This window comes from Canis lupus, chromosome 22 (genome assembly GCF_048164855.1).
Source record: "Canis lupus baileyi chromosome 22, mCanLup2.hap1, whole genome shotgun sequence".
NCBI lineage: Eukaryota > Metazoa > Chordata > Mammalia > Carnivora > Canidae > Canis > Canis lupus.
In genome coordinates, this window is record NC_132859.1 from 22,710,150 (window position 1) to 23,286,865 (window position 576,716).

The 576,716-nt window shown below is 37.8% G+C and overlaps 7 protein-coding genes, 1 long non-coding RNA gene, 1 other non-coding gene and 1 pseudogene across 29 annotated transcripts in view; 4 read left to right on the plus strand and 6 right to left on the minus strand.

Moving 5' to 3' along the window:
• Positions 1–7,448: 7,448 nt before the first annotated feature.
• On the plus strand, positions 7,449–7,726 carry LOC140614456 (melanoma-derived growth regulatory protein-like; annotated as a pseudogene).
• Positions 7,727–134,080: 126,354 nt separating this feature from the next.
• Positions 134,081–134,734, minus strand: LOC140614378 (tubulin beta chain-like). Its single transcript, XM_072793635.1, has one exon. The coding sequence runs from the start codon at positions 134,732–134,734 to the stop codon at positions 134,264–134,266; it is 471 nt and encodes a 156-aa protein (XP_072649736.1). The 3' UTR covers positions 134,081–134,263.
• A 35,502-nt stretch (positions 134,735–170,236) lies between these two features.
• NPHP3 (nephrocystin 3) lies at positions 170,237–211,184 on the plus strand. 3 transcript variants are annotated; one of them, XM_072792754.1, is made up of 27 exons: positions 170,239–170,716; positions 172,497–172,622; positions 173,185–173,335; positions 175,970–176,122; positions 177,118–177,251; positions 178,740–178,900; positions 181,895–182,051; positions 184,990–185,064; positions 186,987–187,160; positions 189,493–189,596; positions 190,639–190,753; positions 190,917–191,060; positions 191,532–191,629; positions 192,562–192,664; positions 193,277–193,359; positions 195,206–195,344; positions 197,016–197,180; positions 198,704–198,798; positions 199,369–199,491; positions 203,349–203,538; positions 203,696–203,937; positions 204,783–204,858; positions 206,250–206,377; positions 207,275–207,515; positions 208,774–208,899; positions 209,649–209,764; positions 210,547–211,184. In XM_072792754.1, the coding sequence occupies exons 1-27, from the start codon at positions 170,306–170,308 to the stop codon at positions 210,722–210,724; spliced, it is 4,008 nt and encodes a 1,335-aa protein (XP_072648855.1). In that variant the 5' UTR covers positions 170,239–170,305; the 3' UTR covers positions 210,725–211,184. The 3 variants fall into 3 exon arrangements, with proteins under 3 accessions (XP_072648856.1, XP_072648857.1, XP_072648855.1); XM_072792755.1 differs by lacking the exons at positions 209,649–209,764; positions 210,547–211,184 and having other exon boundaries at positions 170,237–170,716; positions 208,754–208,899; XM_072792756.1 differs by lacking the exons at positions 203,349–203,538; positions 203,696–203,937 and having other exon boundaries at positions 170,238–170,716.
• A 1,791-nt stretch (positions 211,185–212,975) lies between these two features.
• UBA5 (ubiquitin like modifier activating enzyme 5) lies at positions 212,976–227,941 on the minus strand. 4 transcript variants are annotated; one of them, XM_072792759.1, is made up of 12 exons: positions 227,578–227,941; positions 225,868–225,913; positions 225,666–225,755; positions 220,591–220,700; positions 219,752–219,838; positions 219,059–219,143; positions 218,275–218,379; positions 217,971–218,098; positions 216,157–216,292; positions 215,787–215,862; positions 215,546–215,652; positions 212,976–215,143 (listed from the first exon to the last, which is right to left on the minus strand). In XM_072792759.1, exons 1-12 carry the CDS (start codon positions 227,805–227,807, stop codon positions 215,060–215,062), a joined length of 1,284 nt encoding a protein of 427 aa, XP_072648860.1. In that variant the 5' UTR covers positions 227,808–227,941; the 3' UTR covers positions 212,976–215,059. The 4 variants fall into 4 exon arrangements, with proteins under 4 accessions (XP_072648860.1, XP_072648861.1, XP_072648862.1 ...); XM_072792760.1 differs by lacking the exon at positions 218,275–218,379 and having other exon boundaries at positions 227,578–227,932; XM_072792761.1 differs by lacking the exon at positions 225,868–225,913 and having other exon boundaries at positions 227,578–227,827.
• Positions 227,942–228,424: 483 nt separating this feature from the next.
• Positions 228,425–338,871, plus strand: ACAD11 (acyl-CoA dehydrogenase family member 11). Of its 2 annotated transcripts, none has more exons than XM_072792758.1 (20): positions 228,425–228,677; positions 233,966–234,065; positions 236,928–237,053; positions 237,639–237,800; positions 239,980–240,144; positions 254,057–254,198; positions 254,630–254,751; positions 257,544–257,650; positions 258,699–258,825; positions 272,913–272,990; positions 273,683–273,821; positions 280,314–280,421; positions 281,934–282,032; positions 314,242–314,308; positions 315,109–315,194; positions 317,466–317,537; positions 318,427–318,581; positions 333,312–333,428; positions 334,446–334,555; positions 335,602–338,871. In XM_072792758.1, exons 1-20 carry the CDS (start codon positions 228,529–228,531, stop codon positions 335,714–335,716), a joined length of 2,346 nt encoding a protein of 781 aa, XP_072648859.1. In that variant the 5' UTR covers positions 228,425–228,528; the 3' UTR covers positions 335,717–338,871. The 2 variants fall into 2 exon arrangements, with proteins under 2 accessions (XP_072648859.1, XP_072648858.1); XM_072792757.1 differs by having other exon boundaries at positions 228,510–228,992; positions 335,602–337,060.
• Positions 282,816–288,045, minus strand: ACKR4 (atypical chemokine receptor 4). The gene is made up of 2 exons (XM_072792763.1): positions 287,914–288,045; positions 282,816–284,685 (listed from the first exon to the last, which is right to left on the minus strand). The coding sequence occupies exon 2, from the start codon at positions 284,674–284,676 to the stop codon at positions 283,624–283,626; it is 1,053 nt and encodes a 350-aa protein (XP_072648864.1). The 5' UTR covers positions 284,677–284,685; positions 287,914–288,045; the 3' UTR covers positions 282,816–283,623.
• Positions 338,872–339,397: 526 nt separating the features above from the next.
• Positions 339,398–368,010, minus strand: LOC140614021 (uncharacterized). The gene is made up of 3 exons (XR_012014920.1): positions 367,943–368,010; positions 342,041–342,149; positions 339,398–339,536 (listed from the first exon to the last, which is right to left on the minus strand). It is a non-coding gene; the product is annotated as an uncharacterized lncRNA (long non-coding RNA).
• Positions 368,011–369,314: 1,304 nt separating this feature from the next.
• On the minus strand, positions 369,315–486,753 carry DNAJC13 (DnaJ heat shock protein family (Hsp40) member C13). 7 transcript variants are annotated; one of them, XR_012014919.1, is made up of 59 exons: positions 486,440–486,730; positions 485,725–485,826; positions 467,156–467,236; positions 452,070–452,145; positions 451,173–451,322; positions 450,698–450,739; positions 447,871–448,071; positions 443,948–444,154; positions 443,764–443,859; positions 443,288–443,379; positions 439,299–439,465; positions 439,116–439,195; positions 438,867–439,036; positions 438,165–438,264; positions 435,926–436,033; positions 435,117–435,272; positions 434,436–434,492; positions 432,303–432,424; positions 430,105–430,180; positions 429,750–429,845; positions 428,796–428,939; positions 425,473–425,487; positions 424,814–424,896; positions 423,365–423,518; positions 420,509–420,612; positions 420,263–420,422; positions 418,956–419,018; positions 417,052–417,153; positions 415,537–415,641; positions 414,541–414,743; positions 413,432–413,516; positions 410,820–410,974; positions 410,267–410,312; positions 408,236–408,390; positions 407,025–407,226; positions 405,307–405,422; positions 404,432–404,510; positions 402,876–403,011; positions 400,994–401,178; positions 400,490–400,564; positions 398,946–399,065; positions 397,519–397,698; positions 396,629–396,796; positions 394,257–394,370; positions 392,814–392,930; positions 391,513–391,690; positions 390,083–390,174; positions 388,052–388,151; positions 386,055–386,129; positions 385,523–385,635; positions 383,195–383,364; positions 383,005–383,047; positions 382,466–382,639; positions 380,768–380,947; positions 380,335–380,475; positions 378,202–378,345; positions 375,914–376,013; positions 371,055–371,163; positions 370,043–370,178 (listed from the first exon to the last, which is right to left on the minus strand). XR_012014919.1 is itself a non-coding variant. In XM_072792748.1 (58 exons), exons 3-58 carry the CDS (start codon positions 467,221–467,223, stop codon positions 370,081–370,083), a joined length of 6,738 nt encoding a protein of 2,245 aa, XP_072648849.1. In that variant the 5' UTR covers positions 467,224–467,236; positions 485,725–485,826; positions 486,440–486,730; the 3' UTR covers positions 369,315–370,080. The 7 variants fall into 7 exon arrangements, 6 of the variants coding, with proteins under 6 accessions (XP_072648849.1, XP_072648850.1, XP_072648852.1 ...); XM_072792748.1 differs by lacking the exon at positions 371,055–371,163 and having other exon boundaries at positions 369,315–370,178; XM_072792749.1 differs by lacking the exon at positions 371,055–371,163 and having other exon boundaries at positions 369,315–370,178; positions 485,631–485,826; positions 486,440–486,670.
• A 35,076-nt stretch (positions 486,754–521,829) lies between these two features.
• ACP3 (acid phosphatase 3) overlaps positions 521,830–576,716 on the minus strand; it is a 59,314-nt gene continuing 4,427 nt past the window's right edge. Inside the window, exons 2-14 of one of the 9 annotated variants that reach the window (XR_012014924.1) lie at positions 573,165–573,260; positions 569,197–569,283; positions 568,395–568,547; positions 563,530–563,628; positions 563,032–563,124; positions 560,663–560,795; positions 556,913–556,995; positions 554,745–554,848; positions 551,566–551,735; positions 528,642–528,833; positions 527,919–528,068; positions 522,811–522,936; positions 521,830–522,019 (exon numbers count right to left, since the gene is read on the minus strand). Coding sequence is in view for 4 of the 9 variants with exons in the window: in XM_072792764.1 (XP_072648865.1) it covers positions 540,596–540,714; positions 551,566–551,735; positions 554,745–554,848; positions 556,913–556,995; positions 560,663–560,795; positions 563,032–563,124; positions 563,530–563,628; positions 568,395–568,547; positions 569,197–569,283; positions 573,165–573,260 (1,137 nt within the window). In the remaining 5 variants the exon portion in view is untranslated. Of the gene's footprint in view, positions 522,020–522,810; positions 522,937–527,918; positions 528,069–528,641; positions 528,834–534,346; positions 534,492–535,510; positions 540,715–548,971; positions 550,686–551,565; positions 551,736–554,744; positions 554,849–556,912; positions 556,996–560,662; positions 560,796–563,031; positions 563,125–563,529; positions 563,629–568,394; positions 568,548–569,196; positions 569,284–573,164; positions 573,261–576,716 lie in introns of those variants that run through there. The other 8 variants (XR_012014925.1, XR_012014922.1, XR_012014923.1 and 5 more) reach the window with 8 other exon arrangements.
• Positions 534,024–534,130, plus strand: LOC140614551 (U6 spliceosomal RNA). Its single transcript, XR_012015389.1, has one exon. It is a non-coding gene; the product is annotated as a U6 spliceosomal RNA (small nuclear RNA).

Consider the following 576,716-nt stretch of genomic DNA (forward strand, 5'->3'; position numbering starts at 1 on the left):
GAAAAACAACTCACAGTGTGTGTTGTCAATGGTAAAATTCGAACACTCCAATAAATATCAGAATTTTAGAAAAATTGTATTTGTCACACCAGTTTGGCTGCCTTCCAATACTTAGACTTTTCTGATGTGATCAGTGCTGATATTAATGAATGTGGTTTTTATAGATTGTATAGTGAAATGTGTCAACATTTGAAAGAGTGGTATAACTCAGTGAATCAATGTTTTCCAAGTGAACGATGCATGTTATTACAAGATCATATGTAAGATTCACTGAAAGTACAAGATAGACTAATTAATATTAGTATATGAAACATTAATTTCATTTATTTACCATTGATATGGTTTCATATTACACACTGTAGCTGACCTTTACAAGTTAACACTTGCTGATTTTTGGTATAGTAGCAAAGAATAATTTTCACAATTATCTGAAAAGACTTTTAAGATACTTCTCTCTTTTCCAATTGCATATCTGTGTGAGACCGATTTCCCATATATATTTCAACCAAAACAGCATATTGCAACAGACAGAAGCAGACATGACAGTCCAGCTACCTTTTATAAAGACATTAAAGACAGTAGCAAAATTATAACACAATGTCATTCATTAATATTTTTGTTTTGGAAAAGATAGTTCTCTTTTTATTGTCTATGTTTAGACATTACATTACATCTCATTACACTACATCTCATACATTATCTATGTTTACATATAACAGGTTCATTACATTATTTTTATTTTAATTTTTTATCATGATAAGTGTACTTGTTAATCCCTATCACTTATTTCACTCATTGCCCCATACATCTTGCCTCTGGTAACCATGAATTTGATCTCTATAATTAAGAGCCTGTTTCCTGTATGTCTCTATTCTTTTTTCCCCTTGCTCATTTGTTTTGTTTCTTCATTTCCACATATGAGTGAGATCATATGATATTTGTCTTTCTCTGATTTTTATTAGCATCATGCTCTCTAGGTCTATTCATTTTTTTAAAAGTTTTTATTTATTTATACATGAGAAACACAGAGAGAGAAAGAGAGAGAGGCAGAGACACAGGCAGAGGGAGAAGCAGGCTCTATGCAGGGAGCCCGATGCGGGACTTGATCCCGGGACTCCAGGATCACACCTGGGGCCAAAGGCAGGCACTAAACCACTGAGCCACCCAGGGATCCCCTCTAGGTCCATTCATGTTGTTGCAAATGGCAAGATTTCATTCTTTTTATCATGAATGGGTATTGTACTTTGTCAAATCTTTTTCTGCATCTATTGAAGTGATCATATGGCTTTTCCTTTTCATTTATTGATATGAGGTATCACATTGATTGCTTTGCGAATATTGAACCACTCTTGGAGCCCAGGAACAAATCCTGCTTGACTGTGGTATACGATTTCCTTTTATGTATTGTTGGATTTTGCTTGCTAATATTTTGTTGAGAGTTTTGCATCTCTATAAATAAGAGTTAGTGGCCTATAGTTCTCTTTTTTTGTGGTGTCTTTTTTAAAAAAGATTTTACTTATTTTTGAGAGAGAGAGAGAGAGTAGGGATAGGGGTAGAAGGAGGGGGAGAGGGACAAGTAGGCCTCATGCTTAGTATGGAGCCTGATGCAGGGCTCAATCTCATGACCTAAGATCATGACCTGAGCCAAAACCAAGAGTTGGCCACTTAACTGACTGAGCCACCCACGTGCCTCTTCTTTAAAAAAAAAAAAAAAATTTATATGAAACAGAGGAAGCATGCATATAAATAGGGGGAGGGGGATAGCCCCGGTGGCTTAGCCGTTTAGCGCTGCCTTCAGCCCAGGGCATGATCCTGGAGACCCGGGATGGAGTCCCACGTCGGGCTCCCTGCATGGAGCCTCCTTCTCCCTCTGCCTGTCTGTCTGTCTGTCTGTCTCTCTCTCTCTCTGTGTCTCTAATAAATGAATAAAATCTTAAAATAAATAAATAAATAAATAAATAAATAAATAAATAAATAGGGGGAGGGAAGAATGAGAGGGAGGAGAGAAGCAGACTCCCTGCTAAATGGGGAGCCCAACATGGGGCTTGATCTCACGAACCTGGGATCACGACTGAGCCAAAACCAAGAGTCAGATACTCAACTAATTGAGTCACCCAGGTGCCCTTTTTATGGTATCTTTATCTGGTCTTGGTATCAGGGTGATACTGGCCTCCTAGAATGAATTTGGGAGTTTTCTTTCCTCTTGTATTTTTTGGAATAGCTTGTGAAGAATAGGTATTAACTATTCTTAAATATTTAGTAGAATTTGCCTATAAAGCTATCTGGTTCTAGACTTTTGTTTGTTGAGAGTTTTTTGATTACTGATTCAATTGCATTACTGGTGATTGGTCTATTCTAAGAAATTTTCTATTTCTTCCTGCTTCAATTTTGGTAAGTTATGTTTCTAGGAATTTATCTACTTCTTCTTAGTTGTTCAATTTGTGGCATATAGGTCTTCATAATATTCTGTTACAAATGTTTGTATTTCTGTGGTGTTGGCTGTTATTTCTCCTCTTTCATTAGTGATTTCGTTTATTTGGGTCTTCTCTCTCCTGATTAATCTTGCTAGAGGTTTATCAATTTTGTTGATCTTTTCAAAGAACCAGGTCCTTGTGTCTGTTCTATAGATTTTTTTTAGTTTCTGTAGTATTTATTTCTGCTCTAATCTTCATTATACTCTTCTTTTTCTGGATTTGGGTTTTATTCTCCTTTAGGTGTAAAGTTAGGTTGTTCCAGATATTTTCTTGTGGTTCATTTTTAGTTTTGTAGCATTGTGGTCAGAAAAGATGCATGGAGGGAGCTAAGATGGCAGGAGAGCAGGAGGACTCTAGGCTCATCTCTTCTCTTGAACACGACTAGATAACTATAAAATCATTCTAAATACCCCAGAAATCAACCTGAAGATTGAGAGAACAAACTCCACAACTAAAAGGAGAGAAGAAGTCACATCAAAGAATGTAGGAAGTATGGAGAAATGGTTTGAGGGGGAAACCAGATGGCAATTGCTGTAAAAGGAGGGGGAACACATTTACTGAAAGCCATTGGCTGGGAAAATGAGAGGGGTTGATTTTTGTGAGTTCTTGTAGCCAGCAGGGCTTAAAGACTGGAATTTTAAAAGTTAGCAGAGTCCAGAGGGCACTGCTCTACTCCTGGAGAGAGGCAGGCAAAGAACCAAGGGGAGGGGGGCAGATGGTGTGGAATCAGTGATCTGAAGAATGCCTGGGGCACACAGCAGGGAGATTACTCACTCTTCTTGGAGGCAGTCCCTGGGAGGCAGCATTCAGGGAGAGGCCTCTCCAAGGACAAAGGAGTTGGCTGGTACCATCTCCCTCCCCTGCCCCTCATCATAACCACATAGCCACCTGTGGAAAGCAGCTTAGCCACAACAATGGCTGCCCAACCTGCTTAAACCAAGTCCCATACCCCTGTGCTCTGCTGGGATTACCTCTCTTGGTCAAGCCTGCCTCAGTCCCAGCATAGTAGGCCCCTTCCCCAGAAGACCAGAAAAAAACCCTGCCCACACCGTGTCTCCTGACCAGAGACTTGTGCAGGGCTTTAGTTCTAGTGGAAGTAGTATCAGGTCTCATTTAACAAGCAGACCAGAACATACCTAGTTAAACTTACAACATTCTGGCCAAAGACCAAACATTGTCCACTGCAGGCAAAGAGAGCCTATGCGGACCACTGGCCTGAAAGACAGAACAGCCAAAACACAACAGCAGAACACATGAAACAGCATACACTAGACACTCCCTGAAGCACCAGGCTGTGGACACTATATAACCTCTTCTTCATAAAGCCATTATTCTCAGGAGCAAGAAACATAATGGGCTTTTCTAACACAGGGAAGATAGAGACCTAGACAAAAAATGACAAGATGGAGGAATTCACCCCAAATGAAAGAACAAGATAAGGTCATGGCCAGAGATCTAAGCAAAACAGATATAACTAACAAGCCTACTGGAGAATTTAAAGCAACAATCAAAAGGATACTAGACTTGAGAAAAGAATGGATGACTTTAGGATATAAAAGAGTTAAAAAAGAATCAATCAGAAAAATTCTCAACAAGATACTAGCCAATAATAGGATCCAACAGTACATTAAGATTATTCACCATGACCAAGTGGGATTTATCCCCGGGATGCAAGGTTGGTTCAACACTCATAAAGCAATCAATGTGATTGATCATAGCAACAAGAGAAAAAACAAGAACTATATGATCCTCTCAATAGATGCAGAGAAAGCATTTGACAAAATACAACATCCATTCCTGATCAAAACTCTTCAGAGTGTAGGGATAGGGGGAACATTCCTCAGCATCTTAAAAGCCATCTACAAAAAACCCACAGAAAATATCATTCTCAATGGGGAAACATGGGGAGCCTTTCCCCTGAGATCAGGAAGGAACACAACAGGGATGTCACTCTCACCACCGCTATTCAACATAGTATTAGAAGTCCTAGCCTCAGCAATCAGGCAACAACAAGAAATAAAAGGCATTCAAATTGGCAAAGAGGTCAAACTCTCCCTCTTCACAGATGACATGATACTCTACATAGAAAACCCAAAAGACTCCACCCCAAGATTGCTAGAACTCATACAGCAATTCGGCAGTGTGGCAGGATACAAAATCAATGCCCAGAAATCAGTGACATTTCTATACCCTGACAATGAGACTGAAGAAAGAGAAATTAAGGAGTCAATCCCATTTACAATTGCCCCCAAAAGCATAAGATACCTAGGAATAAACCTAACCAAAGAGGTAAAGGATCTATACCCTAAAAACTACAGAAAACTTCTGAAAGAAATTGAGGAAGACACAAAGAGATGGAAAAATATTCCATGCTCATGGATTGGAAGAATTAATATTGTGAAAATATCAATGGTACCCAGGGCAATGTACACATTTAATGCAGTCCCTATCAAAATACCATGGGCTTTCTTCAGAGAGTTAGAACAAATCATCTTAAGATTTGTGTGGAATCAGAAAAGACCCCGAATAGCCAGGAGAATATAAAAAAGAAAACCATAGCTGGGGGCATCACAATGCCAGATTTCAGGTTGTACTACAAAGCTTGATCATCAAGACAGTGTGGTACTGGCACAAAAACAGACACATAGATCAATGGAGCAGAATAGAGAATCCAGAAGTGGACCCTTAACTCTATGGTCAACTAATATTCAACAAAGCAGGAAAGACCATCCACTGGAAAAGACAGTCTCTTCAATAAATGGTGCTGGGAAAATTGGACATCCACATGCAGAAGAATGAAACTAGACCATTCTCTTACACCATACACAAAGATAAACTCAAAATGGATAAAATATCTAAATGTGAGACAAGATTCCATCAAAATCCTAGACGAGAACACAGGCAACAACACCCTTTTTAAACTTGGCCACAGCAACTTCTTGCAAGATACATCTATGAAGGCAAGAGAAACAAAAGCAAAAATGAATTATTGGGACTTCATCAAGATAAAAAGCTTCTGCACAGCAAAAGAAATAGTCGACAAAACTAAAAGACAACCTACAGAATGGGAGAAGATATTTGCAAATAACGTATCAGATAAAGGGCTAGTATCCAAGATCTGTAAAGAACTTATTAAACTCAACAGCAAAGAAACAAACAATCCAATCATGAAATGGGCAAAAGACATGAAGAGAAATCTCACAGAGGAAGACATAGACATGGCCAACAAGCATAAGAGAAAATGCTCTGCATCACTGGCCCTCAGGGAAATACAAATCAAAACCACAATGAGATACCACCTCACACCAGTGAGAATGGGGAAAATTAACAAGACAGGAAACAACAAATGTTAGAGAGGATGTGGAGAAAGGGGAACCCTCTTGCACTGTTGGGAATGTGAACTGGTACAGCCACTGGAAAACTGTGTGGAGGTTCTTCAAAGAGTTAAAAATAGACCTGCCCTACGACCCAGCAATTGCACTGCTGGGGATTTACCCCAAAGATACAGATGCAGTGAAATGCCGGGACACCTGCACCCCAATGTTTATAGCAGCAATGGCCACAATAGCCAAACTGTGGAAGGAGCCTTGGTGTCCATCGAAAGGTGAATGGATAAAGAAGATGTGCTAATGCAATATTACTCAGCCATTAGAAATGACAAATACCCACCCGTTGCTTCGATGTGGATGGAACTGGAGAGTATTATGCTGAGTGAAATAAGTCAATCAGAGAAGGACAAACATTATATGGTCTCATTCATTTGGGGAATATACAAAATAGTGAAAAGGAATAAAGGGGAAAGGAGAGAAAATGAGTGAAAATACCAGTGATGGTGACAGAACATGAGTGACACCTAACTCTGGGAAACTAACAAGGGGTAGTGGACAAGGTGGGCAGGGGGTTGGGGTGACTGGGTGATGGGCCCTGAGGGGAGCACTTGACGGGATGAGCACTGGGTGTTATGCTATATGTTGGCAATGAACTCCAAAAAAATTTTTAAAAAAAGAATCAGAAATTAAAAATGCAATAACTGAGATTGGAAACAGGCTTGATGCAATGAACACAAGACTGGAAGAAGCAGAGGAATGAATTAGCGACCTAGAAGACAAAATAATGGAAAACAATGAAGTTAAACAAAAGAGAGAAACAAGTATGATGGAACATAAGAATAGACTTAGGGAACTCAATGACTCCATCAAACATAGTAACATTTGTGATATAGGAGTCCCAGAAGAATAAGAGAGAGAAAAGAGGGCAGAAAGTTAATTTTAGGAAATAATAGCTAAAAATTTCCCTAATCTGGGGAAGGAAACAGACATGCAGATCCAGGAGGCACAGAGAATTCCCATCAAAATCAACAAAAGCAGGCCAACACGAAGACATACTATAATTAAATTTGCAAAATGTAGTGATAAAGAAAAAAAAACTTAAAAGCAGCAAGATAAAAGAAGTCCTTAAATTGCAAGGGAAGACCCATAAGGCTAGCTGCACATTGCTCAACAGAAACTTGGCAAGACAGAAGGAAGTGGGCATGATACATTCAAAGTCCTGAAAGGGATAAATTTGCAGCCAAGAATATCACAAGGCTGTCATTCAGAATAGGAGAGATAAAGAGTTCCCCAGACAAAAAAACCCAAAACAAACAAACAAACAAAACTAAAGGAGTTCATGACAACTAATCCAGTCCTAAAAGAAATATTAAGGAGAACTCTTTGAGTGGAAAGGAAAGACCAAAAGTGACAAAGACAAGAAAGGATCAGAGAAAATCTCCAGAAACAACAACAAAACAAGTAATGAAATGTCATAAATGCATTTCTATCAATAATTACCCTGAATTAAAATGGACTAAATACTCCAATCAACAGACACGGGGAATCAGAATAGATGAAAAAACAAGACCCATCTATATGTTCCCTATAAGGGACCCATTTCATACCTAAAGACATCTGCAGTTTGAAAGTGAGGGGATACTCCATGGCTGTGGCCCTTCAGGACTACGTGTCCCCCGACTACTCTTTCCTGACCATATACAGGGGCCAAGTTGTATATGTCTTCTCCAAGCTGAAGGGCCGAGGGCGGCTCTTCTAGGGAGGCAGTGTTCAGGGAGATTACTATGGAGATCTAGCTGCTCGCCTGAGCTATTTCCCCAGTAGTGTTGTACGTGAGGACCAGACCCTGAAACCTGGCAAAATTGATGTGAAGACAGATAAATGGGATTTCTACTGCCAGTGAGCTCAGCCTACCACTGTCCCTGCTGTGTGTGTGTGTGTGTGTGTGTGTGTTTTTTTCCCCTTCTGGCTTTACGCAAATATATCAGCCAAGTGCAAAAAAAAAAAAAAAAAAAAAAAAAGTGAGGGGATAAACATTTATCATGCAAATGGACATCAAAAGAAAGCCAGAGTTGCAATCAATACTTGTATCAGACAAACTAGACTTTATACCAAAGACTGTAACAGAAGATGAAGAAGGTACTATATCATAATAAAGGGGATGATCCAACATGATAATCTAACAATTGTAAATATTTGTGCACCCAACATAGGAGCACTGAAATACATAAAACAATTAATAACCAATATAAAGGAACTCATTGATAATAATACAATAATAGTAGGAGACTATACTATATAAATGGACAGATAATCTAAACAGAAAATCAACAAGGAAACAGTGCCTCTGAATGACACACTGGACCAGATGGGCTTAACAGATATATTCAGAACATCATCCTAAAGCAGCAGAATACACATTCGTTTCAAGGGCACATAGGACATTCTATAGAATAGATCACATACTGGGTCACAAATCAGGCCTCAACAAGTACAAAAAAATTGAGAACATACTAGGCATATTTTCAGACCACAATGCTATGAAAGTTTAAGTTAGCCATAAGAAGAATTTGGAAAGGCTACAAATACATGCAAGTTAAAGAACATCCTACTAAAGAATGAATGGGTAGTACTGGAAGTCCTAGCCTCAGCAATCAGACAACAAAAAGACATTAAAGGTATTCAAATTGGCAAAGAAGAAGTCAAACTCTCCCTCTTTGCCGATGACATGATACTCTACATAGAAAACCCAAAAGTCTCCACCCGAAGATTGCTAGAACTCATACAGCAATTCGGTACCATGGCAGGATACAAAATCAATGCCCAGAAATCAGTGGCATTTCTATACACTAACAATGAGACTGAAGAAAGAGAAATTAAGGAGTCAATCCCATTTACAATTGCACCCAAAAGCATAAGATACCTAGGAATAAACCTAACCAAAGAGGTAAAGGATCTATACCCTAAAAACTATAGAACACTTCTGAAAGAAACTGAGGAAGACACAAAGGGATGGAAAAATATTCCATGCTCATGGATTGGAAGAATTAATATTGTGAAAATGTCAATGGTACCCAGGGCAATATACATGTTTAATGCAATCCCTATCAAAATACCATGGACTTTCTTCAGAGAGTTAGAACAAATTATTTTAAGATTTGTGTGGAATCAGAAAAGACCCCGAATAGCCAGGGGAATTTTAAAAAAGAAAACCATAGTTGGGGCCTCATAATGCCAGATTTCAGGTTGTACTACAAAGCTGTGGTCATCAAGACAGTGTGGTACTGGCACAAAAACAGACACATAGATCAACGGAACAGAATAGAGTGGACCCTGAACTTTATGGTCAACTAATATTCGATAAAGGAGGAAAGACTATCCACTGGAAGAAAGACAGTCTCTTCAATAAATGGTGCTGGGAAAATTGGACATCCACATGCAGAAGAATGAAACTAGACCACTCTCTTTCACCATACACAAAGATAAACTCAAAATGGATGAAAGATCTAAATGTGAGACACGATTCCATCAAAATCCTAGAGAAGAACACAGGCAACACCCTTTTTGAACTCGGCCACAGTAACTTCTTGCAAGATACATCCACGAAGGCAAAAGAAACAAAAGCAAAAATGAACTATTGGGACTTCATCCAGATAAGAAGCTTTTGCACAGCAAAGGATACAGTCAACAAAACTCAAAGACAACCTACAGAATGGAGAAGATATTTGCAAATGACATATCAGATAAAGGGCTAGTTTCCAAGATCTATAAAGAACTTATTAAACTCAACACCAAAGAAACAAACAATCCAATCATGAAATGGGCAAAAGACATGAACAGAAATGTCACAGAGGAAGACATAGACATGGCCAACATGCACATGAGAAAATGCTCTGCATCACTTGCCATCAGGGAAATACAAATCAAAACCACAATGAGATACCACCTCACACCAGTGAGAATGGGGAAAATTAATAAGGCAGGAAACCACAAATGTCGGAGAGGATGCGGAGAAAAGGGAACCCTCTTACACTGTTGGTGGGAATGTGAACTGGTGCAGCCACTCTGGAAAACTGTGTGGAGGTTCCTCAAAGAGTTAAAAATAGACCTGCCCTACGACCCAGCAATTGCACTGTTGGGGATTTACCCCAAAGATACAGATGCAATGAAACACCGGGACACCTGCACCCTGATGTTTATAGCAGCAATGGCCACGATAGCCAAACTGTGGAAGGAGCCTCGGTGTCCATCGAAAGATGAGTGGATAAAGAAGATGTGGTTTATGTATACAATGGAATATTACTCAGCCATTAGAAATGACAAATACCCACCATTTGCTTCAACGTGGATGGAACTGGAGGGTATTATGCTGAGTGAAGTAAGTCAGTCAGAGAGGGACAAACATTATATGTTCTCATTCATGTGGGGAATATAAATAATAGTGAAAGGGAATATAAGGGAAGGGAGAAGAAATGTGTGGGAAATATCAGAAAGGGAGACAGAACATAAAGACTCCTAACTCTGGGAAACGAACTAGGGGTGGTAGAAGGGGAGGAGAGCGGGGGGTGGGAGTGAATGGGTGACGGGCACTGGGGGTTATTCTGTATGTTGGTTAATTGAACACCAATAAAAAATAAATAAAAAAAAGAATGAATGGGTTAACCAGGAAATTAAAGAAAAAATGAAAAAAATACTTGGAAACAAATGAAAATGAAAACACAGCAGTCCAAAACCTATGGGATACAGCAAAAGCAGAACAAAGAGGGAAGTTTATAGCAATACAGGCTTACCACAAGTAAAAGGAAAAATCTCAAGTAAACAACATAACCTAAAGGAGCTCGGTAAAGAAGAAGAAATGAAGCCTAAAGCAAACAGAAGGAAGGAAATAAAGATTAGAGCAGAAATAAATGATATAAAAACTAATAGAACAAATCAATGAAACCAGGAGCTTGTTCTTTGAAAAAAAATAAATAATAAAAAAATAATAAAATTGATAAACTCCTAGCCAGATTTATTAAAAATAAAAGAGAAAGGACTCAAATAATAAAATGACAAAAAGAGAGAGGAGAAATAACAACGAACACTACATAAATACAAAGAATTATAAGAGAATATCATGAAAAACTATATGCCCACAAATTGGACAACCTGGAAGAAATGGATAAATTCCTAGAAACATATAAACTACCAAAATTGAAACAGGAAGAAGAAACCTTGAACAGACCAATAAGTAGCAAAAAAATTCAATCAGTAATCAAAAATCTCCCAAACAAAAGTCTAGGGCCAGACGTCTTCATAGGCAAATTTTACCAAACATTTAAAGAAGTGTTAATAACTATTCCAAACTATTCCAAAAAAACAGAAAATGAAGAAATATTTCCAAATTCATTCTACAAGACCATGTTATTTACCCTGATAACAATACTAGATAAAGACTCCACCAAAAAAGTAAACTACAGGCCAATATCCTTGATGAAGATGGATGTAAAAATTCTCAATAAAATACTAGCTGCCTGAATCCAGCAACACATTAAAAGAATCATTCACTATGATCAAGTGGGATTTATACCTGGGCTGCAAGGGTGATGCAGTATTTACAGATCAATCAACATGATATGCCATATTAATAAAAGGATAAGAACCATATGATCCTCTCAATAGATGCAAGAAAAGCATTTGACAAAGTTAAACATCAATTCATGATAAAAACCCTCAACAGAGTAGGGTTAGAAGGAAATTACCTCAACATCATAAAGGCCACATATGAAAGGCCCACAGCTAATATCCAAATTGGGGAAAAACTAAGACCTTTTCCTCTATAGTCTGGGAGAAGACAGGGATGTCCACTGTCACCACTGTTATTTAACATAGAATTAGAAACCCTAACCACAGCAAATGGGTGACAAAGAAAAATAAAAGGCATCTGAATTGGCAAGAAAGTCAAACTTTCACTATTTGCAAATCATGTGATACTCAATATAGAATACCCAAAAGACTCCACCAAAAAAATTGCTAGAACTGACAAATGAATTCAGTAAAGTCACAGGACACAAAATTGATGTACAGAAATCTGTTGCATTTCTATACAGCAATAATGAAGCAGCAGATGAGAAATCAAGGAATCAATCCTATTTACAATTGCACCAAAAACCATAAGATACCTATCCAATAGCAATAAACCTAACCAAAGAGGTAAAAGATCTGTACTCTGAAAATTATAGATCACCTATGAAAGAAGTTGAAGAGCACACAAAGAAATGGGGAAACATTCCATGCTCATGGATTGGAAGAACAAATATTATTAAAATACCTATATTACTCAAAGCAACTTACACATTTAATGCAACCCCTATCAAAATACCAACAGAATTCTTCACAGAGCTAGAACAAACAATCCTAAAATTTGTATGGAACCAAATAATCAAAGCAACCTTGAAAAAGAAGAGTAAAGCTGGAGGAGGCATCACCATTCCAGGTTCCAAATTATATTACAAAGCTATAATGATCAAGACAATATGGTACTGGCAAAAGAATAGACACATAGATAAATGGGACAGCACAGAAAACCCAGAAATGAGCCCAAAACTATATGGTCAGTTAATCTTCAACAAAACAGGAAAGAATACCCAAAGGAAAAAAAAAAGATAGTCTCTTCAATGAATGATGGGAAACCTGGACAGCTACATGCAAAAGAATAAAGCTGAATCACTTTCTTACACCATACACAAAAATAAATTCAAAATGGATTAAAGAACTAAATATAAGATAGGAAACCATCAAAATCCTAGAGGAGAACACAGGCAGTAGCCTCATTTACCTGGGCCATAGCAACTTCTTTCTAGATGTTTCCCGAGGCAAGGGAAACAAAAGCAAAAATAAACTAGTGAGACGTCATCAAAATAAAAAGCTTCTGCACAGTGAAGGAAACAACAAAACTAAAAGTCAATCAACAGCATGAGAGAAGATATTTACAAATGACATATCTGATAAAGGGTTAGTATCCAAAATATATAAAGAACTTATAAAACTCAACAACCCAAAAATAAATAATCCAATTAAAAATGGGCAGAAGACAGGTGCCTGGGTGGCTCATTTGGTTAAGCATCTGACTCTTATTTCAGCTCAGGTCATGAGATCAAGCCCTGTGTGGAGGTCCATGCTGGACGTGGAGCCTGCTTCAGATTCTCTCTCTCCCTCTCCCTCTGCCTACCCTCCTGAACTCTTGCTGTCTAAAAAAAAAAAAAAAGAAGAAGACAGGAATAGATATTTTTCCAAAGAAGATATATAGATGGCCAACAGACACATGAAAAGATGCTCAATATCACTTATCATCAGGGAAATGTGAATCAAAAGTACAATGAAAGGGGAACCCTCTTGCACTGTTGGTGGGAATGCAAACTGGTGCAGCCACTCTGGAAAACAGCATGGAGCTTCCTCAAAAAGTTAAAAATAGAACTACCTTGTGATCCAGCAATTGCACTACTAGGTATTTACCCAAACAATACAAAAATACTAATTCAAAGGAGTAAATGCACCCCAGTGTTTATAGCGGCATCAACAATAGTTAAATTATGGAAAAAGCCCAAATGTCCATTGACTGATGAATAGATAAAGATGTAGTATATATATCTATGGGTTAAGTAGGGGTTGGGGATTAAGAAGTACACTTGTGATAATCCCTGAGTTTTGTATGTAAATATTTTATCACTAAATTGTACACCTGAAACTAATATTACTCTATGTATTAACTAACTGGAATTGAAATAGAAACTTTAAAAAAAGAAAAAGAAAAGATACATGGTATGACTTTGATTTTTTTGAAATTATGGACTTGTTTTGTGGCCTAATATGTGATCTATCCCAGAGAATGTTCTGTGTGCACTTGAGAAGAATGTGTATTCTGCTGTTTTTAGGATGGAATGTTCTGAATATGTCTGTCAAATCCATCTGGTCCAGTATATTATTCAAAGACAATGGTTTCTTGTTGGTTTTCTGTTTGCATGATCTGTCCATTGATGTAAATTGGGTGTTAAAGCCCCCTACTATTATTGTAATATTATCAATTATTTCCATTGTGTTTGTTATTAACTGCTTCATATATTTGGGAGCTCCCATATTGGGTGCACAAATATTTACAATTCTTATATCGTGCTGTTGCATTGTCTCCTTTATTAGTATATAATATGCTTCTTTGTGTCTTGTGTTTTTTTAAGATTTATTTATTTATTTGAGAGAGAGAAATGTCTGTGAGTGGGGGTAAGGACAGAGGGAGCAAGAGAGGGAGAATCCCAAGCAGACTTCCTACTGAACACAGAGCTCAATGTGGGGCTCAATCCCAGGACCCTGAGATCATGACCTGAGTGGAAATCAAGAGTCAGATGCTTAACAGACTGAACCTCCCAGGTTCCCCTTTGTCTTTTATTATAGTCTTTTTTTTAAAAGTCTATTTTGTCTGATATAAGTATTGCTACCTTAGTTTTCTTCTGACATCCATTTGTGTGATAAATGTTTCTCCGTTCCTTCACTTTCAATCTGCATGTGTTTTTTGGTCTAAAGTAAGTCTCTTATAGGCAGCATATAGATGAGTCTTCTTTTTTTATCCACTTCTTCATTCTATGTCTTTTTATTAGAGCATTTAGTCCATTTACATTTAGAGTAATTATTGATAGATATGTAGTTAGTGCCATTTTATTACTTATTTTGTGTTATTTCTGTAGATTTTCTCTTATCCTTTTTCTCTTACTCTCATAATTTGTTGGCTTTTATTAGTGATATAGTTGGATACTTTTCTGTTTATTCTTTGCATATCTATTAGTGGTTTTTGATTTTGTAGTTACCATTAGGTTTGTATATAACATCTTCTGCATATAGCATTCTATCTTAAATTGATGATCACTTAAGTTTAAACCCTTCTCTCCTCCCCACATTTTAGGTATATAATGTGATGTTTTATATTTATTTATGTTATGAATGCTTTGACTGCTTTTACAGAAATATATATTTTTACTTTTTTTTTTCTTTTTATTCTTTCATTCATGGTCTCTCCTTTCCACTCAAAAAGTTCCCTTTAATATTTCTTGTAGGGTTGGGTTAATAGTCATGAACTCTTTGTTTTTGTTTGTCTGGGAAATTATCTTTCCTTCTATTTTGAATGATAACCTTGCAGAATAGAGTATTCTTGGCTGCAGATGTGTCCCTTTTAGTATTATGAATAGATTATGAATAGATTATGCCACTTTCTTCTGGCCTGCAAAGTTTCTGCTGAAGATCCAAGGCTATTCTACTGATAGCCTTATAGGGGTTCCTTTGTATGTAACTGTCTTCTTTTCTCTTGTAATTTTTTTCTTTATAGCTACTTTTTGCCATTTAGTTACTATGTTTCTTGATGTGAAGCTCCTTGAGTTGAATTTGGAGGGGATTCCTGAATCTAGATATTTGTTTCCTTCTGCACATAGGGAAGTTTCCAGCTGTTATTTCATCAAATAAATTTTCTGCCACCTTTTCTCTTTCTTCTCCTTCTTCTTCTTCTTCTATCCCCATAATGCAAATGTTATTACACTTGATAGAGTCACTGAGTTCTCTAAGACTATTCTCAATTTGCATAATTTTCTTTTCTCTCCTTTACTCAGCTTGGTTACTTTCCATTACTCTGCCTTCCAGGTCATTAATTCATTCCTCTGCTTCATCTAATTTACTATTTTTTCCAACAAGTGTATTTTTAATTTCATTTATTATATTCTTGATTTCTATTTTTTTAATCTCTGATGTTCTCTACTCTTTTCTCACATCCCATGAGTACTTTATGATCATTACTTTAAATTCTCTATCAGGCATATTACTTATTTCCATTTGGCTTTGTTCTCTTGCTACAGTCATGTTCTTTCATTCAGGAGATATTTCTCTGTCTCCTGATGTTGTCTGACATTCTTTGTTGGTTTCTCTGTGTTATTAAAGTCAGCTACTTCTCTTGCTCTTAAAAATAATAGCCTTATGAAGAAGAGGTCCTGTCTGCCCTTAAGTGCAATGTTCCCTGTTCCCAAGGGCCTGGCATTTCAGGAAGTATCTCCTATGTGTGTTGCATGTGCTCTGTTGTTGAGTCTTGGGCAATCCTTCAGTCCATTTTTCTGCAGAGACTCTCTTTGCCTATTATGGGTAGCGTTTGGTCCCTAGCAGGAGAGGGGCATGTTTTAACAGGTGTTCAGTGGTTTACCTGCAAAAGGAGATCTACAGCCAGAAATGAGGTTCTCCAAAGTGCACAGGTCAAGAAATGTGGCATTGGCAGGGTTTGCACTTGTCTTCTCGGGGGATGTGCCTGTAGTGCTGGAGTAAGGTATGGGGGTGGGAGGGGGAGGGAGGGCTTGTTGTAAGCAAGTTAGGTAATGTATGACATACTGGTTCACCCAGGGGGCCGTTGTTTATGTTAGGAGACATGGGAGGGAAATGGCATCTGCTAGCTCCTTTGTTCCTGGAGTTCCCATGATCCCTGTCTCTTTGGGGATGTTCTGAGATGAGCAAATCACTCTCCCTCACATCTGCACCCAACCCCCTCCATTTTTCAAACTCCTGGTTCTAAGCTGTATCTGCACAGGCTGTTTGTTGTGCTGTTTTTTTAAGGGTGGGGACTCTGCTTCCTAATGCCCTCCATGCTCTCCCAGAATGGAGCCCAGCGATTTTTAAAATTCCAGGCTTTAAGTCCCACTGGATGTAAGAACTCATGCAATTTGGCCTCTCTTACTTTCAAGGCAAATGTTTTAGGGATTCATCCTCTCCAGTTGTGGGCTCCCCAGTGTAAAAATCTGTTTTCCACCCTTCTCCACACCATTGGCTCCCTCCCCACCATAGACAGCTACAGTCTGTTTTGCTCCCAGACTTCCTCTTCACCCTTCCTACTTTTTTTGATGTGGCCTCCTCTCTACGTTTAGTTGTGGAGTTTATCTGCCAGTCTTTGGATGCTTCCTGGGTTATTTATACTGATGTGAGTATTATCTAGTTGTATGTGTGGGTCAGGGTGAGCTTAGTGTCCTCCTACATCTTTTTAGCAGACCTTCCATTACGTTATTTTTAAATGGATTAATAAATATGTTTAAAGTTTCCTCGTTTTAATCTCTAATACAATAATCATTGACAGCAATTACTCATATAATCAGAAGTCCTTTGTGGTCCTGAAATTTTAGAGTGCTACAAGGTCCTGAGATCAAAGTTTGTAACATGTTATTCTCAACCATAAGCCCTTTGGGGGCAGGGGCTACATCTTTCTTGATCACTGCTATATCCTACATGGGAGATATTTTAAAAAATGACTGTTAGGATGCCTCAGTGGTTTAATTGGTTAAGCATCTGACTTTAGCTCAGTCATGATCTCAGGGTCCTGGGATCAAGTCCCACATTGGGCTCCCTGTTCAGTGACAGTCTGCTTATCCCTCTGCCCCTCTCCCTGTTTGTGCTCTCTCACACGCATTGTTTCCCTCAAATAATTAAAGTCTTAAAAAAAATGGCTGTTAATATTTGCTGAAAATGTGATCACATGCCTGTCCAAAGGAATGGACAACACCCAAAATGGGCCTTGCAAAGCATTCCAGAGAGAACAGTCTAATAAAAAGGACTAGAAATAAGAAAGTAAGCATTAAAAGAGAATAGTGAGAAATTAAGTGTATGAACCTAATACAGTGGATAAAAACTTAGGCTTTGGACATAAATAATCCTGAGTTCAAATCCTGACTCCAAGATATTAGCTAAGTTGCTTTGGGCAAATCAACCATTCTCATAATAATAGCATCTACTTCCTACATTTGTGCTGACAACAGTAAAGTGCTCAGAGTTGTACTTCCCAACATAGCGTGTTAAGCGTCCCTTAACACATATGACCATCAAGTACTTGGTATGTGACTAGTGCCCTGGAAAACAAATTTTTTATTTTATTTCATTTTAATTGATTGAAATTGAAATTAAAAGTTTTCAATTGAAGCAGTTTTATCAATATGGATAAAAGTAGAAAAGGAAATGATTATTGATATTTGATATTTGATATTCAGGTACTAGAAATCTTTAAAGTATGTTTGGAATAACTAGAAATCTCTAAAGTATGTTTGGAATAACTTGGGTATGTGAAACTAATTTTTCCACTGTACTTTTTATGAAATCTAAATAGAGGTCAATTATTTTCAATAAAAATTTAGAGTTCAAATTGTGACATGATGTAGGTGTAAAATACATAGTGGATTTGAAAGAGTTAATACCTTGCCAAGAAGAAGAAGAAAAAATATATCAGTAAGTCTCTATTGATTACAAGCCCACTGATAAAACATTTTATTGAAACAAATTTCACTTGTTTCTTTTTACTTTTTAATAGTCAGAAAATTTTAAATCATATAAATGGCTCACATTATATTTCCATTGGACAGTGGCTTAACACATTGTAAGCACTGTACAAAGTGCTAGTGATCACTGTTTTATTATCTGTACTATAGAGATTAACATTTACCTTACAAAATCATATAAAGAGAAAATGAGATATGATATAAAGCTCTTAGCACAGTGTGAAGCACATCATAAGAGCTCAGTAAATGTACCTGTCATCTGTAAGTGGCAAGGGCATCATGTGTTCCAGGAAGATAGACCTGGAAAATGAGGTGGGGGTTGGGTATTATATAAAGTTTTGCAAATCTGGCTGAGAAGCTGGGGCTTAATTCTCTCTGCAACCAAGAGCCACTGAAGCACATGATCCATGATGTGTTTTAGAAAGATAACTCTGACATGTATCCTCAGAGGGGGGATGTGAGTTTTGGAAACAATTCTAAGCCATTCAAAGCAAAGTCTGCAGAGTAGGTTGGGTGATCAAGCTGGGAAACGCTGTCTGGGGTCACAAACCAAGTCTCAGTTTGAGTGATGACTCTGGCTTCACAGGAAGCTCATAATCCAGCTTTGTGGGCAATTTTGAAAGAGAAGTTTCACAGGCATTTTTGAAAAGTGACAGACAGCATTGTTGTTTTAAGCAGATCTTCCACTATGACTATTCCAAAATATGTACATTTTTGTATGTTTACACAACCAAGCACATAAATGGTCTCATTACATTTTAGTTTGTTTGTGCACTCCAGACAAAAGGCACTTTTGTTATTGCTCTGTAAAACAATTTTCTGATCTCAAACCCCTTAGAGCCCTCCAAGTTCCTAATTTATATAAATAGGCTGATCCTTCCCTATGAAATACTTAGGTACCAAAAAAAAATCCTTTTATCAGTAGCATCCTTAGATCCAGGCAATAGAAGCTCCCATCCTGGGCCCCACACCTTGGAAGGTTTTGGGATGGCCTCTTTTCTGCTGCACTCTTCTCCTTCAAGAGTTATCTAATGCTGCATAGAAAATCACCATAAAACTCAATGAGTTAACAGAATAATCATTTTTATCTTTCATGGTTTCTGCAAATTTTGAGTTTGGGAGTAGCTTATCAGGGTGGTTCTGGTTCAAGGTATTTCATGAGGTTGTAGTCCAATGTCAGCTAGGACTGTAATCATCTGAAGGCTTGGCTTGGACTATGGGATATGCCTCCAAGTAGTTCACTCACAGAGTTGGCAAGTTGGTTTTGGCTGCTGTGAGACCTTAAGGTCGTCTCCACATGGGAAGCTCCCTGACAAGATGGTGGCTAGATTCTGAGAGATTAAATATACAAATGGACAATGGCTAGATCATATATGAAAACAGAACTCTGACCCACAGCTTGTAGCAACCAGCCCAGGAAGTCAACCACAACCTCTGTAGCAATTAGCCCTAAATGGCCAGGGCTTGAAGGAGAGTTCCCACTCTCCATATGCCACAGAGGAAAGGCCATGCGTGTATGTTGCAAGAAGGCAGCCATCTGCAAGGCATGAGCCAAATTAGCTGGCACCTTATCTGGGACTTCCAACCTCCAGAACTATAAGAAAATAAATTTCTGTTATTTAATCCCAGGCTGTGGTATTTTGTTATGGCAACCCAAGTAGACTAATATACAAGGTCCCTCACAGAACAGACTAGACTAGGCATGCAAGAGGTGGGGAGGTGGGTCATAGGTTGGGTGTGTGAGGGGGTCTACTCTCCACTGGCCACCTCATTCCAGCATGACACTTCAAGAAATCTGAAAATTATAAACTCAAATGTGCTCTTCCAGGATGTTATGAATGCATATACATGAATGTAGAGAGATACAACTTATTTAACAGTTTGTTAGCATGATTTATACCCTTAAAATACTTTGATATGTGATATGTAGGCCTCCATTGGTGCTCTTGCATTGGACCCCACAAATGTTAAAGGTACACAAGATTTTAGTTTGCATAGTTTTTACTCTGAGGAAGAGCACAATATATGTGTGTGGTAGGTTGCATCATTATTATTATAGTCAAAAAACACAATTCCACAAAGAAGGGTGCTATCTATCAGGCTCAAGTTAATAGCACAAACTGGGTAGAGGACCTTGCTCTGCCTCAATGCATATTTCATAGAGCATTTTTCAAGACTAAGAAACTAATGTAGATATCAGCTACACACCATTTTAAGGAGACTGCTGAATTTCCTAAAAAGAAAAGCCTACATGAAATAGGCTTTGGAATGAATATTGTAGTAGTCACTGTTGGTGCCCACCTAGATGCCTTATTACTGAGGGTGACTTTTGTTTCAAGTGACACCTGGAACAGCCAACTTTTATCCATTGAAATGTTCCTTGAAACATTTTATTTTCGACCTGGTATATCTTTAAACAAAAATGCTTGTCAGCAGCTGGCACATTAAGAAAGTCACTACCAGTTTTCCATAAGTTTAAAATATTTTGAGCTGTCCTGTGGAAAGTCTCTTTTTCCAGCTCAGCGAGTTCCCTAGCTGATGAATGTTCCCAAACACATATGGTTGCTGATGGGGGAACCCAGATTCCTGACTACACAGAAAGTAGCCCTTCTGCCTCTGTGACTTTGGGTTGAAGAGCAAGTCATGCCCTTGGCCAGGGCAGCTGAGAGCCTTTCTATATCTTATAAAAGGCGCTTTGGGCACTCCTTATTTTATTACTTGTGGCTGGTTTCCCCTTCAGGGCCTTTGTGGAGTATTACAGTGTGAGCCAACATTGTAAATGCTGTAGTATTACCCAGCTGTCTAGAAAAAGTGGCAGACTTAGCAGTCGTTAACAAATCCTACTCCCAATTCTTTTCCAAATATACAGAAAGGATACGTGAAAGACAACAGTAAGAAACAAAGATGACCAAATGTCTGAAACAAAGCTGGATTTGTTGTTTACCTGGGAGAGCCATGTAGCCTCGTAGCCTCGTTCAGGTGTGAGTTCAGCATGTCTCTCCATTAGAGATCAAAAGACCTGGGATCCCTGGGTGGCGCAGCGGTTAAGCGCCTGCCTTTGGCCCAGGGCGCGATCCTGGAGACCCAGGATTGAATCCCACATTGGGCTCCCAGTACATGGAGCCTGCTTCTCCCTCTGCCTGTGTCTCTGCCTCTCTCTTTCTCTCTGTGACTATCATAAATAATAAAAAAAAAAAAAAAAAAAAAAGAAATCAAAAGACCTTGGCCCTAGGCAGAATGTAAATTCTTTCTTTTCCTGTCTCTGATTTAGGGAAGTCTGGATTTAAGCAAGTCCAGGATTAGTTGCCTAAATTTCTAGTAGCCCTGGGGCCATTCAGTGAGGGCCTGAACTGAGCATTCTTAACAAGATTTCACTTTAATATGCATGCAAACGAGAAAAAGAAATTCCCAGAAACCAGAAACAAAGAAGACTTTAGATAGTGTAGTAGGTAGGAGTTAAAACTATGAAGCCCTCAGAATGTGAGTCTTAGATACACGTGAAGAGATCTTTTAATGCCTGGGCAGGAAGCAAAGTCATGGGCAGGAAACCAGAACAGTTCTCTACCCACTCTGTGGTCTGGGATTAGAAAGTTGCATCTGGAAGCAAGCTTCCTGCCCCAGCCCTGGGTGAGAGTATCACTAGTGAAAAATAGAAACTTAGGACTGAACAAGGTTGTCCAGAATCTACCTGGTGAATGCCTTGGGCCTGGCAGAAATAGCCATGAATCTGCCCCTTAGGTCTCCAAACCCAAGGCACTCCCAGGATTCTCAAGGAAGACAATCATAGTCTCCCATAGTCTATCAAGTGGTAGTGAGGTACTGTGTGTAGTGGCTTTCACGGGATAGGCAGTAGAGAGGGAGGGCTTCAAATATGCAGTGTGAGAGGCCCTCCAGAGCTCATATTGTATTAATTCATTATATATTGGTTCATTTATTAATCACACTGTATGCCAGGCTCTTTACCATTTGTCATCTGAGATCTTCCCAACAACCACATTCCATAGTGTATTTTAATCTGGGCAGAACAGCTTTCCTAGCTGGTACTATTTTTCAGAAAGTTGGATAAAGTCCCAGGCTTCTCACATGCCTAAAATTCTACTACCTAAGATTCATTCCTTGGAGTCTTGGCAGCTTTTCCATCTCCATGTGCACACACACCTCCAGGCTAGATTACAAACACTAGACAATATAGTACAATAGAAAGAGCATGAACATGGCAGCCCTGTGACCTGGGTTCTGGTCTGGATATCACTGCCCTGACTATGAGATTTCAGTCAGGCTACCCACCTAGGATGGTTTGCAGCATATAGTATTTGTTAAATGAATGACAGTGTATAATTTTCATTATTATTATGCATCCCTGACCAAGGACTCAACATCTCCTTATAGCATGGCTCTTACTAGGATGTCATAAAAACAACTAGAACCCTGCTGCATTGTATAGTGAGGTGTGTAGATACAATCCTTCCCAAAATGAGCCCAGTCTTATTTAAGGTGAATCTGTAACATGCTCAGAGGATAGAGACTGTCAGGTGCTTTTATAGTTTCTCTTTTGCACTGAGGTCTGCTTACATGAAGTTTTGCCTCTCCTCCCTTCTTCCTTTTCCACTGCCCTTGGCCAGGGCACCTACTTTGGTCTTCATGGTTGCCATGCTGACAGATCTTTCCCACAGCTTTAAATTCTTCAGAGTAGAGCAGACAACATTGGCTCCCTCTTGCCAATATTGACTTCTCACTGCCTACCTTTAATATTATTTTATGTTTAAAGTTCCCTTCTCCACCGAAAGAAATGATGAAATAAAATATCAAAGGTCCAAAGACAGGGAAATATTCATGCAAATATTCTACCATAAATCTATAATCATTTTGAAAAGAAACATTCCATGTTGATTTCTATAATTTGGACACCACTCTACTGTATACATTGGTAGTATAAGGGGCTCCCAATAACCATAAGTTTTATATAAAATGAAGCCTTGACAATGACATCTAATAATTTGCCTTCTTAGAATTTAGGATGGAGTGTGATTTGAAAGGCCCAAGCATAATTATTCCAAAACAATTCCTTACTATTACTTCAAAAGTCCTCCTAGTGGATGCTAACACCTATTTGACTTGGATTCTGATAATACTGCTTCTCTCACTGAAAAGAAATTTTGGAAGGTAATGGTGGGCATACCTGGACCACTGCCTGCCTTCTTGCCCTTTACCACCCACTATCCATTGTCCCTGCTGCTGCCACAATCTTTCTGAAGCATCAATCACTTCTCTGTTCAAAACCATTCACTGGCTCTGTTCACATTCTTTCCTGGAGTTCTTTGCCCCACGTGCCATGTCATCCCTCTCTTAGGCCCTCATCAGGCTAACTTCTACTCATCCTTTAAGACTAAGGAAGCAATTCTTTGCTGCCTGCTTTGCTGCAAGGCTCCACCAAGTAGCCCCACCATCCCACTACCCTTTGTGTATCTGTACTGTTGTACTCACTGCCTTGAGTTATAACCATGCCTCCTTCTCTAACCAGACTGTGGACTCCCTGAGAACAGAGGCATGTTCCATTCTGTCACCTAACAGAACTCCTAGCCCCTACCAGCTTTAATTAATTAAAAGCTTTAATTCATTCATGTTTTCTCTGGATTCAGAAATGTCATTGATCAAAAACAGAACAAAGCCATGACCCAGACAACTAAATCCATTCAGTGAAGCCAAACAGGTGGGCTAAGATGCAAGCCCAGTGTTTCAGATACATGCCAGGGGCTTTGTTCAATGCTGGTATCTGCATGTGGCAGACTCTGAGCTGGGTCAAGTTGATGCTAACAAACTATTTGAGGCAGAGCCATTCTAACAGTCATTTCTGTTTCCAAGTGAACATTGTATATGGCAGATGCTACATTAAGGTAATTATTTTATACAAAATGTAATCAATTTCCCTGTATGCTTTCTCTCTAGCAAATGATTCTGCATAAAGCAAAGTTTAATGTTTTGGCCGGGCTACGAGGCTTTTTCTGGGATGGAAAAAAAGTGCTCCAGAAACTTTGCCAGCAATTTCCAAATATCACTGAGTCTTCAAATATTACACTATACAGATCAATTTTGATTGACTTCCACCTACACAGTTGACTCAATTTCTTTGCAAATCACTCTCTTCTTTAAACTTCATTTTCTCCATCTGCTAAATAAGAGGGATGGATTATTTTGAAGATCTCTTTCCAGTTCTTAAATTAGATGATTCCAACCAAAATTCTTATTTATTATTTCACTTTCCATAAGATTTCTCATTTTAAGTTAACTGGTGGCATAGAAATTTAGAAAACAATACAAATATTAGGGTATTATTCTTTGTATAAAACCAGTTTGTTGTATAGGATTTACCTTTAAGTAACAAATTTCCCTCAATCACTTAAAATAATTCTTGATTACAAATACTTGACTTGCATATCACCTGTATTACACAAAGCAACATTTTCTTTTAAAGATTTTATTTATTTATTTATTCCTGAGAGACACAGGGAGAGAGAGGCAGAGACACAGGCAGAGGGAGAAGCAGCTCCATGCAAGGAGCCCGACGTGGGACTCAATCCTAGGCCTCCAGGTCACACCATGGGCTAACGGCAGCGCTAAACCACTGAGCCACCCAAGCTGCCCACAAAGCAACATTTATTTGCAGGACTAGCTACATAATTTGTAGGAACCAACAAAACCTGAAAATGCTAGGTGCTTTATTTGAAAATTAGTAAGGATTTCAAGATGGAAACAACAGAGCATTAAATCAAGGCTAGAACTCTTCTGAGCTTGAGATCCTGTGTGACTGCCAGCCCTGCTCATCTGTGCTTTTCTCTATATACCTCAGGTAAGCAACAAAGATATCTGTTAGTAATAAACATGCCTAAACAATTCCCCCAATCCTGATTCACAAGCAAATCCAACAAAAAGAAATAAAGATGCACAGAAGGAAATATCACTAGATTTCTGGTCACAATCTAAGTTCCTGTATACCCACTCAATGAGAGTGCCCTGGGCTAGAATCAGATGTAGGTGCAATGTCTGATGTGACATGATCTTCAATGATTCAATGGTTTCAGAGCACTCAATCTTCCTCTCTTTGAAATGAGGGGTTTTGAGTTGCCTGGGTGGCTCAGTTGGTTAAGCCTCTGCCTTCAGCTCAGGTCATGATCCCAAGGTACTGGGATGGAGCCCCACCCTGCTCAGGAGGGAGCCTGCTTCTCCCTCTCCCTCTGCTTGCTGCTCTTCCTGCTTGTGTTCTCTCTCGTTCAAATCAATCAAAAATAAAATAAAACGAGAGACTTTATTTTTGCCACTAGGATTCTGTGAATCTTTGCTTGCTTTCTGATTCAGGCCTGTTTCCATGCCATATAACTATTTTTGAACTTTTCAATGAATTATAATATATAGAGAGATGTGCTCATATTATAAGTGTATAGCTTGTTGAATTTTTGCACACTAAACACATCCATGTAACCAGGTTCCAGGACAAAAAAGTAGAACATGACCAGAATCTCAAATGCCTACCTCATGCTCCCTTCTGGTCACAGCCTTCTAGTCTCACAACAGGTAACTTCTGTCCTGACTTTTAATAACATATATTTGGTTTGCTTCTTTTTGAGCCTTAAACAAATATAGCATGCTTGTATCTGACTTCTTTAACTCAATACTACATTTTGAAATTCCTCATGGCTGTATATCATTTACTTTCATTAAACTAATGTTCTGTACATATGCCACAGGTGAACTACTCTTCTACTGGTGATAGGCATTGGGGTAGGTCCTGTAAGTTTATAATGTATTTCAATTTTTATTATTTTTATGATTTTATTTGTTTATTCATGAAAGACACACACACACACACACACAGAGAGAGAGAGAGAGAGAGGCAGAGACACAGGCAGAGGGAGAAGCAGGCTCCATATAGGGAGCCCAAACTGGGACTCAATCCCTGGTCTCCAGGATCACACCCTGGGCTGAAGGCGGCGCTAAACTGCTAAGCCACCAGGGTTGCCCAAGTTTATAATTTATAAAACATTTCCATCATTCCTAATTCTCAGTAATTTCAGTAAAATTGAAAATAAGCTTACTTTCTTTGATTTTATAAACAGTGAATCTGAAATGTCCTTGTATAGGGATTTCAAAAAGCCTGGGATCCTTTCTTTAATCTTAGAAAAGAACAATGAGTAGAGGATAATTTTCTTATTCTTCTTCTAGCTCAGCTTCTACTTGACATTACACGATCACAAGTAAAGCTTCCTAGCCTGCAGAAGAAGCAATTTTTGTCATTCTTCAGTAGCATCTCACCAAACTCTGTCTGATGAGGACAGAAATGACTTCTGAGTATATCAAGAGGAACACTCTCCAAGGTTAGACCATACCAGATCAGGGGGTGGGGGTGGAACTGGGTAATGAATACAGGTCACAACTGCCAGTTCTGGACAAGATATAAGAGATATGATGATAGCTGGGGTGGGGTGGGGGTGCAAGGTGTGCTTCAAGGAAGCAGATAAAATAGTCCCCAAGATATGAGAATGGAACAACAACAAAAAAAAAAATAGACAAAATTTAGCAATCTAGGCAGGTGGTCCATAGCCAGACAGTTCAGCAGAAGGTAATACATAGACCCTTTCCAGTAGGAACTCATCAACAGAAGATATGAAAGCAGGCCATCCTTTCACAATCTGGACAGAAGTTGGTCTCAGGGAGAGCTAGGAGCCACTACTGACCATGGGCATAACTCCAAGCTCAAAAGAATTGGCAAGAGCAAGAAAAGGCTCAGTGGACAAGTGACTGCCACTGCAGGCAGGTTAGCCAGGCAAGGGCTCAGAACCATCAGAACCAGGACAGAGTAGACTTAGCAATAAGATTGAGTAGTTCTTTCACTAATTCAATAAACTAGTATTGAACTCCTAGCCATTTGCCAAGCACTGCACTAGTTGGTGGTGAACAAAACATACACAGTAATTACATCAGTTAGGATACTTTTATCTGCAAGCGATGCAATATCCAACTAAAAGTGGCTTATAAGCAATACAAGTAATTAGTAATTTCACATCCAAAGTCTGGAAGTAGGCTGTCTTAAGGTTGTTTCCATCACTTGCCAAAGTCAGAACTGTGGCTAAATATCTTTTCAGTTTCCTTCATGACTGCAAAGGATATAGAAGCCCCACAAACCACGCCTTCACATAATGGTGTTGAAAGTACGAAGGAATAAAATTTTCAAGTCTTTTTTTTTTTTTTTAATATGAGAAAAATCTTGACCAAAGTTTCTCAGCTGAATCCCTCTAATATTACCTTGGCCAGAACCAGAACATGTGAACACAAGTAAACGAGTCACTGCAAAGAGGAGTGGGTTGACGACAATTGTCTAGACACATCATGATGCAACCTCTGGAACTTGATATAGGGTGCCTTGACACCTGAACACATTCAAGGTCATGTCAGCAAGGAAAAAGAGGCAATAGCTGCAGGGTAGACAACCAAAAATAGTACCACCATCAACCAAACTCCTAAAACAAGGCTTTTTTCACTATCTTGGGGCAATGATGGGTCCCAGAGTTTGGAGAACTCTTTTACTTAACAAAATATTTGGGAGCACCCTCTCTGGGAAGGCAGGTGTGGGGTTTCCAGCTATGAGCTCTGGAAGGCTTCAGCTGTCAAAGCACTAACTTCTTCAAGCACTATCTAAATAGGTTTCCTGTGAGGCCCCACCATTGTTTAATTGAGCTGGCTCTCTGTAATGGTGGTGCCAAGGAAAGTGCTATGGAAATGGCAGGTGTTTTCTGTGCCTCAGAAATTCAGCATGCACTGATTTTATGTCCTACCATTCAGAGTTTTTTTTCATCTCTCCTTGATTCTATTTACATTTTTGGCTTATATAACCTCCTGGGATAGTGAGTTCCGTGTGCTTCATACTTGCCAGGTAAGGCAACATTATTTTTAATATGTCTTAATACTCCCTCCTTTTTAAATTTTTTTTTTATTTATTCATGAGAGACACACAGAGAGAGAGGCAGAGAAACAGGCAGAGGGAGAAGCAGGCTCCATGCAGGGAGCCCGATGCAGGACTCGATCCCCGGTCTCTAGGATCAGGCCCTGGGCTGAAGGCAGCACTAAACCACTGAGTCACCCGGGCTGCCCCTTAATACTTCCTCCTTTAAGCTTCCAAAGGTTACCACATCTATTCATTTGTGTTTCATTCATTAAAGCCTAACCTGCAAACCTATCACAGACTGCTTTGCTTGTTCTTTTGAGATATCCTCAAAGAGTAAACAGCAAGAATACTAATAGTTGGCATTTATGGAGCAATTAGTATGTGCTAGCCACCATCCTAAGTGTATTTATATGCATTAACTAATTTAATCCTCAAGAAACCCTATAGGGGAGGAATTTTATGTATTTTTTTCAGAAGAAGTAAAAAGATCTTAATTAACTTGCCCCAGATCACATAGCTAGTGAGTGGAGGAGCAGAGATTCAAACTCAAGGTGTCCGAATCCAGAGCTGACATATGAAACCACTTATTATTATACCATAACCTCTCAAAAGGTAAAAGATAATTCTCTTCTTTGCAGGGCTCCTGACACATTTTCACCCTATGGCTTGTAGGCACTTCAGAGGACTTGCTGGGATGAAAGAAAACCACGTATTTAATAGATGAAACCAAGCCAAGCCAAGAATCATGCATAGATCCTTTCCACTTTGTCAGCTGTTGGTCGTCCTCTCAGAATACGGGAGGGCCTGTCCTATTGCTCAGTGAAAAATATACACTTCAGGGGATTCCCTGGGTGGCGCAGCAGTTTGGCGCCTGCCTTTGGCCCAGGGCGTGATCCTGGAGACCCGGGATCGAATCCCACGTCGGGCTCCCGGTGCATGGAGCCTGCTTCTCCCTCTGCCTATGTCTCTGCCTCTCTCTCTCTCTCTCTGTGTGTGACTATCATAAATAAATAAAAATTAAAAAATATATATACACTTCAAATTCTCAGAGGCAGATTGTCTTCAGATCATAAAGAGGTCATCTGGGCAAAGTGGCAATTTGAGAACAGCTGTAGAAACTCCAGTCCCTTTCTGAGGTGATTTTCAAATAGCTGTTCTACAAGTCCAGGGACGACCTAGCTGCTCTCCCACAACTTTTTACCATTTCATCATTCACTGAAGTGTATGGACTTTTGATGGTCTTGGATGCATGTCTTGTTGCCTCAACAAAATTCTTTGAGAATCGAGACTTTGAGAATTGAGACAGCGGGTCCAACAGTGCCTTCACCTGGAAGAAAAACTTCCATGGTGAAAGATGCTGCTTTGTATATGAGACCCATTTCTCCAATAAAACTGGCAGTTCTCTGAGAGCTTCTGTGGCATTTTCTTTGGCATATCATTCAATTCTGGACACTGCCAGAACCTGGAGACCATGAGAAGGTAACTCATCAGAGATTAGAGAAAAATCTAACTGGTGGCTTGTGTCTATTTGGTTTTGCTTTGCCTTCTTATAGGCTCATCAGGGGAGAACAAAACAACCATTTTCCCCTGTCCCACTCCACCAAACCATTGTATTTTCAAATTTTTCTTACCACAGGACCACCACCTGCACTCTGACACTGATGGGAAGCAAATGGTTCTTACTGAGAAAAAGCTAGTATATCCCAGAGGGGAATGGGTGGAAGCTGGTGCTGTGAATTAAATGAAATGGGAGGAAGGGTGATACAATCATCAGAAGGAGATTGATTCCCTGAGAGTAGAAACAAACGGGTTAGGAGATTTCTGCAAATGGAAAACAAACCCAATATCCTGGACAGAGGATGGTGAAGTATATCCTTGCATCCAGAACACTTGGATGACAGATCCTTCGATCTGTGAGAAAATTCCTGTGTTAGGACATCTCACAGAATAACAGAAGTGGCCAAGATGGCTTCACTCATATTTCTAGTGCCTTGTTGGCTGAGTCTAATGGGGATTGTCAACAGCAGCATCGACATTTCTTCATCTTGACAGTGTCAGTGTAGTTGGGCTTCTCACATGGCAGCTCAGGGCTCTGAGAGAGAGAGAGAGAGTGTTTCAAGACTCAGGCAGAAGCTGCAAGGTTTTTTATGACCTAGTCCCAGGAGTCCCTAAAGATCATTTCTGTTGCATTTTATTGGTCAAGCAAGACACTAAAGTCAGGCAATATTAATAGGAAGTGAGAATTAGACCCCACCTTTTAATGAAAGGGATAGCAAGGAATATCCAGCATATTTAATCTATTATGGTGTCTACAGCCACTATGGAAGAGACTATGGTCTCCATGATCTCAATGCAATAATTTGTAGCATAGAAGGAGATGAACACAGACAACTTGGCTGTTTTCCAGCGGGTATGCAAGAAGTTTTGCTCAGATGTGTGCTTCTATGTGATGTTTTTTTGTTTTGTTTTTTTGTTTTTGTTTTGTTTTGTTTTCTTGGTCATGTTTTAAGTGACCATGTACCCTCAAGGATAAATAAAGTGCTTTGGAGTCAGGCAGGTCTGGATTCAAATGCCAGTTTTTTAAGTGATTGGTTGAGTCATCTTTAGCACTTTGTTAGCAAGCCACCCTCTCCCCAAGAGGGTCCAACATCCCTTGAACTTTAGCATACAGATGAGAGATATCAGTCAGGTTTAGTGGCATCTTGGGAGATTCTATTGATACCATGAGGTGTATTACCTCTTCATGAGAGAAGAGTTATAAAGTTCCCTGGGCTACCTCCAATGGATACAATTTAACCAAAGCTTGTAGTATATTACTGCAACTTTATACACTCATCTCTCTCATCTTTCAACCTCTCCTCACCTTCCATCTCAAAACACACATTCCATCAGAAATAGTCGAGAAACCATCAGATGAAATGTCTGTCTGTGAGCTCTTGGCATGTGACAATACCTAACAGCTATTCATAGTCAGAGCTTCCCAGAGGAATCTGAGTTTATCAGTTTATCACATTAAATGGATATATGGATATATGGATAACAAGATTGCCTTGGCCCATAAGGAAAAGGTAAAGGCAAATGCTTTGAAAAGAAATATGTTATGACTAATCAGTGTTTTTTAATATGTGAGGAAATTCAAAATGATAGTATTGATAAAATGAGAAATATTTCCACTGCAAATGTCAGAAAATTCAGCTCACTGTGCAGTAAGCAATAGGAGGGAATATATTGGCCCCAGTTACTGGATGGTTCAGGGAGAGATCTAACTAGTTTCAGATAACATATAACTGAAAGCTCAAAATGATAATACCAAGGTGTGTTTTTTTTTTCTCACTTCCTCTGCTCTGCACCCTTGGTGTTGGTGACACTTCTGGGAACCCTCTCCTCTGTGGTCCCAAGATAGCTACAGCAGCTCCTAGGACTAAAAAGTTTCCAGCCTTAAATCTAGAAGAGGAAGAACTAGTGCAATAAGGGTGGAAAAATTAAGAAATAAAATGCATAGAAATTAGAAAGGAAGAAGTAAAACTCTCCCTATTTTCAGACATGATTGCCTATATAGAAAATCTCAAGAAACCCATAAAAAGCTTCTAAAACCAATAGGTATATTTAGCAAGGTTGCAGTATATAAAGTCAGCACATCCAAAAAATCAATTGCATTTCTATATACTAACAAGGTAAAATAAAAACTGAAATTTAAATGACAACACCATTTACAATAATTCAAGGAATAGAAATGTAACAAGACAGGGTCTGTATACTGGAAACTAAAAAAAAAAAAAAATGCTGATAAACTTAAGATCAAAATAAATGGAGAGAGATGGTAAAGATATCAATTTCCCCAAAGTGATCTACAGATTTAACTAATAACAGACAAAATCCAAGCAGGACTTTTTGTTGATATATACATACATATTTTAAATTTTATATGGAAAGGCAAAGGAAGTAGGTAGAAAATATATTGATAAGAAGAGTAACTGGAGGAATCACACTACAATTTCAAGACTTACTGGAAATCAACAGTGTAGTAATGACAAAGGAATAGACACATAGGTCAATGGAACAGAACAGAATAGTCAGAAGTAGACTCACACAAATAGTTCCATATGCAGCAAAGGACTTCTTCATAGAAAACAGAATTCTCAAAACTCAATAATAAAATAACCCAATTTTTAAATGGACAAAAGATTTAGGCACTTCACTAAAAAAGGATATAAAGTTACCAGACAGGCACATAAAGAGATGTTTAACATCATTGGCTATTAGGGAAATGCAAATTAAAACTACCACCCAGGGATGCCTGGGTGGCTCAATGGTTGAGAATCTGCCTTTGACTCAGGTCGTGATCCTCAGGTCCAGGATCGAGTCTCACAATCATGCTCCTGTGGGGAGCCTGCTTCTCCCTCTGCCTATGTCTCTGCCTCTCTCTGTCTCTCGTGAATAAACAAAATCTATAAATAAATAACAAATAAATAAAACTACCCAACTATGGAATGGCTAAAATAATGCTACCTGATAAGGATACAAAAACAACTAGAACTCTCATATGTAACTAGTAGGAATGTAAAGTGGTACAGATACTCTAGAAAACAGGTTAGCAGTTTTTTAATAAAATTAAACATGCATTTACATGACCTAGCAATCCTACTCCTGAGTATTTTCCCTGAATAAATGAAATCTTATGTTCACACAAAAACCTGTACATAAATGTTTATAGCAGCTCTATCCATAATTGCCCCAAACTGGAAATAATTTAATGTTGTCCTTCAATGATGTACTAGTTTTATAGTACTGGAAAAAATTACCACAAACTTAGTGGCTTAAAATAACACCCACATGAAATCTTGGAGTTCTGGAAATGAGAAATCTGAAATGGGTCTCACTGGACTAAAATCAAATTTTTGACAGGCTGCATTCTTATCTGAAGGCTGTAGGGAATTTTTCTTGCCTTTTTCAGTTTCTAGAGGCTGTCTACACTATTTGGCTCATGGTCCCTTCCATTTTTGAAGTCATCAGTGGCCAGTTCAGATGATTAGCAGTCTTAATTCCTCTTGCCATGAAAGATAACACATTATAACATGCCACAACACAGGTTCTGGAGATTAGGATGTGGAGGTCTTTCAGAGAATCATCTATCCATCCACCACAAGTGGACAAATGAATAAACAAACTGTGGTATTCTATACAATGGAATCCCATTTATCAATAAAAAGGAATGAACTTTGATATACACAACTTGGATAAATCTTAAAGGCATTATACAGACTAAACAAAGCCAATCTTGGGCAGCCTGGGTGGCTCAGTGGTTTAGGACTGCCTTTCAGCCCAGGGCTTGATCCCGGAGACTCAGAATCAAGTCTCACATCAGGTTCCCTGCATGGAGGCTGCTTCTCCCTCTGCCTATGTCTCTGCCTATCTGTGTGTGTGTGTGTGTGTCATAAATAAATAAATAAAATTTAAAAAACAACAAAAACAAAACAAAGCCAATCTCAAAAGTTTAGGTACTATTGAGTCTATTTATAGGGCATTATCAAAAGATAAAATTATATTGATAGCGAAAAGACCAGTGGTTGCCAGGAGGTAGAGATGAGGAGAGGGTATGACTACAAGATAACAGCACAAGGGAGCTCCTCTGGGTCATGAAACTGTTCTTTTCCAGTTTATGGTGGTTCTATTATATATATGTTAAAATTCATAAAACTGTATAGGCAACTACAAAAACCATATGATTTCATTTTTATGTGGAATCTAAAAAACAAAACAAATGAACAAACAAAAAACGGAAACAGACTCCTAAATACTGGTGGTTATCAGAGGAAAGGGGAGTAGGAGGATGGGCAAAATAGGTGAAGGAAACTAAGAAGTACAAACTCCCAGTTATAAAATAAATTAGTCATGAAGATGAAAAGTACAGCTAGGGAATATAGTCAATGATCTTGTAATAATATTATGTGGTGACACATGGTGACTACACTTACTGTGGCAAGAACTGAGTAATGTATAGAATTGTCTAATCTATATGTTATATACCTAAAACTAAGTAACATCACACATCAAGTACACTTCATTTAAAAAAGAATGACAATGCAAATTAATAGCAAACACAGACACACAAAATTCATAGAACTGTATACCAAAAGAAAAAAGGAATTTTATTGCATAACAATCTTTAAAATTAAAAGTTAAAAATTATACAATTTTGGGGCACCTGGGTGGCTCAGTTGGTTAAGCAGTTGACTCCAGATTTCAGCTCAGGTCATGATCCAGAGGTCCTGGCACCAAGCCCCATGTTGTGGGGCTCCAGGCTCAGCAGGGAGCCTGCTTGGGGATTCTCTCTTTACTTCTCCCCCCTCAAATAAATAAATCTTTAAGAAAAACATACAACTTCACACTTAGCATATACACATGCATGTACACATTCACACACACACACACACACACACACACACACACACACACACACAGATGCTCACACAGTATTTAATGATACTAAGGGAAAGAAAAACTGACCGAAGATGTTAGACTAAACTCTAGTGCTTTGGTGGTGAATTCACTAGTGCTTCTGTAGTTCCCATCAAAGCTTCTTTGAACATTTAATACACTTGAGCTTCTATTTTCTCACCTCAAAATAAGAATGATATTAACTATTGAATTATTAAAAAATTAAATGAAAATGAGTATATAAATATCCTGACACAGAAAAGGACTCTCAGTTGTGTCAACTGCTTTGTTTTGCCAACCTGGTGGTGTATCTGAGCTCTGTTCTTTCTCCCAAAGACTGAGAACTTCCAGAATTTGGAACAACCTGGCTAACAGACATGTGAGAAGATGTTCATCATCACTTACCATCAGGGATATGCAAATCAAAACATTATAATGAGATGTTATCTCACACCTGTTAGAATGGCCAAAATGAACAACACAAGAAACAACAGGTGTCAGCGAGGTTGCAGAAACAAGAGGAACCTTTGTGCACTGTTGGTGGGAGTGAAAACTGATTCAGCCCCTGTGGAAAATGGTTTGAGGTTCTTCAAATGGTTAAAAATGGAAATATCCAGCAATTGCACTCCTGGGTATTTACCCAATGAATACAAGAACACTAATTCACTCCTGTGTTTATAACAGCATTATTTACAATAGCCAAGCTATGGAAGCAGCCCAAGTGTCCATCAATAGACAAATGAATAAAGAATATGTGGTACACCTATATACAATGGAATTTTATTCAACCCAACAAAAAGAATGAAATCTTGCCATTTGCAACAGCATGGATGGATCTAGAGTATTATGCTAAGCGAAATAAGTCAGAAAAAGACAAATACCATATGATTCCATGCATATGTGGAATTTAAGAGACAAAATAATGAGCAAAGGGAAAAAAAGAGCAAGAGATTAAATCAATAAACAGGCTCTTAATTATAGAGGACAAACTGATAGTTACAAACTGATAGGGGAGTGGGTGAGGGGTTTGTGTTAAATAGCTTCTCACCCCTGCGTCTCCTCCATTGACCTCAAAAATGTCTAATGAAGTGGACTAGAATGGAGCGGTCACTCATGCATTTCTTCTTTTTTTTCTTTCAAACAGCACTTATTGAGTATCTCCAATTGTCAACCATTGATACAACCATTTGTACCTCCAGGGATACAAATGTGGATCAGCCTCTATCCCTGCCCTTCCAGTGTTCCCAATCTAATTGTTGAAAACATGGGATTGGTAGTGAAGGCAGGAGGTGATAGATTCTATTGCTTTGGTTGGTAAAACACAAGAGTGTTCCTTTTAAACTTGCTTGGAGAGCTAGAGAAAGCACTTTCAATCAGAGATTCAAAAGAATTAGGTGGGAAAGGGCATTCAGCAAAGCAACTATCAAAGAGTAACATAAAAATATATCCGAGAAGAACAAATAGCACTAAAAATATTAAATAAAATAGCATTTCCCTTTTCTAGACTCATTGAAATGCAATTTGCACTTGTCTTGCTCTTGGAGTGTGAGAATTGTTGTTTATTTGGCAAGTGAAAATTTATAAAATAATTTGGTTTTTTTTTTTTTTAATTTGGTTTTCTTATGGGGGAAAAATGGGGTTATACATGAGCCTAAATGAGAATAATTATCAAGTGGCTACAACTGATGAGTTATATTATTAATCACACTGGCATCTAATACTAGCATAGAATTAGAAATGACCTCAGAAAAATTCAGATGTGCCACACTTTGTCCATTTGCTCCCAGGGAGAATGATTGTGCATAACCAAATATTTGAAGGCTGTCCTATAACCCTGTCCCTCTCAGCTCACTGAGTTTGGATGACTGTGTTAAACAAATAGGCCTCCGAATAATACACCCTTCTACACATGAAGAATCATGGGAAAAGTGGTGAATATTTGTTTTCCTATATCTGCTACATAAATGAGAGTTTGACATTGTTGAAGACTAATCATAGCCTATTTTGAAATATAAAGGATATGATTTAAAAAAACAAACAAACCTTCTTGGACAACATTTGAAGGTTGGTTTTTACTTATAAGGTGTTATCCATTTATACCCCATTGTTCCATCCATTGTGTTACATATTGAAACTAGGAACAGCAGGGGTGCATGGATGGCTCAGCTGGTTAAATGTCTGCCTTCAGCTCAGGTCCTGATCCCAGGGTTCTGAGATTGAGCCCCATATCAAGATCCATGCTCAGCAGGGAATCTGCTTCTCCCACTCCTTCTGCCCCTCTCCCCACTTCCCATTTGTGTTCTCTCTTGCTCTCTCAAATAAATGCATAAAAATCTTTAAAAAAAAAAAAAGAAAAGAACAGTATTTGTGAATAGGACTCAGAATAGGACAGCATTTTGAAACTTGTTTTATTTATTTATTTATTTATTTTAAATCAGGAGAAATGCTTTCTCTGCCCAGTTCTTACTGATTTGTGGTTGAGTCTTCATATACTCAAGTAAAACTTAGTAGAATTCAAAGATTATGAACAAACCTGGGGCTGGCAGTTCAGTTCATCTATTTTTAAGATGCATGTTCCTGCTAACTGCCCCAATCCATACTGTGTCACTTGGCCCTCTCATCTCACTCTCAGTCTGGCTTAATCAAACATGCTCTAAGAGGCTGCTCGTTAGTCTTACTGCCATAAACACTTTCTGAACAAGTTCTTACGTCTTGCAAACCCTGACAGCAGCCATGCATCCACAGCACATCATTTAGCATTTTACTGTGCAAGGATACATCTATTAACATGCCAGATGTGATCCAACAAGGCACTTCAGCTCATTGGGAGGAGAAAGTATCAGAGGGGCATGGGCATGTGTTTCAGAGTCATAATGGTTGGGAATGTGGGGATGATGGTATTTCAAAGCAAAAATGTAATTATATACTTAACAAAAATAACATAACCCTTTACAGTCATATGTTTTAAAAGGTTAATTTATGCTGACTAAAACAAAGCAGTGCTGTGTGTTGCTATGGCAGCATTCACTGAGGTCCTGTTCATGGGCACCAGGGCTACAGACGAGAGTAAAAATCCAGTTCTTCCCCAGTTGAAATATCAAATTCCCAGCTATCAGGACTTGCAATCCATGAAATGCATAAATACATAAAATTAATTAAATATTTGAAGATATTACTTAATATCTGAAGATATTACTTAATATCTATCAAATACCATTGCTAACAGCAACTCATTCCAAATATTTATTGAATGCCTTTGTAGCAAAGCCCTGTGGTGGGATCAGAAGGTTTGATTCACAGTTCTTCCCCTTAAGCATTTTGCAGGCCCAGAGAGGAAAATGAGGGATGCCTGGGTGGCTCAGCTGTTGAGCATCTGCCTTTGGCTCAGGACATGATCCTGGAGTCCCAGAATCGAGTCCCACATCGGGCTCCCTGCATGGAGCCTGCTTCTCCCTCTGCCTGTGTGCCTGTCTCTGTGTCTCTCATAAATAAATAAAATATTTTAAAAAAGAAAAGAAAATGAGAGAGCTAGAGCAAGGCAGAGCTTTCAAACAGTGAAGGAAGGCCTGGCCACTTCTGCTTAGTAACATAAAAAATGATGTCATGGGGCACCTGGGTGGCTCAGTCAGTTAAGCGTCTGCCTTCAGCTCAGGTCATGATCTCAGGGTCCCAGGATTGGGCCCCATGTTGGGCTCCCTGCTTAGCAGGGAGTCTGCTTCTCCTTTTCCCTCTGTGCTTTCTCTCTCACTCTCTCTCAGATAAATAAAGAACTTAAAAAAAAAAATAAAGAAATGTCACAAAGGAAGTGGGTGTGGAGATGTCAATGAAAGATAAGAAGAGATGCACATGTGGAAAGGTTTGAGAACAAGTTTGGCTCCAATTCACGGAAGTTAGGGAAGGAATGGGTTTATTTATTTATTTCTTTTTTTTTTAGAAATATTTATTTATTTGAGAGAGAGAGAGAGAGAGAGAGATTGAGCATACAAGCAGGGAGAGGGGCAAAGGGAGAGAGAGAATCCCAAGCAGACTTTATGATGAGTGCAGACCCTGAGATTACAACGTGAGCCAAAAATCAAAAGTCAGACACTTAACTGGCTGAGCCACCCAGGCACCATGGGAAGTAATGGGTTTAAATCAAAAAGAGACATGACACTCTCATAGCAAGTGAAGAATGAGGATACTAAACAATGGCCACTGGATTTAGACTCTAATGACCAGTTTAATGGAAAGTCCAGTTTCAGTAGAGAGGTAGAAACAAACATCAGTTGTAAACTAATCTTAGAATCATGAAGATATGTTTCATAGTGGAAATGAGTCAGTTCTATTTGTAGGCAGGAGGAAAGGACTGGGAGTAAGAGAGAGAAAGGATAGTAATTAAGTCAGGGAAGCAAACCAGGCTGGAATCAAAATGTGCAGAGGGAGGAGAGCTCTGGAAAGAAACAGATCACCTCTTCCTCTGTTTCTCTTTCTCTCTTTGGACCTGATTAATTTCCTTGTGGCTTCTGTTGCCATTTATAGTTATCCTGTCTCACATATTCATATACAGTATATATTTGCTTAAATGTTTTTCTTAAAATCAGGTTTTCAGGAATGCACTCTGAGAGCAGGATTATAGGCTGCACATTGCCTGGCACATAAAAGCTTCTCAGTAAATCCTTTGTAAATGGAGTGGAAGTGAGGAAAGAAGGAACATGTAAAAATGCAGAAAGATGAGGATGAAGGAAGCCAAGAGAGTGTACTGAGACAGTGTACTGTCCTCCTTCACTTCCCAAGAGGAGCTGCAGGGTCAGAGCCAAGAGTGAAAGAGGTCAGAGCAGTTGGTGGGAGAAAGTGCGCAGTTGTGGGTGAGGATAAAAGGACAAAAAGGATGCAGAGCTGCACCAGGGAGGGCCTTGTCAAAGCTGAAGAGTGTGACTTGAGAGTGGACCGAATAGCAAGGCTTTGTGACCATCTTCAGAAATTCTTGGCCAACCCAGCAAGGGAGACACACAGGCAAATGAGAGTTGCTGCTTGACAGCGGGAGTTGGCAACAGATACCAGAGAACAGGGTAGCATCAAATTTTATAATCACTCGACACTCACATCTCTGGTTTATAAGGCTGTTTGATTCCTAACACAACCAATTCATTTAAAAAGGATACCCTCCGGGGGTCCCTGGGTGGCTCAGCGGTTTGGAGCCTGCCTTTGGCCCAGGGGATCCTGGAGTCCAGGATCGAGTCCCGCGTGGAGCCTGCTTCTCCCTCTGCCTGTGTCCCTGCCTCTCTCTCTCTCTCTCTCTCTCTCTCTCTCTCTCATAAATAAATAAAATATTTTTTTAAAAAAAAAGGATATCCTCCAAGTTTTATGAAGAGAGCCTCAATAAACCATCGCTTTCAGCTGTGTCTACCGCGCATTGTCCCACCTTCCTTGAAGGTATGGGCCATAGTTTGATGGAAGAGCTGTCCTTAGGGATCAAAATCTGATGGTCCCTTTGAGCTTTTAGATTTTCTGGGGGCAGGTGGGGATCCTTAAAGAGGGATAGGCAAAGAGGCAGCACACGGGAGGGTCAAAGGTGGTATTTGTTAACTAAAGCCAAAACAAAACCTAGAGCATATCATCACCTCCCGATTTCTCCAGCTTCTTAGTGAGGAGGGTCTCAAACCTTTGTATTCATCAGAATCACCTGGGGTGTTCATTAAACCAGGCTGCTGGGCCCACCCCCAGAATTTCTGATTCTATAGGTCTGGAGTGGAGCCTAAGAATTTTCATCTCTATCAAGTTCCCAGGTGATGCTGAAATTGCTTGTCTGGGAACCACTATGAGAGCCATACAGCAAGGCAAAGAGCGACCTCTTTACACTTCCATATGTTGCTTCTCTCTCCTTTTAATAACCAACAGAAATATCTATGACTACTGTGTTCCAGGCAATATTCTAGTTCTTGAAATAGAGCCCAATCCAGAGTAGGCACTCAGAAAATATTGGCTGAAAAATGAATGAATGAATAGTGAATAAAACCCAAATACAATCCCTGCCCTCATGGAGTTTACAGACTGGTGGGGAAGTCTATATTCATATAATAATCTCATAAATAATTATGACTATAAACTGTAGTGAATGCTAGGAAAACAAATTATGAAGTGCTATTATAGTAATATTAAGTAGAGGATTGGAAAAACATGGGGCGGGGGGAAGGATTGCAGGATGAGATGAAGACCTGAAGGTGCTACTGATTTAACATGATTTCACCAGGATGAAAATGCCAGTTAGAGTTATGAGCATAGAACCCCACAGACTATCGCGTTGGTCTTTCCAAATTCCATGGCATCCACCCAGGACTGGACAAACACTAAGTGTTCCACAACTGTTACATGATTGATGATAAACCAGGGAATGGCTAGCTGAGTAGCCTGGGGACAATTAGTGAAGCAATTTGGGCTTTGGGTCTCCCACCTGTAGAATAAAGGGGTAGTTTCTGTCATTGCTCCAGGACTGGGCTCTTGCCTTTAGGTGTACCTTGGAACCATTTAAGGTGCTTTAAAAATAAGGCCTGGGTCTCACTCCCAGACACCGATTTAGAACACAGACTGCAGACCTCCCTTCTATAGCCTGGGAATCACCTATTTTGAAACTTCCCAAATTATTTTTTTTTTTTTTAATTTTTATTTATTTATGATAGTCACACAGAGAGAAAGAGAGAGAGGCAGAGACACAGGCAGAGGGAGAAGCAGGCTCCATGCACCGGGAGCCCGACATGGGATTCGATCCCGGGTCTCCAGGATCACGCCCTGGGCCAAAGGCAGGCGCCAAACCGCTGCGCCACCCAGGGATCCCCCAAATTATTCTAATGTAACACCCAGATTGAGAACCACAGGGCTGGGGGCAGTAGGCGGGGGGGAGGAATCTAAGTGATTCCTATTGTCAGGAGGTAAGTTCTATGACATTCTGAGTTAAAAACCCAACATAAGTTTTCATTCTTGATTTCTACACCAAAATATATTCAAATTTTAGCTAAGATAGGTTCCATTTTAAATTATTCTCCCAGAGTGAATCTATATGTCAATAAAATTAGTTTCTCTTTCTTGGATTTTTAGAAAAAAATCATACAATTTTATTCGACTTAAACTCTAACTGAAATGTAATAAAAATCTGATGTTGGCAAAAACTCCTTTCTTTCCATACTCTGTAGGTTTTATTGATGGCACCTGTTATCATTTTATTCAATAGTTCTCACAAGTGACTTCAAGCCCATGCTGGGAAAAAGGCTGAAGAAGTGTTATGAAAATCCTATCCATGTTGCTTTTCATACTTAAAAAAAAAGATAGAGACCACTGTTTTAAAATGTTTATTATTCTGTCTCAAAAGTAAGTGTATTTAGTAAGTTTTTCCCATCTTGACTAGGTTAGCTCAGCTGAAAGCATAAGATTTAAGATACATTTATTTGTTCCTGGTAATCTTAATCCATAGAAGAAACTTCTGGCTCATGGTTATAATTGGCAACACCTTACCTTGATCACAGTTGACCCTGTCCCACTTCTCCAGCAACTCCTTCCCTATTTTATGATACACTGCCTCTGAGATCTTCTGACTCTCCTTCAGGGATGTGCTGGTAACTATTTAACAATTCCCCCTAAGGAGTGGGAGTGACCAGCCCTGATTTGCAGCTGTTGCCATTTTCTGTGATGTAAATATTCCCAACCTGGTCTATTTTAACCTACCAGCATATCATCAATAAATGGAGAATTTGGAAGAGATGTGCATTCTTGCCTCTCAGGAGCTGATGCCAACAAGCTCCAGCACACCCCTGCTCCCACCTATGAGGCCCTCCCCAGGAAGAAGAATATATTATTTGGTGTAAGGTAGGATATCCTTCCATCTCTTTCAAACCCACCTTCCCAACCTCTGTCCCCATCAAATTTACACATCTGTTCCCTCAAGGTCCTTGTACTCATTTCATTTAAGAAGACTATAAAGGGGGGAATCCCTGGGTGGCTCAGCGGTTTGGCGCCTGCCTTTGGCCCAGGGCGCGATTCTGGAGTCCCAGTCCGGCTTCGGGCTCCCCGCATGGAGCCTGCTTCTCCCTCCTCCTGTGTCTCTGCCTCTCTCTCTCTCTCTCTCTCTGTCATAAATAAATAAATCTTAAAAAAAAAAAAAAGAAGACTATAAAGGCACTAAATGTAGATTTAGAAAAACCATGGACTGGGTTTCAACCTTTGTCACCACCAACTATATGTTTAAGCAAGTCATGTAACCTGTCAGAGCCTTGGTTCTTCTTTAGTGAAACAAGGATGATAATAATATCCACCTTCCACAATTACTGTTAAGCATGGAAGAGATATTATATGATAAGCAGTGCTTCTCAAACTTGAGCATGCAGCAGAATCACCTGGAGAACTTGCCAAAACACAGACTGCAGACCTCCCTGCTTTTAACACCCATAATACACGTTTTTGATTCAGAAGGTCTGAGTATCTGCATTTTTGTTTTGTTTTTTTAAGATTTTATTTATTTATTCATGAGACACACAGAGAGGCCGGGACACAGGCAGAGGGAGAAGCAGGCCCCATGCAGGGAGCCTGATCCCAGGACTCCAGGATAATGCCCTGGGCTGAAGGCAGGGGCTAAACCGCTGAGCCACCCAGGCATCCCTGAGTATCTGCATTTCTAACAATCTCCCAAGTGATGCTGATGCTGCCTTCCGATGACCACACTTTGAGCAGCACTGTGATATAGTATCTTGTGATTTTTAAAATACCATGTAAACATCAGAGGTTATTAAGAGAGGAAGATTCTGGCTTAATGCTTCCCCTGTCCCGGCCCCTGAGGGTATATACATTTCAATGAGTTCTCTGAGGAGTTAACAATAGTGCCTTAGACAAAGGAATTCTGTGCATTTTACAGGAGGGTTTAAGGGATTACACACTGAGATTTGGAAATGCTGGGTTTAAAGCCTGATGTAGTTTGGAATAGTTTATAAATAGCTGTACCATCATCTGAGAAATTCTTCAATTCCTGGGAAGACAAAATCAGACTTTTCCTGCATACAGATTTTATAAGACCCAGGCCTGCCCCTCTTCCAGGGCTTCCCTATTCAGGGCATGGCTTCACCACCCAACTGGTTCTCAGGCCAGAATCAAGTCCTGTTCCTTTTACCACTTTTTTTTTTGTTTAAGATTTTTATTTATTGGGATCCCTGGGTGGCGCAGCGGTTTAGCGCCTGCCTTTGGCCCAGGGCGCGATCCTGGAGACCCAGGATCGAATCCCACGTCGGCTCCCGGTGCATGGAGCCTGCTTCTCCCTCTGCCTATGTCTCTGCCTCTCTCTCTCTCTGTGTGTGACTATCATAAATAAATAAAAATTAAAAAAAAATTATTTATTTACTCATGAGAGACACAGAGAGAGAGATGCAGAGGGAGAAGCAGGCTCCATGCAGGGAGCCTAATGCGGGACTAAATCCAGGGTCTCCAGGACCACGCCCTGGTCTGAAGGTGGCGCTAAACTGCTGAGCTACCCAGGCTGCCCCCTGTTACAACTTAAATATCTTTCAGTTCCATTCTCCTCTCCATTTCACAACCACTATCACCACCCCAGAACAAACCTCTATCTTCTCTCAACTTGGTTACTCCAGTGGCCTCTTAACATATCAACTTGCACTTACTCTGTCTCTAATGCACTCTTCACTCTGCAAGCACTTATACCCAAAGTATAAGAGATTATGTCCCTCACGTGAAAAAAATACTCAATATCACTCATCATCAGGGAAATACAAATCAAAACCACAACGAGTCTCACCTCACACCTGTCAGAATGGCTAATCTTAACTCAGGAAATGAAAGATGAATGGATAAAGAAGATGTGGTTTATGTATACAGTGGAATATTACTCAGCCATTACAAACGATAAATACCCACCATTTGCTTTGACATGGATGGAACTGGAGGGTATTATGCTGAGTGAAATAAGTCAATCAGAGAAGGACAAACATATGGTCTCATTCATTTGGAGAATATGACCTCATTCATTTGGGGAATATAAAAAATAGTGAAAGGGAATAAAGGGGAAAGGAGAGAAAATGAGTGAAAATATCAGTGAGGGTGACAAAACATGAGAGACACCTAACTCTGGGAGACAAACAAGGGGTGGTGGAAGGGGAGGTGGGTGGGGGGTTGGGGTGACTGGGTGACAGGCACTGGGGGGCTCTTGGCGGGATGAGCACTGAGTGTTATGCTGTATGTTAGCAAATTGAACTCCAATTTAAAAAGTTATTTAAAAAAATAAAAAAGAAACAACAGATGTTGGTGAGGTTGTGGAGGAAGGGGAAACCTCTTACACTGTTGGTGCGAATGCAAATTGGTGTAGCCACTCTGGAAAACAGTATGGAGGTTTCTCAAAAGGTTAAAAATGGAACTACCCTATGACCCAACAACTACCCTACCAGGTATTTATCCAAACAGTACAAAAGTACTAATTCATAGGGAACATATGAACCCCAATGTTTATAGCAGCCCTATCAACAATAACCAAATTATGGAAAGAGCCCAAATGTCCATTGACTGATGAATGGATAAAGAAGATGTGCTACTCAGACATCAAAAAGAAGGAAATCTTGCCATTTGCAATGATATGGATGGAACTAGAGGGTATTATCTCAAGCAAAGTAAGTCAGAGAAAGACAAATACCATATGATTTTATTCATATATGGAATTTAAGAAACTAGATAAACATAGGGAAAGGGAAGAAAAAACAAAATAAGATTAAAAACAGAGAGGCAAACCATAAGGGACTCTTAACTATAGAAAACAAACTGAGGGTTGCTGGAGGGGAGGTAGGCAGGGGATGGACTAAATGGATGATGGGTATTAAGGAGGGTACTTGTTGAGATGAATACTGGAGGTTATATGCAAGTGATGAATCACTAAATTCTACTCCCGAAACCAATACTACATTATATGTTAACTAACTTGAATTTAAATAAAAACTTAGGAAAAAAGGAGACCATGTCCCTATGACCCCCAATGGCTTCCTCCTTGGTCTCAAGGTAAAGATAAGACTTCTGAAGTAATCTGCAGGAGTCTGTAAGCTGGGCCCAACTGAATCCCTCTCAACTCATTTGGAGGCATTGCAGCCACACTAACACCATCAAAGGAGACCCCAGAGGGAGATTCAAACCCTAAGAAATAAGCCTTTAACTGTAAGAGTCCAACTTTCAAAAGAATGGGACACCCTGAAAAAGGAAAATGTGGATACTTAATGCTATAAAGTTTCAATCAGGGACACCTGGGTGGCTCAGCAGTTAAGTATCTGCCTTCAGCTCAGGGCATGATCCCAGAGTCTCAAGATGGAGTCCCATCTTGGGGTCCCCACAGGGAGCCTGCTTCTCTCTCTGCCTATGTCTCTGCCTCTCTCTCTGTGTCTCTCGTGAATAAATAAATAAAGTCTTTTTTAAAAAGTTCCAATCAGTCTGATTATTATTCTCATGGTTCAAAAACCAGACTTCCTTATTTAATTTTCATATCTTCAAATATTATTATAAATTTGAAAACCTCAAGGTCATAAAAGTCAGAGATAAAGTTGTTAACCTTCAAGACATGGCTCAGAGATTGATTAATTTTGAAAAGTAGGATTAGACATAGTTTTTCTGATTTTTGTTTGGTGGTTTTCTAAGGATGCAAAGTTGTTTTTATTCTCCCCATCTGACTATATGCAATGTACCCTTAATAATGGAGGGTAAGATGCCAGTGGTCCTTCTGCACATGACCTTTCAGTCCCTTGTATACACTCTGAGTCTTGTAACTTTGTACCTGCTGTTCCCCTGCCTCTAACTCTTCCTCTAGTGACTTCTTATTTTCTCTTCTGATTGTAGCTCTGTTGCCACTATAGTGGAAGTCTTCTTTGACCTTCAACCCAGAACAGATGCCCCTAATACAGCCTCTGACAGCACCATATACCTCCACCTTGGGGCATCTGTAAGGTTAAAGTTTACATTGTTTGTGTGCCTTTTAAAAATCAAATATCTAGCTTTCCAAGTAAATCCATGTGAAAAGTGACTATGTCTGACTTTGCTCCATCACTGCATCCACAGGTCCGGCAGATTACATGTAAGTGTTCAATAAATGATCTTAGGCCTTCCACATCAAGATCTCTTTTGATCGTCATTTGATAATACATTGCTTTCCACATTATTCCCATTTGGTGAAAAAAATCAAGACTCAAAAACATCTAAATATCTCGCTACAGCCTCTATGACTAAGCAGAGGAATGGAAACTCAGTCTCTCTCATCTAGGTTATAATGTCCTCCAGCCCAAAGGGCCTAATAAATCCTTTCCAGTGAGAATCAGATGCACTGCAAACTCATGTAAAATATTCCAGGATTGGGGGGTGGTGACGAAAGAGAGAGATGATCTTTCAGAGGCTGTCTTCGGTTGTCTGGCTTGGAAAATGTCAGATCAGATAGAACCCAAAACCTTGAAAAGGGCAAAGAGACTGTGAACTCTGCAATTATATAACCAATGTAAGACACCCAGATATCTTTGTTCCTGCTCTCCTTGCTCAGAGATAAGCAGACATCAAAGCAGACTGATAATACTGCTGCTTATTTAAAACTAGAACTTTAAGGGATAGCAGCCTATTTGACTTCACATAAAACATTAATTGAACTTCACAGTAGGGAAAAGTAAGAATACGTTATTTGCATAATGGTAAGTAAATGTGTCAGGTCTTCAGTAAATCTTTGATATCAAGACTCGGTGCAGAGCTCCATGGTTATAGTGGCAAGAATGTCTGAAACAGCACTTTCCTCCAAGTTTCCTTTGAAAGTATCAATTCTGGGCTTAATCCTATGGGCTCCTCTGTATTTATGGTGTATGATTTGATGGAAGAAGTACAGTATGCCCTAGTTTTGGCTTGAGCACAGTGTCTCTAAACTCTAGTCTCTGCAATTTATATTCACCTACAAAGCAAATGGCATATACTTAGGCTTAATTGACTCCTTGTGTTGCCTAGAATTTTATTTTAGTGCCTGAGTTGATGAGGAGTGGATTACTCTGAGCTCATTCCACTTCCAGAAATTCTCTTATTCTATCCCTAGTACCTTCCTGCTGATTCTGCATCCCTGTAGAGAATAGTATCACTTTGGATGAGTGAAGATAGAGGCAGTGGGAAGTTGGGGGGCTCCAAACAGCTGTCCCAACCCTAGATCTGCTGGGCAAGAAGATCCAAGGGCATAGAACTCCCCAAAAGGATAGCATGGATCATAGCAGTTGTTTGGGCATGAACTCCTCTCACGAAATAATAGATGAAGTGTACTTCTAAGGGACCCTGAGAGATGGTGGGGGCATGGACATAGGTGGCACACTTCTATGGGCACATAAGCATATAAGGTAGAGAGGCACACACACCCTGAGGCACCATAATCTCAAGGGTACTTTTCCTTGCAATGTTAAATGGCCCCAGGATGCCTGAGAGTGGAGCTGCAGGTGCAAGTTATACAAGGAAGCTTCACCAGAGGAGACAAAAATCACTAGGAAACTAAAAAAAGAAAACCAAAAAAACAAAAACAGCTTTGGTACAAATCTAGAATTTAAATTGGGTGACGGGCACTGAGGGGGGCACTTGATGGGATGAGCACTGGGTGTTATTCTGTATGTTGGTAAATTGAACACCAATAAAAAATTTTATTATTTAAAAAAATATAATCTGTCAACTATAGTTCAATAAAAATAAAATAAAATGCTATTGCATGATTAAAAGTATAGGATCCTGAAAAAAAATAAATTGCCTTTTTAAAAAATTATTAAAGTCATATTGTTAACATGTCTCCCTCAGTCACCCTCTGTGTTTACTGTGGGAACTGACCTCCTCTGAGCAATTCACGTGGTATGCAGGCCAGCAGAAAAAGGAACCTCTGCAACATGGGCCACCGAGATCCTTCCTTGGAGATGTGGATGCAGAATGAGAAATTCCAGTTGGCCTAGCTCTTCTGTCTCTAATTGAGGAGATACAATCCTAAGAGTTGCTGGTACTGGTTATTCTGACATGTGGGCTGGAAGATAGAAATAGGTTGTCTAAACCAAGAAGAAAGAATGAAGCACATGCACAGAGAGAAATGGGAATGAGAGAATGGAGAAATTTCCTGGTTCCAAATAGCCTTCCCTCCCTGGGTTCCTGAGACCCAACTGGATTCTGCTTTTAGTTGTCTGAGACACTCTTGAGACCTCATACTCATTCCAGTTTTTAACCTAATCCCCATGGGATTCTCTTATATGATTCTCTTGGTTGTAAGAGGAGTTAAAGTATGCTATTTATCTGTTAACATTAGTTACAGTAACAAGAATATAGCACTGTGGAAATTAATGAAGACCACCCAAATAAGAATAGACACTACTTATTCAGAGTCTGGTATAGCAAGGGAGTCAGCCACCATCACCTGGATTTTGGCAGAGACTCAAACACAAGCAGGGCAGTAGGGAAGCTTTACAGTAAGAAAAAAAAAAGGAAAAAAGAAAAAAAGGAAGGCTTCAGGTATGACCTGATTGGAGATTGTTTAGTATGGGAATGCATTATTAATGTTTGTTTGACTTCCTTTTGTTGGTCTTGAGCTGGAAGTTGGGGGAGGTATAAAAATGGGGAAGCTGGCAATTACTAAGTCCTGATTCTTGTAGCTCAGTTACTGCAGAGTTTGTGGGTCAGAATTCTTTTGTCATAAATGGTCTGGCCATCGTCTATTTGTGGATTCAATCTCTCTGAACAAATATTTATTGAATACCTCTTAACTGATGAAACAGACAATCTCACCCCTCACTGTATATTAGAACCCCCTGGGGAGCTTTAAAAGCACTACCCTAGACCAATGAAACCAAAACCTCTGGAGGCAGAGCCCACACATCCTATTTTTAACAATTCCCTAGGTGATTGCAATGCATAGCCCTGGTCAACAAGCACATAAATGAAGAACTGACATGCTCTTTGGTAAGGTAGCTGACTTCTCCACCAATCCTCTTTTCTAGAACACATATCATTAGGAAGGGCCTATTAAAAAAAATGGCTGGAAAAAAAAATGGCTGGGTGGTAAAACTCAGAAGCCATGAAGTAAGGAAAGTGGCTTTATCAGGCATGGAGTAAATCCATAATAAGCATGTGCCCTGGAATGAATGTACTTCTTAATATTTTTGTGCATTTATATGACAAAGTCTCTACAGAATTTTAAAAAGACAATTTGGAGGATTTTACAAAAAAAAGGGGCTGTCATTTATTCAGCACCTTCTATATTCTAGACATTATGCTGCATGCCTTGTGTATTACCCCACTAACCCTTTACCACTGTATTTCATAAGTTTCAACAGAAATGTTAGGTGTACCCCCAAAGGCAGTATTTGCTCCCAAATTGTCATCTGATATAATCTAATTCTCAACAAGCATTTATTGAGCAACTACTATGTGCCAACATTAGTCTAGGTTCTGGGAATAAAATAGTGAGGATAATAAATATGGTTTTTGCCCTCATGGAGCTTAAAGAATAGTGAGAGAATAACATTAATAAAATTATCACTAGATACATCATTACCAATTGTACTCAGGTCTTGAAGGACAGGGATAGGGAGCCAATAATTGGCAATTTTTTTCTGTAAATAATCAAAGAGAAAATATTTTAAGCTTGTGGGTTGTACAGTGTCTATTGCAACTACAACCCTGCCATTGTATTGCAAAAGCTGCCTTAGACAGTATGTAAATGAATAGGTATACCTGTGTTCAATAAAACTTTATTTACAGGGGTGCCTGGGTGGCTCAGTGGTTGAGCATCTGCCTTTGGCTCAGGTCCTGGGATCGAGTCCCACCTCAGGCTCCCCTTAGGGAGCCTGATTCTCCCTCTGCCTATGTCTCTGTCTCTCTCTATGTGTCTCGTGAGAAAATAAATAAAATCTTTAAGACAAAACAAAAAACTTTATTTACAAAAACAGGAGGCTGGCTGGAGTTAGCCCCCCAGCTATAGTTTGCAGACCTCTGGTTATAACATAGAGCTTTAATCCAGTCTGAGGAGTAAGGAAGGAGGGTTCTTTAAGTAAATGACATTTGAATATTGATTGCAAAAATCTGTTTTTGGTGGTCTGGCATCTAGTGTATCTTAAAATCTTTAAGTAGAAAATATTCATATTTTATTGGTATAATGTCATACTGGCATCTTGAAAAAAACTGAAGCCAGAATCATGTCTTGAGAAATACCCAGAGTTGGATTCTACATGAAAATTTTGAATTAAAAAAATAATAACAATAAAAGTTTTGAATCAAAGTTGCAATCATTTGGAAGGTGTTCTTTTATTCCTCCAGGATACTCAAGAAAAAGAGGAAAATAACAGTGTAAAAAGATCGCCTTGAAAAAGTGGAATAGGAAGTAACAGTTTCCACATTTACAGATAACACTGTGTGAGAACCTTCACCTACATATAAAAAAAAATCTAAGGAGGACAAAAATGAACCAGAAATGATTCCTTTGAAACAAAAGTTCTGGCTCAGTATCACTCAAAAAAAAAAAAAAAAAAAAAAATCTGTGGAATTCTCTAGTTCCTATTGGGGGAAATATTCAAAAATAACTTCTCCACATTATCAGTAAAGAGATGGTATTATCTGGGGATGCCTGGGTGCCGTAATCAGTTAAGTGCCTGACTCTTGGTTTCAGCTCATGTAGTGATCTCAGGGTCCTCAGCTCCAGCCCCCAGTTGGGTTAAAATTCTCCTCCCTCTGACCCTCCCCCCCAAATAAATATATAAATCTTAAAAAAAAAAAAAGGATGGTATTATCTGAAGATAAGGGAGTAAGGAAAGAGTTCTAGTTTAAAACCTCTTCTTTAGGGTACCTGGGTTGCCTCAGTCGGTTGAGCATCTGCCTTTGTCTCAGGTGGTGATCACAGGGTCCTGTGATGGAGTCCTGCATTGGACTTCCTGCTCTGCAGGGAGCCTGCTTCCCCCTATGCCTCTACCTCTGTGTGTGTCTCTCATGAATAAATACATAAAATCTTAAAAACTTAAAAATAAAATCTCTTCTTGGCATTCATGGACCAGAGTTTCCAAAAGCTGGATTATTCTGCAAAAACAATACTCTGGAGTTTCAATAATGACATACATGATTGTCATTTTTGAGTTTTTAAGATTACAGGGTTTTTTTTTAAAACATCAAAAATTATTTCATAATAAATGTTTCCTTATTACTCAAGTTTTAGTCATTTTTATATAGCACGTTTATTTTTATAGTATTTTATTTCTATTATATTTTTATAACAGAAAAATATGTCTAGTATTTTTATAAGGTACTATTTTCATTTCCTTTTTATAATAGGCTTAAATATGTTTATATTTTAAAATGCATTATTCATTTTCTTTTTTAAAATTAATCAATTTTTCATAAATATTATTCATTTGATATTTACAGCAAGCCTATGAGGTGGGTACTAGTATTACCCCATTTACAGATGGGGAGACTAAAGTTCAGAGAGGCTAAAAAACTTGCCCAAGGCCACACAATAGTAAATAGAAGAGTTGATTCAAAGTCAGGCCATCTACTTCCAGAGTCCGTGCTCTTAACAACTATACTATGTTAACACTTTTTGAATAAAAAAAAAAAAAAAAAAGGATGTTGAAACTTGAAACAAATACTGAAATATCAGTCGACCCTTGTGATCTAATATTACAATTACTACATTTGAACTGAAATCTGAAGGATGAGTGGGCATTAGCTTAGTGAAAAGGGAGCATAAGAATATTCCAGATAGGGGAATAGCAAGGTCCTTGAGGCAGGAGCTACCACACCCAGAGAATGAACTGAAAGGAGGCTTCTAAAGGCCAGTTTTCCTGCAGATATTCATAATAACCAGAAAGTCTTGATTTCTGACTGCTAAAAAATATATATGTAGAGGTGCCTGGGTGGCTTAGTGGTTGAGTATCTGCCTTTGGCTCAGGTCATGATCTCGGGGTTCTGGGATCCAGTCCTGCATAGGCTCCCTGTGGGGAACCTGCTTCTCCCTCTGTCTGTGTCTCTCATGAATAAATAAAATCTTAAAAATATATATGTGTGTCGCATTAGTGTGGGTGAAAAATAATTTTTTTCAATGTAATGAATAATTACATTTTCACATCATGATAGAGTGTAGCGACCTGCTGCATCCTGGGGCACATGAACCAGAAATGGTAGGCAGCCATTACACTGGAGAGAGCTGAACTTTGATCATGAGGGAAATGGAACAGAACATGGTTTAGGGCTGAGGAGAAAGAAGGTGATATAAAAATGAACTTGAGTGATCAGGAGATCCCAAATCCAAATCCTTCATCAAAAAAAAAAAGAAAAGAAAAAAGGACATTGTATTCCTAAGCTAAATAGGGGCAGAAATGGTTCTTCTTGTGTTTTCTGCAGTTCTAAGTCCTTTGTCCTTCACCATACCACCTGCCAAATGTGCCCAGTCATGCATCCCAGAGAAAGTAAGCTCTGTCCTATCCTAAGACCCTCATATCCTTAATGTTTCTTATTAATTACCACTGCTTTGTGGACTCTCCTACCTTCTGTGAGGACTGAGAGTTTCCAGAAGGACCACCCTATTCATCACGCAACCTAGTGTTCCAATCCCCCTCCCCTCCTAGCATAAAGTCAGGCCGGTTTAGCTTGATGGGGAAAATGGCCTGCCTCAAGAGGTGACCCTTCTCTTTTCAGAGAGCTTCCTAGCTCCATAGTCACCCCCTCTCTTTCCACAAGTGACGCCACAGTCTGACCTGGGGAGCTGCTGTGGTGCCATTTTTGGAGAACTCTTTTTTTTTTTTAAGATCTTATTTATTTATTCATGAGAGATATACAGAGAGAGGCAGAGACATAGGCAGAGGGAGAAGCAGGCTCCCTGCGGAGAGCAGGATGTGGGACCTGGGATCACCATCCTGAACAAAGGCAGATGCTCAACAGCTGAGCCACCGAGGCATCCCAAGAATTTTCTTTATAATTCACTTGCTCCATGCCTTTTCATCCTAATCTTAAACTTTGAACTTTATTTAAAAACTTTTTTTTTAATTTACTTATTCATGAGAGACACACAGAGAGAGGCAGAGACATAGGCAGAGGGAGAAGGAGGCTCCCTGCGGGGAGCCTGATGCAGAACTCCATCCCAGGATCACGACCTGAGCCGAAGGCAGATGCTCAACCATTGAGCTACTCAGGCACCCCAAACACTGAACTTTAAAGAACCTGTTGTCAAGATACCTCTTTGGGGGAATACACTCCTAATGGGTGACCACTCCCACAGCTCTGTCCTACCCCACCCACCATAGACATCTCATCCCCCAGGAAAAAGAAGGACCTTCCCACTAGTGTATTTTGATTCCTTCTTATTTATTATAATAATTGTACTCTCTTATGCCAAGCTATGCTTCCCACTCCTTTTGCTGACAGGACAGCATTGAACCTTCCCCTGCTTCATTGGGGAGGAGAAAATCAGCTCTATCCCCACAAGGGAGTGACTCTAAACCCATGCAGTAATCCCCCTTCCTCTCTGAGACACTCTTACATAATCCAAATGATTTTCATGTTCCCAGCCTGACTTTCATTTTTGGATTATAACAACAATGAATCTTCTATAGAGTGGCCTCCAGACAAAATAAACATGATACCTGGATATGACTAGCTAGTGTTAGATGGTGCCATCATTCATTCATTCTTTTATTCATTCACCAAACTTGAGCTCACTGTTTATTATACCCCAGCCACTCTGCCAGACAGTTAAAAATAAAATATGCAACCCCCCCAAAAGTTCAGTATTTAGTGCAGGACATATAAAGACAATTATAATAACATTGTATTGCATCCTGAATTTTAGATCCTATGTGATATCCTACACAATATGTATTTGCTTTTATGGCAAGTATATTATACTCCATGTGTTTGTAAAAACATTTAGCATCAAAAATCTTCATAAACAATTGTTGGGTCTTTTTTTCTGAAAAAGAAAAAAACAGAAAAATTATATCTTGGCAGCTGAAGATAGAATAAGCAGCCACTTAATATCTGGCCAATTTATCATGTCATTGAACAGACATGGGGAGAAAAATGATTGTCTGAAACAATTAGGAAAACAATCACATTAAAAAATAATAAAAGGAGCCTGCTGAGAGGACTAGATTTAGCTATCTTATTTTGGTAATTAATAATCATATACATATGAGCTGAGAATTGCCAAAATATCAAAACGATTAACCTTCTGCCAAGCCATAAGTCAGCCCAAGCAGCTCTTAGGAAGTCAGTTAAACTGTGTGACAAATGTGATTCAAGAGGCCACCTCCAAAATGGTTAGTTCAAAGGCTTGAGATACGGATCTATGAAGAAGTAAATTAAATTAAGCAGCTCCATGTGGGTCAGTGGTTCTGAAACGAGCCTACATCAGGATCACCTGGAGGGTTTGTTAAAACAGACTTCTAGGCCCTACCCCCAAAGTTTCTAAATCAGCAGTTCTGTGATAAAGCCCAAAGTCTGAATTTTTGATAAGTTTCCAGATGTTACTAATGCTATTGGTCAGGGATTATACTTTGAGAACTATGGTTATGGGCCCTGGCTCTACATTAACATCACCTGGAGAGATTTTTAAAAATTCCTAGTCCTTCACAAAACAAATCATAATTTCTGAAGGTATGCCACAGGCTGAAGTATTTTTTAAAGTTCCCTGAATGAGTCCACCTTGTAGCCATAGCTGAGAACCACTAGATAGGATATTTGCAAGCAGAAAACACTAATAACCCCCACAATTTATGTGAGAATTATTAGGTGGCAGAAAAGATAATAAAGAATAATAATTTAAGGCCTGAAAGCCTGAATCAAAATCCCACATGGGACCTTCAGAAACAGGCATGTCATGTTTTTGGGTGACTTAGAGTCTCAGAAATTTTCAGGTAAAGAAAAAATTGTAGCATAGGAATTTTACCTAAATCTAATTTTCAAGGGGGTGAGGAAATGAGCATCTTGGGTCGATTAGATGTGGAATTATATAACCTGGAGAAAACTGAAAAATCACCTTCCAAAATGTGAACACCCTCTAGACAGGAGTGAACTTTAATCTAGTTGTGCAAAAGTGCAGCATTTTCTCTCTGTAAAAGATACATTAATGCCATTGCCTCTGAATCCCCAGCTGCCTCTGAGAAAAACAGCTCTGCAGAAGGTTTGGTCCAGATAACCAAGATTTTCCATTTATTTTGTGCCAGTCATTCTTACCCTGTCCTACCACTCCAGCCCCTCTGATTGGGCCTGGGTGGGCAGCTGACAAAGACACCGAATTATCAGCTGAAGGCAAGACCTCCCTGGGGAATTAGAGGTTCTGCCCAAACAGATATGATGAATATTTTTTGAGCCAATCAGATTTCTCCTGTCATTATTGGAACTGGAAATAGGGGAAGAACAAGGCAGGTGGTGGTGCCAGGCAGCTGTGGGCACCCCAGAGAGGGGTGGATGCACTAGAAAAGCTTCCTGATAGTGGACAAGTCCAAAAGCAGATCCTAAAATATGTGGAATTGCCTCAGATCCCAGTCCCTCACCACCTCCTGGCTCCTGAAGACCAAACCCATGAGATAAATTTCCATGAGTTCCTTCATCCACATTTGCCCTAAATGTAGCTTTAGAGTAATTGTCCCCTTTCTGACATTACCTGAGTCTCTGCTACCCTTGAGGAAAAGAGTAGTTTAACTGATAGGAGTCTGTCCTTTTTTTTTTTTAATTTTTTTTTTAATTTTTTTTTTTAGGAGTCTGTCCTGAAGCAAGAATCTTCCCTTCTAGATCTGTCCTCTCCTCCCATTTGTGCTCATTCCCTATGAAGACCTGTCAGGGCATGTTACAGGCATGGTCGTGTCTGAGAGCAAGAAGATCAGTTTGTTTAGGAGCTCTGAAATATAACTCCTCTAGCATTGGAATCTTTGTTTATTTTTTCCTTTATTTTGAGCCCTCTTATATCTCATAGGATTGAGAAGAAGATGGAGTAGAAAAGCATGTCAAACATTTAATAGAATTGTGTGTGTGTGTGTGTATGCACACATACTCTAGTGTCAGACTAAGTTCAAATCTCAGCCCTACATCTTCCCAGCTGTGTGACCTTCAATAGGTCACTTAACATCTTGAAGACTGGAGCTAATAATAAAACACTCCTAGTCTAGTTGGCAGGAATAAGTGAAAAAAAAAAATATATATATACCTTAGCCCACTGCCTGGTACAAGGTAAGCATTCCACCAGTGAGATTGGCCTCTCATTCACTACAAGTCTCTTACCTATCTATGAGTTGAGTTAAAGCTGTGGTAATAGGAAACCATCTGGAACCTTTGGATAAGCAGCATAAATCTTTCTTAGGCTTTCAAGGGACACCGTGAGTTTTCCTCTAAGAAACAAAGCTCTCCAATGGGCAATTGAAATACAATCATGGAGATAAAAAAAGCTCCACTAATTAAAACATAGCACGTGTGGTCATGAGGGACACCTCAGCCTACCTGTGATCTTACACTTGCCTCATCCACTTTGCGATTTCAAGCCCTAGTCCTGCCTTCTGGGACAGGATGCGGGCATGTGAGGTTCCAGGAGGGAAAAACAAGAAAGAGAGGCCTCTCCAGACACAAACTCTTTAATCCTGACATTAGGCAGTAAGCAAGCCTTCTTCAGCAAGTGAACTCACATAGTCAAAAAAGACTTACACCAAAAAAAAAAGGTAATTTTTTTGTCTTTAATGACTCCAGACATATATAAGGAAGAAGAGGTATCTGGAAATGCCTACGTTTGCCAGGCTCTTGGAATCAGAGGCATAGGTCTTACTAAGCCTCCATATATGTGGGATTTAAGAAACAAAACAAATGAGCATAGGGGAAAAAAAAAAAAATATATATATATAGAAGAAACAGACTCCTGACTATGGAAAGCAAACTGATGATTACCAGGGAGGAGGTAAGTAGTGGGATGGGTTAAATAGGGGATGGAGATTAAGTAGTGCACTTATGATGAGCGCTGAGTGTCATATGGAAGTACTGAATTTCTAAATTGCACATATGAAACTAATATTACACTGTATGTTAACTGGAATTTAAATAAAAACTAAAAATAAAATAAAAATGAAAAAAACTAGATGGCAAATTCTTCCAGATTATGATCTTCCACACAAAATTTAAAATATCTGGATCCCTGAATGCATACTTTACTAATTATAATTTACTTTCAGCCTTCCTGAATGGGTGGAGGAAAAATTTACATGTCTGGATTGCAAAATAATCAGCACAGAAATAATGACATTCTCAGTAATAAAAATGAATAAGACAAAATATTGCATGACATAGATTGAGTCAGCTATAACTGCTTACATATACTAGGACAGTTACTACTTTCTGTCAGAACTCTCTGTGTTGAAGGAACTTTAGAATAACTGTCCCCTTTCTGAGGTTACCTGAGACTCTGCTACTCCTGATCAAAAGAGTAGCACTATCCAATAGGATAGCCACAAGCTACAAGTACAGCCACATGTATAGCAAAATATAGTTACTACAGCTGAGATACTGAATTGTAAATTTTACTTTATTTGAATTTTTTTATTAGCCACATGTGGCTAATGTCTACCATTTTGGAAGTTGCAGAAGGATCAGAAATTGGGTTAAATATAATGCAAGGATGTGCCTTGCATTTGACATTTCAGAATTGACACAACAGATTATTCACCTGTCATTTGTCTTCTAAAAATACAAAAATATAGTCAGAATATACAACATCCACTCCTTCAACACATACAAAACAAAACCTAGTTATCTGAGTTTTTTTTTATTAGCTTAGATTTCAGATAAAGAGGTATTTGCCATATATTTAACTGTCAAAAAATTTACAAGAGTCACAGAATTCTAGAATTCAGGGGTTCCTGGGTGACTCAGTTGGTTAAAGTCTGTCTTGGGCTCAGGTCATGATCCACGGGTCCTAGAATTGAGCTCTGCCTCAGGCTCCCTACTCAGCAGAGAGGCTGCTTCTCCCTCTCCCCTCTGTCCCTCCCCCCTGCTCATTCTCTCTCTCTTTCTTTCTTAAAATAATAAATATTTTTTTAAAAAAAGATTATTAGAGACAGACAGGCAGAGGGAGAAGCAGGCTCCATGCAGGGAGCCCAAAGTGGGACTAGATCCTCGATCTCCAGGATTACGCCCTGGGCTGAAGGTGGGGCTAAACCATTAAGCCACCGGGGCTGCCCAATAAAATCTTTTTTAAAGAAAGAATTCTAGAGTTGGAAGCATAGTGTTCAAAAGCCAGGTTGTTTGGAAATATTTGGAGACATTTTGGGTTGTCATAAAGAGTACGGGTTGTTACTAGTCAGAGACCAGAGATTTTAAGTGTGCTATAATATGCAGGACAATCTTACACATGGAAGAATTGTCCTGCCTCAATGCCAATTGCTCCTCCATTGAAAATCTGTCTGTCCAACCATTTATTTTAAAAATTAAGACGTTGCTTCCCAGGAAATTAAGTGTCCTGCTCTGGATCCCACAGCTAGTGGAGTTGATTCTAAAACCCAATTTCCCAGACATGGCATAGGAGGTCAAATGCCATGTAGGGGTTAAATGTATTTGTGCTATTGTTCTGTAAGCCACACTAAATTATTATGAGAAGTAAATGAATACATAGCAAAAGAAGGTGTTTTCTTACAGTTCACCATCCTTAAATTCAGTAAAGCTGAAAGAAAAATTGTCATGCTGAGGACTTTTGATGGCTCCATAGACTGGTATCTGGGCAGAGCCCCCAGGGCATGAAAAGCTATGACATTTCCAGCGAATGGTGAAAATATGTCTTTGAAGAACTGTGGACACTAGAGGTAGGGTAGGGAACACAATAGAAGAAGGATTCTAAATGCTAAAGCATTCACTTTATCCCCTGCGCAGATAATAAGCTTCTAGAATTGGGTTTCTAAAATGGTAATTTTGGGGGCACCTGGGTTGTGCAATTGGTTAAGCATCTGACTCTTGATTTTGGCTCAGATCATGATCTCAGGGTCATAAGACTGAGTCCCAAGTCAGGCTCTGGGCTTAGCACGGAGGCTACCTGAGATTCTCTCTCCTTCTCTCTCTGCCCCTCCCCACCACTCTCCCTCTCTCTCTCTCTAAAATAAATAAGTAAATAAATACATAAATAAGGTAATTCTGATGATAGAACAGTATCAGGAAAACCAGTTGGGAAACTTGAAAGTATGAACAAGGGATGAGGAAACCTGAACTATGATACTACTCAACAGGTGCAAGAGGATGAGTGGATTCAAGAGACATTGCTGAGGAAAAACATAAAGATTTTATTGGCCAGTTGGATATTGAAGAAATGATATAGAAAAACTCTGGCCTCAGTAAAACTATATCCCCACAAGTTTGAAACTAACCCTTAACCCAACTATTTATATATTCCTAGTTCCAGAATGACAGGAAACATTTTTTTACAGGCTAAATAAACTGTGCTTGCATTTCAAGATGATTAAAAATAACAAATATAATTTAACTTAATTTCAAAGAATTTCTGGGCAAAGGAAATCAGGTGTCAAATGATCAGAAAAAGAATGAGATAGATGAAATGGACATTAAAACTAGACAGAACAATGAAAGCTAGTTTATTGATACTGATATTTGGAATTGTTGGAATGTTGGGTATATGCGTCTTACCGGGCAAGCAGAATGGCAGCCTTAAAAATGAGCTCTGCTTTTGTGTGGCTGGGTTAGAAATTTATTACTTTAATATAAATTTTCAACTGATGCCAGAGTTTTAAATAATAACAGCATCATTGTGCAAAATATGGCTTTTTGTCCTCCATTAAAATGTTTGCTCTTAGTAACGTGATGGTTTTTGAAATTGATAACCTAATTATGCAGATGTTCCTTCCTTGAATGAAATATAGCCAAAGAAGAACCAGCCCAGCCAGACCTGATGCCCGAAGATACCTTTCTAGAGGCCTTATTTAAAGGATTTCTGTTTCACTGGAATCAAGAATAGAGAAATTGTGGTTGTTTAAAACAACAAAGATTTCTTTGTGGTTCAAACCATATATTCATTGTGTGAGTTGTCAATCAGGGGTTCAGGCTAATGGAGAAGACTTTATCTTGGTAGTTGCCAGTTTTCTTGGTAGAAGAAAAAATGAATGAAGCAAAACATACCCTGATTCTTAAATTTTCTACCCAGAAAGATGAGAATCATTGCCAAAGCAAATCACATGGCCACACTTAACTTCCGGTAGATGGAAAATAAAACTCTGCCACATGCCTGGAAGGACAGAATAGAACACCTACTAAAGGGAACATTTTCAAAAAGTCTTAATAAATACCAGAATATGCCTTAGGTTCTTGAAGCATGACACTGTTTGTATTTTTCTGTGAGATGGAATTCATGAACTTTTTGCAAAGAGCCCATTTTAAGTGAGCATTTCAATGAAAATCAAAAAGGTATGCAAGAAAGTCCATTTGTATTATTCATTTATAATCCTGAAGAAAAAACAGTGCTCAGAGTATTCTAGTGATGATACTTAACATTTCTTGAATGATGACTACATGCAGGCATTTTTCTAAGCACTTGGTATATATTAACTAATTTTATATTCATAACACCTATGAAAAGGCCAGTTATTATCCCTACTTTACAAATTAATAACCAGGCATAGGGAGATTAAGTAATTTTTCCAAGGCTAAAACCAGTAAGTGGAAAAAAAAACCTGAACCAAGCAAAATATTTCTAGAGCTAGATTCCTTAATCACTTCTTATTTCCACAATTAATAACAACAAATAAAACTAAGTACACATTTAATTGAAGTAATATTTCAGTAGCTGGGAAAAATAAGTAAAATTATAATGATTTAATATTTCATATAATTGCATTCCAATATCCATCAACATTCCAATGTGTACATGTTTTTATAACACTGGATATTTATACTGAATTGTTACATCATCTTTACCCATGTCATAATTAGGAACTATATACATTATTTTATTTTAATTATTTTTTTTATTGGAGTTCAATTTGCCGACATATAGCATGTCACCCAGTGCTCATCCCGTCAAGTGCCCCCGTCAGTGCCCATCACCCAGTCACTCCGTCCCCCTGCCCACCTCCCTTTCCACTACCTTTTGTTTGTTTCCCAAAGTTAGGACTCTCTCATGTTCTGTCCTCCTCACTGATATTTCTCACTCATTTTCTCTCCTTTCCCCTTTATTCTCTTTCACTATTTTTTATATTCCCCAAATGAATGAGACCATATAATGTTTGTCCTTCTCCTATTGACTTACTTCACTCAGCATAACACTCTCCGGTTCCATCCACATTGAAGCAAATGGTGGGTATTTGTCATTTCTAATAGCTGAGTAATATCACATTGTATATATAGACCACATCTTCCTTATCCACTCATCTTTCTATGGACACCGAGGCTCCTTCCACAGTTTGGCTATTGTGGACATTGCTGCTATAAACATAAGGGTGCAGGTGTCCTGCCATTTCACTGCATCTGTATCTTTGGGTTAAATCCCCAGCAGTGCAATTGCTGGGTCGTAGGGCAGTTCTATTTTTAACTCTTTGAGGAACCTCCACACAGTTTTCCAGTGTGGCTGTACCAGTTCACATTCCCACCAACAGTTCAAGAGGGTTCCCCTTTCTCCACATCCTCTCCAACATTTGTTGTTTCCTGTCTTGTTAATTTTCACCATTCTCACTGGTGTGGGGTGGTATCTCATTGTGGTTTTGATTTGTATTTCCCTGATGGCCAGTGATGCAGAGCATTTTCCATGTGCTGTTTGCCATGTCTATGTCTTCCTCTGTGAGATTTCTGTTCATGTCCTTTGCCCATTTCATGATTGGATTGTTTGTTTCTTTGCTGTTGAGTTTAATAAGTTCTTTATAGATCTTGGATACTAGCCCTTTATCTGATATGTCATTTGCAAATATCTTCTCCCATTCTGTAGGTTTTGTTGACTGTTTCTTTTGAGGTGCAGAAGCTTTTTATCTTTTTTTTTTTTTTTTAATTTATGATAGAGAGAGAGAGAGAGAGAGAGAGAGAGGCAGAGACACAGGCAGAGGGAGAAGCAGGCTCCATGCACCGGGAGCCCGATGTGGGATTCGATCCCAGGTCTCCAGGATCGCGCCCTGGGCCAAAGGCAGGCGCCAAACCTTTGCGCCACCCAGGGATCCCCCAGAAGCTTTTTATCTTGATGAAGTCCCAATAATTCATTTTTTATTTTGTTTCCCTTGCCTTCATAGATGTATCTTGCAAGAAGTTGCTGTGGCCAAGTTCAAAAAGGGTGTTGTTGTCTGTGTTCTCCTCTAGAATTTTATTCCAACTCTCTGAAGAAAGTCCATGGTATTTTTATAGGGATTGCATTAAATGTGTACATTGCTCTGGGTGCCATTGATATTTTCACAATATTAATTCTGCCAATCAATGAGCGTGGAATATTTTTCCATCTCTTTGTGTCTTCCTCAATTTCTTTCAGAAGTGTTCTGTAGTTTTTAGGGTATAGATCCTTTACCTCTTTGGCTAGGTTTCTTCCTAGGTATCTTATGCTTTTGGGTGCAATTGTAAATGGGATTGACTCCTTAATTTCTCTTTCTTCAGTCTCATTGTCAGTGTATAGAAATGCCACTGACTTCCGGGCATTGATTTTGTATCCTGCCACACTGCGGAATTGCTGTAGGAGTTCTAGCAATCTTGGGGTGGAGTCTTTTGGGTTTTCTATGTACAGTATCATGTTATCTGTGAAGAGGGAGAGTTTGACCTCTTCTTTGCCAATTTGAATGCCTTTTATTTCTTGTTGTTGCCTGATTGCTGAGGCTAGGACTTCTAATACTATGTTGAAGAGCAGTGGTGAGAGTAGACATCCCTGTCGTGTTCCTGATCTTAGGGGAAAGGCTTCCAGTGTTTCCCCATTGAGAATGATACTTGCTGTGGGCTTTTTGTAGATGGCTTTTAAGATGCTGAGGAATGTTCCCTCTATCCCTACACTATGAAGAGTTTTGATCAGGAATGGATGCTGTATTTTGTCAAATGCTTTCTCTGCATCTATTGAGAGAATCATATAGTTCTTGTTTTTTCTCTTGTTGATATGATCAATCACATTGATTGCTTTACAAGTGTTGAACCAGCCTTGCATCCTGGGGATAAATCCCCTTGGTCATGGTGAATAATCTTCTTAATGGATTGGATCCTATTGGCTACTCTCCTGTTGAGAATTTTTGCATCCATGTTCATCAGGGATATTGGTCTATAATTCTCCTTTTTGGTGGGGTCTTTGTCTGGTTTTGGAATTAAGGTGATGCTGGCCTCATAGAACGATTTGACATATTCCAACCTTTTCTATCTTTCAGAACAGCTTTAGTAGAATAGGTATGGTTTCTTTTTTAAATGTTTGATAGAATTCCCCAGGGAAGCCATCTGGCCCTGGACTTTTGTGTCTTGGGAGGTTTCTGATGACTGCTTCAATTTCCTCCCTGGTTATCAGCCTGTTCAGGTTTTCTATTTCTTCCTGTTTCAGTTTTGGTAGTTTGTGGTTTTTCAGAAATGCATCCATTTCTTCTAGATTGCCTAATTTATTGGCTTATAGCTGCTCATAAAATGTTTTTTAAATTGTTTGTATTTCCTTGGTATTGGTGGTGATCTCTTCTTTTTCATTCATGATTTTATTAATTTGAGTCGTTTCTCTTTTGTTTTTAATAAGGCTGGCTAATGGGTTTATCTATCTTATTAATTCTCTCAAAGAACCAATGCCTGGTTTTGTTGATTTGTCCCACAGTTCTTCTGGTCTCTATTTCATGGAGTTCTGCTCGAATCTTTATTAACTGTCTTCTTCTGCTGGGTGTAGGTTTTATTTGCTGTTCTTTCACCAGTTCCTTTAGGTGCATGGTTAGCTTGTGTATTTGAGTTTTCTAGTTTGTTAAGCGATGTATTTCCTTCTCTGGACTGCTTTTGCTGTATCCCAAAGATTTTGAACTGTTGTATCTTAATTCTCATTAGTTTCCATGATTTTTTTAAATTCTTCTCTAATTTCTTGGTTGACCCATTCATCTTTTAGCAGGATGGTCTTTAACCACGTGTTTGAATTTCTTCGAAATTTCTTCTTGTGATTAATTCTAGTGTCAAGGCATTATGGTCTGAAAATATGCAGGGGACACTAACAATCTTTTGGTATCAGTTAAGACCTGATTTGTGACCCAGTATGTGTCTATTCTGGAGACAGTTCCATGTGCCCTTGAGAAGAATGTGTATTCAGTTGCATTTGGATGTAAAGTTCTGTAAATATCTGTGAAATCCATCTGGTCCAATGTATCATTTAAACCTCTTGTTTCTTTGGAGATGTTGTGCTTAGAAGATCTATCATTTTCAGAAAGTGCCATGTTCAAGTCTCCCAGTATAAATGTATTATTATCTAAGTATGTCTTAACTTTGGTTACAAATTAATTGATATACTTGGCAGCTCCCATATTCGGGGCATAAATATTCATGATTGTTAGGTCCTCTTGTTGGCTAGACCCTTTAAGTATGATATAGTGTCCCTCTTCATCTCTTACTGCAGTCTTTGGGATAAACTTTAATTTATCTGATATAAGGATTGCTACCCCTGCTTTCTTTTGAAGACCATTTGAATGGTAAATTGTTCTACAACCTTCTATTTTCAGGCCGTAGGTGTCCTTAGGTCTAAAATGAGTCTCTTGTAGACAGCAAATAGATGAGTCTTGCTTTTTTATCCAGTCTGAAACCCTGCGTCTTTTGATGGGATCATTAAGCCCATTCACGTTCAGAGTTACTATTGAAAGATATGAATTTAGTGTCATCATAATACCTATTCAGTCCCTGTTTTTGTGGATTGTTCCTTTGGACTTCCTCTTTCTTTTACAGAGTCCCCCTTAATATTTCTTGCAGAGCTGGTTTGGTGGTCACATATTCTTTCAGTTTCTACCTATCTTGGAAGCTCTTTATCTCTCCTTCTATTCTGAATGAGAGCCTTGCTGGATAAAGTATTCTTGACTGCATGTTCTTCTCATTTAGGACCCTGAATATATCCTGCCAGCCCTTTCTGGCCTGCCAGGTCTCTGTGGAGAGGTCTGCTGTTAGGGATATATATAAGTTAGGGATTTCTTGTCTCTTTCTGCTTTAAGGATTTTCTGTTTATCTTTGGAATTTGCAAGTTTCACTATGAAATGTTGAGGTGTTGAACAGTTTTTATTGATTTTAGGGGGAGATCTCTCTATCTCCTGGATCTGAATGCCTGTTTCCCTCCCCAAGTTAGGGAAGTTCTCAGCTATGATTTGGTCAATTATGCTTTCTGGCCCTCTGGCCCTCTTGGCACTCTCTGGAACCCCAATTACACATAGATTTTTTCCTTCTGAGGAAAAACCTTCCTTAAACCTTTCCTCATGGTCTTTTAATTGTTTTTCTCCTTTTTCCTCACTTCCTTCCTTGCCATCAACCTGTCTTCTATGTCACTCACTCTTTCTTCTACTTCATTAACCCTTGTCATTAGGACCTCCAGTTTGGATTGCGTCCCATTTAATTGATTTTTAATTTCGGCCTGATTAGATCTAAGTTATGCAGTAATGAATTCTCTTGAATCTTTTTTTTTTCCTTGAATCTTTTATGCTTTTTTCCAGAGCCACCAGTAGCTTTATAATTGTGCTTCTGAATTGGCTTTCTGACATCGAATTATAATCCAAATTCTGTTAAGTGTGTGGGAGAGAGTATTGTTTCTGATCCTTTCTTTTGTGGTGAGTTCTTCTTTCTACTCATTTTGCCAGTGCAGAGTGGTTAAAAACAAGTTGTACTTGTTAGATGCTCAAACTCTTCTCTCTGTAGCATTCCAGCTGTTCTCTCTTTAAATCTCAGGCCGAATTCATAGGTTTTCAGGATGATTTGAAAGTTATCTAGGTAAGTTGGCGGGAAGAGGTGACTTGGGCACCCTATTCTTCCGCCATCTTGCCGGAACTATATATTTTTAAAACACCCTTACTTTTACTTTCCCAAAAGAAACTTTTAATGTTCCTAGAACCAAAAGAGATGTGATACTTCATATTAAATTTACCATATTGACTACAGAGGGTCAAATTCCTTCAGATCAGTGTAATGAACAATTATTGCTCTAAGTATATAAAGCCACCTCTACCCCTCCTCTACTTTCTCCTGGAAATAGTCTCTTCCCTCTCTTTTTTCCTACTCTATCAACATGGTAACCTCTGGACCAATCAGTTTGTACAAAATGTGACCTGTGCCACAGTTAGTTGGTGCAGGGGAAGATATCTGGGTCAATCACCTCCCAGAATCAATCCTGGCCAGCAATTTGGTTCCAGACTTAGCATTTGATCCAAGCTGAGCCACTCAGCGTTTTTTTTTTGTTTGTTTGTTTGTTTGTTTGTTTGTTTTGTTTTTTGTTTATTTTTTATTTAATTATGATAGTCAGAGAGAGAGAGAGGCAGAGACACAGGCAGAGGGAGAAGCAGGCTCCATGCACCGGGAGCCCGGGTCTCCAGGATCACGCCCTGGGCCAAAGGCAGGCGCTAAACCGCTGCGCCACCCAGGGATCCCCACTCAGAGTTTCTGACCAGGAATTTGGTAGCTGATAATAAGGAAAGTCCATCTCTTTCCAAATGACTGAAGCTATAAATGTAAAGCTCAGGTAGATCCTGTCAACAGCCATGTTTCTTCTCATCCAAGGTAGAACAAGCCAGTCGAAAAAATAAGGAAGAGAAAAATGAGGGAGAAAAATAAAGACACAAACAGATATAAGGCTAAGAGAGGTGCCTGCCCAAAATTGGCATCCCAGTCCCACTCCTGCCCTAGAGATTGGTGGACACCACAACATCATTGCTTCAACCCGTGTTACTAGACACTCTGTCATTTGCTACCAAAATAGCCCTAATGAATACAATCAACTTCTCAAATTCTTTATCCAACTGATGTATTATTGAAAGATCTCAAAAAGAGCATGTGTGCAATCATGTTTGCTTATGATTCACCAAAAGAAACAAAATAATCAAAGTTGAACAGAAGATTGGAGAAATTCCATGATGACTAATTACTCACATAATACAAGAAAAGAGGTGATTTCAGATTTTCTCTAATTTTTGCCTGTCCTGGCAAAAGGATAAAGAAAACAGAGCTACATGTTATCTTCTGGTTACTCAGAAAGGAGCAATAATAAGATTAAAGTCATTTGGAATATTCTATCAATTGACTAGTATCCCAATTTCAGCATCTCTGGTAGATGAAAAATTTTAGGTATTTTTAGGTATCTCTTTTAGATATTTTAGGTATCTCTTCCCCTAAAGCCTTCCTATAGTATGTCTATTTCTTTGAGATTTTGATGGGATTCTATCTTTCTAGGCAGGTCTACTGTATGTTTTTTCCCCCAACACCAGCTCTCAGAAGTTAGGGACACATTTACTTATGTTTACTAGTTTATTACAAAGGATATTATAAAGGATACAGATGAACAGACAGATGAATACATAAGGTAAGGTACATGGGAAGGAGCATAGTGTCTCCATGCTCATGTTCTATTTAGGTAAACTACTTACCCAAACCTTCATATGTTCACCAGCTTGGAAAATATCCAAACCCCATCCTTTGGGGATTTCATGGAGGCTTCATTACATAGGTATGATTGATTAAATCATTGGCCATTGGTGACTGAACTTAACTTCCAGTCCCTAACCACCCCTCAGAGGTACAGTTGGGGGTGGGAGGCTAGTGGAACTAAAAATTCAAATCTTCTCATCACACGGCTGGTTCCCCTGCAAACTAGCCCCCATCCTTAGGTTACCTAGAGACATTCCAAATGTCAGGTCATTAACATAATATAAGACAAATTCCTCTTCACTTAGGAAATTCCAAGGGTTTCAGGAGTGCTGCGCCAGGAATAAAGGCCATATATATATTTATTATAATTCATAATAGTACAGCAGGAGAACAAATTCCTTCTCAAAGAACTGATTATGGAAATGGTCATTAGGATTCCCCCTCCACAATCATGAAGCTCTAGAATTTGGAGGAATCCTACCTTCACCTAAGAAGGTGTTCTTTTAATCCTTTTCTCTTTTAATCTTCTAAATTATATGAGCCACTCTCCTGATAGCCACATTGACAATATATCCTCTAGGAACCACTAATTAGGTTTCCAATCTAAAGTAAAAGGTAATCATATTATATCATCATTATCAGTTCAATCCTTAATTATTCATATTAATAAATGGGAATAAAATGTGAAATATTCAAAGGAGCAGATAATTCCAGTTTAAGTTTTACAGTTAAGTCTGTTGATCTGCTTTGTAGGTTCTCCAAGATCCCTTCCCTACCATTATATATAGGATCTTAGGTTATAAAGTATCAAGTAGGAAGGAACTTGAAGCCAGGAATAGAAAAGGAAAGATGAGTTTTGACTATCAGTAGATGGGAGAATGGATACATCTTAATATCAAAAATAAATGATTTTTTAATAATCTGATTCTTTATGTGGATAACCAAATAATTACTACAGATGGTTATAGAATACAGTTAGATATTCCAATATATACATAAGCATATCCATGCACTCACCAAACTCACAAACTTCAAGCTTCAACTCTCTTGATAGGCTTTAATGAGAATGCTATCTTAGTCTTGGCTTCCAAAGTAAAACATGAGGCAAAAATGTCCTTGCAGGTAGGTTATTTTGTAATATGACTCATAGGGAGCAGGACTACAGGAGAGGAAAAGCAAAACAGGAAGAAGGCAAAGCCAACGCAAGGATGTGTTATTGAGTTGGCCATTCCTATGAACAACCAGTACTTGATCCACCAGGACCTCCCAAGGACCCTTACGAACTGTATCTCAGAAGTGTTTAGCCTGGGAACAAAAGAAGAAGCAGTTATCCATCTGTTCCTCTCTCCCACTGGTCAAGGGTGATTCAAGTGAGAGTTTATTCCCCCCTGAATTTCGGAGTTACATACCTGTAAGTACAGACCAGGATCCCCTGATGTGGTATCAGAGAGGAAATAGGGCAAGAAACTAGACATACATGGTCATGGCATGAGCCATGGAAGCCATAGGAAGTCTCAGTCTAATTGTCCTTGCATTAACCAGATAACGTCTGCAGGAACTCATTGCCAAAGAAGTAACTCAAGTAAGAGGAGGATCTGACAATTTTTTTAAGTAACACACAAAAGCTATCCAGTCATATAAATAAGGTTACAGGATTTGAAATAAAGAAATTTGCTTTCAAGGCAACTTTCAGGAATGTATCTTTTGTCAAAAATGCCACACATCTGCTTCTGAACAAGCTCCCGTCATCACTGTTAGCTAAAGAGAGGAGGAGAGTCATCTGTAATGGCTCTGCCACCAGAGAGAAATATAGCAGCTCTATACAGCACAGGCTTTCAGTAGCTGACAGTAAGAAAGACACACGGTATATTCCTGAAGTATGATCTGACTGGTGGGGAGATGAAAGACAGAGCTCAACAAATATAAGATGCATGGCTAAAAATATTCAGCAGCAAACTAAAAAAAGAATTAAAAGCTCTTGAGTAATCATTATTTTTCATAAAGAACAACTAAGAGTCTCCAGGTCAAACAATTCTCAAAGCTTAAAAGCATCAAGCCTCCCTGGGGTTCGGCTTAAAATGATCCATGAACATCATATTTATGTGGCCAACCCATAAGAGAGGTACAAAATTAAACCAGATACTCTATATATAAATGAGAATTTCTCTTAAGATAAAATTCACCCAAGGCCTCAAGACCAACTATGTGACCAGAAAACATTTTTAAAAAATTAAAGTCTTTGCATTTATTCATTTGATCCTTGACAGTCTTGAAATAAGCCATTGACTCTGTGAATAAGACCCTAAAGGAAATTAGGCTATGGGATTTAAGATAATCAGGCAGCTGGCAGACCTAAAGAAAGAATTGTATTTCCCATTGGGTTTCCATGGGAATTGGAGGTTAAACTCTGAGTTTATTTTGTTGCAGGCAAATATTTTATACAGCGTTCCACAGAGTGGAAGGAGCTTCCTGGGTCAATCCACCAATCAAGACGACAGGGTTGACACCAAGGCCATCCATATCCCTCAAAGTACTTACCACCCACTGGAGGCTGCTGGACTCGCCACCGAGTAAGTCAACAAATGCCAACAATATCAAATAAGTGGGCAGAATTTCCAGGGAGAAAGTACTTTATAAACGCTAATGTAATTATCTTGAAAATGTGAACCTGAGTCCCTGTTTTATTCTCCCATAAATCATGTTCACCATTAAGGCCCTTAAACTATTGGGGAAGGAGGCACAACCACTTAGAACAAAGATATCTACAGATGAACAAGAGAGGAAGTGACTTAGAGGAAGTTCCCACTAGACAGAAAGGGCAGGTCATATCCTATGTGAAAAGGAAAGAAAAAATTGGGGGTGGGGGAGGAGTGTAGGAGGAAGAGTTTGTTTGATCCCATTGGGCCTAGCCCTTCTATCTCTCTGATGCTTAGCTTAGGCAGTGGGAGTGGACAGTGAAAGGACGTAAATCTAAGACGGAGAGGAGGCAAGAAGAAAGTGATTCAGACATGCCTATAAGCCAATAGGGGGACAAGAAAAAAGGGATAAAGACTATCAAGCCTGCATGGTGCTGCCATGGAAAGGTAACTATATCATGGGGCTGGGCCAGGGGACAGACATCCTACACAAGGCTACTAGATGGGACTTGGATCCAAGACCTGAGATCTCAGAATGTGCAGGACCTAGAAAACCTGGGTAGAACTGGTTCAGCAGAAGTCCTAGCCATAAACTTCTGCAGTCAAAGTCAGCAGGGTTTTCAGGGATCATGAAGAACATAAACTCCTTTCCTCCCTTCTGCCAGAAGGACAGATAAGCCACCCTCTATACCTAGATACCATGTTGACTGGAAAAAGTCCTGAGAACTTGAGTTTGGGGAGGAGTGTGTGTGTGTGTGTGTGTTGTATGCCCACCTATTTATGTTATATACTTTTATATGTTAAAAAATACATATATGTAAGTCTATAAATATATATAATTGAATAAAAATATATATAAAATAAATAACATATCTAAAAAAATATATTATTTTCCCTAGCTCAAGTTTTCAGGATTTTTTCCAGCCAACATGGTATCTAGGTATAGAGGTATATCTAGCCATGTGTGTGTATATATATATTCTCTATCTATAGAACAAGGGTTTGAACTGCACTTACACGTGGATTTTTTCAATAAACACAGTACAGTGCTATAAATGTATTTTCTCTTCCTTATTTTTTTTTTTTTTTTTTTTTTTTTTTTTTTTTTTTTTAGAGAGAGTGTGAGCCAAGGGGGAAGGACAGAGAGAGAAACAGAATCCCAACCAGGCTCCACAACCAGGGTGGAGCCCCATGCGGGGCTCAATCTCATGACCCCAAGATCATGACCTGAGCTAAAATCAAGAATCAGATGCTTAACCAACTGAGCCACCCAGGTGCTCTTCTCCTCCCTATGATTTTCTTAATAACATTTTCTTTCCTCTAGCTTATTTTATTGTAAGAATATAGTATATAATACATATAACACACAAAGTATGTTAATCAACCTTGTTATCTGTAAAACAACTTCTGGTCAATAGTACACTACTAGTAGTTAAGTTTTGGGGTAGTCAAAAGTTATGTGTGGATTTTCAACTTCATGGTGTTTTGGCACCCTAACTCTCTTGTTGTTCAAGGATCAAGTGTATATATGTGTATGTTTGTTAATGGTATTATATATGATACTGGGTTTGGTATTATGTATTAATTAATATATATTACCATTAATTGGAACATTTATGTCACCTTGTCAGTCTCCAACAAGATGCAGACTTAACAGCAAAATGAAACAAATTATAGAAAATGATATTACAAATACTGTAATATTGTATTGTATTATATTATAACATCTGAGTTGTCCTTCAAAATAGATTAGGTTATGCTGAGGTAATAACTCCAAAATTCCAGTATCTTAACACAGTTGTTTCTTGTTCATGCAACATGTCCATTTTGCATTAGTGGGGTGATGGGTGGTCATTAGTCTTTAGTCCATATTGCCCTCTCTTCAGGACCCAGATTAATGAAGGCTCCATTATTAAGAACATTTCAGGTTCTGGAGGCAGAGGAAAGAGGGAATGGAGAGTTTTATAGTAGCAAGTAAATATTTTGGTTACTATATCACTTTTGCACATAGCCCAGGGGCCAGACTAGTTACATGGCCCTATCCAAACAGAAAATGGGTAGACAAAAGTGACCTCACATGGGCCAGGAAAAGAGGCAGACAGGATGGTTGAGCATTATCTACCACATAAAGCAGAGACTTATTCTACTACATAAAGTATTACTCTTCTTCTTGAAAATTTAAATTACTCAAATTCTGTATTACCTCCCAGAACACAAAATGTAAGTTCCCCACCTACTCAGGTCATTCTTTTCTTTCCCAAACTTATCTCAGAACTGGTCTGGGTGGGGCATCTGGGTAGCTCAGTTGGTTAAGCATATGCTTTGGTCTCAGGTCATGATTTCTGGGTCTTGGGATCCAGCCTCGCATCAGGCTTCCTATTCAGCAAGGAGTCTGCTTCTCTCTCTCTCTCTCTCTCTCTCGTAGATAAAATCTTTAAAAAAAAAAAAAAGAAAGAAAGAAAGAAGAAAGAAAGAAAGAAAGAAAGAAAGAAAGAAAGAAGAAAGAAAGAAAGAAAGAAAGAAAGAAAGAAAGAAAGAAAGAAGAAAGAAAGAAAGAAGAAAGAAAGAAAGAAGGAAAGAAAGAAAGAAAGAAAGAAAGAAAGAAAGAAAGAAGAAAGAAAGAAAGAAAGAAAGAAAGAAAGAAAGAAAGAAAGAAAGAAAGAAAGAAAGAAAGAAAGAAAGAAAGAAAGAAAAAGAAAAAAGAACTGGTCTGGGCTTCTTTATTCCTAACCCAACCTCCCTCTACTACCTTTCTTCCAAATTATTTCCACAGTGCTTCCAAATTACCCATTTCTAGGTGAACTAACTTTTCTATTCTTGGTTCCCTCACTTTCCCTGACTGCCAAACACTTCCCAGGCTTCATCAAGCCAACCTGGACCCCACAATGCTCTCCCAGCACCCACCATTCCCTTGGACGCCTATGCTTCTATAGAAGCCAGGCAGCCAAATCACATTTGTAGGAACTTGAAGGTCTAACTTCCTAAGATTCTAATAGACAAAGGCCAATTAAAATAGAACCAATTGATAAAGTTCAACCTTGGCTGTAGATACTTTGAAACTTGCAAAAATCTGGTCCATTTAAATTGCACTAAGATTTGAGATCAATTCCAAAATTTTGTGACATAAGTGTTTTTATTTTTTAAAAATACTTTCTCTATATTTTGTGTCACCTTACTCAGGAGAGCTGATAAGAAGCCTAGACCTTCCTCTAACTGGACTGTATATGGGCAAAGCCAGAAAATACCGCCCTGATGTGTGCACCCAGAGTATATGCACTCCTCCGGAATTTTAAATCATCCCAAATAACTCTCCAGATTTGGTCTACATATGTGCATTTATTTTATCTGAGCTTTCATAACACCAGGGATTTCAGTCCTTTCCCTCTCAGTCTTTATCAAGAGACTGTGAATCTTTTAATCTATTCTCTAACCCTGGACCTAGCCACCAATGTCTTCTAAAAATGAGTTCCATGGTGCTGACTTTGTATGTGGGGAGAGAAGAGTTTTCCTCTTAGATTTAAACCTACAGAAGTAAAGGGTATGATTTATCCTGATTCTCTCTGCACATCTGGAGGGAAGTTGGTGGAAGTTGAACACAGTTTGAGTTAGGGAATTCACTGGTCTCTTGTCAGGAAGTGGGACAGCCTCATATTAAAGCTTCTTGCATCTCCTGTGGGTGATGTCTGCAAACTCCCAAGGGTCTTCAGTAATTGCTTACAACTTTACCATAGGTCACTTCTCTGTGTCCTTCTGAGAATCTTGTCATCCAGCAAATTGCACAAATACTGTCCTAATGAGACTGTGAACCTGAGATACAGATACAGGCAGACTTCATCCCAGAGTAACAGCTTCATGGTCGAAAAGGAAGAAGAAAAAAGAAATAAAGCATTTCTAAAATTAGCAGTGAAAGTTCTTACCATAATCTCCTATCCCTTCTCAGAAATGTTTAGCTCTTCTTTACTTCTCAAGGCAAAAATTCTTTGAATCTAATAGCTTACATTCGTAATAGTCACTAAATCTTTGGCAGATTGTATCTTTCCAAAGATGAGAGCACCAATTTATATCTCATCCAGTGTGCTCTTCTTATAATGTGATTGACACTCCCCCACTCAGAGTCAGGACCTATATCCCTTCTGCTGAACCTGGGTGAGCTTGAGACTGCCCCTATTAATAGGTGTGGCAGAAATGATGCTGTGTGACTTTTGAGGTTAAGTCAGACAAAGGAGACAGTGTCCACCTGGCTCTCTCTTTCAGGATACTCACCCTGGGAACCCAGCCACCATGTTGTAAATAAGTTCAAATTAGTCCATATAGAGAGACTGCATGGAGAAGCCCATGTGAAAAGGAACTGTGACCCCAAAATTACCTACTAACAACTGCTTAGGTGATTGCATAAGCTTTCAGATGATCCCTGCTTCCAGCTTCACATCTTCCATTTGATGCCTCAGACATCATGGAACAAAACAGGTAATCCCTGCTGTACTCCATCCAAATTCATTACCCACAGAACTCAAAAGTATAATAAATTTATTTTATTACACTAAGCTTTAGGGTCATTTACTATGCAGACATTGTAACTGGGACAAAATCTCTCCAGGTATTTAATCTTTATTTCATCTTTAGGTTACTCTCAGAGTGACTTTTTCAAACAACCTAAAGACTATATAGCAATGTCTAAGTAGAGGAAGGATTATTTCTGCCTATACACATTTCAACAAAATAGGATTGTGTTTTTCTGTTTGTAAGATGAAGGCATTTCTCAATGTCATAGATTAAAACAGAAAGTTGGAACATTTCTTGCCTTTGCTTCTTAGAGAAAAATAAGACATTTTGTACTAAAACTCTGTTCCTCACATCAATAAGGACCTCGAATTCACAGAAAATATATTTGTTTTTGTGCCTACTTGGCGTCCTCTTAATTTCTAAAGAGTCAAAAAGAGTTGAAAGCAGTCTCAAAAAAAAAAAAAAGCAATTTTAGTTTCCATTAATCTGAGAGGATCCAGAATAAGTGGCCTGCAGGGCTGGTTTTCATCCTAAAGATAAAATTAGTAAGAATCCCTGTAGTAAGGAAAGAAATGGCTAAGGAATAAGTGAGAAGTGTCATGGAAATATTAAATAGTTATAAAGGACAAAAACCTCTTCAGTAGCCTTCCTGTAATTGAGAGATAGTTTTTATTTTAAGTCATATTTTCATCAGTCCCAAAGAGACTCACTGAACTTCTCTTTTCTACATTCTCACACCATCAATGTCCTCATCTAGCCTCTAGCTTTGAATTTCTCTTTTCTGACAATTTTCTGCAAATTTATACCTTCAGCCCAGACCTTGTTCCTAAACTCTAGATTCATATTTGGGACTAGATCTGCTACCTACCATCTCTACTTGATGGCTAACAGGGATTTCAAACTCAAATTCTTCCTGATGCTCCTTCCCAAACCTATTCCCCTTGCCTTCTCCATACTAGGTGATAGAAATTCTCTCTTCCACTTCTAAGAACAAAACCCCTGACATTACCTTGACTTCACTGTTACAAACCATAGCCCATCCAATAGTAAATCCTATTGGCTCTAGCTTCAAATCATATCCAAAATCTAACCACTTCTCATAACCTCTATCACCACATCATTTCTTATCTGGATTGTTGTAACAGTGTCCTAACTGGTCTCCCTGTTCCCATGTTGTCTTCCTGTGGTCTTCTCTTTTTTTTTTTTTTTTAAGATTTTTTTATTTATATATTCATGATAGCGAGAGAGAGAGAGAGAGAGGCAACGACACAGGCATTGGGAGAAGCAGGCTCCATGCCAGGAGCCCGACGTGGGACTCGATCCTGGGACTCCAGGACCATGCCCTGGCCCAAAGGCAGGCGCCAAACCGCTGAGCCATCCAGGGATCCCCTTCTTATAGGTCTTGTCATGCCGGAAGCCAAAATGATCCTTATTGGAAGAGGTCATGGAGAGGACGTGACCCCTAGTCGACCCATGAGTTGGACCTTGGCATTTGGAGGCTCCTCACCCCCTTCCTTATCCTTGGAATGTGCATTCTACTCACCTTCTTTGCTGCCAGGAGCTGCCTCAAGGACACAGCCTTGAGAAAGTGATGTGGTATCGAGACCATCTGATAGTAGATGTGACTAAATCCAGTTAAAGCCTCTATATGAACTTTTAAGATGTGGCAGGTAGGTACAGAGATCTAACAAGATCTACTGATGTCTTGCAGCTGCCCTGTATGTAAGTTACCTTGCTTATTAAACCTGGTAATCTGGAGTGGTAATCTGCCTTTTTCTTGGGTCTCTCCCTGTCCTCTGAGTGCGGGGGCTGGGGGTTGTTTCTGATTATATCCAGGAAGCTCCTGAAGAATTTTCAAACCAACATTCCTTAGGAATATAAAACAAATCATGTGCTTCCTCTGCCCAGAATCCTCTAATGGCTGTGCATTTTGCTCACAGTAAAAGCCAAAGTTTTCTAAATGTCAAGTAAGTCTGTCACGATTGGCCCTATTACCTCTCCTGCCTTCCTCCCCCTGGCTCACTCTGCTCCAGGCCCACTGACTTCTCTGCTGCTCCTAGGAAATACCAGGCACATTCCTACCTCAGTGCTTGTGGACTTGCTCTTCCCTTTGCCAGGAACACCTCCAATGACATATCTCTGTGGCCCAGTCCCCACCTCCTTCACTTTACCAGCAAGGCCTTCTGTCCCCACTCTGTTCAGAATGACAAATCTGTCCCAGCACTCCAGGTTTCTTTTCTCTCTTTTCCTTTTCTTTAAAGAACTTATTACCCCCAATATTAAATAAGCAAACAAACATGTTTGTTGATTGACAATAAGTGAATGAATGGAAGTTTATAATGGAAGTTCCACTATAGCAGGAAATTTTTTTTTTTTAAGCAGGAAAATTTTTTAAAAGACTTATTTATTTTGGATAATGAGGGCATGCACATGAGGGGGAGATGCAGGGGCGGGGGAAGGAGAGAGAGAGAATCTCAAGCAGACTCCCTGCTGAGCACGGAACCCAAGGCTAGACTCCATTTCACAATCCTAAGATCATGACCTGAGCTGAAATCAAGAGTTGGATGCTTAATTGACTGAGCCACCCAGGTGCCCTGGGATTTCTTTTCAGAGTGATGAAAACAGGGGGCACTAGGGTGGCTCTGTTGCTCACCTCAGGTCATGATCCCAGGGTCCTGGGACCAAACCCCACATTGGGTTCCCTGCTCAGTGGGAAGTCTGCTTCTCTCTTTCCTTTCCTTCCCCCCACTGCTCATGCTTGCTCACTCTCTCTCTCTCTCTCTCTCTCATGTTCCCTCTCTCAAATAAATAAAATCTTTAAAAATAAAAAGAATGATGAAAATACTCTGGAATTACATAATGGTGACATTTGCAAAGCTTGATAAATATCTTTTATGTGAATTAAATCTTAAGAAAAAATGCATGAGAAATAAATTAAGACAAACTAAAGATTATCATAAAAACACAAACACAACAGTATGTCAAAAAACATTACTAAAGAAGGAACAGAGTAACAAGCTATATTTTAGGCCATTTGATTTCTGTTTATATTTTAGTTTTAAAGAAATGCCAGTTTTTCCTAATGTGATCCATTACCTTATGCACAATTATTAATTAAATATTATAAAATATAATGCTAATAAACTATTGGAGATAAATATCAGATATACAATTTATTATGGAAAATGAGAAAAGCCTGATACAAAAGAATACATACTCTATGATTCCATTCAAATGAAATTCTAGAATAGACAAAAATAAGCTCTGGCAATAAAATCAATGTCCTGTGTGTGTGTGTTGGGGGTGGGGAAGCAGGAATTGATTGAGAAAGCACTAAGGAACTTAATAGGGAGATAGAAATCTCTTATGTCTTGATAGTGGGTTACAAGGTGTATGCATTTACCTAAACTCATCAAACTGTATACTTAAGATTTGTGCATTTCACTACATAAATTATTGTCTTAGCTACAGAACACCACAGATTGGGTAGTTTATAAACAACAGAAATTTATTTCTCACAGTTCTGGAGGCTAGAAATGTGCAATCAGGGTGCCAGCATGGTCGGGTTTTTGTGGGTAACAGATTGCTGACTCCTGGCTGTGTCCTCATGTGGTGGAAGGGACAAGGGAGCTCTCTCTGGAGTCTCTTATATAAGGGCATTAATCTCATTCACCAGGGCAAACCCTTCATGACCTAATCACCTCCCAAAGGGCTCATCTCCAAACACACTAGGATTTCAATATGTGAATTTTGACAGGACACAATCACTCAAATCATTGTAATTACATTTCAATTTTAAAAGTTTAAAGTCACAGAGGGTGCCTGGGTGGCTCAGTCAGTTAAGTGTCTACCTTGGGCTCAGATCATGATCCCAGGGTCCTAGGATCAAGTCTGCATTTGGCTCCATGCTCAGCAGAGTCTGCTTCTCCTTCTGCCTTTCCCCTACTACTCACGATCTCTCTCTCTCTCTTTTACTCTCTCTCTCAGATAAATAAATAAAATCTTAAAAAAAAATAAAGTCACATAAAAATGATCTTTAGAGTTGAAGCCCAAGTGAAAAATAATGGTGCTGTCTTAAGGGCTTTTATTAAATCTCATGGAAAATCCAATGATGTAGGTTTGGAAATCAAACTCATCTTCAGGTTGAAGAAGATGAAGTATACAATATTAAGGAACTTCTGTGGTCCACATCATCAGGAAGCCTGGAGCTGGGATTCAAACCCAGCCCTGTGATTAACCATCCCTCTACAGGGGGCTCTGAACAATGGAACCAGAAAGGGAAAGTTTGGGTTCATTTTTTCCAAATAAATACCAAGCTTTTAGCCTCAGCACCATGTGGGTAAAGAGAAAATATGAATACTATGTCACCAATCTAGACCTTATTCAAAGAGGTGACTCAATAGGAAATTATAAGGGAAGATGATAATCTGTGGAACCATAGGAATAGAAATAAACATTAGATTTTGTCTCCTATCCCGCAGTGCATTTTAGTTCTGTTTATTTATATTTCATCTTACTGAAAAATCTTAAAAACATTTAATCTTATCTTCATAGGAATAAATGAAGTAAACATATAGCTTTGAGTTGTAACAAAGAATGAATGTTCTATCAAGTAGCCCCCATAATCAAGATTAAAGTCATTTCAAATGAACCCCATTTAAAACCAATGTGAAAGCTTTAGCCACATTGTATTGTGTGGCCTATTTTTAATGCATCTCCCTATATACGATAGCTTTTATTTAATGTGGGAGAGGAGGCAAGAATAAAAATGTCAGACTAGATGGGACCTTATGGCACATTATTTCCCAATAGTCCCTTCCTTTAATGACTGAATTTGCTACATCTCCCTTAGTAAGGCAAACCGGCAGGTAATTTAAATTCAAACAACCATGCAGGACTTAGCCGACTTAGCAGGCAGAGGGTTGCAAAACGGAACTCATAGGGATCAGGGAAAATATTAACCACCATAAAGAAACAACAGAAGATAAATAATAGAATCTTGCTTACCACACAGGCCTCTAACGATGGGGAATAAATATTTCCTTGATATTTTTCTCAAATGAGACATTAAACAGAAAGGCATTGGAAGAGAAAAGCACTTACTTAGGTGAATAAACATAAATAATATAGTTACGTGATATACATAATAGAAGTATCAAAGAGTATAATTGGTCCACACAAGCTGAAACTTCTGCAGAAACTCTAAGCTACAATGCAAAGGAGCTCAAGTTTTTTGCAGGTGGTCTTAGACCAGTGCTGTAACTAGAACCTTCTGCAACGATAGAAATGTTCTGTATCTGCTCTGTCTGATGTGGTAGCCACTAGCCACATGTGGCTAGTTGAGCACTTAAAATGTGGCTAGTTTGAGCAACTAAAGTTTTAATTTTACTTAAATTTAATTAACTTAAATTTAAAAAACCAAATATGGCTAATGGCCATTGTATTGGTCAGTATAGCCTTAGAATGTTTTCAAAGAACCTGACAAATAGTCAAAACTGACCTCTTCAAGGAAACCCCTAATGACTTTATCCTTTTCCAAACTGACTTTTGAACACTAGTCAGACTAATGTCTGTATGATTTAAAGAGTTTTTTGTTTTTGTTTTTGTTTTTTTGATTTAAAGAGTTCTATTTGTTGTAGACACCTGCCATTCCCAGAGGGAAACTTATGGCCATGTCTGATGAAAGTTTGCCCCACAGTAATGAAATGGATTGTGGCATTTGGAAACCCTCTCACTCCTCCCCTTGGCCCATGAGATTCCCAGGGCATGGCCTTACATATAGTTGATGTAGACCTTTATCTGATTCTTGGATTCTGAACCAGGAAAATAACAAGGTCTCCTGGTGAGTTTCTTGAAAAGAAAAGAAAATCAGTCTGACAGCCCATGGCCTCCCTTCAGCAAGAGCTTGTCACTCTTACTAACAGATTTCTTCCATGTGGCCAGCTACTCCATATGCTATAATACTACAGCACTATGATCTGCTATAATCCTCTAGCTTTCTACCTTTCCCAAATAAATTTAGTCTTTGGTAGAAATCACCCTTGGAGTCTATGCAGTGAAATTCAACTAACTAAACAAGGCATTGAGCTTTTGTTATGAACAAGGTCATAAATTTAGCTAGAGATGGAATGCAGATTTCACTTAACCAACTGGTAATAACTGCCCCAGGCAATTATAATAAATTAATAATGTTCTGAGGTGCCTTGAAGTGCATTTAAGTTTGGTGGGAAATCATGCTGTAATCATTTAGTAATACCTTCCATGGGCTTACAAATAGGGACTTGTGGCTTCTGTAATATCTGCAGTCCCTATATGAAACAATGTAGGAAAACATAATCCAAACACATTTTCCACTAAATATCCTGCAAGAGAGCATTACAGGTACAATAAAGGCACAGAGGTAACAGAGATCATGGAACTGGAAATACTGTGGATGGCATCATGGAAGAGGCAGTATTTGCTGGGTCTCCAAAGGTAAGTGCATTGTGAAGTACATACAGAGGGCAAGGCATTACCAGTAGTGATAGACACAGGAATTGGGTGATAGGCAGATATAAGTGTACTGAAAGATATAACTGAAAAGACAACATGGAGCCAAATCCAGGAAGGCATTGGATGCCACACTATGGAATTTGTTCTGTAGTGATAGATAGCCAGCAAGCTTTTTGAGCAAAGTTGTGAAATGGGCAGAGCTGTATTTTAGAAAGACGTGTTTGACTGCATGAGCAAGATGGATAGGTAAAACAAGATGTCAAATGTAGCAAGTTATTCTATTAATTCTTTTTTTTTTTTTTTAAAAAGATTTTATTTATTTATTCATGAGAGACACACAGAGAGAGAGGCAGAGACACAGGCAGAGGGAGAAGCAGGCTCCATGCACGGGGAGCCCGACGTGGGATTTGATCCCAGGTCTCCAGGATCACGCCCTGGGCCAAAGGCAGGCGCTAAACCACTGCGCCACCCAGGGATCCCTATTCTATTAATTCTATTGAAATATAAGCTTCACAAAATTCCAAAATTGAGTCAAAGTGTGTATTATGAACATTAATGCTGGTTGCCATCACAACCACCATTTTCTCTTCTTTGTTACTTTATAAAATCTTAATTTTGTTTAAGCAGCCAAATGCACAAAGCAGTTGGGATTTTCACCTTACTTCAAGTTGAATCATAGAATTAAATGTCCTTTGCTGGTGATTTTTTTTTTCAGTAGACACAGAAAAGGCATTTGGCAAAATTCAATGTACATGTATGATAATTTTGGAGATGATGGATATGTTTATTACCTGGATTGTAGTTTCACAGGTGTATGCATATGTTCAGACTCATCAAATTGTATACAGGTATACCTCAGAGATATTTCAGGTTAAGTTCCAAACCACTGCAATAAAGTGAATATCACAATACAGTTAGTCACATGGATTTTTTTTTTGTTTCCCAGTGTATAGAATAGTTATGTTTACACTATACTCTATTAAGTGTGCAAAAACATTGTATCTAAAAAACAATGTACATACCTTAATTAAAGGATACTTTATTGCTAAAAAATGCTAACCATCATCTAAGCTTCAGTGAGTTGTAAACACTAATCACAGATCACCGTATAAATATAATAATAAGGGAAAAGTTTGAGATATTATGAGAATTACCAAAGTGGGACGCAAAAACACAAAATGAGAAAATACTATTGGAAAAATGGCACCAGAAAAAAAAAAAAAAGGAAAAATGGCACCAATAGATTTGCTTGACACATGGTTACCACAAACCTTAAATTTATAAAAAATGTAATATCTTTGAAGCACAATGAAGCAAAATGCAATACACAAGGTATGCATGTACATTAAATATATGCAGTTTTTTGTATATTGCCTCTACCTCTATATAGCTGTTTTAAAAACAAAAACTCCCACCAAAGCAGGAATAGAAAGGAGTTTCCTCTATCTGATAAAAGGCACCAAGAAAAAAAGAACATGCAACTAATGTTTTCCCTAATGGTTAAATGCTTAACACTTTCACCCTAAGACTGGGAGCAAGGCAAGGATATCTTCTCTCACTACTTTTCCTAAACATTATCCATAAGATCCTAACCATGCATTAAAGCAAGAAAAGATAGGGAAAAAGCATAAAGTTAGCAAGGTAGAAGTAAAATTATCTTTATTTGCAGTCAACAAGACTATATGCATAGAATGTAAAGGATCTATTAAACAACTAGTAGAACTAATAATTGAATGTAGCGAAGTCACAGGATATAAGATCAATATACAAAAATCAATTACATTTCTATATTTTGTTTTTTTTGTTTTATTTTGAATTTTAATTCCAGCATAGTTAACATACAGTGTTATATTAGTGTGTTTCTATATTTTTTCAACAAACATTTGGAAAACAGAGTCTTATTTATTCATGAGAGACACATAGAGAAAGGCAGAGACATAGGCAGAGGGAGAAGCAGGCTCCCTGCGGGGAGCCTGAGGTGGGACTCGATCCCAGGACCCGGGGATCATGCCTTGAGCCAAAGGCAGATGCTCAACGACTGAGACACACAGATGGCCCTGGAAAACAGAGTCTTAAAAATAACACTTTAAGTATATACTAAAAAGCACTGAAAGCAGGGATTCAAACAGATATTTGTACACTTATGTTCATAGCATTATTCACAATAACAAAAAGTAGAATCAACCCAAGAATCCATAGATAGACAAAAAAATAAAATATGGCATATACATATAGAATATTATCCAGCCTTTAAAAAGGAAAGAAATTCTGACACATGCTGCAACATGGGTGAACCTTGAAGACATTTTGCAGAGTGAAATAAGCCAGTCACAGAAGGGTGAATACTGTATGATTCCATTATATGGGGCACCTGGAGCAGTCACATTCATAGAGGCAGAAAGTAGACTGGTAGTTGCTGGGGGCTAAGGGAAGGAAAGAATAGAGGAGTTAGTATTTAACGGGTATAGAATCTCAGTTTGGGAAGATGAAAAGAGTTCTGGAGATGGATAGTAGTGATGGTTTATTTACATACACAAAATACTTAGGAATAAGTTTAACAAAAGACATGCAAATCCTATGCACCAAAAACCCACAAAGCATTGCTGAGAGAAATTGCAGATGACCTAAGGAAATGGAGAAAAAAAGAACTATGTTGGAGACTTACCCCAGCTGATTTCAAGATTCATTATAAAGGTACAGTAAACAAGACAGTGTGGTACCAAAGAGATAAATGGAACAGATTAGGGAGACCAGAAATAGACCATACGTTTAGAATCAATTGATTTTGGACAGAGTCTTTTTAATAAATGATGCTGGTACAACCAGATAAGTATATGGAGAAATATAATATGCAATGAATTATAAACCTTCATGAAAAAAATTGAAACTATAAAGTTCTAGGAGACCACAGATGGCCTGGGGTGAGTCCCAAGAATTTGTGTTTCAAACAAGTTTCCCAGGTGATGTGTATGTTGTTAGTCCAGGGGCCATATTATTTTTTAACAGCATAGTATGAGAAAAAAAAAACACAAATGCTAACATTTTTCACTCAGATCTTCCCCCTTGAATAATTAGAGGGTAAAATAGTAACTTCTTAGGAATAAATTGAAACTATTAATAATCTAGGATAAAGTAAACATGACAGAAGCTGTGAAGAAACATCTTTTTCAACCATGTTGAATTTAGGACTAGGAAACCATGGTTTTGTGAGAAGCCTAAATGGGATACAATACCTCAAGAGAAATTTACCACATAAATATGCCTCAACTCGAAGAAAAATAATCATGCATATAATATGTACCCTTGCTTTATGTGCCCATCATGAAGAAAAGATATTCCAATATAATTCAGCCTGGTGGTCCATTCTTGCTAGATTGTGCCTTGTGATGAAATATCACTGTCACCTCCCTGGATTAATAAAAGCCTTCTGTATGGAGGCTTTCCTATTATTCATCTGTGATTTGTTTGTCATTTCAATCACTCCCTGTGTCATGCTTCTTTTTGCTGTCTTCTTTTAAATTTTAGCTGTGCAGTATGCCGTTAGTGCATACTTTTTACAGCAGTAAACAAGCTTCAAACAAATAGGAATTTTAAAACTTTATAAAGGGAACCTTACAGGTGATGATCTCACAGAGAAGCACACCAAGTATAAGGATGAAGAGCATGAGCTATGGGGTCAGGCAGCCCAGAGGTTAAATAATGGCAGATGCCAGCTCTATAAGAACTCTAACATGTATGTGTGAAACTTTTTGGGAGAATGAAAGGAACACTGGCTCTTTCATCTTTTATAGTTCACCACATTTGTTTGATGGCCTCTGCCAGTACAGATGACTTATTGCTTCTACACAGGGTCATGAGATGCCTCTACCACACCAAGGGATGGGCTTGTCCCGGTAAATTCAGTTCCTCCAATAAAACCTGCATGTAAGTCAGCCACTCCCTAAAGGCTGTGTACCCTAGAGGCTAGGAACGCACTCTATGGAGGGAGACTCCTTGGGCTCAAACCCTGGCTTGGCCACTTGCTGAATGATGTTGGGTGAGTTCTTTCAATCTATTTGTGCCTCTATTTCCCCAAGTCTAAAAAGGGACAATAATCAAATTGCCTCACGGGAGCTTGATAGAAAGCAAAAGGATTAAATGCCTAAGACATCATAAATGCCCAACAAATACCAGTTGTTATTATACCTTCTTTTACAATATACACATACCATTCAGCTAGGTAAATGTTTCTTCCACCGCTTGGAGGTCTCAGTTTTCTTACATAAAATGAGCTCTTGCAAATATCAAATGGGACAATGTGTAGGAAGTGAACCCATTATGAGTAACTTCTATAACTTTAATAATATCTTAAGCCATATAAATGTGTATCTCTCCTTTGTATTTTTATATGAAGCATCTCCTCTGCCAGTATCAAGCATTTATCTCAGGAAGGAGGTGGATGGGTAGTATGGAGCAGTAAAGGCAGGAAAAAGAATTAGATTTATTGCAGAAACAAAAAGAAAAAGAGCTAATTTCACATCCTCGCAGCCCAAACAGAATGTTTTTGAATGCTCACAGAGAAAGAGAGACAGACAAAGAAGAGAAATCCTAGGTGCTATTTTATCTAAGAGACTGAATATTTCCCTAAAGGGGCCATGTGGTAGACTGTTTGCCAAACTGGCTGCTGTCATTCCCATTTTTGCTTCCATGCCCTTTGCAACGTGATTTGGCAGCTCATCCCATCAGGTGACTGTTCCAGCAGACTGAACAGCAAGTGCAAAGACCCTTAGGCAAGAAGGCATTTGACAGGGTTTCTTGAACCCACAGAGAAAGCCAGTGTGGCTGGAGTGCAAGGAGAAGCAAGTGGACAATCACATACATGTTTTGAGACTAGGAAATCTCTGATATCAGAAGGACGAAAACTTAAACCACGCCGTGGCCTGTTTATATATGAGTACAGGAGGACCTACATTAAAATATTAAAATACTTTCATTCCAGCTGTTAAATAACCACAGCACTGATCCCCCTGGGTTTCTCCATGGCCCTGGCAAATCAGGCTTCTCCTCAAGCACCATAAACCTTTCATGACCCTGTAATTTAAGAATCAGGGTACATAGAAGCATTTACTACTGATGTAGTGCCATGACTATAGATGTGCAACATTATCCCTATGCCAAAGGGAGAACATTTATTTATCTACATGTATATGAAGTTCAAAATAAGCATGAATTCATCCCATCAGTAAATACTTATTACCCATGGGCCAGGAGGTATTGGAAGTGTCAGAGATGAGCAAGAGTATACAAACAAGTTTCTACCCTCACAAAGCATACAGTTAAGCATTTAGGCAAATTGTTGCCTGCAGATTTTAGACAGTGGTTCTCAACCTAAACAGAATCATCTGAGAATTTTAAAAAGTACTGATGCATTGATCCCACCCCCAGCGAGGATGATTTCATTGCTCTGAGGTATGGCCAGGGCATTGGCGATTTCTAAAAGCTCCCCAGTTGATATGATATGCTGCCGCGGTTGAGAACCTCTCTCTAAAAAAGAGGTGATCCAATATGGAAAACAGAGAGTGGGATTTCTGCACATTAGTAAAATTATGGGTGTAAACCCAGAGAAATAAGTTTTCTCTGCATGTCAACAAATATAAATCAAGATGGAAACATGATTTCTTAAAAGGTACTTTTCAGAAATTTCTGGAAGCTGTCTTTGTAGAATGGCATTCTGCCAAAATGCTGGCTGGCAGTCTGACCCACTGCTGGGTAGGTCAGCTACTCATATTCTGACAGTACAGAGCAAAACTCTGGGCTTTTTGAAATAAAATTCCTTAGGAGAAGGACTTCTAACCATGAATACTCCTACTATCTTCCCTTCCCCGCACCATGACCTGTCTACCCTCGAACTACACATCCCACCCAAAGATAGTCATCAGCCTGAGGAATGGGCCTATGCCCAGAATTCCAGGCCACAGATGAGGATTCCAGCCCTGGGAGAATCCACAGCTTGGTGGATTGTTTTTCAAAATGATTTCCTACTTCTCTAATGACTTTCCAGTTGCTTCCCTAAGCTGTCCATCAAGTGACAATGTTTTGAATGAGACAGAATTGAAAACACCCCAAAAAGGTTTGACTCAATGGAGAGTCCAGAGGAGCTGAGGAAATATGTGCCAAAGGCTGGGCTGCAGCATAAGTATTTTCTAGAGTCACTGGGTCACAGCAAAGCACATTCTAGGGCAACAAGTGTGTGAGCTCAGCACTAACCCTTGATTATTCTATCCTAATGGAGGGGAATAATGATCTGGGTTTTCCGAAAGAGCAGCTGATTGTAATGAGCAGTTTGGTTTTGACTCTGGAAATCACTACTAGGTAAATAAAAAGGTATGCAGCATGTCTGAGCATATTTCATCTGGGCAGCATGGAATGTGGCCAAGAATGCTGGAGAGTAGGTGGCTTAGCATTTCAAAATTCACCAGAGAAACCCCACAGTATAGAAACATCTCATTAGAAATGACAGAGCCCTGAATTATGATTTAGAAAGCAAGAATTCTTGTCTGTGGTCTATCATAACCAGGTGTGCGACCCTGGGTGAGTAATTTCTCTGTACCTCAGTTTCTTCATTTTTAAAATGAGGGGACCAAACTTAAATGATCTCCAGTAAGATGGATGGATAAAATTAAATTTAATATCTGTGTGAGGCAGAAAGTGTTGAGATCTGAAGCCTGAAGATTGCTGGTAGGAAGTAGACAAATTTGTATTTGGAACCCAAGACACTCATAGAGGGTGAAGGTGGAAAGGCATCAAGACCCCCAAAACTTTGTCTAAGAAATTAAAATTAGTTAGAGTGGGCTGGGGATTGCCCTGAGCAAACCTCAGAATCAGGGAATGGCCACAAGACATCTCTGGTAAAATCACCACCAAGGAGAAAAGATAGGACCACCAGCCTAGCCTCTGCATAGACTTAGGAATTCAAAAGAAGGCTGTAAATCAGTGCACAGGAGGACTGGACCAAGCCCAGGAATCAGGTAGCAGATATGAGTCCTAGAGAAGTGGCTATGTGAGGGAACATAAGGAGGGACAGGGATAGCGGTCCAGACCAACTTTGCCTGGAACCCACTCCTGGTGGAATTTACTCCTGAGGTCTGGGGATCTTCTCTCTGGCCCCTGAAAGAAGAGTAGTGGCCCATGCAAAAGTCTACACTAGCAGTTCCTTGGGAGCCACCAGCCTCTTGTGGGGTAGCAGAATCCCCTGGCCTTAAGAGGACATCTCTACTGAGACGCCAGAAACAGAAATGGAAGTGACCATGATGGGATACCTGGGTGGTTCAGCAGTTGAGCGTCGGCCTTTGGTTCAGGGCATCATCCCGGAATTCCAGGATCAAGTCCCACATTGGGCTCCCTGTGAGGAGCCTGCTTTTCCCTCTGCCTATGACTCTGCCTTCTCTCTGTGTCTCTCATGAATAAATAAATACGTAAAATATTTTTTAAAAAAAGGAAGCGACCATGATGACCCTGGCATATCAGGGGAGGGGCTCTCAGGGAAGGATGTGGTATTTCCTGTTCACTGGACATGTGAAGGCTTACATGTTCAACTTTGGGAAGCCACCTGAGTGATTGGTGCCTTATCTGCATCCTAAACTATAAATTGGGCCATGCTGGTTACAGATCTGTAAGATCCCTAATGGTTCCAATATGTTGTAATTTTCGTGTGTGATTCAAAGCAAAACCTAAAAAATGACTTTAATTCAGAATTTAGCATACAACTAACTATATCATTAAGTTTGTAGACACTGGGACTCTTGCCTACAAAAAGGAAATGTGTAAACTAGGGGTCCATCTATGACCACTAAATAGCCTAAAATTAACAAAAAAGGTGTATCACTGCTAACGATCCATGAATTCACTCCATATGCATTCATCAGAGATCATTAAAATGAAAGCTGGGAATGCAAAAATAATTATATATTTTGGATATCTAAAATTTTTTCCTTAGAGAGAGCATATTTGTATGCATATGTAAAATACAAGTGTGTTACTCTGAAATTACAACTGAAATACAAGCTTTTTTTAGGAAAGGTGATTGTTAATATTAACTTCCTGTTTAAAATGGCCGTAGGCAATAATCATCAGCATTATAAATGTGCATACTGTTTAATCAGTAATTTTACATATAAAAATTTATCCTGATGAAATTTTGCTCATTATACAAAACTAAATATATAAGAATGTTCATTGTCATAACATTGTTAATAAAGAAAAAATTGGAGAGGTCCCTAGGTGGCTGTCAGTTATGAGTCCAACTCTTGGTTTTGGCTCTGGTCATGATATCATGGGTTGCTCAAATCAGGCTCCACACTCAGCAAGGAGTCTGCTTGAGATTCTCTCCCTCTTCCCCCCACCCCCACTCCTGCTCTCTCACTCTCTCAAATAAATGATCTTTAAAAAAGAAAAAATGGAAAAAATTGAAATATTCATTAATAAGGGATGAGTTAAATAAATTGTCAGCCTTCCATATGCTGGAATATTCTGAATTCACTAAAACTAGTAAAATACATCTTTTTTAAATTTAAATTTTACTGGGACACCTAAGTGGCTCAGTGGTTGAGCATCTGTCTTTGGCTCAGGGCATGATCCCAGGTCCGGGGATCGAGTCCCTCATTGGGCTCCCTGCCAGGAGCCTGCTTCTTCCTCTGCCTGTGTCTCTGCCTCTCTCTCTCTCTCTGTGTCTCTCATGGATAAATAAAATCTTTTTTAAAAATTTAAATTTTACTTAGCTAACATACAGTACAATATTGGCTTCTGGAATAGAATTCAGTGGCTCATCACTTGCATACAACATCCAGTGCTCATCATAATAAGTGCCCCCTTTAATACCCATCACATACATAGCCCGTCTGCCACCTATATCCCTCCATCAACCCTCAGTTTGTTCTCTATTTTTAAGAGTCTCTTATGGCTTGTTTTGCTCTCTTCCTTTTTCTTTTCCCCCTTCCCATTTCCTCATCTGTTTTCTTTCTTAAATTCCACATAGGAGTGAGATCAAATCGTATTTGTCTTTATCTAACTGACTTATTTCTCTTGGCATAATATACTCTAGCTCTATCCACGTCATTGCAAATGGCAAGATTTCATTCTTCTTGATGGCTGTGCAATATTCCATTGTATACCTATACCACATTTTCTTTATCCATTCATCTGTCAATGGACATTTGGGCTCTCTCTATAGTTTGGCTACTGTTGATAATGCTGCTATAAACATTATATCCCTTTAAATCTGTATTTTTGTATCCTTTGGATAAATATCTGTAGGGAAATTGCTAGATCATAGAGTAGTTCTATTTTTAATTTTTTAGGAAACTCCATACTGTTCTCCAGAGTGCTTGCGCTAGTTTGCATTCCCACCAACAGTGCAAGAGGGTTCCCTTTCTCCACATCGTTGCCAGTACCGATTGTTTCTTGTGTTGTTAACTTTAGCCATTCTCACAGGTGTGAGGTGGTATCTCATTGTGGTTTTGATTTTGAAATACATCTTTATAGCAGAAGAATAATTGTATATTAACTGACATGGCTGTCATTCGTAGTTGTTTGTTTGTTTACCCCATGTTCATCCCTGTTTTAAAATCAAATTTATATTGAGGCTGAGAGATTCACTGTATCAGAAAGGTATGGTTAAAAAGAGCACTGATCACATAAGGCTATAATTCTTAGTACTTAGCACCAAAGACAAGAGACTCAGAGAAAGGTATTCTCACAATCCACCAGGCATGGTTTTGAGAATGAAAGGGGATGCTATAAATAATGACATGGAAATAACCTGGATTATTCTGAAGAAACAAGGACACTCTCCTTACAGACTTTCCTCTCAGGCTACTTCATTTTATTGTAAACCAAAGAAAAATGTCATATTTTAGCAGATAAGGTCCTTTAGAGCTTAAACAAAGGGAGATGGAAATTACTATCATTTACAAATATCTTCTCTCATTACATAGGCTGCCTTTTTGTGTTGTTGATTGCTTTCTTTGCTGTGCCGCAAAGTTTGATGTAGTCCCCAGAGTTTAGCTTTTAGTTTGATGTAGTCCCAATAGTTTATTTTTGCTTTTGTTTCCCTTGCTTGTCTAGCTAGACAAATGTTGCTAAGGCTGATGTCAGAGACATTACTACTTGTATCTAGGATTTTTACAGTTTAGGGTCTCACATTTAGTTTTTCAATCCATGTTGACTTTATTTTTGTATATTGTGAAAGAAAGTGGTCCAGTCAGTTTCATTCTTTGGCATGTAGCTGTCCAGTTTTCCCAACATCATTTATTGAAGAGACTATCTTTTCTCCATTGTATATTCTTGCCTCTTTTTTCATAGATTAATGGCCACATAATCATGAGTTTATCTCTGGGCTCTCAATTCTATTCCATTAAGCTATGTGTATATTTCTGTGCCAGTACCATACTGTTTTGATTACTACAGCTTCATAGTATATCCTGAAATCTGGAATTGTGATATTCCAGATTTATTTTTCTTTCTCAAGTTTGCTTTGGCTATTTAGGGACCTTTGTGGTTCCATACATATTCTAGCATTATTTGTTCTAGTTCGGTGAAAAATCCTATTGCTATTCTGATAGGGATTACATTGAATTTGTAGATTGCTTTGGGTAAGATGGATACTTTAACTATATTAACTCTTCCAATCGATGACCATAGAATATCTTTCCATCTGTATGTGTCATCTTCAATTTCTTTCATCAGTGTTTTATAGTTTTCAGAGTACAGATCTTTCACCTCTTACCTAGGTTAAATTTATTCCTAGGTATTTTATTCTATTCAGTGCAATTGTAGATGGAATTGTTTTTCTTAATTTGTCTTAATAACTTTGTTATTAATGTGTAGAAATGCTACCAGTGGAAAATAATAAAGCAAGCAGGGTAATGAACAAGATAGCTGGAGACTGATTAAGCTTTGAAGAAAGCTGAAAAACTGGGAATTTAGAAATGATCAGGGTGGAGAGGTAGATAGCCAGGAAGACTTGCTTAAAAAGACATTTGGGTGGAGACCTTAATGTCCAAACGGGGGTTGGGACATGCCAAGATGTGGGGAAAGAGTTCTCTAGACATGTAGCCAACAAGGCCTCTGTTGTGTTGAAGGAACGGACCTTGTGAAAAAGGCAACCCGCTGGAGATTTAAACTGACTCACAGTTTAAGGAAATAAATAAGATAGAAGGAAACTATAGAACCAAAGACAACTGAGGGAGGGAGAAGGATGATGTGTCTGAGAAAGAAAATCAGTAAATGCAGGAAAAGGAAGGCACAAGCATCAGGAAAAACAATCTTTTCAGCTGCTTCAGACTAGAAGTGGTATATTGACAGTGCCTGGACTAGCTTACTTGAAGGTCAAAGGAGTCTTCCTAAAACTTCAGGGGGATCAGAAGGGCATAGCAAGAAGAACTGAAATTGAAGATGTGTAGCCTAGCCAAGGAAAGGCTAATGTAGAATTTAGTTTTAAACATATTCATTATTATTACAATTTAACTTAGCCTAAATCACTGGGAATTGAGCTGACTTGCAACTGTAAACAGAAGAGGTAATTGGAATTGTTGAATATTTCCTATGTTGGGAAATGCTCTGCAGTGATGAATATTTTGCAATTCCATCTTTTCTGGATGCTGTAATGTGTTTCATTGATTATGTGTCTGTTTGCCAATAACACACTGTCTTGATTTGTAAAGACTATAAATGCTTTGCTTTTAGAGTAAGTCTTAATATCAGGCAGTCAGTCCTCCAACTTTGTTCTTTTCCAAATTGCTTTGCCTATCCTACAATTCCATATTTTAAAAGCTTATTTTAATATTTTGTGGAAATTTTTCATATTTTTTGAATATAGCTGATTTACTTTTTTCTGGATAAAGAGAAAAATAAAAGAAAGAGAGGGATGTCAGTAAGGGATATTTTAGGCTGCAAGTGACAGAATTCTTCATTTCAGTACCATAGACAAAGAGGGGTTCATTTTTCCCCACATAAAAGAAAGTCTGAAGACAGGTGTTTGCTTGCATTGGTTCAGTGGCTCAACAATGCCAGAGCCAACATCTCCGTGGGTCTCTTGACCTCTCCCTCATGGCCACAAATGGTAGCTGCAGCTGCTGCCATCTTGTTCATTCGGGATAGAAAAGAAGGGAAAGTAGGGGGTAACTTCTGTCTCTGGATCCAGAATTGGGTCAGATGGCCTCTTTGGCTGCAAGGGAGTTGGGGAATGGCATATTTTTTCTTCAGCCCATATAATAGACATAGGCCAGAAAGAAAGGGACTGATATGAGAGTTGGCAAGGGCAGCCTGTAGTGTTTGCCACAAATGTTGATGAGAGGTTTCAAAAAAAAAGGAAAAAATTTTCATTGAATTTTGCTCTCTTCAAAAATATCATTAAAAGAGCCAGTGATAAACAGTCCATGTCACAGGATGCCCGGGGTAGCACAGTTGGTTAGGCATGCAATTCTGATTTCGGCTGAGGTCATGGTTTCAGGGTTCTGGGGTTGAGCCCTGTGTCAGGCTCTGGGTTTGGTGCAGAATCTGCTTGGGATTCTTCCTCTCCCTTTGCTGCCTGCTCCCCCTCCATTCATGTTCTCTCTCTAAAATTTAAAAAAAAAAATTTTTTTAAACAATCCATCTCAAGCCACATCACGTTCCTTATCAGTGTTGGATAGGAACCTCAGGACCTCCTGGTTCTGCCTCTCCCTGCCATGAGAGTTAGTTCTCCCCCAGCATTTAATAGCACTCACACAGTCGTTGACTTAGATCAGCTAGAAAAACAAACCTAGACTGTTGCTAAGGGACAAGAGTTACATTATAACCAGCCTACAGCATAGCTCTCTTCAGTAAACCTTTAAGGAAAAAAATGTTGGAATTCAATGCAAGTCCATGAATTGCCCATTTCAGTCTCTGAATAGGGAAAACCGGGCATTTCTTCTTTTCTCTCATTCAATAAACATTTATAGGGTTCTTATGTGCCAGGCACCGGGTGTTTTTATCCCTCTTCTCTTTATTATTGTACCCTGTGCTGTTTTCTTGGAATATTTTTCTATCTAAGTGTATATGGCAATATGTATGTATGTGTATAAAAGTTTAAGACAATGTCAAACTTGCAGAGCCCAGGGCACCATCGCTATAACTCTCTCTGGTCTCCCTGTGGAAGCCACAAGACCACCACTCATACTCCTTTGATAAGCCTTGGAAGGTGTGGAAGAATCAGGATGCAAGAGATTATCTGTGAGGAATGCTGATTCTTGCAACACTCATGTACTTATTCATGCATTTATTTATTTATTTATTCAGTAAATATTTCTTGAGTCCCTTTGCTGGATTCTGGAGATATTGTGGTATATATATAGACACAGTCTCTACCCTCACTCAGCTTGTATTTGTTGTAGGATAATGTTTTTGAAATAGTAACCAATGTTATTTTCTCACAGTACTTACTTTTTTCTCTCCCTGCTCCCACTCAGGTAGCTAGACTATGCTCCTTGCCTCAGGGGAGAGAAAATAAGCAGAAGATGGAGAAAAAAGGAGAGACTTCCTGTAGTTATAGGAATATAAGTGGCACTAGAGCAAATGTTAGCATGAACTTCACCCCACACAGATACCCTAATATGATACAAAAAATTCCTTGGAGCTGAAAGGGAGAAGAAAGATGGTAGGCAAGGGAATTGCCATACAGGTCAGTGAGGATCGGAGAGAGAATCAGACCTGAAGGGGCCATGAATGAAAACAAACTGTGTTGGCCAAAAGCCACATTGAAGAGAATTTGTGGACACCCTTGAATCAGATGGTATCCAAGGGTGCATTTGCCAACACCACCTATCACCCACTAGGGCCCATATCAGCCATTCTTTCTCCAGCTACCCAAACTTCATGCTTGCCTTTTCTTCCTGGGTATATAGTTAGGCTCTACTTCCCAGCCTCCCTTGCAGTTATATGAAATCATATCGCAAACCTATGAGTTCTAGCCAATGGAATGTGGGAGGAAGTGATATTCACCACTTCCTATCCTGTTCATAAATACTTCCAATGCAATCCTCTATGTTCCCTCTTTCCTGTTGTGTCAAATATAAATGATGGGCTCCAAGGCCCTAGGGCATGGCAGAGCCAAAAGATGGAAAGGGCCTGTGTCCTGGGTCCCTGCTTGGAAGAGAGCACATAAAATAATCACTCTGACTGGGTTCTCGTGTGAGAAGAAGTTAATTTTTACTTATTTATTGCATTAAGCCATAAAAATATTGCAGTTTGTTACAGAAGGTTTTGCCAACTCTGAAAATATTTCAAGCAACTCTCCAGCTCAAGCAACACTCATCTCCCTGGACTTGGTTCACTCCTTAGCCAGCTTACCCCATGAGGACAGGCACTCCATTGCAAAATACCAGGACACAGCACCCACCCCCAAAGGGAGGGTGAGGCCCTTACAATTTGCCATAGCAGTATGACAGTATAGGAGGGAAAGGTCTTACTCTTGTATTTGTCAGGATAACCAGAACCTGCTTAGAATTTTTCCTGGGCTAGGAAACTGCTTAAACACACAAACATCACACAGCATAGAAGGGGAGAAAAATACTGGACAAGTCAATGTAGAGTTATGTGTAGAATTACAAACTGCGCTAAGCTCTGTGGAAAAAAAATACAAGTAGTCTGGCAAAAATAACAGATGGGGATAGAACTCATATTAAGCAATGCGAATGAGTAAAGACTCTGAGGAAGGAACAGCTGAATTGAAACCTATCAGGAAAACCAGAATCAAGCAGATTAAGAGTTGGGGGAATAGCATTCAGGCAAAAGAAAAAGAATGTGCAAAGGCACTGAGAAAGGAAGGAGGTTGGCTCATTGAGGATCTGAAAAATGTCAGTTTAGCTGTGATGTAGAAAGAGAGGAGGAGAGGGTATGAGATGATGGGGATAGAGAAATAAGCAGAGGCAAATTCAAAAAAGGCCATGTAGGGCTGGTCCTTGATTTTATATTTTATTACAAGAACCTAGGAAGGTATTGAAGAATTTTAAGCAGGGATCATGATCAGGATTACATTTTTAAAATATCTAACTGGCCAAGATGGAGATTGGTTGGAAGGGAGGGAAAAGTGAAAGGAGAAAGCCCACGTAGGAGGCTATTTCAGAAATTCAGGCAAGAGATAATGGTGTGTTTAAATAGAAGAGTAGCAGCATGTGTATGGAGAAAAATGGATGGGTTTAAGATATGCCTGGGAAGTTGAATGGAATAGTAACTGTTGAATTCAAAAACTTTAAACTCTAGTGAGAGACAGGAGCAGGTGGTAAGTTGTATGAAACTCAGTTCTGGTCTAGGCCTTCTAAGAGCTAAAAGGATAAGACAACAGTAACATCAGGCTCCCCAATGTCTGAAATATGATTTGAGCAGGATGGTTGGGAGGAGATGAGAGGTTGCATGGAAAACTGAGCTTAGAGTCAAAGAGCTGTACCCCAGTTGGGTATGTGATTGGGTGCTCACTCAAATGTGTTGTCATGCCAAAAAAAGACAGAGTCTGGTTAATTAAGTAACTTTGAAATCTACAAATAAAGACTCTGCCCAGATATGATCTAAGCATGATGGGCAAGGATAATTCTATCCTTTGCCCATTCTTCAAAAGCTATTGATAATAATGAGAAGAACAGCTAATATTATGGAGCTCTTTGTGCCAGGCCTGTGCTAACAAATGTGTGTGCATATTCTCATTTAGGCTCACTAGAGCTCTGTGAGATAGGCACTATTTTTACTCCTATTTACTAACACTAAGGCTTAAAGATTAGTACCTTGTCCAAGTCCTTATCTCTAGTAACTAGAGTAGGGTATATTCAAACCCAGCTCCAACTCTAGAGTCCTAGGACTCTGTAATGTGTTGAGAAGGATTCTGAAGATGCGTTTGGGTTCAGTGGAGGCAAAGTTAGATGGGTGCAATCTGGTCAGTCACGTTTAAGTATGTGCCTTATAACCATGCAGCTTTATTCTAAATGATAAATCACTATGGATTACATAACAAAAGAAAACTGTCATTACACTTTACTATTTTATGGGATATAATGTTCATTTTCTAATGGCTAGTTATAGTTTTCAAGGCAACTAACTAGAAAGAATATTTGAAGAATCTTGTACATGAGGGTCTCTAGATACCTTAACACAAGAAATCTAAATACGTTATGAAAAGATTTAAAAACCTGCTTTGAGAGCCTCTTTTCTTCAGAACTCAAGTGGGGAGTCACATCAGGCTAGAAAATGGTTCTAGGGCAGAGTCAAGCTTTGAGCTGTCGGGGGAAAGGCTAAGCTAAAACAAAACTGCATTATGTCTGTGAATCCAGTATTAACTGGTATAAACCAACACTGTTTCCCCTAAAAGCTCTCTTGAGAAAGAACATTTTCAACTACTAATGTGGCTTTCTTCTCACCTCTTTCCTGCCCCCAGTGGGGCAAAAATGTTTATTCTTCTTACATAATTTTGCTCTTCTTTATGTTACCAAATGCCTTGTGATAGTATTACAATGGACAGATCTCTTATTGAGAAGTTGCCAAAACCAAAGGATAATTAACTTAGTCTTCCAGACATATAAAAAACAAACAAACAAACAAACAAACAAAAAAACCACACACACACACAGAGTGGACCATGCACAATTCATTGGGAATAGTGTGCAACTGCTTATATCTCAGTGAAATTTGTTGTGGCTGTAAAAAATCCTACATCTCAAAGAATGCTTTGTGCAGTAGAATCTTTTGCTGAAAGGAGATGGTTCCTTAACTTTTAGGGAACAGAAGTGGGGCAGCACTACATAGGGAATCAATAAGCATTTATTAAATGTCTACTTGGTTAGGCACATTGCTAAACTCTGAAGATATAAAGAAGAATAATGAAATCTAAGATAATTGACAACCTAATAAAGAGAGGAGAAAGAACTGATATAGCAACTGAGACTGAGCAAAAGGAGATTTATACACACACACACACACACACACACTCATAGTAGTTCTCAGAGTTGTAGTCCCTAGGCCAACAGCTTTCAACAGCATTAGAAAGGCCCTACATGAAGCCTACTGAATCTCAAACTCTGAAGGTGGAGCCTAGCAATCACCTCCCAGTGCATAATGTCTGGAAACTACTGGTTTAGCAAAAGAGATGACAATAAAGTATAATTGCTTGGGTAATCGTGGCATTGGTTACTGGTATCCAACCAAGAAATAATAAACTTGGGCTCTGGGGCCTTTCAGGCTGTTGTAATCTAGCACTATGAGGCAGGTTTGAGGTTTCATTGTGCCAACATCAAAGGTCATTATGTTGCCCTCTAGCGTCAATTCTTGCTACATTTCTGTGTTCGTTTCCTATTGCTGCCATGACAGATTGCCACAAATTTGGTGGCTTAAAACAACATACATTTATTATCTTTCTGTTCTAGAGGTCCAAAGTCCAAATTCAGTGAAGTCAAAGTGTTGGCAGATCTGGTTCCTTCTGGAAGCTCTAGTGAAGAATCCATTCCTTTCCCTTTTCCAGTTTCAACACACCACTTGTATTCCTTGTCTTATGGCCCTGCATCATCTTGACTACTGCATCCCTCATCATATCTCTTCTGATTCTGTCTGTCTCTCCTACCTCCTTCTTATAAGGACACTTGTGATTATATTGGGTCAGTCGGATAATGCAGGACAATCTCCTCATCTCAAAATCTCTTTTGCCATGTAAAGTAGCATACTCACAGGTTTTTGGGATTAGGACATGGACATCTTTGAGGGGCCATTATCAACCTCCCACAACTTCCCCTTCAGAGTCCTGGAGAAAATAGGGGGGAGAAAGGAAAGAGATGTTGAATGACAGAGTTTTTATGAGGATAAGATTTATAAATGGATTCAGGTGTTATTTTAATCTGTTCCACAGTCATTATTCTATATAAAAGTCCAATCAGGTATCCATGGCTTGGAGTGCTCCAAAAGAAGAGCATCAACGAGGTTGGTGCCCCCCTGAGCAAGCCTGTTTATCCCTATGTTCATCTGTCTTCCGGACATCTCCATTTGATTAGGCCCAGAACTGAACTCTTCATTCCTGCCCCCTGCCCTGCTGCCCCATCCCAACCTGGGTTTCCTCCTCAAGACCCTATTTCAGATAAATGCACATAACCTATTCACATAATCCAGAAATCTACATAATACCTTAGGCTTTGTCTTCCAGTGCTGCAACCTCCTCACCATTCACATCTAATCAGCCACTCACCTCTGTCAATCCTACCACAGAAATAACTTTCTTTTCTAACTAGGGGCTCACATTTTTCATCTAGATTTTGCAAAGGCCTCTTAACTGGTTTCCTGGCTTTAAGATAACCACCTTTATCACCACTACCATGAGAGTATTTCCAAAACAAATCTGTCACCCATTTTCCTCTGCTGTTTATAACTCCCTAAAGACATTTTAGAATAAAGACTAACTCCTTAACAAGGTGTATAAGGCTCTTTATGTTGCACCCTTAGGGGTCTCCTGGGTGGCTCAGTGGTTGAATGTCTGCCTTCAACTCAGGTTGTGATCCCGGGCTCCTGGGATCAGGATCAAGTCTTGCATCAGGCTCCTTGCAGATGTCTCTCTCTGCCTATGTCTCTCATGAATAAATAAATAAAATCTTTTTTTAAAAAATGATGCACCCTCAGCTTACTTGTTCAGCTTATGTTTGCCATTTATTCATATGATAAAGCAAGTTATTTACAGATCCCAGATTGTACCTTGATCCCTCATACCTCTTACCTTTTAACCAGGCTCTTCTCTTTGCTGGAACATCCTCATTGGATTCCATAACTGCCTGGAGTGAGTACTCTTTAAGTATTCCTCTAGATATACTGCCCTGGCCTCTTTCTCCTCTCTTACCATCCACTGCTCATTTTTGGAAGTACTTATTATCCTGAACTTTTAAAAAGATTTTATTTATTTATTCATGAGAGACACACACACAGAGAGGCAGGGAGAGAAGCAGGCTCCATGCAGGGAGCCCGATGCGGGACTTGATCCTGGGACCCCAGGATCACGCCCTGAGCCAACGGCAGACACCCAACTGCTGAGCCCACCCATGCATCCCAATTATCCTCAATTATAATTAATGATCTGTGGTCTCAGACCACAAGACCATGAGCTCCTTAAATACAAGGATTGAATTTTACTTATGTCTATATTCTCAGAGCCTAGCACAGTGCAGAGCACACAGTAATTGTTCAACATATTTCCCAGTTGAATTGAGATATTACAAATCTTCAGGAAATGCTAGTTAAGAAAACAAAGAAGGAGTGGGAATAAGGAGGAGAATTAGGTTATAGTCATAGGTGCCTAGTAACTTGAACAGGCCAGGAAGTTTTAGGGGAGAGTAGAAGGAAAGGGTTTTCAGTAATGTCAATTACTCCTGAGGACTAAAGTCAGAAAATAAGTCTTTGGATTAGGCACACAAGAAGCCACCAATGCTGTTAAAGAGAGCAGTTTCAAGTGGAGTGTAGAAGATGCAGAAAAGGTAAGAAGATGAAAAAGGGCCCAATCAACCAGTGTTTCTCATACTTTATTGCACCAAAACACCCTTGTCAGAAGAAAAGGAAATGATACAGATCACTTGAGGCCACACATAAGGGAAGATGGCCCCTCTCAAAGACAAAAAACTAACTTATGTCATACCTTCATTCTAAGGGTCCTCACAAAAGGAAACTTCTAAGAGCAGCAAATTCAAAGTCTTCTGGTTGTGAATACAGGATGGATTGATGCTCTTCCAAACCCAAAACTGTGACATAATTTTAAAATGTGGTTATTAAGCACCTGCTTGTTCATCACTGTGAATTTAAGGACATTTACAGAGGTCATATCTTAGCATATGGTCTGCTTCTTCTTCATTGAAGTTGTTGGCAGCAAAGCTGCTCACAGCTTGGTGTGCTGTGCTATCACCAGCATGAGAATTTAAGGAATGGCATGCTGTGCCAGCCAGTCCATCTGAGATTTCTGGCAGAGAGAGGCCCTAAGGAGAACTTGGTTGGAAGGCAGAGTTTTTCTTTAAAACTTAAAAATCACAAGTTAAGGATGTACTCAAACACACAAAATTTCCCTATTCTAAGTCTATCATGAATGAATAACCTAAACCACCTTCTGCTAATTTATATTTTCAGTTTTACGCCTTCTTGCAGTAGTCAACCTTAGTTGACTTTCTTTGTAAAATAGAACAACTCTTCTTTTTATTAACTTTAATTCTTCTGGTTTCAATCTTCAAAGAAGCCCCCAGTTCTTAAAGGCAAGGTTTGATAAGCAAGACCAGTGCAGACTATTATTAATTGATTTTATGAACTTAAGGACAATATCTCCATGGCCTTTTGTTTTCTATGAGAAAAAAGTTTTAGTTTTCTCCTATAACCAAATCCATTTGGAGAAAAGAATTAGACTTGAATAAAGATTATCTGGACATGAGTTCCAGTTGTGCCACTTGCTTCAGTGAATTAATCTCTGGATCAGTTTCTTAATCTATAAATGAGGATACAAACAAATACCTCACATAATAATTATAAGGATTAAATGAGATAATACATTTAATTAAGTCAGGGTATAGACTAAGTTTCTATAATAAAGAGAACCTAAAATATAGGGGCTCAAATAAGAACTTCTTATTTAGGAAAAAACTTAGTTAGGAAAAAACTTTTCCTTATGTTATATTCCAGCAGTAGTGGTTCATAGGTACTCTTACATTCTCAAAATATAGATTCCATATTTGGATAGGTCATTTCCCAGCCAGCTGTGTAAAGGATAGATATTGGTGGCAAAGAACTTTCATTTAAGGATGCTTTCTTTTAAGCTGTGACCAAGAAACCACATACATCACTATTGTTTATGTACCATCCATCAGAATGCAGTCATGTGGCCACATATAACAGCAATGAAGGCTGGGAAATGTATTTCTATCTGGATGGACATATGCCCAGTTAAAATTGTTAGCATATGTCCATCTTGCTTACTATTAAAAGGAAGAATGATAGAATGAATTCTGTAGGATAATGAACAATTTATATCAGCTACACTCTTACCATCATATAGATTTCTATCATGGTAAAAAAAAAATCAGGACACCTGGGTGGCTCAGCAGCTGACTGTCTGCTTGAGGCTCAGGGCATGATCCCAGGGTCCTGGGATCAAGTCTCGCATTGGGCTCCCAGTGGGGAGCCTGCTTCTTTTTCTGCCTCTCCTTGTGTCTCTCATGAATAAATAATAAAATCTTTAAAAAAAAATCACATGGCATTTTATTTCAGATCCTCCTTTCCACTAGTAAAGAATCTTATACAGCCAGTACCTCCAAGGACTAAAGGATGAGGTTTGGGGGGTTGTTTTTATTTGTTTGTTTGTTTTAAGGCAGAGGATTATGTCCACATCTTCCAAGCCTAACACAGAGGTATTCTTAATAAATGTTTATCAAAGTGAATAATCAATCACTCCAGCTGCTCTTATCTGGGTTAAACCCCTCTAGTAATATGTAGAACGCAGACTTTCCATTTTCAATGAGTAGTACTATATCATATATATACACTGTTGGCTTTACATATATATGATCCAATTGGTTACATGGTGAAGCACTTTAGTATATTCTTGATGTTTGATATTTTTGAGGAGAAAGGAGTAAAAATCTTTAAAAAGAAACCTGACTCTCAAAGCATGATAGTGTTCTCTCAAGTTGACTATTTAAATAAAAAATGAGGGCAGCCTGGGTGGCTCAGCAGTTTAGCACTGCCTTCGGCCCAGGGCCTGATCCTGAAGACCTGGGAACAAGGCCCACGTGGGGCTCCCTGCGTGGAGCCTGCTTCTCCCTCTGCCTATGTCTCTGCTCTCTCTCTCTCTCTCCCTCCCTCTCTGTGTCTCTCATGAATAAATAAATAAAATCTTTTATAAATAAATAAATAAATAAATAAATAAATAAATAAATAAATAATGAGAGGGAGCTTGGGAAGATGGCAGAGTAGGAGGATCCTAAGCTTCCCCATCCCACATTTACAACTAGATATCACTCACATCAGTGTAAATAAACTGGAGAGGGATCCAAAGCCTGGCAGAACAAACTCCACAACTAAATGTAGAGAAGAAGCCACTGAGAAGAAGAAGCCATCTGAGAAGTTAGGAAGGGCAGAAACAGTGGTTGGGAGCTCCTCATAAGAGAGAGGGAGCTATGGGCATAGAGAGGGGAAAGCACCAGGGAGCCCACACTGGGAAGACGAATCCCCATAATGTCTGTCTTAAAAACCAGAAGGGCTGAATTCTGTGAGTTTTTTTTTTTAATTAATTAATTTATTTGACAGAGAGAGCACAAGAAGGGGAAGCAGCAGGCAGAAGGAGAGGGAGAAGCAGACTCCTTGCTCAGCAAGGAGCCTGATGTGGGGTTTGATCCCAGGATGCTGGGATCATGATCTAAGCCAAACGGAGATGCTTAACCAACTGAGCCACCTAGGTGCTCCTGAATTCTTTGAGTTTGTATAAGCAGCAGGTCTTGGAGCCTGGAGTTTTAAAGTCAGCTGACTCAGCACTAGCAAGCTAGAGGATGAGTGATAGCCAGATCCCTGCCCTTAAAATGACAACAGCCCAAGAGAGACAAAATAGAAGTGACAGTTTGCACAATGCCTGAGGCAAAGGGGAGGGAGATTTGTTTACATGGACTTATGAGCATGTTGGAGGACTTCTCTAGAAACAAAGAAGCTGGCAGGTGCTATTCTCCTCCCCTGTTCCCCAGCATAAACACAGGTCTATCTGTGGGAGGTGGCACTGCACAGACACTTGCTACTAGCAGTGTACCCCAGCCAGGAGTTCTGAGGACTCATCCACTCCAAGCCTGCTGACCTTGGCTCTGGGCACAGAATAAATTTTCTTGAACCAGTGTGTAGCCCTGCTCAGCACGACAGACACTGTTGCTGCATACCTTGCCCCCAGGGGCCACCATGCTTCAGGGGCAAGGACTCGAATCTAGGACTAGTAGCTTAGTGGAAATTTTGCTAACACCACTGCCCCACCTCTGAGACCTCCTGCAATCATGCCCTTTGAGAGCTAGCCTGCATGGGTGTCAACACCACAGAAAGAAAGCACAGCCTAAACAGACAGTGATGATGTCTGGACTGAAAGAAAAAACAATACAGACACAACAGCAGGATGTAAACAATACACATAGGAGACTCCCCTGAAGTCCCAGGTTCTGGTGAACAGTAGACATGGCACTGCAGGGCACTATAGGACTTCTTCATAAAGCCACTACTTTCAAGAGCAGATGATGTAGCTGACTTTCCTGACACAGAGAAACAGACACAGAGAGGTAGACAAAATGAGGAGATAAGTATGTTACAAATGAAAGAACTGAACAAAATCACAGTACGAGATCTAAGAGAAACAGAAAAAGTAATGGGCCTGATAGAGAATTTAAAGTATCATAGCAATCAAGCTGAACAATGAGAGACCAACAAATACTGCATAATGAGAATAGACTTAAGAGAACTCAGTGACTCCATCAAGCATAATAATGTTCATATTATAGGGATTGAGAAAAGGAGGCAAAAAATGTATTACATTTTTATCTCCAAATGTATTTGGAGAAATAAGAACTAAAAACTTCCTGAATCTGGGGAGGGAAACACAGATCATGATTCAAGAGGCACAGAGATCCCCTCAACAAATTCAACATAGGGAGGTCCACACCAAGACAAACAGTAATTAAAATGGCAAAAAATAATAATAAAGAAAGAATGTGAAAGGTTGCAAGAGAAAAGAAGACAGATACAAAGGAAACCCTATAAGTCAATCAGCTGATTTTTCAGCAGAAACTTTGCAGGCTGGAAGAAAGTGGCACTATATATTCAAAGTGCTAAAAGGGAAAATTGCCGCCAAGAATACGCTATCCAGCAAAGCTATCATTCAGAGTAGAAGAGATAAAGTACTTCCCAGACAAATAAAAGTTAAAAGAATTCATGACCGGTACACCAGCCCTAGAAGAAGTGTTAAAGAGGGAATTTGTGGGTGGAAAACAGTAACTATAAGTAAGAGTAAAAAAAAAAAAGAAAAGAAAAGAAAAGAAAAAAAAGGAAGCACAAAAAAAATCTGAAAAAATCAGTCGAGAGGCACAAAATAAAAGGATATAAAATATGATACCAAATATCTGACATGTGGAGGGGAGAGGAGTAAAGAATGAGTTCAAAATTAAGTGACCATCAGCTCAGTATATACTGCTATATGAAAAAGGTGTTATATATGAGCCAAATGGTAACCACAAATCAGAAAACAGTAATAAATATGAAAAAATAAAGCATAAGGAATCCGAGTATGTCACTAAAGAAAACCAGCAAACCATGAAAGAGAGCAAGAGAAGAAAGGATCAGAGAAAAACTGCAAAAACAACCATAAAACAAGTAACTTAATAGCAATAAATACATATATATCAATAATTATTTTGAATGTAAATGGACTAAATGCTCCAATCAAAATACACATAGTGTCAAAAAGGATTAAAAAACAAGACCCATCTCTATGCTGCCTATAAAAGACTCATTTCATTTTTTTGTTTATTTTTTAATTTGAGTTTGATTTGCCAACATATAGTATAACACCCATTGCTCATCCTGTCAAGTGCCTCCCTCAGTGCCCGTCACCCAGTCACCCCATCCTCCTACTCACCTCCCCTTCCAGTACCCCTTGTTCATTTCCCAGAGATAGAAGTCTCTCATGTTCTGTCACCCTCTCTGATATTTACCACTCATTTTCTCTCCTTTCCCCTTTAATCCCTTTCATTATTTTTTATATTCCCCGAATGAATGAAACCATATAATGTTTGTCCTTCTCCAATTGACTTATTTCACTCAGCATAATACTCTACAGTTCTATCCACTGTTGAAGCAAATGGTGGGTATTTCAGACCTAAAGACACCTGCAGATTGAAAGTGAGGGGATGGGAAGACATTTATCATGCAAATAGATACCAAAAGAAAGCCAGAAGGATACCTGGATGACTCAATCAGTTAAGTATCAAACTCTTGGTTTCAACTCAGGTCATGATCTCATGTTCTGAGATCAAGCCCCTAGTCAGACTCCATGGTCAGTGGAGGCGCTGCTTGGGATTCCCACCCTCTGCAACCCCCACCCGAACACTCTCTCATGTGCATGAGTGCACTCCATCTCTCTAAAGTAAATAAATAAATCTAAAAAAGAAAGAAAGAAAGCCAGAGTAGCAACACTTACATTGGACAAAATAGACTTTAAAACAAAGTCTGAGGTACCTGAGTGATAGTTAAGTGTCTGCCTTTGGCTCAGGTCATGATCCTGGTATCCTGAGATTAGGCCTGTGTCTTGCTCTCTGCTCAGTGGGGACTCTGCTTCTCCCTCTGTCCCTCGCCCCACTTGTGCTCTCTTTCTCTCTCTCAAACAAACAAACAAATAAATAAATAAATAAATAAATAAATAAATAAATAAATAAATAAATATTTTTTAAAAAATCTGAAGGAAAAAAAAAAGACAAAGAAGGACACTATATAATAATGAAGGGGACAATCTAATAAAAAGACATCCCAGTTGTAAATATATATGCACCCAGCATAGGAGCACCAAAATACATGAAACCACTAAAAACAAACATAAAGAAGTACACTTGTAATTAGCACTGGGTGATATAAGGAGCTGTTAAATATGAAACTCCTATTACACTATGTGCTAACTATACTAGAATTAAAATAAAATTTTTTAAAACATGGTACATTAATCAATCAAACATGATACCATTAACTTAAAAAATGTTTATCATGCATTTTCTTGGCATTCAGGAAAAACTAGTACAGACAGTAGCCATTGGGAACCATAGCCCAGCCTATTCAGGAATGTGGTAATGTATTGTAAGCCATCTTTCTTTATAATAGTCCCAGAATGAGACTGTTTTGCCTGAGGTTGGGCAAACTAAATGAAAGTTTTCACACTCTCTCACATCTCAGATTCTCCAACTTATCTGTGGTTGCACAGGTGATAGTCTAGGGAAAAATGACTTAACTAACAGGAAAGAAAACTAGCTGGAGAACAGAAAGGAATTTAAGAGATTGGGCGTCTAACCTGTGTCTGACATTGTGCTAAGGTCATTCAACACATTATCTAATTTAGTTCTGATAATAGCCTTAAATGAGATAGGCATTGTTGTAGGAAACTTCTTTTAGGGTCAAAGAAGTTCAATAACTTATAAATGATCACAGTTGCACATTGGTTCCCAGAAAGCAGACTCTGACGTGGAGGTTTATGTTCAGAGATTTTGAAAAGAATATTCTCAGGATCAATACCTGGTAAAGGGAAGAAAACAGTATTGGACATAAGGAGGAGCTGGGCTTCAATACAGTCTCAGTGAGGCCTCAGCTAATCACATGGGGAGTTCTAGAGCTGTAATGTCCCTTGAGAGTTGCCTCAAGTTAGGATGAGTGGGCCAGGATTTAACACTCTCACAAAAACCAGTTAACACAGTCTACAGCACTAGCAACAGCTGAGGAAAATAAATTCTTCAATCCCAAACAGAGATCTGAGCAACACATCACAGCATCTACTGGAGTCAACCAACTTGGAAGTAACAAAGCCAGAATGTCCGAACACAGCTCTGACACCAAAGTCCATGCATTCTTCCACTGCACAGGCAGTCAGCTGGTTGTGTACCTATATGTTTACCATTTTATAAAATGATATAAAGGAACATACTTTATAAGCTAGTTCTGGATATATGGCCTTGGTATCTTAACATTGTGAGAATTTTCTAAAATTCATGTAGAAAATTCAATCTTGGCTCTATTACTTTTTTTTATGATTAACACCTCTTCTAAGATTTTCCACAAAAATGCCCTCATTTCTTAAGTAGAGTCAACCAAAATACCAAGTATGATAAAAATCTAAAACATATTCTATCTAGGTGAATTAACTAGGTAACTTCCAAATGCCTCATCACAGAATTCTCTTAGAATTCAGGAATAAGGGACACCTGGGTGGTTCAGCGGTTGAGCGTCTGCCTTTGGCTCAGGGCGTGATCTTGGAGTCCCAGGATCGAGACTCACATCGGGCTCCCTGCATGGAGCCTGCAATTGGATTTAGAACTCCCACGGGAAGATATACAAGAACTCAGACAGCCTTAATGGAATGTAAAAATCTTTTACCTTGATATGAAAGTCTGAAAAGTATAGCTAAAATTTATCAGCCATGTTTTTCAATTTGAAAGTTACATGATCAAAGCAAAGTAAAACCCATGGCAGATACAGCATTCCTCCATTCAACAAATATTTACAGAGGATCTATGGTATGCAAGGATCAGCATTCCATACTCTAAGGACTCTGGTCATGACTTAGCTCTTCCAGAGAAATCTGATTGGCTTTCCAGCTGCATTAGAGTGATAGCTTCTCGCTACCTTGTTTTAGAATATACAACCACTCTACATAACAAGCGAAGTCAAATATCCTTATCAAATATTTTCCTTTACTTTTTTAAAGACTTTATTTATTTATTTATGAGAGACACAGAGAGAAAGAGAGGCAGAGACACAGGCAGAGGGAGAAGCAGGCTCCCTGCAAGGAGCCTGATGTGGGACTCCATCCCAGGACTCCGGGACCACACCCTGACCCAAAGGCAGATGCTCAAACGCTGAGCCACCGAGACATCCCAAATATTTTCCTTTATATTTATATGTACCTAAATATAAGCACATATATAAACCTAATGTACAGCAGTAATCTTTTATAAGTTATTTAACTTATTTAACCTAAAAAGAAGTTTCCTATTATATATGTAGTTACACACACACACACACACACACACAGTACTTAGATGGTGTGAAATTCTGCAACGTATGTTTAAGGAAATTAAAAAGACAGGCATTTTTGTTATTTTCTCCCTTTGAAGCCACAAGAGAAAGAGCAAGTTATGTATTCCAAAGTGTACGCTAAAAACGATTATGATTAATGCTATCTGGAAAAAAAACATTAAACTATGTTTTTAATATCCACTTAATAAATGTTTATTTGGGGTCATGTAATAAGTGCTATACATTACTCAGCCTTTGTTAATGGCACTTGTGCATCAAGTATAGCAATTTTATTTTTTTATATATTTTTTAAAGATTTTATTTATTTATTCATGAGACACAGAGAGAGAGAGGCAGAGACACAGGCAGAGGGAGAAGCAGGCTCCATGCAGGGAGCCCGATGTGGGACTTTATCCTGGGACTCCAGGATCACGCCCTGGGCCAAAGGCAGGCGCTAAACTGCTGAGCCACCAGGGATTCCCCTGTATAGTGATTTTAAAATATATATTTACATGATATTATGTATTATGTATGCTAGACACAGTTGTCTTTTTCACAAGCTCCCCAGGAGATCCTGACGCATGCTCAAATCTGAGAACATGGCTCTAACTCACTATCCATTAGTCCTGTCCTAAACAGAAGACTTCTATGATCCATTGCAATAAATATAAATGTTGCATTTGTCTTTAGAGAACAATAGGCAAAGATCTAAGAATTCTCGGCAGCACAGAGCATCTTTTTGCATTTCCAAGCAATACAGTGCATCAGCTAGAGTAGCAAATTCTGCATAAAAACATTTCAGTTTGAATTTCCATTCTTTGATGTCTTTGCTGTAGCTTCTTAGGAAATCATTTAATTTTCACAATAATTTGTTTCCTCATCTATAAAAGAGGAGCTTTGCCTGCGGCTCTTTACAGTGACTTCCACTTCCTTAAGCTCTGTGATTCAAAACATCTCAATCAATATGTATATTGTTATCATTTTGGAGATATCTGTATTAACAATTTTTCCATTTCATTATATTTTTTCTTCTTCTTCTCTCCATTTTTAAAATTTTCTTAATATCTTATGTTTTTTGGTTTAATTTTTAAAATTTAAATCCAATTGATTAACACAAAATATATTATTAGTTTCAGAGGTAGTCTAATGATTCATCAGTTGCAATATAATTCCTAGTGCTCATTATATCATGTGCCCTCCTTAATGTCCATCACCCATCACCCAATCCCCCTACCCACCTCCCTCCCGCAACCCTCAGTTTAGTTCCTATAGTTAAAAGTCTCTTATGGTTTGCCCATCTCTGTGATTTCGTCTTAATTTTTCCCTCCCTTTCCTTATGTTTCCTAATTCCCATCAACAGATGAATGGATAACGATGATGTGGTATGAGTCTTGAGGAGGCGAGGCAAGATGGTGGAAGAGCAGGGTCCCCAAGTCACCTGTCCCCACGAACTTACCTAGATAACTTGCAAACCATCCTGAAAACCTACGAATTCGGCCTGAGATTTAAAGAGAGAACAGCTGGAATGCTACAGTGAGAAGAGTTCACACTTCTATCAAGGAAGGAAGACGGAAAAAAATAAAGAAATAAAAAAACATCCAAGGGGGAGGGGCCTCTGCGAGGAGCTGGGCTAAGGCCAAGTGGTGAGAGCCCCCAGGACAGGAGAGCCCAGGCCCGGAGAAGCAGGAACTTTACCAATCTTCCCGGATGGAAAGGCGCTCGCAGGGAGCTGGGGCAGGATCCCAGGAGGGGAGGGATGCCCTCAGGCTCCCAGGGTCACTAACAGAGGACCTGCACCCCGGAGGAGAGCGCGCCACATCCCCGGGCTGAGCTCCCTTTAGCTCAGCTCCGGTGGATGCTCAGGCGGCAGCTCCCCACGGAGGGGGCTGCGTGGCCTGGGGAGCAGCCCAGAGGGTGCAGGCCCAGGAGCCCAGGGCGCCGGGGGACACAGCCCAAAATCCGGCGGTCCCCCAGGACAGGCGGAGGCAGAAGGACCTGCCCACCGGCACCCCCAAGCTGTGCAAATCACTGGCCCTGGCTCTCCGCCCCCGGAGCATCCAGGCCCCTGCGGACTGGGAGGTGCGGTAGTTACTGCTGGAGCTGACTCTAGGGCTGGAGAGCTTAACGACGCCACTGCTGTTGTTCCTCCTGGTGTCACCTTGTACCTGGGACTGAGCAGGGCCGCCAGGAAGCAGGAGCCTCACAGGATAAACAGCTCCCCCTGAGCCGTACGACTGGCAGGGGGCTGGGCAGCTCCCCCAGGGGCACACACCTGAGAATCAGCACAGCAGGCCCCTCCCACTGAAGACCAGCTGGAAGGACAGGGGAAGAGCAAGTTCTTGATAGAGCAACGCTGGAAAGTTCCAAGGAAAGTCTAGGGACTTACAGTATATAGAATCAGAGGATACCCCTCCTAGTTTTTGTTTTCTGTTTGTTTCCCCCCCCCACCCTTTTTTCTTTCTCTTTTTCTCCTTTTTCCAATACAACTTGTTTTTAGCCACTCTGCACTGAGCAAAATGACTAGAAGGAAAAGCTCACCACGAAAGAATCAGAAACAGTACTCTCTGCCACAGATTTATAGAATATGGATTATAATTCAATGTCAGAAAGCCAATTCAGAAGCACAATTATAAAGCTACTGGTGGCTCCAGAAAAAAGCATAAAGGATTCAAGAGACTTCATGACTGCAGAATTTAGAGCTAATCAGGCCGAAATTAAAAATCAATTAAATGAGATGCAATCCAAACTGGAGGTCCTAACAACGAGTGTTAACAAGGTAGAAGAACGAGTGAGTGACATAGAAGACAGATTGATGGCAAGGAAGGAAGCTGAGGAAAAAAAGAGAAAAACAATTAAAAGACCATGAGGATAGGTTAAGGGAAATAAATGACAGCCTCAGAGGGAAAAATCTATGTTTAATTGGTGTTCCAGAGGGCACCGAAAGTACAGAGGACCAGAAAGTGTATTTGAACAAATCATAGCTGAGAACTTCCCTAACTTGGGGAGGGAAACAGGAATTCAGATCCAGGAGATAGAGAGATCCCCCCCTAAAATCATAAAAACCGTTCAATACCTTGACATTTAATAGTGAAACTTGCAAATTCCAAAGATAAAGAGAAGATCCTTAAAGCAGCAAGAGACAAGAGATCCCTAACCTTTATGGGGAGAGGTTAGCAGCAGACCTCTCCACAGGGACCTGGCAGACCAGAAAGGGCTGGCAGGATATATTCAGGGTCCTAAATGAGAAGAACATGCAGCCAAGAATACTTTATCCAGCAAGGCTCTCATTCAGAATAGAAGGACAGATAAAGAGCTTCCAAGATAGGCAGAAACTGAAAGAATATGTGACCACCAAACCAGCTCTGCAAGAAATATTCAGGGGGACTCTGTAAAAGAAAGAGGAAGTCCAAGGAAACAATCCATAAAAACGGGGACTGAATAGGTATCATGATGACACTGAATTCATATCTTTCAATAGTAACTCTGAACGTGAATGGGCTTAATGATCCCATCAAAAGATGCAGGGTTTCAGACTGGATAAAAAAGCAAGACCCATCTATTTGCTGTCTACAAGAGACTCATTTTAGTCATAAGGGCACCTAAGCCTGAAAATAAAAGGTTGGAGAACCATTTACCATTCAAATGGTCCTCAAAAGAAAGCAGGGGTAGCCATCCTTATATCAGATAAATTAAAGTTTATCCCAAAGACTATAGTAAGAGATGAAGAGGGACACTATATCACACTTAAAGGATCTATCCAAAAAGAGGACCTAAAAAATCATGAATATTTATGCTCCGAATGTGGGAGCTGCCAAGTATATCAATCAATTAACAACCAAAGTTAAGATATACTTAGATAATAATACACTTCTACTGGGAGACTTCAGCATGGTGCTTTCTACAGTCAATAGATTTTCTAAGCACAACATCTCCAAAGAAACAAGAGGTTTAAATGATACACTGGACCAGATGGATTTCACAGATATTTACAGAACTTTACATCCAAATGCAACTGAATACACATTCTTCTCAAGGGCACATGGAACTTTCTCCAGAATACACCACATATTGGGCCACAAATCAGGTCTTAACTGATACTAAAAGATTGGGATCATACCCTGCATATTTTCAGACCATAATGCTTTGAAGCTAGAACTAAACCACAAGAAGAAGTTTGGAAGGATTTCAAACACGTGGAGGTTAAGGATCATCCTGCTAAAAGATGAAAGGGTCAACCAGGGAATTAGAGAAGAATTGAAAAGATTCATGGAAACTAATGAGAATTAAGATACAACCATTCAAAACCTTTGGGATACAGCAAACGCAGTCCTGAGGGAAAATACATCGCAATACAAGCATCCATCCAAAAACTGAAAGGACTCAAATACAAAAGCTAAACTTGCACCTAAAGGAGCTGGAGAAGGAACAGCAAATGAAAGCTTCACCCAGCAGAAGAAGACAATTAATAAAGATTTGAGTAGAACTCAATGAAACAGAGAAAAACTGTGGAACAGATCAACAAAACCAGGAGTTGGTTCTTTGAAAGAATTAATAACATAGATAAACCATTAGCCAGCCTTATTAAAAAGAAGAGAGAAAAGATTCAAATTAATAAAATCATGAATGAGAAAGGAGAGATTACCACCAATACCAAGGAAATGCAAATGATTTTAAAAACTTATTATGAGCAGCTATACGCCAATAAATTAGGCAATCTAGAAGAAATGGACACATTCCTGGAAAACCACAAACTACCAAAACTGGAACAGGAAGAAATAGAAAACCTGAACAGGCCAATAACCAGGGAGGAAATTGAAGCAGTCATCAGAAACCTCCCAAGACACAAAAGTCCAGGGCCAGATGGCTTCCCAGGGGAATTCTATCAAACGTTTAAAGAAGAAACCATACCTATTCTACTAAAGCTGTTCTGAAAGATAGAAAGAGACGGAGTACTTCCAAACTTGTTCTATGATGCCAGCATCACCTTAATTCCAAAACCAGACAAAGACCCTACCAAAAAGGAGAATTATAGACCAATATCCCTGATGAACACAGATGCAAAAATTCTCAACAAGACACTAGCCAATACGATCCAACAGTACATTAAGAAAATTATTCACCATGACCAAGTGGGATTTATCCCCGGGATGCAAGGGTGGTTCAACACTCGTAAAGCAATCAATGTGATTGATCATATCAACAAGAGAAAAAAACAAGAACTATATGGTCCTCTCAATAGATGCAGAGAAAGCATTTGACAAAATACAGCATCCATTCCTGATCAAAACTCTTCAGAGTGTAGGGATAGGGGGAACATTCCTCAGCATCTTAAAAGCCATCTACTAAAAGCCTACAGAAAATATCAGTCTCAATGGGGAAACACTGGGAGCCTTTCCCCTAAGATCAGGAACACAACAGGGATGTCCACTCTCACCACTGCTATTCAACATAGCATTAGAAGTCCTAGCCTCAGCAATCAGGCAACAAAAAGAAATAAAAGGCATTCAAATTGGCAAAGAGGAGGTCAAACTCTCCCTCTTCATAGATAACATGATACTGTACATAGAAAACCCAAAAGACTCCACCCCAAGATTGCTAGAACTCCTACAGCAATTCCGCAATGTGGCAGGATACAAAATCAATGCCCAGAAGTCAGTGGCATTTCTATACACTGACAATGAGACTGAAGAAAGAGAAATTAAGGAGTCAATCCCATTTACACTTGCACCCAAAAGCATAAGACACCTAGGAATAAACCTAGCCAAAGAGGTAAAGGATCTATACCCTAAAAACTACAGAACACTTCTGAAAGAAATTGAGGAAGACACAAAGAGATGGAAAAATATTCCATGCTCATGGATTGGAAGAATTAATATTGTGAAAATGTCAATGTTACCCAGGGCAATGTACACATTTAATGCAGTCCCTATCAAAATACCATGGACTTTCTTCAGAGAGTTGGAACAAATCATCTTAAGATTTGTGTGGAATCAGAAAAGACCCCGAATAGCCAGGGGAATATTAAAAAAGAAAACCATAGCTGGGGCATCACAATGCCAGATTTCAGGTTGTACTACAAAGCTGTGGTCAGCAAAACTGTGGTACTGGCACAAAAACAGACACATAGATATCAATGGAACAGAATAGAGAATCCAGAAGTGGACCCTCAACTTTATGGTCAACTAATCATCGACAAAGCAGGAAAGACAATCCACTGGAAGAAAGACAGTCTCTTCAATAAATGGTGCTGGGAAAATTGGACTCCACGTGCAGAAGAATGAAAATAGACCATTCTCTTACACCATACACAAAGATAAACTCAAAATGGATAAAAGATCTAAATGTGAGACAAGATTTCCATCAAATCCTAGAGGAGAACACAGGCAACAACACCCTTTTTAAACTTGGCCACAGCAACTTCTTGCAAAATACATCTATGAAGGCAAGAGAAACAAAAGCAAAAATGAATTACTGGGACTTCATCAAGATAACAAGCTTCTGCACAGCAAAAGAAACAGTCAACAAAACTAAAAGACAACCTACAGAACGGGAGAAGATATTTGCAAATGACCTATCAGATAAAGGGCTAGTATCCAAGATCTATAAAGAACTTATTAAACTCAACAGCAAAGAAACAAACAATCCAATCATGAAATGTGCAAAAGACACGAACAGAAATCTCACAGAGGAAGACATAGACATGGCCAAGAAGTACAAGAGAAAATGCTCCACATCACTGGCCATCAGGGAAATACAAATCAAAACCACAATGAGATACCACCTCACACCAGTGAGAATGGTGAACATTAACAAGACAGGAAACAACAAATGTTGGAGAGGATGCAGAGAAAGGGGAACTCTCTTGCACTGTTGGTGGGAATGTGAACTGGTACAGCCACACTGGAAAACTGTGTGGAGGTTCCTCAAAGAGTTAAAAATGGAACTGCTCTACAACCCAGCAATTGCACTACTGGGGATTTAACCCAAAGATACAGATGTAGTGAAACGCCAGGACACCTGCACCCCAATGTTTATAGCAGCAATGTCCACAATAGCCAAACTGTGGAAGGAGCCTCAGTGTCCATCAAAAGATGAATGGATAACGAAGATGTGATATATTTATACAATGGATAATTATTCAGCCATTAGAAACGACAAATAACCATCATTTGCTTCAACGTGGATGGAACTGGAGGGTATTATGTTGAGTGAAATAAGTCAATCAGAGAAGGACAAACATTATATGGTCTCATTCATTTGGGGAATATAAAAATTAGTGAAAGGAAATAAAGGGAAAGGAGAGAAAATGAGTGAAAATATCAGTGAGGTTGACGGAACATGAGAGACACCTAACTGGGAAATGAACAAGGGGTAGTGGAAAGGGAGGTGGCCGAGGGGTTTGGGGTGACTAGTTGATGGGCACCGAGGGGGGCACTTGGCGGGATGAGCACTGGGTGTTATGCTAAATGTTGGCAAATTGAACTCCAATAAAAAATCTTTTTTTTTTTTAATCTTTTTTAAAAAAGAAGATGTGGTATGTATATACAATGGAATATCATTCAACCATCAAAAATGAAATCTTACCATTTGCAACAATGTAGATGGAACTAGAGGGTCTTATGCTAAGTGAAATAACTCAGAGAAAGATAATTATTATATGATTTCACTCATGTGGAAATCTATTTCATTCTATTACTCAATAGCATATCAAAACTGTATGACAATTCAATAATTAGAGTATAACGCAATTAAAAAGTTAGCAAAGAAGATATACAAATGGCCAATAAGCACATGAAAAGATGCTCAACATCATCAGCCATCAGAAATGCAACTCAAACCACAATGATACTACTTCATAGCTTTAGAATTGCTATAATAAAAATTATTGATAATGACAAGTGTTAAGAAGTAGAGAAATCAGAACCCAGATACAGTACTAGTGGGAATGTTAAATAGTGTGACTGCTTTGGAAAACAGTTTGGTGGCTTCTCAAAAGATTAAACATATACTTCCTGTATGACCCAGCAATTCCACTCCTAGATATATATCAAGAGAACTGAAAACATATTTCTATGCAAAGTTATGCATAATCGTTCACAAACAGTCATAGCATTATTCACAATAGCCAGAAAAATGGAAACAACCCAAACATTTGTCAACGATGAATGGATAAATAAAATGTGGTATATCCATACATAGGAATATTCTTCAACAATAAAAAGGAATGGCATGTGAATGCGTGTTATAACATAGATGAACCTCAAAAATATTAAACTAATTGAAAGAAAATTGTCACAAAAGACCACATATTGTATTATTTCATTCATTTGAAATGTTCAGAATAGGCATATCCATAAAAATCAATGGATAGAAGAGTACTTAGATGGCTCATTGGTTAGGCATCCAACTTTGGCTCAGGTCATGCTCTCAGGTTCCTGGGATCAAGCCCCACAATGAGCCCCACATTAGGATCCACACTCAATGGGGAGTCTGCTTTTCCCTTTCCTCTGCCCCTCCCCCCACTTGTACACAAGGAGGCACTCTCTCTCAAGTAAACAAAATCCTTTTAAAAAGTCAATGGATAGAGAAAATAGATTGATGTTTATCTAGAGCTGGAAAGGCTGAGGGAAAGCTGGGGACATGGGACTGTTAAAGGGTGTAGGGTTTCTTTGGGGATGATGGAAATGTTCTGAAATTGATTCTGGTGAGGTTTGCACAGTTCCATGAATAAACTGAATAAACCGAAAACACTTTAAGTGAGTGAATGGTATGTGAATAATATCAATAAATCTGTTACCAGAAAAATAAAAGTATATCAGAAGTTTCTCCTCTGCTCCATTTCTCCTTTGGTCATATCAAATGGCCATCAGTGAGATATTAAACTAATGCCTTTATGACTACAGTAGTCTGGAATGAAGTGCCATCCTCCTGTATCTCATTCATTATTTTAATATTCAAGCAATTTGGATACAGTGTAGATCAGCCAATACACAATTCTATGTTACTTTTATTCAAACTTAAATGCTTGACAAAAGGCATTTATCAAAATAAATGCTAGAAGCTGCTCTTTTCTTTCTTTTAAATTATATTGGAAATGACCACCACACATTAATGACGTTTTGAATTGGGCATAAGCAGGACATCCAAGGAAGGAGCAAACACTTTTGAATTTTTTCTTTAATCCTTGAATTCAGTCAGTGTGAATTTTAAAAGTGAATGTGAGGGGTTTGTAAAAAGGAAACTTTATTTCTTCTGAACCTCATTGGCTTTTTATGTCACAGACACATACAAATGGTGCTTTGAAAACTTTTGCTAAATCACGCACATGAAAATAAACAACAGTTTAGGAAGCAAATTCCTAAAACTTGCAATGATGAGGTTAGTTACAATTATAAATTGGACCTTACAGAGCATGCTGAATAGGCGATTATTTCTTATTTCTTATTTCTGTTCTATTTCCTCAAGTTGAAGGTAGACCAAAAGACCTTCCTTGTGTAAGTCTCCATGACTAATTTTTCCTTAATCAAATCAGGAATACAAACTTCCTTTCCTAATAGCACAGGGCCAGAAAACATGATTTTCATTATAGAAAGGACTGTGTACAAAAGGACATTTTAGAAATCTGGGCCAAACGGTATTTTAAGACATTCAGAGCTGGTAAGAATTTGTGTTATGTTTAACTGCATGTTACAGTAAAACAAAATCTTTAAGATGTAAGAATATAAATAGTTGATTGTCGCTAGTTAATTATGGCTTAGGCTATCAGACTGATTTTTAAAAATCGCATATTTAGAAACTGCTCTTTGTATAATTGTTAGCATTTGAGGGAACGAGGGCCTGCTTTGAGAAGTTGAAATGTATAGATCCCATTTTCATGAAAATGTAAGGGGGCATAAATTTTTGCATATAGCTTCATGAGCATCCCCAAGGCCATTTTAAGATACCAGTTTAAGAATCCAACAAAACTTGGGAAAAAAACCCTAAAGATACCACAACATACCTATGGATATACTGAAAAAAAAGTCTGACAACGCCAAATGGCAACAAGGATATGGAAAAACTATAATTCCCATACAATTTGGGAAACTATTTGGCAGTTTCTTAAACAGTTAAACATGTATCTATACTGTGACCCAATAATTCTACTCTAAGGTATTTGCCCAATAGAAGTGAAAACATGTGTCTACAAAAGTCTTGTATAAGACTGTCCTTAGCCTTATTCTTCTTAATAGCTAAAAACTGGAAACAACTCTTATGGTCATCAACAGGAATATATATAAATTGTAGCCTATTTATACAATGGAAGCCTATACAGAAAACAATAAAATAATGTGCTACTCATACCCACGATAATATATAGCTAAATTTAAAAAACATTATGCTGAATGAAAGAAGCCAAACACACGAAAGTATGTAGTTTTAGAACAGGCAAAATGAACATACTTCAGTAGAAATCAACAATGGCTGATTCTGAAGGGTATGTTCTTCTAGAAGGGGGCAAATGGGATCTTTCTGGGATGCTGGAAATTTCTATATTTTGATATAAGTATGAATTACACAGGTGTATGCATTTGTCAAAATTGGTTGAACTGTATACTTTAGATCTATGTGTTTTGCTTTATATAAAATATATCCCAATAAAATATTTTGCAGAAAACAGAGATAAACTGGGGATTTGTAAGTATCAGTACAAATAAGAGAATTCAGATTTTTAACTACACATTTGAGCAAGTATTAGTATAAGCACTGACTGAGATGGGGTTGTTTCTTTAAATTGTAGAGAACTTATATTTGAATATGAAGCTGTAGACAACACAGAATAAATGACACCTCAAGAAGAAATATGACTTTGTACTTTTATACAGCTTACTTAGTATTTTCCTACATCTTTTGTTTGACTCTTATGGCATTCTGTGAGGAAGGCAGTATGATCGCCACCCTCCTATTGTGCAGATAAAGAAATTGAGGTTCAGAGACATTGAAGGTTCCACCCAAAGCCACACAGCCCATTTGTGGCAGAGCCAGGACCAGAACCTTTATCTTCTAAAGGAAGTTTTGCACTCATTTTACCTCTATTCTTTAGAGAAGGGGAAATTATAATAGCCAGAGAAACATGTAAGCTTAGATTCCAGAACATGACTATTATTTAGTGATTTAAAAATTAAAAGTGTTTGATACACATCCTTAAGAGCCTCTAGAGCTCTCCTGTATTTGGGTCTCAATAATACCTTGTTCAGGGGATCTCTGGGTGGTCCAGCGGTTTAGTGCCTACCTTTGGCCCTGGGCGCGATCCTGGAGTCCCAGGATTGAGTCCCGCGTCGGGGCTCCATCCTGTGTCTCTGCCTCTCTCCCTCTCTCTCTCTCTCTCTCTGTCTATAATGAATAAATAAAGAAAATTTAAAAAAAAATAATAATACCTTGTTCACTGAAAAAGCATGACTGGATCACATTAACAACACTCTGCGTTAGTTTGAGTTTCTCTGTTACTCAGCACCAAGCTTCATTAGTAATTTAAGGACACATGTAATTGAGAGCACAGGGAAAACCAGGAGAGATCCAGGACACGGAGAGTGGCTCCCCAGATCTTTTTATCCTGCATCAGAAATGTACTCTCTGGCCCAGAGCAATGATAGAGTCTCCAAAGAGATTCGTGGGTTACCTCACACAGCAAGGAGATTATAGGTAATGAATTATCTCCATTTTATACCCAGATCATTATGTAACTCACATGAAATCCACCAGGGAGCCATGCCAGTCCATAGACTCTAAATTAGTTTTCCATAAACAATCCTTAATCAGAGTCATTCTTGCTAAGAGCATTCTATAGGTGGGTACTCTCTTCCTAGTCAGTCTCGTTATTTATTTACTAGGAGGCCGATTATCAGCATGTTTATAAGGAGGTTACAGCAGATCACTTGCTTTCTTTGTCTCCCAGGAGTGTCCTCCTCCTAATAGGAGAGAAATGAATGATAGGCCAGCTGCTTAATTTCTTCCTCCCCAGGACTGAAATCCAAGTGCTACCCCATGGACCACAATCCAACCCTGCCACACTTTAGTTTTTTGCATCTCTAAGTCACCTCTAAGAACAGCCATCCCAAGGACTGGGGAATTGGGTCATGATGCTGGGGGTGATTTAGGGATATGTAAGAGAAGAACAAGTAAACAAAGAAATCAAATATTAAGGTCCATTTACTGAAGGCCCACTACTACAGGTTTATTTTTTTTTATTTTTATTTTTTTCAGGATCTATCCCATTTTATTATCCTAAAAATATGACCTTCATTTTTCATGCTAAAAAATGTTTTATGAAGAGTTGCTGATAGAGGATAGTTTGTTTTTTTTCTTTTTTTTTTAATTTATTTTTTATTGGTGTTCAATTTACTAACATACAGAATAACCCCCAGTGCCCGTCACCCATTCACTCCCACCCCCCGCCCTCCTCCCCTTCTACCACCCCTAGTTCGTTTCCCAGAGTTAGCAGTCTTTACGTTCTGTCTCCCTTTCTGATATTTCCCACACATTTCTTCTCCCTTCCCTTATATTCCCTTTCACTATTATTTATATTCCCCAAATGAAAGAGAACATATAATGTTTGCCCTTCACCGACTGACTTACTTCACTCAGCATAATACCCTCCAGTTCCATCCATACTACAGGTTTAGAATGGAGTATTACCTTGCTGAGCTAAAGCTCAGAGAAGTTAAGTAACTTGCCCAAGGTCACACAAGCGGGGGGACAAAACCAAGATTTATTTTTTTTTAAGATTATTTATTTATTTACTTATTTACTTATTTATTCATAGAGACAAAGAGAGAGAGAGAGAGAGAGGCAGAGACACAGGCAGAGGGAGAAGCAGGCTCCATGCGGAGAGCCTGACGCGGGACTCTATCCAGGGTCTCCAGGATCACACCCTGGGCTGCAGGCGGCGCTAAACCGCTGTGCCACTGGGGCTGCCCCAAAACCAAGATTTAAACACAAACTAGTCTGAGGCCCAATTTCAACCTCAAACTGTTCCTCATCCCCTTCTTTACCATGCTTATGATGCTGGACCTTGCAATCTGCAGACCACATCTTGGTTTTTCCAGCTCTGCCACCATAGGTGCTATAGGAAGACTACAAGGCTGATGGAGGGAGAAAGGATATATATACTTTTACCTATTTGCTTCCTGTTCCTGAAAGTGTCACCCCAGAAATGTCTCTTCACTTCAATATTAGCCACATCTCTCTACAGTAGAAGCTGAAGCCAGTTTTTAGTTTCTCTGATACTTATAAAACAAGCCTCAGAAACACTTGCACCAGCCAGCCTGGGCCTCTTCCTCAAAGCTGTGAGTCCCAGATCCCAAGACCATCTTCCGAGTTTCCAAGCTTTAATAATTCTAACCTCTTCCATCTGTTCCCCCAAACCTAGGGGTGGTAGCTGCATCCTACAATTGCTGCCTGATACCTCTGTGTTTTCTTTTTACTTTATCAATTATGGAGTTAACAATCCTTTAAATTCCTTTAGTTCAAATAACTGGTATAATGTTGGTCTTCTACCATCCATTCTTGCTCTCCATTCCCCACTCATGTCCTCCATTTGTATCCATATGGCAAAGTGGGTGGGAGCATCCCTCCTCCTTACACACATCCTGCTTATGTTAGCTTTAATTTTATTGGAGATGTAGGGGTCTTAGGAAGGAAACTGAAGTTTATGTAACTAGTGCCCTCTACACCTTTTTGGTCAAGACCAAGCCACTGAGTATTCTTAATTTGATATATATATCTTACTTTTTATTATTTTTATTAAAGTATAATTTATGGAAAATGAAGTCATCCCTTCAAAAGGTACAATCTGATGCATCCTGAGACATTATGCTCCTGGAAACCACTGACACCATCAAGATACAGAACATTTCCCTCCTGTACCCAAGGTTTCCCCATCCCCTTGTAAGTCCATCCCTATCCTTTACTCAGATAACTAATCAACCAATTTATTTCTGATGCTATAAATTAGTCTGAATTTTCTGAGTTTGTATCAGTGGAATTATATGATATATAGTCCTTTGCGTCTAGATTTTTTCACTCAATGTAATGATTTTGAGATTCATCCATGTTGCATTTCTCAATTGTTTAGTTCTTTTTATTGCTAAGTAAATTCCATTGTATGGGTGTCCCATAGCTTGTTCATCCATTCAAATGTTGATTCACATTTGGGTAATTTCTACTTTGGAGTTATTATGACTAAGGCCACTATGAATATTTACGTATAAATCTTTGTGTAGTAAATACCTAGAAAGGAAGATGTTATTTTTATATTTAGGTGTCACTTACATAAAGTGCACAAATCATAAATGTACAGATTGATAATTTCTTTTTTTTTCAGATTGATAATTTCTTATATTCATATGCACCTGTGTAATACCATCCAGATTAAGATTTAGAACATTTTCAAAAAATAAAAAATAAATTAAAAAAAAAGATTTAGAACATTTTCAATACACAGGTGCCCCTTCCCCGTTGGCAGACTGCTGCAGAGATCATTACTATTCTAACTTTTATCTCTATTGATTAGTTTTGTTTGGGGACAACATATAAAGGGAATTATAAAGTGTGTATAGTACTCTTTTGTGTGTAGCTTCTCTTGCTCAACAGCTGTCTGAGATTCATTAATGCTGTTGTGCAGGGTTGGAGTCCGTTCATTTTGTTGCAGTGCCATGTTGCACTGTATAAGTACACCACATTTACTTATCCTTTCCCCTGTTGATGGATATAGGAGCCTTTCCAAGGTTTCTTTTCTTATAGCTACTAATGGGTATTCTTGTACATAACTTTGGTGAACATATATCATTTTTCTTGACCCAGTAATGGGATTGTTGAGTAATGGGGTAGGCTTATGTTTTACTTTTTAGAGTGGTTTTATTTACTTACTTCCCACCAATGTATGACAATTTGAATTACTTCATATTCTCATTAGTACTTGGTATTGAAGGTCTTTTTAATTTTAGTCATTCTGGGAGGTGCACTCATTTGTGTGATGATCTCATTTTGGTTTTGATTTATATTTCCCTGATGAAAAATTATGTTGGGAACTTTTCTTACACTTAATGGTCATTTGAATATACTTTTTGGTGAAGTGTTTGTTCAAGGTTTTTTTCCATTTTTAATTACATTGTCTTTCTATTATTGATTTGTAGGAGTTTTTTACATGTGCTGGATATAAATCCTTTGAAATACTGTCTTCTAGTCTGTGGCTTGCATTTTCACTTTTCAGTGTTTTTGATGAATATAATTTCTTATTTTAATGAAATCTAATTTATCAACCTCAGCTTTCATGATAACTGCTATTTGTATTCCCTTTACAAAATCTTTACCTATCCCAAGGTCATTTAACATTCATGTAAGGTAATGTACCTATGTGAAATTTCCGGGGTTCAAGGTACAGGGTTCACATATTGTATGATGAGTTTTAGATCCTGTGCCCTAGGAGATGGCACTGACATTCATGCAGGGGAGAGGAGCGGGGAAAACTCACAAAATAAGGAGCTAGGAGAGCAGTTTGGGACAAGAGAATACAGCTCAAGAGAAAAGGAAAATCATGAAGGAAGATGGGGATAAGTTAAAAGACACAATGGAAAGAAACAGAGAGGAAGAAAGAAAGAAAGAGGGTGAGGAAGACAAAGGATGCCTCACTAGCCTGAGCAAAATGTGCTCTCAGGAATCTGAGGACTCTGGCCAGGAAGGGGGTAGCCATGTGGGCAGATCAAAAGTCCCTCCCCCAGTCCTCCCAAGCCTCTCTTCCCTCCCTTTGTTCAGGCCAGGAAGCACTTACCCTTGAAAAACATTTTTTTTAAAAACACTGGCTGATTTTGTTATAAGAAATCTTTATTTCCCAAGGACATGCTAAGACATCACTACATTAACATGTACCTGAAGACATGTTTAGGTTATGACCAATATCCAGAAATTAACCCTGGCAAAATGTGTAGTACTTATAAACGTGGGCTTTAGAGCCACATAAACCTAGGTGCCATTACTTACTCCTGTTCTTAGACAAGTTAATCAGCTTCTGTGAAGCTTTTTCACCTATTAAATAAGTATTCATTCATTCATCAAATTATTTACTGAGTACCTGTTATATGTCAGGGACTGTATTAAGCATAGAGAATTTGTATATAAAATGAAAAAATTCTTTACCGTCATGAAGCTTTCCTTCTAACAAGGGAAGCAGACAATAAACAAGATGAAATAGTATAATGTATGATATGATATATAGTGGTAAGTAGGGAGTAGTGGAAAGTGATAGCATTCTGGGTGTATTTTGAAGGTAGTAGCAACATAATTTACTTTTGAACCCAATGTGTAGTATGAAAGAAGTAAGGAATACAAGGAAAAGCTGAGAAGTATACCAGGATTTGTGATCTGAGCAATTGGTGAAGAATGGAGTTAACCATTACCCAGGATGGGGAAAATTGCAGGAGATACTGAATGAGCTCACATCAGGGTACATTACATTTTAGATGCTATTAGACATCCAGAAGGAGATCTCAAGTTGGTAGTTGGATATACAAGTTCAGGGAAGAGGTACAGATTGGAGATATATATTTGGAAGTCATCAATGAATTTATAGTATTGAAAGCCATAAAACTGCATGAGATCATCCAAAGAGTGATTGAAAAGAAAGAATATATAAATGTTGTTCCACTCATTTGTTGGTTGTTGGTAACGTGCGTGTGGGTTGTGTGTGTATGGGTCTGTGTGTCTGTGTGTGTGTGTGTGAGAGAGAGAGAGGTTTAGTTGGATTAATACTAAGAGTTTTATTTATTGAGCTTTCTGTATGTGCCAGGTAATATGCTAAGGACTTTAGATCCTTTAACTGATTTAATTTTCTAGGAACCAGGTGATAGTGTTTTTTCCACTTCCAAAGTTTTGATACTGAGAAAGTTTTTATTTGCCCAATGTCATAGAATTAGTTAGTAATAAAACTAAGATTTGAACCCAGAACTCATGTTCTTAGCCATATAACTATGGCTTTGAGATCCCTGATTTCAAATGTGCATGTTAATAATCATTATAACTCTTCTACCCAACTAACAGAGCCATTATGAGGACCAAATGAGGTAATGTGTAAAGAAGTGGAACACAGATGACTCCATATTTGTTAGAGAGCATTATCACTATTGCTTCAAAAGGAGCCTGAGTTTTGTGAGTATTACAGAATCAGATCAATGAGTTCTGCTCATGAAATATACACTTCAACTGCACAGAAGTACTGCGCTTTAGAGAAATGCTATTCTTTGTGTGAGGTGTTTGACCTTGACTTGGGACTAATATTTCAACTGACTGTTCGTAAACTGGAACATAAATTAAAATACGTATGTGCAAAAACAAAAGTAGGACATTCCCACACTGGCAAGAATTAAATCAAAGCTTTGAATATTTTTTTTTATTTACACTATTGGAATTTCTCAACATTGAATAATCCTTGTAAATTTATGGATTAACATGAAAGCATATTAGTTAGGTGAAAAGTATTTGCTTCCCTCATTAGGAAATGTTTAGGAAACATTAGGGATTGTTGCTATACACATTCTCAAAGCTGGAGGAAGGTTGACCCCATACCCCAAATTTTCTGCTTTTTAAGGAGCAAATAAACAGGTAGACAAAGTATGGGATTTGAAATCAGAAGACCCGCATTCAGTTCTGACACACTGGCAAAACCTTTACATGGCAAATTTTTCAAATGCTCAGCCTAAAATAATTTTCTTCTCTTAACAGTATCAGCCCACAGACAGGGCAATGTGTAAGATTCAAGCAGGAATCCTCTTTGGTCTTGGGTTACTTCACTGACCACCAATCAGCGGAGTTTTGTCAGAAATTTCAGAAACTTTTCAGTCAAAACAATACAGAATGGTAGGGACGCCTGGGTGGCTCAGTGGTTGAGCATCTGCCTTCGGCTCAAGGTGTGATCCCGTGGTACCGAGATCGAGTGTCCCTTCGTGGAATCTGCTTCTCCCTCTGCCTCTGTCTCTGTCTCTCTCTCTGTGTCTCTCATGAATAAATAAATAAAATCTTTTAAAAAAAATACAGTATGGAAAACACAGAACTGCAATCAACTAAAATCTACTGACCCCTGATTATATGCTAATCTTTGTACTCTATACACTAAGGAGATTAAAAATAAATAAGTGTGGTCCTTGCTCTCTAGCAGCCATAGTCTATGATCAAAACCACATATAGATGAAAAGCAATTTTAAGTAATTATAAACAGAATTTGAACAAAAATAAGCAATATGAGAATGACCATGATTTTCAGTACGTGATGGGAACTCAAAATGAGGAAAAAGTATTATAAAATGAATTATCATGGAAGAATCCATGGAGACTGATCAGAGGTAGCTATATCCATTTGAAGCATTTTATTTCCTACCAGAGAATTTATTAGTTTCTGCAGCCACAGACATTGGGTGATCTTTAATACTTATTTAACTGCTCTATGACTCAGTTTCCTCATACAGCAAACAGAAAACAACGCTCTTCATTTCTTACATAATTCACAGTGATAGTTGGAAACCACTGAGAAATATCTCATTTTTTTATTGCAGATATATTTGAGATAAAATGCACATAAATTAAACTATATGTCAAGGAAACTTACTTCTATATAATTAAAAGTTGTCACAGTAAGCCAACTTATCTCTGTAGTCTAAACTTAAGGTAGATAAAAATAAAAATCTTATGACAAGGTAGATTCACACAGAATTGTGAATGAAGCTTACAGGTTTTTAAACATTTCAGTCATCATTTTTAATGACCAGGAGTGGGATGTTGAGAAATAAATCAGTAAAGTGCTTCTAGCAAGTGAATAAGTGTTGTTTTTTTTTTTTTTTTTTTTTTAAGAATTAAGTTTTGGAAAAATTGGGTCAAAATTAATTAACTCTATTGCTGCCAGGAGCATCTGAACTATTTATTTTTCCTGTGTTAACTGGAGAACAAAGATTTCTTTGGTCGATTTGTAAATGAAAGATGTACAAGGAATTCCTCCAACCTAATTCAAACCCTGAGAACAAGCCCAGGAAATCTTTGTCAAATAAATGATCAGTAAACCAACCAATCAATTGTTTAAAAAAAAAAGGCTTTTATATACTGAAGATGACCCTGCTCTTCTGGGAAAGAATGGTCTGTAATTATTACTATATTTGTCAAGTATTTTTCTGTTCTAAAATTGAAGTTAACAGATGCTAGACATTCATTTTGAGGTAACTACCTGGGTGCCGAGTTGCCAAATAGCACTTGGGGATGTGAGATACCCTAAGACCTGTCAATATTCTTAGTTCTGCCCATAAGCTGAAAACTACAGTAATTTCAGGAAAAGAAACAAGAAATTCACCATGAGGTAATAAGTTGCTCCAGCAAAAATAGAATGAGACAAGAAATCTGTGCTGGAGGCAGCTGAGAGGCAACCAGAAACTAATAGGCCCCTGGGAATAGGGGTCACCACTAAAGTCCCCTCAAACAGGCTCATGCCCACAGGTGAAGAGTAAATAGAATCAAACCTAAAAGCCTGTTGATGAATATAGTTTAGACAGGCTGGATAGAATGGAAAGAAATGGACTAGAGGGGAGGAAACTACTTCTAGGAGTTACTTCCACCTGTAGCTCAAGATAGAGGAAAGAGAACTACACCACCAGGCTAAGGCTCAAGGCCGTTCTGTGTGGCGAGGGTGGGTGAGGCCTGTTGCGCAACTTCAAGGAGGCCAGGGCCAGAGAATGCAGCCCCAGGGTCTAAATCCAAGGCAGGTTCCTACTAAAGGTTCTTAGAGGAATTAAAATGTGTCTCAAGAAGCCAGACACAGTGGTAGCCTGATGGGGGGAAGCCTTGGACAGACACCAATACCCAAAAGCTTACTTGAGAGCTCCTTTCAGCAGCCTCAAATAAACTTCAAACTCAATTTATCACATACAAAGTCTCATGATCATTTCCTGAAAACCAGTCTTTCACCTTTTATTGCTCCCTAATTCAGCAAATGGCATGCCCATCCCTACAGTCTCCTAGCACAGAAAGCTAGGCCTCCCTTGCCCCCATCCTCCATATCCAAGTCTTCTCAAATCTAGCCTTTTCTCTCCATATCCTGCATGATGTAATTCAAGCCACTCTCATTTTTTGTGTGGATTTAAAAGTAGCCTCCTAAACAATATCCCCTGAATCACTTTTGTCCCCTATAATCCAATTCTCTACCTGTAGCCAGAATGGGCATCTTTTCAAAATGTAAATCTGACCATATCATACCACTAGTCAAAACCCTTGAAAGTCTTCTCATTGCTTTGGGGATAAAGAGGGACATTCTTTTAAAAACATATATATTGGGATCCCTGGGTGGCGCAGCGGTTTGGCACCTGCCTTTGGCCCAGGGCGCGATCCTGGAGACCCGGGATCAAATCCCACGTCGGGCTCCCGGTACATGGAGCCTGCTTCTCCCTCTGTCTGTGTCTCTGCCTCTCTCTCTCTCTCTTTGTGTGACTATCATAAAAAAAAAAAAAAAAAAAAAAATTAAAAACATATATATTTTATTTATTTATTTGAGAGAATGAGGGAGAACACAAGCAGAGGGGAGGGGCAGAGGGGTGAGAGAGGGACAAGCCGACTCCCTGTTGAGCCCAATACAGGGCTTAATCCCAGGACCTTGAGATCATGACCTGAGCTAAAGTGAAATGCTTAACCAAGGGAGCCACCCAGGCACCCTGGGACACACTTTAATGCAGTCTACAAAGCCCTGAATGCTCTGGCTCCTGCCCACTTCTCCAGCAATCTGGCCATTGCTTCCTTCTTTCAAGCCCTTTGCACTCATTAAGTTCCATATTACCAAAGGGTCTTTTCATCTTGGAATTCCATCTCATTCTTTCAGGTTTTAGCTCAAATGGCTTCTTCCCAGGAAAGGTTTCCTGACTTTCCCAGCCAGGTTAAGGCTCCATTGCCTAGGTTCTCATTTACTAGGAATTCCTCTTATGTAACTCTTCCCACACCTATAATTTTACATTGAATCTCAAAATTTGTTTTATTACTACTAGTATTCTCCCTAGACTCTAAATTTTCAGAGTGCAAAGTAAGGTTGTTTTTTCTTACCATGGATCTTAAGCTCCCAGGAAATAGCAAATAGGCCCAGCATTGGTGAAGACCAAATGAATGAATGGCACATAGATGGAAGACAAAAAGAGCCAGAGACCATCTGAGTGTCCATCTTCCTGTTTCTGGTCTCCTTTATGTGTGATCAAGAATAATTCTAAAACCAAGCATATTTTGTCACAAATTTCTCCCCTAGCCAAAACTCCTTGGTGAATGAAGATTTGACTATAGCACAGTGAGGTCCTTGGTTATAATTCCACCAAGAGATAAGGCTTTGGGCACTTCAAGCCAGCATCTTTAAATCTTTTTGATAAAATAAAGAATTTTTTTTACCTGTAATGTTAGTGCAATTTCAATAGCACATTATATTTGAGATATGTAGAGTGGGATGCCTGGGTGGCTCAGCGGTTGAGTATCTGCCTTTGGCTCAGGGCAGGATCCCAGGATATGGGATCAAGTCCCACATCAGGCTCCCTGCATGGAGTCTGCTTCTCCCTCTGCCTATCTCTGCTTCTCTCTCTCTCTCTCTCTCTCTGTCTCTCATGAATAAATAAATAAATAAATAAAACCTTTAAAAAAGAGAGAGAGAGATGTGTAGAGTATAAAAATTGTGAAACCTAGGACAATAGATAAATATTCTCATAAAAATGTTTATGTAGAGTATAAAAATTGTGAAACCTAGGACAATAGATAAATATTCTCATAAAAATGTTTATCAAGGTTTAGGTGGTGATATAGCAAGATCCTGAACTCATCTCCTCCTGTTGATACATCAAATCTATAGCTATGTACATAAAAATTTCCTCCAAAAAAACCCTCTAAAAACTGGTGAACAACCCCTTAACATTGGGCAAATGAAATGAAAACCACATTTGGTAGGAGAAGCTGAGATACAATCTCACCATAAACTCTACCTCCATAACCCAAAGGAAACTCAAAACCTGAGGAGTGAAGGGTTTATATGCTACATCAGACACCCCAACTTTTAGACTGGCACCTGAAAGATGAGTCTGCAAACATCTGACTCGATGACCAGCAGGGCTTGTGTCCTTGAGACCCACAAGACTGCGGTGAACCAAGGAACATCTCTTACAGGGCCCACATGCAGACTCACCCACCCCAGGGCCCTGCTAGAAGCAGCCTTTTGCAAAGTGCCCAGACTTCATGTGAAAGACTCATTTCCTAATTTAAAGCATTTGGCAGGGGCCGGATAGGATGCTCTCCAGGGTGAGAGAGAGACTGGTAAGAACTATCTTCCTGCCTGCTCTCTGCCTTGCTAAAGCTGACAGACACCATCTTTTTTTCTCCTTTCTCCCAGGGGCCATTTTTATGCTCCATCTGGTGGGCTCCTGTATACTCTTCCTCTGCCTTGTTAAAGCCAGAAGGCGTCATATTTTTTTTTTCTTTTTCTTTTTTTTTTTTCTGATTTTTTTTTTCTTTTCCTTTCCCCCACTTCATTTAGGCAGGTACTATCTTTGGTCTCTCCTTCTCCTAGAGGGCCAGCATCTCCCAGAAGGGAGATTCTATACACAATTCGGTTCCTGGCTTTTACATCTGGTGACTCAATTTTTGCAGCAGCCACACAAGGGACATCCCTTGATTGCCTGGCTCTGGAGGACAGGGGCTTATATTTCTGGGCCCCACAGGGCTTATACTCATGAGTACTACAGGATGTAACCAATAAGGAAGGAGCTTATAAACAGCTATCCCAGGGCACAGCAAAAGACAATAGACTCAGGAATTCAACCTTTCTGTGAAAGAAGCCAATTAGCTCATCATCATAGCTGCAGCATGAGGGGCAGCTTTTAATTAAACACACATCTAAGAGCTGACTCTAAACCTTTCCTGAGATTCTGAGGTCTCAAGTCACTTATAAAGCTAGAAGGAAAGTTAAAAAAGTAAAAATAGTATAGCAATAATAGTAATAACTTAAAAAAGTTAAAAGTAGTAAAAATAACTATGATTAAAGTAATTAGTTAAGGAATACACAAGATAAAAATATGTAAAATGTGACATCAAAAACATAAAATATGGTGGAGGAAGTAAAAAATGTTGAGCTTTAGAATAGATCAAACTTGTTATCAAAGGAAAATAGACTGTTTATAAACAAGTTTTTATAGGTGTGCCACTCAGTACACAAAGCAAAAACCTATAGTAAATACACAACAGTTAAAGAGAAAGGAATAAAAGCATATCACTAAAGAAAGTCATTAAACTATATATGAAAAGAGTAAGAAAATAAGAAAGGAACAGAGAGAAACAACAAAAACAGCTAGAAAACAAAATGGCAGTAAGCAAATACCTACCAATAATTATTTTGTTTATTTTATTTGAATTCAATTTAATTAATAATAGTATATTACTAGTTTCAGGGGTAAAATCTAGTGATTCATCAGTTGCATATAACACCGAGTGCTCATTATATCAAGTGCCCTCCTTAATGCCCATCATCCAATTACCACATCCCCACACCTACCTCCCCTCCAGCAACCCTTTCTTTGTTGCCTAGTGTTAAGAGCCTTGTATGCCTTGCCTCCCTCTCTGTTTTTATTTTATTTTTCCTTCCCTTCCCCTATGTTCACCTGTTTTGTTTCTTAAGTTCCACAAATGAGTGAGACCATATGGTATCTATCTTTCTCTTACTTATTTCACTTAGCATCATACCCTCTAGTTCCATCCATGTCATTGCAAATGGCAATATTTCATTCTTTTTGATGGCTGAGTACTATTCCATTGCATATATATAACACATCTTCTTTATCCATTCATCTGTTGTTAGACATCTGGGCTCTTTCTATAGTTTGGCTATTGTGGACATTGATGCTATAAACATTGGCATGAATGTACCCTTTTTTTTATCACCACTTTGTATCCTTTGGATAAATAACTAGTCATGAAATTGCTAGCTCATAGGGTAGTTCTATTTTTAACTTTTTAAGAAACCTCCAGACCACTTTCCAGAGTGGCTGCACCAGTTTGCCTTCACACCAGCAGTGGAAGAAGATTCCCTTTTCTTCACTTCCAACATCTGTTGTTTCCTGAGTTGTTAATTTTACCCATTCTGAGTGGTGTGAAGTGGGATCTCATTATGGTTTTGATTTGTATTTCTCTGATGCTGAGTAATGCTGAGCATTTTTTTATGTGACTGTTGGCCATTTGTATGTCTTCTTTGGAGAAATGTTTGTTCATGTCTTCTGCCCATTTCTTGACTGGATTTTTTTGGTTTTGGGTTGTTAAGATTGATAAGTTCTTTATAGATTTTGGATACTAGCCCTTTATTTGATGAGTCATTTGCAAACATCTCCCCATTCTATAGTTTGCCTTTTAGTTTTGCTGATTGTTTCCTTTGCTGTGCAAAAGCTTTTTGTCCTAATGACGTCCCAATAGTTCATTTATGCTTTTGTTTCCCTTGCTTCTGGAGATGTGGCTAGCAAGAAATAATGGCATCCAAGATCAAAGAGGTTTGACCTGTTCTCTACCTGATGCTCGCTTTTTTTTTTTTTTTTTTTACACCTAAGTCTAATTACCTCCCAAAGGCTTTTTTTTTTTTTTGGACACATGCTTTTTTATTAGTATAGGTATCTTAGACAATACTGTAATTTTTAGGAGTTCCACATTATTACATCAACAGTGAATTTCTGACAGAGGCAAAACGGAGCACCATAGTATACAAATAGAAAAACCATGCTTGATTGAGGACAACAGAAGGTCACTAAAGATGCACAATTTATTTGAGAAGTTCTAAGGCCTCGTCCTCGCCCTCCTCCTCCTCGAACTCCCCCTGTTCGTCGGCCGTGGCGTCCTGGTACTGCTGGTACTCGGACACCAGGTCGTTCATGTTGCTCTCGGCCTCGGTGAACTCCATCTCGTCCATGCCCTCGCCTGTGTACCGGTGCAGGAAGGCCTTGAGCTGGAACATGGCCGTGAACTGCTCCGAGATGCGCTTGAACAGCTCCTGGATGGCCGTGCTGTTGCCGATGAAGGTGGCCAACATCTTCAGGCTGCGCGGCGGGATGTCGCACACGGCCGTCTGGACGTTGTTGGGGATCCACTCGACCAAGATCCAGCTGCTCTTGTTCTGCACATTGGGCATCTGCTCGTCCACCTCCTTCATGGACATGCGGCCGCGGAAGACAGCGGCCACCGTCAGGTAGAGATTTTGATGGATTTCTGTCTCACACTTAGGTCTTTCATCCATTTTTTAGTTTATTTTTTGTGTGTGTGAAAGAAAATGGTCCAGTTCATTCTTCTGCATGTGACTGTCCAGTTTTCTCAACACCAATTTTTTTCCATTGGATATTCTTTCCTGCTTTGTCAAAGATTAGTTGACCATAGAGTTGAAGGTCCATTTCTGGGTTCTCTATTCTGTTCCATTGATCTGTGTGTCTGTTTTTGTGCCAGTACCATACTGTTTTGATGATTACAGCTTTGTAATACAGCTTGAAGTCCAGAATTGTGATGCTTCCATCTTTGGTCTTTCAACATTCCTTTGGCTATTCAGGGTCTTTTCTGGTTCCACACACATTTTAGAATTGTTTGTTCCAGCTCTGTGAAAAATGCTCATGGTATTTTGACAGGGATTGCATTGAATGTATAGATTTCTTTGGGCACTATATACATTTTAACAATATTTGTTCTTCCAGTTCATGAGCATGGAATGTTTTTCCATTTATTTGTGTCTTCCTCAATTTCTTTCATATGTAGTCTATAGTTTTCAGAGTACAGATCTTTTACCTTCTAGTAGGTTTATTCCTAGGTATCTTATGGTTTTTGTACAATTGTAAATGGGATTAATTCCTTGATTTATCTTTCTGCTGCTTCATTGTTAGTGTATAGAAATGCAATAGACTTCTGTGCATTGATTTTATATCTTGTGACTTTACTGAATTCCTGTACCAGTTCTAGCAGTTTTTTTGGTGGTGTTTCAGGTTTTCTACAGACAGTATCATGTCATCTGCAAAAAGTGAGAGTTTGACCTCTTTGCCAATTTGGATGCCTTTTATTTCTCTTATTTTCTGATTGCTGAGGCTTAGGCTTCCAGTACTACATTGAACAACAGTGGTGAGAGTGGACATGCCTGTCATGTTCCTCACCTTGGGGGAAAAGCTCTGTTTTTCTCCATTGGGGATGATATTCGCTGTGGGTCATTTGTATATGGCCTTTATGATGTTGAAGTACGTTCTCTCTATCTCTACATTGTGCAAAGTTTTTCTCAGGAAAGGATGCTATATTTTGTCAAATGTTTTTTCTGCATCTGTTGAGATCATAGGATTCTTATCATTTCTTTTATTAATGTGGTATAGCACATTGATTGATTTGCCAATGTTGAACCAGGCCTGTAGCCCAGGAATACATCCCACTTGTTTGTGGTAGATAATCCTTTTAATGTATTGTTGAATCTGATTAGATGGTATCTTGTTGAGAATTTTTGTATGCATGTTCATCAGAGATCTCTAATTCTCCTTTTTGTTGGGGCCTTTGTCTGGTTTTGGGATCAAGGTAATGCTTGCCTCACAGAAAGAGTTTGGAAGTTTTCCTTCCATTTCTATTTTTTGGAACAGTTTTAGAAGATTAGGTATTAATTCTTCTTTAAATGTTTGGTAGAACCCATCTGGCCCTGGACTCTTGTTTGTTGGGAGACTTTTTTAAAGATTTTTATTCATTCATGAGAGACATAGAGAGGCAGAGACACAGGCAAAGGGAGAAGCAGGTTCCCTGCGGGGAACCCAATGTGGGACTTGATCCCAGGACTCCAGGATCATGACCTGAGCTGAAGGCAGACACTCAACCACGGAGCCACCCCAGAGTCCCTGTTGGAAGATTTTTTTTTTTTTTATCACTGACCCAATTTCTTTGCTGATTATGGATCTGTCCAGGTTTTCTATTTCTTCCTGTTTCAGTTTTGGTAGTTTATATGTTTGTAGGAATACATTCATTTCTTCCAGATTGCCTAATTTGTTGGCGTATAACTGCTCAGAATATTCTGTTATAATTATTTATCATTCTTTTGTGTTGGTTGTGATTTCTCCTCTTTCATTCATGATTTTATTTATTTGGGTCCTTTCTCTTTTCTTTTTGATAAATCTGGTTAGGGATTTATCAATCTTGTTAATTCTTTCAAAGAACCATGGGGTAGCTGGGTGATGGGCACTGAAGAGAGCACTTACTGGGATGAGCACTAGGTATTATACTATATGTTAGCAAATTGAATTTAAACAAAAAACAAAAACAAACAAACAAACAAAAAAACAAAGACCAGTTCCTAGTTGCATTGATCTGTTCTACTGGTTTTTTAATTTCTGTATCATTGATTTCTGCTTTAATCTTTAATATTTCTCTTCTCCTGCTAAATTTAGGCTTTATTTGTTGTTCTTTTTTCCAGCTTCTTTAGGTATAAGATTAGGTGGTATATTTGAGACTTTTCTTGCTTCCTGAGGAAGGCCTGTATTCCTATCTACTTCCCTTTTAGGACTGCCTTTGCTGTATCCCAAAGGTTTTGAACCATCATGTTTTCATTTTCATTTGCTTGTATTTTTTAAATTCTTCTTCAATTTCCTGGTTGATCCATTCATTCTTTAGTAGGATGGTCTTTAACCTTCATGTATTTGTGTTCCTTCCAAATTTTCTCTTGTTAATTGAGTTCAAGTTTTAAAGCATTGTGGTTTTGCAATATGCATGGTATAATCTCAATCCTTTCATACTGGTTGAGACCTGATTTGTGATCCAGTATGTGATCTATTCTGGAGAATGTTCCATGTACACTTGAGAGGAATGTGTATTCTGCTGCTTTAGGATGAAATGCTCTAAACACATCTGTGAAGTCCTCCTGGTCCAAGTGTCATTTAAAGCCCTTGTTTCCTTGTAGATCTTCTGCTTAGGTGATCTGTCCAGTGCTCTGAGTAGGGTCTTAAAGTCCCCTACTATTATTTGTTATTATCAATGAGCTTCTTTAAGTTTGTCATTGACTTATATATTTGGATGCTCCCAAGTTAGGGACATAGATATTTACAATTGTCTCCTTGTTGAACAGACCCCTTTATTATGATTTAGTGTCCTTCTTCATCTTTTTTTTTATATATTTTATTTATTTATTCATGAGAAACACACACAGAGAGAGAGGCAGAGACACAGGCAGAGTGAGAAGCAGGCTCCATGCAGGGAGCCTGACGTGGGACTCGAAAGCTGCCCACTTCTTCATCTTTTATTACAGTTTTCAGTTTAAAATATAACTTATCTGATATAAGGATTACCTCCCCCGTTTTCTTTTGGTGTCCATTAGCATGATAAATGCTTCTCCGCCCTCTCACTTTTCATCTGGAAGTGACCTTGGGACTAAGTCTCATAAGCAGCATATTGATGGATCTTATTTCTTTTTAATCTATTCTGATACCTTATGTCACTTGATTGGAGCAGTTAGTCCATTTACTTTCAGAGTAATTATTGAAAGATATGAATTTAGGGCCATCGTATTACCTGTAAAGTCACTGTTCCTGTAGATTGTTTCTCTTTCTTTCTACTCTTTGTTAATTTTGGTCTCTCTTTCCACTCAAAGAGTCTCCTTTAATATTTCTTGCAGGTCCTTTAGTTTTTGTCTTGAAATTCTTTATCTCTCCTTCTAAATGATATTTTGAATGATAGCTTTGCTGGATAAAAGATTTTTGGCTGCATATTTATTGCATTTAGTACAATGAATATAACAAACCAGTGCTTTCTGCCCTGCCAGGTCTCTGTGGACAGGTCTGCTGCCAGCCTGTGTCTATCCCTTATAGGTTAAAGACTTCTTCTCCCAAGCTGATTTCAGAATTTTCTCTTTATCTTTGCAATTTGCAAGTTTCACTATAATACGTCATGGTGTTGACCTATTTTTGTTGATCTTAAGGGGAGTTATCTGTTGCCTCTTGGACTTGAATGCCTGTTTCCTTTCCCAGATAGGGAAGTTCTTAGCAATAATTTGTTCAAATTAACATTCTGCCCCTTTTTCTCCCGTACTCTTCTTCTGAGACTCCGATAATATAGATATTATTTTGCTTTATGGAATTGCTGAGTTACCTAAGTCTATCTTTGTGATTGCATAGTTTTCTTTCCTTCTTCTTTTCAGCTTCCTTATTTTCCTTAATTTTATCATCTATATTTTGATTCACTCTTCTGCTTCACTCATCCTTGTTTTTATGGCCTCCATTTGGGACTACAATTGGTTATAGCATTTTTAATTTCAACCTGCTAGATTTTAGTTTTTTTTTTTTTTTTTGCAGTTGATTTTATCTCCATAGTAAGGGATTCACTAGTGTCTTCTGTTTGTTTTTCAAGCTCAATTAGTATTCTTGTAATCATTGTTTTAAATTCTAATTCAGACATCTTACTTATATCTATATTTGATCAAATTTCTGGCTGAATACTACCTCCTGCTCTTTCTTTTGGGGTGAATTTCTTCATCTTGTCATTTGGTTCATAAAAGAAAAGAGGAAAAATAAAACCAATAAAAACAAAAGAAACTAGATCCTGGATGTGTTCTGGTCTGCTTATTAAAGCAAACTAGATCCCAAAATAAGGAAGGGGGGAAGAAAGGAAGGAAGGATGATATATATATATAATATATATATATATATCATCCTTACATATATATATATGTTTTATATATATATGTTATATATATATGTTATATATATATAACAGTAAAACAAAAATAAACATATATAAAGTATACATAAAATTTTAAATTAAAAAAGAATTAAAAGAATTGAAAAAATAAGAAAATAACTGAAACAATAATAATAATAAACAAACCAGAGAAGTACAAAGGATGCTAGATACTATTTTCCCCTACAGCTGAAGCTTTGCAGCCCTCTATGGTCAGTAAACTTGGTGCAAGCCAGTTGCTTGTGCTGGTCTTCTGGGGGATGGATGGCCTGTTGTGCTGATTCTCAGGTGGGCTTGTCCTAGTGGAAACCCACCTCCAGGGCACAGGGAGGCAGAGCTTGGTGTAAGCAGCTCCAGACTCCACTAGGTGGCACTGTTTTGCTCCCTAAAGGCTTTCAGCACTGATAGGTGGGATGAATATGGCAGCACCCCACTCTTTTGCCCAGGAGCTGAAAATTCTTGCCCCCCATTCTTCAGAGAGTCCTCATAGAAGAACAACAAATCACTCTTGTCTCCTGGTTTCCATCAGAATCCTGTGTTCACCCTGCTTGTGCCCAAGATTTTTTTTTATCTCTGACTGAGTTTCAAAATTCCAAATTTTAGGAACTCCTGTGGCACGGGCCCACCCTGTTCCTCCCAGGGAGAATCCCACCATGCTTCTGCCTTTTGCCAGACCCACCCCAGGAAAGAGGTAGAAGGCAGCAGTTCACAGTTTACGGCAACACAGAGCTGGCACCTAGACTGTTCTCAGCCAGCTTCCACACTCCTATGTCTGGGAATGGTGTCACACTTAGGCATCACCCATTCTTCTTGCAACCCAGGGGATCCTCAGATCATGGAGGATTCTGCCCCAGTTTGCCACTTGAGCACCTTTAAGCCAGGCACGCCCCACACTGTAGCAGATTTCTAAAAGTGTCCTTAAACAGGCTCCCTCCCGCCACCCTACCCACATCTATATCACACCAGATTCAAGTCTCCACACCCCTACCTTCCAAAAGGTGATCACTTTTCTACTTGTAGACTTGCAGTATTTGTTCTTTTAGACCTCCAATTAATTTCTCGGGTGTTCAAATCATTTTTGAACAAATCATTTTCTACCTACTTGTATTCAAGGGACGAGACAAACTTAGGACCCCCCACCCGCTCCTCTGCCATCTTAACTCCTCAAATAATTACTTTAAATGTAAATATACTTAATTCTATGAAAAAAAGATATAAAGTGGATCAAAGGATTTAAAAAAAAACCCACAAGACCAATCTGTATGCTGCCTATGAGATTCACTTCAGATATAAGGATACACAGACTGAAAGGGAAGGGGTGGAAAAAGATATTACATGCAAAGGAAAACCAAAACAAAAGCTGGGGTAGCTATTCTTATATCAGACAAATAGATATTAAAACAAAGACTGTAATAAGGAGACAGAATATCACATAATTATAAAGAGGTCAATACAACATTTGTAAATATTTGTGCACCCAACATAGGAACACCTAAATAGGCAAAGGAAATATTAGACTAAAGGGAGAGACAGACATCAATACAATAGTAAGGGACTTTAATACCCCATTCACATCAATGGATAGATAATACTGACCAAAAAAAAATCACCCAGAAAACATCAGCTTTAAGTGACACATTAGACCAGATGGACTTAACAAATATAAATAGAACATTCCATCCAAAAACAGCAGACTGCACATTCTTCTCAAGTGTACATGGAACATTATCCAGGGAAGATCCTTTTATTTGGCTACAAAGCAAATCTTAACATATTTAAAAAGACTGAAGTCATATCAAGCATCCTTTCTGACAACAATGGTATAAAAATAGAAATCAATTTCAAGAAGGAAACTGGACAACTCACAAATAGGTGCAGACTAAACAACATGCTATTATTGAACAACCAGTAGGTCAATGAAGAAATCAAAAGTAAAATAAAAAAAAATACTATATTGAGACAAACAAAAATGGAAATATAACATCCTAGACTTTAGGATACAGCAAAAGCAGTTCTAGGAGAAAGTTCATAGTGATATAGGCTTATCTTAAGAAAAAGAAAAATTCAAATAAACAACCTAAGTTTACACTTAGTAAATAGAAAAAGAAGAAAAACCAATGCCCAAAGTTAATTTAAGGAAAAAACAAAGATCAGAGCAGAATTAAATTGAGACTAAAAAGGCAATAGAAAAGATCAATAAAACCAAGACCTGGTTCTTTAAAAAGATAAACAAAATTGACAAACTTTTAGCTAGAATTATCAAGAAAAAAAGAGAGCTGAAATAAATAAAATTAAAAATAAAAGGGAAAGTTACAGCTAATACCACAGGAACACAAAGGATCATAAAAGACTATTACAAACATTTATATGCCAACAAATTGGACAACCTAGAAGAAATGGATAAATTCCTAGAAATATACAATCTTTCAAGACTGAATTATGATAGAAATTAAAATAGAAAACCAGAACAGATCAAACTAGTAAGAAGATGGAATCAGTAATTTAAAACTCCCTGCAAACCAAAGTCTAGGACCAGACAGCTTTACAAGTAAATTCTAACAAACATTCAAAGAGGAATTAATACCAATCCTTCTCAAATTCTCCCCCACCAAAAAAAGGAGAGAAAACTTCCAAACTCATTTTGTGAGGCATTACCTTGACACCAAAACAAAACTAGGACACATCAAAAAAGGAAAATTACAGGCCAATATCCCTGGTAAATACAGATGCAAAAATCTTCAAGAAAATATTAGGAAACCAAATTCAACAATACCACAAAAAGATCATATACCATGACTAAGTGGAATTTATTCCAGTTATGCAAGGATGGTTCAACATCCATAAATCAATTAACATGATACACCACATTAACAACATGAAGGATAAAAATAATACGATCATCTCCATTTTTTATAAAACCTACCAATAAAGTGGGTATAAAGAGAACATATCTCAAATTAATAAAGACCATATATGAAAATCCTGCAGCTAACATCATACTCAAAAGCTGAAAATTTTACCTCCATGATCAGGAACAAGACAAAGATGTCTATTCTTGCCAGTCTTATTCAACATAGTACTAGAAATCCTAGCCAAAGCAATGAGGCAAGAAAAAGAAATTAAAAGGCATCCAAATCGGAAAAGAAGAACTGAAAGTGTTACTATTTGCATATAACATGAAACTATATGTAGAAAACCCTAAAGAATCCACCTAAAAAACTATTGGAAGGAATAAATGAATTCAGTATAATTGCAGGATACAAAATTAATATAGAGTAATCTGTTGCATTTCTATACACAAATAACAATCCATCAGAAAGAGAAATTAAAAAAAACAATCCCACTTATAACTGCATCAGAAAGAATAAAATACTTAAGAATAAATTTAACTGAGGAGGTAAAAGATCTGTACACTCAAAACTGTAAGACATGGACAGAAGAAATTTAAAAAGACATAAATGGGAATATATTCTGTGCCCATAAATCAGAAGAATTAATATTGTTGAATAATGTCCATATTACTCAAAGCAATCTATAAATTCTATAGTCAAAATTTCAATGGCATTTTTCACACTTTTCACAAAGGCATTTCACAAATTGTAAAATTTATATGGAACAAAAGACCCCAAATATCCAAAGCAATCTTGAGGGAAAAGAAAGAACAAATCTGAAAAAAATAACAAAGGTATTATGATTCCTGATTTCAAACTATATTACAAAGCTGTAGTAATCAAAACAGTATGGTACTCACATAAAACATCCACAAAGATCAACTGAACGGAATAAAGAACCCAGAAATAAACCCATGCATCTATAGTCAATTAATTTAAGACAAAGGAGCCGAGAATTTACAATGGGGAAAAGAGAGTCTCTTCAACAAATGATGTTGGGAAAACTGGACAGCTACATGTGAAAGAATGAAACTGGACCACTTTCTAATATCATAAGAATATCATATCATAAAAATAAACTCAAAAGGTGTTAAAGACCTAAATGTGATGTCTTTTGCCTATTTTGTGATTGGATTGCTTGTTTCTTTGCTGTTGAGTTAATAAGTTCTTTATAGATCTTGGATACTAGTCCTTTATCTCATACGTCATTTGCAAATATTTTCTCCCATTCTGTGGGTTGTCTTTTAGTTTTGTTGACTGTTTCCTTTGCTGTGCTAAAGCTTCTTATCTTGATGAAGTCCCAAGTTCATTTTTGCTTTTGTTTCTCTTGCCTTCATGAATGTATCTTTCAAGAAGTTACTGTGGCCACCCCTGGTGGGGTCTTTGTCTAGTTTTGGAATTAAGGTGATACTGGCCTCCTAGAACGAGTTTGGAAGTACTCCATCTCTTCCTATCTTTCCAAACAGCTTTAGTAGAATAGGTATGGTTTCTTCTTTAAACGTTTGATAGAATTCCCCTGGGAAGCCATCTGGCCCTGGACTTTTGTGTCTTGGGAGGTTTCTGATGACTGCTTCAATTTCCTCCCTGGTTATCGGCCTGTTCAGGTTTTCTATTTCTTCCTGTTCCAGTTTTGGTAGTTTGTGGTTTTCCAGAATTGCGTCCATTTCTTCTAGATTGCCTAATTTATTGGCGTATAGCTGCTCATAATATGTTTTTAAAATCGTTTGTATTTCCTTGGTGTTGGTAGTGATCTCTCCTTTCTCATTCATGATTTTATTAATTTGAGTCTTTTCTCTCTTCTTTTTAGTAAGACTGGCTAATGGTTTATCTATGTTATTAATTCTTTCAAAGAACCAACTCCTGGTTTTGTTGATCTGTTCCACAGTCCTTCTGGTCTCTATTTCATTGAGTTCTGGTCAAATCTTTATTAACTCTCTTCTGCTGGGTGTAGGATCTATTTGCTGTTTTTACTCCAGCTCCTTTAGGTGCAAGGTTAGCTTTTGTATTTGAGTTCTTTCCAGTTTTTGGATGGATGCTTGTATTGTGATGTATTTCTCCCTCAGGACTGTGTTTGCTGTATCCCAAAGATTTTGAATGGTTGTATCTTCATTCTCATTAGTTTCCATGAATCATTTTAATTCTTCTCTAATTTCTTGGTTGACCCTTTCATTTTTAGCAGGATGGTCCTTAACCTCCACGTGTTTGAAATCCTTCCAAACTTCTTCTTGTGATTCAGAAATCTCACAGAGGAAGACATAAACATGGCCAGCAAGCACATGAGAAAATGCTCCGCATCAGTTGCCATCAGGGAAATACAAATCAAAACCACAATGAGATACCACCTCACACCAGTGAGAATGGTGAAAATGATAAATGAACAAAACAGGAAACAATAAATGTTAGAGAAGATGTGGAGAAAAGAGAATCCTCTTTCACTGTTGGTGGGAATGTGAACTGGTGCAGCCACTCTGGAAAACTGTGTGGAGGTTCCTCAAAGAGTTAAAAATAGATCTTCCCTACAACCCAGCAATTGCACTGCTGGAGATTTACCCCAAACATACAGATACAGTGAAACGCAGGGACACCTGCACCCTGATGTTTATAGCAGCAATGTCCACAATAGCCAAACTGTGGAAGGAGACTTGGTGTCTGTCAAAAGATGAATGGATAAAGAAGATGTGGTATATGTACACAATGGAATATTACTCAGCCATTAGAAACGACAAATACCCACCATTTGCTTCGACCTGGATAGAACTGGAGGGTATTACGCTGAGTGAAATGAGTCAATCAGAGAAGGACAAACATTATATGCTCTCATTCATTTAGGGAATATAAAGAATAGTGAAAGGGAATAAAGGGGAAAGGAGAAAAAATGAGTGGGAAATATCAGAAAGGGAGACAACTTGAGAGACTCCTAACTCTGGGAATGAACAAGGTGTGGTAGAAAGGGAGGTGGGCACGGGGTGGGGGTGACTGGGTGACAGGCACTGAGGGGGGCACTTGATGGGATGAGCACTGGGTGTTATTCTATATGTTGGCAAATTGAACACCAATAATAAATAAATAAATAAATAACCTAAATGTGAGACCTGAAACCATAAACTCCAAAAAGAAAATATAGGCAGTGAACTCTTGGTCATTGGTCTTAGTGGTATTTCTTCTGGATCTGTCTCCTCAAGCAAGGGAAACAAAAGCAAAATAAACTATTGAGATAATATCAAACTAAAAAGGTTTTGCACAGCAAAGGAAACCATAACCAAAATGAAAAGGCAACCTACCTAATAAGAGAAAATATTTGCAAATGATACATCCAATAAGGGGTTAATGTCCAAAAAATGTAAAAAAAAAAAAAAGAAAAACTCATACAACTCAATAGCAAAAAACAGTCTGATCAAACAAAAAAGACAGAGCATCTGAATAGACTTTTTTTTTTTTGAATAGACATTTTTCCAAAGAAGACATACAGATGACCAACAGATACATGAGAAGAGGCTTAACATTACTACTGGTCAGGGAAATGTAAATCAAAACCACAATAAGATATAATCTACACCTATTAGAATGGCTAGTATTAAAAAGACAAGAAATGACTGTTTCAGAGAGGATGTAGAGAAAAGGGAACTGTTTTGCACTGTTACTGGGAATGAAAATTGGTGTAGCCTATGGAAAAACAGTATGGAAGTTCCTAAAAAATTAAAAATGAACTATCATATGATTCAGCAATTCTACTTCTTTGTAAGTATCCAAAGAAAATGAAAACACTTAACTTGAAAACATATATGCATTACCATGTTCATTGTAGCATTATTTACAGGAGCCAAGATATGAAAATGACTTAAGTCTCCATTAATGGATAAATAAAGAAAATGTGATACACATGCACACGGGAATACTATGCAACCATAAAAAAGAATGAAATCTTGCTATTTGCAACAACAAGGATGAAACTCAACAGTATTATGCTATGTGAAATAAGTCAGACAGAGAAAGACAAACATTGTATTATCTCACTTATATGTCCAATCTAAAAACAAAACCAAGCTCATTGACATAGACAAAAGATTGGTGGTTGCCAGAGGTAGGGTGTGAGGAATGGGTGAAATGGGTAAAACTGGTCAAAAGGTACAAACTTCCAGTTACAAAGTAAATAAATCATGGAGATGTAATGTATAGCATGGTGACTACCATTAATAAAACTGTATTACATATTTGGAAGTTGCTAAGAGAGTTAATCTTAAAAATTTCCATTACAAGAAAAAAAATTTGTAATATGTATGATGATGGATGATCATTTCACAAAATACACAAATATCTAATCATTATGTTGTATGTCTGAAACTAATATAATGTTATCTAGGTCAATTATACCTCAATAAATAGAATATTTTATTTATTTTTTTGGTTTCTAACCTTTTCTCTTTTTTTCTTCAAATTTTTACTTAAATTCTAATTAGTTAATATAACATCCAGTACAATACTGGTTTCAGGAGCAGTATTCAGTGATTTATCACTTACATACAACACCCAACACTCCACACAAGTGCCATCTAGCCCATCCCTCATCCACCTCCCTTCATCAACCCTTAGTTTGTTCTTTATCTTAAAAAGTATCTTATGGTTTATTTCCCCTCTCTCTTCCCACCCCCCATATGTTCATCTATATTGTTTCTTAAACTCCACATATGAGTGAAATCATATTTGTCTTTCTCTGACTTATTTCACTTACCATAATATACTCTACCTCCAACTATGTCATTGCAAATGGCAAGATATCTTTTTAGTGTCTCAGTAATATTCCATTGTGTATTTATACCACCTCTAAAAATATTTTAAAAATAGTGTTTATCATTTGAGGCTAAGAATAAAAAAGAAAATTTTAAAGACCTAACTAATGAGATAATCTAGAAGATTCATTGTTAGAAAAAAATTTTTCATTTTTTGTTAAAGATTTTTTTTTTAAGTAATCTCTAGACCCAATGTGGGGCTCAAACTTTCAACCCTGAGATCAAGAGTTGCATGCTCCATGGACTGAGCCAGTCAAGCACCCCAGAAAAAGAATTTTTAAACCATATATAATATCTAACATATATTTTCTGCTGAAGAAGAAACTTTCCTTCAAAGGTTTCCATCTTAAAAATTCATAAAAAATAGAAAAGTATAGAATCAAGTTTTAGTTGCTTTAATTGACCTCCATTCACATGTTTCAGGCCAAGACCCTCTACACTTCTTCTAATGGAAGTTCCCACATTTAATATATCATTTTCAAATAATCAAAATTAGATATTTATAATATGATTCCATACTACTTCAGTTCTAAAGCCAGTGTGTTTAGTGAAGTCTGCTCGTTAAATGTTTTCAGAAACTCCAAGAGGTTTTGTTCTAAAGCACCAAACCTAATGAAAAATAAACAAGCTTTTATAGGCAAAACACAAACATGCATACACATCCTCACAGTTTTACTATAGCATTAATAATATTAACATAATTCATTTACTGAGTGTTTATTATGTGTCAGACCTGTGCTTAACACTTCATGGATATTATCTCCTACCACCCACTACAATTTCATAAAATGGACTGTATTTCTTTTTTTATTATTATTATTGGAGTTCAATTTGCCAACATTTAGCATAACACCCAGTGCTCATCCCGCCAAGTGCCCCCCTCAGTGCCCGTCATCCAGTCACCCCAACCCTCCATCCACCTCCCCTTCCACTACCCCTTGTTCATTTCCCAGAGTTACGTGTCTCTCATGTTTTGTCACCCTCACTGATATTTTCACTCATTTTTTCTCCTTTCCCTTTATTCCCTTTCACTAATTTTTATATTCCCCAAATGAATGAGACCATATAATGTTTGTCCTTTCCCGATTGACTTATTTCACTCAGCATAATACTTTCCAGGTCCCTCCACGTCGAAGCAAATAGTGGGTATGTGTCGTTTGTAATGGCTGAGTAATATTCCATTGTATACATATACCACATCTTCTTTATCCGTTCATCTTTCGATGGACACCGAGGCTCCTTCCACAGTTTGGCTATTGTGGACATTGCTGCTATAAACATCAGGGTGCAGGTTGGACTATATTTCTGTTCTCATTTTATTCGCCTTTTTATAATACTTAAAAAATAAGATTTTAAAAGGGTTAAACAAATTGCTCAATGTCATATCCATTATGGGTAATAGTAATAACCTTGGTTAAATAAAACATTAGATTGGAAATAGAACAATTACTACATGAACAAAACAAATTTGTTGATCATTGATTGATTTTAACAGAGTTGAGGGTTTGGTTTTACCATACCTACATATGCATGGTGACCTAAAACACCAAGGACTCAAAGAAGTATATAACTATAAAACAAACAAGATGTTCACTAACACATCATCCTTTCCATTCCAAATAAAGATTTCTGTTTCTCTCACTTATATAATTATAATTCAAAAGCTCAAAAAATAATCCTGTAGAAAATATCAATTAATAGTTTGCCATGAATAAACGTTGATGTGGTCTGTGATTAATGTTTAAGAAATGAATAGAGTTGTATCCAATGGAGTGGTCTTCCCTGGTTGCTGAGTTTCAAGGAGCAGAAATCTGAAGTTCAAAATGAACGGACATAATCATCAGGAAATTGAGTGACAGTCACCCCTCTGAATGATCATTGTCATCCTGTTTGTGTTTCTATTTCTTACTGGAGTTTTATTGAAATTTTTAAACAGGGGATCCCTGGGTGGCTCAGCAGTTTAGTGCCTACCTTCAGCTCAGGGTGTGGTCTAGGAGTCCGGGAATCAAGTCCCGCATTAGGCTTCCTGCATGGCGCCTGCTTCTACCTCTACCTATGTCTCTCTCTCTCTGTGTCTCTCATGAATAAATAAATAATCTTTATAAATAAATAAATAAATAAATAAATAAATAAATAAATTCTTAAGCAGTCTTACATTTGGATATTTTGTCTTTTCTTGCTTAAGAAGAAGCTCATTCAGGGGCAAAAATTTCAAAGTAATTACCAGGTAGTGGTCACATTATTTCAGTATTTGCCAGGGACTATCTTTATCCGTATAGAACATATGTGTTCTCAGTCCACTCTACCACTCTATGCCAGCAAGACCCTTGATGCTACTCTTGACACAGTCAACATCAATCTTCTCTTTAAGCACCATAGAGCATAGTACCAAAAAATAATTCTGCAGCATTGACTTTCCTGGCCTAAGTGAGACACATGTCAAGTTAATATCAAAGCTTGTTAGAATAGGATCTGCATTTCTTCTCTCTAATCATTAGTTAAGCGATCCTATTTCTGATTTTATAATTCTCTTTTTGGAGTTCTGGTGTGTACTTCAAAATCTCCTAAGCGCTGTTGGAATATTTCTTTTTGACCTAGAAAGGGGAAGCTATAATAGATTCCCTGCTGAGTTAAATCCCCAAAAAAGAACTGCTTGGTCAAAGCAGTTATTTAACAACATCTCTATTTCCATTTTCATTAAGAAAAATGTGACAAAATGAAAACACCAAGTTTTACCTTTGCCCAGGGCCTCTACAGACGGAACTCTTTCTTAGCATTGGGGCAGAGAGGGAGCTCTGGACTTGGCACCAGAAACAGAATTCTAGTTGTCCAGCACTCTGCCATCAGCCTCGTAGCCTGCTAAGAAACTCCAACCTCTCCGTCCATAGCCAAGCTTATTCACCTCCAAAATGGGCTCACAGTGAAAAAGCCCAAACTAATTCATTTATGTCAGCTGCAAGTCACTTGCCCAAGTTTTCTTTTTTTTTTTTTAAGATTTTATTTATTTATTCATGAGAGACACACAGAGAGAGAGAGAGAGAGAGGCAGAGACATAGGCAGAGGGAGAAGCAGGCTCCCTGCAGAAAGCCTGATGTAGGACTCTACCCCAGGACTCCAGGATCAGGCCCGAGCCAAAGGCAGACGCTCAACCGCTGAGCCATCCAGGGGTCCCTGGCCCAAGTTTTCAAAACACAAACAGTAGACACTTGATTCAATAAACCAGAAAAGTAACTACCAGTATTGGCACTGTAGTTTATTCTGGGAGAATCTAATTAGAATACTTTGATGCTCTGTAAGAGTATGACAGGAAAAAATGGGCAACTTTGCTAAGTTGGGCTCACCGAATTAAATATATTGACTGTACTTTAAAAATTCCATATTCAATATCTTACTTACCAATTCATTTTCAGAAAGATTCTCAAAAAGCTTCAGACTCACTTATCTTCCAATATGTCCAAATAGACACTCACGTGCACATGAAGTATGTTTGCAGGGGAAGTAACTAAATTAATAGCATCTAGTTGGGTGCGTTTTTTACTGATAGCTACTAGAACTATATTTTGTCCACACAACAGTCCATCTAACTTAAAATAAATCCAGATAATAACAGGCTTTCCACAGAGCCTACAGAAAGGGCTTCATTTCACAAAGGTCAGCAGATCAGTTCCATTCGTCACGCTCTGCAGTAGTTAACAAGAGTCTAGATAGCATGTTTATCACTGTAACACTAGAATGTTGTTTTTTTTAATTCATCATTTCAACTACTTAGTTTGCCATAACAAAGCACTGGCTTAAAATGCAGCATTGAGCTTTCCTTCTGATTTAAAAGCTGTATGCCTCTCTGACAGTTCTGAGCAATGCTTTTTATGGCTTTGTTTACCTTGTTCTAAAATGAAATGACAATTCATTTTTCACAAATAAGCTGAAGAGTCTTTACAGCAGATATTTTTTCCTCTGAAGTAAATTTAAAAGAGGTTTTCAGATGTATACATTTTTTCTTAGTAGCAAATGGAAAATACTTCCAAAAATTTTGCTTTCTGACATCTGGGAGAAAACCTTATAAAGCAGAATCCATTCTATAACCAAATGGCAAACTCTCTGAAAGTTATAATTTGCACCTCTTTTTTTAAGCTGGCTCTACACCCAACATGGGGCTTGAACTCACAACCCCAAGATCAAGAGTCACATGCTCTTACCAACTGAACCTGTCAGGCACCCCTTTGCATCTCTTTTTATTTTTTATTATTTTTTAAAGATTGTATTTATTTATTCATGAGAGAGAGAGAGAGAGGGAGGAGAGAGAGAGAGAGAGAGAGAGAGGCAGAGACACAGGTACAGGGAGAAGCAGGCTCCATGCAGGGAGCCTGACGTGGGACTCGATCCTGGGTCTCCAGGATCATGCCCCGGGCTGAAGGTGGCACTAAACCGCTGAGCCACCCGGGCTGCCCTGCATCTCTTTTTAAACACACAGTTTTACACATGCTAGGGTTTGGTAGTTTCTTTCCTATTATATTAGAAATAATAGAAATAATAGAGTCATTGCTTTAGAACAAGAAAGAAAGTGGCTCTTGGACATATGGATCTTAGACTAAAAAGTATAAATTTTGAAATGTCCTTCCGTTTTTTCATTTTGAGGTAGCTATGCTTTTTAAAATTTACTTCTAACTTTCTTTACTCAGCATAGGGCTATGGAAAAATTCCAGAGTAGAAGCAAAAGATTTCAAGTCTTATTTATTTCTGGGCTCTAGCATTAGTTTTTAGGAAATATTAGTTCTTGAGAAAATATTAAAACTCCATGGGTCTCAGTTCTCAAAATAAATAAAACCAGACAAGAGAGTCTTCCAGTCTTCGAAGTCTACAACTCCATGAGACTATTATTTCATAATTTAAAGGAGGCAATTGGATATACATAAGATAGTTTGAGTCCATAATGAATATCAATGAATTCTGGTATTACCTACCACAGGAATAGCTGCTCATGGTAAGATTTCAGAAAGCAAAGATGCATCTGAAACTAAGCATGTTTTTAGAATGATTCCTCTTCGTTAATTAAGGCTTTTCTTTCTTCCGGAATTTTCCTAGGGTATTACATACAATGGCATTTGAATCTGCTTCCAATGATACATCTTTCCTTTTAGGGAACTGCTTATCTTAAATATGATAAATTTACTTTTGTCATAAAAGTGAAATGATGCATTTTATGACATGTTTATCTCTTACAAATATTTGAAGAAAAGAAAATGGGTCTCTACCTCGCACACAATATGTAAGCTAAAATAGCTTATAGGCATAACACTTGGTATTTAATTATCCTATACTATCATCCAGAGCTCACATAAATTTTTAATATTAATCCATAGGTATATAGTATTAGCTATATTTTATACATAAGGAAACAAACAGAGGATAAACATGAGACCTACTCATGAATACATAGTAATCTCTGAGCATGTCAAATGTAAAAGCCCTTACTTTGCCATCCCAGTGAAAGCCATTATGCTTAACTCACTACTACTACCTTCCCTCTGCCTCTTAAATTTTTTAATTGGTATATTCCCAAATATCTTTATAGTATTGACAAAAATTTTGGCTACAATCACTAACAACATTAAAAATCATAAGCAAATACTCACAATAATATGAGCATACAGTAAAATAAAACAAGAGACTAATATTATCTTTAATATATACATTCCTGGAACAAACTGATAGGAAATAAAGGTAGGAGTTAATAAGTGAGCATAGAATATGAATTGGATATTTAAAAATAAGGGAAAAATTAATAAATCTATTTTAAAAGTCTAAACTCATTTTAAAGAGCACAATTATTACAATGAGCACTGAGTAATGTATAGAATTGACGAATCACTATATTGTAAACCTGAAACTAATATAACACTGTATGCTAACTATACTGGAATTAAATTTTTAAAAATTTCAAAAAGTTCAAACTCATTAATAATGAAAGGTATACAAATTGACACTGCAAGACCTACCTTCCTTAACATGTCAAAAGAAAAGATTTACAGAGGGCTAGTACTCAATGAGGGGGATATGGTGAGATAGCTATTCTCATATACTGCTGGAGGGAATTTAAGTCATCACATTCTTTCCTGGAAAGCAATTTGGGAATATGATGTGTATTAAGAATCTTAAAGATGTTCCATCCTGTTGGGCCCAGCAATTCCCCTTTTAGTAATGTACCCAAAAAAGATTATCAAAATACACATAGATATGCCAAAAAAGCCCATTTTCATTACAATTATTTATAACAAAAAATAAAGGAGAACAATGTTCTAAAAATAAATCATTAAATAAACTATGACCCATAGGACAGAAAATTATATGACCCCTAACATTTTTTCATAAAATATTTTCAGTGACATAGGAAAAGGTTAATGAAATACTGGGGGCAAGTTGAAAGAGTGTATACACAGTGTGACCTCAAATATGTTAATAATTAAGATGGATCATAGACTGCAACATTAAAATAAAACCATAAAGCCTTTCAAAGAAACATAGGAGAATATTTTCATAACCTGAGACTAGACAAAGATTTCTTAGGCAGAATACAGAAAGTGATAACCATAGAAGAAAATTTTGTAAATTCTACCTCAAAATTTTGTAAAAAAATAAAATTATAAATCAGGAGTTGGTGAATGGGTAGAGGAATCAATAGAACAAAAATTATAGAAAAATAATAATTAGAATGTTGAACATTTTTGAACTTTGGTGATTGGTTCATGAGATTACAGTGCAAAAATAAATCATTCTGTTTACTTTGTATATGTTTTAAATTTTTATAATAAAAAATCTAATAAGCAAAGGAAAATGACATGTGTCAAAGGAACATACTTATAGAGATGACGATTCTGTGACATTCTCCTGAATTGAGCTCCATTTTAGCTATGCTTTCATAATGTTTCTTGGGCAGGTCATCTAGGCTTGATTTACTCATCCAGAAGATGCATTCATTATATAGACTTACCAAGAGCATTCACTAGTTACAAGACATTAGACTCTATGGTGGGTTTAGCTGACATTATCACTAAAGTTTTATTCAGCATTTAAATTCTATAACCATTTTATATCACAAATGCAGGTCATCCTCCCTTTGCTATATATAATTCTCATTACTTCTAACCTTTATATCTTGTGTTTAGTGTTCCCACTTGTAGAAATGAGATTCAATAGGCCAGGGCAGCAGTCATCTTTCAGCAGATTTATTTTCTACTAAAGTCTTTTGGTCCAGTGAGTTTTCTAGGAGACTAATATGTTCAAGAAAATAGATGACAATATGGAGACTTTTATGAAAGGACTGGACTCTACCTGAAGGAATTAAAATAAAATTCTTGTATAAATAAGCAAAAATCACTAAATGAATAATTACAAAAATTAAGCATGATTCTAAAGGCAGATTAAATTCAGTATATGTGAAGATTAGTGAAAGTGAAGATAGTTTAGTATAAAATATCCAGACTGAAATACAGGAAGAATTTAAAAATGGAAAAGGCAGAAAACAGATAAGATACATATAAGATGACATCAAAAGGTCAAATACATATTTAATCAAAGAACCATAATAATAAGAAAGATTTGGTAAAAACATTTGTGGGGGGGTTTGTTTTATTTTTTAAACAATATTTGAATCAAAGAATGGTTGAGAACTTGTAAAAATGATCAACATCAAGATTTAGGCTCAAGAAACTGTAAAAATCCCAAGCAGTGTGGAAAACAAACCCAAACAAAGAAAAACTTCAACTCTTGTTTTAGCTCAAGTCGTGATCTCAGGGTTGTGAGATCAAGCCCTGCATCAGGCTTGAGATTCTCTCTCCCTCTCCCTCTACCCCTACTTCTTGCACTTTCCTTTTCTCTCAAATAAATAAATCTTTTTTAAAGACTCATAGCCAAATTATTGAAAATGAAAAATAAAGAGAAAATTAAAAATCAGCCATGTGGGGCAGACACAGGTGGATGTTATCTTCAAGGGCTCAACTGCAGTGAGACTTACAGTTGACTACCAAACATACACAGTGAATGTAGAAATCAGTGGAATAACACATTTTAAGACGCTGAAAGAAGAGGCTGCCAGCCTACAATCCTATAAATATCATATACTCAATAAACTATATAATTCAATAAAAATATCCTTCAAAAAAGAAAATGAAATAAAGATGTTTTAAGACAAACAAAAATGGAGAAAATTTGTCACCAGCAGACTTTCCATAAAAGAAAATACAAAGGGAATTTTTCAAGTGACCTCAGATGGAAGCAGAGAATGTACCAAGAAATGAAGAGCAAAAGAAAAGGTAAAAGTGGCAAAATATGAATAAATATCCACAATAGAAAAATAATTACATCATAGGATTTTAAAAGTATATAAAAATAAAAAATAAAATGCACAACAGAAACACAAAAGTTGAAGGAGAACAAACGAAGTTTAAGTTTTTAAATAATTGCATTATCTGAGAAGTGCTAAAAGTTCTAATTCATGATAAACTCTAATAAACCAAGGGTACATAGTGAAATGTTTATTTTTATTTTTTTTTAATTTTTATTTATTTATGATAGTCACAGAGAGAGAGAGAGAGAGAGGCAGAGATATAGGCAGAAGGAGAAGCAGGCTCCATGCACCGGGAGCCCGACGTGGGATTCAATCCCAGGTCTCCAGGATCATGCCCTGGGCCAAAGGCAGGCGCTAAACCGCTGCACCACCCAGGGATCCCTATACTGAAATGTTTGGAGCAACCACTGAACGATTGATATATACATGTACACTTAACAAGCTCATATGGAGAGACAGAATAAGCTTAAAATACCTCATTAATCTAAATGAAGACAAGACAGGTATATATTTCCACCTTTTGAATAGAAGTAGAACTCCACAATCTGGAGATAGATAGAGGTCTTTGGCTTATTTTGATGGGGAAAGAGAGAGAGAGAGAGAGAGAGAGAGAGAGGAACACTTTTAATTAAGTCATGAGTACTGACAAAAAAATACTGTTAATTTTATATTTGGCTTCTGAAATTACTGTGTTTAAATCTATGAAGTTACCCAGGATAAAGAAAAATTACCCAGGATAGAAACTTTGTGATAGGGTTCAATAATGTATAGAAATTACTTCCACAGAAAGAAAAGTAATTTCAAAAACACAGGTAGTTCTGGGGAAGCCAATTTACTCTAAGAGGCTGAAACATTCAGCATAATTTAATGCAGAAGGAAGAGTGACAAAAATCACTTTTTAGGAGATGATGGGAAACCTGAAATTTTATCGAAGGATCTAATTTACTTGAAGGATGTTTGTTCATAATCCAAGAAAACAGTATTTTATAGATGTGATTTTGTCCTCTGAAAGCTTACTGCAGCAATGCTCAAAACCATACTAGACTTAAGAATTTTTATACTCTTAGTAACTACATCTCCCAAAGTAGCTCAGAGGAGACACCTTTAAATGAATATATTTTAACAAAATCTTTTAAAGAGAATTATGTGTTTGTATGTACACACACACAACAGAGGCATGAGTGGAAGTAACTGATATCACAGGTGTTCCACATATAAAATTTCAAGATAATTGGGAACTTCAGGGATGTTGAAAACATAGAGATTTAAAGAGTGTGGCATGCCTGGCCAGGGGACGGAAACTCTACATTGCTTCCCACATACCTTGCCTTATGCATCTCTTTCACCTGGCTATTCCCGAGGTATATCTTTTTATAATAAACCACTGATCTAGAATCACAAAGAGAATACTTTGAGATGGAAGAAAAAAGTCTCAGGAAATTTGTCATTTCTGTAAGATGCTGATCTCAGTATTTCTCCAAGCTACCAGACACAAGACCAATATAAATAGGAAGACATCAAAAAAATAAAATAAATAAAAATAGGAAGACATCTTAAGAAATTCTTCACAAACACCCCCTAAGAAATCTTAAAATGAGGGTCTATGATCTTTGCCTGTGCAAATGAATAATGTTTAAATCTTCCCACTGACCAAAGAATGAAGATCTCATCAAAAAATAGTTTCAGAGCTTGGAGCAGGAAACACATTATCAGCAGAACTCTCAAATTGTGTGTTCCTTGTATTACATGAATACAATTATTTAAAATAAAATGTTAGTTTAAAAAAAGAGAATGTTGGTATTATTATATAATAATATATATAATAATATATTATATATATTATAATATAATATAATATATTATTATTATTATTATAAGATGACCAAAAATTCAAGATAACTGAAATTTCTTGATGAAGGTCACTACCTTTTTAAAGAAAACATATTAACTACTTAGCACAGAAATTTTTTTAAAAACCTATTACACACTTTCCAATATATTTAAACTCACAACAACAGAGTTGTGCTTTTATTGACAACTAAAGAATCAGTGATTATTAGTCATTGATTATTATACTATCCTGCAATGCTCTCAGGGACTACAGGAGAGCTAAAATAAACTCCTTTTTCAAAAAAAAATTTACTCCTTTTAAAAAAAATTCTCTTGTTTTTTAGTTTTCCTACTTCCTTCATTAACTTTAGGCCACAATTGCTACTTTCACTACTGCCAGTGTTTCTGCCTTGTCCAGGCTTTCCTAATTTGTAAAATTGGAAGCCAATGCCCAACATAATATTACATAGGATCTTCATAGAGACCTTGGATGCACTCTCATGACTCAGGTCAATGTTGGCCATGGAAAATGCAAGGATGTTTTGGGGATGCCACTTTTCTCCTTTTGGTGTTTGGGAGGTATTTCACAAAGGTGAGCTTTCCCTATAAATGAATTGCATGGAAGTAACAATTATATGTTTATTCATTTTTATTAATGAGACTACTTCTCTCTGAACTTCAACCTTTTCACTTTCAGGAAATGGGTTTAGTTCCCAGATGTGAGGGAGGTGAGGGAGAAAGAAGCTACTGCTGAGTCAGTAGGGATCATACTAGATAAAGCTCAGTCACTACCGTGAAACCAAATTTAATTCTTACAGCCAGTCTATGAGGCAACTCCATTTTACTATTAAGAAAAAGAAAAGACTAACAGAAGCAAGGTTCAGAGATGTGGGATTCCAACCCTGGCATGGCTCACTGCCTCCTTTTATTCCTTCCACTATGCCAAAGTTTTGGAAAGTCTCAGGGAATAACTGGAAAGGACCAATGCTGGAGAGCATACTATGGTAGAAATATAGCTCCATTATTCTGGGCAATATTATTGTGGCTCTAAAACCACAAAGATGAAAAAGATAGCATAAAAATCTAAAATCCTCTAGTGAAAAAGTGAATAATCCTAAATAACAAATAGTATGTATTGGAGAAAGACAAGAATGGATTTTAATGAATCTTAAGTTTTTTCTTAGGTCGTATTTTTAAACTATTCTAAAGGGAAATTATGGATAATCACCAAGGATCAAAATTAACCTGTAGGAGGCATAGGGTAAGGCAAGGACAGTGAACCTGAATCTCTGGAAAATTCCTAGTGACAGAATCATGTAAATTTGCATAACTGGCTTTGTGAAGGTGGGGAGACCCTATTGGTAGGTCATAAATGTTACTGAATTGCCTGATTTGAAGATTAAATGTTGTAAGAAAAAAGACTGTGGCTTATGCTTTTCTGAAAAAGATTAGAAGATGAGCTTTCCCCAGGTATAATTTGAATTGCAAATGAGCATCCAGTGGAAGTACACTTGACAAAATGGACAAAAATGTAAAGATGGACAGAGAGAAGTTCAAGAGTGGGAGGATAGATTTAAATGTCACTCGTACACAGACTGCAGCTACATTTTGAGTGGCTGAGGATGGGGCCACTCAAAACCCAAATAAACTGGAAGAAAAGCCAAAGGCACAGTTTTGGGGAAACCCTCTGAGTCCAACAGGAGTGGACAAAACATTAATTACAGGTAATAAAAAGTGATTAGCAAACTATTCCCTATTTGCTATATACCCTATAATTTTGTGCTGCCAAGTAATGATTTGTCAAGACTAAAATGGTTATGTTTCCTCACCATGAAAAATAAACCTTTCCTCCATTTTCACGGTAGCGGTTTTTGTGGATTTTGGTTTGGTTTGGTTCAATTTAATTTACGAATCTGTTGTCTTCTGAAAAACTGATATATGGAAGATAACTCAGATGCTCCTAAAAAGAAATCTGGCATTTCCTGCTTCTTAACCTCAGAATCTAACAGAGTCTCTTCTTGGAATGATGTTGACTGGTTTACAGTTTAACAGCCACAAAAATAGTCAAGAGACACTGATTTTAGGACAGTGGTGATATGTGTTTAAGGATGCAGATATCACAGGGAGGCTACATCTTGGTCTGTCAGTCCAAATAGCCTTCAGAGACTGAAATATATCTGTCAGGCATGTCAAATTTTCTTTGGGATCACCCTACTAAGTTACTTAGAGAATTTAGCTAGTGTGCTTCTGGATCCCTGAGGGACAAGATATAATAAGTTCTAACACTTCTAGACTATTCATTTGGCTGTCTAGACCTGCTATGAAGTGAATTTCTATTATCTTCATTTTCAAATGAGGAAACTAAAGTGCAAGAAGTCAAATAATTTGCACAAGATCTTGCTAGAATCTAAATAATGGAAACTATATGACAACTTAATTCCTCTCCCCTCTTCCAGGTCCCCTCCCTGCTGGAGCATGTGTGTCAGACAATGGAATGTGCCCACTTCGACCCGTGGTTATAAGTGTCCTCTTTTTTTTGTTTTAAGAACTTTCTTTATTAAAATATAGCAGATATACAGAAAAGTGCACAAATCTTAAGTATAAATCTCAGCTAATTTTTATAAAGTGAACAATTCATGTTACCACCTTCGAGATCAAATAAGAGATCAAAGATAGAACACTATCAGCACCCTAGAAGGCCCCAGACTCTCTCCCTCTTGCCAAAAGAAATTACTACTCTGACCTCTACCATCATAAACTATATTTGCCTACTATGGAATTTACTATAAATGACATCATGAAACATGAGCTCTTTTGTGTCTGCTTCTTTTGTCCAACATTTGTGAAATGTAACCATGTTACTGCCTACTGACATAATTTATGCATTTCATTATTGTGTAGTATTCCTTTGGGACCATATACCACCATATATTTGTTCATTTTACTGTTGATGGGAACTTGAGTGGTTATGAGTAATACTACTCTTCACATTGTTATACGTGTCTTTTGGTGCATTTCTATAAAGATTATGCCTACAACTAGGATAGGTAGGATGTGCAGCTTTATAAGATACTACCCAACAATTTTTCAAAGTGCTTGTGTCAATTTATACTCCCTCAGGCAGTGCAGGAGAGTTGCAGTTATTCCAAATTCTTGTCCTGGTGACACTTAGAACTGTTTTTTTTTGTTTGTTTGTTTTTGTTTTGTTTTGTTTTGTTTTGTTTTTAGCTATTTGGAATGAGTTTATAGTAGAATCTCATTTTTCTCAGATTTTATTGAGATATAACTGACAAATAAATTGTGTAAATTTAAGGTATACAATGTGATGATTTGATATACATACATATTGTGAAAGGACTACCTCAATAAGGTTAGTTAACACACTCATCACCTCATATCGTTACCATTTGTGTGTGTGTGGTAAGAACATTTAAATCTACTCTCTTAGAAAATTTCAAGTATACAATATTTTAACTAGTCACCACATATATTAGAACTTAATCATCTTACAATGCAAAGTTTATCTCCTTTGACCAACATCTCCTCATTTCCTTTACCTCCCCACCTCTGGTAACCACCATTTCACTCTCTGCTTTTGTGAATTCAACTTTTTAAGATTCCATATATAAGATCATGCACTATTTGTCTTTCTGCATCTGGGTTCTCTCACTTTATATAATGCCCTCAGAGTTCATTTGTGTTGTCACAAATGGCAGGACTTCCTTTTAAAGGCTGAATAATATTCCACTGCGTACATATACCACAGTTTCTTTATCCATTCATCCATCAACATCCATCCATTTAGGTTGTTTCCATGTAGTGGCTATTATGAATAATGCTGCAATAACATAAGGTGCAGATTCTCTCTTTGAGATGGTGATTTCATTTCCTTCAGATATATACCCAGAAGTGGGATTGCTGGTAGTTCTATTAATTTTTTTTAGGAAACTCCATATTGTTTTCCATAACACCAACAATGGGGCAAAAGGGTTCCCTTTTCTCCATATCCTTGAAAACACCTATTACTCCTTGTCTTTTGATAACAGCCATTCTAACAAGTGGGACGTGATGTCTCATTATGGTTTTGATTGGCATTTCTCTATGATTAGTGGTATTGAACACCTTTTTATGCATCTATTGACTATTTGTATGTCTTTTTTTTGAAAATTATCTATTCATGTCCTTTGCCCATTTTAAAATTGGATTATTTGGTGCTTTTGCTACTGAGTTATATAAGTTATATATATTTTTATATTTTAGTTCTTTTTAAAAAAAAAGATTTTATTTATTTATTCATGAGAGACACAGAGAGAGAGAGAGAGAGGCAGAGACACAGGCAGAGGGAGAAGCAGGCTCCATGCAGGGACTCGATCCCAGGTCTCCAGGATCACGCCCTGGGCCAAAGGCTGTGCTGTTTAGCACTGAGCCACCGGGGCTGCCCTATAGAAGCTTTTTAATTTGATGTAATCCCACTTGTTTATTTTTGCTTTTGTTGCTTGTGATTTTGGTGTCATATCCAAAAAAAAAAAAAAATCACTGCCAAGACCAATGTCAAGGAGCTTTTTCTCTGTTTTCTTTGAGTCTCCTTTTTCCTTTTTAAAAATTTTAAAAAAGATTTTATCTATTTATTTTTAAAAGAGAGAGAAAGAGTATGCACAAGAAGAGGGGGTGGGGCAGAGGGAGAAGCACTCCTCACTGAGCAGAGAGCCAGATGTGGGACTTGATCCTGGGATCATGACTTGAGTTGAAGGCAGATGCTTAACAAACTGAGCCACCCAGGCACTTGAGACTCCTTTTTTATTAGTCTAGTTAAAGATTTTCAATGCTGTTTATCTTTTCAAAAACCAACCATTCATTTTGTTGATCTTTTCTATTGTTTTTCCAATCTCTATTTCATGTATTTCCACTCTATTATAATTTTTGTCTGTAATTATCTTCTTCATGGCATCTAACAGGCCACAAATATGAGCAAGGGTGATATCTAAGATTTTACAGCCCAAGGATGAATGTGTTCTCAGATAATCTGAGTTAAATGCTGAAAGCATGGTTCCATAGAATACATATTACAATGACATTTGAATTATTTTTATTCTGCATTTAGCATAAATAGAAATCTGTGTGCCAAGCTGAAATAATAACCACTTTGTCTAACATTGTTTCTCGAGGAAAATATGCTTCAAATTCTAAATATCAGATTATTAGATGAATCATTGGAACATAACTCACTTATAGATTGAGGCTATAACTCAAATATAAAAACTCCCATTAGTATTATAAGAGTTAGTAAAATTTTATAACCATGAATAAATCTTATATAAAAGATAAACTCTCCTATATTTTAAACTCTGAAAGTTAAAACTTGCCATTTTTATCCATAGTAACTTGTGAGAAAACAAAGTTTTTCTTCTTACAACTACAGGTCTCAGCTGACTTTCCTTAGTGTCTGACTTAAGTCAGAAAAGGTACATCCTTTTCAAATTTATACAGTAGAGAAAAGACTGCATTTCTTCTTCATGGGAGCTGATTAAGTCTGGCTCATGCCGGCTTCCTGGCATGTGGGTCACAAGTGTGGGTAAGAAGTCATAGTCACTAATGACAGTCTGAAGTAGACACTGGCTGCCTGATTTGAAATGGGTGGTTCCATAAAAAAAAATTAAGGTTATGATTGACTTCACGGCTGAATGTGAGGGTGGGAGTAGGGGAGGAAGAACAGCCCTGAACTTGAGAAACAAAGGGACATTTTTCAGCAAGCAAGAAATAAATGGCTTTCTGTACCCCCAGGCTGCTTCTGCTCCAGAAAAATAGAACCACTTTACTTGTTAAACAAATGTCCAAAATGTGCGGTCTGCTTTAGAACCAATAGTAAATATATACTGCTATCATATTCTTGAGAAAACCTATTGCAACTCTTTTTTAAGCATGTCTTTCTATACATCCATATATTTGCTCAGTCCAAGGGAAAAAGCCCAGGGCAACCCTATCTTCAGAGAACGTACCTCATGAAGAACGGATACTCTAATCTAAAATATTCTTACCTAACTTCCCGGCCCACTGCATCTGTGTGTGTTCTTTGTTTCACCTTTGTACTCAGTCACTAAACTCCTCCCCTTCAACAATTTCTTTAAAAAAAAAAATCAATTCAATCACAGCAAATTTTCTCTGAGGTTGTAAATTTCTGGAAGATTTAGGACATTTTGGGGAGATACTGCACCACATTCCACCACCTCTATGCTCTTCTTTCTACTTGTTCCATTTTCTTCAATCTCCCCACTTCCCTGTTCAGATTAATTCAGTATGCCCCTCTATCAGTCAGGACGGGCTAACGTGCTGTGGTACAAAACCACGGTGAAATCAATGGCTTAATACAAACATTTACATAGAAATGAGAACTTCACTGATGTGCTTTGATTATACCTATAGGATAATCTAAGCCTAAACTCTACATTTATGTCTTTTACAACATAGGTAGTTATTCAGATACTGAAAATGTTATAAAATGCCAGAGAGGACCTTCAAATTCCCAAAAAAGGCAATTAACTTTATTTTGGCATTATGGTTACTAAATAAGTATTTGCTTCAGAATCATGTAGGGACTTGAGACATTTAGATGCCTGGGCCCAATCCACAGATAATTTGATGTGGGGTTCAGGACTCTACATTTTTAACAATGTATTCAGAATACCCCCAGAAACAATATCTCCACATTGTTCAGAAACAATGTGTTCAGAAATACCTCCCCAGGTATTTCTGAAAATTATCCAGGTTTGAAAATTACCCCTCTAGTTCAGGGGTCAGCCGAATACAGCCCTCAAGCCAATTCTGCCCTGCTACCTGTTTTTGTAAACCAAGTTTAACTGGAATGCAGACATGCCCATTCATTTATGTCTCTGTATGGCTGCTCTTAAGCTATAATGGCAGAGTTGAGTAATTAAGACAGAGATTGAATGTCCCACAGAAAGTAAAGTCTTTAGAATCTGGTCCTTGAGCCTCGGTGTCCATCAAAAGATGAATGGATAAAGAAGATCTGGTATATGTATACACTGGAATATTACTCAGCCATTAGAAATGACAAATACCCACCATTTGCTTTGATGTAGATGGAACTGGAGGGTATTATGCTGAGTGAAATAAATCAATCGGAGAAGGACAAACATTACATGGTCTCATTCATTTGGGGAATATAAAAAATAGTGAAAGGGAATAAAGGGGAAAGGAGAAAAAATGAGTAGGAAATATCAGAAAGGGAGACAGAACATGAGAGACTCCTAACTTTGGGAAACGAACTAGGGGTGGTGGAAAGGGAGGTGGGTGGGGGGGGGGGTGACTGGGTGATGGGCACTGAGGGGGGCACTTGAAGAGATGAGCACTGGGTGTTATTCTATATGTTGGCAAATTGAACACCAATAAAAAATACATTTATAAAAAAAATAGAATCTGGTTCTTTATGGAAAATTTTTGCCAACCTCTGCTCTCGTCTTGTTTCAAGACTAATTTCCAGAGTCATGTTATTACTTGCGACAGGAACTAAGTAAGGCAATGTAGATGATCACTACTGAAAACAACAACAGTTGGACTGAATTCTTTAAAATTTCTACCTTCATATGAAAAAGAGAACTTTTTTTATTTATACAAATTACCAACCAAATTAATTTTTACTGAGTTATACTGCCCCCTAATGGTAAAAATGTTAAATCACAGATCTTTAATCAGATTAGATGCTCCCCATTGTTAATTAGTTCCTGAAATCAGAGTTGTACATATAGACTTTGTAACAAGGGACTTAAAGAATCAGAATTCACTTGGTAGGACAGAGAAGAGTTAAATGGCCTGCAAGAAGGTTGGCAATTTTAATGAGAGTGAGAATCCCTTCCTTCTGTAAAGTTGCTTTCTCTCCAAACACTATTACTCCATGTAGCATTTCCAATTGGATTTTTTTCAGGGACATACTGACCATTTGTGATGCCATGTCTAACTCCAAAAGTGAAGTACAATACTAGCAATATGGTCAAAATCATATGTGCACTCACTATCATCATAGTGAGAGGAAAGTAAAGACAGCTTTAATAGGAATCTAGATGTATGCAAACACATGCCAAGACAGTTACCAAGGGGGATTGCACACATGTTGGCAACCAGGAGACAGCAGGGATGAAACCATTGGCTTTCCCCCCTTGACTACTGATTAAAATCCTCTGAAGAGCTTTTAAAAACTGATGGCCACCACCCCTGGAGATTTTGACCTAATTGTTCTGGGGAGAGGCCCAGGAAGTAAGCTGTACTTTTTAAGTTCTCCAAGTGATTGTAATGTGCAACCAAGGTTAAGAATCATTGTTCTATAGCAGTGTTTTTCACATTTTAAGGTATATTCAAATCACCTGGGGATCTTCTTAATCTGCACATTGTGAGTCAGTACATCTCTGATGGCACCTGAGAATCTGACTCCTAACCAGCTTTGCAGTGATGCTGATTCTGCTGTCCATAGACACAAGTTCAGTAGTAAGGAATTAGGTCATTCCCTGCCATAATTTTTATACAATTTCACTGGTTCTAAGAGCTTAAAGTATGTAAATATCACCTGGAAGCTAACAAAACATGCAAATTTGCAAGCTCCAGTCTCAGAAATTAAAATTCAGTGGATCTTAATTTTTAACAAGCGTCCCAAGTCATTCTGAGATTCATAGTCTGGGGACCAAGTATACACAAACTGCCACAAATGCTATTTACTCTACAAATCACATTTTTTTTAAAAAAAGGTGGCAGTGTTAATTTTACAAACTACTTTGACCAAATGTGGGGAAATTTTTCTCTTCTTCCAAGTGTGAGAATAAATCATCCCCAAATTCAGTGGCTTAAACTAACAACAATTTTATTATATCTCATGGTTTTGTGGATTGGGCATTTGGGTAGAGATCATGAATGATTCTTCTGCTCTCCTTATCATTGACTGAAGTCACTTTGTGGTATCCAGCTAGCAAATAAACTGATCTGGAGAGTCCAATATGGCTTCACTTCACAGGCCTTGGCTGGAAGGCTGAGCCCTACTGGGATTATTGCCTAGAAAGTCCACATATAACTTCTCTAGTTTGGCAAACTTAAGTGAGGTCTCCTTATATGGCAACTCAAGGATCCCAGAGGGAGTGTTCCAAGACACGGGAAGTGGAAGCTGCCATTCTTTCAAATCCTGGGCTCAGAAACTGGCACAATGTCCTTTCTACCACAGTCTACTGGTTAAAGCAATAACTGAGCTCAACCAGATTCAAGGGGAGGAGTCATAAATAGGCTAGACTCATGGATGTGCAACTCTTGAAGAACCCCAAGTGCTCAGCACATGAGGGCCCCATGCTTCGTTTAATGCTCTGTTGCCATCTTGAAGTTCTTTATAATTTTTTAATAAAAGGCAATACATTTTCATTTTACAGTGAGTCCTACAAATTATATAGCCTGTCCTGACCACAAGCTTCACCTGTCAATGAAAGTAGTGTTAAAAGATTTTTGCAGTCATCTTTAATTAGCCATAAGCTGTCTGCCAGAGACTTTATTCCTCACCATACTTCTGTATTCTAAGTTATCCTTTCAAAATGCAGATTGCAGTATGTGCATTAAATCCAGCATATAGAAGGGAAACAAATTATAGGTTGGATATTAGTCTGAACATTAAATTCTGTGATGTTTTAGGATTAGGAAATTCATTAAAACCAACCACACTATTATCCTGAGTAACTGCTAGCACTCTAGATCTGATCACCTCTGAGCTCACCCAGTTAGGTCACTTAGGCATTGAACAACAGTTATCCAAGGTCAGTATGCATGCTGAACTTATACCTCGTGTCCTTGATGAGAAAGGCAGCTAGTAATCACTATATAGGGAAAACTCTCCTTGATCTCAGCAAATCTCATCTCTTTGGGTCATCGGTCATTTGTTTTCTGAAACATGTTTTCAGCAGGAGTTCAATAAGAGTTGCAGAGATGAATCTAACCAACAAATGGCATAACAACAATAACAAAAACAAATGCCAAAAAAACAAAATTGATAGACACAACAATGGAGAACAAGGTCAGGAAAACAGTTAAGTATGGTACTTTGCATATAGTAGGCAGGGATTATTGAATTGAAACTATTGATGTGATAAACTCAAAAGGTATAATTATCCAGGGAAAGTTTCTTAGAGAAAGAAGGCATATGTTGAAAGAGATGGGGTTTGGCAGATGGTACTGAAAGGAAATAGAAACCATATTGGTATGAGGAGAAAATCAGCTTGACTAGGATGTAGTCACTTGAGTAGAGGAATGTTACTGGATAGAGGAGAAGTGGAGAAAGGAGAGATTCATTGCTTTAGGGCACTCAATGACAGGCTGCAGGATCTGAATTTACTCCACAAGCTGTGGAAAGTTTAGTGTAGTTTGTTACTGCTTTAGAGGGGATGGGTGATGGCTTTTTATTTTATTATGCAAGCATAATAATGCAAGACTTCAACTGAGGCACATTCTAAAGGAGGTGCAAGATTAAGATGCAGAATTTTGCAAAGGAGGTGGTCAGAAACCTGATGGGTGATCTTTAAAGCACTGGTCCACATTGAGAGTACAAGAATTGGAAGATAGAGATCAGGGAACTTTTTTTTTTTTTTTAAGATCTATTTATTTTTAGAAAGAGATGGAGTGCATACTTGTGCGCAAGTGATTAGGGGGAGGGGCAGAGGGAAGCAGACTCCCTGCTGAGTGTGGAGCACAGTTGGAGGCTCTATCCCAGGACCCTGAGATCATGACCTGAGTCAAAATCAAGAGAGTTCCTGGATACGGTGAGAGTTGGAATGTTTCCCTTAATCTCAAGAGACTACCTGAAGATAATGTGTGTCCTGGAGTTTGAAGAACGTAATGGCCTGGTGTCTGACTTCCTCCTGTTGAAAATCTAAAGGGTAAGATAAAGGATGACTAGGTACTTTGATGGATAATTGGCCTGCATTCCCAGAGTTCTTTGTTTTTTTTTCTTTTTTTTTATTTATTTATTATTTATGATAGTCACACAGAGAGAGAGAGAGAGAGAGAGAGAGAGAGAGGCAGAGACACAGGCAGAGGGAGAAGCAGGTTCCATGCACCGGGAGCCCGACGTGGGATTCGATCCCGGGTCTCCAGGATCGCGCCCTGGGCCAAAGGCAGGCGCCAAACCGCTGCGCCACCCAGGGATCCCCCCCAGAGTTCTTTAGAGCAAAGACTGTGTTGTGTTTCTTACTGTGGTAGATGTCGTGATGACCAAAAGACTTGTTCCTCCAGCCACTGGAAGTGATGCCAGCAGACAGCCCTCAACCATCAGTCCCCATGGGAACTGCTTTGGCTGAAGAGAGATAGCTGATGACTTGCTGGTATAAGGGTATAAAGCTCCGGCCTGCACCCCAACTTAGGACAACTCTGTAGCATCATCCCAGCTTCAGAACTCTCTGAAGATTGGCTGAGGCCTCCACGGAGACTGCAGCAAACCCTAACTTCTGCTGCTATATGATTGTGCTTCTTTTCCTTTTCATAGGTGCTGATCCCAAAAGCACTCCCTAATAAACATCTTGCATGGTTATCTCCATTTCAGAGTCTGCTTCCCAGGAAACCTGAGCTGTAACACCTGTGGGCCTCAAAGGCGAGTGAACCAGGGGATTATCTTGGATCTGAGCAAACATCAGCAGAGAGGATGCTTAATGTATCACTGGATTCCTTCCTTACAGCTAGGGAGGGAGCAAGCAACAGCCTGAACACAGCTGCACCAGCCTGGGTCAAGGGAAACGACGATGAGAGGTTTTCATTGACGGGAGAAGGGTCTTTGAAGAACTTACAAAAATACCAATGAGAAAAAAGGCCAACTTTAGCAGTTTACCAAGTCCAATGAGCACCAACATCCAGGTCACAGGAATGTCCATCAACGCCTTTCCTGTCTTCTCTCCCAGGCCTACAAACCTGGAGAGGCTGGAGGCCCAAGCGGGCAGTTGCAGGTCCAAGATCACAAGACAGTGTAAAAGGAAAGATGTCAACGCTACCCCTTCCCTAACTTTAAAGTCTAAAACGGTTTCCGCATCTTTTAAAATTTTTCCTGTCACCTAAAGCCCATCCTTGCCCCCAATCCTGTAATTCTCCTTCCCCTTATTTGGTGAGATGCCCCACAGTTCTCTGGGGTTCAGGCTCTAGAGTTCGTTGTTAGGAAAAAAAACAAAAACAGGGGATCCCTGGGTGGCGCAGTGGTTTGGCGCCTGCCTTTGGCCCAGGGCGCGATCCTGGAGACCCGGGATCGAATCCCACGTCGGGCTCCCAGTGCATGGAGCCTGCTTCTCCCTCTGCCTGTGTCTCTGCCTCTCTCTCTCTCGCTCTCTCTCTCTCTCTGTGTGTGACTATCATAAATAAATAAAAAAAAATTAAAAAAAACAAAAACAAAAACAAAACCTCGCCTTGTCTAAGATCGTCCCTGGTGTTCTCAGGCTGTAAAGGCTAAAAGCTGTTTCTTAGCTGGGACTACGTCTTGCTGGTCGTTCCAACCACCTGCATGTGAGGGACCTCGAGCGAGAGGCGCACACGCGCGCTCAACACCCCTCTCAGGTTTGCCAGCTGCCTTGGGGAGGGGACCCTGGGTCGGGGCGGCAGCAGGAAAGAAACCGCAGTCGCAAAGGTGGAGCAACAGGGGACCCAAGCTAGGGCTCACGGGGAGGCTCGCGCCCGTCAGGAGGCGCCGGCGGGGACAGGTGCTGGCAGGAGCCGAGCGCGCGCGCCCGGAGCCCCTGACTTACGAGGAGGTACCCGAGCCGCTCCCGCGGGGGCCCCGGGGCGCTCGGCTCGGCCCGCCCCGCCCCGCCCGTCTCACGCCGCTCGCCCCGCCCCCGAGCTCCGCCCCGCCCCGCCCCATCCTCCCCGCCCCGCCCCGCGCTATTGCCCCGCCCCACCCACCTCACGCCGCTCGCCCCGCCTCCTTGCTCTCCGCCCCACCCCGCCCCATCCGCCCCGCCCCGCCCCGCCCCCTTGAGCTCTCCCTCCCGCCCCCGTGCTTTGCCCCCCCAAGTCTCACGCCGCTCGCCCGCCCTCTTTGCGCTCCGCCCCGCCCTCCTTGCGCTCTTTCCCGCCGGGTCCCGGTGCCCCGCCCCCTTGGGCTCTCTCCCGCCCCTGCGAGCGCCCGCCCCACCCGTCTCACGCCGCTCGCCCCGCCCTCCTTGCGCTCCGCCCCGCCCCGCCCCTACTTGCCCCGCCCCGTCTCTTTCGCGGCGATCCGCCCCCTCCCGGTCCCCCGCTGGGTAGTGGGGGCGGCCACGAGCGTGATGGGGACCGCCTCGTCGCTAGTGAGCCCCGCAGGCGGGGAGGTGATCGAGGACACTTATGGGGCGGGCGGCGGCGAGGCCTGCGAGATCCCGGTAGAGGTGAAGCCCAAGGCCCGCCTGCTGCGCAGCTCGTTCCGCCGCGGGGGGGCGGCGGCGGCGGCGGCGGCGGCGGGGGCGGGGGCCGGGCCGGGGTCGCTGACCCGCGGGGCGGGAGGAGGCGGGCTGCTGGGGGCTAGCTTTAAGTCTACGGGTTCATCGGTGCCGGAGCTGGAGTACGCGGCAGCCGAATACGAGCGGCTCAAGAAGGAATACGAGATCTTCCGGGTCAGCAAGAACCAGGAGTTGCTGTCCATGGGCCGCCGCGAGGCCAAGCTGGACACGGAGAACAAGCGGCTGCGGGCGGAGCTGCAGGTACGGCCGCGGGCAAGGTCCGCGCATGCGCGCTCGCCGCTGGGTGCGTCTGGACGCTGGCCCGGTCCTTGGTCCATCCTGTCCCCTCTCCAAGCCGAACGGCCTTGAAAGTTGAGTAGAAACCGCTCTGCGTTTCAATTGGAGGGGACATAGCCTCTTGGGGTCTAAACTGATTCCTTAACTAACCCCGCCCCTCTTGTGTTTCTGGTTCATGCATTCACTTTGAAGCAATTAGCTTGAAAGTGTCCTGAAGCAGCAAAGGCCAGTCTGCAGGGGACTCCAGGGCAAGTAGGTCAACCCAGAGCACACGGACACACAAAAGACTTTGGTGACCCCTGTCGAAGCAACTCCTCAGACTTTCCCTAGGATTTTTTAACTTCACTCCTCGCTGCCCCCCCACCTTTAAATTTTACATACCTCTCAGTTTCTTTCTATGAAGCTTTTGAGTTTTAATAGTTGAAGTGAATTTTTATGGAAACCTGATTTTGACCATCTTAAACTGCTGTGATTGAAAACATTCCCTAGGTGTAGCCAAATTCCCTTAATCCATTTGATTACTCAAAAATCAATGATTGCATAGGCTCCCTATAGCAGATGTATTTTGACTCATCAAAATAGTATATAAATCAAAGGGTTGCTTTTCTGTGAGCACAGTGGTAAGACTTTGCGCCATCAGTTTTGGGTCTCTGTGAGGGTTGTGGTTTTACTGTTTTGTTAACTGTGGAAGAAACTTCTAGACACCCCGTGTTCCTGGGCTCATCACAGTAGAAATTGAATAAATATCTCAGGCCGATTTTTCTGATGAGAGCCTTTTTCATCCTAGAAGAGGCATTCTAGCCACCTTCACCCCCATTAGCTATTGTATAATTAGCACTGTTATCAGGGAAGAACTCCTTGTCAGCAGTCTACTTGTGGTCTTACCAATTTTCCTACTGGGCAGTCTTGATGCAACTTGCATGTGTAAAATGGACTTAACACATCTCCGATACCTGATTTCATGCACCCAAGCCATTGTCCAGTGGACACTGCACATTGGAAATGACTGTGAGATGGAGATAGGAAAGAAGGCTGGATCAACCAGGGCAGAGTGCTGTTAAGGGCTGACAAATGTCACAGTCTCAGGTTCCTCCTCGTACCCTATGTAGTAGTTTTGAAAGTTGAGTAGACAACGCTCAGCATTTTAATTTGAGGGAACATTCGCTTGGGGCCTAAACTGATTTCTTAACTCACCTGCCCCACTCCCTTTTTTATGTAGCCCTTTTGATTCCTTTCTCACATATCTAGGCACTAAAGAAACTCTTCTGTATTTATTTAATCCATTTAGTTAGATATTTACTGGAGGCCTTCAATGTATCTGGCACCAAGAGGGTTTTGGGGATAGCAAAATAAAAAAGACATGGAGCCAAGGAGTGCATAGTCATGCAGAATTAATTATCCTTCAAGTTAAGCCTTACAAATTATACTTTTTGTTCTATTACAGATGGGAAAACTGAGACATAGGGAAGATTAAGAAAACATTAAGATTTCAAAGAAAAAATATTAATTTCCATTAAGTTTAATGTTGAAATGTCTTCACTTGCTACAGTTCAAGCATATTTGCATTTTTTATTACATGTTTGAATAAAATGGCAATATGTAGTTATTGATAATAGTAGATTGTTACAATTCTAAGATATTGATAATAGTAGATTCTAAGATATATATGTAATATGTAGTAAGATCATGTAAAATTTGAGAGGAATACTATTTTTGTTAGAAATAACAAGGTCAATTATTTCAGGCCCTTCAAAAAACTTACCAGAAAATACTTCGGGAAAAGGAAAGTGCTTTAGAAGCAAAATACCAAGCAATGGAGAGGGCAGCGACATTTGAACATGATAGAGATAAAGTGAAAAGGCAATTCAAGGTAAATTCCTTACGTTTTTACCCCCAAAGTGAAATAGAATAAAAAGAACATATTTTAAAAGTTTATATAATGCTGCATGAATAAGTAGAAGTGAATGATGTAGACGTCTTGAAGGTTCTAAGAATAGAGTAGAACACTTCTTACATTTTTGTGTTGGACCTGGTAAACTTGAGATCACTTCAAGGAGAAAGTAAAAAAGTGAGCATTGCAATAGGGCTTTGGGGGGAGGGGGAAAAATATTTCCATATGGAGGGAAAGGCATTTGGAAATATTTGGGGATATTTTGTATGGGAAGGCATTACTGGCATCTAATGGGAAGGGGACAAATTTGCTAAACATCACCAGTGCACAAGACAGCTCCATGCCACAGACAGGGCACCTGCCCAAATTCCAGTGGGTTTCAGTTACAAAACAGTGAGGTACTTGGGCTATTTATCCTACAAAAAAGATCAGGGACCAAATGAATGTTGGTTTTATGAATGAAAGATTTTTCTGTTAAGAGTTGATGACACAGTCCTCTGATGATAGAAAAGGTTTCAAAATTAACATTTGTCTTTTAAAGATTTTTAGGGAGACCAAAGAAAATGAAATTCAGGACTTACTGAGGGCTAAGAGAGAGTTGGAGAGCAAACTTCAGAGGCTCCAGGCTCAGGGCATCCAAGTATTTGATCCTGGAGAGTCTGATTCAGATGACAACTGTACAGATGTTACTGGTAAATTTGCTTCCTATGTATAATATTTGAGCCTTCAATATAAGTGTGATGATATCGTAGAGCCAACTTTGAATCCTTTTAGTTATAAGTGGTTGCTCTTTATAAATAGAGTTGTACTTTCTCCTCCTTTCTCAGCTGTTATAACAGCAATTTTCTGTAAAGTCCATGACATTGTTAGGAGGCAGGTTTCCTTCTGTCTCATTGCCCCACCAGCCTCCCCCATAGCATTTCTCTTCCTGGTGTAAGACAGCTTCTCCAGGGACGGCTGGGTGGCTCAGGGGTTGCACGCCTGCCTTCGATTTAGGTCCTGATCCTGGGATCGGGGATGGAGTCCCATATTGGGCTCCCTGCAAAGAGCCTGCTTCTCCCTCTGCTTGTATCTCTGCCTCTCTCAGTCTGTGTCTCTCATGAATAAATAAATAAATAAATATTAAAAAAAAAAAAAAGACAGCTCCTCCAGGTCTCGCCATGACATCTACATTTTAGCTGAGGGAGGAAGGATGGGAATACGTTCCTCTCCTTGAAAGCACAATCTGAAAGGTATACATATTACTCCTCAAACCCCATTGGCCAGAACTACAGGTAGAAAGAGTGGAAAGTGTAATCATTAGGAGAGTCACCTAAGTTTGAAATTCTGTTACTAAAGGAAGAAAGGAAGGATGGATATTGAAGACAGTTCATAGTCTCTGTCACATTACTTTTCCATGTAATGATATATTCTTTGCAACTGTCCATTTGAATAAATATCTGCATGATATTTTGCTGAGTGGCTTCCAGTAGTTTCATAAACTATTCAAAAAGCTTTAATTTTATAATTAAACATACAAAACATTTTTTTTCTAGAAATAAAGAAAAACCTGGAGTCCTAGAATGAAAGGGTCTACCATGTTCCAAGAAAATATTAATAAACTGTGATTGATACTGAAAAATGAAAAAGATTCTATTGTAGATACAGTGGGAAAATTGCTGTCACTCTCTCATTTATAGGAAACTGCATTTTATTTTATTTTATTTTTTTGAGAAAGAGCATGTGAGCATGTGAGTGGGGAGGGAGGGGCAGAAGGAAAGAGAATCTTAAGCAGGTCCCATGTTCAGCCTGGAGCCCAACTTAGGCCTCGATCTCATGACTCTGAGATCATGACCTGAGCCAAAATCAAGAGTCTAATGCTTAACAGACTGAACCACTCAGGTGCCCTGTGCATTTTATCTTACAAACTGATTTTGAAGTAAAATATGGCATCTGATAATTGCCTCTTAATTTGCATTTTAGAACCCATTGGAATCTGACCAGCATCTAAAGATTTTTATTACTGACTTTAAGGGGGAAAAAAATGAAGTGATTGTTATTGGCTTTGAGTGGAGAATAGGAGGCTCTTATGCCCCCACATTAGTCTTAGTGGTTATATCAGTGATGACATATGTTAAAATGTACAGTGTTTTGAAACTATTATATTGTAATTGCCTTGGCAAATGAATAAGAACAAGGTAATATTTCCTTGTTTCCATATTTTGATTTAAACATGAAGAAAGAATGCTTGAGGGAACATCACTCATTTCACATTTAAAGCCTTACGGATAATCTTATTTTTGCCAGAGATTGAGCCCGTTACAATATACTCATACTTAGTCAAGGATGCCATGTAGAGGGACACCTGATTGGCTCAGTGGTTAAACGTCTCTCTTTGGCTCAGGGCCTGATCCAGGGTCTGGGGATCAAGTGCCATGTCAGGCTCCCTGCAGGGAGTCTGCTTCTCCCTCTGCTTATGTCTCTGCCTCTTTCTGTGTGTCTCTCATGAATAAATGAATAAAAAATCTTAAAAAAAAAAAAAGGATTCCATGTAGATATTCTGACAAATACAAATTATTAAAAAAAAAAATCAAGGAGCGACTTGGTGGCTTAGTTAAGCATTGTACTTTTGATTTTAGCTCAGGTCATGATCACAGGGTCCTGGAATCAAGTGCCATGTGTGACTCCATGCTCTGCAGGGAGTCTGCTTCTTTCACTTTCCCTCTGCCCCTCCCCCTACTCACAGGTGCACAAGCATGTGCAAGCTCTCTCTCTTTCTCTCTCTCTCTCAAATAAATAAATAGTAAATCTTAAAAAAAAAAATCAAGATTTTTGTAAGTACCTGTTGACTCCGATGTTAATTTTGTTACTCTGGGCGGTTAAAGAGGTTGTACTTTTTACATCCTTAGCTTATATCCAAATGAATTACCAATCTTAATTATAGGTGTGCTAGTAATGATCTTCCTTTGAAATTCTCATCTTCCAATTTTATGATGATACCTAAACCATAAAGTTAAAAACGTTGTTTAGAATTTTTGTATGGGGATATTTTTAACTGCCTCTGTTGTTATAGTTCCTTTGGTTATTATATTCTTTATTTCTTTTCATTTTTCTCTTTTTAATCCCCTCTGAATTTGAGATGATAATCAGAATTATGTTAACCAACACCTTAGAATTTGCCAGAAATTGGTGACAAAGTATTTACAAAATCATTAAAGATTGAATATTTGTTGTATTTATAATGTTATAGCATTTTTTAAAATTAGAAATCATGTTTAGTATATGAGGCAGTTTTCTGAAAATTCGGTAATTTGGTTTAAACAAGATGAAATCTCTTGCATTTACAGCTGCTGGAACCCAATGTGAGTATTGGACTGGAGGAGCCTTGGGAAGTGAACCTTCCATAGGGAGTATGATCCAGCTCCAGCAGTCCTTCAGAGGCCCTGAATTTGCCCATAGTTCCATAGATGTGGAAGGACCCTTTGCAAATGTCAACAAAGGTAAACATGCCATTTGCCAGTTACCTTGGTAGTGACTGTTCATGTACTATGATCTTGTGTGTGCTAGGAGAAAGACCATCAGCAGGGCATGAGATTTTTATTCTGGGTGTCTTCTACTGCCAAACCAGCATGTACTGGTGCTGTCACTGACCAGGACTGATTAAATTATATGATTCCCATCAGGATCAGGTGGTGCTCTCCAGCCAGACTGGCCAATCAGGTTCTAAAAACTTAGCTTCTGGTCTGAATTCTAGGTGTTGCCATTGCTTAGTGAGAGTCTGTTGTAGATTAACTGAAAAACAGTAGTTTTGGTCTTTCCCTCTGCATCTTTGATGCTGTTCAAGGTTGGAGAAGGTTGCAGAATAGAATATAAAACCTCAGTTATATGATGTAGTATCCTTACTCAAAAGAATATTTTCATTATATAGTTTGGTGTCTAAAATAGCTCAAAGATTTATTTAGAATTTTGTTACCAGTGCAGATCTAAGTGTTAGAGTAGCCCCACTCTTTTTTCTTAAAACTGCAAAATTGTCTAAGCAAAATGAAAAACATTTTTAAAGTATGCCTTTTAGATTAGCCAAATATCTTAAAATGTTCTTTCTCACTAAACAGCACTTCATTTTGACTTAATATACCTCAAGAATAATTGTGTAACACTATAGGCCAGCCTAGGGGTGTAGGCTCTCCTGAAGTTGCAAACTCATTGAATAGCTCATGTAGAATAGGTTCATGATATTTGACTGGAACCAGCAGTACCCCAGCATGGATCACAGTCAACATTGATTGCTTTATGCCCCACAATAAAATTTGAGGTTTGAGAACTGTTTGCCTTCTAATATGCTATTCCAGAAACTGTGTCATTAGTCACAAGGGAGATCACATTCCACTCTACATTGCCTGCTATGTTTTTTCAGACTTTTAAAAAACTTATCCTATCAGATGTTTTTCTGGTGATGTTTTTTTTTTCATGTACTTACGATAAATTTTATTTTCAGATGACTGGGATATTGCTGTAGCTAGTTTATTACAAGTTACTCCCTTGTTTTCACATTCTCTGTGGAGTAACGCTGTCAGATGTTACCTTATTTATACAGATGAAACCCAACCTGAAGTGGATCTTTTCCTTAAGGTGAGGATATTTATAAATTCTGTATTCACTGATTTAAAGGACAAGTCAGTATAGTGTCCTATTTCTGATACTACTACATCTAAACCAAGTAGCTTACTACCTATCAGAGTATATGTCTTAAAAAGTAGGAAGAATTTAGAGCTTTTCTTAAGAGAAAATCTTGCTCAGCTTTATCAGTATATTCAAATTTAGTCCTTGGAATGTTATGCTTTTGAATGCTTTATTATATGTTCTCCACAGTGTGAAGACCTATGTTGATAGTGCCTGCTTTAGTTAATATCTGCCAGATTTACACTTGATTCTTGTTTAAAGTCTTAACAAAATTTAATCCTTACCATGGTTTTTAATTTTTCAAGGCAGCCATTGGAGTTAACCTGAAGCAGAGGTAGGCATACTACAGTCTGTGGGCCAGACCTGGCCTGAAGCCTGTTGTATGACCCAGAGCTGAGATTGCTTTTTACTTTTTTAAATAGTTGAAAAGAAAATCCAAAGAAGAAGAATGTTTTGTGACCTGTGAAAATTGTATTAAATTCAAATTTTAGTGTCTATAAATAAAGTTTTATTGGAACACAAGTAGGCTTATTCATTTATATACTATGACTGTTTCACACTACAACAGCAGAATAAATTACAGCAGAGACTAAATGGATCCCAGAGACCTCTGCCAAAACATCCAAGTTGTTAAGCTATTACTAATTTGTAAGAATATTTGCCTTTTACATAAAAAGTTTGCTGACTACTCTTCTAACTGCATTTGCAATAAATCTGCATGTAACATGTGATAACCTGCTCTATTAACATCTTCCAGGGTATTGAGTAATGAATCTATTTAGCGTTCTTTCCTGATATTATTCAGTTTTGGTAAAAAGATAAAGTATTTTGAAAACCAAAGTTTATAGTCACTAACTGATGTAGGTTATTACCAAACCGATGTTGAGGGATTTACTCATTTGTTGCATAATAATAAGTCATCATTACTTAGTAACCTAATTTGTTACAGACCAACATATTTTAAATTTATACCTGTTTGCTATAATGTTCTAATATATCATGGTGGACAGTTTTTACTATATAGACTCGTGGATATATGTTTTCCACTCTTTGTAACAATAAAGCAGAAATCATTTGTTACAGTAATAACAATAATAAATACCAAAGAAAAGTAGCCTAATATTTTTCTTCATTGTTTTAGGCTTTATTATGAAATAAATCCTTTTCTGAGCTAGGGAAACAGCCACGTTACTAAGCCCTTATTAATTTTGTTTTAAGGGAACTTTGCCTTTTTTCTTAAAGATTTTCTTAAAAAAAAAAAGATTTTCTTTAACATATGATAATATATATTTTTTAATTTTAAATAAAAAAAGTATAACATAACCTGTTCTGAAACATGATTTTTCATTTTAAGTAGTATGAAGCTGATTTGATTTTTAGTTAAATAAGCTGTGTTTTTATTAAGTTTTCATTTGTTTTGTTTTAATTTCTTTTTAGGACTATTCACCTAAACTTAAAAGAATGTGTGAGACAATGGGATATTTTTTCCATGCTATATATTTTCCAATAGATATTGAAAATAAATACCTTGCTGTAAGAAAATGGGAAATTGAGAAGAGTTCATTAGTTATTTTATTCATTCATTTAACTTTACCAAGGTAAGCTGAAAATTCTGTCACTCATTATGGGAATTGTAAATAGAATTGAGATTGCCAAATGAACTTCAAAAATAAGTCATAATAGCATTCTTTTTTTAAAACTTATTTTCATAATAGAATTCTTATAATCAAAAACAATCCATAAAATTCAATATTTTTTTATTTTTCATACATAAAGAATTAGAATTTTTGCAGTTTGAGTTGTTAATTGGTCATAAGGGTAACATCATTAATGTAAAGATCATTTAAATCAGGGGTAGCAAACTATGGCCCTTGGGCCAAATCCAGTGAGCTACCTGTTTTTATAAATAAAATTTTATTATACTATTCATTTATTTACGTATTTCTGCAGCTGCTTTCACACTACAATAGCAGAGTTTAGTATGGTAGTTACAACAGAGACTGTGTGGCCCACAAAGCCTAAAATACATGCTCGCTGGCCCTACCAGAACAAGTTGGCAACTCCTGATATCAACTATCAATGTTAACCTTCATAATTTTCTTTCTTCAGTACAAATTGAGATCTAGTTGAACACTTGTATAGATGTTAAATCAAATTTTTAATTCTCTGAGGAGCTTACCACTTAATTCCAGGAAAGTGAGCAATTTTCTTATAATGTGAATATAATTATACCAATGAGTCTAGTCTGCAAATAAAGATTTTTTTTAACCAACTAGGTACATAGATAGAAGACAAAATATGTTTAATAAGAGGTTAGGTTTTCTTTCTGTGTTTGCTGTCTGATTGGATTTAACCCTTCCAAAGTATTTTTCTCTTTATTGAGGACCAGCTCAGACCTCAACTGTGTACAGACGTATATGGAGCTGTAGGCTTTATCAGTGACCCTGCAATGTAATCTGTCATTGATCCTTAAGATTGTCCAATGGCTGGGGAGCCACTAGTCAATGAGCCTCAACCCAGAACAAGTTTAAGGACTCTTTCCACTAGATTGCCTTTAGTTGGAGTTCTTTTCCTTATCCCTTTTCTTTTCCTGTTTTTTTTTTTTTTTCTGTTATATTTACTAAGGATATATTCTGTTTTATTATTTAATGTCTGAGTAGTGTTTCATCTCAGGTGGTAATATGTGTAATTTGTTGTTTTCCTCATTAATTCTTTAATCCTTGAAACCATCTTGTTTTTTCTTTGTCTTTTATCCATATTTAGTTAATAAAATATTGTACATTATTTGTACACTTTTATTATTTTTGTCTTTCTCATTTTAAGTTCCTCTTAATCTTTTACCTCTCATTTCTTTCATATTTTATTACTTTGGCAGATTTCTGTTTATCTTTTTTAACTAAAATTTTATATATTTTATATTTTTAAAACTTTATTCTTCTTAAAGAATAAGAATTTTAATTCTAGAGGAGCCTGGGTGGCACAGCCAGTTAAGCATCTGACTCTTGGTTTCGGCTCAGGTCATGATCTCAGGGTCCTGAGATGGAACCCTGCATTGGGTTCATGCTCAATGTGGAGTCTGCTTAAGACTCTCTCTCCCTCTTTCCTTTCCCTTCTCCTCCACACCCTCCCTCTCTCTATCTGAAATAAGTAATTTTTTAAAAAGATAATTGTAATTTCTAAAATTTAGTTATTTCTTCGCCTCTATTTTGCCTTTATTTTTTTTTCTTATTCCATATGCTGATTATTTTATTTCCTTATTGTTTACTTCCTGGCTGTCAAGAAGTGTGGTAGTAGCTGTGGGCTTCACACCATAAGCAGGACCTGGTAGAGCCTTTATTTCTCTTAGGTTGTTCCTTTACTTCTCGTGATGATTCTCCCATTTTTCTCAAAAGATGAATCTAAAAATATGTCCCCTGACCAGTACCCAGTAGCCCCATCTACTTCTCTCCCACCAAAGACTTTGAACCAAATCTCAGATATCATGTCATTTTATCTGAGCTCCACATGTCAATTTTGGAGGGAGTGATTCTGAAATAGGAACATGTACCAAACAGAGGCCCATTCTTTGGTATCCACATGACCACAAACTTTTTTCCCAAGCAATAACAAAAGAACCATTAAAATCCAAAAATTCTATAGATCATGGTCAGAATGATTTTAACAAGGAAAAATTCTATGGTTTGGATTGATTGGATTAGCACAGTGATATATAATAGAATATTATTCTGTTTTATATTGGGGCTGTATTTTAATATAGTATTTAAATTCTGAATCATGTAATAGCTCTCCTCTGCGTATACACTCTAACTCACCTCTCTAAACAAACTTCATTTAATGCTTTTTAGAAAGGGGAATTGGTTGCAATTTTCCTTGCAGTGTAGAAAACACTGGTAGATTATTCCAAGATTATTCTAGCATTTAAATTGGCATAGCAAAAACACTCAGTATGGTACCCTGTAGCAAAGTTAGAATTTTATTTAACCCTGTATCTCAGTTAAGATTTTTACTAGACATCTAATCTCCCCCATCTGCCTCTGGCCTTTCTTTTTTTTTTTTTTTTTCCTCTGGCCTTTCTTATGATGTATCTTGGGTATAAAGATTCAGGTCATTTAGGTCATTTATTAGATGAGAAAGGCCAAAGGACTAGAGAAGATTTCTCAATCTTGAAGCATTGGGTTGATAATATTTGTATTTTAATTTGGAAATTATATATTTGTTAGTTGAACTAGGTTTCCATTTATTTGCAAAGTTTCATGAGTCTGGTTTGTTATTTTGAGCCATGTTTACAGTATTTTTGAGAATTTTCTTTTTGTTGCTAGATTTAAAAATTAATGTATGCTTTAAAATGCAATTTAATGTAGAATTTATTGTACCTGTTCTCACTGTCTGCTAATAAATAAATAATATATTTTTATGACCACGCTGGAACAGAGCTATAAAGCATCCATTTCTGGAAAGCTGCACTTGTTCTGTCCCTGGGCTACTTCTGGCCCCTTGTCATTACTGTAAAGTCCCATTATTGACACTTAGGTTGATTGACTATTTGCTGCCATAGCTCAGTGTGGCACAAGAAATACTGATTTCCAATCTAGCCTTTTATTGGAAGACTGTGAAGAAGCTTTTCTGAAAAACCCTGAAGGCAAACCACGATTAATTTATCATCGCTTGGAGGATGGGAAAGTCAGTTCTGAGTCTGTCCAGCAATTGATTGATCAAGTTTCTAACCTGAACAAGACCAGCAAAGCCAAGGTAAAATTCATAAGGTTATTTTTGTTAAGAACTTGCTTGGCCAAGGGAAGTGGTAGAACAAAGACCATGTGGTGGGAGTGAGTGAGAGGAGACTAATATGATAGTTAACTGGGAGCCCAGGGTGAAGAACCTTGGAGACCATTTTAGAAACCTTGTATTTTTTTCACTTGGAGTGAGATGGTTTCTTTACTTGGAGGTTTTTTTTTTTTAATTTTTTAAAATTTATTTATTCATGAGAGACACAGAGAGAGAGAGAGAGACAGAGACAGAGACACAAGCAGAGGGAGAAGCAGGCTCCATGCAGGGTGCCTGACATGGGACTCGATCCCAGGTCTCCAGGATCACGCTCTGGGCTGAAGGCAGCACTAAACCGCTGAGCCACCCGGGCTGCCCGTTGTGTTTTTGTTTTGTTTTGTTTTGTTTTGTTTTTTAACTTGAGTCATTGGAAGACTTTAAGCAACAGCAGAAGAAATGCAATTCTGACAAGGATGTTCTTTTACACTGCTATATTGAGAATTGATTGGTTTGGAGGGTAGTGGAGGAGGGCAGAGTTGGAGAGCTCTTGGAATCAGGTGAGAGATGCTGGTGGGTTAGACCAGGGTGGTGGTAGAGGAAGTGATGAGAAACACGAATCTGGATAAATTTTGACAGCAGAGCCAATAGGCTTAGTTGTGGACTGTGAGAAAAAGAGAGAAATAAATTACAATACACAGCTACAAAGGGTATGATCTGTGAGTGGACAAATCAGATTCTTTTCTGTTCTTTTTTCTTCCTAAGTATAGAGTTCTTTTATCTTCTGTTGACCAAGGATCAGTGTAAGAAAGAGCCTTTTCATGGTAAACTTTACTAAGAGCATTGGGAAAAGCAAAACAGTAATGATGAATGTGAGAGATTTGATCATTCTTAGACGCATGGTGGAATAATTTTTAGAATGAAATTGCAGGCTTTGCCTTACTGCACACTGAGATAACTTGAAATGCTTACTGTTAATGTTAAGGATACAGTTGAAGGGCACCTGGCTGGCTCAGTTAGAAGAGCATGCACCTCTGCATCTTGGAGTTGTGAGTTCAAGCCCCATGCTGGGTATAGAGATTGCTTAAAAATAAAATCTTTTTTTTTTTTTTAAAAGAATACAGTTGAAAACAACTCAGATGTTGTTTTGTTTTTGTTTTTAAGGTTTTATTTATTTATTTATGAGAGACACAGAGAGAGGCAGATATATAGGCAGAGGGAGAAGCAGGCTCCCTGCAAGGAGCTGGATGAAGGACTTGATCCCAGGATCACAACCTGAGCTGATGGCAGATGCTCAACCACTGAGCTACCCAGGCGTCCCACAACTCAGATTTTGACTGTTTTTATTTCTCTGTGCTCATTCAAGAAGTAAGATCAAACGTGAACAGAAGCATTATTTTACATTCATTTAGTGTTGCAAAGCTTAAGACCAGCATAACATTAAAGAGCCTAACACAAGAGATCCCTGGGTGGCGCAGCGGTTTGGCGCCTGCCTTTGGCCCAGGGCGCGATCCTGGAGACCTGGGATCGAGTCCATGTTGGGCTCCCTGCATGGAGCCTGCTTCTCCCTCTGCCTGTGTCCTGCTTCTCCCTCTGCCTGTGTCTCTTCCTCTCTCTCTCTTTCTCTCTGTGACTATCATGAATAATAAATAAAATCTTTAAAAAAAATAAAAGCCTAACACAAAAAAGTGCATATTTTTATAATCTCCAGAATTATTTCATTCTTTGCTTTATTTTATTTATTTATTTTTCTATAAAGATTTTATTTATTTGTTCACGATATATATATATAGAGAGAGAGGCAGAGATACAGGCAGAGGGAGAAGCAGGCTCCATGCCAGGAAGGAGCCTGATGCTGGACTCAATCCCGGGACTCCAGGATCATGCCCTGGGCCAAAGGCAGGTGCCAAACCGCTGAGCCACCCAGGGATCCCCTCTTTGCTTTATTTTAGTATGAGCCTGGTCCACTAGGCCCCAAGAGGCAAGATACTGTTTCTTCTTTCTGATCTTTAACCTATTTATAAATGGCTTTTAAAAATTAATACACGGGGATCCCTGGGTGGCTCAGCAGTTTAGCGCCGCCTTCAGGCCAGGGCATGATCCTGGAGACCTGGGATCGAGTCCCACGTTGGGCTCCCTGCATGGAGTCTGCTTCTCCCTCTGCTTGTATCTCTGCCTCTATGTGTGTGTGTGTGTGTCTTTCATGAATGAATAAATAAATAAAATCTTTTAAAAACTTAATACACTAGAAGGACGAATTTATTTTATAAAAATAGTAAAATAAGATCTGTCTACCATGATTACAAATGGAAATACAGGATAAACTTTCATTCTGTTTCACTTGCTATGCTTTGTAAAATCATTGCCTTACTCTAATTTTATTGAATATTAATCAGTTATTAGCAACATACATGTTCTCTACAGGTAGGGTAGTCTTTTGGCAAATTTAGAAGACTACTGTTGAAAAAAAAAAAGAAAAAAAAAAGGAAGACTACTGTTTTACATAGCCAAATACCATTTTGCCTTTTATTTTGTAGAATTATAGTTTTACTCACTTAAGAATTGATTTTGATATATTTCAAATGTTATATATATTGAGTGGTATGAAATACATAATACAGAATTTGAACACATAAGGGAAAAAAGTATACTTTTTGTATTATTGTGACATTGTTCCCACTGTTCACAATAAATACCTCCTGTGACCTCCAGCATGTTACATAATTTGCTTCAGTTTCCTCTTCTGTGAAACGGAGGTAATAATAATAATAATAATGTCTCTAATGTTACAGAGTTGTGAGGACAGATGAGCTACTGTGTACAAAGTACTTAGAATAATCCCTGACATACAAGTTCTATAGAAGTATTTACCTCTTACTGTTACTATTGTTTTCTTCATGTTCTTGTTGAACTTTCTTTTTTCCAGATCATTGATCACTCTGGTGATCCTGCAGAAGGAGTATATAAAACTTATATTTATGTGGAAAAGATTATTAAACAGGTAAAAAAATGCATTCTTTATAAAATTTTGTCTGAAATACTCTAAGGGGCATCTGGCAGGCTCAGTCAGTAAAGCATGCAACTCTTGTCAATATGCCCCATTTTGGGCATAGAGCCTACTTAAAAAAAACTCTAAGACTGTTTTCCATAAAGTTGGGTTTTCCAGTAAAAACAGCTTCCTTGTTTTTTAAAAACAACACCTGGGGAGAGTGCCATTGTTTCTGGTGTTTGTCTATCCTGTGGTATTATCATAGTATTACTAGTACCGTGTATCTTTATCTGTCCTCTGTCTCACAAAGCTATTTGATGCCTCAACACCTGTTAAGTGTAAAATAAATTACAAAAGTACTAGATAAGAAGTATAAGTATTTGAGGGAAAATATTTATCTTATTCAATAGTCTCCTCAGGTTTTATGTACACCTTGAATTCTTAGAAATTAGAAAAACCTTTTTCGGGGTGTCTGGGTGGCTTAGTTGGTTACATGTCCATTTCAGCCCAAGTCGTGATCTCAGGGTCATGGGTTTAAGCCCCACCTGCACTCCATGCTGGGTGTGGAACCTGCTTAAGATTCTCTTTCTCCCTCTCCCCTTCCTCCCCAGCTCACCCACTCCACCTCTAATCACATGTGCATGCGTGTACTCTCTCTCTAAAAAAAAAAGGAAAAAATATTTTTCAGATATATCCACTACTTATCCTTACAACAGGTAAGGATAAAATCATACCTCTAAGGTCTGAAGTCATGGATCATAGTATCACAAACTGAAAATTTCTATGATATCTCAAGTGTTATCTTTCAAATTTATGTAAGTTATATATTCTGCTTAATGTTATATCTGTGTTTATTTTTAATAAAAAATTGTTTTAAATTATTTATTATCAAAAACCTAATCATGATAAGAAAAAGAACCCCTCCACCTTAAAGTAAAATGGGCACAATAGAAAGATGTACCATATTTAACCTGTGGTTGTCCATACCTGCTGACACCTCCTCCAAGGTACCAGGGATTCTATTTGAGAAGTTAGGGATTAGATTACTTTTTCTAATTAACTTGTATTACAAGTATGGAGACTTGTTATCAGAAAAAAAAGAATGAAAAAAAAAAAAAAAAAGAACGAGTCCTCAAACATAATGATATGACTTCTGGCAATGCATTTTGTATAGTGTTCTTTAGTATAAAAATTGACATCAATTTTGATTTTCTCAACAATTTTGTGAATTTTAGGATCCAGATAAATAAAATTGAGTACAATAAATGACAACAAGTGAAAATGGACGTATTTGCCATCTTTACTGCTTGAAGAACAACATGTTTCCAGTGATATAAAGACAGTATAGAATGATACAGATATTTGATATCAAGAAAACCCATCTTAGTAATTAAATTCTTATAAAAATGTAAAGCAGCATATTTCTTACACATGAGTGCAATCTTTAAGATTATTCAACTGCCATATATAAGCAAATATATTACATAACATTTTTCAGGAAACAGATCCCCAAGAGTTAAATGCCCCTCTATTTTTATCAGACAGTTTTTTGGGGTTTTTTTGTTTGTTTTGCTTTGTTTTGTTTAATGTAAGCTCTACACCTGGTTGGGGTTTGAACCCATAACCACAAGATCAAGAGCCACATGCTCTACTGACTAAGCCAGCCAGATGCCCCCATTGCACCTCTATTTTGAATAAAAGAGGTTTTTTTTATTAAGAGTTTGGTTTTTTCATGTGTTTGTCATTTTCATATTTATTTCTAAACTAATGTTTTTTTATAATTACAAATTTATTCTTGTAGGTACTAACCAAAGGCCACAGGTTTGGACTTGCCCTCCACAGTAGGTGAAACCCACCTTAGGCCTGTGTGCTAACACTGCTACAAGGTGTTTACATTCTTTATTCATTTTTGTGTGCTTTCTCTTGATGTTCAGGACATCCTGGGCTTTGAAAACACAGACCGGGAGACTAAAGATTTGGGCAGTGAAGATTCTATTCCAGAAGAAGATGATTTTGGCGATGTTCTGTGGGACATACATGATGAGCAAGAGCAAATGGAAACTTTTCAACAGGCTTCAAATTCAGCCCATGAGTTGGGATTTGAGAAAGTAAGCATTTGGAGTATTGTTCCAACAAATATAAGTCACCACTTAAGGCTCTATTATGATTGTATTTTTACCTAAATATAGTCAAGGTTAATAATTGTGTTAGTGTTTGTCCTCATGGCTTGATTATCCATTTGAGACATGTGCTTAACTCTGTATTATATGAAAGATAAGTGAGATTCAGTTATATTTATGAACATCAAAGATTTTTAGTTAAGATTAGGATTTATGCACCACATGTTCTTTATGCTGCCATCAGCAGTTCACCAAACCAAGATTAGGGTAGCTAGGAAACTTGATAAAAATCATAAGGCTATCAAAAAAAAATCATAAGGCTATCTATTCTTCCAGTGCTTAGGGAATCAAAATATCAAACATTCAGAAAACACTACAGTAGTTAATGCAATAGGCTGATCAATTTATCAGCATCCTTAAATATCTAAACAAATTAACAAAATTTGAAGTACACAGAAATCTATGTCCAAGTTCATAAAAAACTAATAATATTTAAAAATTAATGTAAGAATGAATGTTTTATTTTTTTAAGACGTTATTTTATTAGAGAGAGAGCACGCACATGAGGTGGGGGCAGAGGGAGAGGGAAAAGCAAACTCCCGGCTAAACAAGGAGCCTGATGGGGAGCTTGATCTTGATCCCAGGACCCTGAGATCATGACTTGAGCCAAAGGCAGATGCTTAACCGACTGAGCCACCCAGGTGCTCCAAGAATGAATTTTTTTTTTTAGATTTTATTTATTTATTCATGAGAGACACATACAGAGAGAGAAGCAGAGGGAGAAGCAGACTCCGTGGAAGGAGCCCGATGTGGGATTTGATCCCGGGACTCCAGGATCGCGCCCTGGGCCAAAGGCAGGCGCTAAACTGCTGAGCCACCCAGGGATCCCCAAGAACGAATGTTTTAAAGAATATTATCATAGCTGTCAGTAACAGTGGTATTTTCATAGAAATTTTATAATTTAGGCTGTCTTTATTCATGTCCTGGTTCTCCCATTTGCTAACTCTGGATTTTGATCATTACTTAGCTCTGAACTTTGACTTCCTTGTCTGTAAAATGAGATTGACTACTTTACCTAGCTGACAGGGTTGTTAGGAGGACTAAACCAGATAAAATACATCAACCGCTTGGCAAAGTACCTGGCACATGATAAATGTTGTTATTTTATAAGAGAGGCATTGTTATCGTTTCATAAATAAAGAACCTAAGGTTCATATTACAGTTTGCCTAAGAGTACACACGGAGTAGATTATAGATCTGGGATTTGACCCTAGGTCTTCTGGCTCCTAATCCTATGTTCTTTCTTCTTGGGAACCATGTGTCTATAAACAGGCTTTCTGTGTGACCATGAAGTAAATTGTTAGGATTTACAAGGTCCTAAATCAATAAAGTCCTTTACTTTCTGAGAAGCATCATTGCTTTCATAATAATTTGAGTTCCTGAGGAATATATTCTATGTATATATTGGCAAAAAGAAAATTTGATTGAAAAACTGTACCAAATAATTGTTTATTGTAGTTGTTGGAAATTTCTACTACCCTAAAGCTAGTTACAAACTACTTAGTACAAATTCTTTAAATTCCTTATCAGCTGTCATTTAGACCACTGGCGCACTTAATGAACATCTCAACCCCCACGATAACTTTACCATCTCTAATAAGTACTGAGGTATTTTGGTTTTCTGAGTGTGTCCTTTTCGTCTCTAAACCAGTTTTTAGCGTCTGGGAAAAGCCTGAGATATATTGGTTCTTGGACATTGCCGAGAGCTCACTCAATTGCAGAAAGATCTCAGGCAGCCTGTCTTGACCTGATTCTCTGTAGTAAGTTGGGAGACCGAGATAAAGGGCCCAGACAAAAACCTGTTCTTGTTTGGACCTATTCTCAGAAATCCCTGGAAAGTGAAGCAGTGTCTGGGACAGGTGTTCTGCCCAAGAGGCTGAGGATGCCTGCCAGCACCCTCAAAGCCTTCTGTGGTGCTTTCTGTGGTTTAGGGGATACAGGGTAATAGAGTGGCCTCCCTGCAGCATTCTGAAAAATCTGAATGTTGCAAAACCCAAAGGAGATCTTAAGTGTTGTCTCATCCATTAATTTATAGCAGTACTATGTGTAGAAGAAATTGGGACTCATTTCTTAGTTTACTACTTTGGGCACACTTAACCCACCATAAAAATAAGCAATCATGAGGATGCTGTTGACTACAAGTAGATTTCCTTTTCTCATGCAGCTTTTCTCTAAAGATTTCAGAGGATAATCAGAAGTTGACTCTAGTATTCTAAGAGGTGTGTGCTTCCTCACAATTTTAATTCATTTTTGTTTCTAGTATTACCAACGCCTTAATGATCTAGTGGCAGCACCAGCACCAATTCCACCGCTTCTGGTATCTGGAGGACCAGGTTCTGGAAAGTCCCTTCTCTTATCAAAGTGGTATGATGCAGTACAATTACATTGTTTTGTGTGTGTGTGTGTGTGTATGTGTGTGTGTTTTTTTTACAATTACATTGTTATTACCATTGTTATCATTTAAATTACTGAACTCATTTGACAAAATGTATTATTACCTATCTGCCTTCCTGCATGGCCTGTAATAAACATTAAAAAAGCAAAAAGGTATAAAATAATAGACTTATGCCCGGAAGTATATACAATATGGATGTTAGGATACAGAATGAGAAAGGAATAGGAAATAGGAGCATTTGTGATTATGTACATTAATTTTGTAGGTCAGAGCTAAGCATGGGCTATGTTAAGGGAGTGGTCAGCATGGAATGAATTAGGTGAACTATATATACAGGGGATGTGCCTTTGTTTTCAATTATCGACTTCATCTTAAAAGTTTCACTGAGATTTTAAATATTTGAAATAAGGCAAAGACCGAGTGTATAGTGTGAAATAAGTCATAAAGAACATCAGAATAAAGGATGACCTGTATTATGAATGCAAAGTCGTTCTTCAGATTAGGGGCTAAAGTTTATAGAAGCTGATAAACTCTTTTTTATTTTCATTTTAGTTGCTATTATTTAAAAACAGTAAGAATATTTTCTTTCATAATTATGATCTATGTTGAAGAGTGAGCATTTGTTGTTTCCTTTTTTCCTGCCCTTTTATTTAATGGAAAATAATACTTTTTGGAAGGTAATATTTTTGTACTTAGCAAAGAAATATCTTTTTTCCTCTAATAGCATATTTTCAATTAAAGGGTATGCTCATTTCGCTAATTTTTTAACCTTAAATGTACACTATATTGGTTTCTACAAGTTAATATCAATTTGTAATCTAAATGAATCTATAATTTTTAAAGGTTTATTTAAAAGGATCTAAAAGTGGAATAAAAATGGAAGTTTCCCATGTTTATTGACCATGTGATTGCTGACAGTTGGGTAGCATTGATGTTTAATGCATTGTGAATTCTTTTTTTGTTGGTATTAAATGAGCTTTATCAGTCTTATAAAAGGTCTTTTTCTTTCAGGATTCAGTTACAGCAAAAGAATTCCCCCAACACGTTAATTCTTTCTCATTTTGTGGGAAGGCCCATGTCAACCAGCTCTGAGTCCTCCTTGATTATTAAACGACTAACTCTAAAGGTATAAGATGCCATGGTTTGAAATTATCAGAATTTTTATTTGAGTCAGAAATTGTTGGGGCTAAGTACCCAGTAATTTTCAATTTTCAGTATTACCCGTTTGTTTTCCACCAGCTGTGATAAAGCATTAACTCCTTGCATTCGTATGTGTTCTTGTCTTGCAGTTGATGCAGCACTCTTGGTCAGTGTCTGCTCTGACATTGGATCCAGCCAAGCTTCTGGAAGAATTTCCACGCTGGCTAGAAAAACTCTCTGCCCGTCACCAAGGCAGCATCATCATCATTATTGATTCTATAGATCAAGTTCAGGTACAGTTTTCACTTTGTAACCTATTGATACTCTCAGAAAGAAAATTATCAGTAGTGGCTATAGCAAGCATTTAAATATATTTATGAGAAGAAAATGCTGGTGTTGTTTCTGTTATTTCTGCTGAATCTTTAGGGAGGAAACACATCAATAAAAAATGTAACATATGCCAATAGGCATTGGTATCTTATTGGAAAAGACCAATTGGATGAACCAATCAATTAGCAAAAATTATTCTTTTTGACAGACTTTTAGGGCCTTGACTTTTCCTTAAATGTCCAGAATTCATATCAGCTATAATGGTATTTTCCCACTTGTTCTTTTAATATTCTGAGATAAATTATCTAAAAACAGGATTTTATCAATAATAATGAGAAACTCAATGAGAATTTCATTTTATTTGGGGAGCTCTTATCGGGTTGTTTTGAAATATTTTGAATTAATAGAATGAATTTTGTTTTTATATTTTTAAGCAAGTTGAAAAACACATGAAATGGCTGATAGATCCACTGCCAGTGAATGTAAGAGTAATTGTTTCTGTGAATGTAGAAACATGCCCTCCAGCATGGAGGTACGATGCTAACTTTAGTTCTTTCAGGTTACATGAAATGTGTTAAGTACAAAGAAGGAAAGGTTTTGGGTATGTGTTTGTGTTTTTATGTCTTTCATGTGAGTGGCAGTGAGGAGTGAGAGAAGTGAATGAATTCCCAAGAAAGATATATTCTACAGGCTTTGGTGGGAGGTTAGAGCTGGGATATCAAGGAGAGGAAGGCTAGATGGCCCCCAGATTTCTGGCTGGAGAAATTAAGTAAATTGCGGATCCATGAACTGAAATAGGGAACCAAAGGGTGGGCAAGTTTGTGGAGGAAATGTAAGTTTTGTTTTGGGACCTGGTTAGCTTGAGTTGCCAGTTGTACCACAAGCTAGCAATGGCTAGCAGGCAATTACATTTACAGGTGAGAAAAATAAGGAGAGGGCCAGGCTATGAGTAATGCTCCAGACGCCTGTTATCCTGAAACATGCGCTTATTTCGGCAGTCCTCAAAAAAGGGATACAGTGGTTGAATTCTGTAGGGCAGTGTTTCTCAACCTATTTTTGTCCCCCACAAGAGCCTTTTTAGACATTTTCTTCCTAAGCACTTACTTTGCCCCAAGGATTTTAATACCATCCATATGCTATATATCATATATCATATATACCATCCATAAGCTATAAACATATATATGTTTAGTTTTATTGCTTGTATAGAACATAGAACTGAAGGTGTTTTGCCACTTTGCTACCTAACATATATGCTATTTAAAAGTCTTTGTTGGGGTTAATTGCTGAAAGTAACGACATACAGGTTAGAATGAATCAAATAATATTACCTAGTGAGATTAACAGAAATTAGTCTTGTTTATTTTATAAGGCAATGAAAAAATTTTGACTTGTCTTTGGGTAGGTTACAGCTTTTATTATCTTATTAGAAGAGAATTTCATTTTTTTTTCTTTGAATAAAAGGTTGTGGCCTACACTTCATCTTGATCCTTTAAATCCAAAAGATGCAAAATCTATCATAATTGCAGAATGCCACTCTGTGGACATTACATTGAGTAAAGAGCAGGTAAGTATTTTTAATTTTGCTGCTCTTTTACTCTCTGTCAGCTTTCCCATAAAACACCTTATGTGAGACTTAACATTCAATATAGGAACTCTCTATTGTGTTAAGGAAAATTGGAGTTTACTAATGGTTAAATGCACTTGCTCATAAACTACTAACAAATGATAGAAGACGTAATAAAAAACATATTGGGCTTAAGTTTAAGTTTCTTATATTAAGCAGGAAATTTTTTTTTAAGATTTTATTTATTCATGAAAGACACAGAGACATAGGCAGAGGGAGAAGCAGGCTCCCTGTGGGGAGCCCAATGCGGGACTCCATCCCAGGACCCCCGGATCATGCCCTGAGCCAAAGGCAGATGCTCAACCACTGAGCTAACTACCCAGGGATCCCAAACAGGAATTTTTAAAAGCAAAAGAACATATATACACATACCTACTGCATCTGTGGTCCACCACCACATGGCAGCAATGCACTGATAAGGTGGCAGGAACCATGTCATTTCTGCCAGGGCTATTTGTTGATGGCTCCCTAGTAAAGACCGTTTAATTCCAGGGTGGTCTTGTTTTTTTTGTGTTTGTTTTGTTTGTTTTGTGTTCTGGTAAACTGGTGCAGGAGAAGAAGCTAGAACGACACTGTCGTTCTGCTACAACCTGCAATGCCCTTTATGTCACCCTTTTCGGCAAAATGATCACACAGTAAGTAGTGGCCATTTCACATGATCTGCATGTGTTGTGTTTGCTGCAGACTGCTTCCCCACCTTGTGAAACTGAGAATGATCCTTGCGACAATCGCTTTCAGCCACTCACATCAGATTGTGTTGATTCTAACCGTGATACTAACATCCTGTGAGAATGAGACTCGTGTCTGCAGATTGATGATAGCCCATGAATTATGAGAACTTGTTGGACATAGTTGTCTAATTTTTATCACACTAACCATTTCCCTGTCAGCGGTTGCCAGAGAAGGCCATCTGTGCCCTCATTGGGGACCCATGAGTGCTCCTTGTTACCTGCTTGAGGCCCCTAGCTTTGGGAAAGTGAGGGACAATTGAGGCAAACACATGCCATTTTGAGTGTCCTTGCATATTAGTAGGTAGGTATGTAGTTCCGATAAACCTTTCATCTTAAAATAGATTCTTGTTTCAGATGCCCATTAGTCATTTGCCTTTAGATAAGCCTTACAAAGTGTAACTACACTTATTCTTCACTATAGCCTCACCTTACTTTGTCTCTTCACAACCATGAGGCAAAAAAAAAAAAAAAAAAAGACGAATATGGTTTTGGCAATCATTGCAATGGACAGTAATCCTAGTACAATTCATATTCTAGCCACTGAATCTAGTGCTCTTGGCTCTTAATTCCACCTTCTCATCTTGAGCACCAGATCTGAAATGAAAACATCTGAAATTTTTAATTGCCCATGGTATTCGCACTGTCCTCTTCCACTGTCTCTGGTTTGGCAGTGTATCTGGCCTCTGGCGAGCATCAGGAGCTTGCCTAAGTACAGTCAAGAGTGTGAGTCACTGTCCACACATTTCATAATATTTATTGAATTTAACTATTTTAAGAGTGTCAACACAAAATGAAGAAACCTAGAATCTCTGTAAATAAGAAAGAGTCTTATTTGAGCCCAAGTTAGGACAGCTGCCAGGAAAACACATGGGTAACACACTTTCTTCACAGGGAAGGAAGTGCTCTGGAGAATCAACAGTTTTTACAGAGTTATATACCTTTTTTACATCTTGTAAAAGCTCAAAAGATTGTAGATTAACATATAGGTAGGAATCATGCATTTTTAACATTCAAAGAATGCAGGGGGTAGGAGCATTGACCCGTATCTCAAGGACAAGATGATTTTCCTTTAGGCTACTCATTTACAAGGCAGATGGACAGTGTATGCTTGGTGGATCATAAATCAGGCTTTTGGTTTAAACAAAATTTACATACAGTCATGCTGACTTAGAAATCTGAAATGGCTTCCCATAGATAATAAATCTTTAGAAAATTTATTAGGCCTGTAGAGAAGGACTACAGACCTTTTGTTTGTTTTTTCTTCTTTACGTATCTTCATATTTAAAAAAGAAACTACTGGTAAATATTGTGTAATATTTAAAAACAAACTACCCTATTTACTGATTTTTCTGTAGCCTGATGTTCCCTAAATCCTGTCTCTACACAAATTTAACTTGCATGGCTAACTAATGACATTTATTTATAATTATTTTCCTGCTTCCTGTATGTAGGTAGCATGTTTCTAAATGATTAGAACCATGTCTTACTCATTTCTGTGTTCCATAATGTGCAATAATTGATTGATACATAAGTCCTTATCATGTGTTTATACTGGAGTTAAATGGTACACTAGAATAAAATTGATGACTCTAGCAGCCCTGTAACACTATCATTTTCCTGTATCATGTTTTATTGAATTTGTTATCATTTGAAGTATGAAAAATAGAGACCACATTGTTTTTATCTACCCCAAATTTTTCACAGATGTTGGCTGTCTATAAGAAATTAAATCTATTCTCAATTCCAACAGTGCTGGGAGAGCAGGCAATTTAGATAAAATCCTTCATCAGTGTTTCCAGTGTCAAGATACTATTTCATTATATAGACTTGCTCTGCGATCTATCCAGGAGTCCATGGCAAGTGATGTGGATAAAGAACTAATGAAACAGGTAATGGATAATAAACTTATAAAACTCATGAAAGTTTGCATTTGTGTGTGAATTGAAGTAAATAGTAACTATTTTTAAATTTGTGCTTAAGTGTGTTTCAAGCATATATGGGAATGCTGGCTGCCATAGATAGTGTGCTTATGGCCAGAAGTGATATCTCAAGAAATTTGCATTTTCCTGATTATCATTGAGATTTTTCCTCTGTTCATGTTTATTGGCCATTCTTGTTTCCTCCTCTGTGAATTGCTGATTCAAGCCCTTTTACTTGAACTTTAATTGAATTGTCTTTTCTTATTGATCTCCAGGAGCTCTTAAATATTCTGCATACTGAATATAAATCCTTTGTTACAGAGTTTGCAAATAAATATATTTTTCCAATTGTTTCTTGTCTTAACTTTCTGGTATCATTCATTATACAAAGTTTTATTTTTATGAAGTCAGATTTACCCAACAGTTTCTCTTATGGTTTTGTGCCTGTTATATCTTACTTTAAAAATCTTTTATTATCAAAAAATATTTTATTATCACAAAAATGTTCTCATATGTATGTTTTCCCATTAAAATGTTTTACAGTTTTTGTTCTTCCTATGTAAGTTCTTATCTTGTGGATTTAATTTTGTTTATTGTGTGAGGAATCTTTTATCATTTGGCTAGCTAACTTTTCATTTCACCAAATAGTACATCTTTTCTGCTGATTTGGATATCACACTTAGAAATTAACTTGAGTTTGTCTTCTGAGCTCTTCTGTTCCAGTTTTCTTCTTCCTTGCCAACACCACAATGTCTTAAATATTAGAGTTTGACAGTAAGCTTTAATATGTGCTTGGTCTGTGAGCCGATGTTTTCTCATGCACCCCTTTACTTAGAGAGTACAGCTCTTGGGATTCCTGGTATTTGCAAGCTTTCTAATTCTAACTCCTCACCTTACCAGGTTTAAGGGCGGCTCACCTTCCATCCCTGCTATGGGTGTGAAAACCCAAGCCCTTAATTACTGGGACTGCTGCCTATTCAGGACCCTCCCTTCCCCCAGGAACAGCACCCCAGCACTTAGCCCTCTAACGTTCACTTTCCTATTCATTTTTGGCACCTGGGGGATTTCCCTTTCATTCTTGCAGGCCCACCTGTGCTTTTTTAGAGATATTTTGTTAGATGTTGTCTTATGTTAATGGGCATTTATAGTAGAAGGACCATTTTCTTATACCATTTTTCCCAAATTGGAACTTTGTCGTTAGTTTTAATCCATTTCCTGAAGTTTTAATTTTCTTCCAACTTTTTTCTTTTAAATTTTTTAAAAAAATTTATTTATGATAGTCACAGAGAGAGAAAGAGAGAGAGGCAGGCTCCATGCCCGATGTGGGATTCGATCCCGGGTCTCCAGGATCGCGCCCTGGGCCAAAGGCAGGCGCCAAACCGCTGCGCCACCCAGGGATCCCTCTTCCAACTTTTTTCTGTGTGTTATCATTGGCATGCTAGATTTGCTATCTTACTCGTGATTAATGCCTTTTGGAAAATGTGTTTTATTCTAAGAAATCTGTTTCTTGCTTGATTAAATCATTTGAACATAAGTTTGAATAAGAAGTTAATAATCTTAAAAGGGTTATGGAAATTTTAATGGCTGTTCGTTACTTACAGAGGTGGCTTACCATCATTGTTAATTCATTTCTTTACTTAGATTCTCTGTCTAATAAATGTTAGTCACAATGGCATGAATGAATCAGAACTGATGGAACTCTACCCTGAGCTGTCCTGGGCTGTCTTGACCTCCCTTATTCACAGTTTACACAAAATGTGCTTATTGACTTATGGTTGTGGCTTGCTCAAGTTTCAACATCTACAGGTAAATGTTATTTTAATAAGGTTTTTTACTTACAAATGTCAACATACCATGCTCTGTTAAGTGTTTTAATTATAAGACATGGTTGAATTCTGAAATTTGGCATTACAAATTTTTTTGCAATGATTTTAGGTTAAATGTAAAATTTGACTAGTATTATTCTTATAATGTACCTTTATGAAGTGACTGTTATAGTAGTCCCCTCCTGTCTGCAAGAGACACCTTCCAAGACCCCAGTGAATGTCTGAAACCAGGATAGTACCAAACCCTGAATATACTATGTTTTTCTCTTTATGTGCTTACCCATGATAAAGTTTAATTTATAATTTAGGGATAGTGGGCAGCCCTGGTGGCACAGTGGTTTAGCGCCGCCTGCAGCCCAGGGCATGATCCTGGAGACCCTGGATCGAGTCCCACGTCAGGCTCCCTGCATGGAGCCTGCTTGTCCCTCTGCCTGTGTCTCTGCCTCTCTCTCTCTCTCTGCATCTCTATGAATGAATAAATAAAAATATTTAAAAAAAAATTTAGGGATAGTAAACAATAACAATAAAACAGTAACAAAAAAAAAGAACAACTGTAACAGTATACTGTACTAAAAGTTACATGAATGTGGTCTCAAAATATCTTACTGTATTGCATTCATCTTTCTTGTGATGATATAATACGATAAAATGCCAACCTGACAAGATGAAGTGAGGGGAATGATGTAGGCAGCTGTGACCTCCGTCACCTAGGCTACTATTGGCCTTCTGACTGTAATATCAGAAGAGGGATCATCTGCTTTTAAACCCCCATAAAGAGAGACTATAGTACTTTAAAAGGTAGTTTCCTTCTGAAAGAGAAAAAAAAATTTTTTTCAATTTTATGTTTGTTTGATTGGTGGTATTATGTCTTAAGAGCTTTGACTCAGTAAGTCAGTATGCCTCAGTTCACAATCCAGCTCTTCACAGCTAACAGCTATGTAACCTTGGGTAAATTCTTCAAGCCTTGGCAGATTTTTCCAGCTTACTACGAGGTTGTGAAGAGAATCAACTGAGATGGTCCTCCATCCTAGTGAGGTCTTAGGCATGATATCTAGTACATAGTAGCAAATGTTTAGGACACATTGACTGGTACAGTTCTTAGCCACCTGCAATGCAGTGGTTGACTTATGTGTATACAAATGCAATGAAGTCTTTCCTGTGAGTATGCTGCATTATAAATGTTTATAATCTCACAGGCTTATCTTTTATTATTATATATTGCTTAAATATATTCTCTTCAGTGTTTTTTCATCCACATTTCTGATATTTTTACTGTAGTAACTAAATATTTGAGTTAAATTGTGTTTTAAGTGCTTCCAGGAGATTTTTATTCTCTATCAGTTTATCAAATAAACATATCCTGAATTTTAAAATACTCTTATTCCATCTCTATTATGCAACTATAAAATGGAAATAATTATAAATTTATGTTTATAAATTAATTGTTAGATATACAATGACTTACAAAAAATAGACTATAATATTTTTTCTTTTTCTTCCCAGGCTTGGGAAACAGTGAGACTAGAATATATGGAAGGTCCCACCATTATTTCTTCATGTAGGCAAAAGCTAATCAACTATTTTACCATGCAGCTGAGGTATTATAAATGTCCATATTGTTCTTCTACAACACATTTTACCTCTGGGTCTTTACTTCTCTTTCTTAGCTTATAACTTAATGTATGAAAATTTAATTATTATGAAAAAGATTAAATCATCTCACCTGTTAATGTCAAAAGAACAAAAGATTATTATGTAAGTGTCTTTTAATAGTATGCTAAAGATTTAAACTTACATGATATCAGTGCAAGGTCATTTTATTATTTTTATTTTATTCCAGTTAAATGGTTTAAATATATGTGTATGTCTGTATATCCATGTGTGTATATTTGGATTGATTGGGTTTTTTTTTTTAATAGTTTGATTTTAGGAAAATACCTTGAGAATTTGGTTAGTGTTCTTGATATCACTGTATTCATTTTCTTAGATTGATAGAGTTTCTGATTTTGACCTAATTTTCTCAGTATTAGATTATAATTAGAGTCAGGGATAGATGTCAAATACATTTTTCTCCCTTTAACATTTGTCTGAAGGCTTTTGAGGCAATCTCCTTGTTGGAAAAGTGTTACTTACTGAGTATTGTCCCTTTGTCCCTTCCCTTCTAACAGTCAGGACCCAGTGACCTGGAGGAGTGCAGATGAGCTCCCTTGGCTTTTTCAGCAGCAGGGAAGTAAACAGAAGCTGCATGATTGCCTTCTCAATCTCTTTGTGTCTCAAAACCTTTATAAAAGGTAAGAAACGTACTTTTAGAACACCTCCCCCCCCCCCAAAAAAAACAGATTTAAACAGTTTGGTATAACAAAGAAAAATGGCATTTTTAATGTAGTTTTTTCGGGTCTTAATTACCCGAAACCATAAAACCCTAGAAAACATAGCCAGTAAACTGCTTAACATCAGTCTTTGGTGATGATTTCTTAGATCTGACACAGAAAGCAAAGGCAACGAAAGCAAAGTAAACTGGTGGAACTATATCAAACTAAAAAAGCTTCTGCACAGCAAAGGAAATCATAAACAAAATGAAAAGGCAACCTACTGAATGAGAGAAAATATTTGCAAATCATATGTCTGCAAAGGGGTTAACATCCAAAATATATAAAGAACTCATACAACTCAATAAGAACAACAAGAGTCTGATTTTTTAAATGGGCAGAGGGGCACCTGGGGGGCTCAGTTGGCTAAGCATCTGCCTTTGCTCAGGTCATGATTCCAGGGTCCCAAGATCGAGCCCCATGTAGAGCTCCTTGCTCAGCGGGGAGTCTGCTTCCCCCTCTTCCGCTGCCTGCTGCTCCCCCTGCTTGTGCAGTCTCTGTTACATAAATAAATAAAATCTTTGAAAAAAAATAAATGAAAAATGGACAGAGGATCTAAATAGACATTCTTCAAAAAAAATATACAGATGGCCAACAGATCCATTTAAGGATGCTCAACATCACTAGTCACCAGGGAAATACAAAATAAAAGTAAAATGAGATATCACTATACACCTGTTAGAACGACTATCATCAAGAAAATAAGAGATAATAAATGCTGGCAAGGATGTAGAGAAAAGGGAACCCTTGTGCATTGTTGATGAGACCATAATTTTGTGCAGCTACTGTGGAAAACAATATGAGGTTCTTTAAAAAATTAAAAATAGAATTGCAGTATGACCCAGCAATTCACTTCTGGGTGTTTATCTGAAGAAAACAAATAAAATTGGGATGCCTGGGTGGCTCAGCAGTTAAGCGTCTGCCTTCAGCTCAGGTTGTGATCCCAGGGACCCCGGATTGAGTCCTGCATTGGGCTCCCTGCATGGGGCCTGCTTCTCCCTCTGCCTATGTCTCTGTATCTCTCTCTGTATCTCTCATGAATAAATAAAATTTTTTAAAAAAATAATAATAATTTGAAAAGATATATGCACCCCCATGTTCATTGTAGTGTTCTTTACAATAGTCAATATGTGGAAACAACCTAGGTGTCCATCGATAGATAAATGGATACAGAAGATGTATGTATATATGTGCACATTACATACATACAATGGAATACTATTCAGCCATAAAAATGACATTATGCTAAGTGAAATAAGTCAGAGAAAGACCAATATAGCATGATCTCACTTATATCTGGAATCTAAAAAAAAAAAAAAAAAAGAGGGGATCCCAGGGTGGCTCAGTGGTTTAGCGCCTGCCTTTGGCCCAGGGTGTGATCCTGGAGACCCAGGATCGAGTCCCACATGGGGTTCCCTGCATGGAGCCTGCTTCTCCCTATGCCTGTGTCTCTGCCTCTCTCTCTCTCTGTGTCTCTCATGAATAAATAAAATCTTAAAAAAATATATATATAAATAAATAATAAAAAAACAAAAAACAAACATGCTCTTGATAGAGGAAGAGATTGGTGATTGCCAGAGGGAGAGGGTAGGGAGTGGGCCAAATGGTTTAAAAGGAGTAGAAAGGTGTACAAACTTACAGTTATAAAATAACTCCTGGTGATATAGTGTGCAGCAGTATTATAGTTAATAATACTGTATTGCATATTTTAAAGCTGCTAAGAAAGTAGGTCTTAAAAGTCCTCATCACAAGAAAAAAATTCTGTAACCATATATAGGGACAGATGTTAATTAGACTTATTGTGGCGAGTATTTTGCAATTCAGTAGTTTCCCCTTTCCATGGCAGATACATTCCAAGACCTTCGGTGGATGCCTGAACCTAGAGATCCTACCAAGCCCTATATATGTTTTTTTTTTCCTGTGCAGACATTCCTATGATAAGGTTTTAATTTAGGAATTAGGCATAGTAAGACATTAACAGCAATAACTAACAATAATATCGAATAGTTATAACAACATACTATAATAAAAGTTATGTGAATGTGGTCTGTCTCTCAAAATATCTTACTGGATTAATTTAGACTTCTCGTGATGCTGTGAGATGAAAGAATGCCCCAGTGATGAGATGAAATCAGGTGAATGGAGAAGGCATTGTGATAGAGCCTTAGGCTACTATTGACCTTCTGACCTTATGTCAGAGGAGGATCATCTCCTCCTGGACCGTGTTGATCACCACTAACTGAAACTGGGGATAAGACAGATTGCTGTGTATATAAATATCAAATCATGAGTAGTTCATCTGAAACTAATAAATGTTATATGTCAACTATATCTTACAAAATAAATAAATTACAGAAAAATACTATAATGCTGTAAAAAAATGAGATTTAGAGAGAAAGCAACTGGCAAAGAGGGATTTCTGAGTGGGCCCAGAGAGATGAAATTGGATTCAGCTGTAAAATTTAGGTAAGTGGAAAGAGGTAATATAAGGTCTCCCACTCACAATGTGATGTTTAGTAAGTCCAGACTATGGGCTGAGCTGTGCATATTATATTAACCTAAAATAGTTATGGTATCCCCAAGCTAGGGATAAAACAGGGCACAATTAAAAATAATAATAAAAAAACTATAAAAGTCTGAATCAGTAGTCCCTGAATTATGAAACTGGGAGAAATTTTAAGATAATTTGCAAATTGCCATGGGATCTTCTTTTTTCCAAGAGGTGAAGAAAAAGAATATTCTTAATAATCAGAACTGGAATGATCTTGAGATAGCTTTCTATCTTAATCTTGCATTTCAGCAGCTTCAGATCAAAACCACCAAGGGAGGTGGCTCATGATGTCTGCCTCTCAGGGCCTTCAGGTATCTCAGTGTAGCCTTCAAACCAGATTCTGGGCTCTACACAAAATTTGATTGGTATTAAATTTAAAGAAAGGATTACCCTTTTCCATAAATGTATTGTTTGTCTCTTCTGGTTATGTTTGAATTTGCCAGTGGCCAAACCACCTTTTTACAATCAAGCTTCTGACCTCTAAGCCTCATGGGGGTTTGGGTTGCTGTCTTATTTAGAAATGTAGACATTTCTCATAACATAGCTACATAATTTGTTTCGCTCTTAAGTAAACTTTTCAGATTTCTTTGTTATACCTCATACATTATTTCTGATCTCCATCCCAACTTTTCATAGTTCCCTTGAAATCAGATATACTCTTTCGTTTGCCAGCTCTCCCATCCTACTATTGTCATCTCCTCAGATGAGTAAGCTTGCTTTTATATTTATATTCTGACAGTTGCCTATGTTTCATTAATTTCTTCCATTCTCAAAAAAAAAATTTCTTCCATTCTAATTTCCATCATTTAAAATAATTATTTGAGTGAAGTCAGCAGTTGACTGTGTATCATGAAATGTCTACAAAGGATTCTGGTAGATTCCCATTGGTGGATAACCATAATGACATTAACGACAGCTGCCCACATTATGGAGTACTTGATCTGTGCCATCATCTGCTTACAGTAGCCTCTGAGACACCTAGGGTTGGTGACCCCCTTTCTGCAGATAAGGATGATGAGGTGTAAGAGGTCAGACCACCTGCTCACCATCACACAACTAGGAAGTGGTGGACTCAGATGGCAGAGTCTATCGTCAGTCTTACCTCTCTCTACACTATAGTTGCCTACTAATAAAGTGTCAGTAGCCTGATAGGAATTCTGGCATTTTCACTCAATAGTGAGTTTTAAAGTTTATTTTTCATTAAATTACTGGTTTTTTGTTGAAACAGAGGACACTTTGCTGAGTTGCTGAGTTACTGGCAGTTTGTTGGCAAAGACAAAAGCGCAATGGCAGCAGAATACTTTGATTCATTGAAGCAATATGAGAAAAACTGTGAAGGCGAGGAGAATATGATTTGCTTGGCTGATCTTTATGAAACCCTGGGGCGATTTCTCAAGGATCTAGGCCTCCTCAGTCAGGTAACCAGCCAGGAATCAGAAGCAGCGTGGGTTTTTCTTGTTTGCTCTTCTTTCCATACTAGGAGGTAGGGCAGCTTTCATTTGCTGTGCTAATAAGATTGCAGATCTTACAGCATTTCACTGGCTTTAACTGCCCTTTAACTTTTTTCCCCCCTAGGCTGTGGTGCCTTTGCAGAGGTCTCTAGAAATTCGAGAAACAGCTTTAGATCCAGATCACCCAAGAGTAGCTCAGTCCCTCCACCAACTAGCAAGTGTATACGTGCACTGGAAGAAGTTTGGCAATGCAGAACAGCTGTATAAACAGGCATTAGAAATCTCAGAAAATGCCTATGGTGCGGAACATCCACATATTGCTCGTGAACTTGAGGCACTTGCAACTTTGTACCAGAAACAAAATAAGTAAGACTTAGATCCATAATACTCTGGCTTAATGATGGGGAGTCATAAAATTCTTAATGTAGTTACGTGGTAAGCTTTTGTTTTGTGGCTGTGTACTTTTCTCATCCAATATTCTTTTGAATCTACCATGTTTGAATATTATTCTGAGTCTTGGGTGTTTGTGGAGTAAGCAGAAAATTAGAACTACGAGATCCATCCCTATTTGAAGGTGTGTGGAGGATAGAGAATGGACTTTGGAGTCATAGAGTCGGGTTTGAATCTGGGCTCCTTCACCAACTAGCTTTGTAATGTTAAGTGTGTTACTAATACAGGGCAGCCAACCATTGCCCGCAGAAAAAATTTACTAATCCCTGGTGTAATAAAAAGTCTCATATCTATTAGACACACCCACTGATTGGCATCTTTTCCTCTATCAGAAACCATGTATCATAAATGATACATACTGGAATATTTTCTTTTAATTTCTAGAAGTATTGTTTCACACAAACTATTTACATTTATATTTGACCAGAATTAGCACATACAGGAGAAGGTGGTAGAGCAAACTAAAATTTTAGATTTTCATTTAGTTAGGTCATCCTTTAGGACTCAAAGTGAGTTAAATCGGTTAAAAATCTGTCAAATGTCAGCTACTTGGAGGACTAGGTTCATTTTGTTAGATTTTGTTTTTTGAAGGTTTTTGTTAAAGATTTTTAATTCCATGTGACTATCATTTTTAGAAATTATGCTATATTTAAGAGCCAAAAAAAGCTTTACACAAGGTAAGGAATGCTTTCATGTCACTGAAGTATGATACTTTGGATATATGTTTCTTTTGTTTGACTTTATTTATTTATTTTTTTAAGATATGAACAAGCTGAACATTTTAGGAAAAAATCCTTTAAAATTCGTCAGAAAGCTACAAGGAGGAAAGGCAACTCGGTAATGAGAGGTTTCTTTTGTGTTGTGTTTTGAACCAGAGGAAAAGAGCATCTCTGAATATCATAATATTGATGCATAATACTTCACATATTTAAGAACTTTACATAATAAAGTGATTTCTGTAAAAGTGCTAACATTTTCTTATATACACATAAGACATGTTTAAGTATTAGTATTACTGAGAAGTACAACTTAGCAGACTTTTAAAAAGTAGAACTATTTATCATGGTTATTTAGCAGTATATATATATGTGAAAACATGTTGTACACTTTAAACTTATACAGTGTTTTATGGCAATTATATCTCAAACATGGGAAAAATTTTTTTTTACTTTTTTTAAAGTGGAATTGTAAAGTTTATTTGAAGGCTAGACTTTGGAAGATAGATTTAAAAGCGGCTTCAGGGATCCCTGGGTGGCGCAGCGGTTTAGCGCCTGCCTTTGGCCCAGGGCGCGATCCTGGAGACCCGGGATCGAATCCCACGTCGGGCTCCCGGTGCATGGAGCCTGCTTCTCCCTCTGCCTATGTCTCTGCCTCTCTCTCTCTCTCTCTCTCTCTCTCTGTGTGACTATCATAAATAAATAAAAATTTAAAAAAAAAATAAAAATAAAAATAAAAGCGGCTTCAGTTTTTTAAAGGAAAAGCAAAAAAATTTAATGTTAGATTTGAATGTAGAGAAATTCTAACCTTTGAGCGCAACACACACAAAATTATTTTCATTTTCTAAGCTGCTGATAAAATCTAAATATAGCTTTTTTAACTTCAACTGCTGTGTACATTTTAAAAATTAAATATATTTGACATATAACATTGTATAAATTTAAGGGGTATAACATGCTAATTTGATACATTCTATATTGTAATATGATTGCCATTGTAGTGATAGCATCTCTGTCATATCACAGAATTATATATTTTTTATGATGGGAATAATTAAAATCTAATCTCTTAGCAAGTTTGATGATTATAATACAGTATTGTTATCTACATTCACTATACTGTGCAGTTGATCTCCAGGATTTGTCTACTACTTGCAAGCGCTAGGTGCATTCTAAGTACCTGATGTTTTTCTGTGTTTAGCAGTGGGATTGGTAAATATCAGCAGGTTAATTCTGCGTCCTGATCCTTTTGAAGGATTTGGGACTCAGTTCACTTTGCTAAAGTATCTCATCATCACTTTCAGAAAACAACTTTTAATGACTTTTAGAAGGTGACGCCATGTGGAAGTATGCGTATTTGCAATAACTATTGGATTAATTCAGTGTGATACTTAAAATATTTGTAATCTACTTTAAGGGGAACAAAAGGATAAAGGATTTCTTAGAACTCCAGTGTAGTTTCAGAATCAATGACTGCACTTACTAATTATTATAAATTTGTTTTTGCTTCAGTATGGATTTGCCCTTTTACGTAGACGAGCCCTGCAGTTGGAAGAGCTCACTTTAGGTAAGGACACGCCTGACAATGCTCGGACCCTCAATGAGCTGGGTGTTCTCTACTATCTTCAGAATAACCTAGAGTGAGTACCATGATGTGAATAATGAAAACAAGTCTGTTTTATCTCTTAGATGCAAAGCTGCTTTATGTTTCTATCAAGTCAAGCTAGAATAAATTGATAGAAACCATGCCAGATTTTGCATATGGTATGTTATGAACATAGCCATGCTTAACAAAGACCATGGCATTTTTTTTTTTACTGTTTCCCATCACGTTGTTTCTTTTATTAACTAAAAAGTTATTCTGTAGCATCCCTAGTATGTTTTATATGTCTATAAAAGTGTTTTCTGTAGATACTGTACATTAGACTTCACAGAAGAAACTTGACATCAAGGGAGAATAAAGAATAGAATGTAGATGGCTGTTAGTTTTGGTTTTCAGTTTATTTGGACTTAAAAGATTCAAAAAGACATATTTATACTCTGAAGAAGTGTTTGGGGCTTCTGTGGATTTCAGAAAACTAACAAATTTGATACTTTGGCTATCAGAAAAATGTAACAAATACTTAGCCAGCCTCAGAAAGGGTTCTTCAATTAAAAATTATATAGCACTAACTTCAAAGGGGAAATCAACGAATACCAAAATCTTTTGAACTAGGTCTAATAATAATAGTAAAAGTATCAGAAGTTTTTTGGAAAATATTTATGGGTTTGTCTTTTAGAAAAAGTCAAGTGAAGAACTGAGGCAATCATCCAGATAATTTAGGCCCTCACACTATCAGGAAAGCATTTTTAATTTTTGGAAAAGGTCAGGAAGGGATAAAGGGTAGGAAAGAGAAAGAGGATTTTGAGGTGAATCCTTGATATTACCTATCTTGGATTTAAAAATAAAAATACTTAAGTTCTCCCCCTAACTAGCGCTAACAATTCTTACTTCTAGAGGATCGATTATTTAAGCCATTTTGGGGTTTTGTTCATAGAACAGCTGACCAGTTTCTGAAGCGGTCCTTAGAAATGAGAGAGCGAGTTCTAGGACCAGATCACCCCGACTGTGCCCAGTCTTTAAATAATTTGGCAGCTCTGTGCAATGAGAAGAAACAGTACGATAAAGCAGAAGAACTTTATGAAAGAGCTTTAGACATCCGGAGACGAGCATTAGCTCCTGATCATCCTTCTTTGGCCTATACAGTGAAACATCTTGCAATCTTATATAAGAAAATGGTAAGTAATCTGTGGCATGCTTACATGTGTTTCATAATATACCAATTAAGTTATAATTACTGTCAGCAAAATAATTTGTCTTCTGATGGATAGATTATTATTTTCTTTTTTTTTTTTTTTTTTTTTTTTTTTTTAGATTATTATTTTCTGTGAGCTTTTCAATCATAAGGATTTTTTTTTAACAAATAGCTGAATAGAACATTAAAAAACACTATACCAGAGTTAACTAAATTACAGTACTGGTTGGGTTTTGTTAAAATACATTCCAAAGACAAATGCATTCCTCAGCATTCTGATTGGAACTTATATATCAGAAGTTCTAAAATTCAGCCACTATTAAGTTTTCTGTGTTAAGCAGCCATAAACACAACAAATCACGTAGTTATCAGAGGTGAAGGAGGAATCTCTATAGGAGGTTAAATGAGTATTTAAATTTCATGGTTTCTTTTCTTTGCTTACAATAAAATATAACTATTCTTTGCCATAAGGTTCTAGCCTGAGCAATGTTGGAATTGTTGTAGCTGTTCTAAAATGAAAAAAAAAAAAAAAAAAAAAAAAAAAGCCAGAGAAGTCTGATTTCATTTAGTATGGTTACAGAGCTACGTAGACTTTTTTAGACTTCATAAGACCCTTGCTGGTCAACCTGGCCCTGAAACTGAAGTAAGAACAATGCATTGTTGCTATTTCTGCCCAACTTTCAAGTGAAAAAGAAAACTAATCTCTGCCTGGATGGCTCAGTTGGTTAAGCATCTGTCTTCAGCTCAGGTCATGACCCCAGGGTCCTGGGATGGAGCCCTCCATCGGACTCCTTGCTCAGTGGGGATCCTACTTCTCCCTCTCCCTCTGCCACTCACCATGCTAATAAATAAATAAAACCTTTAAAAAATAATTAGAAAAATCTCGAAGGGGGTTGGTGGGAAATGAAATTTTATTTTGATGCCATGTCTAAATTATATATAGTAACAAACATTTTACTGGCATATTTTGACTTCCCTGGGAACTGAGTAATAATGGGACCTTTATAAAAGGGCTTTCTGAATTATCAAAATGTATTTATATTCAATGTAGCTTTACTTACATATTCTATTAGATTTCAGTTATCTATAAGCTGAACCATTAAAGTGGGAGAAAATGTTTCTGAAATTCTTTTTCCTCAAAATGACTCATTAATAGAAAATTCTATTTATGGAAGAAGCTCTGTGATCAGATAGTATTTATTATTTTAATATTTTTGTTAGATTTCACTGTTATTTTTTAGGGGAAACTTGACAAAGCTGTACCTTTGTATGAGCTGGCAGTTGAAATTCGGCAGAAATCCTTTGGCCCAAAACACCCCAGTGTAGCTACTGCCCTGGTGAACTTAGCTGTTCTCTATTGCCAAATGGTAAGTTCCCACATATTAACTCTTTATTAAGAGTTTTAAGGTATGAAATAGAAAAATGAAATAGATGTAGCATAGTAAAAGTAATTAAAGAAAATTTAAGATTACTAATGCTTCCTTTAGTACTTGAGAAGTTATTGAGGTCACATTTGTAAGGCGATCCCTTCCTCTTAGTGTAAAACACCTACAGAACATTTATTTAGCTCATGGCATAAGCTTCATTTTTTAAATTCTGGAGACTGTACATCTCTATGTCTAATACTGTCTTTAAGCTGTGCCATTTGCTTGTGATAGGTGAAAAGTAGTGTTACACCCACTGGGCAATAAAGAAACACGATTCTACTTACACGATCAGTGGTCACCAAACTAGGTCTAAAACTTAGGTTTCTTTCTATTACATGCTTCTACTATTATGATTAGTAATAAACTTTTGTTTTATCTACATCCTGTAGGAAGATATTAACATTATTAAAGGGGCTTGCTTACTGGGACACCTGGGTGGCTCACTGGTTGAGTGTCTGCCTTCAGCTCAGGTTGTGATCCCAGGGCTGGGAATCGAATCCCACATCGGGCTCCCAGCGAGGAGACGGCTTCTCCCTCTGCCTGTGTCTCTGCCTGTCTTTCATGAATAAATAAAATCTCAAAAAAAAATTAATAAATGGGTTTACCCCAGTAGATCAGCATAGTCAAAAATTTTAGATTTCAGCAACTCAATGTATTCAAGTGAGCATTATTCTTTTTTTTTTAATAAGAAAAAACACAATGAAGCCTTGCCATTGTATGAAAGAGCATTAAAGATTTATGAAGACAGCCTGGGTCGGATGCATCCTCGAGTTGGAGAAACATTAAAAAATTTAGCAGTGCTTAGGTAAGAATTTTTTCAGTTTCCTAAGAGCAGCCAAACTCATTTTTGGAACAGCTTTAACTTATAAAACAACACAGAATATTTAGTGCTGATTGTTTTTTCTTGGGAGAGGGAAGGGATTATTTCGGGTTGATTTACTTCAAGATACTGAAGTAGTATCCAGAAGTGAAATGTAGGTTGCATAATCTATTTTATAGAGGAATGGATCATGTACTGTTTTTCACTACATTTGCAGCTAACTGGTAGTTAGATGGGCAATTTGCCATCCTCAAAACTAATTTACCATTAAGTGCATGTAGATTTTGAGGTGCTTAGGTGGCTCAGTTGGTTAAGCATCTGACTCTTGGTTTCAGCTCAGGTCATGATCTCAGGGATATGAGATTGAGCCCTGCATCAGCCTCCATGCTAGGCCTGGAGCCTGCTCAAAATTTTTTCTCTGCCCCTCCTCACTACTCTGTGTGGACACTCTCTTAAAGCAAAATCAATATGCACCTTTTTCTTTTCCATCTAGGTTTGTGAATCTCAGGATGCAGAGACTTCCCTTAGCAATTTCACTGCACTGCACCCATTACATGGTCCTAATAGTGTCTATATGTAAGGCACTGAGATATACCGTAGCAGTTCAGAAAAGAAAGAAGAGTTTGAATATTTTCTTTTACTGGTCTGAGTGAATGCACATACTAAAAATAGAAAGGGGAAAATGAGGAATTATCCACAACTTGTATCCTATAAAGTCATTTCAAGTTAAGAGAGTATACTATTTTAACAATTTTTTTCTTTCAAAGCTATGAAGAAGGGGATTTTGAAAAAGCTGCTGAACTATACAAAAGGGCGATGGAAATAAAAGAAGCAGAAACCTCACTTTTGGGCGGAAAAGCTCCTTCCCGACACTCAAGTGGAGACACATTTAGCTTAAAAACAACCCATTCTCCTAATGTTTTCCTTCATCAAGGACAGAGGTAATAGCAATTACAATTCACTGCAAATGTACCTTAGGATAAAATAATTAGGAAACATATGGAACCTAAGAATGTAAAACATAAAAAGATGTTATTTTTGTGATTTAACTGATATTTGCATGAAATTACATTGGACTACATTAAAGTTTGAGTCATGATTGTGTCAGTGTTAGCTGCTTAAAAGAATCAACTTTCCAAAAAGAAAAAAAGAATCAACTTTCCTATTGTACGAGGTCCACGGATGTTGGACACATTAGAACCCTAAGATGACATGAAGAATGGATCATGAAAGTCTCTGTTCAACAAGAGCTAGCAGAGCTGCTAAGACAAGTTCAATTCCATAATTCTTTCATCTCTCAAGAGCTGTGTTGGCCTCAGCATTCCTGGTTACGCTTTTCAGCAGTAGCCTAGCCCAATTCTCTACCTCAAAAGTTTCAAGGAATAAAAGGATAATGTTTATGAAAGGTTTGAATTGTCTTCTGTAAAATGAATAATGGTTGTCTGTTACATTTTTTTAAATTCTAGCCTTTCCGTGAGCAGACTAGGCTAAGCCCTCTGCTTTCTATGCTCTCTACATTGTTCTGCTTTTATATGTACCTGCATGAGCTGAAGTTATTAATGCAGTAATAAGTCAAGCTCTTAGCATTCTTTGACCTTCCCCAAGATAGGGACATGACAATCTCCTTTCTTAAATGGCCTAAACCTCTTTCTTCATCTATCTCAAACTAATGTCAATTTTATATTGAAAAGGAAATGTTTTACAGGTTTTATAAATGTTTTCATAGTTCAGTTTTGCACCATTTATATATTTATATATAATAAAATCAATTTTAATACCTGTAAGATTCCAACATTTTAATTATAAAGGTGAAAGATGTAATAACCATACTTCGTTTTAAAAGTGCAATTTCAACATATTTTCCCCACTTCAGTTTATACAAGAGTTTGAACATTACAAAAACTACTTGAATGTTACCAATACGGAGTAGTTTGCTCAAAAGTTTTGGTGACTTTATAGGGTTTTGGTTAATGTTCTGTAAGGCATGGCTACACACAGGGTGGTCCATGAACCAGGATCATCAGTACCACCTGGGAGCTTATGAAAAATTAAGACTCTAGGTCCTCTCCTCAGAACTACTGAATCAGAACCTGCAATTTGGCTAGATCTCCAGGTGATGCATACGCACCTAAGTCTGAGAAGCAATGGTCTGATTCTCAGGCACTATAATATAATGGTGACTTAGAAGAAATTTGGTAGGAAATGAGCATCCCCCTTTTGAGAGAAGTTCAAAAGGAAATAAGATAAAATATGACCAAAGCACATCTTTGAGGGTTTGCCAGCTATAAAAGGCACAAAGTAAATTCACAAATTACCATACACTGATTTCAGATTTAAGCTACTAAAATGTAAGATTTAATGCATTATAAGTAAGTAGTATATTAAGTTTAATGCCTTTAAAAAAACTGCTTTAGGAAATAATCTAACATTCTAGGAGCCTGAAAAGAAAAACTAGCAAAAGAATAATAGGCATTCTTTGTTCCTACAAATTTGGACTTGAAAAACATAAGTGCAAACATAGTATTCAAAGTGATTTATAGCAAAAATCCATTAATTACAGTTGGGGGTTAATGACTGCATATATTTCACAAAATTTGTTTAAATATATTTTTGAAAGCATATTTTGATCTTACTACTTATACCAACTCAAATATTTTGATCTTTTTACTTATTGTACTACCAACTCAAATGTTTTCATGTAAAATGCCTACTTAAAAAAATAAAAATAGCCAGGACAGACACCTTTTTGTATTTGAGGTTCTCAGATATATGTTCACATTGATACACACCTTTGCAATGAAAAAGGTAGCTTTCAGCCTACTCAAATATATGTGAATTGGTAGGAACCAAAAAATGGTGGTTGTAGTTCATTTTCATTAATACTTTGCAAAAAGAGAAATATGGGGGAAAATGCAATTGGAGGGTTAAAGCTTCCTTATTATTATTAAATGGTCATTACCTTTTTGTGTCGATCAGCATGTTTATAGGTATTCAAGGAGTATTTTTATGAGAAAAACCTAGAATACATATTTTTTACTACATAAAACATTTAAGTAGTACATAAATTAACTTCCCATTAACAGCAGGGAAGGGGTTAAAGCTAAACATATAGTTTTACTATAATTTAGAGCTTTTGTGCTAAAGCAATTCGGTGAGTGTGTTTCCTTCTTTCACATTAGAAATAAGTCTTTATAAATATGGTCAACCACTATGGGTTTATTTAGTAATGACTCAGTGATGATTAATTTCTCATAATCAGCTCTTGTAAGTTTTCATGGCATACAGACTTTCAAGAGAGCACTCCAGGTAGCAAAAGACACCTGTTACCAGATTTTTTGGGGGTAAATAATTCAACTATTTTTAATGGAAGACATTAGACAAAGAAATTAGATAACTTAGATAAAAGAGTTGGTACAGTATAAGACACCAGCAGTGTGCAATGCCATGTTAAGAACAAAGGCTATTATACTTTATCCAACTATACAATTTTTAAATTATAAGCAAAGCCAAGTCTGACTTTAGGCCCCGTATTGGGCTCCACACTGGGAGTGGAGCTTTTATATAGCAAAGCCTTACCAAATCAATATACCATAAGTTCCAAAGAAGTGGGGTTATTTTTAGACTACATTTCTTTTTTGAAATTCAAAACATTTCAGGTAATTAGAAAAAAAACTTTTACAGATGAATTCACTAATTTTTGTTTAATGACAAATGACCTACCAAGGCAACATAAGTTTCAAGGCTACCATCCCATTTTCCTGACCTTACTCCAAACAGAAGAATCACTATATGATTCTAGAATCTCAAAACAAATACATTGAGCATATTTGATATTTGGGACTTTCTGAAATCAGTTTTTAAAACTTTATTTTACAAGTGAAAATTGCATTTTTAAATTTTGTAATAACATTTCTTCTCTAGAGATACAATTTACTCATTCATATCTTCAAAACAAAAAAAAATCATCAATATAGAGGATCAGCATAGTAGTATCCTACTGATAAAGGCTACACATACGTATTCTTATTGGTCTCCAAACCATTGGGAATTTAAGGTTCTCTAAGCTTTCATTATTTGTATGCAATGTTAGAGAAAACCAGTTTATCAATTTGTGATTTAGTAGGTCATGATCAGGGTAAATTATACTATTCCAGTGAATAAATACATGTCCATCATTTCAGAGGTAATTTAGGTCCCTTTTATGCCAGTACAGGACAATTATCTAGTTATCCAGAAAATCAAATTTTATGAAGTATTCAGAAAGTAGCCCATATGATGGGCATAATCTAGATGATCTTAGCCTAAATTTATTCCTTGATCCTCAGTAAAGTGCAGTGACTCCAGATGTATGTTCTACAGATGCAGGATTTCTTTTCCTTGGTCAGTGCAGAAATACAGTAATTTGTACTTCCTGAAAATACCTTTGTTTATCCATGAAGAAAGCTTACTTTTATTTGCCTTTGTCTGGTTTTGAATTCACATGTTTACAGACTTTTCCAATGACTACATTTTCTCTTGTATTTCATCAGGTAACATTTGAAAGGATATTTATTTTGTAGCTTAACTATTTTAAATTCACTGTTGGCCAAGTTAATAATAGTGGATAGTCTTCTTATAGAGAGGGATTCTAAATCAATGAGTAGATACCTGCTAGCTCTAATCAACAGGTTGTACCTCCTGTACTTTCCCTATATTTGAGAACTGCATACTACTGTATTATCCATGGCCTCAGGCAACAGACCACAAAGGATTACTAGAAGGAAAAGAAATAGAGCATCATATTGGTCCTTTCTTCCCACCCCTCCCAAAAGGTCAAAGCATTTCAGTGGCTAAGTTTTCAAGTTTTCTTATCTGGAATGAAACAGGAGTTTTAGGAATTACTGATTGAGTTGAAAAGGGACAAATAACACAGTAATTTCAAAAAGTGTTAACAATTCTGTGAAGATTATGTATCAATGTTGCCCTAAGCATTGTTGTTTTGTTTTTGTTTTAAGATTTTATTTATTCCTGAAAGACAGAAAGAGAGAGAGAGAGAGAGAGAGGCAGAGACCAGGCAGAGGGAGAAGCAGGCTCCACGCAGGGAGCCCAATCAATGTAGGACTCGATCCCAGGACTCCAGGATCACGCCCTGGGCCGAAGGCGACACTAAACCGCTCAGCCACCCGGGCTGCCCGCGTTGTTGGTTTTTTTAAAAAAAAATTTTTCTTTCTTTCTTTTTTTTTTTTTTTTAATTGCAAGAGAGTAGGCTTAAACTCAGGAAATAATAGGTCAGTCCATTATCTACATATTCTTCATTTTGGCCATAAGGTCTTCCAAGCTTTCACCAGAATCTTCCACAGTTACCTCAGCTACAGAATCTTCTTGCTATCAACAAATAAGGGAAACATTGTGAAAAATAACAAGATTTACAATGCTTAGGAATACAAAATCACTAAGTTGTAACCATGATCTCTATTGCAGTGGTATTTTTAAAATTGTATTATGGCTAACATCTCAATATACAAAAATGTTACCTTCATTAATCAAAACCTACTTTATCCATTAATGAGTCAAGAACACCATTTTAGGTCTGTGTTTCAAACAGTTTAAAAGGCACTGTGCCTATTTCCACATTAACACTGAATACCTCTCACATCTTAACGCCTATAGTGTAAAAAACAGGAAATACTGCATTGGCATTATAAAATAGGAAAAAGATGAAAGAAGATAAGCAGACATTTTCTCTTATATGACATTTACTTATGGTAAATCAGATTTTGGATGTACCTTTTTGGGAATTGTGTATGCCACTGTAATTCCTTCAGGTAAGTCAGGAACTGGACCTGAAGAATTTTTTAGTTCCTCTTCTGAAACCTCAGATACCAACTCAATACCTAGAAAATTAAATTTTATAATAGTTTTCAAGGAACTTAATAAGCAATAATTACTCAAAATCTGTATAACTTAATTCTATTTCCTCCCATAAGACATTTGATGATGCCATTTCAGTTTATGAAAGAATTCCTACCCCACTCATTGTCTTCATGTATTATCTCTTCCTCTTCTTGAATAGCCTCCTGTTTGGGCAATGCTGCTACCTTTTTCTGTAGAAATCAAACAGTATCAATTTATTCTTACTCATTCTCAGGCATCAACAGCATTGAGCAAGAATTCAGACAGGCTTTTTATTTTACTCAAAGCAAGAAAGACTTCAACAGATTTTTTTCACTTTTGGAGCATGGTGAATTTTTTGCTGACATTTCCACCTTAGGGATACAATCAAGAAAACTTTCAAAATCCAGGAATCCATCTATCTTGTATTCCAAATCTAAAAAACTGTTTTAAATTATTGTCCGAATAATATGACCTCTCACACATTGTGATGGATTGGTGTATACCTTGTATTCTTCTTGGTGCTTCCTGCAATTTCGGTCATCGCACTGAGGATTTGGCTTCATGGACATAGTAGGGAAAAAATCTTGCATTGCATTATATCCAAGGTAAAAACTAACAGTACCAAAATTTAACAGAAACCTAGAAAAACAAATCAAAGTACACTTAAAGAACTAAATCATAAAGTATTAGAATTTTTTTTAAAAAAATGGTTTCTAAGTACATAATGATCTTTGTAACAAAATAGTACTTTAAGATGTCAGATTAAAATATGAGGAATCCCTGAGACATGGTACTAAATCTAACTACTGTTTAGAAGTTTTTATACACAACTTATTATAAAGTTTACAATCTTAAATGTACAGTTCAATGAAATTTTCCAAAAGTCTTCACCCATGTAATCACTACCAGATCAAAATACAGAACATGTCGGGTATGCCACAAAGCTCCCTTGTGCTCCCTTGTGCTCCCTGCCAGTCAAATCTGATTTTAGAAGATTATATGGAGAGGAAAAATCCCATATAAAATATAAACAAAAGGAAAAATATTTGCAACAAATGTTAATATACAAGACAAAGAAACTGACCAAATGATAAGCAGACAATTCACAGAAAAATGTAAGTGCTCACCCCTTTCCATAAACTGAAAATTAAAATGAGATACCCATTTTTCACCCATTAAATTAACAAAGATTAAAAAGTCTGATGATACCCAATGTTATCAATTGGTGTGGCTGAATCAGGTACTCCAACATTGTGACAGAAATGTATAATACTTTTGAAGGAGAAATTTAATACTCTCAAAATAAATATTGCATAAACTCAAATTCCACTTCTAAAAGTTTGTATCTAGAAAAATCTATACAAAAATATATGCAAGATATTTGCAGCATTGTTAATAAAGCAAAATAAAAAAATCTAAGTAGCTTTAATGTCCATCGATAGGGGCTTGGCTACATATTATACATCCTGAAGAGAATAGTGTATAACCGTGATTTTTCCCCACCTTTTTTGTAGCATACTATAAAAGGTTTTTAGATAGGGCCTACTGAATTTTGTGTAGTTTGTAAAGTGAAGTTGTCTTATATGAAATAGCCCTAGACAGTTGCCTTGAGAGTTCTCATACATGCTTTTCACAATTTTTTTGCTGGTAGCTGACACTTCTGGTATTAGGGTGCTTCTGTATATCATGCTGCAATTTGTTCTTATTATATTGGACGGTTAAGAAACATAAAGCTTACTAAAGTTGTAAAGTGAGAGAAAAAAATGGCCTGATATAGAAAAAAAAACCTTAAAAAGGTTCTGCTTTTAATAAAATGTGAGTTGGTTCAAAAATTCTTTGACATTAATTTTAGCTGCAAAGAAATCTTTGCCCTTCTTTTTTGCTGTAGTTTAGATGATGTGGTTGCTGGATATGTTTTTGGATAGCAGAGATATTATCCTCATTAATGTATAATCACATTGGTATTATTTTTAGTAAGAATTAAATAAAGAGGTATGTTTATGCCCTTTGGTCAAAACTGCAGAGATTTAAGTCATTTGGTCACTACTTCATAAATACACTAGTACCACTGTACCATTTAACAAGAGCTATTCTAAATGCAGAGTAACATGTGTATTAATATGTTTAAATTAGATATACTAAGATATGTATGTAAATTAAAAGTACATTATATTATGCATATATAAAAATGTATGTATATTTAAAACTAGATTTTAGAAAACTACTTAAATAGTAATTCCAATATTTGAGATGCTTTATGAAATATATTTCCATCAAAAACAATCAAGACTATTCAGAAAAATTAGCCCTCACTCACTTTAACACATTTTGAACTAAGATCCCAGCAACCACTCCCATAGTGGTAGGAAGACTGGCTGCACAAACACCTTCTCGTTTCAGAGTCTTTTCATCAATATTTGCAGCAACTACAAGTGGTGGAGCACACTACGTGAAAAAGAATGAAAGAAAATATATTTCAAAACAAAAGGAAAAAGTGTAACATAGTATTCTATCACATTCAAAGTTTGTTTTTTCTCTGAATACATTTTCAACATCCCTAGGAACTCTAGTACTTAACAGTGGGGAAAAAAAAAAAAAAAGCCAAAATAAATCATGCATACCGCAAAACAAGCAGATTCTCCAGGAATTATGAGCTGTATATGCCCTGACACAGCATTTTCACTGACCCCAGACTCCATCCACGTTTGCCCAAGTTCATTACAAGCCTTAGTAGAAATAGGTGAAAACATAACATCAAAAGAAGTAATTTACCATAAGTTCTTTTCTTGAAAAATTGGGGTTTAACTAAATGGATTACCAAGATGTTTTTAAATTTTTCAAGAGAAAGTTATAAATAGTGGAATTCCCTGGCAAATGCCACTCTCTAAAAAGTAAAGTGACAGCATTTAAGCAAGCAGTCAATAAATACCTAATTAAATTGAACCATTAGGTTTATAGGATATATTAAAGTAAAAATTCATTTTTCTAAAATAATTTCATCAATTAACTGCAAAATCTCTTTTGAAAAGTTGAAAACACAGTAATTCAAAAGAATTTTATTTCTGAGAAACTAGGTTTGTAGGCAATTTATATTTATACCTAAAGTAATGAAAGTCAAAACCAATGCTGACAAAGAATAAGACATCTTAAGATTAAATCTTTATCTTAAATATTGTACTTCAGAAGTATCTACTATGTTATAATTTCCTGTATTGGAGGAAATAGGATACTAAAAACATAAGCCACATCAGTAAGGCTAGACAAATCCCACAGCCATTAGAATCTCAAAGGCAGGCTAAGAGATCATTAAAAATTAACAGAACACATAAGGGTTTAAATGCAGAACTATACAAGAAAATAGATGAATCCATGAGTGTTAACATCTTAGACAAAAGGAATACTTACTGTATTTATTGTCATCCGAGCTTCAAAATTGTCCACGCAGCTAAGAACTAGGTCAACAGGTTTTCCTTCTTCTAATCCACCATTACTAGGTAAAGCAAATAAATTTTATTGGGGAGCGGGGGAATCAGGACACAAAATACCCTCTAATTAGACTGCATTTGTTCAGGCACACATTTATTCTTTCAGTAAATGAGTACAATCATGACATGGTATTTAATATTAAAGATCTAGTAAAGAGTATTAAGTAATATGAATATAACATGAATGATACTACAGTTCTACTCCTGGAAGGCAAAAAATTACCATTTCCCTATCAGCTTCCAGACTTTTATTCATGTTTCACTCCACACGTAATAAAAATTGAATACAATTCAATATCTCAGTGTTTGTTACAACATTCTGCAGGAAATCACTTTCACATAGAAATACAATCTAGAACACAGAACTTAAAATTGAGGATCCCTTTTTAATCATAACAAGTTTTTTGTTTTTTTTTATTGTTGTTACTATTGTGTTTTTGGACAATACTTAACTTTTTACTGGGCTCCTAATACATAAAGACCGCACAGAAAACTATTTTAAAAACAAATATATATTGAATGTATGAACTCATTGAGTTAAATAAACATCAAGAGATTTTCTATTACTTGTTTAAGCTAGACACTGTACAAAATATTCATAAATAAAATTTACCTTATTCTATCCATGAAATGTTGAAAGTTTTCGACTGTGGTTATATTGTAGTTGTGTACTTCAAAAAGAACATCAGGATTAATGTTCCTGAGAGGAAAAAAGGGAATGATTATTAAACTACTGGTAGGAATACTAAATGAAAGCAGGAAAAAGAACTGAAAAAGATCATTTATGAGGTTAGAAAAATGGAATTCAAACTATTCAAAGAAAATCCAAAGTCCTCTTCTATTTATTTTGCCCCACTTCAAGGACTACCACATTCACAACATTTTGACTGCATATTACAAAACTATTCCCATCATGTATGTGCTTAGAATTAAGCTCTTATCACCTCTGTTGAGTTACCACTGAGCCTGACAAAAAGAGCTTCCCTATTCCTTATTTAATTCAGTGCAAGCATGTTTGGGGCCACAAAGAAACTTATTAAAGGTTGGCAAGGCAGGCCACTAGTGTCAAATCTATTTTTATAAAGTCTGCAAGCTATGAATGGTTTTTCCTTAGAAGAACGATGTTTCGTAATAGGCTAAAATTACATGGAATTTAAACTTCAGAGTCCATAAGCAAAGTTTTATTGGAGCAGCCATGCTCACTCATTTTTCTATTGCCTACAGCAGCTATTGCACTACAACTACATAGCTAGACAGTTTCACAGTTGGCCCTCCAAGCCTTAAATATTTACTACTTCGCCCTATACAGAAAGTTTGCCAACCCAGTTCCAAGAGGTAAGACAATCTGTATAGTAAAACCTGCATTTTATAGAGAAAAGTTTGTGCATTAACTTAAATAAAAATACACGAACTAAGATTTCACTATAGTCTTTAATTGCTAATTCCCTTTACCTCAAAGTATATTCTGCTGCTTGAACTTTACTTAATCCTGCTTGATGAGGTTGGAAGAAAAGTCTATTCATATTGGCCAGTTCCACCTTGTCATAGTCAAAGAGTAGCAACTAAAATGAAAACAGTGGTATTTTGATGAAAAACATACCGAAATATAAGCTAAAAATAACAAAGAATCAATTAGTGGACTTTACATTTGATGGGTTTTAATAGTTTGACAGTAATATTAGCTAGCTCTAAAAATATTAATTCATTTAATGCTCATATAGGTATAAATGAGACAACTATGACACATGCCCCAAAGCCACTCAGCTAATACATATGAAAATGAGGTTCAAATTCAGGCATTCTCAACCCAGCATCTGCACCCAAACCCTAATACTTACTGCCTCTCTAAAGGATTCACTGAAAAACTGTTTATTCCATTTCATTCCAATTGTTTACTGAAGACCAAGAACACATTAGAGAAGTGAAATTTTAAGATAAAAACAACAAGGCACCTGGGTAGCTCAGTTAAGCATCTGAGCTCAGCTCAGCTCATGATCCCGGTGGAGTTCCATGTCTGGCTCCCTACTCGGCAAGGAATCTGTTTCTCCCTCTGCCCCTTCCCTGCCCATGCTCACTCACTCTCTCTCAAAAAATAAGATTAATAAATAAATAAGATAAAAACAAATGCCATAACTTAAAACCATAGTATAACATGACTCCCTTTGTGACTAGGACACCATTTTTAACCCACAAACAGAAATATCACCCCAAACAGAATTACTACCCAGTAAGTTAATTGTTGTTTCCTTCCATGTATTTAGACATGACAGCATTTCTCACACTCACACACACACCTTTTTAAAGATTCCATTTTTTATCAGTAAGAACAGGTTGCACCCAAATATTTCCAAGGTCCCTTCCTTCATCTAAAATTCTGTGACTAACACAATTCTCAGCATCCTAAGTTTAACAATAAAAACAAAAGTATGGCAAAATGCCAGGGTAAAGTGAGCACAGAAGCAAAGGTTACAGCAGTGGTTGAGGGGGCTGTGGCTTATGGTGCATTATCCTGTACACAGCTAAAATTTAAAAAAAAAAAGGGGGGGGTATGGGAGGGGAATCTTAATAACGAAATTAACCCAACCTACAGAACAACCCCTGGGTAACTCTTAATATCTTGCTAGAAAAAATGCATCTCCTCTGTCTGCCCTCTACAATTTTCTGACTCGACTTAAAAGTCTCCAAGATACTGCTAACTCTGGGAAACGAACTAGGGGTGGTAGAAGGGGAGGAGGGCGGGGGGTGGGAGTGAATGGGTGACGGGCACTGGGTGTTATTCTGTATGTTAGTAAATTGAACACCAATAAAAAAAAAATTCCAAAAAAAAAAAAAAGTCTCCAAGATATAGTTTATTTCAGCTCATTAGACACTACTTATTAAGTCAGGCCAAGTATTAAATTTGAGTCATCAGCTTCATAGCTGGTTTATAAGTGACTTATAAGTGACAGGAAATCACTTGAGTCATCAGCTTCATAGCTGGTTTGTAAGTGACTTATAAGTGACAGGATATCTCAAATTTGGGGATAGGAAATATCAGTTGTAGCTCTGTCACAAATTAGCTCTGATCATGGATAAGTCACTCACTTTTTAGGCCTGTATCTTCCTCTGTAAAATAAAGGAGCTGATCTAGATCTGGTGATCCAGGACACCTCAAAGGGGTTAAAAGGTGGGCTTGAAGTCTCCCATCTTGCTTCGTGATCAATTGGCAAGAAAAAGATTTCAAGATTACATTTCTAGATAGTATCTTTTCAATTAATGTATCTGTAAAAGTTTCTTTGTAAATATTATGTGTTCTGGTGTGTCTAAGATTCCAAACAAAATGATCCCTGCATTTCCTCAAGATGTTTAGTGACAGTCTGGTAAGCAAAGCAGTCTGGGCAAGAAATAGGAAATGCAGAAATAGGCTTTGTCTGGTTGCATATAATCTTTGCTCTTTAAGCTCTGTGAGCTCTGAAATATATTTTTAGGTTACTTCAGTGTGTTTGACAAGACAGCTTGATATTTCTATCAAACAAAAATGACTTTCATATTGCAACAACCTTTGTAAGAACCAAATAAAATTCTCTCAAAAAGGCAAAAAAAAAAAATTCCCTGTTTAAGCATGAATTAACTCCTTGTTTATCTGTTTTATATATTGAAAAGAATTCTGAAACTTAACCTATGAGATCCTTAACTTAAAACTTGAACGCAGGGATCCCTGGGTGGCACAGCGGTTTGGCGCCTGCCTTTGGCCCAGGGCGCGATCCTGGAGACCCGGGATCGAATCCCATGTCGGGCTCCCGGTGCATGGAGCCTGCTTCTCCCTCTGCCTGTGTCTCTGTCTCTCTCTCTCATTCTGTGTGACTATCATAAATAAATAAAAATAATAATAAAAAATAATAAAACTTGAATGCACATTGGAATCCCTTGGAGAGTTTTTTTAAAAAATACTGATGTCTGGGTCCCATCCCCAGAGGTTGATTCTATTCTATTATAGATAGCAAAATTTTTTTGAACTTCTCAGGTGATTCTAATCATAGAAATATTTGATAACCATTGTTCTAGATCCTTGCTACTCAAAATGTGGTCTGGACTAGCAGTATCCGTATCACTGGAAGCTTATCAGAAATATAGAGGCTGGGCAGCCCTGGTGGCTCAGCAGTTTAGTGCCGCCTTCAGCCCAGGGCCTGATCCTGGAGACCCGGGATCGAGTTCCACATCAGGCTCCCTGCATGGAGCCTGCTTCTCCCTCAGCCTCTCTCTCTCTCTCTCATAAATAAATAAATAAAATCTTTAAAAAAAAAAAAAAGTAAAGAAATATAAAGGCTAACCTTTTTCCTGGGTGGGGGGGCTAACTTTAATATATATACAAATCATATGGAGATTTGTTAAAATACAGATCCTTAATTCAGCGTGTCTGGCATGGGGCTTGGAAGTATTTATTACTAACAAGCTCCCAGGTGATGCTGATGCTACTACTTAGGGCATCAGACTGAGTAGCAGGGATCCAGCAGTTCTTAAAAATCCCCCTAGGGCAGCCCCGATGGCCCAAGGGTTTGGTGCCGCCTTCAGCCCGGGGTATGATTCTGGAGTCCCGGGATTGAGTCCCACATTGGGCTCCCTGCATGGAGCCTGCTTATCCCTCTGCCTATGTCTCTGCCTGTCTCTCTGGGTCTCTCATGAATAAATAAAATCTTAAAAAAAAAAAAATCCCCCTAGAACATCAGAATCACCTGGGGACTTAATACAAATTCAAATTCTTAGGTGCACTAAAAACCTAAGGAATCAAAACCACTGGGGTAGGGTCTATGTTTTAAGAAGCCTATGAAATGATTCTGAAGCACATCAAAACTAAGACCCATAATCTCCATGATCTCTATTATCCTAGGTCAATCAGCTGTGATTCTTTGATCAACTATAACCAATCGTTGGCTGGCTTTTGTAAACTTCAAAGACTTTAAAAGGTTAATAAACACTTATAGAATTTTTATGTTGCCTTTTCTATATTGATAAATAAATGCCAACTTGGAAACCATTTTCTTTTAAAAATTTGGGGCATGGGGATGCCTGGATGGCTCAGTCAGTTGAGTGTCCAACTCTTGATTTCAACTCAGGTCATGATCTCAGAATCCTGAGATTGAGCCCCACAATCTGGCTCCTGTGCTCAGTGCAGACTCTTTGTCCCTCTCTCCCTCCCCATGCTCACTCACTTACACTCTCTCTCAAAAAGTAAATTAAATCTTTAAAAAAAGGGGGGGAGGCATGGGACAAGACCAACATATTAAAAAGCACTGATAAACTTTGTGGGAAAAATGCTTGCTTTGTCAAAATGCTAAAGAGGGGTAATCAATTGTGGAAAGCTTTGGTATTCAACCACTAAGAATCTAACATCATAGGCTTTACCTTTATAAATCTGAGACTAAGTATACTGATTTCCAGGAAAGATTATCTCTCCTTCCTACCCACAACCTAAATCGATTTTAGAAAAAAGTGAAAGAAAAAAAAAAAAAAGCTACATATAGGTTAAAAGAAATCTAGAGCATTCTCCAGTTCAATTTTAAGAGTAAGAAAGGTATTTTCTAACTAGAAGTTTGTATCTCTTCACCTATCTCACCCACTTCCCCTCTGGCAACCACCAGTTTCTTTTAAAAGTTTTTGTTTGTTCATTTTTGTTTTTTAGATTCCACATATAAGTGAAATCATATATTTGTCTTTCTCTTATTTCACTTAGGATAATATCCTCAGGACCATCCATGCTGTCATGAATGCCAAGATTTCATCCTTTTATAAGGCTGAGTAATATTCCATTATACAAACACACACACCTATCTTCTTTATCCATTCATTTATCTATGGACACTTGGGTTGCTTCCATATCTTGGCTATTGTAAATAAATGCTGCAGTAAACACAGGAGTATATATATCTTTTCAAATGGTTTTCCTTTTCTTTGAGTAAAAAAAAGTCATGAAAATTAAAAGTACAGCATAGAGAATATACTCAATAATACTGTACTAAAGTTATATGGTGACAGGTGATGACCGTACTTATGAGCACTGAGTAATGTATAGAACTGTTGAATTACTCAATGTGTTGCAAAACCGAAACTAATACTGTAGGTCAACAAATTTTTAAAAATAAGTTAATAAAGGGCCACTATTCTTTGAAAAAAAAAAAAAAAAGGTACATGCTTTCTAGTCCATCTTGTATAAAGCATGTTTAAAAAATATGTTAGGTGCCTGGGTTTCACACACTATCAATTTAACAGACTTCTCTCCTAGTTTCTATATTTAAAACAGCCCAAATTGTAATATATCTTATTCCAAACAAAAACTTATTGAACAAAATTGGGATATTCCTTGTTTTATCTGATTATCAGCTTCCATTTGGGTGGGGTTGTGTCTTAACTACTGTGGGTAGAAAGAACAATATGAATAAAGACAGCACAAATCAACAAACCATTAGTAACGAGAAAAATTCCTAATTTGTACCTGATTTACTCCAGAAGTGAGAAGTTTCCCTATGACAGGCAAAGAGAAATGTTTTTACCTTACCAATGCCACATCTTGTCAGCATTTCAGCAGTCACACTACCAACTCCACCAACACCTACTATTGCTACAGCAAAGGTTCGGATTTTCTGTGAAACGCAAAATTATAGATTTGTCGGTTAGCTTTTCATCAAAAATGTCATCAGAAATAATTTTCATTTACTGAAATCATCTTCAAAAACTTGGAAAGGTTTACCATACCTCATAGTCGCTTACGATTCCCATTCGTTTCAATGCCATTAGCCGGCTTAAAACAATGAAAAAATGTTTTAAAGCTTACAATCTTTTAATTGTGATACAGGTAAACACATCATCACAGAAAAACACAATCATTGCTAATGCTTTAGAAGAAATCTTTCAGGGGTGCTTGGGTGGCTCAGTCAGTTAACATCTGCCTTCAGCTCAGGTCATGGTCCCAGGTCCTGGGATAGAGCCTCATGCTTTGCTCCCTGCTCAAAGGGGAGCCTGCTTCTCCCCCTCCCCCTCTTGTTCCCCCTGCTTGTGCTCTCTGGTGTATGCTCCCTATCAAATAAATAAAATATTTAAAAGAAAAAAATCTTTCAGGGGCTTTTACCAGGTGAAACTAAATCACCTGGGCAGCTTTAAAAACACTATCCTTCCAGGTGTATGTAGCCTGTGCAACAAGATTTTTTTCATAAGCTCCTCAGATAGTCTAATGGACAACCAAGATTGAAACAACTGACTTAAACGTTAAGGGTCCAGATGAGATACGTTGAAGTGAAATTTCAACATTTTTCCATGCTTTCTTAGCGTATGTAAATATTTAATGTTTAACATCAGTTGTCTCTGCTCATAATGGACGATGTCTACTTTTAGTAAGTACCAACTGCATGCCAAAGACTGTTAAGTACTTTAGTCTGTTATGTATTTAATATATATTTAAGCCTATACACATAAAATTCCCATTCATTTACACTTTGTTTTTTTAGATTTTTATTTACGTATTCATTAGACACACAGAGAAGCAGAGACACAGGCAGAGGGAGAAGCAGGCTCCATGCAGGGAGCCCGACGTGGGACTAGATCCCAGGACCCCCGGGATCACGACCAGAGCCTAAAGCAGATGCTCAACCGCTGAGCCACCCAGGTGCCCCTCACTTACACTTTAAAGAGTCAAATAGTTCTACCCAGCTTGCTAGGAAATTCTGCAGGCTTCTGGCCCCTTCCTCCCTTTAACCCTCCTTCCTAATTTCCAACTGTTACTAACACATCTCTAACTTGCTAACATTGTTACTTCTGCATTTTCAGTTTTAGGTATCACCTGAAGATTTCACTGGTACCATTGGTCCCTACTCTACACAAACATTTCCCGTGGTCGCTGAGCTACCAAGAGGTGGGATCCGATTCCAATCGGTCCGGCTCTGGTAATCCTTCCTCTTAACCACTGCACCACATTCAACCAGCTGAAAGGACGGGAGCGGACGAGGCTGGCGAAACCCAACAGCTTTTAAAGCTAAAGCTAATCCTGGTCTCCCGCCACGTCCCCGGTTTTGCAATACCGAGAAGCCTTTATGAAACTCGAAGCTCAGCGCTTGGTGGGCTTCACCCCTGATGTCATCTCCTGAGACTTATTACTATCGGTTTTATGCAGAACGAGGGAGACTGCGGCAGAGGCATCAGGTAACGGGACGCCTGATCCCCAGCAGGCCCGGGAGCAGCGCCATATGGCTGATTCACTCGGGTTTGGTTTTGTGTATGTGTGTGCGCCTGTTTTAAGAGAAAGACGGCCTTTTCACCTCTTCGAAGACTCGGCCCGGCGCGTCAGGGCGCAGGACCCCGGCACAAGAGGAGGGAGGTGGGAGGCCGCGGGAGGTGGGCCCGAAGGGGCGCCTCACTGCGGACCACTCGGACACCCTGACTGCACCGCCTCCGCCCCGCCCCGCCGGTCACCTGTAGGGGTTGGAGTCCACCACCTCCGAACTCATCTTCTCGATGCGGACCCGGCCGCCGCCTCCGTCGCCTCCCCCCACGGCCCGCCGACTTCTCTCCTGAGCCAGGGCCCGCTCCAGCTCCTCCACCCGCTGCTGCAGCCGCTGCACGGGCTCGGCCATGGCTGGGACCCCGGCCGCCAGCTCCCCCAGCCGCCGCCGCCGCCGCCGCCGCCCCACGCTGCTAGGCATGCGGGCCCCGCGAGGGGAAGGGGAGGCAGCCGCCGCCGCCGCTTTCCTAGCCCAGAGCCCTGCGGAAGTGCTCCCGGCGCCTCACACTCGACACGTCTCCGCCGCTCCCGCCGGGTTCCCACGGTACCGCTTCCGGTACGCCGCAGTCATCGCTCCCCCTCAGGGGGGAAACACCCCCCCACACACACACACACACACAAAACCCGCCCCTCTTAGCTTCCTTCTTTGCCGGGTCCTAAGAGACAAGGCCGCGGCAGAGCTGTGGGTCATTAGTGTCCAAAGCCCGCGGCCGGCGATATTGCCTTTCCAGCCCGGCGGCTAGGAGAAACACCAGGATCTTTTATTCCTGGGTTCAAGGTCTCGACGGACCCTTTTCTGCACCGGACCCTGTAAGGTCTGAGGCTGCCGGTGCGTTTCATGTGGGGGTTGAAGAGGCCTTTTCGTTCCTAATTGCCCGTAGCGAGTAACAGAGCTTTGCCTTCTTGAAGGTTGCGGCCTCCGACCGTGAGACTGAAATAAGAGTCTTTGCGAACACGCGGAGGTCGTCGGGCTGATGGCGACTAGAACCTAACCGGCCGCACGCAGGCGCAGTGTGATTGGCTGGAGCCGAGCGGTGGCCGCCCCGACGAGTGCCGGCCTCGCCCCCTGGCTGTCGGGCCCGGCTCCCGGCCGCCGGAGCTCGGTGGATTCTGCGTCTGCGCCGCCCGCAGCAGCCGCAGCCATGGCGGCAGAGGCCTCCCCAGAGCCCGACACCGCCGAAGTGTTGCCGCAGCACAAGTTCGACAGCGGGGCCTTAGAGGCCTACCTAAGCCATCACTTGCCCGGCTTTGCGGCCGAGCCCGAGGCCACGCTGACCATTGCCCAGTACAGGTATCGACGCCGGCTTCTCCTCCAGCAGAAACAGATCTGTGCATTGTGCTTTTCTCTCTCTGGCCCTGGGGTGGAGTCGTCATTTCCCCCATCCCAGCTGCTTTTCCTGCGGTGACTCACTGTGCAGGTGGGGGCTGCCGTCCGCGGGTCCCCTTGCGTTTCCTTCAGGGCATCTCCAATTCGAGGACTGTAACGGAAGCACCACAGCATTCACGATTCCAGCTCTGAGAAGGAATCTTTGTAAAAGTTTGCAATTATATGCCTGGAGGGCTCACTGAGACCGTTATGGTTGGAAGCTCTGTGGAATATAAAGAGGTCTTGCAACTTTTTTTCTATAACCATTAGATTTTTTTTTTTTTTTTTCTGAGAAGCAGGTGTAATTCCGTTAAAATTGGCCATATTCTTGGAGATTGAGATAGTGGCACCAGCTGGGGGAATGAATTCTAATCCTAGACCTTCTGTTTAGTAAATCACTCCACCGCTTTGGGCTTTAGTTCTTTTGAAGTGATGGAATGGAACTGGCTGGCGATCCTGAAAGTGCTATTCCCCACCATGAATCTGGCTCTGATCGGTTTTATAATAGAAAACAAATTTTTTGAAATAAAAAAAATAGTATTTTGATAAACACACAAAGCTATAGAAACTATCTTAGCTTTCAGGAAATTCTGTCACTTAAGGACTAGGAATTTAAACGTTACATAAACTCCTGAGAACCAGTTTCCTGATCTGTAATAAGTATCCGTTCCTTTTGATAATTAAGTGCTGTAATAATCGGTGAAATATTTTAAACTTTGTTTACAATACAAGTTTCTAGGCTAGAAACCTAAACTGGTTTTAATTCTGTACTACAAGACTCTGACCCATCTCGATTACCCCTATTTTTATTTTCACACTAATCAATAGTCAAGGAACACAAATGCCAGAGGCCTGTAATACTGTCAGGATGTTTCTTTCTCCAGCTACATTCAGCTCTGTGAGTGCAGGCAAAGAGGTGGATTTAACCCAGGATAGAGGAAGCCAAGCAAATATCATGGAGAGAGGGCAAGTGTATTAAAGATGGACTCAAGGGACTGACAGTATAATTGACCATCAAAATTAAGTGAGTTCAGAAAGGATGTGGTGGGGGAAGGGGAAGCTGAAGGACAGTAAACAGTAGTATGATCAATGGACCGTTGATCCCAGGATTGAAGGATCTTTGGAATGAACGTACCAGCGGGAATGACTCGAAAGATAGATTATGGTCAGATAGAAATGCTTACCGTGGAGGATTATGCAGTGTTTGAGTTCTTAATGTGTAAGATGTGTCCCCTAGAGTGGGTAAAGTAGTATAAATGAAAATATCGCTGAAGTAGAAGAATTCAAGGAACTGACAGGCCTGAGTGTTAGAAATGAACATCTGAGTGAAGTTTGAAATCATGATAGGAGTAGTGTAAATAAAAGCAATAGTGAGTCAATAGGCAATGAGGAGTAGTGTAAATAAGAGCAATAGTGAGTCAATAGGCAATGAGGGAGAGTGATTGCAACAGAGTAGATTGCAGCAAGAAAGGGTGGAATGTGTTAATCTCATAATATGAAATTCAAAATTGGGTGAAGTTTAGGCAGGAAGGAGGGCAACGAGTTTGCAAGTGGCAATGAGTATCAGGAGAAACATCGACTCCATCTCCAGGCCCACAAGATGAGTGATAATAGGGAGAAAATCGACCACTTTAGAGGTCTACAAAGGAAACAAGGTCCTTGTGGAACATTCAGATTTTAGTGAAAGCAAGGAGATGATAGGTCCATTCAGAGAAGAGAGTGAGGCTGTATGTGATTACGCTGAAAGACAATTCCAGGGGGTACAAAGGAAAGATAATCTGCAGCTCTTTCTGCTAATGTTAAATTCTTCCTTTTTAGTAATCTGATTCTTCATCAGCCATTTGATGGTTCCACTGTACTTGCCAAGAATCTTCTGTTTGACTTCATCCTTGATTCTGCTTTGATGTGTCTCATCATCTGCGTGGCCTTACTGGTGAATACATAGCATCGGAGCATATTCTTAGGGGATCTTTTGCCCTTCTGCTTCTCATCTCCAGCTTTGTACTTAAATTTTAAGCCTCTTGGACCACATACTCAATGTTTTCCATGCTCAAACACCATGACATTGGCCTTTTAATCTTCTCTTTTCTTGATCTCTTATCTAGGGCAAATATATTTAAGATGCTGTTATCAATATCAAAAGTTACTTTAATTTGTACAAATCTGAAGGGTGTAGGAGGCATATTTGTGAGTTCAAACTTGCCAAACTGGTTGTTATTTTTAATCATTGCTCACTCAGTTTCACAGAGTAGATAGTGAAGGTCTAAGTCCACTTTGAATGAACTTGTGGTATTGCGCTTAACCAGAATAGTCATGACTATTGGGATATGATTATTGATTGTTATTTTTCATCAATGCTCACTCAGATTCATAGAGTAGATAGTGAAGGTCTAAGTCCACTTGGAATGAACTGTGGTATTGCGCTTAATCAGGATAGTCCTGACTATGAAATCACCAGTGATTTCAATACCAAAGTAGTAGTTTCAGTATTACTAGGAAAAGGGATGATATCAAAGAGCAATGAATCCTGAGTATTTTCAGGTTTATCTCCAGATACCCTTAAGATGGGTACCTACATACCTACAAGATGACTGCCTACATAGCTGCAAACATAAGTAACACCCTTATCAGGATTGATGCTTTTTCAAATTTCTTGCCTTTGGGAAAAAAAAAAAAAAAATCCTGTGGGAATTTCTAAGTTTCTGAAGCTTGGAGATGCAGCTAAAACCACCCACTAGATGACCTCACAGGCCTGAGACTTCTCTAGCAAGAAGTGAAGGAAGGGTTAAAAAACCTTTTCTTCTCAATGGACAAGCTAAGTTAACTTTCTAGCTCTGTTACTCTGGTAACTTGGTAAAGGTGGTATGTCAGCTATGTGTCTAGGCAACATTACTTCTGGTAGAGATAATATCTAATTGATAAACTGTATCTGAACTGGAAGGCCTGGAAATGAACTCTTAAGTTCAAAGTATCCCAAAGTGGGATACTTTGGGCTTCCCTGAGTGTAGCAAGTTCTTGGAACTGCTCATGTTCCTTGTTAGGCTGCTGGGAGCTATGTCCAGAGGATTGTTACTGGAGGAAGTAGCTCCTGTGGAACACGAGGCTTCTAAGCCAGGTTGGCACCCATCCTCACCTGTGTGGACTCATTTCTTAGAACCTGAGCTATCACCTAAGGGGTACAGGGGTCACAGAGTTGATCCTAGCATACTGCATGGACTACTGAGATGCTTCTACTCTAGATGCTCATCTGATGCTGCCCTGCTGGAATACTGTATTTCTTGACTTCATATGCTTCCAAGTGAACCAATGCAGAGGGTAGCCTGTTAGGGTTTTGTGAGATTGATTGTCTAATCAAAGCCTTCTCCAGCCAAGTGAGTTTCCCTAACTACACACTTAAAATGCAAAGAATTCCATCTTTGTTAATTAAGGTTTGACAAATCAAAAGTGCTACTACCTCTTTGGTTATAGTTCACATTTCTTTCAGCACCAAATGTCTTGTCCAAGCCCTAAGCAATAGTTATGGCTCTTCGCTTATTGATGATTCTTACAGTATTGATATCATCAGTGGTTTCTAGACTATATGGTGTCCTGATGGTGAGAGTGCTTAAAGTTAGCCATTACTGTGTTCCCCGTGTTGGTGATGATCTTCCCAAGGTAGACTTCTGCATTTTCGCAGGGTCTTTGTTAGAACTATGGTAGATATTTATACAGGGGAGAAGCTTTTAGTTTGGTGAGATTTTTTTTTTTAAAAACAGAAATACATGTTTTTTTAATTTATTTTTCTTAATTTAAGAGACAGAGCATAAGCACAAGCAGGGGGAGGCACAGGGAGAAGCAGACTCCCCACTGAGTAGGGGGCCCAATGCGGGCCTCAATACTAGGACCCTGAGATCATGACCTGAGCCGAAAGCAGACATTTAACCAACTGAGCCACTCAGAATCCCCTAAATTTATTTTTCTATTGAAGTATAGTGCCACTGGGATTGTTTTTGAGATAAAATTTATCATAAAATTTAAAATTTGAACTATTTTAAACTGTACAGTTTGGTGAATTTTAGTATATTCACAATTTTGTGTCACCAATACTATTATCTAATTCCAGAACATTTCTATCACCCCCAAAAAACCCTCACCTCCCAATTCTCCCCTCCTCTCATCTCTTAGCAGCCACTAATCCACTTTCTATTGCTATGGATTTACAGATTTTGAACATTTCATAGAAGTGGAATCATATGGAATATGTGCCTTTTGTGTCTGGCTTTTTTCACTTAGCACCAGGTTTTCAAAGTCCATGTTGCAGCACATATCAGGGATTGATTCTTTTCATTATTAAGTCCTCTTTTTCATACTGTTGGAGTCTTCAAAAGCTAGGTAATTCTAAGCTGCTCATATTGTAAATGAAGGTGTTAATTTAATGGTTTTGATATCTGGAGTGCATTTTTAGTTCATGTGAGAATTTCTGCTCACCCAGCAGGGAAATCCAGTGCCCTGGTATCTGAGTTACCTGGAGCCCTTCTGTACTTTCCTGGCCCAAGTATCTACCCTGGGACCTTGTTTACCACAGTTCCCATTGTGGAGAGCTGGGATACCCATCTTCTTGGGTACTAGCCTTGGTGAAGCATCTGGGGGTTATATCTCTAACAGTAGATGAGGGGACCCTAACCTAGCTATTAATTAACTCTTTAATTTTCTGACTAATAGATACAATCTCTCCTCCCAGCCTTTATTTATTTAGATCTAGGCATTGTTCTAGGGATACTTCTGATAAAACTCATGATTTGGGATGCCTGGGTGGCTCAGCGGTTGAGCGTCTGCCTTTTTGGCTCAGGTCATAATCCTGGGACTCCGGGATTGAGTCGCACATCAGGCTTCCTGCATGAAGCCTGCTTCTCCCTCTGCCTATGTCTCTCTCTCTCTCTCTCTCTCTTTCATGAATAAATAAATAAAATCTTTTTAAAAAATAAATAAAACTCATGATTTGCAGGGAGTGAGGTCTTCTCTTCTACCTGTGTTATAGGTTCTCCACCTACCCCTGTTACCATCTGCATTATGTCATCCAAAAACTAATATTTTGAGCTGCTGGTAGCACCCTTCTTGGTTTTCTAGCAATGAAATAGGTTTGTTTTTATTTTGTGTTTCTTTTGACATTTTGGTAAGATTTGGGAAAGAAGGGAAATATCTTTGTAGTTGACCTTTCCTCTACTCTTACCTAGATCAGGACAGTCCAATCCAACCTTTTATCTCCAGAAAGGCTCTCAAGCCTATGTACTCAGAAAAAAACCACCTGGTTCACTACTTCCTAAAGCACATAAGGTATGGTATACAAATGCAATAATTCTTTGTTGACAAATACTTTTTATATGCAGAAAAATAATTTAAATTGGTTTTAAAAGTCATCTCATTATTAAACAATAATACATTTTATTTCTTAGATAAAAATTTCACTTGAATTGTATCCCATTTTTAAAAAGGACTTGAGGTTGAAATCTGAGGCTGTCTTTAGGTCATTAATCTTGTGCAATACCCAGTCCTCTTATGGATTTGATTCCTTCCTTACAATTGGCTAAAAATGCAATCCAGTGAATATTTTCAGTGCTGCTCATTTATAGATGTTTGTCTTTGGTTATATATTTTTTAATTATGTTTTTAAAATTATCTTACAATAATATCTACTCACTGAAGGATCTTTATATATTTGCTCTGACAATCCATTGATCTTCTGCTAATAAAAAATACTTGAATAATCATTTTAAAGTATTCTCTGAATATTAGGCTTAGTGAGAAAAAAGATTTGTTAAAAATTGAGTCTATTTTTAGGAAATAGCTATTATCTGTAGAATTTTAGAGAAGAAAACAAGAGAAAGCAAATCAAAGTCCTGGAAACATTGAAAGCACTGCATATTTAGGGTATTATCATAAACATGTTTAATAGGCGTTTCCCAGGCCAAGCTGACTGGGTTAGGGCCATTGAAGGATGGGCTTAAGATTACACATTAATGGAAAAATGCAGACTCTGGCTTTCTTGGTTCCATATCCAAGAAACTTGAGGATGCTAAAAATCAAAAAGTTGGGTAACTTCAAGTCTCAACATGGTAAGTCTAAAGAAGAATCCCCCCTGTGCCCAGAAGTTTATGCCCAATAAATGGCTCTCTTTCTCTCTCTTCCTGATAACATCTTATCAAAAGACTGAAAATAACATAATGATCATAATGATCTCAGCCCAAGTATCTGGCTTAGTTGGTTTCAACTCCCTTCCTTGTTTCTAAGTCCACACTGCAAAAAAAAAAAACCACTGTTCTCACACTGCCGTCCACTTTATGACTCCCTGACCCATTTGTCCTTACCATCATCCACCTCACCCCCAGCACCAGGGGATTACAAACACTTCTTTCACAGTCTTTGGTTTCATTGACTTCTCTCACCTGGGTCCTGGTTATAGTCCTATCTCTGCCTTAGTTAATCTTTGTTAACTGCTGTTGTCCAAGAGAGCTGCATGATTTCTCCCCATCAGTCACTGTGGGCGCCTGGGTGGTGCACAGTTGGTTAAGCATCACACTCTTGGTTTTGGCTTAAGCTGTGAGATTGAGCCTGGAGTCGAGTCCCACGTCGGGTTCTATGCTCTAAGCTCAGCGAGGAGTCTGCTTAAGAATCTGCCTCTCGGATCCCTGGGTGGCGCAGCGGTTTGGCGCCTGCCTTTGGCCCAGGGCGCAATCCTGGAGACCCGGGATCGAATCCCACGTGGGGCTCCCAGTGCATGGAGCCTGCTTCTCCCACTGACCATGTCTCTGCCTCTCTGTGTGTGTGTGTGACTATCATAAAAAAAAAAAAAAAGAATCTGCCTCTCAAATAAATAAATAAATAAGAAGAAGAATCTGCCTCTCCCCACCCCCATCTAAAATAAATCTTAAAAAAGAAGAAAGTGATCAGTCACCACTGAGTCTGGGGCAGATGAGTTAGCATTATAGCTCTGCTATAAGCTGTGTCCTCAGGTCCTGAGTGATAGGCCCATGTATCTGTCCTGGTTGAGGAGGCCCTTCTATTTTATTTGGGTCCCTGCTTCAGTACTTGCTTGCATCTTATTGCCTCCATTCCCTGTGGTTATCTTGAGCTCCATGGTAGCCTTGAGCACCTAGAACGATTCCCCTACCCCTGCTTTAGAAATAAGTACCTCTTTTGATCTCCAGAAGGAGCTAGTACTTTTTCCCTGGTACTAGCACTCTCTGTCCTCCCCCAGCACCCTATAGCTAACTGCTCAGAGCATTAGAATAGAGACTTGCCTGATCCCCCTTGGGAGTCATGAGAAAGAAAGAGTGAGCAAGCATAAGCCAGTAAGCAAGCAGGGAACTGTTGAGAACAAAGATGTTTTTATGATAATCTGTGAAATATTGTTGTCAGGAACTGTTGCCTTCATAGTCACAGAGCCAATATTAAGCCCCATACACGTGCCTATCCTTTAGCCTAATTAAATGATCATGGTCTTTTTAAGTGCTAGCCTACTTTATAACTGTAATAATTGCACTAACACTACTTTTAAGGAAAATATTATCCTCTAGGTCATTTGTTGATACTGTTTCAAAATTGATTTCTAGCCTTTTTTTTTTTTTTTTTATGATAGTCACAGAGAGAGAGAGAGAGAGGCGCAGAGACATAGGCAGAGGGAGAAGCAGGCTCCATGCACCGGGAGCCTGATGTGGGATTCGATCCCGGGTCTCCAGGATCGCGCCCTGGGCCAAAGGCAGGCGCCAAACCGCTGCGCCACCCAGGGATCCCGATTTCTAGCCTTTTTTAAAAAAAAAGATTTTATTTATTTATTTATGAGAGACACAGAGAGAGAGAGAGGCAGAGACACAGGCAGAAGGAGAAGCAGGCTCCATGCAGAAGCCCAACATGGGACTCGATCCCGGGACTCCAGGATCACACTCTGGGCCAAAGGCAGACACTAAGCCGCTGAGCCACCCAGGGATTCCCTGATTTCTAGCCTTAATCTAAGCTCACTATAGTTATTAAATGTCTGTGTTTCTGGGGTGCCTGGCTGGCTCTGTTGGCAGAGCACATAACTCTTCTTGGGGTCATGAGTTTGAGCCATGTAGGATGTAGAGATTACTAAAACATAATAATTTAAAAAAACTTTAAAGTTTCTGTTTCTGATTTTTAATAATTCATTGTCCTATTTAGATTGATAGAGAATTCAAAGTCCAGAAAGCTTTGTTTTCAGTTGGATTCCCCGTTCCCAAACCTTTATTGTACTGCAGTGATCCTTCTGTCATTGGAACAGAATTTTACATGATGGAACATGTGCAGGTAAATTCACAATCTTATTTTATTGTTACTTCTATTTTTAATGATGAATTTAGATGCCAATAAATTATAGCTTGTTAATTAACATTTTAGGTAATTAGTTTGTGTTTCAAGAGCTTAAACTTTTGTTTTAATAAGTACAAGGAATGTGAGAGAGGTGAATAGACTAGGAACAAATTCAGTTGAGGGTGTTTAACTTATTCTTAAATTTTCCTCTAGGTGGCAATAAAGAACTATATGTAATGGCAATAACCAAATGCTCCAGACGGAAGGGGGAAAACTACTTCCAAATCAATTCATTAAGAACAGTAATTTCAAAGTGTTTAAAAAATTTTTTTTGCGAGTGTAACTTGAAAGTAGTTTTTTCCTTTAAGTTCAACTTGGAATGTCCTTTAGCATACATACTCTGTTAAACATGTTTCCCAAATGAATGTTTTTCTAGCATATTCTACAAAGAATGGTTTTTGGTCGCAAACTGTTAATCCTGATTTTTTTTTCTTGTAGGCAAGGGGGATTATGGCACAGCAAATAATTTGTGTGAAAATATTTTTTTCAGTTTTAAATTATTTGTTGTAATTGTTTCCATAGGGTCGAATCTTTCGTGATTTCACAATTCCTGGTGTTAGCCCAGCAGAACGGTCAGCCATATATGTGGCCATGATAGAAACCTTGGCTCGGTTACATTCCTTGAATGTACAGTCATTGCAGCTGGAAGGATATGGTAGAGGTGCTGGCTACTGCAAAAGACAGGTAATACATCCACATAAAGAGCTCCTTTTCTCAAGTTCTTGGAAATAATATACTTTATTAGTCAAAATAAAGACCTATTTTATGCTTTCTTGAAACTTGAACATAACTTTATTTTTTTTTTTAAGATTTTTTAAAAAATTTATTCATGAGAGACACAGAGCGAGAGAGAGAGAGAGGCAGAGACACAGGCAGAGGGAGATGCAGGCTCCATGCAGGGAGCCTGACGTGGGACTCAATCCCGCGACTCCAGGATCATGCCCTGGGCAGAAGGCGGCCCTAAACTGCTTAGCCACCAGGGCTGCCCTGAACATAACTTTTAATATCAGCCTTGTATTGGCTTGTTGTTAGCATGAAATAATTTTATATTTTTAGATCAGGTTTTTTCAGCCTAAGCTTCTGTAACTAACAAGATGTACATGAATGCAAATTTATTTTTTTTAATATTTCATTTATTTATTTGGCACAGAGAGCTAGGGAGGCAGGAGGCAGAAGGAGCAAAGGGAGGCAGAAGGAGATGGAGAGGGAGAAGCAGGCTCCTCGCTGAGCAGGGAGCCCAATACCAGATTCCATTCCAGGACTCTGGGATCATGACCAGGGCATCTGACCAAAGGCAGATGTTTAACTGACTGAGCCACCTAGGTGCCCTATGAATCCGATTTAAAGCTTTTCAGCCTCTTCACTTAATTTATCAATATATTTTCTGTACAGTTTCCCTTTTTAAGTTAACATATCTCTTAAGCACAGCTGTGTGTTTAACACTTGCTGAGTACTATGTTAAATATCAAGAAAATAGAAATAAATTCTTCCCCTAAAGGAATTTATGGTCATTTTTTGAGAGACCTGTACGTGAAGCTCATTTACATTAAACTTGAAAATATAATAAAAGAGTATATAATTTAGTAGTAAATTGTTTGTTACTCATCAGGAGAGCTGTTCTATTCAGAGGATAGGTATCACTGTGCCTTTGCTCAGGTGGGGAAAGCTTTGTGGGAGAGATGTCTTGCATTGTGTATTTATGAAAAGAGAAAATCTAGAGTGTTAGAGAAGACTTGGTGAGCATTTCGTACCAAACGGACAGCTAGTCCCATGTATGGGACTATTTCCCTTTGTATGTGTGTCTGTTTGAGGGGGCTGATGGAAGAGAGAAGGGAACTAAGATTTAGAGAGTACTCACTGTATGTCAGGTCCCATGGAAGGTGAATTGCTGACCTACTCTTTTTAAATCTTTGTAACAACCATAAGACATAGGTCTTATTACCCCCATTTTATAGGTGAGGAATCAGACCAATGGGTATCAGATAACACATGAATAAGTGGCTTAGACATAATTTGTACCCCGGTCCGTATGATTCCAAAGATGTAGGTCTTTACCCCCTAAATTGAACAGAGATACCGTGGGGAGTACAGAGAAAACTATAAGCTGACAAATAATATGGTCTCAATTGATGAAGGACTGACTGAGAATAGTTTGATTTGTTTGCATTTAATCCTAAGAAAAATAAAAAGTTCTTGCATTCCTTATACCTGAAAATAGATTTAGAAGATTCTGGGGGCGGGGGGGACAGCCCTGGTGGTTCAGTGGTTTAGCACCGCCTTCCGCCCAGGGCATGATCCTGGAGACCTGGGATCGAGTCCCACATTGGGCTCCCTGCATGGAGCCTGCTTCTCCCTCTGCCTGTCTCTGCCTCTCTCTCTCTGTGTCTCTCATGAATAAATAAATAAATAAAATCTTAAAAAAAAAAGATTCTGTGGGTAATAGGAAAGGGTATTAAAATGAAAAATAAAAATCTAGTCCCAATATTTCCTTTTTCAGGGATTACTTGTTGCTTATGACCCTTCCAGAAATCTCAGAAGTCCCCTATGCCTATTTATTTGTGTATATATGTGTATATGTTTGCATACATTATTTTTTCTTCCACAAAACAGTTGCAGAATAAAGACTAGAACCCATATGTCTTGATTCCTATGCCAGTATTTTTTTTCCTGATAAAAATCTAGGTTAGTAAAATGGAATTAGATGGAAGAGATTTAAATGTTTTAGGCTTATGTGAATATTACTTTAGGCATTTGTCTTCAGCATTTAGGAATAAGACCAAATTTGATATAATCAAGTTTTGTTTTAGAATTGCTTGATCTTCTACTTTCAGTTCTATAATTTTTCTTATTTGTATATCTTTAGGTATCAACCTGGACAGAACAATATCAAGCTGCAGCTCATCAGGATGTCCCTGCCATGAACCAGCTATCTGACTGGCTAATGAAAAACTTCCCAGATAAGGACAATGAAGAAAATTTGGTTCATGGAGATTACAAACTAGATAACATTGTTTTCCACCCTACAGAGGTACTGTAAGCCATTTTTATAATAAACTAAGTGGGTCTTAGCACTTCTGATTTGGGGCACAAGTACTAGGTAGATGTTCCCCTCAAGGCTCTGGAGGAGCCCAACCCAACCTCACTCTTCCCCTACCTTTTGGATTGTCTTCACCATTCAAAACTTTTAGGAATGAGTTCTGCAGATTTTCTGTCAAAGATAGCTGCCTACCTTTAAGGCCAAGTCTACCCTCAGGATACCTGATTTACTACTTAAACAGGATTTGGGAATTTACTTGCATGTCACTATTTTCTTCAGAGATGTTTTTTATCTACAAAAAATATTTAGCTTATCCATATTCTTGTTCTTTTGGTTCATTTTCACTTCCTTTTCTTATCCTGTGAAGAATTTTTAATTTAAGTAATTATAAACTTAGGACAGAATTCCAAAAACCTTTTTTGAGGTTTTGAAAGAATTCTATGAGATTAATGTGACCTTGCTCTGTGTAAATGTACACAGTATAATCTTTATTTATTAATTTTTTATAAGATTTTATTTATTCATGAGAGACACAGAGAGGCAGAAACAGAGGCAGGGGGAGAAGCAGGCTCCCCGCAGAGTGCCCAATGCAGGACTCGATCCCAGGACCCCAGGATCACAACCTGAGCCAAAGGCAGACACTGAGCCACCCAAGCACTCCCACAGTATAATCTTTATAAAGGCTACAGAAAATTCAAAACTATAACTCTCCTCCATGAAGCATAGACAGTGAGGCCTAGGATTGGAAGAGTATGGTGGGAATGAGGAAACCACTTAGTTTTCCTCATTACCTATATGCCATGGGACAAGACGCTTGGCCACTAGTAATTTGACATTAATGTGAAAGGTTTATAGTTCCCTGAATAAAAGAGGTTTTTCTGAGTTCATTAATTTTCTCAGAATGCTAAGATGTTTTAGAGCAGGAAGAGCCGTTCTGAATTCATGTGCTAAGCTTCTAGGTTTCATGTTCTTTCCCTATAGGAAGAGGACAGGAGAAAAATAGCATTATAAATTACATTGCTGTCATAATTCAAAGTAGTATTATATGAAATCAGGATTCAAATATAACATAAAATCAGGAGCACATTCACCAGCCAGACAGAAAACTTTTTATAGGAAAGTCAGTTTGGATAGTAAAGTTATGTGTATGTAATTATATATGTGTATGGGTAAACTTTTGTTAATGGCACTGATTAATTCTGAAATAACTTTGTTAAATATGGATTAGGAAGATTAAAGAATGCTAACTAATAACCTGGAAAATTTTTAAAAGTTTATACCTTAAAACTTAGCAGGATCAGGCCTCTATTTGGTCTGTATCATTTGAGTCTTTAATATTTCAGGAGCCTATCTTTGAATAAGTCAGTCTTCTATGTGTTCTATGTACTTTTTTTTTTTTTTTTAAGATTTTATTTATTTATCCATAGAGAGGAAGAGACGCAGAGACACAGGCAGAGGGAGAAGCAGGCACCATGCAGAGAGCCGGACCTGTGACTCCATCCAGGGTCTCCAAGATCACGCCCTGGGCTGCAGGTGGCGCTAAATGGCTGTGCCACCAGGGCTGCCCCCTTTTTTTTTTTTTTTTAAGATTTTATTTATTTATTCATGAAAGACACAGATAGAGAGAAGCAGGGGCACAAGCAGAGGGAGAAGCAGGCTCCATGCAGGAAACCCAATGCATGACTCAGTCCCGTATCGCAGAATCACACCCTGAGCCAAAGGCAGACGCTCAATCACTGAGCCACCCAGTCATCCCTCTATGTACATTTTTACTCAGTGCTTAAGCAAGGAAGGGAAAATTCAGGCCTAGATCTCTTGAATTTTGTGTCATCAACCAAGATGTTTAAATTTAGGATTAGTCATAATATGTTGAAAGTAATGGCAAAACACTAAGTACCATATTTTACTCCCTTTTCATTTTTAATCTCATATTAGAAAACCATTTCTTACAGGATTAAAGTTGTCGAACAGATGTCATCTTCCTTTAGATAAGCAGAATATTAAATAGTTGAAAAACCCATTATTTTAAAAAAGAAACAACTGGTAGAGGCAGATTTCTGACATATATGATTATCTTTTAATGTATTAGAATTATATGGTATCTTGTAAAATGTCTTCTTTATATATATCCAGTAAACCCATAATTAATAGTTAAATAAAATTTAATCAATTTCTGCCTCCTATAAATATTGTAGCTGATTTTTTTTTGAATTAACATGTGGTTGGCAGAGTACAAGTCAACTACTATTTATTTATTGCCAGCTATTTGCTCTAAAAGATAACGTTGGAAAGGAAGTACAGCGCTTAATGAGCTCAAAATACAAGTGGAGAGGAAAAAGAAATTAGCTCACCGCAATGAACCATATATACCCAAGTGTTGAAGTATGCCATACAAAGTGAACTTTAAGAGAAGTCAGAGGGAAAGATACACTGTAGACTGTCACTTATAGCTGTGAAATATTAAAATTTAATTTTAGTTAATAGTTTATCTTTTCCACCTCATATTTTATCTTTTTTTATTTTTTAAATGTCCCCTTTATTTATTTTCTTAAGTTAACTCTACCCTCAATGTGGGGCTCAAACTCATGACCCCAAGATCAAGAATCACATGCTATACCTACTGAGCCAGCCAGGTACCCCCCTCCACCTCCTTTTTTTTAGATTTAAGAATTAAATGGGAAAATTAGGGTATGTTTCTTCTTCTTTTTTTTAATAATTTTATTTTTTTTTCAAAGATTTCTGTTTATTTGATAGAGTGTGAGAGAGAGTGCCAACACAAGTAGGGCAGAAGGGCAGAGGGAGAGGGAGAAGCATACTCCCCTCTGGGCAGGGAACCCGATGCAGGGTTCCATCCCAGGACCCCAGGATCATGACCTACGCCAAAGGCAGATACTTGACTTAGCCACCCAGGCACCCTGAGTATGTTTCTTTTTTTTTTTTTTGTGAGAGAAAATTAGAGTATGTTTCTTTTTGTATGAAGGCATTCCACAAATTGAAAAATGAGTCCTTGGACTATAGCAAGCTGAATATGTGTATGTATGTGCTTACCTGTTTACATTCCTATGGATATGATTGAAAGCTTATTATTTTTTCTTTGAGAATAAGGATTACATTTAATTTTTTTTTTACCTTTGCCTCTAGAGTCTATATAGTAGATGCAGTAAATGGGGATCTGCTAGACTGTAACCTCCTTTAAAGCAGTAAGTGTAGCATTTATGTAGCAGGTGGTTACATGTTTCTGAATTAATCTAAGTTGAAAGAATTGATTTTATTAATCACTATTTCTATATCATATATTTGTCCTTAGTTTTTATTCTCTAACTGTGTGACCTTAGAGCAAATAATTTAACCTCTCTCTGTGCCTCAGTTTTTATATTAATTTGTTTTTATTGATGTATAACTGACAAATCATATTAGTTTAGGTGTTCAACATGATTTGATACTTGCATATGCTATGAAATAGTAACCACAATAAGTATTGTTTCCCCTTTCACCCTATGATGTTACATAATATACTATACAATGTTATAGACTCTAGTCACCGGGGTGTACGTTGATCCCCTTATGGCTGAATTTTGTACCTCTTGACCCTCTTCTCCCATTTCACTCACATCATATCCTCCCTCTTACCTCTGGCAGCCACCAGTCTGCTCTCTTCATATATGAGTTTGGTTATATTTGTTTTGTTCATTTGTTTTTTAGTGGCCACATATAAGTGAAATCATATAGTATTAGTCTTCCTCTGTCTGACTTATTACACTTAGCATTTTATACCTTCAAGGTCTGCTCATGTTGTCACAAATGGCAAGATTTCACTCTTTTTATGGCTGAGTAATATTCTGTTGTACATATACCACATCTTTATCCATCCATCCATCCATCCATCCATCCATCCATCCATCCTTCTATCAATGGATGCTTTGGTTATTTTAGCATCTTGGCCACTGTGAACAGTATGCAATAAACATAGGGGCATATGTCTTTTCTGACTAAATGTTTTTTTAATTTTCTTAATATAAATATACAGAAGTAGAATTGCTGTATCATATGATAGTTCTTTTCAATTTTTGAAGAAACCCCATACTGTTTTTTGTAGTGCTACACCAATCTAGAGTCCCACCAATGATGCACAGAAGTCCCCTTTTTTTCCACATCCTCACCAGCACTTGTTATTTTCTGTCTTCTTGAAAGTAGCCATTATGACAGGTATGAAATAATGCCTCATTATCTTATATCATCATTCTGATGGTGATGTTAAGCATTTTTTTCATGTGACTGCTGGTCATCTGTATGTCTTCTTTGGAAAAATTTCTGTTTAGAATTTCTACCTATTTTTAATCAGATCATTTTTATTGAGTTATATGAGTTCTTTTATTTATTTTGGCTATTAACCCCTTATTGGATATATGATTTGCAAATACTTTGTCCCATTCAGGAGGTTGCCTTTCTATTTTATTGATGGTTTCCTTTGCTATGCAGGTTTTTAGTTTGATGTAGTCCTGTTTGTTTATATTTGCTTTCATTGCCATTGCCTTGGCAATCAGTTACAAAAAATACTGCCAAGACTAATGTCAAGTAGCCTACTGCCTATGTTTTCTTCTAGGAACTTTGTGGTTTTTGGTCTTGTGTTCAAGGCTTTAATCCAGTTTGAGTTAATTTATGTATGGTTTAAGATGGTGGTATGGTTTCATTCTTAAAATGTGGCTGTCCAATTTTCCCAATACCATTTATTAAAGAGACCATCTTTTCTCCATTGTATATTCTTGCCTCCTTTGTCATAAATTAATAGACCATATACGCGTGAGTTTTTTTTTTTCCTGGGCTCTTTATTCTGTTTCATTTATCTTTGTATCTGTTTTTGTGCCAATACTGGTTTGATTATTATAGCATTATAATTTGAAATAGGAAGTGTGATGCTTCCAGCTTTATTCTTTTTCAAGATTGCTTTGGCTCTTTGGGATCTTATGTTGTTCCATACAAATTTTAGGATTCTTTGTTCTACTTCTGCATTGAATCTATCGATTGCTTTGGATAATATGGATAGTTTCACAATATTCTTAAAATCCATGAGCACGGAATATCTTTCCATTTGATTGTACATCCTTCAATTTATTTCATCAATGTCTCATAGCTTTCATTGCACAGGTCTTTTACTCACTTGGTGAAATTTATTCCTGGGTATTTTATTCTTTTTGGTGCAGTTGTAATTGTAACTTTCTTAATTTCTCTTTCTGATAGTTTGTTGTTATAATATAAAAACATAACATTGTAATGTGTTGATTTTGTATCCTGCAACCTTACTGAATTTGTTTATCCTATTAGGTTTTTTTGGTGAAGTCTTATAGCATTTTCTATATATAAAATTCTGTCCAAAAATAATGACAGTTTCACTTCTTCTTTTTCATTTTAGATGCTTTTTAATTTCTTTTTCTTGCCTTATTGCTCTGGACTTCCAATTGCTAGGATTTCCAATACTGTGTTGAATATAAATGGCAAGAGTGGGCATCCTTGTCTTGTTCCTAATTTTTAAAGAAAAAGTTTTCAGCTTTTCACCGTTGAATATGATGTTGCAGTAGGCTTATTATATTGAGATGCATTCACTGTAATAGCTTTGTTGAAAGTTTTTATAAATGGATGTCACATTTTGTCAAGTGTTTTTTTCTAGATCTACTTAGATGATCAAATGATAATTTTCTTGATGTGGTGTATGACATTGATTTATTTGCAGGTGTTGAACCATCCTTGCATCCCTGGAATAAATCCCACTTGATCATAGTATATGACCTTTTAAATGTATTATTGAATTTGGTTTGCTAGTATTTTGTTGAGGATTTTTGCATCTATTTCATCAGGGATATTGGCACGTATCTGCATTTCCTTAAGGTTTTTTTCTGGGGTTTTATCTTGTTCTCTTGTTTGGAACATATTCCTTTTTCCTCATTTTGCTTGATTCTCTTTGTTACTTCTTTTTTTAAAGATTTGTTTATTGGGGTGCCTGGGTGGCTCAGTGATTTAGCATCTGCCTTTGACTCAGGGTGTGATTCTGGGGTCCTGGGATCAAGTCCCACAGCAGGCTCCCCAGAGGGAGCCGCTTCTCCCTCTATCTGTGTTTCTTCCTCTCTCTGTGTGTCTTTCATGAATAAATAAATAAAATCTTTAAAAAAAGAGAAAAAAGACAAGCATAAAAAAATAAAGATTTGTTTATTTGAGAGAGTGTGTGGGGGGAGGGGCAGAGGGAGAGTGAGAGAGAAAATCTCAAGCAGACTCCCACTGAGCGTGGAGCCTGACACAGGGCTTGATCTCACCACCCTGAGATCATGACTTAAGCCAAAATCAAGAGTCAGATACTTAACTGACTGAGCCACCCAGGCACCGCTGTCTTTGTTTTTATGTATTAAGCACAACTGCTGTCTCTCCCAATCTTAAAGGAGTGGACACAGGAAGATGGGATGTGTTTTAGTCTTCTGTTTATGCAGTGTCCTGGGGGTAACAGCCTGCCAAGGACTGCCTCTATGATTACGTCAGCCCTGTGGAGCCCAGAAATGCAAGCACCCTGGCCACCAGAGTGAGCATTCAAGGAATATCCCTTGTGTGAACAACTTTGGCAGGGCCATAAAGGAAGGATAGACCAGGATAATACCACCCACTGGATTTACTTATGGAATGAGGCCTCGTGGGAGCATCCAGCTGGGTAGTCCTCTTGCTGAGTTCAGTGAGGAAGGGCCATGTGGTAGCACAGGGGCAGGGCAAACAGCACTAGCAAGGTAGAGGGACAGTGCAAAAATGGCACCTGCCACTCCAGCAGATGGTGTAAGATTAAGCTAATGAATCTCCTTCATATAAGGTCTAAGTTCTTTTCTTTTTTTTTTTTTTAAAGATTTTATTTATTTATTCATGAGAGACACACAGAGAGAGGCAGAGACATAGGTCCTGCAGGACTGGATCCCAGGACCCCTTGATTCAAAGGGAGATGCTCAACCACTGGGCCACCCAGGTGCCCCAGGTCCAAGTTCTTTTCAACATGCCATTTTTGATGAATCCCAAGATGGATAAATCTATACATTAAGTGTGGAGTCTCAGTTTCGTAGAGTCTTGGTTCTCCTGAATATGAACCATACTGGTTTTCAAAGCCAGACATTTTGGGGGCTCATCTCTCTGGTGCAGATCCTAAGGATGAGAATACCTGATGTGAAGCTTGACCCCCTTACCCCTCAGAGATAGAGTTCATATTTATTAGATCCCTCCTGCTTTGGGTTGCCACATTGGAGGGTAGGATTTTTGGTGACACTATGTCTCTGCCTCACCTACCCATCTTGATGTGATCTCTTTTTTTTAAAGATTTTATTTTTAAGTTATCTCCACACCCAACTTGGAGCTTGAACTCAGGACCCCAAGATCAAGGGGTGCATTCTCTACTGACTGAGCCATCCAGGCACCCTTGATGTAGCCTTTCTATCCTTTATTGTGGAAGAGCTGTTCAGGTAGCTATTGGGTCTTTTTTCAGACAAAGTTGTTCTATATGAAGCTGAAGATTTGATGTATCTGTGGAAAGAGTTGAGGTCAGGGTCTTCTTATGTTACTGCTTGAACCACTCATTTTAACTTTATATTTTAAAATAAATATAGACTCCTAAGAAGTTGTGAAAATAGCACAGAGGGTCATGTATACCTATCATCCAATTCCCCAAATGGATCTTACACTGATATAGTATATTATCAAAGCCGGGAAACTGACATGGTGTGCCTTTTTTTTTTTTTAATTTTTATTTATTCATAATAGTCACACACACACAGAGAGAGAGAGAGAGAGAGAGAGAGAGAGAGGCAGAGACACAGGCAGAGGGAGAAGCAGGCTCCATGCATCGGTAGCCCGATGTGGGATTCGATCCTGGGTCTCCAGGATCGCGCCCTGGGCCAAAGGCAGGCGCCAAACCGCTGCGCCACCCAGGGATCCCAGGTGTGCCTTTTAAATTGGATAAAGAGGTACCAAAATTTCAGGATTTATTGAAAAGCTAAAATGAAGTAATCAATATGGAGCAAGTAACTGGTACCTGACATTCCTCTGCTGAACTTGTTTCAATTCTCTTCTTCTTTTTCCTTTTTTTCTCTATTTTGCTTTTTTCTGAGATTGCCTATCAAGCTCTATTTTTCAGACAACTATCAAGGTAAATGCAAATATTTCATAATATGCACTAAAACTTAAACAGTGATTGTAGGGGATCAGATTATAGGAGACTTCTAAGTTGTACATTTCTGTAATGAGTAAGCTTTGAGGTTTTATCATTTTGTGTTTTTTTTTTTTCAAAGAATAGCATGTTTTATTTTTATTATTAGAAACACAAGAAAGAAGACAAAAACAAACTTAAATTATCAACCTCCCAGGAATGTGTGTGGTAAGCCAGTAAAGGATTACTAAAGGGTATGGCAAAACCAGAGCACATTACTCAGTTTTGTAATCCATATTTTCCAGTTACTTGTACATAAAGTATTTGAAGCATGTTTGAGCGAGTATTTCTGTAGTACAACATGCTACAGCAGTGATTAAAAGAAATCCAGCTTTTCTGAAAAATACTGTTAATTTTCTAAATATAAATCTTAACCATCTGGCAGAGAAATGCTTAAGGAATTTAATGTGTATTTCAACTTGAAAAACAAAAATATTTAATTAGAAACAGATAAACCTAGAGATAACTCATCTGCATTCATTAATTAGTAGTCTTATGTATTTAAGATAACAAATATATGTAATCTGGTTCCTCTGAAGTCATCTATCTTGCAGCCTCTTATATATTAACTTATGAAGAAAAAAAAGTATGCAAACAAAGCTTGTTTTTTTAATGGCTTTTTCTTTTTAATTTCCTTCATTATCTTTTAAATGTTAGTGTAGTTGGGGAGCATCATAGTTATACAATTTAATTTTGTTGCTAGAAAAGCTGTGGCAATTGAATTTTTCTTCAGCACCTTTCTATAACATTTTTTTCTCAGAGAGAGAGGAGAGAGGGGCAGAGGGAGAAAGTGAGAGAAAATCTTAAGCAGGCTCCACATTCAAAGGGGGAGCCTCACACAGGGCTTGAGCTCATGACGCTGAGATCATGACCTGAGCTAAACTCAAGAGTCGGACGCTTAACCAACTGAGCCACCCAGGTGCCCCTACATTACAGATATTTTTAAAATACTTTTTAGTAGGGACACCTGGATAGTTCTGTCAGTTAAATGTCTGCCTTCAGCTCAGATCATGATCCCAGGATTCTGGGATTGAGCCCAGAGTGGGCTCCCTACTTAGTGAGGAGCTTGCTTCTTCCATCACACACCCCACCCCACCCCCGCCTGTGCTCTCTCTCTCTCTCTCTCTCTCTCTCTCTCTCAAATAAATAAAATAAAAAATACAACAATAAAATAAAATGCTCTTTAGTAAATGCTCGTTGGTAATAAAGCCAGGTTTTGAACTCCAGCCTACAGACTTGCAATGTTAAATAATTTTTTCTGTATTGTACTTCCTCTTCCTCTCTTGGAATTGATCAACTTTAGGGGTGTCTTTGTCTTTGACCACAGCCTCTTTACCTTCTATTTCTCTTGTTTCTTATACTTCCCCTGAGATGCTACAAGCTTGATTACTTTAGAATCCATGAACCCCTGATGACTTACTTTGGCTTCTTATTCTGCCTGGCTCATGTGGGCATGATCAATTGTTTTAAAAACTATTTTCTTTATTGTCAGTTGAATTAATAATTCTTTGACTGTGAATATATACAAGTAATATAAGAGTTATAAAGTTTTCTGACCTTAGATTACTTATTATTCCAGAATCTTCTCACCTTTTGACTTTATAGATTCTCTAATCCTAATTTTGGGTTGTTATATTTTTGCTTCATTATATAGCCATGAATCAGGTTAATGGGGTTCTGGGACACATGTATGTTGCATAATTTCATCTAGGCTGTAACTTCATCTCTTTGTAAAATCTATGACTTTTTAAAATATTTTTTTCAAATCTTTTCCATTCTTCCCAAACTATCAAATTGCTTTTCTCACTTAGATTCCCACTCTCAGGGCAGCCCGGGTGGTTCAGCAGTTTAGCGCCTCCTTCAGCCCAGGGCCTGATCCTGGAGACCTGGGATCGAGTCCCACATCAGGACCCCTGCATGGAGCCTGCTTCTCCCTCTGCCTGTGTCTCTGCCCCCCCACCCCCCCGCCGTGTCTCTCATGAATGAATAAATAAAATCTTTAAAAAAAAAAAAAAAGATTCCCACTCTCAGTGTATGGTCTTGCCTTCTACTTGATTCACTTTTGTCCTTAGTCACTTTCTACCCCAAGCTATTTTCTGGGGATGACCGGACCTTTGAAGTCCTCTTGATGTAATTGAAGACATTTCAGCACTTTACACAATATCTCTGTCATGCAGGTTGATGGGTAAGATTTTTCTTAAGCTTCATTGCAGAGAAAAGTTGTCACTCTTAAGTAGCTGATTTGTTTTGAACCTGTATACACTACGGGCATTTTGACTAATCATGCTTCACACTTTATTTTGCCCACTGAAAACTCAGAGCAGTTTTTATTGTCCATGCTAACAACTATATGTGACCTATGACATTTAACTTGATGTAATAATCTTACCCCTAGTTTCATATTTTTATTTTTAAAGATTTTATTTATGTATTCATGAGAGACAGAGAAAGAGGCAGAGACACAGGCAGAGGGAGAAGCAGGCTCCATGCAGGGAGCCTGACATGGGACTCAATCCTGGGTCTCCAGGATCAGGCCTTGGGCTGAAGGTGGTGCTAAACCTCTGAGCTACCCAGGCTGCCCCAGTTTCATCTTTTTATTTAAAATTCTATTAATATCTTCTTCCCTGCCTTCTTCATCTATTTTTTGTCATGTTAGATTGCATGTGTTTCTTTTGGTTTTTTTTTTTTTTCAAGATTTTATTTATTTATTCATGAGAGACATAGAGAGGCAGAGATGTAGGCAGAGGGAGAAGCAGGCTCACCATGGGGTGCCCATTAAGGGACTCAATCCCTCTGGGATCATGCCCTGCGCCAAAGGCAGTCCCCTCAACCACTGAGACACCCAGGCATCCCGCATGTATTTCTTTTGTTTTGAAAAGATAATATATATACATTTTAATAAAATTCAATAGTACAGAAAACACACATAGAAAAATAAAACTCAGTGTAGAAGATAATCAGCAAAATGAAAAGCTGTTTGTTGTGCTGAGATTTCAGAAAAACCATCAGAAGTCATTTTATTAAGTTCTTTAGCAGCAAAATGAATTAGTAAAGGTTCATTTTCACTACTAGGAGTTAGGCTGAGCTTGTTATATAGCTCTGTGCACAAACAGGCATCAATGGTTTTCTGATAAACTATTGCTACTTAATTTACACTAATTGATAGAGTTTGATGAACCATCAACTTTTCTCACTAGCCTTTGTTTTATAGCTTTGTGCAATTACCTAAAAAAAGTTTTTAGATATCTTGAAACCTGACTTCAGAGAAGATTCCCAGTTTTCATTGAATAAAAAGGTGAAATCTATAGCATAAGCAAATGTCTCATCTTCTTTTCTTTGGATGTTAACATAAAGACAGGGGCTCCTGGATAGCTTAGTTGGTGAAACGTCTGCATTCGGCTTAGGTCATGATCCCAGATCCTGGGATCAGGCCCCATGTTGGGCTCCCTGCTCAATGGGGAGTCTGCTTCTCTGTCCTGCCTCTCCCCATTTGTGTCCTCTCTCTCTCTCTCTGTCAAATAAATAAAAACTTACAAAAAAAAAAAGAACATAAAAACAAGTAGAGTAATAAAGAGAAAAATATGTCCAATCCTTTTTTTGTTTTCTTAACAAATCTAGCTCATATAGTAATTAGAGTACAATATAACCACAACAATAAAAGGTCTTATTAAGTCAAATTATGGGGGAGATCATGATCAATTTGTCCCTTAGTTATAATAGGAATTTTTTTTTTTTTAGTTTCAGAGGTAGAGTTTAGCAATATAATAGGAAATTTTTGAATGCACACTATACGCTAGGCTCTGTACTTATTCATGGAATGTTGGCCATCTATTATGTGCCAGGTACTTTCCTAGGAACTGGTAAACAAAACAGACATGCTACTTGCCCTCAGTTAATCTTCACACTAACTCTTTGCAAGGGGTACATTATGGCTGAGAAAATTCGACATTCAGAGAGGTTAACTAGACTGTCCAGAGTTGCACAGCCATTAAATGGTGGAGTTAGGATTTAAATATGAGTCTATCTTGTTCCAAAGTCTTTGTTCTTCCACAAAGTTACAATACCGTGTACAAATGTGCCAGAGGGGTGAAGGAGTGCAAGCATATACAAAGTTATATAAAAGCATGGAACCAGTAATCCTCATTGCCTAAATGAGCCTGCTGTTTTATCTGGCTTGGATAATCTTGTGTAAAATGACTACTGCAGTCTTCTCACTGGCCCCCCTACAGTCTGTTCAAAACCCAGCACCCAGAGTGATCCTCCTAAAATACAAACCCTGTCAGGTCATTCCTCTGTACAGAAACCTCCAGTGGAGATTTCTCCTCCCTATACCCAATTCCTCCTTCCTTCATACCTAGAAGTAACCATAGACATTGCTATTAGTTCGGTGTAAATCCTTTCAACTTTGAGTACTGGTTTATAACCTTTTTATTTAAACATAAATAGAATCAACTACATGTATTCTGCAAATTGCTTTTCCCTTTGTATTTACAGTTGAATATCCTGTGTTCTTTTTTTTTTTTTTTTTTTTTTTTTTAAGATTTTATTTATTTGAGAGAGAAAGAAGGCACAAGCAGGGAGAACAAGAAGCTCTGACCCCCTGCTAAGCAGGAAGCCCAAGGTGGGGCTTGATCCCAGAACCCTGGGATCATGACCTGACCTTAAGGCAGACACTTAATTGACTGAGCCACTTAGGCACCCTGAATGTCCTGTGTCCTTAACATGAGATATATATTCCCTTGATATGTATTGTTATAAAGTAGAATGAGGAAAGTTTTCTGTTTTATGAATTCTGCATCACATGACTTTTATCATGCTGCTGTATAATTGTGAATTTTATAGTCATAAAACAAATAACATCTTTTATAACAATTATACTTTTATAGCTATAGCATGAAATAATTCATTTTTTTTTTAATTTTTATTTATTTATGATAGTCACAGAGAGAGAGAGAGAGAGGCGCAGAGACACAGGCAGAGGGAGAAGCAGGCTCCATGCACCGGGAGCCCGACGTGGGATTCGACCCCGGGTCTCCAGGATCGCGCCCTGGGCCAAAGGCAGGCGCCAAACCGCTGCGCCACCCAGGGATCCCGAAATAATTCATTTTTAAAAATGCCATTGCTTTGGAGCATCTGGCTAGCTCAGTCGGTAGAGCATGTGACTCTTGATCCTGGGGTCATGAGTTCAAATCCCGTGTTGGGTGTAGAAACTACTTAGACATCTTAAAAAACAAACAAACAAACAAACAAAAAGTGCCCAAAAAATACAGTTGCCATAACAGTGTCATATTTGTTATGCAGTAAGATTTATCAACAGAGCAAACTCTTCTAACTATATATGACATGACATAGATGCTTCAATTATAATTATAGAATTTCTTCTTTACCATAGTAACCCCTCAGTTGAGCAATTTCAACTGCTTTTGCCTCCCCTCATTAATAGAGATATTAGGCTATATAAAGTAAAATGCAGAAGAACTGATGGCCAATAATGGAGCCAGAAGACTTGGCTCTACATATTCAAGGCTAATTAATTATTAGGTAAATGAGATGTTACATTGTAGGTAAAGACTACAAACTACGGCTCAGATTTACTTTTGATAGGAAATAGGATTTCATTTATTTCCTTGTTTTAGTTTTGTATTAAATATGTTAAAACCTTTTCATTTTTAATTGCAGTCTCGAGTTATAGCTGTATTGGATTGGGAGCTTTCAACCATTGGTCATTCTTTGTCGGACTTAGCTCATCTCTCTCTGTTCTACTTTTGGCCAAGGAGCGTTCCATGGATAAACCAAAATTCTAATTTTCAAGAAAACAAAGGTACAAAACCATTATGTTGCCTAAATTGCTATTAATGTAAAAATATATTTATTCTTCATAATTAAAAGGTAAGATTATATTGCAATTTTAGATAAGTAGCTCTTATTTGTTTCTTGAAATGTTTCTAAAAAATTTTATTCTTGATTTTTCTGAACAATAGCATTTCACTTTTAGTAATTTATGATAAAATGTAGCCCTTTATATACTTCATTCTTTTGGAAATCAACATTCACAACATGTTTGTTATGTGGTTTAACATATGTTAAATGTTATGTTGTTTAACATATGTTAAATGTTATGTTGTTATGTGGTTTAACATATGTTAAATGTTAAACATTTCATATGTTTTGTATACATATGCAATATTATTACATTTGAAATAGTCACCATGCTATCTTTATTATATTTCATAGTGTGTATTGTTTTTATAGGGATACCATCAATAGAAGAACTGATTTCAATATATTGCCACTGCAGGGGAATTAACTCTGTTCTTCCTAACTGGAATTTCTTTCTTGCCCTTGCATATTTTAAAATGGCTGGAATAGCACAGGTAATTGATGGTGAGCAAAATATGTTGTACCATTATTTATTAATGTACTGTTCACAGTATTTTCTGGGCTTCAGGAGTTTTATGTTCTTTGTCCTTAAATTATTTTGCTTTTGATAATGACAAATAGCAGACATGGGTAAATATGAATCCAGAATTTACAGAATAGCAATTTGGCAAGGGAAAAAAATTGAGTAGCAAAATGTTTATTACTTTTTGGTATGATGAACTTAAAAGATAGGAGAGGGAAGAGAGAAAGACATAATGATAAGAAGAGAAAAGCATGTGAAAACCGGTTATTTCCTGAATATCCAATTTAAGAAAGAGCTAAAATATTTTAATGATGTCTGCTTTGTTTTTTTTTTTTTAATTTTTTTTATTGGAGTTCAATTTGCCAACATATAGCATAACACCCAGTGCTCATCCCGCCAAGTGCCTCCCTCAGTGTCCATCACCCAGTCACCCCAACCCCCTGCCCACCTCCCCTTCTACTACCCGTTGTTAATTTCCCAGAGTTAGGTTTCTCTCATGTTTTGTCACCCTCACTGATATTTTCACTCATTTTCCCTCCTTTCCCTTTACTCCCTTTCACTAATTTTTATATTCCTCCAATGAATGAGACCATATAATGTTTGTCCTTTTCCGATTGACTTATTTCACTCAGCATAATACCCTCCAGGTCCCTCCACATCGAAGCAAATGGTGGGTATTTGTCGTTTCTAATGGTTTGAGTAATATTCCATTGTATACAGAGACCACATCTTCTTTATCCATTCAATGATGTCTGCTTTGAACTATAAAACCATTTATTAACCAGGGCTGAACTATAAAACATTTATTTTTTTTTAAAAGATCTTGTTTATTTATTCATGAGAGATACAGAGAGAGAGAGAGAGAGAGGCAGAGACACAGGCAGAGAGAAGCAGGCTCCATGCAGGGGGCCTGACACGGGACTCGATCCCAGGTCGCCAGGATCATGCCCTGGGCGCAAGGCAGTGCTAAACCTCTGAGCCACCCGGGCTGCCCTATAAAACCATTTATTAACCAGGGTTGGAAGAAAGAAATGCTTTTGCATGTCCCAAAGCCTCACACAGTATGTAGATTATAGTAGCCTCTTAATATGGTTTTGAGAGAATAAATAAAATTTTCCATTTTATAGCAGTCATATTTATGACATTAATTTTATGAGGAAATTGAGCATAAACTCAGTTTTTTAAAATAACAGCTTAATCTACAGTGTATTCTTTTTTCCTTGGGGGTGGGAGGACAGAGAAAGAGGGAGATAAAGAATCTTAAGCACGCATAAGGGGCTGGATGTCACCACCCTGAGATTACAACCTGAGCCAAAATCAAGAGTCCAATGCTTAACCAACTGAGCCACCCAGACCCCCCTAAAATGTATTCTTTTTTTATACTGATTTAGTTTCCATGTGCTTTGAATCTTGGAAGTTTAAGAAATTGAGATGCTTCATTACTGACAAAGGGCTAAGGCTTGGAGGAATAAGTAAATAAGAGATTTTTAGAAACAAAAAAGAATGGGAAAAGAAGGATTAAGGGTTTTTTCCCCCTAGTCTTCAGAGTCCATGCTATCTATGACCAACTAAAATATCTTCTAAGAATATAATTGTAAAAAAATTTTAAAAAGGAATATAGTTGTATTACCTTTCATCCTGTATTTTAGAATCACAGTAATCATGTTGGCTGGATGGGTTTCTCAAAAGAGGGTTTATAGTGTGTTTTTTATATTTGTCAGTTTCCACAAATCAGATAACAAACGGGCTTTGAATTTAAAATGGATTTTCATTTCAAACGAAAGTTTGACTTGGATTATTTCGTAATTAATATGTATGTCATAGACTATATGTGGTAACAGAGATGATCATAAACATTGCATTCTAACTACAAATATGAAATTGGAAATGATGGAAGTTCTATTAGAATGTTTAGTTGTATAAAGAATTACATGAAGAAATGAAACTAATGAAATTCAGTTAATTGTGTTAGGATGAGACGAGCAAGGGAGAGGAGAGTGTGTTATATTAAAGTACAGAACACGGAGAAGAAAGAAAAACTAATTAGTATTCAACTGACCCTGTTTGAGGAGACAGTTAATTAAACTAGGAGTCCAAAATATGAGGGAAATAAATATTCTTAGAGATCATCTCATTGCTTTCTCTTTAGTTTTTTGGGGTTTTTTTGTTTTATTTTGGTTTCTTTAGATTTTCCCCCGTTATGAAGGGAGAACAGTGATCTTTAAACAGTGATATATAAGGTGCTGCCAGTCTGGTATCTTTGTTAACTCCTGACCTCATTTTCAAGTTTGATTTGATTTCTAGTTACAATTGGTAGGATGAGAGTGTGTTAACCAAATGATAGATGTATAACTCTTTAACTTAGGGGGGTATAATTATCCCTATGTGTAAATAAATAGAATTGATGGTCTGATTTACATCTTGATACCTTGTGAGTTTAGTGACTCACATAGCTGGGAAACTGTGGAGAGACTGGATAGCTGAAGAATAATTTTCAATGAATCTTAATTGCTCTTTTTTTTTAAGATTTTATTTATTTATTCATGAGACACACACACACACACACACACACACACACAGAGAGAGAGAGAGAGAGAGAAAGAGAGGCAGAGACACAGGCAGAGGGAGAAACAGGCTCCATGCAGGAAGCCTGACGTGGGACTTGGTCCTGGGTCTCCAAGATCACACCCTGGGCTGAAGGCGGCGCTAAACCACTGGACCACCAGGGCTGCCCTTAATTGCTCTTTTTTAATTTACTTATAGGGTGTATATAGTAGATATCTTCTGGGAAATAATGCATCTGAGAATAGCTTTCTGTTTGCCAAGATTGTGCAACCTCTGGCAGAAACTGGATTACAACTCTCAAGAAGGTAAGCAAAATCAATTCCTTTTCTAACTCAAATTAGAGCCTTTATTAGGTATATGAAGTTTGTAAACTTTAGGAGGAGAGGGACTTTCTATTACTTACACAAGGATGGATGCTACTAGCCATAGCAATTTTTTGGTAAATCTCTTATATGCCTGAAAATAAAATGACTTCAAATATAAAGAAAATAACCCAGATTCATGATTAAAAGGTTTTTTTGTTTTGTTTTGTTTTTTGCCAACTTGATTGAGTATGTAAACTTTTAAGGATATAGATTAAAACTTTGAAATGTTTATTTCTAATATTTAAGTTACTTACATATACCTATTTAAAAGTATATCTTATAAAGGATGGTTTATTAATTTTAGAAGTATTGCTCTCTTCTATCATATTTCATGAAATTTTAATCATTTCATAAGTGTCTTCGAAATCCATATCACTTTGAGGCATCTAATTCACTAATTCACTTACTAACCACATACTCCCATCTAAGTGATGCGATATATAGCACTTACTGAATGCATAGATGATGCTGTCCTTAGAAATTCTGTCCAGGCCACAAGTATCCAGGATAAAAAACATTAGGAGAGTTATGTTTTACAATTCATCTTATAGATGGATATTTGTGTTCTCTATAATGTAACAGATAGTGTTGCTCTTCATAAAGATCTTTATAATGACATCCAGCAGTTATATTTGTGAGGAATACACTAAAAATAATTACTAAATTTGTGTTCAATTTCTTCACTTCCTTTTTGAGAGATTATAAGTGACTTTAATAAAGATTCAAAACTACCACTGATTGAAATCATGTCAGGCTAATGTTTTACCCACGTAGTGCTTTCACCATTAGTTTCATGTTCAGAGTAAAGTGATTCTGCATTCATCCCATAATATGAAAAACTTAAGAAGTTCCAAAATTTGGCAATTCCTGAGGGATATTTTGAGGGAGTTGGAAAAAACTTCACATTATATTTGGAGATACATAATAATGATTTGGGACACCTTTATAACCTTTGTTTTTTTTGTTTTTTTTTTGTTTTTTTATAAAGAACTTTCAGTACTACACCACCACAAATTGATACTTCCCCACAGTTGTTTGCACAGAGTAAGACTGGCCAGGAAGTTCTTGCTAGGGTGAAGCATTTCATGAAACGACACATCCTTCCAGCTGAAAAGGTAAGTACTGTATAAACAAACAGAATGTATTTGTGTTCAAGGACTGTTGATGAATTAAGTCTGGTATCTCTTCTAGGAGTACCATGGTACCCTATCTTTGTAGTCAATCCTTACTTTTTCCCCCTCCTTATCTTAGCACTGAGCTGCTGCAGAAGCTGATAAACTTCTAAAATATGCCAAGGGAATGCCACAGCTAAATCTTTAGAATTAAAATACAGTCAAAGGGTATTAACTGTTGTAAAGTTGAGATCCTAAATATATTAGAGTAAAACATGACTTTAGGGCCTTTAAAAAAGGATTTTTTAAAATTAATTAATTAATTTTTTTTGAGAGAGAGAGAAGGGGAGAGCACACTCGATTGAGGAAGGAGCAGAGGGAGATGAATAAGCAGACTGTGAGGAGTGGGGAATTCCACACGGGGCCCAACGCCACAACCCCAAGATCGTGACCTTAGCCAAAATCAAGAGTTGGATGCCCAACTGACTGAGACACCCAGGCACCCTAGAGCCTTTTCATAAGGCAGTGACTGTCAGTCTTTTTTTATGGATCCATATGAGAATTAAGAAAACTGTAGCCTGTAGCCTAAGCAAAATGGACCTAACCAGAAAATGTCATATACCTTTAAATCTATTCACAGATACTACTACCTCTCTCCCTACAAGTTAGTCGTATAAGGCCTTAAGTTTCAGTAAGTTCACTAAGGGTAGAGAAGTAACATGGTACATTCACTTGTTCAGTTAATATGTGATTATTAGGTACTTAATAATGGGTTAGGCATCTGGACAGCCATCAAAAGTAAAAGAAAAAGACAGACAGAGCTAATGCTTCCACAGAGCTTATACTTTAGCAAAAGAAAGATATTCAGTAAGAGATAATAATGCTGTGAAGAAAAGATAAAAGCTATTATGAGCATACATAGATAGGTGGGGCCAGATATGTGTGTGAGTTGAACACTGGTATAGAAATTGTAAGGATTTGATTTTTTGGTCCATTCCTGCCATAAGTTAGGTGGTCATGAACAAATAACTTTAATACTCAGTGCTTGAATCTTTCATCTGTGATGTGCATGGATATAAGTAGATATACAACAAATTCTCATTTTGATTTTCTATGATTCTGAGAGGTCGAAAGCTATACTGACCAAATAGGAAACTGAAAAAGACTAAAACTCTTTCAACAAAAATGTTCAGAGTCAATATGTGTTTATAGAGCAGTTACTGTTGTTGCTTGAACTACATAAATAATTACCATATTTTTATTTTTTTAAGATTGTATTTATTCATGAGAGATACATAGAGAGAGGCAGAGACACAGGCAGAAGGAGAAGCAGGCTCCTTGAGGGGAGCCCAATACAGGACTTGATCCCAGGACCCTAGGACCATGCCCTGAGCCAAAGACAGACGCTCAACCACTGAGCCACCCAGGCATCTGAATTACCATATTTTTAATAACGATCTGGCATGAGATGAATTTTCCTGACACTGGGTATAGTTTTCTTTCTTTCTTTTTTTTTTTGTTTTTAAGAAAATACTACTTAAATATGAGGAAATTCTTTCTAAAATAGTCTCTTAATAGAGACAATGTACAGTGACTTTACAGGTAATACAAGGGACTAGATTCGTATCTTTCAGTAGTCACTCTAAATGTAAATGGGATAAATGTCCCAATCAAAAGACACAGGGTCCCAGATGGATAAAAAAACTAACACCCATCAATATGCTATCTGCAGGAGACTCATTTTAGACCCAAAGACACCTCCAGATTGAAATTGATGGGTTGGAAAACATTTATCATGCTAATGGACATCAAAAGAAAATGTAGCGATCCTTAGACAAACTTGATTTAAGCCAAAGACTAAAAAGAGATGAAGAGGACACTATATCATAATCAAAGAGTCTATTCAACAAGATCTAACAATTTTAAGTATTTATGCCACTAACATAGGAGCAGCCAATTTTATAAACCAAATAATAACAAAATTAAGGAAACACACTGATAATAATACAATAGTAGGGGACTTTAACACCCCCCTTACTGCAATGGACCGATCATATAAGCAGAAGATCAATAAGGAAACAAGGGCTTTGAATGACATACTAGACCAGATGGACTTCACAGATATTCAGAGTATTCCGTCCTAAAGCAACAAAATACACATTCTTCTCAAGTACCTATGGTACATTCTCCAGAATAGATCACATACTGAGTCACAAATCAGGTCTCAACTGGTACCAAAGATTGAGATCATTCCCTCCATATTTCCAGACCATAATGCTTTGAAATTTGAACTCAATCACAAGAGGAAATTTGAAAGAACTCAAATATGTGGAGATTAAAGAACATCTACTAAAGAATGATGGGTCAACTAGGAAATTGAAGACGAATTTTTAAAAATTCATGGAAACAAATGATAATAAAAACACAACTGTTCAAAACCTTTGGGATGCAGCAAAGGTGGTCCTAAGAGGGAATATATATAGCAATACAAGCCTTTTTCAAGAAACAAGAAAGGTCTCAAATACATGATCTAACCATACACCTAAAGGAGCTGAAAAAAGAACAGCAAGTAAAGCCTAAATCCAGAAGGAGAAGAGAATTAATAAAGATTAGAGCAGAAATCAATAAAATAGAAGCCAAAAGAACAGTAGAACAGGCTTATGAAACTAGGAACTGGTTCTTTGAAAGAATTAATAAGATTGATAACCCCATGGCCAGAATAATAAATAAAAGAGAAAGGACCCAAAGAAACAAAATCATGAATGAAAGAGGAAAGATCATACCAAAGGAAAAAAAAAAACACCACCAAAGAAATGTAAACAGTTATAAGAACATATTATGGGCAACTATATGCCAATAAATTAGGCAATCTGGAAGAAATGGGTGCATTCCTGGAAACATATAAAATACTAAAGCTGAAACAGAAAGAAATAGAAAACCTGAACAGACCCATAACCCACAAGGAAATTGAAGAAGTAATCAGAAATCTCCCAACAAACAAGAGTCCAGGGCCAGGTAGCTTCCCAAGGGAATTCTATCAAACATTTAAAGAACTAATATCTATTATACTGAAGCTGTTTTAAAAAATAGAAATGGAAGGAAAACTTCCAGACTCATTCTATGAGGCCAGCATTACCTTGACTCCCAAACCAGAAAAAGACTCCACCAAAAAGAATTACACACTAATATCCCTGATGAACGTGGGTGCCAAAATCCTCACCAAGATACTAGCCAATAGGATCCAACAGTACATTAAAAGGATTGTTCTCGGGCAGCCCAGAGTGGCTCAGCAGTCTAGTGGAGCCTTCAGTCCAGGGCCTGATCCTGGAGACTCAGGATCGAGTCCTGCATCAGGCCCCCTACATGGAGCCTGCTTCTCCCTCCCTCCCTCCCCCCCCATAAATAAATAAAATCTCTAAAAATAAAAATAAAAATAGATAAAAGGATTATTCTTGAGATCAAGTGGGATTTATTCCTGGGCTGCCAGAGTGGTTCAACATCTGCAAATCAATCAATGTGATACACTACATTAATAAAAGAAAGGGCAAGAGCCATTAATCCATTAATCGATACAGAAAAAGCATTTAACAAAGTACAGCATCCTTTCTTGATTAAAACTCTTCATAGTGTAGAGATAGAGGAAGCATACCTCAATACCATAAAAGCCATATTTGAAAAGCCCATAGCAAATATCATTCTCAATGGGGAAAAACTGAGAGCTTTTTCCCAAAGGTCAGAAACACAGCAGGGATGTCTACTCTCACCAGTGTTGTTCAGTACAATGCTAAAAATCCTAGCCTCAGCAATCGGACAAAAAAAGAAATAAAATGGATCTGAATTGGCAAAGAAGTCAAACTCTCACTCTTCGCAGATGACATGATACTCTGGAAAACCCAAAAGACTTCACCCCAGAATTCCTAGAACTCATACAGGAATTCAGCAAAGTGACAAGGTATAAAATTAATGCACAGAAGTCAATTGCATTTCTATATGCTAACAAGACAGAAGAAAGAGAAATTAAAGAATCTATTCCATTTACAATTGTACTCAAAACCATAAAATACCTAGGAATAAACCTAACCAAAGAGGTAAAGGATCTGTACTCAAAAAACTATCAAACACTCATGAAAGAAATATAGGAAGACACTAAGAAATGGAAAAACATTCCATGCTCATGGATTGGAAGAACAAAAATTGTTAAGAAGTCTGCTACCTAAAGCAATCTATACATTCAGTGCAATCCCTATCAAAATACCATCAATTTTTTTTTTCACAGAACTGGAACAAATAATCCTAAAATTTGTATGAACAAATAATCCAAAATTTTTCTGGTTTCTGTATAAACCAGAAAAGACTCCAAATAGCATCATAATTTCTGGACTTCAAGCTATATTGCAAAGCTGTAATCATCAAGACAGTATGGTACTGGCATAAAACAGACACATAGATCAATGGAACAGAAGAGAGAACCCAGAAATGGACCCTCAACTCTGTGGTCAACTAATCTTTGACAAAGTAGGAGAGAATATCCAACGGAAAAAAGACAGTCTCTTCAACCAATGGTACTGGGAAGTTGGACAGCCACATGCAGAAGAATGAAACTGGACCATTTTCTTACACCAAACAAAAATAGACTCCAAATGGATGAAAGACCTAAATGTGACACAGGAATCCATCAAAATCCTAGAGAAGAACACAGACAGCAACCTCTGTGACCTCAATTGCAACTGACAGAGTAGGAGAAGGTATTTGCAAATATCTTATCAGATAAAGGTCTAGTATCTAAAATCTATAAAGAACTTAACAAACTCAACACCCAAAGAACAAATAATCCAGTCAAGAAATGAGAAGACATGAACAGACATTTTTCCAAAGAAGACATACAAATGGCCATTGGACACATGAAAAAATGCTCAACATTACCCAGTATCAAAGAAATACAAATCAAAACCACATAGAGATACCACACCAGTCAGAATGGCTAAAATTAACAAGTCAGGAAATGACAGATGGCAAGGATGCAAAGACAGGGGAACCCTCTTACACTGTTGATGGGGATGCAAACTCTGCAGTCACTCTGGAAGCAGTATGTAGGTTCCTCAAAAAGTTGAAATAGAGCTACCCTGTGACCTAGCAATTGCACTACTGGGTATTTATCCCAGAGATACAAACGTAGTGACCCAAGGGGGCACCTGCACCTCAAGGTTTATAGGAGGAATATCCACAATAGCCAAACTATGGAAAGAGCCCAGATGGCCATCAACAGATGGATGGATAAAGAAGATGTGGTATATATGCACAATGAAATATTATTCGGCCATCAAAAAAATGAAACCTTGCCATTTGCAACAACATTGATGAACTAGAGAGTATTATGCTAAGCAAAATAAGTCAATCAGAGAAAGACAATTATATGATCTCACTCATCTGTGGAATTTAAGAAACAGAGGAGCATAGGGAAAGGGAAAGAAAAATAAAAAAGATGAAATCAAAGAGGGAGACAAACCATAAGAGACTCTTAATCAAAGAAACAAACTGAGGGTTGCTAGAGGGAAGGGGGTGAGGGTAATTGAGTAACTGGGTGATGGACATTATGGAGGGCATAGGATGTAATGAGCACTGGGTGTTATATAAGACTGATAAATCACTGAACTCTACCCTCTGAAACTAATAGTATACTGTATGTTAATTGGATTTAAATTTTAAAAATAGTAAAAAAAAAATAGTCTCCACTTATATGTGTTCAGTGATTAAGATATCACTTTGGAGACTTTCTGATCTAGTTAGTACATACACAATTTTGAGTTTTAAAATTCTGAATTTTGGGGTATTAAAAAGAAAATGAACACTTTTGGTTCAAGATGGCAGACTAAATTCAGCATTTATCTGCTTTCCCTCCAATAAAATCCCATTGGCAATAAAGAAATGTTTTAAAAATGGAATAAGTTGCTAAAACCACAAAAACAGGAGTGGGACAATCAGAGGATTGAAGGTTTTGAAAAGAGAATGGAAGTTGGATTGGAAAGCAGAATGGATCATACCAAAGACTAATCCTTAACAGAGGAAGCCAAACACCTCAAAAGCATTTTGAAATAAGAGAAGGTTGTAGCACAGATGGTAACCTTTTTGTTTTGTTTTGTTTTACAATGAAGTCCCCTGTGATTGGCTGATATGGAGAGCAAGAGTGAGAAGGGAAAGAGAAATCAAGATATTTGACTGAAGAATTAACCTGTAGGTGGGCTGCAGGGATAGGTGTCTAACACACCTGCATAGCAGTGGCATTCGCTTCAAACAGAAGACTATAAGAGTACTCTGAAAAAGCAAACAATTTAGACTTATCATGGTGATCATTTCATAACATGAATAACTGTCAAATCACTGTGTTGTACACTGGAAACTAATACGATATTGCATGCTAACTACTCCAATTTCAAACAAAACAAAAAAACAAAGTGAGGAAATTGAGGTCCAGAGACATTAAGCAAGTTGCCTAAATCAAAAAAGAGAAGGAAGCCAATGTAGAACAGTGTGGAAAACCTGAACCTTAGAGTTAGAGTATGTGTTCTGATCCAGACTTAACCTAAATTCTACCCTCAGCAAAATATTTCCTTTAAACACTCAACAAACATTGATCACCTCAGTGGTGGTCACTGTGCTAGATGGTCTGGACATGACAATATTAAGTCTTATTAAGCATTGCAATGTTAAGCAAGGAGACAAGTTGCCATCTTTACAGTCAAATGGAAGAGGAAGACAGTGAATCAACACTAGTTATTATGCATTAAGAATTTACTCCTCTTCCAGATACTGTGCCAAGAGCTTGAGGTATAGTAACTCATATAATCCTTGCAGTGGGAGTACAATTTTTACTCTGGGTTGAAAATGAGTCAGAGAATATTTAAGCTATGAGTAATAACCTAGAGCTCTTAAAAAAAGAAAAAAAGCAAATTATCTGTTTCAAAGAAGCCAGGCTTCAACATGAGGGTTAGGGCTCTAGAGTCCTCCATTTTTTGGCTTTTTTTTTTTTTTTTTAAATAGGGATTTGATGTGAATCCTAGATTGCCTGTCAGCCTGCCTGATTCCTGCCTGCTCACCCTAAAATAAAACATATTTGTTGACATGCTTGTGCTTGGAACCAGCTGATTATTCAAAGGACAGGCCAGAATTGGCAGAAGAAACCAAGTAGTCTTGCTCTATCATTAATAAATGTGAACGGAAAATCAAGGGAAACATGAAGCACAGAAAAGAAGCATCACAAGTTAGGTTGTGGTACATCTGCTGAACTTAGTATTATGCAGCTATTACAAAGAATTTTCAATATAAAATAAAATGCCTTATTATAAGTTAAAAAAGCAGTCTGTCTCTAGCTTTTAGGGGAAGATTGTCAATATTTTGTGTGGCAAGAAAAGCCACATTCATTTTCTCTTTGCAGATCATTCAAACCTAGAATATATCCGCACCTAATAACATGAGCCTTTTCTTTCATTAAAAATCTTAAACTGAGTTGCATGGCTGGCACAGTCAGTAGAGCATGCAACTCTTGGTCTCAGGGTTGTGGGTTTGAGTCTCACATTGGGTATAGAGCTTACTTAAAATCTTAAAAAAATAAGTTCTTTATAGATCTTGGAAACTAGCCCTTTATCTGATATGTCATTTGCAAATATCTTCTCCCATTCTGTAGGTTGTCTTTTAGTTTTGTTGACTGTATCCTTTGCTGTGCAAAAGCTTCTTATCTTGATGAAGTCCCAATAGTTCATTTTTGCTTTTGTTTCTTTTGCCTTCGTGGATGTATCTTGCAAGAAGTTACTGTGGCCGAGTTCAAAAAGGGTGTTGCCTGTGTTCTTCTCTAGGATTTTGATGGAATCTTGTCTCACATTTAGATCTTTCATCCATTTTGAGTTTATCTTTGTGTATGGTGAAAGAGAGTGGTCTAGTTTCATTCTTCTGCATGTGGATGTCCAATTTTCCCAGCACCATTTATTGAAGAGACTGTCTTTCTTCCAATGGATAGTCTTTCCTCCTTTATCGAATATTAGTTGACCATAAAGTTCAGGGTCCACTTCTGGATTCTCTATTCTGTTCCACTGATCTATGTGTCTGTTTTTGTGCCAGTACCACACTGTCTTGATGACCACAGCTTTGTAGTACAACCTGAAATCTGGCATTGTGATGCCCCCAGATATGGTTTTCTTTTTTAAAATTCCCCTGGCTATTCGGGGTCTTTTCTGATTCCACACAAATCTTAAAATAATTTGTTCTAACTCTCTAAAGAAAGTCCATGGTATTTTGATAGGGATTGCATTAAACGTGTATATTGCCCTGGGTAACATTGACATTTTCACAATATTAATTCTGCCAATCCATGAGCATGGAATATTTTTCCATCTCTTTGTGTCTTCCTCAATTTCTTTCAGAAGTGTTCTATAGTTTTGAGGGTATAGATCCTTTACCTCTTTGGTTAGGTTTATTCCTAGGTATCTTAAGCTTTTGGGTGCAATTGTAAATGGGATTGACTCCTTAATTTCTCTTTCTTCAGTCTCATTGTTAGTGTATAGAAATGCCACTGATTTCTGGGCATTGATTTTGTATCCTGCCATGCTACCGAATTGCTGTATGAGTTCTAGCAATCTTGGGGTGGAGACTTTTGGGTTTTCTATGTAGAGTATCATGTCATCGGCGAAGAGGGAGAGTTTGACTTCTTTGCCAATTTGAATGCCTTTAATGTCTTTTTGTTGTCTGATTGCTGAGGCTAGGACTTCCAGTACTATGTTGAACAGATCTATAAAGAACTTATTAAACTCAACACCAAAGAAACAAACAATCCAATCATGAAATGGGCAAAAGACATGAACAGAAATCTCACAGAGGAAGACATAGACATGGCCAACATGCATATGAGAAAATGCTCTGCATCACTGGCCATCAGGGAAATACAAATCAAAACCACAATGAGATACCACCTCACACCAGCGAGAATGGGGCAAATTAACAAGGCAGGAAACAACAAATGTTGGAGAGGATGCGGAGAAAAGGGAACCCTCTTACACTGTTGGTGGGAATGTGAACTGGTGCAGCCACTCTGGAAAACTGTGTGGAGGTTCCTCAAACAGTTAAAAATAGACCTGCCCTACGACCCAGCAATTGCACTGCTGGGGATTTACCCCAAAGATACAAATGCAATGAAACGCCGGGACACCTGCACCCCGATGTTTCTAGCAGCAATGGCCACTATAGCCAAACTGTGGAAGGAGCCTCGGTGTCCAACGAAAGATGAATGGATAAAGAAGATGTGGTTTATGTATACAATGGAATATTACTCAGCTATTAGAAATGACAAATACCCACCATTTGCTTCAACGTGGATGGAACTGGAGGGTATTATGCTGAGTGAAGTAAGTCAGTCGGAGAAGGACAAACATTATATGTTCTCATTCATTTGGGGAATATAAATAATAGTGAAAGGGAATATAAGGGAAGGGAGAAGAAATGTGTGGGAAATATCAGAAAGGGAGACAGAACGTAAAGACTGCTAACTCTGGGAAACGAACTAGGGGTGGTAGAAAGGGAGGAGGGCGGGGGGTGGGAGTGAATGGGTGACGGGCACTGGGGGTTATTCTGTATGTTAGTAAATTGAACACCAATAAAAAATAAATTTAAAAAAATCTTAAAAAAAATCTTAAAGCAACATCTGTAAAAATGTTTTATCCTATAGAATGATTCTGAACAATACTAATCCTTGTCTGTGAACATATACCTTTTTTAATGATATTTGGAGAAAAGGAATTAACTTTTTCAAAACAGGAGGGGGGAAAGCCTATAAAATTCTATCCAATATTATTACATGAATAACATGAATTTATTACGTTATTACATGAATAACTGTATAGTTGTTTTATAAACTAAGTTTATAAAAATTAAAAGTTGGGATCCCTGGGTGGCGCAGCGGTTTGGCGCCTGCCTTTGGCCCAGGGCGCGATCCTGGAGACCCGGGATCGAATCCCACGTCGGGCTCCCGGTGCATGGAGCCTGCTTCTCCCTCTGCCTGTGTCTCTGCCTCTCTCTCTCTCTCTCTCTCTCTGTGACTATCATGAATAAATAAAATCTTTAAAAAAAAATAAAATAAAATAAAAAAAATAAAAATTAAAAGTTGTGTCAAAAAAAAAACGTTGTGTCTAGAAAACAAGATTATGTCATATAATAAACCAGTATTTTAACAATACACATCTTTAGTAAGACTCTTAATGACTTTTTCTTAACACTTTTACATATTTTTCCAGATTTTTATAATGGGAAAAATAAACCTTATTTAAACTGTTCAAATGACCTTTGAAATTCCTTGGATTTCGTACAGTGAGAACATAAGAACCCATTATCTATGAAAATGTTAAAAGGCAGTTCTTCCTATTCAAAATGGACAAGGAGAGGCACCTGGGTGGCTCGGCCATTGAATGTCCGGCTCTTGATTTCAGGTCAAGTCATGAAATCCAGCCCTGCATCGGGCTTACACTAGGCATGGAGCCTGCTTAAGATTCTCTCCTCTCTCTCCCTCTGCCCTGCCCCTCCCCATACATTCATGTTCTCTCTCTAAAAAAATAAAAATAAAGTAGATAAGGAGTCCTTAAAAATAGCGTGTAAAACAAGAACTAGCAACATAGTCTTGAGAACACACTTTTATGTAATGATAACATTAGTAATATTTTCCTATTCAGTATAACAATGTACTAGTAAAGAACTATTGCTTCTTTCTTATAGACTTAAGTTTATTTTTTTTAAAGATTTTATTTATTTATTCATGAGAGACACAGAGAGACAGAGGCAGAGACACAGGCAGAGGGAGAAGCAGGCTCCATGCAGGGAGCCCAACATGGGACTCGATCCTGGGTCTCCAGAACCAGGCCGTGGGCTGAAGGTGACGCTAAACCACTGGGCCACCTGGGCTGCCCCTAGACTTAAGTTTAAAGTGAAAAAATAAAATTAAAGTAAAGTAAAGTAAAAATAAAATAAAATAAAATAAAATAAAATAAAATAAAATAAAATAAAATAAAATAAAATAAAAAAGTGAAAAATATAATGCAAAATTATTTGTAGGCTCAGATTTAAATTTCCGAACCAACATACTGCAAAACAATATCTCAATCAGGGAATGAGGAAGTTAGATGTTAAGGGTGCTATTTGGGGAGTATTGATCAGGCACCAAGCATATTTTCTGCTTTCTTCCTTCACCAATATACTGTTTTTCATACTCTAAAAGCTAAAGAAAGCTTCTTTGTAATGAGATATTTTAATTCTGACTCCTGCCATACCACAAACAAAGTTTGCTGATCTATAAGTGGATAGACTTTAGAAGTATTAAATCTCACAAGTTTTTAAATAATTGTATAAACATTGGCATAATCTAATTTCTTAGAACTGTGGTATCATGAAGAGGTAGTTAGAAATGAGGCATTTGTAAATATATTGCATAATGTATTTTTTATCAAACACAGTAGCATTGACTATTTCCATGGCAGTACAAGGGATGGAAATAATAAACAACCCTAAACAGGAAATCTCCAATTTAACTGACTTTCTTGACAGAAATGATGAATGCTGTTCATTCTGGTTAGAAAGAGCTGTCCTTTGTCTTCTTGCAGTTTTCACCAAATACGTCAGTACCCTAGATTAGCCATGCTTAACAAAAAAAATCTTTTGTATGTTATATGACTGTAAAGAAGTGGAACAATTTTAGAAAATAATTTTGTAGTGTGTACTTGTGACAATATTTATAGCCTTTAATCTAGTAATTCTAGCCTAAGTGTAAAAAAAAAATAGGTATGGAGATGCTATAATAACAAAATATTGAAGAATGCCATCATAATCCATATTTTAGTTCATTTTGATTCTTTTAGTTGCACAAATTAGAAATTATTATTGTTTTATGTGGCTAGTTTTTAACTTAGATTTACCCATGTATTTATCACTTTATTTACTGTTTCTTCTTGTAACTCAGAGGTTTCTTTTAGGATCTTTAATGAGAATCTGCTAGTAACCTTTTCTTTGATCTTTATTTTTTCCTTTTATTTTCCTTTTTTTGCTCAGGAGAGGTAAGTAATGAATAACTCAGATTCAGATTCTCTCTGTCTTTCTGTTTATTTCTAATACCTTTTTTTGTCCTAATTCTTGAAAGATTATTTTATTGGATATAGAATCCTGGGTTGACAGTTATATTCTGGTGTCATTTGACACCAGATGACTTCACCACTGATTTCTGGTGTCATTTGTTGCTTTGGGAAGTCAGTTCTCACTTGTTTAATTATCAATGATGTCGGGCTACCTGGGTGTTTCAGTAGGTTAAGTGTCTAACTCTTGGTTTCATCTCAGGTCATGATCTCAAGGTTGTAAGATTTAGCCCCATGTTAAGCTCTGTGCTCATTGGGGAGTCTGCTGGAGATTGTTTCTTTCCCTCTGCCCCTATCCCCCATTCGTTCTCTCTCAAATAAACATCTTTTAAAAATTATCATTGATCTGTCCTTCCACCCCCACCCCACCTTTTTTTTTTTTTTAAGATTTTATTTATCTACTCATGATAGAGAGAGAGACAGGCAGAGGGAGAAGCAGGCTCCATGCTTGGAGCCCAACACGGAACTCGATCCCAGGACTCCAGGTTCACGCCTGGGCCAAAGGCAGGCGCTGAACCGCTGAGCCACCCAAGAATCCCCAACCTTTTAAGAGCTTTTGTTCCTCTTTGGTGTTCAACAGTTTATGCTTTGGCTTTATTGTATTTTCTGAATTTGAGAATTGGTGTCTTTCATCAGTTCTAAAAACTCAGATGTAATTTTTTCCAATATTCCCTCTTCTTTATCTAGGGTCCCCAGTTAGACTAATGTGAAAACTTTTCTCTATATCCACATGTCCCTTAACCATTCATATTTTCTTTTATTGAAGTTCTGTGCTTCATTCAATAAAGAAGTAATTTCTTCATATTTTCTTCCAATTTATTTATTTTTTTCAGCTATATCTAATCTATTTTTCAACTATCCATAGCGCAGTGGTTCTCAAAAGTTGGGAGTGTCAGGAAAGGCCTGGGTGGCTTAGCGGTTGAGCGTCTGCCTTTGGCTCAGGGTGTGATCCCAGAGTCCCAAGATCGAGTCCCATGTTGGGCTACCTTCATGGAGCCTGCTTCTCCCTCTGCCTATGTCTCTGCCCCTCTCTCTCTGTGTCTGTCATGAATAAATACATAAAATCTTAAAAAAAAAAAAATTGAGAGTGTCAGAATTGCCAGAGCTCGTAAAGAATACAGAAGCCGTAGGCTCATTGAAATAGGATAAGTCATGGATCCTTGTGTTCTCACCAAGTGCCCCAAGTATTCTGATACCACCAAAGTTTTAGAACCACTGCTTGAATTTTTAAATTTCATTACTTTGGTTTTTCTTTTCCTCAGGTTGCCTTTGGTTCTTTATCCTTTTTTTTGTTCTGTTCTTTATCAAATTTGGCCAATTTTGACAACCTTTGTCATACTTTTGATTCATTCCTATATTCCTGAAATCTCTTGGACACAAATACTTTATTCTGTATCTGATTATTATTTTATCTGTAGTCTCTGGGGAGTGTAATTTTGTTTTGTTACACTTTTGGTTTTGCCAATTTTTGCTAATGGTGTTTGAAACAAGTAATTTAGTAACCCCTGAAGAGTCAGGATTTTTACTTCTGGCTGCTGAGGAATTTTCTTATTGTTTTTCCAGCACAGCTATTCATTACTACATGTATTTTTTAAATTATTTTAAATATTTTCTCTGACATTTTTAATTGTACTACTTTGAGAGGGGTTCTTATGACCACCCAGTGTGCCATATTGCTAAAAATGGAACACTCAAAATTTGGTACAAGATTTTGGAAGTCTGTTATCTAATATTTAGGCAGCATAATTTCGTGAGCAGCAAACCTCTAGAATTGTTTATATTTGTATATCTGGTCTTAGAAATATTACTTATTTAATAGCAGCTCAAAAAGCTTCTTTGCCTACATATATTTACTTTGGATATTTGCAGCTTATGGCATTATTTACTTTATATTTACTTTAGCTGATAAACTTTTTTTCTTATTACTTTAAGGAGGTAATTGAGTTCTGTGTTCAAAACGAAAATTCAGTGAACAAATGGAAAAAACCTTTAGTGATTGATAAACTTAAGGTAAGAAAAATGAGGAAACCTTTAACATTAGAAAATGTATATATAGGTGTTTTTTTTTAAACCTTAGTTTGTTATTGCTGTTGTTATTATATATGTAAAGAATAAATATATCAATAATAACTTTTAAAGAGAAAGTTAAAAATAGAATCCACAGTATACAAATTAGGTTACAGAGAGTTTTGTATAAAGTATAGGATGAGGATAGCTTCTTACAGCTGTTGAAAGAAAAAAAGATGATCAACACCACTCACTACCATCTGTTGTGAAATTGCGATAGAAGTCAAACAGGACATTTGTTCCACATGGGCTCAGACTATTTCATCATTTTAAATCCTAACCACAACACATGTAAGAAATTAAAATGTACAAAATAGTATGTTTGGCATAATTATACACAAATGTAGGAGATTCAGTAATAACTGTGATTCAATAAGAAATACTCAAGAAAGCAAATGTAATTTTTCAGCCAAATATAAGGAAAGTTGGAGAAAAAGGCATTTCTTTAACAGATAGGAAACTTGATTTATAATGAGTTAGTAACTATTTGGTTTCACACACTGCAGGGTAAATGAAACAAATAACTTCATAAGTGTTTTTAAATTTCAAAAAGCATAAATAGCAGTACATTTTTTAAATAAACTTTTAATTCTTGGTAAATTATGTTCACTCTGGCATATTCATCACTTTGACAGGAAATGGCTAAAGCAGAAGGCCTCTGGAACTTGTTTTTGCCAGCTGTAAGTGGTCTCAGCCAGGTGGACTATGCCTTGATTGCTGAAGAAACAGGAAAATGCTTTTTTGCTCCAGATGTCTTTAACTGCCAAGCACCAGGTTACTATATTATTTAAAAACAACTTTCTCAGATATTTTGAGCAGTGTTTAAAATTTTTCTGTTTCATGATGGGAAGTTTTTCTACACAAAGTCATTCGTTTATAAACTAGTCTATAATTTTACTTTTCAGGTACTTTGATTTAAATATTTTTAAAAATGGATCTGATATTCTCATTGGATTTATTCTTTTGTTAAACATTATTACATTAAGAATATTAGTGAATAGAGGCCACCACCAAACGGACTGGCAATATAAAGATTACAGTTTCACGATTGAGTATTAGATATTTATATGACTAGTTGGAATGGATAGAGTTCCAAATCTTTTTTAGCCTCCCTATTTCTCCATTTCTTCACCAGTTTTTTTCTTTAAGTTTTTAAAAATTTAAGTAATGTCTAAACTCAACCTGGAGCTTGAACTCCAGACCCTGAAATCAAGAATCACGCACTCTTATAACTGAGCCAGACCAGGCATCCCTATTCACCAGTTATTTATTGATTACTTACTATGTGCCAGGCACTGTTCTAGATCCTTGGAATGTATCAAGGAATAAAATACACAAAAATTCCTGCTCTCATTAAGCTGATGTTCTTTTTTTTTTTTTTTTTTTTTTTTTTTTTATTTATTTATGATAGTCACAGAGAGAGAGAGAGAGAGGCAGAGACACAGGCAGAGGGAGAAGCAGGCTCCATGCACCGGGAGCCTGATGTGGGATTCGATCCCGGGTCTCCAGGATCGCGCCCCGGGCCAAAGGCAGGCGCCAAACCGCTGCGCCACCCAGGGATCCCTTAAGCTGATGTTCTGATGGAGTGAGACAGAAATAAATAATAAATATAGTAAGTGAATAAATTATGTAGATTTAAAGATGAAAAGTGCTTTGGAAAAAATAAGGAAAAAAAAAAAGCTCCAGCTGGGTAGGGAAATGCTGGAATGCTGGGGAACAAGAAATGCAGATTACAATTTAACATGGAATTATCAGGATAAGTCTTACTGAGAAAATGATATTCAATAAACATGTAAAAAGGCGAGAGAGTTAGCCACGCTGATATCTGGGGAAAGAATTTCCACAGCAGAGGAAACAAAATGCATAGACCCTAAGGCAAGAGTATGATTGGTATATTACAAGAAGAGTCAAGGAAGCCGGCCTAGTTGGGAAAATAGTAAGAGAAGATATCAGAGAGGAAAAGGACTTATAGGGCAGGTAAGGGCTCATATCTCCTGTGAAATGGGAAGCCATTGGAGATTTGACCAGAGGAATGACAAGATGTTACCTCAGTTTTAAAAGAATCACTTTGACTACTATGTTGAGAATTAACAAAAGGGGGGAAGGAAGGAAGTAGGGAGTCTGTTGTAATAATCCTAGTTAGAGATGATGGGGATTTGTTCCAGGGTGGTAGCAGTGGAAAAGGTGAGAAGCAGAAATATCCTAAGTATATTTTGAAGGAAGAGCAAAGAGAATTTCCTGATTGGATATGGGAAAGTCAAGGATGCCTCCAAAGATAATGGCATGAAAAATTGGAAGAATAAGGGAAGGAAGCCAACTTTTCTTTAAAAGATAATATGGAAGAGATAAACCTGGAATGTAGTCTATAGAAGAGGTTTCCAAACCTGGATTTGTCAAAGAACTGGCCAAGGAACTTAAAATAGACAAACAAAACACACACACACACACACACACACACACACACACACACACACACAAGATTCACAGTCTCTATCCCTGGAGATTTGATTCGGTAGGTCTAGGGTAAACCCTGGGAATGTCTTTTGTCTTTTTTTCCCCCAAGTTACTCTAGTTACTCTGTTGCAATCAAGGACCAACATTTGATTTGTTGTAAAAGGATGATGGTATGATATCTTATATTATCACTGAACAAGTTAGAAGTCAATATTACTTTTTGTGCTCATTGTATGGCCCTGCTGCTAAAGCTCTCCCATAAAGAGTTAATGAAGGCTGGAACTGCCACAAAGAAGTATATGGTATATCTGAGAGAAAACACAGTCTGGTTGCATAGCAAAGTGTTTGCATGGTAGACTTTGACTCTCATTTATTTGGAACTATTAAGGCAGTTACAGACTTCTGATGATGGTTGAACCATCCTGAGGTGGTTTTCCCTCTTCAGATCATCAGTTTATCAAATTAATGCTGTATTACATTTTAATTCAATAATGAGGCTATTGTAAAGGTCAAGTCTATCACAGAATTTCTAAAGATTCCATCTCATTTATGTGAAGCTATTACATTATGCTATATATAGGTGGCATGATTTTGTGGAAGGAGAACTGGTAGTGTTTTGTTTAAAACTTAATTTTTTATTGCTACCTATAGTAAGAAATATAATTTATATTTTGACCCAATATGTAGCATATGTAGTTGTACATGTATGTTCATGAATGAATAGGTGGATCCGGTGAGGCGCTTGGGGAACAAGAAGTGAGAGGCATATATATTACTGAAGAGGGGCTTCATGAAATAATAGTTTCTCTTATTACATGCAATACTCATAAGATTTTCAGGAAGAATTTTCACCTCTAAACATGACTTGAAGATGGGGACCTGGGTGGTTGAGGCAGTTAAGTGTCTGCCTTCAGGACAGCCCAGGTGGCTGAGAGGTTTAGTGCCACCTTCAGCCCCGGGCGTGATCCTGGAGACCTGGGATCAAGTCCCACGTCAGGCTCCCTGCATGGAGCCTGCTTCTCCCCCTGCCTGTGTCTCTGCCTCTCTCTCTGTCTCTCTCTCTCTCTGTCTCTCATGAATAAATAAATAAAATCTTTAAAAAAAAAAAAAAAGTGTCTGCCTTCAGTTCATGTCGTGATCCCAGGGTCCTGGGATCAAGCCCTGCATCAGGCTTCCTGCCCAGCAAGTTAGCCTGCTTCTCCCTCCCCTGGAGGAGGTGCTGATCCCCCTGCTTGTTCTCTCTCTCTTTTTTTTCTTTCTCTCTCTCTCTCTCTCAAATAAATAAAATATTTTTTTAATTTTTAAAAATATGATTTGAAGGATAGTCACTGAAATGCCTATGAAAACAGTTAAATCCAAGTTAAGTCTCTCAACATGTGTTAAATAAAATACTAAGATATTTTCCAATGAGTCTAATCTAATGTGTTCTATTTTGATCTATTTCATTTTTTTAGAGAATGCTCACCATATTCCATTAAATTAATTTCATGACATACTAATGGGTCATAATATGAAAAATAACGCTATAGAAGACTTCCTTTGCAGAAACAGCTCTGCCACTCTTTCTCCATTTGACCCATGAACTCACTTTTCACTAGAAGGTCATTTTTCTAGCATTATAATTTCTAATATTAACATTTCATGAGTATATCAATTATACTGTCTAAATAATATCACCAAACTGCTGAAATTTTGAAATTGGGCAGGAAAATACATTTTCTTTGGCCAAAGTATGATCAGCAACTCTCGTCAGCAAACAAGAATGTATAAAATCATAAGTAGAAAACTAGGCGTTTTCTATTTGTAGTGGAATTATCTTCATGAAGGCCTTGGGGCATTGTGTTTTAGATCATTTCCAAAACAGATAAAGAAGGGAATGTAATTGATGCCAATTAAATGCTTTGAAGGTTTCTTAATTTTAAAAGATGAATTTTTACTCAAGCTTTCCAAATAGTTCTAAAGGCTTATAGGAAACATATGTAGTCTTCCAATTTGTCTTTTCTTTTTTTGCTCTTCATGAAGTCATATGACATTTTATGTTAGAATGTTGAAAATAGCTATTTTAATTCTATAGCTATTACTAGAAAATTTGGGGGGCCTTTGGGCTGATTTAATGGATTGTTTTTGTAGAAGTAACTTATCTGGACTTTTTACCAGCCTATAAATGATAGTGTCATTTCGCCAGCTTCTCAGAATAAACTTGCAATTTTTGGAAAGATATTATTCAATATTTACCTCATTTGAACTATAACAAACAATGAATTTAAAATAAGCAAAGGAAACAATGAGCTTCATTAATTAGATCTCAAGGCTCATTTTCTCCCTCAGTCAAAAAGAATTTTAAGCTAATGTTAATCTACTAGGAATTTTGTGCATTTTAATATAACTTTGGCTTGGTTAGTAGTGTCTGAACAGAGTGGAAACACATTTTGAGAGACTTAACTTGGATTTAACTCCGTTTTCATAGGCATTTCAGGGACTATCCTTCAAGTCAGATTTATTTTTAAAATTAAAAAAAAATTATTTATTTGAGAGAGAGAGAACAAACAGAGGGAGCGGCAGAAGAGAGGGAAAAGTGGGCTAACCCCGCTGGGCAGGGAGCCTGATGTGAGGCTTGATCTCAGGACCCTGGGATCATGACCTAAGCCAAAGGCAGACATTTAACTGACTGAGCCACCCAGGCACCCCATGTTCAAGTCATGTTTAGAGGTGATATTGAAAAATTCTTCCTGAAAATCTTATGAATAATCAGGGCACCTGGGTGGCTCAGTCAGTTGGGCATCAGACTCTTGATTTCAGCTCAGGTCATGATCTTAGGTTAGCGTTGTGGGATCAAGGCTCCCTGCTCAGGGAGGAGACTGCTTGAGATTCTCTCTGCCCCCCCACTGCACAGTCTTTTAATCTATCTCTCTCTCTAAAACAAGATGAATAGATCTTTTTTTTTTTTTTTTTTTTTTTTTTAGTATTTTATTTTATTTTATTTTATAGGCACACAGTGAGAGAGAGAGAGAGGCAGAGACACAGGCAGAGGTAGAAGCAGGCAGAGGGAGAAGCAGGCTCCATGCACCGGGAGCCCGACGTGGGATTCGATCCCGGGTCTCCAGGATCACGCCCTGGGCCAAAGGCAGACGCCAAACCGCTGCGCCACCCAGGGATCCCTGAATAGATCTTTTTAAAAAAATTTTATGAGTAATCCGTTTTCAAGGGAAAGGTTTTAAATAGTATTTTTTTTAGTTGTTTGATAGGAACAGATATCAGAGAAAAGCTCCTAGAATGTTTTGCTCCATGGCAGACATGATGCATCCTTTGTTGGTTTTTTTTTTTTTTTTTTTTTTTTTTTAAAGAAACAGAAGACAGGATACTGCATTTATCTAACAGAGAAGTTATGAGAGCCTTCAGGCAATGGAAACAGACATTTCTGTTCAGGTTTTCTTTTTCTTTTTTTTTTAATTTTTATTTATTTAGGATAGTCACACACACAGAGAGAGAGAGGCGGAGACACAGGCAGAGGGAGAAGCAGGCTCCATGCACCAGGACCCCGATGTGGGATTCGATCCCGGGTCTCCAGGATCACGCCCTGGGCCAAGGGCAGGCGCCAAACCGCTGTGCCACCCAGGGATCCCCGATGCATCCTTTGTTATATGAGACTGATACTAGTGTATCAGTAACTGAACAATGCCTTCTGAGGGTTGGAAAGGATCTTTGAAGTTATCTGCTGTCATTTTCCATCTGGGATTTTGTATTTAGCATTTTTTTTTTAAGATTTTATTTATTTATTCATGAGAGACACACACAGAGAGAAGCAGAGATACATGTAGGGTGAGAAGCAGGCTCCATGCAGAGAGCCTGACGTGGGACTCGATCCCAGGTCTCTAGGATCAGGCCCTAGGCTGAAGGCAGGTGCTAAACCTCTGAGCCACCAGGGCTGACCTGTATTTAGCATTCTTGAGATATGACCTAGTACTCCGCTAGATGGTAGGGGTTAGATGGTAGGGGTACACAAAAGTAAGAGTGATGGTATAGGTAAAAAGACAATAATTACTCTCTGAGTTTGAGGAAGGAGATATTTCTGACTAGGTAATCAGAGATTCCTCACAATGGAAGTGGTTCAGGAGCAGAAATTTACTTAGGAATTATGGATAAAGTTAGTACAGTGTATGTTTGAGGAGCAGGAGTCTCAGCACTGGAGTCTCAGTAGAGCATAGAATAATAATTGTTCTCCAGGAGCACTGCAGTTAATCCTAGCAAAGCATATTTACAAGATAGCAAGGAAAGATTAAAACAGTACATTGTTTCCCTTAGTCCTAATTGAGTCAGATGTCATTAAAGCCATGCTTTATTGGGACGCCTGGGTAGCTCAGTGGTTGAGCATCTACCTTCAGCTCAGGGCATGGTCCTGGAGACCTGGGATCGAGTCCCACATCAGGCTCCACTGAGGAGCCTGCTTCTCCCCTCTGTCTGTGTCTCTGCCTCTCTCTCTGTGTCTCTCATGAATAAATAAATAAAATCTTAAAAAAAAAAAAGCCATGCTTTATTGAGGTGAAGCAGACAAGTGTGTGTAATTCAACACAAGTTGAATATGCACCAAATGCCATATACTTATAACTATTTATGGTGTACCTTCATAAAAAATCATATTTACTCTTACGTTTCAAAATATTTTTGTAAGCAAACATTTGCTTTAAAAAGATACATGTGTATATTATCAACATAAAGTTTGGATTTCACATTGGTAAGTTTTTATTTTATTTTATTTTTTTACATTGGTAGGTTTTTAAATGCAAAAGAAATGTTTTTTCTTATTACTTACAGACACAGGGAACATGGAAGTGCTCCACCAATATGGAAGTGAAAAGCAAAAGCAGCAGTGGCTCGAGCCTCTTCTTCAAGGGAACATTGCCTCCTGCTTCTGTATGACAGGTAAAAGCAAATCATGGTTCTCCCCTTGTGCAGTCAGTCATCCTGGAGTTATGGATGATGTAAAGAAATGAAAGAGGTGACTCTGTGTTTCAGGCAAATTTGCCCATGGACAGAGATGTGTATATGTTTGTTTTGAGCTCAGTTTCAAATTTTGACATTTTTAAATGTGCAGAATTGGGAGGATACCAGGTGATGTTTCCTGGTAGTCTACTTTAGGCATTTAGCAGCAGAGTAAACCTAACTTCATAATCTTTTGACTTACATTTCTAAAATTGCCATCTATGCATATCTGTTATCTTTTTTTGCTCTTATCTATGAAATATTCATCTTTGTAATAATTTTTATTGTAGTTACAAAATACTTAATTCTGCCATAAACCTAGAAAAATACAACATTCACCAATGCTGGTCACATAGTTCAAATTATGATCATGAAGAGAAGTAAAATTAGGAGCATGTTAATAAAAATGGGTTTGGTACCATTTGTACATAGGAAGCAGCAATTAAGAATTCTTCAAAGGAGGGGAGGTAGGTGAGGGGATGGGGTAACTGGGTGACAGGCATTAAGGAGAGCACATGATGAGATGAGCACTGGGTGTTATACTATATGTTGGCAAAATAAATTTAAATTAAAAAAAATTCTTCAAAGGAAAAAGTCATCATTTTATAGTTGAGCTTACTATTAAACTAAATGTCATCTGGCTATAATTTTGGCCAGATTTAAAAGTCTTCTATAACATTGCATATATTTATAATAGCACAACGGATCTCCGTTTAAAATCAGTAAGAGACATTTATCGAACATCTGCAGTATGATGTTGTCTACAAAGAACTAATTGGAGGTTACAAAATAAGTATACAGCTCTCTCTAAAGAAGCCCCATGGGTCTCTAGTTATAGAAATAGAACACAAAAAATATCAGAAGGACTCATTTAAAAGAGCAGCATAGTAACAAGTACAGATTACTATGATTGAGGGCTAGCCTGTACATTTTGAAATGCCATATAGTAAAGCAATTGTGTGAGGGTGTCCCATGGAAAACTTTCTGAAGACATTGTGTTGAGCAGGCTTTACAAAATGCAAAATGAAAGCATTACTGATGGAATTTGCAAGGCACAGTTAGAAATTATCTAAGATAGTAAACTAGGTGTGGGAATCCAGCTTGCAAAATCTTAGTATTTAGTAGATTTCCATTGTGGGCAATAAAGAACAATATTTTTAATCTACTTTTGATAATTGGAGAAAGGATTGAGTGAGTTATCTCAAACCATGTATCTGTGAGGAAAACAAGGACACAATTGCTGATCCCCAGTGTTCGAAATCCATTCGTTCATTCTTCCAATGCACATTTATTGAATACCTACTAAGTGTAAGTTATAGGAGAACCAGGGTGGAAGGAGGAAAGGATAGGAACATTCCTCTATCCTCAGAGTTCAGATTTCCTTATCTAAAGTCTCTTTTGTAAATTATTGATGTTTGCCTGCCTATAAATTCAACCTTTGCTTATTTATAGAGCCCAATGTAGCTTCAAGTGATGCCACAAACATTGAATGTAGCATCCAACGAGATGGAGACAGCTATGTAATTAATGGCAAGAAATGGTGGAGCAGTGGTGAGTATTCAGATCCATCCTTTGTCCCAGCTACTATGTTAGAATATGTAGTTATTAGTTTCATGATCATAGTTCTTTAAATTCTACCTTTGAAAGCATATTCAAATTTAGAAATATTTGATAAAAAAGAAAAGTAATTTTTATTTCTTTTTAAATATTTATTTAGGAGAGAGGGAAAGAGTGTAGGGGTGGGAGCAGGGAGAGGAAAAGGAGAAAGGGAAAGAAACTCTAAGCAGACTCCATGCTGAGTGCAGAGCCCAACGTGGGGATTGATCTCAGAACCCCAAGATCATGACTTGAGCCAAAACCAAGAGCCAGAGGCTCAACCAGCAGTGCCACACAGGCATCTCAAGAAAAGTAATTTTAAGATAGCATATCTTGATTAGGCAATATTTCTTTTAAGAGCAGAAAACAGGGATCCCTGGGTGGCACAGCGGTTTAGTGCCTGCCTTTGGCCCAGGGCGTGATCCTGGAGACCCGGGATCGAATCCCACGTCAGGCTCCCGGTGCATGGAGCCTGCTTCTCCCTCTGCCTATGTCTCTGCCTCTCTCTCTCTCTGTGTGTGACTATCATAAATAAATTTAAAAAATTAAAAAAAAAAAACAGAAAACATTTTTTTCTCTTCAGTTTTATAGTTCACAGTTTTTTATAGTTTGTGACAGAAAATTCATATTAGTGCACACTATTGATCATTGTAATACCTATTAAAATTAAAGTTCAGTAGGGATATATTAAATGAACTCTAATAATTTATAAATAATTATATTTAAAGAGATAAGATGTACATGTTATTAAAAATTGTTTATTGTGTCACATATTTTTATTGCTTAAAAATACAAGTGCTTAAGCAAAAAATCAGAATCTATACATAAGAAATGTATTTAGTCAACTCTCAGTAATAGATTCACATAAATGATGAGCCCTTTAGGAAATTGCAAAATTGGCACCTAGAGTAAATATGATTATCAAAGATTGCTTCTAACAGGATAGCCAGTTTATTACTAAAGAAAATTAACAACATGGAAGCAAATTATGTGTTCAGAAATTTATCAGGGATAAAAAGAAAAAAAAATGAAATTTACTAGGGATGTATTAAAAGGACCAGTAAAGCTTTTTATGTATTTTTTGATTGTTCAATTGTTATTCTTTCTGGGCTCTTTGGAAATCACTTATAAACTAAGAAACAGGAAAAAAGGATTAAACTTTGTGTGTAGTTATTCAATTACTGAAATCATGCAGTAAAATTATTCTTACATTAAAATTTAAATCATTTAAAATCAGAAATGCTCCTTAATATGTCTTTTTATTAATCTGTTTCAGATGGTCTAATTCACAGAATGGTGTCTTTATTATTTATGCCTGTTAATACTATTTTCCTGTATTGTTAATTTTAAGTTCATGTTTTGCACATTTATTATTTCATTTCCTCTTCTTCCTGGCTGCTACATTTGCCCCATCCTCCCCCACCTCTTGATTGCTGTAAATTGGCACCACAGTGTTTGAGATTTAAGTTTCACAATAAAGCAGATGTTTTATCTGAAGGAGAAGCATCATTCATGTGTATCGAAGCAGGAGACAGCAGTTTTACATTTAAATGCTAAAAGTACTAGTTGGCTCTGTGGGATCTTCTGAATCAAAAGGAATCTCTTCCACATTTCGTCTTTGTCTTCTCCAGGACCCATATTTCTTAGCAACTTTGATAATGTAGTTTTTAAAAGAGGCTCCCATGAAAACATAGAGGATTGGGTTGAGGCAGCTGTGAAAAAGTGCAATGCTCTCTGTAATTTGGATGGCAACATCCATGCGTTTGCTCATGTCGCAGTCAGTGATGAGGGAGTAGATGATGTCTATGACTTGGCAGAGCCTGACAATGTTATAAGGCAGCTGAGTGACCATGAAAACTATAACCACTGTGAGCAGAACTTTGAGGGGTCGGGATTTTTTAATGTCGGGCATCCTGATGAGGGTCCTTGCTGTGACAAAATAGCACACTCCCATGATAAGAAAGGGTATTACAAATCCGATGCAGATTTCCAGCATTTGAATTGATGCTTTCACCGAAGTTCCTAGGTAATATGGAAAGATGGGAAGGCACCTGGCCTTGTGATTTACCGTATAAAAAACCAGCTGAGGTATACTCAGCAAGATGGCAGTCATCCAGACACAGAAACAGACAAGCCAGCATGTTCTCCCCACTCCTGACTGACTTGGGGCTTTAGTTACTGCCCAGTATCGGTCTATGCTGATACAAGCCAGAAACTGCATTCCAGACACAAAGTTGACCGTGTACAAGGCTGAAGTGACTTTGCACATGATTCTCCCTAAAACCCATCCATGAACTGCATTCACTGCCCAAAAAGGCAGAGTGAATAGAAGGAGTAGATCTGCCACTGCCAAATTCAAGATATACACATCTGTTTTGGTTCTCTGCTTCTTGTAATAGGCATAAATTGCCACTACTATGGAATTGCCTGCAATTCCAGTGATGAAAGCTATTGTGAAGAAGGCAGGCAGGAAAACTTTTGCAAATTTTCTGACTTCTTCTTTTATACAGATCACTTCATACTGACTGTAGTCATGAGTGCCATTCACTTCATTTTCCTCATAATAGTAATCTGTTGACTGGTTGTGTTCCAAAGCCATGGCTCCACTCTAAATGTCAAAAAGAATACAGAATATTCATTTTAATATTGCTTAAAAGGAAGCACTTTTTTTCTAAAGAATTCATTCATTCATTCATTCACTCATTCATCCATTTATTTATTTATTTATGAGAGAGAGAGAGTGTAGGAGCAGGATGAGGGGCAGAGGGAGAAGTAGACTCCCTACCAAGTAGGGAGCCCAAAGTGGGGCTTCACGTGGGGCCCCATCCCTGGACTACAGGATTATGACCTGAGCCGAAGGCAGACGCTTAACCACCTAAACCACTCAGACGCCCCGTAAAAGGAAGCACTTTTTAATCTAGCATATGTTTTGTTCTTTTACTAGAGAGATTGTTGCCATAACCTAGGTGCGGCTGAATCTGCTGCTTTTTTAAATTTAGAACTCTTCAGTGGAGGCCACATTGGAATACATCCCTAAGATTAGTTCTTCATCCTTTGTTTTTTCAAGTCTATGTGCAGGAGCTGGGATTTACACAAGAAAGATAAAAATAATACCCTGAGGAATTTTCCTAAACATTAAATCCTAAATCAAAGTAATGATTTTTATGTAAAAATAGTTTTTAAAATATGAAAAGTTAGTCAGATTTCAACAAAAGGAATAAAAATTATATTTTTTACATATACAACTTTTTGGTTCTTTTTTTTTTATTTTTTTTTTATTTTATTTATTTATTCATGATAGTCACAGAGAGAGAGAGAGGCAGAGACATAGGCAGAGGGAGAAGCAGGCTCCATGCAGGGAGCCCGATGTGGGATTCGATCCGGGGTCTCCAGGATCGCGCCCTGGGCCAAAGGCAGGCGCCAAACCGCTGCGCCACCCAGGGATCCCCAACTTTTTGGTTCTTATGCAGTATATCAAGAGTAAATTAAAAGATTATTTTATTTATCTAAAAGAAATTTATTTTTATTATTTTATTATTTATAAACTTATTTTTAAAAATAAATTCATGGGTAGCCCCGGTGACTCAGCAGTTTAGCGCTGCCTTAAGCCCTGGGCGTGGTCCTGGAGTCCCAGGATGGAGTCCCACATTGGGCTCCCTGCATGGAGCCTGTTTCACCTCTGCCTGTGTCTCTGCCTCTCTCTCTCTCTATGTCTCTCATGAATAAATAAATAAAATTTTTTTTTAAAAAAAAGTAAGAATAAACACTGAGGTAATTTATTTGTTATTTTAAAATAAATTTATTTTTATTTTTATTTATTTTTTTAAAGATAAAAAGCGCTAAACCGCTGAGCCACCCAACCTGCCCCTATTCTTACTTTCACTAGATGGCCTTTATAAAACAAAATCTCCTCTAGTTAACTTCCCTTCAAAACCTGTCACACATGCTGAATGCATGCTACCATTCAGTAGCATCATTCCCCCAGTTAGCTAAGCCTTAAGCCTACACTATCCTTGACTTCCCTCACCTTCATCTCTAATTTCCAGTCAGCTCCTAAATTTTGATTTTTACCTTCCAAACAGATTGTGAATCTGCCTCTTCCTCTTAATTTGCCCTCTTTGACACATCTGCACAATTCAACCACCAGGGTTTCTTACCTACTACAGTACCTTCCCAACTGGTATTTGCTATTCTTATTCCTCTTTACCACCTCTTTGCCAAAATCATTTTTCTTATTGCCAACAGAGTTCTGTGTCTCTGAAATGTCAATCTGTCACTCTTCTGCTTAATTCCTTACCTGAAAGACCATTTCTTCACCTGAAAGCTACAATCCAGGCTCCTTAGGCTGGATTGCCCAAGGCTCCCTCCATAATGTGATCCTACCCATGGTTCCTGCTACATCCCTCTACTATGCACCCACGCTGTGCTACATCTCTCTACTACACGCCCCAGACAGTTATAGTACTCATTTGCAAGCAGTTTGTTGGCACATGCTATGCTGCAGCACGTGTCTACATCATTACTCATTCTGTTCCTTCATCTGATAGACTATTTCCTGCCCTTCCCTTAAAGGGCCAATTCCTCCTCAATTAACTTGGCCATCGCCTCCCCAGAAGACTTTCCCGATCCAATATCTACATACATACCCACGTTCATTCTCAGAGAATTGACCCCATCCTGTGGAAAAGATGGGTTTCTTAGTTTCCTAAGAGTATGACCTGTTGGATTTATAACTACTACCTTATAGAGTGACTGGTATATACTAGGTGCTCAGTAAATACTTGTCAAACTTAAGGTTTTACAAACAGGTAGAGTTACTAGTCTAGAATGGATAGATGATATGGCAGGAATCTTCTTGTCTCATCATTAGTTATTGTACCATTTTGGTTCATTATTAAGATGAACTTGCACAGAATTCACAAGTTTTAAAATGTATGTAAAAATGACTTTCAGTGTTTTATACTGCTGAGTTTTATTTTTCCTTTTCCTTAGCTTTTCTGTCTCCGTTTGGTTATTTTTATCCTTGGAAGAAGCTCTGACATTCTTACATCATCATTAATGAAAATATTATTTTCAAAGCAGTGTGTCATCTTATGGTACATTTCCAAAAATATATTCTTACTCTTTTTGGATGAATAAAGCAAAGAAGGCGCCTTGATAAGAAAGTCCTGGAAGAACTGCTTTCATTATGTATAAACCAGGTGCCAACAGCTTAAAATGACTACGTTTATACTTAAGTTTTTTTGAAAAGTTCCAATCTGGAAGACCGTTCTGGTCATCATTTTCTTATGTGTTAATTATTAACCCAGTATGAACTTTGTTCTTTCTTTCTCATTCATCTCAAATGAGAACCTGATGATAAGGAATAATATGCCCAAATAATATAAGATATTAAGGAAGTATATTTTTAAATAAGAATCTTACTAAAAATGTGGGTAAATAGGACAAGAATGGAAATTATTTGCAGAAATGATCCTTCTGGCAGATATATAGGAACACATTTTAGATGTCTTTATAATTACGACAAGAATAAAAAAATAGCATTTGTAAAACAAAGCAGAAAAAATGGTATAGCAAAACCTAGTTTCTCATTGACAAAGTTTCATAGGCAAGTAATGGGATTAAAATAATACCAGAAATAATAAAATATTTTCTTCTTGCTGTATTCAGATTTTTAAGATTAAAGTACATAGCTGTTTTTATATAGCTCTTTTTTGCATGTTAACATTTAGACTTTTGTGCATCAAGATTCCCTCTACATAGGTAAACATACAAAGTCTTTGGGCTTTAAAAAACAATCTTATCCAAGTTAGAATGAGAAAAAGAAAAAACCAACCTGTTTCAGTGTGCAGAGAGGAGCAGTCTTGAGTGCAGAGTAAAATCAAATGACCTCTTTAACTCAGGCTACTTTTGTTTTCGTTTTATACCCCGCCTTTGTCTTGCATCCAAGAGGGCTTTCCTGAAATTTAACCTTGTGAGCACTTGATCTTTTATTTTTTGTATCACCATGCTGTGAAGTCCTATGCAAGTTCCAAGGTGTCTTAGGGTACAAATTTGAAGGAATTCTATCTTGTTTCAAAAACTACGGACCTTTCAAAGTTTCCACTTAGAAGAAAGGAACAAGAAAGTGCTTGCAGCTGAGGAACCAAAGGCCAAACCAAAAAAATATACTCTAGAGAGCATCAAGGCAGCTAATGAGCACTTGTAGGTAGGATCTAGAGAAATACTCTCAAAAGTTATTTTGTCTAAGAAAGAAAAGAAAAAGGACTTTGACTCAGAAAGTTCTCTTTTTAAAAAGAAATTATCTTTAATTATCACAGACTAAATTCTGAATGATAATTAGGCATTTGTAGAACAATATTTTTTGTGCCATATCATTTAATATTTTACTTAAGCTATTAGACTACTCTTGGTTTTTCTATATTTTTTCCCTGTCGTTGACCCCAGAGTATGCCTTTCCCCATGACTTTAAACTATCTTGCCCTCTTATATAACCTTTCTTTCTTTTTTTTTTTTTTTTTTTTTTCAAAGACCAGCATAGAAACCTTCAAAGTCCTTCAGTCTGGGGACATTGTTTTTTCCTTGCTTCCAAACAAACAAAAATTAGAGAAGGGATTCATGCAGATTTAGCCCTTCTGATTTGAACTGAACTCTCCATGTATTTGTATAACAATTCCCTTTATTTCTTTTCTCATGCAAAGCTAGGCTCAGTCTCCAGTTGGAGAGCTTATTTCAGACCCAAGCCAATTTTTCTCCCGGCAGTTGATCAAAATTTCTTGTAGATTCACTGAAAAGAGACTCTAAGTCACTGACTGGACCTTCGTCTTCCTTTTCCTTCATCTTCCCACAATTTAAGTCTGAGAATACTGCCAGCTTCTCCTCCTTGTTATTCACCATTCTTTGAGGAAGGGTCCTTTGCATGTAGCTAAGCCAACTCACCAAAAAAAAAAAAAAAAAAAAAGGTGCGTGGATTTATGGTGTTTTTCATTTTCCAAGGTGTAGATACTCCCACCAAGGGCAACTTAAAATATCAATGTGTGAAGTCACTGAAAGCAAAGTTGCTAAGAGATGAGCAATAAATAATCTCTTGGTGGGCTCTTCACACTATTCCAAGTGTGGAATAGTGCTGTCTATCCTGCACCCACTTAGACTAGCAGCACACCCAGGGCGCTCTTCCTGGGCTGCTGACTTGGCCGGGGAAGGGATGCATCTCTTACCATGGCTGATCATTGGTCTCTGATGCCTTCTGACAGATGCTACACTTAATGTTATCCCTGTCTCTCTAGACTATCTGGTCTTTCCCCTTCTCTTACCCTCTTACCTCTTGGTTGTTTTTTTTTGTTTGTTTGTTTTTTGTACAAAAATATTTCTTTAAAATGAGAAATGCATCACAACAAGCTATAAAACTTAAGAGACCAACAAACACCAAAACTTCAACAAAACATTTCGATAAACTGCCTGACATACCTCAACAGTAGTACTGTTTTTCCAGCATTTTTAGCTGTACATCCTTTTCTTCCAACTCTACTGAGGTATAGTGACAATTAAAAATTGTTTATGTTTAAGATGTAAAACTTGATAATTTGATATATGTTTATACATTGTGAAATATTCACCCCAATCAAGGCAACTAACATTATCCATCACCTCACATAGTTATGTATGTGTGGTGAGAAACTTAAGATCAACTCTCCTAGCAAATTTCAAGCTGTTAACTGTAGTCATGTGGTTGTACATTAGCTCTCTAGAACTTATTTATCTTGCATAGCTAAAACCTTCTGCCCCTTGAACAACATCTTCCCATAAGCTCCTAGTTGCATACTTTAAATCACTTCTTCAGTTTTGTAATTTTGTAATATGTTTTCCATGAGAAGCAAAGAAATGTACTTCACATGCAGGTGAACTTGCTGTTTATGATACTCCTACAATTTTTGTCCTCATGAACATATCTATTTGATGTAATTTCCTCCAAAAATGTATGGTGCGTTTATTTTTATTTTTTTTAATTTCAGTATAATTAACATATAGTGTTATATTTCAGGCATACAATATAGTGATTCATCAATTCCATACATCACCTGGTGCTTACGGCAGCAAGTGCGCTCCTTAATCCCCATCACCTATTTCACTCATCCCCTACTAACCTCCCCTGTAGTAACCATCAATTTGTTCTCTATAATTAAGATTTTTTTCTTGATTTACCTCTCCCTCTCTTTTTTCTCTTTGCTCATTCGTTTCTTAAATGCCACATATGAGTGAAATCTTATTTCACTCATTTGTCTTTCTCTGACTTATTTCACTTACTATTATACTGTCTAGCTCCTTTCATGTCATTGCACATGGCAAGATTTCATTCTTCTTTATGGCTGAATAATATTCCTGTGTGTGTGTGTGTGTGTGTGTGTGTGTGTGTCTTTGTGTGTGTGTGTCTTTATCCATTCATCAGCTGATGGACACTTGGGCTCCTTCCATATCTTGGCTATTATAAATAATGCTGCTATAAACAGATGGGTACATGTATCCCATTAGTGATTTTGTATTCTTTTATTGTTTTCTTCATTATGCAGAAGCTTTTTAGTTTGATGTAGTCCCAATAGTTTATTTTTGCTTTTTTTCCCCTTGCCTCAAGAGACAGATTTAGAAAGAAGTTGCTACAGTTAATGTCCAATAAGTTACAGCCTGTGTTCTCTTCTAGGATTTTTATGGTTTCAGGTCTCACATTTAGGTCTTTAATAATTCATTTTGAGTTTATTTTTGTGTATGATATAAGAAAGTGATCTAGTTTCATTCTTTTGCATATAGCTGTCAAGTTTTCCTAGCACCATTTGTTGAAGAGATGGTCTTTTACCATTGGATATTCTTTCCTGCTTTGTTGAAGACTAATTGACCATATATTATGGGTTTATTGCTGGGTTTTCTGTTCTGTTCCATTGGTCTGTGTCTCTACTTTTGTGCCAGTACCATGCTGTTTTGATGACTACAGCTTTGTAATGTAACTTGAGGTCTGGAATTGTGATGCCTCCAGCTCTGCTTTCCTTTTTTGAGGTTACTCTAGCTATTCGGGTATTCGGGGTCTTTTGTGGCTCCATATACATCTCAGGATTGTTTGTTCTAGTTCTGTGAAAAATGCTCTTGGTATTTTGATACAGGTTGCGTAAAACCTATAGATTGCTTTTAGTAGTATAGACATTTAACAACATTTGTTCTGCCAGTCCATGAGCATAGAATGTTTTTCCATTTCTTTGTATCACCCTCAGTTTCTTTCATCAATGTCTTAGAGTTTTTGGAGCACAAGTCTTTCACCTTTTTGGTTAGGTTTATTCCCAGGTATCTTATTATTTTTGATTCAATTGTAAATGAGATTGTTTTCTTTCTGCTGCTTCATTATTAGTGTATACAAATGCCACAGATTTCAGCACAGTGGTTTTGTATCCTGAAACTTTACTGAATTCATTTATCACTTCTAGTCGTTTTTTGGTGGGGGCTTTAGGGTTTTCTATAAATAATGTCATATCATCTGCAAATAGTGAGAGTTTTACTTCTTCCTGACCAATTTGAATGCCTTTTATTTCTTCTTGTTGTCTGATTGCTATGGCTAGGACTTCTAGTACTATGTTGAATAAAAGTGGTGAGGGTGGATATCCTAAGAACAAGCTTGGCCATAGGGGAAAAGCTGTCAGTTTTTCACTATTGTGTATGATGTTCACTGTGGGTTTTTCCATATACGGCCTTTAATATGTTGAGGTGTGTTACCTCTAAACCTACTTTGAGGGTTTTTATCACAAATGGATGTACTTTGTCAAATGCTTTTTCTGCATCTATTGAAATGATCATATGGTTTTTATCCTTCCTCTTATTGATGTGTTATATCACAGCAATTATTTTATGAATATTGAGCCATCCTTGCATCCGGAAATGCCACTTGCTTATGGTGAATGATTTTTTTAATGTGTTGTTTGATTTGGTTTACTAATATTTTTTTGAAGTTTTTTGCATCTATATTCATCAGAGATATGGGCCATAGTTCTCTTTTTTTGTGTGGTGACTTTGTTGGGTTTTGGTATCAGGGTGATATTGGTCTTATAAAATGATTTTGAAAGTTTTCCTTCTTCTATTTTTTTTTAAGATTTTATTTATCTATTCATGAGAGACATAGAGAGAGAGAGGCAGAGACCCAGGCAGAGGCAGAAGCAGTCTCCTAATAGGGAGCCTGATGTGGGACTCGATCCTCGGACTCCAGGATCATACCCTGAGCCGAAGGCAGATGCTCAACCGTTGAGCCACCCAGGCATCCCAAATAAGTAATAAAATCTTATAAAGAAAGGGAGGGAGGGAGGGAGGGAGGGAGGGAGGAGGGGAAGGGGAAGGGGAAGGAGAAGGAGAAGGGAAGAACCAGCTCCTGGTTTCATTGATCTATTATTTTTTAGTTTATATATCATATATTTCTGCTCTAATCTAAAGATTAGATTATTATTTCCTTCCTTCTGCTCGTTTTGGATTTTGTCTGTTCTTTTTCTGACTCCTTTAGGTGTTACGGTTAGGTTATTTGAGATTTTTCTTGCTCTTGAGGTAGACCTGTATTGCTATTATCTTATCTCCTAGAACTGTTTTTGCTACATCCCAAATGTTTTGGACTCTTGTATTTTCATTTTTGCTTGTTTCTGTGTACTTTATTTCTTCTTTGATTTCTTGGTTGCCACATTCATTGTGTAGTAGCATGTTATTTAACTTCCATGCAGATTTTTTTTTTTTTTTTTGTGGTTGGCTTCTAGTTGGTTTTTGTTTTTTGTTTTTTTAAGATTTTATTTATGTATTCATGAGAGGCACACAGAGAAAGACAGAGATATAGGCAGAGGGAGAAGCAGGCTTCCTATGGGAGCCTGATGTGGGACTCGATCTCAGAACCCTGGGATCACAACCTCAGCTGAAGGCAGATGCTCAACCACTGACCCACCGATGTGCCCAGCTTCTAGCTTCATACCGCTGTGATAAGAAAAGATGAATGGTATGACTTCAATCTTTTTGAGTTTGTTGAAGCTAGTTTTGTGCACTAATATGTGATTTATCCTAGAGAATATTCCATGTGCACTTGGAAAGAATGTATATTCAGTTGCTTTAGTTCCAAATGTTCTGAATATATCTGCTAAATCCTTCTGGTCCAGTGTGGCATTCAAAGCCAGTGTTTCCTTGTTGATTTTCTATTTGGATGATCTATCCATTGATATAAGTGAGGTGTTAAAGTCACCTGCTGTTATTATATTACTATTGATTGGTTCGTCTGTTATTTATGTATCTGGGTGCTCCCATGTTGAGTACATATATATTTATTAATGTTATATCCTCTTGTTGGAGTGTCTCCTTTATTATTATATAATGTCCTTCTTTGTCTCTTTTTACACATTTTGTTCTAAAGCCTGTTTTGTCCAATAGAAATATTGCTACTCTGGCTTTCATTTGGCATCCATTTTCATGAAAGATGTTTCTCTGGCCCTTCACTTTTTTTTTTTAAGATTTTATTTATTTATTCATGAGAGACAGAGAGGGGGCTGCATGCAGAGACACAGGCAGAGGGAAAAGCCGCCTCCATGTAGGGAGCCTGACGGACTCGATTCCGGGTCCCCAGGATCAGGCCCTGGACTGAAGGCAGCGCTAAACCACTGAGCCACCCAGTCTGCCCTATCCCTTCACTTTCAATCTGCTAGGTGTCTTTAGATCTGAAATGAGTCTCTTCTAGGCAGCATGTGGTTGTGTCTTGTTTTTTATCCATTCTGTCACCCTATGTCTTTTGACTGGACTATTTACTCCATTTACACTCAAAGTAATTATATATATGTAATTAACAAGTTTTGTTACTTGTTTTGTGGTTGTTTTTGCAGTTTTATTCTGATCCTTTCTTCTCTTTCTCTATTTCTTGGTTTGCTGATTTTATTTAGTGATACATTTGGATTCCTCACACTTTATTTTTTCATATCTATTTCTGTTTTCTGACTTATAGTTAACCATTTGGTTTATATGTAACACTTTATTCACATAGCAGTCTATATTAAGCTGATGGTCACTTAATTTTGAATTCATTCTTTACTTCTCTTCCTTCCATGCTTCAGATATTTGTCATCTTATTTTATATGCTTTTATTTTGTGCTTCTTGACTGATTTTTACAGATACACACACATATACACACATGTATGTATTTGGGGGGGATTTCTTTATTCGCTTTTGTGCTTCCTATTTTTTTAACTCTTCTTTATGATTTTGGTTTTCCACTCAGTCTCCCTTAATATTTCTTGTAGAGCTGGTTTAATGGTCATGAATTCTTCTAACTTTGGGAAACTCTTTATCTTTCCTTGTATTCTAAATGATAGCTTTGCTAGATAGAGTATTCTTTTTTTTTTTTTTTAAGATTTTATTTATTTATTTGAGAGAGAGACAGAGACAGAGCATAAACGGGGAGGAGCAGAGGGAGAAGCGGACTCCCTGCTGAACAGGAGCCCAATGCAGGGCTCAATCCCAGGACCTCGAGATCATGACCTGAGCCAAAGACAGACACTTAACTGCCTGAGCCACCTAGGCGCCCCTGGATAGAATATTTTTGACTACAGATTTTCCCCTTTCACACATCATGCCACTTTCTTCTGTCCTGCAAAGTTTCTACTAAAAAAAATCAACTAATAGCCTTAGAGGTTTCCTTTGTATAAAACTATCTTTTTTTTTTTCTTGCCACCTTTAAAATTCTTTATCACTCTTTTTTTTTTTTTTTTTTTTTTTTTTTGCCATTTTAATTATTGTGTGTCTTGGTGTGGACCTCCTTGGGTTGAATTTGTTGGGGGCATCTCTGTGCCTCCTGAATCTGGATCTGTGTTTCCCTTCTCAAATTTTTCCTCTTATTTCTTCAAATACATTTTCTGCCTCCCTTTCTCTCTCTTCTGGGATCCCTATAATATGAACATTATTATGCTTGATGGAGTCACTGAGTTCTTTAATTCTGTTCTCATTATGCAGTATTTGTTGGTCTGTCACTTTTCAGCTTGGTTGCTTTCCATTACAATGTCCTCCAGGTCACTGATACATTCCTCTGCTTTCTATAGCCTACTATTTATTTCGTATATTGTATTTTTAATTTCATCATTGAGTTTTTTTGTCTCTAATAAGTTTTTCTCGAGTTTTTTTCATCTCTGATATGTTAGTTTTTCTCTCTTTCTCAATGGTTTTGCTAATGTCCTTCATCTTTTTCTGGAGTCCAATAAGTATCTTTATTATTATTACTTTAAATTCTTTATCAGGCCCTTATTTCTGCTTCACTTAGATCTCTTGCTGTGATTTTATGTTATTCGTTCATTTGGGACATATTTTTTATCTCCTCATTTTTGTCTATTTCTTTGTGTCTGTTTCTGTTTGTTAGGAAAGTCAGCTATGTCTTCTGCTAATGAAAGTCATGGTTTTATGAAAAAAAAAGGTCCTGTAGTGCCCTACAGCACAGGGATCCCCCTGTTCACCAGAAGCTGGCACTTCACAAGAGTCTTCTGTGTGTGTTGTTTGCATCCTGCTGTTGTGTCTGAGTTGCTTTTCCTTTCAGTCCACACATCTGCACTGAATCTCTGCCTGTTGTGGGCTGTGCTTGTTCTCTGTGATGTTAGTGACACCCACGAAGCCTGGTTCTGAGGGGGCATGGCTACAGAAGAGCTTGGGGACAGGACGGTGGTGTTAGCAAGATTTGTTCTGAGCTACCAGTCCTAGGCTGGGCCCTCTGAAATGCAGAGGCATTAACAAAATTTGTGCTGAACCCAGGAGGCTTGGACTAGGCAAGTCTTCTGGGAGAACAGTGCTAGTGCATTGCTAGCAGGTTAGGCAGCAAGTGACTGCACAACACCCATCTCCCGCAAGTGGCTCTGTGTTTAGGAGGGGGAGTAGGGAGAAGGGAAATGGTACCCATGAACTCCTTTGTTCCCAGAGAAGTCCCCGGACACACTCCAAAGTCAGTGTAAACAGATCTCCCTCCTATTGTACAAACTGTCACTTCTATGTTGCCTCTCTGCAGCCTATTCTCTCTTTAGGGATGGGTGCCCAGCTATCACTCCCCTCTCCATTTGCCCAGTGCTGAGTCAGCTGACTTATAAAGTTCAACTCTAAGTCCCACGAGTTATACAGATGCATGGAATTCAGCCCCTCCAGTCTTCAAGGCCAGATAATATGGGAATTTGTTTTCCCTGTATGGGCCCCATGATGCTTTCCCCTCTCTGCACCTGCAATTCCTTCCATCCTGCAGGCAACTCCCCCAACCACCTTTTCTATTCTTTCTAACCTCTTCAGCGTGGCTTCTTTTCTACAGTTAGTTGTGGAGTTTGTTCTGCTAGTCTTCAGATAGTTCTCCAGTTTATTTACTCAGATGTGATTGGTATCTATTGTAAACTTGGGACAGTGATCCCCCTACTCTGCCATCTTCCCAAGCCTACTCTCTTACTTCTTTTTCTTGATCCTACATACACTAGAGCAGTATGAAGTGAACAAGTAGCCCTCCCCTAAATTCTGAGGCCTACAAAATTCTGCATGGTCTGCTTCCATCCCTCATTGCCTCTCTCACCTTATTTCTGACTAGTTTACATTTTTCTTATTTGGTCTGCCACACCAACTTCCTTGCTGTCTTGGAATGTACCAAGCACATTCCTTCTTAGGGCTTTTGTACTGGCTCTTCTGTCTGTCTGGAATGTGCTTCCTCTTAATATTTGCAAGTCTCACTCCCTCATCTCTCAAGGTTTTGTCCAGTCACCTCCACGCCTCACTGAGGCAATCCCTGATGCTATTTAAAATACCCCTCACTTGCCTGTATTCCAGTACACCTTACCCATAGTACTTATCCTCTGCTAATGTACTGTATCATTTGTCTTATGTTTGCTGTTGTCTCTCCCTGTATTAGAATATAAGCTTCATTAGAACGGGGACTTTTATTTGCTTTCTTCACTGATACACCCCAAGTGCCTAGAATAGTGTCTGGCATATAGTCAATATTTTGAATAAATAACCATACTTCCCCTTCTGATTATCCATTTTACTTTCCTTGATGCTATACTTCTTTAATGACTCCTCTATAACTGCAGCCTCCATAATTAACAATTCTATAATCTCTTCATCTCTTCATCTATAATCTCTATAATCTCTCTATAATCTCTTCATCTATATTACATATAGATACAATACTGACTTGTGGCCTTTGTTTAGTGCTATTACTCCCATCTAGAATACTCTTCCCACTCCAATTTAGCTCCCTAACTCTTATTTGGGATTCAGATTCAGGTCTGACCTTAATGTTACTTAATTCAGGAAGCCTTCCTTAACCCTTTTAGATTAAGTCAGATGTATGTACGCTTTACTCCTATAGTACTATCTCACTCTGCAGTTAGTACTTAGTAAAATTTTCTGTCTTCCATAGCAATCATGTATCCTGCTATATCTTCAACATTTAGCTGTGTGCCTTATTTATGGTACCAGTTTACTGAATAATCATTAAATACATGAATGAATGAATGAATGAATGAATGAACGAACGAACAATTCAGCCCGTCAATCAGAGTTTTTTTTTTTTTTTTCCATCAATCAGAGTTTAACTTATCCTCCAGACTCACAAGTTTAGCAATGGAGCTGGAATTTTAAATCTAGATCTTCTGTCTTATGCTATTTCCACTTTATCATACGATCTCTTCTTACACATCTTTGTTATTCCATGGTGTCATCTATTATAGAATCTTGGTATTTTTTAAAGGGTATGTAAGGGATGGCTGGGTGGCTCAATGGTTGAGTGTCTTCAGCTCAGGGCGTGATCTGTCTTCAGCTCAGGGTGTGATCCTGGGGTCCCATGATCGAGTCCTGCATCAGGCTCCCCATAAGGAGCCTGCTTCTCCCTCTGCCTATGTCTTTGCCTCTCTCTCTCTCTCTCTGTGTGTGTCTCTCAGGAATAAATAAAATCTTTGTTTTTTAAATTGTTTTATTATTTAAATATTTTATTTATTCATTCATGAGAGACACAGAGAGAGAGAGGCAGCAACACAGGCAGAGGGAGAAGCAGCTTCCATGCAGGGAGCCCAACGCAGGACTTGTTCCTGGGTCTCCAGGACTACACTCTGGGCTGAAGGCGGCAGTAAACTGCTGAGCCACCCGGGCTGCCCTAAAATAAAAAAAGAAAAAAAAAGAAAAAAAAGTGGCCTTTTCCTTTGTTTTTTACCCCAATCACACGCTTCCTTGTAAATAGGATTCTCTTCTTGTAAATCAGTATAATGCTAGAATCTTTACATATTTCAAATTCACACATCATTTTTTGCTAACTTACACAAATACCCAGCCCCTGGGGCATAAAGGATCTCAGGATCAAGCCTCTTCTGGTAGCATATACCCTATGAAATAAGTGAAACTAGTTTATTGCTTGGCTTTTCCTATATTTTCCTTCTCCCTAGACAGAACTAGAGGAGCTGGCATTGATAGGGTAGACTTGCCAAGACATGAAAGACAATCATATAGTTTGGAGATTAGGGGAAGGCATCATTTGCCTTAAGCAACGCATCATTTGCCTTAAGTCCCCATATCAACAATTTGCCTTTGCTTACTTGTTCCTTTAGTGTCTCCCCCCACCCCCATTTTTGGTACTTGTCTCCTATTTCTCATATCCCTAAGAAGAGAGTCTTTATGATTCCTAATGGCTGCTCACCATAAATTGTCTCTCATCCTTACCTGCCTTACCATAGCAATGTCCCTCATTCCTGAAGAATCTCTCTCTCCATACTCATTTCTCTTGTAGTGCCATTTTGCTCAGTGATAGATGTTTGGAAAGCAATCTGACTAAACTATATACTGTATTATCACTGAAAATATCATTGATATTGAGATATGTATTGAACATTTGGATAATCTCATTATTTCTCTTTAGTGTCCATATTACATATTCATATTGTATATGAGTTTTTTACTTAGCATTTTTATGTTACTCCAAATTCACTACAAATGTCGTTTTTGTAGCTAAGTAATATTTTGTTGTGTGGGTCATAATTTGTGTTCCCACTCAGCTACTATAGGACCTGCAGAGTATTTCTAGTGTTTTGGTATTACAAATAATGTTACAGAAAGCATCTTTGTAGATAATGTGGGAAACTGAAATTAATTTGGGAAGTGTTGAAGGATGTGATTAATCATGTGTAATTGTCTCTTTATTACACAAAAGATAATGTTCTTACTATTCACAGTATAGAATAATTGTAGAGTTCTTTCAGATAAGTGCATAGAAAGGTTCCTTGTTTGTTTGTTTGTTTGTTTGTTTGTTTGTTTGTTTGTTTGGAAAGGTTCCATTATATGGACACAGCAGAGTATATTATTTAAATAATCTATTGGTGGCTATTGCTTTATGTCCAGTGCTTTGCAAGTATAAACAGTACTACTGCAGTTTTCATTCTGGAACAGTACATCTGTAGGATAAAGCCCAGAAGTTGGATTGATGGATCAAAGAATAATTGGATCTGTAATTTTGATGGATATTGCCAAGTTTTACTACCAAGGGATATTATTTGTATACCCATCAATAATGGAAGTGTCTGTTTCCATGGAACTTTGCCAATAGAATGTGTTATTTGTCTACCACTTTGCTTTCTAAATGACTTGTAACAGATTTGGTACTCTTCCCATCCTCTTGTGGGCCATATATGAAATATTTTCCCCCAATAAGTTTTTTTGGAGGGGTTCTAATTTTGCTTTTTTTAATGTGCAGTAGTTTTACATAGACAAATCAACTGATCTCTTTCTTTTAATTTAAGAAATTTAATTTATCATAAGGTTTAAAATTTTTTTCCCATCCAGACAGATTTCATAAGTAAACCTTTGTTTTTTTTATTATTATTTTTTAAGATTTCATTTATTTATTCATGAGAGACACATACCCAGAGAGAGAGGTAGAGACACAGGCAGAGGGAGAAGCGGGCTCCATGCAGGTAGTCAGATGCAGGACTCAGTCCTGAATCCTAGGATCATGCCCTGAGCCAAAGGCTGATGCCCAACCACTGAGCCACCCAGACGTCCCTGTACAAACCTTTCTAGAGGTGGAGTAAGTGAATTTCAAAGGGTGTTTCCTCCATTAAAAATAACAGATATTCCGAGAGAACACGTTAGATTGGGGCTTTTTCTTAATTGTAGGATTGTATGATAAACATTTTTTTACTAAGTAGAAATTTCATTGTAAAATTGTACTTACCTCATAATTGTTTTTCATTCCAATTTGAATTGAAGGTAAGTGTAGTAGTAAAGCTAAGACCAACTGAAGTTTATTTCACCTCAAATTCAATGTTCGTAGAAGAAATAGCCTTAGACTTTGTAGATGGCTAACTGTGCTTCATGTTATATACTGTTTACATTACTTTCTTTGTTGTACCACACCTGTACCCAATGGTCATGTTTTTTTCTCCACTTGCCATTTTTCTTTGTGTTAGAGAATGGTTTTGTTTGATAACCATACGGCTTGTAAGAGCCTAAAAAGTTAAAACTCACCAGCAAATATCAAGGAGATGTCATTTTCAGCCTGACTTAATCCTGGCACTTGAACAGCTTGAAATACCACAGAGTCTGAATCAAAAACAAAATTATTTTATCTGTGCCATCTGTTTTCATTCATGAAGATCTGTGCCACAACAGATATATTTAAATGTTTTCTGGCCTATTCAGATTTCCTCTAATATATTTCATTTACAACATTTGGTATCCTGTTCATTAAGATATAAAAAAAAGAGGGGTGCCTGGATGGCTCAGTTGGTTAAGTGTCCAATTCTTGATCTCAGCTCAGGTCTTGACCTCAGAGTTCTGAGTTCATGCCCAGCATGAAGCCTACTTAAAAAGAAAATAATAAAAAAGAACAAAAGCTCTATTTAGAAGAAGCATGTGTTTCAGCTGCTGCACCTGCCAAATTCTTCTTGTAGCTAGGTTGAGATGATATATTTGTGAGGGGTTTTTCCCATTTTCTGAAACATCGGGGCTAAGTCAGAGTATCTTAAAATTTACAACCTATGTACTCACCCTTATTTCCTCTACTTAATGACCCCAAAACGAGAGCCAGTTTATAAGTTTATTTTTTTAATACATTTTTTATTTTTTTATTCATAGAGATGCAGAGAGAGAGAGAGAGGCAGAGACACAGGCAGAGGGAGAAGCAGGCTCCATGTAGAGAGCCTGATGTGGGACTCGATCCAGGGTCTCCAGATCACGCCCGGGGCTTCAGGCGGTGCTAAACCGCTGCGCCACCGGGGCTGCCCTATAAGTTTATTTTTTAGGGATGCCTGTGTGTCAGATGGTTAAGCAGCTACTTTGGGCTCAGTTCATGATCTCTGGGTCCTGGGATTGGGCCCAGCATCCGTCTCCTGGCTCAGTGGAGAGTCTGCTTCTCCCTCTGCCTCTCTCCCCTGCTCGTTTTCTCACTCTCAAATTAAATAAATAAAATATTTTAAAAAAATGTTTTACACTTTAGACTCTGAATTGTTTTCCATATTAGATTGAGTGAGGCAGAATGAAAGAATTACTTGCCTTGTTTCTTGAGTTTTTCAAAATTTACCTGATATCTGAAATCTATTAAGCTCTTACTTAAAACTGGAAACAGTTTTTCCTGATAGAGCAAGGCAAGACATGTTATTGGGAAATACTAGAGAAAAATATATTCTGGGTATTAAAAAAAGAGGGCTTTCAGCTAGGTTTAGGAAATTATAGAAAAGATTTTGCTTTTAAAGAATTCAGTTTCTGGCCATCTTATTTTAAAATCGACAAGACCTTTAAAAATTTATCAAAAATGTCCTTGATTGCCAGGATAGAAAATAAAGAAATAAAAGACCTCTAATGAAAATGAACCCCAAATTGTTCCATTGTGTCCTAATCTAATTTTTGAAGTATACCCACCATGGAAACAATGTAAGTTTTATGAAGCAAGTAGCCTGACCCTTTCAGCCTGTGGGCCTCAAAGCTTTCTACAACTAAAACTTTAAAAACTCTTAACTAGAAAAATACTCACTTGAAAAATTGAAAGGGAGCTTCTCTGGGGAAAAAAAAGTTTTTCTCTAATTTTTAACTAAGAATCAAAGCACAATCGCATATTATTGCACAGCCAGGACCAATCAAGAGTTGAAAAAAAATTTTTTTTAATTCCTCAGCCCAGCATTTTCAGATAAGAAATTAAAATTAAGATCCATAATTCAATGTAGATAATCTGTTATCTGAATAATCCTAATGTTCTTCAGGTTGATCCTCAGATTAGTGGAATGCATTTTTTCATCTATTAGCACCTGTAAAAATCAGGACACACTCTTTAAAAACAGTGATACACAATTTGGAAATTCAAACATGATTCAATAAGTGAGGATAGTCAAGTAGACTCACCTTGATGGTATAATATCTGAGACTTTTTTTAACTTAATTTTGAAATATGTAAATAGTGGGATCTTTTCTCATTAAAATTTAGCAGGTGTAGCTGCTAAAACATCCTTCTAGAGAGTCCTGTCAGAACTGATTGAAAAGTAGATTCTGTTAAATTTGAAAGAACCCAAATTGTTTTAAAACAATTACATTTTAATATTAAATACATTTTTTGTTTACATGTATAATTCACAATACAGAACAAGGGGATTAGAATTTTAAACTCTCGGTTTTATTGGTTTTAAAGTTTCAGAGCTAAGATTTCTAATTCTTATATTATCATATTTTGAGGTGATCATTGCATTTCTAAAACGTTAGCCTACACTAATAATAGGTATGTGAATATATAAGAAACTGTCATACTGGTTATGCAAAAACCTGGTTTTGGCAAAGTGTAAAGGCCAGAACTCTAAGGAAGCTTCATTTCTTGTGTGGTGGAGTTAGCACCTAAGATTGAGCTCATAGATGAAAACTAAAAAGCTATCAGAAAACCAACTACCTGAAGATGCTAGGGAGTGACTCAAAGTAGGCTGATTTTGTAGCAAGTCAAAATCTGGAAGGTGAGACAGGCAGAAAGGAAGTTTTTCATTTTTAGGCTTTGGCTTGAGGACACTGTGTGGTTTGAGTAAGCTGAAACTTCTCTAGAAAACTTGGATCTTTGTGTCCAGAGGAACCAGAAGACAGTGCTTGGGGCAGCCATCACTACTGAAAAATGAGGTTATAGGGTGGGTATTCCAGGAGAGGAGAAAGCCAGAAAAGGAGAGCTCTCAGGTTTTACCTGAAAACTTTGCCAGAGTCTCTAGCTGACTCCTGAATAAAACCATGCAGTCAACTCAAACCACCTTGCAGCTAAATGAAAAGAACTAAACTAAAATTTGATCTCTCATCCCACCTAAACTGAGACAGACTCTGCAGTTTGACTCTGCCTAAGTTAAGAGCCTAATAAGAAAATCATCAACATGCTTTGAAGGGATGTAACAGAATCCAGAGTCTTCAAAACAAAAGAATCACAGTGTCCAGAATACAATTTAAAATTACCAAATGAAGAGCCAGGAAAACATGACCCATTTCTAGGGGAAAGCCCACTCCCAAATGACTCAGATGTTGAAATTATCAGACAAGGACTTAAGGCAGCCATTATAAATTTACTCAATAAGGTTAAGAAAAAATAAAAAGAAAATACAGAAGAGAACTATGAAGAGGAATCAATTGGAAACATCAGAAATGAAAGGGAAAATCTCTGAAAAAAATTCACTGAATGGGGTTAAATGGTATAATGGTGATGACAGAGGAAAAATTTAATGAACTTGAGATAGACCATAGGAATCAACTAGTTTGAAGAATATATGGAAAGAAATTAACAGAGTCTTAAGAAGCTGTGGGACAATATCAAAAGCCATAAAATATGTGTAGTTGGATTTCCAGAAGAGAGGAGAGATTGCCGTTTAAAAGAACATAGAGATAATGAAATATTATTCAGTGTTAAAAAGAAATGAGCTATCAAGCCATAAAAAGACATGGAGGAACCTTAAATGCACATTATTAAGTGAAAAGGTTATGGTTTCAATTATTTGACACTTGAAAGGCAGAACTATGGAGACAAAAGATCAGTGGTTGCCAAGGATTGGGAGTGGTGAGGGATGAATAAGTAGAGCATAGAGGACTTTGGATGGACTGAAAATACTCTATGATATCCTGATGATGGCTCCATGTCATTATACATTTGTCCAAACCCAAAGAATATACAACATCAAGAGTGAATTATAATAGAAACCATGAACTTGGGGTAATTATGATGTGTCAGCACAGGTTTGTCAGTTGTAACAAATATAGCATCCTGATGGGGGAGGTTGATAACAAGGAGTTACATGTGGGGGTGGTATATGGAAAATCTCTGTACCTTCCCCTCAATTTTCTGTGAACCTAAAACTGTTTTTTTTTGTTTTGTTTTGTTTTGTTTTTTAAGATTTTATCCATTTATTCATGAGAGAGACACAGAGAGAGAAGCAGAGGGAGAAGCAGACTCCCTGCAGGGAGCCTGACGTAGGACTCAATCCCAGTCTCCAGAATCACGCCCTGGGCTGAAGGCGGTACTAAACCGCTCAGCTACCCGGGCTGCCCCTAAAACTGTTTTCTAAAATAAAGTCTCTCGGGATCCCTGGGTGGCGCAGCGGTTTGGCGCCTGCCTTTGGCCCAGGGCGCGATCCTGGAGACCCGGGATCGGATCCCACGTTGGACTCCCGGTGCATGGAGCCTGCTTCTCCCTCTGCCTGTGTCTCTGCCTCTCTCTCTCTCTCACTGTGTGCCTATCATAAATTTAAAAAATAATAATAAATAAAAATAAAATAAAGTCTCTCATCTCTCTGTGCCCGTGTGTGTGTATAAATTCCAGAAACTAAAATGCCGTTATTATTGGTTGATATAAAATAAGTATGTTTAATTTGAATCAAGGACCTTTGTTGTCTGCAGACTTTTCAAAGTATTGCGAAGTGTTCATTTGAACATTACATTTCTCTTGTATTTCTGAAAATGCTTGTGTTTTTCCTTTAGTGAAAAACAGATTCATTCCTTTTCAGTATCACAACTTTATATTTTATTTGAAATAATTGGATTTAGTAATATGATTATATTTCAAAAGCCCTGAGGGTGAAGAAAATAGTTTTGCTCTTTATCTTTTGCTCTTTATTTCATACAAAATACAGACAATAAATCATATATTTGGGGAAAAATAAGAGACAATCTTGCCTAATATGTTTATTACCTGATTAGTGTGGCATCTAGTGGCCAATTTAAGGTTTCTTTAAAAATTTTTCCTGTTCCAATTAGCTAAAAAGCTTCTCCCTTCCTTTCTAGCTGTAGACAAAATCACCTATAGGCATAGCTTTGGAGATGTAGCTTTGATTCCAGACTACTGCAATAAAATACTGCAGTAATGCAAGTCAAATGAATCTTTTGGTTTCCCAGTGAATATGAGTTATGGTTAACACTATACAGCAGTCGATTGAGTGTGTAATAGCAGTATGTCTAAAAAAAAGTATACAATTAAAAAATACTTTATTGCAAAGAAATGCTAACCATTATCTGAGCCTTGAACAAGTTGTAATCTTTTTGCTGGAAGGGTCTTACCTCAATGTTGATGGCTGCTGACTGATCAGGGTGGTGGTTGCTCATGGTTGGAGTGACTGGGGCATTTTCTCATAATGAGACAACAATGAAGGTTGCTATCTTAGTTGACTCTTCCTTTCATGAACAATTTCTCTATAGCATGTGATGCTGTTTGATAGCATTTTTCCTATAGTAGAACTTCTTTCAAAATTGGAGTCAGTGCTCTCAAACCCTGCTGTTGCTTTACCAACTAAGGTTATGTGACATTCTCAATCCTCTGTTGTCATTTGAACAATGTTCACAGCATTTTCATTTCACTACTTTCTTTGTTCACCCATAAGAAGCAAGTCCTCATCTCTTAGTTTTATCATAAGCTCACAGCCAGTCAGTTCCTTCTTAAGGCTTCACTTCTAGTTCTGTGATTTCTACCACATCAGCTGTTATTTCCCCTATTGAAGTCTTGAGCCCCTCCAAGTCATCCATGAGTGCTAGAATCAACTTCTTCCAAACTCCTGTTAATGTCGATATTTTGACCTCTTTCCATTATTCCCAAATGTTCTTAATGGCATCTAGAATGGTTAATCCTCTTCTGAAGGTTTTCAGTTTACTTTGCCCAGATCTATCAGAGGAATCAAAAGCTATGGCAGCTAGAACTTTACAAAATGTATTTCTTAAATGGTAAGACTTGATCCATGGGCTGCAGAATGGATGTTGTGTTAGCAGGCATGAAAGCAACATCTCTTTCACAGCTCTTGGATGACCAGGTGCATCATCAATGAGCAGTAATATTTTAAAAGAAAAATATTTTCTGAGCAGAAAGTGTGAACAGTGAGCTTAAAATATTCAGTAAACCATGTTGCAAACAGATGTGCTGTCATCCAGGCATCACTGCTCCATTTATAGAGCACAGGCACATTAACTTTAGCATAATTCTTAAGGGCCTTAGGATTTTCCAAATGGTAAATGAGCATTGGCTTCATAGTCACCAGCTTCATCAGCCCCTAACAAGAGAGTCTCTCTGTCTTTGAAGCATGGAAGCCAGACACTGATTTCTCTCTAGTTATGAAAGTCCTAAATGGCATCTTCTTCCAATAGAAGAGGGTTGTTTTCATCTACAATGAGAATCTGTTGTTTAGTTCAGCCACCTTCATTAGCTATCTTAGCTATCCAGATCTTCTGGATCACTTGCTATAATTTCTGTATCAGCCCTTGCTCCTTTACCTTGTACTTTGATGTTATGGAGACAGCTTCAGCTTCTTCCCTTAAACCTCCCTTAAACCTTCCCTTAAACCAATCTCTGTTGCTTCAAGCTTCTTTCTTTCTTCTTTTCTTTTCTTTTCTTTCCTTTCCTTTCCTTTCCTTTTCTTTCTTTCTTTCTTTCTTTCTTTCTTTCTTTCTTTCTTTCTTTCTTTCTTTCTCTTTCTTTCTTTCTTTCTTTTTTCTTTTCTTTTCTTTTCTTTTCTTTTCTTTTCTTTTCTTTTCTTTTCTTTCTTTCTTGATTTTATTTGACAGAGAAGGAAAGGGGGAGTACAAGCAGGGGGAGTGGCAGGCAGGGGGAGAGGGAGAGGCAGGCTCCCTGCTGAACAGAGAGCCCGAAATAGAGCTTGACCCCAAGACCCTGGGATCATGACCTGAGCTGAAGGCAGCTGCCTTACCAACTGAGCCACTCAGGTGCTCTGGCATCAAACTTTGCTTCTGCAGCTTCCTAACCTCTCTCAGCCTTCATAGAATTGAAGAGAATTAGGGCTTAGCTCGGTATTTTACTTTGGCTTGAGGAGGGAATGTTGTGGCTGGTTTGATCTTCTATCCAGACCACTCAAACCTTCTCCATGTCGGCCATAAGGCTATTTTGCTACCTTATCATTTGTGTGTTCACTGTAGTAGAACTTTTAATTTCCTTTAAGAACTTCTCCTTTGCATTAACAGTTTGGCTAACTGGTGCAAGAAGCCTAGCATTAAGCCTATCAGCTTTTGACATGCCTTCCTCACTAAATTTAATCATTTCTAAAAGCATTTGATGTAAAGTGAGAGACCTATGACTCTTCTTTCACTTGAACACTTAGAGACCATTGTAGGGTTATTAATTGGCCTAAATTCAATATAGTTGTATCTCTAGGAATAGGGGAGCCTGAGGAGAGGGAGAGTGATGGGGAACATCCAGTTGATGGAGAAGTCAGAATGTACATAACATTTATGGATTGAGTTTGCAGTTTTGTATGGGTCCAGTTCTTGGTGCCTGAAAATAATTACAACAGTAACATCAAAGGTCACAGACTAACATAACAAACAGAATAATAATCAACAAGTTTGGAATTCTGCAAGAATTACCAAAATGTGACACAGAGACAGGAGGTGAGCAAATGCTGTTGGAAAAATGGTGCTGATAGACTTGCTTTATGCATGGTTGCCACTAGCCTTCAATCTCTAAAAAGCAAAAACAAAACAAAACAACAGAGTATCTGCAAAGTGCAATAAAGCCAAGCAGAAGGGGAATGCCAGAGTATGTATGTATGATTGTATGTTTTGATCTTTTCTTTTGCATGGAGAAAGCACTGTCATGAGTCAAGCTCTAAATCTGTTTAAGATCTACCAGCCTAGAGATGAACAGTCACTCATTTTAGTTACACTAAAATTCCTTCCACCTCCTTCCCTCCCTTCCCCAGATGAAATCTATTGTTAGTATTTTTATCAATTTGAGCATTTTATAACGCAGAGCATGTATATAGGATTTCTGTATATAGAAGTGGGGAAATGCCCCACCTTATATTTGGCAGTGGCTCCTCCACGGCTGGCAGATTTAATAATGTTCAGATTAAAAGAAGATAAGGAAACAGGAAAAAAACATACTACTGTTTACTCATCAGGTCTCTTAGTCTCCTTTAAAAAAATTATTCATGAGAGGCACAGAGAGAGGCAGAGACTTAGGCAGAGGGAGAAGCAAGCTCCCTGCAGGGAGCCTAATGTGAGACTCGATCCCAGGACTCCAAGATCACGACCTGAGTCAAAGGCAGATGCCACCCAAGTATCCCTCTTAATCTCCTTCTAACGGAGACCTACAGATTTGTTACAGGATGGTAGGGTAGTTCTTAAAAATGTTTTTAAAAGTAGTACTAGTGGGGCATGAGTGGCTCAGTCAGTTTGGTTTCGGTTCAGATCATAGTCTCAGGGTCATGAGATCAAACCCCACACTGAGCCCCACACTGAGTGTGGAGCCTTCTTGAGATTCTCTTCCTCTCCCTTCCCCTTTGCCCCTCCCCCCACTTACATGCAGTCTCTCACAAATTCTTTTTTAAAAAAGTAGTAGTAGTAGAAGTGGCAATTAGAAGTGTCAACAAGGGATCCCTGGGTGGCGCAGCGGTTTGGCGCCTGCCTTTGGCCCAGGGTGCAATCCTGGAGATCCGGGATCAAATCCCACGTCAGGCTCCCGGTGCATGGAGCCTGCTTCTCCCTCTGCCTGTGTCTCTGCCTCTCTCTCTCTCACTGTGTGCCTATCATGAATAAATAAAAATTAAAAAAAAAAAATAGAAGTGTCAACAAATCAGAAAATATTTAAGAGCATACTGTTTCCCATCCCTCCACACGCCAAAGTCATACCCTAGAAGAAACTCTTCTAACATTTTCTATTTTTAGTTCTCTGGTTTCTACTCTAATCTTAGGTAAAATGCTTTTTTCTCTCTCCTAATTTATTCATTTATTCCTCCACTGACCTCCCCCTATATGAATAATGATTTCACGCATTTGTACCATAACTCTGCATTTTCCTAATTAGATATTTATTGTTTTAAATTTTTGATTGATGACTTTTTAAACTTTGAAATGATCTCTAAATCTGTCCTCTACAATCTCATTTGACAGAATCTCTTCAAGATTAATTTTATTTATAATGTAAGAATATGAATACTCATATCACTTTCTCTACCTTTTATCTCCTCCTTCCGTATTGTACCTTACATCAGCAATAGCTTCTACTTTTACATTGTCAAGATTACTAACATTTACATTCTGTTTTGTGAAATCATGATTGACCACAAGTTGACTCTAAACATTGAAAACCAATACAAAGTACTTGTCTTATAGGACTGTGTAGATATTGTTCAGTGGTGGCCTAAGTAGTATATTATATTTCATGTCCTCTAATAGCTGCTGTATAATATCACCTTGGCCATTCTAAGAAGACTGTTTCTAGCATCAAAGTCAATTAGAATAGCTTTTCTTATGCTCTATATATTACTTAAATTCATACCATATTCTAGTTGGCTTTATATTTGGATCATGGTTCGCTTGTATATTTAAAAATTATTTTCCTATAATTTCTAATTTTCTTTTTTTTTCAATGCATTATTTATTTGTATCATATTTCCTCCCCCTTACATATACACCTATATATCTTTAAGTTATACCTGTAATTCTATTGAATTTTCCTTTTTCTGGAGACCTTTCTTTTAGTCTTTATTCTTCCTATTGCAATCTGAACTGATTATCTTTTAGGCATATCAGTACAATTATCCTGGGATTTCCATATATTGCTTTCCTGGAATTGACTATCTTTTGGATCCAAGACTTCTTTTTTTTTTTTTTTCATTTACTTCCTTATTTTGCTTGAGTACATTCTTAACTTTTGGAGGAAAGATGCATAAGTAAATAAATTTATCTGAGATCTTGTGGGTCTGAATAGGTAGGTATTTATTTTACCTTCACAGAGATTGATGCTATGATTGGTATAGAATGCTAGATTGAGGGATCCCTGGGTGGCGCAGTGGCTTAGCGCCTGCCTTTGGCCCAGGGTGCAATCCTGGAGACCCGGGATCGAATCCCACAATGGGCTCCCAGTGCATGGAGCCTGCTTCTCCCTCAGCCTGTGTCTCTGCCTCTCTCTCTCTCTCTCTGTGTCTGACTATCATAAATAAATAATTTTTTTTAAAAAAAAGAACCAACCCTGCTGACACCTGTATTTAAAAAAAAAAAAGAATGCTAGATTGAATTCTTTATCTAGCATCCCTGATGATGCAAGTCTAATCCTCATTCCTTTAGAGGTGGCTTGTTTTTTTTCTTTTTTCCTTTAGGATTTTCTCTTTATTGCTTATGTTTTGAAATGTCACAAACATGTAGCTAGAGATAGATTCTTCCTGCCAGTCAATGGCCCTTTTATTTTTTTTTAAGATTTTATTTATTTATTTATTTGAGAGAGAGAGAGAACAAGCCAGGGGAAGGGGCAAAGGAAAGGGAGAAATAGACTCCTCACTGAGCAGGGAGCCCAATGCGGAACTTGATCCCGGGACCCCAGGATCATGACCTGAGCCAATGGCAGACACTTAACCAACTTAGCCACCCAGGCACCCCTCAATGGTCCTTTTAATCTAAAGACTTTTTTTTTTTTTTCAGTTTTAGAGGACTTTAAAGTTTCTTTAATAAATTCTTCCCTTTATTTTTCTTTTTTTTGACTATTTTCTCTTTATTAAACCTATTTTACTGTGATCTTAGACTTCATATTTTTGCTCTAAGTGTCTCTTATCTTTGCTCCCCTATTTTCAATCTTTTTCTTTCTTTCTTTCTTTCTTTTTTTTTTTTTTTTTGTTGTTGTTGTTAAGATTTTATTTATTTATTCATGAGAGACACACAGAGAGAGGGAGGCAGAGACACAGGCAGAGGGAGAAGCAGGCTCCATGCAGGGAGCCTGACATGGGACTCGATCCTGGGTCTCCAGGATCAGGCCCTGGGCTAACAGCAGCGCTAAACCACTGAGCCACCCGGGCTGCCCTTGACCTCTTTTTCTTCTGCTTATCAAAAATTTTCTTGATTTGATTTTTAGTGCTTCTATTGAACTTTATGCTTTAGCAATCATATGTTAATCTCTAAGAGTTTTTATTTTCTTGTCCTCTGGTTGTTCCTGTTTCGTAACATTCTTTTCTGGTTTTCTGGTTGCAATATATATGAATCTCTCCAATTACATCAACCAGAGTTTTTGTTGTTTGCTTTAGCTCGTTTTGTTTTGTTTTGCTTTGCTTAGGTTCTGTTTCTTGTTTTTTGTTCCTCTATGGTCAGTTTTATAGTTTATTTATTTTGGTCAGTCATTCTCTTTAATGCTGCAGTCTCTCTTCACATACTACAGATCCTTGGTTTTCTGCTCATACTTTAAGATGAAAAGGAAGGGTAAATGGCAGAGCGTTTTACAGGGCTCTTTTCCAGCCATGTTCCTCTCCTAGGTGAGAATTTTATAAAGAAACCTTTTGTGGAGGAGGACTGGGATTCAGTTTAGAGTCACTGATGGGAAGCTAGTTTCCAAGTTACATCCTCCCAAGTCTCAGAATAAGTTTATTCAGTTTTTTGGGTTTTTTGTTGTTGTTGTTGTTGTTGTTGTTTTGTAAAATACTACATACTTCTCCTTCAGGCTAAGTATCATATACCTGCCTATAGGATTGCCAGCTAATATATCTGTCCACCTGTAAATCTTGAATTAATTCACCTTTGGTCACCTTACTTCTCAATTATACCTTCTGACTCTGAGGCCAGAACCCTCTCCCTTTGTAGTTTCTTACATCATTTTCCAGACTCTGACTTCTCTGTTCATTTCATTGATCAATTTGCCTTATCTGTTTCCTAGATATTTATTGAAATCTTTCATCCGTTGGTGACCACCAACACCCCTAATCCGGTGCCTCACCTTCTTTACTTCCTTTTCTGTTATGGTTATGCCTTTATTGTACTTTTATACATTTATTTCAATGGAATCTCAGGAGTAATGAGGGACAAACAAGTTTCTACAATCTTGAATTTCTCCAAGTTGTTTTGAGAAAAGCTACCAAGGGGCACCTGAGTTGTCCAGTCAGTTGAGCATCCCACTTTTGATTTCAGCTCAGGTCATGATCTCAGGGTCAAGGGATTGAGACCCAAGTCAGGCTCCTCACTCATTGTGATGTCTGCTTGGAACCTTCTCTCTCCTTCTTCCTCTGTCCCTCCCCTACCTCATGTGCATACTTTCTAAATAAATAAATAAGCTACCAATTCCGTTTCCATTCTGAACTCTAGCAAATTCTAGATTGGTTTCTGTAGTATGGTTTTTTGCTTATTCAGGATCTCCTCAGACCAAAAACATAAGAGCCATAACTATACATTCTGTTTCATTTGTTTCTTCTATTCAATTGTAAGGAATTTTAAAATTTCAAATGGGAGTCCTGGAGTTTCCCTTCGCTCTGACTTTACTCTTGACTTTTATCCTTCTGTTTCTTTATCTGTTGGCCTTGGTCTCTATTTCTTGCCTAATCAACAACATTGACAACCTTTTATTACAGTATAATGTTACAGTTCTATTTTATTATTGGTTGTTGTTAATCTCTTACTATGTCTAATTTATAAATTAAACTTTATCATAGGTGTCTATATATAGGAAAAAGCAGTATATATAGGGTTTGGTCCTATTAAAGTTTCAGGCCTCCATTGGGGATCTTAGAACATGTCCCTTGTGGATAAGGTGGCAATACTGTACTTGACATAATTCTCAACATTTCTCATTGAATGTTCATATGATTTCAGATCTCTTGAAACCATTTTTTATATGAAGTTAGAAAAAACAGGCACATGGGTGGCTCAGTGGTTGAGCATCTGCCTTTGGCTCAGGTCATGATCCTGGGGTCCTGGGATCAAGTTCCGTATCAGGCTCCCCTTGGGGAGCCTGCTTCTCTCTCTGCCTGTGTCTCTGCCTTTCTGTGTGTGTCTCTCATAAATAAATAAATAAAATCTTTAAGAGAAAAAAAGAAAAAAGAATCTGATAATTTGTTTAAGGCTCTCTACAGATGTCTTTAAATTAGTCTGCCCCTGTGGTATGTGGCTTTGTAATTAGAAAGCCAGTTAAATGGGATTTTCCCTGAGGGACCAGAAGCTTAGACTTACCTGGTGAAAAAGAAATGTAGTTTTTGTAAGAAGGCCTCTTTGGGGAACTACTATAGAGCTCTGAACTATATAATCAAATTAAAGTTTGCATTAAAATTGAAAGAACTTTGTATTTCAAATTTCTAACCTTTAATAAATAAAAAACAAAAGAGAACCTAGGCTTACTGACATCAGAATCAGAGAGGTATATATGTGGACAAGCCCAAGTAAACCATCCTCAGCGGCTCTAGTATGTCAAGCCCAAATGGTATAGTCAGGATGGGTACTAAGATCCTCAGACCAGCTTACCTTCCCCCAACTCCATGGTGGGGGAAATGAGGTCTTTCTCAGCCACTGACTGGGTAGTTAATACCATGTGAGTGTTAATACCTTGTTGTTCATATGTCAGAAAATAGGAGATCTAAGCAGGAGGAAATACACTAAAGGAATTTTACCACTTTTCTAACATGCCAAAATAGTATGAATGGGAGAGCCGTAATTTGTCTTAAGGGTTGTAGTGTTTCATGGCTTCGACTTCTGGTTCTTTTTGTGCAGCAGCTGTCATTAATGGAATCCACTCTTGGCTCTGCATGGTCATTTTTCTTGGGTGATGTACAGCTTTGTACATAAGCATTTTTTAATGAGTCAAGGGTTTTCTTCCTTTTTTTTTTTTTTTTCAAAATAAACTTAGAAGGATTAGAACTTTTAGGGTGAAATGTCAGACTCAAAATTTCTTTTTATGGTGTATTCTCATTTTCTCCCTGGTTTTAGGAGCTGGAAATCCAAAGTGCACAATTGCAATTGTTTTGGGAAGAACTAAAAATGCCTCTGCAACCAGGTAATAAAATAATTGTGATTGAGAAATCTAATTAGGAATAAAAATCACCCTTTCTTTCTACCCATGTAATTTACCTAAAATGCACCATTTGGTTTGGGTGCCTGGGTGCCTCAGTCAGTTAAGTGTCTGACTCTTGATTTCAGCCCAGATCATGATTTCAGGGTTATGAGACTGAGCCCTGTGTTGGGCATGGAGCCTGCTTAAGATTCTTTTCCCTCTGCTTCTTCCACCCCTCTCTAAAGAAATTTCTTTTAAAAAATGCACCAGTTGAACTTATAGATTATAATAATATAAAGTATGAGATTAATGTCACATTTGTGTTTCATAGTTATTTTACTATAAGATTTATTTAAGAAACATTTTAGGGAGTTGCTATATGTTCTTCACTGTGGAATTTCCTGTATTAAAAAGTGTTGCTGAATCCTCAAAGCTGTTTGGATCAGATTATAGGACATAAAAATTTTCAGAATGATCTGTAAATAATTATGTGATTAGACTATAGATCAAAGACCGTATAGTCTTGCAACATTTGATATTATCAGTTCCCAGTTTCCATTGCTGAACAATGAGAAGCTTCAATCAAGTAACTTTAATTGATTTTCATATCATTATTACTGTTCCAGATCACAGCCTACATCCAACTGTGCTTGATGTATGTCTTCCACACAATTCCCATTCCAGACATCATTGCTTGCATGTACATAATAACAACCGAAAAAGGACAATTGCAACTCCGTCTAACAGCTGTTTTATTTTTCCACTTAGCACACTTTTCCTAACATCTGTTTTTCTTTAACCAGATACAAACAACACAGCATGGTTCTTGTTCCTGTCAACACACCTGGTGTAGAAATAATAAGGCCTTTGTCAGTTTTTGGCTACATAGGTAAGTACTCAAACAACAGAAGTGTGCATTAGCAAGCAGGATCACTGAGATATGCAGTAATACTGAAGGAAACAGATAGCATTATAATGCAGTAGATATATTCTTAGAAATCCTTTGGTGCTGACAACGGTTTTAACATAAATGCCAGTAGAATTCAGAATAAAGGGACGCCTGGGTAGCTCAGCGGTTGAGCAGCTAGCTTTGGCTCAGGGCGTGATCCTGGAGTCCCAAGATCGAGTCCCACGTCGGGCTCCCTGCATGGAGTCTGCTTCTCCCTCTGCCTGTGTCTTTGCCTCTCTCTGTGTGTCTCTCATGAATAAATAAATAAAATCTTAACAACAACAACAAAAAAAGCAAAGAGAGGCAATGCATCATTGGACATCATTTTGTTTACTTTTGGGAAAGGGTAGATTGTATTCAAGGAACAGCAGTTGAGACTCTGCTTCTATCATCTAGGAGAATGAGTTAATGAAACAAACTTAGAAAAACTAAATCTTTTTTTAAAAAATATTTATTTATTCATGAGAGAGAGAGAGAGGCAGAGACACAGGCAGAGGGAGAAGCAGGCTCCCTGCAGGGAACCCAAAGTGGGACTCGATCTGGATTCCTGGATCACGCCCTGAGCTGAAGGCAGACGCTTAACCACTGAGCCATCCAGGCATCCCTAGAAAAATTAAATCTACATAATCCACAGTAAAATTCTTTTTTTTTTTTTTTTAAGAGACAGAGAATGGGGGGAAGAGGCAGAGAGAGAAAATCTTAAGCGGGCTCCATGCCGAGCCCTTAGCCAATGAGAGACTTGATCTCACAACCCTAAGACCCCCAAAATGGATTTATAATTTATGTTGCCTGGAAATCACCTCCATTTTAGAACCTGTGTTTAAATTTTCAGTGAGACAAATGTACAGCCCCTCTCCAACTCGCTACACACAAGGCCAAAAGAAACAACTCTGGAGAAGTTTGATTATTAATGTCTATTCTGACAGGAAAAGGGTGTGGAGTTAGCATGAGATTATCTCTAGAACTTAAGGGTGGGGGAGGGAGTATGAGGAGGGGTAGGCGGTGTGATGTAAAGACTAAAGTGTTCTCAGTCTCCATCAAATGCCAGCATTTCCAAGAGGCAAACACATAGTGAACAATCCTGGACTGGGAGTAGTCTCTGCTTTGTCTTGAATGCTGAGCCTGCTTTGTCCCTTCTTGCAGGTTTTTTGCAGTTTCAGGCATTGATTTACACAATGATAAAATAAGAAACAAATTACAGGGCACCTGGGTGGCTCAGTGGATTAATTGTCTGCCTTCAGCTCAGATCCTAATCCTGGGATCCAGCCCCACGTTGGGCTCCCTGCTCAGTGGAGAGCCTACTTCTCTTTTCCCTCTGCCAGTCACTTCCCCTCTTTGTGCTCTCTCTTGCTCTCTCGCTCTCTTGTCCTCACTCTCTCAAAACAAAACAAAACAAAACAAAACAGCCTTAAACTACATTATTCACTTTCAAGTTTTGAACTATTGAAACCATTTCTCCCCCAAGCAAAATTTTCTATGGAAGTTCATATATTAAAAATCTCAAAGAAGAAATAATAATAAAGTAATAATAAGATAATCTGATTGGACCTATGAGGCCGCCTTCCCTTTTAGTAACTCTACAAACTTCAGAAAATGAGTTTGAAAACCTCTAGATCAAATAATTCTAAAATCTCTTCTAAGTGGAACAGTTTTTGAGTTTCCTGGGCTATGGGGCTAGGGGTTCAGAGCTTAAGGTCTACCTAGGAATACCTGATATATGAGGCTTTTAAGTCCTGTGCCTTCTGAGTAATTTCTTTGATTAATATTAATTATATATGACCAATTTTTTGGTCAACTCATTTTGCTCTTTAAAATTATGTTTTCTGAGGTACCTGAGTGGTTCAGTTGGTTAAACATCTGCCTGCATGGGACACCTGGGTGCTCAACAGTTGAGCATCTGCCTTTGGCTCAAGGCGTGATCCCGGTCCAGAGATTGAGCCCTACATCGGACTCCCTGTGAGGAGCCTGCTTCTCTCTCTATGCCTCTGCTTTTCTCTATGTCTCTCAGGAATAAATAAATAAAATATGTATTTTTTAAATCTGACTTCAGATCATGACCTTGGGGTCCTGGGATCCAGCCCCCCATTGGCTCCCTGCTCAGCAGGGAGCCAGCTTCTCTTCCCTTTCCCCTGCTCATACTCTCTCTATCTTTATCTCTTTCTCAAATAAATAAATAAAATCTTTAAAAAATTTTTATTTTCTATTTTACAGATAATTTCCATGGAGGACATTTTGAGATCCATTTTAATCAAGTACGAGTTCCTGCCACCAATTTAATACTAGGTGAGATAAGTTTGGAAAAATGATTCTTCAGTATTGTGTACTAAAATATTTTCAGGTCTAAATCTGGAAAAGATAGGAAATGTACTTTAGTTTACATATTTTTTTCTCTTAGATACTTTTCCCTCTTACCCCATTTATAAGGGAACATTTTTTTCATGGTGGATTTTCTTACATGGAATAATATTTCATTTAAGTATTTGATGTGGTTTTATATATCATATATAGCTAAATACAAAAAATACAATTCGGAGCAACATTTTTTTTTTCTAAAACATCTTCAGTTCTCGTTTTAAGAAACCTCAAACCTTTCTGAATTCAAGTCTTATATATAAACATATTAGAAGCATAAATAAGTTTGCATAATAAATGCCTGGTTCATTTCATCTTCTTGCTTACTGGAATCCTACCCTAAACTTCAGTGAACACTGCAAGTGACACTTCTTTCAGAAAGATTTTGTGTTCTTCACCCAATCTACTCATAAACCCCTGCTGCCTGCCAGGCCCTCAGGGTACATTCTCTCTCTCCTTTGCCTTTCTTGTTCTGCACCATATCCCTTATTCCTAGCATCCTTGTCCCTCTTCTGGATTCTGAACTCCCAGTAGAGAGACTGTGTCTTATCTACCACTGAAACCTTATGAAATAGCATATGCATAGTTGGTACTCAAGAGACAGTTCTTAAATTGGATTGAAATGTTTAACAATGGTGGTTTAAAAACATAGAGATCAAAATTTCCATAAATAATGCACATTATTATAGAGCTTTTTTTTTTTCCCCCTACCAGAATGCCATTCTCATTGAGAGGGCCGTTCATCATTTTCTCAAGATTTGTGTAAATAACAGAATAGGTGGGCTGTGGCCACTTTCACATTCTCCCTTCTTTCTTACAGGTGAAGGTAGGGGATTTGAAATTGCCCAAGGCCGCCTTGGGCCTGGCAGGATCCACCACTGTATGAGAACAGTAGGTCTGGCAGAACGGGCTTTGCAGATTATGTGTGATCGAGCAACACAAAGGGTGGCCTTTAAGAAGAAACTGTTTTCACATGTAAGGATGATTAGTTACTTGAATTTATTCTAGCCCAATGCACTCACTGATCCAGAAACAAAACAGCATTACTTGTCACTCACTGATCCAGAAACAAAACAGCATTACTTGTCATAAAGAGATTTCCTCTAAATAAATAAGATGATTTTTTTTTAAGTACAAAGTATATTTGTCTGTACTTAAATATAGTCTGATGAGAGACCTTTAACTTTGTGAAAGATTAACTACTTCCTAAAGTGCTTCAACACAGCGCAAAGAGTATGGACAATTCCTTCAACTTTCTCAGACTCTTGTTATCTAGAGAACCAGGTACATTAGCACTCTGAGGAGAGAGCTGGTATAAAGAAGAGGGATTTGCCTTATTCTTTGACTTTCTGAAGGGAATTAGTAAGTGAGGAAATACAGGAAAATAACCTAAGACTCAGTGAAAGGAGAGAGATCTAAAAATGGAATGGACTGCTTCTATAGGAAGTAAGTTTCCTGTCACTGGAGAAAGGCAAGTACAAATGGAACCAGTATTTGATGAGATGTTCCTGATTTTTTGAATTCCCATCTATAAATTATATACTGCTGAGTCTGATGTTTACAAAGCACAATCAACAATATAGTTACATGAGGGCAATATAATCAAAATTAGAGACTATCAAGAGGGAAAAGAAGCTGTCATTCTGACTTCCTTGGAAAACTTTATAAGTGGGATATTCAAATCATCTCCCAAAAGCCTTTCTAACTTGTAAGAAGGCAAGAAAATTTGTTTTAAGTATTCATTACTTAGGATTGCTAACATTTTAGTATTAGGTCAAACTTGGGTTGGTAAAATTATTTGTGTTTGCTGGACATAATCTTTTAGTATATTGGTCCCCTTGTAAAGTACATTTGTGAGCATCTTTTAAAATTTAGCAGTGTATTTTATTTAAAGATTTTATTTATTTATTCATGAGAGACACACAGAGAGAGAGGCAGAGACACAGGCAGAGGGAGAAGCAGGCTCCATGCAGGGAACCCAATGTGGGACTCGATCCTGGCACCATGGGATCACGCCCTGAGCCAAAGGCAGGTGCTCAGCCGCTGAGCCACCCAGGCCTCCCTCGCAGTGTATTTTTTTTACCTTAAATTTCCTATAGGCTATGTTTGCTTTTTGTGAAATATTATTCAGCATATCTGTGCTTTAGTTGTAACACTTTCTATGAAAAAATACAGCCTGTTTTTGGCACACACCTAGGAATAACTTGTTGAGGAACCCTTTTAGTATATGGTGAGGGCAAGGAGTTCAGCTGTTGGATGGACACTGTGGGAGGAAGTAAGAAGGTGTGAACTTTGGGGACTCTGAATACAACTCCATGCTGCTCTGAGTAGGAGCTGAAGAGTTGCTCATGACATCAATTTCACTTCCTATACTTTTCTCTCAGGATTGCCCCCCAACCCTGGAGCAGGATGAAGGGAGGACATGAGAGGTTGATGCACAGACATCTTGAACACATAAAAGCACTTTCCTCAAGTTTCATGAGAGATGTTTTCAACACTATACTAGAGGGAAATTTCCCTCATGCTTTTTGTAAGTTAATGTATAAAGCAGAACAAGCCTGAGCTTTTCAAAAATATGCCTCCCTTCACTGGAAACTTCTTGCATTTGGCACAAAGAAAATGACCTGGCAGAGGCAAAAGAGATGTGGAGGCATGTCATAAACAAAAATCCGAGCCAGATTTTTTTTTTCTCAGTTTGTGTAAGTAACATTCCATTTCCCTGAATTTGGAGACTCTTTCCAGCTGCCTTCTCAATTATTCCAGGCACTATAGCAAAAAATTCTCTCCCAAAATAATCTGGCAACTCCTTGGAGCACTCAGTTTCTATTAACTGAATGCTTTTCAGCAAATCCAGGGTCTGTAGAGACCCAGCTGAGAACACTTTTCTTTACTCGAAAGCTAAGAAATAAATGTACTTGTAATCTGATCATGAAGTTATAATCACTCAGCTTTACAGTCATCAAAAAGATACTGCTGGGGCTTGTTTGAAGTTGTTAATTCAGGGCATGCCTGGGTGGCTCAGCAAGTGAGCATCTGCCTTTGGCTCAGGGCGTGAACCCGGAGTTCTGGGATCAAGTCCCACTTTGGGCTCCCCACAGGGAGCCTGCTTCTCCCTCTGCCTGTGTCTCTGCTTCTCTCTGTGTCTCTCATGAATAAATAAATAAAGCTTAAAAAAAAAAGTAACTACTAGAAAATTTTAAATTACATTTGTAGCTTACAACAAACATTTCTATTGGATGACTTTTGAGGTTGAAACAAGGCTCTAAATTAACAACTTTTTTTTTTTTTAAGATTTTATTTATTTATTCATGAGAGACACACAGAGAGAGGCAAAGACACAGGCAGAGGGATAAGTAGGCTCCACGCAGGGAACCTGATGTGGGACTTGATCCTGGGTGTCCAGGATCACATCCTGGGCTGAAGGTGGTGCTAAACCGCTGAGCCACCTGGGCTGCCCAGTAGTTACATTTTTTAAAAAGTAAAAGAAATAGATGAAATTGATTTTTATAATCTATTTTATTTAACCCAGTATATTCAAAATGTTATCATCTCAACATGAAATCAATATAAAAATATTTTAAAGGTATTTTATGATCTTTTTAAAAAACGACTGATTTTTCTAAATTGAGTGTCATTGCACACTTAGGACACATCTCAGTTCAGACTAGGCATATTTCAAATGCTCAGTAGCCACATGTGGTTATCAGCAGTTATATTGAACATCGCTGTTATAGAGAAACTGATCAAATATCCACTGCTCAAGAAATGTACTATAGCACACATAAGCATAAAAATAACTGTGGAAGGTTCATGTGGCTCCAGTAATAGCACTGTGATTGGCTGTTGGTCAAACTTAAATACTATTCTCCGCTGTAAACACCAGTTCTCTAACTAGGGATGGGAACAACAACACCACCAAGAAAGAACCCATTGTGGCCAACCAGGAGCATCTGTTATTGTCCTCTGAGTTTCACTGCTGAGTTCTGAATGTTTGCTTGCCTGTGGGATTTATGATAAGGGTTGGTCTCTATATTCTCCATTCACCTCCCCACTTTTCTTCCAAGTTCTAACCAGTAGAGAAAACTCATGAAGACAACTAAGAAGCAAGTACCAATTTTTTTTAATTAAAATATTTTGGGGAGGCCTGGGTGCCTCAGTGGTTAAGCATCTGCCTTTGGCTCAGGGCATGATCCTGGAGTCCCAGGATCAAGTCCCGCAGGGAGCTCCCTGCATGGAGCCTGCTTCTCCCTCTACCTGTGTCTCTGCCTCTCTCTCTCTCTCTCTGTGTGTGTGTGTGTCTCTCATGAATAAATAAATAAAATCTTTAAAAAATAAAAATAAAATCTTTATTTTGAAATCACTGTAGATTCACATGCAGATGTAAAAAATAATGAGATCCCTTACATTCTTTCCTATGTTTCTCCATGGTAACATCTTGCCAAACTACAGTATAAAATCAGAACCAGGATATTGTCATTGATAGACTCCAGATATAGGACATTTCCATCACCACAAGGATCCCTCATCTTGTTCTTTCATGAGCACACCCACCTCCTCATTCTTGTCATCTCCTCATTAACCCCTGGCAACCTTTAATCTGTTCTTCATTTTTGTAATTTTGTCATCTCAAGAATGGAATCATACAGCATATAAGCTTTTGGTGTTGGCATTTTTTCACTTAGCATAATTCTCTGGAGATTCATCCAGATTATATGTGCGAATAGTTGGTTCATTTTTTTTATTGCTGGGCAGTATTCCTTGGTATGGATTATCACAGTTTAACTGTTTACCTGATGAGGGATATCTGGGTGATTCCTGTCTGTGACTGTTACAGATAGAGCTGCTATAAACATTCATGTACAGGTTTTTATGTGAACATACGCCTTTATTTCTCTGAGATTAATGCGTAAGAATGCTGGGTCATATAGGAGTAGTATGTTCAGTTTTTAAAGAAACCACCAAACTCTTTTCCAAAATGGCTAAATTTTCACTTTCATCAGCTGTGTATAAATGATCTAGTTTCTCCACATCCCCACCAGCATGTGGTATTGTCACTTTTTTTTTTTATTTTAGCCCTCCGATAGGAGTATAGGAGTAGTGATATCTCATTGTGGTTTGCTTGTATGTATGTATGTATGTATTTTTAAAGATTTTATTTATTTATTCATGAGAGATACACAGAGAGAGAGGCAGAGACATAGGCAGAGGGAGAAGGAGGGTCAATGCAAGGAGCCCAATGTAGGTGGGACTCCATCCCGGATCCTAGGATCACGCCCTGGGCCAAAGGCAGATGCTCAACCCCTGAGCCACCCAGGGGTCCCTAAAATGACTTTTCTGCATGGATTTATATGACCATGTGATTTTCTTCTTTAACCTTGTTAATATGGTAGAGTACATTGATTTTCAAATACTCAACCAACTTTGCATCCTTGAAATAAACCCTACTTTTTCATAGTGTATAATTCTTTGTTATATATCATTGAACTCTACTTGCTAAGTTTTGTTAAGGATTTTCGCATATGGATTCATGAAGGATATTGGTCAATAGTTTTTGTTTTTTCGTACTGTCTTTATCTGGTTTTGATATTAGGATAGTATCTTTACAAAACGATGTTGGAGGTATTCCCATTTCTTTTACTTTCTGGGAGAAATTGTCTAGATTGGTGTTAATTATTCTTGAAGCATTTGGTAGTCTCTAATGAAACCTTTTGGGCCTGGAGATTTGGGGCTAGAGAGGTAGTTTTTTAAAGATTAATTTCCTTATTAGTTTCAGGGTTATTCAGTTTATCTGTTTTATATTGGATGAGTCATGGTTTTTGTTTTTTTTTTTGTATTTTTTGAGGAAGTGATCCATTTTATCTAAGCTGTTAAGTTTATTGTTTAGAGATGTTCACAATATTCTCCTCTTATCCTATTGATGTTTGCAGGGTCTGTAGTGATATATCCCCTATTTCACTGACTTTGGTAACTTGTGCCTACTTTTTCTTGTCAGTCTTGCTACAGCTCTGCTGTTCTTACTGATCTTATCAAAGAATAGAAAATATATTAATTATTAATATACAAAACTATAACATGATTGTTATATTAGGGCTTAATATTAACAAGATATTTGTTTCATTGATTTTTCTCTATTTTTTTTCAATTTTATTGATTCCTGCTCTTTATTATATACTTCCTTTTGCTTTCTTTGTATTTATTTTGCTCATTTGGATTTATTTTGTTTCTTGAGGTGGTAGCATGGATTACTGACTTGAGACTTTTCCTCTTTTCTCATGTGTGTTTTTTAGTGCTATAATTTTCCTTCTCAGTACTACTTTACCTATGTTCCACAAAATGTGGTATATTGTGTTTTCGTGTTAATTCAGCTCAGTGTATTTTTCAGTTTCCTTTGAGACTCTTTAACACAAGAATTGTTTAAGAAGTGTGTTACTTAGTTTCCAAGTGTTTGGAGTTTTTCCTGTTACTCTGTTTTTAATTTCTAGTTTGATCTTATTGCAGTTACAGAACAAACTCTGTATTATTTCATTTCTTACTAATTTTTTGAGATTTGTTTTATGGCTCAGGTTATGGTCTATCTTTCTATATGTTTGAGGACACTTGAAAAGAGTGTGAATTCTGTTGTTGGGTGGAATGTTCTATAAATGTCTATTAGATCCTGTTGCTTGATGGTGTTGAATTCCTCTATATTCTTATTGATCTTCTAATTGTATCAGTAGTTGAGAGAGAGGTGTTGAAGTCTCCAATCAGGATTGTGGATTTGTTTACTGCTCCTTTCATTTCTATCAGTTTTTGTTTTACGTATTCAGCAGCTCCATTGTTTGATGCATACACATTTAGGATAGTTGCTAGTTTCTTTTTTTTTTTTTTTTTTTTAGGTTTTTTTTTTTTTTTTAGCTGCTACTTCTTGATGGATTTACCCTTTTATCATTGTATAACGACCCTATCTGTCTTTGGTAATTTTCTTTGTTCAGAAGTTTGCTTCATCTGATAGTAATATAGCTAGCTGTTCCAGCTTTCATTTAATTAATGTTTACATACTACATAATTTTTTTTGTTTTTAGCTTGCTTATGTCATTATATTTGAAGTGAATTTTGGGCAGCCTGGTGGCTCAGCGGTTTAGCACCACTTTCAGCCCAGGGCGTGATCCTGGAGACCCAAGATCGAGTCCCATGTCAGGCTCCCTGCATGGAGCCTGCTTCTCCCTCTGCCTGTGTCTCTCTCTGCCTCTCTCTCTGCCTCTCTCTGTGTCTCTCATGGATAAATAAATAAAATCTTTTAAAAAAAGAAAAGAAAATGAATTGTTTTCTAATTGGCACTTAGGTGGGTCTTGTTCTTTAATCCGCTCTAACAGTCTTTGTAGTAATTCACATTATGGCTTAAGTGTGTCATTTAATGTTTTGTTTTGTGTTCTCTGTTTTTCATTATTTTTATTCCTGCATTCCTTTAACATTTTTCGAATTCCATTTTGCTTTATCTATAATGTTTGAGTGTACCCTTCTGTATAGCTCTTTTAGTAGTTGGTCTAGGTATTACATTATATGAATATATACATATTTGTATATATGCATGTATTTTATCAGTCTGCTGGTGTCCTTATTTTACCTTTTTGAGTGAAGTATAGAAACTTTACCTCCCTTAATTGAAATCCCTTTTTTTCTTAAAGATTTTATTATTTATTTATTCATAGAGACACAGAGAGAGAGGGAGAGGCAGAGACACAGGCAGAGGGAGAAGCAGGCTCCATGCAGAGAGCCCGACATGGGACTCCATCCAGGGTCTCCAGGATCACGCCCTGGGCTGCAGGCAGTGCTAAACTGCTGCGCCACTGGGGCTGCCCTTGAAATCCCTTTAATTTCCTTCATTTATAATTGTCTTAAATATTTGTTTCACATAAATTTAGAATGACATCACAGTATTAAAATATTTGCTTCAACTCTTAAGCATAATTTAGAAAATTCAAGAAGCAGGGGCACCTGGGTGGCTCAGGTCCATCTAGTTAAGCATCTGCCTTTGACTCAGGTCATGATCCTGAGATCAAGCCCCACATTGGGCTCCCTGCTCAGTGGGGAGTCGTCTTCTCTCTCTGCCCCTCACTCTACTTCTCTTTCTCAATCTCCGTCTCTCAAATAAATAAAATCTTCAAAAAATTTATAAAGGAAATTCAAGAAGCAAAGGAAAACCAATTGTATTTAACTATATATTTTCTTACCACGTTCATTCTTTCTTCCTGATTTCCTCTTTTACCTCTTCTGTTTAGGGAAATTCCTTTAGCCATTCTTTAGGAGTCTACAAGTGACAATTTTTTTGTTTTTCTTTATCTGAGAACATCTTGATTTCTCCTTTATTCCTGAGGGATATCCTCATTGGGTATAGGATCCTGTGTTGACCCTTCTTTTCTTTTAGTACTTGAAAAATATCCTGCCACTCTCTTCTGGCATATAAACATACCCGTATAGGTAAGGTGTCATTCTTCTGGCTGCAGTTATAATTGTGTTATTTTTTTGAAGTTTAATTGTGATGTGTCTTGCTATGAATTTCCTTGGTTTATCCTGCTTTGCATTCACTCAGCCTCTTAAATCTGTAGGTTTTGTCTCTTGCTACATTTGGAAAGTTTCACCACTTATTTTTTCAGTCTTTCCTCTTTTTCTTCTTGAACTTTGATGACATGAATGTTAGATGTTTTGTTTTGGTTCACAGGTCCCTAGGATGATGTTCTTTTAAAAATAATTTTTATTCTATTTTCTCTGTAGTTCAGACTGGACAATTTCTATTGTCCTATCTTCCAGTTCACTGATTTGTTCCTCTGTCCCCACTGTTCTGCTATTGAGCCCATCCACTGAGGTTTTTATTTAAATTATTACATTTTTCAGCTATAAAATATCTAATTGGTTTTTCTTCCTATCTTTGCTGAGACTTCAGTTTCTTTGATGAGATTACCTTGCAAAGGGTTTTAATCATGAACATATGTACTTTGTCAATTGCTTTTTCTGCATCTGTTGAAATGATCATATGGTTTCTATCCTTTGTCATTGATATGATGTATCACATTGATTTGTGAATATTGAATCATCTTTGAATCCTGGAAATAAATACCACTTAATTATGGTGAATGATTTTTTAATGTAATGTTGGATTCTGTTTGCTATTTTGTTGAGGGTTTTTACATCTATATTCATCGGAGATAGTGGCTTATAGTTCTCTTTTTTTGTAGTGTCTTTATGGTTTTGGTATCAGGATGGTACTGCCTTATCAAATGAATTTGGAAGTTTTCCTTCCTCTTATATTTTTTGGAATAGTTTGAGAAGAATGGGTGTAAACTCACTAGTTGAATAAAAGTAGTTAGAGTGAATAGCCTTGTCTTATTTGTGATCTTAGGGGAAAAGCTCTGTTTTTCACCATTGAGTATGATAGCTGTAGAGTGTCATATATGGCCTTTATTATATTGATGTATGTTCCCACTATACTCACATTGTTGAGAGTTTTTATCATGAAGAGAGGTTGAATTGTGTCAAATGCTCTTTCTGCATCTATTGAGATGATCATATGATTTTTATCCTTCATTTTGTTACTATGGTATACCCATTGATTGATTTGCAGATACTGACTGAACCATCCTGGAATCGCCCAAATAAATCCCACTTGATTGTGGTTAATGATCCTTTATTGTATCATTGAATGTAGTGTTGAGGATTTTTGCATCTATATTCATCAGGGATATTGGCCCATAGTTTTGTTTTGTAGTGTCCATCTGGTTTTGGTTTCAGCATAATGCTGCTTTGTAGGAAGAACTTGGAAGCTTTCCTTCTTCTTTTATTCTTTGGAATAGTTTGAAGAGAATAGGTATTAACTATTCTTTAAATGTTTGTTAGAATTGTGAAGCCATCTAGACCGGGATTCTTGTTTGTTGAGAATTTTTTATTATTATTATTGAATCATTTCATTACCAGTAGTCATTCTTCCTCATTAATTTTTGAAAGATTGTATGTTTCTAGAGATTTATTTATTTCTTATAGGATGTCCATTTTGTTGGCATATAATTGTTCATGGTAGTCTCTTCTCATTCTTTGTATTTCTGTGGTGTCAACTGTCCCTTCTCTTTCATTTCTTTTTTTTTTTTTTAAGATTTTATTTATTTATTTATTCATGAGAAGCAGAGAGAGAGAGGCAGAGACACAGGCAGAGGGAGAAGCAGGCTCCATACAGGGAGCCCGACGTGGGACTCGATCCCGGGACTCTGGGATCATGCCCTGGGCTGAAAGCAGCGCCAAACCATTGAGCCACCTGGGCTGCCCTTTTCTTTCATTTCTAATTTTATTTGGGTCTTCTCTGGTTTTTTCTTGATGAGTCTAGCTAATGGTTTATTAATTTTGTTTATTTCTGCTCTGATCTTTATTATCTCCTAATTTCCACTAACTTAGGGCTTTATTTGTTCTTTTCCTAGTTACTTTAGGTGTAAGATTAGATTGTTTGAGATTTTTCTTGTTTCTAGATCTATATTACTATAAATTTTCCTCTTAGAACTGCTTTTGCTGCACTCCATAGATTTTGGATTATTGTGTTTTCATTTTCATTTGTCTCCATGTATTTTTAAATTTCTTCTTTGATATCTTTGTTAATTCATTGGTTGTTTAGCCTCCACATGTTTGGCCTTTTTCCATTTTTCTTCCTTTTAATTGATTTCTAGTTTCATATCATTGTGGTTCGAAAAACTCCTTCACAGGATTTAAATTTTCCTAAGTTTGTTGGGACTTATTTTGTGGCCTAATGTGATCTATCCTGGAGAACTTTCTATGTCCACTTGAAAAGAATGTGTATTCTGTTGTTTTTGAATGGAATATTCCCTATTATGCTAAGTCCATTTAATCTAATGTGTCATTCAAAGACACTGTTTCCTTGTTGACTTTCTGCCTGGATGATCTATCCATTAATCTAAGTGGAGTGCTAAAATCCCCTACTATTATTAGGTTATTGTCAATTTCTCTCTGTTAATATTTGCTCTTTGTATTTAGGTGCTGCAATGTTGGGTACATAGACATTTACATTTGTTATATCCTTTTGTTCAGTTCATCCCTTTATCATTATATAATCCCCTTTTTTGTCTCTTGTTGTGGTTTGTTGTTGTTTTTAAGTCGTTTCCATACCCAACCTACGGCTTGAACTCACAACCCTGAGAGAGTCACATGCTCTAATGACTGAGCCTGGCAGGTGCCCCAACTGTTTTTGTTTTAAAGTCTGTTTTGTCTAAATATTACTACACAGCTTTTTTTTTTTTTTCCACTTCCATCTGCAAAGGATATCTTTTTCCATCATTTCACTTTCAGTCTCTATATGTCTTTAGGTCTAAAGTGAGTCTCTTGTAGGCAACATATAGATGAGTCTTTTTTTGTTTTGTTTTTTAATCCATTTTATCACTCTATGATGTGATTGACTAGAGCATTTAGACCTTTTACATTTAAAGTAGTTACTGATAAATATGTTCTCTCTTTTTTTTTTTTAAAGATTTATTTATTCATGAGATACACAGAGAGAGGCAGAGACACAGGCAGAGGGAGAAGTAGGCTCCATGCAGGAAGCCTGATGCAGGGCCCCATCCCCAATCCTGGGATCAGGCCCTGAGCCGAAGGCAGATGTTCAACTGCTAGATATGTTCTTATTGCCATTTTGCTAATTCTTTTCTGGTTGTTCTTGTCTGCTTCTTTCTTCCTCTCTCGGTCTCTTTCCTTGTGATTGGTGACTTTTAAATGTTTTCTGTTTGGGGGCACCTGGGTGGCTCAGTCAGTTAAGCCTCTGCTTTCAGCTCAGGTCATGATCTCAGGGTCCTGGGATAGAGCCCCACTTCACACTTGCTCAGCAGGGAGTCTTCTTCTCCCTCTCCTCTGTTCCTCTCCACTGCTTATGTGTTCTCTCTCCCTCTCTCTATCTCAAATAAATAAATGAAATCTTTTTTTGAAAAAAAAAAAAAAGTTTTCTGTTTTGCTAGGCTGCCCCTATCCAAACCTTCAGGTAGAGTAGATTTTTGTTGGGGGTATTTTAAAAAAAATTTTGTCGGTGCTCATGGGCATTTTCAATTTGCTGACTTTTTCAGCTCCAAGTCTAGGATGTATTAGGCAAAAAGAAAACCCAGGGAACTCACTACCGTATTATTCTTTTAGCTTAGCCAGTCTGCCTCCTTCTATTTACCAGTGTTTGTTTTATAGAAAATCCCAGGTTTTTAGTTATATTCAATAAGAAAATAGGGAAAAGTGCATCTACTTCATCTTTCTGGAAGTAGAAGTCACTGGAAGTGACAACATTATTAATCTATGTAGGTACCTATAAATACAATGCAGAACTCTCTGGGAAAAGCTGAATTGGGGAATGGAGCTTGGAGCTGAGCTGAAGTGGAGGTTCCTTAAGTCCAGGTCTGGGCCTTGAAACCTACACATTCTGGCAAGTGTGCAGAGCATATAAATTTAACAACTTAGATAAAATGGACTAATTCCTTAAGAGTCATAAACTACCAAAACTCACTGAAGGTGAAATAGATAATCAGAGTATTCTACAACTGTTAAAGAAGTTGAATTCATACTTTTAAAGCTCCTGAAATAAGAAATGATCAGGCCTAGATGGTATCACTGATAAATGATACTAAATAGTTAAAGAAGAAATAACACCAATTCTATGCAACTTCTTCCACAAATTAGAAATGGAGGAAACACTTGTCAACTTATTTTATGAGGACAGAATTGCCCTAATCCAAAACCAGATAAGAACTAGACCAATATAGATGCAAAAACCTACTAGGAGATAAGGTCCAGCAATATATAAAAAGAATATTATATCACAGCCAAGTAAGGTTTATCCCAGGAATGCAAAGCTGATTTATATTCAAAAATTACTTAGAAAAGTAATTTTTATAATCTGCCATAGTAGCCTGAAAAAGAAAAAGCACACAATCATGTCAACTGATCCAGAAAAGCGCTTGACAAAATTAACAAGTATTCATAATAAAAACTCAGCAAACTAGGAATAGAAAGGAATTTATTCAACCCAATGCAGAGCATCTAAAAAATTTTACAGTTAACATCATGCTTAATGATGAAAGACTAAGTGTTTTTCCCCCAAGACTGGGAACAAAGCAAGGATGTTTACTCTAACCACTCCTATTTTTCATCATAGAGGAAGTCCTAGCCAATGCAGTGAGTCAAGAAAAAAAGTACATATAGTTTGGGGGGGAAAGGAGGTAAAACTATCTGTATTCACAGACAAAATGATTGATAGAAAATCCTTAGGAATCTACCAAACAAAACAATTTTCCCAGAACTAATGGAACTTAGCAAAGTCTTGGGATATAAGATCAACACATAAAATTAATTTATTGTTTATACACTAGCAATGAACAAATGGAAACTGAAATTCTTAAAATGCTGTTTACAATAGGCTTTTAAAAAGGCACAGATCTAACAAAATGTGTAGCATCCAAATGCTAAAAATTATAAAATTGGTAAAAGAAATAAAAGGAAACCTAAATAAACAGAAATACTGTGTTCACGGACTGTTAGACCAACAGTAAAGATGTCGGCTCTCCTCAAATTAATCCTACAGATTTAAAGAATTTCCAGTATGAATCCTGGCAGGACATTTTTGTAGATATATAGGCAGTCTGGCCCTAAAAATTATATGAAATGCAAAGAAAGTAAAATAACAAAAAGCTGGAGCAGGAAGAAAGTTGAAGGAATCAAATCACTACCTCATCTAAATACTATGTGGTATTAGCAGAGAGAGATACACATAGATCTTTGGAACAGAACAGAGTCCAGAAATAGATCTATAAAAATATAGGTTAAATGATATTTTATATAGGTACAAAGGCAGTTCAATGGAGAAAAAGTTAATCTTTATAGTAAATGCTATTGGAACAGTTGGACATTCATAGGCAAAAAAATGCACCTTGTCCTTAACCTCACACCTCACACAAAATTTAACTCCAAATAAATCATAGATCTAAATGTAAGAGGTAAAACTATAAAATTTTTAAGAAAAAAAAATAAGGATAAATCTTTGTGACTTGGGATTAGGCAAAATGTTCTTTTTATTTGTTTTTATTTATTCATGAGAGACAGAGAGGCAGAGACACAGGCTGAGAGAGAAGCAGGCTCCACGCAGGGAGCCTAACGCGGGACTCGATCCCAGGTCTCCAGGATCACACCCTGGGCGGAAGGTGGCGCTAAACCGTGGAGCCACCAGGGCTGCCCGGCAAAATGTTCTTAAGATATGCACCAAAAGCACAACCATAAGAGAAGAAATTGGCAAATTGGACATCATTAAATTTAATCACATTTGTTCTTTGAAAGTCACACTATTAAGAGAATGAAAATGCTACAGACTAGGAGAAGATATTTGCAAATTGCCCCTGTGACTGTTGATTTGTATCCTTAATAAAGAAATTTCCAAACAGCAGTAAGAAAACAACCTAATTTAAAAACTGGGGAAATGACATGAACAGATGTATCACCAAAGAGAATATATAGATGGCAAATAAGCACATCAAGAGGTGATCAACATCATCAGTCATAGGGAAATGCAAATTTAAAGTAACATGAAATTGCTCTGCACACTGTTAAAAAGACCAATATATTTTTAAAAAATACAGTACTGAGTGCTGATGTTTTGGAGAGCAGTTAAAACCATTATACACTGCTGGTGGGAATGCAAAATGGTACAATTGGTCTGGAAAATTGTTTGACAGTTTCTTATAAGCATTTACCAGATGATCTAATAATTCTGTTCCCTGCATCTGCTTTAAAAAATGAAAAGTATAGTCATACAAAAACGTGTATGCACATGATTACAGAAGCTCTGTTAATAATCACCAAAAACTAGAAACAACCCAAATATCCTTCAGCAGGTGAATGGATAAACAAACTGATACATCCTTACAGTGGAATACTACTCAGTGATTAAAAAAAAAAAATAGACGGTACACAGAACAATTTGGTGACACTCAAAAGCATTATGCTGAGGGAAAGAAGCCAGCCTCTAGAGAATACATGCTACATGATTCCATTTATATGACATTCTGAAAATGGCAAAACTGTAGTGACTGATAACTGATCCTTGGTTGCAAGAGTTTAGGGGTTCGGGAGGGTGTGATTAAAAAGGGGCAGCAGCTTTAATGGGAGATGGAACTGTTCTGTATCTTGACTTTGGTCACAGTAATCTGTACATGTGGTACAATTCATAGAACTATTCCTCAAAGGTAAAGGTCACTGTTACTAAATAATAACACAACAGCAGACTGCTGCACCTTACCCACACTAAAATTGTCCTTGGGGATCATCTCGATTATCTGTAAGCAACTCCACCATCAGACATTTATCCAAGTTTCAGTAAGACTATGAGATTAGCATTCAGGAGGGCTAGTGAAGAATGTTCTGGCAATAAGACAGTTGCTCAGTTCAGCCACCTTGACTTTAGATATCAAGATATCCAAAATAAATTATTTTTCTGAGCAAATACAATTTTTTTCCAACATCTAGCAGTGTTAACTGTAGCATTCCACAAATATATGGTTGGTTGGTATATATCAAACGAATTAACTCTTCCATTAAAAAACAGTAAGGCTGGGAACAGTCCTTGGCCTACAGTGTGTCAGATGGTTGTGATAGATATGGACTCATGCCAGTTTATCACTCCTTTTTGCTCCCTTTGCTCCCCCCCTGCAGGAGGTTGTGGCTCACTGGATTGCCGAAAGCCGCATTGCCATTGAGAAGATACGTCTGTTGACCCTGAAAGCCGCCCACAGCATTGACACTTTGGGCAGCGCTGCCGCTAAGAAGGAGGTGAGGTCCCTTGGACCACAGTCTGCCAAACCTTCAGTTCCTTTCTCCCACTGGGCATTTCAGGTTTTGTGGTACCTTGATGGCACTCAGAATTTTGGAAGCTTCCATGTGATTTTAGTATTAAGATTATAAATATATGTCACTTTTTTAGGGAATGATTTTCAGGATGCAGAATATCTTCAGCATTCTTGGGATGCAGCAACAGAGTGTAGGGAAATCCTAGACTATGCAGATTTGGAATTATACCCAGGATGGCACTTTCTGCCAGGTAGCCTTGAGCAAAAAGTATTTGACCTTTCTGCCTATGGCCTAGGGTTCTAGTGAAGAGTGACCAAGATGATAAAGAGTGCATAGCACTTTGCTACCACAGAGTATAAATGTTTCATGAAAGATGCCTCTCAGGACGCCTGGGTCACTCAGTTGGTTAAGCATCTGCCTTTGGCTCAGGTCATGATTGCAGGGTCCTGGGATCGAGTCCTGCTTCAGGCTACTTGCTCAGTGGGGAGTCTGCTTCTCCCTCTGCCCACTCCCCCTGCTTATATACTCTCTCTGACAAATAAATAAAATCTTAAAAAAAAAAATGCCTCTCCTACCTTTTTATGTTTCTGGCTTATATGGAGTAAGAACATGATCACTCAATTCATTCTAAAAACCAATAAAAATTGCTAAGAGAAAAGTGATTAATGAAGGCTCTTAAAATCTTTTTATGATCCCTAAGGTGATGATGTGATTTATCAGCTGCCTTAAATCCTTTTGGAAACAAGACAAGTTATAAATAATAAAATATGATTTGGAAGAGATTTTTCCAGAATGTCTGTATTGACTGAAATATGGCCACTAGCCACATTACAACAGATCTCTTTGTTGGCTTCCATCAAAGATCCTGTTTCAGTGGGTGAATTCATGTGGGAAAGTTCCCTTGTCTCATTTCACAGAGAAAATACAGATTATATCAAATTTTCCCACATTGTGTATTGTCTAAGAAAGAAACATTCTTTTTATATCTTGCTTATGTAGATTGCAATGATTAAAGTGGCTGCCCCTAGGGCTGTCTGCAAAATTATTGACCGGGCAATCCAAGTATGTGGAGGTGCAGGCGTTTCCCAGGATTTCCCTCTGGCTAATATGTAAGTAGATGTCACTTAGTAATCATCTACACTTGACAGGCTTAGAATGGAATTAAAAATCTACAGCTGCTTTGATCCTAATTGTTTAAGAAAAGAAAGATATTAACTCGGGGGCCCTGGGTGGCTCAGTTGGTTAAATATCTGCTTTTGGCTCAGGTCATGATCCTGGGGTCCTCAGATCGAGGCCCTCATCGGGCTCCCTGCTAGGCGGGGAGTCTGCTTCTCCCTCTCCCACCGCCTATGCTCTCTTTCCCAAACAAATAAAACCTTAAAAAAAAAAAAAAAGATACTAACTTAAAGTATAATTGAAGGCTAAATGAGGTAATACAGGTGCCCAGTACAATAAATGGTTACTCTTATGATTACAATTATACCCTTCACTCAATGGTGTCAACTTTTACACTGAGGGGGGGACATTGGGGTTCGTGGGCTATTGAGGAAATGACATAGGGGTTCACCCTGAAACCAGAATGATCAGACAGGAGCACATATGGCAAAGGGCACCCAGAGCCAGGCTTAGGTATGTCTTTAGGACTGTTTGCCACCTCCGCAGGGATGCCTCAGGCCAGTGACCATGTCATGTCCTGGAGGCTGGGAGTTGAACTCTCCAGTGCCCGTTACTGCACAGTCCCCATGATACCTTCTCTCCGACACTGGAGATGAGTTGGGTGCCCCACAGTTTTTCCCATCAATTTTTGACCATAAGAATGAAATATATTACCACATATTTATAGTGTATAGTGTATTATACTTCATTCCTTGTGGCTTACCTAAGATATCTCTTAGTTCTAGCAACTTCTAGAACCCTAAAGCAAACCAAGACTGAGATTAAGCCCATTGCACTGGGCCATTTAAGATTCCTCTTCCCAAAGTGAGAACTTTCAGTGGCTTACTCTCCTTGATTCTCTTTGTGCTCTTTCTCTTGTCACTGCCGTGGCAAGATTTCAAAAATGAATTGTCTTGGCTTAGAGTCAGAGTGACTGATGTTAAAGCACCATGTTCCTCCTAGATAACTCCTGCTATTCCTGCTCCTTTTGTGTTCACAGGTATGCCCTAACTCGGGCTCTGCGCTTAGCAGATGGGCCTGATGAAGTCCACCTCTCAACAATCGCAGCAATGGAGCTGCGGGATCAAGCCAGAGACGCGAAGTCCAAGATGTAGGGGGCGGCGGCGTCTCACCAGACACTTCACCGGCTCTGGCATTTGTGCCTTGTTCCAGCTTTGCACCAGTGTGAGCACAGGCTTAATTACTCATGTTCAGTAAAGATCTGAGCATCTGTTTTGATCATTGGGTATTATAATTTCAAGGGTCACAAAGGTTTAAGTTAAATAAGAAATTCTATAGCTGCCATCATTTAGCTTATTACCATGTGTTAGGCTTTATTTTTCAAACACTCAACTTGTAAAGAAATAATGAAGTAAACTGGAGAGCTAAACCATAGGCATAAACATATCTTCACTTACTGATTCCCAAGAATTGTTCCATTTGAGTAAATATTCAAGGAGTTATTGCTTGTATAAACTATGGTGGGCTTTAAGGGGTAGTTGAACACTTTGTAGTACTACCATATTTGCACTGGAGAAAGACACGTGGCTAATAGAATCACTTTAGAATTCAGAGAAGCCTTTTCCTAATTCAATAGAAAGCATTTATACATAAAATCTGATACAGTTTCAAGTTTGCTATAAAACATGCATAGGGATCCCTGGGTGGCGCAGCGGTTTGGCGCCTGCCTTTGGCCCAGGGCACGATCCTGGAGACCCGGGATCGAATCCCACATCGGGCTCCCGGTGCATGGAGCCTGCTTCTCCCTCTGCCTGTGTCTCTGCCTCTCTCTCTCTCTCTCTGTGTGACTATCATAAATAAATTTTTAAAATGAATAAATAAAACATGCATATTATGAAAAAATATTAAGAAAAAATTTAATTAAGTATACTATGTTGATGAGAACAGTGGGTAGTTTAAGCTACAAAAAGTTCTTTAATTTTGAGAAGACCTTACAAACTGTCTTCTCAGAATGCCACCCTGTTAATATCAACCTCCTAAGCAAACATCCTCGTAGCTCTTTAAATCAGTGCTGCCCAAGATAATGGCCACTGGCCACATGTGACTCTTGGGCACTTTAATTGTGCCTAGTGCAACCGAGGAACTTTTGATTGTTGAGAATTTTAATTAAATACTGATTCTTAACTCAGTTACTGGGAAACTTTTAAGTATGCTTTGCAATAACTTGGGTATGTGAATTGACTTTATCAAATGTAAATTTTATGAAGTCTAAGTACAGTATTTTGGCTGAAAATTTAGCATCCAAATTAAGAAACAGAGTAAGTGTAAAATGCATACCAAATTTTGATGACTTAGTATGAAAAAAAGGTAAAATATCTCAGTACTTTTTAAGTAGTGATTACATATCGAAATGATGAAATGCAAATATAAGGCATACCTTGTTTTATTGTGCTTCACTTTTTGAACTTCTTATAAATTAAAGGTTTGTGGCAACTCTGCATCAAGCAAGTCCATGCCATTTTTCCAACAGCATTTACTCACTTCAGGTCTCTGTGTCACAGTTTAATAATTCTTTCAGTATTTCAAAGTCATCCATTATTATTACATTTGACCTGCTGCAATCTCATGATTAAACTGGAATGGATGAGGTGCTGCTTCTTACGGATGAGCAAAGAAAGTCGTTTCTTGAGGTAAATCAAGATGCTGTGAAAAAAAAAAATCAAGATGCTGTAAAGATTGTTGAAATGACAGAGATTTAGAATATTACATTAACTTAGTTGATAAAGCAGCAGCAGGATTTCAGAGTTTTAACTCCAATTTTGAAAGAAGTTCTCCTGTGGGTAAAATGCTATCAAATAGCATCACACACTACAGAGAATTAGTTCATGAGGAAAAGAGTCAATTCATGCAGCAGACTTCATTGTCCTATTTTAAGAAATTGCCCCAGCCATTTCGAACTTCAGCAGCCGCTCCCCTGGTCAGTGAGCAGCCATCAACATCGAGGCAAGACCCTCTACCAGCAAAAAGACTCACTGAAAGTTCAGGTGATGGGGACGCCTGGGTGACTCAGCAGTTGAGCCTCTGCCTTTGGCTCAGGGTGTGATCCTGGTCTCGGGATCGAGTCCCACATTAGGCTCCCTGCAAGGAGCCTGCTTCTCCCTCTACCTGTGTCTCTGCCCCTCTCTGTGTATCTCTCATGAATAAATAAATAAAATCTTAAAAAAAAAAAAAAGTAAGTTCAGGTGATGGTTAGCAATTTTTGTTAGCAATAAAGTATTTTTTTAAGTAATCGCTTCACCCAACGTTGGGCTCAAACTCTCAACCCTGAAATCAGAGGTCCCATGCTCCACACACTAAACCAGCCAGGCAACCCTAAAGCATTAATTAAGGTGTTTACACTGTTTTTTTAGACAATGGTTATTGCATACTTAAGAGTACAGTATAGTGTAAATATAACTTTTATATGCACTGGGAAACCAGGAAATTTGTTTGATTTCCTTTTTTGCCACATTCACTTTATTGTGGTAGTCTGGAACCAATCCTGCAGCATCTCTGAGGTATGCCTGTACTGAATTAAAATTTATTATTAAACTTAATTTCATCTGTTTCTTGTTACCTTTCTAGTATGCATGCCATTGGACCATTAACTGGTAAAATTTTAAATGTTCAAGTGGAAATATTTTTATTTCTAAAAACTTTAAAACTCTTGTTTTATTAGCATACACATCACATACATTTATTGATGTCCAAAGGTAATTTAAATGTCTTCCTGGAATGGAGAGCAGACATTTGACACAGACAGACCTGGACTCTGATTCCTGTGTGTCACATGGGCCTCTGAAACATTTGCCTTTGAGCCTTAATCTCTCTGCACCTCATTTTTCTTTCCCTACCCAGGGATTAACCATTTAATCTAGAGGAGCTTTACCTACTGAGAGTGTATTGTGATAATCATTGAAGCTATGTAGAAGCACTTAGATATTTCTAAACCACAATATTTTATAAGGTTTCCTCATTTGAAGCAGATAAAATCTTACAACCCAAGCTATCGAACCTTATTTCTAGTTTTAAAAGTTGTGACTTAGAAATCAGGATGGTTTCTGAACAATTAAAATTAAAGGTTGGGGCAGCCCGGGTGGCTCAGTGGTTTAGCACTGCCTTCAGCCAGGGTGTGATCCTGGGGACCTGGGATCGAGTCCCACATCAGGCTCCCTGCATGGAGCCTGCTTCTCTCTCTGCCTGTGTCTCTGCCTCTCTCCCCCTCTGTATCTCTCATGAATAAATAAATAAAATCTTTAAAAAAATTAAAGGTTATGTCTGGTACTTAAAATTTTGTGGTAATTTTGTCCCGTATCTTTGAGGAAATCTGGTGCAATTGCTGGTTGACTTATTTCAATTCATCTGTTTTTATCTATATCTGCCATATACTCAACCATCCCTATGGCAAGTCACTCCATGTGGCCCATATTCACTTCTCTCCCCTACCTTTCATTTGATTTACATACAATGTTACAAAGAATAGTGAGGGTTGTTTTGAAAAGAAAATTCCAGTCTCCAAAGAAGGAAAAGATGAGGGATGCTTTTCCTTGGCCCATGGTGAATGAATGGACTGACTGTAAGCATGGGAGCTCAGAGCCATTTCTAGGCTGTCCTCAGGCTGGCTGTCCCTGGGAGTCACTATACAGCAGTACACCTGAGACAGTCAGCCATGCTACATGGTTTCGAAATGACAAGTTGCCCTCTTTAGTAACCACCTGGCAGGAAGACAGGAAGAAGGAGAGTTCATCAGGCAGTGTTGTACCCATCAAGACGTCTCCAAGATTTGCAGGTGGTCAGCAGCAGGGAGGAAGGGCCTCATGACAGCCTGACAGAGAAGTTTCCACAAGGCTCCACACAAAAGCAGTCATGGGAGTTGAGTAGAGCTTGTCCAGGGGTGTAGCCAGTTAAGAATCTTTTTGATCTTTGATATTTTACCTTGGAAACATAGAGCAGAAAGTATGATCATAAGCACTCAAAAAAAAAAAAGTATGAATGAATGAGCATGGATGATCCCTGATTTGTAGTTGGTGAGAGGGCAAAGCATTTATTTATATGCCTGCAGATGGAGCAGAGCAGAGCTTAAGCTCTGGCCCATGAACACAGACCTACAATGGGTTACAGGTAGCTGGAGAGGACACTGGTGCCCCAGCATAGAAGGGTGCACAGCAGTTTGGGCAAATCAGGTGATTGAAATAAGGCTTCATGAGTATTTAACAATCCAGGGGAATGCACACACTTTTTAAGTTTTCCTGCTTTCCAATCCAATCTAATCAGCCAGAGTGCTGTGACCAGCACTCGGTGCAAAGGGAAGTCAGGACTCCTAAGAAAATAAAACCACTGTTGGTGATCGCTAGAATTTCCAAGTTTCCAAATAAACAGGATTCTGGGAAGTGTCCTCACTTAATTCGGGGCAAAGACCATTTAGGGTTTGTGACCCTGCCTCAATATTTTTCTTTCTCTTTTTTTCAGTAGTTCTCATTATGTGTTTATCATGAAGAAAATTCACACACATTCTTGTGTGTGTCTAGTGTGATAAGCTCTGTGAAACAAGGGCTTTTCTCTGCCTTATCTTCACCAAAACTATGTGAACAAACAAAGGGTGATTATCCTGGACTGCTACCTCTCTCAGGACGGCACTTCAGCAGCACTCCTTCACCTGCTGGGCTGATGGCTGATGGGCAGCACTCCTTCACCACCCTGGTGAAGACTCATGTTACGCTCTTTCAAAATGAGTGAAGGTGGAGATTGTAGATGCCTCTTCCCCACAATGCCCTTACCTCTCACTTCAGTTTCTACCATTCTTTGTCCTTACCCCACATCAACCACACTGGTCTTCTGCTGTTTCTCCAGTATCCCAGATTTTTTTTTCTTAAATTAGAAATATTTGTCTCTTATTAAAAATAGGGTCCTCTCATGAGGACAGAATGTGCAAGAGAGCCTTTCTGGGTTTTCTCATTCCAGCAGGCTGAGGCTGTCCATTCAAAATGTTCCTCCCTGTGTAGGAGGGAAAGCTCTCCACCTACTCTTGGGAAATTAGGCTACTCTAATTTTACTTTTGATTATCCACATGCATGAAGAAAAAAATCAAAATCCAACTATTAACAGGCTATCTGTCCCTAGAGTACACTTGGACAGACAGGTGTACGTAAGTCCCCGTCTCCATGTGCTGGCCAGGATTAGATGGTACCCTGGAAATAAGGTGTTCCTGGCTAAAGTTCAAAGACCTAGCTCTCAGTCACCTGGCTGAAAACATGCATAGTGCCTCTCATGAGAGTCAGAGATTCGCTCCTTAGCAAGGAGTACTCTGGGTGTAGTGGGGCTGCCATCTGGCCACAGGTGGTGTCTGGCCTAGAAGCTGCTTACTCCATTCCTAATCCTTTTGAGATTCCTTAAATTAGCAAGAGTGAATGCAAATTCCAAAATGACACACCAAGTTACACAAGGTTGAAGAAGTCATTAAGGCAACAGTCCCACCAACTCCATGCACAGAACTCTGACCTTCTCCTTTCACCCTTCAGGACAAGCTAGTCCTGCCCAGCACCTCTCCTCAGTGGCAGCTTCCAGCATGCAGAAACCTTGAGCAGTTTTTACCCTCGAAAATTGGAGTGGCCTAATTAAGGAACTTTTTGTCAACTTCAAGCCCAAGGTTCTACCTTAAGCTCTTTGCACTTTTCTGTTTGCCTAGAAAGCTCTTTCCCCACCCCCATATTTTCAAGGCTTGCTCCTTTCCTGAAAATGTGACATTCTAGGTTTTTCCTTCTGTGATCATCCCATCTAAATTTCTATGCCCTTCTAGTGCGCGCGCACTCTCTCTCTCTCTCTCTCCTTACCCCCTTGGTTTGGTTTTCTTCTTAGAACTGTCACCATGTAACATATTAGATATCTTTCTTTTTTTAATCTGGCTTATTGTCCCTTTATTCCCCACTAAAAAGTATGCTTTAGCAAAGAGAGATTTTTTTACTCACTGCTCTACCCTTAGTATATAGGACAATGCTTGAAGCATGCATAATAGATCCTCAATAAATATTTGTTGAATGCATGGAATGCCTTCACCTGTAGGAGAGCAGGGATCCCAGGAAGTTTGTTTAACCTCTATATCAGAAGTATGATAACATAGGCTGTTTGCTCACTGGCCAGATTCTTAAAAGATCTCAACCCTAGCTGAGCATCAGAATTCCCTAACGAGCTTAATATAGACTCAGCTTCCCCAGCGACTGTGTGACTTCAGTGGTAACAAGGTATACCAGGGATTTCTGTGAAACAAGGGTTAGGGCAGAGACTCACTTCCTGATCAGGTCTGTCAGGGTGTTTGGCTGTAAACATGGCTAATGTGAGCAAAAAGGAATCTGTTAGGTGGGTGTGGACGTGGAAGACTAAGAATTCTGAGGATTTCACCAAGACACTCACAGTTAGGAGGAGTAACCCCTGCAGTGACTTACCATCCTCCAACCTGCCCACCATTTCTTTGTCCTTGCCGCAGGCATGTGCTTGGGCTCTAAGGAGCGTTTGGTTGGCCAAGCTCAGGTACACTTCCACCCCCAGCCTGTCCTCAAAAAGGAAGAAGAAAGAGAAACATAATTCAAGCCACATGTGTAATTTTAAATTTTCTGATGCCACATTAAAAATAGTAAAAAGCAACATGTGAAATTAATTTTAACAATATATTTTGTGTAACCTAATATATCCACATATCATTTCAACATGTAATCAATATAAAAAAATACTAAGATATTTTATACTGTCCCCCTCAAAATCTATAGAGTATATTTTAAATTTACAACACATTTCAATTTGGAGGCTAAATTTTCAGTGGAAATACATGAACTATAAAAAGTTAACTGTATATAAATTTCATAAAGTTTACAGTTGAAAAAGCATATTTACATATCAAATTGCCCCAAACATACTTAAAATTTTTCAAAAACTGAATGATCAGTTTTTAAATTTAAGTAGGCTAGAGGGAGGTCCAAGATGACTGTATAGGAAGATCCTGAACTCCCCGCCCCCCAACATGAACACACCAAATCTACAGCTACATATGGATCATTTCCCTCTGAAAAAGATCTGAAAAAAATAGATGAACTTCTGTCTACAATGAAGGATAGAAGGACCACATCAAGATGGGTAAGAGGAACAGAGACATGGTTGGCAAAAAGACCCAAAACAAAAAAACAACCACCCTCAATGTGCTGACCCACAAGAGGGTGGGATCTCACCAGACAGACACTTCTGGAGAAGAATGAAGGGTTGGTGCCCCACACTGGGCACCCCAGAATGGTGAGTCCCCAGAACATCTGGCTTGGAAATGGGACTGACTTCTTGGTGTCCCAAAATGCTAGAGGAAACTGAGATTTCCCCTCTCTGAAGGCTCACAGGCAGTTTCATTCACTCTAGACCCAGTGGGAAAAGCCAGTGGTGGAAAAGCACCTAGACTCTATGTGAGGGAGTACTAAAAGGAAAAACTGTACAACCTAAAATACTCAGAAAGGTTTTTTTAAGCATCACTGCTTTATTTATTCATTAAAAAAATGTGAAGTTCTCATTTTAATAAACAAAACATAACTTTTCTCTTAATTTTTTTCTTTCCCTTTTGTTAAAACATCAATTCTGCCTACTTAAATTAGAATGAGTTTTGCCCAGTGTCTTTAGGACTGCAAAGAAATTCAGCTCAAATGAGCTTTATCATCAATGTAGACTTCAAGGGGAGATAAAGAGTTTTTCAGAAAAACAAAAACTATAGGATACCTGGGTGGCTCAGTCAGTTAAGCATCTGACTCTTGGTTTCAGCTCAGGTCATGATCTCCCAGTTGTGGGATCAAGCCCCATGTCAGGCTCTGTGATTGGTGCAGAGTCTGCTTCAGATTCTTTCTCTCTCTCCCCCCGCACCCACACTCTCCATCTCTGTCTCACAAATAAATAAAAATCTTAAAAAAAAAGAAAAAGAGGGAAAAGTGCTTAGCAGGGAAATAGGGCAAAATCACAGGAGCGGCAGTGAAGCACCAAGATTCCTGGAGACACTATAAGAGGAGGGGCACCCAGGAAAAAGCTCACTGCAAACCACTGTCTGATCTCAGTAAAGGGCTAGAGTGCCACAACCCTCTGGGGCATTTGGGAGAAGCCAGCTGGTTACGTGCGCCAGCTCCGGAACTCCCTTTACCCTAGAGCCCAGCAATGGAAGGAGGCAGTTGTCCTCTGTTCCTTTCGAGAGAGACCTCGCTGGGAGTGTGGGTCCAGTGGCATACGGGCCCTGATCCAAGGGTGCCAAAGCAGACAAAGCTGACTATCCTCCGTTCCCCCTGGGGCAGGTGGAAGTGGGGAGGGCACAGGAAAGCAAGAATTCTCCTGCTGCTGGGCGCCCCACAAACTGTACAGATCAGTGCACCTGCGCCTGCCCCCAGGAGCATCTAGGCCAGTGTGGACGGGAGACTGCGGTTACTCACGGGGAGCTTGACTCCAGAGCAGGAAATCTGGCCAGCACCATTTTTTCTCTCTTCTTTTCACCTTGCACCTGGGAGAGGTGGGGCCTCTAGGGAACAAAGGCCTCGTGGGATAAACAGTTCATACTGAGCTCAGCACCTGGCAAGGGGTGGGACATTTCCACCCAGGCATAGACACCGGAGAATCAGTGCAGAAGACCCCTCCCTCAGAACTGCTGGAAGAACAAGGGAAAAGTGAGTTTATAAGAACAAGAAGCATTGGAAAGCTCTAGGACTGAGGGAAAATAGTATATAGAACTAGAGGATCTTTTTTTCTTCTTTCTTATTATGACTCATTTTTATATCAGGTTAAAAATTTCCAATATTTTTTTCTCTTTTCCTGCCTTAACTGTAATATTTTACCAACTCTTCATTGTTAAGCTTTTTCCCTTTTGACTTTCATATTTCTACAATTAGATGTCTTAGATATATTTTTCACTTTTGGATTCCCTTCAACATATTCAATTTAATTTTGGGAGATATATAAGATATGGTTGTTTTTTTTTTCTGTCGTTTTGTTTTACAATGGTGGAAGTTAGTACCTTCTAACGCACGACCAAAATACACCCAGAACCACGTGGAACACCGTGTTGCTTCATTCTGTGAGACTATATTCACTCTTCCTTCCCATTATGCCCCCCTCTTTAATCTTGTTTATGTTTTTGAGGTTGATGTTGGGTCCTTATATAAGTATTGCTGGTTTATATAAACTTGGGATTGAGCATCTTCTAACATACAGAACAAAATACACTCAGAACCAAGAGGATCACCCTCTAGGTCCTCTCAGGGAGACTATAATCTCTCTCCACCACCACTTCCTTACCACCACCATCCAGCCCCTCCCTCCCTCCCTCCTTCCCTCTCTCCCTCCCTCCCTCCCTCCCTCCCTCCCTCCCTCCCTTCCTTCCTTCCTTTCTTCTTTTCATTCTTGTTTTTGGCCTTGGTTTTTAATTTTTACTATTTTGTTTTAAAATTTGTTTTTCATGTTAATGGTCTTTTTGTTTTATTTTGTTCTTTTTCTTTTATTTTCTGGTCTCTGACCTCTTCAGAATCATCTAGGGTGTATTTTACTTAGGTGGTGGTTGATATTTTTGATTCAGCTCGCTTATATAGCCACTCTGCACTGGACAGAATGACTAGAAGGAAGAATTCACCTCAAATGAAAGAACCAGAAGCAATACTCTGTCAGAGTTACTGAACATGGACTTAAATGCGATGTCAGAAATTCAATTCAGAAGTACAATTATAAAGTTACTGGTGGCTCTGGAAAAAGGCAGAAAGGACCCAGGAGATTTCTTACTGCAGAATTGAGATCTAATCTGGCCAAAATTAAAAATGTTTTTAACTGAGATGCAATCCAAACTGGATGCTCTAACTGCTAGGGTTAATGAGATGGAAGACAGAGTGAATAACATAGAAGACAAGTGGAAAGGAAGGAAGCTGAGGAAAAAAGAGAAAAACTATTAAGAGTCCACAAGGAAAGGCTTAGTGAAATAAATGATAGCTTGAGAAGGAAGAATATACATCTAATTGGGATTCCAGAAGAGGCTAAGAGAAAGAGAGGACCACAAAGCATATTTGAACAAATCATAGCTGAGAACTTCCCTAATATGGGGGAGGAAACAGGCATTCAGATCCAAGAGATAGAGAGGATCCCCCCAAATCAATAAAAAATGTTCAACACCTTGACATTTAATAGTGAAACTTCAAATTCCAAAGATAAAGAGAAAATTCTTAACTTATATGGGGAGAAATATCAGATTAACAGCAGACCTCTCCACAGAGACCTGGCAGGCCCGAAAGGGCTGGCAGGATATATTCAGGGCCCTAAATGAGAAAAACATGCAGCCAAGACTACTTTATCCAGCAAGGCTGTCACTCAGAATAGAAGGAGAGATAAAGAGCTTCCAGGATAGACAGAAATTGAACCATTTACCATTCAAATGGTCCTCAAAAGAAAGCTGGGGTAGCAATTCTCATATCAGATAAATTAGAATTTATACCAAAGACTGTAGTAAGAGATGAAGAGGGACACTATATCCAATAAGAAGACCTAACAGTTATGAATATTTATGCCCCTAATGTGGGAGCTGCCAAGTATATCAATTAATAACCAAAGTAAAGAAATACTTAGATAATAATACACTAATAGTAGGAGACTTCAACACAGCACTCTCAGCAAATGACAGATATTCTAAGTACAACATCACCAAAGAAACAAGGACCTTGAATGATACACTGGACCAAATATATTTCACAGATATATACAGAACATTCCATCTGAATGCAACTGACTACACATTCTTCTCAAGTACACATGGAACGTTCTCCAGAATAGACCACATACTGGGTCACATATCAGGTCTCAACCGATACCATAAGATTGGGATTGTCCCCTGCATATTTTCAGACCACAATGCTTTGAAACTTGAACTCAATCACAAGAAGGAATTTGGAAGAAACTGAAACACGTAGAAGTTAAAGAGCATCCTGCTAAAAGATGAATGGAACCAGGAAATTAGAGAAGAATTAAAAAGATTCATGGAAACTAAGGAAAATGAAAATACAACTGTTCAAACTCTTTGGGATACAGCAAAAAGCAGTCCTTTTTTTTTTTTTTTTTTTAAAGATTTTTATTTATTTATTCATGATAGTCACAGAGAGAGAGAGAGAGAGGCAGAGACACAGGCAGAGGGAGAAGCAGGCTCCATGCACCGGGAGCCCGATGTGGGATTCGATCCCGGGTCTCCAGGATCGCGCTCTGGGCCAAAGGCAGGCGCCAAACCGCTGCGCCACCCAGGGATCCCCAAAAAGCAGTCCTAAGGGGGAAATACATTGCAATCAATACAAGCCTCCCTCAAAAAATTGGAAAAAACTCAAATACCTTGCACCTAAAGGAATTGGGGAAAGAACAGCAAATAAAGCCTAAACAAAGCAGAATAAGAGAGATAATAAGGATTAGAACAGAGCTCAATGACATAGAGACCAGAACTATAGAATAAATCAACAAAATTACAAATGAAAGAGGAGAGATCACAACCAATACCAAGGAAATACAAATGATTTTAAAAACGTATTATAAGCAACTATATGCCAACAAATTAGGCAATCTAGAGAAATGGATGCATTTCTGAAAACCCACAAACTATCAACACTGGAAGAGGAAGAGATAGAAAACCTGAACAAGCCAATAACCAGCAAGGAAATTGAAACAGTCATCAAAAACCTCCCAAGACACACAAGTCCAGCGCCAGATTGCTTCCCAGGGGAATTCTACCAAACATTTAAAGAATAATACCTATTCTACTAAAGCTGTTTCAAAGGATAGAAAGGGAGGGAATACTTCCAAACTCATTTTATGAGGCCAGCATTACCTTGATCCCCAAATCAGAAAAGGTCCACCAAAAAGAATTATATACCACTATCCCTGATGAATATGGATATAAAAATTCTCACCAAGATACTAGCCAATAGGATCCAACAATAAACTAAGAGGATTATTCACCATGACCAAGTGGGATTTATCCCCAGGATACAAGGGTGGTTAAACACTCCTAAAACAATCAATGTGATAGGTCACAACAATAAGAGAAAAAACAAGAATCATATGATCCTATTAATAGACACAGAGAAAGCATTTGACAAAATACAGCATCCTTTCTTGATTAAAACTCTTCAGAGTGTAGGGATAGAGGAAACATTCCTCAATATCTTAAGAGCCATTTATGAAAAGCCCATAGCAAATATCATTCTCAATGGGCAAAAACTGAGAGCCTTTCCCCTAAGATCAGGAACATGACAGGGATGGCCACTCTCACCACTGCTATTTGACATAGTACTAGAAGTCCTAGCCTCAGCAATCAGGCAACAAAAAAAAAAATAAAAGGCATTAAAATTGGCAAAGAAGAAGTCAAACTCTCCCATTTCAGAGATGACATGATACTATATATAGAAAACCCAAAAGACTCGACCCCAAGATTGTTAGAACTCATACAGCAACTTAGCAATGTGGCAGGATACAAAATCAATGCCCAGAAATCAGTGGCATTTCTATACACTGACAAGGAGACTGAGGAAAGAGAAATTAAGGAGTCAATCCCATTTACAATTGCACCCAAAACCATAAGATACCTAGGAATAAACCTAAGCAAAGTAGTAAAGGATTTGTACCGTAAAAACTACAGAACACTTCTGAAAGAAATTGAGGAAGACACAAAGAGATGGAAACACATCCCATGCTCATGGATTGGAAGAATAAATATTGTGAAAATGTCAATGCTACCCAGGGCAATTTACATGTTCAATGCAATTCCTATGGAAATACCACAGACTTTCTTCATAGATTTGGAACAAATAATCTTAAGATTTGTGTGGAATCAGAAAAGACCCCGAATAGCCAGAGGAATATTGAAAAAGAAAACCAATGTCAGGGGCATCACAATGCTGGATTTTAAGCTGTACTACAAAGCTGTGACCATCAAGACAGTGTGGTACTGGCACAAAAACAGACACATAGATCAATGGAACAGAATAGAGAACCAGAAATGGGCCCTCAACTCTATGGTTAACTAATATTCAACAAAGCAGGAAAGACTATCCACTGGAAAAAGGACAGTCTCTTCAATAAATGGTGCTGGGAAAATTGGACATCCACATGCAGAAGAATGAAACTAGACCATTCTCTTACACCAGACACAAAGATAAACTCAAAATGGATGAAAGATCTAAATGTGAGTCAAGAGTCCATCAAAATCCTAGAGGAGAACACAGGTAACACCCTTTTTGAACTTGGCCACAGCAACTTCTTTCAAGATACATCTATGAAGGCAAGAGAAACAAAAGCAAAAATGAATTACTGGGACTTAATCAAGATAAAAAGCATCTGCATAGCAAAAGGAACAGTCAACAAAACTAAAAGACAACCTACAGAATGGGAGAAGATATTTGCAAATGACATATCAGATAAAGGGCTAGTATTGAAGATCTATAAAGAACTTATTAAACTCAACACCAAAGAAACAAACAATCCAATCATGAAATGGGCAAAAGACATGAACAGAAATCTCACAGAGGAAGACATAGACATGGCCAACAAGCACATGAGGAAATGCTCCGCATCACTTGCCATCAGGGAAATACAAATCAAAACTACAATGAGATACCACCTGACACCACTGAGAATGGTGAAAATTAATAAGACAGGAAACAACAAATGTTGGAGAGGATGTGGAGAAAGGGGAACCCTCTTAAACTGTTGGTGGGAATGTGAACTGGTACAGCCACTCTGGAAAACTGTGTGGAGGTTCCTCAATAAGTTAAAAATAGAGCTATCTTATGATCTAGCAATTGCACTACTGGGTATTTACCTCAAAGATATTCATGTAGTAAAATGCTAGGACACCCACACCCCAATGTTCATAGCAGCAATATCCACAGAGCCAAACTGTGGAAGACACCATGATGTCCTTCAACAGATAAATGGATTAAGAAGATGTATATGTATATGTGTGTATATATATACAATGGAATATTATTCAGCCATCAGAAAAGACGACTACTCACAATTTGCTTCAATGTGGATGGAACTAGAGGGTATTATGTTAAGTGAAATAAGTCAATCAGAAGGACAATCATCATATGGCTTCACTCATACGTGGAATATAAGAAATAATGAAAGGGATTATAAGGGAAAGGAGGGGAACTGAATGGGAAACATTAGAGAGGGAGACAAACCATTAGAGACTCCTAACTCTGGAAAGCAAACAAAGGGTTGCAGAAGGGGAGGAAAATGGGGAGGATGCGGTAACTGGGTGATGGGCACTGAGGAGGGCACTTGATGGGATGAGCACTGGGTGTTATACTATATGTTGGCAAATTGAATTTAAATTTTTAAAAATGTAAATTAAAAAAAAAAAGGAAAGGAAAGAAAATACAACAGACCAAGATTATAGCAATATAGGCCTAACTGAAGAAGCAAGAGAAAACAAGTTAACCTACACCTAAAGGAGCTACAAAAAGAACAAACAAAACCCAAAGCCCAGTAAAAGGAAGGAAATAATAAAGATTAAAGCAGAAATAAAAGAAATAGAGACTAAAAAAAATAGAACAATAAAACCAGGAATGAGTTCTTTGAAAAGATCAACAAGTCATAAATCTTTAGCCACATTCATCAAAAAAAAAAAAAAGGAAATGACTCAAATTAATAAAATGAGGAGAAATAACAACCATCACCACAGAAATACAAAGGATTATAATATGAAAAATTGTATGGGAACAGATTGGACAACCTAGAAAAAATGGATAAATTTCTAGAAACCTATCACCTTTGAAAACTGAATCAAGAAGAAATAGAAAATTTGGACAGATTACTAGCAATGAAATTGGATCAGTAATCAAAAAACTAGCAAACCAAAGTCCAGAATCAGATGACTTTACAGGTCAATTCTACCAAACATTTAAAGAAGAGTTAATACCTATTCTTCTCAAACTATTCCAAAAAAATAGAAGAGGAAGGAACCTTTCCAAATTCATTCTACGAGGCCAGCATTATCCTGATATCAAAACCAGATAGAGACACCCACAAAAAAAGAGAACTGGAGGCCAAGATCTCTGATGAACACAGTTGCAAAAATCCTCAACAAAATATTAGCTAATAGAATCTAACAATACATTTAAAAAATCATTCACAACAATCGAGTGGGCTTTATTCCTGGGATGCAAGCATGGTTCAATATTTGCAAAGCAATCAATGTGATACATCACATCAACAAGAGAAAGGATAAAAACCATATGATCATTTCAAATGCTGAAAAAAGCATTTGACAAAGTCAATATCCATTCATGATAAAATCTCTCAACGAAGTAGGTTTAGAGGAAACATATATATTCCATACATAAAGGCCATATATGAAAAACCCACAACAAACATACTCAGTGGTGAGAAATTGAGAACATTTCCCTAACATCAGGAACAAGACAAGGATGTCTACTCACAAGAATTTATTCAACATAGTCCTGGAAGTCCTAGTCAAAGCAATCAGACAATAAAAAGAAATAAAAGATACCTAAATTGGTAAGAAGGAAGTAGAATTTTCACTTTTTGCAGATGACACTATCTTTAGAAAACCCTAAAAGCCTCCACCAAAAAAAAAAAAGAAAGAAAAACTAGTAGAAATGGTAAATGAATTCAGTAAAGTTGCAGAATACAAAATCAGTATACAGAAATCCATTGTATTTGTATACACTAATAATGAAGTAGCAGGAATAGGAACTAAGAAAGCAATCCCATTTACAACTGTGCCAAGAATAATAAAATACTTAGGAATAAACTAAACCAAGGGGGTGAAAACCTGTTACTCTGAAAAGTGTAAAACACTGATTAAAGAAATTGAAGACAACACAAATTGAAGACAACACAATTGAAGACAACACATGGAAAGATATTCCATGGAATGGGAAAATTAATATTGTTAAAATGTCTACACTACCCAAAGCAATCTACAGATTCAATGCAATCCCTAACAAAATTCCAGTGGCATATTTCACGGAACTAGAGCAAATAATTCCACCATTTTTATGGAACCACAAAAGATCCCAAAGAGCCAAAACAATCCTGAGAAAGAAAAACAAAACTGAAGGTATCATGCTTCCTGGTTTCAAACTTACTACAAACCTACTGTAATCAAAACAGCTACATAGTTCAATGGAACAAAACAGAGAGCCAGAAATAACCCCTGTATATATGGTCAATTAGCTGACAACAAAGGAGACAAGAATATACAATGGGGAAAAAACAGTCTCTTCAATCAATGGTGCTGGGAAAACTGGACAACCATATCGAAAGAATGAAACTAAACTACTGTCCTATACTATACACAAAAATTAACTCAAAATGGATTAAGACTTGAAACCTACAAGAAAACACTGGCAGTAAGCTCCTTGACATTGGTCTGAGCAATATTTTTTTGGATCTGACTCCAAAGGCCAGGGAAATAAAAGCAAAAATAGATTTGGGAACTATATCAAACTAAAAAACTTCTGCAAAACAAAGGAAACAATCAACAAAACAAAAAGGCAACCTACTTAATGGGAGAAGATGTTTGCAAATCATATATCCAATAAGGTGTCAATATCTGAAATATATAAGAACTCATACAACTCAATAACAAAACAAATAATCCACTTTAAAAATGGGCAGAGGGGACGCCTGGGTAGCTCAGTGGTTGAGCATCTGCCTTCAACTTGGGGCATGATCCTGGGATCCTGCAGGTGAGTCCTGCATTGGGCTCCCCACAGGAAGGCTGCTTCTCCCTCTGCCTGTGTCTCTGCCTCTCTATGTCTCACGAATAAATGAATAAAATCTTTAAAAAATAAATAAAAACGGGCAGAGGACCTGAGTATTTTTCCAAAAGAGACAAACAGACAGCCAACAGACACATGAAAAGATGCTCAATGTCACTCATCACCAGGAAAATGCCACGTGAGATATAACCTCACACCAATCAGAAGGGCTAAAATGAAAAAGACAAGAAACAAGAAGTGAGGATGTGGATAAAAGGAATCATTGTATACTTGTTGGTGGGAACATAAACTGGTGCAGCTACTGTGAAAAACAGTATGGAGTTTCCTCAAAAAATTAAAAGTAGACATACCATGTGATCCAGTAATTTCACTACTATTTACCGAAAATAAACCAAAACCAAAAACACTAATTGGAAAAGATATATGCACCCCTATGTCCATTGCAGCATTATTTTCAAGAGCCAAAATATGGAAGCAACCTAAGTGCCCTGTGATGGATAAATGGATAAAGCTGTGGTATAGAAACACAGTGGAATATTACTCAGCCATAAAAAAGAAGGAAATAAAAAAAAAGAAAAAGAAGGAAATCTTGCTATTTGTGACAACACGGACCCAGAAGGCATTATGCTAAGTGAAATAAGTCAGAGAAAGATACTGTATGATTTCACTCGTATGTGGAATCCGTACAACAAAAGAAATAAATCTCAGATTCATAGATACAGGATGGATTGGTGGTTGCCAGAGGGGAGTGTAATAAGTACAAATCAGTGATAAAATAAACAGGTCAAACCTAACCAAAGATGTAAAGGATCTATACCCTCAAAACTATAGAACACTTCTGAAAGAAATTGAGGAAGACACAAAAAGATGGAAAAATATTCCATGCTCATGGATTGGCAGAATTAATATTGTGAAAATGTCAATGTTACCCAGGGCAATTTACACGTTTAATGCAATCCCTATCAAAATACCATGGACTTTCTTCAGAGAGTTAGAACAAATTATTTTAAGATTTGTGTGGAATCAGAAAAGACCCCGAATAGCCAGGGGAATTTTAAAAAAGAAAACCATAGCTGGGGGCATCACAATGCCAGATTTCAGGTTGTACTACAAAGCTGTGGTCATCAAGACAGTGTGGTATTGGCACAAAAACAGACACATAGATCAGTGGAACAGAATAGAGAACCCAGAAGTGGACCCTGAACTTTATGGGCAACTAATATTCGATAAAGGAGGAAAGACTATCCACTGCAAGAAAGACAGTCTCTTCAATAAATGGTGCTGAGAAAGTTGGACATCCACATGCAGAAGAATGAAACTAGACCACTCTCTTTCACCATACACAAAGATAAACTCAAAATGGATGAAAGATCTAAATGTGAGACAAGAATCCATCAAAATCCTAGCGAAGAACACAGACAACACCCTTTTTGAACTCGGCCACAGTAACTTCTTGCAAGATACATCCACGAAGGCAAAAGAAACAAAAGCAAAAATGAACTATTGGGACTTCATCAAGATAAGAAGCTTTTGCACAGCAAAGGATACAGTCAAGAAAACTCAAAGACAACCTACAGAATGGGAGAAGATATTTGCAAATGACATATCAGATAAAGGGCTAGTTTCCAAGATCTATAAAGAACTTATTAAACTCAACACCAAAGAAACAAACAATCCAATCATGAAATGGGCAAAAGACATGAACAGAAATCTCACAGAGGAAGACATAGACATGGCCAACATGCATATGAGAAAATGCTCTGCATCACTGGCCATCAGGGAAATACAAATCAAAACCACAATGAGATACCACCTCACACCAGTGAGAATGGGGCAAATTAACAAGGCAGGAAACAACAAATGTTGGAGAGGATGCGGAGAAAAGGGAACCCTCTTACACTGTTGGTGGGAATGTGAACTGGTGCAGCCACTCTGGAAAACTGTGTGGAGGTTCCTCAAACAGTTAAAAATAGATCTGCCCTACGACCCAGCAATTGCACTGTTGGGGATTTACCCCAAAGATACAAATGCAATGAAACGCCGGGACACCTGCACCCCGATGTTTATAGCAGCAATGGCCACGATAGCCAAACTGTGGAAGGATCCTCGGTGTCCAATGAAAGATGAATGGATAAAGAAGATGTGTTTTATGTATACAATGGAATATTACTCAGCCATTAGAAATGACAAATACCCACCATTTGCTTCAACGTGGATGGAACTGGAGGGTATTATGCTGAGTGAAGTAAGTCAGTCGGAGAAGGACAAACATTATATGTTCTCATTCATTTGGGGAATATAAATAATAGTGAAAGGGAATGTAAGGGAAGGGAGAAGAAATGTGTGGGAAATATCAGAAAGGGAGACAGAACGTAAAGACTGCTAACTCTGGGAAACGAACTAGGGGTGGTAGAAGGGGAGGAGGGCGGGGGGTGGGAGTGAATGGGTGACGGGCACTGGGGGTTATTCTGTATGTTAGTAAATTGAACAACAATAAAAAATAAATTAAAAAAATAAAATAAAATAAACAGGTCATGGGAATATAATGTACAGCATGAGAAATATAGTCAATAGTATTGTATTAACTTTGTGTGGTGACAGATGGTAACTAGACGTACGATGGTGACCATTTTGCAATCTATACAAATGCCATCACTATGTTGTACACGTTAAACTAGTATGTGCCAATTATACCTCAATAAAAAATTAAATCAGTTAATTAAAATGAAATAAATAATTCAGTTGTTCAGATACACCAAGTGCTCAATAGTCACATATGGCCAGTGGCTGCTGTATTGGACAGCCCAGCTTTCCTCTTTAGTCCACAGTGTGAGAAGTCACCTTCCCGCCCAAATCACATTCGGTGGGGAAAAGAACTTGGGCATTATTAGTAATGGAGACCAGATGATGAGCAGCCGAAAACAACTGTGCACTATGGCAACTAAAGGAAGACAGTGATTTTATGTCTTTTGTGTTAGCTGGTGAAGGGAAAAAGTTGAGTCTAGTGCATTTCCTGTATTTAAGGAGAAAAAACCCTTCAGCACAACAAGGATAGATAAGATAGATATCTATTTTATTGAGATGGGTAAAACCACTCCTGAAGATCATTTCAGGGAAAATCAGTATTTGTTCAGGGTGGTTACAGTTTCTGGATAGAAATAAAAGGCTGGTTCTAATACTTAGGAAGAGAAGAGTATAACTCAGCTCTCAAGTTTACACAGTTAATCTATGAGCTGGAGTCCCCCCTTCCCCACCCGAGGATGGTGAGAATCAATACCTTCCTTGTCATGGGGAATGGGAGACATTTTTATAAAATTCAAAACTGTGATTTTTCCCTGCAAATTATCCTCTGAATATATTTCTCTTCTTACCCAAATATACATGCCTGCTTAGTGGCAGGGCCATCTTCATCACGTGCTATTTGTCATATACTTGGACTGATTTTTAAGACTGGTTCTGTTGACCTTTTGTTCACAGTGCCTGTTCTAGTTTTAATTTTCTTTAACTTTAAAATCTGGCTGAGTAATTCCTTGTCCATTTCTTTCACATGTTTTAATAGTATTCTCCCAAGTAAGCCATAAAATCATTTTGTTGATTTAAGAGATTGCATTGAGTTTACCTTAGGGACATCTGACGACTCTACAATCTTGAATCATCCTACCAGGAATAAGATGCGTCTCTCTATTCAAGGGTTCCTTTATGTGCCTCAGTAGAGGGCCAGACTTCGTATAAATTTAGCACATTTCATATTGAGGCTGTTCCTGTTTTGTGTTTCTTTTTGTTGCGGTGGACAATATTTTTTTCTAACATATTTCCATACATTGTATGTATAAAAGCTGCTTTTTCAAAGTTTTGATTTTCCTGATTTTACATTTCCCCTAATAATGTATCGATTTGTTTAAATTCAGCTTTTAATAAAAGGTGTACATGTCAGAGTTCAAGAGTGAAATCACCATTCTATGCTAGTTCTGAAGCACAGTACTTCCTCCTCCCCACCCTCCAATATGCTCATCTTCCATTCCCATGGGCAACCACTTAAGAGCTTTAAATTGATAAGCATGGCTATCATCTTCTAAGTAGTGCAATTATACTACTGCTTATTTCCCAGGTTTTTTGGAAAAAAATTTCACACCTTTGGAAAAGTTACATGAGTAGTATAATGAATACCTGAATGCCCTCACCTAGATTCACATTTGCTTTCTCTCTCTGCTAAAAATAGTTGCTGACATCGTGGCACTTACCCATAACACACTTGGGAAATGCGGCCTTGACAAAACACTACTATTCACATACGGTCTGTTATATTGCTACTCCTTGTTTTCTCTTTTTTAGCTTTTGCCCTCATCTATTGATTTCTGAATTTAGAAGATCCAATTGTCTTTCATCTTCTCTTCTCACCAAACATACACTCTCTCACACACATCCTGTTCTTTTATTCTCCCAATATAATCATATTGGCATTGGCATTATGGAAGTAGGAGTCAGAAGCTACCTCATCACTTCGCACCATGACAATTATTCTGCCCTTTGACTCTCCCCTCAGGTGTATCAATCTTCCTCTCAGCAGGCTGAGCACTGAGACTGTCTACTGGTTTCATCTTCTCTCGAGCTTGTTCCCAGAGTCTCTGAACTGCTCTGGACTGGTCGTGCTCTATGTCAGCTGCCAGCTCCAGTCTTGATTTAGCATCTCTTTTCACCACCTTTTAGAGAATACCTCTTTCCTTTCTTGGTTACCCCACCCTGGGGGAGAACATCTTTTAGGAGCTTCTTACAACACATTCATGGGAAGGGAAATCTGGGACCTGGTGTGTGTTTGAAAATGTTTAAATATTGTTCCTTCACTTCATCAGGAGTTTGGCTGACTCTAAAATCCTAAGCTGGGAAATCATTTTTCCCTTAGACTTTTGAAGGCATCACCCCCTTGTCTTCTAACTTCCAGTGTTGAGAAATTCAGGACTATTCTGATTCTAAGAAATGTTCTCTTCTCCTGCCATACCCTGGAAGTTTATAGGAACTTCTTGTTACTATATTGTAGAATTTCACAATGCCATAAGTTTGCAAGGGTTTATTTTCATCTCTTGGGCTGGGTACTCAGTGGCATAACTCTTCCTTTCTGGGAATGCTTTTGAATTTTTTATTTTGTTCTCCACCCATCTTAGTCAGCTCGAGCTGCTGTAACAGAATACCATCAACTGGGTGGCTTAACTTTCACAGTTTTGAAAGCTGAAAGTCCAAGATCAACACTGTTTCTGGTTTACCAATGCTTCGTTCTCACATGGCAGAAAGAGCTCAAGGGAGCTCTCTGGGTTTCCGATATAAGGGCACCACCCTCATGACCTTATCACCTCCCAAGGCACCACCTCCTAATACCATTACCTGGGGGTTAGAATTTCATCATAGGAATTGGGGGGTGGGGCACAAATCCATAACATCTCCCTTTCAAAATTATCTCTTTTTGGATCTACCTTTTTTGGATAATGGGCCTCCCTAGATGGGCCCTCTCCTGCTTTAACTCTGTCTCCTTTTCCATGTCTTTCTCTTTATTCTGCTTCTTAAAGGAATTTCTTCAATGTTATCTCAGTGTCTTCTACTGTCTCTCATTTCTGCTGTCTGGTGTTTTTTGGTAAGACCCAATTTTAATTCTCTGGGAAAAAAATTTTTTTTAAAGCGGCATCCTGTTGTTTTGTGCATGCAATGCTTTATCTCTAACAATATGAAATATGATAGCTTTCTTTTCCAGTGTTGTCTTCTTCCTTTATTGTTTTCTACAGTTACTTTTTCTTTCCTGTTTTGGCCTCGTTCATGTATAAAATCTTGACTGGAGGTATACAGTTGTTGGTATTCAATCCAAGGTCTGACTCAAAGGTTTTCTATCATGCTAAGCTGCTTTAGGAATGTCCTGGTCATATGAAGCGTGTGGTATCGTTCAGCTCTGTAGCAACTGATAACGTTTCCTGCTCTAAACTCGGGACATGCATAAATATTCTGAACTTGTCTTGATCACGCAAGGCTGACAAGACAGTGTCTGGCCAACTCTCATATTTAAAGCCAGGAAGTATGCTCCATTTCCTATCTTGGAATGCTAGGAAACTGGAGAGATGTACACAGAGGGCTGTTCTGAGTCCTGTAAAATATTCAAGGGTGAGAGTGGGGTTTGAGCTTAAGTTCTAGTTGAAGCAACTTTAGTCTGAATTTAGGCACGACTAAATATTTGTAGAATTACTTCCATATGACCTTTCTTTTTGAAGACAAATGACTCATTCCTTCAGTGACTCAAGTCACATTTTCATAAACTTTTCCCTAAAATAAAGAAATTGAAGGCATGGGGTTCCTCTTTTCTTGCTCACAGATATTGCCAGTTGGCAAGGGCCAGGGAGTGAGGCAAATGTTCCTCGCAGACGTTAGGCTTTATATATATTGCCACTGGTGGATAACTGAAAACTTTTTATAAACAGTAATAACATAACCTTGTTAGATAACTTTTCAGTGTTAAAAGATGTAAGCATAAACATTGATCCTTATTTATATTTATAACTGAGACTTTCCTTTAACAGTTCTGAGGCCTTTCTTTTCTCTCAGAGTTATTTTCCTAAACTGGGGGTCTTTGTAAAAATGATGAAAATGTACACGTCTTTGGTAAGCTTGGTGGAAAAACAAACTTTTTAAACTGGCTATCCTACTTCCTGTATTCATGGGGCGCTGGAACCCACAGTAAACTGGCCTTGCCTTTTATTCCTTCAGTCTGGAAATGAGTGGATGGTCAATAATCCAGATGTGAAGTTTTTTGCTCTAAATACTAAGTAACATATTAAATATGTGTAGTAAAAAAAATAGCAATAGGAAAGCATTAATAACTAGAATAGATTCCACAGAAGACAGTCTGTTTCATGATAAGCCCAGTTATTTGTGGGAAATAATATCATACATAATTCTTAGAAGCTATCTAGCTCTGGGCTTTTTAACTAGGATAAGAGTGGGACTGAGTTCTCTAATATTTAAAAAATATGTATTTTGTACATTTTTGCGGGGCTTATATTATCTTTCATCAAATTCCTAAGAGTGAAATATTTTCTGACTGACCAACCCAGGCATTTTATAGAAGAAATTGATGCCCAAGTTTAGAAACCTAAGTAGGGTAGACTCCGCACGCCAAGCCAGTGTTTCCTCCCCTGACACCACCACACCATCTGGAAGGCTCGCGCTCTATCAGGTGTTTACATCCATTATCTCTTAGCTACAAAACAGCACCACAAGAGAGGGGTTCACGACGGTCATCTAAAGACGAGAGGTCACACAGTGGGCACCAGGACCACAGCCTGGATGCCCCCGACTCCACAGCCCATGCTGGCTCCCTGACAACTGGCAGCCTCTCTCTTGCTCTCACTTGAACAGACTGTGTACCGCAGAGAGCTCAACTCCAAGTCCACACAACCTCCTGGGGTTGAAGTGAAGGAGGGTGGACTATTCAGAATCAACATCCAGATTCTTTGGTATCCAGCAGTGATTCGACATAACCTGGATACTCAAAATTTAACACATACTTAAAAACAACAACAACAAAGCCAGAAACACACACTTGGTCCCAGGAGCCAGGCGGTCACTTGGCTCTAACCCGTCCATTCCGAGTTTTGGTGTGCGCTATTGGCCAGCAGAGCCTTCACCTCAGTACCCGCCCATCTTTGCAGGCCAAGGTATTAGATCTGGCCTCTTCATTTGGGAATGGAAGCTAGTGGCTGCTGGCTGGTTGCTGCTGTCCCTCTGCCCTGCTAGAAATCAACTTCCTAAGGCATTCTGTATTTTCTTGCTTTTTCTTTCGTTCTTTTTTTAAAAAAATATTTTATTTTTAGGTAATCTCCATACCCAAAGTGGAGCTCAAACTTACAACTCCAAGATCAAGAATTGCACACACTACCAACTAAGCCAACCAGGTGTTCCTCTAGCTTTTTCTAATCAACTAACTTCAAAATCTGAATTCTACATTTCATATGAAGACAATGAGACTAGTTTGTGTAAACAGTCTGTGCTTTAGCTTGAGGATGGACATCTTTTTTCAACTCAGCTATCAGGCATTCTCATTTGGAAGCAGATTTAAATCATTCTCTAGTTCTTGCCTCTTAGACCTCATCTGCTGGCAAAAAAGCAGCAGTTCAGGGAAAAAGATGTTTTCATTGTAGGAAACAGGTGGTTTTGCTGACCAAAGACTGTAGTGTTTGACTTTGGAGCCAACATAGTTACTTTTTAGTTAGGGATTACGCAGTAACATGACTACTTCTAAAAACTAATAAAACATTACAGATCATTTTACATAGACCCAAAAGTCCTTGAATTTTGTTTTACCCTATTCCTGATCCTAAACATAATGAGAAAAATTATTGATAATTGCTGACTTCAGGGCTAATCCATCTTTATCACCCATGGGTCCCAGAGTCCATTTTCTCTGGTCACTTAAAGGGAAGTGCTGCTTCTTCTTCTTCTTCTTCTTTCTTCTTCTTTTCTTCTTCTTCTTCTTCTTTTCTTTCTTCTTCTTCTTCTTTTCTTCTTTTCTTCTTTCTTCTTTCTTCTTCTTCTTCTTCTTCTTCTTCTTCTTCTTCTTCTTCTTCCTCCTCCTCCTCCTCCCCCTCCTCCTCCTCCTCCTCCTCCTCCTCCTCCTTCTTCTCTTTTCTTCTTTCTTCTTCTTCTTTTCTTCTTCTTCTTTCTTTTTTTTTTTAAAGCAGTTTCTGCACCCAACATGGGGCTTGAACTCAGGACATGGAGATAAAGAGTCATGTGCTCTACCGACTGAGCCAGGTGCCCCAAAGGAAGTGTTTAAGCCATACAGGACACCATGTGGTCCTGAAAATTCAAGCAAGCCATTAAATTCCTAGTCCGTAGGTTGCCAGAAATAGACTAAGTTTATCTGTAACTCTTTTTTCAAACTGCTCTTCCCAGAGCCTAGTAAAGCTTAGCTATTTAGACACATTCCATCCTATAATGGAATCAGGAAATGGATCACAGAATTTCTGGACTGAAAGGGATTCTCCCAACTGTCTGGTGATAATCCTCATGTTTACTGATGAAGGCATGTTCCCTGTTTTCATCTCCTCTCTGCTTTTTTTTTTAATTTTTTTTAAATTTTTATTTATTTATGATAGTCACAGAGAGAGAGAGAGAGAGAGAGGCAGAGACACAGGCAGAGGGAGAAGCAGGCTCCATGCACCAGGAGCCCGACATGGGATTCGATCCCGGGTCTCCAGGATCGCGCCCTGGGCCAAAGGCAGGCGCCAAACCGCTGCGCCACCCAGGGATCCCTCCTCTCTGCTCCTCTGCATAGGCTATGTGTTAATTGTGTCTTTGAGTTTCGTCACTTGTGACCACCTTCCCTGCAACAAACATAACAAATGGATCACACCACATTGCTGTCTATTTTCAAACATGGATCTCATTCCTAAATTACAATTACGCCAGGATGCCCACACCTCTGCCTGGCACTTGGATGCTGCCCAACTGGTCACTCCCTGGGTCTTAGGCTGGGTTCTCTCTCTCAACCTCTATACACCAACCATACCAGACAACTCCACCCTTCTAGGTGTCCTATATTTACTTTCTTGTCCCCCTGCAAAGGGGGGCAAGCTGTCTTGCTTTCATATCTGAGAACTGAGGTAAAATGCCCCATGTATAAGTCTTAGGTAAAGCCTCTACTCCAAAAGATCAAAACTCAGTTTTCAAATATCTGAGACCCTGCTTTTTTTTCATCAGTTGTTCTGGGTATTTACGCAGAAGTGGGATTGCTGGATCATGTGGTAATTCTATTTTAAAAATCTACACACTATTTTCCATAGTGACTGCACCAGCTTGCATTCCCACTAATAGGGCACAAGCATTCCCTTCTCTGCACATCCTCACCAACACTTGTTATTTTTTCTTTTTGATTCTAGGCATTCCGACAGGTATGAAGTGATATCTCACTGTGGTTTTGATTTGCATTTCCCTTTACTTTTTTTTTTTTTTGAGGAACCATCACACTGTTTTCTCTTGTAGAAATGCTGACATATGGGCAGCCCGGTGGCTCAGTGGTTTAACGCCGCCTTCGACCCAGGGTGTGACCCTGGAGACCTGGGATAAGGTCCCACGTCGGGCTCCCTGCATGGAGCCTGCTTCTCCTTCTGCCTGTGTCTCTGCCTCTCTCTCCCTGTGTCTCTCATGAATAAGTAAAAAATAAAATCTTAAAAAAAAAAAGTGCTGACATATGCTACATGAATGAATCTTAAAGATATTATGCTGAGTAAAATAAGCATTCACAAAAAAATAAACACTGTGTAATGCCACTTACGTGAGATACTTCGAATAGTCAAACTCACAGAGAAAGAAAGTAGAATGGTGTTTTCCAGGGACTTGGGAAAGGGAGAATGAGGAGTTATTAGTTAATGAACATAAGGTTCCAGTTTTAGAAGGTGAAAGAGTTCCGGGAATGGATGGTGCCGATGACTGCACACTATGAATGTATTTAATAACACCTAACTGTACACCTAAAATAGTTAAGATGATAAACTTTATGATACGTGTACTTTACCACATTAAAGGAAAAAAAAGCCAAAAAAACAAAAAAGACTTAGGAACCAGGCTAAAGAAGCTTCCACTGGCATAGACAGGACACTTTCAATTTCAATAGAGATATAGGCATACCTTGGAGATATTGTGGGGTTCAGTCTCAGAGCAGTGCAATAAATCACAATAAGGTAAGTCAAATGATTTTTTTGGTTTTCCAGTGCATATAAAAAATGTTTACATTATACTGTAGTCTATTAACTGTGCAACATTATGTCTAAGAAATGCATATATCTTAATTAAGAAACAACCTTATTATGGGTGCCTGGATGGCTCAGTTAAGCATCCAACTCCTGATTTCGGCTCAGGTCATGATCTCAGGGTTGTGAGATCAAGCCCCATGTCAGGTTCCACACTGGGCGTGGAGTCTACTTAAGATTCTCTTTCTCCCTCTCCCCCTCTGCCCTACCCCTCTCCCCTGCTCCTGCTCTAAAACAAACAACAGCAACAACAAAAAAATCTTATTGCTGAAAAGTGCTAATCATCATCTGAGCTTTCAGGGAGTTGTAATCTTTTTGTTGATGTGGCCTTGGCAGGGGGGTGTCTTGCCTTAATATTGAAGGCTGCTGACTGGGGTGGTGTCGTTGAAGTCCTGGGTGACTGTGTTAACTCCTAAAATAAGACAATAATGAACTCAGCCACACTGGTTGACTCTTCCTCCTACAATTTCTCTGTAGCAAGTGAGGTGCTCTTTGATGGCATTTTTCCTATAGAACTTCTTTCAAAATTGGAGTCAGTGCTCTCCAACCCTGCTGCTGCTTTACCAACTAAGTTTATGCGATACTCTCAAGGCTTTGTTGCCATTTGAACAATGTTCACAGCATCTTCACCAGGAGTAGTTTCCATCTCAAGAAACCCCCTTCTTTGCTCACCTATAAAAAGCAAATCCTCATCTGTTAGTTTTATCATGAGATCACAGCCAGTCTGTCCCATCTTCAGGCTCCACTTCTAGTTCTGTGATTTCCACTACATCAGCAGTTATTTCCCCCTTTGAAGTCTTGAGCCCCTCCAAGTCATCCATGAGTGCTGGAATCAACTTCTTTCAAACTCCTGTTAATGTTGATGTTTTCATCTCTTCCCATGAATCCTGAATGTTCTTAATGGCATCTAGAATGGTGAATCCTCTTCTGAAGGTTTTCAGCTTACTTTGCCCAGATCCATGAGAGAAACCACTAACTCTGACAGCTAGCACTTTACAAAATGTATTTCTTAAATGAAACTTAGAAGTCAAAATTACTTCATGACCCATGACTGCAAAATGGATGTTGTGTTAGCAGGCATGAAAACAGTAATCTTGTTGTCTATCTCTATCAGAGCTCTTTGATGACCAGGTGCATTGTCAATGAGCAGTAATATTTTGAAATATTTTTTTTCTGAGCAGGTCTCAACAGTGGGCTTAAAATACTCAGTAAACAAGCTACAAACAGATGTGCTATTATCCAGGCTTTCTTATTCCATTTATAGAGCTTAAACACAGATCTAACATAGTTCTTAAGGATCTTTCACATGGCAAATGAGCATTGGCTTCAACTTAAAGTCACCAGCTGCATTAGCTCCTACCATTCTGTCTTTTGAAGATTGGAAGCTAGGCATGGACTCCTTCTCTCTAGCTATGAAACTCCTAGATGGCATCTCTTACCCAGAGAAGAGTGTTTAATCTACATTGAAAATGTGTTGTTTAATGTAGCCACCTTTGTTCATTACCTCAGCCAGGTACTCTAGATAACTTGCTGCAGCTTCTCCATCAGCACTTGCTGCTTCACTTTGTACTTTGATGTTATGGAAACGGCTTCTTCCCTTGAACCTCATGAACACCCCTCTGCTAGCTTCAAACTCTTCCTCTGTAGCTTCCTCACCCCTCTCAGTCCTCATAGAATTGAAGAGCTAGGGTCTTGTTCCAGACTAGGCTTTGGCTAAAGGGAATATTGTAGCTGGTTTGATCTTCTGTTGAGACCACGTATCAGTGTATCACTGATACACTTTCCCTGTATCAGTGATAAGGCTTATCAGTTAGTGCTTATTACTGGGGCAGTGCTAATTTTCTTCAAGAGCTTTCCTTTGCACTCACGAGTTGGCTGTGTGGTGCAAGAGGCCTAACTTTCCACCTGGCTCAGATTTTTGTCATGCTTTCTTCAGTAAGATTATTTCTAGCTTTTAATTGAAAGTCAGAGGCATGCAACTCTTCCTTACACTTGAACACTTAGTGGTCGTTATGGGTTCTTAATTGGCCTAAGTTCAGTATTGTTGTGTCTTAGGAAACAGGGAGGCCTGAGAAGACTGGGGAAGAGCCAGTCAGTGGAGCAGGATACATACATTAAGTTCTGTCTCACAAAGTTATGGTTTGTGGCTCCCCCAAATAATTACAACAGTAACACCAAAGACCAGTGATCATAGATAAAAAGAAATATAATAATGAAAAAGTCTAAAATATTGCAATAATTACCGTAATGTGACATAGAGACACAAAGTGAGCAAACGCTTTTGGAAAAATGGTGTCAAGAGTTGTTTGACACAGGGTTGCAAAACATTCAATTTGTAAAAAGAAAAAAAACCCAAACTGCAGTATCTGTGCAGCACAATAAAGCAAAGTGCAACAGAAAAATGTATGCCTATAACTACAAAGGACTGAAACACAGCAAATATGTTCAAATCTGTATTACTAAAAATTACTGTAATAATGGCCTAGTAAGAAAGCAAACTGGTCTTTTAGGAGAGGATAAAAGTTGACAAGGAAATGAATTAAGCCTTCATCCTGCCTTTCCCATATAAAATGTGCCACTGGGTAACAAATAGCAGACAAAGGTTTTTTTTTTTTCTTTTATTGAGGTAAAATTGGTATATTACATTATATTAGTTTCAGTTATTTAACATAATAATTCAGTGTTGTAGAAACTATGAAGAGATTACCAGTTACCACTCATCACTATACAATTGACATCCTTCATCCATTTTGCCTCTACCCAAACTCCTTCCCCCTGATAACTACCAATCCATTCTCCTTATTTATGATTTTTAAAAAAGATTTTATTCATTTATTTGAGAGAGACAGATAGTGAGAAAGCACAAGCCAGGGAGGAGGGAGAAACAGGCTCCCTACTGAGCAGGGAACCCAGCATGGGGCTCAATCCCAGGATCCTGAGATAATGACCTGAGCTGAAAGCAGATGCTTAACCCACCGAGCCACCCAGGCACTCCTGTATTTCTGAATTTTGTGTTAGTCCACTTGTTTTTGAGATTCCACATATAAGTGAAACCTTATGGTATTTGTCTTATTTTAACTTAGTGTAATACTCTCAAGGTCTATCCATGTTGTCACAAATGGCAAGATCTCATTCATTTTTATGGCTAATATTCCATTATATATATTCCACATCTTCTTTATCCATTCATCCACTGATGGACATGTAGGCTGTTTTCATATCTTGACTATCATAAAAAACACTGCAAAGAACATAAGGGGTGCATGTATCATAATTAGTGTTTTTGTTTCTTCAGATAGATATCCAGAATAGAAAGGCTGGATCATATGGTAGTTCTATTTTCAGCCTTTTGAGGAACCTCCATACTGTTTTCTGCAGTGGCTGCACCAGTTTGTATTCCCATCAATGGTGCACAAGGGTTCCCTTTTCTCCACATTCTCTCCAATGTTATTTCTTGCCTTATTGATACAAGCTATTTTAATAGGTTCGTGAGGTGGTATCTCATTGTGGTTTTGATTTGCAGTTCTCTGATAATTAGTGATGTTGAACACTTTTTCATGTGCAGTTGGCCACCTATATCTTCTTTGAAAATGTCTATATAGGGCAGCCTGGGTGGCTCAGCAGTTTAGCGCCACCTTCAGGCTGGGGCGTGATCCTGGCTCCCTGCCTGGAGCCTGCTTTTCTCCCTCTGCCAGTGCCTGTGCCTGTCTCTCTCTCTCATAATTAAATAAATAAAAATCTTAAAAAAAAAAAAAAGAAAGAAAAAAAAGTCTATATAGATCCTCTGCCCGTTTTTTTAATCAGACTTTTTGCTATTAAATTCTTCACATATTTTGGATATTAACCCTTTATCAGATTTTCTGCCATTCAGTAGGCTGTCTTTTCCTATTATTGATGACTTCCTTTGTTGTTGTGCAGAAACTAGTTTAATGTAGTCCTACTTGTTTAACATTTTTTTTCCTGGGGGGGGGTGTGGTTTGCAGGAAGTATATCTTATAAAAGTATTCCAGTTACTAAGCGAAACGGCTTCAGAATAGTATTTTATAACTCCCAACATACGAATGACCTAGTTACACTGAACTTCCATTATTGTTAACATCACATGACCAACAGACATAATGTGCTTCCAAACCAAGAACCCAACACCCCTCTACTCATGCCAAAGGGATGGAACCTGACTCTGATTGAGCTTCTGGATGCAAAGGACAGAAGATTAAGTCGAATTGCACCAGGAGTGTGTGATCAGTAACTTCAAAACTCTGGGAAAACCAAAAAATGGCCTCGGGGTCTTCAACAAAGTTATGGGGGGAAAAGGGGATGGAAGGGGTGCCACAAGATTAAAGACTCAAAACATATATTTAAAAAAGAGAAAGTGTAAGACCAAACTCTAGCGTTTAGGGATATACATGTGAGTGATAAAAACTACAAAGAAACACAAGAAGTATCAGAAAGGTGGTCACTTTTGGAGGGAGAGGCTGTGATTTTGATGGGAGCACCTGAAGGGGCTCCTGGAGAGGTGGGCAAAGTTCTTGACCTAGATGGTAGTTTCAAGGGTGATCTGCCTTATACAGTGACTCAATATACTAATTTGTTAAGTGAGATTTTCTGTATCTGTTTTGGTTTACAATATAAAATCTTAAAAAAAAAAAAAAACCAACACCCCTCAGTTTTCCTAGGTACATACATCTGCCAGAGATTGCTGCCATGTTAGGATCATGGCTCAGAACACAGACTTTGGTGTTAGGTCTAGGTAGTTTGGATTTCTTACTCTGTTACTTACTGTGTGACTTTTGCCAAGTTGCTTTGCCTCTCTGAGCCCATTTTCTTCACCTGGAAGATGAAAATTATATTAGTATAAAGCCCATAGGTTTGCTCTGAGGATTAAATGACACTATGTATGTATAAGTCTATATGATGTTTGGCATTCAGGAAATGTTCAATAAAGATAAGCTATTACTTGTATTCAACTAACAATGATCATAGATTAAATAGCCTTTTAAATATCATAAAATAGTATTTGTGTTCTTACAGTATTTAAAGGAAATATATTTGCACTCTCCTAAAACACCTACTCCTAAATTAGCTCTTATAATCTCTTTTAGTGAACATATTTTTATGACAAGTATTGTCTGGAAACTAAATTATAGTTATATATTAAAATACTTACCTGGGTATATTACTCCATAATCTTTGAAAGATGATGCAAAAGTCTGAGTTAGTAATTTATTGTAGGAGTGTCTCCATTCTATCTCTGCTTACACATCAACTGTGGAATAAACATGGTTTTTGCTTTTGAAGGCAACATGGAATGGAGATTTGGGTATTTCTTCATTCTTTTTTTTAAGATTTTATTTATTCATGAGAGACAGAGAGAGAGAGAGAGAGAGAGAGAGAAACAGAGACACAGGCAGAGGGAGAAGCAGGTTCCATGCAGGAAGTCCGACGTGGGAGGAAGTCCGACGTGGGACTCGATCCTGGGTCTCCAGGATCAGGCCCTGGGCTGAAGGTGGCGCTAAACCACTAAGCCACCCGGGCTGCCTGGTATTTCCTCATTCTTTAAGTGTTCATATTCTTTTTTTCTTTTTTTAAAAGATTTTATTTATTTATTCATGAGAAACACAGAGGCAGAGACACAGGCAGAGGGAGGAGAAGCAGGCTCCATGCAAGGAGCCCAATGAGGGACTCAATCCTGTGAATCTGGGATCATGCCCTAAGCCAAAGGCAGACGCCCAACTGCTGAGCCACCCAGGCGTCCCAAGAAGTGTTCATATTCTTTATATGTTTATATTTTCTTGCAGTTCGTGATCATACTAGAATACCTATATGGTGAGATCTGTGTTATTTGAAGTAAGCTCACACTCTAAATTTCTCTCCTCTTAAAAATATTGGAATTAATGTGTCTCATACATTAGAGTATTTAATAGGCTGGCCTATTCCTGAATTAATTAATGGCATATAAATAAAATGCTATGTTTCTGGAAATTTAGATGAGGCTGAAATATTAACAAAGGTCATCAGGAATGATCAGATGTGTCAATGTAGCTGTCTGTATGAGGGGCGGTGAATGTGAGGAAAGTCTGTTTATTGCTCCTACTAAATCTGTCTTAGAAACATATGTCTTCCATGGGAAAAATTAAATTAGAACAAATATATCTCATTAACAAAGCAGTCAATTCCCTTTATTTTTAAAATTTTATGTACACATATGAATGATCTGTATAATGTACATTCAATATAGAAAGCTTTATATATTTGATAATGTATAGAACATTTCACAATTACACTAATCTCTTACATAACATCTTGACATCCGTTTTTAAATTTTTTTGCACAAGCTCCTTTTTCATTCAATTTGGTAAAGCCAGTTATACATACCGACGTGTACTGTGAGCTCTCAGAAGGTTAATGATTGAGGAGAGGATACCAGTGAATAGGCGCAAGGACAAAACCTAATAGTGTTTGACGGTGGAGGAGGACAGCCATGTGGACTTGATGCAGGAGAGGATAACACCCTTTTCCAGGGATAAGTGACCTAGTCCAATTTCTGTAGATTGCAGTTCAACTCCACAGTCACACTAATTCAAAAAAACATTATAAAAACTAGGAAGAGAGTTTTGTCTTTTTGATTCACAGTCTTGTAAACAGATATAAAGGAACAGAATGTGCTTACATACATCAAGAAAAAAACTCTTGTGTACCCACTCAGGTTGATCCACAGAGTGCTTTCTCACAACGTGATACAATTAGAATCACTGACTTGTTTCCTAAATAAAAATATTTTTATAGAAAAAGGAATAACACTGTCATGAAACCAGGAGAAAGGCAGTTAAGAGTTTGCTTCAACGTATCAGTTGGAGGAATGTGGACTGGGCACTGGCCTTTCAGCATCTACTGTCTCTTACAAATGTGTCAAGTCTGCTAGCCAAGGTCACCCGCCTCGTGGTCCACGGGAGGCGGCAAGCTAGACATGACTGATGAGGACGTCCCTGCAGTAAGGTAGCCGGCAACTCCAGGTCCTGCAGGAGAAAGGAAAACACATCTTCTAGAAAGCAGAGTCATGTGAAAACACTGACCTTCATAAAAATGTCACAACCTAGTCAAGTACCTTATCATATCTTAACAAACAGCCACACAGTGCCATCTTCAAGGTATGTCTTTACTATAGGACAGAGTTAAAAAGCATTTCAAAATTGATGCCGACAGTAATACTGGTGTGGAAACATGGGAAACTGTCCCACCTCAATTCTGGGAATTTAATGTTTCACAAGTCCTGGGAACTAAAGGACAGCTATGACAAATGGGGCAGGGGGAGGTGGGCAGGAAAGAAGGGGAACAAGTAGAGGAAAGAAACTATATTCAGCCCACCCAAAGTCATACTTGATGAAGGCCCAAGAAAAACACTTTATCAACATTCAAGGTAATCAACTATCATTTGGTGCAAAGAAATGCTATTGTAACAAGTAACACCAAATGAACAAGGGCTGCTACACCAACGTCTCTAAAAAAGGAAGGCTCTGGACATCTATCATAGGTCAAAACAAGAATGCTGTGGGAAACAGTATCAATATTTTCTATGTCTTCCTTGATTCTAACAGTCTCTATTGCATGGAAATGCTACCTATGCCAGCATTTATCAAGATGTGTCCTATAAGCATTACATATAATGTCTTTAGCCCTCCAGTTTATCTTAAACGTTGCAGAGACAGTTACATCCCAGAAACACTGCACAAACTGTACAGAGTACTTGCGAGAGACACTGTAGCATAATACCACAAACTGAGTGATATTTTTAGCTGAAAATGTAGGAAATAAGCAAACAGCTAAGGAACATCAAAGGGTTAGAACTAGAAAGGCAGTGGAAGCGGCATGCATTTAGCAAAATGGTTCTCTACCTGCTTCAGAGAGCTACACAGAAGTTAGCAAGCTGCCTGGCAGAGCGGATCTAAAGCCCGCTCCTGAGGTGAAGGGGGCTGCTGCCAGTTAGAAGGGAAGGAGAGACACCTGAGGGGAAAAAAGAAATATAAGCAGCAAGGGAAGTTATAAGAAGTGCAAACAGCAGAGCAGTTTGATGAAGGCTAAGGTGTAACAGGGACTAATGCAGGAAAAAAGGGGCACAATTCAGATTCATCTTGTTCACCTTACAAGCACTTTTACCGAGGATGTGAAATGGCTTGCATCACTGAGCAAACACTGCATCTAGTATGTAATTATACAGCCAGAGACAATTCAAACTGCAAGAGTTGTAACATGCCAGAGTGCCTGGGCCCTCAGAACCCTGAATTTGAAAAATATGGAAAAGGGATCTTCCCTTTTTTAAGGTACTATAAGGCCTGCATCTATCAGCTCCTGCCTTCTGCCAGTCAGGGTGCCAGGCCTTACACACAGCTGAGGAGAAGGCCACTGGGTCCACCTACCCCCTCTAACAAGGCAGTTCAGAGCCACAGCACCACTGTTAACATCACTTCCCACCAACCTACCATTCTCTGAACTTTAGGCAGCAGCAAGATTACCACAGAACTATTAAGTAGGTCTCATCAAAGATATAAGCCTTAAGAATAAATCCTCAAACATTCTGGGGATCAGTAAAGTTCCCAAGCACTTCCAATTGTGGACTCAACTTGATTCACATCAAATGAATAGATGATGAAACCAAATCATGAATGCTACACAGAAAATAAGGCTACTGTTCTTAAACTGTGTGCTGGGGGGACCCTGGGACAAACTCACAGGGGTGCTGCTAGATATTTTAAATTGGGGAGAAACACAGCAACATCTATTGGACACCACAGAACCACTTTCAAGTTGGTTGGACTTAGTACACTAACTGTTAGGTTATTTCTTTTGGCCCAAGGGTAGATGAAAAAATCATGCAAGTATTAAAGGCACTGTGAACTGAGAATGTTTGGGAACCTCTTGGCTAAAATTAAATTGTGAGATGATGGGCCCAGAAGGATTATCCACAAGAGACCAAAGTCTAGCCCCATCATTGGCTTTAAGAAAGACAAACCAATTTATGTAACTAAAGTCTGAAATGCTCTTTCCCTCACACCTCTGACTTCTCCTTTAGACACTGTCTGCTTTCTAGGGGCCAGAAGGTACAGTCTAGTCATCAGGATGGGCCAGGGCAGTTGTGTTCTCTAGAGAAAGGCAGGAGGAGAGGAGGGGCTGCCAGAAACAGGGCATGTGGCAACACTGTGCAAGGCTGCCAGACTTAAGAACGAGAGAAGATGGAAAATTAACAAGGAATCCCACAAAATGGAACTGGCTGCAATGATGGGAGTAGTGGAAAGAGCATGGATTTTGGTAAAAATGAACATGGGATTCTCAGCAGGGAAAACAAAAAGAAGGAAGCTCTGCCTTAGCAGTCAGTGACCCACAATAAACTGTCAACCTTAGGGAAACATCCTAACATTGCTCACATTGTGTAGTCTTGGGACAGGTGTAAGAAGAAAAACACAAAGTAAAAAAAATTTAAAAAAATGAAAAATAAAAAATAAAATCAACCCAAGTCTATAAAGACAGACAGACTGGTCTGAGGAAGAGACCCAAGATTTGCACCCACTTTTCCTTTAATGACCTTAGGAAGCCAACTTAACTATTCCACATGCCTCTAATTAAATATAATATAAATATATACAGGTGTGTGTGTATATAAAGTTCTTCAATTCCAATTAAATATAATATAAATATATGTGTGTATATGTTTGTGTGTATGTATACAAAGTACTTCATCTTTGTTTCCAACTCCTAAAAGCATGTTTACTTTGGTCTCCTTCTCTTCCTTTCCCTGTTGTTCCTTCTTTCTCTACCCTAGTTTTCTAAGTGAGGTAATTTGAGGATTTTCACTGCTAAAATTATTTTTACAGGGCCTTAAGCTTGTCAGTACCCAGTTCTTCTAGAACCTAGTAAGTAACTAAGTAACTGAGGGCCTGGTTCAATGAGCAACCACAGCTTTTCTGCATCATGGGGTAAAACCACACTGAAGCACTTTTAGATTAAGTGTTTATCATAAAAGAAAACAAGTATGCCAGGCTAGAGAGCCTATGGAACCAGGCAGTCTTATCTCAATTTATCAACAATGAGTAATCCTGCCTAGGACATTTTATTTATAACCCTAATCCCCAGCATATGATTGAATGGTATCTGCTTGACAGCCAGAAAATCATAAATGTATTTTTGATTATTCTTATCTTACTTTTTTTTTAATTCTTATCCTTTGAAATCATAATTAACTTTCCTCTTTTCCCATCTCCTACACAAAATCCACTTACTTGCCAAACCCATCCATATGTATTTTAGAAAAAAGAGTTAGTGAAATGTGTTCTTGCAGCACCTTACTTCATTTGCATACTGATTAGAGAGGGGTTGGGCACGATGAGAATCCTCTCAAGATTGAGGGTCTGGTGGGGTAAATTCTAATCAATTAAAGTTCCAACTCAACATACCACTGTATACATTCCACAGAGTCACACACACAATTTTACCATTAGAAGAACTTGCCCCTTCTATCAAACACATGACAAACAATACAAAGCATCAACAGAAAAGCTCAAACACAGGAAGGAAACATTTGGCAATCTAAATATTGAGTAGACAACAATTCAACTGGTAGTGCTCTCTTTAAACAGTTCTTTCAAAAAAGACTAGAACCAACGGTAAAAGTTTTCTGAATCAACATCTCAACAAAGGAACATCTCAGACTGATGATGTACTAAGAACTGGACAATTCCAGACCCAACACAACTCAAGGCTAGTACAGACTGTCCCGTGTAGACATGTCTGCAGGCTTCAGGAGGGCCTTCGGAATGCACACAGTAACACCAATCCATTTCCAAGTTGGGATTTATACCACTGCCCCCTTGACTGGCTTTGTACAAAACCTGCTGCCCCTTAAGTGGGACCAGAGGAGGATGTGAAGAAATTTGTAACCCCAGTTTTTCTTCTTCCCCTACAATTCATCATAACTGCTCCTCACACCTTACTCAAAAGCCATCCCAAGGATCCAAGTAGAAGGAAAGGCACAGACAGGAAACTTTTCAATCCCTGTGCTTTCTTTTATAGGTATAGCAAATTTGGATGGAGTGAGGATCAAAAGCAAGGAAATCTAGGCTCCTGAAGATAAATCCGTTTCTTCTGTATTCTAACCACAAACCTTTTGGTCCATTATCCTGTTAGTAAGTCAAGGACCAGCTCAAGTCTTGACTCTAAATCAAGTCAATGAATGCTAAGCACAATAGAGAGCACAGTAAATTTGAAGAGGTCTCCCCATAGGGAAGTTTATAATCTATATCCTATTATTCTTCAGGGCCAAACTCTAAATAAGTATGTTTTTTTTTTTTTTTCCAGCTGGAAAAAATTCAGACAGATTTTCCAGTCCAACATCCTTAGATACAAAGTAATGATAGTAATACCACAAAAAAGGTAATATTATTACATAAACTTTTGGAAAAAGAGTGTAAAGAGAGTTTTTAGTGTGCCTGTTATAGAATACACTCTTAGAGGCTATAACTTTACTTCACATTTGCAAGAGAGATAGGAGATAAGCAAAGACCACTTTCTAGGTATTTCTCTCCATAGAAATCACAGGACAGGGGATAGAGAAGTTAGAAGGGAGACCTAGGACACTGCTCTTCACATACACCCAGGACTAGCAGTCAAAGCACTGTGTGTTTATAAACATTAGGATTCATATTTAAGTGGTCATAGTGAAGAAAGCAGCAGTAGTATCACAACTGAGACTAAAATGAAAACCAAGAAAAATCTTTTCTAAAGTTGCCATTTCTGAATACTCAAGATTTAGTCTTCATGATTTATAAACTTCTATGCTACCAATCAGGATTATTGAAACAATTACCCTGGCATGCAAACCACTGGTTACTATTTTTTTTTTCCTCTCAATTTACTCACACCATCTCTAGTTAGAGGAGGATGCAGAGCTTACTTTTTAAAATATATACACTACAAACAGATGGAAAAATTGCCTATTATTCTTAAGGTTATTTTCAAACTGAAAACTTTTATACCAGAGACTATATTTCATCTTCAGATATAGCAATAAAAGGATAATGACTTTGTTTTTAAACACAAGCTAATATGGAAAAAAAAATCCAAAATTATTATGCAATTAGTGTGTCAAATGGACAAATGTCCTGAGCTTCAAAAATGTATCATCCTTTGATCCTTAAGTAGTAAAATATCCTTTCCTTTATGGTATCCACATATTTGGAGTGGGAATATGGAATACTCTCATATTCCCATGAGAGGCCAAACTGAAAATATTTTGTAAAACAACAGATTAATCACTGGAAACTTAGAAGAAAACCATTTCACATATAAAGGTACATATCTGGAGTTTCAATCTGTTATTCTGATAGAAATGGAATGATGCTATCATGTTTCTGATACTGATACTTCCGAGTAGATACGTCTCTATTTTTTTTTTTTTTTTACACATTTAAGAGAAACATTTTAATACAGTCATGTTCCAAGTGTAAACTATGACACCATTAATTAATTGGGTCAAAACTGAGCAAAGTGCACATTTTAGTCAATACACATTCAACACAAGAGCAGTTGACATCTGTCCAGGGCAAACCCCAGAGATACACTGCATGCCATAGCACCTCCACAACAGGTGGCTAGTAACCTAGGAAGAAACTTTAAATGCTACATTCAGTTTAGTCAGAAAACAAGGAAGGTTCAAAGTGGCTTTTGCCCTATACCTTAGAGTAACCAATTAAGTGTGGCTTACCTGTGAGGTATCCTGCTGTTTGTGACTCAGAAATAAACAAATCATGTTTCTGATCTTTGAAGGCACTCCAGACTGAAGAACGAGACAAGATTTCATTCACCTAGGGAAGTAAAGCAAAGTCTTTGAGCATAAATGAATTAAAAAGGTTTGGGTGGTAGAAGACAGAACTAAAGAGAAAAAGCAAACTTCCAAGATAAAATGAAAAAGGTCAGCTGAGAAAAGACTCAAAGATGGAGCAAGACCTAGTAGTCATCAAATACTCTATATCAGGCACTGGGAGAGGCACATCTCATTAAACCAGACCCAAAGAAGTCCCTGATAAGTCAATCTTCCCTTTAGGGTTAGAAGCTATAATTTACCGGCTTGTTTGTAATCTGGGCAAGATTTTCTTGTGATATTAACAACTGGCTGAGAATGTAGCATGAGTTCATGAAGTATTCCCGAGTAAGGGCCCTGGGGAGAAGATGCTACAAACTCAAGCTAAGACTTCAAGTCTTTCAAATTATCAGTTGTGACCTGTTAAAAGTTTATGAAATCGATTTAGAAGGTTGTGATCAGTATGTTTGAGAAAATACCAGAAAGTACCAGAGTATCACATGCAAAATGGCTAAATGCTGATCTGTGATGTACATACATAAGTATAAAATACGTGTGTAGAGTATAATGGACTAAGATGAAGGACATATTTCTGTGTGGTACAGAGAAAATGTTTAGGAAATCCTAACTCCAAGTTGCATATCAACACTCAGATCAAGTATTTACTGGGTACCTCATATGTGGAGGTATGATGGACACAAAGATGATGGACATGTCTGTCTCTGATGTGCTTATGTCTAGTCTAGTGGGGGAGACAGATGGTGCCAGATAATTCAGTGGCAGGAAACAGAATAGAGATACACACAGGGCTATGTGAGTCTAAGAGACTCCCTGTCCCAGCCTTGGAAGCACCACAAGAAGGAGGTGGTGGAGGAGCTGCTATTTTGAAAACTATTACACTTGTTTCTTCCCACTTGAGATTGGAAGATGGGTGTCAGTGTTATTTGGCTAATTTCATCAACAGAAATCCTCAGGCAGGTCAAGGGTAAGACAACTGCCTGCACATGATACTAAGGAGTACCTCTGCTTGGCAAGTTCAGAACACCCACAGAAAAAAACCCCAAATACTTCTAAACATACAGCTGATGACTGCAGCAAGATATGTTGTCTCTCTCACTAAAAGACAATTTAAACCTATGAAAGAACATTAGTAGGCAGTAACAATTCAAATGTCTATCGCTAGATGAATGGATAAACAAATTGTGCCATATACATAAGGAATATTTCAGCATAAAAAGGAATGAAGCATTGATAGATGCTGTAACACGAACCTTGAAAACATGGAAAGAAAAGAAAGGAAAGAAAGGAAAGAAAGGAAAGGAAGAAAGAAAGAAAGAAAGAAAGAAAGAAAGCAAGCAAGCAAGCAAGCAAGCATGCTAAGTGACAGAAGCCAGACAGAAAAGGTCATATATTGTATGGTTCCATTTTACATGAAATAACCAAAATAGGTGAATTCATAGAATACAAAGTCATGATGGCCAGAGGCTGAGGGTGGGGGGAGAAATGAGGGGGTGGGGGAAGAAATGACGAGGAACTGCTTAATGGGTATAGAGGTTCCTTTTGGGGTATAAAAATGTTTCGGACTAGGTAAGAAGTAGTGGCACAACACTGTTAATATGCTAAACACAAATTAATTGTTCACTTTAAAAACATTAATCTAAAAAATAATCATTAATCTTATGTTGTATAAATTTCACCTTAATTAAAAAAAAACAACAGAGCAAGAGAACATTAGTAGATAATGCTGGATGATAAAAGTGAATGAGGAACCCATCAGAAACAATAATAAGAATAAAACCAAAGAGGAGAATTAAATTACTGGGCCAGCTGGAAGTCAGCGTAAGCATGCAGCTGACATACATTGTAAGTGTCAGCAAAAAGGATAAAGCTTTTTCAGAAATGGCATTATGGACTGTTAATGAATGTGGCTATCACTACCCAGCAATAAATCCTAGAACTAACCATTAGCCTTTCACTGGCATTAAACGCTAATATTCTTCTATAATGAAGAATTTCAGCATTTTTCATCCTGAAATGTACAACATGCTATCAGTATTCAAAAAAAAGAATCTCCCTGAGTGACTACCTGAGCATCTAAGGTGAGGTACACAGATCATCCATAGCCAAGACCCTTGGCTCAGATAATACCCTCCTGTAACCAGTAAGTTGAAGTCATTCCTGTGCAGACTCACCTGTTCTCCATGCTGCAGGCTTCGAGTCATGGCCTTGAGAGCTTTAACAATCTGAGCTTTAGTGGCTGCTGGGCTGTCAAGATTTTCAAGGCCAATGCCTTCGAGTAATTTTAAGAGGTATGGGACCAAATCTACTTTGAGGGCCTAGAAGAGAGTTTTAAGCATATATAAAATGCTGAAAAAAATTCACTGAAGAAACACTTTCACCTGCAGAACCATACCTGGAAAAAGACAACCTCCTTTCTTTCATTTTAATGCAAATAAAGATTTCTTTTATAGATCTAATGATAATGACACTATTAGTTAATGAGATTTTATTCCATGCCCTCAACTGTTCTAAATGCTATAGACTAATTATTTAATCTTTACATGTAATGACAGAGGCACTATTATTACTTTTCGAAGAATCAATGCACAAACGGTAAAAATCTGACAGTCAGAGGCAGTGATGGAATCTATATCTAGACCCACAAAGTGCAGAACATGACCTTTCAGCCACTCTACTGGGTTGTTTCCTCTAATGACACTGTACTAATGGGCACAAAATTTGACGTATTTTAATATTTTTTTCCATTTTCTTAAAACATCAACCTTTGCATTCCCATACATTTCATATCAGCCTAATAAAAGCTAGATAATAGTCAAGTATCACACAATTTTCACTACCCACTCTAAAGCTCAAAGGGGAGGTGGAAGTAACTAACATTTACTGAGTGTACATACCTCCCTTTATAGTACCATTCTCCTAACAACCTTGTGAGGAATCAGAACTATTTCACAGGTAAGGAATCCGAATGTTGTAAATTTATGTGTTATACCTGGCATCACAGAGCCATCAAGTGGTAGTACTAGCTCAAGTTTTTTCCAATACAACAACCCTCTCTGAGTCAATTACAAGTTTGAACTTCAGAGCATCCAGTTACCTATTTGAGAGGTACCCAGTACTTCTAACCTGCCTAAATGAAGGGCAAGGGTGGACAGGGATAGGAGATGGGGCTGGGAGAACTGGAAGACCAGATATAAAGATGCAGGACCTTATACTGAGGCTGTCAGCTGTCACTTTGGTTTCCCATTACTGCCAGATGACAATGAAGGGTTGTGAGGATGACCAGTGACCCAGTTATATTTAAGAGCTATATTTTAGAAAGATCACTTTTGCAATGGTTTTTGTTCCTTTGGTGTCTGTCTACCCTACACTGGTATCCACCAAGTCCTATTACATTAGGTGGGTGGGTAGTCTCTTTGAAAAAGACCATATAAATCTTGGTATGTTTCCTAAACATAACTTAAGAAATGAAGGCATCAATAAACAGAGTGAGTCTTTCCAAAGAGGATGAAGCAAATTTTACAAAGCAAGCCAAGAATAAATGCTTAGCAGAAAACCAAAATTTAAACATCATAAAAGTACTCTGAAGTGTTTTTTCTTTTTGAACTTTTTTTTTTTTTTTAAGGGAAAGCACAGGAGCAAGTGGAAGGGCAAAGGCAGATGGGGGATGGGCGGTGGGGAGAGTGAGAGGGGGAGAGAGAGAGAGAGAGAGGAAGAGAAACTTCAAGCAGGCTCCACACCCAGCACAGAGCCTGACATGGGGCTCAGTTCACCATCCTGAGATCATGACATGAGCCAAAATCATGAGTTGGGACATTTAACTGACAGAGCCACTGAGGTACTCTGAAGTTGGTAAGATTTTTGACAGCTGGCCAACCTTTTTCAGTGTGTGTATATGAATATATTACATATGTGTGTGTATATATATGTATGTGCCTGTATACGTGTATGTATAAAATATAAAATCATGCATGCACAAACCCACAAGTTATCTCCATACCAAACCTAAGTCAGAGAAACCAAATCAGTGTTAAATAATGAGATAAATAATGAAAATCTATTTGCCTGATATGTTTGTTTTCCTAAAATAGTACTGAGTCTAATTTTTTTTTTACAAGATTTTATTTATGAGAAACAGAGAGAGAGAATGGGAGAGACACAGGCAGAGGGAGAGGCAGGCTCCATGCAGGGAGCCTGAAGTGGGACTTGATACTGGGTCTCCAGGATCATATTCTCGGCTGAAGGCGGCGCTAAACTGCTGGGCCACCTAGGCTGCCCAATAGTACTGAATCTAGAAAGTCACTTACTTGTGCCACTAATTCACTCTGCTCCTTCTGAAACATTCGATTAATTGCTTCACAGGCTAGACCAACAGTATCTGGTCGCTTTTTCATTCCATTCATCAATGGGCCAATGGTATCTAAGGATGCCATGGCTCGAACACACAGCTAAGTGTCCAAAAAAAAAGAAGTTTACCTGTAGAACAGCAGTAGTTCATATAGCACAGTAAATATAATAATACATGAAAAATCTACATTTGGCTCAAGCTTAACAGTAAACTCAAAATCAGTCTATTAATTATATCATTTGAACTATTGTAAGAGTTGTCACAATCCTGTTGGTTCACAGGCAGAAAGGCACATGGTAGGAAGAGGATTTATACTGTAATGTGCATTAATCAGAGAGAGAGAGCATTAATAAATTCCAGAATTATAAGCTACTAAATGGATTTATCAGTACCTCATTTTCAGACAGGGCATGGATAACGCGGATGGCACTCTTAGGAATGGCATTGTTTCTATGATTCATTGCCTGGATCACTTTGGGGAGGTGGCCCAATGGTGGAACTTGGTCAGCCAGCTGAGGCTGTGCATTAAAGAGACATACTGTGGCCATTGTCAAAGTTTCCAGAGTTTCTCCCTGGAGGGTGTAAACAAACAAACAAACTATAAGATACTGACCATCAGTCCTAAATATCTGTGTAAATTATCTGACATTCTAACCTAGAGATCTGTAAATTCTAAGAGTTGATTTTTGAAAACTGAGTCACAAATCCTAAGAAAACAACAAACTTCCCATCTTGAAAAAATGAATTCAAAGGACTTTAAGAATGTCATATTCTAATCTAAGCAGCTTATCACTGGGCCAGGTCATATCGCTGTTGCAAGTTTAAGAGATCATCTCCCAAAAGATATATATTTTTTTTTTTTCCAAAAGATATTACTACAAAGTTTTATTCAATGTTATAGAAATATTAGTATCAGGGAACATCAATAGTTTGGGAGAATGCAGAATTCATGAAATGTGTTTCCCAGTTCTATTAAAAATTCTACTTAACAGATCTGTCTGCCATAATGCACCTTCTGTTGTGGATCGCAAAAGACCTGTAACTTATACCACTATATCCAGACATATATAACCACAGCATCTTAAGCAAACATGGAAATTGGAATAAGCCCGCAAAGAAAGGTGATAAGAGGAAAATACTGTTTCTTTCCCAAAGTTTCTGCTTTTTGAGGATTTCATTTTTTTTTTTTAAAAAAAGGAAACTATATGTGTAGTAAAAGTCCTAGTAAAGAGAAAACAGGACTATGGAAAGTGACATATGCAAATATTTGGTAAACCATTCATTTTTTTTTTAAGTTGTGCTAAACTAATGATAGTAACTAGTAATTTCTAAGTACTTGACATGTGCCAGACATTATGCTAACTATTCTCTATATATTAAAACCCCAGTCTTAGGGATAGGTGCTATGATCCTTCTATAAATGAGGCAGAGCTGCAACCAGTGGAGCTGGTACTGGGGTCCACGACCATTTAATAACACAGCCTGGGCTATCACTTTGTTCCATGGCCAGCTTAATAAAACAATAGTCATATCTCTCAATTATTTTTAATCTAAAGGTTTAAATAACAAAAATTTATACACTACTGGGATTTCTGACTCACTGAATGAAGACCAAGGCTACTTTCTCACTTCTATTTCCCTAGTAGCCTTTGGCTTTGAACACAAGTAGTAGGTTCACTCATATAGTTACTACTCTCCTGTCAACTTCTTTCATAAGGGCCAAGCTGGTCATATATGCAAAGCTGGAGAAGAACATGCCCTAGAGGACATACTTCCAGGGAGCACTGAACATTTAGGTTTCTCCTTAAAATTATAGTCACTGGAAATGGAGTGCCAGAAACCTTTTTTTAGAGCCTCTACATTTGTTAGAAATAGTATTCTGTCAACAGACATCTCTAACAAATTTCACTTTTGAAAATGCCCCCCGCCCCCACCAAAGATGAATGGGCATATGTGAATTTAAATGTGGCTGTTACTTAGAAGAGGTAACCAATTCTTAATGCATGGGTCAATGCATTTGATTTTAACAGAAATACCATCAGTCTATTTAGCAAACTATTTGAAACGTTTTGCTGCTGGCTGAAGCTTACATGTGGATTGTTCTTCTCCAGGAGTTCAGTTAATTTTTCTAATAGTGCAATAAGAAATTCTCTGGGCTTTCTTAGAACCCATGCTGGTTGTGCAATAAAGATTCTCAAGAAAACTCCTCCAACAGCAAGTTCACCCTCTGCTTCTCCAAACACCACAGCAAAATCTTCAGGCAACTTAAAAGAAAGAATCATAGTCAAGTCACTTAATCATTAGTCCTACATGACACAAAAAAATGCAAAGCCCATTAAATGGCCATTAATATAATCAAATTATAATTACTATAAGTTTATTTCCCTTAATAAAATTCAAAAAAGGTGCTTTGATTAGTTACTTACTTAAAAAGTGAATATTCCTATTTTTAAATTTAAAACCTTGTTTTCTGGGGGAATACTTAAGTATCATTTTTTTTTTTACTTAAGTATCTTAATAACAAGATATTTAATAGTCATTAAACTGACTCAGTAGGAATTAAAAAACAAGTCAACAAAAAAGACAGTAAAATGTAAAATTCCTTCCCCTGAATAAAAGCATATTTTACCTTCCAATTTACATCAGGGTTGTCGCGCTGATTTTTAAAGTGCCTTAGGGGGAAAAAAAAGGAGAGGGTAATATCAAACTTCAGTCACAAAATACACTTTCATTAACCTTTAGAATAAACATTAGAGAGGTGATGGACAATGCGGGAAACATCTATCCTTCTTGGCGATTTATGTGAAGGCTGTACTTACTCTAGCATCATTTCTCTAACTGTTGTAGACACTTTATCTCTGGAACTATCATTCCAAATCAACTCAGGATTTTCATGAGTTCCTTCAAAAATATGTACAGCAGCTTCAGGGTTGTCTCTCATAGCATCCATAAAAACGCTTGGTAGAAATTTCATTAATGTAATGCGGACCTATATGAGGGGGTTTGAAAACGAAAAAAGACTTACTGGACAGCTCAGTGTTTGGGTGCCTCGTATTTCTCTAGGATGGAATGCTGGCTGATTTGGGCCATAACTATTAACCAAACCATCTGGAGTGGGAGAAGAGATCAACCTTGGTTTATGCAAAGTTAATTTTAATAGGATTCATACGACCCGCTCTTATGTACCATCCAGTTTCATTTCCTTTCGGTCTTAAATTTAAGACATTTGAAGAAATCAATATTGCTGATGCACATACTGTCCAGAGCACAGCCTGCTAGATCATGCCTTACACATACTATTCCTTCCTCCCAGAATATCCTTAGTTGGCCTGTTCCTCCAACTCTCTGTCATGCCCCTTGTGAACAAATTTTTCTCATGCTGCCTTCATCTTTCAAGTATTTTTTTAGTGCATTTCTTTTGCTATACTATGTTTTCTATTATATATTGTGCCTTTTCCCATAAAGGTCTTAAAATGCAGCTCTAAAAATAATACTGGGGTGCCTGGCTGGCTCAGTAAGTAGAGCATGCAACTCTTGCTCTTGGGGGCGTGAGTTCAAGCCCCATGTTGTGAGTAGAGATTACTTTAAAAAAGAAAAGTAGTAAAAATAATACATCCAACATACACAACAATATGGAATAACCCTGAAAACATGCTAAGAGACAGAACCCAGTTATTGTGTGATTTCATTCATATAATTGCCCAAAATAGACAAATGTAGAATGTTAGTGGTTGCCAGGTGCTGGAAGAGGGGAGATGGGGAGTGACTGCTAAAGGGAACAGTTTTTTTTCCTGGGTTGATGAAAACTGACAGTGGTTACCCAATCTGTGAATATAATAAAACCACTGAATTGTTCACTTTCCATGTGTGAACAGTATGCCATGTCAATTATATCTCAATAAAACTGTTAACCAAAAAGGGAAAAAAGTTTACTGACCCCAGTTCTAAAATATCTTCTTGCAAACCATTCAGTTAAGGAGCTGGTTCTTGTATTATTCCCATACAAAAAATTTAAGTGTAGATATATTTACCTTGACAAAATTTGTCCCTCATGTATTGTGAAGGACAAAAAAATTACTGAAGAGTTCAAAGTCAACTCCAACTCCAGTACATATTTGTTTTATGCATCTAAAACATTATCTAAAACATGTAATACTGGATATTACAACTACCCAACTCTAGTTTTAGAGTGCTAACCCACTCTAGCTTTAAGAAAACTCAATATTAAATACCAATATTAAAATGTGTTCATGGACCCTTTCTATAGACATCTAAATGTAATTTCCCTCATCAACCCCTGTGATGACAGATTAACTTTATTCCCAAAGTAAAATTGTTTCAGGGCTGTGACATATTCTCAATATCCAGATCTAGAGAAAAAACAACTAAATCTAGATTGTTTTATTGATATAAAATCAACTCGGGAAGTGGGGGCTTGGGGAGCCTTTGACTCCTGACACATTTCTCTTGGGTGCCACCTCATGGGCTAGCGCAGACAATGAATGCTTCAGTGAGTACTATACTGCTGAAATCAAGTTAATAACAGAAGGAGACTTTGACTACACCTGTGTCTGGATGGAATTCTACTTAGAAGTACCATTTTAACACGTTCCTGGTCTATAAATTGGACCATGTTTCCAAAGATCATCTGGTCATCTCCAGATTCTGGATGAAAGATCCCCCTGCAGCATGGAGAGGCTGTTACACTCACATGCCTGTATGGACCTATTTCCCGAGGTGGTGTATCCTTACTAACAAAGATATGGAGTATATTAGAACACATATCACAATCTCCCTTTCACTAGTTGCTTCCACAGGCAATCTTCACAGTGTCAAGGTCTAATGTAATCATCTTCTGCCAAAACTTACATATACTTTTGTTCGTTTTTTCAAGGAAGGTAAACAGTTTATCACCATAATCAAACACTGTCTTAAGACTTCTCAATTCCACTACAGGCTTCTCCAACTATAATTTTTCTCAAAATAGTAATATAGAGCAACAATTTCAAGTATGTCAACCTTCCAACTTTCACATCAAATCATGACCTTACCCTCACCATCAGACGTTGGTAAACTTCATGAAATCATTACCAAAGTAACAGAGCTTTAATAATTAATTTCTTTCTAGGGACCTATTTTGTGCTCACCTTTGGACCTATTAGTTTGTCTGCTGTCATTTTAGCAAAAAGTTCTGCTGTTTGGGCTCGAACCTGTGGATGTGTTGAATTGCAGAACATATCTAGTAAGTAAATCAAAGCTCCTACAAAGGAAAAAAAGAATTAGCATTTATACCATAAAGAATATGACTTTTTGATTAGCTGAATTCATTTTCAACTTTATTTCAACTTTTTTTTTTTAAAAGGATTTTATTTATTTATTCATGAGAGACACAGAGAGAAAGAGAGAGGCAGAGACACAGGCAGAGGGAGAAGCAGGCTCCATGCAGGGAGCCTGACATGGGACTTGATCCTAGGTCTCCAGGATCATGCCCTGAAGGTGGCGCTAAACCGCTGAGCCATCTGGGCTGCCCTCAACTTTATTTCAACTTAATGCAGTTTGATTTTTTTTTTTGTAAGCCTTCTGAAACCTCCTTCTAGTTTATCAGACTGTTGAAAACAGTTCAAAATACGCTTTATCATCATTGAGCATGACTGGATGAGAAAGCACCCTAAACATTACCTTTTGTCATGGCTTCTTTGATTATTTTTGTACTTGATGTCAAAGCATAAAGAGTTTCCAGAACAAGCTGACGACCTGCAGGGTAAAAGATACTTCAATGAATGCATTCATCACATTAGCTGCACTGGGCATCAGCTCTGTGCCTGGCCCTAACCTAGGTATTCTATAGAGGGTATCATACTTATATCTTCACTATAACCAGCAACAGGTATTACCATGGCCTCATCAGGAATGAGGAAGATGAGCCCCAGTTTAACCAGTCCATGGTGTAACAGCTAGTGAGTGGTATAGCTGGGTTTTACACAGAGGTCTTTCTGACTCCAAAGTTCATGCTCATAACCACTGTGCCATATTATCTTCCTCATTGTTCACTACACAAGCAAAATCTTCTCACCTCCTGTCACCACCCTGAACACACACTGGTCAGGCACTGAAGATTCTTACCTGGTGCTATGGTCTTAGAGAAGTGAGTAGGAAGTAGCAGTTGCAAGACACTGCTCCAATCTAAGACATGACAGTACCCTTCTAGACATAGCCTATACATGTCTCATCCCTTGCCATCAAAGTATACTCAGCTATTAGACTTTTCTTTTTCAGACAGGTGACCAAAGGGGTAAGAGTTGGCAAAGAGGGTGAAGCCTGCCAACTATAAGGCTGACACTGAAGCAACCACAATGGCTGGTCACTGGGCTGGGCTCTGTTCACATAGGAGAATAAACACACAAAAGGAGGTTCCTAAGAGAAGCAACAATACTTCATTGAAAATGTACCACTGTTTAAACATAGTTTCAAAGGAAAACAAGTCTCTGGAGGGGATATAGGAAGGTTAAATATTTTATGTATTTAATATCCTTTAGCAAAGAGTGGAAGACAGATAATTTAGTCTACAATATAAATGACAGCAGAGTAGGCTGAGATACCTTCATATTAGCGATTTTACCTGTAAGATTAAAATACTGATTGGACTATACAAATCAGATAAAAATATAAAATTACATTTTCAAACTATGAATTTTGTAACATTCTTTACTTCATCAGTGTAATTTTGTATTATGTGAAGACTCACAAAGCTACTGAAAACCAATGAAGAAGAAAAACCAATTACGATAAGTATGATAAAAAATAATCTGCAAATGACTTTTAAAAGTTGTCATTTCAGAGAATTATTTCAAATGTCACCCATTAAAGAAAACAAAATTATTCAATGGAAATTCAACTCCATCTAAGTCACTGAACTTACAGTAATGTGTGCAAGGCACTAAGGTGTAAAATGAAAGGGACAAGTTCTTGTTCTCAAGGAAGTAGACAGGTGTGAGCCAAGAGCAACATGGCTTCCAAGGGTTGGTAAAGCTAGCTGAGAATACATTAGTATTCTGATAGTCAGTGGTGAAGTTGAAGCTATACACCAACTGCCTTTGAAAAGCTATCTCCAGGTTGATTCTAGCACAAACATATATTACCACGTTAGACAATTGCACAGTTTGAAAGGAGCTTATATTAGTACAGGCTGTATTCATGAAATAACATTGGTGTATATTTAAAAACTGATCTGATCTTGGTGGTTAATAATCTCTATCTGTATCAAATCAGTGAAGGACAAATAATGCGGGATTGAACTCTAAGCTGAAAACAAGTTAATTTTTATCTTAAAGCATTTTTTCCCTATCATCCAATACCAATGATGTTTCTTTATAAACCATGGGTCAACTCTCAGTTACTCACGGGCATACCATATCCAGAAAATTGAAAAACCCATTATTTTCCCTTCCCTTTGGATCTCTCACCTCCAACTTTCAACTTTTGAAATGGGAAGTACAAAATAGTTTTATTAACTTAAATAAAATATAATTAGAAAGACAACTTTAAGAGTACAGCTTAAAAGATGCCAAGTATGGGTATCATGTTTTGTCAGAGGTTTTATATTCCCTATGTAACTGCTCCCTCTACAGGCTGGCCATGCTATGGTTTCCAAAATTCCATTCATGATATATACATACTTGATGGTAATGAATGTAGAAGAGCCAATAAATTGGACAAAACCATTGATTCAGCAATATTGTTGACACAATCTTGGTTAGATGTCACTATATTCACAACCTGAAAATTAAATCAAGAGGATATTAATAGACTGGTAAATAATTTTGGACCTAAATAAAATTAAGCAGACCTAAATAAATTTGAGACTTCCCAAAAATGAAAAAGATGTTTGGAGGACAAAATAATTTTTAATGAGAAGAGTTTAATTTAAAAAGATTGGCTTTATTACTTGGATCTTTTATGAAATAATAAAAATAATAAAAAATGCTAATGCTCACATATATATGTATTAGCTTCCTATTAATTTGGAGATGAGAATTAAATGTAATAATCTAGAAAATATTTTAGAAACAAGTCACAATCTTGAGGTTATTAAGAAGCCTACAATCCTATACTGGTTCCTACTCTATAACTATGTATTCCAATTAAAGAACTGGGGTAGGGAGTGTTTAGGAAGATAATGATTCTCACTACTGGGACTGTCTTTTTGCTTTTAGATGGAGAAAGAAAATGTCTTTAGTGCCCAACACAACAGAATTGGTTTACCTTTCTATTATCAAGAAACAGGCCTATTTTTCTTTCAGAGAGGATGACCTCTCAAGTCTTACTTTTATAGTATACATCTAAAGATCAAGGTCACTTAACCTGAACCACATGGTCAGCAACTCAAACCAACATATTAGATTTAATAATGTTCATTTAAAAAGTTCTAAGGTGTGGAGGACTTAAGTAGAGAAACACATTTTTCAATTAAAAGAACATGCTTGTTGAGCTTTTTGACCAATTCATATTATTTGTATTATTTTATTAAGTCTTTTAAACCAAAATGCAACCTAAGAACATATTATACAAATCATAAATTGCTCATAAACCAGTCACTGCAAGGTTTAATTTGGTGTTCTTTACAATTGTGTATGTATGTTACAATTAGCAGGATCATCTGAAAAATGATCCTGAGAGCTTACTCTGGGTTGCCTAGACAATGAGACCCCCTGTCGCCAGGGACCTCCTGCTTCTCCCAGAGGAAAGGGCTGCATCCAGCTTCCCACAGGACCAGTGGTTTCATTTTCCTAAAAGACAGACTTCCAACTTCTCTTGGATCTCTAAAGCCCAAAGGTTCTGGGCACCTGGCTTTCTTAGTTCCCATAAACAGCATAACAGCCCAGTTGTCTGTAACCCTCACTGTAAGGTTGCTTTTGTACTAATCCACAAAAAGGGACAGCAACTGAAGGGAAAGGGGAAGGTCTGTCCTCTGAACACAAATCTACAGTGTGTGGCCAGCAGTATGCCCTGGTCTCTGAGGATACTGTGAGATCAGGAAAATCCTGCCCCCTCTTTTTGTTATCTCTGGTTTCCAAGCTTCCCCAGTAAAGAGCATTCCTTAACCGACACTTTGACACTATACAATGCATCCCAAGTTCTGATGTGTGACAATGACCACACAGGGACTACACCTTAAACGATCCTGTGCAACATCTGCTCTTCAAAATGAGTATACTAATTTAAATTTTAAGAACATATGTACTTGACTTGCTAAAACGAAAAAAAAAAAAAAAGAAAAAGAAAACACATGCAAACTTCCACTCAACTTCAAATAGTGGTTAAATAAGACAATTAGAGAAAGATAATCATCATATGGTTTCACTCATATGTGGAATATAAGAAACAGGGAAAGGGACTATAAGGGAAAGGAGGGATACTAAGTGGGGAAATTAATTAGAGAGGAAGACAAACCATGAGAGACTCCTAACTCTGGGAAACAAACAAAGGGTTGCAGAAGGGGAGGTGGGTTGGGGGAATGGAGTGAATGGGTAATGGGCACTAAGGAAGGCACTTGAAGGGATGAGTATTGGGCGTTATACACTGTATGTTGGCAAACTGAATTTAAAAAAAAAAAAAAAAAACCTCCCAAAAATGGTGGTTAATCAAGGCCTAAACCACATATAGTAGTGATAGGAAAGACAACATGCTTTAATATAAAATTCTTTTACCTCTAAAGCCAATTGCTGCACTTGACCCGCTCCATGGACTCGGAGAAGAGAAAATATTAATTTAAAGTGCCCAATGCATTCACTTTCAGAACCTAAGGAATAAGAATAAAATGTTTATCTTTTATTTCTAAGAGATGTTCTAAATTACAGATCTTCAAAAAACTAATCTACATTGTTGTTTACTGTCAATTATAAGTCTGATAACCCTTTCTCAACATTTTTGACATGAAATGGAGTACTTCCTGAACAAATCTTAAGAGGCAAAAAGGATAGAATTTATGTTTTGTTTTCATTTCCATCCACACCTCTAGGCCTCAAGCTAAAAACAAGAAATATAGCAAATACACAATCCAAATACAACTTAAAAAATAAGAGTGTAAGGTGGTAATTTTACTCTACCTCTAGACTCTAGCTACCCTCTCAGCCTAGTTACATTTTGGAAGAGTGTGACATCATTTGCTTTTAATTAAGACTGAATTAGAACTCTTCCAGATGATGACTATATTACAAACAACCGTATGGGCTCCTTGTGAAAATACATAAAAAATGAACAGTATTTCTATTCCTACCCAACTCAAACCCCAATTCCACATATTTACTATCATTCTGTTGTTAATAGAATAAAAACATTAAGATTCTATTCAGTGTGCTTTTCCTTTTATTAAATGGTAGTAAAATACAGTGTAATCTGTGATCTTTTTGAGGCTTCAGAAGATAATTCAGTAAGACCCCTTGACTTAAAGGAGCCTGAAAATATTCTATAAATAGGTTGCCTTTATTTATTTATTTATTTAAAAAGATTTTATTTATTTATTCACGAGAAACACACAGAGAGAAGCAGAGACATAGGCAGAAGGAGATGCAGGCTCCCTCTGGGGAGCCTGATGCAAGACTCAATCCCAGGACCCCAGGGCTCATGACGTGAGCCAACGGCAGATGCTCAACCACCGAGCCACCCAGGTGCCCTAAATAGGTTACTTTTAAAATCATTTTCAAACCACTATAGCACTGAAATATATAGTGAAAAGAGCAAAAGAGTATCTGAAAGTTAATGACAAATGTTAGTAAGAAGGATCTAGGATCTTCAAGTTATTTAAACTGATTTTTTATGGTTGTAGGTTTTATACTCCGTATTTGTTATCGACGTTAGAAGAAGCTTTGAAGTTTTCACTCATGCATCTCCCTGGAGTTAGGCATGACTAACATTTCTGGAAGTGTCCTCTTAAGGCTGTTTAAGAATGAAAACTCACATTTTTTAATTTCAATTGTTATACGCTAAAACCTTCAGGTAGTTTCTCAAAATTTTGGGTAGATACCAGAAGAGGCAAAGTATACTATTTTCTTTGAGTTTCTCTGATAAAATCAAGAACTGGAATTTCTAGGGCTCTTTCACTGTAAGGATCTTACCGATCAAGTGTATAGTCACACACCTGGATTATATTTTATGACATTTCTCAGAGCTTCCAAAGCCATTTCCACTCTTGGTAAGCGGTCTCCGTGTTGCTCCGACTCCACTTTTGCAGCATGTGTGATGGCCATGAATGTGTGGAGGTACTGGGCCTGGGAGCCTATATAATCCAAAAGACTTGCAGCAAATGCTTTTGGAACCTAGGTCGAGTGGAGAAATATTTACAAACACGTGTACCCTCAGAAATAACAATAAAACTCCAGAGTAACACCCATCCTCTCCCCCCCAAAAAACTTCAAGGTATGAAATGATTAAATTATACATATACATGAACACCTATGGACCAGGGTGGGAGGAGGGTGGCTAAGCACAGTTGCTTTAGAAAGCATTTCCCAACTGGTTTTTATCCCAACAAAGCATTAAAACATTAGGGATTAAAACAGTGGGATTTACTCCCACTAGGACCTTAGTATATCAATCCTGAATTAGCAAATCTCTTCCTTTTACAAATCAATGTAATTGATAGTACAATATATAATTTCTACAATTTGGTTATATTTTTATATTTTAAAAATCATTTAGAATATAAATTCAAAGGACAGTTTTCAAAGAGACTTCACAAATCAATGAACTCATTCTGCTTAACAGCTATTTATATATATTGTTTTATGATACATAATATACATTATTGTTAGATTCCTTTTTTCCTAAGTGCAAACCTTAAAACATAGCTTCACTTCTTCCCTCCATACAAACCAACCAACCACCACATCCCCACTGCCACTCCCTCCGAAAAACCTACAACAAAAAATTCCTACACGATCACCAAGCACTGAGAAAAAGCTTGTTTGCTTCTGAAAGTGGCTGTCACAAGAGGTGACATGATTTGACCTCAATCATGTTCTAAAAAAATCTCCTTGCTTTCCAGTGGTATTTTCTTATTTTCCTCTTATAGTTGGCCAAAGAAATACTATTTGGTGGTCTGATAACCTACATGATGGGGTGAATGTGTAAATGACCTTGCACTTCCAGGAGAGACTAGTAAGTTGAAGGCACATGACACAGTTGGGTAGCATTACACATAAAATATAAAAAAATAGCTCGGCAAGGAATGACTTATTTTATGAATCCATAAAACTAAATTCTTCAACATGCAAAATAAAGAAGTTTATAAATTACCAACAGTCACCCCATCACACAGCTGGGTATAAGGCATTTGGCAAAGAACATGTATTATTTCAACTTATTTGGTGTGAATAAACTAATAGCTTTCAATAACAAATGACTGAAGGTATCAGACAAAACTAAAAGTAGACAGCTTACCTCTAGCTGGAAAGTAGGGACTTCATTATACACCCTAACAAAAATCTCTCCTACAATAAGTTCTTTGGCATGATCGCTATAGACAAATTCTGATCCGTAAGTTTTGTCACAATCACCCTTTTTAAAAAAGAGAATAGACTGTTAGATGTAATAAGAATCATTAGTGTCCGATTTATAAATCTAACTATATTCAATTTAATAACAGAAATTAGCCTGAAAATTCCATTTCTTTTCTAGAGGAAAAATGTGGTGGGACACACATCATACACTCAATACAGTATTAATGTATATAACTAATAATATGAACTCTGGAATAGGCATGGATTATTTTTTATTCCAGGAGTTAATACTATAACTAATTTTAAAATTCCAAAAGATCACAGAGGTCATCCAATGAAGTGTCTTAGAGCTAATGTTTATAAAGCAAGTATGACACTTGGTTCTTCTCACTCCACTCAGCAGCTATTTGGCTTAGTGTCAGCTTTAGGGTGATGGAGCTAAGAAATGAACATATCTGGACTGGCATTTAAAAAGTAATACACTGAATCAAAGTGCTGGGAAACAGAGTCTCTGCAGAGTGGGGGGTGGGGGAGTGGGTGAGTAATATTACAGAAGTTACCAAACCAGTAAGAGTTTCCATTTAAGGAAAAGGAAAAAGACAGAAAAGAAGAATGGAAGAAACAATACCAATGAAGATTTATGTTGAAACTACACAGAATTTAAGTTAGGCTGAAATGATATGTGAAAAGTATACAATAAATTGTAAAGTGTTAAACAAAGAGAAGATGCTCTTATGTCTCTTCTGGTAAAAGAACAGGTGTATAAAAAAGTGAGACCTGTTTTCCTCAGCTCTGTAATTCTCAAAACTTCTTTCTATATAGCATTCTCAGTGACTATCACGAAATGAGTTAAAAAAATTCTTGAAAAACTTAGGACATAACAGTAGTGTTTATTGTTTAATAAATTCTAAGCCTATAAACATAAATGTCTGCTAAACCCTCAAGTCTCAACCATATAGCGCATGAATTATGCAGGCCTTATCCTTACTGGCCACAGTATTGTCTTGCTTTTTTTCACCAGTTTCATAGATTCTCTACCAGAAGGTAGCAAGATGGGAAAAACAGTTGAATTCTGATACAAGAAAGCACTTTGATGTACTAGGAAAGAGGATGAAGAGAACAACTGCAAGAGTGCTTTGGGTGAGAATAATCTGTTAAAATGGGGAACAAGCTACATGTAAATAGTGACGAAAACATGAATGTATCATTAACTACAAGAGGGCCGTTCTTACATGGGCCACATATTAGGTGGCAAAAACCTGTAGGCTTGATTAACACCAAATGGAGAAACAGTACGTTTCTGTTTTGTCAGTACTGAATTATGTTTCCAGAGAATTTTTTTTGAGACTACGTCACCCCAGAAGTTCATGAAACAATAACATACTTTTTTAATCATGTTTTCTTGTTGGGATTCAAGAAACTCAAGTAGTTCTGCTCTTGTAGAATTGTTCCATATTAAATAGGGGCTCTCGGTGTTGCTGTTGAGCATCTTCAGAATCTAGGATACAGAATATTACTGTTTTGTAACATTTAGGAAAAAATAACGCAAGTTATCATTTAGTGAAACTGATTACATGCCAAGCACTGTAATAAGTGCTGTAAGTATAATGGGGCTCAATAATTCTAACAAATTTGTTGATATTATCCATTTTGCAGCTGAGAAAAGTCAAAGCTAAGAACAATCTAATGATCTATCCCAGTTCACACAGTCCTTACAGTGGGGAAAACTAGGATTCAAATAGAAATCTGTATGACTTCATATCCTTTTAATTTTTTTTTTAATTTATTTATGATAGTCACAGAGAGAGAGAGAGGCAGAGACACAGGCAGAGGGAGAAGCAGGCTCCATGCACCGGGAGCCCGACGTGGGAATCGATCCAGGGTCTCCCGGATCGGGCCCTGGGCCAAAGGCAGGCGCCAAACCGCTGTGCCACCCAGGGATCCCTGACTTCATATCCTTAACATTTGTTTTGCTCTGCTACAGCAAAAGTTACCTGATAGTTTATGCTGCAGTATTTATTGAACACTCAGTAAATACATGCCTAAAAAGAATCATACCACCCTTACTTTATATAAACATATCTGAAAACAAAATCAAAGTTTTTCTGAAGCATACTGCTACCAAGGGAGGTAAAATTTATGGGCAGAGAGTCACTTCAGATTTTCTTGGTCCAAACTCCGAATCAAGGCTGCATTAAGCAGTTCTAAAGGCATAACCGCTGAACCGTCCACTGTGCTTTCCCTGTTTATGTGGCTCTCCTTAATTAGAAGCGTATAAGTAGGCATTTGACTCTCCTTCAACTGTTTTATTTTTTGTGTTTTAAAGATTTTATTTATTTATTCATGAGAGACACACAGACACAGGCAGAGGGAGAAGGAGGCTCCATGCAGGGAGCTCAACGTGGGACTTGATCCTGGGTCTTCAGGACCACATTGCGGGCCGAAGGCGGCGCTAAACCGCTGAGCTATGCAGGCTGCCTTCCTTCAACTGTTTTAATACAAATTTTTGTACGTTTTACACTTAAAAAAGCTCTATGCTAGCAGGAAATTAGGTTATTACCTTTATTTTAGATAAAACCATCTAACCTGTTTTTAAAATGTTTACTACTTAAGTAAAATGACTGAAAGAACATGTTCTTAAGAGAATTGTAAAACTTTGAGAATGGAGGTTTAAAATAAGCATTTTGACAAATCCAGATGGAGTTCAGACCAAGATTCTGAAATACCTTTCTTCCTCACTGTAGTTTATCAACAACCTGCCAGTATTTCTGGAAAGAATGTTTTCAGTCAGCAAAATGCATCATGCTGGTGAACACAAAATTCAGAAAGAGTACAAAAATCAAGAGTGGCATCTAAAGCTCTTTATTCTTACTCAAGGGGCACTGAAAAGCAATGGACTATACCCCCCTCCACACACAAAAGAATATTGAATTAATAACAAATATTTAGTAAATCCTGAGAATACCTTAACATTTGGAACACTGAGGAGTTTTTCTCTTACAAAAGTATTGGATAATCATTGGAGAAAACATAAAAATAGCCTACAATTCTACCATTCACAGATAATTACAGTTAATATATTAGTACAGATCCATCCATTTTTTTAATTCCAAAAATGTGATTTTTAGCCTTTTCACTTAAAATATTTTAAACATCTTTTAATGTTTTCAAATATACCTTTACAATTATTCATAGTATTCTACTGAATGGATTTCTACAGTTTAATTCTTTAGTGCTATATTCTTAGATTGTTTCTCAATGATCCTCACAGAAGAGGCCAAGGAAGTTGGGATCATGTTTGATTTTGGTCATGAATGTGTGTGTGTGTGTGTTTGTGTGTGTGTGTATTAGCTTTTAGGATTTCAACTCTGAGTTTAAAAGGTTAGAAATTGCTTGTAAGAAACAGCCAAAAATAAGACTCTGGATCTCCTAACTCCCAGCTCTCTGCCTGTTGTAAAACACCATTTCCAAGTTCATTCTCCTGTCCTGTCCCCTTGTGACTCAAGGTTGGTAAGAATTATGGTGGGTTCCAGAGCCAAGAAACATAAAATTAATTTCCCCTTGCAGAAAGAATAGACTTGTAAAGCTGATATCATCAGTATCAATCCACAATAAACTCAGTTTCTTGGGTGAGAAACAAACATGAATATTTTTAACTTTTAGGTTTTCTAAACCACTCAACATTTTTGTGTTCCTCTACTATTTAAATGATCTTGCAATATTCATCAAAACACAGGCTACCTCTGAAGCACGTACCTCCGTAGCACTAACCACAGCAAGCTTTCTAGCAACATAGGGTGTCAGCATGCCAGCTAAACTTTTTCTTATGGTTGGATTTTCTGGGGTTGCTTGTTCTTCAGGCAGATATCCTCCAAGGCGACTCAGAGCACGGACACTCAGTTTAGCAAGGCTATTGGCTACTTCCTGTTACAAAAAAAATTTAAGATAATTAAAGTACATTTGTCATATTACATAGGTAACATGGTACCTTTATGGAATCAAAACCATATGGAAAAAAACCAAAAAACCAGATGGGACATACTTAAGGAGCAGAAAGCAAGTCCCCCAACACTGATGTCAGAGCTTATGGATTAGAGCTTACTCTTTCATTTATACTAAAGAACATCAGAATCAATACACTCATTCAGAGTCAATACAATGGCTAACTGGAAGAAGCACATTTAGGGATAGGGTAGGGAGTAGCAGATAGGCAAGAAGACCTGCCTGCTAGAGGACATTAACAATAGGAATAATGAATGACGACTAAAAAAGGAGAGACAAAAAATATTCAAGAAAATCAGTTAAGTACTCAAGTATCTGGGGGAGCTAGCCCCAACAGTCCAATAGTACTGTTATATTTCCCTGTGTGACACAACCATAATTTTGCGATCATAAAGACGACTCTAAGTAATCAAAAAAAGATTACATTATATCCAGTATATGCTACTATAAATTCCTTCCTGTTGAATCCTTCTAGCACAAATGGTTAAGATAAAAAGTTTTGGGCTTATACAGCAATAAACTTAGCTATCTAGAAAAACAGTTTATGTCTGGGGTTATGGATAGCGGGAACTTTGCTTTGCATTAATTCAGCATTAACCTATGGTTTGGATTCAAATTCAAGATTAAAGCAGTGTGAAAGTTACCTGCTGGTTTGTTTCCTCACTTTTCTGAATGCCACTCTCTTCTAGTGTGTAGTCATAATTAAACAGATAACCAAGCAGATGCCATAAAATCCCAGCCTGGAATAGGTGTGTCTGTAGCCAGAAATCCACAGCAAAAGAACTGACACATTCTACTCCAAGAGCAGCAACCCGCGGAATGCTCTGAGAGAGTAAGAATAATGAAATTTATTACAGGGTTAAAAAAAACTCCCAAAAGAAATTGGTTGTGAATGTATATCACAGCTATCTTATTATGCAAAATGTTTCCCTCCTCTTATATTTTCAATTCCAATTTAAATCTGAATCCAATATCTTTAAAGCCTAAAATTAAAAGTGACCTTTTGACAAGCCACAGAATTAACTTTGAGGCTAGTTGTCAAAGACTTAGAAATACAGTTCTTCATTTTTTTTTGTATCTTTAATTTTAAAAAATAGTGATAAGGTATTAATAGCAACATGCTAGGATCAGCAATATCTAGTGCAGGTCTGCTTCCTTATATCAGAGTTACTGTCCTTCCTTCCTTCCTTCCTTCCTTCCTTCCTTCCTTCCTTCCTTCCTTCCTTCCTTCCTCCTTCCTTCCTCCCTCCCTCCCTCCCTCCCTCCTTCCTTCCTTCCTTCCTTTCTTTCTTTTTTTAAGATTCTATATATTTATTCATGAGAGACACAGAGAGAGAGGCAGAGGGAGAAGCAGGCTACCTGTGGGGAGCCCAATGCGGGACTTGATCCCAGGACCCTGGGATCATGCCCTGAGCTGAAGACAGACACTCAAACACTGAGCACGCAGGTTGCCCTGAGAGTTAGTATTCTTATTACATAGTTCTAAGAACACCATGTAAATACAGTTGAGAGATTTTCATCTGATTCCTTATTCCTAGATACCTCAGTCCAGGATCAGCACTCCAATCCTGTTCTATTCCAACACAAGTTACCTAAGAAATCTATCCAGTTATCTAAGAAATCTTCCTCTCCTTCCCTGTCACCTATTCTATCTATCCACAGCCAGCTTCTCTCAGCAGTACTGGATGGGGAGGAAGTGTTAAGTTCTCAGCTCCCCAAAGCCCTTCCCCTCAGGCAGTGATTGATTTTTTCACATCTCACGTGGTCCTTTATTTGCATTAGATTTATTTACTCTAGTTTCTCATTTCTTCTCTGCCTCTCTTGGAATTTTCAGGGGAGACTCCCTTCCCTTTATATATATTACTTTAGTCTTATTCCTTCTGGGCCACCATAGGAACAAAAGCTTCCATTTACAGCAAGGGTTCTGCGAAAAAAATTATTATTTAGAGATCCAAATACAGCAGATAAAAATAACTTGGGGAAAACAGCTTATTTATAAACTGGAGATTGGCTATGAGACAAGAACACCCTTTGCTTACTGCATCCAGAAAGCATTAAAGATGAACTGTACCTTGCCAAAATATAGCACCCTACAGAGATCCTTGATGATGCCAGGCATTTCTGTGATCTTCTCTCGGCATTCTTCAAACTGAGCGGCCACACTGTAACATTTGCTTATGTGTCCACACACCTGCATACAACACAACAGAGCAAAAAAAGAGTCACACATACATTCCTTATTTAAGACAGAAGAAATCAAATCAGGGACACCTGGGTGGCTCAGCAGTTAAGCATCTGCCTTTGGCTCAGGGCATGATCCTGGAGTCCCAGGATTGAGTCCCACATTGGGCTCCCTGCATAGAGCCTGCTTCTCCCTTTGCCTATGTCTTTGCCTATCTCTCTCTCTCATGAATAAATAAAATTTATTTTATTTATTTTTAGATTTTATTTAAACCTTAAAACAAATCAGCAGAGATATATGAATAATGCTTAATGGTATATATGATGCTCCAAAATTAAAAAAGAACATTACTATTGAATTGTTAGTATTTCTGTTTAAGATTTCCCATAGATGCAGGGCTGGCAAACAAAGGCGACTGTGGTGCATGGGCCAAATTGACTATGGCCTGTCTTTGTACGGCCAGGGAGCTAAGACTGATTTTTACATCTTTAAAGGGTTGTAAGAAAACCACAAAAATATGCAACACAGACTGTATATAGCCTGAAAGCCTCAAATATTTACTCTAACCCTTTATAAAAATTGTGTGCCAACTCTGGATTAAGGTATTTTTTTTGGATTAAGGTATTTTTGTCCAACTTATTAACATTGCAGAATTACAATTCTATGTATGTACTGCAAAACAAAGGATGAAACTAAAAAGCCTGAACTCAATTGTTTTAAATTCTAAAATCTGCTGGCATAAATATAGGATCACATAAAAAGATGCATTCTATAATAATCTCGATGAATTCCTGATGGATTTTCTATCAAAGAATTATAACCTTAATAGAAAATAAGCCAATTAAAACACCATAGGAATGGATTATTGTATCTATATAAGCTGATGAATGTTAGCTTAACCTGTGGTAATCATTTCACAATATGTGTAAATCAAAGCATCATGCTATATGTGCTAAATTTATACAATGATGCATGCCAATTATTTCTCAATACAACTGGAAAAAAAAGACTAGAGATGGGGGACAGAGGTAAGGAAGGAAATTAGGGAAATGGACAAATGAGAAATCAAACAAGAATGGCAAAATGACAAATGTTTGAAACCGGGTGGTGAGGATGTAAGAATTCATTATACTCTTCTCTAAGAAAAAACAAACAAACAACTAAGCCACTAATCACAAGTGATTTAGTGTAGTACTTCTTAAAGCATGATACAGAGACCAATAGCATCAGTATCACTTGGGAATTTGTTACAAAAGCTTATTTTCAATCTTCCACCCAAAAACCACTCACTGAGTCAGAAATTGGGCAGCAGGGGGAGTGGAGGTCAGCCACCCACATTTTCATGAGCCCTCCAAGTGATCCTCATAGATGTTCAAGTCTGAACTACTAATAGTCTAGTGTAACTTTCTTAGAACCATCCATTTTAGCCTCACCTGTACTGACATGTCACTGGGTTTACTAGAACGATTCAAGACAGCCACACAGCGACTAAATGCCTCTTGTAACACCTGCACAGAAAGAAGTCAGCCATTAATTCTCCATTCAGGCTTGAAGTCTGAAAAGCCTTTTCTGGTAGGAATAAAATGTTAAAAATCTTTTATTATTAGATATTTGTAAATGAATGTGTTTTGCTTAATTAACATTTGTTGAACAAGTAAACAAAGGCTTCCCTAGAAGTTTCCTTTTAAACATTCCCTATAAGCTATTTTTTAGGCAACAAGTTTACCAATTTTGAATCCAATCCTCTCTAACTCATATTATGAAATAAAGCTCCATTCTACCTTTAAATGGAGAATATGACATGTTATTTGCTGGAATAAATTAAAGTTAGGAAGTTCTATCAAGTGTACTTGTACTTGGTGAATTTTCTATTGCCAAAAGTCATACGGTGTGCCTGAATCAGCTTGCAGAGAAGCACAGAAGTCATTCCATATTACCTCAATTCCATTCTCCCTTCTGAGCTCTTCAGCATTGAGGGCTGAGCAGTTGACAGTATGGAAAGCCAGCTCTGTGGCAGCAGGCAACAATGGTGATTCTTTTGAGAAAAGGAGGTCATCTGAAGTTTCCATTGTTATAGTCCTAATTAGCATGGGGTATCCTGCATATTTATAAGGCTGTAAATCTGAAATAATCAAAGGTTAGTGCTGGGAAAATAGCAAACAAAACAAAAAGTGGTTGTCATGGTGTTAATTTTGACACCATGTTTAATTATATTCCCTTAAAAAGAAAATGAAAACATATTCATAAAAAGAAATTAAACCTGGTATAAATCCCTCAGATATTTCTTTTTTTTTTTTTGCACACTTGGTTTGGCTGATTTCTCCAAAATGTTACCACCAAAAATAGAATATTTTGTGGTTGATTAACTGAACTTAAGCGTGTAGTGGTTTTGATCCTTCGCAAAATATCTACTTTCTATATTGTCCATGGGATCTTTGTAACTTTTCACTTGATCTCAGACAGCAGACAGATCAGGACCTCACAACAGAACTTACTAGGTATAAAAATCCCCTTTGGGGTAGGTGGGAGACACAGTCTGAAAAAACATTATGACTTTGATAACAAAGCAATGGTGAGTCACAACTGCAACTCTCATAGAGTCATTAGCCATTAAAGCATAACCAACAGTTTGAAAAAGACTTCTTTAAACTCATTCTGATTAGTAGTAAATGCCATATAGCTAAATGCTTTATAAATGTGTTCTGTTGAACTCATATGCAAAAGTGAATCAATTAATCACTACTCTCAAATTGCTAGAACCCCAAGCTGTCCCCTCTAATACTAAAACTGAAAAGCCTACTTGTCTTCAATAACTCAACAATTCTGGTGATCTCAAATTGCCAGCGTCCTCTCTTCCTTCTCTCCCAACATCATCCAACAGAGCAAATGGGTCTCCCACTTTGTGCTTTAAGCCAAGTTCATTCAGTTCCCAAGCCAAAGGATACCTGCTGTCTTAAACCTAAACTTCCCAACCCCAACAAATCCTTTAAAGTTTACAACATACTCCTGGCCTTCTGGATGGTACTGTTCCTGCAAATGGCCCTGTGAACACGCTGGAAATTCCCAAAGACCTGTACTCTGAAATCATACCTATTTCTTCTACACCAGTGTTTTTCAAGCTGTCCCACAGGATCAGAGTTTTGAAAGATACCACCGGAAGTGAGAAGTATAAGAGAAGCATATGATCATGTGAAAAGTTCCTGTTGCTTTTTAAAGGCCAGACTATTCTTTAGAAGCTTTTGAAGTTGTAAAAGGCACAGTCTTCTACATGTGATTTAAGAACAACACGAAATGATTATTAAAATCCAGATCCATTATAGATCTCGTTTAATACATTTGCTGCTAAATGGCCTAACACAAAAAACTAACCTAAGTACTTCCACAGAATACAAATGTCCTTTCAGGAAGAAATAATGAAACTTGCTAGAAATGCAAGTACTGAAAAACCTAGGTAAGAAGTGGAAAGTATAATACAGACAACATTTTGGACCTTCTGAAAGAAAATTACTCTTTTACTTTATCTAAAATGTAATTCTAAGACTCTTTTGCAATAAAAACTTTAAACCTATTAAAATATGCTATAGAAACAACACAGTAGGGACGCCTGGGTGACTCAGTGGCTGAGTGTCTGCCTTTGGCTCAGGGCATGACCCCGGCGGGATCTAGGTTCGAGCCCCACATTGGGCTCACTGTGAGGAGCCTGCTTCTCCCTCTGCCCCTGCCCCCTCTGTCTCATGAATAAACAAATAAAATCTTAAAAAAATATATGGTAGAATTAGCTGGAAGGTAAATTTAAATTTGAGAATAACATATGCCTACCTTCTTTATGACGGTTGAAGAGGATGCTCTGCGTTTTCAGAATTAAAATTATGTTCTCTGGATCTGGTCCATCCACTATTTTTGCTGATTTGGTACATAAAAATTCATACGCTTTATTTACTTTTTCAAACATATCCTGTATATAACCAAAGATAATTAACTTTTAGTTTGGAACATCTCAAACCACAACTTAAACAGAACAGAGCTGGTTTGTATTTTACCAGTAACTTCTTTAGTTATTTTTTGTTTTGTTTTGTTTTACATTAAGGAATTCATTCCAGTGGTAATCTAACTGGTATACTTGGAAGATGAAACTTTCTCCCCCGCCCCAAAGCGATTTATTGATCTTAATACCATTTACTAAAAAATTCTTCTTCACTGGGTTTATACCAATATATATCACACTGAACTCATACACACTAAAGACAGTTTCTGAGCTATTATATAGTTATGAGCTACTATTTATTGAGTACTATAGCAGGCATTGTACTAAATATGCTTTACAAATACTATTTCACTTAATCTTCCAAACAGCCATATGAGGTGTACAGTTCTATTCTCATTTTTTAGATAATGTTAAATAACTTTGCCTAAGATCACAAAGTCAATTGATGATGGACTAAGATACCCAGGTCTGACTCCTAAATCCCTGCTCTTAAACTATATTGTTATATGTATTTTTTCTTCTTAAACTATTGTAACACTGTATTATGTTCCTTGATCTACATGTTGATTCTTGCATCAGTGTCATATCATTTTACTACCATAGCTTTATAGAGTACTTTAACATCCGGGAGGTTAAGTCTAGTAATGTAATAATGATTTCAAAATTTCTTCTTATTTTGGTTGTTTTCTCTTCCAAATGAATCTGAATTGCTATACATTTCTCAAAAAATCCCAAGCTTTTGATTAAAAATGTCTTAAACATTTAAGAGTAGTATCTTTTCAATACCAAGTCTTCCCATTTAGTAATATTGTCTCTAATAAAAAAAATTAACCTTGAAATCAGTGGAAATTACTCCAAGTTTCTAGCAATAAACTGTTAGTTATAGAAGTCATTGTGTGATTTCATCTTTTATGAATCTTTCTTGGTTATTTTAGTAGGAAGCTGGAAGAGGTAGATCAGGAAATGCTGGCACCTGATAAAGTCTGATCCAAATTTTCTACTTTTTCAGTTAGAACAATATGAAGTTAGATGTCATTAGGAAAAAAAATTACCCTAAGTAATTTGAATGGCAGTAACATCACCGATGAATTAAGTTCATCCACATTCTTAATGTTCAATTATTCATGTGACTGCCCACTAGAGTTAATTCTCAGACAGGAGAAAATATCCTTAAGTTACTAGTCACAAGGGCAGTCCTTTTGGTAAACTGAGGAAGGACCATTCATGCAGAAATCATGGGCATGTGGGCTAAAAGTTAACATACACTGGGGCATTATATTATGAGGCAGACACTAGCAAAGAGAGTGACTTTATCTTTTTCTCTACCTAAAATAGTAATACAGCCAAAGGAAGTCAACCCCAAAGTCCTAATGCCAAAGGCAGTACATACCCTCCCTTCTGGATTCTTATCAGGGTGGTACTTTTGTGCAAGTCTGAAGTAAGCTTTTCTAATCTTGCTCTCATCATGCCTGTTAAATAGTAAAATTATTTTATGAACAGAGTAAGGTGCAAAAAATTTTTTTACAGAATTATTTAAAACAATACAATAAGAACCTTACTGTTATTGTATATGATCATATATCAGACATCAAATTAAACTCAGCAAGAGTCAAGAAAGAATATTCTTTATGTATCTTTATATCTGAAAGAAAAAATCTCAATGTTCCCTATGGAAAGTTATCAATCACTTCAAATTACAAAATCATATTTGAAGAACTAAGAAGTTTTTTCAAACACCTCAAACTAATTTTAATTTTAAATATCAGCCTTGCCAAAAATATACAAATTCAGTTTACACTTAAGAAAATTTTCTTTTAAATTATATTTCTCTAATATGATCTATCCTACTATAAAAAATCTCTAATAAATTAATGAAGTAAATCTGCATTCTTATACATCTGTCAGTCAGTGTCCGAAACACATTGCTACCAGATCTCTTCCTCATGTATAACACAAACAGTAAGAGGAAGGGGGAATATGAATATGTAACCATTATATGTCAGATATAGTGCCAAGTGTTTTGCATCTATTATTTCAATTAATAGAGAGCAAAGACTGTACCAGCAAGGACAGAAAGATGTTAATCTGCTAAAAAATGTGGAATAAAAGATAATCACATGGATACAGTTCCATATGTTATTTCTATAGGTGTATACATCAAAGAATAGGTAAAAAAATTAAGAATTGTTTAATAATTGAGTCTTTGATATTCACATTCTAAGACAAGGCAGACATTTTACTGTTGTAATACTGAAAATAACTCACAGCCCCTGTCCTTGAGGGAGATTGAGCACTTCATATGCATCATCTATTGACATTGTAGGTGGTTTCTTTTCTACTTCCTTCTTCCAGGCATCAAGGGTATCTTTTAGAAGCTTAACCTTAAAGACAAGAGGATTAAAACTTTTATCTCTTAAAGTAAAACTATTTCAGAATATAATTTTTAAGTTACAGAATTCTTGTGCTATATATATTTAAACTGACATTTCTAGGCTACCCAATTATTAGTTTTCTGAAATACAAATAACCAAAACCACTTTCTCAAACACTGCTAAATAGGCAGCAAGGTATCTGCTATAGGGCTACATCTCTCTCTTCATATGTGATCTTCTTTTTGGGGGGGGGGGTGCAGAATGAGAAAGAGAGAGGGAGAGAATCTTAAGCAGGCTCCATAGCTGGAACGGAGTCTGATGCAGGGCTCAATCCCACAACCCTGAGATCATGACGTGAGCTGAAATCAAGAGTGGGACACTTAACTGACTGAGCCACCCAGGCACTTCTCTTATGTGGTATTTTTTATTCTCTGCCACATTTTATCTATTTTTAATTGTTAAACATTCAGGAAGTCAGAAAAATTTGAAATTAGTAGATGATACACTGCAGCATGAAAGAAAGCAGTATACGGCAACATGCTCCTGAAGGTGATCTAATGTAATTACCAGTAGGCTGGTATCCAAAACAAATCTAAGGGATAGTAAAAACATGGGAGTCTGGGTAGCAGGTCAGAAGAAAGCTAATATTTACTGCATGCCTCTATGCCAACGGGCTACGTGCTTTACAGACTGTAGCAAACTTAATTCTTTCATAAAGTTCAATAATACATGAAACCATTCAGATTCAGAGAGACAGCTCCTTGTTTCCCACTTACCAAGTGACAGAACTGGATTCAAACCTAGGTCTGACTAAAAAAAGCCCATGCTTTTCCATTACACTTCAAGTTAAATCCAGACCAAGTAGCAAAAATACCTGTCTTCATTTGGTCATAGTGCTGTAGTGCTGTAAAGTGGCAATGTCTACTGGTATGAGCAGAACTGTTCTGAAATTTTTTGCTGATAAGGATGACGGTATAACCTCTGTTTCAGTAACAAGGCAACATAGCCACCCAGGCCTACTTTATTCCAGGCTTCCAATAGATATTAAGGGGCTCAAGAAGAAGGGTTCCTAAGGGCACTGCTAAATAAATGAGTAGGTCCCACTACTGCCTATGTGTGTCAAGAATTACACTATCTTTTAATCTGAGTTCTCAATTTTCCCAACCACATGAGATTATTGCTGTTGGTAGTAGTAGTAGTATTACTATAACTGAGGCCTAGAAAAATCAAGAAATATTAATCAGACCTATTAATGGTCAAACTGAGACTCAATGCGAGACTGCCTATCTCCAATATCTGTGAGCTTACTCAATGTGCTATAAAGACAAGCTTCCACCAAGCCATTACAGTATATAATTGTTTATATACGTGAAATTATGTTTATATTTGTCAAAAAGATCAAGATTGTAAAGTTCTTAATTCTTCCTCAAAGTTATCTTTCAGTTTGAGATTTACCCAAATATATTAAATTACACTCAGAGTTACGTAGTCTTAAGTAAGAGAAATCACTTAAGAAAGCTATTATCCTTATTAAAGGAAAAAATACCCAGAAGTGATTAGAGGATATTTTTACAGTTTGAGAAGGCACAAAAAAAAAATCTACTGACTTACCGGATCTTTAATGGGCCAATCTGGAAACCGGAGTGTATCACAAAGTTGTTTGAGGTAATAAATATTACAAAATAGCTCGTTTTCTAGTTGTGGATAGTTGATTACCGGGATAGGACAATATTGATAAAGTGCTCTTGTGTTACTTTGAAGACGTGGTGTGAAATCAGCAAGATGGGCAGCAATTTTCTCTATCATGAGGCGCCTACAATTACAAAAATCTCCAAGCATTATGAAGGGATGACTTCAGTTTAAAAAAAAAAAAAAAGGTTAAGACTGGTAATCCACACAAGATAATCACATGGAACTTCTTTAGAGTAATTCAATTAATTACTGGCCTAAAATTGAGTGTTTATAAATATGTTACTGAGGGCATTCTAAAGTTATTATGTAAAAGTTCTCAATGGATATAAACTTATTTATAGTACTTGCCTATAAAGACAGTCATAGTTGGTGGCTAGCACATGCCAAGTCTATGGATTAACCTAAGAGATACGACAAATGATAACAAGCAAGTGGCATTGTGAGTATGATGTCAGCCAAGGAAGTAAACAACTGAATCAGAAAATCAACTGCCATCCAGCTAAGAGGACTGAGGCGTTCTCCATAGAAGAGGTGGCCTTGACATCTGATCTATGAAGTGTGTACTCTTTTCCAGAGCCTGTCTGAATGCTGACATCTGCTTTTGTGCCTCTACTTTTTCTTATTTTCACAGGCTTTTCTTCTTAAAGGATATTCTTTAGGAATGCTAACTTTCACATTAAGATTAAAATGTGCTGACTAGGGGGCCTCATTCTAAAATGATCTGTGTTATCTCTGGTGTGATCCATTCTATGTGGGCATAATTTTTAATTAGTGGAGTACAGTTCTACTTCCAAATACCAAGGAAGCATGTGATGATTTTATCCCTATATATTCCTTATATACACTACCTAAAATCTTACCAGTTCTATAGATTGATTTAAGCATCACTAGTAGTAACAGGCTCTAACCTTTTATAAAGTTCTATTAAGAGAACAGGAGCTTTGTCAAATCATGTTAGAACAGAAAAAAGCTTATACAGCCCTGTCAAACTCATCACTTAATTTGGCACCAATGACTGCTGTAGCTTAGATTATGTAACTAATGAAAGCAATTCTCTTAACAGAAGTCAAGCCAGATGGAAGATGAAAAGATTCTGAGAATAAAATACAAATAATCAATAAGCTATTTACCTCATTTCACTGCTCCAGATTGCTTCTGGAGTATCAAATTCTCCTAGAAAAATCTCAGAAAACTTTTCAGGCTCATAATTTTCTAAGTAACAAACCATTGCTTCTGGAAGGATGTGCCCGAGTATACTTCTCTGAAAAATATCTTGTCCTTTTGTCTTTAAAACAAAACACAGAAACACTAAAGTCATCTTTCAATTTTTTAATAAATTAATTAGGGTTAGAGAACATTTTAAGAAAACAACTGGAACAAATTGCTTTTATGCTTTGGAAATTACGATGGAAACATGGCAAAATGTAAAGTGGAAGATGTCTGGTATTAACTGCTTTGGCATGAGCTCTAAGGCAGAATTAACACTCTCTGGATCTCCAGCAGTCTTAAGCTCCTCAGGTGTCAGGTGATGCCAACATTATTTAGGACAACTGGCTTTGAACCATGTGTAACAGGAATGGACAATATAAGGAGAGATCCTGCAATGATCCACATCAATTATTCTGTGTTACACTGTTGGTTGCAGTTTTCACCTGTACTTGCTTCTGTTTTCAAAAACAAGTAAGTCCATAAAATCAACATCTTGAAAAGCCTGTCCTCATGAAGTGTGGACACTTAGATGAAGAATATCTATTCAAAGTAATTATAATTGACTATTTTAAGGACTTCATATTCTCTGGCTGGCCAAATGAAGTCAGGATAATGATTATACTTTATCATACTAAATTTTAAAACTCACTTCTTTACCTGATAGAAATAAAATCCTAAGGACTTTAATACTTTTCTTCTTTCCTTCTAGGCAAATTGAGAATTTTTTTTTCTCTAGGATGTGACAAAGAGACAAAAAAATAAACCCAGACATGGTTTTATCACCTAGAGCCAAGACAAATTAGATGATAAATACTGCCAAAGCTTTTTGTTAATAAAAGCCATAAATTCACTATCTGTTAAAATTTGGGATGAAGAAATGCTTTCTTTGCTCTTTAGAATACTATTGTTTGGTAATTCTTGCATCTAGAGTTCTGTTACAGTTTTGCTCTAATTATTCAAAATACTGTTAGGTGAAATAATGTATCATTTCTATGTTAAAAACTTGAAAAAAAGATTACATAGGCAGAACTGCACAGAAAAAAAAAGGGGAAAAAAGAATGCCAAAAAATGCCTAATGCTACACTACTGTGATAGCATTAAAAGTAATTTTTTAAAAACTTTTTTTACATTTTCATTTTCTATTTGTATAAAAGCTATGGAAATTATATTGCCATGGGCATCACTTTAATATTATTAGATTATTTTCCAGGGCTTCAATGGCTGCTCTAGCAAACATGAAGTTTGGTCTAGTGCCCACTGTCAAAGATGTGTAACATTCCTTGGTTAGTCTCCTCAACAGTGGTCTGGTTTTGGTTTGTTCTTCTGCTTTCAATGGGCTCTCAACATCACTGCTCCATAAGAACCTTAACTAAATTAGAAAAATCCATTACGTTTTGACAATAAATACCTCTGTAAAATGTAGGTATAAGGTTTCAGGTTGTCAAAGCTATCTGGATGAGTCTTATCTTTTTTGGATTCCTATTTTTCTTCCCTAGTAAAATGTAAAATGGCAAGGACACTTGAGAGCACCTAAAAAATTAAGTAGCTTCAAAAGAGAAACTTGGCACTTCTGCCACCTTGTGATCTGAACAAAAAGAAGGCTGAAGTCTTAACTGAATTTTAGCTGATTATATGAGATTCAGGTATATACTCAAGTTTTATGAAAATTATTAATCTAAATTTTACACAAAGGAAACAAGTTATATTTACTGCAGTGTCAAGTTATAATTCATATCTACAATTTGGTGTTAAGTCTAACGGGCAACACTTATTTTCATCATAAACGCTAGCTTAAGACAATCTATATGCAAAGTACCACCACAAGAAATGTGAAAAATGAGTAAGACAGTACCTATCCTCAAATGCTTACAATCTAGTAAACATACACAGCTCATTGTTAAGATAGCTTATTCAGTGTTAAGTTATATATTCAGATGATTAATCTGGCTTACCTCTTCTGACTTGAAAGCCTGTTTGGTATGAGTATACTTCAAAAATCTAGGGAAGAAAAATGACTTGTCAAATATGGGAACTGATTTAAATTTAGTAACTTTAATATTCTAAAGATCAGTTTTTTTCATAAATAAAAACCACTAAAGACCACTTGTAAATACATATTTCCAAATTGTTTAATTTCTAATTAGGCAAGAAATTAAATGAATTAGGAAGATTTTTAAATTATAGTCATATTAAGATTATGTAGTAATATGAAAAATTACCCAATCTGAAGAAAAACACAAAATGTAAAACTGTATGTGCAATACAAGTAGTTATATTAAATACATCTGCTAAAACTATATTTTAAAAGATGGTGATAAATTCTTAGGTTAGATATGGTAAAGTGGCACAATTCTGAGTTATTTTTTCCCCATTCTTATTTCCAAATGGCTTTTAAAATGAAAAATGTAATGAGAGCAATGATGTACTCACAAAAAGAATCAATTAAAAAAAACTGTCATGTACATTTCAAATAACTTTAAATAAGATTTTCATCAAAGTTCTTACCGAGCAACAGGAAGCACATTGGAACCTGTATACATCATGATAAAGAAAAATACTCCACTAAGATAAAGACGAGGTAACTGCGGGTTATCTTGCATGATATGGTATAATAAAATCGCAACCTTCTCAACAAGGATAGGGTCAAAGGTCAGCAGTAGCTAAAAAAAAAAATGCTTTTGTTACTGGATTATAAAAAAAACCTCACAATAACATCATTTAGGTTTATGTATTTCATGTGAAGTTATAGTTTCTTATATGTAATAAGCTAGAAAATAAAAATCTGTGGGATTTAGTAAGCTTGTTTGTCTACCCGACTCAAGATACTTGAAAATTAATTCATTTTACAATAGTTAATGCACAGAGAAAAAAACGTTAATTGAGAATTGGTCAAAACTTATTCAGAAAAGGTCCAAAGATACCTGAAGCTATGTTGTCATAACTATAGATAAAATTGTTTCTTATGCAGAAATCTTCCTAAGTGGACTTCTTTGTTAACGACAAAATAAACAAGAAAAGTAGCTATGCATTGGGAGAGTTTCAGGATGTGAGGCATTCTCTGAAGATTACTGGAGAACTCAAGGAGCAGAGCAGAGGACAACTATCAGTGAACACTAATGGCAGTAAAAAAACAGATCTACAAGTGTAAGTAGAAGGCAAATGGGTAACCAAATACCAGTGGTACTTCTACTACTGTCAGTAAGTACCAAGCAGATGTCTCTAGAAATCTAAGCTTACAGTACCAAAGGGAGTTACCTGGGACCACAATGAATCTGGGTGATTAAGAAACCATAGAATTACTATGAATAAACACTTGATAAAGATATTTAATAAGTTTTATCTTAATGTAAGTGGCATTTCAATTTTCTGTAAACACTTCCCAAGAATTCCCAACGTTGGGTCAAACACTACCAGTAAAAAAATTAGAGTATGAGTAAATACTAGCTCACAATAAGAAGTCAAAGTTAGTAGACTCAGTTATAAGGCTGAATTTGCTATACGTCTTTAATAATTTGGATTTTTCTGTGTTTTGTTGTTTTACCAGTTCAAGTTATTTAGATTGAGTGTTTAAAATACTATGACATGTTTTACAGAGGAAAAACCTAGATACAGTAACAGGATTTTTCCCTAGTTTAACAGCAGTTGTATTTCAAGACTTGCTATCACTTTAATAAAAATATAGGAACTAGCAGGCAAAACTCAAGAATATTTGAAAATTACAACTATATCAGAAAACCTAGGACATTCACTCAATCTTAGACTTCTAAAATTAAGGAAAAACAAAAATAGCTTCTAAAAAAATATTTTTTTAAACTCAGCATAAAAGGCAGTATATACTATTAAGAACAGGTAGGCTTATCAATGAATTTTTTCTCCTAAATCATTTTAATTGTTCAGATATTGCTAAAAACTTTTTTAATTAAAATGGGCTCTTCCCCTCCAAAGCTTCATGTTATGCCAACCACATCTCTTACAAGTTTTTTAGTCATTCTTTTCTGACCTGAAATTCAACAGTGTTTGCTTTTACTTTTTTTTTTTTTTTCAGTTTCCTAAGACTTGGAAAAATGTTTGAGAGAGGTAGATTTTCTAGGCCTTTATCTACACATCCAGAATTGAAAACAAATCTCTCTCCTTGTACCCCCTCACATACACAGCCACATGGTCCTCTAGGCTGGACTGCATGATGGGTTCCAAGAAACAGTAATTGTAGCACTTTTTCATTTAGGTAGTGTAACAGATCCACAACAGAAAAGATACAAATTTGGAAATGCTGATATGCTTAAGTAATAGAAGTTGTGGGGTGGGCAGGAGTTGATAGGGCACTGTCACTGTCATATTTCAGAAGACTTGTTCATTATCAGTGACTTACATAGGCACTTGCATATTTGTGAATATAAAAATATACAAAGTAAGTAATTCTTTTCACATCAATGTACAACTGATGTATACAAATAACACAAATTACTGCCAAATACTTTAAAGTCAGACCATGCGTGGTTAATATAAAACTGAGATTTAATAACAGGATATTTAATAGAGGGAAACACTGGTCTGAAATCTCTGGGACCTGATTTATTTGGATTTAATGCTAATCTAGAAAAAGCTTAATCCCAAAAGAGCAGAATGGGGAGAAAAAAGAAGAAAAAAAATACATTATCCTACATAATTCCAACTCAATGCATTAGATCAGTTGTTATTCATTAAAATACTTAACTGAAAAGAGTCAAACTCTGAGGCAAGCTGGCAATATGGCTGCGATTATTTCTTGGACTATCACCTACCACATGTCCATGTCTGTGGCCACTGGTGTACTTCCCAGGATTCCTAACTTCAACGGTGTGATTGAAGAATGCATAATAAATAAAACTTTTTGAGAGTAATTCTGGAGTCTGGAGGCTTCCTATGTTTATGTTCTTGGATATGCAATCTTCCACAGTATAATCAGAGTATCAACTCAATTAGGAATAAGTGAAATAAACGTAATCAGGGTTCAAGGTTTTAGGAAATGGAATACACTACAATACAACAAAGACTAGGTAGCGCTCATACCAAAATTGAGTAAGGGAGAATGATTCTTAAAATACTATTCCTAATTTGAGAACACAAAAGTAACTCACCTGAATAATATGGGGAAGGCAAGCGCTATCTGACAGCAGTCTTTTCACTCTGGGTAAAGGCCGAATGATGGCATTATCTTGATCCCTAGAAAATATTTTCTAAGGTCAACATTTAATATATTTATTAAAATTTGTACGTGCAGAGCATATGACATTCTACTAGGCATGAAGCATGTTACCTTACTTTTTTGTTAATGAAGACTAAGCTCTCATACAGCTGGGAACATGATTAGGTATTTTGGTTTAAATCTATTTGGCTGCTTAATATGACTTCATTTCCTTCCATAAGATTTCCTTGAAAAACAGTACCCTAGAAGAGCCAAAGACTCTTATTTATTATTTAATTGATTAAACTTGGTGTTGCCCAACACATTGTCAGAGGATATTTCCCCCCAAAGGGCATATCAAACTTTGTCGCATAAATTTAACTACTCTCAGTATTTTCCCTGTATAGCTTTAATTTTAATGCTACATTCCTTCTAAATACCGTGTGCTTTTAAGTCCAATCTGAATTTTAAAGAGAATTGGAACCACAAAAGCCTCAAATGTTATAAAACTGCTAGTTTCTCAGTAACTTCCATCACAAAAGGTCTCTAGTAAGAGTAATACACAAAATGTACATATATAAATATTTTATAAAGATTGAAAGGTTCCCTGCAATAGTTATATAACATATTTTCACCTTCACTGGTCAAGTGGGACAAGTTATGGGGCAAGATGTGGGCTTGGAATCAACTTTTTTACCAGGAGCTAACCTGACTGATGAGCTGGTGGCACTCACTACAGTGTACAGTCTGCAGTATATTTATTCAACTGTTACTGTTGCTAGAGTGCAGTGAGTAAGCCTGGATTTGGTAACATTATTTGAAGTCTCCCAGAGAAAGTCATTTTTTAGCTACTTTATCAATATAATTTGCAAATTATTTCTTTATAGGTTTCAAAAGCTCCAAAACTCAAAGCAGCATTTCCTCAAGGTCACAAATGGATATCTTTGCTCTAAATCACCAGGGTAATCCCCATGTTGTTACTGAGGAAGCAGCCATATAAATGGAAACAGCAAGGTATTTTGGAGTCCCTGTTAACCATGGAAATGTGCAATTACATTTTACCTGCTTGGAAAATATCCACACATTGTGATCAACATGTTCAATATAAGGGTAGCAAGGTCAGTTTCATTTAGTACAGCCTGTCCACTGGCTAACAGACACCACTTAAGCTGAGGTATTCCCTGAAGTGGTCGCCATCCATCCATGCCTTGAGCCCAACATCTGGTTTTTGCATTTAACATTCCTTTGGTCCACAATTCTTGCATCTAAATCAATGGAAGGCACCATTACTACAAACATGAATGAAGCAAATGATGTTTGCTAAGGTTTTCTATTTTGTGGAAAACACATGAACTACGACAATAAACATACAAGTTCACTATCAAAAAACAACAAACTTTTGTTGACAAGTCTTCAAGAACCTGAAATAGGTTACTAATATAAGAAAATAACCATTTAGTTGGCCAACCTACAGAGCATCAAGAACACTGGAAAGAATGAAAACAGTAGGCAGAGTGTAAAATGACCAAGATATATACAAGTAGAGGGCTTGGTCTTCTATAAAACTTTGGCTAAATTCCAACTGAGCCTAAGATGTCAAGATCAAGTAACAGTAGCTGTTAAGATGGAAATTGCCCTTGAATTGCACAATTTTCAGTGAATTTCAGACTGCATAATAAAATTTACCTACTTATTCCATATAGAAGCGTTGTAGTTTGAAAAGCCTTAATTATCTATATCTTATAACTATTAAGAAATCCATTGCTATTATTACTTTAAAACTTATTAAAAATCTAAGTGCTACCTCTGTAACAACAGCTTATAAACAAAAAGGTTTGAAGACATAACTGTGTGTATGTGTGCACCTATATGTATGTGTGGTTGTTTAGAACTGCAAGCCATCTAATTCTTCATATGGAAATTGAATGACAGAGCCCTTAGACCTGATGATAGTACTTGAAATCATAGTTTAAAAATACTCCACATCTCTATGTATGCTAAGCAGAAGGGCATAAGAAGAAGAAAGACCATCACAAAAAGTTTCTCTAAGACACAAACCTCATGAAATCCATATGGGCCACTCCTTTCTTTGTCTGCGTTGCCAAAGTACCATTCCTTTTCACTCTCTCTTTTCATATCTGGAGCAGCTTCGATTACATTGCTCTAAGTTTTAAAAATATACAGTTATTTTTCAAGGCAGAAATCTAAGGGGGCAGATATCATAAAAAGTAATACAGAACTAACTTTCCTGGGTTTACACTCCTTTGGAAAATCACCTAAATTTCAGGTGACCTTAATTTTAAGAACCAGTGTCTAACCAAGTAGTCCAAAAAAATCTATTTCCTTACTAATATGCATTTGAAATAAATAGCTTCCTAAATTCACTTGGCAATCTAAGCTAAATTATAAGACATCTATATATCCTACTGTCACTAATAAATTCTGAGGACAGTAAAACTTGAGTAGCAAAGAATATTACAAATAACTTTATAAATAAACACAACATTAAACTTAAACCATAATGCTAAAAACACTAAAGTTTTTGAGGGAAAAAACTCACTCCAACTAACAGTTTCAATAAGCACCTGAGATCAAAGAGCTAAAATACTAAAAGGAAGGTTTTTTTTGCTTTTAAACATTTTCAATTTACTACCCTCACCTCAGATAATTCTTACAATTTATATATCAATGTTTATGAAAACCTAAGATAAAATTTTTATGCAGTTAATATATTTTAGTAAAACAAGGTTTTAACTACCCTCATAACTACCAGTTTTTGGTTAGATTTATATAGAGAGGCATAGCTATGTGGTTAAGAGCACAGACATCTGGATTCTAACTCTGGTTCTGTTCCTTAACTGGTGGCTTTGGGTAATACACTTGGCTACTCTGTCCCACAGTTTTCTCATCTGTAAAATGGGAGGGCCACTGGGCAATTAAAAAAGTTAATATATCATGTACCAGAACAGTACCTAGTACAATGTCATGCTACACAAGCATTACAATTACTTTATTTATACCTGATAATAGAAAATGCCATATTCTGAATATTCAAATAGCACTTTTGTACATAATTCAGCCAAAAGCTAACATGGAACATCTCCTTGAACCAGGAGATTAAACAAAAACAAAACACCAAAAATAATCACCAGTGAGCTAGGTATAAATCTCTTCTAAAATTAGGTATCAAAAGAGGCCTTTCAGTAGAGATTTGCAGCTCTATCCTCTTATTGGCTGGTTTCTATGAGGCCCAGATTCCTAAAAGCAAAGTGTATTCTCAGTGGCTGTCAATGCTTTAAATTCTAATTCTATAACTGACAAATTCAGTCTAAATTTTAAATAAGTAATATTAGAGATATAGTTACTTTAAAAGACAAAAAAGGGACACATGAAAAATAAAACTGGATCAACACTATCCATTTTAGATTGTGCTTATGGTTACTTTAACTTTTATTGGCCATATTCATGGCCACATATCTTGACATGTTTTCATGTCAATTTTTTTGATTCTTTTGGATCCTAAATTATACTCAGAGGCTGTTAAACTTGTGAAATCTAGATAAGCATACATACTTGCAGTGGCACTGTAGCTCGGCTTACATGGAGATGTGCAAGGGTAAGCAAGTCCACAAGGATTCTAATTCCATTTGAGTCCATGAGATCCTTAACATTTCTCTGGAAGACAAAAACACTTTTACCTAAATGAAAATTTTTCTTTCCAATGCGTATTATTACCTAAAGGACTCTCAAAGAAGAAAACACACATACATTTATTTATTTATTTATTTATTTATTGATTGATTGAAAACATTTAGAATCTCTTTGGAAAAACTGACATACAACTGATTATTACTTAGTGTTTTAGGACTTTGTGTTCAAGGAACATGAATTTAGATAAATGTGAAAAGTGCAAAACAAAGACATTGCCTAAAGAATTTTTACTTAAATATATTCTGAACAAAACAAAATAAAAATAAACAAGGCCTGAAAGGAGTTAACACCCACAATAAATTCTCTGGTTCTCAAATTATGCTGCCTTTTCCTAGGTTTTTATGTTAATAACCAGATTATTCTATAATCAGAAACAAAATCAGTTATATTAAAAACCTTTTAATGTTCCAATTCTTATAAACTTAAGATAAAAACTGGCAATTTCTTAGAAGTTTGGAAGAGATTATAATTTACATTTTCCTAAGATTTATTAATTATACTTCATTTTAAAACATATGCATTATTTTCTAAAAGTGAGAATAAAACTAAGTTAGAACATCAAAGATTTAAGATATAAAAGACTTGTTCAGATTTCACTGCAACACCATGTAATTGTGAATTAAGCTACATTTACAACTATGAATTTTTGTTAGAAACCAGTATGAACTGGGACGCCTGGGTAGCTCAGCAGTTGAGCGTCTACCTTTAGCTCAGGGCATGATCCCGGGTCAGGGGACTGAGTCCCAGATCAGGCTCCCTATGGAGAGCCTACTTCTCCCTCTATGTCTCTGCCACTCTCTCTGTGTCTCTTGTGAATAAATAAAATCTTAAAAAACAACAACAACAACAAACCAGTATGAACCTACTATAATGTCCTTTAAAAAAAAAAAAGATTTATTTATTTTAGGAATGCCTGGGTCAGTCATTTTAAGTGTCTGCCTTTGGCTCACGTCATGATCTCAAGGTCTTGGGATCCAGTCCTGTGTCGGGCTCTGCATTGAGTAGGGAGTCTGCTTGTCCCTCTCCATCTGCCCCTACCCCCTACCACTTGTACGTTCTCTCTCAAATAAATAAAATAAAATCTTTTTTAAAAAAATGGATTTTTTTCTTAAAAAGAAAAGCTAATATTTGAGAAAGCGCACAAGTGAGAGAGGCAAAGGAGAGGGAGAGAGAATGCCAAGCAGATCCCATGCTGAGTGCACAGCCTGATGTGGAGCTTGTTCTCACCACCCTAAGATCATGCATAACCTGACTTGAAACTAAGAGTCAGATGTTTAACCGAGCCACCCAAGAGCTCTGAGCCTATCAAAATGTCTTAAAAAGGAGAATATGAAGAGCTAAAGTGACTCTCTAGTTTATCTTGAAATTACTTATCATCAAAATGTATGCTGAAAAAAAAAAAATGTATGCTGAATAAATTAAAAACTTTCCATTTTATGTCAAACATTTATTTTACTTAAAGTCCAATCCTAAAGAGTCCTTAAAGTAAAATCAGCTATTGGTTTCATCCCTCATTATTCTTCCTTTAGAATATTATTATTATTAATTTATTCAGTATCTGTAACAGTAGGACAGAATGTACAGAGACTATCTGGCAAAAAATTTTCACTCCAGAAGTTGACAGCACACAGAGATTTCTGATCTAAAAGGAGAAGATAAGAAAAGAATCATGTCTGGATAATTAACTCAAGCTGTAATAATTTTTTTGTTATATACTCATGTGATTTATTTGGAAATAGCTGCCTGCTTAAGCAAAAATACTGTACCTTATTAAGGATCAACTTGTTAAGGAAGAGGATCAACCGATCTCGTTCAAGTTTATCTGTGCACTATTGAAAAAAATGAGAATTTAGTCAGAAGTGAAAAATACAAATTAAGATATTATCATTGATGGACAAAATCAATGCCACCAATAAGAAATAATGTCACCTTTTAAACAGCAAGAACATGAGAGAAAACAGTCAATTATTATAATTCTTCAATGTCCTGCATTCTCTGCAATTTTATATAACTTGTCTAATTTCCCTCGAAAAGCATATATATTAAAAGTCAACAACAGATTACTTTAGTATATAGCTTTAAGTACATAAAAATTGAAACCAATAAAAGAATTGCCCCAAATGACACTTCTCAATTAATATTCTAAAGAATTATTAATGATGTTTCATACAAATAACATCATGCAGAACACAAGAAGGAAACTTATATTTGTCTAAAAAATACAAAGGCTATGCTATAAGTACTCTGGTTCACTGGAATAACAGTAAATTAAAATTCAATAGTACAATCTGGCCTAACAGTAATTAATAAGGATTTTCATCTGGTTATGTTATTTCCTAAGGCATGTTTTATAACCTTATCTAGCATCAGTTTTCTAATCTATAAAGCATGACTAACAGTTAAGATAATTATAACAAGCACTGATGGCCATTTAAAAATTGGTGAATGGTTCTAAGGCAGTTCACTGACATTCAAATTGTTAAATTTAAGAGGAATAATATAAGCACAAGTGAAAGAACAAAGTATATACACTGCAACAAATAGGTTACACTCAAATTTGAGCTGCACAATAGATGAATGGGTCAATATGTTCTTTCCCCCAGGCAAGCTCAAGTGTTAAAGGACAAACTTCCTAAAATGTGCTAACTCAAGGTTCTCTTTTTTGGGGTATCACTGTAGTTCTAAAGTTTTATTATCTTCACAATTTTAAATTTAATATGCTAGCATGATTTAAGATTTTTCTAAAGTGGAAACCAAATGTACATACAAAATAGTCACTACTTCTTTTACACACCTGTCCAGCTCATCCATACTTAAAGATTGGTAAATAGGTCGCTAAAGTCATTCAAAAGCAGCAACTGAAAAAAATAAACTGACATGGACAAATACTAACCCAGCAGTCATTTTCCTACTCATCTAACTTAGAATTAATCAAGTATAAGGTAAACTACAAAAAAACTCATGCAGAACGTTACAGTAACAATGTAATCAAACAGAATTTATATTCATTTTTGAAAATTTAACAAGTATGCCAAATGCACTATCTAATAGTTTCCTTAAATGATATTCTTACCCTCTCTAACATTCCAATGATATATCTCGTATCTGTAAAAGGTCCTATTTCTTCATGACATCTGCCATAAACAATAGCAAGGGCTTGTAAACATAAACACTTCATGTTTACTTTTGGGGTGAGCAGGAAACGATGATAGAGCTCATTGAAAAATTCATATCTAGATTTTAAAAAAAAGTTCACAACAGAATTAGCCATGAAACTAACAGTGAAAACAAATATAACAAGATATGAAAAATAGCTTACGATCTCTTAATTGATCCACTTTCTTCATTCTCATCTTCCTCCAATAGTAATCTCAGGTAATAGTCTCCTATTTTGATTTCCTCTGCCAGGCACTCATATTTAACCTTTGTTAATAAATGCACATTAGAGTATTTTAGTTTACAAGAAGGTTTTGGCAGTTTCCACATAATCACTTCTTAAATTCTGTTTAGAGCTTTTTTCTTTCTTGGTAAGACCATCTTTAGTAGAAAAAAATTCATCATTTCTTAAAATATCTAGCAATTCATTATTATTAATATAACTTACTATTTTATTTTAGTTAAATGTTAAAGAGTTGAAATTACATACCAATTGTATGAATGTAAATCTTGCTGATAACTTTCACAGGACTATATTGTACTAATAAGGGTGAAGGGAAAGAAGGCTCAAACACTGTTAAGAGAATCTGTTTCACTCCCTTCTCACAACCAACTATGGAGTAAGTTGATCCTGCACATACACAGTTTGTGCAATTCACACAAGCTACCTCAGGATTTCCCTCATCTCCCAACACATGAACTGCACTTTATGGTGTATTTTTATTTATTCATTCTCTGCATGTCAAATTACCCAAGAATACAAAGGAGGTGATAGATGAAGGAGTGGTCCATGATGATCAGGGGATATGGTAACACCATGACCTTTTGACCTGTACTCAGGCTACTTGTCTAAAGTAAAGATTTGCAAGCAATTGTAAAAAGGAATTTCCTACTGGCCAAATTATTAAAATTCATTTTCCAAAGCCTAAAAAAACTAATTTCTAAAAATATGAACTATATAAAATCAAATATATATGTGTGTGTGTGTGTGTGTATCCATTTCACTTTATAAACTGAGCATTCAATTCATTCAACTTTTATTAAACAGATACTGTGTGTGCTATGCACTGTTCTAGTCAAGGATACAGCAATAAACAAACGTAAAAATTACTGTCCTTATAGGAATAGCAGATAAAAAAGTAAAACATACATGGTAGCTAGGTGGTAGGTAAGTGCCATGGAATGAAATAAAGCAGGGAAAAGGGAGAGGGAGAGAGAGAATGTAGGGAGTTGTATGTATATACAAAGAGGGCTGTGTTTTTAAAGATTTATTTATTCATTTTTAGAGAGAGAGAATATAGCAGTAGGAGGAGGTGGAGAGGGAGAGCAAGAGAGATAATCTCAAGCAGGCTCCCTGCTCAGTGCGGAGCCTGATGCAGGTCTCAATCTCACAACTCAGAGATTATGACCTCAACTGAAATCAAGAGTCAGATGCTTAACTAATTGAGCCAACCTGATACCCCTGAGGGCTCCATATTTAAACAGTGGCCAGGGAGGGCCTATCCAGATGATAATATTCAGTTAAAAACCTGAAGGAAGAAACAAGTTCTGAGACTAATCTAGGGGAGAAGAATATTCTAGCAAGTAGAGAAAGACCTTAGGTCAAGAACCTGAATTTGGTGTTTCCAGGGAAGTCAGTGTTGCTGGAGCAAGAGTAAAAGGGTGAGTAGTAAAACATGAGATTAAAGAAAGAATGCTTAGGGCTAGGGGGTACACCAACCTTGTAAGCCATCTGAAGAACCCAAGAACCCAGGCTTTTTCAAAATGAAATGGGAAGTGATAGAAGCACAAAAGGGCTCTGAGCACAGAAATAACACTATCTACTTTAACAAGATCATAATGCTATGTTGGTAACAGATTAAAGGGAGACGAGTGGGTAGCAGAGATATTGCTACAGCCCCACAGAGAGAAGATGGTCCGGTTCTGGATAAATTTTGAAAGTGTACTGAATAGGATTTGTTGACAAACTTGATTTGGGATATAAGAGAAAAGAGGACTTCAAGGGTTTTGACTAAAAAATAAGGAGAAGCCATTATCTAAGATCAGAAAAGACTGCAAGAAAAGCAGGTTTGGGAGAAGAACAAGGGCACAGTTTTAGAGCTCCAGTTGCTTATTGGGTATCCAATTATAAGATAAAAGTATGAGGTCTCGGAAAGAAAATCTGAGATAAAAATCTGGAAGTCACCAGCAAACAAAAAATGGTCATGAGGCAATGAATATAAATGAGAAGTCCAAGATCCTTTGGGCCAGTTTAGCAGTTGAGAAAAAAAGAAAAATGAAGCAAAGGAGGAGTGCACAGTGAAGGAGGAGAAAAATCCAGGAGAACATAGACTCCCAAAATCAAAGCAAAGGAAGTTTTTTGAAGAGGAGGGAATGAGCACAAGCAAATCGTTGTATTCTGCAAATGCAGTTGGATTAAAGATCAAAGCCTACAGGGTCAGGAGTATGCTTAAATTAAAAACTGTTATGAGAGCTTACAGCACACACACACACACACACACACACACACACACACGGTTATCTACTGCCAACATTTTTTTTAACCAACATGTTTCTTTTTTTTTAACCAGCATGTTTCCTGATCTTATTTTGTTGTTCTTCACATCAATATTTTACTAGAAAAGCAAAATATGATCACATTCAGAATCAAACTACCACAAAAAAAAAAAATTAAACAAGGTGTAAGTACAAGGAAAAAGGTAGAACTAGCTGTATTTCAATGGAGGAAAAAAAACCTAAGGAAGAAAAACTAAGCGAAGAACAGATCTAGAAAGCATGGGATCAAATTCATTAAAACTCCTATACGATCTCAGATACAAAACCCAGTTACTTAACATAATGCATTTTTAATTTTTGTCTCAGATAAATGCTAAGGTTTTCTAATATTTCTAATATTTCCTCCACAAAATTAAGAAGGAAAGGTAAAAATGTTATATAACCACAAATCTTTTAAAAACACTCCACAAATAATATGTACTTTCAAAAAGAAAAAACTAATATTACAAAAAGCAAACTTTACCTCAAATTCATGATGGTTCCAGGAGATCACATTAGCACTACCAAGCTCTCTATCAATATTAAATGCTCTCATTTCAGATTCAAGACTATCTCTCAGTTCTTCTCGTGTTTTGAAATTCCAAATTAGGTTTGACTTGGCATGATCCTGACCAAACCTATAGGTATAATTAGAAAATAGTAGAAAGGAGTAAACATTAAAAAAAAATCTATAAATACACCTTATACATTTTTAAATAAGAAAACACTGGAATAAACTTCAGCAAGTGTAAATAAAATCTCTGTAAATTTAGTAGAATGTACAATTCTATAAGGTAGAATCTTAGTGATAGATAAGAGTTGTACACTATAAAATTCTTTAACCTTTTCTGTATGTTTGAAAGTTTTCAAAATAAAATGCTAAGGGAAAAAAAATGAACCCAAACCACAAAACAAATCTGTGTGGATTTCAAAACAAGGAACTGATACTTCAATTTCAATATTTATTGCTAGTATAAATTCCAGTCAGAGAATAATTACTATTAGATATTAAATTTCAGGTTGGGGATAAGAATTTCTGAACTATGCACCTGGATGTAAAGTGTGTAGGATGAGCAACATTGTAGATTAGAATGTTACAAACTACCTAAGAATACAGCTATACTGCCGTGTTCTGATTGATATTTGTAAAACATCTTCCTTTTATTCCTGAATAATTTAACTACTGTAATAAATTTGGACACAGGTCTGAACTGGAGGTGGATGGGCATAATATCCTTTCATTTTCATTCTGCAACACTCCTACAAAGTCTAATGTCAAAGTTCCAAGAAAGTTCTAGGGGAGACAACATAATCCTAAGGAAGAAAATCAGTATTTTTAAGGCTATACTATATACTATATTTATACTACACAATTTAAAAGTACTGTGGGAAGTTTCCAAAACACTTGTTTTCCTTTATAAGTTACGGTATAATTAATATGTCAGCTTCCAGAATAAGCACTGTAAATTATCCCCCAAAATTTAGCAAATCCTCAAAATGTTTCAAAGTCTTCTTATGTGCATATGTCTGTGTGTGTTTGTGGTGGAGAACGGTGGGCAGGGGCAGTAGATGGAGAAGAGGTAAACAGATCAGAAAGCTGGAAAAGTCTGTTAGGCCAGCTAAGCTTGATACCCATTTCCCACAAGTCTCCTTATGTTTTCATCATTTATCTCTTTAAAGTAATCAGCTGAAAGCCTTAATAAAAAATTAAAAGTAACTTTAGCTCCTCAGACTACCAATACTGTACTATAAAAGATATTAATATTATGGAAACATTGTTAATCATACCAATCTTAACAGTTACAGTTCTTGACCTCGGTAGTGTAAAAATACCCATTGCATAAAGCGTTAGTTTCAGACAAGAAAAACCTATTATGATTGCTCTAATGGCAATGCCAAATTTAACTTGTTGGAAAAGAGGCTTTATGTTTACCTATAATAGAAGAGATCCCAATTTGCTTCTATTTTTATTCTTTGTCTTCTCTTTCGAAGAACTACTGGCTTTTGATTTATATTCTGGAAAAAACAATAAGACTTCATAGTGCTCAATCTGGGGCTATCAAATAGGCTCAGTCAGAAAATCATCACTTTATCAGTGATACAAAACGTTTTCTCTATCAAATTTTGGCAGAAACAAATTAATGAAGCAAAATCTATAAAGTGTGAATATAAAATTATATCACAATGTAATAAATAGGCACTAGCAGATATTTCTACAGTGTTGTTGAAGCATTTTCCATGTAGCCTACAGTTATTGTTTTAACACCAAATTTTGTTACAGTTTATAATGACGACTGATAAAATTTATAACGATCAAAAACAGTGACTTGTTTTAAACATTTACATTACATGCAGTTAATACACAACTCATGGGACAACAAATGCAAAATATTATAGGCTATTAAACTGCTACCAAAGCCATAAGGAGCAAGTATAAATTGAAACAGCTAATGGATAAGAAATATGAATCTACAATCAGACACATGTGAGGTGAGATTTGAATTTAATTTATTAGACAAAGAATCTCAAAGACAACTCCACATGCCAGGCACTTGAATGCATTTCACACATGTAGCAGGGACTTAAACTCACCATATTGTTTCTGTCCTGAATTTAATTGTAAAAAGGAAAAAATGAAAAAGTTTTAAATAAAAATAAAAGAGTGAGTCTGTATGTGTTACGCTGCATCTATCATACGAATTCCACAAGGATGTCACCAATATAAATCATCTTCACTTTAAGACAGAGATCCACCTGCTTCTCTAAGTCTATGACTCAAATTTTAGGCAGTCATAAACCTATTTGAGAATTCAAAGAAAGCTATGGCCCCTATTCTAGAGAAAGACATATACACAAGGCTTATAACTAACTGGAGGTGAAGAGTTCAAAGATTTCTGGAAGTCTATATACATGGGCTGGCAATGAGGAATCTCTGCTCCAGGTCAAACCTGTAAATATGGCAAAACATTAAAATTCTGATCCTCAATGTGACAGAACCAAAAAGTAGAAAGTAATAGAGAGTAAAGCACAGAAGTCTATAACTTAATTAAAGAAGTGAAATTATATAAAATAAAGCACAATAAATAGAAAGAATAAAGGCTGAGTAGTAAATTTTAAAAAGTAAATACTGTTTGAAACATGAAACCTATTGGTTACATAAGGAGAGTTTTAATGATAAAACTTTCTCTAAAACTTCTAATTAAAAAGCACTTTCTTCAATTTCTCCGGCCCTCAGGACAAAAAGCTAGGAGTCTAGACTAGTGAAAATGTAAATGCTACACACAAAAAGGACAACCAGTTCTCCATAAACAGAGTTCACACTTAGGCTAAAACCCCTAACTAGTTAAATTCCTCAACTAAAATAACAAAATAAGTAAAAAGCAATTTTATACATTAGTCGAAGGTTATTATTAATCAAACACAGAACATTAGCTACAAATGAAATTGACTTAAAAACATTCTGATTAAAATATTTTGATTATATAAGAAATGCAGTTCCTTTCAAGGCTAGCCAGTTAATCTTGATAATGGTTAGTTTTCAGACTAGCTAAAGCACATGATCATTCCATATTTGGGTGTTAATATTTCTACAAATAAAATAGTCCCAAAGATTATTCACTGTTTCTTAAAGAAATTAATGTTAAAAATAGTAGTACAGTAAAAATAATCTCTTTATTACCTAAAGAGTTTCTTGACCAGCGTATCTTTTGGCATCATTACCTGCTCAATGTTTTAGATAACACCCACATATATGAAACAGACCAATAAGACATTATTGCTATTAAAAAGCATTATTTTCCTCTGAATTATTTTCTTTAAACAGCATATATTATCCACATTTATAGCTAAAATAGCTTTGTGTTCAAACTTATGCTGGATAAATGTTACATATGAAATTGGAATCCAAAAACTTACTTCAGTTAGATAATTATATCCAACAGCTTGAAAACTATTATTTTAGAAATGGGCTTAATTACTTGAAGTCAGCGGCTCATACTTTTAATAACTGAAAATCAGATCATATCTGTAGATTTTTGATTACTCGAATGTTTCAGGAATATTATAATGAACAGACATGTATATAGTGCTGCTATATTATTATTATTTTTTAAGAGAGAGCGTGCGTGAGTGATCGAGCAGGGAGTGGGGGAGAAGGAGAGAGAGAATCTTAAGCAGGCTCCCTACTCAGCACAGAGCCTAATGCAGGGCTTGATCTCACTACCCAGAGATGATGACTTAAGCTGAAATCAAGAACTGGAGGCTTAACCGACTGAGCCACCCAGCCATCCCTATTATTTCCTTGCTTTTACATAAAAGCAGCCCTCCAGAATAGAGAAGGGAAGTACTGTTATTTTGATTTTATGAAAGAGGAAATAACACTCTGAAAACTTGTAACTTGTCTTAAACAATAAAACTAGTCTCAGATATAGGTCAAACAGTTCAGGGCAGCCCCAGTGGCGCGGCGGTTTAGCGCCGCCTGCAGCCCGGGGTGTGATCCTGGGGACCCAGGATCGAGTCTCACATCGGGCTCTCTGTATGATGCCTGCTTCTCCCTCTGCCTGTGTCTCTGCCTTTCTCTCTCTGTCTCTATGAATAAATAAATAAAATCTTAAAAAAAAAGTTCAAAGTGCAATATCTCTTCACTATCCTAGCCATTTAGAAAGCATATCTAGTGATTCTTTATATTGCACATATTACTCATACAGTTCAGCATAAACTCCTTATGCTCAAATTCTACAGAACTGAATTTTGGTCTCAATTTCAGATACCACATGACTATAATTCTTCTGTGGCACCTGATGTCTACATTTAAATGTTCTAGCTTTCTTCAATTTCCCCGGCCCTCAAGACAAAAAGCTAGGAGTCTAGACTAGTGAAAATGTAAATGCTACACACAAAAAGGACAACCAGTTCTAGCTTTCTTCAATTTAGGTATTTTATATAAAACTGAATATAAAATTCCACCCTTAAGTTTTCCTTCATAGCTTTTCAGTTTCCATACTAATTTATTCATAGATGTTTCTTTCCTTCTTTTTCTGAATTTTATTTTATAGCTATAAAAATAAAGGTGCTCTTGTTTAGCAAGAGGGAGAGAGAGAATCTTAAGCAGGCTCCACACTCAGCACAGAGCCTAATGCAGGGCTTGATCTCACTACCCAGAGATGATGACTTAAGTTGAAATCAAGAATTGGAGGCTTAACAGATAAGAAACCTGCTTGGTGAGGTATTTATATTATTTTCTTTGTATAAAGAAATAGCTACCATTAAGTAAAGAGACGGTTTAAGAGAAAGAATGTAAGTGTGGTCAACAAAAATGGTGAGATCAAGTCAACTTTTATTGATTTAACCACTGCACATTTTATCCTAGACACAAGAATACACATTACTGAATTAGGTTCTATTGATCATACTACATGCTAAGGAACAAGAGACTAAAATGGTTTTTGATCTGACCTTGATTTAAGGAGCTAATACTGAAAAAAGTAAGTACATACAGTATATTTAATTTAAAAATGTGAATCTTATTACCAAAACACCTATCTGGCTAGCTCTGAATAAAAATGCTAAACAAGAAGAGCACCTTTATTTTTATAGCTATAAAATAAAATTCAGAAAAAGAAGGAAAGAAACATCTATGAATAAATTAGTATGGAAACCGAAAACCTATGAAGGAAAACTTATGGGTGGAATTTTATATTCAATTTTATATAAAATACCTAACTAAAATCCTATCAATGATTCATAAAACTATGAATTAAGAAAAATTTATATAAAAATATGAATCAGAATTAGGTGACATTTCTTCATATGTTCAGTCAGAAATATCTGACTACCATCTCTGTGAACTGCAACAATGAAAGCAAACCTACAATATACAGAAGTGCTAGAAGCGTGGAAGCAGATTTTATTTTTACCTCTTTTTGTGCAATGCCCATCCTATCCCTCCAGTGCATCAACACAAGATCTACTTTTTCTTTGGCAAATTTTTCAACTTCTTTAGCAGCTTTTCCAGCTAGTCTTTGCCACTCTGGAACTTTATTAAATTTTCCATACTGATCCTGTAAAATAATGTTAAAATCCATTATACTCCTGTTTGCAAATTTATTTTTAAAATCTAAGTAAAGCTGAGTCACACTATTTATTTTACATGATAAAATACATACTGGATGTTGGGGGCTCAGTGAAGAAACAAAGTGAAAATTTCTACAATAAATTATACTTTTGTCCAAGAAATCTTAACTTTTCTGCTTAAGTTTCAAGATGATTCCTACGTGAGAGATGGTAAGATGTGAATGGGAAATGGGTGTAAATAGAAAAATGGAGTGAGGAAAGGAAAAGAACACATATAAGACATTATTACAATGGTGTATCTTGAAAGATGTTTAAGTAATTTTCTCAGAGATAGCCCAATCTTAATAATAAACATAGTTTTTATTTAAAAAAAAAAAAAAGTCCTACCCTAAGTTAATTTTTTCACTGTTGGCCCCTTCTAACCAACATTTATCAATCACACATTATTTGTAAAATATCACATTATACGTATGAATATACTTTAAAAAAAATCCATTCCTGAAAGTGCCAACAAGCTGAGTTAAGGGAAACAAAACATACAAGATTACTATTATTTATAATATTAGATTGTGGTGATGGTTTTATAACCCTATAAATATACTAAAAATTACTGAATTGTACACTTAAAACAGGTGAATTATACGGGATGTAAATTTTACCTCAATAAAACTGTTACTAATAATACTACTTTTGGTACTACTATTCAATATACAGTAAATTCTTGGCTTATTTTTGGTATGTATTAGAAAGATTATTCTTTTCAACCTGAAAAGACACTTAGGACAATAATTATTTACCATTGCTATTTTCACATTATCTCTAACATGCATCCGATCAGCATCCTTCTCAGGAACTGGATCTGAGCTGTCCAAGTATGCCAGCAAGCCTGGCGGCTAAAAGCAAACACACACAAAACATAAAATCCATTTTCAAAACAACTGTGCAAAAGAAAATCTGGCTTTCAAAACCTAATTAAATACTATGATTTAAGCTAGTAAGGTTAGCATTTATTATGTGGTAACTCCTTTGATAAGCATCTTTTAAATAAAAAACAAGCAAAAACTAAAAACATCCTTTAACAGTATAAACTCACTCAATGAAATTTTATTGGGCAAGAATACATAAATCTTCTTGGTCATTGAACTGACTTACCAAAATGCGTTTCAACAAGTTTGTTGCAGTTGCATTATCAGCTGTCCAGAGTCCCACTAAATGTCTACTTAGCTGTCTGAAAAAAGCAGACGTTGAGAAAGGTTTGCTGCTTTATCTCAGCTAGAACAGAAAGGAATTTTTAAGAACAAAATATCACATAAGAAATATGGCTACAGCAAAGAAATCATTCTGATGTTAAATATTTAAAGTTAGTATTCTGATGTGGAGAGGTGTAGGAGATAGTAATTAAAAATATTGCTAATATTCTAGAATCTTCTCTGAATCAAAATGCTTCCCTGATAAACTAATTTTCAATGGACTTGAACATGAAGAAGTAGGTTTTTATTTCATTTAAAGAGGGAAAATAAATGAAACACTTAGACTTGATGATACGATTAGTTTGTATAACAAGTCCTGATATAGTGAGCATATAGCATTCTGGCATTCTTTGGAATTCTGAACATGAGCAAAACTCAATAACTATGTTCTAATATAATCTTTCTGGCAAAGTCAGAGATAGAAAATATTTTAAGTTGTGGAGTCTGGAGAAAGACTTAAAGCACTTAAAGCAAATTATTTTACTCATGCCACTTTAGAGGTAAAAGCACATTCTGGTTCAAAGTGAAGAATATAAATATAAGATCCATGTTGAGTCTATGATTTAGTCATTTATTAATTTTAACCCTCACGATATGTTCCTCAAGAGCAGAGAATATATTTTATTCACTGTTGACCCTTCTGTGCTTTGGTAGGAATGCAAATTGCCATTTGCTACAGGAAGGAGTATGAAATCTGTGAGAAAAATAACCAAACCTACAGACATATGTATTTACACAGGTTACATTCCCAGAAGAAAAGTCTAAAAACCCAAATTATGTATACTCTGTTCTATCACAAAAAAAAAAAAAAAAAAAAAAAGAACACGACTAAAACTGTTCATTTCGATGTCTATTTGGAAATTCAGTACTACTGAAACAATCATAATTTCTTCCACGTGCATTGGATAGGTATCATTTATCAGGGATTCCTGAAAAGGCTTTAAGTAGGGACAAATGGGATAACATTTTATAATAGCGATCTGCATAAAGCAATGCAAATGAAAAGTGGCAACTTATAAGCAGACAGCTTTTCAATAAATACTGTCACTGATCACAGTAAGGGATGTAACTGATTATTTAATAAAGAGGAACACAATAAGCAAACGTCTAACTTGGGGGTTTAACAGAGTAAGATGTCAAACACTGCCTATTTTAATGAAAGATGGTATCTACTATCACTAATAAGTACACCAAGGAAATCATCTTTCTTTTATTTTTGTCCTCTCAGGCAACACAAAAGACTACTTTTGTGGCCATCATCTGTTAAGTTGAGGGATGCAGACTGCCTCTTATAATAGCACAAAGAGCAGAAAACTACTGGCAAGGAGGCATACTATGACATCCAATAACTGGATATAGGTGACAAAAAAAGGAAATTCATGATATAACGAAGTAAACCTAAGTCAGCAATTTGTGTGATCATTTAAAAAGTCTGAAGAACATGATTAAAAATATTTATGATATCCTTTTTCTTAAACTGAGTCATGAGTCATAGTATGCTAAGGATATTTGAAGGGTCACACATCAGAAATCAAAGAAAGATTAAAAGGGATGGAATTCACATGGCCTGGAATAAATGAACAGATTTATGTGCTTCCTTATATTTGAAGGATTACTATAAAAAAAGACAATTTACCAAAGGAGAACTTGCTTAACTACAAGAGATTGAGGATACCTAGGACAGTTAGATAAGGTTTTCTGGATTCTTAAGAGTACCTAACTGACCAAAGATATTTAAAAATTGATATGATGGTCCACAGAAAATAAAAGGAGAAAAATCCTGGGCATGTGGTTCTAGTTCCATAAGCTTCTAGGCACTCTTTTCCATGTTCCAGTCCCATGACTATGGGTATAGAGCCGTAACAGGATAGTGAGGGGAAAAAAGCAAACAGTTTTGTTTCCCCTCCCCAAGCTCTCCAGGGGGGAGGGGCAATCATCATCTAGGCACAATCTTTCTTCTATAAGAAAAGGAAAAGAACTAGGTGAATCAGAAGAAAATGAAACATTTGCATAATCTGAACACTTACTCAGTTTGTTTTATATAATATCTAAATCCATTTTATAAGCAAGTTCATTTATAGCAAATTAAATTTAACCTACCTATTAGTAAGCATCCTTTGATCTGAGCTTATTGTAAACATCGCAGTATGCAAGTGTCGAGGTAAGGCACCTTCACTTAGGGCAAGCTCCTGCATTTTTGTAGCAATTTCTTTGTCACCTTCCTTTGGAAAAAGGGTAAGATGATCCCTAAAGCAGCAATCTAGAACAAGCTATCCTAATTTTATAACACCTCTAGGTAAAATAATTATGTAGTATACAATGTCATAAAAATTTGAAATGCAACTTAATTACCCAAAAATAACCCAGGTGATACAAGTAATTTTAAAAATATTATTTGCCTATGAAATGAGGTTTTAAATGTTTACAGATACATTTTATGAATTATGCTTTGCTTAACTTAGCATTAAAATTAGGTTCATTCTCTGAGTTATATCAGCCAATGAAAGGCAAAGGCGACTCAGGGAAATCAGCAATTCCTACCAAAGGCATCTGCAAACCTGGCTTGCTTTTATTATTAACAATATAATTTTCATGGTGAACATGGTTCTTCATTTTTTTTTAAAAGAAGATATAGTAAGTTGGGATAGTTTTTTATCCTGATTTTACTTTGCTTATATGGACTCACTTTGGCAATAGAGTTAAGATAGATAGGACTACTAGTCAAAGGTCATCAGAGAACTATGAAATATAAGCAGTGTGATATTCAAGACAGCCTACTAATAAGCAAAAATGCTCACAATGTTAGTGAAAAATAGTACAAGTATATGGTACAACTGAATATGTAGTATATATACAAATTTCACATAGTGTGAATATGTACATATATCATTCTGACAGTAGTATCAATACAAATATATACATAGCAAGTACATATATATAGACACACACACACCGTTAGTACAGATACATATATAACTTTGAACATTGCACAATCTGAGGGAAAATTTACCAAAATGGTAGTAATAGTAGTTATCTCTGGATGATAAAAATATCAATGACTTATTGTATTTGTTCCTTGAATTTTTTTCTGTAAACACCAGTGTTTATTCAAAGATTATATACTGCTTTTACAATCAGAAAAAACAATTTAAGATACCTGCTAGGATTTCAGGATAAATAAAGCCACCTCTAGTCACTGGCTATCCGTCTAACATGTGTGGCTTGTTATTGAACCCCAAAGTCTACTTCGGTTATACCTGGCCCTTCAGAAATACTTCTGAATGAACAGCAATATATTGGAGGAGCAGGGTCAGGAATACACTTTTTTTTGGTCTCACGGTCTTACTTGCCCTTGGCTACCACCAGCTGTGTGAGAGATAACATTACTTACTTTGGAAGCTAGAACCCATTTGCTAGAGGAAGAAAATTGGCCTTATCTGTAAATACATACTAAAAATGCTTAAAAAACCTTTGATGTGTATTGCCTAATTTTTAAACACCTATTTACGAGTATACTAATTCTGTGCATTTTGTTTTAGCCAAATGTTATATTTATAAGCTACAATCACTGAGTTTTTTGATAAAAGGGGCAAATACTCTTACATTTTATCCAAATTACAACTATGACAACAACAAAAAGAATCCAAAGCCATTTGGACTGATGTCATTATAAACATCCAGTATGCAATTTGATGTTCATAGCCATGATTTTATTTTCTAAAAGACAGAAAGCTAAAGCAACCATCTTACAGAAACAATATCCCATGTCTGTCCAACGATATGTCCTGATCTCTAGAGCACTTTAGCATGAGAACCAATTTTTGTTATTTAATTCTATTTTGCTATGAACTAATAACTCCATTAACAGATTCCTATGTAACCTCAGTACCTAAAGATTTCAAAATCATCAATACCATCATCTCTCCTCAAAAAAGAGTAAGAGGAAAAATGCTAACTTTTAATTCTTTTAAAACAAACAAAATACAAATAATGTAGGAACCAAAAGATCTATTTGCCCTAAGCCCACTTACCTCAGAACTTTAAACTCTTAGTTTAATACCAAGGATTGTTTCTGTAGTTTAAAACTAATTTCTGAATAAAGATTCAAAATTACTTTTATTACTCAGAAAAACTTCACCTTTCCCATAAAAAGCTGAAATGTAATTTTGTCAGCTTCAATTAAAATACCCAATCAAAATTCAAGTAGGTTTAAAATTTGAAAATTGTTCTCACCTCTATTATTGCCTTCATAACCAATCCAGCTCCCTTTATAATTGCCATGGAAGGATGCTTTAAAATAGGGAAAAAAGTATCACAGAATAAAATAATTTTATTTCAACATACTAGCTATTGCTTTTAAGGAGGATATACAATTTTATAAGCCATAAAATTAGTAAAGGATACATCTCAAAGCCAGATCACAGTTTGGTTAAAAATTTTAAGTATTCTTAAAATATAGCTTTAAGGGTAATTAAAACATCAGCAGGAAATAGCTGGCACTTACTCGGATAATTATACATATTGGAATGATAAATATCAAACAGCAATGATAAAATAACACAAATTGACATAACACAATATAAACGAAAATATAAGTATTACATAGAAATATAACAAGTACAACAGTATATGAAATAAGAATGTTTTCAACTATTTATGATTTTTTTCTACTCTAGTTCTGAGAAAAGATGGGCAACATGGTCAAAACGGTGGTCAAAAGCCATCAACAGAACTCTACATGAAACACCAAGAGATCTGTGGAATTAAATATTCTTAATATGATTATGTACTAGGATGTATTTATTTATCAACATTACTTCAGAAACACATCCGTTATTTTAAAACCAAACTGACCCAAAAAGTGGTTCTTAGATTAGCTATTTGTTATTTGATTAGAAAGATACAAGCTCTCACCTGAAAGAGCTTAAAGAGGGTTCTTCCATTGGATGCTACCATCTCTAAGAGCATATCAAACTGCTGTCCTTCTGTTGTCTCACTATATGGAGCACAGAGGGCAAAAGTAAGGAAGTCCAAGAGTGAACTAATAACTAGGGCACCAGTCCCATGATCCTGAAACAAAGTAACACATTGCCTTAGGACAGAGAAATTCAAGTAAAACGCAGCAATAATGTGCTTCTGTTATTCTAAATGTTAAAAGTAAACATAATTCCTCAACATGAGGCCTAAAGTTTGATTACTCTAAGGAGTACTTGGTTTTACTAATACAGTAAATTCATTCTTTACTATATATTAAAAGGAAAATAATTAAAATTTGGTCAAATTTCAAGAAAATAAACAAGATTCCTCAAACAAATACAACTAAGATTAGTATGTATAGTATTTGTATAAAAAGCAATCTTTGACAACAGTTAAACCACTCCACCAATTTGTTCCTTCTAGATCTATATAGATTGCCCATCTCCAAAATTGTTACCAGTGACTGAGGAGCAAAGATTTTTTTTTTGGAGAAGCTTAATTCATAATGACATAAAGAAAAAAACCTAGTCTTTGCAACTTATTCTTCCCAGATGAATGGATATAGTCTTAAAACAGAAATATTTTACTATTAGTGAGAGACCAAGCTGACCAAAGTGTGTATGACCGATACTGACCAAAGTTGGGAGCCACAATTGAAAACAAAAAAAATGCCTGAACTGCACTTCTAGAATACTTTTCAATAATGTATGGTATCTCTCATTAAGCCAAATTTAATTATAACTTACCACATGGGAATTAAATTTTTCCAGTAAGTTTTCCAGAAATTTCTTTGAAGAGAGAAGAGAAGCTTTGTTCAGCTGTTCTTGTCTTAAGTCATAGTCATCATGCATGGGCTGTTGATTAAAAACAATGATAGTTCATAAGCAGTCCCACATGCTGGTATCACACGAAAGTCATTTGTAAAGAGTATTCATTAAATATTGAAAAAATTTAAAAACACAGCCTTTAAAGTTGAAGGCAGAAAGGAAACTCGTGATAAGACAATCAGGCAAAAGTGATGATTTCCCCCAGGGTCTGATGAGGCTTCATAGACACTGTGCCTAGCAAGTATCTGTAGAGTACTGCAGAAGGAACTCTCTCAAAAGACACAAGTCTCCTTCTTAAAAGGCAAATAAGACCCATTTTTCTCTCTCCCTATTTTATATTTAAATTTGAAATGATAAAACTTGGCATTTATTTACTTATTTTTTTAAAAAAATGTTTAAAAGCAGGTACTAAAATGAGCAGCAAATATTTATTTGTCTCTTCTGATTGGTGGAAAAATTAAAATGGGAAAAAGATTCTAGCATGAGGGTTAGGAATAAAGACCCAATTCTAACTTTGCTGACTATAGCTGACCTCAGGCAAGGTTAAGTTGCATTAACTCTGAGTTTCACTTTCCTTAGCCGTCCAGGTGAGATTAATAATACTTAGCTCAAAGGACTATTATGAAGCTTAAATGAAATAATTCATGTAAAATATATAGCCAAACCCTAATATGTAGTGAGAGAAGATTGGGTTTGTTTCATACTATGATATTTTATTTTACATTCTAGTTACCTAATTTTTTTCAAGATTTATTTATTTGAGAGAGAGAGAGAGAGAGAGAGAGAGAACATTGGGGGTAGGGGCAGAGGGGGAGGGAGTCTCAATCAGACTCCATGCTCAGCAAGGAGCCCAACGTGGGGCTAATCTCATGACCCTGAGATCACAACCTGAGCCAAAACCAAGAGTCACACTGAACCAATTGTGCCACTCAGAAACCCTTATTCCACTATTTCTTTCCATGGAATTATTAGAAGCAGTAAAGATAGCAAAATTCACTTCTGAGTATAAATGGAAGATTTTCTACAAGTGATTACTTAAAGTTTATCCTATACCACTAAACTTGCCTTAAACACTTTAGTCCCATATGCTATATACAACACTAGTAAATCAGGAATGTCAAAGTTATACTGGATAATTCATTGCTTCTCCTCCATACAAGCTGTCACTAAGTTAGATCTTTACCCTCAGCTTTCAAATGTGCCTTCTTTAACCCCATCCTACCTCAGCATCTTGTTTCTTATTTGGTCTACCTGTCTTTAATTTTACCTCTAATACAGTCTCCACATAATATTTGTCAGCTTTCGGTAGTTCAAACCTAGTATTACTGCTCCCCTGATGAAAAATCTTTCAGTTGTTCCTTACTAAAGGATACAAATTTATTAGCCTCTTTGTCTGATACCAAAGGCTTTTGATGACTGTCTCTGCATATATTTCTAGCTATAACTCCTAATCCCACACACCTCCATACATGTTTTATGACCCAGCCATTTCAATTATTTGCTTCTTCCCAAACATACCTTTGTATACGCCCCCTTTCCCACACAGAGGGAAAATACCTGCCTGTCCTTTAAGATTCAGTTCATGTGTAACATCTGAAAAGACTGGCCTCAAATCTTTTATGTTCTCCTCACCACAAACCCAAAAAGCTAAGTTCTGCTTTTTAGGGATCCCATGGCCCCTACTACTTTAGATGAGACACACACATGCTTACCTTACTAGACTGTCAGCAATTTCAAGGAAGGAAGGAACTTTGTATTTCTAGCAGATAGCACAATGCCTGGTTTATAGGATATGCTAAACGAACCTTCATTTGAATAAATAAATTGCCAAAAGAGCAATTTGGGAAATACAAAACACTGAATTTAATTGGTACAATGAAAATCTGAGTTTGTGGAAATTTAAACCATCAAGCAACTTAAGAAAAACCAGTCTCTTAAAAAACAACAACAACAACAACAAACCACCACGGACGCCTGGGTGGCTCAGCAGTTGAGTGTCTGCCTTTGGTTCAGGGCATGATCCTGGACCTGGGATCAAGTCCCATATCAGGCCCCCCGTGGGGAGCCTGCTTCTCCTTTTGTCTATATCTCTGCCTCTTTCTGTGTCTCTCATGAATAAATAAAATCTTAAAAACAAAACAAAATAAATACTACTTACACACATGAGGGCACAGAGCATATCAACAGCTGCATGGATTACTCCATTGTTGCTCCTCTTGAGTGCTTTTACTACCTTCACTCCTAGACGCTCCCGAAACCTTATGGAACAACAACAAAAAAACAAGCTTATAATAGCAATATCAGAGAATTATAAGTCTTCTTAAGTTTCTATTGCATTCAACAAGTACATATTTTAAATTCTACCTCTAGAACATATCTGTTCTCCTAACAGTTTTTTTCTTTGAGGGGGAAGATTTTTTAAAAAATTAATTAAACTAAAAGGGATTTTGGGGCATCCGGGTGGCACAGTCAGTTAAGCTAAGACTCTGTACCAACTCAAATCGTGATCTCAGGATGGTGAGATGGAGCCTCACATCAGGCTCTGTTCAGAGTCTACTTAAAGACTCTCTCTCCCCTGGGCTTCTCAATAAACCTTAAAAAACAAAACAAAACAAAACAAAACTAAAAGGGATCTACTTTCCTGCTCAAATTCATTAAAACGAGTCAACATATTGCAGGTATGTGTAGGACCAATCTCTACCCCTTTCACTTCCACTTACCTTCCTTTATTTCACATGAATAAAAACTACCATATCATCATATGAAAGGTATCAGGTTTACACAGATATAAAAAGATAAACTGTTGATTTTCTGCTATTTTGAGTTGTTTGTATTCTCTAAAAGTTCAAAGACAACTTACTTTGGAAGCTGAGTGAAGGCCAGAAAACCAGCTTTGGAAGCCACAAGCCTCCTCACAGCCTGGAACTGACTCTCAAGTTCTGCATTTGAAGCAACAACATCTCCCTCTTGGGATAATAATGCTGTTATGGCATTATTGATCAGTTTTTCTTTGTTTTCTGAGAAGAGACCCTAGGTAAAGGAAGAATGTCTCAAAAAAGTTTCCATTCCCAAAATTAATGACAATGAACAAGTTATAAAACAATCTTACATCCTGCGTTACTGCATGCAGAACTCCACTATATGAAATATTAGCGTTGAACCTGAATACAGCATCTGCAAAGTTGCCATCTGTAAGATGAAAAGGTTCAAAAAGATTTAGAGGCTTGCATTCCTAATATTTAAATTATTAAGCAGATGGATGGAAATGGAATTATACTTAATCAATACTTACTTGGAGGTGTGGCCAAAAATCTGAGATGAAGGCTCTCTACTTCCTCATCGACAGGCATGCTGAGTAACCCCCATCGCTGACCTTTATGAGTTGGTGTCATTTTTACACAAACATCTCTGTTACCAGAGGCTCTTACTCCATCCAGCAAACTTGCTAATAAGGAATCTCTAAGCAAAGTAAAAAAAATGTTTTAGGATTGATAATTAAGGGGAATTTAGAATCAGAATACAGCATAGGCCCTTTAGCAGGTCACCTGCTCAGGCAGGACACTCTGAGTACAAGCACAACAGAATAGGGCGCTTTAAGAGAGAGCCTAGAGTTTCAATACTAGCTCTGCACTTTACTGTCACATATCTTCACAAATTACTTAAGCACTATAAATGTAATATTTTTGCTTTTTAAGAACTTTTTAAAGTTTTACTGAGATATAATTTACAAATCAAAAATTCACCCAATTAAAATGTACAGTTTAAGAATTCTTAGTAAATTTATACAGTTGTACAATCATCAGTTTTGGTATACTTCCATCACCCTAAAAAATTCCCTTGTGTTCATCTACAAAAAACTCTCCAGTTCCAGGCAACCACATATTTTCTTTACATCTCTATAGTTTTCCTTTTTCAAACAACTCCAGCAAGACGATGAAAAGGCAAGCCACAGGCTGTGAGAGAATATTTATAAAAGCCATATCTGATAATAGATTACTATCTAAAATATACAAATAACTCTTAAAAGTCAACAATAAGAAAAACAAGTCAATTAAAAAACAATCCAGAGGCACCTGAGTGGCTCAGTCAGTTAAGCGTCTGCCTTCAGCTCAGGTCATGATCTTAGGGTCCTGGGATCCAGCCCTGCATCGGGCTCCCTGCTCAGCAAGGAATCATCTTCTCTCTCTCCCTCTGCCCCTGCTAGTGTTTTCTCTTTCTCTCCTCAAATAAAATCTTTAAAATGATTCAAAGTCCTTAATAGGGTGCCTGAGTGGCTCAGTCAGTTAAGCATCTGCCTTCATTCAGCTCAGGTCATGATCCCAGGGTCATGGATCCAGCCCCACATCAGGCTTTCTGCTCCTCAAGGAGCATGCTTCTCCCTCTCCCTCTGCCTGTCACTCTGCCTACTTGTTCATTCTCTCTCTGTCAAATTAATAAATAAAATCTTAAACAAAAAAACCCAAAGTCCTTAACAGATAGATACCTCACCAAAGAAGATACAGATAGCAAATAAACATATGAAAATAAACATAAGAAAAGATACTCAACACATACATCATCACAGAAATGCAAACTGAAACAGCAATGAGAAATAACCACATACCTATTAGAATGACCAAAACTGAACATTAATAATACCAAATGCTGGTGAGGATATGGAGCAACAGGAACTCTCATTCACTGCTGCTTGGAATACAAAATGGCACAGCCACTTTTGGAAAACGGTTTGGCAGTTTCTTAAAAAACTCAACATCCTCTTACCATATGTTCCAGATGCACACAGATGTTTAGAGCAGCTTTATTCATAACTGGCCAAACTTGGAAGCAACTAAGAGACCAAATGAATAAACCATGGTATGTCTAGACAATGGATTACTAAGTTAAAAAGAAATGAGCTATCCAGACATGAAGACATAGGAGACAGGGAGGAAATGAAAGAAGACAATCTGAAAAGGCTATATACTACATGATTCCAACTATGATATTGTGGAAGAAGCAAAACCTCGGAGACAGTAAAAAGATGAGTGACTGTCAAGGTTTAGGGAGGAGGGCAAGATGAAATCAGTGGAGCAGTATTATTACTGCTGGAGAGAATCCCTGGGAATTTTTAGGGCAGTGAAAATAGTCTGTAAGATACTAAAATGGTGGGTAAGTGTCATTATACATTGGTTCAAGCCTGCAGGTTCATCATTCATAACAAATGTATCACTCTGGTAGGGGATGTTGGTAATGGGAGAGGCTACTCCAGTTAGGAGGCAAAGCAGGAGGAGGTATATGAGAAACCTCTGTACCTTCTGCTCAATACTACTCCAAACCTAAAATTGCTCCAAAAAAGTCTATTAAAAAATTCGTATAAATGGAATCATATAATATATAGCCTTATGTGTCTTGCTTATTTTATATATCACATTTTTAAGGTTCAGTCCTTTTTATTGCTGAGTAGTATTTCACTGTATGGATAATCAATATTTTTGCCTATTCATTCACCAGGTGATACATATATCAATTGTTTCTAGTTTTGATTATGAATTATTATTATAAACATTCACATACAAGTTTTTGTGGCCATATGTTTTTGTCTGGGGTAGATACCTAGGAGAATTGACATAGGGTCATATAATAACTATATGTTTAAGAAATTCCCAAACTATTTTTTAAAAGTTTATGATTTTACATCATCACCAGCAATGTATAAGAATCCACAGGTTTGCCAACAATTGGCACTGCCAATTTGTTGTTCAACTGAATGGACGTTATCCATTTCAGTGTACATGTAGCAGTTTTACTTTTCCCTAATGAGTCATAATCTTTTCATGTGTTTATTTACCTCAAATATCCTCTTTGGTGAGGTGTCTATTTGAATATTTTTGCCCATTTATTATTTGTTTTTTGGTATTGAGTTAAAAGAGTAATTTTTTTTTAAAGATTTTATTTATTTGACAAAGAGAATGAGAGAGAGCAAGCACACAAGCAGGAAGAGCAGCAGGCAGCGGGAGAGCAAGAAACAGGTTCCCTACTGAGCAAAGGAGCCTGATGCAGGGCTCAACCCCAGGACCATGGGATCATGACCTAAGTCAAAGGCAGACACTCATCCAACTGAGCCACTCAGGTACCCCAAAAGAGTTCTTAATATATTCTAGAAACATGTCTTTTACTAGCTATATATTTTCCAAATATTTTCTTCCTGTCTGTGGCTTGTCATTTCCTTTTCTTAATGGGGGTCAAAGTTTTAAATTTTTACAATGTCTAATTAATCAGACTTTTATGAATTGTGTGTATCTAAGACATCTTTTCCTAATCCAAAGTCACAAAGAAATTGCTTTGCTTCCTGCATATTGGCTTTATTGGGAATAATGGCATCTTTCTAGGGATCAAGATTAAACAATCTGATGTACATAAAGCACATGACCAACTGTAAATGTTGAGATCTCTTCTCTGATTAGAACATGTGCACTATTTTTTTTTTTTTTTTCAGAAGTTCTCTTCCTTGAATTCAGGACAGGAAAAAATACAACCTTTTGCTTAAAATGCTGTTTTTGTTGAACTTAGATCAAAAGCTTTCCAAGGTAAGAAACAGTTACTGGTCATACTCCAGGAAGTGACAGCAGTTCAATAAGGCTGTATGGTAGACAGTGGCAAAATGTACCAGAACTGTTTCAACTATCTTTTAAAAACAGATTCAGTCATAATCTATTTACAACACCATTAAAAAAACTGTCCAAAATATAAAAACTGCCAATCCCATTACAATGGCTTAGTACATGAAGGGAGATCTAGTCATTCACAGTAGAACATCACTATAAGTGGTTTACCTTACAGGAGTAGTTTATGAGCTACAGCATCTCACTCGTTTTCACATCAACAGCCAAGTCATAGTAATATAAAAAAAAAAATCAGGCACATTCCACTGGAAAATTAGTAACTAGTCTACTGATGCTAACTTAGAAAACTCTAACTTCAAGTATATTTAAAGTAACTTGTTGGTATCCAAACAATTTAACAATGAAAGTGAAAGATGCTATTTAAAAATACATTAAAAGCTTAAGTTACAGAACTACATTTTCAACATTATATTTAAAATCAAATCACCATTTTTATTCTCTTTGGAAACTGGAAAACTGAATGAAGTTCATTTTCAATATACAACAAAATAATGCTGTCTTTTCTAAGTTATATGATTTCAAAGTTCTAGATTATAAATTTTGTCTTTCCTCTTTGATGGAGGACTTCGCCTTGAATATACTGGGATCTCAAAAGCTTGATGAATTAAAAAAAAAATACCTTTCTGTTGAAGAATACTTCCGTATTTGCCCTTTTATAAATTCAATGGTAAACAGTTGTGGATTTTCTGAGTCACAAACCAATGCAAATACCTAATGAAAACAAAAACCAAGTTCAACAAAAGATGTTTAGTTTTATGGCATTTCCTTATAAGAACTACACATCCCCATTTTAGCTTACAAAATCAGTATTTAAAAACTGTTTACAGTATCATAATTTAAGAGCCGCTTAGATGTCTCAAATTTTCATACAATTGTTGAATAAAAAGTTCCTTTCACCTTACATACTTTGAAAATAAATTTGTTTTGAAATAAAGTTTATAATATTCATTGTTCTAAGTATAATAAATATAATAATGTGAAGAATAGATTCTCCTTATTTCCCATTCTTTAAGCATGGGAAAATATTAAAATAGAAAATTATCCTAATTTAGCAACAGGAAGAAGTCTCATTTAAGCTAATAATGTCAAACTTACTTCTCCTAAAGGCTTCAAAGTTGCAATATTATAGGTTGCTGGATCACGTTCTACTAAACATGTTTCTGTAAGTGCTAGAACTCGCTTTACAGGTTCCTTCAAACAAAATTGAGACATAAAAAATTACTGAAGAAAAATATCAAAATCAGGTGAACAAATTTTTATTTTTAACACAGGGTCTTACCGAATGTCTAGGTGATATTTTTTGGACTATAAACTCTGCTAAAGATGTGATGGATTCATCAGTGCTGTATTTCCCAAAGCGAAGGTTCAAATACTGCTCAAATTCTAAAGGTTCTTTTCTGATGCGCAGTGAAATACCTATGTAGTTGCCAGCATGATCTATTGCACTTTTGATAATTTCTTCTCTTTGCTCTGATGCAAATAAATGCTGCATAAATTTTGAAATTTAAAAAGTCAGGGTTGAAACAACTAAAATGTGACCATTCTGAATTAATTCACAGGAAAGACAGTGAAGTAGCAATTCTAAAAGAAAATAATGGTAGATCTTATCAAAGGTAAGTAAGCAGTGTGCTGTATTTGAATCACTGTTACTAAGTTAAAAATCACAGACTCTAGGATATAGAGCCTTGCAAATAACTGAGTGGAAATTAACTCATAACTTCTCAAAGTCTAGTTCCTGTCACCATATAGAAAACAGCATGCTGGAGCTTCCAGAAAGGGTCCCAGGGACTCCAGCCAAGTCCAGTGGGGGTAGTGAGTATTTCCAGTTTCAACTAAAGTAGCTCTGATACAATGTTCTTATACAGTGAACTTTCTTATCAGATTACCTTGAAGAATGCTTAAATGTTTACAAGCCTTTGGCCAATGGATATTACAAATCAACTTCCAGGAGTGTATTTAGGAAGGTAAAGATAAGATATTGCTACTTGCATTTGATGCCAGGAGGCCAGAAATGCTAAATGTGCTGCAAAGGACAAGGCAGGAAAGTGTCACACAATAAAGAATTGTCCTGTCCAGACTCCAATAGCCCCCTGGCTGAGAAACACTGGTTCAGATCATGTTAAAACCTGATTTTAGGGATGCCTGGGTAGCTCAATCCATTAAGCGGCTGGCTTTGGCTTGGGTCATGATCCTGGGGTCCTGGGAATGAGCCCTATGTTGGGCTCCCTGCTCAGCAGATAATCTGCTTCTCCCTCTCCCTCAGCCACTGCCTCTGCTTGTGTGTGCTCCCTCTCAAATAAATCTTTTAAAAAAATAAAATAAAACCTCATTTTAGGGGTACCTGGCTGGCTCAGTCAATGGAGTGGGCAACCCTTGATCTCAGGCTTATAAGTTCAAGCCCCATGCTGGGTGTAGAAATTAGGTAAAATAAATAAAATCCTGGGGATCCCTGGGTGGTGCAGCGGTTTGGCGCCTGCCTTTGGCCCAGGGCGCGATCCTGGAGACCCGGGATCGAGTCCCACATCGGGCTCCCGGTGCATGGAGCCTGCTTCTCCCTCTGCCTGTGTCTCTGCCTCTTTCTCTCTCTCTCTCTGTGACTATCATAAATAAATAAAAATTAAAAAATATAAATAAGTAAATAAATGAATGAATGAATGAATGAATGAATAAACAAAATCCTAAAACCTGATTTTATCCCCAGCTGCTTAGGATAGTCACTATGCATGCAAAAAGTACCACATAAAGGTTTGCTGAATGAATCTGTCACGGTATCACATGTGTAGTGAACTGACTCCACCTTTTAAAAGGCAGAGTATACTTAGAAAGTAGATGATTAAAATTAAAACTGCTTGATGTCATTAAGCAATAAAAACTGTTGCCAATTGAGAAATATCACACAATTCTCATCCTTACTGTTTACCTTGTGCCCTGGAAAGCTTGGCTGAATTACTGTGGTACAATTGTCCCATTAAAGTCTATTAAGGCTCTCTCCTGCAATTAGGTTCATTTTCCACCAAGGATTTTTTTTTTTTTTGGAGAGAGAGAGAGAAGGAGAGAGAGAAAGTGAGCGAGCAGGTAAATGGTAGGGGAGGGTAAAGGGGGAGAGACAGAGAGAGAGAGAGAAAGAATCTTTAGTGGGCTCCATCCCTAGTATAGAGCCTGACTCCGGGCTCAATCTCACAATCCTGAGATCATGACATGAGTCAAAATCAAGACCTGAGCTGAAATCAAGACATATAACCAACTGAGTCAACTAGGTGCCCCCACCAAGGAGTTAATCATTATAAATTTCAATGTCCATGGAAGAGATAAGCCTTTGGACAGCACTTCAACAACAGGATTTAAGCTGCTCTAGGGTGGGACAGGGAACGAATTTTCTCTTTGGGCCTTCATCCTTTGGGTCTAGACTCAGAGGTAACAAATGTCTAGATATGTGTTCCTAGATGAGAGATACTTAGGTTAGTACCCATTACCCAAGCAAAGAGAGAAATCCAAGATGGAAAAAGGCCTGTAACTCTGAAGAGCTAACATATTTTGTAAATCAAATAGTTCAGCACTCCTACCCCATCATCATTCCTTTTATATTCCTTCTGGTACCCTCTAGCCCATATCCAGGCTTGTCTTGGCTCTGCTACCCAGAAAAGGATAATTTATCTATAGAACACTAAATCTTGGGAGTAGTTGTTCTCAGGCCACCAAGATAGCTACAGACACTAAAATTCTCAAGAGAAAGGAACCCTGAGAATATGTTCAAACAAGACTTTCCTTGTGTAAACTCTATTGCTCGTCTTTGAGATATGAGGTTTATTATTTTTTTTAAGATTTTATTTATTTATTCATGAGAGACACATACACAGAGAGAGAGAGAGAGAGGGAGAGAGAGAGAGGCAGAGGGAGAAGCAGGCTCCAGGCAGGGAGCCTGATGCAGGACTCGATCCTGGGTTTCCAGGATCACGCTCTGAACTGAAGGCAGACGCTCAACTGCTGGGCCACCCAGGCATCCCTGAGATGTGAGGTTTAATTAAGGAAGGCAAAATGTTTCTTATAAAAAAAATATGGTCATCATCTCTAGCTCAGCTTCTTTTTTTTTATTTATGATTTTATTTGTTCATTCATGAGAGACACAGAGAGAGAGGCAGAGACACAGGCAAAGGGAGAAGTAGGCTCCCTGCAAGGAGCCTGATACAGAACTTGGTCCCAGACCCTGGGATCACTCCCTGAGCCGAAGGCAGATGCTCTACTGCTGAACCACCCATGTGTCCCTCTAGCTCAGCTTCTATTACCAATTAACAAACAGGGTCTGAGCATCCTAAGTGGCTTCTTCTGTACCACACAATTCACACATAATTCAGAATTTCAAGACAAAAACAGGCAATGAACTCCAAATTTGAAGTTTCAATGAATACTTAGATTCCAAATTACAAACAGCTGGGGAAAGGAGGAAAAACTATAAAAAAGATCTTATTTTTCAAAGAAAGCTTAGACTCTTTCAGCTAAGACATTAATACTAATTAAAATAACTACCGTTTATTGAATACTAACCCACATATTATGCTAAACATTTACATAAATTATCTCACTGGAGCCTCAAAAAAAAAAATCTATGATATATGTATTACTCTCCTCACTTTAAAAAGCTCCCAGTTGGGATTCAAGCTCAAGCCTCTTTGATAACAAGCCTGCACTCTTAATACCATACTTCTTTCCAGAAGACTCACATGAAATCTGAAAATCAAGTGTAAAAACCCTGCTTTCTTTCAAATAGTCATGCCTTATTTATTTATGTTTTTAGATATTTATTTGACAGAGAGAAAGCACAAGAAAGCAGAGCAGCAGAGAGAAAGGGAGAAGAAGGCTCGCCACCGAGCAGGGAGCCCAATGTGGAGCTCAAACCCAGGACGCTGGGATCATGACCTGAGCCGAAGGCAGAGGCTTAACCAATTGAGTCACCCAGATGCCCCATCATGTCTCTTTTTAAATGACTTTTTTTTTTTTTTTAAGATTTTATCTATTTATTCATGACAGACACAAGAGAGAGACGCAGAGACATAGGCAGGGGGAGAAGCAGGTTTCCTGTGGGGAGCCCAATGTAGGACTCAATACCAGGGCCCCGGGATCATGACCTGCGCCAAAGGCAGATGCTCAACTGCTGAGCCACCCAGGCACCCCTTAAAGGCACCACTTTTTAAAAATACTACTTACCAATCTACTAAATCCTCCATAAAGTATACAAAACCCTCCCTGATAATCAGAGAGATCTACAAAGCCTTCAATATTTCTATAGTCATAGGAACAGAGGACTTTGTTGGTTGCAGGATTAATCTGGTCAAAGCCTCCAGGAGTTACTTCTAAAATGACAGGTTTTCTTGTATCACTCCAGTGATGCTTATAGCAGTTATATCTCTAGAAAGAGAAGTAATATTACTTTTAGGTTCATATGTAAGCTTACCATAAAATAAAGTTACATTTACTGTATCAGTCCCTGCTAAAACAACCAGAAATCTAAACAATATTATAAATATTTAGAGCTACTATTCAAATTGTTAAAAACATTAATTTTAGGTATTTAAAGCTTTGTATTTAAGTAAAAAGGTTTGCTCAAACTGAAGATATTATATCTTTTTTAAATTAACAAAGGTTTGGGTTATAATATTTTGTGAAACAATTCTGAGTCAGTTTATGCAAATCTATAAAAAAAAGAAAGTTCTAAAAGAAATAATACTCTGAAAGTTTTATTGGGAATAAAGTTTCAACTTTTTTGATGGATTCTTTTAATTCAACTTACATATGGAAAAGAGGTAAATCATATTTTGGGGAAGTTACAATATTCAGTTTAAATAATCTGAGCTGGTTCAGAATGCTAATATAGATTTTCTTTCTACATACATAAGAATGCTGAAGCCTCAGTTTGACCTGAGGCTTTTCTAATCACACCAATGCAAAGTTGTATTTGATTGTATTAGCAAGTAAAATTCCACTTAGATAATAACATTCCTTTATAAATTAAAGTACTTAGTATCAGAAATGATTAGAATGGTCAACATTCATTTACTATCCGGTTTTATTCTTAAAAAGAAAAAAAATAGGTTTAGGTGAGGCTGCTAACCAAATGTTATGATACAAGAGAAAATAATTTAAAATAAAGACAAAATGAGGCAAGAGAAAAGTAACCAAGTGTCAGATGTGAAATGAATATCCCCTCACCCACCCAAAAAGTCCACAAAGTTTCCTACCCAACAACATGAAGAGGAACACATGGTCAGTCACAGGACTCTTAAGTAAAAGTAAATCCGTTACTCAGAAGTACAACTATTTTTAATACTGAAATGAGAGAAATTCTCTTGTAGGTATTCAGAAAAGTGAGTAAGGCATTAAATAATAAACACCTCCACAACACCCCAACACTACACTCAGCAATGAGCCTCAGTCTGGCTCAGAATCATATGACATCAAGTCCCTTTGGCATTACAGATCGACTGCATAATAATGCATATTATAGTTCCATAAAAGGAATTTGCAGAAAGACAAGGGCCTGCATTAACCCAAGAATATATTTAGCACCTTGATTCTGAACTAAAGGATGGAGCAGTGCCACTTCTCTCCAGAAGAAGGGAAACCACAAAAATGGTGGTGCTTTTCCAAACTACACTTGTTTTTGCATGCCCTAACTCACTCTGCAGGATCGTCTATTCCTCACAGCTGATAATCAACTGTCATAACGAGATGTGCTGACAGAAACACATCATTAACCTCAGGATTGTAGTGGCTAAAAGACAGAGACTTAGAGATCTGATATAGAGTCTATCTGGGGACAATTGAAGATCTGAGGGTCAAATTCAATTTATACAAGAGTATTTTCCAGCAGAGCTTTTGGGAGAGGAAGCTTTTTGCAATTCACTCCTGATTAAAACTAAGCAGACTGACTTCCAGGCAATCTTCTAAAGACAGTTTCCATCTCAGTTTTGTGAAGTATTGAGAAGCTTATAAACAAAATCTAAAAGTATGTTTTTGGAAGCAGTTGTTTTCCATATAAGGAATATGGAAAAGTCAACTGCTAACATAAAACAATTAAAATAAGCACACCAAATTATAATTTATAGAAATTTGACTGTGGCTCATGAGAAACAAGAAAAAAGCAGCTTGTCAACTGCCATTTATCTATTTTAAATGTCTCCTCAGCAACCAGTCAGTTGCTTGATGAGATCAGTGAGGCTTCTAAGATGCTAAAACTCCTAACAGAAACATCCATAGAAAGGATGAGGGCTTTAAAAAAGACAGGGAAAGACAGGTACTGCCAGCTTCTTAGAATTTTTAGTTCCTGCCTTTGACCAGAAGTCAGAATTCTGAACAGTATTACCAGTGTAGGCATTATTCTGTCCCCATCCCTGTTATAAAAGCAATACATTCTCATGGAAAAAAATTCAGTATTTCAAGGAAGGGAAAAAGCATAAACTCCCATATCCCCTCCTCAGAAGTCTCTGATTTAGTTTACATGCTGTTGTAACATTACTACAGAATGCCTGAGAAAGTTATGAAGATTCTAATAAGCAATGGTGACTTCTCCAAAGTTGTCAGTGCACCATGCAAAGCCTTATTAGCAGTGCAAGAACATATATGACAATTCTGATATACTCCAAACTTAAAACCTTAATTCTTCTGAAATAGGAAAATCCTATACCAAACAACTACTGTGTGTTCCAACAGGTATTACCCACAGTGTGATGCTTACTGTGGCTGTTTAGAGTATTGAATAAAGAGTACCCTGAGTGGTTATAGCACTGTTTTCAATGTTCCATAGTTCGGTCTCAAAACTTTTTCCCCAACCATTGGCATTAATAGTCATAAATCTAATTCCTCATATTGGAATTTCCTGTTAAACTACATCTATCACACAGTGCCAGAAAACAAATGAGGATTCCTTTTTTCCCTTTAGCTTTGCCATAAAAGGAACACACAGAACACAGAATGATTTCTATAATGACAGGCAACATTAGAATAAAAATAGATATTCATAATGTTTAATACTTGCCCTTCCTGTGATTTTTCCCTCTGAAAAATCAGTTCTAAATCTCTGAAAGAGAAAAACATAATCAAAGTTTATGACAACAAACTGGTAAGGACAACTCAATAGTTCAGTCCTTTTTATCCAAAACATGTAAAATCCCAACCTGATAACTTTGATAATAAAAAATATTATTGAATTATAGTTTAAGACTGTTCAATAAAAAAATGTGTGAAACTTCGCTGAAAATTAAGATAGATTAAACATACAACTGCTTTGCTCTGTATGTGTGCTTAAAAAGACTAAACACTATTAAACACAAGATTTTCCAGCCTTTCAGTTAGAGAAAGTGAAAGTTTCACAGAATCAAGTTACAGTCAATAAGAAAAAAATGAGCAGTGTGGGAACAAAGGCTCAGAACATTAATATCTGCACTTTGCAACTGTTTCATTTAAAAAAAAGGACAGAAAAATTTAGCTTATTAACATGAAACCGTTCTTACCAATGCTTCTGTAAGAAGTTCTGTCCTGTGCTCTGTAGAAAATTTTAAAGTTTCTGACTTTTTCCCACTGCCTTTACGAAATGTGAGGTTGAATTCTGTTCCTTGTCCTTTTCCAACGGGACTGATGCTGCAAATGTCTCCATAAGGCCACTAACAAAAAGAAAAATTCTTCCAACTGATGGTATATTAAATATTACACTATTTTTACTACTTTAATTTCACAATTAAATGAGAAAAATCTTACAAAATAAGAGATGCCTAGAAGATGTTATATATTACAGTAATTCTGCAACAAATTCTTTTAAAGATTTTCAGTTATCAGATCAGAGACAATAAAAATCTCATCTGTATTTCAATTTTAATGATTAATAACATTAATCCAAAGCAATTAAAATACAGAAAAGTGAAAAGTGAGGAATAAAATTTTATGATCTGTTAAAACAAAATCTGTAAAACATGCCTAATTTAGAATTAAAAATAAGCTAAATATGTTTACTTATCCATATTCAAGTTGGTCTTGCTTTATAAACAGTAATCCTACTTCCATTACAAGTATTTTCCAACCACTGCACTGTGACTTATGTATGCCTTTATTGCAGCAATACAGTCTTTAAAATTATGAAGAATTAATGTACCAATTTACATAAGAGATGGCAACAATCAAAAACAACATATCAAAAAGTTATACTCCTTAGAGTCTAGAAAAAAAAAACATTTGTCACCATCCTCTTTTACTTATTTACTTATTTTTTTGTATTATAGAAGCTTATCAATCTCTTTTGAAGTTGACTTTTCTAACCTAAAGTATTGATTTCAGGCCAGGGAATCATGGGTCATATCTGGCTTTAAAATTCAAATGGAATTCAAAAAATGTCTGACTGCTTCTAACATGATTACCTGATTTGTTACTTCTAAGGTATTGGGATTATAGGTAGTAATCGCATGGGTTCCAACTGAAAAGACACGCTTATACCTACAAAGAAAGACAAGGACTTAAATTTAGTCTTAAATAAATGAAACATTTTATAATAAAATATATGATATTAAACCAAAAGGGATATTTCAAGAGAAATGTATCAGTTGATTAATGATAACTAAATATAGCTTAGTTTTATATTCCAAAAGTGTTATTGATATTAAAACCCACCTACCACCACTCATTCTACTGTGAGTGAAGGAACTAGTAAGATCCTTAAGCAGAGAATTAGGACCTTATGCAAGCTTGAGTTGTTAGTATACATGAAGTCAGCAAAATATTACCTAAGGATGCCAAGATTCTAAATGGGAAAATTTTATTAAAAACAACAATAACACTGCACACTACTAATTTTTTCAAAATATCCTTTCAACAAAACCATGATCCAAAGGTAGGAAAACCTATGGCCTGTAACTGGTAAGTCACAGCAATATTCTAGAATTTTAATCATTTGTATTTAAGCAAGTATCTACTACACTTAAGTGTTGCAATTTTATAGGAGTAGGAAACCTACACCATAGACAAGCAAGTTTCACTTCTCACTTCACTTTCTTCACTTAAAGTAACATATCTAAGGAGAAAAATCACTTCAATATCAATAATCCCTTATAAGAGGAATCCATAATGGCAAAAATAGAAACTGAAATAGAAAAACCTACTTAAAAATAGTTTTTTAAAAATAAAATACATAAAACATTGGCTAGTTTAGGAAAACACAAAAACAAAATTAAGAATATAAGAATTTATAATCACAGATACAGAAGAAATAATGATGTAACACTATGCAGAAAAATTTGCAAATTATGAACAAATCAACCCCTAAACAGAAGAATTCAAGAAAGCTGCAAAGAATTACAACCTACAAAAGCACCATGGCTCAAACAAGATGAACCTTAAAGAAACAGTTAAGTTGCATGCTCCTTAAGGTATTTCAGGAAATAGACTAAGGACACTCAATTCTTTTAGTGATACTAAAATCTGGTAAGACAACACAAAAAGACAAAAAAGATATACCAATTTTTAAAATAAATATTAACAATAAGAATCAAATAGCTCAGGAGGCCTGGGTGGCTTAGTCAGTTAAGTGTCTGCCTTTGGTTCATCATGATCTCCAGGTCCTGGGATGGAGACCCACATCCTGGGATCCTATCCCATGTCCTTCTTCCTGCTCAGCAAGGAGCCTGCTTCTTTCTCTTCTTCTGCCCCCGCCCTCCTCCCCCCCCCCCCCGCCTCTTGTGCTCTTTCTCTCTCAAATAAATAAAATGTTTAAAAAATATATTTAATTTTTTTTTTAATTTTAAAAAAAGATACGAAGTCCCTAACAGGGTGCCTTGGGTAGTTCAGTTGGTTAAGCATCTGCCTTTGCCTCAGGACATGATCCCAGATTCCTAGGACTAAGCCCTACATCAGCCCTCTTTGTTCAGCGGGGAGCCTGCTTCTCCCTCTCTCTCAGCCTGCTGCTCCCCGCACTGCTTGTACTCTGTCAAATAAACAAAATCTTTAAAAAAAAAAATCAAGTAGCTTATTAAAATAGTAGTACACCATGACCAAAAAAGATTCATTTTAGGAAAAGAGAGTTCAATTATTAGAAAAATCTATTAATATAATCAATCATATTTACTGAAGTATCTATTTGTATTTCAGTCAAGAGATTTTTAAATTACCAAAAATGGATGTTAAATACAATCAAAATGCCTTTTTGATATCTATGAAACATGATATCTATCATGTTTTTCTGCTTTAAACTACTAATACAGTAAAAAGATATACATGCCTTAAGCCAAAAGCCATGATCAGACTTGAGGGTAACACACTATAAGGATTTCCATTGAGATCAAGAGAGATCTTTCACAATTTAATTTTTCTATTTCCATCTTTTTCTAAATAGTGTATTATATGATAAAAATGAAGTTATTTCCATTTGGGAAAAAAAAGAAAATGATAAATTATATTAATCTTTGCCATATAGTCATTACAAAAGTATTGCCATATTACAAATGTTACAAATATTTCTTCCCTAATTTCACATGTCTAAAATAGAGTGGGAAATGATCTAAAGAGTGAAAAGCATCTTCTTCTAACATAAAAACATTCATTTGCTACCTTCTTAAGCTAGGTGAGGGTTGAGAGATTGCTTAAGTACCTGAAAATTAACCTAAACATCTAAAAAGTCTCAGAACTTCAGAGGTTTTTATCAATTAACAGGGACAAAGATCTTGTTGAATCACTATCTGCCTCAGAAGACTTCACAATGAAATCAAATATCTGACAGAAATGTGAATTCACAAATTCTAACGTTCAGAATCATCTGGAAAGTCATGATATAATACTGAAATGAAACTACAGAATTTGTTTATATTTTACGCATTGGGAGCAAAAGTATAAGGATTAAATGCCTGAAATGTTCCTTTCCAATGTCAACTACTGTTGTCATACTCAAGGTCTTTTTTTTTTTTTTTTTTTAATTTAAGATTTTATTTATTTCTGAGAGACACAGAGGGGGAGAGAGAGGTGAGAGAGAGAGATGCAGAGACATAGGCAGAGGGAAAGAGAAGCAGACTCCATGCAGGGAGCCCAACGTGGGACTCAATTCCGGACTCCAGTATGATACCCTGAGCTAAAGGCAGATGCTCAACCGCTGAGCCACCCAGGCGTCCCTCACACTCAAAGTCTTAAAGGATATCAGTTAAGAAGATATTCTTTTAAATTCTTTTAGATTTCTAAGAATTCTAAATTCTTATCAATTTCCTGGGACACCTGGGTGGTTCAGCGGTTTAGAGCCTGCCTTCAGCCCAGGGCATGATCCTGGAGTCCCAGGATGGAGTCCCACATCGGATTCCCTGCATGGAGCCTCCTTCTCCCTCTGCTTCTGTCTCTGCCTCTCTCTCTCTCATGAATAAATAAATAAAATCTTAAAAAAAATAAAAATAAAAGTAAATAAAACTAATTTTCTCCACCCAACTAAAGGCCTTCTGAACATCCTTCTCATGTAACTTAGTTGTTTAGATCAGTGCTACACAAAAGAACTTTCTGTCTGATGAGGCAGCCATGAGCCGCATGTAGCTATTGAGCACTTGAAATGTGGCTAATGCAAGTGAATTTTAAATTTTCTTTATATTTAATTACTTTAAATTTAAATAGCCACAGCTACTTAGTGACTACCATAACCAGAGAGCATATTCTAGATCCTTCAGCAAAAGGATGCTGGAGTCAAGTGTCCATTAGGCCCAAAATACTGTCATGACTAGTAAACTCAGACCTATCGTTCAGACAAAATACTGAGCTCTACAGCTTCCCTAAGAAGAAAGCTATAAGGAAATTCTTAAGAGAATTCTCTTCTATTCTCCTCTCTCCCCCTTCCATGAGAGTTCCCTCTACCTCTGTCCTCTAGAATGTGTGCCGTACTTCCCTTTAAGGATAGAACAAATACTTCTAGGTCATTAAAATCATTTTAAGAAGCCTTAAATCTTCAAAGATTACCTGTAAAGCCTCCTTGGATATCAAATTTAGAGATTAAAATCTGAATCACAGATATGGTGTGTTATATGGTGTGTTAGTCCCAACACCTACAAACGATTTTTTTTTTTGGTATCTTTTACTAAGTCACTAGTGTCCTTCATCATAAAGAACAAGGAGGGATTCCCCTAAGTGCAGTAATGTCTTCATTATCTTTGAAACTCTAACTCCTCTACATAGGACCCATCACTACATACAGCACATGCTCAGTGTCCATCAAATAGCTAAATAGACCAATCTATCCAATAATAAATCAACATGCATTCAAATCTATGACCTGTTCATTTACTCTTGCTTTTAAAACAGAATATGTCAGACAGCAACTAATTCCATACCAATTTTTACTCATAACCACTATATCAGGAAATGAAAAGGTGTTATTTTTATGAAAGACAGTACTCCCATTTTATTTATCTGCAAAGAGAAAATGCCATCTATAAATTATAATTGAATTTGCTGTTCTTATGGGTTTGAGATGAATGTGTTGGCTAATTCCTAAAAATATTCATACTAAAAGTTTTTTTAAAAAGTGGGGACACCTGGGTGGCTCAGTGGTTGAGCATCTGCCTTTGGCTCAGGTTGTGATCCCAGGCCCTGGGATGGAGTCTTGTATTAGGCTCTCTGTAGAGAGCCTGCTTCTCCCTCTGTGTCTCTGCTTCTATGTCTCTCACAAATAAATAAATCTTAAAAAAAAAAAAAAAGAAAAGAAAAAAGAAAAAAGATTTTATTTATTTGACAGAGTACCAAAGAGTGTAAGCCGGGGGAGTAGGAGAGGGAGAAACAGGCTTCCCCACTGAGCAGGGAACTTGAGGGTGGGGCTCAACCCTAGGACTCTGGGATCATCACATAAGCCAAAAGCAGACGCTTAACCAACTAAGCCACCCAGGAGGTCCCTAAAAGTTCTTATAAAATATAACTATATTAAAACCAAATAACAAAAGGAATAAAGACTAAACAAAATGTACGTATGAGAAATTTATAACAGATGATGTCATATACATAATATGAAGAAACGTAAAAGCTAACACCTTTTTCGCCGAGAAATTAATATTCATTATTGACTTTACTTATTGCACTTGTTTCTGTTTTATTCAGAACTAAAGTTATACACATCATTAAATGTCTATAGGGAATAGGCATTTTCTTCTCTCAAGTTTTTATAAATCATAGATTTATTCTAATAGGACAGCTTAATAAGTGATATAATTTACATTACCCATTAACTCTAATATTATAAATCAGGAAACTAAAGCTATTTAAATAAAAAACATATTTGAGGCACTTTATCTGGGGCATTTTGCTCCCATAACAACTAGTAGTACAGATAAGAACAAGTAAAAAGGTGCTAATGATACTGCTGATAGAAGACCTGAGCTCAGATCAAATAAGCCACCCAGGTGTCCCTATGTTATGCCATTTTTAAATTTTATAGTCCTTATAAATATTGCTTTCCTTTTTATGACATGACTTTTTTCCTACGGCAATTTTTTTTTAGGGAAAAACCCTAATGTATTAAATCAGATATCGTATTAAGTATAACCATAGATCAACCTAGTATTAAACAAGGATATATCAGAGCTAGGTTCAAGGACATGGCAGTGAATGAAGGAGTCCAGTCCCTCAAAGACCCAGTTTCTTCCCAATATTTTTTTAAATTATTAAGAGAGGAAGAGAGAGAGAGGTAAGGAGAGGGGGTGAGAAGAAGGAAAGAGAGAGAGAATCTTAAGCAGACTCCACGCCCAGCACAGGCTTGATCTCACAACTCTTACATCATATCCTGAGTTTATACCAAGAGTCTGGCCACCCAGCTGCCCCTCCCAACCTTTTATTATTAAATTAACTAATTCAAACAACTGAAATGAACTTTAAAGCAGTTAAGAGATAATATACTTGTCATTGTTTGAAAGTTAATTCCAGACTTGAATACTCTTAACTAGAATGTATCAATTAGACACACACAATAGTGTCAATGGACACTCCAAAAATATTGACCACCATCACAATATTCTTCTGCACAAGATTTCACTACCATTCAACTCTCTCAAAATAGAGAAAATTCAGTATTACTTTCTTTTTGTAAAGTACAGACAAAGCTTGTGTTTACTATAGAATAATGTTTTTCAAGTTTCTTGAGGTCATAAAACCTTTGTATATTAAAGTTAAGAACCTCAATTCTTTCAGGAGATAGTCTATGCAATAGGCTTCAAATAACCCAAACAATCAGAGTTGAAAGCTTTTATGCTACCTAGCCTAGTCCCCAGAACATACAGCTTGAACCTTTGGAATACCCTGATCAAAGCTGGCTAGATTTTAATTGTTCATTACTGGTGCAAGAGAACCAACTCACCTTCCTTAAGAGTAATTCTATTTATTTCCAGTACTGCAGATACTGACCATTGTTTCTTAGAATTAAGCCAATATTTACTTTCTTACAATTTTCACCCTCTGGTTCAAGTTCTGTCTTTCAGCTTCACATAGGATATAATAATTTTTCTGCCAACCAGACTTTCACTTTGAAACCTCTTTCCTAAGCTGAACACCCTAGTTCCTTCGATCATTTTTATTTTTATTTTTTTTAAAGATTTATTTATTTATAATAAACAGAGAGAGAGAGAGAGACAGACAGACAGACACAGGAGGAGGGAGCAGGCTCCATGCCGGGAGCCCGACGCGGGACTTGATCCCGGGACTCCAGGATCACGCCCTGGGCCAAAGGCAGGCGCCAAACTGCCGAGCCACCCAGGGATCCCTCCTTCGATCATTTTAAAATAAGTTTTGGCTACCAATTTCTAAGAAGCTGTTAGTATTCTCATAGAATCTAGGGTTTTTCCTTTTACTACTAAAAGCTTCACAATCCAGGTATTTGAATTAGAATTTTAGTCCATGAAATAATGAAATTAAGGCTAACTGAAACACAAGGTTTCTCAGAGAGGAGATCAATGGTAAGCAATACTGAAGGAGGAACTACAGCTTATAATTAAACCCACCAGCTCTGGAGTCACTGCCTTTGTTCAAACACTGAACTATTCACTTTCTATGTATCCTCTGATAATTTGCTTAATCTCTTCAAGCTTCAGCTTCTCCATCTGAAAGATGTGGAATGAATACATACACACACACACACACACACAGACCTCATAATGTGAAGATTAAAAGAAATAATCCATGTAAAGTATTTGTCACTTGTTTATAATGGTAAATGTTAGCTATTCTTATTGCTATTATTCTGCTGATTAAGTAACAGGGGGGAGGGGTTCAAAACTCCAACAGAGCCATTGAATTAATTATAATTAGTATCATTATGTTTCCAGTAACCATGACTACTAAATTTATACTTAATACAGAGAAGAAAATTAATGGGCAAAGTGATCATTCCTATGCCTATAATACCAGGATACTCTGATTCTGGTCAAATTCCAATTGAAAGAGTAGTTTCACCTGAGATGGCTCACTTACATCAGAAGTTATACTCCTCAGAAAAGAGAAAGGCATATATAGTACATACTCCCTCTGCAAATATCCCAATAACTCAGTAAGAAAATGTTCCGTTTCTTTCAGAAGAAATAAAGCACATCCCATGAAATGTAAGGGCTTAATTTCATGATACAAGGTCTGTATTTTTTTCCAGCTGAGTTAAAGCTATTTTTTTTTTAATACTCTCAATTTTTAGAGTAGTTTTAAGTTCACAGCAAGATTAGGAAGGTACAGATTTCCCAAATACTCCTTGACCCTATCCATGCAGTCTCCCTCATTACCAACATCCTCCACTCACCACAGTGGTACATCTATTTGTTATAACTGCTGAACCTACATTGACACATTTTCAACCCAAGTCAAGTTTACATTAAGGTTCACTCTTGGTGTTGCCCATTCTATGGGTCTGGACAAATATAAAATGACATGTATCCACCATTACAGTATCATACAGAGTAAGTTTCACTGCCCTAAAAATCCTCTGTGCTCCACTTTTTTCCCTCCCTCCCCTCTGAAACCTTGGCAGCCACTCATCTTTTTACTGCTCCAAAGTTCTACGCCTTTTCTACAATGTCATATAGTTGGAATTATATAGTATACAATCTTTTCAGACTGCTTCTGTCACTTATAATATGCACTTAAGTTTCTTTCATAGCTTTCCTACCTTGATGGTTGATTTCATTTTAGCACTGAATAATATTCATTGTCTGCATGTAATACAGTTTATCCATGCATTCATTTACTGGAGGACTTCTTGGTTGTTTCCAAGTTTTGGTAATTATGATTTTTTTTTTTTTTTTGGTAATTATGATTAAAGGTGTTATAAGCATCTGTGTGCAGGTTTTTGGGTGGATGTTTTCAACACAAAAGTTTTTGTGTAAGTTTTCAACTCTTTTGGGTAAATACTATAGAGTGTGATTGCTGGATCATATGGTAAGAGGACGTTGAGTTTTGTAAGAAACCACCAAAAGGTCTTCCAAAGTGGTTATACCATTTTGCATTCCCACCAGCAAATGATTAGAGTTCCCTTTGCTCTACACCCTCATCACCAGCATTTGTGTTGCTGTCAATGTTCTGGATTTTGGCCAATCCATTAAATGTGCAGTAGTATCTCTATATTTGCATTTCCCTGATGACTGATGATGTGAAACATTTTTTTCATGTGTTTATTTGCCATCTGTATTTCTTTGGTGAGATTCTTGCCAAAGTCTTTGGCTCATTTTTTTAGTTGAGTTGTCTGTTTTCTTACTGTTGAGTTTTAAGGGTTCTTTGTATACTTTGAATAGTCCTTTATCAAATGTCTTTTTTTTTTTTTCAAATGTCTTTTACAAATATTTTCTCCCACCTTGTTTTTACATTCTCTTGACAGTGTCTTTCGCAGAGCAGAAGTTTTAAAATTTTAATGAAGTCTGCTTTACCAATTCATTTTTTCATGGGCTGCATCTCTGGTGTTGTATTGAAAAAGTAATCATCAAACCCAAGAGCCATCTAGATTTTCTCCCATGTTATCTTTTAAGACTTTTGTGTTTCACACTAGGTCAGTGATCAGTTTTGAGTTAATTTTTGTGAAAAGTTTAAAGTCTGTGCCTAGAGTCTTTGTTTGTTTGTTTTTGCATGTACATGTCCAAGTAATCAGCATCATTTGTTGAAAAGACTACCTTCGCTCCTGGAGCTAGCTTCTAATACAACACTACGTGTAAAATATAAAATTCCTATCAAGCAAATGCATTACTATTTCCACTTTTGGATGACAAATGTTCAAATCCCAGATTGCGTGATAATAAGCACAAAGAATTATAAAAGAAAACACAAAAACAGTTCAGGATGGGACTCAACTGAGGTTTAGAGGCTGGCAGGGTCAAGAACTAGATCAATAAAGCAGGGTAAAAAACCCTCAGGATTTCTAGGATTATCAGAGTTGGTGAGATCTATAAATACCAGATGGCTAAAGAGAAGAGTATCTCTTATGTTGCAGGATTCTATTTCTACACATAAGAAAGGTTATCAGAAATTTGCCAGCTTTACTTTCAGCCAACTTTCCTCTCAATTTCCTGTATCTAGTCATTACAGTGACTATATATGAATGTCATAAACACCTGCCATTTAATAGACTGATTACCATATATCCATCCCAAGGTATTAGAACCTAGTTCAGATACTAAAATAGTACTTTTAAATTCAGAGCATTTGCTACAATTAATGTATGCAAATATCAAAGTGATGCACAAGTAGATTTTACTTGTAATTTCCACCCAGAAAAAACTAAAAACCTGTACTTCAAAAATCACCCTAAAGGGATGCCTGGGTGGCTCAGCAGTTAAGTGTCTGCCTTTGGCTCAGGGCATGATCCTGGAGTCCCGGAATCGAGCCCTACATCGGGCTCCCTTCATGGAGCCTGCTTCTCCCTCTGCCTATGTCTCTGCCTATCTCTCTCTCTCTGTCTCTCATGAATAAATAAAATCTTAATAAAATAAATAAAAATCACCCTAAAGTTTCTCTAAGTGAATCTGCACTTCCGCTTTAATTGAAATATGTGCATCCTCCTTCTTATTAGAAATGGTTTGCTTAGACCAAAAAGGAAACTACGCTCCTTCATGAAAGAAAAGCGCTTTTTACTGCTGAAAGCTATTCCCCCTTCTTGGTCCTTCCAGAGCAAACATATAGTTAGGTACTTTGCTTGGGGGAACATGATAACCATAGGAGAAAAGGCTACTTGTCAGCCAAGGAGACTACACTAACCATAAATAGACCTGAATTAATAAGAGCATGGAGTAGTGGCTGCAAAATAAGACCCGTGAAAACTATTACAAAGGTAACATGAAATAGGTCACATGAATATCTCAAGAGAAATATGTAAAGTGGTTATTCTTTAATTTAGATGTATGTAAATATACATATTTAACTTAAGACATATATTTTTAATTTAGACATACATAAAAAGAAAAATACTTATTCATCCTTGCTGGCACTATCAATAATGTTTTTCTCAATGTCGGGCCTGGGTTAGCAGTATGTATACAGGCACAAAATCACTTAAAACCGAGGCCTTAAATCCCCAAAATCACACATAAAATCTGTTGTAGACAGACTTGTTTCTAGAGAAAGGGTTCAACGAACAATTCTAAAACAACACAATTGGGACGCCTGGGTGGCTCAGTGGTTTGGCACCTGCCTTTGGCCCAGGGCATGACTCTGGAGACCCGCGATCGAGTCCCACGTTAGGCTCCCTGTATGGAGCCTGCTTCTCTCTCTGCCTGTGTCTCTGCCTCTCTCTCTGTATCTCTCATTAATAAATAAATACAATCTTAAAAAAAATAAATAAAACAACATTTTTTTTAAGGTTTCATTTATTCACAGAGACAGAGAGAGAGGGGCAGAGACACAGGCAGAGGGAGAAGCAGGCTCCATACAGGAAGCCTGACGTGGGACTCGATCCCGGGTCTCCAGGACCATACCCCAGGCTGCAGGCGGCACTAAACTGCTGCGCCACTGGGGCTGCCCAAAACAACACAATTTTTAATGTTAGCCATTTGTTTTTTACATTAAGATGATGAGGAATGCTTTAAAATTAGATTAGAATCAGCCACATAAAATATGTAAGTGTAATAAAAATTTGAGTGCCACATAATAATGTACATGATTAATGAAATAACTATCCCTCTCTGGAAAGGAAAGATCTTTTAAGAAGTTAAAAACTTCAAGGTGTCACTAAAAACAAAATACTGCTGAAACAAAATTTTTTTTTGAAACAAATTTTAAAAGATGTAAATAAATGGAAATATTCCGCACATGGATCAAAAGTCTCATTACTGTTATGGCAGCAATACTCCCCTATTTGATCCACACATTTAACATAATCCCTATCAAAATCCCAGCTGCTTTTTTTGTAAAATTGACTAGCTAACTCTAAAATTCTTATGGAGATGCAAGAGACCCGGAATAGTCAAATCTTGAAAATGAACAAAAGTGAATTTCAAACTTCCTAGTTTTATTTTTATTTTATTTTTTTAAAAGATTTTTAAATTTTATTTATTCATGAGAAACACAGAGAGAGAGAGAGAGAGAGAGAGAGAGAGGGAGGGAGGGAGAGTCAGAGACACAGGCAGAGAGGGAGAAACAGGCTCCATGCAGGGAGCCTGATGTGGGACTGGATCCTGGGTCTCCAGGATCACACCCCGGGCTGAAGGCAGCGCTAAACCACTGAGCCACTGGGGCTGTCCCCCTAGTTTTAAAACTTAGTACGAAGCTAAACTAATCAAGACGGTATAGTTCTGGTATAAGGCCAGGCATATAAATTAATGGAACAAAATTGGCAGTTCACAAATAAACCTTTACATTTATGGCCTATTATTTTTTACCAGAGTCCCAAAACAATTTAATAGGAAAGAATAATCTTTTCAACAAATGGTGCTGGGACAACTGGATATCCACATGCAAAAAGAATGAAATTGGATCTCTATTTCACACTATATACAAAATTTAACCCAAAATCAAAGCTATAACATTTTTAGAATATAGGAGTAAATCTTTGAGACCTTGGATTAAGTAATGGCTTCTTAGATATGACACCAAAAGCACAAGTAGCAAAAGAAAAAGATAAACTGGATTTCGTCAAAATCAAAAACCTTGTGCTTCAGGTGATAACCATTAAAAAGGTAAAAAGACAACCCACAAAATAGCAGAAAATATCTGCAAATCATATGTCTGATAAGCAACTTGTATTCAGAATATATAATGAACTCTCACAACTCAACAAAAGGATGAGTAACCCAAATAAAAAAAAATGGGTAAGTGATTTGAATACAGACTTTATGAAAAATATACAAATGGTCAACAAAGAAATAAAAAGATATTCAACATCTAGTCATCAGGGAAATGCAAATTAAAACCACAAGTGGTGCCTGGGTGGTTTAGCTGGTTAAGTGTCCAACTCTTGGTTTCAGCTCAGGTCATGAGTTCATGGGTTGTGGGATTGAGCCCCACCCTCAGGCTCCACACTTATCAGGGAATCTGCTGAGGATTGAGGATTCTCTCCTTCTGCCCCTCCCTCCACTCACGCACACGCATGCTTACTCTCTCTCAAAAAATAAATTTAAAAAATAAATAAATAAATAAATAAATAAATAAATAAATAAATAAGATAACAACCACTTCATATCCACTAGGATAGCTAAAATAAAAAAAGACAATGACACATATTGGTATGGACATGGAGAAACTGGACTCCTCATACAGTGATAGAAGGATTGTGAAATGCTTCAGTCACTTGGAAAAGCTTGGCTGTTCCTCAAAAAGTTAAATGTAGAGTTATAACTATATATAACTCCATATAAGAATTCCACTCCCAGGTATGTACCCAAGAGACTTGGAAATACACATTCACCCTAAGGTTAAACAAAAACATTTACAGCAGCATTATTCATAATAGTAAAAAAGTGGAAACAATACAAATGTTCATCAACTGATGAATGGATAAACAAAATGTGGCAAATCCATACAATAGGATACTACTTGGCAATAAAAAGAAATGCACAAGCTACAATATTGATGAGCCTTAAAAACATGCTACGTGAAAGAAGACAGTCACAAAAGAGCCCATACTATACGATGCCATTCATGAGATGTCCTAAATAAGCAAATCCTGGGGCACCTGGATGGTGCAGTGGATTGAACATCTGACTCTTGGTTTTGGCTCAGGTCATGAAATCAGGATCATGAGATCAAGCCCACCATGTTGGGCTCCATGTTCAGTGCAAAGTCTGCTTCAGATTCTCTCTCCCTCTTCTTTTGCATCTCCCCTCCCTGTGCTAGTATACATATGCACTTGTACTCTCTCAAAATAAATAAATCTTAAAAAAAAAAAAAAAAAAAAAGCAGATCCTGTGACAGAAAGTAGATTATGGGCTGCCAGGTGCTAGGAAGATGGGGAAAAAAAAGAATTGCTAATATTATTAGATTAGATTTTTGGGGAAGTGATGAAAGTGTTCCAAAAATGGTTAGTGGTGACAGTTCACTACTCTACTGAATACATTAAAAAGCACTGAATGGTACACTTTAAAAAGTAAATTTTATGTTTTGTAAATTTTATCTCAATAAAGATGTTATAAAAATAAGGTTCAAGGTGTCAATGATGGAGGCAAGGAATTGTGCTGAGAGCACATAAACAGTTCTGCTCCAAAAAACAAACAAACAAACAAACAAACAAAAACAAACAGTTCTGCTCCAAATTGTTACAAAAGAAAGAAAAGAGGACTGTCTTTAGTCTTAGTCACAACTTTCCTTAGAATATAAGAAAATTTCCCGGAGATCACAATTACTGACAAGCTAACAAAACAAAAAGTATTCAGGGGACGCCTGGATGGCTCAGCAGTTGAGCGTCTGCCTTTGGCTCGGGGTGTAATCCCACAGTCCTGGGATCCGAGTTCCACATTGGGGCTCCCTGCATGGGGCCTACGCCTCCCTCTGCCTATGTCTCTGCCCCTCTCTCTGTGTCTCTCATGAACAAATAAATAAAATTTAAAAAACAAAAAAACCCAAAAAAGTATTCAGCAAGCTTGTTCTTTAGAATTAGAACAATGCATCAATATGTAATACTTGTATTAAAAAAAATAGAAGTTATAGTATGATGACCAGAGTAATTTACCACTTGGGGAAAAAATAAAAATCATTTCAATATGTAATTTTTTTAAGGTTTACGCAAAGAACCAAAGAGACTCACACTACCCTGGGTATATTAATTTTCTAACTTTTCTCATTGAAATTAAATGAAGAAAAAATTTCAAGACAAATATTCTACAAGTGTAACAGTTATGCTCCCTAATTTAGGAGCTCGTACAATTGAGTTCTTAAAAGGAAACAAACACTATCTTTCAAAATTATAGTCAGTTTGCTAATGCAAACCAGAAACACTACAGAATTCAGATGTTGCACCATTCTAAGAAGTTACTACACTATTACCTAAAAGATGAAAAGTTCAGAAAAAGATCTAAAGTTACTGGCTTTGTGTACATGGCATGGTTTATCCAAGGCCTGATTTGGAATAATGTGGCCACCTATTTGTCAAAGTGTGGGACACTCATTTTACTTATCACTACTTAAAAGGATTAGAGAGGAAACTTTTTTTGGTAATGATCAGTATGTGCCATTCACTGAATACTCAATGTATTTAAGGCAAGATTTAAAAACTTTCACATGTTCCATGTCCTCACAACAATCTGAGGGATAGGAATTATTACTGGTTTTACAAAAAGGAAACATAGGCATCAACATCTTGGTCTGACCAGGCAGGCTACTAAAAACTATCACTGCCTCTCCCAAGGAAAAGATAAGATCAAACTCATTGTTTTTTAAAAGATTTTATTTACTTATTTGAGAGAGAGAGAGAGAGAGAGAAAGCACAAGCAGGGGAAGGGGCAGAGAGAGAGAAGCAAGCTCCCCACTGAGCAGGAAGCTCAGGGCTCCATCCCAGGGCTTGATCCCAAGAATCTGGGATCATGACCTGAGCCAAAGGCAGAAACTTAAGCAACTGAGCCACCCAGGTGCCTCAGATCAAACCCAATTTTTAAAAATCATTATAGGACTAAAGAAAGATTATAAAAGGCACTATATTAGCATATTTTCTCTGACAGTCAAATCGACATGCAAATGCACCCATCACACACGGGTTAGTCTCTGGGCAATAAAGCTGTGGAATTAATACTCTGCCATTACTATATAATCCAATCATTAATTGACAGCATCCAAGAAGGTAGATAAATGGTCTGTTTTCCTTTTGTTACTTTTAATTCTTACCCACTCCTTAAGACAGACACAGAACACCGGAAATGTCAAAAGAAAAAAAGAACAATAATTTATTCCAAGTGTAGCATTTGCATTTAAAATATGCACATATGCTTTTCAGAAGAGAAGGGCTGAATGGCATAATTGAGCCGTGTGGTACTACTCAAGATATTGAAAGTTATGTTTCAAATGATACTTCACAGAAGCACAGAAAAATAAAACCAACAGAAATACTTACTTTCCCCTCCATGAATGTTTTGTTGTATAGAAACATGCCAAATCTTTGTTTTCCCTAATTATGTTCATTTTGTGCCGAAACCTGGAAGATAAAAATATGGCTGGATTTAGTACAGTTATCCTTCGAGTTTTTCCTTAATTTCCCATCCATACTTCCATAGCCTGCCATATAGTACTGATTTTAAGGAACAAATTCTTCCATGAAACCATAAGATTTTAGTGGACAGGCACTGGTCTGTTCACCTTGCTGCCATAGACTTTAGCACACCATATTGTGATTATCTGCTCCCCTCCACTACACTGAGTTTCTTAAGGACAAGAATTGTCCTCAACATTCCAAAAACAAAGAATCTAATAAGAAATGTTTAAGTAAATGAATCTTTAACTCTCACATTACCAAAAAAAAAGGCTTGACACAATATCAGCACCTAAAAATCGGCCAAGTATCAAACCAATTCCAAAAGGTTTTTGTTGAGCTACTGTCAGTAGTCACTGTTACTTTAAAGGACACCCACTATAAATACAATTTAACTTAAAAAGAGCAACATTTTCATTACAAAAGTAATGCATGTCCATAGTAAAAAATCTAAAATGCTCATAAAGGAAATTCTAGCATGCAAAGTATTCATTCTAGCCTCCCTTCTTCTATTTAGAATTAGTTTTTAAAAAACAAAATTAAGATTGTCAATTGTACTGCTTAAGCCTATTTTCACACAATATTAATCTTCTTCTGTGGAATTAAATATTCTTTGAGAAAGTGATTTTTTAAGGCTATATGGTATTCCATTGTATGAATATATACTAGAACAATGCTACTTAAGGTGTAACTGCAAACATCAAGCTAAGTACAGAAACTGACAGTTAAGTGTTTAGAAACCTTTATAGCAGTTTGGTGAGTGAATTCCTCTGGTTGAAGAGTATATAGACCAAACAGTTCAGGACTCTGAACTTGTGTGATGAATCACATGGTAATAGCTTACTACCAGAGGGACAATGTCACATGTCATCTTTTAAAATTAGTTTACTGACTGTAGCCCAGAAGTGTATGAAATCCAGAACCCACTTACTTCATGAAAAAAATTAAATTTAGCTAATTGTACAGGATAAATATTAGAACTGTTTACTAATGAAAAGACTGATAAATGTTGAAAATGCTACATAATTTGTTTCATACTGCATAAAAGCTAAAAATGAATAGGTCATTTATTTCTTCTTTTGTGACTTGACTATCTCTCCCTACCCTTAATTAGAAACCTACTTTAAAAAATATCGGATACTTGGGACGCCTGGGTGGCTTAGATGTTGAGCGTCTGCCTATGGCTCAGGGTGAGATCCTAGGGTCCTAGGATCGAGTCCAACATCAAGCTCCTCAAGGGGAGCCTGCTTCTCCCTCTGCCTATGTCTCTGCCTCTCTCTGTGTGTCTTTCATGAATAAATAAATAAAATCTTAAAAAAAAAATATTGGATACATACCAAAGTGTCAATGCACACCAAATAGTTGGAATTATGGTTCCAACCATATTATGGTTCACACCGGTCTAATTTTTTTTGGTCTAATTTTTTTAATCAGCAAGTATTTTTTTTTTAAATTTGAATAAAACTATTTTCATTTAAAAACATTTTTATAACAGCTTTTTGAGATGTAATTCACACACCATAGAATTCACCCTTAAGTGTACAATTCAGAGGTTTTTAGTATGTTCAGATTTTTACAACCGATACTGTTTTACAACATTTTTGTCACCCCAAAAAGAAATCCTGTTAGAGGAGTCACTCCTCTTTCCCACTCACTCCCAGCCCCTGGCAACCACTAATCTACTTTCTCTTACTATGGATTTGCCTATTTTAGACATGTCATATCAATGAATCCTACAAAATGTGTTCTCTGTGACTGCCTTCTTTCATTTAGCATGACATTTTCAGAGTTCATCCATACAGTGGCATGGATTCATTTCCTTCTATTGTATAGATATACCAAATTTGTTTATCAGTTGAGAGTCATTCGTGTTGCTTCTACTTTTTGGTTATTATGAATCATGCTGCTACAAATATTTGTACGAATACGTTTTTCTCTGGAGTATAAATATACCTGCCTGGCAAAAACATTTTAAGACACCTCTATTTTGAAATTGCTTTATTTCTACTACTTGTTTTTGTATCAGCAAAGTGGCAAGGGCCTCTATACTCTTATGTAGAATACTCTTCCCCTACCTACATAGCTCACATGTCCTTCAAATCTGCATTCAAATGGCACTTTCATGAGGCCTACCCTAACTATCCTGTTATAAATTGTCATCACTTTCCTCATTCTACACTTTCAATTCCCTCTGACTCTGCTTATTTTTCCTCTATGGCACCTTTCATTGTCTAATGTGTAATCTATTATCTCTCTAATCCTGCTACTGTATCCAGAGAGAAGCATTTTTGTTTATTAAGCTCATTTATATGTGTGTGTATATATACACACACACACAAACACACACACATCCCCAGAGCCTACAAGAGTGCCTGACACAAAACAGGTGCTCAATGCGTATTTGAGTGAATGAATGAAATGCAGCAATCCCATGGGAAATTCTGATGTCCACTTTATACTTCATGTTCTAACAAGTACTCTTTTTTTTTTTTACAAGTACTCTTAAGATTTTGTCAAATCAGGGATCCCTGGGTGGCGCAGCGGTTTGGCGCCTGCCTTTGGCCCAGGGCGCGATCCTGGAGACCCGGGATCGAATCCCACATCGGGCTCCCGGTGCATGGAGCCTGCTTCTCCCTCTGCCTGTGTCTCTGCCTCTCTCTCTCTCACTGTGTGCCTATCATAAATAAAAAAAAAAAAAAAAAAAAATTAAAAAAAAAAAAAAAAAAAAAAATTTAAGATTTTGTCAAATCTTCTGAAAAAGCATCAACTCATGCTCCGAGGAATAAGAGAACCACAAGTAAGAGCAAGGTTAGGGAAACCTTTACTGTTACTAGAGAGGAAATTACAGTCAACTGACATCTTCCTACTAGTGTGTATGGAGACAGCTAAATATAGTCCTGACAGTTGGTGCGTTTTGTTTGTTTTTTTCCTGGATTGTGTATCTAAGATGAAATAGACAGCCAATAAGACTTATTAAAACCAGCAACATTTTCCCTGCCTTCTAAATCATTTGCAGTAAATGATATTGCTGAAAAGAAACTTAGGTAGGATCTCTAGAATACGCCAAAATAATAAAAAATATAGGTCTACAGATGTTATCTTTCCATTAGATATACTACAACTGAAGATTGGAATAAGAGAATAAAAAAGGAGGACAAAAAAGGCAATGGCTGATATTAAGAGTGAAGTTTGGATTGCTAGTCCATAACTTATGATATCTGAATGATAGACTCTGTACCAAGACCTATCTTAGAAAAACTGATAAGAAAATGTACTTGAGTGAAGATACCATTAAAAAACTTTAAATTTAAAATGGAAGTGAGAGAAAAATAGTAAAGACATAAAATGATAGCCCCAAAGAACTTAAAACATGACCCAGGAGGGTGATAAAAACCCTGAAGATGACTTCATAGGTATCACTGATTTGGGGGAATATGTAACTCAAATGGATCTTTTATTTATTTTTTTGTTTAAAGATTTATTAATGAGAGACACACACACAGAGAGAGAGAGAGAGACAGAGACAGAGACACAGTCAGAAGGAGAAGCAGGTTCCATGCAGGGAGCCCAACGTGGGACTCGATCCTGGGACTCCAGGATCACGCCCTGGGCCGAAGACAGGTGCTAAACCGCTGAGCCACCCAGGGATCCCCTCAAATGGATCTTTTAGTAGGGGAAATAAAACAAGTTTATATCAAGAATGCTTATCTACAACTTTCTGAAGACCTAGGAACTTGGTGGTGATTGAAAGCAGCACCAAACTCTAGAGATTTCTTAGGATAGATCAAAGAAGGAAGGAAGAAAAGACCTAACATACACATTAATTATTAAACTAACAGAAGATATACAAATGGCCAACAGGTATATAAAAAGATGTTTGATGTCACTATCAGAGAAATGCAACTCAAAAGTATGAGAGGGGGTGCCTGGGACTCTCGATCTCGGGGTTGTGAGTTCAAAGCCCTCATTTGGTGTGGAGATTACCAAAATATAAATATTTATATTTATATACATATATTTTACTTATTTATATAAGTATAAATCTTTTTTTAAAGGCATATTATTTCATACGTGTTACAATAGCTATTATCAAAACAAACAAAAAACCCCAAAAGACAACAAGTTTTGGCAAGGATGTAGCAAAACTGTAGATTCAGTTTTGGCAACTGAATACTGTTTAGTGGGAATATAAAATGGTGTAGGCAGTACAGAAAACAGTATGGAAGTTCCTAAAAATTAAAATTAGAACTACCAGATGATCTAGCAATCAAATTTCCACATATTTATTCAAAAGAACTGAAATTAGAACATTGAAGAGGTATACTACTCATTGAAGCATTTTTCTCTTAAAAGCCAAGATGTGGAAACAACTATAAGTCCATCAAAGGATGGATAAATAAAAAAATGTGGCGCACACATAAAATGGAATATTCCTCAGTCTTGAAAAAGAAGGAAATCTTGCAATATGCAACACAGGTGAACTTTGGGGGGGGACATGATGCTTGAAGTTAGTCAGTCACAGAAGGGCAAATACTGCGTGACTACATGCAATTATATGAGTTATAGTCATATAGTCAAACTCACAGAAACAGAGAGTAGAATGGTGGTTGCCAGGAACTGGGATGTACTGGAAATGGGAAGTTGCTAACCAATGGGTATAAAGTTTCAGTTGTACAGGATGATTAAGTTCCAGAGATCTGCTCTACAACATGGTGCCTATAATTAACAATACTGTACTGCACATTTAGAAATCTGTTAAGAGGACAGATCTCATGTTAAGTGTTCTTACCACAATACAATAAAATTTAAGAAAATTTTAAAATAAACTACTGATTACTTGGTCTAGTAGAAAAGATATCATGCAGATAACCATATTGACAGAAAAATACAATATAAGATTAAAGAAGTACTTCAATTCTCTGGACATCACTAGAAGCTCCTATGGCCAAAATCAGCACACCTGACAATTATCTCTAATATTTTAGGAAGCAACAAGTGATATTGCTATTGTGCATCCAATTCTGAATACCACCACCAAAAAAGGCTAGTAAAATGGAGGTGCTCTCTTTGGAAGAAAATTATTTCTCTATCTGAAAAGCTTGCCTTCAGCCATGTTATATATAGGCAGAGGTATATTTGAGAGGTAAGAAAGGGAGGAGATACCTAAGTAACCAAGTCAACTCCAGAAATAATGGGATAATTCAGTGCTATTTATTGCTAGTGTCTGCATAGCTTCATAATAGAAATCAGGATAATCCTTTTTTTGAGCCCTCAGTAAAGATTACCTTGAAATTGGGGAGGCACGGTGACTCTATAAAAATGACTTAAGAGACATCCTGAAATTATGCAAAAACTAGATTTCTTTGAGTATTCATCGTGTATTAATGATTTGGCCAGGCTCTGACTATGCATTGATCTACCTACCTCATTTTATCTCCATAACATCACTATAGTACAGATCTGATGAACCCATTTTATTGACAAGAAAATTGTAGAGAATTTATATCACTTCTCCCAGGACACATTGCTGGTAAGCAGCAGGGCCAGACTTTGGACTCAATCTGCTTAACTCTACACTCTACGTATTTAACCTAAGCAATAAAACCTTCCCTCAAATTTAGGAACTCAAAATAAATTCATCCTGACCATGTAATTACAGATGTATTATCTGACCACACATTCCTGGATTAATTTAGAACCAGTTCCAATTATTACTTTCACACAATTGCAAACAATGAAACAAACTGCCATATTCAACACAAGGCAAAAGAAATAAAAGAAAATGGAAGGCTCCAAGGCTGAAATACTCTACCATCTAAAAATAAACTTTTAAAAATTAATTTCTATAGATAAGCTTTAAAAAGATTTTTAAATAAAGTGTTCAAAACAAACATGACAGAAGTTTGCCACCAATATGATTCCAGGATAGTCTTCAAGGAGCCCTCAATAACAGAAAAAATATTACTTTAACACTGAACTTTTAAAACAACCAGATTAATGAGATCTGAGGCTGGGACCTACTTCCCAACAGCATAATATTAACTTCTCCAAATTTTCAGGTAAAGTCTATTTTATATTCCCAATAAAACCTTAACCACTTTGATGTAGTCATTTCATCTGATGAAGGCTACTGGTCTGAAAATTGCACTAACTCTTTCAGACCATGAAGATACTCCCAAACACAAAACTCAGTAGTGGACAATGGCAATACACAAATATTAGAAAAATGCAGAAGAAATAGGATAAGAATATTCTGTACTATGTATCATTCAAAATGAGACTTGGAACAACTTTAAGGAAACCACTGGGAAATGACTGAAAGCAAAACTGAGGTGGGGGAGTCCTCCAAGGACAGTGTTCAAGTGATGACTTAATCTGGCAACTCAAACTTTGAATACCTCCCTGTAGCACAGGTACCAGACTACACTAAACTAATCAATGACTGGCACAAAAAGCTACATTAATATGCACACTAAACTAGTTTTAGTATTCAATCTATCATCAAGGTAAGTAAGGTAGTGAATTTTTTAAATGTTACTTATGGTTGAACACTGATTAGTAATAACTGCCATTTACTAGCTGTGTAACTCTCAAGAAAAGCTTCCTAAACTCAGAATCACAGACCATCTATGAAAGAGAGACAACAGCATTTGTGATAAAGGGCTTCAGTGAGGACTAAATGAGATAAGTAAAGGGGAGAGTGTGATGCTTGGCTCAGAATAAGCACTCAAAAATATATTTTTTTTTAAAGATTTTATTTGATAGAGAAAGCATGAGGGGGTGGGGGCAGAGGGAGAGGGAGAAGCAGACTCCCAAATGAGTAGGAAGCCCCATGTGGGGCTCAGTCCCAGGACCCCTGGATCATGACCTGAGCAGAAGACAGACGCTTAACTGACTGAGCCACCCAAGCACTCAAAAACATGGACTACAATCATAATAGTTATTACTGTACTTTAAATATACCACCCTAGATATGAAATAATTGTTTCCTATCTATGATTACCTCTCTCACTTTCAGGCTTACAGGGCCCTGTATCTCTCTTAAAGCTTCTTGGGCGGGAAAGTTAAAACTATTACTTAATCATAAATCTTTTAATTTCAATCCTTATACTATTTATTCAATGTATATCACCAACAAATATCAGCTAGGATTTCTACTTGCAAAAGTAGAGTGTTGGGCAGCCCGGATGGCTCAGTGGTTTAGCACCACCTTCAGCCCAGGGCCTGATCCTGGAGACCAGGGATCAAGTCCCACGTCAGGCTCCCTGCATGGAGCCTGTTTTTCCCTCTGCCTGTGTCTCTGCCTCTCTCTTTGTGTGTGTCTTTCATGAATAAATAAATAAAATCTTAAAAAAAAAAAAAGTGTTTTGGGATGCCTGGGTGGCTCAGCAGTTGGGCGTCTGGCTTCGGCTCAGGTCATGATCCCGGATCTGGAGATCGAGTCCCACATCAGGCTCTCTGCGGGGGGCCTGCTTCTCCCTCTGCCTGTGTGTGTCTCTGCCTCCCTCTGCGTCTCTCATGAATAAACAAATAAAAATCTTTTTTTAAAAAAAGTGTTTTATTGCTTTAATCAGTACTCATATTTTTCACCTGCTAATTCAAAAATAATAGCGATACATATTTAAGCTGTGTTGAATATATAAGGGTGTCATTATTTAATATCCATTGTTATTTTATTCTTTACAATTTATCTTATCTAAGAATGTTTATAAAAGAAATAAATAAGGACACCTGGGTGGCTCAGTCGGTTAAGTCTGACTCTTCATTTTGGCTCAGGTCATGACCTCAGGGTTGTGAGACTGAGCCCCACTTCAGGCTCTGCACTGGGTATGGAGCCTGCTTAGGATTCTCTGCATGTTTCTTTAATAAGCTCTGAAAGTGTTTCTAAAATTGTTCGGGCAGCCTGGGTGGATCAGCGGTTTAGTGCCACCTTCAGCCCAGGGTGTGATCCTGGAGACCCGGGATTGAATTCCATGTCAGGCTCCCTGCATGGAGCCTGCTTCTCCCTCTGCCTCTCTGCGTCTCTGCCTCTCTCATGAATAAATACATAAAAATCTTTAAAAAAAAAAATAAAATTGTTGTTCATAGGCAAAAACTCTTAAGCGACCATAATTCCCACTAATCGTGATGAAAAATATACAAAACTTCCGGTATCAAGCAGCTCAAGCATCAAGCAGGCAATTGCAATAACAGTCATTTATAGGCACATTCTCTAAATAGCAATGAACTGTCCAACTAAAAAAATGTGAAACTTGTTGGATGATATCTTAGTAGCAGCTCCATCATCAGCACTTGCCACCCTGCCAGTTGTTAAGATGTATTCAACAAGTTAGCAAGAATTTACCTGTTCAAACTAATTATTGATTAAATACCATCCCCTTTGGGGCATCTGGGTGGCTCAGTCAGTTAAATGTCTGCCTTTGGCTCAGGTCATGATCCTGGGATGAGCCCTACATCAGGTTCCCTGCTTAGCAGGGAGTCTACTCCCTCTCTCTCTCTGTCCCTCCTGCCAGCTTGTGCTCACTTGCATACTCTCTCAGTAAATTAAAAAAAAAAAAAAAAATCATCTCCTTCATTCCTACAATAGTGCTCCACTTCAAATTCTCAGACTTACCCCCCCTTATTTTTTTGATGAGAAAAACACAAGTTTACATATCCTTTATAACTCACATTGAAAGTATCTCTAATTTTAGTTGGTTTCTCACCTGTTTTCATTCTCTATCTTATTATACTACCAACAGAGCATTTTTGCAACTTCACAGTTTGTTCTTTTGAAAGAAGTATTCTAGCGGTTAAAAAGTCAAATTCAGGGCAACACAGTCATTTTGGCTAGATTCACCCTATTCATTGAATTCCCTTGCTTCATGCTTTCGAACATTTAATGTTCTCACATTCTCTAATTTATTACTGGCAGTAAAACCGGCAATCCATTTAAGATAATTTATGAATGAGAATCATCTTTCAGAAGATATGATTTTGACACAAAACCACAGGATTTGAGAGTCCACTAAGCAGGAGTCTACACCAAACTGATAATAAGAACAAAAACCAGGTTGAAAGGCCTCAACACCACAGGCACCCAAGCAGATTACAGCCAAGCTATAAGCAAAAGAATTTGCACACATAGCAAAACTAAGTGTATGTGCAAGTCTTATGTTAAGTAAAAACAGAGCCCTCATTTAGCCAGAGATGAGTGCGTATGCTCAGAAAAATACAGATCTTCCTTGACGTGCTATGGGGTTATGTCCTGATAAGCCCATTGTAAGCTGAAAATGCATTTAATACACTTAGCTTACTGAACATCATAGCTTAACCTAGCCTACCTTAAATGTGCTCAACTTGTATTAGCATACAGTTGGACAAAATCATCTAATATAATGCCTATTTTATAACAAAGTACTGAACATCCCATGTGATTCACTGAATACTGTACTGAAAGTGAAAAAACAAAACTGTCGTAAGTCTATCAGTTGTTCACCCTTGTGACCACAGGGCTGAGAGCTGCGGCTCACTGCCATTGCCCAGCATCACAAGAGTATGGTACCACACAGCACTAGCCTGAGAAAATATCAAAATTCAAAGTACAATTTCTACTGAATGCATACCACTTTCACACTATGATAAAGTTGAAAGATTGTAAGTCAAACTATTATTAAGATGGGGACCATCCGTGATACATTAGTGAATTAAATGAAGGAAATGGCTTTAATAAAGGCTACTTGCCTTTAAAGCATGCATTTTGCATGACCCACTAATTTTTACACAATTACAACAACTTGGAGTGAGCAAATAAGATACTAATTTTTCCACTTTGCGTCTATTAACATGAAGAAATAATTCTGCTCTCAAATAATGTATTAAAACATTAATTTGTCTTGAAATGTATTAAAAAATAAGATGGACAGAAAGATGGATATATATAATAAAGCAAATACAGTAATTTTAAAAATTTATTTATTTATTTATTCATGAGAGACACACAGAGAGAGAGAGGCAGAGACATAGGCAGAGGGAGAAGCAGGCTCCATGCAGAAAGCCTGATGTGGGACTTGATCCCAGGACCCCGGGATCATGACCTGAGCCAAAAGTAGACTCTCAACCACTGAGCCACCCACTCATTCCCAAGTACAGTAAATGTTAATGTAAAAATCTTGGGAGAGGAGTATATGAGTATGTAATGTAAAGTTCTTTCAATTTAGCTGTAGATGAAAAACTTATTTGGGGGGAGAATTGCATTTACCTTTATTTTCTGACCAAGCTCTCCTATCATAGAAATGTTATTTTTCTGCTACAATGTGACACTATACCTGAAAATATGGTATACAGACACATGATAGTCACATGGCAGGAATTTATTAACTTAATATTTCCTCATACAACTTATACCCTATTAAAAATGCAGGGGGAAGGAGAACCACAAAGCTAAAACAAAGGCTAATCTTGAAAGATTAGCAAAGGCTAACCAAAGAGACAATCACTTAATACTAGCTTCTTACAAGCCTTCTTTCGAGACACCGGGGTGGCTCAGCAGTTTAGCACCTGCCTTTGGCCCAGGACTTAATCCTGGGGTCCCGGGACTGAGTCCCACATCGGGCTCCCTGCATGGAGCCTGCTTCTCCCTCTGCCTATGTCTCTGCCTCTCTCTGTGTGTCTCTCTCATGAATAAATAAATAAAATCTTAAAAATAAAAAAGCCTTCTTTGATTTGTAACTGGATTCAAAATCTGAGTGAATTACATCACTAGGCTAGTTCTGTTTCAAATAAAATGTAAAAATATAAATACTTAATGATCCAATTTTAGATGTGCTGAAGAGAGGACAAAATATAGTTAACAACATTAATTTTTACCTTGATTAAAAAGCTACAACCAGACTTAGAATATGCTCTGTACAGGGGAAACCTGATATAAACTTTAACCCTCTTTTTAATCTTTAACTTCATGTTTTAATATATAACACAAGTATAGACAAAAGCATTTCCTTCTAAAAATAACAAATCAGTATGCGTAATGTGTATAATACCTACTGTACAGGGGTCTTTAAACAACTATAAAATAGACCACAAAGTAAGGTTTTAATACATCCTATCTTAGATTTCTAAAAGCACTGAAGAACCCACTAACTCCAGAGATAAATATGGTTGGAGGAAAGCCAGTGGTACTATCAAATGTCAGCTGACAATCTTATCTCTAAATAATTGTTCAGAAGTTAGAATACAGAAACCTTTGCACTGTCTGCCACATTAAAATGAACTTTTAAATACTTCCACCACCACAGGGTAGGGCAAAATAATTTATGATCCATCTCTCCATTCTTTTTAAAAAATCTGTTCCTTTCCCATTAGAAATCAGATATACATTTATGAAATAAATGGGCAAGGAAAACTCAAAAGGAATTCCTAAATCTGAAGAAACATTTTTAAAAGTATCTTAAGGGCGCCTGGGTGGCTCAGTTGGTTGAGCATCTGCCTTTGACTGGGTCATTGATCCCAGGGTCCTGGGATGCTAGAGTCCCACAATCAGGCTCCTTGTTCAGCGGGGAGCCTGCTTCTCCCTTTCCCTCTGCCTGCTGCTCCCTCTCTGCTTGTGCTATCAAACAAATAAATAAAATCTTAAGAAAAAAACAGTATCTTAATTGGGGGAGGGGCAAGCATAAATATCACAGCAGTTAATTTTGTCCCTTCCTATTCAATATAAATATTGAAAGAAATGTCTTTACATTTTATTTTTTTTTAATTTATTTATGATAGTCACAGAGAGAGAGAGAGAGAGAGGCAGAGACACAGGCAGAGGGAGAAGCAGGCTCCATGCACCGGGAGCCCGACGTGGGATTCGATCCCGGGTCTCCAGGATCGCGCCCTGGGCCAAAGGCAGGCGCTAAACCGCTGCGCCACCCAGGGATCCCTGTCTTTACATTTTAATCACACGTATGCTGATTTTATCTGAGGGAATAATTCTTACTTCTCACAAAATAGACCTCTATCTGTTGTAATCACAAAAAGTTTGTTTTCCAAGAAAGATGCATGAATTTGACTCTCCTTTCCAAAATGAAAAAATGCTTTGAAATACTCATCTAAATATTTACCAAACAAATGTGTTTAAGCAATTCTGTGAAATCAATGCTATGATCATTTACATAGTTTTAGTTTGTACACATAGAAGATTTTTAGACCTAATTTCTATTTCATCTTTAAAGCTAACTTGGCTCATGCAAGAACAAAATATACTAGTTCAATAAGCTCTTCTTCAGCTCACAAACAGGTACTTAATAATCTTGCTCTATTACACTAAATAGATCCTAATGGGTAAAAGAGATTTTCAATCGCCATGTTTTAACTTGTTGCTGTTTTCTCTATCACTGCAGTGAATGTATAATGGAGGACTAAATTTCCTAAGTATATTACAAATACATCTTAGAGGAAGTTTTATAGTAAGGGCTCTAATAGGCAAACACAGTATTAAAAGACAAGGAGCTTAGGCTACTACGATTTCCCTTTAACCCAATACAAAATAGCAAAAAAAACATGTAGGTTTCTCCTTTGGCTCTTTCTGAAATGTCCCTGTTATTCCTAACTCTGCCATAGTTCTTCAGATTTTACAGAACACCCCCAAATCTACCAGTTAAAAAAAAAAAAAAAAGGAAAATTCTCCTTTTAAAATTAAACCCAGCAGATCTAAGGTTGGGGGGGAAGGAATGGTTTTATCTACTCTAGGATTTGGTAAACATCCAAAATACACTCTGTATCTTAACTAGAAGTTTGAGGGGGAGAGAAACCTCATAGCACTAGATGACTAATGAATACATGTCTAAAAACCATGTATAAGAATTTAAATTTTACTATAATTAGCATAGAATTTATGAGATATCAGGAAAAATCTCCTACATTCATAACCTTATCAATCCTTCCATTATGTTCTGGCAACTATACTTGACAAAAATCAAAACATTTAGGTAATTATTTTAGATTGCTTTGGGGTTTTGTTTTTGATCTGTTCATCAAAGACCAAATTTTTATTACTCATAGAGATACTACCAATGGCCATGCACTAAATACGTGAACACTGCTTAGGTGTGTGGTCTACTTTTAAGGGCAACTTAGAATGCTGCAACTATAAAATCCCATTGAATGTAGACTTTGTTGTTTTAGAGATCACTATTCTTAATAAGCAGTTTATAAAAGTGCAAGTAAAATTCAAATATGCAGGCTGCTGAATAAAGTTAAGGGCCTGTGAAAACTACTAGCAAATTATGTTTATCTTTACTGATAAAGATTTAGCTGAACCACACTTAATATCTTAGTAAAGATGATCACAACCATGTTGGTTTACATTACTTATTACAAAAATATTCCCCAAATCAGTGATTCTCAAAGGAGTTTCCACAATTAGAAATCACTCCATACTACAAGAGATGTTACTGATTGGCATGTGCTGAGCATGTGAAAACTGCTGAAGCAGAAAAATGTGTTGAGCACCACACTACAATTTTAAAGTAATGGTTGGGGGAGGATGCTGCCCTAAGAGACACTATGACTAGAAACATTACAGTAGGGGCACCTGGTTGGCTCAGTCGATTAAGCGTTGACCTTCAGCTCAGGTCATGCTCCCAGGATCCTGGAATCAAGTTCTACATTGGGCTCCCCACTCACCAAGGAGTCTGTTTCTCCCTCTCCCTCTGCTTCTCCCTGGGTTCATGCTCACACGTGTGCTCTCTCACAAATAAATAAAATCTTAAAAAAATAAAACTACAGTACTCCCCACTTATCCACAGGAAATGTGCTTCGAGACCTGAGTGGATGCCTAAAACCACATACTATCAAATCCCCTATCACTCTCTTTCCCTAAACATACATACCTAGAATAAAGTTTAATTTATAAATTAGGTACAGTAACATATTAACAAGATAGAACAATTATAACAATATACTGCAATGTTATGTGAATGCGGTCTCTCTCAAATTGCCTTATTGTACGACAGTTACTAAGCCTTCTTTTGGGATCCCTGGGTGGCGCAGTGGTTTGGCGCCTGCCTTTGGCCCAGGGCGCGATCCGGGAGACCCTGGATCGAATCCCATGTCGGGCTCCCGGTGCACGGGGCCTGCTTCTCCCTCTGCCTGTGTCTCTGCCTCTCTCTCTCTCTCTCTCTCTCTCTCTCTCTCTGTGTGACTATCATAAATAAATAAAAATTAAAAAAAAAAAGCCTTCTTTTAAGATAAAATGTCTATGTGATGAGATTATATGAGGTAACATGGACACTGCCATAGCATTAGGAGACCACTGACCTGACAATTCATTAGAAGGATTACCTGACTCTGGATCGCTACTGACCTCAAAACCTGAACTGTGAAAAGTGAATATGGAGTGACCACTCTACTATGATTTAATGGATAGGGCTAGATACACCTCAATGTACAATACAGACCCATGGGTTGAAAACTACCCTCAAGTGACTTTCAAATATCCAATTGGGCATTCACATAGGTAAAAATTCATTTATAACTAATCCCAATTTTAATTCTGTATTAAATACAAATCACAAAATATGCTTCACAGAGTTTAACATGCATAGAATTTTCTAGGAATCCACCTATCATGTAAATGGGGAGACTATCTTCTTGGGTTTTGTTTGACAGTGTCTATTATTTTGTCTTCATTTTTGAAAAAATATTTTTGCTCTTTTTTCTTTCAGTACTTTAAAGTTGTCACCCAATTGTCTACTTGTTTGCACTGTTTCTGTGGGTTTTTTTTTTTTTTTTTTTAAAGATTCCTATTTATTTATTTATTCGTGAGAGACAGAGAGATGCAGAGACACAGGCAGAGGGAGAAGCAGACTCCATGTAGGGAGCCCGATGCGGGACTCGATCCCAGGTCTCCAGAAATCAGGCCCTGGGTCAAAGGTGGCACTAAACCGCTGAGCCACCCAGGCTGCCCTGTTTCTGTTTTATTAACTCTGTTCCTCTGTATAGATTTCTCTTTTAGCTATCTTCAAGATTTTCTCTCTGTCCTTTGTTCACATCACTATAAATATGATGTCAAGGTAAGTTTTGTTTGAATTAGGGGGGCGGGATTTACCTTCCTTGGTATTATCTAAGCTACTGGATCTGTGGTTTGATGTCTGTCATTAATTTTGGAGATTTTTCTATTATTTCCTCAAACATTTCAATATTTATTCTCTTTTCTCTTCTTGTGAGATTCCAATCATTTATATATTAAAATGATATATAAATATATCTATCCCCAAGCTCTAGGGTGTTTCATTTTAACTTTTGTGTGTCAGGTAATTTCTTCTACCCTCACTGATTCTTTCCTTGGCTATGTCAATTCTGATAAGTCCAAAAGCATTCTTCATTTCTTTACTGTGTAATAATAACTCTAGCATTTCTTTTTATTCTGATAGTTTCTATCAGCTGCAATTACCCACCTGATCTTGCATGTTGCCCACTCTTCTGTTCAACCTTTAAAGTAATTTTAAATCCCCTAGCAGGTAACAGCATCTATATTAATCTAAGTATATTTCTGATGACTGCTTTTTCTCGAGAATTTTTTGCCTTTTTGTATGCCTTATAATTTTTGGTTGAAAACTTGACATGTATAGAACAGTAGAGACTGAGGTAAATGATTTTTGTGGCTGGAAATGGACACATCTTTTCTTAACTAGGTCTTTAGTGCAGGGTTTGTGTTCATCTGTTTAGGAATTGGGCTAGATTTATGATTTGCTGTTGCTATGGTTATTCTCAGTGCACCACAGGCTTCAAAAATCTGCAAAATAGTTAGTGCCTATGGTGGGGGATGGTTTACTAAAGCAAAGTCTATTTGATTCTTTGTGCTGTGCCTCTTGGCATGATGTTGTTCCTAGTAATATTCTGCATTCACTTGTTATTCAAAACTTCTTAGAGTGGCAGGGAGTGGAGATACAGTCTTTGTAGTTCCGATTAAGGTTCAGTCTTAGGTATATACTGTATCCCTGGATTTCAGGGGTGTGATCTTCTTATTCATCCTGGCTGCATTTTAACCTCAGTACCCCTCCTGGAGAAGATTCTTTCCCCTTTTCTTGTTTTGCCCAGCTCAATGAATGCTCACCAACAGAGCCAGCAGGGATGCCCTTCCCTTCGCAGATTAAGATTTTTGTTCCATAAAAGAGACAAAGAGATAGAGTTTTGTGCCCCTCTTGAAAGCTGCGCTGCTTTTCGCCTCCTATATCAGCACCACAACGGACCCCAAAGACTCCCCATGGTTCTTTCCAATCTTTTCTTTCTTTCTTTCTTTCTTTCTTTCTTTCTTTCTTTCTTTCTTTCTTTCTTCTTTCTTTCTTTCTCTTTCTTTCTTTCTTTCTTTCCTTCCTTCCTCTTTTTTTTCTTTCTTCCTTCCTTCCTTCCTTCCTTTCTTCTTTTTCAATCTTTTCTAAGAATGCCCAGTGAGTTTGTGGAGAAAGACCTTGGAAAAAGGTACACTCGGCCTTCATCAGCCTGTCAATTATTCTAGCTGAACTCTTCTCACCAGTGTTATGTCCAATGAATGTGAAACTGAATTCATGTCTACTCTCTCCCCTTAAATTCCAGGCCAGTGGTTTGCTGTGTGACCTCAGTTCTTTAGCAGGTGTCAAAAAAAGTCAAGAATTTGGGTGTCTAGGTGGCTCAGGTCATGATCCTGGGGTCCTAGGATCAAGTCCCACACTATGCTCCCTGCAAGGAGCCTGCTTCTCCCTCTGCCTATGTCTCTGCCTCTCTCTCCCTCTCATGAATAATAAATAAAATCTTAAAAAAAAAAAAAAAAGGTCAAGAATTTAAAGTGAGTCCCATTCTTTTTTGGTGCAACAGTGAGAGCAAAGCTTCTTTTATCCCAAGACCGGAGTCAGAAAGTGGTTATATAAAAACTATCTCCTGATAATAGAGCAGGTGTTACAAACTGTTTGAAATGAAAAGGGGGTCTTTATTGGGTTTCATGAAGTTGAGAAACAGTGATTCAAAGGATTTCTTTCTAAACAACTCCCCTTTAACCACTGCTAAATCACAGTCAACATTTAGGCCTAAAACTATTAGCAACCAAATCCTTGCTATAGTTTATCTGCACAGCCTTGCTTCTATTTTACTAATTTTAAGTACCTCAATCAGAGAAGCAGGGGAAAGGTAAGTGCTATGAAAAAATCTCAAAATCACCTGTGTAAGCAGAAATGGTTAAGGAATGGAGCCAAATTAGTTAAAACAGATCTTTTAATTTCAACTGTAACTTAGTATGTATTGAGAACCAGATTCCGCTATCAAGCTTTTTACAAATTTAATGAAGTCAGCATTGTTACAGTCTACCTTGGCAACTAGCTTCTATTTATTTGTGGATAAAGTTAAATTCTTATAAATAACTCCTGCTTTCCGTGATTCCTTAACTTTTGCATTGATAATGCTTATATAGTTTAGCCCATTTACTACTGTCACTTTAGAAAAAGAGGAACATCCATTGCCTCCCAGTGGAATACAAATGGTGGTATTTTCCATGAACTAGACTAGAGACTTAAGGTTCTTGACATTCCTATCTCTTAATAACCCTCTGACTATTCTTTTCCTCCCTTAATATGTTCTACTTCCTGTTTTCAAACTAGGAATACAGTGTAACATTTTCTAAACAGGACTTATGCCCCATTGTGACATTAATAGCAGAAGCCAAGTTTGAGATATAGCTGCTTAAACATTGTTTCATAATACATTTAAAATGTTAACAAAGTTTTAGCTTACATGCTAAATTCAGTCAAACAATACAGCACTTTCCAAAACCAAAGAAATGTGAATCAAGTCTTTTTTGAATAGCCAGTTTCTTACGGGTAGTTTTCAAATTTTCTTTTCTTTTTTTTTTTTTTAAATTTTTAGGGCAAGTCCTATTTCAGATTCCCATAGACTCACAGAGTCCTGATGACATACTGCAAAACCTGACCACTGTAATTTCCTCAAACTCTGCAGATGGTACTTTCAAACCTAGAAATCGATCTGATCCATAGAGTAAGAAAGAAAATACAGTAAGAAAGACAATCACTGGGGCAGACTCTGAATTTTTTGTTTGTTTGTTTTTTGCGAAAACATTATACTCCCAAGAGACTCTAAATAACCCTACAGCGCAAAGCCCTCCATAGGGGAGGTAAAAGCATCAAGCGGAGGCCCTCCTGTTTGAAGGAAACCACAGTAGGATAAAAAGGGGAAAAGTAGAGAAGAGAGAAATCATTACTTTCGAGAGAGACCACAGCCACGTTGGGGGGGGGGGGGCTTTTTTTAAGGCCTCCCTCCCCCGAACAACTGGAAAATGAGACAATCTAAAGACATCAACTGATAAAAAAAAAAAAAAAAAAAACAAACCCACCTCAGGACCAGAGTGGGTAACTGAACACCCTACAGGAAAACAATGTAAGGGAAGACACTCTTCTTAAGGATAAGAAGTCAAATCTGCGTCTCACCGCCACTCACTGAGCGTCTGAGTCCTTCTTCACTCACTCCAAAGGCCACATTCAGAGGCAACACCACAGCAGTGAACCAAAGGCCACTGCAAACAGGCTCCCCTACAGGAAAGTAAAAAACCTTGCGGGGTAAGCTTGATTTTGGAAAAGGAAGAAGCCTGGAGAAGAAACGTCGCGGGTCCTTCCCTCCCCATAACCCCCCCTTCCAATCTCCCAAGGAAATGAAACAAAGCCAATCCAAGAACCTCAAAGTCGACACCGCGCGTGAGGGGAAGGAGGGTCGCGGACCCCGACAAACAAGAGTTGCCGGCAACCAGCAGAAAAGTGCATTCAGACTAGGAAGCTGCGAGAGAATCCCGAGGGCGGAGCCCGGAGGGGAACGAGGGGTGTGTGGGGGTAAGGATGTGCAGAGGGAATCTGGGGACCAAGGCGAGTAGGAAACGAAACAAACAATCCAAAAAAAAAAAAAAGAGGGGAGGGGTGGGGCTGGACACGGCAGCGCCCTGGGAGAATGTCACTTGCAGCCGGGGGGGATCCGACGGGAGGAACCCGACCGGCAGCCCTGGGGGAGGGTCACCTGCTCTCCTTAGCAGCTGGAGGCTGCGGCGGCCAAGACACCACCCCTCCTTCTCCCAGCCCTCAGCCCCCCAAGTCCCCGTGGCGCGGGGAGAGGGTTAAGGCAGAGCCCCACAGGCCGGTGCCGGGAGTGGTTTACCTTCGCGGGAGGCTGGAGACGCTCCAGCCCGAGCTCCTCCCGCCGCCGGCTCTGCGTCCGGAGTGAGTTGAGGTGCCCTCCGGCCTCCTCCCGCTCACCACTTCCCCTTTCCCCCGTCGGGGCCCTGTAGCTCCGCTGCCGCGGGTTCCTGGTGCCGCGGCGGCGCGGCCTCCCCGCCCCCTCCGCCTCCTCCCTCTGCCTCTCAGAGGCTCACTCTGGAGGCCGCCATCTTCGCTCAGGGTTTCAGCAACCGCGCTCCACTACGCCTGCGCCGCCACCGCCCCGGCGGTCACGAGACCCCGTCAGCTGATTCCGGCTCTTCCGCCTTCTGTCCCGCCCTCCCGCGCGCGCTGCTCGGCTCTCCCCGTCTCATTGGCCCCCTTTCCCAGAACCTCCGGGTTCCTACCCGCGAGCCCGCCCGCCCGCCAGAACTCACACATGCGCAGAGCGACGAGGCCAGCTGTAGGAGCCGGAGTCCACGCAGCGCCGGCGAGGGCGCGCCCGGGTGCGCGTGCGCGCGGGTGGAGCCACGCCCCTCCGGCGTGTTCTGCGAAGGTCACGCCCCTCGGCGTGTGGCTCCGGGTCCCGCGGGCGGTAGTGCTGCCTGCCGCGTCCCGGCTGTTTGTTTTATTTTATTTTTTTAAGATTTTATTTATTTATTAGAGACACAGAGAGAGAGAGAGAGAGAGAGGCAGAGGGAGAAGCAGGCTCCATGCACCGGGAGCCCGACGTGGACTCGATCCCGGGTCTCCAGGGTCACGCCCTGGGCTGCAGGCGGCGCTAAACCGCTGCGCCACCGGGGCTGCCCGTCCAGGCTGTTTCTACGGTTAATTCCCCGAAGTCCTGTGCCAGAGCCTTTCCCCAGTCTCGCCCTGGGCTTTCAAATGCTTGTGGAGTGTCCGCGAGGCAATCCGAAGGCTCACCTGCTACTGGGTTTGGCAGGATTGCGAGCCAGCGGGTTCACCCCTCCCGAGACCTCCCGCAACGACAGTCGAGGGTTTACATCTGATTGGTCTGGGATGTCGCCAAGATTAAAGCTTGGGGGATGCCTCCGGCTTGCCTGTCGTCCGCTGGAGCGCCGGCTAGCTTCGTTTATTGTCTGCTGGCCACATGTCAGGGGTTTATTATTTGCATCACTTAGTCCTCAACTCTAAAAGTAGGAATTATCCTCGTTTTGCAGATAAATGAAAGCACCTTCCCCACAGTAACGGGCTTAGTGTTTGAACCCTCGCCGTCTGACTCCGTAGCCTTGTGCCCCCAATACCATCTCCCCGAACACACTTAGGAGCTAGCTGGAGGGTGGGGGCGTCAGGTTTCAGAAAAGGGGACTGTGAGCAAGTTTAAGGCACTTCAGTCTCCCAGACCTGAGTTCTAAAGATCACAGTTCAAAAATGAATGATTCTGCTGCAAAGTTCAAAAAAAAAAAAAAATGGATGGGGGTGACTTGCATGGATACATTGTTTCATGAAGGTTAAAGGTGTCTGATAAGCAGTTTAATATTCTGCAGCGCAGTGTTGGGACTGATTTCTCACAGTCCCTTTCGGCGGTTGACTTGGTTTTAGAGATGGTGGTTGCAGAATGAAAAAATGTAGACAGTAGTTTTTACAGACTTTGCTTCTGGCTTTTATTGACCCTTTCTTTGCCCTACCTTGGGGCAGAAAAAGACTGTATTTAACCTTATAGTAGTCTTTCCTGTACTGCAGCAGTAAGATAAGGATGCATCTAAGGGGTGGTGCCAGGAATAGCTGGGTGTGGACAGAACCTTATACTGAGCAGAAGGGGAGGAGAAGAAAAAAGGAGGGCTGAGTTAAGGGGCTTTCTTGTCTTATCCCATGGAAACAGAAACTTATGTGTATGCAGCATGTTATAGGTTGCAAAGCCTCCCAGTAATTCCAGAAGTCTGTATGGAGCGTATTATTTTTATTTTGTAGAGGAAACAACCCCAGGGAGTGCAAGAGATTTGCCCAAGTGACCTAACTCCTAAAGGTTAAGCAGAGATTTAGTTGCAGGACTGGTAACATCAAGGCCTGTGAAATAGTAAACCTCCACACTGCCTCGCTGTTCAATAAATTTGAGATAAGACAGTATCAGTTCTAGGAGTTGGGAGGAGACTTAGGCATTCCAAAATGTCCCCAGCCCCAGTAGTGGAAAATTGCCTGCCTCCCAAAACATTTATCTTCATTTTTAGAAGCTATCTAACTCAACCAACTTACTTATGACCTCTCTTTCATTTTCATAAGTATTTTGTTTTTTTCCCCTCTGTGTGACATCCCTTCATGTATTTGCCCATACAGCTCATTACCTGTGTCACTCTCCTCTAGTTATCACTGTGACTACCCCAGCCACAGCTTCCCATCTTCAGAAGCCATATCCCTCATGCTTTCAGCTGTTGCTTACAGGATGTGGTTTCAAGCCTTTTCACAATTGCCTTGGTGGCTCTTAATTTGATTTGTACAAGTTTGTCAGTGTCATTCTTAGGACACTGGAACTAAACGCAAGAGCCAGGAAGGGTAGGAGGACTTGTCTCTTCATTCCCTCTTCTTCCATTAAATCAGTACCCACCCCCACCTCCAACACACGTAGGCATTCTTTTTTAAAAGAGTGACAGATACAAAGCAAGCTTCTCAGACTTTCTTTCTGGATTTGCCTTTTTAGTCAAAATTTAAATTTGCATTAGCTTTCCTAACACTTTCATAGTGCACACAAATCAAATTTAGTTAGGAAAGGAGAACATAGAAGATGCCCTTCTAAATTGTGTAACCTATACTGACAGTATTTCACAGCTTTTTAGGTATCAATAGCCTTCATCAGTGGTGTAAGTTAATTTATAAGGTAGGAGAGGTTTTAGATTTTAGGGAACTCACAAGATGTGAGTTTATCAAACTCCATATTGCTGTTAAATTGTTCTTCCTAATTATATCAATGTCCAGATCCAGGATAAATCCCTACAAACTGTGTAATTCAGCAAGATTGGAAGTGTTTCTAGTACAGTAGCCACTAACCCATGTAGATCCTGAATACTTGCTATAAAGATAAAATGCACACCAGATTTAATATGAAAAACTGTAAAATACTGCATTAATAATTTATATATTGAAAATATGTTGAAATAATATTTTGGATATATATATTTAGTTAAATAAAATACTTTATTAAAGGGGCACCTGGGTAGCCTGGGTGGCTCAACGGTTTAGCACCTGCCTTTGGCCCAGGGTGTGATCCTAGAGACCTGGGATCAAGTCAAACGTCGGGCTCCCTGCATGGAGCCTGCTCCTCCCTCTACCTGTGTCTCTGCCTCTCTCTCTCTCTCTCTCTCTCTCTCGGTCTCTCTCTCTGTCTCTCAAGAATAAATAAATAAAATCTTTAAAAAATAAAATAAAAAAATGAAGCGGTGCCTGGGTGACCAAGTTGATTAAGCATCCCACTCTTGGTTTTGGCTCAGGTCATGATCAAAGGGTCATCAGATGGAGCCTGGCTTTGGGCTCTGGACTTAGTAAGGTGTCTGCTGGAGTTTTTCTCTCCCTCTCCCTTTGCCTCTTCCTATGCTCCCTCTGGTTCTCTCTCTCAAATAAATAAATCTAAAAAAATACATTATTAAATTTAATTTCACTTGTTTCTTTTTTTAAAATGTAGCTACTAGAAAATGTAAAATGCTATAGGTAGCTGCTATTATATTTCTCTTGGAAGATGCTGGTTTAGAAAGTCTGTGCAGACACACAGAAAATACTTTTTAGTTGAGTTGGCAAGCTTGTAGTTCCCTCAGAATCATCTACCAGAATTCATTTAAAATTTTTATGTGGTTGTTTTTTGTCAGTTTTTCTCAAGAATTTATCTCCCTGCATACAGTTTTTTTGTGTTCCTCTATACTATTCTAATAGTTGCATAGACTTGAAATTATTGCTAACATGTGACGAATGATGATGACACAAGGATTCCTTGATACATGTACGTATGTTTGTGCACATACACAGTTTCCATAATTTAAAAAAATCATAGTCTGGTCTCCCCTGCTCACTTAATCCTACCCCAGGAACTCTATTAATGATGTGGGAAACAAAGGCAGAAGGAAATGTAGATAAAACTAAATGTCCTTATAACCTGCAGCCTGTTGATAAATACTTGAGGCAGGCAGGGTCTAATGTTCCTCCATGAAGCTCCCAACTGTCTTACTGTGTTAATGCCTTGCTAGAGGAAAAAACAACCTTGGTTTTGCAAATCCTCAGGTGTCCCATGAATCTTCTTTAGCAAACGAAAATCCTCTTGAAACTTCCCTTATCTTTACTTCCCCCCTAAACCCCAAAGTATATAATCAGTTGCTCCTCATAATCCCAGGGCAGCAACTCTTTCTACCCACTGGTCCTGTCCCCGTGCTTTAATAAAACCACCTTTTGCATCAAAGACGTCTCAAGAATTGCTTCTTGGCCGTCAACTCCAGACCTCACCAACATTCAAAAACTACATTTAAAAACTACTCAGCCTGGGTGGCTGAGCAGTTTAGTGCCGCCTTCAGCCCTGGGCCTGATCCTGGAGACTGGGGATGGAGTACATGTCGGGCTCCCTGCATGGAGCCAGCTTCTCCCTCTGCCTGTGTCTCTGCCTCTCTCTCTTTGTTTCTCATGAATGAATAAATTAAATCTTTAAAAAAAAAAAACTGCGTCAATTATTACAAATGAAAACGTCTTTTTAAAAAGTATCATTGGGACACCTGGGTGGCTCAATGGTTGAGCATCTGCCTTTGGCTCAGGTTTTAATTCTGGGGTCCTGGGATTTAGTCCCACATCAGGCTAACTGCAGGAGCCTGCTTCTCCCTCTGCCTATGTCTCTGCCTCTCTCTCTGTGTCTATCATGAATTAAAAAATAAAATCTTTAAAAAAAATTAAAAGTATCATTGTTATATAAAGGATTTTGAATTTATTACCAAAAATATGCTTTCATTTAATTACAGAAAATTAGTTCTGATCATATTTTCAGGGTTGAATCAAGAGGAAAATGAAATACTTGGTATGTCATTTAACATTTTGAAACCATTACTGAAATATTAATTGATTAAGGAAAAGGCCTTTCTGTGTTCTTTGGTTAAACTTAACCTCAAAGGCTTTCCTTCTCTCTCCCTGTCTCTCTCTCTTTTTTGTAATATACACATTGCTGAGGATTTTCCAATTCAAATATTCTTACTAGTTAATGCAAACACTTTCAGTATTACCAGATTTGAGAAAAATCTACGCTTATATATGTTTTCCCATAGAGGGTTTTAAAGTGAACAAGATGCCCAATCTGCTCTGAAATTATTACAGTCAGACATTTTTACCCATCAGCCCTTCAAGGAAATATAAAGTGGTAAAAGATCACAGGCAAGTTCCTGACCCCCTCTGGGCCTCACTTCCCTCATCCTAAAGTAGGGATGTTGATACTATGAGAGATGGTAGTGAGAGTTAAAATATGTTACGTGGAGCACCTGCTTACTAAAAACACATAGTACCCACCTGCTGATTTCTACACTAAAGTTAATCCCAGCCTCTCCAGCTGGTTTATATAACCCTCGTGCTTGAGTTTCCTCCATCTGACCAAGACAAGGTAAACAGACATTTAAACTATCTATTACTCACAAAACAGGAAATTCAAGTTCTTGACAACTGTATCTGAATCCTCTTATCATGCAAAATCATAAAACAGTTCATGCCAAAAAGGTGTCATTAATTTTTTTTATTTCTTACAAGAGAACACAGAGAATTGCCTTGCTTAAAGTCATACATGAATGTTAATGACACAAAAAGACCTAGATGCATGCACTGTTTGCACAATAGAATATTTGAGTAATGAACCAAAATTTGATCGTGAAGTTCTTAGAATACCAAAAGCCCATTCACATAGAAATCAAGGTGAGGAAACGTCCTCTAAAGTTAATTAAGGGCAGCCCTGGTGGCTCAGCGGTTTAGCGCCACCTTCAGTCCAGGGCGTGATCCTGGAGACCTGGGGTCGAGTCCCACATCAGGCTCCCTGCATGAAGCCTGCTTCTCCCTTGGCCTGTGTCTCTGCCCCTCTCTCTGTCTCTGTGTGTGTGTGTGTGTGTGTGTGTGTGTGTGTGTGTGTCTCAGGAATAAATAAATAAATAAATCTTAAAAAAAATTCATCTCAACTACAGGAAAAGATGTCTATCTGTTGATATTGGATAATGACTTGTTCATATTATGTTCATCCAAGAACATAAAACTTAATTACACAATTAAATTCTTGCTGACTTTGTACACATGAAGATGACTGCCATTTCTGTATGAAACCTAATTTTTCCAAGAAAAATATGACATTTTTTTCCTTCTGAGCAGCAGTAAATGAGGTGGCAGCCACTTACTTAGCATAAAGGAAAACAAAACTAATATAGGAAGTAGTATTTCAAGCTCAGCTACTGGTTCTCAAATCCATACTATGGATTTGGCAAATAATAAATAGTAAATCAATGTCAAGCAAAAATAAAAGGTATCTACTAATAAATGCAATTTGAAAAAAATCTTACTAATATAAAATTAACTCACATATATTAGTCATTGCAGCCACCCAATTTCAAAGAATAGTACAGTTAAATTGGGTCTATTATAGATTTGCCTGTCAGACAAAACTTTAGGAGTAGAAAACAGTGTACTGTACTAGAAAGAAACAATGGTTTAGTTATAAGTGAAGCCCCGCTTTTCCCCCATTTATAATTGTCTTTGGATGCTGCATTTACTTACTTGAGGAGGCATATTTTTTCTCTTATCTTTCCTTCATCTTGTATATGTTCAAGTTCCAATTCTACTACTTATTAGCTACTTAACTGTGAACCTCAATTTCCTTATCAATTAAAGGAAGGCAATATACATATCAACTACAGTTGTTTTGAGCATTAAGGGTCAAGACACACTAATAATGATGAACCAATATTATTTAATATTATAAATGTGCATAATAGAATAAAAATCATAAACTTAAAAATGGGGTAAGGGAGAGGGAGATAGTATGAACCTGGCAAGTTGTTATCTTTCATTATAAGGAGTAAATTCATACTGTCTAAATTTTAAAAACCAAGAAAGAAGGGCAGAAGAAAACTAACTTTTATGGACCATTTATTAAGCACCATTCATGTTTCCTAAGTGTTAACTTCCTCTCTTATATGCCTTTTGTTCTCTTTCTGTTATTCTAGAAGCACATAATGAAACATTTGGGGCAGTGCTGGATTACATAGCAGGCAGCTGAAGAAAATGCCTAGGACACCAACAAAGCAAGGACCCCCAAGATAAGAGAAATTTAAAAAGCATTTGCTAGTTAATGTTTTATAAAATGCATCAAAATAATAATCATGGGTGCTCGCTTCGGCAGCACATATACTAAAAATAATAATCATGGGAAAAATAAAAATTTTATTGAGTTGCCTTCACTTATTTCATGGGTATAGAATTGAGGACTTTTAATGATCTAAATCCAGCTCTGAGTTGAGGAGTTTTTTTTTTTTTAATGTCTGTGAATATATATTAACAGAATAGGATGCTTTATATTACTATGTTGACAATGGAAGTTGAAGACAGGCATGAGAGATCAAAGAGTTTTAAGGGAAGGGCATTACTGTGTACTGAGAGTTTATCCTGCACCCTCATCTGTTAAAACATGTTGTTACCTGTTTTGAATAGATAAGAAACTCTTCAAGGTTCAGAGGGCTATGGGACTTGCCCCCAGCCCCCACTTAAGTAAGTGCCAGAATCAGAATTTAAATTCACATCCTCCTGGTGCCAAAGTTCAGAATTTTCCAAGAGTAATTTGATGACTCTTCTTCTTCTTCTTCTTCTTCTTCTTCTTCTTCTTCTTCTTCTTCTTCTTCTTCTTCTTCTTCTTCTTCTTCTTCTTCTTCTTCTTCTTCTTCTTCTTCTTCTTCTTCTTCTTCTTCTTCTTCTTCTTCTTCTTCTTCTTCTTCTTCTTCTTCTTCTTCTTCTTCTTCTTCTTCTCTTTCTTCTTCTTCTCTTTCTTCTTCTTCTTCTTCTTCTTCTTCTTCTTCTTCTTCTTCTTCTTCTTCTTCTTCTTTCTTCTGCTTTTTTAAAGATTTTATTTATTCATGAGACACAGAGAGAAAGGCAGAGACACAGGTAGAGGGAGAAGCAGGCTCCATGCAGGGAGCCTGACATGGGACTCCAGGATCCTGGGACCCAGGATCAGAGACCTGGATCCTGGGTCTCTAGGATCAGGCCCTGGGCTGAAGGCAGTGCTAAACCACTGAGCCACCCGGGCTGCCCTGATGACTGTTTTTATTTATAGGTGAGATGGTATACTTTGAGCAATAGTTTAGATATTCTTCTGGTCCTTCCTCAGTACTCCTTAGGAACTTAAAGATTTTATGCTATGACCAGAACAGAAACTGTGTCATGTTTGTGTTCCACCAGCAGTAGGTAGAGGAAAAGATACCTAAGGGCATCACAGATGGTTTTAGGAGAATTACAAAATGAGAATTTCCACCAGAAAGAAATGTACATAGTAATAGAAGTTTAGGGGTTAATTTTTTCATGAGGGTCATTAAACATTTCTAAAACAAGGAATTTCCAACACACGGTTTTATATGCAGGCTGAATTGTATCATTGATGGTCTGATAACAGAATCTTTCAAAAATCTTAGATTAAGGAACTCTAAAAATTCACCAAATCACTAAGCTTGATGTCCTTCTTATTCTGTTTTCAACACAGCCTTAGAAGACATATATTTTCTCTAATGTGGATTTCATTAATCTATGTGTCTGTGTGTAAATATTGATTACTTGAAAAACTATAACTATTAGCTATATTTGCCATAAGATACCTCTATATTTAAATATGTTAAATAATTTAAGATTATTTACGAATATGAAAACAAAATAGTTTTTTTAAAAGATTTTATTTATTTATTCATGACAGACACAGAGAGAGAGGCAGAGACACAGGCAGAGGAAGAGAGAGAGAAGCAGGCTCCATGCAGGGAGCCCAACGTGGGACTCAAACCCGGGTCTCCAGGATCACACCCCGGGCAGAGGGCGTCGCCAAACCTCTGGGCCACCAGGGTTGCCCAACAAAATAGTTTTTATCTCTAAATTTAAATCTCTGTCGACAACCAAATTGGTTCTAAAACATGAATAAACCCAGGTTTTGCAAAAATATCCTCAATGAATAATACAGTGAGAAATTCAAACAGATGATGACTCTATGATACCCTAAGTCTGAAACAAACAAAATGTGCTAAATCATTATTTAACACCCTCTCCTTCCAAAAGTTATTAATTTGTTATTAAGGATTTCTATACTATCTCAAAAGGCTAAGGAAAAGATACTCCAGTTAATCTACAAGTTTAGTTAAGTTTGGACCATTTTTTAAAGAAATATATCATATATTAACCTATCTCATGTCTATCATTTATTATAGTTACTCTGTGTACTGTGCTATGAGCTTTATTACATCATCTGATTTAATTTTCATTGCAATCCTGTAAAGGAACATGCTATTATTATTTCCATTTCATAGGTGAGGAATCTAAGACATTAGAGAAGGTAGTTAGCTTTTCCAATGTCTTATCACCAAATGCTGCAGACCCATTCCAGACAGGTCTCTTGGATTTCAAAATCCATGCTCTAACCTGATTAGCTTCATTTAACACACAAGTCTACTAGCCATGATTTCCTCTTTCCTTTCTCATTAAAGAGTCATTTCTGTTTATAATTCTCCTAAAAATTTATGTTAGAGATTTTTAAATGGAGGAAAACTCTTCCACACTTTGTGTGAAAGTGTGTATTTTCTTAAAATAATATGGAAGAACTACTTTTGTGTCTTATTGACATCAATTTTATAATATTGTATTATCTTTTTATTAAAATTTGACCTATAGGAGAATTAGCTCCTCAAAAAAATATTGTGCCTGTAAATTTAAATAACAGAAAATATAATTTACCCTCATCTGCAACCGATCCTTCAGTTCCAGCCCATTTATAGCCTAAATTAGGAGTAACAAAAATGGAAATTAAATAGTCTGCTTCTACTGACATCAAATAAATGGCAAGGGGGAAGTGAAACTGCAAAATAATCCAAAATCAACTGAAATTAAAATGCATAGGGTCAAAGCTAATGGATTAAAGAGGACATTTTCATGTTTTCCTTTAAAAAATGTAAAATGTCTATATCTTAGGATTTGAGTTAATTTATCACAGTATCAGTTGACTTGCACATCTATATGGCATCGGGCATATGAAGAAACGAGGTCCTAGAAGCCGTTGGTTCTTTTCTTTGTTCCCTTTAGTTTTACTCCTTAACTCATTCACCTGTTCTTCCATTTGGCAAAAAGTGTCTAGGAGCACTAGTTCAATATTGGGAACAATCTCTCACTATTTTAAGAAGTGAGCAGATGAATGTATTACCGCAGCCATTAGTGGTGGTGACAATTCTCAAAGGGTGAGCAAGGAAAGCTAGTTTTATCTTCCAACATGTTTAACTGACCTCTCTTTTTTTCTTTTCTCTTTCTCCACTGTATTTTTTTTTTAACCTCACTTTTTAATCACTCCCCCAACTTCACTCAATTCACTCAAAGGGATTTTAACATAAAAAAATGACCAGGGCATCCAGGGTGGCTCAGTGGTTTAGAGTCACCTTCAGCCCAGGGTGTGATCCTCCAGACCCAGGAGCGAGTCCCACGTCAGGCTCCCTACATGGAGCCTGCTTCTGCCTCTGCCTGTGTCTCTGCTTCTCTCTCTCTCTCTCTCTCTCTGTCTCTCATGAATAAATAAATAAAATCTTTTAAGAAAAAGGAAAGAAAAAAATGACTAAAAGGCCTTCAGCCATCAACAGAGTTGAAGAGGCCTCCTACATAGCCCATTACTCAGGCAACTTTTACAACCAAAACACCCTGATTAATATTGTTTGTAAGAATCTGCATTGGCTTAGGTGGCATTTGATTATATAATTTCAGATTATTAGAGTGTTTTTTGTTGAGAGAAGCAGCTAATCATCCCTCGCTGCTGTCCCTTCATGACTTTGGTCTTGAACATCGTTTCCACTGCGGGGGTCCTGGATGATGGCAAATCCGGTGCCACCAACCAGACAGGAGGGTGTGGTGGCTTGAGTGTCTGAAAAGGAGCCCTGACTTCCTCTGGTTCAGAATACCACAATTGTAACTACAAGTCATCACTGTGACCATAGCCCCGGGGGCTCACTCAATCCTCCAGCAATTTGGACTGTGGGAACTGAACTGGAGTTCTGTCTGGGGAAGGGGGCCGGGGTGAATCATGTGACACCTCCAGACCCTAACAAGCCTCTGGACTGGAAGCTGCTTATCTCATTTTGCATCAAACCTTGATTCTGTCCATCAGATAGGGTCACCACAGTTTCGAGAATCAATAAAACAAAATTCTCAGGGAAGTTTTGAAGATCACAACAGGATTTTTTGAGAACAGTTAAATGTACTCTGTCGAATGAGAAGGATGGAGATTTCAGAAAACATTACTTTTTACCATACTACATGAAATCACTACAAAGCATATGTAGTAGGCAGCTACTAAACATTCCAGTTACACCTCTCTGAGAAACTGGTTTGGTATCAGTGCACATAGCCTTCAAAGCTCTAATTTCGTCTCTGTCCCATTCTGCTTTCAGTTATCCCTCTTTCCTCTTTGTGACCCAGTATATGACATGAACAGAAACTGTCTAGGATCATTAAAGCAAGCTGTTGCAGAAGCTGGGCTGTTGATTCAGCATTTGGCAGAAGAATAGAAGGCTGTTCAGTGAAAGCCTTGATTTCATTTTTGTTAGGCCAGCAAACAATAGCAGCACACTGGCTTTGCTGATAAAAAGAACAAAGAAAATAAACCAATACCTTTTGCTGACATTTCTCTTTCTAAGGCAAAAAAAGGGAGATGTTTTCTCCCTTTTCTACCCTTTTCTGGCATTGGGAAGTCTAGAGTAGCCAGACCAAGACAATGGTCCATTCTCTGCTATGAAAGGCTTAAAAACAAAATCCATAATAAATAAATAAAATCAATGTTTGTTTTTTTTTTCAGCTCTTCTCTTCTGACCCCGTTCTGCTCCAGACTCTCTTCACTTCCCACTGTATTCCATGTTGTTATCTGCTCCACACAATTATTCTCTTTATAAGCCAGACTAGTTAGAGAGGAAAGATGTTTACTGCTCCGTAAACTTCTTGCTGCCATAAGCAGTGTTTTGGCTTACAGTTCAGAGCTGATGTTGCTGAGAAAAAGCTTTCCATAATCGAGTCATGATGCTCTCTCACTATATAATCTAACCATTTTCTTGCTTATCTTTTCTGAAGTGTCAGTGCTGTGTATTTCCCAAGCTCAGTTTTCTATAGGGGAGGGAGTTCGAGTCCAAAAACAAAGGACAGAAGTCTCCCTCTGATTTTGTACCAGCTTCTGGTAAAACCTCCAATATCCCGGGCAAGAGGTTTGCTCTGGAGAATAAAGAAGTTGTCAACGTGGTCTCTTTGGGTAAAATGTTTTTAAAATCTCCCATAAAAGACACAGTAGCAACATTAGCATATATTTTAGTTTTCAGAATTATGACTGTTCTGAGCCAGCTCTGTCCTTATTGTAAGTGGAAAGCTAGGAAACAGTTGGGCTCAAAGAGATTTTCTCCTTACTGCTCACCAGTAGGAGCTGTCAGGGGTTTCCTTTGTCATCGTCTGTTTCTTTGGTTGCTCCTTATTGTCTGCTGTCCCCAGTGCCCTGGCATGGAGATTTCTGCCGCAATTTTCCTCAGTTGGAACTTTTTTAGACTTATTTAAAAAGAGAAATCGCTTTCCTAAAATACATGAGATCCAAAGAACAAAGGAACTTTTCTTGTAGAAATTACCAGCTAGGTAAATGGTAATATTACCTGTATTGAGGTTATAAAAACCTTGTTCTATCTTAAGTGTTTCAGAATTAATAAAATGCATGTCATTTTTCTTAAAAATATTAGCCTATTGCACATTTGTTCACTTCTCAGTGCTCATTGAAACTGTCTGAGGTGGGGTGAAGCAGGTGTTTCAAGTTCTATGTTCACAGTGACCTAGGAACTCATCTTGACAGGGGTCCTGCTGAAATCAGATGAGAACATGGATGATAAGAATGATACTGGCCGACCCTCCTCCTTAATGAATGAAGAACACACAGTCTACACTTTGCTTTTGAGAGGGAGAGAGTTAGGCAAGTTACCCAATCTCTCTGCTTCTGTTTCCTCATCTTAAAATGAATAAAAAGAACACACATTTCATAGAGTTGTAGTGAAGATTTCTAGACACATCTAAAGTGCATGGAAAAGTGCCTGGAACATAGCAAGAGCACAGTAAACACTGCTGCTACTTCTACTAGTACTACAATTGCAATGATAATTGTTCCATTGAAGTACCAGTAAGGCTAAACTACTCTCCCTAAAAAGATGTCACTTAAAAAACTGATAGCATTTCAATTTTTCTGTTTTTTTTTTTTTTTAAATCCCAGCTATTCTCGAATGTTACAAGAATGAGAACTAGAGAGCATCAGGACCATTCCATGGTCCTGAGTATTTTACAGATGTATGCACATATAATAATGCATAATGTGTATTGGTATATATGTGTATGTATATATATAGTTAATTTTTACATAAATGGTAGCAAACCACACCCACAGCTCAATATCTTACATTTTTGATTAACAATATATCTTCAAAATTGGTTTCGTTTCATTCTTTGTGAAGGCTAGAAATTATTCCATTGTACAGATGAACCATAATTCAACTTCTCTCCTATTGATGTACATTTAGGTTGTTTCCAATCTTTTGCTTTTATAATCAAGTCCAGAATCAATCATTGGACATAGGTCATTTCAAAAAAGGTCCAAGAAAAAAGTGTGCAAGAATATCTCTTGACTTTATTATTCAACTTGTACAATTTTTTCTCACTCTGAAATAAATTGTAGCCTTCCTGTGGCTCAGACTATTTCCACAGTTATTTATATAATATATATGCACAATATTTAACATGTGTAATATGTTATTATATGTTACCTATGCCAAGCATGAACAAAAATAAAGTACATAACCACATGGGTAATGTCTGCAAAGATTTCCTGAAAACAACCACTCCCAGTTCTGATATTGATTCTTTTAAGTTACAACCTTGTGATCTAAGTGTCCTACCCCTTTAATACCTACAGCCTCTAGTTATGCTTTATCCTAGATCTTCTTGGAGTTGGACTCCCTTGCTATATCCCTTGATCATCTCTCATACCCTATATTTTATCATTTTTATCTCCAGAAATGAAGATGGTGAGCTGTGGTTTTGTGTTTTTTCTTTTAGCTGTCTCCAAAAGCAAGGAAATTCTAAATATTTTGAAGACAGACGAATTTCCAACAGCAGTAAAGCAATCTTGCAGAATTCAATATAAATAATGTTGAAAACACAAAAATAATATAAACTCCCATAGGAAAAAAGGATTATATTCAATTGCATTAAAAAAGACATAGGCTGAGAAGTATCCGTGAATTCAGCCATTAAGTCCACGATGGGCATCACTAAGATGCAGTTTTATACCTAACCATAGAACAATCCCAAATGATAATAACAGCAGCTGATGTTTATTGCTCTTTTCAGACATTGTGCTAATTACACTATATATATATATATATATATATCTTATTTAATCCTTCAGAACCTTATGAGAGAAGTGGAATTATTAGTTCTTATTTTGCAGATAAGAAAACTTACCCCAACTCATAAATATATGTAGAGTTAGTATTCTGTTCTAATACTTTTAACCACTTCACTTTATAAAGAAAATACATTTTTAAAAAAGATTTTACCTATTTATTCGTGACAGACACACAGAGAGAAACAGAGACCCAGACAGAGGGAGAAGCAGGCTGCCCATGGGGACCTGATGTAGAACTCAATCTCTGGACCCCAGGACCATGACCTGAGCTGAGGGCAGACACTCAACCACTGAGCCATTCTGGTGCCCCAAGAAAATACTTTATTTACTTAGAAATTTTTATTCATTTATTCATGAGAGACACACAGAGAGAGGCAGAGACATAGGCAGGCTCCATGCAGGGAGCCCGATGTGGGACTCGATCCCGGCACTCCCGGGATCCTGCCCTGGGCCAAAAGCAGACACTCAACCGCTGAGCCACCCAGGTATCCCAAGAAAATACGTTTTTAAAAAAGTTTCAATTTTTAACTCTAATTGACTACTGAATTCTTTTTTTTACTTCCTTGTTTCTTTCATTTTGATTGCAACTCTTTCTGAACTCAACAAAGAGGCCTGGTAAATAATAAGTTGAAACACATGTTGTTTAATTTGATTTCTAATTACTAAGATTCTACTGAGATTGTGGAAACCCTACATTACGGAATAAAATTAGATTACCATGCTTCCATTTCGCTTTTGAAGTATTACCTATCAATTTCTTCCAGCATAGGTTTATATGCTTAATTGGCTCACCAAAAACAATTTATCTGAACAAAATGGAATGTAGTAACAGGAAAAATCAACAACTGTCATTGAAATTTGGCAGAAAGGGGACACCTGGGTGGCTCAGCGGTTAAGCATCTATCTGCCTTTGGCTCAGGTCGTGACCCTGGGGTCCTGGGATCGAGTCCCACATTGGGCTCCCTGCATGGAGCCTGCTTCTCCCTCTGCCTCTGTCTCTGCCTCTCTCTCTGTGTGTCTCCACGAATAAATAAAATAAAAAAAGAAATTTGGCAGTAAATCATCTATGAATGCCAGCTGATCTATACATGGCAATAGCCAAGTTTGTTCAAGAGATTGAATCTATCATTTGCTTCCACATTTAGGAAAGAAATCAGCTCTGTGGTTTTATTTCATACCAAGTCCAGTATATAAACATGAATGTAGAATTTGGCTGAGTGTGGGGAGAGGAAAGAGGAAGAACTAAAACAAGTCCTAGGAGTTCAATTTTCCTATATGTCCATTTCCACCATTTTTCAAATAGTACAACCACCCCTCAATTTCTCTGGGTAAACATTGGTATCTTGAGAATAAAGCAATAAGGAAATGAACACTTAAAGCAACTCTTGTAGGAGCATCTGGGTGGCTCAATCAGTTACGCACCTGCCTTTGGCTCAGGTCATGATCCCAGGGTCCTGGGATCCAGCCTCACGTCAGTCCCACATCAGGCTCCCTGCTCAGTGGGGAGCCTAATTCTCCCTCTAGCTTGCTCGTGCTCCCTCTCACTATCTTTCTCAAATAAATAAATAAAATCTTAAAAAAAAAAAAAAAGCAACTCAGGACGCCTGGGTGGCTCCGTGGTTGAGCATCTGCCTTCTGCTCAGGGTGTGATCCCCGGGTCACAGGATCGAGTCCCACATCGGGCTCCCTGTATGGCACCTGCTTCTCCCTCTGCCTGTGTCTCTGCCTCTCTCTCTGCATCTCTTATGAATTAAAAAAAAAAAAGAAAGAAAGAAAAGCAACTGTATTTTATTTGACTTTTGAAATTGCAAACTAACTTTTGTTCATTGTAACTGGTCTAACAATACAGAGATACATCAACACAAAATCAGTAGAGACATACCACCCACCTTTCTCCAAATTCAGCCCCTTGAGGTTATTAACATTCTGTTGGTCTCTATTCTTTCAAGGTTTTCTGTGTGCTTTTACAAACACCTGCATACATCTAGACAAAGATAGTTTCAGCTTTTACAAAAGTGGGATGATACTATATACATTCCTCTAAATCTTGCTTTTCCCCCCAACATATCACAAACATTCCTTCAGCTCAATGCATATAAATCTAACAGTGATTTTGAGAACTCCACATTTTTTAAAAGATTTGATTTATTTATTTATTTATTTATTTATTTATTTATTTATTTATTTATTTATTTATGAGAGACACAGAGAGAGGCAGAGACATAGGCAGAGGGAGGAGAAGCAGGCTCCATGCAACCCTGGGATCACACCCTGAGTGGAAGGCAGACGCTCAACCACGGAACCACCCAGGCGTCCTGAGAACTCCACATTATTCTACAGTAAGTTATACATAATTCTATTCCCCTATTGGTGGATATTTAGGGGTTTTTTTTCCCCCAGACTCTTGCCATTCCAGACAATGCTATCATATACTATCTTGTTTCTTATATTTGAAAAAAAAAATACACACATGAAATTTTAAAGAACTTGATCTAAATAGGTTACTAAAAATTGGTCCTTCTGCAAGCAAATAGATCGGATGCATGGTCAAGTGATGGACAAATGCAGTTCTCATATTGTTTACAGCACCATAGAAGGCATGCTTTTAGTAAGCTTGCACTCTGCACTATCCTGTTTGAATTTTTCCAATCCATTCATATGTAATGAGTGCTTTTACTTTGTTATAAGAAAATTCATTTCCATTTAAGCATTTTTGAATTATCTGCTACTTTTCAGGATTCTTACCATTGCTTAAAAGTATAGGCTGAAACAAAGGTAATTTTGATTTGATATTATCACAAATTCTTATATACAGAATTTATTTTCTGCATTTAAATTTGTCAGTGGAATAAATTGGGTGCTAAATTGGGGACCAGTATTGGATAATAATTGCTTATAGAGTCTTAGCTTTGATCCAATCTAAACAATCCCAGTACTTTTGATCTTTATCAGTTTCTTTTAAAAGATTTTATTTATTTATTCATGAGAGACACAGAGACACAGGCAGAGGGAGAAGCAGGCTCCATGCAGGGAGCCTGATGTGGGACTCGATCCCCAGACTCCAGGATCACGCCCTGGGCCGAAGGCAGGCGCTAAACCCCTGAGCCACCCAGGTGCCCCTCTTTACCAGTTTTTATTTTCCAACCCACAAAGTGTTTTTTTCCCTGCTAGCTTTTTAACAGCTTTATTAATGTACAATCTACATATAATACAGGTTGCCCGTGTTAAGTGCATAGTTCAATGTATTTGAGTAAATTCATATAGTTATGCAACCATCAGCACAATCCAATTTTGGAACATTTCAATCACTCCAAAAAGTTTTTTCATTTCCATTTGCAGTAATTCCCTGCTCCCACTTCTAGCCTGAGGCTAATTCTAATTTGCCTTCTGTCTCTATGGATTTGCCTTTTCTAGAATTTCATATAAATTGAATCCTACAACATGCAGTCTTCTGTGTCTGGCTTCTTTAGCATGTCTAAAAAGTTTACCCATGCTGTTGCATTTGTCAGCAATTAATTCCATTTTATTTCCTGAAAGTATTCCATCGTACGGATATACCACAATTTTTCTGTTCTTTTACTAGCAGATGGACAGTTGGATTGTTTCCAGTTTTGGTGAATATGAATAATGCTTCTGTGAACATTCTTGTAGAAATCTTCAGTTGGACATATTTTCAGTTTTCTTGGGTAGATACCTAAGTGTGGAATTTCTCAGTTGTATGGTAAAGTGTCAAAAATTATGTCTTAAATCAATGTTATTGTTTGCATACAATTTTTATATATAATTTATATATATCACCCACAAATTATATATTATCTATTTGTTCCTTCTTTGTTATTCTGGGCCTTTTTAAGGTATAGAACCCAGGCTTAGAGACAATATTCTAAAAAATGGAAGTGATCTATGACTTTGCTCACCTTTATGTCCTTAAGAAAGCATATTTCCTCATGTATATTATTCACTTCTCAAAACAGCACTTCCATTTAATATCCTATTATGTTTTTCCATGAAAGTAGCCATTATATCCATTTTTACATGTTACTGAACTCATCACAAGACTATAAACTTTAATATTGCTTCTCAGAAATTATCTGAAAACAGTTTAGGAATTACATTATACAATCCTTATTAATAATAGATATTAGTTTGCTGTTTATTTTGTTTCCCATGTGCCAGGTATTTGATAGGTGCTTTGCAGGGATCAATTCATTTAATCTTCAACAAATTCTATGAGATAGATAATATTATAATTCACATTTTACAGATAAAGACACTGAGATTAGAGAGCTTGTCCAAGTTGAGACAGGTAGAAAGTAATTTTTATAACTAAACCAAGAACAGTGAAAAAGCTTTGAAGAACTTGATTCTTGACTAGTGGATCTGAAGAATTCCTGCTTTTTTACTTGTCACTATGAAATGAAATGGGAATTTGGCCATCAGTTTAATCACTATAGATAACTAAATTAGGTAATATAAGACAACATGCTTAAAGTAATAAAATAACCCAGGTATTAGAGATGCCTTAATAGGAACCTGCATGTCTCTGTTTTTTTTTAAAGTCTCTGTTAAATGTTCCTTGTTTTCACCTTTTTTGTTTTTTAAGATTTTTATTATTTATTCATGAGAGACACAGAGAAAGAGGCAGAGACAGGCAGAGCTGGGAGCCCCATGCAGAACTCGATCCCAGAACCCTGGGATCACGACCTGAGCCAAAGGCAGATGCTCAACTACTGAGCCACCCAGGTGCCCCCTTTGTCTCACTCTTTTGATAAGAGTTTAGTGGCTTATCATATGAACACCGTGAACAGGAGAAATTCTTTGTGGCTGAAAGCATAACTAGATAAAATCAGCATAATTCTGTCCTCTTAACAAGAAGCAAACTTATGAAGTCATATTAAGACAACTTGAGGGATCCCTGGGTGGTGCAGCGGTTTAGTGCCTGCCTTTGGCCCAGGGCGCGATCCTGGAGACCTGGGATCGAATCCCACGTCGGGCTCCCGGTGCATGGAGCCTGCTTCTCCCTCTGCCTCTCTCTCTCTCTCTCTGTGTGACTATCATAAATAAATAAAAATTAAAAAAAAAAAAAGACAACTTGAATGGGAGTTAGATCAATGTCTCCTAGGAATACATCTCTTTGCTCAGAGGTATCCTGAAGGATGTAATTTGTAAAGATCTTAGGTGAGCCTGGGTTATCTCCTGGTCAGCTCATCTTGATTTCCAGTGTTCTTTTGAACACTATTTGCTGAGATCCTCTAATAAGGGTATACTAATTTTTATTTTTTAAAAAAGTTGGAAATGGAAAGATGACTAGAAGCAAATACATTAAAATTGGTTAACATTTGGTAGTGGTATGGTAAGAAATATCTTTTTTACTTCATTGTGCTTTTTTTACATTTTCAAAATTTTTGATCTTGAGCAAAATAAAACTGCAAGAAATATTTTTTTCAGAAATTAACCTTTCCTAGCTGCGGCATAACTCAGGTAAAATTGGAAGGGTCAGGGTGAAATCAACAGAAGGTTCCCATGATCATCAATTGACGGCATCATTTCATTTGGGACTAAGTGCTTGAATCTAGGATTGACTTGGTTATCACCACAGAGAAGACAATACTTTCTAGGATCAACTAGTAGTGGGGAGGGAATACTAAATTAGACTTTATTCACTAGGGTGTCACAGATTGCATCAGAAATTGGAGTCATATCCACTCAGGATTAGACACTTCTTCAGCTAGAGTGTGGGAATTCCACATTTAATGAGAGGCAAGTTCTAGGATCTTACCCTATGCCTACTGGATTAGAGTCTCTGTGGGTGGGGCCCAACAATCTGTTGCAACAAGCCTTCCAAGTGGTTCTGAAGTACATTCAACTTTGAGAATTCCTGGACCACAACACAGGTAGTATTTTAGAGCATGAAAATTGGAGCCAGACTGCCTGAAGGGGAATCCCATTTCTATCATTTAGTACCGCTTTTAAGAAAGGTGAATTTAGACAAGTTATTAAACCTCTCTATGTCTCAGTTTCCTCAATTGAAAAATGGGGCTAATAATAATATTTTTTCATGTTTGCTGAGACTCTAAACCAGTTAATATTTGTGAGGCACTTAGAGCAATGTATGTCCCAGGATAAGTACTTGGAAAATGTTTCCTACTACTTTTCTAAAATTGTAGCAATATCCTACTTACTGTTGATGGAATCTACACATTCCAATAAAGGAGCAAACAATATCGCACATTAAAGAAGTATCATATTAATTCATCAAATATTGAAATTTACTATGTTTAAGGCATGATTTTATGTTCTGTGTACCTTTAGGTACTAATTCATAATCTTAAAAGACACATTTAAGAGTACAGTATTGGTCAGCAGACCACATGGTGGTAACTGGAAAAGGATGGGATGGTAAAAATGATAACATGGAGCAAAAACAAAACCCTTACATTAAAGAAAAGTATCTGTTTATCAAAAGAAAGAATGGAAAATACACATACTATCCCCATCAGTGAGAATTCCTAACCTTGTCTTGAGTTCTTCCTAACTAGTACTATTATCTAAGTGATAATGGTGGGCCGATTAGTGTATATTCTACTTTAGTTTTGATAAGCACGCTTTTATTATAAAGGGTGTACAGCCCGATAAAGGATTGGGTTGATTTTGCTGTCGCTATTTTATTTCCACTTCACCACTTTGTTTGGAAAAGGAGTCTTACCTCCCTTAATGGATCAAAAGCTATCTCAAGTATTGAGTTGTAGGTTTTTTGTTTGTTTGGCATTTTTACCTATCCCACATTGACCCAGTTGCCTAGCTAGTACAATTCACTCTTAACTATGGTTCTTTTTTTAAAAAGATTTATTTATTTGAGAAAAAGTGAGAGTGAGAGAGAGAAATTGCACAAGTGTAAGGGGTTAGGGCAGAGGTAGAAGAAGAGACAATCCCAAGCAGACTCCTCATGGAGCATGGAGCTCAGAGCCACCCTGGGGCTTGATTTCAGGACCCTGAGATCATGACCTGAGCTCAAATCAAAAGTTGGACACTTAAACAATTGAGCCCCCCAGGCATCCTTTAACTATAGCTCTTAAGATTACCTGTAATACTGTGCTGTATAATATCTTAAACCCAGTACATTTTCAACAAATATTTGCTGAATGAATGAATATTTGCTGAAATGAATGATACAGAACTTGCTTGAAATGGGATATGTATTTCCTCCCAAGTTGGGATGATGTACATACCTTTTCCATCATTTTACTTCTGATCCATGGGTATCATGGGTGAACTGAGCTACTTACAGATGTCACAGAGTTGGGTAACATTTTAATCCATCCTGACATTTCTTATTTTTAAATTAGTATGTTTAGATCCCATTTACATTTAGATCATTACTGATACTGTTAAAAAAATAAACTGAGACATATTAAAAATTTTAAGAGTTTATTTGAGCAAAAATTGATTCAAATCAGGGCAGCATACAAGTAGCAAATAAAAAGAAGCTCTAAAGAGCTGTATAAAATTAAAGACTACCAGAGTCAGAAGAGAGTGCGAACAAGAAAGTTACACTAGGCAAAAATGTAAATTGGTTATTGCAAAGGTATTTTTCTGTAGGAGATAGGTCTATCAGACAGATTATCTAATTAGTACTAATCAGGCAACTCTTGATTGGCTGGTTTAAGATTCCATTTCTGGGAGAGCTGAAACTGTAATTAAGTCTAAGTTTGGTGACATGGGGCTTAGTATAAATGACTCCATTTTGAGCCTGTTTTTGAAAATAGATTTAGATTGATGGTACTCTGAATTATGGTGTTCCCCTACCCCTCCAACTGGCCTGTTGTTATTTACTCTCTAGAGTTTTTCACATAGTCGTTCCATGCATTCCGTCAAGGTTCTATGGCTTTATTCATTGGGAGACAATGTGTGAAGCACCCTTACTCCATCTATTTACAATCAGAACACTAGGGATAACTATTTTTAGAGAGTTCTCCTTAAACCTGAGGATCGGATTTCAAGTTTCTGGTGGTCACTTTAATGATCCTATCAGATCACAGAATTCCAAATTTGCCATAATTAATCCAACATACTTATATAGGTATCTTCCTTCAGCAATAAAAAAACAAAACTGCCAAGGACTCTCAGGATGAGCTACTCCTAAAACCCTTCCCAGGTCACTGCTGCAGACTCGGGTTTTCCAGAGCTAGGATATGCTCTGGAGAATATTCATAATGTAGACTTTTCTAAGACCAAACCAGACAGAATGTGTAGGCTAGCAGATGGCTGGTGTTACAAAATAATTGTATCTATTTTTCCCCCCATAAAATACTGTGGGTTAGATCTTGTTCTGAGTATTGGGGATGAAGCAGTCAACAAGAAAATAATCCTTACCTCTAGTGGGGGTAGGGTGGGGAAGAAAGAAAGACAATAGACACACTGACAAATAAATGAATCAAATAGTTCCAGTTAGTGACAAGCATTGGGAAGAAATAAAAAAAGAGTAACGGGCTACAGAGTGATGGGGGTGGGGAGATGACAGGGTGGCTATTTTACCCAGCAGGTCTGGAAAGACTTTGTAGGAAGCATTTGAGTTGGAATCTGAATGTTCTCAAGGATGGAAACTGGAGAAGACATCAGGGCAGAAGTTTCCAGGAAAAGAGAAATGAAATTGCCCAAGTCTGGTCTACCCTTTTCTACCTCTTCTACATTTCTGACCTCAGAATTTATTTTATTTTTATTTTTACATTTTTAAAAAAGATTTTATTTATTTATTCATGAGAGACACACAGAGAGGGGCAGAGACATAGGCAGAGGGAGAAGCAGGCTCCATGCTTCTTGATGTGGGACTTGATCCTGGGACTCCGGGATCACATGTTGAGCTGAAGGCAGACGCTCAACCGCTGAGCCACCCAGGTGTCCCCTGCCCTCAGAATTTAAATCTAGATGAGGAAAATTGTTCCTTTTCCCCCTCTGAATTAGTGGAGACCTTAATCAAACCTCAAACTATGCACAGGCAATAAAATACCCTGGAATTTGATTGATATAACCCACTCCCTTAATATTTTTTTTCTGCAGATCAATTAAAGCCCAAGTTCTGGCTCAATATTAAGGATATAGAGATGGTGAGTCTTAGCTAGATATGGCTTTTATTTGTTTCCATTCTAAATATTTTACTGATTTAATTGACAGAGAGAGAGAGAGGGAAAACATAAGTGAGGTGAGGGGCAGAGGAAGAAGCAGACTGCCCACTGAGCAGGGAGCCCCAGCTGGGCTCCACCTCTGGACTCCAGGATTGTGACCTGAGCCAACAGCAGACGTTTGACTGACTAACCCACCCATGCACCCCTAGATATGTGTTTAGAATGAAGGAGGCAAATCATTAGATTGTGGATTTTAAAAATCCAGATTTGCTGTCTCATTCATTCATAAGAAACACTGAAACATGTAATTTGCATTTTGAATCATATTTTTAAACTATGAAAGCAAGCATGAAAAATACCATTTTTGGACAGTAGGTGGCAGACTATACCTACAAACTAGTGATTAAGTCCTCCCTAATCTCAAACACAGTTGGTAAAGGAGCTGGACCCAGCTTCTTGATGGCAAAGATTAGACCACTCAAAGGGTATATATCAAGGATCTATAAAAACCCTATAATTATAGGAAGTTTCTGTATTCTGATACCGTTGAAATTTACCCTCACAGTAAATAGACATCTAAGGGGCTCTGGGCCCTGAGAAAGAATATTTTAATTACTGAAATATCCCAGCCTCAGTCCTATGGGATCTAAGCTACCATACATGGAGCTTACAGACACTGATAGTTGTCTTAAATTAGGAGTTTTGAAAGAAGGTGGGTGGAGAGGGGGTCTTTGAAATCCTTAGCACTCTCTAGGTTGAAAGACAACAGGTAACATACTTAAGCAATATGGCAGGAAACAGGCAGTAAAACCTTAAAAATGATATTTCTATATATGGCATGACTTTGTGACATCAGCTATCTACCAGCCTAGATATTCCGTTTGGTTGGTTTTAGAAAAGTCGGCAACATTGTGGGTCCTCACCCCAAGCATCTCTGAACTAAGGGTAACTTCTGAATCTGCAGGGGTACATTTCTAGCAGTCTTCCTTAAGGATCCAGAGAATTTTGTTTTGTTTTTTAACTGCTGAAAGAAAATACTTATGTAAGTATGTTGGATTCCTGGCAAATTTGAGATTCTGTGATCTGACAGGAACTTTAACATGACAGTCAGAAACTTGGAATCTAATCCTTAGATTAGTGGGAGCTCTAAAAATAATCATTTCCAGAGTTCTAGTTATAAATGAGATGGAGTAAGCATACTTTATATCTTGTCTTTCTCTGGGTGTAGCTACAAAATCTGGACAGAATGCATGGAACAATAGTTGAAGACTCTGGAAAATAACTAGGAGATTGGGGAAAAACACCAGAATTTGGAGTACCATCAATCAAAATCTAAACATATCAATAATAACATTAATATACATGATCTGAACGTTCCAATTTAAAAACCCAAATTCTCAGAATGGATTAAGAAACATGACTCAACTCAGTGCCATCTCTAAGAAACTTAGCTCAAACATGATGAGACACATAGATGAAAGTAAAAGGATAGAAGGAAATATTTCACGCAGACACTAGTAAAGAGAGCTTAGGTGGTATATTGAGATCAGACTTACCTGACCTCAGAGAAAAGAAAATTACTGGTGATAAAAAGAATTAGCTAACCAAGAAGCCATAACAAGAAGCCTAACCAATTATGCAACAACAGAGTTTCAAAATATACAAAACAAAAACTGACAGAATTGGAAGGAGAAGGATACATCTATAATTAGAGTTGGAGACATCAACACTTCTTTCTCAGTAATATAGCTAATAAAATATCAAGGATATAGAGTAACTGAACAAAGCCAGTGACCAACTGATATTTGAAAAATATTCCACCTAACAACAGAAGAAAGCATTTTCTTCAGTGCACATGGAACATTTACGAAGATAGACCATATTCCAAATCTTTAAACAAACCTTAACAAATTTTTAAAAATTCAAAATATACAAAATATATCCTCAAACCATAATGAAATCAAACTATAAATCAATAAGAGAAATATAACAGAAAAATCTCTAAGCACTTGAAGCTAATCAATATCCTTCCAAAGAATCTGTAGCTGAAAAAGGAAGTTTCAGGATAAAATATAAAATATTTTGAATGAAATGAAGATGAATGTATCATTAAAATTTGTGGGATGCAGCTAAAGGAATCCTTAGAGGAAAATTTATAGCATTAAAATGCTTATATTAGAAAAGATGTCAAGTCAATTACTTACCTTTACCTTAAGAAACCAGAGAAAAAGAAAAGCAAACTAGACCCAAAGAAAGGATAACAAAGGAAAATGAGATCAGAGTATAAATTAATAAAATTTAAAACAGAAAACAGAGAAAATCAATTAAATTAAAGGCTGATTTTTGAGTGCAATAAAATTGAATAACTTCTAGCAAGACTGACAAAGAAAAACAGAGAGAAGGTACAAGTTACCACTATCAGACTGAAAATGGAGAGATCAATACAGATTCTGTAAACATCAAAAGGTTAATAAGAGACTATTAGGAATGACTCTAAGCACACAAATTCAATACCTTAAATGAAATGGGCCAGTTTAAGCTCAACCAAGAAAAATCTATAACTTGAGTTGTTCTATAACTATTAAAGAAATTAAATTTGTAGTTAAAAACCTTCCAGGGCAGCCCCAGTGGAGCAGCGGTTTAGCGCCGCCTGCAGCCTGGGGTTTGATCCTGGGGACCCTGAATCAAGTCCCACTTCGGGCTCCCTGCGTGGAGCCTGCTTCTCCCTCTGCCTGTGCCTATCCCCCCCTCCGTGTGTGTCTTTATAAATAAATAAAATCTTTAAAAAAAAAAAAAAAACCTTCCAAAAAGACATTGCCCAGCTCCAGTGTTTCCACAGATGAGTTCTAGGAACAATTAAAGGAGAAGTGACACCAATTCTACACAATAACCCCCAGGAAATAGAAAAAGAGGGAACATATTCTAGGTCATTTTATGAGGCTAGCATTACTCTGATGCCAGAAGTAGACCAAAAAAAAAAAAAAAAAGAAAAGAAAAGAAAAATAATTATAGATCTATATTGCTCATAAATATGGATGCTAAAGTATTCAACAAATATTACCAAATTGAATTGAGGGATATATTAAAAGAATGATAGATCATACTAAGTGGAGTTTATCCCAGGATGGGAGGTTCAACATTCAGATATCATTCAATGTAATCCACCATATCAACAATATAAAGAAGAAAAACTTTATGAGCATATCAATTGATGCAGAAAAGCATTTGATAAAATCCAAAGATCATTCTGAACAAACACTTGCAGCTAACTAGGATTAGAAGGAAGTTTCTTCAACCTGCTAAAGAGTATCTACAGGGAAAAAAAATTTACAGCTAATATCACAATTAATGGTTAAATGCTTTCTCCCAAACTCAGAAATAAATTAAGGATGTCCACTCTCACCACTCTTATTCAGCATCATATTGAAAGACATACAGATTGAAAGAAAAAACCAAAATGGTTCCTATTCTCAGATAACATGATTCTGTAAGTAGAAAATCTCAAGCACTCTTCAGAAGAGCTCCTGGAACTAATGAGTTTAGCAGGGTTGGGGCACTTGGGTGGCTCAGTGGTTGAGCATCTGTCTTCAGCTCATGATCCTGGGGTCCTGGGATCAAGTCCTGCATCAGGCTCCCCATAGGAAGCCTGCTTTTCCCTCTGCCTATGTCTCTGCCTCTCTCTTTGTGCCTCTCACAAATAAAATAAAATATATATTTTTAAGATTTTATTTATGTGGGACTCGATCTCAGATCCTGGGATCATGCCCTGAGCCGAAGGCAGACGCTCAACCGCTGAGCCACCCAGGTGTCCCAATACATCTTCTTTGATTACTTTTATCCACATTTTGTAGTTTTCAGCATACAGATGCTATGCATGTTTTGTTAGAGCTAGACCAAGGTGTTTAATTTTTTGAGCTATTGTAAACTGTATTTTAAAATGTTTGCTTTCTAGTTTTACATTGCTAGTGTATAATTGATTTTTGAGCATTGACTGTATGTTGCAACCCTGCTAAACTCTTTATTTTTTTATTTTTTTAAGATTTTATTTTGGGCAGCCTGGGTGGCTCAGCAGTTTAGCGCTGCCTTTGGCCCAGGGCTGATCCTGGAGACCCGGGATCGAGTCCCACGTCGGGCTCCCTGCATGGAGCCTGCTTCTCCCTCTGCCTGTGTTTCTGCCTCTCTCTCTCTCTCTGTGCCTTTCATGAATAAAGAAATAAAATCTTTAAAAAAAGAAGATGTAGTAATGAAAAAATGTATCATATTCTTGGATTAGAAGACTTAGCAATGTAAAGATATCATTTGCTCCCCAAATTGAAATATTAACTTAATATAATACCAATCAAAAGTCAAGCAGGATTTTGTAGATATAGATAAGCTGATTCTAACACTTATATGAAAAAGCAAACAAAATAGAAGAGGTAAAGCAAGTTTTTAAAGGAAGAATAAATTTGGAGCAATCTGTATAAAGAACATTTTGTATTTCAGTGGAAAACTATGCATTGTCTATAAATGTACCTTTCTATTTTATGAGATTCTGATTTTATGGGAGCTGTAAGACAGATAGGCATTCTGTTTTATTTGGTAGAGGCTCAAATGTACTCCCTTCACAGTCTGGAAAACCAGTTTCTTCTCCATGTGCAATTCATTTCAATATTCCTTTACTCCATAAAATGTGTGCTCTTTTGACCTTTCCTTTGAATGATTTATAACATCTCCTTGGCTTCCTTATTATCAAGTAAAGTAAAATACTTAGCATGTGTTCATTTATATCTGAGTCATGCTTTTACCTTTTTCTGAAAATTGTTTTAATAAACCACACTACCTGATTTTAAAACTCACTAGGAAGTTACAGTAATCAAGATAGTGTGGTTTTGTTGAAGGGATAGACACATAGATCAGTGGAACAGATTGGGGTCCAGAAATAGACTCACACATATAATTGATAATTTTTGACAAAGAATGCAAATGCCACTTAGAGTATTAAAAATATCTTGTGGGTGCCTGGCTGACTCAGTTGGTAGAACATGCAACTCCTGGAGTCATGAGCTTAAGTGCCACATTGGACATAGAAATTACTTAAAACAAACAAACAAACAAACAAATAAAAATAGTCTTTTAGGGCAGCCTGGGTGGCTTAGCGGTTTAGCGCCGCCTTCAGCCCGGGGCGTGATCCTGGAGACCTGGAATCGAATCCCACGTCAGGTTCCCTGCAGGGAGCCTGCTTCTCCCTCTGCCTGTGTCTCTGCCTCTCTCTGTGTGTCTCTCATGAATAAATAAATAGATGAAAATCTTAAAAAAAAAAAAAAGTCTTTCAACAAATGGTGTTATAACCATTGGACATCCATGGGTTCAAAAAAGAGAGAGAGAGGGGAGCCCTGGGTGGCGCAGCGGTTTAGCACCTGCCTTTGGCCCAGGGTGCGATCCTGGAGACCCAAGATCGAATCCCACGTCGGGCTCCCGGTGCATGGAGCCTGCTTCTCCCTCTCTCTCTCTCTCTCTCTCTGACTATCATAAATAAAATCTTAAAAAAAAAAAAAAGAGTGAGAGAGAGAAAAGTACTTTAACCAGAACCTTATGCAATACACCAAAATTAATTCAAAATAGACCAGAGCCCTATATATAAAATATAAAACTGTACAATTTTTAGAGGAAAACATAGAAGACTTTAGGTTTAGTGAAGAACTCTTACTTATGGTACCAAAAGTATTATCCTCAAAAAAAAATTGATCAGTTGAGTTTTGTCACATAAAAAAAACCTTTCTGCTCTGCAAAAGACACTGTTAGAAGAATGAAAATATAAACTACAAATTGGGAGGAGAGGAAATATTTGCAAGTCATATACTGATAAAGGACTTTTATGTAGATCAGATAAAGAACTATCAAGATTCAACAATAAGTAGACAAACACTCAATTAAAAATCCACCAAAGACATGAGTGGATACTTCACCATAGAGAAAAAATGGATGGCAAATAGGCACAGGAAAAAAAAAAGTTTATTATTAGCTATTAGGGAAACTCTAGTAATCAATGAGATATTACATTTCTGAGTGGCTAAAGTAAGAATTACTGGCAACACCAGGTGCTATTGAAGTGGTGGAGCAACTAGGACTTTTATATTGCTGCTTGGTGGGAATACAAAACGATACAGCCACCCTGGAAAAAGTCTCCCAGTCTCCCTCCCTCCCTCCCTCTCCCTCCCTCCCTCCCTCCCTTCCCTTCCTTCCCTTCCTTCCTCAGAGAGAGAAGCAGGCTCCCTGCGAGGGGCTCAATATGGGACTCAATCCCCGGACCAGGGATCACACCCTGAGCCAAAGGCAGACACTCAATTGCTGAGATACCGAGGTATCCCCTGATAGTGTCTTATAAACATCCACTTATTGCATGACCTCTACATTCCACTCCTGGTACCTGCTTTAAGAAATGAAAACATATCCACATAAAATCTGTACACAGATGTTTATCATAGTTCTATTCATAATTGCCCACATTTGCAAACAACACAAACTTCCTTCAATGGAAGGAATGAATAATGAATAATAAGTGTGAATAATAAATAATAAACTAAGTGTGGTAAATCTGTACTAAAGAATACTACTCAGCAGTAAAAGTAACAAACTCCTGATACACATAACTTGGATGGATCTTAAAAGCATGCTGAGTACAAGAAGTTAGTCTCAAAAGATTGCGAACTGTGTGATCTCATTTATATGACTGTCTCCAAAAGACAAAACCACAAAGATGAAAAAACCAGATTAGAAATTCGCAGGGAATTATAGGCAGGGAGGAGGAGTGATCATTAAGAGATCACTCAAAGGATTTCTTGGGGGGAAGAAACTGTTTTGTACCTTGAGTGTGAGATGGATACATGGATCTACGTATGTGTTAAAGTTCATACAACTGTACACCAAAAGGGAAAAGGCGAATTTTACTGAAAATGAAATTTAAAAGAAAAAAATGAAAAAAAGATTTTAACGTCCCTTTCCTTTAAAAAGTACTTGAAGGGGGTGCCTGGGTGGCTCAGTTGATTAAGCATCTGCCTTTGGCTCAGGTCATGAACTGGGGTCTTGGGATGGAGCCCCATGTCAGGCTCCCTGCTTGGCAGAGAGACTGCTTCTTCCTCTCCCTCCTGCCGCTTCCCCCCCACTCATGCACCTCTCTCCCTCTTTCAGATAAAGAAATAAAATCTTTAAAAATCCCTCGAAGAAAAGAAGGCGGTTGGAGCCAAATTCCACCCTTCTAATCAGAATCATCAACTTTTGCTCAGTTTTTTATCTTGTTCTACCAAAAACACAGCTACTGAGTGAGCCTAAGAAAAAAAGTCTTCTATGGTTGAATACTATAGTTTTATGCTTTAAAAAAGAAATGATTGTTGTTGAGCTATCAACTGGTATTTATCTATATCATATACAACTGGAACCATGAAATAGGTCTATTAATACAAAAATATAATTGCAATTCTGAGTTCAGAAACTTAATTCAAACTGAATTCAAACTGAGTTCAAACTGAATTAAAAAATTTAACAGATTAATAATAAAAAGTTTCATCAATGGACATATATGAGTATATAGAACTTTATTCCACCAATCTATTCATCTATATAACTACAAATTGTAACTACATTTCACTGAAATTCATAAAAATTCAAAAGACATGTTATTTTTAAGTTTCCGTTAGTGTATTTTATATCAAGGTGATAAACTGACCAATAAAACAATTTTGAGCTATATTTTCCTTTCATATAGTTGTGTACTATATTTCCTAAAATTATTCAAGGACTCATTTTATTTTACTCATGGGATTTGTTATGATATTTTCTGTTGCCCATGTGAAACCGAACACAGATTTGTTTGCCCATATGCATGTAGAGTTTTTGAAAATGCCCCCCCCCCCCCCCCCCCCCCCCCCCCCGCAATGAACTAATTCAGTTGGGAGTAAGGAACCAGTTCCAGACTCTAGAATTTCTATCACAGAATCATGGCATGACTTAGCAGGTCCCTTAGTCTGCTTTCCAGTATTTCCATCTCCCAAATGAAAATGTGAGGTGTGATTAATTACATGTGTTTCCTTTCTGCTCCCAGGAATACCTAATAAGACTAATTATGGGGATCCCTGGGTGGCCCAGCGGTTTGGCGCCTGCCTTTGGCCCAGGGCGCGATCCTGGAGACCCAGGATCGAATCCCACATCGGGCTCCCGGTGCATGGAGCCTGCTTCTCCCTCTGCCTGTGTCTCTGCCTCTCTCTCTCTCTGTAACTATCATAAATAAATAAAAATTAAAAAAAAAAAGACTAATTATGCTAATTATAATGCTGGCTACCGCTGCACCAGGCTATTTACATATATCATCTCATTGGATTGTCATGACAGCTTTATGAAATAGATATTATAAGTAGATCTGTTAATTACTGGGAAACTTGAAGTTCTTCAGTTCATTTCCAGCTCTGACATTCTAGACTGATGACCTTGCAAAGCCTAGGGTCCTCACTCCTGCTCCGCTCCCACAAATATTCCTTCACTATGCCTGCTAACAGCGGCTTCCTCAATGTCATCTTGTTGGCCATTCTGATGATATCCACTGTTGGGTCTCAATCCCTTATGCTTCTCAGCTGCTTCTATCATCTAGACTTTCAGTGGTGTTGTAGGTGGTCCATCCAAAATATTAATCTTGCCCAAATTCAACTCCAATGACTACTCTCCAGTTCAGTTACCCACCAAAGGGTCACATATTGTATAGGGGAATTTGATCCATCTAAGAAATCAAAGTCTAAAATCCCAGTTGCTCTTTCATGCCCATACTTCTGCCTCATAAAACGTCAGATCCCATTGGTCTCTCCATCTTCCTTCTGGGTGTCAGCGCCACATTTTTCCCACTACCTCTTTTTTCCAGCTTGAAATTCACAATTAAACATTGACTTTTTTTTTTCTTTAAAGATTGTATTTATTCATGAGAGACACACACACACACACAGAGGCAGAGCCATAGGCAGGGGAGAAGCAGGCTCCATGCAGGGAGCCCGATGTGGGCTTGATCCTGCGACTCCAGGATCATGCCCTAAGCCAAAGGCAGATGCTTAACGCTGAGCCACCCAGGAGTTTCAACCACTTGACTTTTTTAATCCAGCTCCTCTTTTTATAGCTTGAAATGTTTCTTGGGCTGATTCTTTCTTCCTTTGACCCAAGGACCTCAAGTCTTGTCCAGTTCCCTACCTTTTTTTCTCTTTACATTCTTTACTTTAACTTCCATACCCCCATTAGTTTATCATTCCACTGATTTGTTCTTTATCCTGCCAAATCACTAAAAGTGCTCTCAGAAGGGTTAATGTTGGTTCAACTGCGAAATCTTTTTTTTTTTTTAAGATTCTTATTTATTTATTCATGAGAGACACAGAGAGAGAGGCAGAGACAGAGGCTGAGGGAGAAGCAGGCTCCCTGAGATGTGGGACTCCATCCTGGGACTTGATCCCGGGACTCTGGGATCATGCCCTGAGGCGAAGGCAGATGCTCAACCACTGAGCCACCCAGGCGTCCCCCCTCTAATTAATTTCTAAGAGCTCCTTTTCTGCAAAGGAAGGAAAAAAAGCCCACTATCAGTCATGTTGCCATTTTCTTTCCAGGTTTGTTATTTGTTGTTGACTTTATGTTATTTTGTCCCATGCTCTAATTTTTAATACATATGCATGTACTTAAGTTTATTAATCTCATAGATTATCACTTCAAAGTTTTAAAAAGCCTTTAAAAAACCTTTCCTATTGCCCAAATTATATATATATACACACACACACATACATATATCTATATAATCTTATATGTTTTCTTGGTATAGTATATATTATTTCACTTAAAAATATGTTTTCATTTGAAAATTATTTCTCATATTCTTTCTAAATAGCTAGCCAGTTTCTTAGCCTTGTCTTTTCTTCACTGAAATACCACTTGTGTCATGTATCAATTTATATGTCATTTGTGCATATTTCTGGATTTTATATTCTTTTTCTCCTCATTGGGTTATCCATGAGTCTGTACAAAACTGATTTAATTCCTATGAAGTTATAAAAACCACCACTGTCATATACATATCCATTTTTGTGCCATTATGCCTTTGATAGATACATTATGGTTTCTAGAAATAATACATATAAATCTATTTTCTTGATCCATCACAAAATATCTCTTGTACCTTTTTAACTTCCCATGAAGTAAGAAACAACAAATGATAGAAAGTTCAGTACTCCTTTTTGCTTCAGTGTCCTCATCGTTGGAAATTAGATGAATTAATTCATGATTATTTCTTAGGATGAGCTTATAAGTACTCAGTGTTAGCTATTATTAATAGCATGAGTAAGTGAGGACTCCATCCCTCTGCCTCTTTTTCCACTTTTCTACCTGTAAGCTCCTCCAAATTTGAGAACTTTCATGATCTCTTCTGTAATCATAATTAATTATTGCATGATCTATTGGTTGAATCTAAAGCTGATAATATCAATACACAGTATTTCCATTATTGTGATTGCATTATTATGGTTCATTTTTCTATGATTCCAAATTGTCTTTATTTTACTTTTTTAGTCATATGTCTTCATCAAGTCACTAACATTATCTAATTTCCTAAATATATTCCATCCATGGTAAGAGATGCAATATAATTACTGAAGATACATTTCCCAGAAACTTCTGCCTTCTTATTCCAATCTGGACCAGAGAACACTCCGGGCTGGATGCCAGCCTGTCATCCTGACTTCCTTTTACCATGGTCTTGGGTTGAAGCCAGTGTTCTTAGAGCTCAAAATTTTACCTTTCTTGGATTTTATTCTTGTTAAGGCTGAGAACATCTTCAAACAATTTTCTTGAAATGATGCATAAGAAATAAACCTTTTGAATTTTTACATGTCTGAAAGTGACTTTATTTTTCCTTCTCACTTGATTAACATGTTTACTAAGAATAGAATAAGTTCATAATTATTTTTCTCAGAGGATTCTAAGATGAAATCATAGTCTTGTTCCCTTGTAGGCCATATTTTTTCCTCTCTGGAACCTTAGGATACTCTCTAGATGCTTGAAGTTAAGAAATTTCTTGAAGATCTGCCACTGTTGAAGTTTTTGTTTTGTTTTAATTCCTCCTGTGGTCATAATTACATTATGTACAACTGTCAAAAATCATCAAAAAATGTAGTATCTTGAATCAAACTGTAACATCAGGAGGAAGAAATCCTGTAGTACTTAAAGCCTATACTACAACATTCAACATTAGATTATACCATTAGGTAGGGTTTCTCTAATTATTTTGCATTTATATGTTTAATGCTTTGATCTTCATTCAAGGTAGGAATTCTTAAGGTTTTATTTGGACTATGAAACCCTCTGGCTTTTTGGTGCAGTCTATAGACCCCTTTCCAGAGTAATGTTTTTAAATGTTTAAAATTAAATATATATGATTAAGAAAGAGACCTTTTAAATTGAAATGTAGTTATCAAAATGCTAAAAACCAAAATTGTAATAGAGTAAAATATTGCTGCTTCTTCTTTTCTTTTTTTTAGAGAGGGAGAGAAGAGGGAAGGGGCAGAGAGAGAGACTCCTCCTTTTTAAAAAAAAGTTTTTCTTTTTTAAGATTTTATTTATTTATTCATGAGACACACACACACACACACAGAGAGAGAGAGAGAGAGAGAGAGAGAGGCAGAGACACAGGCAGAGGGAGAAGCACGCTCCATGCAGGAAGCCTGATGTGGAACTCGATTCCAGGACTCCGGGATCATGCTCTGAGCCAAAGGCAGATGCTCAACCACTGAGCTTTAGGTTTCCCCTAAAAAAAAAGATTTTATTTATTTATTTGAGAGAGTGAAAGAGAGATAGAGACAGCACAAGTGGGGGAAAGTGGGCAGAGGGAGAAGCAGACTCCCCACTGAGCAGGGAGACTGACCCAGAGCTCAATCCCAGGACCCTAGGATCATGAACTGAGCCAAAGGCAGATGCTTAACTGACTGAGCCACCAGGTGCCCTGGAGAGAAAAACTCTTAAGTAGGTTCTACACCCAGCGCTGAGCCCTACATAGAGTTTCATCTCAGAATCCTGTGATCATGACCTGAGGCAAATTTAAGAGTTGTATGTTTAACAGACTGAGCCACGTATCCAGGCGGCCCTGTATCACTTTTTTATTAACACTTTAAGTAAGATATATTGGAGGATTTTATAGCCACTATAATTTCAAAATAGTGATGAGTAGAAGTGATATTTTGAGATATTTATAACAACCCAATGTGCTATAAAAATATATGTGATTTCTGTTGGTAACAAAATCACGAGTGTTGCTGTAAGTACTGTAATTTGTGCTTATATTCAAAATGGACAAAAAATTCTAAAGTTTAGTAAGAGACTAGGGAAAATAAAAATATAGTTTTCTTCCTCTAAGTTCAAAGACCACATGAATTTTTTTAAACAAATAACATACATTTATTATCTAACGGTTTCTGCAGTTTAGGAATTTGAGAGTGGTTTAATTGGATAGTTCTGGCTTAGGTTCTCTCATGATACTGGAGTTGAGATGTAGGCTGGGGCAGCAGTCAACCAAAGGCTTGACTGCAACTGAGAACCCACCTCCCAAATGGCTCACTCAATGGCTGGTGAGTTGATGCTGGTTGTTGGAAGGAAGTCTCAGCTTTCCATGTGGGCTCTCCAAAGGCCCCTGAATACCTTTACAACATGGTGGCTGGCTCCTCCAGACTGGGAAATCCAAGAGAGAGAAAAGTAGAAGCACCATGGTTTTTTATGACTTAGCCCTATAAGTCATACACTATTACTTCCCCCATATTCCATTTGTCATACAGACCAACCCTGATGAAATGTGTGAGAGAATGGGCATAAATACTAGGAGGTGAGGATCACTGGGGGCCATCTTAGAGACTACTACAAGTTATAACCAGTATTTGCATCATATTTTGTGTTCAGCTCCCCCCCCCAGTTTATACATATTTCTATTAACAGAGCTTACACACTTCTTGTTTTTAGGAACTACATGTTATTCCAATGATATTAACTCTTTTTTGAGGTTTTATTTAATTTACTTTTTAAAAATTTAAAGCTAAAAATGTTTAAATTTAAATTCGATTAACATACAGTGCATTATTAGTTTCAGAAGTAGAGGCCAGTGATTCATCAGTCTTATGTAACACTCAGTGCTCATTACATCTTGTGCCCTCCTTAATGCCCATTATCCAATTACCCCATCCCCCCCAATCCCTTCCCCTCCAGCAATCCTCAATTTGTTTCCTATGATTAGGAGTCTTTTATGGTTTGTCTCTCTCTCTAATTTTGTCTTATTTTTCCCTCTTTTCCCCTATGATCCTCTATTTTGTTTCTTAAATTCCACATATGGATGAGATCATATGGTAATTATCTTTCTCTGACAGACTTATATCATTTAGCATAATACCCTCTAGTACTATCCATATCATTGCAAATGGCAAGATTTTATTTTTTTGATGGCTGATTAGTATTCCATTGTATATATTTACCACATCTTCTTTATCCATTCATCTGTCAGTGGGCATCTGGGCTCTTTCCATGCTTTGGCTATTGTGGACACTGCTGCTATAAACATTGGGGTGCAGGTGCCCTTCAGATCACTACATTTGTTTCCTTGGGGTAAATACCCAGGAGTATTTACCCTGGATAGTTCTGGCTTAGGTTCTCTCATGATACTGGAGCAATTGCTGTAAAATAGAGGGTAGCTCTATTTTCAACTTTTTGAGGGGCTTTCACACTATTTTCCAGAGTGGCTGCACCAGCTTGCATTCCCACCAACAATGCAAAACGGTTCCCCTTTCTTGGCATCCTCACCAATATCTGTCATCTCCTGATTTGTTAGTTTTAGCCATTCTGACTGGTTGTGAGATGGTATCTCAATGTGGTTTTGATTTGTATTTCCCTGATGCTGAATGAAGTTGAGCGTTTTCTCATGTGCCTATTGGCCATTTGTAGTTCTTCTTTGGAGAACTATCTGTTTATGTTTTCTGGCCTTTTCTTGATTGGATTATTTGTCTTTTGGGTGTTGAGTTTGATAAGTTCTTTATAATAGGTTTTGGATACTAGCCCTTTATCTGATAAGACATTTGCAAATATCTTCTTCCACTCTGTCGGCTGTCTTTTGGAGACCTCCTGAATTTTATGCAGGGACTCTTATTTATGAATCTCTGACTTAGAGTAAAAGCTCTTTGAGGTCTGGCAGACTGTGTGCTCCTGAGATGGTGGCAGCTGTTTTCCTGCCCCTACATGCTCTTTCAGCATACGACATTGACACTCTCCCATCAAGAGGTTTCTCCACTCCCTTGAATCCTCTTGTGACAGCTTTGACCAAGAGAATGTGTGAGAAGTGATGCTATAACCATCTGAGTACAGGCCTTAACTGATCTGTCAGCCTCTATTTTATTCCTCATAGAAGCAAGACACCATGTAAGAAGTACAATTAACCTAGACCACCATGCTGTGAAAACCTAACTGAGCCCTATGAAGAGACCCTGGAGCATGAAATTGCAAGTGGAGAGAGGGTGAAGAAGCCTTCTTGGAAGTGGATCCTTTAGTCTTAGCCACCCTACTTGATGCCATGTTGATCAGAGGTGAGTTGCTCCTCTGAACTATTCCAAAATCCCTGACCTATAAAATTGTGGGCAAAATAAAATACCTGTTTCAAGCCACTGAAATTTGGGGAAATTTTTAGAGAGTAACAGATAGAATGGAGGACCATGACCATGTTTCACATGTCTTTTGAATCCTTCACATTAATTGGCAAATTGATATGCAGACAAAAAAGGGACTCTGGAATTATTATTGACATATGGAGATTTGCATAGCATTTGGCTGTCATTAAAGAACTACAGGGAGTAATATCATGAAATCAAAGTATTTTGTCCAATAAATGCCCTATGATTCTTTTTTTTTTTTAAGATTTATTTATTTAGGGATGCCTGGATTGCTCAGCAGTTGAGCATCTGCCTTCGGCTCAGGGCATAATACTGGAGTCCCGAGACTGAGTCCTGCATCAGGCTCCCTGCGCAGAGCCTGCTTCTCCCTCTGCACATGTCTTTGCCTCTCTCCGTGTCTCTCATGAATAAATAAATTTTAAAAATCTAAAATATATATTTATTTATTTTAGAAGGAGTGAGAGAGGGGGAGAGCATGCAAGCCAGTGCATGAGTTTGGGGAGGGGCAGAAGGAGAGAATCTTCAAATAATCTCCCCTCTGAGAAAGGAGCCCGTCACGAGGCTCTGGGGCTCAATCTCAGAACCCACTCTTGGTTTCCACTGGGTTGAAACCAAGACTCCAACGCTTAAGTGACTAGGCCACCCAGGTGACCCTGGCCTATGATTCCTAAGATAACCAGCCTGGTTTTCAAGATCTCAATTTAGCCCCAGGATCCTTCCCAAATGCTGACTCCTGGATTGGTTCCCAAAGATTTTCAGAGGTTACACTCTCTCCAGAGAAGAGTATAAGAGGATTAGAGAAGATAATGGAAATGAAAGTTAAAATAGTGTAGTTGTGCTGGAAGCAATCTCTGTACATATGAACACTTGGACTGGGTCTGGAGACAGACTCAGAGGAGTGCTATTGCATCACGGTTGTGAGCACAGGCTCTGAAATCAACCTGTCATAACTGAAATCTGGCTCCACCACAGGACCTGCTATGAGACTAGGGCATGTGACTTAATCTGTGCCTTAATTTACACGTTTGTAAACTAGGAATAAAATAGTACCCCCCCCCATAGAAGTATAATGAGATTTAGATGAGTTTACATTTGAAACATTGTTTGGCACACATAGTTCCCACTGAAGTCCAAATGGATCTCTCTCTCTCTTTTTTTTTTCCCAGAACTTCTTTTTTTTCCTAAAGATTTATTTATTTGAGAGAGAGAGAGCAAATGAGCACATGAACCGGGGGGGAGGGGTAGAGGGAGAGAGAGAATCTCAAGCAGACTCCATGTTGAGCACAGAACCCAATGGGGGCTTGATCCCAGGACCCTGAGATCATGACCTGAGCCGAAATCAAGAGTTGGTGGCTTAGTTGACTGAGCCATCCAGGTGCTCCCAAATAGATCTCTCTTGAGATACTCTCAGTGACTTCTGAATTATTTAAATGATTCCTAAAATATATATGTGCCACATGCACACATATATATATAGATACATATGCATATGCATAGTGTGCATATCAACTTTGTATAATTATAGTAGTTTATATTTGGCTTAATGCATATAGAATGTTTATAGCTAGCATTTCTGGGTTCACACAAAGGATAGTATAATATTTTAAAAGAGGTTAATTAAAAGATACATTAGGCTGTAAATGCTATATCTAATGCCCAAATAGTGAAGATGAAGCTAAAATGCTTGAAGTTGGCATGCAGGAGTTGCAAATCCAAGAGTTTACAATGGAAAGAGGAATACAGAAATGGAGTCACTTAGGGATGCCTGGATGGCTCAATGGGTTAAGCTTCTGACTCTTGATTTTGGCTCAGGTTATGATCTCAGGGTTGTGAGATCGAGCCCTGAGTTAGGCTCCGAGCTGAACGTGTGGAGCCTACTTAAAATCTCTCTCCCTCTCCCTCTGCCCTTCCCCTTTCAAAAAGAAAGAAAGAAAGAAAGAAAGAAAGAAAGAAAGAAAGAAAGAAAGAAAGAAAAGAAAAAGGGAAAAAAAATGGAGTCACTTATTCATAGTCACTCGACCAGCATCCAGTGCCAGCAATTCTTTGCATTAATTTATTTTATGTTTGACCACTCAAAAAATGGGCAACATATTTAGAATCTATATCTGCCTTCCAAAAGGATAATGTATCTTTAATGGGGCAAGCAGTAACATTTTCATTTCAGCATGTTTCCCTGAAAAGGATCACTAATTATAGTCTACAAAACACTGGTCTACAAAACTATTGTGCTAATTTGGTAAATGTAAATTCTCACTCGGTTGACTAACTTTATTGTCATGTGCTCTGGTTTATGTGCTCTGGTTTTCTGGGATCTTTCTTTCTCTTTCTTTTCTTTTTCTTTCTTTGTCAAGGTTTAGCACTCCTTGAGAAGCTTATAATGGACTTTCAATACTAATCAGCTCTTCAGTTGTGATGATATAATTTGACACTTATTTTGCAGCACGAAAGTGAGGGGGAGATCTGACAACTCAGAGTTCTCAGCACTAATTTTTTGTTAAGTAGAGCTAAGGGAGAGCTGAGTTATTAACAAATATCTGATTATCAACATATTAGATTGTTAACTTGAATATCTTAGCCCCAAAATGTCATTCATAAAATTGTGAAAATATCAAATTTTGTTTCCATATCCTATTGCATCTACATAAAAACTACTTTAAGGTTATGTCTATGTAATTGTAGCAGGTCCCAGTTAATTAAGAGAATTACATATTTTGTGAATAGAGAGCTACTTCCTAAATATTTCAGGGATTTTGAAATGGCCAGATAGGAATGTTATTATCCTAAATAAAGTTTAAAAATTAAAAAAAACCACCCAACTTAATTTCATTAGGAGACATCAAATTTGAAATTTTCAAAATAAAATGACATTCTACTTGAAGGGGACTCACATATCATCTTAGTGGTCATTTTCTTTAGGCATTAACATCACACAAGTGAGACATTTTGGATAGCAAAAACAACAACAAAATAAAATAAGAATGTGATGTGATTTTCTGAGAATCTTACCTGAGGACTTTTCCCCAAAGGAAGAAGATAGTGTGGTTTAGCAGTTTAAAAGTGCGCTGTCTAGAAGAAGACATCTTGGGCTCAGACGCCATCCTTGGCACATTCCAGCTTTGTGACTGTAGGCAGATTACTTAGCCTCAGTCTCCCCATCTGTAAAATGGCCATGATATTACTATTTGTATCTACCTCACAGGACTAGCACATAGTAAGTGCCATATGAGTCTTTGTTAAATGAATGTATGAAATTTCTTTGTTGAACACAGTAATGTTTCATCAATTGCTTTAGTGAAACTAGGGTGTTCTGAGTTTACAAATTCCTATTCATACAGGTACTTTTTGACATTTTAACAAGGATTAACTTCTCAGGAATTGCATTTATATGTGTGTGTGTGTGTGTGTGTGTGTGTGTGTGTGTGTGTAAAATGTTTGATTATGAAAATAACAGCTTCTTAATGTCTTATGTTTGGAAACGTCATTGCATTAAAAACATTTTAAATGCTTTTCTCATCTCCATTTGTCTCTGTCACCCTTTAAAAAAACCAAGGGAGGTAATTTTTACATGATAAATGATCTGAACTGAATGTCACCCTCAAGAAGCAAGGAAGATGATGTGTGTGGAAAGGAAAAAGAAATTAAAGTGACTGTTTTAGTAACTTCATAGCTACTCCATTCAGGATTTACATGCTGTGAGAAAGAACCATTCATGATTTTCTGTTGACTTACTGGAGAGAGAATGCAAACGCGACCTGGAAAAGCTGCTTCGTTGTCTGATCGTTGGGATGACTACATCCTGCTTGAAATCACCTACTTACTGATGGGCCTTCATTCATCAACAGTCTGTTCAATTTTGGAGACATTGTCATATCTGTTTCATTGAGGTCATTGAAGCCTGGGCACAGAGGAGGTAATTTATTTCTATAAGAAAGAAGTTAACTTACAGTGAGACATTAAAGAAAGAAAGATATCTACCACTTATCCACCTATATTCAATATTAGTCTACTTGAAATTACTCTATCATTAACAAGATAACAAATTTTAAGAAAACCAATCATTTGTTTGGTTTTTGCTTGTTTGTAGCATCTACCTTTACATTGAATTGGTAATAACTTAAGCTGGCTTTGCTGTGGAATCTTTGTTCATGTTTTAATGACTTTTATTTTTTAAAGATTTTATTTATTTATTCATGAGAGAGAGAGAGCGAGAACAAGAGAGAGAGAGAGGCAGAAACATAGGCAGAGGGAGAAGCAGGCTCCATGTAGGGAGCCCGATGTGGGACTTGATCCTGGGACCCCAGGATCACACCCTGAGCTGAAGGCAGATGCTTAACTGCTGAGCCACCGAGGTGTCCCTAATAACTTTTATTTTCTAAGCATTCTATTACAGTTGACCTTGTGCTAAAATCTAGGTGCTTTGATTTTTCCAGAGAATATTAAGAACATTATATTCTCTCAGAAATAAATCTCCACCCAAAGTAATATTTTTATTAAGATCTCAAGTTTCCTTATTCTTCCATTAAATGAAACTTTTCATCATTTTAATAATAGGTGTCACTTCAAGATGTGGTTTAAAAGATTGGGAAAAAACCCTGCTTTCAAGATTATATAGAGAACTAACGAAAAATGACATCTCATGGTTATGTCTTTGTACTTTATAAAACTCAAAATTATAATGCTTTCAACTAAGAATGATAAATCCCTGTCTTTTCATTCAATATTTTATTTAACAAACACTTACATGGTGTTTACCATGTGCCAGGCACTGTTCCTTGCACTTTACAAGTATTAACCTGTTTATTCCTTTAACAATGCTCTAAGGTAGGTACTATAATTGCTCCCATTTACAGATGAGGAAATTGAGGCGTGGGAATGTTAAATAACCTGCCCAGGATCATATGGCTAGTAAGTGGCAGAGCACAGATTTGAATCCATGCTAATTTGGCTCCACTACCTTATTCTCTTTTGTTGCCCATGTTTAATAATAGTATTGAATAAAATTCCTCTAGAGTCACTTCACTAAAAATATAACTTCTTTTTTCCTTTTTAAATTTTATTATTATTATTATTATTATTATTATTATTATTTTTAGAGAGGGGTGGGGGCAAAGAGGGAGAGAGAAAATCTTAAGCAGGCTCCATACCTAGCACAGAACCCAATGCTGGCCTTGATATCATGACCCTGAGATCACAACCCCAGCCAAAATCAAGACTTGGCTGCCCAACCAACTGAGCCACCCAGGCACCCCACCCCAAGAATAATAACTCCTAACACAGAAGTACTTGCCAAAATGTTTATTTTTTTAAATTTTTTAAAAAAGATTTTTTATTTATTTATTCAGAGAGAGAGAGAGAGGCAGAGACACAGGCAGAGGGAAAAGCAGGCTCCCTGCAGGGAGCCTGATGTGGGACTGGGTCCTGGGACTGCAGGATCACATCCTAGGTCAAAGGCAGATGCTCAACCACGGAGCCATTCAGGCATCCCCAAAATTTTGGTTTAAAAGACCTGGCTCCTCTTCTATAAAATTTTAAAATAATTTGATTATAGGTAGATCAGACATAGATGTGAAAAGACACTGCCAAACAAGTGGAAAAAAGGAAAAAATATACTTTTAAAGGTTGAAGGAGAGACATACACATTTTATTTTCCCCTATCCATCTTATTGTCTGATTTACTTTGTACAACATAAATAGGGGAGATGTAAAAAAAATGGAACAAGTAGTTTTAGTTGTGACACAACAACAGAGTTACATATTAAAGTTTGGCTTTAGGGGCACTTAGGTGGCTTAGCCGGTAAAATATCTGCTCTCAGTAGGTCATGATCTCAGGATCCAGGGATTGAGCCCCATGTTGGACTCTGGGCTCAGCAGAGAATCTGCTTCTTCCTCTGCCCCTCCTCCCTCATATTCTCTCTCTTGCTCTCAAATAAAGAAAGAAAAATCTTTTAAAAATAATTTAAAAAAATAAAGTTTGGCTTTAAATTTTCTTTGGTATGTTACTTGCTTACCTTTGGTAAGGTTACTATCTGTTCCAGTTTTTTTTAAGGGAAGTCGTTGTTTCAAATATTTTATTGCACTGTAAGTTTATTTTTCTTATGTTTGGGCCTGGAAAATATGATCACTGTAACATATTTCGAATCATTTAGGAACAAAATTAGTTATTTTTGGAACCACAAATTGTGAATGGCTGACTTTTTTTGAGGAGCTATCTCTGTTCTCAAAACCACAATTTTAATAGGCCTTTAGGTCTTTAGTTTCCTCTATTCTTCAAGTGAGACTTACTAAAACTGCATTTCAAAATGTGAGCTTGTTTCTGACTTCTATGATTCTTTTATTGAAAATACATTTTCAAAAAGATGACCCGAGCCAAAGGCAGATGCTTAGCTGCCTGAGCCACCCAGGTGCCCTGAAAATGCATTTTCAATGTCCATTTAATTAAGGCAAGTTTCAACCTCTGGGTTACTTTACAGACTCCTGATGAAGTAGATAAACCTGAGGTAGCAGATGAGCGTTCTGCTCAACCTGAGGGTTACTGCATAGTTTAGAGTAGGATTTCTCAAAACAAGGTTGGGAACTGTCTACAGCAGAATCAGGTGTGCTACCTCTAAAAAAGGATATTTCCAGTTTCCTAAATCAGAATTTCTGAGATTGAGGATTGGGAATCTGCATCTTTAACCAGCATCCTTATAGATTTAAAAAAAAATATTTTTAGTAAAAATATCAGCTACCCAGGTGCCCCAATTATAACTTTTATATGCACTAGGAAACCAAAAATTTCAATTGACTCACTTTAATGCAGTATTTGCTTTAATACAGTAAGTGGAACTGAACCCCAATATCTCTGAGATATGCCCTGTATATGAATTTGACTGGTTAAGACTTGGAATTAGGCAGATACCTTGTATCCCCCGCCCAACAGCTTGCTCCCATGAGTCCGTACCTCTCCAGACACTTGACTTCTTCCAGGTCTGGCCCCTGCTACCTGGTGGCTCACACAGGCACTGTATGCACCTGGGCAGCCTGCCTTGGGAACCCCGAGCCCTCCTGGCCTGGGGAGTCCAACCAGTCCGGAAGCTCTGCCTGGCCTCTAAGGGTGGAGGGAGCACACCAGCCCAAGTTCTTTCTGAGGAGACAATTTAGACTGCTCATAGGCAGTCCTCATTTGGACTGGTTGCCTGAGAGGGTCCATACCAATGAATCAAGGCTCCCAGGTGTCTCTTAGTGAAGGTACCCTGGTAGCCCTCCAGGCCCCATACTGGCAAGGCAGTCCAGATTCCTCCACTTTTAACTTCAAGGAGAATATGTGCATTTCTGTAGGTTAAGGCTGGAATTAGGAAGATGCCAGATACCTGAAACAGCCTTCTCTTTTGACCCAGCCTACCTCTACACCTGCCCCACTCCAGTTCCCCAGTTACTCTGAACTGCCTGGTGTGCCCATGCGCAAACCACACCTTATCAGCTGGCCTTAGCCTGCAGGGGGCGCTTCAGGTCTGTGGAGTTCCAGAATGAGCCTACCGGGAGGAGGGAGGCCAACTCACCCAAAATCCTTCTGAGTCTGCAGCTTTAAACTGGCAACAGTCAGCCCCAATTTGGACTAGCTGCTTGATGGGGTATCGGCTTCTCCAGCCATCAAGGACATCCTGCACACCACCAACCTGGCAAGTTAGTCCAGATTTCTCCAGCTCTGCCTTCGGAAGAATATGCGCATTTGTGTAGGTTATGGCTTGGATTAGGCAAATGCTTGTACTCCCAAGAACTCCCTCCTGTGACCCTGCATACCCCTATAGATGCCCTGTTCCAGAGCCCTGTCTCCACAGATGTGTGCAGCCCATGAATGAGGCACACATCTTGTCAGCCCCCAAGGTCAGCCAGGGTACTCCAGGCCTTTGGAGTTTTTAATCAGTCCTGAACTACCTGTACTACTACCCCAGGGTGGAGGGAACTTACTTCCCAAAACTCTGAGGCAGCAGATTTAAGCTGGTGATGTCAGTCCCCATTTGGAATGGTTGCCTTTTGGAGTCCTGGGTTTACCAGCCATCAAAGCTCTCAGGCTTCTCATATTGGAGGATACTGTGGTGGCCCACCAGGCCCCTTCTTGGCAAGCAGTCCAGACCTTTACAGCTATCTTTAGGGGAATATGAATGTTTTGTGCAAAATTAACTGGAAGGATGAGAAAACCATATGGTTTAAAAACAGGCATATGGGGAACCTGGGTGACTCGGTTAAGCATCTGTCTTCCGCTCAGGTCATGATCCCCGGGTCCTGGGATGGAGCCACGCATTAGGCTTCCTGCCCAGTGGGGAGTCTGTTTCTTCCTCTCCCTCTGCCTCTCCCTCTGCTTGTGCTCTCTATTGCTCTTTCTCAAATAATAAATAATTAAAAAAATAAAACCAGACATGTACTGAAGGGCAAAATTTGATGACAGCACTATAAAGGAAGGATCAAGTCCTTGAGACATTATGAAGGAAAAATAATATAGGCTAGTAAAAACAGAAAAACCCAGTTAAAGAAATTATTTATCCATGAGCTTTATAAAGGCAGGGTCTATAAATAATTCAGTACTGTATTCCCTATGTCAAATAATGGCACAATGGTAATTAACCTTTCCTTGAGCTAAGATACCCTTTGAAAAATATGGGAGAAACTAGTGACCCTACTTCATTCTAAGAGCAGGCACTTAGCAAATGTTGGTGAGACTAAATTGTATACATAACATTATGTCTCTTTTCCTTTTTTCTTTAGTGAATGGCTTGACTAACTTTCTTAACTTTGATGGACACGCTTATAGACCCTTTTGCGAGAAAAACAAACTCAAGGTTTCCTGTTTAGGGAAAAAAAGACCCATTGCACTTAATTTCCTTTCCTCCCAATGTTTTCCTGCAGTAACACAAAAGATGTTAAAAATAAGAATGAGGGGCACCTGGGTGGCTCAGGTCTGCTCAAGTGTCTGCCTTTGGCTCAGGTCACGTGACCCAGGATCCTAGGATTAAGCCCTGCTGATTAGGGAGCCCGCTTCTCCCTCTCCCTCTGCCTCTCCTCCTGCTTGTGCAGTCTCGCTCTCTTTCTCTCAAATAAATAAATAAAATATTTCTTTAAAAAAGGAATGAAATCATGCTCACTTCGGCAGCACATATACTAAAATTGGAACGATACAGAGAAGATTAGCATGGCCCCTGCGCAAGGATGATACGTAAAAAAGGAATGAAATCGTAACAGTGCTGCAGAGAGTGACAGTGGCAGGTCAGGTATTTCGAAAAATTCTTCAAAGATAAGCAGATAAGATTGAACTGATGAAGAAGTCAAAAACGGGGAAATTGTAGTCATACCCACAAGAGATGAATGTGGTTCTTTCTGAGGGAGCCACAGAGGAGGCTGGACCTTTGCTCATCACATAGAGCATTAGGGAACTGTGGAGGACTTGTCAGGATACCTACATAAAGAATGCATTCTCCATCAGCTGCACATCCTACTCCTTCCTCCATATATGGAGTGGCTGCCTCCCAGATAAAATCTTGGAGGAGTGCTGTTTGTGGAAAGAGGGTGCTCATTTGGGAGGCCTCCTCGTGTGGCTGCTGTGCCCTGAGGGAGAAACAATAAATGTTGAGATAACTCAGGACTTATCACAGACTTGGAGGGAAAACTTTTTAAAGTTAAGGTCATTCCACCCAGGAGATGTATACACTGAAATAGTCACCCAGCCAAAAGTAAAGACTCTTTACTTATTTATTTTTTTGATATGTCTGTTGGCTGACTTGCCACTTTCCTGCCCACAAACACTACTTGGGCGCCTGATGCTGTAACTATCATCCTTACACAGAAATTGAAACCAGGCTTTCTCATTAGAATGACAGCATTCACTTCTGACAATCATTATGTTCCTATCAGACTAACTTTCACCGATACAAACGATAAACTCTGGGAAAAATAGAAAATACAACTAATTACAGTACTTGGGAGCAATCAAAAGCAGGCAGATTCTGGGGGAAATTCAGCATTTGGAAAAAGGGAATAGCTGTTAGCTTTTTTTGTTATTGTTTGTTTGTTTGAACAACCTTTAACCCGAGTGTAGGCTAAAGTCTGTGCCATGCAAGGGCAGAGCATGGGGATAGATGGTTAAAATGCAGGAGAACAAAACAAGACATAGTCTTACCAGAGGACAGAATTTGGGGGCATCCATAGCTCTTAAAAGTGAAAGGGAAATGCCCCCAAAGTGAAATCCAGAAAGGAGTAACCCCAAGATATTTATATAAACTCTCCCCAGACTCTGTGGCTGACCCCCATAGCTTAACTAATCATATAGAGGGAAGACTCCAAGTAGCCTAATTTAGGTTAAAATAATTGAAGTGATATTTGAGCTGTTGTCCATTGTAGGGGAGACAGTCTGCAGTTTAATTTTAGCTAATTTAACTAACCGCGTAAGAAAAAAAAAATGTTTGTAGAGGAACATGATAGAATCCAGAGTCTCTACAACATATCTACAATGTCTAAGACACAATCCAAAGTTACTCTATATTCAAAGAAACAGGAAAACATAACCCATACTTGGGGAAAAAAGACAATCAATTAAGACTGACTCAGAGATGATGAAGAGGTTGCAATTAGCAAACAAAATTAGAATTCTTTTATTAAGTTTAAAAAATTTTAGGTAGTTAAAATACAGTGCAATATTGGTTTCTGGAGTAGAATTCAGTGATTCTGAATTCAACACCCAGGGCTCATCATAATACCTATCACCCATCTAGCCTATCCCCCTCCATCAAGCCTCTTTGTTCTTGTTAAGGGTCTCTTATCGCTTGTTTCCCTCTCTCCCTTTTCTCTTTGCCCCCTTCCCATATGTTTATCTGTTTTCTTTCTTAAATCCCACATATGAGTGAGATCATATGGTTTGTCTTTCTCTGACTGACTTATTTCACTTAGCATAATATACTCTAACTCCATCTATGTTGTTACAAATGGCAAGATTTCATTCTTTTTGATGTCTAAGTAATATTCCAAGTGAAAGAGACTTTTAATGTAGTTATTCAAGAGGATATTTGTTGGGAAAACAGATATATATGACTAATAGGGAAATCAAGACCAGTCATCCCTACTAATCCACAGACTTCTTCACTTGTGGATTATGATTCATGAAAATCTGAGAAAAAGAGGATGAAAGAGAAAGTCCAAGGTTAATAAATTCAAACATCTGAGCCCAGAGAAAACAGAAATAATTTACGGAGCAGAAGAGAACTTGAAAAAATTCCAAGTCAGATTCTTAAAGTTTCATCATAAAATAGGAAGTGGCCATTGTAAAAAAAGGAAAAAGCAATGAATAGGAAAGTATTCTTAGAAGAAAAAAAAAAGAATAATGTGCTGAAGACTAAATTAGTGTTCTGGAAAATAAAATTTCCTAAAATGCAGAGAAATAAAATTAAAAGGTAGAAAAAATGTAATTTTTTGAAGTTTGAAGTTGAAGGATAGACCCAGGAAATTCAAGTTCAAGAATACGGTTTTCTTGAGTCAAAGACATGTGTAAGCCACATATAATTAGAAAACAAATACCCACACCTACATACATCCTAGTGAAATTTCAGAACTTCATGGATAAAAAGAATATCTTAAAAAGATTTAGAAAAAAAAAGGAAAATAAAATTTTTTTTTCAGAAAAAAAGAACAATTACATTGGATGAGAATGATACCAATCAGACTTCTTATCAGCAGTTAGAAGACAACAAAATACTGCATTCACATTCTGGGGCAAAATGATTTTCAACCTGAAAATGTATACCTTGCTGATTGATGGGTAAATGGAGGTCAAAACATACATGTCAGAATCAGAAAGCTTAGTGTTCAAGTAGCCTTTAAAAAATTCCTTCAAGAAAATGAAAAAAATACTACAAGAAAGAAGACACCATGTGTTATAATTGTGTGTGAAATTTCAGAAAATCTAAGTGTAAGTATAGCTCATAAAATTCATGCTAGTTTCTAGAAGAACTAAAAGCAGATATTGTTGACAGGATTGCCCCTGATGAATGGAAGTGGGTAGAAAGGCCTTTTACCTTGTATTTTATACCCTTCTGTATTACCTGAATTTATTTTTGTTTTAAATACAATTATTTGTAACAAAGAATTTAATAAAAAATTCAGAGATGTTTGGTTGGCTCAGTCAGTTAAGAATCTGCCTTTGGCTCAGGTCATGATCCCATGGTCCTGGGATGGAGCCCTGCATCAGCTTCCCTGCTTGGTGGGGAGCCTACTTCTCCCTTCCCCACTCCACTTGCTCATGCTTTCTCTGTCAAATAAATAAAATCTTTTTAAAAAATTTAACAAAAAATTTAAAAGGCATCCATCCCCCAATCTAGCAGTACTTATATTCTAATTGTGTTGTTAGATTCCTTCTTTAGACATTTTAAAGAAGAACTAGTTCATTTAGTATAGTTTGGTTTTGGAAAAAGTCTAGGGTGCTGCTGTTAAGACATATCTGCAAATAAAACATTTCAGAAAAATCCTTGATCAATTCAGCACATATACAAAAACAGTAAGATACAGACATATAAGAAAGATGACTTTCATTTCTTCACTTGAAAGTGAACCTTACAAATTAAAAACAAAACAAAATGGGATCTCTGGGTGGCTCAACGGTTTAGCACCTGCCTTCAGCCCAGGGCTTGATCCTGGAGTCATGGGATCGAGTCCCACATCAGGCTCCCTGTGGAGCCTGCTTCTGCTTCTCTCTCTCTGTGTGTCTCTCATGGATAAAATAAATTTTAAAAAAATCTTAAAAAAAAAACCTTTAGAAATAAAACAAAACAACAAACCAAAACATTCTTTCTGCTTCAAGAAGTTTGTCATCTAGTTGTAATTGCCCAATATGGTAGCCTCCAGTCACATATGGTTGCTGGAATTTGACATGTAACTAGTCCAAATTGAGATGTGCTGTAGGGGTAAATACACATTAGATCTCAAGTATTTACTCCAAAAAACCCTGAAAAATACCTCATTAATAATGTTAAGAATATTAATTACATGTTGAAGTGACTTTTTTTAGTGTACTGGGTCAAATAAATTTTATTAGAATTAATTTTATGTTTATTTTTACCTTTATATAATGTACTATTAGAATTTTTAAATCCCTTATGTGGTCCTCATTTGTGGCTTGCATTATGTTTCTATTAGACAGTCCTGGAATAAAGCACCAAAATGTAATACACAACCATTACTACTCAAATGAATTTTCTATAGCGTTTTGAAGGAGAAAACTATCATTTTGGCTTTCACTTATCAAAAAACTTCCCTGGCGATAAAGGAAGGATCAATGCTAGCAGTACTAGAACGAAACAGAATGAGAATAGGAAGTTGGGAGAATAGGGAACATCACTGACTTCAAGGAGAAGAAATGCCTAATATAAAAGAGGTTTGTTGGGCAGCCTGGGTGGCTCAGCGGTTTAGCGCTGCCTTCGGCCCAGGGTGTGGTCCTGGAGACCCAGGATTGAGTCCCACGTAGGGCTCCCTTCATGGAGCCTGCTTGTGTCTCTGCCTCTCTCTGTGTCTTTCATGAATAAATAAATAAAATCTTAAAAAAAAAAAAAGTTTTGTTAGTTGAATGACTTCCAATAAAATGTTTGCCTCCAAAGCTTGTACTCTACTATTACCATAAGTTATTCTTTTTATATTCATATTCTCTTAATACTTTCTTTACACAATGCCATTCTAGTTGGGAATTCCCTATCTACAACTTTGTTAGAATTTTCTACATATATACTGATCATATTTTTTGTTAGGGCATTTTCCTACATTGATGTGGTAATTACTACATTATTCTCATCCTGTTCAAAGACCTCTACAGTGATTCAAATGTGGGGAATACATTTCAGAGCAGAAGTTATCTCAATCCAGCAGTTATCTTTCAAACAATATTTGTCCTCATGTCAACTGAGCTTCCCTGACCCATCTGAAAAGGTCACTTTTATCAGTAGAGAGAATTTGCATATTTTTCTTTTGAAGTTGGATGATTAGCTTATTTCCTGAGGAATGTTACAGTGCATTTGTGTTCTCTGCTTTATCATTATAGATCATTTATCACTTGTGATTTTTCACTCTGACATGAACTATGAAAAACAATTACAGTGTTTATTAACTGAGTAGCTCTGTGGAAGGTAAAAGAAACCACTAAGGTGGGAGTCAGAGCTTTCTTTACAATAATTAAGAAATGGTAGAAGAAGAGAAATGGGGGATATTAAAAAAAAATCCAGAAACAGTAGAAAGTAGAGGTCCTTTTAGCCATTGACAGTATTAAAAGATAATATTAGGGAAAGGTTGTGAAAGCTTTTACTTTTACATTCTATCAACTGTATAAGGGCTGTTGTTGGGGCCAAACACATTAATAATCACATTAGGGATGTGCAATTTAGCAGTTAGGCCAGCAATAAGCAAATAGTAGGTGTTCTATCAAGGCTTGTTAAATAAGTGAGAAAATCCATTACTTATGGTTCTATTTTCTACTTCTATTTTCAAATCTCATCACTTATCAGCATAAGATGTTCTGGTCTCATTACTAATATGGCTGGCTACTTTAGGAAGACAGTAATTTGTCCTTTGTTCTTACTTGCTATAGATGTTTTTTCCCTTTCCCAGCTTGAGGATGAAACCAGATCTTGCATTTCCTTGCCTACGTGCCTTTTATGTTATGGGAGGCAGTAGCAGTTGCTAGGCAAGAGAACACAACTCCCTTCTTTTTTTATTTTTTTGTAATAGCCTTGGCTCAGTAAGAATTATGTAGAAAGTGGTACAGGTAAGTGCTTGAAGTTTAACAAGAGAAAGTTGTGGAGTCCAAAGGGAGAGGAAGATTCCTGAGACTAAGAGATGGGTCATGAAGAGTTTCCATCAAAGTAAATCTCTTTTTAAATGAAATAAAGAAACTGGAACTATAAAAATATCTAGGTCTGATGATGGTAGACGTTAAAAAAAAAAAAAAAAGAAACATGGCTGCATGGGTTCTCTAGTTATTCCCCATTTTAGAAGTTGTGGGGAAAATGACCTGAGCTATAATTGCAGTAGTTGATATTACAGTTTCTGAGAATGACAGAAACTGTGTCAACACAGTTTCAACACAGTTATGTATATGCATGTGTGTTAGTATACATACACATACAAAAATCTGTTAGCTACCAAACACTGTGTAGGAGGTTCTTTTCAGGAATGTGTACGTGTTTGTATTACACCTACTTAAAGGCTAAAGAAATAATTTATTTATACCTTCTAATTAGGTCTTACTTCTTAAGAATCATCCTACATGATACTACTTCTAGTTTAATTGTCCTCATTATCCAGTCTTCTTTAATCTATGTCTCTGTCACACACTGTAACCTTTTGCTCTTTGCAGGCAAAAGGCTGATTGGAGTTTGATTTCTTCTTTTTTTCTGAACATCCATGCCAGAGAATACAACTATCCTTTGTGAAAGAGCCTCTTTCGAGCCGAATGAGAAGCCTGCACTACAACGAGGAGTCAGGAGGTCAGGAGACCTGACCAAGTAACCTGGGGTTCATTCATCAGTCCCTGGGTCACTGTAAGTTCAGACCCTGCTCCAGACAGGCTAAAAGAGAAGGGAGTGGATGGGGTGATGTCCACACGGTGAAAGCCTGTCTTTTGAATGAGGCATCACAGGAGGTCAGTCGGGTGTGTCCACCCTCCTTCAGCCATCTGTTCAGATGTTCCGATAAGGGTCTCTCTGCCAGCAGGGCCCGTGGCGGAGGAGGGTAAACAGCAGCACCACTAGGACACCAGACACCAGGCAAAAGGCAACAGCAAGGTAGACTCTTAGAACTGTGGAAAAATTGCAAGAGCATTAATGTAAAATTAATGGATTAGGAAAGTATAAAGATTGTAAAATTAATAGATGAGGAAAATAGGAAGATCATACATCATCAGTGCCTTAATTGTAAACTTTCAGTGACATTTCTGAAGGAACCTTGAAATCAGCATAGTGTATTGATAAGATTACTAGACTAGAGTCAGGAGATGACCTAGGTTCTGGTTCTGGCATGACATTTGACCTTTGGGCCTCAGCTCCACTATAAAGGGAGAGTAATTGAAATCTTTCTTTCTTTTTTAAAAAGATTTTTTTATTTAGGGGTGCCTGGGTGGCTCCGTTGATTGGGCATCTGCCTTTGGCTTGGGTCATGATCTCAGGAGTCCTGGGATCTGGCCCCCTGTTGGGCTACCTCCTCAGCAGGGAGTCTGCTTCTCCCTTCCCCTCTGCCTCTTCGCTCATGCTCTCTCTCTCTCTCTCTCTCTCTCTCAGATAAATGAATGAAATCTTAAAAAAATACATTAAATAAATAAAAGATTTACTTATTTACTTGAGAGAGACAGACAAGAGACCACAAGTAGGGGGAGGAGCAGAGGGAGAGGGAAAAGCAGATTCCTTACTGAGCAGGGAGCCTGACACAGGGCTGGACCCCAGGAACCTGAGACCATGACCTGAGCCAAAGTTAGATGCTTAAGCTACTGAGCCCCCAGGCACTCCACTTTTTTTTTTTTTTTGACTGAAGTATTTCTAAGGTCCTTTCCCAACATAACTTCATGCATTTTTATACAATTAAAATGATCGATTGTTTATGGTCTCAAGGTCAAAGGAAAAACCATCATTAATTGGGTCTAAAAGAAATTGAATATTATCTTTTAGTTTCTGGATTTGATTTCTAGCAAATATCTTTTAGAGAGGAAACTTTGAGTACATGTCAACAATGGTAAGCATTTTTAGGATAACTGTGTACTACTGCCAATCTGTACCTTTATTTGCACATATCCCTTTGATAGCTGACCAATCATGGGGAGATATATGGGGTTATTTTTCATGAGATGCTATTCATTATTTCATCTGGAAAGTTACCCTACACACACACCCTAGTCCATGATACTGTATACATCATAAATATCATGTTGTACCATCTCTAAATGTATGTCTGATCTTCATTGTAAAAATAAAGAATTGCAAAAAGAAAGAAAGAAAGAAAGAAAGAAAGAAAGAAAGAAAGAAAGAAAGAAAGAAAGAAAGAAAGAATTGCTTGTTGGCTTAGGCAGTGGGAGAGCAAACATATCTCTGATCCTGGCAGCTCTGTCTACAGAAGCTCTAGTGCTCCATGGAACACAAGTGAAAATCACTTATTTAACCTAAACTTATTGTTGTAGAGATGAAAAAAAAAATAGAGAGATTAGATAATTTGGTTAAGGATAAGAAGATAATTAATTGTATTTGGGTTGGAATATGTGAGCTTATCAGTCTCATGATTTTAAAAACTATCTGTTCACTAATGACTTCCAATTTGAAATCTTCCCCAAACTCAAGACTCATATATCCAAATACTTGACATATTTCCTTGGACACATTTCAATGGGCATTTCAATCTCAATAAGTCAACTCCTAGTTCCCTTGTGCCCTCTCCTTCCCCAAACTATATTCTAACTGCAGTCTTCCCCATTTCAGTTGATGGAAACTTTCTTCTTCTAGTGTCTCAGTCCCAAAGTCTTGGAATTTTCCTTGACTCCTCTCTTTTTCTCACATTCTTTATCAATCTGTCAGGAAATCCTATTGGTTCTACCAAAAACTATATCCAGAAACCAATGACTTCTCCTTTTCTCTACCACCACCTTGTTTTGAACCATGATCATTTTTTGCCAGAATTGCTACAACATTCCCCTGACTTGTTCCCTAGCTGCTGTCCTCTCTCCTCTACAATCTATTTTCAACACAGAAGCCAAATGACTTCAAGTCAAATCATGATACTCCTCTACTTAAAGTCTGCAATGAATGTTCATCTCATTCAGAATGAAAGCCAAAGTCCTAATGATAACAGTTTGTGAAGTTCTACAACATCTGGCCTGATTCACCTCTTAGATTTCCTCTCCTACTACCCTCCTTTACCCTCCTACCACCTTCACTTACTCTCTTTTGGCCACACAGGCCTTCCTGTTGTTCCTTAGACATGCCAGGCACACACCCATTTATTGCCTTTGCTATAGTTGCTACAGTCACCTAGATGTTCTTCTCATGAATCTCTGCTTTAGGTAACTCCATCACTTTTTTGCCCAAATCTCATCTTTTATCTATTTTATCTATTTATTAATTTATTTTGTGAGAAAGAGAGAGTGAGCAGAGGGAAGGGAAGAAGGAAAGAATCTGAAGAAGGCTCCCCCTGAACATGGAGCCCAGTGCAGGGCTTGATCCTATAATCCTGAGATCATGACCTGAGCTGAAATCAAGAGTCAGACACTTAACCAAATGAGCCACCCATGGGCCCCTCAAATCTCATCTTCTCAGTGAAGGTTTTCTATTTAAAGGTGCAACCAATATGCCCTTTTCCCACACTTACCATCAGCTTGGCACTTGGGATCCTCACCTTCCAAAGTATTTATTATGTTTATTATTTATTATCCATCCCTCTCTCCCTCTAATAGAATGTAAGTTTCATGAGGGCAGAAATCTTTGTCTCTTTTGTTCATGAATGTATTCCAGGTACTTAGAATAGTACCTGGCACTTAGCAGGTGCTCAATAAATATTTGTGGAAAGAATAATCTAGAACTCATAGGTTCTCAATTTGTAGTTCAGTGCTTTTCTCATGATGTCAGAATGCCTCTTAGCATCATGAGAAGGTGATTATTAATAAAGTTAGATCCTGGTGGACAAGTGCCATTACCACTGTGAATGGAGTTAATATAAAGGTGGAGGGAACTGAACAGACTTGAGGAAGGAACGAAAGAACTAAATGGAAATGAGGGAAGAAAGCAGAGACTAATGATTCTTTAAAATTAATGTTCATGGATGACTTTCTATATTTGGAAATTTATTTTCAATTATTTTTTATTGGCTATGTTGTCATAGTGGTCCCATGGAATATGCTTTCCCAATCTTTTTCCTTCCTTCATTCTTTCTTAGACATGCAGTGGGCATACACCATAAGCTAGGCCAGCTATTGGCCTAAGCCAGTGTTGGGTTCTGGGGTTCCATAATCCCTGCTTTTGGAATCATCAATATCTAGTGGGAGAACCAGATAGACCATTATGAGATCATGTGAGAAATAGTAAAATAAAAGTGTAGCAGACCTGCTATTGGAATGGAGAAAAAGTTGAGATTAGTACAAAGCTTTCTTTTTAGAAGAGAAAGAGGTTAGAAAGCCTTCTGAGAAAATGCTAAGATTTGACTGGCCTTTGAAATAAATAAGACCGAATGAGTTGCACAAGAGTGTGTTTGGGAAATAATGAGCAGTTGCATGTGGCTGGAATATAGCTTCTGGTGAGTTGAGACCAGATAGGTAGGTTGGGGCCTAGGTCTTAGAAGGTTTGGTTTGTCATGGGACATGTGAAAATCAGCAGCAATTATGACACATGGAAGTGACATGGCCCAATTTGTGTTTAAAAAAAGAAAATAACTGCAGGGAAAGACAGGATGGTGGAGACACTATGGGCTTGGTAACTATAGAAATGCCTTTGACAAGATATGGAGGGCTCAGCACTGGAAGTGTGGTCCTGATAGTGTGGATGAGGGAACTCTAGTGTACTCCTGAAGGAGAATTGACAGGCTCTGGGATGCACTAAATGTGCTGGGAAAGGAGAAATGGAGAGTCACAGCCACCCATGGGTTCTACTTTGGGTGAAGATGATTAGGCTATGAACTGAGATTGGAGGCATATTAAAAGGAAGACTTTGGAGTGGAGGAGATAATAAATTTCCTTTAAATTTAGGATTGAGATGGGTTCTTATCCTCATAGAAACAACACGGGGCAACTGCAAAACACAGGTCTAGAATTCTGTATGGATTGTGGGTGTAGGAGAGGGAGGCCTGTGTAAAACTGGTTCATGGTGAGGGTGGAGTGAGGGCCCCAGAGACAATGCACTAGGACAGGATCATTTAGGGGGCTGGAGGAGGTGGGAGTCTGAGAATATAGAAAAGACTCAGGAGGGCACCTGGGTGGCTCAGTCAGTTAAGCTTCTGCCTTTGACTCCGGTCATGACTGAGTCCTGCATGGGGTTCCCTGCTGGGCAGGGAGTCTGTTTGTCCCTTTCCCTCTGCCCCTCCCCCTGCGCTTACTCAGTCCCAAATGAATAGATACAATCTTAAAAAAAAAAAAGACAAGACTCAGACTCAGGAGAGATTCTCTCTCTTACGATTCTCTGTCTCCTTAATTTTTTAAATTAGACACTCGTTTGTACTCTGAAGGATTTTGTGAATTTGACAGAGTAAGATTCTAGAATCTGAGAACAAGGAGTGATCAGTTTTATCTTACTGTGAAAAGACAGGACTGGTAATGACTGACAAACCCTCTTCCATACAGGAACATGGGAAAGTTGCTAAAGGCAGTGTGAATTAGCACTTTTTTTTTAAAGATTTTATTTATTTATTCATGAGAGACGAAAGAGAGAGACAGAGAGAGACAGAGACAGAGACAGAGACACAGGCAGAGGGAGAAGCAGGCTCCATGCAAGGGATGTGGGACTAGATCCCAGGGTCCCAGAATCATGACCTGAGCCAAAGGCTCATGCTCAACCACTGAGCCACCCGATGCTCCTTAGCACAATGTTTTCTGAAAACTATTTTGGCAGTAAGTATTAAAAGCCTCTTCCTCTTGCTGTTACTCTTCTTCCTCTTTCCCTTTTGAGTAAGTCTGCCTTCCTACTCATCCTTGGATTACTGCAACCAGCCTCCCAGCCATGCTCCCTGCCCTCAGTCTCACTGCTCTCCAATCTGTTCTCCCCACGGAGGGCAGAGGGCTTTCTAAAATAAGAAGCCAGTCCCATCATATGTCCTCTGCCGAAAACCTTTTTTTTTTTTTAAAGGTTTTATTTACTTGAGAGTAAGCGAGAGGAGCAGGAACAGGGGGAGGGGCAGAGGGAGAGGGAGAAGCAAACTCTACACTGAGCAAGGAGCCCAATATGGGCTTGATCCCAGGACTCTGGGATCATGACTTGAGCCGAAGACAGATGCTTAACCAACTGAACCACCCAGGGACCTCTATCTGCCTAAGACCTTTAATGTCCAGCACTACTCCTCTTGACCTGAAACACTTAATGCCAGCCTCCTCCGAGTCTTTGCGCTCTAACCAGACATACTCCTAATTCCTAAAATGCCCCATGCTGTCTCTAGCCTTTGGGTTTCTATATATTTTCTCTCTTTTGTTTGTAACATTTTCCTCTTTCTTCACCTCCAGTCACCCAGCTCATTCCTTCTCTCCTTCAGGCTTTAAACATTACCCCCTTTGAAAAGCCTTCTCTAAAAAAAAAAAAAGAAAGAAAGAAAGAAAGAAAGAAAGAAAGAAAGAAAGAAAGAAAAGCTTTCTCTGACCCCTTAGATGTAAGCTAATTAATTGTCTTTCCCATATGTCCTTTATAATAGTATTCACCACACTTAACTGTTAGGGCTTGTTTAATTCTTTATCTCTCTGTCTTCCTTGCCTACCTCCTTTCACCATTGCCAAGGGGTCCAGGTCATATGGGGACAATTTTCTTGTCTTACTGCTGTTTCCTCAGCAGATTTAACACCTCCTCCATAGGCACTATTGGGTACATAATAGGTGCTCAAAAAATAGCTACTGTTTATTAAATATTCATATACTTTGACTCACTAATTTAATTTCTGGGAATCTGTCCCAGGGGGTAGTCAACAAACCAGTGTGTGATGGAAAGGGAAGATGATACAGTAGAAATATGGTGTTGGAGAATGTGAGGCTTGAATCCTGACTCTACCACTTAAGTCATGTTATTTTCTGAGGCTTGGTTTTCTTCTCTATAAAATGGGGATACATGATATTGGCAAGAAAAGGAAGACAGGTTGCTGAATTAAGCATCAATGACTTTCAAAAGGGATATTTCCAAAGAGAGATGGAAGGAAGAACATCATTTTTTCAAATAGCTCAGGAGTGAAAGATGAAGAAATACAGAATTCAAATGATTAGTTCAAGAAAATTAGGATTGAAGAGAGTGAGAGCAGGCACTTAAAGCTGTTCTTTGATGAGTGATTTGGGCATGTTCATAGTAGAAGGGAGCCAGTGCAGAGGAAGAAAATGAAGCTAAGATTCACTGAGGTTCCAAGAGATGAGGAGTGGGAGCATATGCATGAGGAAAGGAGTTAGGTTACTCAGGGAGGAATATGTTTTCCTGTGAGGGGGGAGGGGCACAGGGAAGGCAGGTTAAGGCTAAGATATTTTGAGGTAGTGACAGGAGAACCTAAAATACTTTTTTTTAAAAAAAGATTTTATTTATTTATTCATGAGAGACATACACAGAGAGAGGCAGAGACACCGGAAGAGGGAGAAGCAGGTTCCATGCAGGGAACCTGATATGGGACTCGATCCCGGGACTGCAGGATCATGCCCTGGGCCAAAGGCAGGCGCCAAACCGCTGAGCCACCCAGGAATCCCCTAAAAGACTTTTCAATGGAATATCTTGCTCCCCTCAGGACATCTCATAAGAATTAAAGAAGCCAAGATGGAATTACAAGTTTTGGGGAAATAACAAGGCTTTCCTGTAGAATATAAGAAAAGAGTCTAGTAAGGGTGAATACATTTATTTGCTAAGCAGTGTTGAAAGATCCAGATGGGATTGGAACAGAAATTTCAACATTCATAATTTGAAATAATAACAATAGGCTTCTGTTCCACTTAGCTGACCAGAATGCAGAAACTATGGTTGTTTTAATCTAGGGTTGGATATTGCTGTGGTGGGCAGGGTATGGGATGGGCCACTATTAGGATGTCAGAATTGCCTATATCGAGGACAGGAGTGGGAGTGAGGAGTGAGCTGGTGTATACCAAAGCAAATTCCCAATGTCATTAATGAATGATGACACATGTCCCGGGAAACTGATGATAGTGACAACAAGAATGAGAAACAGGTGCTGTAACTGGCCTTCTCTCTGAGGGAGGGAAGGTTCTAGAAGGGGTATCATTGAACAGAGGCACTACCCAGCAATGAGGGAACAAGAAAATGCCAAGATGACTATGCTGAAAACAGATCAAATAACACAGACATACTGGAATATACATATGTAAATGTAGTCTGTGACTGGGTCTTTATAGCACAGTCACATTTGAGGCTCATTCATTCATAGCTTCTCTCTCCTACTTATTGAATGATTGGGTTCTTTTTTTTTAAATATTTTATTTAATTTATTCATGAGAGTCAGAAAGAGAGAGGCAGAGACATAGGCAGAGGGAGAAGCAGGTTCCTTGTGGGGAGCTCGATGTGAGACTCAAATCCCCAGGAGCCCAGGATCACAACCTGAGGAAGACAGATGCTCAACCACTGAGCCACCCAGGTGCCCCAAACATTTGGGTTCTAGGTTTCTGATATCTGGGGCTCACCATGAAGAAATTAGGCTAAGTATGAGGGATTGAACATTTATTTATTTATTTTTAAAGGTGTATTTATTTTGAGAGAGAGAGACAGACAGACAGACAGACATTGATTTGTGGCATAGGCTGATTTCTGTGGTGAAAAGGCTCCTGCTTTGACATTATGACCAATTTCACACTATCAAAGTCAAATCTTTGAACTCAGAGTCAGGAAGGGATGTACATATTCCACGTTTGAGATTGGTATGGGCTGGATCCAGCACAACAATCCCTACGTCTTCTTTTTATTAACATATTTTGTAATTCGTTTCACTCTATTTGAATATTGAATTGTTGATACTGGTGTCTTTTTTTTTCCCATAAGATTTTATCTATTTGAGAGAGTGAGTGAAGGAAGAGTGAGAGCACGAGTGGGGTAAGCGGCAAAGGAGAAGCAGACTATCCGCTAAGCACGGAGCCCGACATGCGGCTCCAACTCCAGGCCTCTGGGATTATGACCTGAGCAGAAAGCAGACACTTTACCAACTAAGCCACCCGGGCACCCTGGTGCTGGTGTCTTGAGGAAAAGAATTTTATAAACACTCTAAACTAGGTTTGATAAGAGGAGGTGATGAATTGGCTGTGGAGAAAAAAGGAGAGGATGGGATCAAAAGTAACCACCAGGTTACTGGGTATTGTTGCTAATCAAGATAGAGACAGTAGGTTCAGGGAGGAAAGGTAAATAATTTAAACATTCCTTGAGCAAATATTTATTGAGCACTAATCCATGTCAGGCACAAGTATTTCTGAGGACACATATAAGAGAGAACACAACAGATAAAAACCCTTGCTCTTGTGGAGATGATATTTCATCTTATTATAATTGGCCCCTTGAGGGAAACCTGCAGGAATCTCCTTGGACCCAAAATCTTCTGCTAACTCCCCTACCCTTTCCAGGTTCAAGACACAAAGACATTTGATAAATAGCTTTCTAGAACCTTGTACTATACCATTAGAAACTCCCATCCAAACCGATTTCAGAAGGTGCAGCTGTTACCTTCTATAGGGTAGCCCTTTCTGACATTCCTTACTGCCTCCCTCCCTCTGAATCCAGTTAACTCTTGTCCAACAGAAACCTTGAAGTCATAAGATATAACCCTTGTTGGGACGCCTGGGTGGCTCAGCGGTTGAGCGCCTGCCTTTGGCCCAGGGCATGAGCCTTGAGTCCCGGGATCCAGTCCCACAACGGGATCCCTGCGTGGAGCCTGCTTCTCTCTCTGCCTGTGTCTCTGCCTTTCTCTCTGTGTCTCTCATGAATAAACAAATAAATAAAATCTTAAAAAAAAAAGATATAACCCTTGTTATTCTGTGTAATATGTATCTTTTTTCCTCCCCACTACATTGTACATTTTCCAAGGATGTTTTCTTGCAAGTTCCACCTTAATAGATGAAGCAGAGCCATCCATCAGCTTAGCCTTTTTCTGAAGCAGTCAGGTCCAAACTAAATACATTTTCAATGTAAAATATTCATCTAAGTCAGTCAAAATCATTCTTCTTTACACGAATATTTTTCCTCCGGTAACATTATAATAACATTCCCAAACAAACAAAAAAAAGCCCCTAAAATCTGCCCTTCAGGAATTTTATTCTGATTAAACACACACACTTTTCAAAATTCATCATAAAAGTAATGTTTTTGAACTCCCTACTAGTGACTTTATTCACTATTTTACATTTGGCTTACTGCTGGAAGAAAGTTACATGCATGGGGGAGGAAGAGTAATTAGATGGTAGCCCTGAGGACAAATAGTTACTTGGGAAAAAAAATAATACAAATAAATGTATGAATCACGGTCTCCTGTCGGTCACCCCATGACCCACAAGGAGAGGGAATGGCTTTGCTCTGGACTCTGGCATCCAGTAGAAACCATCTCTAGAAACCATTTCATCTTTATCTGTAATAGTAACGTAGCACGGTGTTCTCTAGATGTGTTGCATCTGCCACTCCTTAAATCTATAGGACTCTAAAGAGTGTCATTTGAACATGATTTCTTCTTGTATAGGGAGTAGTTTCAGCAGGACATGTGAGCTTGCTTAGGTTTTCTGAAGATCTCAGGATCAAAGCCTTACACATTCCTTTTGTCCTCAGAGCAGCTATCACAGCCATACTTCCAACATGCTGGTAAGTTTTGATCTTGGAGGCATTTAGAACATTCTCACATTTCTAATTTTGTTCCAGTTTGATATGTGTCATCATACTTTCTCTCTTATCTCAACTCCAGATTCAACATCTCTTACCATCTTCAAGAGAAACCACTCATGCATCTCTGATGTGTTGTATGTCTAAATAAAATTACTTAATTGTTATGATGTCTGCACTCCAAGAGCTGCCGTATATATTGTATACAGCAAAGTTTTCTGGTAAGTTTGCTTTTGGTTTCTTCAAAAGTAACATGGATTTTCCAGGGCTAAAGGATACAAAGAGGTATTTACTTTTCAGCTTTTCTACCCAATATGTTTTAACATAAATATAAGAAGATAGTACCAGTTTCCCACTGTAGATGATTTCTCTTGATTGCTCCACTGTATGCATTTCTCTGCCTCTCCTTGTGAGAAGGCTGGAACTTGATAGACAAGCTGGTCCTTTGCTTATTTGCCTAGAATTAACTTCTTCCCTTCCTTGCTCTCACTCTAGATTGTAGATTTTGTTTAAAATCTCTTTCACCTCAGGGATGCCTGGGTAGCTCAGGGGTTGGGTGCCTGCCTTAGGCTCGGGTCATGATCCTGGGATCCGGGATTGAGTCCTGTGTCGGGCTCCCTGTAGGGAGCCTGCTTCTCCCTCTGCCTGTCTCTGCCTCTCTTTCTCAGTCTGTATCTCTCATGAATAAATAAATGAATCTTAAAAAAAAAAAATCCCTTTCACTTCAGACACTAAAAGAACTACCTCATTTAATCCTACTCAAGTGATATCTGGGAGTTCTTAAAAAACAAAAAACAAAAACAACCAAAAGTTTCTATGGGGTTAATCATAATAGCTCATGGCAGCCCCACAAACTTTGATCTAAGTCTTATCTCTGATTATATTTGACTTGAGGCCCTTTTCTGTTAACACTGAAAAAAACTACCAAGTTAAGGTTTAGGCAGGTGGGGGCAGGGCTTCATGGAGAGATAGGAATTGACTGAAATCAGGGGTCCCTGAAACATACAATTATCATCCCAAACCCATTTCTCTCAAAGCTGGGGGTGATGGCCAAGTTATACTCTTAAAGCTACCATCTGCCTGGAGACAGGGTATTGTGCCTTTTTGCAGAGCTCTGCATGCACACTAATCCATAATATCCTCAGTACCTTGGTCATTGCTCGTGGTCATACACTCCGTGGACCAGTCTTGGGGGATGACAGGGGCAACCAGCTCAGCAAACTCTGTCAGAGGACAGCTGGGAGTGCAGCCTGGCAGTGTGAGAGGATATGGCTCGTGCTGGGTCTCATTCCGGTAATACATCTCTACGAAGTACTCCCTGGTGGAGGAAGGTAGAAGACAGGGCTGTTAGTTTTGTGTTGTGGAACTGCCATTGGATTTTTTTCCCGCCTGGCCTGTAACATGTCAGCTGTAGGACGAGGAGAAGAATTTACAGGAACGAGTAGATATTAGCTAAGTTAGGTGTGGGAATAGGGAGATTGGGGCAGGTGGGTCAGACCCAGAGGGTGGAAATGGGAGGGCTGGTTTGTTAGATAAACAGGGGCAAAAGAGGTGGGGACCAGGATGCTTATTCTGAAAGGGAGCGGACAGGTGATGACTAGGGGAGTTGGGGGTGATATGATGAGCCTTTGAGTAAGAAGTGGGGGACAGACGGGGTGTTGGGTTTTCTTTCTCCTATTCTCTCTCCTTCATGATTCTTATTTGCTTCATTCTCTCTTTTCCTCTCAGGATTTCTTTTAGGCTTTCTTCTGAATGAAGGTATCTCTGCTCTTCTTATCCAGGCAATAAGCGTGGAACTGAGCAATATTTAACATATGTGCTTAAATATACATCAAGATTTTGTCAAGATTACACCTCAGAAAGAGGGTGTGGGTGTACACCTAAGTCCTTATACTCCCTCATATTTGATACTTTATTTGGAAAAACAAGGTATATGCCAATGTTGTAAAACTAGCATGAGGGCCTTATGGAAGTCACTTGCCAAAGAGGCAGGAGAGAAACTCAAAGGATTTAGTGATCATTCTTGAGGTAGTAACCTCACAACTGCGACTGTTGGGTGTTATTAAAATCAAGCCTTTTAAAATATCACTTTCAGGGGCACCTGGGTGGTATAATTGGTTAAGCATCCGACTCTTGGTTTCATGATCTCAGGGTCATGGGAGGGAGCCCTGTATTGCATTCTGTGCTAGGTGAGAAGTCTGCTTGAGATTCTCTCCCTTTCCCTCTGCCCCTCCTGCTCATGCTAGCTCTGTCTCTGTCTCTCTCTCTCTCTCTCTAAGTGGATAAATAAATCTTTAAAAAATCACTTTTAAAAGCTACATAAACAGTAATAACTATATAGAGATATATTTTTAGAAACTTCCTAATAGGGGATCCCTGGGTGGCGCAGCGGTTTGGCACCTGCCTTTGGCCCAGGGCGTGATCCTGGAGACCCGGGATCGAATCCCATATCGGGCTCCCAGTGCATGGAGCCTGCTTCTCCCTCTGCCTGTGTCTCTGCCTCTCTCTCTCTGTGTGACCATCATAAATAAATAAAAATTAAAAAAAAAAAAAAGAAACTTCCTAATAGTATATGAATGACTACTTATACCCTGGGATGACTTACCCAGTGATAGCAAATTTTATCTCAAGATGATATGGCAAAGATGACTAATAGTCAATCAAAATTCATGATTCTCTTTCCCTATAATAGAGTTATGGCTGAAAAGTGACTACATTTCCCAGACTCCCTTGCAGTAGGTAGGACCAAGTGACTACACTCATTCCTCAGAGATATTGTGGGTTTGGTTTCAGACTACCACAATAAAGCAAATATCACAATAAAGTGAATCAAATGAATTATTTGGTTTCCCAGTGTGTATAAAAGTTATGTTTATACTATATTGTAGTTTATTAAGTGTGTAATAGCATTATGTCTAAAAAATGTGTTTAACTTAATAAAAAATACTTTATTGGTAAAAAAATGCTAACCATCATCTGAGCCTTCAGCGTGTTATAGTCTTTTTGCTGGTGGAGGGTCCTGCCTCGATGCTGATGGCTGCTGACTGCAGGGGGGTGTTGCTGAAGTCTGGTGTGACTGTGGCTAAAGCAACAATGAACTTTGCCACATTGATTGATTCTCCCTTTCACAAACGATTTCTCTATAGCATGTGATGCTCTTTGATAGCAATTTACCCACAGCAGAATTTCTTTCAAAATTAGAGTCAATCCTCTCAAACCCTGCCACTGCTTTATTAACTAAATTTATGTGATAAGCTAAATCCTTTGTGGTCATTTCAACAGTCTTCCCAGCATCTTCACCAGGACTAGATTCCGTCTCAAGAAACCACTTTCTTTACTCATCCATGAGAGGGAAGTCCTCATCCATTAGTTTTTTTTTTTTCTTCATCCATTAGTTTTGATCATGAGATCGCAGCAATTCAGGCCCATCTTCAGTCTCCACTTCTAATTCTAGTTGTCTTGCTATTTCTACCACATCTGTAATGAAGTCTTAAATCCCTCTAAGTCATCCATGTGGGCTTTGGAATCAACTTCTTCCAAACTTCTGTTAATGTTGACTTCATCCCCTGAATCATTAATGTCCTTAATGGCATTTAAAAATGGTGAAGCCTTTCAATTTACATAGCTCAAATGTATCAGAGAGGAATCACTAATGTATCTGTGACAGTTAATGCCTTACTATAGGTCCTAAAAAGATGGAACCCTGGGTCCCCAAATCCCACCATGGGTGAGTCACCTCCTAATGACTAGGGATGTCTCTCTTTTTTCTTTTTTTAGGGGGGAGGGAGAGGAAGAGAGAGAATCTTAAGCAGGCTCCATGCCCAGTGCTGAGCTTGACTCGGGGCTTGATGTCATAACCCTGAGATCATGACCTGAGCCAAAATCAAAAGTTGGATGTTTAACAGACTGAGCCACCCAGGCACCATGAGGGAGGGTCATCTCTTTTGGAGTATTAGATGAGTGAGAAAGAAATGTCCATTGGGATCAGCCTCTGAGAATCTGAGGCTCATTTGTACAGTAGCCAAATTATCCCTATTAGTTAATATATTTGGAAAACAGTTTTAGGAGACTCCAAATTGGCTCTAATGGTGAAGACACAAGACGCACACAGAGAGTTTGGATAAAATTGTTTCATGAAATTCGAAAGTGGAGAAAAGCAATATTTTTAACTTAGTGAATTATTTTACATAGTATATGATTTTAAATTTACGTACCCGACTGAAAATTGATTATTTTAAGAAAATATTTAAGCTAATAATAACAATAACAATAGCAAAGCCTGGGGTCCAGTGGTTTTAATTGTGAAAAGCACCTTGTAGGTACTTACCCCTTTTCAAGATATAATTCCATTATATGGCAGGAAGCATAGGGAGGAAGGATTCCATTATAAACATCTAGTGCCATCTGTAGGCCACTCACAGTAGTGTCATGCTGCGGGGATTTGAAACAAAGTATTTTTGATCTTTACCAGTGATTCCGATGTACATTCCATAGCTAGTAGTATTAAGCACTTATAGAGAACCATGATGGTTTCTGATTCACTTAAATTGGCCATACCCCCCATGGTGGAAAGGGGAAGAATTAATTTTGGTTGAGCATTTGTTGTGTGCTAGGTGGTAAGCTTTTTAAAAAATATATCATTATTTCTAATAAAAAGAAAAACAGACCTAGATAAATTAAGTAACTTGCTTACTGTCATATAACCCCAAAATGGAAGGAAGTAAATTTGAGTCTAATGTTCTGGTTTTGTACTATGCTTTTCTCTAGTGGAACATCTCTGTTTTAGTTTATTTCATTGATTTTTGTTAAATTTTAAAAGGTTTTGGAACATATTAATGCTAGATTATATTTCTTCTCCAGATTAGGATAATCTGTGACTTTAAAGCTGAGAAAAAATATACAAGGTTGTAAATGTTAGAGATGATAAAATGTAAGGAAATAGAGTGCATATCTCAAAAATAATTCTTAATTGTTTATCCCAGAGTGGCTGGAAGGCATAGGGGACTTGTTTTCCATCCCAGTTTTGCTACTAATTAATTGCATAATCTTTGATAGTCCTCACCTTTTATATTTACAAAATGGGCATAACATTGGTTGCCTAAAGTATATGGCATATTTAAAAAGGGCTTAGGGGCACCTGGGCGGCTCAGTTGTTGAGCGCCTGCCTTCAGCTCAGGGCGTGATCCCGGGATCCTAGAGGGGCATGATCCCAGGGTCCTAGGATCAAGTCCCACATCAGGCTCCCCATTGGGAGACTGCTTCTCCCTCTGCCTATGTCTCTGCCTCTCTCTGTGTCTCTCATGAATAAATAAATAAGATCTTGAAAAAAATTAAAAAATAAAAAGGGCCTAGAACTGATTTACTGGAGAAAGAAATACAGTTACAGATTTATGACTTGCCAGAAATCTCGCAGGTTAGAACTGGAAACCAGATGAGAAATTAAAGAAACTAGCAGAACGGATTGGCTTCAGAAAGCCCCTCTCCAGGAAGCACTACACTCTGTTCAATCCATGAGCTCTTTGTCTTCTTACACCGTTTAGAACCCCGGATGATACACAAACTTCCCTGTACCTGCAGTCACCTCTTCCAACTTCCTGCAGAATGAAAACATGGCTTTCTCCAGCCAAACCACATCTGAGATATCCTCTGTCATCGAGAAGTGGGTGGGAAGCTGAATTACCATACTATGTGTCCTGGTTCCCTGTCCCTGCAGATTCCCTAGACAGCCATTTCAGTGCTCAGTGCACCCCTTGAATCTCCACCCTCCGCCCCCCCTCCCCACTATCCCCTGAACAGTGCCTCTTTCCCTGGCTCCTGCTCCTAAGACTAAAGTTTTCTCCGAGACTTCTCTTTTTCTTTCTGCATCCAATGTAGCTCTAGCTTCACATTGCAGCCCCCTCCCCCCCCTTCTATTTCCTTTGCCTCCTGGAGATTTCTATCTGGATGCTCCCTGGCATTTCAAACCCACTCGTCTAAAGGGCTACATTCCCTTGGCCCAAAGGTGCCTCTGTTAATGGCTCCACTCCCCTTCCAGTCCTGGAGGCTTGAAAAATGGCCTTCACTTGTGGTTTTACTTCCACATCGTTACTCTCTGTCTGCATCCCATTCATCACCACATCCCGTTCATGCTCTGCTTTTAGTTTGGAACAGAAGTGATGCATCTTTCCTCCGTGCCACCAAGGTACTTGCTTGCACTGCATTTCTATCTTGCTTTGAATGGTGTTTATGTCTTCTAGTCAGTCCTAGATTGTAAAGTCCTCAAGGGCCAGAATTATGTATTGAAAATTTAAACTTAAAAAAATAAAATTTAAAAATGCCAACCACATAGATGGTCATATATACACGTAATATACACAGGAGATCTGAAGGATCAATATCTAAAATGCCTACCATCTACTGGACAATAGGGAAATGATGATGAAGAAAATGAGGCTCCATCCTTAAAGAGATCACTGCCTAAATAAACCGACTTTGAACAGAGGTGATGATACTTACTGCAGAGTACATGATAAGTTTTCTGTGGTTTGATGGCTGAGTTGCAATCTTCATGTGATTAAGGATCTCACTGACCAGGACACCTTAAAAAAGATAGACCAACAAGAGAGCTGAACCAAACATGGGCTTACACTTTTCATTAATTCCTACTTTGCGATTCTCCCTGCCATCATTCTCAAGTCTTAAGAGACGAAAAGCAGTAACTTCAGTTGAGCATCTACTGTGTGCTTTACATGATTTTACTGAATCTTGACTTCTATCCCGTTTATAGTGAGAAAGCTGTGGCCCAGGGACACACAGGGACTCAAGCGCAGGCTAGGCAAGGAAAGTTGGATCGGCACACTCAGGGCCCTACTATCCCCAGGTTTTGTTAAAGCTTGAGATAGGAGGTTGAAGGACTTGGAAGGAATCACCAATGGCATTTTTTCAGACAGTCGTTAGCTAGTGCTCTTCTCCGGGGCAGCCCTGAAATGACAGCCTGGCCTGTACTCCTTTACCCCTCTTGCTTGTGCTCTCTGGTAGTCAAACCTGTGGGAGAAGGCAGCTTTCTGGATGTCTGTGCAGGTCATGGACTGTTTTCTGTGGACTGTTTCTCTAGGCTACCCTGGTATCACTATTAGGGGGCAGCCAGCATCTTTCATCTGAGGGCTCCACTTGTCTTCAGTAGAGGAGAGCTCCTGCCCTTCATCTTTGTTGTTCCTGAGGTGGTGAAGGACAGGTACACAATTCAGAGTCTTCATCCTCTTGGCAGACACTGAAGGCTGAGAGGTATCTTGGGGTGCCAGGTGCTGTCTTAGAACATGTGGCCCCAGGAACTTCCACAACCATCACCTGAAGTCTTCTTATATTTCTGGTGCTTGCTTGCTTCCTCCCTCCCTCCCTGTTTCCCTCCCTCCTTCCCTCCATCCATTTTTATTTTAAAGATTTATTTGTTTGAGAGAGAGGGAGAGAGAGAGAGAGAGAGAGAGCACACAGGAGGGAGGAGCAGAGGGAGAGAGAGAAAGAGAATCTGAAACAGATTCTATTCTGAGTGGGGAGCCTGATCCTGGGCTTGATCTCATGACCTGGAGATGACAACCTGAACAGAAACCAAGAGTCGGAAGCTCAACTGACTGAGCCACCCAGTTGCCCCGGTGGTTTCTTTACTACACATGTACTCTCCCAGCTTCAGAATGACGTGTTTGTTTTTGTAAAGAGCAGGGCATGGACGTTAATAGACTATCATTCTAGACTCTGTGGTCTACTCAGCAAACACCACACTGAGCAGTTACCATGGGCCAGATACTGTGTGAGGTGAATCAGACTCCTGCCCTCAAAAAGCTCATAAAACAGTTCAAAGAGACTGTTTATTCATCTGTATACCAAGAGGCACAATAAAGGGTTGATTGTGAAGGGAGGTGTTCTGTGCTTCCTGCAGATGCTGGGACTCCCTTGACTAGGAATGGAAGAAGCTAGCTGCACATCTCCAACAGGTCTAGACCACTGTGTTTCAGAGAAGGTTGCTTTCTCAGAGTCCTTTAGGGGCAACATCATTACCTATCAGCAACTTGGCCTTTAATAGTTGCCTCTGTAGCAGCCTTCGGTGTTGATAATGGGATATGACATCAGCTCTTGGTTCTGCAGTGATTGTCCATTTTTCCCCAGAAGAAAACTAGCACTAACTACCACAGTTACCCCCTAGGCTCTGTCATGCCTATAATTATGTTTTATGGGAGGCCAAACTGAGGTTAGAGACATTCAATGACTTGTCCAAGGTTCCACAACATGTACACAGAGGGGCTGGACTTCTCTGAACCCAGCATGTCTTAATAATTAGACTACACTGCAGCATAGGCTAGCTTCTAAGTTCTCTGTGACATCGTTTATTAACTGCATACACTAGACAAAATATCACTGACTACAAGATATAAACTTCCCTTCCCACACTCTTGAGCTACAGCAGGGGCTGGCATACTTCTTCTGTAAAGGGCCAGACAGTGGCTTTGTCAACCATATGGTCTGCCATAACTGTTCACTCTCGGGTGGAAGCCCAAAAGCAGCCATAGCACTACCTACCTAAATGAGTGTGGGCTGAGTTTCAATAATATTTTATTTATAAAAAATAGGCAGCAGGCTGGTTTGGTTTGCAGGCTGCAGCTTACACCAACCTGTGGTATACAGCAAGAAGAGGTTTACAGTAATACAGATATGACCAGCCATATATCATAAATTCCTAAATGGACCTTAGGAATTTTTGTGGGGTGTGTGTGTGTGTGTGTGTGTATGCATAGAAGGAGGTGGGTGGAAGCGTGCATAGCACCAAATTGTGTCATCCCTAAAATCAACCAATGAAACAAAAGTTTTGGCAGAGATGGGAAGATGCCAGTCAAAGTCCTGATGTTCCTGTGTGCCTCCATGTCACTCAGACAATACATGTTTTCTTTGCAGGATTGTGTTTAGCTGCTTCATCACCCAACAAGCACGTAGTTGACAAATCTCTTTGCCTAGCCAGATCCAAACAATAGGCTGGACTTGGGTTTTGGCAGGAATCACTCAGGAAACAATTTCCAGGTCAATCAATACTCTGGACTTCTCCAGAAAATGGGACAGGTGCATTCACACAAATACCAGCCTTTAGAGTCTGACACCAAAACAACACCTTAGGGAAGAGCTCTTAACCAGCAATCTAGTTTAATGCACTGATCAAATGGGGAAACCGGACCAAGAGGGGAAGTGACTTCTCTGAAATTCAATGTTTAATAGTCAAAGGAAAACAAAAAGAGCAAATGTGAACCAAATGTGAGGAAACCCCCAGTTTTTCTTCCCATACAGACATCTGCATCTATTATTAGACTATTCTCAACCTCTGCCTGGCTTTCCCTGCCCATTTCTTCACCATTTCTTGCATCTAGAGACGGGCTTCTGAACTTTGATGTTTCATGAGGTACCTGGGGCTTTCATTAAGATGCAGATTCTGATTCAGCTGGTCTGGCTGGGGTGGGGTCTGAGATTCTGCATTTCTAACCAGAGACTTGGTGATGTTGCTGCTGCTACTGCTCCTATGGACTGCATTTTGAGTAGTGAGGGGTGAATTTCTCAGCCCATCATGGGGGGACCTCCACTAAGAGCCCTGTCTCCACCATTTCATGTGGCTTGGGATTGAGTCATACCTTGGTACCTGGTAGTTGAGGAGTATGACGTGGTGTATGTGTAGCCAACGAGGCCCAACTTCTACCCTCCGCCCCTTCTTGTTTAACACATCAGATGGGGCTGCTGCCTGGGCCATGTCCTGAGTGAACATTTGCCCAGTCTGGTCCAACAGCCAAGATGTCTTTGCCTCTATGTATCCTCCCGGGGGCTCTGCTGAACTTGTCCTGACCCCACAGTGAGTAGGGTCTGGAAATGGTTGGAGTCCTGATGTGATTGCTCTGGTTTTCTCAAACTTTCTAGACTATTTGACTTGGGACATCTCCTGTGGCTTAGAATTTCTTCACTCTTCTGTCAATCTGACATAATGGACTTCATCTTATTCTCCATCCTTACTTTAAATGTCTACATTAATAATACCTAGACCTGATGCCCCCTTTGGCGTCTTGGCCTACCCCCCACCCCAACTACTCTCAGAGGCATCAGCATCTATTGCTGCCCTGCCTGGTCCTCATTTCTTTTTTCCACCTACTTATCCTGATTCTAAGAGCTGGGCAGCCTTTTGCCTGGGTCTACTTTCAACCACAAATCCAGTGCATTCTTTTTACTTTTTTATATACTCACCCCCTTGCAGTCTAGATTTCTCTTTCTGCTTGTGAATTCCATAGATGGACAGGATGGACAATTCTGATAATTCTTTCAACTTAGTCATGGTGTCCTCTGTGGCCCAGGAGGGTAAAGTGAAATTGTGAACACTCTGTAGCAAAGAAAAAGGAAAGCAAATGTGTATTTTCATTTGTTGACTTTCTCGTCCTCTTTCTCTCACAGCATCTACTGGGTCTAGCCTTTCTTGTCCAGCCATTTCTCTCTAGGAAAACTTGACTTTGTGATAAGGAGTGGTATTGATTTTTCAGAAGGGAAACTCACAGAGACTGATTTGCTCCTTCCTACCAAGTCCATAGCTTTTGGCTTCAGTGTGGGTCCAAAGGGGGATTCCTATTTTGCAGGAAGGGTGAGGTAGGGCAAGAATGTACCTCATTCCTTTAGGAGAGGTTTAGAAATCTATTAACCTGTAGGGAAGGTGACACTGACAGGGTTAGATGATGTTTCTGCCAAAGATGAATGAGTGCCCTGAGAGGACAGCTGGGAGAGGCAATATATTTCTGGAGCTTTCAGTACCAGACCTTCCAACTCCCAGCATCTTCCAGTGTACTGACTCCTGGGGAAAGTGCACTGTACACACAGTAGGCTCTTGGTGAATTTTGTTAAATGGATGAATAAGCTGTACAGCAGGGCAGGTATAGACTTTGTGCCAATATTTATTACTTGCTATGGACAACTGATTAAGAATCCCCCAGATTTGGGACACCTGAGTGCCTCAGCAGTTGAGTGTCTTGCCTTTGGCTCAGGTCATGATCCAGAGTCCTGGGATCCAGTCCTGCATCGGGCTTCCTAGGAGGAGCCTGCTTTGCCCTCTGCCTATGTCTCTGCCTCTCTCTCTGTGTCTCTCATGAATAAATAAATAAAATCTTAAAAAAAAAAAAAAGAATCCTCAGATTCGAAGACAGAATTGAGAGAGAGAGAGAGTTCTTGAAACAGCTCAAAGTGGAGTGCCTAGGGAGAAAATATGTAGGAGAGAAGTGAAAAGGAAACCTGCACCATGGCCATATCATGGAACAGCTCAGATCAATCTGTAGTAAGGAAGAAAAAAAAAATCAAGATTTGAAGCAAAATGTGAGCTCTTATTTCTTTTTTTTTTTTAAAGATTTTTAAAAAATTTTTATTTATTTATGATAGTCACACAGAGAGAGAGAGAGAGGCAGAGACATAGGCAGAGGGAGAAGCAGGCTCCATGCACCGGGAGCCCGACGTGGGATTCGATCCTGGGTCTCCAGGATCACGCCCTGGGCCAAAGGCAGGCACCGAACCGCTGCGCCACCCACGGATCCCTGAGCTCTTATTTCTACTGGAGAATCTTTTTTCTTTTTTAAAGATTTGTTTATTTGAGAGAGAGAGTGTGTGCACATGCTAGAGCATGAGTGGGGGGAGGAGCAGCAAGAGAGGGAGAGAGAGAGAATCCCAAACAGGTTCCAGGCCCAGGGCAGAGCCCAACCTAGGACTTGACCTCATGACCCTGAGCTCAAACCAAGCCTCATGCTGAACTGACTGAGCCAGCCAGGCAGCTCTGAAGAGTCTTTTATAAGGCTAGCTAGTCTTCCTTGAAACAGATGCTAATGATAGAGTGAAAATATCAGGAAGGTCATGTGAAGGTCAATGAACTCTGTCATGGAAGGGGGCAAATTGTGTCATTTGTTACTAAATTACTATGACCCTTAGACCCTCATGATGAGCTCGAGATTAGAGGTGGTTAGAAGTCTTATGGGTGGTGAGAATTTGGCCTTTGGATTCAGTGAACCTGGTAGGGAAAACAGGATTGTAGAGCACTCTTTTTGGCCAGTAGATGGTATATAGTGAGTGAAAAATACTTTGTAGCCTTGAAAACCTCAATGGTAGGTAATTGATCTAGCTACAGAGGTTATTTCATATGTGTGTATAGCAAAGAAGAGATGCCCAATAAACCAATTTCAACACCCTGGCTTGAAGTTGGCTTGCTTATTTCTATATCCAGAAATCAGGTACTGTTTGTTTGTTTGTTTGTTTTTTTGGTCTGTCTATATAACATTTCTTTTTTCAGTAAAATCCATGACAGGAGCCCAGCATTCCTGACTGACCGAGAAATAAGTAAATGGCAAGCCATAGAAAAAAGCAATTTTGCCTGCAATTTGCTAAAGGGTGAAAACATAAATAATGGAGAGAAAAAAGTCAGAATTTTCAAGTTAATATAAAGAAGTCTTGAATTATGTTTCAATGTCAGAGGAAGCAGAATTAATATATCTGCCAAAAAAGTAAAAGAAAATGTATTCATCTGTTTCAAAATTGGCATAAATGATAAAAATCAACTGCAAGTTAATCTTTGATATTTTTTCTCTTACCTCACAAAATAAAGGGTCATAGACTTTAGTCCACATTCCAAAAAGGTCCTGGGTATGGTATCCTGTCAATGTTGGCAAGGTTTCTATAAAATCCTGAAACATACACAGACAGAGAGAACATTGCTACATTACAGTCTCTCAATTTCAGCATTCTTGATATTTATCCTTTGAATAAGATTAATGGTCCTAGCCCCTTAGCCTCATTAAGGCAGAATTATTTTAGATTTGCATTTATTCTGACCCAGCCATGCACTTTTGTCTGGTTCCTTCTGGCACACAGGTATAGGATTAGAAAGGGACTGGCTTCTCTACTGGCTTGTGGCCCCACACAGGGAAGGGGATCAGAAAGTGATGACTGACTCTTATTAAACGTTTTAACCCATTGCTATCACCAGCCACTGGCAGACACATTTCTCCCACACTTTTAAGAAGCTGGAACTTCATCCTTTGTCTTGGCTCTCACACTCCTGTACACCACTAAATGACACGATTTTTAACCTTGTAAGGATGCAATCTCTTCTGGAATTCCTCTGATTTGAGAGTCTCCTCTGTAAGTTCTTTAAAACGGGGGCAGTCCCGGAAAGGCAGGTACAGTAACTGAGGACAAAAGAAAAATCATAAATTCTTTATTAGTCAGAAGAACTTTGCTAAAGAAGCTGCAGCCATATTTTAAACCACATTAGATGCAAAGTGACCTGAGTAAAAGATACACATGTGTTTTGAGCTGAACGGAAACTCTAAAATTGAGGGAAAAGAGATAAATGGTCTGTATGTAGGTCTTAGATAGTAGGATATGCACCCAGAACTGAGAAGGTTTTTTCCTTTCATGAACTTGCCTAAATAGGACTGTGTTGTTGGTAAATATTCATACTTCTTGGTTTTCCATGTTGATATAACTATTATCTCACTTTCTACTGGACCTCTTACATTTCTAGCATGAGATACACGTGTGTGCAAATGCATCCCACCCCCCCAATATACATGTGAGTAAATGCATCCCACCCCCCCAACATACACGTGAGTAAATGCATCCCACCCCCCCAACATACATGTGAGTAAATGCATCCCACCCACCCCCCTCCAACATAACGTGAGTATACAGAAATGAATGAGAGGTTCTGGAAAGAATCTTAAGAGATGGATTAACCATTCATTGACTTAAGTTGGGGTCAAAATAAGCGCATATACTAAATATATAGAAAAATGTATTTTAAAACCCATTATAAGGACAAAGGGATGAGTTTAAACTTGACAATCCTCTGTAATCTTAACTATAATCTGTAGGTTGGTGATCCTCAGCTTATTTTGTTGCTCTTACTTTTCATTTGCGTCTTGTCTTGTATTTCCAGCCCTTGGTAGGTATCACTACTTGGCTGTTTCTCTTCTTCCTCAAGTTTCACATGTACAAAACTGAAGTCGGCTTCATTTTTAACCACTTTACCTCCGTAATCTGTCTACTTTGGCCAAAGGTAAAATTTATCATCCTGTTTCATAGACTAATCAGCCTTGCTTGTTTACTTTCAAAAAAATCCAAAATTCAAAATAGACTCTTCATCTTCATATTCATGGTTCCCTTCCAGTCTAAACCATCATAACCTGTGTTCAACTGATGTAAGAGCCACTTGGTCAGTAGGCATCCACTCTTTCCATCTTTACAATTCATTCTCCGTATCACCACAGCTACCCTAATCCTTTTCCTTTTATTTTTAGAAACACAAATCTCTCTAAAGCATTCATCAGATCATGCCATTCTGTAGTTTATAATCTTCACTTGGAATAAAATCCAAACTCAGTAAACCCTAGAGATCCCTGCCCACCTGTCTTACTACTGTCCCCTCACTTTTCTGCACCAACACTGGGGCCTCCTTGTTGTCCCCTGACCTCACAGGCTTAGGGGCTCTGCAGACTGTTCCCTGCCTGAGACCTTGTCCCCAGGGACCCCTGCCAGGCTCTTCTAGCCACTCTGCTCCAGCCATGAGCACATTGCCTTGCTTTATTTCCTTTGGGGAACTCATCGCCATTGGAGATTATTACTTTTTTTTTTTTTTACTTCTTTATTGTCTATTTCCTATAAAATATCAACATGAGGGCAGCCAGGATCTTGTTTGTCTTGTCCATTGCTGTGTTGTCAATGCCTAGAACAAAGCCTGGCATATCAGCAGCTGCTCAGAAACCTTTTTAAAAATAGGTTGCTTCCCGATTCTGTGTCATTTGCCTTATTCTAATTTCAGACCTCCATTTCCTCATTCCTGAATTGCTTTCAGCAGTTATTCTCCGAGGTTCTTGTATCCTCTTCTTCCAAACCATGGTCAGACAGATGCCTCACAGCACCACTCATCACACATGCACAGTACTGAAGAACGAATGTGCACAGGTTTCTTTGATGTCCACGGCTTGACATCTCAATTGCCCTATGTGGCTTTCCAATTTTTCCACAGAAGGGATGGCACTACGGAGGGAAAGGCCCAGGACTATTCATTTAAAGGTCTAGGTTTTAGTGAATTACTCGACCTTCCTAGATTTTAGTTTCCTCATCCCACATGAGGCTGAAAATAAGTGGGATAATCACCTCAATAGCTGACCAACATTTTGCCATTCACAAAAATCTCTTCCATTTCTTAACTGGGTTTTCACAAATTGTCACGAAGTAGTTAAGTAGGGAACTGCTGTTCCCATGTCACAGAAAAGGACACTAGTGTAGGGAGGTGACTTCAGGTCAAGTGTCTGAAATGGTAGTTGTCTCTCCAATCTGGATTTACCTGGCTTTAAATCCTTCTTACAACACTGCCTCTCCACCTCAAGATTCCTCCTGGCTATTAACTTGGGAGTCTCCTGTCTGTGCCCAACATAGTTAGTCAGACATTTTCATTGCTCCTAAATAAGAACTCTGAACACAGAAGGGCAAGCCCTCTGTATATTCACCCACTGCCATGCTTTTGGGCCACCTTCTTCTCCCTTCCATCCCTTTCTCTGAGGCCTGTGTCAAGCTCTCACTCTCTCTGTGAAGACTCAAATGGCTACCCTATGGGAGCACCACAGGCATCCTCTTGTCCATTCCTCTAGCAAGCGTACCTGGCCCTTGCGTCATGGCCCACCACTTTGTATCGTGGTTTACACAGGTCATACATGCAAATCTGTTTTCATCAAATGGATGATAAATTAGGGAAGAAACTTAGCCTCATATTTCTCTATGGCACTTAGCACAGCCCTGGGAATAACTTTGTATTGATAAATTCTTTCTTCTTTCTCCCTCACTCCTGTTTCTCTTTTTCTCTTTTTAAATATTTTATTTATTTATTTGACAGAGAGAGAGAAAGCCAGAAGCAGGGGGAGTGACAGGTAGAGGGAGAAGCAGGTTCTCTGATGAGCAAGGAGCCCAACGTGGGGCTTGATCTTAGGACCCTGAAATCCCAACCTGAGCCAAAGGCAGATTAACCAACTGAGCCCCTCAGGCTCCCCTCCCTTTTCGTTTTCTAATAGCCCCTATAGTCTCTTTACTACATAAATTAAATACTATCTTTCAGGACTAAGGGTTAAACATCTACCTTGGTCAACATTGGCTAAATTTGGTGCTGCTGTACAGTGTCTATCTAATGCAGAAAAGGTTGTGGCAAAGTGATTTTTTTTTCTTTTTGGAAGAAAATATTCACAAACTCCTAAGAATACGGATCATCATAATACCTCTCCCTTGATTCTGGGAAAGAAAGAGGTATGAATATATCTTGCTTTTTCCAGAAACATCAGAAAAAGTGGTTGGAGTAGACTTACCTAGAGTGAGGTTGACAGGGTCAGGCTGTTTCTACAAAGTATTTGGGAAAGATTCTAATGTCATCAAATGCAACAGTTAAATAAAATATCTAAGTGTACTGGCAGGGAAAAGAGGATAGAAGCCTACCCCAGGGGACCCTGGGCAACAGTGTGGGTACAGAAGTCATGCTAAGCCTCAGCTACAGAGATGACCCAGTCATACTTACAATGGGACTGTAGGGGAGTCATGACCAGTGAATCCATGATCAGTGCAGAGCCCAAAGCGGGGCTCGATCTCACAACCCTGAGATCATGACCTGAACCAAAATCAAGAGTCTGACACCCAACTGACTGAGCCACCCAGGCACCCCTCCTTTATATAGTCTTAAATTCCACACCTGGGAGATTAGTTAGATTTATTTAATACCATTTAAAACCAAAAGCAATTCCTCTGAAAATGTTAAAGAGCTTTTGGTACATCCTACCCAGTGCAAATAAATTTGAGAATTTCTCTCAACTAGCCTCTTTTAGGCAACTTGGTTATAGTACTGGTTCTCACACCTGGCTATCCACTAGAATCATCTAGGGAGATTATTTTAAAAGTACTGACGCCTGCATCCCAACCTCAGAGATTCTGATTTGTTATAGAGTGTCCTAGGTGCCAGGATTTGAAACATTTTTTTCAGGTAACTCTAATATAATAACTTTGAGAACTATTAGTTTACAGGGAAGGAAATTACTCTGGAATGAGATAAGTCTGGTTCTGGTCTCAGTAATAATGCTTACCAGCTTTGTGGCACTGGGCCTATTTTGTTTATCTCTCTGAGTACATATTTCTCTGGCTATAAAAGGAGAACATAATGTTGTCCATTCAAGGTTGTTATGAAAGGTAAATATGATGACATATATCAAAATGCTGGTCACTGACTATGTACTCAAATCTTTCTTTAATCCCCTATCTCAGAATGGGGGTTTTCATGTGAGGAGGGGTATTTTGTAGATAGATCTTAGGATATTCTAGAGGGAGGAGAACCCTATGTGGGGCACCAAAAGCCTAGGAATTGAAGGTAGAACAAGGGGGACTGTGTGTGTGTGTGTGTGTGTGTGCGCGCACACACACATGCATGTACATGTGAAGGTGGAGGGGGCAAATCGCCATTAAAAAAAAGATTATTTATTTGAGAGAGAGAGAGAAAGCAAGCATGTGGTGGAGAGGGGCAGAGGCACAGGGAGGGAGAAACTCAAGCTGACTTGGCACTGAGTGTGGAGTGTGGAGCTGACTTGGGGCTCAATCCCATGACTGGGAGATCATGACCTGAGCTGAAACCAAGATTTGGCCACTTAATCAACTGCACCACCCAGGTGCCCTCATATTGCCATTTGCTGAAAGGGTGGCAAAACAATGTGGATGATAAAGGTCCACACTGAAATTCTGTTCCTGCTCTCTCTTGCCTGGGGCTTTCTATGTCCTACTTTGTCCTTCATATGTTTATTTAGAAAAGGATTAAGATTGCACAGACCAAACAGTGTCCAGACCTCCAAACCCACAAGTACTGGGCAACCTGCCTTCCTCCTCCTAGGCCAATGGGATGTGCAGGCTTTTCCATAATACTTACCCGATCTTCAGAAAGAGAGAGTGTGTGCACTGGGATGGGCTGCCAGGGTAGGCTGGGATTCCAGATGCTGATACCCTCTGGAGGAAACAGGCCTGCAAGGTTTGTCATAGCACTCATCAACGTCCGATCAACATCCGTGCTTTGAATATAAACCTAGAGTAGGAAAATCAAAGGAGATTCTAACTGCTTGGAACTGTGGGTTTATCCCTGGGGAATGAAGAGCACATCTGAGAAAGGCCAGGACCCTCACACCAAAACATTAGCAGACATCTGGTAGCAAGCATCATGATATCTACTATAGAAGAGAGAGTATTATGAGAATGCCACCCTGGTATGTCAATAGTTGAATTGACAAAGAGACCATTTAAGTGGTGGCTACTTGCTAAGCCAAAGTATTTGCCATAGGTGTCCATAAAATTTTCAACTTAGTATTCATAAATTTTTTAGGAACAGAGTATTCATATAAAGAGGAGTACATTTGGGGTGCCTGGGTGGCTCAGTCGGTTACATGTCTGCCTTCATCTCAGAGAGTGATCGCAGAGTCCTGGGATCCAGCAAGTCAGGCTCTCTGCTCAGCAGTGAGCCTGCTTCTTCCTCCCCCTCTGCCCCTCCCCTCCGCTTATACTCTTTCTCTCTCATAAATAAATAAAATCTTAAAAAAAAAAAAAGAGGAGTACATTTGTAAATAAGATCTCTGACTCGTGTAAGTCCCTTGGGAAATAGGCAAAGCACTTTTACAAATGCAACATCATGCTAAACTCTTTCAAGGACAAAGGTTCCCATTCTTGGCTCCCCAACTTGCCTGTTCACGTTTGTAGGACTCATTCAAAAATTTCCCATATCTTTTCTTTATATACTGTCCAAGTTCATAATGCTGCTCCATGCCCAGCTACAGGAACAAATAAAAGCAAAAATCAGCGAAAGTGAATTCTGTGCACTTCATGTATGATCTTATCTCTCCTTACTGAATGCGTAGAGCAAACCATGGTGTACTTTAATAGTTCCACAATAACAACATAATTGTAAATGCAAACAAGAAAAAAGGGTTGTAATCTTTAACCATGACTCCTTGAGAAAACTTATTCACCTTCTTTAGCACCTAACATAGAGCACAGTTAATAACTAGTGATTGATCTAATTTAAGTAAATGGTTCATCTCTAGTGTGGAACATTACTTGCTCATCTTTGTTGGTAGAACGTTCAGGAGAGCTGGTTGACCACATGGTGGAGAGTTGGTGAAGAAACTCAACCATCTAATAAGAGGTTGGACTTGGTTAATCTGAAGATCACTTTCACCTTTCAATCACTTTCGGGGTGTGATAATTTTTATCTGCACAGTTAATTTATGCCTTGTTCATGAAAAACGAGAGCCTGTTACCCAAAGTGTGGTCTGGGGATCAGCAGTATTAGCATTTCTTGGAAGTATGTAAGAAATCGAATTCTTGAGACCCATCTTGATCTATGAAGCCAGAACCTTTGGGGAGTGGAGCTCAGGAACCTCTTTTTAACAAGCTTACTAAGATTCTGATGGATAGTAATTATTGAGGAATGTTGCTTTAGTTCAGTGATCCTCAAGCATCAGAAGAAAAATTATCCAGGGGTGCTTGTTGAAATGAAGATGCCTCAGCATTTCCCTCAGAGATTTCCTGCTTGTTAGACCCCAGAGTGGCCCTGGAATCTGCATTTTAATAAGTGTGTTGTGTGATTCAGATCCATGTAGTAGAGTGTCATGCTTGAGAAACACTGCATTCAAGTCTGTCTTTAATCTAAAATTTTACTAGAGCTTCAGGAGTCAGAGAGGATGTGGTCACTAGAGCTTCTGCTTGGTCCCACTCATTCATTTGCTTGTACTCCTGGCTCCCATGATCATCACCACCCTTCTAGGATGGGGAAGGAGGTAGGAAAAGAGTAATGTGTACTTTGAGCTTTGCTAGTTTCCTGGATGACATGGGTAGTTAAAGAAGTAGGTACTTTGGGCCTAATTTGTTGTACTAACTTATAGCTGAATTTTGACGAAAGAATCATCTTCTATAGAGCAGTGGTTTTCAAATGTCAGCATGCACAGAATCACCTGGAGGATTTGTTAAACCAAAGGTTCCCAGAATTGAAGCCCAGAGTTTCTGGTTCAGTGGGGAGGGCCAGAGAACTTACATTTCTGACAAATTTTCAAGTAATGGTGATGTTGCTCATCTAGGGATCACACTTTGAGAACTACTGACCTAGAAAGCTATCACCCTTTCATTATATAGATTGGAAGTACCAGGCCAAGGGCTGGAATTTGAGCTCTAGAACCTTGCTACTTCCAGGAGTGGCCAGGTACCAGCACCACTGGTGTCACCTTGGAGTTTGTTAGAAATGAAGACTCTTAGGCCCATGTCAGACCTGCTGAATTAGAATCTGCATTTTTTTCTTTATTCCTCAAGTTTTATTGATATATAATTGACATACATCACTGTATAAGTTTAAGGTATACAGCATGCAATTTGGTTTACATATATTGTGAAATGATAAATTATGAATTTAGTTAGCATCTGTCCTTTCATAGAGATACAATAAAAAGAGAAAGAAAAAAAACCCAAATTGTTTTTCCTTGTGATGAGAACTCTTGAGATTTATTCTCACAGCAACTTTCATATGTATCATAGAGCTGTTTTATTCGTAGTCATTATGCTGTACATTAAATCCCTAGTACTTATTTACCTTGTAACTGGAAGTTTGTACTTTTGACTGCCTTTTCCCCAATCTTCTTCTCCCTACCCCCTGCCTTGGTAACCAAAAATCTGATCCCTTTTCCTATGAGTTTGGTTAAAAAAATTTTTTTGATTCCACATATAATTGAGATCATACAGTATTTGTCTTTCTCTGTCTGACTTATATTACTTAGCATAATGTCCTTAAGGTTTACCCATGTTTTCACAAACAGCAGGATTTTATACATTTTTTATAGCTATAATATTTCATTATATGTCAATACCACAACTTCTTTATTCATTCTTTTGTTGATGGGCACTTAGGTTGTTTCCATAGCTTGGCTATTGTAAGTAATGCTGCAATGAACAAGGGGTTGCAGATATCCTTTGAACTAATGTTTTCATTTCCTTTGAATAATAGAACCTGCATTTTAACAAGGTCTCCAAATGGTACATTTGTACTTGGAAGCTTGAAAAATACTGCTCTAGGAAAATTTGATGGCTAGTCAAAAGACTCCCAGAAGGAGAATCCAGATCCCCACAGTCTGAAAGAATCTTAAAGTCTTCCTGGAAAAGCAGAACATGGGAACAGGAGTCTCCATGTAGCCACAGGTATTAAGAAGTAGCCCTGAGTTTTTATTACTGTTCCCTCTTTTAAGGAGCCAGAAGCTGAGTATGTTATGCTGAGAGGAGCTCTGATCAGGGGGTCAAAAGATGCTGACCTCAAATAGCCTCTGTGGGATTTCTCCTCTATGAAACACTGTGGTCGAGTTAGAGAAGTGGTTCTCAGACTTGGCTGCACATTCAGAGTCAACTGATCAGCTAAGGAATTTCTGAAAATCCCAATGTCTGGGCCACACTCTATATGAATTAAGTAAGAACCTTCCTATTTTTTAAAATTTAAATTCAATTAGCCAACATATAATACATCATGAGTTTCAGATGTAGTTTTTAATAATTCATCAGTTACATATAACACTTATGCTCATCACATCATGTGCCCTCCCAGACATCAATATTTTTTAAAGCTCTCCATATAATTTCAATGTTTAGCCCAGACTGAGACCTATTGGTTTAAATGTTTGGTTAAATGTTTAGAGATAGTCAACTCTAAACATTCTACGACATTTTCTTAATGTAATTAAACAGTGCTTTGGTCGGGACAGAAGCCATACACATGGCCTTGTGGCTCCAAATAGAAGAGCCATCTACTCTTACAAGGGAAGGGAGTGGGGCACTGCAACAGTGATTACAGATGCCTTTGTATTTCCCCTACCCAACCCTTCTCCTTTTGTGCTCTTAGTAGTTAGGGCTCCTTATGTTTAAGACCACTTAAAAAGGGGATCCCTGGGTGGCTCAGGGGTTTAGCGCCTGCCTTCGGCCCAGGGCAAGATCCTAGAGGCCTGGGATTGAGTCCCACATCGGGCTCCCTGCATGGAGCCTGCTTCTCCCTCTGCCTGTGTCTCTGCCTCTCTCTCTCTCTCTCTCTCATGAATAAATAAATAAAATCTTTAAAAAATGTTTAAAAAAAAAAGACCACTTAAAAGAAGGTTCAATCCCAGTGTATTCCGCTGATAAAAAAAAAAATCAAATTTGGTATCAGCACTTCCAGAGGAATCCTGTTTTCCTAACCCTGCTGATCCAGTTTATTGATTACAAGGTGGTTTTCTACTTCCTCAGGTGGAAGCAGAGAAACTCAAGAGCTAGTTTCCAAGGACCTCTTGGCTCTCTTCAGCATCTTTAAGCTCATGTATTCGTCTATTGCCATGCACAGTTCTTATGCTTTAATAAAGCCAAATAGGGCAAAAAAAGATCAAAATGGGCAATTTTATACAATTTTCCTCCCATTACTAGTCATGAGGGGTGACTTGGTTATGATCAGAAATTATTGAAGTTAACCATTAGTGCTTCACCTGCCACAATCAAAGCACACTTTAGATACACACACACACACACACACACACACACAACTCTCCCAAATCTGAGTAACTAAAATAGTTCTATGGTTTCAATGTATTACAAACTCCACATAGTTTTCCATAAGACTCATCAGCAACCTTTAGCTGAAAATCCAACCAACCTGAGTGAGTTGGCCAAATCCTTGTGGCCATGAAGCTTCCTTAATGGGATCATTTGGGAAGGTCTCAATGGGACTTCGATCTCCATGCCTAAACACCTGAAAAGAGATTGAGACAGTAATGTTACAAAGTTCACGTTGGTGTTTTGCCTCAGTTCATCCTAATAGATTTTCTTTCGAACTGCTGGTTCTCAACCTTAGGATGTGGCTAGGGCATCAGGATTTTAAAGACCTCCTCAGGTAAATATCAGGTTAAAAACTACTGTTTTGGGATCCCTGAGTGGCTCAGTGGGTTTGGCGCCTGCCTTCGGCCTGGGGCATGATCCTGGAGTCCCAGGATCGGGTCCCATGTCGGTCTCCTTGCATGGAGCCTGCTTCTCCCTCTGCCTATGTCTCTGCCTCTCTTTCTGTGTCTCTCATGAATAAATAAAAAAATAAAAATCTTAAAAAAAAAACCACCGTTTTAAGCTCACTAACACTCTGTTTCAGGTAGTGTAAGTAATGGTCAGTTATCAGAAAGCAGGTGAGCCACACATGGAGACTGGTTTGTATATTGGGGCAAGAAGGAGCACAAAGCTTAGCAAGATTATTTTATTGCAGATAGACTCTGATGAGAAGTATTCTTCCTTAATGAATGGTGTAAAAATTCTTACATATGACAAAAATAATAGCTCTTAAATGCCACATACAATTTATGACCATCCTGAGCCAGTGATTTATTAGTTTTTAGGAAATGAGGGATAAAGGACTTATGGTTAGGGAGATTAGAAAAGCTAATTCTTAATACTTTAAGAACATATTTCTGGATTAGTATGCATGTCATGCTATTTTGATTGGACATTTTCCTCTTTGGGGAGAGTAGTCTGGACTTTCAAAACCTTGGTGTTTTGTAACTCCAGTATGCTTTCTGAATAAAATATCAAGCCAAATACACAGTTCTTTTACAAGCAAAAGATAAAACATGGAAAATATTCAAGAAATCCAAGATGAAGTCTATACTGATGCCAGCAAACATTTTTTTAAAAGACTTTATTTATGTATTCATGAGAGACAGAGAGAGAGAGAGAGAGAGAGAGAGAGAGAGGCAGAGAGATAGGCAGAGGGAGAAGCAGGCTCCATGCAGGAAGCCCAACATGGGACTCAGTCCTGGGACTCTGGGATCACACCCTGAGCCAAAGGCAGACGTTCAACCGCTGAGCTACCCAGGTGTCCCTGGCAGCAAACATTTTTAATACAGAGGAGGGCTGCATAACATCTTGCATTATGAGATTTCCTGCACTTGTCATTTACATTACCCAGCTAAGATGCTCCAGGAGACACAAAATATGGAACAGACTTAAATTTTAGGCTGTAAATCCCATCTATCAGATAGGATTCCAAGAAAGTTAGGGAGACTTATAGGACCTGGGTTGTATCTCTAGTGTATAAAGAAAACTTATTTTTTGGATCCCTAAACTGATGAGAAATTAAAATCTCAAGCTACAGCAAACAGAGAGAACATGGTATAGTGGATCTTAAGAAATCATTTTGGTTAGGTAAGAAACTATTGTTGTGAATGGTCCCTTCATGGTTTGGAAGAAAGGCTGCATAGTCTCAGAAATTATCAAGGCTCATCATTAGTGCTCTTTCTTTCTTTTTTTTTTTTTTTTTTAAAGATTTTATTTATTTGAGAGAGAGAGAGAGCAAGAGCAAACATGAATTGGGTGGGGGAAGAGCAGAGGGAGAGGGAGAAGCAGGCTCCCCACTGAGCAGGGAAACTGGGATCATGACCTGAGCCAAAGGCAGATGCTTAACCAACTGAGCCACCCAGGAGCCCCTCATTAGTTTTCTTTCTATAATCTAAACATACTTTAGACTTTTAAGATCCCAGGTAATTGTGAAAAATGCTTTCTTAGATCTGAGTAACTAAAATTATCGTGTGGTTTTAGTGAATTATAAATCCTACCATGTTTAGTTTCCGGGGTTTCTCAACCTTAGCACGATTGACATTTTGGGCTGGATTATTCCTTGTGAGGGGCTGTCCTGTTCACTGTAAAATGTTTAGCAGCGTGCCTGGCCTTTACACACCAGATGCTAGTAGCAATCCCTAATTGTGACAACCAAAAAGTTCTCCAGACACTGCCAAATGTGCCCTAGGGGGCAAAATCATCTCTCTCTCTCTCTCTCTCTCTCTTTTGTATATATTTTTAAATTGGAGTTCAATGTGCCAACCTATAGCATAACACCCAGTACTCATCCCATCAAGTGCTCTCCTCAGTGCCCATCACCCAGTCACTCCAACCTCCCACCTACCTCCCCTTCCACCACCCCTTGTTCGATTCCCAGAGTTAGGAGTCTCTCCTGCTCTGTCACCCTCACTGATATTTCTGAGTGAGAACTGAGTTAGCCAAAGGGAAGTCAGATGAAAGACACTAGTAAAATAATTTACAACGCTTCCTACCAGTCTGTGACCACAATAAGGTTTTTTTTAATGCTTGCTGTGTCCTAGAAACTGTTTTAAGTGCTTGTCAAAATTTAATCCATTCATCAGTTTTACAAAGGATTTACGATTATTATCTTCATTTCACAAACAAGTAAATCAGCCCTAGTTAAGTGACCTCCTCAAGGTCACATAGGGTGTACATGGTACAGCGGAGATCCAAACACAGACTATGTGCCTCCAATGCCAGCCTTCTTAACCTGTGTAAGAGGCTCATCTCTCTGCTAAAGCACACACCTCAACATCCTATCACTGGGTGATCTGGGATCTGGGGTTTCTTAATAAACTCTAGTCTTTTCCTCTAAGATTGGAAGCTCTGTGTGTTGGGGTGGTGGTGGTGGTGGTGGTGGTGGTGGTGTTACACTAAAGGAAAATACAACCTTGATGTAAGAAACAATTCCAAATACTATTTAAAAAATAAAATTGCGATTATGCATCTAAATGACAATATGGCCTGTGCAGAAAAAGAAGTGCAGTCTTCTTAAAGGAGAGCTTTTTAAATAGCAGAGCCCTGGACCATAATCATAGACTTGAACAGGCTTTCTTAGTCTGTCCCTACAGGTCAGGAATAATTGTACTCCCCTATATTTCAATAGATTTTAAGGGTTTTTGAGGTAGTGGTTCAAACATGCTGTGGGCTCTTCAGAAGGAGTGTCCAACAGAGACAATTAATAAACCACCTGCCCCCTATCCCCAGACCCCCACCTCCCACCAGAGTCTGGAAATCCATACATATTAATTTTGTACAAAACCATGTGCACATGCACATATCAGTGAGTGCTCTCAAGTGCACGCATGGCCTTCTTGAGCTCCTAGAGTTTAGGCTGGAGCCTCTGGACTGTGCCTAGGTGCTCCTGTAAGTCTATTTTAAGGCAAACTTCTTAACTGTTGCTCTGCCAAATTTGTAACCTCTGTTCTCGGTCCAGCATATGCCATGAAATCCTTTAGAAACCTAAAAATATAGGGTCAGCAGTAGGACTATTTTGCAGTATCAGTGATAATTGCAATAGGAAGATATCCAGGAGAACAACCCTTTATGTCTGTGCAACCTCCCATGGTTTTGTACAATCTACACA

Coding starts and splice junctions, on each gene's coding strand:
- DNAJC13 (XM_072792750.1), bottom strand. CDS start 467,223: ATGAACATAATTAGGGAAAACAAAGATTTGGCATGTTTCTATACAACA. Junction 439,196..439,298: donor ATTTTTGGCCACACCTCCAA/GTAAGTATTGAT, acceptor TTCATCTTACAG/ATGGCAACTTTGCAGATGCT. Junction 370,179..375,913: donor AACAGCAGGATACCTCACAG/GTAAGCCACACT, acceptor TTTCTCCTGCAG/GACCTGGAGTTGCCGGCTAC.
- ACKR4 (XM_072792763.1), bottom strand. CDS start 284,676: ATGGCTTTGGAACACAACCAGTCAACAGATTACTATTATGAGGAAAAT.
- LOC140614378 (XM_072793635.1), bottom strand. CDS start 134,734: ATGGATGAAAGACCTAAGTGTGAGACAGAAATCCATCAAAATCTCTAC.
- ACAD11 (XM_072792758.1), top strand. CDS start 228,529: ATGGCGGCAGAGGCCTCCCCAGAGCCCGACACCGCCGAAGTGTTGCCG. Junction 254,752..257,543: donor AAATGGCTGGAATAGCACAG/GTAATTGATGGT, acceptor ATTTACTTATAG/GGTGTATATAGTAGATATCT. Junction 315,195..317,465: donor GTCAGTTTTTGGCTACATAG/GTAAGTACTCAA, acceptor TCTATTTTACAG/ATAATTTCCATGGAGGACAT.
- UBA5 (XM_072792759.1), bottom strand. CDS start 227,807: ATGCCTAGCAGCGTGGGGCGGCGGCGGCGGCGGCGGCGGCTGGGGGAG. Junction 225,914..227,577: donor GTGGACTCCAACCCCTACAG/GTGACCGGCGGG, acceptor CATTGTTTTAAG/CCGGCTAATGGCATTGAAAC. Junction 215,653..215,786: donor ACATGAAGACAATGAGTGGG/GTAGGAATTCTT, acceptor TTAATTTTCTAG/GTATTGAGTTGGTATCTGAG.
- NPHP3 (XM_072792754.1), top strand. CDS start 170,306: ATGGGGACCGCCTCGTCGCTAGTGAGCCCCGCAGGCGGGGAGGTGATC. Junction 192,665..193,276: donor TTACATTGAGTAAAGAGCAG/GTAAGTATTTTT, acceptor AAACTGGTGCAG/GAGAAGAAGCTAGAACGACA. Junction 204,859..206,249: donor CAAGGAGGAAAGGCAACTCG/GTAATGAGAGGT, acceptor TTTTTGCTTCAG/TATGGATTTGCCCTTTTACG.